This window comes from Pistacia vera, unplaced genomic scaffold (genome assembly GCF_008641045.1).
Source record: "Pistacia vera cultivar Batoury unplaced genomic scaffold, PisVer_v2 Contig192, whole genome shotgun sequence".
Classification (NCBI taxonomy): domain Eukaryota; kingdom Viridiplantae; phylum Streptophyta; class Magnoliopsida; order Sapindales; family Anacardiaceae; genus Pistacia; species Pistacia vera.
The window spans coordinates 1472299-1929769 of record NW_022195993.1 but is presented as its reverse complement, the minus strand read 5'-3'; the positions used below and the strand labels follow the sequence as shown (position 1 = coordinate 1929769).

Here is a 457471-nt window from a genome sequence, read left to right as displayed (position 1 = left end):
TTTTTTATAAATGATTTATTAATATAATATTTTGGTGGATTTTGTTAAAATAATGTATTATTATATATATAACTTATCTGGTGGTGCTGTTGGTGGTTCACGGTGGATATTACTGTGGGACAGATTTAGTGGTGGGTGGTTCACAATGAAGATTAGTGTGGGATACATCTGGTGGTGGGTGGTTCACGGTGAAGATTGTTTGGGTGGTGTAGGTGGAGAAGAAGTTGGATGTGCTTTGTTTGGGATGTAGGTAGAGAAGAAGTTGGATGCATTATGTTTGGTATTTGCAGGTGGAGAAGAAGTTGGATGGAATAAGAACAAGTTTGTAAATGTGGTGAAGCACTGATGCAGTGAAAAAGATGCAGAAAATGAAATAAAAATGAGAAAGACAAAAAAAAGCTATAGAAAAGGTCTAACGGTCAAAAATATGTTAAGATCCTTTTTTCAAAGTTAAATCGTGTGAATAATAAGCCAAATACTATTCAAATAATCGGTTTGGGAATATGAAAATAAATAATACACCAAACATACCTTAGATATTATTTGAGAAATTAAGAAGTAGTAGAAAATTGCACATATTTCAACTCAGGTGATTATTCTTGCTTCTAGAAGACACTAAAAAAACATACAGTATTTCAACGATACAATTAATGACATTAAAATTCTAGGCAGAGTAACTTCCTGGTAAGAAATAACGCAGTTTGGCCGGCTGCCTGACTCAATGAAAGAAAGAGAATAAAGTCAACGATACAATTATCTGGTGAAGGCGTACATTGCACTTATTCTTATTGAGAGTCTGGAATAACAACGATACACAACAAGAAGTCAGAGGTCAGTCTAGGAACTTTTTTTTTTGACATAATAAGGGATTACGTATTTTAATAAAATTATCAATCTGATCAAAATTTTGATGATTATTTTATTATTAATTAAAGAAAGATTCAAACTTATAACCCTTTTAATAATATGTTTAAAGTTTCAATCGAAGCTATCCAAATATTATTTAAAGTAACATTGCTTTCGAAGTGAGTATTGACATGAAAGGCGGTGAGAGAAGGATGTGAATTATATGAAACTGATTAAGAAATTGGTTACATTTTCCTCTTTCATTTGAGGTCAATTGAGTTGATGAAACAGACCTTTCTTTCTACTAAAATTATAAGATCATATTTCAACCATAGTGTAATGGTAACTCAATTTGACTCAAATTATGAAAAAGAAAATTGTACCAAAATATTACAATAACATCTCTCTACAGTGATATTCGTTATATGAGTCATACCAAATTTTAGTCCCAACTTAGAGATAGTTATAAATAAGAATAAGCTTTACAATGTAATAAGTTATAATTTTTTTAATTATTATCTTAAGAAAGTTGTCTCCACATAGTAATAATCAGGGACAGTCAGGCCTACCCTCAAATTAAGGCCTACCCTCAAATTAAAAAAAAAATCTAATTATTCAATCTTTTGTGACCAAGCTTTCAAGACATTGCCTCAATCTATAAATTTTGGGTTCCATTATTTAAGCCCATATGAAGAATGATGAATTTTTTATATATATATATTTTAGTTTTATATATTGTTTCGATGCTTTTTTTTTTTTTTTTTTAATTCTAGAGCTAGTTGTTAGATTCGATATATTCATTCTATCGATAGATTTATGACTTAGATTGTGAAAAATATTAACGAACAAAACCAAAATAAATTATAATAATTATTAATAAAATCCTATGGAAGGTACACCAATAAAACAAAGAAATGAAATATCCATTCATTTTTTTTTTCCTACCAAACATGTTATATATATAATTACATATACCATAGAAATTTGTATGCAATGTTTTCACAATTACTAGTGTTTTTTATATTAAATCAATTTTGTTTAATATATACTATATATATATAAGACCCTTATCATATTGTTTTTTTTTTTTCTTTATGCATGTATCATTTAAAAGCTTAGCAATGAGATTAATTTCTAAATCCCTTGAAAAAGAACTTGGTCTTAAATAATTTATTAATAACTAATTTGTTAGAAGATGTGTGGATTTTTAATCTAGATGGATGAGTTTTGATTTTAACGGTTGGATTTGTAAACCTATATGTATTTTACTTGTATTAGAGTTGTGATCGAGCTCTAAATTTGTGTGGAATATTTTTTGTAGATTGTGATTGCTGTTTTTTTTTGCTCTTTTGAATTTTATTTTTTTATACTTCCTTGTGAATTGAATGCTATTTTCAATACATTTACTCAAAGTTTTGCTTCTCATATATTTATTCAAGTAAGAAAGTGTTGTGCTATTGCATTATTTCTTTTCAACTTATTCATATTGTATTATTTCTTTTCAGCTTCTTCATATTGTATTATTTCCATTGCTCAAGGTGTGATGATTTTTTAAAATTTTCACTAGTTGATTGACAAACAATGGTGGAGCCGCAGAGGCCCCTCTGGTAAAAATCCTGGGTCTGCTACTGATAATAATTATATGCATATTGCCAAAAGAAAAAAAATGTTACGTAACATTAAAGGTTTAAGATAAAATAAAATATTTATCTTACGTAACATTAAAGGTTTAAGATAAAATAAAATATTTATCTAAAATATTAATTATAAAATAAGAAATCAAATAATATTAAAAGTAAATAATAAATCCTAATATAGTATAACCTCTATAAATTAATAATCTCTATTATATAATAATTTTTTATTGTCCCTACTTAGGCTAGTAGGTTAAATTAATAAAATAATATTTTTCTGGGAAACCTTACATAACTTGTTGGTCCCATTCATATGCTAATTAACTATGGTATTTTATTAAAATATGACTCTATCATTAGTGCAATTTTTTATTTTATTGAATACATTTAATTAAATTAATGCAATTATATACAATGAATATTATTTAATTAACTACATAAGTACAATGAATTTATTATATACAATGAATATTATTTAATTAAGTACATAAACACAATGAATTTAAATAATGCATTACTGTATATTTAGTGGATTAATTCAAATTCAATTGATTAGATTTGAATGAATTTAAATTAATGTTTTAATGTATATTTAGTGTATTAATTCATATTCAATTGATTAGATTGATAAAATACAATGAAATTTTAGTTGATTAAATATATGTTCGTCGTATAAATTAATAAATTATTAACTTATCGATTAATTAATATAATTTATATGGTCCTAAGGTTATAAATTTATAGAGGTTATACTATATTATTAAAATAATAAATTAAAATCGTAATATATACTATTTAAACGTAAATGATAAAATAAAAAATTAAAACAATAATTTTTGTAACTAAACCCGACTCATAATCTATAATAATAAATTTATCTTATTTTAACAACACAATTACCGACAAAATTCTGGGCAGATTACAACTGCCCCGTAATAGACAACCCGAGTTTTAGTAGCTTTAGGTCTGAAGTATGATATCATGTGCTTGAATATGTTAAAACAATGAAACTAAACTCACTTTGATTAGAAAAAAGAAGGGTAAGTACAATTGCACAAATAAACAAAAGCGATAACAACGATGTATAACAGCAAGTCAACTGCCAATTCAGGAACATTATTATCTTGATAATATGTAATATTAGACGTTCAAAGGAACGAAGCTTTCCACATGAGTGCTGACATGAAAATACGGTGAGGATATTTCTTTCATATCCTGTTCTCTGAAAGTTCGAGTTTCCAGATTGTACCAATTCATCAAAGAATCTGATCCTTTGAGGAATCCATGAAGCAAAATTTCTGATCTTTCGTGATTAAGCGCCACAGGGCGAGTGGCATCAAGAGGTTCGGATGGATGAACAATACTTTCCTGAATCCATCTCTGTTTCTTTTCGTGACCACAAGATTTACCAGAAACCTCTTTAAGCAACCAAAGATCCATTCTCCTCCTGCCTTCCAATTCAAAATCGATGTCCATCAAGCATAAATCTCCTCCCAATTCCCCTAGACATAACATATGCCAATCTTTTCTTGAAACACTTTCCGGGGGATGAATTACTTCAAAGGTTTCATTTCCGATGTCGAATGATGCTATCAAAAATCCTGAAGAATCATTATTAGCTATAATCCAGTAAAAGAAACCACTGGCAAATACTGGTGGCTGCCTATTCAGAAAGCGAAAACGTTCATGATACTTCACAGTCCTCCAGGACCTGGTTCCCATTGTAAATATCTCAATGTTGGGATCATCAGCTGAACTAGATGGCTCTAAGAACATGATGACTTTAGATGTACAAGCTTGCCGATCAAACCCGAATCCACAGCTCAACAAGCGAGACCCTTTTGCACCATTACCTGGAAGTTTCACCATATTTTTGGTGGCGGGATTGCAAACATGAATTCCACCACGGACGCCGTAAAAGCATACCAAACCATTGCAGGAAGGTAAGAAACAGTACGAGTCCAAGCATACCTGAACTGAATAGTCTAAAACTGCAAGTCCATAATCGTTGATGGTGAACAAATTTATGGTGGTGCTAAGATTATCATGTGAAATGAATGACAATAATAGACCACAATGATTCTCTGTCTTGGCTCGTTTTAAATGGGCGTAAACGAAATCTGGATCTGATATTAAAGAGGACCAGCTTCTGTCTATGCACTTAAATCTTGCTAAAGATTTAACCGGAAGTCTGATGAGAAATTCGAATATCAGAGAGTCTGGAATGAAAGCCATTAATGTTTAGTGTTTGTAAGATGTGGTTATGGCTAACGAAAATGTGTGACCTATTGCATGCTGCTGGTATAAATTTGAATTTATCAAACGTTGAAAAGTCGTATACTGAAACCTTCCCCCACCAACCATGCTTATGATAGTCTCATCCTTACGCTTCATAACTCCGCCCACCAGTTGCGACCCTGAGAATAACACGGGCGTTGAAATAGTTGCCCAACAAACTGACAGAAGTTGATAGGGACTGGGGCGAGGTTTTGTTGACTAATTTCTATTGCTAATTGAAAATTGAAAATACGCCATGAACGTTAAAACTTGTAAGAGAGAATCTTTTATTAGGAATATTCCTGATAAGAGAGATCATTAAGGAAGCTCTAAATTAATAGAGCTTATCTATATTTATCCATTAATAATTATTTAGTCAACTTCTGTAATGTTTAACTTATATTTGTTGGAAAGAGTCATGTCAAAACTCAAAATCAAGTTGTTGTTTGTACTTGTATTGTAATTACATGGTGATAGCCTGATAAAGAACAAACTGCATAGTAGTAGATTGCCCATTAAACTTGAAAAAAAAAAAGTGGAAGTCAATTATCAGTTTTTACAAGTGGTGAAAAGTTATATAGCATCGCAGCATGAACTAAAATTGATAACTGGAAAGCAGAGGAAAATGCTTGCTGATCCACGCAGACCTTGCACAATTAATCGACATTGGTTCAATGGGTCTCGTCAAACTCACACGGAATTGTTCGTCGTGCATCAACAGCTCCCGTGGCTGAGCGGGTAAAGATGCTCCCTCTTGAAACTCTTGGTCTTGGACCTGGATCCACAGTATGTTCAAAATCCCACCGACAATTAACTTTTAGAATTATGTTTCTACTTTCTAATGATCGGAAGGAACCAAAATTTCTTGAATTACACCCAACTTAAGTGATACATCAATTCATGGAAGCCACGTTGACAGGTTTGATTTGAGCCTTACCAATTCGAGGGCTAAATTTTTTCATTGACCTTTGACCCTAATTTTATACATTTCCCTTGTGGGTTCATTTGGGGATCATAATTGGGCCTAGTAATTTCCCAAGCCCAAAATATTTGCTATCTCATCCCAAACTCATTAAAGATTTGACTAGTCCCCGAGCCCAAAAGCGGCCTGTACACCAATCTGGATTTTACATGTGAAACATAACTTCTAGTAGCTGTCAGGTCTATCCAAGTTTAAGCAATGAAGAAGGCTCATATTAAGTGAAACGTTGAATTGTGACGCAAAACCTAGCTTGCTTTAAACAAATTCACAAAGCTTTACTTCCAATAGTGCTATAAATGCATGCGTGAGCGGTCCGCCACGTACCCACAAGGGCCCATGCTCTCAGTTATCTCTCTTGCATGCTTTCAAGGCTAAGAAAACGGTCACCCTTCCATTTGCCATTTCAGTCATCTGCTGATACAGTGATGGGGGTCCTTGATTTGAGCAGTCAGATTCAGGAACAGATCCTAATGCACAATATCTACAAACATGTCAACATGACATGGGCTTGCATTAAACATTTGATGCTTCATGTCCAAGTACGATGTTCAAATTTAAACTAAATGAAATGGAAGGAAGAGATTTTTAGTTCCCATCAAATCGATCATTGTTCTTTAAATTAATTTTATGAGGCTAAAAATCACTTTCTTTAAATTAATTGCTTTGCGCGTTGGAACTTGGAAGGACCAAACATACCATGAGGCTTTCGACACTCTGGGGGCACAATTTACGCAATGCGCTCGCGTCGGTGCTGCTGTTATTCTTAGAATTAGAAGAAACCAAAGATTTTATTATATCATCTCCTATTTATAGCAGCAAAGTAACTGAAATGAAGGATTGAGACGTACGTGGCAGCAGCATATTAAGATTCATAGGATTTTTAACATTGTTTATGGCAAAAATGTAGCAAGTGGAGCCGAGTCTCACGTGGGTTGATGGGCAGGTTAACCACTTGGCTCCTGCCTGAAGAATTGTATAAATGATTTTATATTCAATATTAATATATCCTATACAAGAAAATACAGTCGTCCTAATAATGAAATTAATCAAAACTATAAGGAAGTACAATCATCCTAATAATGAAGTTAATAAAAAATATAAGGAAAGATAATATTATAATAATCATAATAATAAGGAAATAAAATCAAAATTGATTTTATTCCTTAATACTCCCTCGAAGCGGTAGATCTCGGAGCTGCAATTGAAGACAAAGCGACTGAAATCACTCACGAGATAGGCTTTTGGTGAATATATCCGCGAGCTCAAAAGTAGTGGGGACATGTCGAAGACAAAGGGCCCCACGGACAACTAACTCACGAATGAAGTGTAGGTCGATATCGATATGTTGAGTGCCAGCATGAAAGACATAATTAGTTGCCATATGTAGAGTGGATTGATTGTCACAGAGAAGTAATGGGGAAGAATACAAGGGAATGCCAAGCTCACGCAGTAAATAACAAAACCACCGAACATCAGCAGTAACATGGGCAAGAGCACGATACTCAGATTCAGCACTGGAGCGAGACACAATAGATTGCTTCTTAGCAGTCCAAGATATCATATTGCAACTAAGAAAAACACAACCACCAGAGATAGAACGACGAGTAGCTACATCAGTAGCCCAATTAACATCAGAATAGGCAGGAAGATGAAGGCTAGGGTCAGTAGCCCAATCAACATCAGAATAGGCAAGAAGATGAAGGCTAGGATTGTGATGAAAAGTGAGACCACGAAATAGTGTGCCCTTAAGATACTGGAAAATTCACTTAACAGAACACATATCACGCTGAGTGGGAGCAGACTGTCTTTGAGCAACCTGATTTATAGCAAAGGCAATGTCCGACCTGGTGAGTGTGAGATATTGAAGACCACCAACCATACTGCGATAAAGGGTCATATCAGGAAAAGGATCATCATCTGAGGATTGTGATGCTTTGGAGGAGCTAAAGGGTGTAGCACATGGAGCACAAGAATCAAGTTGGAAACGTCTAAGTAAGTCCATCACATAACATCGCTGAGACAGATACATAACAATATTATCCCGAACAACTTCCATGCCAAGAAAGAAATCAAGAGAGCCCAAGTCCTGGCAAGCAAATGCAGAACATAACGAAGAGACACAATCTGTGACAGTAGAGGGGTTCAAACCAGTGACAATAAGATCTTCACATGGACAAGAAGAATCACAACAGATCTAAATGTTCAGCGGATGAAGAGAGGAGTCAGAGCGGCTATTGGTAAATCTAGTATCAATAAAAAATGAGTATAGACAATGGTACCATGCACGAGGAGTCTGCTTAAGACCATAGATAGCTTTAATAAGTCGACAAACATGAGAGGGTCGCTATGAATCAATGAAACCGGGAGGTTGCTCCATGAATACTTCTTCAATGAGATAACTCTGGAGAAACGCGTTCTTGACATCAAGTTGACGAATCGGCCAACCATGCATTGTGGTAAGAGCAAGAAAAGTGCGAATAGTGATAGGCTTAACAATGGGACTAAAAATATCACCAAAATCCACATCAGGCTGCTGATGAAAACCCTTCGCAACTAGACGAGCATTATATCGTTCAACAGACCCATCAACTCGACGTTTAACTTTGTACACCCATCGACAACCAACAAGATTCTTATTAGGACTAGGTGGAATAAGAACCCAAGTATTATTCTGCAAAAAGGCATTATATTCTTCACACATTGCCTGACGCCAATGAGAGACAGATTGTGCTTGTTTAAAGGATGTCGGTTCATGCAACATAGGATCCAATGTCTCTACAATAAGAGCATGCGAAAGCACATGAGGGGAGGAGGCCATAATATCATAGAGACTACGATACCGCTGACGGATTGTTGTTGGTGGTGTTGCAGAACAGGGAGGCACAAAATCTATAGGCGTCAAAGGAGATGATTGGGAATCCCCAATGGAAAAAGAATAAGTACTAGCTGATAGGGATTGAGGAAGACCAGTGGAGTCAGATGGAATTGAATCGGAAGATTGATCTATAGTGGTAGATGATGGTGGCATGACCAGTGCAGATGAAGAGGCAAGCCCAAATCCAAGAGCATCGGAAAGCTGAAGCACTGTGGATGGAACAGACAAAGGTCAAAAATCTGAATGAGGTAGCGTTTAAGTGGCAACAGTGACATAACCAGAAAATGTTGTCTCATGAAACACTACATGTCAAGAAATATATATACGACTAGCAGGAATATAGAGGCACCGATACCCATGATGTGACAAGTCATATCCCAGAAAAATACAGAGAGCAGAGCGTGGGGCTAGTTTGTGAGCAGCAGTCAAAGTGAACAATGAATAACAGGCACATCCAAAAGTCAGCAAGAAGCGTATGTCAGGAGATCGCCGAAAAAGAACCTCAAAAGGACAGTGATGTTGGTGTAGGCAACCTGTTAATAAAAAAGACAGTAGTAGAAAAGGCCTCCACCCAAAAAGATGGTGGCAAGTTAGATTGTAATAAAAGGCAACGTCCTTTTTCCAATATGTCACGATGTTTCCGCTCAACGACACCATTTTGGGCAAGAGTGTAAGGACATGACAGTTGATGGGTAATACCATGGGACTCAAGAAGGGAATGAAACAATTTATTATCAAATTCACTACCACCATCAGAACGCACAATTTTAATAGAACATGAAAGTAGGTTCTCAACCATTAATTTAAATTTACGAAAAATCTCAATGAAATCATATTTTTTAAACGTAGGAAAAAACCAAGTATACCGACTATAATCATCAACAATAGATAAATAGTATTTAAAGGAAGACAATGACACGATTGGAGGAGGACCCCATACATCAAGATGAAGGAGCTCAAAAGGAGATTTAGTTGTGTATATCTGTTTGCTAAAGGAAAGATGACAACCTTTACCAAAAGGACATATTGGACACTAGGCAGAGAGATCTTGAATTGGATTGAACACAGAGGCAAGCATAGTCTTGAGCACAGCAAGGGAAGGGTGTCCAAGACGACGATGCCAGACATCAGACGATACTTAAATAGATGAAAGAGCGGTGACAACGGGAGACGATAATTGGTATAACCCATTACTGCTGTGACCGGACAGAAGAATGTGACATGTTCGTTTTGCCTTGATAACAAAGCCAATCGAATCAAGAATGCAAACATAATCAGTATCTGATGTAAGTTTATGAATAGACACTAAATTCTTACGAAGAAATGGAACACACAAAGCATCAAACAAAATAATTCTAGAGTTAGGCGACTCAAACAAACATACAACACCCTTATGAGTAATAGGTAAGGATTGACCGTTCCCAACTAGAACGAAAGACATACCATTATGAGGCTGAGGAGAGGACATAGTAGTAGCATTGGATGTCATGTGATGTGTGACTCCAAAATCAAGAACCCAATTGGAGTCAGAGGGGTCACACATAGACATAGCAGCAAAAGGTGTGGCAACAGTCTCTATGAAATATGCAAAGTTGCCACACTGGGGAGAAACACGAGCGGAATACCCGTGTTTGTCGCAAATCTGACAAGCACCCTACGGAAGAACACCAGTTGGAGTAAGTAGTAGAGGAGGCTGGAAAGAAGGAGGATGCAACTAGCATGACTGATAATTCTAAGCACCACGGCCTCCCCTGCGATTGCCTCGATTGCGAACGGTAGTTGCGCCTATTGGAGGAAGAGCCAGAGGACCCAAATGACTGTGAGGAAGTGCGATTAGCAGCCATGGCCACAACCTGAGTGGACAAACTTGAGTTTTTTTGTTGAAGCCGCTCTTTCTAAACTAGAAGATCAAACAATTCATCAAAGGTAATAGAAGGACGAAGATGGAGAGCGGTAATGAACCCTTGATATTCTGGACCAAGGCCATCAACAATATATTCCACAAAGTCAGATTCCAGAACTGGAAAACTTGCTGTAGAAAGGGAATCAAACACAAACTTAGCATCAATAAGATAATCAGTCATTGATTGTTCAGTGGCCTTTCAGAGATTACACAATCGATCACGAGTAGAAAGAAGATGAATACCAGACAGAGGATTCAAACGACGATCAACTATGATCCAAGCTTCGACAGCAGTGGTGCATGGTAGTAAAAGATTCTGGACAATAGAGGGCAAAGCAGTAGACATGATCCATGTTAGAACCAATCTGTTGATCTGTAACCAATGGGAATGAGCTGGGTTCGTAGTGCCATTGGAGAGGAAGGGTGCAAGGGGACGAGCATCATTAGCAATGACATGTTGTAGGTCGTGGATAGCAAGGACATCAAGAAACTGGGACTTCTAGGTGCGATACGTATCGCACTCTATAAGAGAAGAAAAATAGCTTCCAATGATTAGAGATGTATACGAGTCAAGTCTAGCCTAGCCGAGTATCTTGGTACTCGAGCTCGATTCGTGATGAATAGTAATGAGCTCGAGCTCTAGCCGAGCTTGGTCGAGCTTCAATATCAGTGTTCTAGCTTGAGCTCGAGCTCGCTTAAAAGAGCTCGAGCCTGATCAAGCTCGAAAACTGGTCGTGAACCAAAAAAATGTTGTAGATCTAATTCATCGGAAGGCAAAACTCGCCTATAATTCAACACAATCTTCAATTTCCACCACCAACAATCTTCCAAAACATAAAATAAAATAACAAGTTTAAAGTTGTTGGATGAAATATGTATTACAATTGTTTAATATATTTGTTGGATGTACATATGTAATATACATTTCTTGCACAAACATAAGTGTACAACTATAAAAGGGTAGACACTAGACACCTAGACAGTACACTCCATGAAGCTTTGTACAAACACATGAAGCTATAGACAAACCAAAAGCACACTCCATGAAGCTTTGTATAAACACATGAAGCTATATACAAACCAAAAGTACACTCCATGAAGCTATGTGCCTATGTCCAAACACATGAAGCTATATACAAACACAAAAGAGCAGAAAACTAAAGCAAGAAATATAGATTTTGGGACAGCAAAATCCGAGAAGACCCGGAGAGAAAAACCCAAAGCCACCCAAAGCCAGGCCTCCCATGGTCCTACCTGCAAAGTGTAAATACAAAGGAAGCAAATAGTTTGCAAGTCAAATGTTTGCAATTCACCATTCACCAAATCAAAATCAACACAACAACATCACAATATCCCTCTGATACAAACCCCAAGCTTCACCTGCAAAAGATCATTTACAAACAACCACCTAGATCACTCTGAAACTCCAATAGTCAATAACCCAAAATTTCCAATCACATTAGAACAGTTTAATCACTTCAAAACAATTGAAAAAAACAAGCAATGCTGAATAATCTCAATATCTATATTGAATAACTAAGTTCTCTGTATAGAAATTAAAAAAACTACAAAATGGCTATATATTTACAAACCCGCGGATATATGTTGGAAGGTCAAATAATCTACTCAATCCCTTCAAATGAAGAGATAGGAAGGGTAATCTCCAGTGGTTCCTCATCCGTCTAAAACATATATAGGAAAAAATCAAAAAGTTTAACGTTAGAGTAAAAGAAAATAATATTCAAAATAAACGAGACATAAAAACAGTAATAATTTAAGGGTTAATTGAACTTACTTCATCTATCTTCGTTAGTCCGAGGAGATTGCGACACCAATCACCTCCACATAGTAGTGCTTGCACTGTGTCTGGAGACAGTCGAGATCAGTAATTGTCAATAACTTTATTCCTACACTAAAGGTAGCCTCCGAAGCCACTGTACTAATAATAACGGCAAGTATATCACGAGCCACCTTACATAACACTGGATATTTCAAACTATTTGCTTGCCACCACTTTAAAGGATTGAACGCCTCATAATCCACCTGACACTTATAACATGGCTCTTCGAAATAGGAATCTAACTCCAATTTTTTCGGGGCAACAATTTCAATTACGTCCACATAATTCATTAAATCTGACCAACCAAAAGAGTCATCATCTGCATTCGTCCCACTCCCCCTACCCTGCCTTGTTGCAGGCATATGTCGATCAGCAGATGATTGACTATCGGCCACATATTCCTTGTACAACTCGTACAAGGCATCCTAAACTATTGTAGAATGAACCCGTGCTTCAAGATTACCATAAATCTTGGGGAAAGCATAGTCCAACACTCTCATTTTGCACCTAGGGTCCAGAATAGTAGCTATAGCCATCAACAAATTGCACTCCCCCCAATATTTATCAAATTTCCCTTTCATCCTCCTCACGATGGTCTTCACAAATTCATTTTCATCCTCAACATGTCTATCCAACAAAACTTTCACCTTACAAAGCTCGGAAAGAAATCTATTTGATGTTGGATATTTAGACCCTAAAATGATGTTAGTGGTAACATTGAAAACCTTCAAAATTTCACAAACTCTCTCGTTTTATCCCAATCTTCATCAAGGGGACAAGAAGTAAAATGCTGGTCTTTTTCAAAGTATCTTGGAAACACCCTTTGAAATTTTAGTGAAGTTGCCAATATCTCATAAGTTGAGTTCCACCTCATTTTACAATCCAATATCAACTTTCTGTGAGGCAACTGCAATTGCTACACAATTTCTGAAAAGATTTGTAGTCTACTCTCCGATTGATTGATGTAGTAAACACTATTACAAATGTCTTTGATAATGTGCCTAATTTGATTAAGATCATCTTGCACCATTATATTTAATATGTGAGCGCAACACCTAACATGAAACAACTTTCCCCCGCAAAGAAGCTTCTTGGTTACAGAAAAGTTTTCCTTTAGAACCTTGATTGCCAAGTCATTAGTGGATGCATTATCAACTGATATCATGAAGACTTTGTTCTCAATTCCCCATTCCCGCAAACAGTTAAATATGCTATCAGCAATCTTGACACCACTACGAGGAGGCGATAAACGAACAAAACTGAGCACACGTTTGTTCAACCTCCAGTTAGTATCTATCCAATGCCCCGTCACAACCATGTACTCAAGTTTTTGATTACTTGAATTCAACAGATCAATAGTCAAACTAATTCTATCAATATTCTTCAAAACAGCCTTCAACCTCTTCTTTTCCATTTCATACACCTTCATACAATCATTTTTACTTATAAGGCGTGATATTTTTTCCCAACCAGGTGTCGCATATTTTAGCAAATTATTAAATCCCTCTTGCTTGATAACTTTGAATGGGTGTATAAGCACCCATTGCGCTACTAGTTCCCTCATCCGAGCCATCTCAAACTTCCCACCTATAAGAGGAGGTAGCGAACTACCTATTGCCATTACATTTGCAGTTGGAAAGTTCAACTGTTGTTATTGATTATTGAAAATCCTTCGCCTTAGACACCCCTTCAAATGTTTAGCAAATTGAGTTGTGCTTCCAGTTGCATTAATGGACAATTTGGCCTTGTAATGGATGTATTTTGCCTTCTTCATATTGTCAGGTTGAAGAACCTCTCTAAATTCTGCCCATACAAGAGATGTCTTCGCTCTTTTCTTCCTTTGGAATTGGTTATCAACATCATCATTTTCTTCTTCAACAGCTGAACTAGTACCAGAAGTTGCACTTACAGTTGGATCCGGATAACTTCTTGGGGTTTGAGCTGGTGAACTTGAGGCAATCAACGTGGGTCAGCTACTAGATGAGCCTTCCATACCTATAATGGAAGAATAAAGAAACTATTAGCATTTGTATGAAATATAAAAATCAAGCACCTATATATATAATTGAATGCATTTCAACCTATTAAAGTACAAGAATAGTGTGACTATGTGAGTGTAACTACGTAACGCGACTGATAGTGATAGGAACCCTAATTGTTTCCACTTCCAGAATACATAAATTCACTTAAAGATGTAATAAACATATACAACCTTTGTTTAAATAATTAAAAAAGATTACTTGATAAACATGCCGATTATTATATCAGCTTATATGAAATAATTTGTATAAATAGTTTATATACGTAGTATCACTCAATTAATTAATATTGAGCTGCAAGATCAACAAATTTAGTGCACAATATTCTATGAAACAAGCTCTATTTATTAGTAGAACAATCTGCCAAACCCAATATTTATGTAAATTTTATGCAATAATGGGAAAGAATGTCTCAGGTCTTACACTAACTTTTATTAAAAGGTGTTGATTGATACTGCTAAAGTTGTAGTACCTATATGGTTTTAATGAAGGTTCGCCAGCATTCTAGAAAACCTGATCTATGTTTCTGTAAACACAATAGCCAATAATTCATCACTAGTAAATACACATTCAAGAAAACTGCAATGCATGGGATGGGTCATTCACATAACGCATCTCTGAAGGCTTATTTTTCATCTCCTAGTATAGACACTTATGAAATAATTGTAAAATGTCAATATGATAAACTTAGTGAAAGATACTAAACTAACATGATAGCAATAAGATTAAGTGGGTAGCTAAGTACATACAAATGCAAACCAGATCAAGCAAGGCATGCCTAATTCATAACTTCCACAAAAAACAACACACAATGAGTACAACTAATTTAACATAATGAGCAAAACAAATTAATAAGTAAGATGAGAACCCCAATTGTACAACTTAAGAAGATGGCTAGAAACAAAATGCCATGCAACAATGACATAAAGACAAGATGAAGTATAAATGTCAAAGATATCTTATAAATCACTGCACGATATTTATAAGATTTCCAATACTGCCATACCTAGTTCATCAGGGATCTAACAAATAACTAGACATAATAGTAAGCTATCGCAGACAAGAAATCTCTGGTAAATAGATAACCAAGGACCATAACCTCAGGCTCCATCACCCTTACGCATTCTTAATTACCCAAAATAACTTATATGTAAGACTATTAAAATTGTAAGTATAATTTTAACCAATTCCTCTTCATTTATGGTTTAAGTATTTTTAAGTTTTAAGATTGTGTGAGGTCAAAGTCTATACAAAATAACATTTTCTTTACAATCTCATCAATTATTATTTGAAGTCCAAATTGCATGAAAGTTTGGTTCCTAATAATGGGCGAAGACTAGGAAATAAATAGAAGAAAAAATATTACCTACAACATTCAACATTCAACATGATATCTGATATTAATCTTGAGAACAATAACTATTGCAATTTATGTAATTACCTAGAACCAAATCACTGGTTAGGAGCTTTAGCACGATGGAGATGACGATGATAGCGAATGGCATTGGAGAAGTTGTCGACGACGGTGGCGTGACTCGTGAGTGACTAATTTACAAAATGGCAGCGAATGAGATGTTTGGGTATTTTAGAGCTAAGGAAGCGATTGAACTATTGGACAGTGGAGATGACTGTGACGGTGAATGGCAGTGGCTGAGTCGTCTTCGGCGACGGCATGGGGGAGCGATGGGAATTAGAGTTAAGGTTGAATGAAAAATCCCAAATGGATTTATCGTTTTTGTTTGAACTGTGAATGGGTGTTGTTTGTCATTTTTACAACTTAAAAATAAAACAAAGTTTGAAATCTTGCAAATTGGCCCTTAGAACTCGTTTAAGCTCGTGAGCCTGACGAGCCGAGCTCAGCTCAGATCAAACTCGGCTCGATACTGTTCATGAGCCACTCGAGCTCGAGCTCGACTGGCTTCAAGTTGAATTTGAGCTTCCAACGAGCCAAGCTCGAATAGCTTGCGAGCTACTCGACTCGTGTCTCATCCCTACCAATGATGACTATGGTAGGCAGGGGTGGCAACAACATAGGTTGTGGTTGGGGTGAAATAAGTGTCGATGAGTGAGATTATCCGACCGTGGAAGTGAGCACTTGAGCAAGAGGAACCTGCTGGTGTGGTGGTGGGTAAAGGAAACTGCCCATGGAGAGGGAGAAGGAGGGTAGGGAGATCGTCGGCCTAACAACTGAGGAAGTAGAGTTGACCGAGAAGAGGATGCCAAAAGTGGTGGTAGTCACGGCTGAAGTGGTGGACTGTGATGAATCTGCCATGAGAAAAAAAATAGGCTTCAAGAAGGCAAAACAAGAAATCAGCTGGAGCGTTGCTAGAGCACAGTTGACTGCTGAGAAGAGCAAGCAGATCTACAAAAAAAAATCACGAAAAAGACAAAGGTGAAGAAGAGAACAGTGGCTGGCGTTGATCGAAAAATGATCAGAGAAAAGGAGAGAGTCGTCGCTGGGGCCGAGGAAGCTGAACAGTCGCCGGAGTTGAGGAAGCTGGGTAGTGTGATCTGGAGAGAAAAAATTGCCGGGGTGACTTTGCAAGATCGCAAAGTTAAGGGGAAGCGACTACAAGAAGAAAAAGATAAAACCCTATATGCACGGGGGAAACTATCAGCTTTCAAAGATTTAGGACCCAAGAGCAATTACTGCTCTGATACCATGAAGAATTGTATAAAGAGTAATGCTATATGTACAAATAATTGTTACAAAGATTTATGTACAGACTGATGTGACAGAAAACAAATGGAAGAGTGAGTACAAAAAGTCAAACTCATCATATTCACTCTTCCATTCATTTTCTGCCACATTAGTTTGTATACAAATCTTTGTAAGATTTGTTTGTATATCTAGCATTATTATTATATAAATGATTGTATATTCAATATTAATAAAAGTGTACAATATATAGGTTCAACATATTCTATACAAGGAAATACAATCATTCTAATAATGAAATTAATCAAAACTATAAGAAAATACAATCATCCTAATAATGAAGTTAATAAAAAATATAAGGAAAGATAATATTATAATAATAATGATAATAAGGAAATAAAATGATTTTATTCCTTAATACTGCCATCTTGTTAACAGAGAAATTGTGTCAAATCTGCTCAAGTTAGGTCACATCTAGATTTCAAGTTTTTCACTTTAATAATTGTGAAATCGTCTGTATATTCCTTCCCAAAGTCATTTTAAGGGTTTTCTACATTGTAAACATGTTAGGAGCATCATTTGACCTTTGATATTAAATATTGTGAGAAATGGTAAAGCAAATACAATAGGGCAAAGTAAAGCTATTTTATGAGATTGGAAGGGAAAAAAATTAATAGCATTTGAAGCAAGGTATACAAGAGAGTGAAAGAAGAAAGTCATTATCCTTATTCTTTAAACACTTTTACTTTTGTGGACTATCTGCTTTCTCAACCTCCACTTTATTCTTTTCTCTGCTTAGATTTGATTACCCATTCGAATCTTTTATTTTTATCTCCATTGAGAAACTCAAAAATAATGAGATGTGATTCCATGCCAACGTTCCTCACACTTAACCTCTACGTGGAACTTTCATCAACCAATCTCAAGTTACAAAGGCTTATTAGTTTTCAAGTCAACATATAACTCTGTTCCTGCATTGAAATGCAACCGCTTGTATTCTCAGCGTCTTAAATGGAGAGTGCTTCACAGGTGTGAAAGTTTTGTTCCTAATTGTCGCCGTGATGTACGCTAAAAAAATTTGGAATGGTTTTACACCACTTTGAGCATTCACGCGTAAACTTAAAATATATGCCCACTCAACTTCTCTACTGTAGTCTGTAGAGGAAAATATGGGGCAGGTGGGCAGGTTTATCATCCTCCTATTCTGTGTTCTGACAAATCAGTTAAAATTATTTTCACTGATTCATGGAATAACTAAACGCAGAAAATAATGCTGTCGGTCTGCATAAAAAAATAAAAAAGAATACAGTCCAATAAATGTACACGCTAAAGAGAATAACCACACTGTTTTCGAAACTCTATTACTAATTTTGGTAAATCATTAAATCCTGTATTCTGTTCTGACGTTATACTGACACCATACTGGGAAAAATCTACAAAGTAATTGTAATATTATCGGGGATATCGACGGCCGTAATGCAATTGGGACTGTTCTTCCTTATTTAATAGACAAAGTAACCCCATACTTTTGCTGGAGTAAAGCAGTTGAGCCACAAAAAGAAGGGCAGTTTGGGTTTTTAACTGCCCCTAATTGAATGGAGCCAGCAAATGCACCAAATATTGGTGAGTAATGAAGGGAGTAAATATAATAGCACTGTCAACAACTATAATTACTCGTTTTTAGTGAAACTACAACCCTATATAAGCAGCTACAAAATACAATCTCAGAAGCTAAGAATACAGAACAATTCAGTTTTTATTCAAAAACTAAGAAGACAAAATGAAGCACCGGAGTCTGTTGGTTTTCTTCATCTTTCTGTTGATCCAAGAACAGGGGATATTCGTTCAAGTGAAAGCAGAGGATGGGTTCATCAGAACAAAAGGAGTGCATTTGATATTGAATGGAAGCCCATTTTATGCAAATGGATTTAATGCATACTGGCTCATGAACCTTGGAGCTAATCCATATCTTAAAAGCAAAGTTTCATCTGTACTTCAAGAAGCTAGGGACCATGGCCTCTCAATGGCAAGAACTTGGGCTTTCAGTGATGGTGGTGATAGCCCTCTACAGTATTCTCCGGGTTCATATAATGAACAAATGTTCCAGGTAACAACTTTATATTTCTGTTATCTTTTTCCTGTTATGTTTTTAACCCAGTACACTATCCATGGCGTTATTTTTTTGTTTGGTTTTATTTTGTTAATGGTCTTGGTTTTTTACTTTTCTGGTTCAAAGGGATTGGATTTTGTAATATCAGAAGCTCAAAAATATGGGATTAAGTTGGTGTTGAGTTTGGTGAATAACTATGACGAACTTGGGGGCAAGAAACAGTATGTGAACTGGGCAAGAAGTCAGGGGCAATCCATTTCATCTGATGATGATTTCTTTACAAACTCTGTCGTGAAGCAATACTACAAGAATCATATCAAGGTGAGCCATTGTTAATAACATCTCTGAGGATCATTGATCTTGTTTCTGCAATCATTCTGCATTTCATTTTTCTCTACATAGTCCTATAAAATATATTGGATTTATTTTCCTTCCCATGCGAGGTGATAAGTTTTTGCATTACTTTGCGAGTTGACAAAGGGTAGATAAACCTTTCCAGCATCACTTATAGAATTGTAGTTAGATATTTCTGAATGGTTTAATGTGAAGAAACGGATTTGGTAGTTTATATTGCATTGAATTTACAGGATCAAAATTTGTTTATTTAATTGATAAAGTTTCTCAACTTTTGTACTAGACTGTACTTACAAGAAGAAACACCGTGACTGGAGTTGCTTACAAAGATGAGCCAACAATAATGGCTTGGGAGCTTATGAATGAGCCAAGATGCAAAACAGATCCATCAGGAAAAACCATTCAGGTCACCAGAGAATCCTCCTTACCTCTTTCATATTTGATGAATTTTACATTTGTTCTAGACTTCATTTCTATAACAAAATTTCTTAATATTAATGTCAACGGCTGCTTATAAAAGTGGAGTAGGTTTTACTTGTAAAATTATGGAGAGAAAAGCTGTAGCAAGCATACTTTGGTCATCTGTAAAAGTAAGAATTGACTAGTATACTGAACTACAGAAGCGGCATTTAATTTCTCAACTAATATTTTATCTGCCTCACAAATTAGGCCGGCCGATTAGTAAGTAGAGTTTGTAGCTCAGATAAATGTGGCTTTGAAATTGATGGCTATGGCTTCTCACTCGTGAATACAATCTAATACAGTGGAGGCAACTGAAGGAAAAAGTAAATAAAAAACAAATCCTATTTTGATTGTATTTATATTTATATTTGTTTAACAGGATTGGATTACGGAGATGGCTTCTTTCTTGAAATCCATTGATGGAAATCACTTACTCGAAGTTGGTTTGGAAGGTTTCTATGGACCATCATCATCTGAGAAGCAGCAATACAATCCAAATTTTCAAGTGGGAACGGATTTCATTACAAATAATCAAATTCCTGGCATTGACTTCGCTACAGTTCACTCATATCCTGATCAATGGTAGTTTATCAGTATAACTTTTTATTTTAATAAATAGAAATATACCGATCAGCTCCCTTTCTTATAAATGAGTCAACTTTTTTATGGACAGGCTTTCCGGCTCAAGTGAAGAAAGCCAACTTTCATTTTTGAACAATTGGCTCAACATTCATATCCAAGATGCGCAGAACATTCTTCAGAAGCCAGTTATCTTGGCAGAGTTCGGAAAATCTTTGAGAACTTCTAGTGTTAACCAAAGGGACCAGATTTTTAATATAGTTTACTCGGCAGCTTATTCGTCTGCTAGGGGTGGAGGTGCAGCTGTTGGTAGCATGTTCTGGCAACTTTTAGCCGAAGGAATGGATTCTTACGGAGATGGGTATGAAGTGATCTTCAGCAAGAACCCATCGACAGCAGGCATCATTATTGACCAATCTCAAAAGCTGAATAAGATTCGAAAGATGTTCTTGAGGCTGAGAAACATTGAGAAGTGGAAGAAAGCCAGGAATATTGGAAGGGCTGGGAAGGGTGGCAGTAGTAATGGAAACTGAGAAATTGGAGATAGTAGTGGACTGTGGACATAGTATATAGTGGTAAAATCATAATAAAAATGTTGAAGGATTATTTGTGTTTTACTGTATATTTGTCTTCACAAAGAGAAATTCTCTCTTAGAAATGAAAAGCTATTAATTAATCCAGGCAAAGTCTGAGTAATAGAGCTCTGTGATTTATTAATGGTTTTGTGGGTAATTAAGCTTTGTATTTAATCTTAGCTATGACACTTCTCACTAGTGGATAAATATAGCACTTGCATTTATTTAGGAACTACAATAAAATACTTTTTGCAAGCTCTTTTACATTGAAGGAACATGCAATTTACAAACAAAAACGTCAGTACTACGTTTTCACTGTAAATTAGTGAGGGGCAGCAGCAGACCAAATCTTCTCAGTTACGACTGAGAGCTTGATCTGCACAAGCAGCTCTAGGAAGCCTTCACAGATTTTAAATAACTGTTCCATCGTTAATTGTTGCATTCTTCAGAATGACACTGATCCCAGACCTTATGTAAAATCCTTCATTTGGTCTCTCGGCTTCTTCAACGCCCTAAGAAGTTAAAGCATTTCGTTAACAATTTAGGTACATGATAGTGAACCAAAATATAAAATACTAATATCTAGTAATTTGGATTGTTAAAAGTTATCTTATAAGATTCAGCAGACAAATTTATACTTACATCACCATTTGCGATAATGACATTTTTTCCAATCTTGGCATTCTTGTCAATGATGCAATTCCTTCAAAAAGAAAAAGAAAAAAAGAAATATAATTCTATTAGTTGGACATCCCATCAATTTTATAGAACAATAAACAAATATATGAATGATTTCCAAGGTTGTGAGGAATCAATGACCATATAATCTGGGAATGTGAAATTAGTCATTTCTCATCTGACCCCTGGTGCATTTCTGCATTTGTGTTGTGTGTTCGTAGAGAGAGAGAGAGAATTAATTGAACACTCACTTGATTTTTGTATTCTGTCCAACACCAATTGGAACCTTTCCTTCCGCAAGCAGAGATGCAATTTCAGATTCAGTTTGGTAGTAGTCTGCACCCATCATCATAGTATCCTGGACAGACATATATTCCAGGTAAAAGTAGAGTTAGATAATTATTCAAATATAATAATGCAACAGCCCTGTTAGCGGCAAAGTTAAATGTAATGTTAATTCAAACTAATGTAGTCTAGAACTCTGTAAGTGGCCTTGCCTTGAATATAGTACAACAGAAAGGTTAGCCTACAAGCATTGGCATATGGAAGCCTGATTTCACAATCAGTTCAAGTTTCTCACAGAAGATGCAGGGAAAACGTAAAAGATAAATCATAGCTCACCTGAAGCTCAACTCCTGACTCTAAACGTGAGCGCACACCCACAATGGAGTGCTGCACACTGCAATCTCGCAAGAAGCAACCATGTGAAATTATGGCATCCACAATCTGCAACAATCAACTGAGCTATGAGATGCAACAGCCAAATGAAATGCCACAGTAATATAAGTTAACAATCATACCCTGCATTTATCGACTTTTGTTGGTGGTAAGAATCTAGGAGAAGTGAAGAAAGGCGTCTTGGGATCATAAAATTCAAACTTTGGGGGCTGCAAAAGGAAGCTATGTGATTAGTTTAAAGAATCATGACCCCTTTGCTGAAAGTAAACTAAAATTTCTGTTGCGAGAGGGCTACCACCCTTTGTCTAGCTCCCTGATACTTTATGATAAAATATTTCAAAGTGAAATAAACAACAAAAAGATAATCTTTCTTACAGGCAGAGCTGACATGAGTCTCTGCCTAAAAAATTAGTAGTCTAATTATTTTCATTTTTGTTAGCTAGCATAAAAGTTTTCCCCAATTTGCACAACTTTGTAGTTATCACATGTTTCTTGATAATTTTACAACACAAAGTTACTCCATGTGCCTGATTATAGATTTGATCCTTGTGTTAAAAGATTTAAACTGTGGAAAGAATCATAAGTTCAGAGACAAAGATTTGAGTCAAAGTAATATCAACCTGCTCTGTGAGGGCCAAGTTGGCATCAAAAAAGGATTTTATGGTTCCAATGTCTTCCCAGTAGTCATTGAATAAATATGCCTGGCAATGTGAAACACTCCAAAAGCTCAGCAGCTTGATCACCATATTAAAGGATAGCTCACACATAGAATAAACCCTTTGGGATAAAAATATAAGGGAAAAAAATTATTGGAGGGTCCAAATTTGAGGAGTATCTCACCTGGACATTGTGGTGCTTAACAGCAGACGGAATTATCTCAGAGCCAAAGTCATTGCATGAGGGGTAGCTCCATTTGAGAAGCTTTAGCAGGACATCAGTTCTAAACAAGTAAACACCCATTGATGCAATATATGGTAATTTGACAGCTTCCTTGATGGATAACCCAAGAACAGTGGTATCAACTTGCTGCAGTCAAATGTTCGATAACAGGACCCAAGATTAGACAGAAAGCAAAGGATGATGGATCTTTATAGTATCTGGAAAAGAAGGATACTGAGCAAGAGAGAGTAAAGAAAATCTTGATCAACAATAATATGATATCTATTATTTACCATTGCTTTCAGGTCAGGGCCCTTAGGTTTCTCTGAGAATTGGATGATACGCCCTGTGCTGTCAATCTTCATCAGTCCATAATCAGACGCACGGCTGCAAGACAATAAGATTGAGATAGACTTAAAAACTCACAGTCAAGCATCTATCCATACTTTCGTGAAATTAACAGTGGAAACAACTACTTTTTCGCTAGAAGAATGACTTCATCTTCACTAAAGAAGTCAGAATGATGCAGAAGAACCTAAATAGAGGATTTTTATTAAGAGACTGGAAATGGATTTTGTTTCCTAATTATTCATAAGTAAGTTGGTGATATCCGTATAATAATCATAAATATTGAATGCTTTTACAAGCAATATCACAAAATGACAATAAAACACATTAAGACATACCTGTCATCCATTGGCACACAGGATACAGTAATATCAGCACCACTATCAATATGCTTCTGCAAGCAAAATGTGATTGATCAGCAGGCTTTTTTTGTTTTCAAACTCCAAATTATAAATAAAGGTATGCAATACTCTATCTGCAAGACTTTAAATGAGTACCTGCAGAAAATCCCTATAGTCCATCCGATAAAGATGATCACCAGATAAAATCAGTACATGCTCCACATTCTTATTCTTGGCATCCTGCATGAATCAGATAATACCCATTTAGTCCACTTAACCCATACTTTTAATGTGAATTAAAAATTCTAAGCACCCACCTCAAAGACCCATACAAATTGCCTCACAGCATCTGCTGTTCCTTGGAACCACCTCTTCCCTGTTTCTCCAGGTGTTTGAGTGGCAGCTAGAACCTGCTCATCAGGCATATAAGGTTTCATGAAGGACTTCTAAAAATAGAATAATTTAGAAAATAACATGTTTTAATTACAATGATAACTTTATACTATTTGTGATTCATATATACAGCCTTTTACAACAAATGTTAAACTTCAGATTGCTTTGGAGTATAGCTAAATATAAGGAATAGAAATTGGGTGAAATGTTAGCAATATCAAATTATTAATATGCTCTTTCACTAAAATCATCTTACCTCCACAAATCCATCTCCAAAATTCACACCATTTCCAAAATTATAAGTCCGGGCTAAGTGACGATTGAGGGAGAAGGAGTTAAACTGTGTCATGATGAAAATCTTTTTTATACCACTGTTAATGCAGTTACTCATTGGGATGTCTATTAACCTGTAACATCCTCCAATCGGGACCTGCATATCAAATCAAATTATCATAAAATTCAAATAAAAACTGATACAAATCATTCAATTAGCTATGTAACAACTACATTTTCAGAAAATTAAAATTTTGATATAATTAAAAGCAGAAGAAAACATGTTTCAGTAATTTTTACCGCTGGCTTTGCCCTTTTCCCAGTAAGAGGAAACAAACGTGTCCCGGCACCGCCACCCAAAATGATAGAAGCTACCTTTTTTGGATCTGCTTCTTCAGTCTGAAACTGCGGAGCCTCAAATGTCTGAAGCCAAAATTCAAATGCAATGGTAAGTACCATTTCAAGAGGACAAAAACATGAAAACTGAATACTTTGTGCATCACCCTTTAACGAAAACACCCAAAGTGTCAATAAATGAATAATTATAATCTATCTATTTATTCTCTCTTGTATATCAATCTGTTAAAAAGAGAAACTTTTTATCAGTTGAATGTATATAGACATCAGAATAAATGTACTTACCACCTTCTCTTTGTAATATCAGGTGTGAGAACGGAGTAGCAACTCCAGGCTTACCAGCCTGTTTAACTAGCTTTTCTGTTTTCAAGTTCCCACAAATGACAACTCAAATCCCTGCTCTTAAGACTCCCCCTCACACTTTCACCCAAATCCCACTACTTCCATTACTAACAATAGGTGAGCATTTGCCTTCAATGCAACACTGCGGGATCCATTCTTAAACCAGAAAAAAGATTTTTTTTTTTTTTTTTTAAAGAAAAATAAAATAACAAGTGAGATATTCTGTAGAATTCTAACAGGAAGCGAATCTGGAATATGAAATTAAAGGCATCTGGATCTTATAAATCAATGACATGATGATCCCATGAACCGAAGTAAAAATTACTCTGTAAATGGTCCAAAACTTTCACAAACGCAAACTAGACAAATGTTAGCTTAAATACTTATCACAATAAAACACCGAGATCAGTGATCGTTTGGACAACAGGATCAGAAGCACCCGGATTTAAAATACAAATAAATAAATTAAAAAAACAGAAAAGACATGGGCAGTGATTAATGGCCGTGCTGGTTATTGCTGGGAAGGGAAAGAGGAGAGATATTAAATGGTGAGGGAGGTAGTGTGAACCAGTTTTGGTTTATTGGCCTGTGAGCCGTCACGAGAAACAGAGCGATCTTGGATTGATTAATAATACTATTTGATGATATCTGCTTCTTATGCTTTCTTCAGTCTGCAGTTGCTACAGAATTTTATGGCATTTGAACGAGTCCTTTCCAAACTCAAATACCTTTCTATTTCAAGATTACTCTATTCCTAATTTATTTAAAATAGTAATCTTAAAAGCTGAATTTGATTAATAATGTACGAAGCAATCTCCATTAAAAGCGGTACAAGTAGCCAATATGAACCGCCGCGATTGAGTATTTGACTTTGGACTCTCACTTTATTCACAATATTCATATGATCAAATTCCTATTTCTATTATTAGGTAATTGCCAAGTTACACCGCTGTTCGTAAATTTCGTGTTCTAAAATGAGAAAGACATCCGATACAGGTGGGTGATGCTGAACCACAAATTGATATTTTTCAGAGAACCAGCACGTGGCTGTCAGTTTCACACCATCTTTTGTCTTTGTCACCGTGCTTACGTCAGACGAAACATTGTCATTATTCAAAGGAATCACACATACTCTCTGACTCGGGAACTGAAGAATGCTGAGTTCAGTAACCACGTAGAGAAAGAGAAACTGCTAGGTGGAGGTGTGAATCACGGGGGTTTACTTTAATCCTTCAAGAAGACAAAAGAAACCACACGTTTCAGTTTCAGTTTTCACAGCCATTATTTTTCGTTCGCTTCAAGAACTACTGGGAAAGTTGGTTTCATATTCATAATTTAATTTAATGAAAGTGACTGCATTCTTGTCCAATAATGTTACGCCTAATAATTTCCGTACTGTCTTGAGTCACATTGCAACATTTAATCATGTAGGGCCTACCCAACCACAACCACATCTTTTCATTAGACTAGAATCATCAGTATTTATTTAGCAGTTACAATAATGTATATTCAATCAATACGTACAAGGAAAACGCCCACTATAGAGATTAGCTTCTTCGTTTTTGTCGAGTTGACTCAAAACCCAACTGGAGATATTATTTAGTGTCAAAGCCACTCGGAACATAGGAAGAAAATTTAGTTATGTGTCGTGATTGCAATGTATGAACATTTGTTACCAACACGTGGCATGGAATAATGGATTTGTGGATTGCGTTGGAAAATTTGAACGCTTGACTTGATATGTGATTATTGTGAGTATCGTATAAAATGAGAGAACGACCCAAGGTTGGCGAAATGACACTTATTCACCCTTCAAGTTTTAAAACGACACTTTCTCACCCACGTTAGATTCCGTTAGAAAAATCCGTTTTTAAGAAGGGTAAGATGGTCAAGTTATGTAAGCTGCAAAAATCAAAATTTAAAAATTGAAATCTCAATCAGTGTAACTTCGCCTGAATGGTTGCCAAGTGCTCCACTAAAGTTGACCCAGAAAAAAGGGCGAACGAAAAGACATTTGCCTTTTCTCATTTTTCTCTGTAACTAAATCTAAACAGTTGGGGTTGCGACTAGCAACTGGGGTCGTGATGATGACAAGTGGGTCCCGATAAGGAGGAGGAAGGCGGCGCCGTGCCGTCGTAGAGGAGGAAGCCCAAAGAAGTGACGGAGATCGATAACTTGAAGAAGGCATTAGTAGATTCGTTCTATGGGACCGATCGTCGGTTGACGGAGAGTAGCGAAACGAGCAGAAATTGTTGAGCTTATCACACTGCTTGAAGCTAAGAATTCGACTCCCACACTGACTGAGGCGTTAACTTTGCTTAAAGTCAAATGGATTCTTGCGTAAGTGTTTGTTTTGCTGTTTGGTTCTGTGGAAAATTATGGTGAAGGATTGAATTTCGGAGTTTTTAAAATTGGGTATTTTTGTGGTTTTGTTAGTACTTGGGCTAAGTGGAAACTTTGGTTAATTTAGGATGATATAATCACATAGCTTATTTTAGTTGAATTCCACTGCTTTGGAAATGAAAATATGAATGAAATTTTAATCCTTTTTGATAATTTGTTTGTTTATTGCTCATAGGCATATTTATCGCTATAAAATCAGTGATTTGTCGACAATATATTTGGAGGGTTAGAGACTCTCAAGAACTTGGAGTTGTAAAATTGAGATAAAAATTTTGGATGTTCCACTGGTGATCTTATATTCTGTCACGAATATGCTTTGCAACTTCAAAATTGTTATGTTATTAATTGTAATCAACGCCAAAGTCCAAAATTGATATTTCTAAATTGTTGACTCTGCTTTTATATAATCAATTCTACTTTGGTAGTATATATTAGGTGGCTGCAGAACTCTCCAAGAAACTGTGTTAATTCTGATGGCAAAAATTGGTGCTTAAATTTGTGCCTAGCAAGAGGTGGTAGATTTTATTGAGTTGGAACAGAGATGCAGTTGTAGCACCAATAGATGGATTCACGCCTTTCATATTGTGGTCTTGTTGACTGCATTCTTTGTCCAATAATGTTACGCCTAATATAATTTCCGTACTGTTCTGTGAGTCACATTGCAACATTTAATCATGTAAGGCCCTACCCAACCACAACCAGCATCATTTTCAATAGACTAGAGTCGTCAGATATTTATTTTGCAGTTGCAATAATGTATATTTCAATGAATATGTACAAGGAAAACGCCAACGTATAGATTAGCTTTTTTCGTTTTTGTCGAGTTGACTCAAAACCCAACTGGAGATATTATTTAGTGTCAAAGCCACTCGGAACATAGGAAGAAAATTTAATTATGTGTCATGATTGCAATGGATGAAACATTTGTTACCAAACACATGGCATGGAATAATGGGTTTGTGGATTGCGGCGTGGAAAATTTGAATGCTGTGGTTAAGTTTTATAAGTTAATTGTGAATTGTCATATTGAAATTATAAAAAAAGGTTTATGAGAAAAGGTTATGCGTATAACATTACCCTTTTTAAAATATCCATCTCATCTATCAATGGTAGCAATCACAAGTGAGTCAGCGTGTGCGTAGCATCTACAAGCTTGAATGGCAGTAAGCAAAAGGAAAAGGTTGTTTCATTTACGTGTGGACGAGAATGGTAATGAGAGTGAAGCACTTAGACGAGACATCTAATTTCAAACAATCAACTTTCCCAAAAAGTAATGCAGTTGGACAAAAAAGCAGGAAAGTTGACGTGACAGATTCACATGCCATATCTTTAAGAGCAAATGTGTTCCCACCAAGATTTGGCCAAATCTCAAGTTCATACCCCTAATTCTATTTATTCCATATTTTCACCCTTAAACAAACACAGTAAGTTAATTTTAAATTTTGATTTATGCAATTACTATCCTGTCCTTCGTTCTCATTTCACCCCACCCAACCACCATCACCCTCACCATCCAGCCACCCCCACCACCACCTACCAAACTCACTCGATCGCCGTTCAAGCCCAATTTGGCCTGATTCTGACGCCGATTGAGCAACCCAACACCACCATCAAGATCCTCTCATCTCCCTCTCGAAAACCCCTCTCATCTCTAACTGTTTGATGCCACCATTCATCAACCACCGCGATCCCCCACCCCACAGATCCCGCAAAGCACACCCTGGGCGTATTCTGAAATCAGTCCAGGCGCCATCCTTTTTGCCACTTTTCCAGCTTTTTTTCACCCAAAACCACCACCATTTGCCTCCCTAAACCTCCCACATCAAAATTCCAGCCTTTCCTCAATTAAAACCAACCATTCCAACATGGAAAACACCGACCACATCTGGGTTTTTCTAAGCGCTGTGCGATTGTCTCCAGCCGGATTCAGGCTGATTTTGGCTGCCTCAACCCCAAACGACACCACCCTTGCACTCACAAGCATCTACCCTTCAAAACCCCCATCCTTCCCGACCATGATTGCTGGCTGTTCATCGCCGCCACTCAACTTTGGGTTTTGTGAAATTAGTTGAAATGAGAGTTTGATTGGGTCGTGGAACTGATTTTTGATTTAATTTTTTGTTTGATGTTTTAGTTTGACTGTTGTGTGTTGTGGTGAATGTGTTGGGAAAGAAGAAGGGCCGAATATGGTGGTGGTTTGGCTGGCTGGTGTTGGGAAAGAAGAATGGCCGATTGTGGTAGTGGTGGTTTGGTAGAGATGAGAGGTGTTTTCGAGAGGGAGGTGAGAGGATCCTGATGGTGGTGTTAGGTTAGTCAATCGGCGTCGGAATCAGGCCAAATTGGGCTTGAACAGCAATCGAGTAGGTTTGGTGGGTGGTGGTGGTGGCTAGATGGTGGTTGGGTGGGGTGAAATAAGAACGAAGGGCAGGATGGTAATTACATAAATCAAAATTTAAAATTAATTTACCGTGTTAGTTTAATTGTAAGAATATGGAATAAATAAAACCAGTGGTATGAACTTAGGATTTGGCTAAACCTTGGGTGAGAACCTCTCGTTTGCTCCATCTTTAAATTGGATAACTGAAGGCATAAAATTAAATATGGAAGCCTTGGCCCAAAGTAGTTTTTGAGGTCCACCCAAGGCCTTAAATCGGGTCTTCTCAGCCCAANTGCAATGGACAAAACAGCAGGAAAGTTGACGTGACAGATTCACATACCATGTCTTTAAATTGGATAACTGAAGGTATAAAATTAAATATGGAAGCCTTGGCCCAAAGTAGTTTTTGAGGTCCACCCAAGGCCTTAAATCGGGTCTTCTCAGCCCAAGTAGAAAAACGATTCTCGTGTAAATTCGCACAGCCAATCTGTATGTCTATCACTTATCTTGACAAGTAGAATCCTCTCAGTCTCTCCCTCACACAAACACACAGAAAATGGCGCTTAGTTTACCCAACACGTTCCTCCAAATAAAACCATCTACTCCAATTCTTTCCACCAAAAAGGTAACACAACATTTCTTCCTCTAACTTATCCAATTCTGGTTAGTAGTTTAGTTCATCAATGTTCTATTATACAGGTGAAATGCGCACCAGGGGGAAACAATCACAGGACCCAGGTGGTGACGTGTCGAAAGAAGGACATACATCCGGAATTCTACGAGGATGCGAAGGTGTATTGTAATGGTGAGCTGGTAATGACGACGGGTGGGACACGGAAGGAGTATGTGGTGGATGTTTGGTCTGGGAACCATCCGTTCTACTTGGGCGGCCGTTCTGCTCTTGTTGTTGACGCCGACCAAGTGGAGAAGTTCCGTAAGAAGTTTGGAGGATTGGACGAGATAATGGAAATCCCTGTACTTAAGGGTGAGATTGTGCTCCCACCTAAGCGCAAATCTGCTGCCAAAGGAGGCAAGAAGAAGTAGACACAATTACTACATCGTTTTGAGGTAAATGGATTGGGAATTTGGGTGGGCAGTTAGGGTTTTCTTGATTAAGTGCAACTATTTGTGTTTTGGGAATATGTATGATAGTTGTGTTTTGGGAATATGTATGATATGTGTTGATATTAAACAACATTATCATTATTGAATCTTGTAGAAATTGATTATTGTTTTCTTATTATTTATTTTTTTTCTAACTGAGAAATTAATTTTCTGGTTAGTTAGTTAGTTAGTCAGTTCGTAATTTCATAGTTCTAGGCAAAACTAGTTTGATATTGGTTTATGATGAAGGATGGGGAAAAGAAAAAAAAATCATTGAACTTAGTGAAGAAACTCAAATTTAGTGGCATAGACTACATTTTAAGGAACGACTATTGACTAATATGCTATGGTTTATCTTTTGCTTCACTTGGCTATGACAAGCTCTGTGCTTGGCACCTTCCCAATTCCTGCACTGACGATTGATTGCAGTTGTTTGAGCTTGCAAAATTTCCTGACCATGTTTTGCTTTGCATCTGGCGGACTTCTACTTCCACCTGTGGCATTTCTGCATTTCATGAGGTAGTCAGAATCTGTTTATATACTGTTTCTGGCACACACAGGGACCCTAGGTTGTAGAAGAGAAAAGTAGCAAGTAGAAAAAAAGACTACTCACTGATATAGCTTACCTTCGGAAACAAGGAGAATGAGCACGAGGAACAAGAGGGCGCAAGATAGTGGATGATCACTTAGTTTAGCCATATATTATCTGTCTGTTTTCTTAAAGTGGAAGTAGAGACTAGTTTTTTATGCTACAAATTTTGGCTATTTATAACCTGATGCACCATTGTTGTGTATTCATCTTGAAAATAAAACAAGACTCTTGTGAAGAATTAGAAAATCCTCCTCCGAAAAGATAGATAAGCATGAACATGATCAACAAAAAATTGCTGCTCTCCCTCCAAAACTAATTGTGTTTAACACTCTTTCGACTCTATTACAAATTCTAATCGTATTGGCTGGACTTGTAATAGGCCAGAGTGAGCTTTTGACTGACCTCTTTGTGCCTGGAATATGGAGCACTTTGTCTACATTTTCCTGCTTTGGCATTTCTTTCTTTCTTGGTGTTTGGTTGGAAAGTACGCCTCTTTGATGAAGATGGGCAATTGGTTTTTGAGGCTCTGTTTCTTCGAACGCCTTACAGATGGGCTTTTTTTGAAGGCTGATGTTGACAGGCGGGATGAATATGTTCCACAAATCGGTGGCCCAAATCTTATTTAAGTTGAATTCCATTGTATGTAGGGGTTTGGTAATTTGGTTTATGATAAATTTACAATGTTGGAAAAAAGTTTATTTTTTATCTGAGGTAGGAAAACAAATTTGATTTCTTTCAAGATTTAAACCCGAAACCTACGAAAGTCATTCACTTCCGCAAATCAGGCAATATAAACAAATTGGGTGATGAGAAAACCCCTTTCTTTGTTGATGTTTTCCTTCCTTCCCGAAATCTCAGTTCGGATTTGGATAAAAAAACAAATCGTTGAAAGTTCCATTTCAACAAAGTGGAGAAATACATTCTTTAATGTGTATTGTCGTCCATTTATCAGAATTAAGGGCGTAAAATTGAATTAATAAAGAGAAAAAAAAACCCGGAAAAACCTGTTTGGTTGCCACGTTCCCTTCTGTTTCCTTCCCCTTTGAAAGCAATATACTACAATTGACTCCTTTACCAGAGTTTTGCATGATTTATCTTTTAGTGAAATTGTGTTTCTTGCACTCTATTTTTTAAGAGTGATGCTATGGGTACTAACGGATGGGTACTAATCTGAGTACTAACTAAAGCATAGTACCCGTACTATACGTATAGTACGGGTACTATGCTTTAGTTAGTACACAGATTAGTACCCATTCATTAATACCCAAAGTATTATTCATTTTTTAAACCAATATATCAACCGCTAAAGCTTTGGCATTATGTTTACTTTTCTTTCTTTCTTGCTTTAAAAATAATCTAAATCATTGGTCTATCAATTTTTTTAGAATTATACATTATAAATGGAATTAACATTTGACAGGGCAAATGGAGCTAGCTCGGCCTCATATCTCTCTCCTTCAAAATTAAAGGTTGCCTTAATATGCCAAAATTTAATCAGTTAGCTACTAACTAGTCATCAAATCCTTAGAAAAAAAATCACCTGATTTATGGTTAGATGATAAAACTTTAGATTATTCAAAGGTGTAAGGTGTTGGATGAATCTCAAGAATTAGTTTAAGTACGTACACAGCCTAAATACACCGGTCACCATAAAAGGAAAATCCCCAGAGGACAAATGTAACTTAATGTATATTTCGTTCCTAAATTGCAGTGGTAAATGAAATTATTTTGACTGTCATTGGAGTGGATGTGAATGTGTACGGACTACGGATCTAGGATTCTAAAGTAGGACACAATGGAATGGATTCCCTCTTTTATAATTATGTGTCCTGGTGGGCCAGAGCTACAAGGCAAAACCTGAAGATTAGCTGCAGATTATCCCACCTGGCAAACTAAGGATTGATGTAGAAGCACGACATTGGATTATGGATGATAAAGGATGCTGGAAACTGGAATCTCTAGCATCAAATCAAAGAGGACAAATAAGTGGATACGTGGCAAGGGGTAGAAAAGATTGGTACGTTTAACTTTTGGCCGTGACTGTAAAGTAACACTTTCAAAACCTATCGAGATTAAGAATCCCCACAGGTTTAACAATGATCCATGAATGTGCAGCCAGCAAATGCCTTAAAACACTTGTGAGAAAGTGACACTTAGCAGCGTACGCTTGGACAAAGCCATACGAAACCTTGGACAAAGCAGAAATGTTTATATCCTTTCTCAATAATGGCATCAGAAAAGCTAATAAAACGACTGCATTATCCCTGAATCTAATGGTTCATTTACTTCATCCATAAGAAATACCGATCAAGTTTATTTCAGCAGAAACCTGTCTTATAATGCCGGGTAAAAGAGGTAGTAATGATTGACACGGGTCATTAGTCCCATAACGTTTTTTCTCTTTCAATTTTTTTTTTTTTCTTGTTCGTGAAGGCAAGGCCCCATAAATTGACACGAATGAAAGACATGGTTGGGAATTAAATAAGATTCTACACGGAATGTTGTAAACTTTTAACTCTTGTTGTTTGTTTATAATAATGTAGTTTAATTTAAATATAAGATTAAATGGATATTTTGTAGATCCTTTCAGTAATATTATAATAAAAAATATCTAACATATTCTTCTAGGAAAACCCTGTAAGTCAAGATAGTGATGTGGGGGGAAATAGATATATATGAAGCATCAATTTTAAAAAGTACTTAACCCTGCTTAAATTCTTAACCAAAGGGTTTAGTAAAGGCCGTAAGCATGTAATGTTGTTGGAAAGCCACTTGTGTTTAGATATATAACCAAAAACTTGGTGGCAAACAAAATGATTACAGTACAATACATGATTAAGACTGAAACCTCTGGCTTCGAAAAGGGTTTATCAGAATAATAGGTTCGGTGGGCAATAGCTACTAGGCCTCCAAATAAATCCTAGATATGAATTATTATCGCCATAATATTTTCCATGGGGCCCAAATGACTGTTACTTTTGTAAACAATCAAAACCCATCACCTTTATCTAATCTTAATTACTCCATTAATCTTTTTATTATAAGTTTCTGGATATGTCAATTCACAGTTTACTCTTTGTATCTTCTGCCCACTCATCTTGTTGACACAGTAACATCTCTTGCTTCTTCCATCAATTTCCATAGCTTAAAGTTAAAACCAAAAGCCCCCACAGTAATTTTTGCAACGTGTCTGCCTCTCTTTTTGGATAGGTTTAGGCTCACAATTGACATCTAAAGTTAATGAAATTCCTTAACCAAAGCACTGGAGAAAAGGATTAAAGTGTTAATCGCAAAAAAGAATGCCTTTCCATGAAGAATCAGCTATCGTTCTTATCATTAATTATCTACTGTTGTTCATTTAAACTTTTCTAATTAATTAAAACAAAATGCAATTACGAAGAACAGGCAAAAATTGCTTGTCTGACAGAGGGTCTTAAGGTCAGAAGTGAAGTGGGATTTTGTTACAGTCACAGATGAAAGTAGAAACCAACTTCTCTCTTTTTCATAAATCTATTAAGTAGCTTTTGTACAGTTAGTTCAGGGGTCACGTGATATTTCTGTGTTTCAACTAGTTTCAGCCGAACCTGAACTCTCATCAGTCTGTTCTGTTCGCAGCCATGTTAAAGAAAAGTACAGCAGCGAGCGCGTGAATTTTTAGTCTGTGTTTGTCCCTTTTTCTTTGCTTTCTTGAATAATTCATGGGTTTCATCATCCATCTCTCCATCAAACACTTTTTCTTAATTGGAAGTTCATGATTTCTCCATGTAAAGTTGTAGTCAACATGCCCAACATTCACAAGGACAAATGGGCATATGCAGAGGGGTTGATCCCAAAATAACCAAAAACCAGTGGTGGAAGCTCAAACTTGGACCTTAATTGAGACTGAATGAATGAGCTCTTTATCACTAAACCTACCCTTGGGGGAATGTCTCTTTCCTATTTCGATTCCTTGAATATGCATAATGTGTTCACATGCGTTTGCCAATTAATCCCAGAAAGGAGGAAAAATCAGTCGAAGAATTTGAAGCTCTATTATTAGCTACATATCTGTCATAATCATCAGCCACTTATATCTTATAAAGTTAATTTGTCTATTACTCTGTCAATTTCATCAGCACATGCACACAAAATTTGACCCAACCTTATAATATATATTTATTTTCCAACTTTTTTGATTATTTACTTACCTAAGCCCTTGAGTAACAAGATGGATTCAATTTTCATGATGCAATTTTTGGTTACCACCTCTCATGGTTAAGGTTACATGATGAAATTATTAACTAATGATATGTGAATACCCATGTTAGAGCTTCAATAATTTATTTACGTAATAACAAGCTATATGTTGCCGACAAAAAATAAATAAAATCCTGAAACTAAGAAAGGGTAATGGAAAGTTTTGAAATTAGTTGGCAACATAATTAGATATATAATGCAAAAGCAGCACTGAGTGATTCGTTTCTGAAATACAAATTTATTGGCAAAATGTGGAAAGAAAAAGAAAAAGAAAGAGGAAGAGGAAGAGAGGCCCCTTTGGTTGAAAAAGAAAGCATATAAATAATACGTTAATGGGCAGAGATAGAGAGACAACTTACCAAAAGAAGACAAGGTCACGCTTGGGTTTGGCAGAGCCGTTGGCGTTTGAGGTACGTCCGTCCCTTTGGTGACTGCAACCACGTGTGCTCCTCCTCCTCCTCCAGTCCATATCCATTTACCTACTCCTATTCCTATATTTCCATTTCCATTTTTTAATTTCAAATAATAAATAATAGCTTATTTTTCTACTCTATAAAAGCACAACAGGTACATATCAATCTTCAGTTTCCCATCCTAACTCCCCTTCTAAAAATAAAGACTTACTACCTTCACCTGGCTGCCTATCAATTCTTTATTTTCCCTCTATTTCCTTCCCTATCTTGTCATTATTTTCACTGAAAATCTGCCTCCGTGATCTCACTTCCCTCTCACTCCTCCTCTCCAAACAGTTACTTTTTCTTTATATCCTCTGTATTATCTCCCCCTTCGCTTTCAAAGGCGTTTCATTTTCTCTCCTACAGTTAATCCAATCCTTAATTAGATGGCTTCTTTTAATTTTAACAACGTGAAAGCTGAGAAAGCAGAAGCTATGAGAAGGTACAATCGCCAGAAAAAGTTGAAAAGTTTTCGTTTCCTTCTAGAAGTTGTCGCGGCTATGGCTTTGCTCTCATGGTCCTCTTATACTTACATCCCCGTCGCCACTGAGATGGCCAAAGATTTTCTCAGCCAACCCGTCGCTGTTTTCGATCGGTCTTTGTTCGTTTTAGTGATAGTCAACGTGCTCATTCTACTTATCTTTGTTTCCTCCTCCCAAACGCCGGAAAAATCAGATTTTTACGACGAGTACGTCAACATCACCACCAACGTCTCTCGCCGGAGCGTTCCCGCAGCCGAACAATCTCCAGAGCTGAAGGAAACAACTTTATCTGACAAACAAATCGTTTGTGTGGATAATGCGGTGAATTCTCAAGTCGATAAAAACGTTGTTCTTAATCCTTCTGTTACTGCGACGGACTCTGAACCGAAAGAAAAGCATGTGATTTCTCCAGTTCGGTGTAGTACGGTTGATGCGGTGAGTGAGCCGAAGAGGTACAGAAGGAGTCGGTCGGAGCGTTTGGAACAAGAGAAGCGGAGGGAGCTGCGGAGATCAAAGACGGTGGTGAACCGGGAAATGGTAGGAGAAAAAAGTGAACCGGCTAGGCGGTCGAGTGCCATGGATGATTTGAGCAGTGAAGAGTTTAGGATGACAATAGAGACTTTTATTGCTTCCAAGAAGAAAACTTTAATTCAAGAGAACACTCTTGATCTTAAGCTAGAAAAAAATCAGTGTGTGGCCATCACTCTGAGTGCTGTTAACTGAGAACATCTTGTTTCAAAAATAAATTACAGGATAATTACGATATGAATCGCGAGGTATGCAGATTAAAATCTCTCTCGATTTTTATGTTTTTTTCTTTTTTCCTTTTTTTCTTGTGATCGTGGAATGTACAGTGATATAATTCCCGGTTGCGAATGAATTAAAAAATGTATGCTTTTTATTTTATTTTATATAAATAATTTTCCTTTTTTCTTGGTTAATTTGTTTGGTGAAGTGTGACGTTGTGTTATATTGAGTTTAGCTGAGCTAAGAAGAGATGAGTTCAATTAGTGATATTTTCTCATGCATGTGGGTTTACTTACCGCATATTAAGATTCTGTTTCTTGGTCCTGAATATTATTATAAATTTTATTAACAGATTGCGGGATTTTGGGTATTATTATTATGGCATTGTCTTTTTGTCATGGTTTCAAATATTTGTATCTTATTGGGTTTCTGTATTCATTTCTTTGTATTTTTCATGGAGGAAGAAAAGAATTGGGCTGAAGTTTACAAGGAACGTATCGGATCTCTTTTGCTGTTGCAATTCCACCTCTGAATCCCAAACTTGATGCTAGTAATTAGGTATTAGCATTTCTTTAGCCTTAAAAAAAAATGATAAGAGAAAATATAAGGGTGTATAGAAGAAGTCCCTCTATCGTCCTTAGGCTTGAAGTCTAGATGGGGGACGAGATTCTGAGTTGGGTAAAATCAATAAAGCATTCTTTATGAGCTCCAATTGCATATATAATTGAAGACATTTTGGCAAATGCTACTAGAGAACAAAAGGTTCAGTCAATCAAGGGTTTAATATCATGATCTTGAGTTTTGTATGTTTGGAGCAATAGCCGAAGAAATTTAACTCTGCAAATTATTAAAGGACTTCAATAAAATTTACACAACTATGTTGATGCCCATATGATTTGATTGTCTCCTGATGAGCCAAAATTTGAGGCTTTTTGAAGTGCTAATAGTACGAACCCATATAATGTAGAAAAGGATCTTAAAGGTTTTTTTTAAACAAAAGTTTGTTACCTTCCTAAAGAAAAAAGGCAACTTTTGCTCATTTGAGGCACACTAAGGCACTAAATTAATATACACTATATAGAGGAATGGGGTAGCCTTTTGGATTTTAACTGGGTTTGTCATAATTACCTACACTAAACCAACAAAGTGGGTTGTTTGAGAAACTCTTTTTTAGGGCATTAGAAAGGATATTATTATATACGGTACAATATTGCAAGCCAGGAAAGGACATCTCTACCAATTCTTCTTTTTCCTGGAGGGGACCCCATTTAGTAGAAAGAAGAGGTAAAGAAAAGAAACGTGGTTAAGGGAATGGTTACATAAAACAATTGCTTTGTTGTGGGGCTTGGCCTTTCTTATTTTGTATTTCTAGTGGCTTCTTTATAACGAAGCAGCTTGCTCTTATCCACTTGTTGTGCCATTTCTGCTACAAAAGGGATAAAGAGGTTTTCTTGTTTATTATTATAAACACCCTTTTCTTTTGTTTGTATTTTCTTACCTGGCTTGGCTCCTTTCACCAACAATTCTACTACTCAATCCTCTACTTCTTCACATCATTATACCAATTATTACTCACTTTTTACACCAATTCATTTACTCATAATTTCTTCCGAATATGATTTAACTTATGAAAACAACAACCATCTTTGTCGATGTTGTATGGCGACTAAAGACTCCTGTTTTTCCGAGAAGCTGTTTAAAGTCCAATTTGAATTGATATAAATATATATATATATATATATATATTACTTTAATACAAGAGTAATAATAACACAATTATAAATGCGTTAAAGTGGAAAGATAAACAAATACATATATTATACACTAATTGTCAAAATGTTTGAGCAATAATTGCTTCAATACTTGACCATCAGAATCCTCGTTTGATTTAGCTGTCTGATCACCAAGGGAGGAAGAAAAAACTTCCAGTGTTTATCTTTGGCTCTGTTCATAAAAAAAACCCAGAAAATGTTCCTGTTTCTATGTTACGTGCCTAGGAAAAATCCTTTCTTAACGGTCCAGATTTTAGAGAGTAAAATTACTTTGGGTTGGTGACAATTAAAGAGGACAAGAATGAAATTTAAAAAAAGAATGTGATTGGTGAAGTCAACATCATATTCAGTAGATTAAGTTTTTAGAGAGAAAAAAGTAGAATTTGTGTTCCAACAAACCTTATTCAAATTAAACTTTAGTCTCCAAACCCCACAATTGATGATTAAGATAATCAGCCGTTGAGTATTATTATTCACTTTTTCAGTGTCAACAAATAATATATTAATAGAAAAAAAACCCGATTAAATGCTATAGCCTAAAGCCGACGCTGCCTCATCCCATTTTTAAAAACATGATGAACAGGGGTACCAGCAATGTGACAGACGGTTAAGTTGATGATGAAGTGATAGGAGAGCTTCCTTTAATAAATTTGGAACAAAGTCATCTATTAATCTACTTGCTCTTAAAAATATATCTAGTAATCTCCAAAAATTAATAAGTTATTGCAATTTGAAGCACCCCTGAATAATCCAACTCAGAATCGTCAGTCGTCACTTTATTAAACTGGAGCTTTCGAATTAATCTGTCAAGGACTTACCTAATGAAGCCAGTTGATCAGAAGACAACTAAAGCAAGGCGTTAAAAATTCTTAGCATAAAAGTAACAGAGCCATCTATTACATTGCCAAAAGCAGTTGAAACAAGTTTTTACAATTACACTCGTCAAACAAGTAATGAAAAGTGAAAACCTACTGCATTATAAAAAGCAGAAAGCCAATGAAGATAAGGAAAAATGAAAAAGTTGGACGTGTGGCAGATACCTAACTTTGACACTATTATATTACAATTAGCGATTATTTGTATTAAATTGGGGTTTAATATTAGTATAAGGTAGGGATTTTGATCCATAATTTTGGCTGTGGTTGAGGAGACATTAGCTTTCAAAGATCAAGGCTGAAGGTGAAGGGCTTGGCATTGATCAAACATGCTTGCTGCCTTCCAAGAAAACAATAATAGGATTAAACAGATACCATACACTTGCTGAAACTGTAACGAATTTCAACAGGGAATCTTGAGAAAAGATTAATAATAATAATGTTTTTACATTCTCTTAATTAGTACTATTGTCTTATACTTGCAATGATAAATTTAATATCGGGTAGAGCCAAACCAAATACCTTATAATTCTAAATTAAAACTACCCGACTACTTTTGACCTTGGCCTTTACCATTTATACATGTCACAGTTCCAGACCAAACTCAATACAATGACTGGTAAGAATTAGGTAAAACCCTGCCTAATCCCAGCCTTAACTACCCAATAATCTATGCACTGAAAATCCTTAATTGTCAATCATCCCTTTTGAGTGGCTTAAACCAACAAAATTCTTTTGAATTCCGTATATATGAAAGGTGCCACGGAATTTTGTTTATAGTTATAAAGTCGCTTAATTTGTCGTAATACGTGTCACCTGTATTGGACAGCCGCTCTTTAATCTTGAAAAAAGTGTCCACTTCTCAATACTTGAATCAGAATCAATCACCTCCCACCTGAAAAAATTCAGGTTTGCAAGTGAACCCAGTTAATTATTGTGGTCAGTATTGAATTCCGTAAGATTAGAGAAATAAAACTCACTTGTAAGTGGTGATAAGCCGGTGAAGGAAGACTAGCATCATGGCCTTAGCCATGTTCATTCCCAGGCATGTCCTCCCTCCCATTCCAAAAGCTAAGAAACTGTATGGTTTTGACTCATCCTGCGTTCAACAATTTATTAGGGTGACTTGTTTTTTTTTTTTGACACATTTTTCAGGTTCAGAACTAGGTTTTGCTTGTAATTGGAACAATCACTGGGTTTGAAACAAAGAGACTTACATCAAACCTTGAAGGATTGAACTCGTTGGGATCATTGTAGTTAATAGGATCAAGGTGTATTGATCTAGCATCAACATTAACAGTCCACCCTTTCCTTATCTTATATCCTATTTGTTGGGGCAAAAATGTAGAACCAAAATAAACATCAATAGAATCAAAGTTCTCTCTAGAATACATATATAATCAGAAAACATTTTTAAGTGAACTATGATGTATAAGACTTACCTTCTATCTCACAATCCTGGAGTGCTTGTCTCGGAAACCATGGTACTATAGCTGCCATTCTTAAGGATTCCTTAACTACCTATTACCATTATTTACTAGTTAAATTTCAAATACATTTTGTGATAACCGAAAAGAAAATCCTGATGCATTAATTGTTGTTGCATATATAAAATCTACCTTAGAAGCATATGGCATCTGGTTAAGATCTTCCAGAGTAAGAAATGACTTTGATGATCTTTTTTCTACAAGGTGAAGTTGTTCAGCCTGCTCAAAAGATATATTGACAAGCGTAAATGCATGTTTTCTCACACAATTTTCTTCTAGCGAACATAATATTAATGTAAAATGGGGGCAAATATGGTCTAACCTTAAGTGTGTTTAAGACCTTCTGGTCTTCACCCAGGTACTTGACCATCCATGTGATTGCACTTGCTGTCGTATCTTGACCTGCCAATTATATTTACTAAGAATAGTTAACAGGAATTTAATTATAGTTTCATTACACCAAGGCAACAACATTATTCCTATCAATCTTTGATATAAGCTGACCTGCAATTATCATGGTCAAAATGTTATCTTGTATCTCTGCATCTGTTAGTCTCAGGGTTTCATCATCCTCTGTCAAAAGGTACTGCAGAAAATCTTCATGATTGGCTTCTAAGCCTCTTCTCCTTAGAGTAATCATTTTCTCCAATGTCCTCATAATTCTTTTTCGCGCCTGAATAATCATTTAAAGTTATGTCAATTAATTATTTTTGTTGGTTCTATTGAGACTGAGTGACGGAGGTGACGTAATCCACCTTCATCACTTAAGCATTCTGTGACCAGCCCAATGATGTTTGGGGTACAGCTTATGTGTAAATAGTGGGTTTAGTAGTTAAAATACCTCAAGGCCTTTGTAGAATCTGGTCCAGGGTAACTTAAGAGGGAATGCTAGCATCGCTTCATAAACGTATGCTACATCCTTCTCCAGCGTCTCTAGTTCTTCTCCACTCTCTATTTTCATCAACATTTTGCACATTGCTCCAAAAGTTATCTGCATTAATTTCAATACAAAAATCAATAAACGCAAACTTTGATCTGGGTTACCAAATAGTATTAGACCTAAAGGGGTATAGGCCTCGATATGGGTCGGAGGCCTCAGCCAGTCGGCCTAAATGGTCTTTAATTTATGTTTAGTTAAACAAACCTTTAGAACTTCATTCAGAACCACCACTGTGCCTCTATGTTCCCAAGCTTGAAGAGTTCCCATGATCAGTTCATCAAACTGTTTGATAAGCAAAGATATAGAACTTGACGAGAACAAGTTAGTCAAACGACTACGAATCAATTTATGCTGTTGGGGAGAAGCACATAGCAGGCTTTGATCCCCCACAAGTTCAGCAATTGACCTTATGTATCCCTTTGTGAATTTCCCCAAGTCATTGTTTAGGATCACCTTTGCTGACTCAGTGCTTGAAACAAATACATTAGTCTTCCCAAATATGTTCGTCTTAAAACAATTCCCATACCTGTCCAATTAGATTCAAGTAGCTCAATTCTGTTAAGTGCATTACTTTATAATTATTTTACATTTAATACGAAAGATTCTTTTACCTAATACGACGAACTCGAACAAAGTCATAGAAGCCTTTGCCACTGTTAATAGCTGCCATGAATTGCATGGTCTCTCCGATCAACGGTAACCCTTGACTACCTGGGGGAATATTAGCCGTTGATTCTATATTACGGTAGCGCCGAATCAAGATTATCAAGCTTCCAACAAGAAGCACCGCGTAGAAACAGAGGCAAGGATATTCGTGAAGCGTAAGGAGATGCATTTTCGATTTACTGAACTAATTTGCGTAATTCAACTTATAAAGAGAGGCAACAAATGATTAAAGAAAAAGACACGTGTACGGTTTAGAAAACGATGTTGGTATTTTGGGCTACAGGGTCTCTTCATCATATGGGATTTGAAAGAATGTTTCCCACTTGCCTTTCCTCAGTGGGCATCAACGGTTGAAGGACTCAACTCATTGGTTTCCTTGAATACGTCACTCGTTCCATTAGTGACTTCCAATTCCATCGGCTATCTTTCTTCTTCGAATTTTAAAATAACTTCACACTCATATGCAATCGTTTGAACCTTGAAATTAGGATTTCAGTGATTCATATACGTTAATAATTTCTGTATTGGCAATACTCTGAATATTAAGAAATTATTTGACGAATGTGTTGGAGTCGTTGATCACTTCAACAATATCGGATCACACAAACGTATTTGGTGGTCTATTTCATAAAGAATCATTGAAGGATTTCTCTAAATAATTAATTTCTAGTTGGGTTTAAGCTTCTAGATAATATTATGTTTTACTCTTTAAACTTGTATATAAATTTATTTTTCTAAATTATAGGACAAATTACACTTATTGTACAATGAGATGTAAGACAGTATTTCAATAATATTGACTCTACTAATCGTAGCCTATTAATTGGGTGAACCAGGTAAATTGTATATATTATTCTTTCTCTTTATTTGTGTGTTTACTATTTTGGTTTTCGTAGTACTCTAAATTATTTTAATATGGTTGATATTATTATGCATGGACAACTTATATAAGATTCACCAACACAGATATTATTATTTAAATCCGATGTCAGTTACAGGCTTATAGTGATAATTGGTAAATGGGCAATGCTAGTTTTACAAAGACACATACAAAAGGGGTATACAAAGACAATCCCCACCCTTGATTTTCATGATTTCTCTCTCTCTCTCGTTTTCTATTTTTTCTATGTTTTTTTCTTCTTGTTGACGTCACTTCGTAACCCTCTTTGTATAGGTCTTTGTAAGGATAACATTTTTCATGCTAAATTCACCCATTAGCAAGGAAGATATTGTTATAGATGCTTCCCATCTCTCATTTATTTGTTTCAATCCTTTATGATAACGGAAATGACTAAATTAATGTACTTGGCTTGAGTCTTCGACAAGTAATCGCCCACCGTCTGAGCATACCTTCGAAATAACTCGTCCAATATGTGATTTCCGAAATGATGCGCCACCATTGATTCCACTACGGCTCTTATAGTCTTTGCTACTCGCTGACCTCTTGACAGTGCTCCCAATGTGTTATTTACGTCTTCATCAACACCTCCATCCCAATCAATTTCAAACGCTTCAAGGCGATCAATAATGAATGACCCTACCTTTTCTACTTCCAATTTAAGTTCTTCGGGGCATGGAGCATAGTAAGGAGCGTTGAACGAATCAACTTTTTCCTCTTCAATCAGACCATGCAACCACAAATCAAGATGATCGCAAAAGCTAGTTCATATTGCATGCACATTATACTAAATCCTGATCATGATGTTGATTACCTCTGAAACCATGCTCATTAGTGCATGTGCTAAGAGCTCCCAGTGGTAGCAGCTCTCTTCTGTGGTGGGATCAGAAGTTCTCCTTCCCATGAACGACAAAACCATTCGGCCTCCAGAAAGTATTTCTTCTCCACGTAATTTAAGAAAGAGAGAAAAGTCATTTTGGTACTGCATCGAGTACGCATCCAACACGCACCATTGTTGTGTATTCATCTTGAAAATAAAACTAGACTGTAGTGAAGAATTAGAAAATCCTCCTCCGAAAAGATAGATGAGCATGAACATGATCAACAAAAAATTGCTGCTCCCCCTGCAAAACTAATTGTGTTTAACTCTCTTTCGACTCTATTACAAACTCTAATCGTATTGGCTGGACTTGTAATAGACCAGAGTGAGCTTTTGACTGACCTCTTTGTGCCTGGAATATGGAGCTCTGTCTACATTTTACTGCTTGGGCATTTTATTCTTTCTTGGTGTTTAGTTCGAAACTACGCCTCTTTGATGAAGATGGGCCGTTGGTTTTGGAGGCTCTGTTTCTTCGAACACCTTACAGGTGGGCTTTTTTTAAGGCTGATGTTGACAGGCACGATGAATATGTTCCACTAATCCGTGGCCCAAATCTTATTTAAGTTGAATTCCATTAAATTAAGAACATCAGGAAAAAAGAGAAAAATCCTTAAATACTTTCCATTGTATTTAAGGGTTTGGTTTATGATAAATTTACAATGCTGGAAAAAAGTTTATTTTTTATGTGAGGTAAGAAAACAAATTTGATATCTTCAAGATTTAAACCCGAAACCCTACGAAAGTCATTCACTTCCTCAAATCAAGCAATATAAACAAATTCTTTGCTGTTGTTTTCACTTGGACAAAGCCATACGAAACCTTGTACAAAGTAGAAATCAAATGTTTATATCCTTTCTCAATAATGCATCAGAAAAGCTAATAAAACGATTGCATTATCTCTGAATCTAATGGGTTGTAGTTACTAATTTGTTGACGTGGTTCATTTACTTTGTCCATAAGAAATACCGATCAGTAGAACCAGTCTTATAATGCATATAAATTGCCGGGTAAAAGAAGTAGTGAGTCCAATAGCTTTTCTTTTTTCTCTTTCAATTTGTATTTTTTGTTTGTGAAGGCAAGGCCCTTAAATTGACACAAATTAATCAAGACATAGTTGAGAATTAAATAAGATTTTATTAATTGAAGCAGTATATTTACATGGAATGTTTGTTTATAATAATGTACTTTAATTTATATTAGATTAAATGATATAGGATCCTTTCAGTATTAATATATAACATAATCTTCTAGAAAAACCCTGTAAGTCAAGATAGTGATTTGTGGGGGCAAAAAAATAATAAACAAAACAACAGATATAAATGAAGCATTAATTTTTAAGTACTAAATTCTTAACCAAAGGTTTTAGTCAAGGTAGCAACTGTAAGCATTTAACGTTGTTGGAAAGCCACTTGCGTTTAGAAATGTAAGCACAACAACCATGTGGTCCTTTTAAAGTCGGCGGCAAACAATATGATAAGTGATAACAAATTTACAATACATGATTAAGACTCAAGCCTCTGGCTTCGTTAAGGGTTTATCAGAATAATAGGTTGGGTACGTAGGCAATAGATACGACTCCAAATAAATCCTAGATATGAATTATTTTATCCGCCTTTTTATTTTTCCATGGGGTGTAACTTTTGTAACCAAACTAAAATTTTAACAATCAAAACATCAGCTTTACTTAATCTTAATTACTCCATTACTCATCATCTTCTAAATTATGCTAATATTTTTATTATAAGCTTCTGGATATGTCAATTTACAGTTTACTCTTTCTATCTTCTGCCCACTCATCTTATTGACATAGTAACATCTCTTGCTTATTCCATCAATTTCCATAGCTTAAATTTAAAACTAAAGCCCCCGCAGTAATTTTTGCAACGTGACTGCCTCTCTTTTTGGATAGGTTTAGACTAACAATTGACATCTAAAGTTAAAGAATTTCCTTAACCAAAGCATTGGAAAAAAGAATGTCTTTAAGAAGACATTTTCCCACCCAAGGTTTGGCAAATTTACAATTCCCACTCTTGGTTTAATAAATTGTAAATTCCCACCCTTAAATTAACACCATTACTTTTCTCTCAAAATAACTCTTACATCTCAAATTTTTCTCAAATAACACTCAGAGGATCTCGACTAAGCCAAAAATCCGGCCTGATTCCGACACTATCATTGCATCCCCTTATCCTCCTCACCAAAATCACTCACTTTTCCACCAAATTGCACCTCGGTGAGGTGTCGAAATTTGCCTAGAAAGGTGCGATAAAACGCTAAAACCTAAGGGACAGGCGACGACAATCGGCAGACAATTGCGGTTGGTGATGTTGGGGGTTTTGATGGGAGGAAACCGGTGATGCTATTGGTGGTGTTGCGGGTGGTTTCCAGCACCGAGACTTGTCGAAATTTGGATAAAACGTCGACTGAAACTAAGAGCAGCGACCGACGATTAAGAGGTTAAATCAAGTTTTGATGTGGGGGTTGGGGGAATTATAATAGTGGCATGGAGAGAGGTCGACTGTGCCGAGAACACGTCGGAATGGTTTGAAATCGCCGACGGGATAAATTTGAGAAGTCAAGGGTTATTTTAAAATTTTTATCTTTGAAATGACTATTTTATCTGTTTAACTATTAGATTAAACAGTTTTTTGTTAATTTAATAGTGAAAATCTGCAATTTATGAAATAGGGGTGGGAATTGTAGATTCGCCAAACCTTGGGTGGGAAGATGTCGTTTACTCTTCCATGAAATACGAAACAGAAAAGAGGATTAATGGTCAGCTGTCGTTCTCATCATTAACTATTAATTTATATCTTAGAATGTTAATTTGACTGTTACTCTTTTAATTTCCAATTTTCCACAGCACATGCACAGAAGATCTGACCCAACATTATAATATATATTTATTTTCCAACCTTTTTGGTTGACCCAACATTATAATATATATTTATTTTCCAACCTTTTTGGTTATTTACTTACCTAAGCCCTACAGTAACAAGATGGATTCAATTTTCATTATGCAATTTTTGGTTGCCAGTCAAGGCACTGCCAAATTCAGTAATTCACTCAGACCATTTAATTAAGGTTGTTTTGTTATTAACTAATGATATGTGAGTACCAAATTAATTAATATTAATGAACATGTTACAGCTTCAACTAAGTATATGACAATGTTGCTTCAACAAAAAATATTATGTTCGAGAACCTGTTTTGTCTTTTTCTTCTGTCAATCTTCACTCTTCACTTCCCATCCTAACTGCCCTTTGGTTGAAAAACAAAACATATGAAAAAGGCACTAATGGGCAATGAAAGAGAGACAAACTACCAAAAGAAGACAAAGGTTGCGGTTGGACGTGGCAGAGCCGTTGGCGTTTGAGGAACGTCTTCCCTTTGGTTAGTCGGTGAATTCAAACACGTGCGCTTCTCCTCCCCCTTGTCCTTTTACTTGCTCCTATAATTCCACTAGTCATATGTATGTTCATCTTTTACTTGCTCCTGTAATTCCACTACGTTTTACTAGTCATGTGGCATGATGTATGTTCATCTTTTACTATTCCACTAGTCATGGGGCCCGATATATATTCATTCAATGTTTTACTAGTCATGGGGCATGATGTATGTTCATCTCTTACTATTCCACTAGTCATGGGGGCCAATGTATGTTCATTCAATGTTTTACTAGTTATGGGGCCCGATGTATGTTCATTCAATGTTTTACTAGTCATGGGGCATGATGTATGTTCATCTTTTACTTGCTCATGTAATTCCACTAGTCATGGGTATCGATGTATGTTCATTTAATGTTTATGATATAGATGGTAAACAAATTTATTCTAATAAAATAGACTAATTAGATTAAGATATAATAATAATTCAATTATACAAATTTTAAAGTAAATATAAATTTTTTATATATGCAAAGTTATGTTAAGATAAAATTAATAATTGTACTTGTATAATTATTAATATCAATTATAAGTAGATGTCATTAAATCATTCATCTAACTTGAGAAGATCACCTGAATATTATATGATTTAATTATATTTTCAGGATCATCATCTAGTACAATTGATATTATTTTTGCAGACATGTCTTTGATATTCAATATCAATATTTTGTAGTGAATCGTGTATGATATTTAAGATCACCTGAATATTATTAAGATTAACAATTTAAACTTAAAATTTATATTGACCTTCTGCAATTTATATTCATTTTCAAGTTGCATTGCTCAGGTATGTTTATTATATATATATATTTTTTTTACATTATTATCGGTTTTTTGTGTTTTAAATATATATTTTCTATATTGAAGTTCATTTTATATTGAATTGATAATTAAAAAATCAGTAAATAAAATATCCACAAATTGAACTCAAAGTCTATATCATCATGATTCTTCTCAAATATGTCACCATTTGAAAAATGCAACCAAAGTTTAAAACTTTGTCAAGAAAAGCAAAAAAATTTGTAGGATAACTCACTGGACACTATTGATAAGTCTATAAATCAATCAGAGAAAGAGAACCCTTGTTAAAAAATGTGAACTTTTAAGCAAGAGACTTGTAGAGCCAAAGAAAAAAAAACTGATTTTGATTGTTGAGAAGAAAAAATGAATTATTTTTATTATTATTATTTTAGAAATTAAAAAAAATTAAGGATGTTGAGAAGAGAAATCACATAGAAAGCAACAACAACTGCAATAGTATAATCTAAAGGCAACTTAATTGAAGAATTGAAGAAGTCATAAAGATAAAGGTCCTATGATATAATTTTATTTGCTGCAATTAGAATTAACCACCACCTATAGCCAAAAAAACATTTGATGATAGCATCCTAAAGAAAGACGATAATTATAAAACCCACAGAATCCACAAATCAAACAACAAAATCAATCAAAAAATCAACAAAAAGAGGTAGAACAAATACAATTAAAACTACATATGAATATTTGTTTTCCTTTGTCATCATTAAAATTGAATTTGTTTTATGTGTGTGATGATAAAATAAATGGTTCGGTAGCAAATCTATAGTTATCCTAATTCATCTTATAATATATCAAATTAAATCTCTATCTTTCTAGTTTCCAAAGATTCAAACCGTTCATCAATTGGATTTTTATTAAGCAAGTTATGATTAATTTACTACGGACTGTTTAGTAGAAATCGATAAATAGGGGAAACCAAAATGTGTGTAATGATAAAAGAAATGATTCGATAGTAGGGCTACAGTTATCCAAAATTAAGCATATAATATATCAAATTAAAGCCCCATTTGTTTAGATTCTAAAGATTCAAACCTCTCATCAATTGGATTTTTATTGAGCAAGTTATAATCAATTTACTACTAACTGTTCAGTGGAAACTGAAATGTGTGTGATGATAAAATGAATGGCTTGTCAGTTGGGCTCAAGTTATCAAAATTAAGCTTATAATATATCAAATTAAATTTATATCTGTCTAATTTCTAAATATTTAAACTTCTCATTAATGGGATTTTTATTGAGAAAGTTATGGTCAATTTACTACTAACTGTTCAGTGAAAATCGAAATATGTGTAATAATAAAAAGAATTGTTCGACAGTGGGGCTACAGTTACCCAAATTAAGTGTAAAATATATCAAATTAAATTCCTGTCTATCTAGTTTCTAAATATTTAAACCTCTTATCAATTGAAGTTTTATTGAGCAAGTATGGTCAATTTACTACTAATTGTTCAGTGAAAATCGAGAAACAATGAAAACCAAAATGTGTGTGATGATAAAAGAAATGGTTTGGAAGTGGGGCTACATTTATCCAAATTGAGCGTATAATATATCAAATTAAATACCTATCTGTCTAGTTTCTAAATATTTAAACCTCTCATCAATTGGAGTTTTATTGGGTAAGTTATGTTCAATTTACTACTCACTGTTTAGTGAAAATCGAAATGTGTGATGATAAAAGGAATGGTTTGGCAGTAGGGTTACAGTTATCCAAATTAAGCGTATAATATACTAAATTAAATCCCTGTATGTCTAGTTTCTAAAGATTCAAACCTCTTATCAATTGGAGTTTTATTGAGCAAATTATGGTCAATTTACTACGGACTGTTAGTAGAAACCGAAATGTGTGTGATGATAAAAGGAATGGTTTGGCAGTGGGGTTACAGTTATCCAAATTAAGCGTATAATATATCAAATTAAATCCCTATTTGTCTAGTTTTCAAAGATTCAAATCGATCATCAATTTGATTTTTATTGAGCAAGTTATGGCTAATTTACTATTGACTGTTCAATAAAAATCGAGAAACAGGGGAAACCAAAATGTGTGTGATGATAAAAGGAATGATTCCACAGTAGGGCTACAGTTATCCAAATTAAGCATATAATATATCAATTTAAATCTTTGTTTGACTAGTTTCTAAAGATGCAAACTTCTCATCAATTGGATTTTTATTAAGCAAGTTATGGTCAATTTACTATTAATTGTTCAATGGAAGTCGAAATGTATGTGATGATGAAAGGAATGGTTCGACAGTGGGGTTATAGTTATCCAAATTAAGTATATAATATATCAAATTAAAGCACTGTCTGTCTAGTTTCTACAAATTCAATCCTCTCATCAATTGGATTTTTATTAAGCAAGTTATGGTCAATTTACTACTGATTGTTCAATAGAAACCGAAATGCGTGTGTTAAATAAATGAAATTAGTTATATTCAGCAACAACCTCTTTTCATGATATATGTATGTAACATAAAAAGATATTAACAAAAAGAGATAGAACAATTACAATTAAAACTACATATCAATATTTGTTTTCCTTTAGTGATAATAATAATGGTTCAGGATATTATAAATGGTTTACTAAAGCTACATGGTTCGGCAACAAACATCAGATGATATTTGTGATACAAATAAAATTTGCTATATCCAACAACAACTTGTTTTCAATATATGTATGTAACATAAAAGAATATCAACAAAAATAGATAAAACAAATATAATTAAAACTACATATCAATATTTGTTTTCTTTTGTCATCATTAAAATTGAATTGGTTTTATGTGTGTGATGATAAAATGAATGGTTTGGCTATAGGTCTATAGTTATCCAAATTCATCGTGTGATATGTAAAATTAAAACTCTATCTTTCTAATTTCGAAAGATTCAAACCGCTCATCAATTGAATTTTTATTGAGTAAGTTATGACTAATTTACTATTGATTGTTTAGTGGAAAATGAGAAAACCAAAATGTGTGTGTGTGTGTGTGTGTGTGTGTGTGTGTGTGTGTGTGTATTGCGTTGGATGAATTGGATCGGAGACCACCTTTCGGCAGTACCATCCCCTCCAAACTTCAGCTAGCAATATTATTTGACCTCATGTGTGCATATAGATGGCTTGTACTACCAAACGATGACGAGCTTAGACCATCCTATCAGGACAGGACGAGTGTCTGACGAGCTCTAGGCAGTTTGACACCCCGAGGATAGACCGTGGGCGGGACTTTGATATTGACGCCTCAAGGATAGACTGTAGATGAGATTTCGCGATGGGATGCCATATCATAACACCCCGAGGATAGACTGTGGGTCAAGTATGGCTATTCCAAAATGATTTCGACCATCCCGAGGATAGACCGTGGCTGGTGCCACCCCGAGGATAGATTGTGGGTGGCCTAGTGGATTGTCTTTATTAGGGACCTATACGTTAGAGTTGTAGTCCATGTCCCCTAGGTACTAGTATGGTAGTGGTGAGTATGAGTATATATATGGATAGGTGGTTGTGTGGCATTCATCAAGCTTTTACATGAAATATATTTTCCCTTACCAGTATTTTCCTTATAAATATATTATCCACTCACTAGGCTTCCCAGCTCACTATTTTATGTTTTCTCCCCCTAGGGTTTACCACACGGTTCGTGCGGAGCTAATTGTATGCTCTAAGTTGGTCTACGGATGCATGTTCTACCTCATGATGTGTGTTCATTTAGTGTACTGTGATACTATGTTTTGTAACTGACTTTCTACATTTACATTTTCAGAGACTCTTTGTACGTGCATGGATAACTGTTTTACTTAACTTATGTCATAATAAACGGATTTTATGAATGATTTTGTGATTTATTCACCTTCCTCTCGGGTTCTCGGTCCTCGGAGCGCCCAGATCCGATGGGATAGGGACTACCCAGGAGGGGGCGTGACACCACGTGTCGATCAACTCATATGGGTATTCAGCTTTATATATATATANTACGTAGGCAATAGATACGACTCCAAATAAATCCTAGATATGAATTATTTTATCCGCCTTTTTATTTTTCCATGGGGTGTAACTTTTGTAACCAAACTAAAATTTTAACAATCAAAACATCAGCTTTACTTAATCTTAATTACTCCATTACTCATCATCTTCTAAATTATGCTAATATTTCTATTATAAGCTTCTGGATATGTCAATTTACAGTTTACTCTTTCTATCTTCTGCCCACTCATCTTATTGACACAGTAACATCTCTTGCTTATTCCATCAATTTCCATAGCTTAAATTTAAAACTAAAGTCCCCGCAGAAATTTTTGCAACGTGACAGCCTCTCTTTTTGGATAGGTTTAGGCTAATAATTGACATCTTAAGTTAAAGAATTTCCTTAACCAAAGCATTGGAAAAAAGAATGTCTTTAAGAAGACATTTTCCCGCCCAAGGTTTGGCGAATTTACAATTCCAACTCTTGGTTTAATAAATTGCAAATTCCCACCCTTAAATTAACACCATTACTTTTCTCTCAAAATAACTCTTAGATCTCAAATTTCTCTCAAATAACCTTCAGAGGATCCCGACTAAGCCAAAAATCCGGCCTGATTTCGACACCATCATTGCATCCCCTTATCCTCCTCACCAAAACCCCTAACTTTTCCACCAAATTGCACCTTGGTGAGGTGTCGGAATTTGCCTGGAAAGGTGTGACAAAATGCTAAAACCTAAGGGACAGGCGACGACAATCGACAGACAATTGCGGTTGGTGATGTTGGGGGTTTTGATGGGGGGAAGCCGGTGATGCTATTGGTGGTGTTGCGGGTGGTTTCCAGCACCGAGACTTGTCAAAATTTGGATAAAACGTCGACTGAAACTAAGAGCAGCGACCGACGATTAGGAGGTTAAATCAGGTTTTGATGTGGGGGTTGGGGGGATTGTAATGGTGGTGTCGAGAGAGGTCGACTGCGCCGAAAACATGCCGGAATGGTCTGAAATCACCGATGGGGTGAATTTAAGAAGTCAAGGGTTATTTTAAAATTTTTATCTTTGAAATGACTATTTTACCTGTTTAACTATTAGATTAAACAGTTTTCTGTTAATTTAATGGTGGAAATCTGTAATTTATGAAATAGAGGTAGGAATTTGTAGATTCGCCAAACCTTGGGTGGGAAGAGTCGTTTACTCTTCCATGAAATACGAAACAGACAAAAGGTTTAATGGTCAGCTGTCGTTCTCATCATTAACTATTAATTTATATCTTAGAATGTTAATTTGACTGTTACTCTTTTAATTTCCAATTTTCCACAGCACATGCACAGAAGATCTGACCCAACATTATAATATATATTTATTTTCCAACCTTTTTGGTTGACCCAACATTATAATATATATTTATTTTCCAACCTTTTTGGTTATTTACTTACCTAAGCCCTACAGTAACAAGATGGATTCAATTTTCATTATGCAATTTTTGGTTGCCAGTCAAGGCACTGCCAAATTCAGTAATTCACTCAGACCATTTAATTAAGGTTGTTTTGTTGTTAACTAATGATATGTGAGTACCAAATTAATTAATATTAAGAACTGCCAGCTCACTATATATGACATGTTGCTTCACAAAAAATATTATGTTCGAGAACCTGTTTTGTCTTTTTCTTCTGTCAATCTTCACTCTTCACTTCCCATCCTAACTGCCCTTGGTTGAAAAACAAAACATATGAAAAAGGCACTAATGGGCAATGAAAGAGAGACAAACTACCAAAGAAACAAAGGTTGCGGTTGGACGTGGCAGCCGTTGGCGTTTGAGGAACTTCTTCCTTTGGTTAGTCGGTGAATTCAAACACGTGCGCTTCTCCTCCCCCTTGTCCTTTTACTTGCTCCTATAATTCACTAGTCTATGTATGTTATCTTTACTTGCTCCTGTAATTCCACTACGTTTTACTAGTCATGTGGCATGATGTTTTTTCATCTTTTACTATTCCACTAGTCATGGGGCCCGATATATTTCATCAATGTTTTACTAGTCATGGGCATGATGTATGTTCACTTACTATTCCTAGTCATGGGGCCAATGATGTTCATTCAATGTTTTACTAGTTATGGGCCCGATGTATGTTCATTCAATGTTTTACTAGTCATGGGGCATGATGTATGTTCATCTTTTACTTGCTCATGTAATTCCCTAGTCATGGGTATCGGGTTTTCATTTAATGTTTATGATATAGATGGTAAACAATTTATTCTAATAAAATAGACTAATTGATTAAGATATAATAATAATTCAATTATACAATTTTAAAGTAAATATAATTTTTTATATATGCAAAGTTATGTTAGATAAAATTAATAATTGTACTTGTATAATTATTAATATCAATTATAAGTAGATGTCTTAAATCATTCATCTAACTTGAGAAGATCACCTGAATATTATATGATTTAATTATATTTTCAGGTCATCATCTAGTACATTGTATTATTTTTGCAGACATGTCTTTGATATTCAATATCAATATTTTGTAGTGAATCGTGTATGATATTAAGATCACCTGAATATTTTAAGATTACACATTTAAACTTAAAATTATATTGACCTTCTGCAATTTATATTCATTTTCAAGTTGCATTGCTCAGGTATGTTTATTATATATATATTTTTTTTACATTTATCGGTTTTTGTTGTTTTAAATATATTTTCTATATGAAGTTCATTTATATTGAATTGATAATTAAAAAATCAGTAAATAAATATCCACAATTGAACTCAAAGTCTATATCACATATTCTTCTCAAATATGTCACCATTTGAAATGCAACCAAAGTTTAAAACTTTGTCAAGAAAAGCAAAAAATTTGTAGGATAACTCACTGGACACTATTGATAAGTCTATAAATCAATCAGAGAAAGAGAACCCTTGTTAAAAAATGTGAACTTTTAGCAAGAGACTTGTAGAGCCAAGAAAAAAAAACTGATTTTGATTGTTGAGAAGAAAAATAGAATTATTTTTATTATTATTTTTTAGAAATTAAAAAAATTAAGGATGTTAGAAGAGAAATCACATAGAAAGCAACAACAACTGCATAGTATATCTAAAGCAACTTAATTGAAGAATTGAAGAAGTCATAAAGATAAGTCCTATGATATAATTTTATTTGCTGCAATTAGAATTAACCACCACCTATAGCCAAAAAAACTTTATGATAGCATCCAAGAAAGACGATAATTAAAACCCACAGAATCCACAAATCAAAACAACAAATCAATCAAAAATCAACAAAAGAGGTAGAACAAATACAATTAAACTACATATGAATATTGTTTTCCTTTGTCATCATTAAATTGAATTTGTTTTATGTGTGTGATGAAAAATAAATGGTTCGGTAGCAAATCTATAGTTATCCTAATTCATCTTATAATATCAATTAAATCTCTATCTTTCTAGTTTCCAAAGATTCAAACCGTTCACATTGGATTTTTTATTAGCAGTTATGATTAATTTACTACGGACTGTTAGTAGAAATCGATAAATAGGGGAAACCAAAATGTGTGTAATGATAAAAGAAATGATTCGATAGTAGGGCTACAGTTATCCACAATTAAGCATATAATATATCAAATTAAACCCCATTTGTTTAGATTCTAAGATTCAAACCTCTCATCAATTGGATTTTTATTGAGCAGTTATAATCAATTTACTACTACTGTTCAGTGGAAACTGAAATGTGTGTGATGATAAAATGAATGGCTTGTCAGTTGGGCTCAGTTTCAAAATTAAGCTTATAATATATCAAATTAAATTTATATCTGTCTAATTTCTAAATATTTAAACTTCTCATTAATGGATTTTTATTGAGAAAGTTATGGTCAATTTACTACTAACTGTTCAGTGAAAATCGAATATGTGTAATAATAAAAGAATTTGTCGACAGTGGGGCTACAGTTACCCAATTAAGTGTAAATATATCAAATTAAATTCCTGTCTATCTAGTTTCTAATATTTAAACCTCTTATCAATTGAAGTTTTATTGAGCAAGTATGGTCATTTACTACTAATTGTTCAGTGAAAATCGAGAAACAATGAAAACCAAAATGTGTGTGATGATAAAAGAATGGTTTGGAAGTGGGCTACATTTATCCAAATTGAGCGTATATATATCAAATTAAATACCTATCGTGTCTAGTTTCTAAATATTTAACCTCTCATCAATTGGAGTTTTATTGGGTAAGTTATGTTCAATTTACTACTCACTGTTTAGTGAAAATCGAAATGTGATGATAAAAGGAATGGTTTGGCATTAGGGTTACAGTTATCCAAATTAAGCGTATAATATACTAAATTAAATCCCGTATGTCTAGTTTCTAAAGATTCAAACCTCTTATCAATGGAGTTTTATTGAGCAAATTATGGCAATTTACTAACGACTGTTAGTAGAAACCGAAATTGTGGTATGATAAAAGGATGTTTGGCAGTGGGGTTACAGTTATCCAAATTAAGCGTATAATATCAAATTAAATCCCTATTTGTCTATTCAAAGATTCAAATCGATCATCAATTTGATTTTTATTGAGCAAGTTATGGCTATTACTATTGCTGTTCAATAAAACGAGAAACAGGGAAACCAAAATGTGTGTGATGATAAAAGGAATGATTCCACAGTAGGGCTACAGTTATCCAAATTAGCATATAATATATCAATTTAAATCTTTGTTTGACTAGTTTCTAAATGCAAACTTCTCATCAATTGGTTTTTATTAAGCAAGTTATGTCATTTACTATTAATTGTTCATGGAAGTCGAAATGTATGTGATGATGAAAGGAATGGTTCGACAGTGGGTTTAGTTATCCATTAAGTATATAATATACAAATTAAAGCACTGTCTGTCTAGTTTCTACAAATTCAATCCTCTCCAATTGGATTTTATTAAGCAAGTTATGGTCATTTATACTACTGATTGTTCAATAGAAACCGAAATGCGTGTGTTAAATAATGAAATTAGTTATATTCAGCAACAACCTCTTTTCATGATATATGTATGTACATAAAAAGATATTAACAAAAAGAGATAGAACAATTACAATTAAAACTACATATCAATATTTGTTTTCCTTTAGTGATAATAATGGTTCAGGATATTTATAAATGTTTACTAAAGCTACATGGTTCGGCAAACAAACATCAGATGATATTTGTGATACAATAAAATTGCTATATCCAACAACAACTTGTTTTCAATATATGTATGTACATAAAGAATATCAACAAATAGATATAAAACAATATATTAAAACTACATATCATATTTGTTTTCTTTTGTCATCATTAAAATTGAATGGTTTTATGTGTGTGATGATAAAATGAATGGTTTGGCTATAGGTCTATAGTTATCCAAATTCATCGTGTGATATGTAAAATTAAAACTCTATCTTCTAATTTCGAAAGATTCAAACCGTCATCAATTGAATTTTTATTGAGTAAGTTATGACTAATTTACTATTGATTGTTTAGTGGAAAATGAGAAAACCAAAATGTGTGTGTGTTTGGTGTGTGTGTGTGTGTGTGTTGGTGTGTATTGCGTTGGATGAATTGGTCGGAGACCACCTTTCGGCAGTACCATCCCCTCCAAACTTCAGCTACAATATTATTTGACCTCATGTGTGCATAAGATGGCTTGTACTACCAAACGATGACGAGCTTAGACCATCATCAGGACGACGTGTCTGACGACTCTAGGCAGTTTGACACCCCGAGGATAGACCGTGGGCGACTTTGATATTGACGCCTCAAGGATAGACTGTAGATGAGATTTCGCGATGGGATGCCATATCATAACACCCCGAGGATAGACTGTGGGTCAAGTATGGCTATTCCAAATGATTTGAACCATCCCGAGGATAGACCGTGGCTGGTGCCACCCCGAGGATAGATTGGGTGCCTAGTGGATTGTCTTTATTAGGGACCTATACGTTAGAGTTGTAGTCCATGTCCCCTAGTACTAGTATGGTAGTGGTGAGTATGAGTATATATATGGTATGGTGGTTGTGTGGCATTCATCAAGCTTTACATGAAATATATTTTCCCTTACCAGTATTTTCCTTATAAATATATTATCCACCACTAGGCTTCCCACTCACTATTTTATGTTTTCTCCCCCTAGGGTTTACCACACGGTTCGTGCGGAGCTAATTGTATGCTCTAAGTTGGTCTACGGATGCATGTTCTACCTCATGATGTGTTCATTTAGTGTACTGTGATACTATGTTTTGTAACTGACTTTCTACATTTACATTTTCAGAACTCTTTGTACGTGCATGGATAACTGTTTACTTAACTTATGTCATATAAACGGATTTTATGAATGATTTTGTGATTTATTCACCTTCCTCTCGGGTTCTCGGTCCTCGGAGCGCCCAGTCCGATGGGTAGGGACTACCAGGAGGGGCGTGACACCACGTGTCGATCAACTCATATGGGTATTCAGCTTTATATAATATATATATATTATATATATATTATATATATATATATATTTATTTTTTTTCATTTTTTTAATTTCAAATAATAATAATAACTTTTTCTACTCTATAAAACCCTTGTGACCTTGTCAATCTTCAGTCTTCGTCTTCAGTCTTCAGTCTTCAGTTCACATTACAACTCCCCTTCTAGAAACAATGACAACTGAAACCTTGCCGTTACCTTCACCTAGCTGCCTATCAATTCATTATTTTCCCTCACTTACCTTCCCTTTCTTCTCATTATTTTCACTAAAAATCTGCCTCCGTGACCTTACTTCCCTCTGTAAATCAGATGGCTTCTTTTCATTTTAACAACGTGAAAGCTGAGAAAGCCGAAGCTATGAGTTGGCACAATCGCCAGAAAAAGTTGATAAGTTTTCGTTTCCTTCTAGAAGTTGTCGCGGCTTTGGCTTTGCTCTCATGGTCCTCTTATACTTACATCCCCGTCGCCACTGAGATGGCCAAAGGTTTTCTCAGCCAACCCCTCGCTGTTTTTGATCGGTCTTTGTTCGTTTTAATGATAATCAACGTGCTCATGCTACTTATCTTTGTTTCCTCTTCCCAAACGCCGGAAAAATCAGATTTTTTCGACGAGTACGTCAACTTCACCACCAACGTCTCTCGCTGGAGCGTTCCCGCGGCCGAACAATCTACAGAGCTGAAAGAAACAACTGTATCTGACAAAGAAATCGTTTGTGTGGATAATGCGGTGAATTCTCAAGTCAATAAAAATGTTGTTCCTAAATTTTCTGTTAGCGTGACGGACTCTGGACCGAAGGAAAAGCATGTGATTTCTCCAGTTCGGTGTAGTACGGTTGATGCGGTGAGTGAGTCGAAGAGGCACAGAAGGAGTCGGTCGGAGCGTTTGGAACAAGAGAAGCAGAGGGAGCTGCGGAGATCAAAGGCGGTGGTGAAGCGGGAAATGGTAGCAGAAAAAAGTGAACCGCCAAGGCGGTCGAGTGCTATGGATGATTTGAGCAGCGAAGAGTTTAGGCTGGCAATAGAAACTTTTATTGCTTCCAAGAAGAAAACTTTAATTCGAGAGAACACTCTTGGTCTTATGCTAGAAAGAAATTAAAAAATACAGTGATATAATTCCCGGTTGCGAATGAATTAAAAAATCTATCCTTTTTTTCTTGGTTAATTTTTGTGCATATTTTGATTTCATTAATTGATATTTGTTTGGTAGACTGCCTGTTATGTTGAGTTGAGTTGAGTTAAAAAGAGATGAGTTCAATGTCTCATGCACGTAGGTTTACTTACTTGATATTAAGATTCTGTTTCTTGGTCCTGAATATTATTATGAATTTTACTAACATATTGCGGGATTTTAGGCACACTAAGGCACTAAATTAATATACACTACATAGAGGAATCTGTAGCTTTTTGGATTTTAACTGGCTTTGTCAAAACAAAGTGGGTTGTTTGAGAAACTTTTATTACTATCTTTTAGGGCATTAGAAAGGATATTATTATACAATATTGCAAGCCAGGCAAGGATAGCTCTGCCAATTCTTCTTTTTCCTTGAGGGGACCTAATTTAGAAGAAAGAAGAGGCCAAGAAATGTGGTTAAGGGAATGGTTACATAAAACAACTGCCTTGTTGTGGGGGCTTGGCCTTCTTATTTTGTATTTATAGAATAGTTGTCTAAATTTTTGAGCAATAATAGCTTCAATACTTGACCATCAGATCAGAATCGTCCTTTGATTTAGCTGTCTGTCTGATCAAGGGAGGAAGATTCAACTTCTAGTGGCTCTGTTCATAAAAAAAAAACCCAGAAAATGTTCCTGTTTCTATGTTATGTGCCTTTTTAACAGTTGATTTTGGTTTAAAATTTTAATTTGTAGAGGGTCCAGATTTTAGAGAGTAAATTACATTGGGTTGGTGACAGTTAAAGAGGACAAAAATTAAATATAAAAATGAATGCAACCGGTGAAGTCAACATCATATTCAGTAGACTAAGTTTTAGAAAGTTCAGTATGTGTTCCGATAAACCTTATCCAAATGAAACTTTTGTCTCCGAACTAGGACTGTAAACGAGCCGAGCCGGCTCGCGCGGCTCGGTTCAACTCGACTCAAACTCGGTTCATTTACCGAGTCGAGTTCGAACACAGTGAAGCTCGGCTTGTGGGCTCGCGAGCCTGGTCTGGCTCGATTAAGCACTGTACACTTTACAGGGTGTTTTGATGATTTTTTAAACTATTAGGTATTAAACTGATATTTTCCAGTGAAAAAGTTTAAAAAAATGACAGTTCCCCCCCCCCCAAATTGCAGATTTGAAATAACACGAAACACCAAAACAGAGCGTCAATTTCAGTTTCCCATCCCAGTTGCCCTAAATCCCAAATCGCAATCAAAGACCCCCAAATCCCAAATCGCGAACCAAACATTCTGAAATCAGTAATCTCCTAGGAATGTTATTTTTATATATTCAGAACTGTTTTTTGATTTGTAAGGTAATAGACATTTTGTAATGTTCGAAACTGTCATGGTTAATTCAACATTGGATGTAAATATGAAATGTTGTACGTAGGCAGATTGCTGTAAAAAAGGGGAACTTGGCTCGATCAAACCCGGATAAATGGTGGTTTGATCGAGCCTTATCGAGCTCAAGCTCGATAAGGGCTCGCGAGCCTGATCTCGAGCTCGAGCTCGAGTCTCAATTTTGAGGCTGGCCAGGCTCAAGCTCGACACTGTTGTAAACGAGCCGAGCTTGATAAGCCAAAAGCTCGACTCGACTCGGCTCGTTTACACCCCTACTCCGAACCCCACAATTGACGGTTAACAAATAATATATTAATTGAAAAACCTAATTAAACAAATGATTCAGTGCCATAGCCTAAAGCCGACACTGCCTCATCACATTTTTAAAAACAGTATGAACAGGGGAAATGGGTACCAACTACCAACAATGTGACAGTGAAGTTAATGATGAATTGATAGGAGAGCTTCCTTCAATAATTTTGGAACAATGTTATCTATTTATCTACTTGCTCTTAAAAATATCTTTAACATAATACAAAACATATTTTTCCTCAGTTATTTTGGCCCTGTTATGTAGTGTTAACATTAATTTAGTATAGCAGTTCTTAATTTATTCATTTCTACTTTAAAAAACAAAAAATATAATTAATTGATTAGTTCCACAGTAGCAAGAGATCTAGTAGTCTCCGAAAATTAATAAGTTATTTCAATTAGAAGCGCCCCTGAATCCTAGTTAGTAAATATGGGTATGACAAAAAAAAGCTACGGAAATTTTACATTATGAAACGACGAATAGAGAAAAATAAATTTGTAAAAATTCGGCCATAAAATTCAGATACGAAAAAAATACGGTACGGATATATACGAGTTTAATACGGTACATTGTCAATAATATGTTTTAAAAAATACAGCAATATTAATATGATTTTAGCACTTTTTATAATCATTGAATTAATCCTACTTTGTTTTTCCTCGTAGGTGTATGATTTATATCTTTTTGAATTATAATATTTCAATATGTAAAAAATTTTATCATTTGATAAAACCCGACCTGGGGGCAACTTGGCCAAGCCACCGGGTCACAGGTTTGATGGGTCGGTCCGACTAGTGGGTCAGATAGTGATGTCATCTTGCTGATGTTAGCATGACGTCTGCAAAAAAAAAAAATTTTAAATACAGATTTTAATTTTTAACAGTGATAATTGATAATAAAAAATTCCCAATAACAAATATATCCAGATCCCACACTGCAGAACTGATTTTCAAGTGACATACTGTCATGAGGTCATGTGACTTGCCCAAAATTAGAGAATGTTCTTGCCAAAATTTGAGAAACATACCCAAATGTTTTATTCCCTTTCTGGAAAAAAAGATTTAGAGGCAATGACGCATTTCAATTATATTCATCTTTAAAGAATAACTTTCAAAATAATTTTTGTTTTTTTAATTATTTTCAACATATTTCAAATAGAGCACAAGAAAATGTTTTACTTCTAATTTGTTGAGATTTGGAACAAAACTGCATTTTTGTTTACTACATTCATAAGCATAGTCTACTTCCTTGCTCACTTCTCTTGTCACAAAAACTATTGACATGTATACACTATTTACAATTTTTTTTTTTTTTTTTGGATAAACCTGGTAATCATAGAAAAGAATCAAAGAATTTCCACCTAAAATGGGACTCTCCTTTACAGCCAGGAGCCTTTGTACAAGCCCAAGAGACAACGCTACACAAAAGAATCAAGAGCAACTAAGGATATACCATCTTTATACAATAAAAAATTAAAAACAAAAAAACTGCTATACACTAGACCCCAAGAACTTGTCCAGAAAACAAAAGATCTGCCCAACCAGCAAAAGCGCTCTCGGAAACAGTAAAAAATTCCAGCTTCCCGTGACTGACCAAATCTGCACAAGCTGCAAAAATGCAGTCCCTTTTTGCACACTGCTTGCCCACTTCTTCAAATTCAAATTCAAATCAAACACATCACAACATTAAACCACTGCAGTGCAATAAAAACAATGAAATCCGAATCAAACACACACACACATACATACATTAACCAACTTCTTTAATAACAAGCCCATTCTCGCAGCAAACAATCTCAAACCCTAAACCCACTTCTTCAATATCAAGCCTCCATCTCTATCTACTCCAGTCCCTCCCATGGCCCCATTCTCACAGCGAACAATTTCAAACCCAAAAGGACCAAAACCAACTTCTTCAAAATCAACGGTTCAACCCTCCATCTCTATCTACTCCCATGCAACAAGCCAACAACCCAATAAAAACAATGATAATAATGTCAGTAAAAACAGAGTGTGAAAATGCACACTGCAGTCCATTTTTGCACCCTTCAATTCTCAAACACAACCAATCTCACACCAAACAATCACCTCTCCAATATCAAGTTTCAAACTCATTTCTTTAATATCAAACAATCTTTATGACTCCATCTTAAACAATCTCACAACAAAAAAAAGTTAAAAAGAACAATAACAATAACAAGTTAACAACAATGAAGTACACATACCTTGTGGGAGCTGCCAAAGATCGAAGATCAAAGAAGAAGAAGCTATCAAAGCCGAAGCTAGAAGATCAGAGATTCAGAAGTCGTCCAAGCCCCGAAGATTGAAGATTGGTTGAAGATTTTGATAATTGAAATCGGAATCAAAGAACCCAAGATCGAAGAAGCTGGTTTCGTTGTTTGGTAATGGTTTTTTCATTTTTACTTTTCGTGTTGGTTTTTGTCGAATGAAATTGGGGAAGGGGGAAAAGGGTTTTAATTTTATTATTTTAATTATTTCTTTTATATTATACTGTAACAGACCCAGTTTATAGCGGTTGGACCAGTGGTTCGTCACAAAGAACCGGTCCAACCGTGGTCTGAAGAGGGTCAATTATTGATTCCAATTTTTTATGTGAACCGACTCAGTCTAGTCATCGGTTCCGGTCGAACTGGTTCAATCGGTCGGGTCAGGCTGAGTTTTAAAACCATGGAGTTTGGCTCATTAAATAACAAACTTTTATTTTAAAAAATATGGCTGAATTATAAAGAAATTATATAATTGGGGCATATAATTCGGCTATGTTTATAAAATACGGAAATTCACGTATAAAATGCGAATTTACTAACTAGGCCCGAATAACCCAACTCAGAATCTTTACTTTATTAAACTGGAGCTATCCAATTAATTTGTGAAGGAATTGCTTAATGAAATCAGTTGATCAGAAGACAACTAAAGCAAGGCGTTAAAATTTCTTAGCATAAAAGTAACAGCGCCATCTATAACATTGCCAAAAGCAGTTGAAGCAAGTTTTTACAACAACACGCGTCAAACAAGTAATGAAAATTGAAAACCTACTGCATTTTAAAAAGCAGAAAGGCCAATGAGGATAAGGAAATTGACAAACTGAGTATGCATAATTTGGATTGATGAAAGCTTTGGCCTGTGAAGGAATCTCAATACCCTTCTCATCTCTCATTTTTCTTCTCTGCTCTTGTGTCACAAGAGTACTCATCAAATCAGCCAATGTCATTGCTTTAGTATCTCTTGAATCTTCAAGAGATGAAATTTTGATTCAAATTTCTCCGACAAACTCACCAAGACTGACAAACTCACCAGGATTTTCTCTACAATCCTAAATTTCTCCTACAAACTCACCAAGACTTTCTTTACATACAATCCTAAATTTCTCCGACAAACTCACTAGGACTTTCTCTATAATCCTTTCTTCAGAAAGATCTTATCCCAAGATCCTTATTTTGTGCACAAGCTTCGTCGACCAATCTGAATACATCGATACACTTTCTATCTCTTCCATTTTCATATTTTCAAGCTGCCTTTTCTAGTGATGGCAATGGGTCGGGCCGGGACCAGGTACCCCTTGGCCCAGGCCCAAGCTTGACCTCATAACAAAGGCCCAAGCCCGACCCGAGCCCGTCATGGGTATCACAAGTAAAGCCCAAGCCTGGTCTGACGGGCTTTTTGTAACCTTAGGCCCGACCATTTTTATAATTTGAATTTTTAAATATTAATTTATTTTTTAATACTCACCAAATATATAAATAACTTTCCACAAAGTACATCCATCCATCCATCTAGGGTTTGGAAAAAATGAGTGCATATATGTAGGATAATCTTGTAATTAAATATATAATATAAAGGTAATTTAGTATAATTAATACTAAAATTCCCGTATCCAAGGTTGGGCCTTAAAATCAGGCCTAGGCCCAAGCCCAAGTCTGCGAACATCGCGTAAAGCCCGACCTTTTTGGGACGGGCCTGGTACTCGAAAATATCGGACCCATTGCCATCTCTAGCCTTTTCAAAGTAATAATCTTCATGTTCTGTGTTTTCTCGAATCCTCTATATTCCACTTGCAACTTTTCCCATATTTCCTTGGCGGTAGTGCAGGCCACAATCTTTGTAAAGATTGAATCTGAAATGGCAGAATCAAGTAAGATAGGGCCATTAATCTTTTCCTGCTTTCTACTTTATACAATTGTAATTGCGCAACTGTTGGATCCTCTAGCTCTTTGGGGAAATCTACTCCTGTCTCAGTGACATTTCACAAATCTGCAGCTTGTAAAAAACCTTTCATTTTCACTACCCAAATATGGTAGTGAATTCCTGTATAAAAAAAGGGAAGTGGTGGCAATGAAGAACTTGACAAAGCTACTACACAATTCAAGCTTTCTTCTACCCTTTCTTTCTCTCTAGTGTATCCTCACAAATCTAAAAAACAAACACTTCCACAGATCCCTTAAGTAAACTTTGCTCTGATATCAATTGTTGGAAATCGGAAGAGTGAAAAATAAAATCTAGACTTGAAAAAAATGAACGCTTGTGAACTGAAGAAATAAAACTTTTATTTCAATATAAAATTCATATAATCTCCACATTACATACAATGTTAATTCCCTTATCTATAAGCGAACAAAAGGAGTAAATTACATAACCATCTTAACTGTTCTCAGACATTAGTTAAGACAAGTTTAAATATAACTTAACAATAACCGAAAATTGATAGCGAATTTGATTAGAACTAAAAAACTAAAGATCACACAATGCATGCTGCAGCGAACTTTTCTATTGTCGCGGCGATGGGTTCCCTGATCTGAATTCAGAGAACTTCTTCGCGCTCGCCGCGGCATTCTTTTCTAACGCTGCGGCAAGCATTCATTCTACCAAAATGTTTTCATCTTTTTAACAATATAAAGCAGAAAGGCCAATGAGGATAAAGGAAAAATGAAAAAGTACGATGTGTGGCAGATACCCAACTTTGACCCTATATTATGATTGGCAATTATTCCTATTAAATTGCGGTTTAATATTAGTATAAGGTAGGGATTTTGATCCAAATTTTGGCTGTGGTTGAGGAGACATTAGCTTTCAAAGATCAAGGCTGAAGGTGAAGGGGTTGGCATTGTGATCAAACATGCTGCCTTCCAAGAAAACAATAACATGTTTCTACTGGACATAGATTTCTTCTTATCATTTCTGTTTTAGATTTTATTCTAATTAAGTTTTGTCATTAAACAGATACCATACACTTGCTGAAACTGTAATGAATTTCAACAGGGAATCTTGTGTAGTTTTCAACACAGGAAAAGATTAATATTACATTTTCTTAATTACTACTATTGTCTTATACTTGCAATGATAAATTTAAAATCAGGTAGAGCCAAACCAAATACATAATAATTCTAAAAAAAAAATACCCGACTACTTTTGACCTTGGCCTTTACCATTTATACATATCACTCTTCCAGACCAAACTCAATATAATGACTGGTAAGAATTAGGTAAAACCCTGCCTAATCCCAGCCTTAACTACCCAATAATCTATGCACTGAAAATCCTTAATAGTCAATCATCCCTTTTGAGTGGCTTAAACCAACAAAATCCTTTTGAATTCCATATATTTGAAAGGCGCTGTGGAATTTTGTTTATACAGCCGTTTAATTTATCATAATATGTGTCACCTGTATTGGACAACCACTCTTTAATCTTGAAAAAAGTGTAAATACGTGTTTTCTCACACAATTTTCTTCTAGCGAGCATCATATTAATGTAAAATGGTGCATACATATAGTCTGACATTAAGTGTGTTTAAGACCACCTGGTTTTCACCCAGGCACTTGACCATCCATGTGATTGCACTTGCTGTCGTATCTTCACCTGCCAATTATATTTACCAAGAATAGTTAACAGGAATTTAGTTATTTTACACTACACTAAGGCAACAACATTATTCCTATAAATCTTTGACATAAGCTGACGTGCAATTATCATGGTCAAAATGTTTTCTGTATATCTGCATCTGTTAGTCTCAGGGTTTCATCAACCTCTGTGAAAAGGTACTGTAGAAAATCTTCACGATTGGCTTCTAAGCCTCTTCTCCTTAGAGTAATCATTTTCTCCAATGTCCCCATGACTCTTTTTCACGCTTGAATCTCTATTTTTAAAACCGGAACGGACCAGCTGGTCAGATCGAGACCCAATAGCTTCTTCAGTCCGGTTCAAGTCTTAGGGAAGTTTTTTTGTAATATTTCAAAATTATAAGGGTTAATTTGTAATTTTATAAGGGTGTTTTGGATATATATCAAAAATTTAGGGATGAATTGGTAATTGTTTGGGGTATTTTTGAAATAAATAAAAATTGTAGGGACTAGTTATCTTTTTTAGAGGAATTTTTGTAATATTTTAAAATTTAAAGGATTAATATGTAATTTTTAAAAAATAAAATTGATCGGTCCGACTAGTTGGACTGGTTGACCTGTGACTCGGGCAACAAACGGGTTGCCTTCCTATCCGAGTTTTAAAACAATGGCCCGAAAAATCATTTAAAGTTTAAACCCCTATGACCAGCCCAATTATGATTGGGGTACAGCTTATGTGTAAGCAGTGGGTTTAGTAAATACCTTAAGGCCTTTGTAGAAACTGGTCCAGGGTAACTTAAGAGGGAATGCTAGCATCACTTCATAAACGTATGCTACATCCTTCTCCAGCGTCTCTAGTTCTTCTCCACTCCCTATATTCGTCAACATTTTGCACATTGCTCTAAGAGGGCATTTGATAGGGGATAATATAGGATTATTGGGGTTATATCATCTTATATTACTTAATTATCACGTTTGGTTGTCAAGTAATATAAGATTCCAGTAATCTTCAATACCAATAATAGATATTGTTGGTAATATTTGAGGTAATTTGATTTCCTCCATTTTCTGAGGTATTGTAAGATTAATAGGGTAATCTTTTTTTTTGTTACAATTATATCCCTTATTAATAAAATTTTAAGACAATAATGCCCTTATTTTTAAATTTATTTACATAAATGTTGCTTTTACTATTTCACCCCAATTAATTAACTTTTTAGACAAAATTACCCTTGAATTCAAAACAAATTGCAGCCCACCCAAGCTACCTCCCCACCACCCTGCTGCCGCCGGAAGGCATACGACAGGCCGGAAATGGTCGTCGTGCATCGATATGGCAAGTCCGGCCAGAGATTTGGCCATCAACGGCCATATCGATGGCCATTAACGACCACTTCGACGGCCAAATCTGACCGTCAACTGCCAAATCAATTATCGTTAACGACCACATTGACAGCCAGATCTGTCACAATCTAGTCATTTCTGGCAAGATCTCTGGCCTGAAATGGCCATACGATGCACGAAGGCCATTTCCTGCCTTCTGTCTATCGTTAGGTTGCTAGCGGTGGTTGCCGGGGGTGGCTGGGTTGGTGGAGGTGCTTTGTTGATTTTCTAAATTTTTATTTTGGGATTGTTTTTGCTATGTTTTTAAATGCAAGGGGTAATAATAATCCAAATAATAATCAATATTAAAAAATAATATTTAATTAGAGGACAATTCATTAATTTAAATAACATACCAACCAATTTATTCCTCCCAACTAAACATATTAATAAAACATACCCACTAATTTATTCCAACTAACCAAATACATTTTCTTAAAGATTCCCAATAATCTTAAGGTAATCTAACTTTCCAGTAATCTAATATTTCCTGAATCAAATGTACCCTAAAAGTTATCTGCATTAATTTTAATACAAAAATCAATAAACGCAAACTTTGATCTGGTTTACCAAATAGTATTAGACCTAAAGGGGCCTAGGCCTCGACATGGGCCGGGGGCCTTAGCCAGTCGGCCTAAATAGTCTTTAATTTATGTTTAGTTAAACAGGCCTTTGGAGCTTCATTCAGAACCACCACTATGCCTCTATGTTCCCAAGCTTGAAGAGTTCCCATGATCGGTTCATCAAACTGTTTGATAAACAAAGATATAGAACTTGACGAGAACAAGTTAGTCAAACGACTAAGAATCAATTTATGTTGTTGGGGAGAAGCACATAGCAGGCTTTGAATTTTGATCCCCCACAAGTTCAGCAATTGACCTTATGTATCCCTTCGTGAATTTCCCCAGATCATTGTTTAGGATCACCTTTGCTGACTCAGTGCTTGAAACAATACATTAGTCTTCCCAAATATGTTCGTCTTAAAACAATTCCCATACCTGTCCAATTAGATTCAAGCAGCTCAATTATGTTAAGTGCATTACTTTATAATCATTTTACATTTAATACGAAAGATTCTTTTACTTAATACGACGAACTCGAACAAAGTCATAGAAGCCTTTGCCACTATTAATAGCTGCCATGAACTGCATGGTCTCTCCGATCAACGGTAATCCTTGACTGCCTGGGCCGGTAATTCTATATTACGGTAGCGCAGATTCAAGATTATCAAGCTTCCAACAAGAAGCACCAGGTAGAAACAGAGGCAAGGATATTCGTGAAGCGTAAGGAGATGCATTTTTGATTTACTGAACTAATTTGCGTAATTGAACTTAAAAACAGAGGCAACAAATGATTAAAGGAAAAGACACGTGTACGGTTTAGAAAACGATGCTGGTATTTTGGGCTACAGGGTCTCTTCATCATATGGAATTTGAAAGAATGTTTCCCACTTGCCTTTCCTCAGTGGGCATCAACGGTTAAACGACTCAACTCATTGGTTTCCCTGAATACGTCACTCGTTCTATTAGTGACTTCCAATTCCATTGGCTATCTTTCTTCTTCGAATTTTAAAATAGCTCCACACTCGTATGCAATCGTTTGAACTTTGAAATTAGGATTTCAATGGCAAGACTGTGAATATTAGAGAGAATATTTTAAGAAGTTAATAGACGTATGGTTGATATTATTGTGCATGGACAACATATTTAAGATTCACTAACAGAGACATTATTATTTAAATCCAGTATCAGTTATATATGCTTCCCATCTCTCTTTTATTTGTTTCAACCCTTTCTGATAATCGAGATGACTAAATTGATGTACTTGGTTTGAGTCTTCGACAAGTAATCGCCCACCATCTGAGCATACCTTCGAAATAACTCGTCCAGTATGTGATTTCCGAAGTGATGTGCCACCATTGATTCCACTACGGCTCTTATAGTCTTTGCTACTCGCTGACCTCTTGACAGTGCCCCCAATGTGTTATTTACGGCTTCATCAACACCTCCATCCCAATCAATTTCAAACGCTTCAAGGCGATCAATAATGAATGACCCTTCCTTTTCTACTTCCAATTTAAGTTCTTCGGGGCATGGAGCATAGTAAGGCGCGTTGAACGAATCAACTTTTTCCTCTTCAATTAGACCCTGCAAGCACAAATCAAATTGATCGAAAAAGCTAGTTCATATTGCATGCACATTATACTAAATCCTGATCATGATATTGATTACCTCTGAAACCATGCTCATTAGTGCATGTGCTAAGAGCTCCCAGTGGTAGCAACTCTCTTCTGTTGTGGGATCAGAAGTTCTCCTTCCCATGAACGACAAAACCATTCGGCCTCCAGAAAGTATTTCTTCTCCACGTGATTTAAGAAAAAGAGAAAAGTCATTTTGGTACTGCATCGAGTATGCATCCAACACGCTCTGTGGGCTGCTCTTAGATATATAGATCTTTCCTTTATTCAAAGCTGTGCTAGCACTGCTATTTAGAGCAGGTGGAACCTGTACATATTTGTCAATAATTAATCTAGAATCAACAAATTTTCAATTAATTAATTTTTATATATATACAGTATATATATACAAGTGGTTGAATACTATACAATTTACTGCTGATGGAACAATTATAACGTATCTCTTGGTGACATAATGGAGAGTAGTATCTCTCATGCGACACGTTGAGTTTTATGAAGTTGACATAATTTTCATGTTAGTTGTTGCTCTTACAGTCTTACTGTTAAATAATATTAATATCTTTTCTATGAATATCGCATTAATTAAATAATTAAAAAATTATATATTATGTTTTATCTATAAAAAATAAGAATTATTTTAAATAAATATTTACAATTGAAATTATGTAATTTTTGTAAGATAACATCTATTCTTTCAACAATCATTAAAGACCACCAGAAATTAATTAAATAAACTATATTAATATGGTTACTGGGTCACATACAGTACAACATGTTCACAAACATAAACATATTTGTGGTTACCATGGGACTAATTGCTAGATATGGTGTATACATCTCTTAGCCTTGACGGTTTGTTTACCTATAACGACTCATTCAGGGGTCTCACTCACCGGTGAACGAGTAGGGGTGAGGGGCCTGGTAAGCCCAATGTTTAATTGGATTTAGAATTAGTTTACTTAAATTTGGGCTTAGGTTGGGTTAGATTTGGGTAAGCCCAAATATGGTTAGATTTATATTATGTATTTTATGTAATAGTGAAAAAAGACCTAAGGTGAGAGAAGGGCAATACTACACTTACAATCAAATCTCATCAACTTTTTCTCACAACTCCGACGTGATAGCTCGCAATTGGTCAACTCGTAAATGGGTCATGCCTGCTCAATTACAAGCTGACTGATTGTGAGTTGCCACTTCGGAATTATGAGAGAAAGTTTGTAAGATTGGATTGTGAACCAATCTTTATTGAGTGAAAGAACAGAGAGAAAAGTGAGTTATCGATACTCTTCATCTTTGTATTCTTGTTTTTTGATACTCAATAAAAACCACTTATTTGAATGTTGAACGTAACTCCTTAAAAAAGGAATGAATTACAGTAAATCATTGTATTATGTAATTATTTTATGCTTTATTTGTAACGTGATTTTTAGTTTCAACATTAATGTGGTACAGTAATAGTAATAGAAGTTAAACTAGTTTATTTTGGTTCAAAACAATAATACAAATTAAAAAAATAGATGAACCTTTCACACGCACTTTAGATCTATTTAGAATGAGTAATGTTACACCCACGTGCTCTTCTCACAAACTTTCTCTTACAACCCTAAGATGATAACTTGTAATTGGTCAATCACAATTTATCAAGTAGGACCTAGATAGAACTCATTGTAAGTTAACTAATTACGAACTGTCTTATCAAGGTTGTGAAAGAAAGTTTGTGAGAAGAGTTTATAAGGTTAGCATTTTCCATTTAGAATACGTGGAGTTGGAAGCCCACTGCAGGTCTTATTCTCCACTAAAGGAGGTTTACTTTCTTTCAATTAACAACTTCCATTTTCAAAATAGAACTGTTTAAGGAATCAAACACTTAAGTATGAAAGAGACATGCTAACCTGGGAGAGCCAGTGGAGACTTGAAGAAGAGTGCACAAAGTGCAGACTCTTCCTAGGGAATACTCTACCATAAAACGAACCAGCCGCACCTGCTATAAAGCATGGCCCGAATCCGCTACCCTTCTCTTCTTTTAGCTTCTTGAAGAATGACGGTAATGACTCAAATATGGCATTGAAGTCATTGCAAGGAAGATCATTCAACATAACCCTGAACTCCGGTGAGAGACGGCCTAGATTCGAACATTTGGCATAGATGATGTTCATTATATCGGAGATAACTCGGAAGCTGTTGGGTCCCGATGAGCAACCCATATCTGCAATGCCAAAGCTCTCTGGAATATTGTCGTCTAAGATTCCCAGTACAGCTTCCTCGATTGCTGGTTTTGCTATTGATATAATCTTGTCCTATAAGTACACAAAATTTAAATATAAACTGTTATTTATTTAGGATTATTGATTAGGAAAAACCACAAGAATTATAATGAGTTGGCATGGAATGATGCGATATAAGCTTCTACAAAAGAAAAGATTGAAGTACTGAACGGTAGAAATAAATAAACTAACCTGGACGGAGCAATTTTTGGCATAACTAGTTTCACCATCTCCTCCATTCATGTGAAGAACTTGCATGACTTGCATCTCTGAGTATTTTCTTAACCGATAACCAATGAAGCGTTAAGAACGTCCCCACCCTATTTGTAGAACCAGGCATAGACGTAAGTAGTTATAACTTATAAGAAATGGTGTCCGTGGTTCTTAAGCCTTGGGTATTTAAGGAGAGAAGAAAAACATGTGAAGTATATAAGTATCTAACTGTATCCTAGGACTGTAAGATCAAAACGCGGAAATTCAACACCCAATTAATTACAAAATCACGCATAGACAACAAAACACTGATTTAACATATTTGGGGTTTTAAGAAAATCTGAGCCATAATGTATACGAGATTGCTAAATCTCAGACTGGTATTCCTATCTTGGTGCTCTCAATGACAGCTTTTAAATGGGTAAAACATACCTTAATTCGTTTCGGAGATAGACGCAGCCAATATATAATGTTTTACCGGTCCCTCCCCTTATAGGCCCTAGTAAACCCTAGATCACACACTTTGCTGTCAACCCAAATTAATTAATAATGAAGTGTATTGGGCTACAATTTATGATCACATTAAGTCCAGTAAAATTATGTCATAGAACTATGCATTTATTGGGTTTTATTAAAACAAAATATAATTAATGTTAACCAATAGAAACTTCTCCAGCAAGGACCACTTATTCCTCTGCGCAAGGAGGAAAAAATGGTATTTGGAAAATAAGAGCAAAAATTGGGAAAACCACATAAATAAAAAAATAAAAAAATTGAGTGAGGACTATTTATCCTTCATCCTATGTGCAGTACTGTGCCTGCTTTATTTACTTATATGATGTATTTTTCTGAATCACAAATTTCGTAACATTTATTATATATCATTAATGCTAGGGCTTCCACCCACAAACTAAAATGAAAGGCGGGCGTTTAATGAACTCGAAAATTTTCCTCTGTAAATATGTGATTCTTCTATAATATTCTCTATCTTTCAATCTCTTTGTTTTTAGGTACGTCGATTGTCTAGGCTACCAAACCTCAACTACAATAATGAAACATATGTATATAATTCACTGTCTGAGGGAAGACCTGGACGGCCGGGTTAAAAGTTTTCAAATCTTTGACGAAACGGAGTAGAAATTTTATGAAAGTTTCGTGACCATATCTACCTTGCCGACATAGATCAAATCGCATGCAGTGCCAGTACTAGTAGTATAACAAAGTAAGCAACTACTCGTTTGTTGTTTGGTGAATAATTAAGTGGGAATCGAACCACATCCACATGTTTATCTTGTAGCAATGCTGCAACATAGGCCACTTCTTCATCCGATGATATAATGTTTGTACGACGTTTTTATTCTACACGTGATATAAACGAACCGACCAATACTATCCCCACATGCCCTCACAATTAGTCAATNTACTTTTCTGAATCACAAATTTCGTAACATTTATTATATATCATTAATGCTAGGGCTTCCACCCACAAACTAAAATGAAAGGCGGGCGTTTAATGAACTCGAAAATTTTCCTCTGTAAATATGTGATTCTTCTGTAATATTCTCGATCTTTCAATCTCTTTGTTTTTAGGTACGTCGATTGTCTAGGCTACCAAACCTCAACTACAATAATGAAACATATGTATATAATTCACTGTCTGAGGGAAGACCTGCACGGCCGGGTTAAAAGTTTTCAAATCTTTGACGAAACGGAGTAGAAATTTTATGAAAGTTTCGTGACCATATCTACCTTGCCGACATAGATCAAATCGCATGCAGTGCCAGTACTAGCAGTATAACAAAGTAAGCAACTACTCGTTTGTTGTTTGGTGAATAATTAAGTGGGAATCGAACCACATCCACATGTTTATCTTGTAGCAATGCTGCAACATAGGCCACTTCTTCATCCGATGATATGATGTTTGTACGACGTTTTTATTCTACACGTGATATAAACGACCCGACCAATACTATCCCCACATGCCCTCACAATTAGTCAATGAATAATACTTTGCGTACTAACGGATTTTACAAACTAGTGTACTAACTTTTGTTAAAATTATACATAGTACCCGTACTATACATATAGTACCCGTACTTTACTTTAGTTAGTACACAGATTAGTACTCATCCGTTGGTACCTATAGCATCACTCTTAGTCAATTAGGCTTTGCCCGCTCTGGCTCGCAAAAGAAGAGAAACATGAACTAGAAACAATAAAAAGCATATATAATTCATCTTAAAGTTGACTTAGGGTTTCTTTTTATGATTCTGATTTCTTAAAGTTCAAATGCAAATGGGAGGGGAGTTGTCATCTATATACAGTATATATATATATTTCAAATAGAATAAAATCCATGCTAACTGTGCTATATTCCTTCTATTATTTTTACAGTAATATCGATGGATTGGGACTAAACTGATACTGGAATAATATTGAAGTTATAAAGAATACTGGAATACTTCAATACTGGAATAATATTGAAGTTATTCTTTAGGCTTAAAAGAATAAAAAGATAGTGAAAATATTTATCTATCATGTGAGAGTAACTGTAAATGATTCCGAAATACTCATTTATAGGTAGTCCAGTGATAAGGGCGAATCAAGAGAGTTGTACTTGGTTTTAAGTCTTTCATATACAGTTTCATATTTGATTCTCCGTTTGGCGCAAATGTTCTCCGTTTGATACAAATATAGTACATTTGTCTATGATTTATCTAGGAACAATGACAAAGAAAATTAGTCAAGACGCGCATAAATAAATTCGAACACCTCGGTTAAAAAAAAAAAAAAAAAAAAATCCAAAATCAAAATTAATTATGTTGCATTTGGACTAAAATTAACTGTAAAGGTAATTCGAAATGGTCAATAACACCCAAAGAAGATTGACAGTTGACGGAGGAATCCGACAAGATGTCTACCAATAGCATATACTGCGTTTAACACTATTGGCCATGTCATTATGCGATTATTAATTAGATATGTTATTCTTCTTTTCTTAAACTTAGAATTTAGATTTTGCTAGTTGGGGAATCAACATTGTTATGGTCTATGTGATATTTCCAAAGTATAAAATTAGGCATCAATTCTTAGTTGTCTAACTTACATTGAAGTTATATTTCGAATATCTTATCAACTACACCTTTTGCTCAAGGAGATTGTGGAAAAATCAAATGCAAATTTCCTTGATTGCTTTGAACCATCCGATATTGCGTAAGTCGTGAGAATGACAACTGACAGACATTTATTTTATAAGAAGCTATTGGAAAAAAAAATCACGTGAACCACATTTATTTTCTGCCCTCTTGAAATAATTGCCAGCGGTTGAACACAATTGCCAAATCACACAAAATATCGAAAAAGAAAAATAAAAAGATTCGTTTTTAATTCAAGCAATTACGTCCACGCTCAAAATAAAAAAGTTTTATTGAGTTTTAGAAATATGTAATAATACAATAATTGTGATGGTAGCTGACTCGTCCTCTTCTGTCTTTCAGTATTTTTTTTTTCTCTCATTAAGTTTTTTTACTATTACAATACACAAGATTAAACTTAATCATATTTATGTTATAATCTGTTAACCTCGTGTATAGTATGAACCATGTCCAAGATATCCAAATTAAACTACTTGAAAAAAACAGATTTTTATTCAAATTAGACTTGATTTCTTTTATATGTGTGACCGACCCTTATATCTCCAACCTTTCATTATTGATAAGGGTCACTTTCACTAATTTCTACTAGTCAACTTGGATTTAAATCTCTAACATAAGATGGGACGCTGTTTCACGTGGCTTTATCATGGACTATCAAATCCTTTTCCATTCTTTTCAAGGTGCAACAAGTGAAATTGGATTTAAAATATTCGGCTTAGGATTACAACGCAACCGACCACCCGACTTAGGACATCTCCACCCCACCCCCAAATGGCGTAAAAAACACCAAATTGGCGTGGGTTAAAACACCACACCATTTTGGCGTGGTGCTACAGTATTACGCTAAAATGGCGTAATACTGTAGCAAGAATAAAAAAAAATATATTTTTTTTAATTTTAATTTTTTTAATTTTGTTAAGTTAATTTGAGTATTAAATTTTACACTAAAAATCACACCAAATTTGAGTATTTGTATTTAATTTAATTTGATTATTATTTATAATAATAATATAATTTAAAAAATGATGAAAATTTAAAAATAAAACTTTATTCAATGCAAATATTAAACTACAATAACTCAAAATAAAAATTAATACTAATTTAAAAGCATAAAATTGAAAAAAAATACAACATAAACTCAAATAACAATTTAGTATTCCGGTAAATTAGTTCTGGATCCAATAAGATCATCAAAATATTGAAAAAAACTATAGTTATTTTGAGATCCTTGACCTTGTTGTTGAGCTCATTTTGAAAAAACTCACGTAGGCTTGGATCGGTTATAGAATTCAAATCCTTGAATAAAATTTTGTTATCTTCTCGATATTCTGCCAAAGCCAATTTTTTCATTTGGATTTCATAATTTTGTGCCCTAGCTGAGTTGCCCCGATTGAAAATAGCAGCGAGCTGTCGATTTTCTTCTTGAATAGTTTCAAAACTGTTTAAAACTTCTTTATCATTTTTCCTTTTAAATTTTGCTTTCTTCACCCCAATGGGTCGTTGAGCTGAACTTCCCCCAATATTTTCATCACTTATATTTAGAGAATTTGAGGATATATCACAAGACATCGATTGGGGAGTCTTTGAAGTGAGAGTCCCTGATTCTTGTGATTCAAACCTATCGGTTTGCCTTTGAAATACTTATGCGGCATTAACATTATCTGTAAATTTTTCAATATCCTTAAGTATAGGCCACGCATGATCAAATTTGAAACCTTTCTCGTAACTTTTATCTTATGCTAGTAACATTTTGGCTTGAATCATCTACAAAACAATATACATATAACGTTAAAATCAATTAAAAAAAAAAAAAAAAAAAAAAAAAAAAAAAGCTTGAATGAAATGTGACAAATACTCACAATATCTTGCTCAGAAGCACCACTTGGATTCATATTTTCAATTTTACGTACGCATCCCCTCAATTTGCCAATAGCTTTAAAGATCAGTCGCATTCGACATTGCAAAGATCTTTTGTTTCGAACGTGGGTGAAAAACACGGGTTTGGAACTATTGTAGTCAAGCTCAACTCGAGACCAAAATTGATCACTAGATTGGTTTACACCTAAAATCGAGTCTTGAGAAATATCAAGATAAATATGACATAGATGCATGTCTTCTTCATTTGTGTACGAAGAACTTCATTGTGTAGTCATTTTGTAACACGAATTAAGAAGATATATGCTTTTTTTTTTTCTAAGAGGAAGTAGAAGAGATGTGTTCAAAACTAATGTGTTGTATGCCCTTTTATAACATAAGCTTGAACGGACAACACATCTTTTTGAATAAGCCACAAATCTCAAAAGCTTGAATGGACAACATATCTTTTTTAATAAGCCACAAATCTCAAAAGCTTGAATGAACAACACATCTTTTTGAATAAGTCACAAATCTCAAAAGCTTGAATGGACAACACAAGCTTCTCAAATAGAAGCGCCAACTCCCGAAGTTGAAATTGTCGTAGATGAGAATGTCCGATTTCGAAATTTTCTTGCTCGATATAAACAAATTAAGGATACAGAGGCTCACCATGCTCTTCGAAATGTATTAATTGATATTTGTGGGAAGAACATACTAATTCGGAAAATTAAATTATTATCAATATGGAATTTTATCTTTATGTTGTTGTTGTTTTTTTTTTTTTTTGTTTTTTTTTTATCATTTTATATTAGATGTAATGTTTTTCTATATTAAATATAATGTTTATTTGATTAAATAAATGCTTAATTTTATTAAATTAGTATAATTTTCAAAATAATTATTATTTAATAAAAATATCATTCCCAATATTTAATTAATATATACAAAAATAATGAGTGAAATAGATTAATTGTTGATTATTACAATAAAAGAAAAAAAAGAATATTCTAAAGAATATTATAAGGAATATTTTTTTGGTGTAATATTTGGTGTTATGGGTTAGAGATGGAATAGTATTTTACACTAAAATTTGCACCAATTTGGTGGTGCAATGGGTTGGAGATGGTCATAAAGATTGTGTGATCGCTAGATATATTAGCTATTGGGTCAGAGAAATATATATATATATTTTGGACCAATTTGGTGGTACAATGGGTTGGAGAGGTCATAAAGATTGTATGATCACTAGATATATTAGATATTGGGTCAGAGAAATATATATATATATTTTGGACCAATTTGGTGGTGCAATGGGTTGGAGATGGTCATAAAGATTGTGTGATCGGTAGATATGTTAGATATTGGATCATATATATATATAGCGCCAATTAATTTTTCAAGATACTAAAATTATTTTTATTAGCAACCAACGAGAAACACTTGAATTTAAAAATTGTTAAGTAATAAAACACTTGAATTTAAAAATTGCTAAGTAATAAATCCAAGTATCTCTACTAAATCAAAAGACGATTCGAAAATAATTTTGAAGTCAGAGAAATATGATTAAGAATTTTGACATCTCCAAATATTTTACCAGCTAACTGTAATTGCACTTTTTATTTATCAAGGGAATATTATGAAATTTAAGCATACAGTTAACGAAAAAGAAGACTTGTTCCAAAAACATCAGTAAATTATCCCAAAAATTTTACTGGGATATAAAAGTATACAAGTTCGAAAATCAATTCTGTTTTTAATTTGAAGTTAATCAGTCAGATGAGGCTGAGCTGATAATGCCATGTGTCTTTCGCTTTTTTCAAAAGGTGGGAATTCAAGGAAACAGTGTGATTTGTGCTCTTTCAGTTTCAGCCGTTGGACTTGGAATCGGATGCTCCATTTTTGTCGCAAGCAGAGGAATTGAAACTCGTTGCTTCAAAGCAAAACAACTTTTCAATTTCACCATTTATTCCCCAGTTGCATCACTCGTTGTGCTTTAAGCTATCTCATCGGAGCTGTCTCTGTCCATTTCTAGATCAGGTAATCAAAGATGATTTCTCCAATTTCAACGGTTATTGTTTCTTTTTGCTTTGAAATTATTAATATGGTATAATGTACTCTGATGTCGAAATGAATCTCAGATATCACTATAATGGAGGTCATTTTTGACCAAAAGGACGCTGCCGATTGGGTTTATAGAGGAGAAGGAGCCGTAAATCTTGTTCTCGCTTACACCGGATCTTCTCCGGCTTTTGTACGTCGTCATACCATAAGTTTTTTATTTCTTCCGATTTAAAAAGTTGAAACATGGAGAATTTAACAAAAAAATAGAGAAACTGATTAATTGGACTTATTACTAATTTTTCTGGACTGTTGTTGTAAATATAAGATCGGGAAAGTGATGCGAATACAAAAAGTGCCAAGGAACAGAACAGCCAAACAGCCGGTGAAGGAGTGTGTGAATGGTAGTTCGGTCTTAGAAAGGCATGATCAACTTGTGTGGAGAGACTATGAAGAACTAGTATTGGCATCTAACAAAGAAACATTGGAGCAACTTTATATTCAGCATGTTATGAGCCCATTGTTAGGTCCCAAACACGTTGATGCTGGAGTATGTTTCTTCACTTGTACTTTCATAGTCTTTAGTGTGGAANTTTTGGACCAATTTGGTGGTGCAATGGGTTGGAGATGGTCATAAAGATTGTGTGATCGGTAGATATGTTAGATATTGGATCATATATATATATAGCGCCAATTAATTTTTCAAGATACTAAAATTATTTTTATTAGCAACCAACGAGAAACACTTGAATTTAAAAATTGTTAAGTAATAAAACACTTGAATTTAAAAATTGCTAAGTAATAAATCCAAGTATCTCTACTAAATCAAAAGACGATTCGAAAATAATTTTGAAGTCAGAGAAATATGATTAAGAATTTTGACATCTCCAAATATTTTACCAGCTAACTGTAATTGCACTTTTTATTTATCAAGGGAATATTATGAAATTTAAGCATACAGTTAACGAAAAAGAAGACTTGTTCCAAAAACATCAGTAAATTATCCCAAAAATTTTACTGGGATATAAAAGTATACAAGTTCGAAAATCAATTCTGTTTTTAATTTGAAGTTAATCAGTCAGATGAGGCTGAGCTGATAATGCCATGTGTCTTTCGCTTTTTTCAAAAGGTGGGAATTCAACGAAACGGTGTGATTTGTGCTCTTTCAGTTTCAGCCGTTGGACTTGGAATCGGATGCTCCATTTTTGTCGCAAGCAGAGGAATTGAAACTCGTTGCTTCAAAGCAAAACAACTTTTCAATTTCACCATTTATTCCCCAGTTGCATCACTCGTTGTGCTTTAAGCTATCTCATCGGAGCTGTCTCTGTCCATTTCTAGATCAGGTAATCAAAGATGATTTCTCCAATTTCAACGGTTATTGTTTCTTTTTGCTTTGAAATTATTAATATGGTATAATGTACTCTGATGTCGAAATGAATCTCAGATATCACTATGATGGAGGTCATTTTAGACCAAAAGGACGCTGCCGATTGGGTTTATAGAGGAGAAGGAGCCGTAAATCTTGTTCTCGCTTACACCGGATCTTCTCCCGCTTTTGTACGTCTTCATACCATAAGTTTTTTATTTCTTCCGATTTAAAAAGTTGAAACATGGAGAATTTAACAAAAAAATAGAGAAACTGATTAATTGGACTTATTACTAATTTTTCTGGACTGTTGTTGTAAATATAAGATCGGGAAAGTGATGCGAATACAAAAAGTGCCAAGGAACAGAACAGCCAAACAGCCGGTGAAGGAGTGTGTGAATGGTAGTTCGGTCTTAGAAAGGCATGATCAACTTGTGTGGAGAGACTATGAAGAACTAGTATTGGCATCTAACAAAGAAACATTGGAGCAACTTTATATTCAGCATGTTATGAGCCCATTGTTAGGTCCCAAACACGTTGATGCTGGAGTATGTTTCTTCACTTGTACTTTCATAGTCTTTAGTGTGGAAATTTTAGTTAGAACTGATTTATAGGAGAATATGGGATATAATTTAGCAGAAGTTATGTATTTTTATAATGAATCACCTTGTCCACATCTATCTCCCTTGAATATGCTGCAATTCAGCCCTGCTTAAAATTAATTTTGGAGGATTAATTTTATCTATGATTGAAATTTATGTTGTTTGTGATAAATATTGATGTGATGGAATTCTCGGGATGAAAGCTTAGTACTTGTGGTTTCATCAATTGAAAACTGAATGTGTTTGTTTGTTGTTTATTTGATTGTGTTATCGAAAATGTTAGTAACATTTGAATTCTATTTCAAATCATGTTGAGTGGCCGTTAAAATGTTGTGATTATGATCTATTTTGTCTCTCTTTGTTGAACTTGGCAGATGCGTGTCCTTGTAACCAGGGCATTTCTTGAGTATGTTCAAAAGGATGCTTTGTGCCAGCGTCCTGCCTTGCGAGTTGATGCTGCTGAGGTTGATGCACATTGTGATTCTGTGCTTCTTTTGTCTGATCATACTCTTTTTCCTCAAGGTAATCGTGATCCTCTGAAATGTTCCTAAAAGAAAAAAAAAAAGTATCCTCTATTGTTTATGGTACTTGTAGTAAATTCAGTAAACAGGTAGTTTAGCTTGTAAAAGCAGGCACTGAGATCTTCTTACATGTATTAAAAAAGAGAAAAAAGCTTTGTATTCAAGGGAGTGGTAGTTTATTCTACATTTTCATTTCAGGTATTCTCAATGGGGAACCCTGCATTGCTGTTGAAATTAAGGTGCTCCCTAGTTATTGCTTGCATTTCATTTATTTTTCAAACTGTTGTTTGTGTGTCAGTGTTTATATGATACCTTTTCTTTTGACCTTCATAATGCTATTTTTGCATTAGTAACCTATTTTTTCCTGTAAATTAGCCCAAATGTGGATTTCTCCCGGTTTCATCCTTCATAGCTGAAGAAAATGCCATTAAAAGGAGAATGACTCGTTATAGAATACATCAAGCCCTAAAGTTGCATCAAAAGGAGGTCATTTTTCTTCCAATCGCTATGTATTTCTTTGAGTCTCAGCTAGTTGTCTTTTATATTTATACCATCATATCACTTCAATTTTTGCAAAAGATTTTGTTCTAAAAGAAGCCCAGTTCTTTTCATATATTGCTTGTAGTAGGAATACTCTTTATGGCTATCTAACTTGAAAATTAATTTAATTTCCACTTCTCATCCTGATAAACATCTCCAAATTATGTTACAGATATCAGAGCTAAGTGACTATGATCCACTGGACCTGTTCTCTGGGTCCAAGGAAAGAATGAGTAAAGCTATCAAAGCTCTCTATACCACTCCTCAGAACAATTTGCGGGTATTCTTGAATGGCTCTCTTATACTTGGGGGCTTGGGTGGTACCACTGGCAGTACTAATTTTGCAATTGAAGAAGCATTTGAAGATGCTCTCAAGTGTGTTATTCAAGCAGATGATGGTCAGCGCACAAATAGTTTTATACAGCTTGTTTCTGAGGCAGCTTATCATTCTGGAATACTGGACCGACTTCTTGAAGCTCAGAAGCTCGATTATTGTGACATTGAAGGGGCAATTCATGCATATTACAACATTATTTCTCAGCCTTGCAAGGCATGCAAAAACTTAGATGAACAGAAAGTATCACACCAGTATACCTCTTGGCATTCCATTCCTTTGGATGAAAGTTTGAAGATTGTGAGGGACTATTTGATAGCTGCAACTGCAAAGGACTGTAGTTTGATAATTTGTTTTAGACCAAAGGGTGATGAGGTTTCAGGATCTTCCTATAATAGTGTTTACTTAGAATCAACCAACCAAGTTTTTGAATACAAGGTAAATGGCACTTTACATGGTGCATTCAAGTTTTACATGTGCAGTTGGTATTAGCCACAATGAAGTGTTTGGATCATGATTGAAACCACAGATCCTTTTCCATTCTCCTTTTATTTACCATAAAATTTAAAAAAAAAAAAAAATGAGAGAGAGAGAGAGAGATATGAATTGTTCGAGAACATTGGTATCATCACCTCTTACTCATAAGTACAACATTTCAAATAGATGCTTGCATAAAATTATTCATATGCCATAACCAGATTATAAATTCTTTTCGATGTAGAAAATATTAAGATTTATATCGTTATATTTATATATGTGTGTGTGTGTGTGTGTGTGTTTAGTTTCCATGTGCCTTTAGTTTTGTTCTCTAATCATTCAATGAAATCTGAGGGAAAATATTATATATGTTGTGGTAATATTTTGTTGGTGTTTTCACAACCTACTCTTTAGATATATTTATTTATTAAATTTGCTTCTTTGAAGTTTTATCACTCCAAGGTGCTTTTTTTTGTGACATTGAAAATTTATCCAAGTTGCAATTGTCTAGGTGTATTTCATTGACCTGGATTTGAAACCTTTGGAGAAAATGGAGGAGCATTATGAAAAAGACAAGAAAATAGTGAACTGTTACATTCAGAAGCTATGTGGTGAGCATGGAGTCAACAGAGATGTCACCATGAACAATTACTAAAACACACATTAAAAATACAATCCTGAGCCTTGGAGGATACTTTTTGCTGAACATAGTGCTGGTAAGTGCTGGTAGTTTGACATATGTTCATTATTAAATTGTACTTCTTAACTTTCTAAGAGTTTGTATGGCTACTATTAGTATTGCGTTTCACATTTCTTACCTTCTTTGTGGGCTTAGGATTTCACTTCTCAAGTTTTTATTAGTTTCTGGATCTTTCTTTTGTTTGTTCCTACTTCTGTTGTGGCACCCGAAAGTTTTGACAATTTAATCTGAGCTAAATATATATAATGACTTCGATTTACTTTTTGCATATTGGTTTGGTCCATGACTGAATTCAGTTGGTTCTTAAGTTTGATGAATACCCTTTCTTTGATCTGTCATGTAACATATTATCAATTGCCTTAGAATTGGTTAAATGGTTAAATTGCTTGCACAATTATGTCTACCCTAACAAGTGATACTAATAATTGACTTCTGTTTTACTTTCTATTACTGATTTAAGTAAAAAATAAGATCACTTCTTGTTCTTTGTACTCCATTAAGCTTTTCTCTACCTCAGGTTTTGAGTCGATGTTTATTCACACAAATGTATTATTGTCATCATAATTTGGCATTCAACTCTATATTGACGTGCCATTTGGTTTCTTGAGGTGGCTGAGTCAGTTATTTATTCTTGTTTCTTTTTGCTGGGGACTTAATGAAGGAGTAGCATTCAACTATATATTGACGTACCATCTGGTTTCTTGTGGTGGCTGTCAGTTATTCATTCTTGTTTCTTTTAGCTGGGGGCTTAATGAAGGAGAGGGGTTGAAAATGACAGAACAGAGTAAAAGGGGCCTGTAAGGAAATCACTATGCCAACTAATTCAATGCCATTTCATCCCAATTCCACATGGGCCTATTAATTCATACAGCTGGATCTCTGAATTAACTATGGGGTGTAGAAACTGATTAGGACTGCGTTACTTTACCTTTTGATGGTGGAAATTGAGGTCATGGCAGTGCTCCTTTGATAATACTTGTTTTTTTAAAGATTGGAAGCTGTTAAAGGAAGCTGTTAAAGGACTGCTCTGTATGTTTTGCAGTCTTTCTTTTCACTTATCAGAAAAAAAAGTTCTTTTTCATTGTTTTTGAAGTGTCAAATGATTGGCCTGTGAGAAAAAAATTGTTCCCAACATTATTTCAAGTTTTTAGTCAAGAGACCTCCAAAAGGATGCACAAGAAGAATTGCTTGTTCAAACTACATCTACATTCGTAGTAGAGTTACAGGATATCGTAAACTGTTTCTTTTGTGGGAATTCTCTCTTTCTGATCTCTTTTGACTTGTGCGGGGTGGAATCATGGTCCTTGGTCATCTCAGCTATAACCATGGACAAGCATTCACTTCAAAGCTGTGGCCACTTGGTGAAAAATCTGAAATTTCTTTCTTGGGCCCACTATAGGGGCCAAATAATCCTGACAGAGAAGTTCTGTAAATTTTTGAATTACATGCAATTAAAAGCATTTGCTTTAAGGTTTTATTTACACAGTTGTGCAAATGTTTGGGCTGGTAAGAGTGGTGAAGTGCCATGGGAAATTGCTTGGGTCATGGACAATCGGTGCTCTGTGTTCTTTAGTTTTACATGACCCTCAATTGTTTGTATTTACGGTTTGCCACTAGCATGTCAATATGAATATAAAAGGAACACTTATGTGTTAAGATGGTTCTAATATTTTAACTAATGTAGTAATATTGCAATACTTGTAAGTATCTCTTGTATCCTAAGCAATGTGACTTCAATTTGATATCACACTTAATGATGAGATGATTTATAAGTGATTTAATTATATTAAATTAACTGCCACATCACTTTTGGATACAAAGATGGGATACTTGGTAATTTTAGCATTACTCTTTTCTTATACATGCTGATGATAGTGACACTTAAGAATTTGGATTAATGTTCTCTGTTTCCTTAATATGTTGTAATCCATCTTATTTACTTTTATCAAAATTACCTATCTTGTATTGTTGGAAATTGTCTCCACGGTATGCTTTACTTTGCCTTTTAAATTATATTCTAAATGCAGCAACATTGTTTTACTTTATAAATGCAACTTCTGGTTTACACAAATTGAATATTTTGAGTAATAGTCAAGAGTTTTTTCTTTTCTTTTCTTTCAGTAAATAGAACAAGTTTCTACATTGGATTTCGGTTCTGAGGTGAAGTTGGTCTCTAAATTCATTGCTTGGTTCTCCCTTGTACAAACAAATTAAAGGTTGCGTACTACGGTTGAGCAGTGTTGGTATTTTAATCCGCCTAGTTGAACAATCATGTGGTGAATACATTGGTAGCAGCTCAGCTTTACCATGTACTCAAAAATGAGTCTTGACTTGTTGAAGGTCCTCTCTCTCTCTCTCTCTCTCTCTCGTACAGCCAAAAATGAATTAAATAGGATTAGGTTGCAGAGGTGGGCCAAATTTTGTCCATTCAGCTGACTTTTCTGTTCCTGCTAATATTCACTTGAAAGACTAATGGATTTATTTACTGTCCTAAACAATAATGTTATTTCCAACCCACAACTACAAAAAGTTTGTGGTTACAGCCGGATCAAACTGTTTAAACAAAATCACGGTTTGGATTGGTTGGACTTTGAACAAGTGCAACGTTTGTGAGACAGAAGCTGGATTCAGATACTGAATGCCATGTCCAATATCATTTTGTCTAATATTCATAGCTTTGGTGGCATCAGAATTCATGGTTGTTTTACATAATGCGTACTGGGTAGCATATCAATGCATGATTTTATCGCTGTAGCAGATGTCTGATTTGTGTTTTGTAATTGGAAAATATTACCTTAAAGAACTAGGAGTTTACTTTGATACATGTTAACTGAGGCACACCTTATTCTTATTTGTGGTCTCTGGAGATCACCAAGCTTTACTTACCTGACAGAATTTAGTTACATTTATATTACAAAATATGGTTCAAGTCTTGATTAGTGCGTGCCTGTGAAAAATCTGCATTAAATGTATATGGGAATTCATAGGTGATACAATCAAGAGCCTACTTACTAGCATTTACTTGTCAGCAACTAACTCTGTCACCACATTTAGTCTTCAACCAAAATTCTACCCAAAAGCTCAAGTATTATCCACTACTTTCAATTGAATTATAAAGAAGTGGAGTAAGATAGTGATTTATATATAGTCACTTGGGACCTATACATATTTTCTGAGTCAGCTTTTCCATTCCAGTTTTTTATATGATTTATGTTGGTGTAATACTTTAACGAAATTCATGTTGAAGGTTCGATCTCTACTTGAATTTATAGAATTATAAATTATATATTACTTCATGTTCATGTAGTGTTCTATATTTTGTATATTGAATTTATGACTTACCATTATTCTGAGCCACTCTTAACTCTCGCTGACAATGTGCAGAACTTTCTGTTCATCTGTATGGTAAACTTTAAGTGGTCTGAGCTCATATTTAGTACTGAGGAATCTGACTCTTTTTCTGGTGCAGAAAACTGTAGTGTCAGTGGAACTACTCTGCTCAAAGTGCGGGCAAAAGGTGATGAAGTTAATTGCAGAACTAGGAGGGATAACTTCCATTGTCTTGGACCCATCAAAGAATACAGTAACAGTCATTGGTGAAGCTGATCCAGTGAAGATCATCAAGCAGGTTAGAAAGTTCAGGAAAACTGCGAGGATCGATAGTGTAGGGCCTCCCAAGGAGGAGAAGAAGGATGAGAAGAAAGATGTCATTACTTACACTACAAAGCCATGTCAACATTGTGATGTTTGGTATGTGGTCAGTGACGATAAGTACCAGTACTGTTCCATTATGTAACTCAGACTGAGACACCCATGCTTTCTGAATCTTGATTATTTGTCTTGGTTATGTTTCCTTCTATTTCATGCATTTAAAAATACTTGATTAGTGTTCAGCTAATATAATCTCTGGTAGCTCTGAATTCCTGCTAATGCATACCATTTTCATTGAAGTGTTTGTTCTTTTTCCGATTTCGTACATAAATCAAATGAATTAGCAGTATTTTCTATTCAATAAAATTACGTTTACAATTTTTTCATACAATTTTTTTATATAACCTTGAGATGATAGTTTGCGATTGGTAAGTTTGTATTTAGACAGATGGAATCTACTGTAAGCTAATTAATCATGAATTGTCACATCAAGATTGTATAAAAAAGTTGTAAGTATAATGTTGGTCGGTACTCTTTCCTTAAGTTTCTTCTGAATGTATTCTTTGAGATGCTTATGGTTTTCCATTTAGTGCTTTTTGTCTCCGAGCCATCTCTCAGACGCAGTACAATTATTGCGTGAACATTAATTGCCAAACTGTATTTTGCCGATCAATTCTGTATTAAAGTCTTGTGTTATAATAAAAGTAGTTGATAAAATCATTAATAAGTAATCAAAAGATTGGGACATATATTTAATTAGGTAGGTGGCATATTGCATGTGTTTCATGGTCCAAAATTATATTGTGGGAGCAGTGGGGCTGTTCAGGCAAGACTTAAGGCAATTGGTGAAGGTAAGCTAGTCAAAACATAAAACTGTATCCTGATTTCCAACAAGTGATGATGGGTCGCTGTAGGGATGTATGTTTACAAAGATGATAGTATTAAATAAGAAGTTAACATAAGCTAATCGTTATCGTGGATGTGTCTATCAGCAATGCCATATCAAACTGAAAGCTCGGTTCAACTTTCTGTAGGAAAAGGACTTTGGGGAAAAGGTGGTCACATTTTTAGTATTGTATTTGCTAAATGATAAAGTTTTAACTCCTAGCCAAGTATATATATAAGATAGACCAGGTCTTCCAGATTGCCTTTAAAAAAAAAAAAAAAAAAAAAAAAAAAAAAAAAAAAAAAAAAAAAAAAAAAAAAATTAAGAATAATTTATGATTAGCTGATTCTCAAGTTTCGCATTAATCATCTATCGTCCATTCAAAAAAATTTTACAAAATCAATTACCAAAGTTTGGATAATTTTAAATTAGACTTGATTCATTTTATTTAATTAATTATTTACACTTTTCTATATAACCATCTTTGCTCGGTTTCCTAACAAACCTGCCTACTATGGTTAATAAATTTAAAATATTAATTATATTTCAATATTTTTAATATATATATTTCAAAGATTTAAAAAAAAAAAAAGTTTTAAGAACATAGCAATGAAGTTGAAGAGCATATGAAACTATGGGATGAGATAAGGCCCTGTAATTAAGGATGAGCTTTCAAAAGAAGAATTGCGCTTTAGTAGTAACCCTAACCCACACAAGTCCGGAAAAGGAACTGTTAACTCACTCCATTAAAAGCTTCAAAATGTAACTTACGAAAATGGTCAAACTGATAAATTTTTAATGGTCCAATAATCGGACAAAACAAATCAAAGCAAATGAAATAAGGCACTGCAGTTTTGTAAATGGAGCAACAATAGTAATTGAAAAAGAAGAAGAAAAGAAAAGACGAGAGACATTTTGGGGGGTATTTGCTGATTTTGTTAACCGCAAAGTGTAACTCAAATTTACAAAGGAAGTGGGCATTATATAGACTCCATTGCCTTTCAGAGGCCCAATAAGAAGTGCCTAAACATTGGGCTAATGGAATGGTAACACCTCGAAAGCAAAGCAAGTTGCCTTGCGACTCGCTGGACTAACTTGTTCTTCAAATGTGAAATCCATATTTTATAACACATAACTTTTTAAAATCTAAATATAAACCAACACAGAAATTTATCCCCCACCCACAGCGCATATCAAGCTGTCCAGGTTTGGAAAATACTTCACTTATCGATCTTACAGATCGATTTCCCATCCCGAGTGACATGAAGTGCAATGTGAAGAGTCCCCATGCTGACCACGTTGCACTCCACATCAATCGGGATGAGAAATCTATCTACAAAATGGGTGAGTGTAGTCTTGCTATTTCTATTTGATAGAAAATTTTTTTTAACACAAATATAACAATTTCGTTTATGATGTTTGTCTAACGAGTTTAGTAGAATTTTAGTATATTACTTATACCAAACCTCTATGAGCACTAGAACATTGTGAAAATATTCTAAAAATGGCCGGAGCCACTGCTACTGCTGTTTGTAAAACTGTTTCAGACGCTCCAATCCCCAACTCTGTCAGACTGTCACTGATTACTTCCGTTCGCACCTTCAAAATTTATGCACTTGTTTATCCAATCAAGTCACCATTCTCGTTGAAGAGTTTGATGGGCACAACTCCAATAGTATTTTTGATGCTGCCAATCTCTACTTGGGTGCCACTTTATCATCATCAACACAAAAAATAAAGGTCAAAAAGCTAGCAAAAGAGCGAGAATTCACTGTGAGTATCAATATGAATAAAAAATTGCTTGATTATTATAAGGGTGAGAAGTTGAAATATTGCTTTGAACAGTTGCTGACAATAGTAGGATTAGAATGACAAGAGAATGTTTCATCATATTCTTACCAATTATCTGAATCACGCAACCAAACCCCTGGAGAGATTGTGAAAGATACTAAACTCGGAATTTGAGTGCATTGGTCAAAATTACTTGAGACTGTTTTGAATGACAGCATCTACATAAAGTCCTGATCAAAATCATCTACAAAGGTAATGCAGCAGTGGGACTAATAATGGCGTTCAGGCTCGTGTTATGTAACACGTGAAATCAAATAAACAAGGAATAGGATAAAAGAGCAGCCAGAAAAAAGGAAAAAAAATATACACATGAAATATACTAATACCCCATCTTTTACAAACTCTAGACAGCCATTTTCATCTCCATCTTGTGAGGATTATAACCAATTAGTTCAAAGTCAGATGCCACAAATGAAACAATGTCCTTGTTCTCTGGATTGATCCTCAAAATCTGCAGCGCAAATTGCACAAATTAAAGAAAGGGAAAGAGAAATTCCTTGTTTTGAAATATGATAACAGCATAAAGGAAAAATTAAAATTGCCCATTACATTGGGGTAAACTATAATTTCACTGTAAGTCCTTTTCAAGTACAGTGTATTACCATATGTTAGTTACTTTAATACAAATACCATATCCGAAGTGCAATTAACCTTGGAAGAAACTCTCGGTAGTATGACAATTTGTGGTTTTCTCGCTTTAAGTTACCTAATATCCTCCATGACTGTTTTCCTAAAAATTGAAGTGGATATTTACTTGTTTAGCATCTCTACCAACGAGAGATTTATACTGAGGAGCTTCCTCTGTAAGATATATATGCTCTTGTAAAAGATGGGATGGACAACGTTATTCTTTGCTGTTAATTAATAAAAAATTTCTCTCCACCGATATATATATATATATGAGAGAGAAAAAAATGCAATTTAACATTGCTGAAGATTAAGAGTGTATTAAGGGGTAAGATGTCCATGAATATGAAGACCAACGCGTAACTCTTTCTGAAACCACTGGATTTCAAAGGGTGAGATTATGACCAAAAGATAATGGCATCGTAACAGAGGGTGTTCAACTATTGGACAAGGGTCATGCTATTTAACAGAAACAAAATGAGAATCGTAAGCAAACAGCAAGAGTGGTGAAGTTATCTAATGTTACTATATTCATCCAATTCAACTGGCATCAAATTACAGTCTACATACAGGGAAGGGTTTAGGACGCTGCTGAAGTTGTTCCTGCAGCACCCTGATATGGGTTTTGTAAGCATAAGCATCTCCAATAACATGAATAAAACCACCAGGAACAAGATCTGTACAGGCAAATTGCAGGAAAGATTCTTTATGAGGTCATGAATGAGATGATCTTGAAAAAGCAAGCTACAAGGAAAAAGAAAAAGAAACTAGCAACTAGAATTAAAAATACTCAAAATAAGTCAAATACTCAATAGTGAAAATAAACACACCGCAAACATGAGCAATCATGGATGTTAATAATGCATAAGATGCAATATTAAATGGAACCCCGATAGCCATATCACCAGAACACTGATACATTTGACAGGACAGCTCTCCATTGGTTATAGAGAACTGCAAAGTAAAGATATATAGCATTAAATAGAAAATAAAGGGAAAAAAATTAAAAGAGAAGTAATGTGTCATGTTCCAGACCTGTGCAAATATGTGACAAGGTAGATGGTTCATCAGTTTGAGATCTGATGGATTCCATGCTGCAAGGATGATTCTTTTGTCATCTGGTCTATTCTTGATTTTATCAATAACATCCAACAACTGATCATATCCTTGGCCTGCGTAGTCAGCATGTGTGTTGGTATCTCTGCAAATTAAAACCATAAGAGAGGATGGTTGGAACTTGAGAAAGAATTGCAATTCCTTTACAATAAAAGAAAATAACTAACCTGGCACCGAAGTGTCTTTCCTGGAGTCCATCTATAGGTCCCAGGTCACCATCTTCTCTTTCTGATAAAGATAAGCTGAGAAATATGAATACATCAGTTGGGATTGCAAGGATAAAGTATTATTCAAGTATGTGAAATCACATAGTCAAGTATTTGCCTCTCTAGGTAGTCCCTCGATTCATTTCCAGTCCATATATCAATGCCTTTCTCTCGTAGAACCTGTTGGAAATGAAGTGTTCACTACTAATAGATTCTAGTCAATTTTAGAAAGTTATAAAATACTTCAGCAGATGAATGTTGATTATACAAATTGATAATCGACCAGGAAGCAATTTAGATTACTTCGTGCCTATATGCCAACATTTCGAAAACATTTGAAAGTAAATAATAATCATAACAAAGAACAGCTAGCAGATGTTGGCTTCATTTCATTTCTATCAGGTGTGATTGAACGAAAAACGCTTCATAATACATTGGAAAAATGATGAAGATGTAGATACCTTCGAATTTGTTGCACCACTAACAAACCACAAAAGTTTTTCAATAACTCCTTCCCAAAGTACATTCTGTGAAATACATGAATTGAAAAAAAATTCAGAAACATTAATGAAGAAATATCTCAAAATGGCTGATGAAGCTTTGAAATCCCAAAGAGATCTGATAATTAACATTTTTGGCCAAAAATTCTTTCATTAAAGAACAAAAGACCAAAGATGCTGAAATTTGGAGGGACACTAGAAGTAGTGTAATACCTTAGCTGTAAGGAGTGGAAAAGTTCTTCGCAGATTGAACTTCATCTATAGGGGCAGCAAAGTTAAGTGCAAGATGAAATCGTTGTTACATCATTCAAATTATAGCATACGTCTCGAGAACAATAATTAACAAGGAAAAATAATCAAGAGAGTCGAAAAACCTTGTTCCACTTTTACCTGGCAACCAAATATTGATAGAGTATCAGTCTCTGTACTGTCACGCTTCTGGTTGCCACTTGAGATAATTTCTTGAACTAGTCTCAAATACATATACTCTTCATGTCTCTTAAAAATAAGTTTTGGCAGGAATGTAAACTTTTTCACCCAAAATTTATTGAAATCTGAACTACTCCATTCCATTTTGTTTCTTGCAATTAGATCTCCATTAGCAAGATTTCTCACACGAACATAAGTAACAAAAGAAAACCGAATGCTGTTTTCCACAAATGGTTGAGATGAATACCATGGCTGAAACAAAGATAGATCAATTGCAGGAATGAAGGTATCACATTCAATGCTATTCTCAATCTCAGTAATGTGGATGGCATCACACCCCGGTGCATTTAGACCTTCCCTGCATCAGGAAACATCAGCATACATGTTTTCACATACAAATTGTAAAATTTTACTCAGAGAAAAAAGAAAAAAACCGGGAACCCACCTTAATATCTGACCACCACCTATAACAAACACCTTCTCTATTGACAAATAATAAGGAACTTCCGCCAACAATTCCAAAGCCGAAGTAATGCTTTTACATATTACAACATCTTCAGCAGATGCAGTATCGAATCTCCCAGAACGAGTCAGCACAACATTCAATCGACCAGATAGAGGTCGATACTGAAGGGGAATGCTTTCCCATGTCTTCCTACCCATAACTATAGCATTTTTCTTCCCATGATCTGATGTAGTCACCGTAAGCTCCTTGAAGAATTTGAGGTCAGAAGGCAACCTCCAGGGTAACTCCCCATCCTTTCCAATGCCCATATCACGTGTTGCAGCCACTACAACTTGGTAAGTCCTCGGTAATGGTGGTATTGGTGGATGCATGGTTGTATTGTCATTAGATGGTCTCGTAAGATTGTTATCGGCCTTAGAATAAAACTTTAGGCTGGGCAATGGAGACACAGTTGCAAGATTGTAGATGCTACAATTAAAAGAACTAAGTAGAACCTGAAAAGTGATGATCACAAAAATTATCATCTGCGAGAACAACAGAAATTAGAAACAGAAAATAGTTGAGCAAATAAAAAAAATAAAAAAAAAATTCAATGATGAGAAACAAACTTCATGTTTAAATTTATCTGTTATTACAAAATTCGACGTCATCTTAAGAGTAGAGGCCATAAAAACCTTTGAAAAGAGTCGGTTACTCTGAGCACAGTATTGGATCACCATCTGTATATCGCTGGAACCTAGCCAGATCCACGATTACGCTAAAACATATAATTTAAAGCACTATAATTCTAATGGAAAAGCTCAGAGAAAATGAATTACCGAAAGAGAAAATGAATTACCGAATTATAAGTCAGTTAACTCTTCATAGGAATCTAAAATTTAAAAAAAAAAAAAAAAAAATAGTAATAGTGAAATAGAAAAGAGAAAATTAGATACGAGAACCTGACGAGAAATGATTCAGGGATAGAGAAATGATAGGATAGTGTTTCTGGAAACAGAACCCGCAAGAAGAAGTGAGATTAGAGCGCCAAACTGCAAACTCGTTTTTGGATAACGGAAGAAAAGAGGGAAAAGGAATAGAAATCATTTTAAATCAATACATTGATTTGCATTTGCCTTCATCACGTAACAAATGCGACTGATTCCTAAATCCCTCAATACCTTTCTTTACTTCATGACATTACATGCGCAAAATGCTCCCAAAAATTCTACCATGTACGGCACAAGTCATCAAATAATTGAAATGACCATTTTTCCTACTATTTTTATCCGTACTCGAAAAAATGTTCTGTTCATTTGTACTGTTACTGTAACTGAATTGTAGAAGCGAAAATCAACAAGTTGACGGCTGATAGCTGCTTGATGATGCTCCCAATCTAATATTTTCTCCATTAAAAAAATGCACCATCACAGATTCGGCATTCTATAAATCTGAAGGATTCTGCATTCCATATAATTATCATAAGACTAGAGAGACAGCGATGCATCTAATCTCCTTAATAGATGCAAAATTACCAGGAAAAAAAAAATGGTCTCATTTTATTTCACCACCTGTCCCGTATACAAAATAAACAAGATCTCTGTTACAATAATCAGCAGCCTCACCGAGGAAAGCTCTATCAACATTCTCAACCATTCTCACGGAAGGCAAACTTCCGGCATCAAAGTCTAGAAATGTGTCCTTAAACCCATGATTGTGATAAACATTGTAGTAAAAATTACTATTCATGTAAAATATAGAATGGAAATGAAGTGACGCCACATATCGCCCCCTATACAGAAATCTCTTCTCTCACTTCAACAGCAAAATTTCTTTTTCGCTTCACCTGGGAGTGAGAAAATCATTATACAGGTAAATTTGAAACGTTTGTCATTTTTCAAATCTTGATAGAAGCCTTACCGCATCTTTGTTTTCTGACGTCCATGTAGCAAACGTTCGTCTTGCCTCATTAAGCTTCATACAGAGCCTGCTCACAAGAAGCATATAAATTTACCAATTGATACTGCAACACAAAACAAAATATAACACTATTGCCAGGAAAGATGACAACTACTTTGCTCTTAAATGTTATTCCCAAACCCCTTTAATAACACAGCAGCCTCTTTCAGGAACCTTAAATTACTCAAGACAACATTGCACTGAGTGAACAGACAAGTAAACCTTCCACGTTTAAAAATGGAAGTGTACTTGCAGACGAATTAGCCATCTGAACGTGCATAAAATGGCCAAGAACCATTCCCATAGAAACTTACAATTTGCACCCAAAACTTATTAATTTAGCCTCAAATTCGAGAAAGAGCACAACTCCTGTAAGCTTACTAAAGTTAAGGCAAGGGATGCTGTAGGTCATCATGACTCTAAAGCACAAGTAGAATTGCAGAGTGCAAAACTTGAAAGAACGTCCAAAATTAAATTTATTAAACGATCCAAGTATTCAGCATAAATTAAAAACCCAAATTCATTTGGGATCTATAGCAATGGGTACAATAAGCTCCATCTCCAATAAAGCACTTCATAGTTTTGGAACATCGCTATAATTTTCAAATAGGTGAAGACAAGACAGTGAATCTTCATATTCCTGCAAGTAACAAATTATAAAATGAAAATAATTACCTTTTTTGTAGCAATGAGCTCTGCTTCTAATGCATGAACACGATAGACAGCAACATTCAATAATTCCTCTTTCTCACAAGGCATCTGGTAAGGCCTTTCCTGCAGTACGTCAACCTTCCCCTCAAGCTCACCCAGCCTTCGGAAAACAGGCGAGAGGGTGTCCTCAGTAAACCTGAGCATAGGTGAAGGGGTATGAAACTCCTCCTCGGGCATTGGATCAACAGGCAACTCGGTTATGCTTTGGACAGAATCAGACACAGAATCTTTCTCATTCACTCGGAGTTCCCGTGAACAGACAAGAGTAATAAGGCTAGCAAAGAAGGCGAGCACCATCGCCCATATACGAGCACAGGTTCCCCATGGACCTCTTTCTACTCTTAACAGAAAGTGCGAACCTGTGATGGATTGCACTCCATAAGTTTTATATCAGATCAACAGAAATAATAGTAGATGATACAATAAGATCAGCTCCAATTTCTACTTAAAATATACTTATGGCGCAATTGAGCTATCTAACCTTGGGAAGAATAATATGGATTTTGAGGGGACACTTGTTTCTTCCATCCCACATCTACAGTCTTGTCAATAACAGGTACATATTCATCGTACTCAGAGAAGCCACCTGTGCTGCTTGCCTTACCAACCACTCTAGGCTATATAATCATCAAAGCATTATTGACTATGTTAAAAGTGAAGTCCATTCCCTATCATTTAATGACTACAAACATGAGGTTTTAGTATAGGAATGTACACAGGAAAATTAAGTTAAAAAATGTTGAATGGAACTTTTCAAACCATTTGCTGTTTGATATTTTGGTAATTATTGGAAATTAATTCGTCTGGAGATGAGAGTTGTGCCTTTAATATGCTATGCAACAAAAAATATGCAATATTTGTTCGTATACCAGATGACCACATCATAACACTCAAGATTGTGATTTAATTATGGTCATGTCAAAAGGACAGGATAGGAAAAGGAAACCCTTTGCTCCATAGGTGGCAGCATGTAATCAACTCAGTGATTGACTACAGGCTAGATGTTAATTGTACAACCGTATCAAACAGAAACAGAACATCTGACAGAAGTACAATATAAGAGCAGAATACACTGCACGCTCATACAAAAATAAAAACCAAACATACACATCAACTTCATCTCTACATCCATCCAATTAATTAGGGTCTTTTTATGGTTAATCATATCAATTACAAAATGACTTACTTCTTCAGAGACAGGAGTCAACCTGGGAACCAGGTAGCTCGATGTCGGTTTAGGTGAAGCGATTTCTTCTACTTCAGATCCTGACTCTGCAGCAGACGTGTCACTACCTTTAATCTGATGCGAAAAATTAAAAAGGTATGCATTAGAGAAAGGTGATTGGATTTTGAAATTTTAAAGGCTAAGCTGACTTCTATGTTATAAACTATGAAAAATGGTCCCTTGACCATACCATTGAAAAACGTGGCTTATCACGAGCAATTACCCTGCCCTCACCATTCAAAACAGTCACTATTTGTCTGGAACATAATGTTTCACCACTAAGGACCATCTGCATGCAGATAAATAATCATTTTGATAAAGCATAACAAGAGGTACAAGAAGTTTGGTGTGAACGAACTCAAATAACAAGATTATTAACATCCAACAATTTCAAATTAAGCACCAAACCTTTAATATATTTGGATCTTTCCAAGGCCCCTTATTAGATCTCATACAACCTCCTTGATCAGCACAGTTACAGTCACCACCGAGAAACTCTGGCAACTCACTGGACAAGTTCCAATATACATAAAATGTATAGAAGGTTAAAAAAAAAAGAAAAAGGAATGAAAATAACCAGTGCACTCACAAAACTGAAAATGTCTAATCACCTTGCATCGATTATTTCAAGTAATTTATTCTGATACTTGTTACCAAGAACCTGAGGGAATTACCAGAAAAATTAGTTGATCATATAGTAAATTGCTGCAAATTGTGAAGAGTTTGATGATTTAATTAACATTAAGCAAAAACAAATTTTTAACAACTTCTCAAACTTGCCTGAATTTTGGCAGTAGTTTTAGGATCAAGAAAAGACTTCACTGTGTTCCATAGCAGCTTAAAACCAGAGCCAGCATTAATGATAAACATTCGGCGAAGTGTCTGCAGACATGCCATTTAAATTTAATAAACAGGATGTAATCTGAATTTGATTTCACCAATATTTATATCAAGAAATAATCCTCAAAATTAGTTTTAGAATACTCACAACTTGGATTACATACCTCAGGGTAGTTGTCACTATCAATCTTCTGCAACCGCTGGATGAGTTCACGTGCTGGCTTTGTTAGGTTTTTTAAGCCCTAAAATTTTGATCATACATTGAATAACTCAGAAAATTAAATATATATTGTGATAAACTGGTGCCAGGAGAAATCTAACATATTAACCTCTTTCTTTGGAGAAAAAAATGTCTCAAAAAAGTAGACAGCATACCACGCCTTGGACGTCTATAATAGTTGTACTTGAATCTATATGTCTCTTTGCAGCAACAGAACAGGCTGGAAACTTAATTGCAAAACATTTTTCGAATTCCAGTACGTGGTATCTCACATACCGATCCAAGGTGGTGACTTGTGTAAGCTTGTATGGATCAACTTTTCCAAGTCTTTCAATGTAAACAGGTCTTCCCTCCTTATCCACACCATGATAGCCTTGAGGGTAGTGCTGTAAAACTTCATCTAACTCACTGAAATCAAAATCCTGAAAAAGAAATTTTATCTGAAATAAGAGAAAGAACATGTCTTGAAACAAATAATATTTACATCAGAAGAAAAATTTAGACCTTCATTTTTCTTTTTTCTCAAAAAAAAAATAAAGGAAAAAATTGGTAATAGCAAATTAGAAAAATTGGCAGACAAAGTGGAAAATATAAGCAAACTGTTACATAAATTACCTCCAAAATTGTATCAGTTCCAAACTCTTTCCTCCACTGAATCATATTTGCCCACATGGACTTAGCTTTGTCAATATCAAATTTTCTAGCTTTCAAGAATCTGCACAAAAAAGAACCCTAGGGAATGAAACCTTACAGAAGATCAGAGTAACCTAAAACGGCTATCATCTTGCTGTCCATGCAACACATATATACATTAATACATTGTAATTTAAAAAGATTAAATCAAGGCATGAAATGCTCAAATATGAATCTGCAGTAATTCAGTCAAGCTGCAATAATATTAAATGAAAAACTAATATGCAATATGAGAAATATCACAACAGTGATCAAACTAGATATTCAAACGAAATAAATAAAGTAATTTAAGAAATAAACAGACAAACTAAGATTAGGAACCAATCAATTGATCACCTCAATAACATAAATAAAACACCATAGGAAAAAGGAAAGCAAGGTCACCTCAATAACATGTGATAATCATCATGTCTAGGAGGAAGCAAATCATCAGATACAAGTACTTGTCGAAATGCATCGACAGCCTGAAGCTCCTCAACATTACGAACATCCTCAATTGAAACAAAAATTCTATCATCACTTTTTCTCCTATTCTTTTTCTTAAAATTAGGTTTAAATTTACTAGATGCCTTTAATGCTTTCTTCTTCAGATTCCCCATTCTACTTTTCCTGTCATCCTCAGAATTCTCAAAATCTGATTTCCTCTCCCTTCTTTCATCATTGCTGGAAACTCCCTCAAAACCTGCAAGTCAGATCCCATAAGCATTCAACATTATCTCTTCAATATCTCAAAACGGAAACTGCCATTTCTGCAAAAATATTCATTAAAAAATTCCCAAGGAATTAACAATGAAAAGTTTGCCTCCGCATTCCTCATTATCGAATTTCCAAAAGTAACCGACATATAAAAAAACCCTAGAATTTACAAGGCAATTGTAGAATCTGAAACAGAGATGAAAAACAGAAAACCAATGTTTACTCACAAGGTCTTGCCAAACGATCAAGAGAACCGGACATGTCTATGAAATGATGGGATCAAGATCCAAAATTCTTAAAAGGGTAAGAGATCAAACTAAATTGCAGCGACGTAATTCGACAACATATTATGTTCTTAATTGTAGAAATTCTTAAGAGGTAAAGTATTTTTTTGGATCTTTGAATAGTTTTTAATGGCAATGGGACACTCCAGCTCATTTGTTGAGGTAGACAACAAAGGTAGAGTGGAGTAACCGTGTAAGGAAAAAAAGAGATGGTAAAATATGGTGCGAATTAATTAATTAATTAATTAATATTAATTGATTATTAAGAAAATAAAAAGTATTGATTGTCGGGGAAGCAAACTGCGAGGATAAAAAATATTAGGCGCCGAAGGAAAAGGTTGGAGTCGTTGCCTTCTTGGTGTAAATATGAGTTTCCAAAGCGGTTTGTCTTTTGGTGGTCCTACTTAAAAACTTGCCACGTGGCTATAAAGCGGCGTCGACTAGTGGNGAATTTACAAAGCAATTGTAGAATCTGAAACAGAGATGAAAAACAGAAAACCAATGTTTACTCACAAGGTCTTGCCAAACGATCAAGAGAACCGGACATGTCTATGAAATGATGGGATCAAGATCCAAAATTCTTAAAAGGGTAAGAGATCAAACTAAATTGCAGCGACGTAATTCGACAACATATTATGTTCTTAATTGTAGAAATTCTTAAGAGGTAAAATATTTTTTTGGATCTTTGACTAGTTTTTAATGGCAATGGGACACTCCAGCTCATTTGTTGAGGTAGACAACAAAGGTAGAGTGGAGTAACCGTGTAAGGAAAAAAAGAGATGGTAAAATATGGTGCGAATTAATTAATTAATTAATTAATATTAATTGATTATTAAGAAAATAAAAAGTATTGATTGTCGGGGAAGCAAACTGCGAGGATAAAAAATATTAGGCGCCGAAGGAAAAGGTTGGAGTCGTTGCCTTCTTGGTGTAAATATAAGTTTCCAAAGCGGTTTGTCTTTTGGTGGTCCTACTTAAAAACTTGCCACGTGGCTATAAAGCGGCGTCGACTAGTGGAAAGTGGAATTGATTTGGCGGGAATTTGAACGGGATTCTTCCCATTCGCAAAGTCATACATCTCCCATTTCCTCCAATGTGAATTTAATCATCGTTTTACTTTTACCGTTTCTCTCGACTTAACTTAAAAATCAAATTGTATTAATTCAGAGATTTGATGTAATTTTCTCATAGTATATTTTGAATTTTATCATAATTTAATTTAAGTATCAAAATCTTTGCCATTACGATCGCCAATTGAATTTGCTATCAAAGCTACATGTGCTTAATTATTTGATCGTTTGAGATTTGACAAAACTATCCCACCCTCAATTATCTCGCCATATTCTCCACAACTACCCCAATTTTCACTACATAGATGAAATTTGAGTTTCCACAATTCAGATAATATAACTAAACTATTCATGAACCGTATTATATTTTTATTCCTTCTCAATCCGCACAAACAGATACAGCAAAAATGGTTCATCTTTAACTAGACAGGTCTTTTATTCAACCATCACATCACACGCTTGACTTGTGCCGTCCAAAAACAGACTGAATTTTCGTATCTAAATTTCTCTTTCATTCACGTTTCATGAAACCGAATTCAAAAATGGCGACTTCCTAATTTAAATCCTAAACACACAAATTTCAATGCGTTACTATAACTTCCCATACGACTCCTGGTTTGAAATTATGTCTTAAAAAATCCAAGAACAAGTGAACAACTTCTCTACTATCATCCCACCATCCCATGTGACCAACGGTCAGGTCTACTAACTCATGGCTGCCTATTTATCGGATGACTGGCTGAACAACAAGGATTGCATGAGATCCAACCAAACAATCTCATCCAGAGCACCTAAAATTTCACAAACTAGAGAAGCAGAAACACATAACATGATGCCATGCCTATTGATCTGACATTTTAATTGTGCTAAAAATACTCACTCGGTCTGGGCTATAATCATAAGTGGCATATATTCCCATGCCAGACCTACCCTCAATCGTGTTAAACTGTTATGCTTAAAAAAAAAAACAACTGTAGAAATATATTAAACAATCATGAATTAAGCAGAAATCACAGTCTGGTACACCTGCTTGTCAAGTAAAACACAGTGAAAATTAGACAGGAAACACCTTGCTGAAAGAACAGCCAATAAGCTGTTGCATAAGCAGCTTGAATAATAAGCAGAACTGATGTCAAGTACTTCAACATTACAACTGGCGGGATGTTTATCTATACATATATATTCACAACGTACTACATACATATTGGTGGAAAGAGATAGATACATGACTAATTTAAGCTGTATGTGACCGATCTCATTCAGCTTCCAACAATGTTTTCTATTTACAAGTTAAATTCTCTAGAAGCATCTGAGAAAGCAAATATATAATCACCTTGTTAGTTTCATTTTTGGTAGAGCTGGATTACAATTAAACTGAGAGTAAAATGAATCAATGAACTTCACACCTGTCATGTAAATTTCCTCAAGTTCCTTTTAGCACGAAGTTGACCAAGCTTGTCTTTCCATTGTGCTGTAGTCAAGTATGAGGAAATGAAATTTCAAAAACTTTGTTGGTAATAGCCAAAATCAACAATACTGAAGAAAAACGGGGCTTGTCCAGATGCAATATACCATTCATTCCTAATGGCTACTTGCAATATGAAAAATGCAAACTGCCCAAAATGGCAACAATGCAGTTGCAAGATTATTACTGAACTGCAAAAACTAAAATATATCATTGACTTTATTCACCCCCACACGGCCATTTCTATGGATTTGTGCCTTGAAATGCCATGGGAAACCCAATCAAATTAATTTCCAAATGGAAAACACCCAACTTACTGGCCAAAAGAGGTACAGGCTAGGATTTGTTAGTAACATAGCTTAACACTGCCATTTTTGCTTTCTTGTTTAATCAAAAAAGGGATCATAACAAATGAATTTCACCTATGGGAAAATGTTACAGATAAAATGAAAGAAATGAGTGAACCAGGTGAAAATGAAATATACCTGCATCTCTATAACGCTCCTCAACAGCAGCTATCAACATGTTGCGCACAAGATTAAACTCCGTTGTATCAAGACAAGGCTGACCACTAGGCCTGGAACCAATTAATTTCAATAAAGCCTTTTTCTTTCACCAAAATAAATTCAGGTAGAAAAAAGTGTGACTCTATGAATCTGCTATTCAAGTTACAGATATACTCATTGATTCTTAAATAGTCACTAAATCAATGGCCAAATGAATGGTCAAGAAGTTCAACCCAGGCACTTAGTTTCTTAAGCACTGAGAACTTCGAAATTTACAGACCTTAAAATTGGTCAACATAATCAAGTGCTTCCAAAAGTTAGGCTATAGGATAGTACTACAGAAGGCAACATTCATCTTCTCAAATTGTATAAAGTAACTTTCTCTCCAAATTTGTCTAGCTAAACTGAAAAAAATAAGACTCCTAAAGCATAAGAGCTTGAATATCCAAAAACATGACAAGATCACCGAATTATTCTCCTTCACTAAGGTAAAAAAGACAATTTCTACAGATCTCAACACTAACCTATCCAGTTCAGTAAATAATAAACCATCTGAAGCAGGGGACTGTGTTAACAGTTTGCCAGATTCAACAATCCTCATTCCGTCACTATATGCCAAGTACTTGTTTACTTGTATTGGAACCTGTAAAGAATATGCAAGAAAATATGCTTCAGCACATTAGCAAAACTTTTGCTTACTCATGTAAGACACTACTCTTTGATGGTGAAAGGAGTGGGATACGCAAAGTCCATGGTAATGACTTGTAAAGATTACAATGAGTGTAATGATTTGTAATGAATAGTACAAGGACATCAATCAACATTCACTGTCAAGCATGCTTGATGAAGACAGACATAGTTGTCATACATACTGTTAGGATCCCACATTGAGAGGGAAAAAGAGTGGGCATGTGGTTTATAAGGAGCTGGACACCCTCCCTTGGCAAGCTGGTTTTCCAAGGAGAGTGTTGCCCAAGCCCACAAAAAGACCACTGCCCAGCCCAGTCAAAGGCCCGCTGCCCAGCCCAATTCCTATCAATTTGGGAGTGGGTTCCTATTACATACGCATCCAGGCATCATAGAAAGACAATATCAAATATGATAGCATCAAAGAAATGAATAAAATTAGTTTCCGGTTCAACAATTCAGGGTTTTTCATCTTAGGAAATATCAAGAAGGCCACCAAATTCTTGGTTTCCAAAAAACAGATTTAAATTAGATCACCAACACCAATGTCAGCACCCTAATTTTAAGCATGGAAGATGCAAACAAAAGAAAAAAGAGATAGAAATTCTTTCACGGCTCAAAAACAAGGATATTCCAGTACACCTCTTCCCACAATCATAAAAAACTCACATCATCCATCACATAATGAGAAAGTATTTATTTTCTCTGCTTTCATATTTAAATGATTCAGTTAAGTGATATATGCTTAACAACATGGACTTTTTTCTGACAACCATTTTCCCAACCTAACAAACCATATGTTTTCCTCAGTTCAAATTTGATTACAAGTGAAAAAGGCCAATATAGTTCAGCAGTAAACTTATATCAATCCAACTCATTTTGATTTTTATCTATAATACTTCAGGAACAAATACGTTCAATTGTATCTCTCACATTTACAATTATTAAAGGCAACAGGCCCAAGATTCTGAAAACTGCAACATTATAAACTAGTTCAAGTAACATCAAAAATGGCAAAGTACCTTGCATCTCACGGCAATGTTGATGGCATCTGAAGGTCGAAGATCAAAGCTGACACTCTGTGTCTCATCACCTACCTGCGACACATTCAACATACTCTCAGTGAACACTAAGATGATGGAGTAATTGAAGACAGCTACAGTACAAGGGTGTAGTAGGTATATGCCTTTGTGAGGTATAACTGTGCAAAATATGCTTCATGCACTCTCTTGGTAACTCTAACAAGTTTTACCTGCAGAAAATTAATACAATAATTTGGAATCAAGACTGAGAGTAAATCATATTCCAAGCTATGTAGCATACTATTAATAAAATCCAAAAGCAAAACATACTTCGTAGCCCATCTTGTCAATCATCTCCTTAACCACTGTATACAGAGTTGGCCTAGCCTGACAAGCACAACAGACAAACCAAGAAGTTCTGAATTTTGAAATCCAAGAGCTCCATTGATCCAGGAAAATAAACACCCTATTTGAATTAAAAAAGAAAAACAAAATAGAAAGGAAGAAAAGAAAAATGAAGACATACAATTTGTACATTGCGAATTGCTGCCATGAGCAACACACTTGGCATCTCTACTGCAATCAAAGGAAAATAGCTTCAATTCGATGAAGAATGATAGAAAATACTCAAATGTAATGCTAGAAAACAGTTCTTCTAACACCGCAAACCATTATTGCAATAGCACGTACAAACAATTATTGGGAGAAGAAGACCAGTCCCATCTTCCATCTTCAATACAATTGCAGGATGAGGAGCATAGTCTGGTAGATGTCCACCCTGAGGGTTGTTATGGACACATCTTAAGTGCCGACCATCCCTCATTTTGATCATAAAACCATCTGCTCCACTCCTCACCTCAACTACAAGGATCAACCAGTTAAAACTAGTCAACTAACACAACTCCAGAAAATACAATATGTAACAACAAAATTTAACAACATGATTATTCACTGATGCAGCCAATTTGATTTCCTCCCAATGACAAAATTTCAAAGGAATATATACTATCAACAAGAAACAATACCAGTTCCAAAATCACAGTGGCACGTTGATATATAAACAAAACCGTGCGAATGTATTGAATTTAATTGCAAAAAACATAAGTTAGCCACCAGCTCAGTAATTAGCATACCAGCTTCAACGATACTAGAGTTGACATAATCTTCATCGTTTTCATTGAAGTTCTCAGCCATGCTTCCATTACCATTCGAGGAAGAACTGAAACTACACTGCACGGTTTTGCACTTCTGCGCCTTTAGTTGCCGACTAAAAACACTCACCTTGGTCTTGCTACCACTGAATCCGTTGAATCCCCAAAACTCATTTCTAAAAATTCTAGTTTTCATCAAAGGACCATTGACAGGCAAAGTGTAAAGTCCTGCTTGTTTGGCACGAACAACAGGGCAGATAACAGGTCCTTGTAATGATCCCATTTTCTTAAGTCCTCAAAGTCCTAGCCAAAATCAATAAAAACTAAACAAATTGATCATATCCTGTTAAAAGTGGAGAAAGAAAAAAATTACAGATGTAAGAAGCAACAACTTAATTGCATAAACGATCGAACTTTAGTTCTATAATTTTAATTATTTATTATCACGGAGAACAAACTCCAATTGACCGAACCCGGCCATATATTCCTCTGTAAAACGAGTATTTGTTCATGTGTGTGCTTTTTTTTTTTTTCAATAAATATCAAACATAACAACCACTGTTTCTGAGTTCTGGATTACACTATCCGATCGTCAGAGCCAAATCATTAATCAATCAAACTGAATAACACAAAATATCAACTAAAAACTAAAAGCTAGAACCAGACCTGAAAGCCACCAAATCACAATCTCACACCGATCAACAAACAAATAACTTATTCAATCACCGATCACAGCTTAAACATAATAGAAGCTTCAGTTGATTCTCACGAATTTATCCGCAGATATTCTCAGAATCAAAAAAATAATCCTAAATGGAAGTGTAAAAGATCGAAAAATAGGTAAGGATCTGAAACGAAAAAAGAAGTGATTGTAAATTGAATTGAGAAAGTATATAGAAGTAGCTTGTGATGTAAGCAAATGAGCAATTCTCGGATTACAGTAACCGACAACAGGGATCAGATAAAACGAATGAGAGGAAGAAGCGAAACGAAGATAAGAGATTCTTTTTCTTAAGAGTTGCCCTTTCTATTAACATAAACAAAGTACACTTGCAATTAGAAGAGGAACACTGAATCTTTACCCATCTTCGATAATATTTTCCCAAATGACGATTATGCCCTTTTCGGACACTGTAATGGCACTTTCTATTAATTATTGTGGGTTAAATTGATAAATAAACACATAAATCGAAATCCCACTCTTAAATAATTTTATATTTCCGTAAATTTGTTATTAGGGGTGATTATAGAAGAGTGTTAAATTTAATTTTTCGTTTAATTTACTACAGTTTCAATCAAATTTTTTATTAAAAAAATGATATTATAATTGAACCATAATGAATCTAATATAATGTTTTGTATGAACATTATACTTATCTTTAACAAGGAAAATCACACTCTTATGTAACCAAATAAAAAATATATAATATATACTAAAAAGAAAAAAAAAACAGTTTATCTCTTACTTATTATATATAAAAGTATTAAATAAGAAAACTTGACTTGACAACAGGGGCAGATCTAGAGTATATTGAGGTTCATTCTCAAATTTTTTTTAAAAAAATACTTATACTTAATTTTTTTTTCTTTTTATTACAATTTCAACTAAAAACGTATAATATGAATATTATATATTATTACATTTTATTTTGACTCATCCTAACAAGAATTTTTAGATCAATTACTGCTTGACAATAACTTGTGAAAAATGAGTTTAACTTGAGTTATAAATTTTGTAAAAACTACTATAAAATATAACTTGTGTGAATTAAAGCACCACGGCACGTAATATATTTTTGGAGAGTACAAATGATTTGGGTAAGTGTTTTTTATTTAAAAATTATGTTTCATGGGTCCTAGCCAACTACTTCAACGTGATGTTTGTTCTTTGGTTCTGCAAATATCTTATATCAAATATTTTTTAGTTTATACGCTATGCTTTTAAAGCTTCAGTTATGTCTACATGGTTTGTCGAATTTGATTATCTTTGGCCAATCATGGCAAAAGGAAATTTATTAATTAGAATAGAGTTTATCGGTAATATTGTTCTGACTAGAAGGGTATAAATGGCCTTTAACAAAGTAGATACTATAATAAGTATTTATGCTGACATGGTGACATCAACCGTGTATAACTGACAGATCAGATCAACAATGCCGGCGGCCGAAAGTATCAAAGACACCATAATGTGCCACGTGTATAATGATTTGGATAAGGCTCTCCTCTCGTAATTCTCGTTTTTTCCATTTCTCAGAAATTTTCCAGCAAGTTGTTGTTAATTAATTATGTACCGTATACTTTGTCCACAGTTTATTATATAGGAAAGTGGAATTCCTTTATCTTTAAAAAGTATTATAATATTAAAATAACACAAATAATATTAGCTGGCAATGGGATGTTGTTTCGAGATTTGTCCAAACTTGGCTTTCTAGTAATCTAATCTTATACGAATAATTCATACATCAAACTGTGGTATCCATCGCGTAGACTACATTTCTGCGTCCATTCCAAGTTTCCAAAGCGGCTTAAAATAGAATAAAATTAAATAAACCATTATAATATTATGAGTAAATATAATCAAATAAGAAAAAATGATTAGCTTCAATGCGTATTTGTCTGATGTTATAGACCTTTGAGCTTCTCCCATGGGCGCCAATTAACGAAGGGGAGCGAAAAATTCCAAAGAATAGGTGACAATATAAAGTATCTTACTATATGTACGAAACTATCTACAAGTTATTATTGTATTACACTTAAAAATGATAATTAGACTTAGGTACTTATTATAAAGTTATAAACCAGCCTCAAGACTGTGACAACCTAACCAAATTCACAACATTGTTCGGTAGTAGGTAGTTAAGGAGTTCAAATATTTCGTAATAGTTGGATCTCCAAGTACCCAATGGTGGACGTCATTTTTGTTTGGAAGTAGATAATTGGAATTGGTGAAGAGTTTCTATGAAGAAAGAAACCATTGATTAGAGCCAAGAAAGTCAAGCCCACCGTTTGGATTTGGGTAAAGTAGTGAAGTTTGAAAAATGAGCGAAGAAGACTCTAGAATCATTATCATCATCTTCATGTGTTATGTAACCATCAAGGATCTTTAATGGGTAATATTAATGCTAGTACGCAATTATAGATTCCCCAAGTGGATCCACCCAGAATCAATTGTTTATAACTGATTAACTTACAGTACTGTTAACCAACAATGGGTTGGTGAAACGATAAAGGCATCAAGCTAACAGGTTTGCTTTCCTTTCCTTCTCCTGTTCCAATCATAAAAACAGTAGTTAATATTGTTAGTCAAAGATCACATGATTCATCATATTTTGAAAGTTTTATCCAAGATTGAAAAATTAGTTAAAGTATACGTAAACTGACCCAAACATCTCAGTAACTAAAAAACACTTAGAGTCCACTTAGGAGTTTCATAATAGCGGTTATGAGAGTAAACCACCATAGCAATTTTAAGGGTAAATCATCATAACGGTTTTGAGAGGTTTTTTGTTGTGATTTTTAAAACACCCGATCTGTGCTTGAGAGTTTATTTTCCAACGGTTCTAACAGTTTTTTAAAATGATAAATTTACATAGATGCCCATAAAAATACTCCAACTCTAACTAGTATTTGGAAGTTTTGTTTTTTCAATTATAAGGTAAGAGTTCTTTATTTGTTTTTTATTTATTAGTATTTTATAACTTTAAATGTGATAAAGTTTTCTTATCCTTTTTCGTTATTCTTTGCAGCATCTGGAATGATTGAAAAATTGTAACTTCACTTCTCCAAGAAAGCATCTAGAAATGAGATTTTAATAATTTTTTTTTTTTTTATGATTGCTTAAAATTATTTTATATTTAATATGGTTGAAGACGTGCATAATATGATTAAATTTTTTTTTTTTTGATATAATTAGGATAGTTTTATAGTGAATAGAGTATTTGTGGAATAAAATTTTAAAACTAACCAAAATACCTCAATTTAGGGTATTTTATAAACCTCTCAAAATTACACTAAACTGATTTTAAGGGATTTTTGAGCGAATCAAAATTAGTATATAAAAAATTTGGCAAATAATAATTTAAAAACCTCTCAAAACCACTAAAATATTAAAAACCTCTTAAAACTGAAATAAAGACTCTCAAGTAGACCCTTACTGTACAGTTTCTGAGGGCTGCGGTTATGCTCGAGTTTGAGGGCACTGATGTGTAGAAAAGGTTAATCCATTCTAGTTGGAATTTTTGGTTGACGGCCTCTCTAATCAGCAATCACTATCGATAGGAACCCAGATAGTGCCAAACCCAGAGAAAAAGACATGTTAATACTCCACAAACACAAAAATATTATCCAAATTTCATTTCACAAATCCACTCCAGACCCAGAGGGCGCACTTCAAGGAGTTCATATAACAAATATCTTTCACAAAATCTTACGGTTGATTGTGATATATGTTTTTACAGAAGTTTATTTCGTTGGCAATGGATGAATGTTGGCATTTAGAAGGCTGATCATCTGAAACTTACCAATTAATGACCGAATCTTTTTCTTTTTTTTAATAATAATTTGATACTTAAAAATTAAAATCGTTGATGGTTTATCTAAAAACTGAAATGGCTCCAAATGAAAATCCCAAATCTGCTTGTTGACAAAAGAATTCAAAACCCTTTTAAAGATTATATACCCATAAACATTAGATTTATACGTATATATGTAACATTAGATTTATACGTATATATGTAACATCGAAGCTAAAGCTAGGCCCATTCGCATAGCGTCACTGTTAGCACGTCTTACAATCCTACAATGAAACTGCAGAGTTGCAGAATGATGGGCTTTGTAAAAGGGTCATCATTACGCGGGTTTGGGCCTGCCTTGCTCTTCTGTCTCCCATGTCAGAAAGTTGAAGAGTTAGAGGGACCTATCTTTGCGGGAAAGAGAAAACAAGGGACACCGCACACGCTCCAAGATCCAAACTAAATTAATCTTTAATTATATTGCTTTTGAACCACGTCTTGTATATGGTATAGAAAAAAAAGGGATAAAGAATCAACCATCTTGAATCTTGATCCCAACTAATAGATTACTGAATCAAATGGCAACTGTCAAGCATAAAATCACCTTACGATTTAGTTGACAAAAACAATTAATGTGGAAGAAGGTCCGTTAAAATTCATATAATTAATGGAACATGTATTGTTTAATGGATCAAACTTGGTCGATCCTGAATCCTATTTTAACAGGATGACCAAATTTGCTCCATTCAGCTTAGGAAATTTAAGCTCTCAATCAGCTAGGGCTCAAAGTATTTGCCCCATGTAAACATATTTGTTTAACACTACACAGTCATAGATTGATTAAGTTCCTTCACCAAAGTTAGGCGGTGGCCAAATGCCTCCACCACCACCACCATCGTTAGTTACATAAGACATACATGACAATGGCACAAGACACAGCCCTCGGCTTCTCAGATCTCGGTTTGGTTCTTCATTCACGTTCTCCGCCATCGATCCCTAACATCATTAGCAGGAAGTCATATTAATTATGAGAATTATCGGGTCGTATAATCTCTCTACATTTTTCAGGCATTCTAGTTAGGGTCAAGCAAACATTGAAAGTGAGTAATCAGAAAGATAAAATGGGTTAACTGAAAGTCTAAAACTGAATAAATGAATAAACTTGTGGTTCCACCATGTTTTTCCCCAACGAAAGCCAATCGAGCTTTCACTACTTGGTCACTAATTACCTCGAACGAAACTCTAAACTGGAAACTCCATTAAAAAATTATATTATCATTCTTACCCCTTGCATTGTTCTGCAGGTCTTGTTGCGTGATGACTTCATGTAAGGAACGCTTAGTGTCTGCGTAAAGTGTATTCAAAAGTCAGTGTAAATTTAAGAATTAATATATAATTTTGTGTTAAACTGGGATCACAAATTTTTGGGCATTCTGGCTTCTTTAATGTTTTCCACTGGTTTTAAAGCAAGTATCATAGATATTAAATATTCTTCCTGGAATTTTCCAGTTATGGTAATTTACTAATTTGGCTGGCCCATATTTGATCTGACTTTGACTGAAACTCATTATGTTACACTAGTTTAGGCATTTTTAAGGAAGGTAACAAAGTTTCAAACTCGGTTTTTCCAGTCAATTCTGGTACTGAAGATGATCAAAGAAAAACAATGGTTCCTACATTGAATCGTATTTGAAGTGGAGGAAATAGGACCTTGAGAGGAGAGTATTAATATAAATAATTGAAATAACTTAATTAGATCCCTGAAGGAGAACTTACTGAAACCCTACAGCCTAGCTAGCTAGCATTCTGCCTAATTTTTTAGGGTTGGAGTTGGGTATTCTAATTTGACTGCGTCTCAAATAATTGAGGTAAAAAATAAAAAATAATAAAAGTAGGAGAATGCATGTGTAGGCAGCATGGAAAATAATACTAAATAATAAGACTGAAGAAGAATGTTGGGAAGCGAAAGTACCTCAACCTGGTTTTGTAGGAATTTTATGTACCCAATAGCCTCCATTAGTACGGATGCAGTGTCTGTCTGAAATATGCTCCACCCCACATGCAAAAACAATACGTCATTCACCATTACCAAGAGTATATAAATTATTGAAATTAAGAGCTGGAGATTGAACAAAAACATGATAGAATTCATTTCTTGTCCAAAAAAAGGTGAACTTATTACGACAAAAAATGATGATGGAGATTCAAATTAGTGGTGATAAGAAGGTAGAGCACTTGAAAAGGAAAAGTTACCTTGCCGAAGGGTGCAACCAGCTGCTGAAGGGCTGCAATTCTATCTCCTAATTTCTCTTTCCTAACCTGTTTGAATGCCAATAAAGTTATACAGTGCAAAAGCTTACATATAATCAGAATCAAAACACAGCATTATTATTTAGTAAAACACACAACAAAAATATATCTATAAAGTTTGATTTTATTGATCCTTTGGCACCTTAAAAGGTGGACAGGAGGCGCGTGACTCCAATCGTGACTTCTTTTGTGCTGATTGTGTTGCCTTTGGCTCTACTGAACCGCTGGATCTCTTTGCCTCTGTTATTTCACTGGTGAAGGGTGATGATATCTTCGAAACGCAAAAGAATATCATACATCAGATTAATGATAATCTAAAGCAAGTGTAAAAGAAGAAGCACTAGAATGCTGATAAAAGGATATAACTTCAATGTTTAAAGTTTCCATTATGTGGCAAAAAGAGAATGCTATTCTTTTGTTGCCATAACTTTGATTAAGAGCTTTTTACAGTAAAGGCCAACTTTACATTTTTTCTTTCTGGAGATAAAGTATTTCCAGTGCATATCATGGTTAAAATGCTAAAGAGCTAATGTAGAATTGTAGCTAAAGCGAAGTCGATGGTTGACGAATTTGAAGTTATTATTTGTACTAACATTGAGTAAAGTTGCAGATAAAGCAACATTGCCTAAATTTATATACCAAATAACAAGGCTAATAATTTCACTGTTAAAGTAATTACGTTAATGGTGATGAGATGCTAGTCTCTAAATCATGGATGTGCTAACAATAACAATAACAAAAATAAAAATACAATACGCTCAAGAGAAGGAAAAAGAACAAGGATGAGCAGTACTCACTTTAGTAGGACTAGAAGATGGCCTGCGCCTTGATTGCTGCATATGATCATCAAGGCCAAAAGGAAGGCTCTCTCTGTACGCACCAAGATTATTATGTGAAGTCTCACAAAAATTTCCGCTGAATCTTGAAGAGGTTAGTAGATCCAAGGCCTGCAAGTTCATGTCAAAGGAACTTGAAGTTGCTGAAGATGATTGGTTCAAGTTGGAAATATTTATACTCGGATAAATCTGGCTGAAGTTCCCTCTACTAGGTATAGCACTTCCAAGACTAGAAACGTTCTGAGCATTAGAATAAAACTCTCCCCCAGAAAACTGATTCGCATTTAGTGGGAAACCCGAAGAAATGGTCTTGAGCAACAGCTTCTCACTAAGGTCATCATTCAAACCCTTTCGCTCATTTTTTAAGTAGCTTGTTGGAGGTAGATGAGAATCTTCAATATTTGAGGGACTGTTTAACATATCTGTAAATTTTGGGAACGAATCTGAAAGCTCTTCCTTAATTTTTGAAAAGTGTATATCATGAGCTGACTGGCTGGTGAAGGTACCGGCATTATTAATCCAGTGTAAGCCTGATTCTTGGATCATGGAACTATTTGGAGGAGGGACATGAATCTCATTCTTCTGCCTTGAATTTAAGATGAATCCATTATAGTTTGGATTAAAGTTACCAGCATTCCTGCACATACAGTTTAGAGGGAAGAAATATAAATTTCATGAAACAAAACTTATTATTACTCGAATGAATAAATCAAAAGAAAGGAACAACCCTAGTAAAGTATATGAAATATCAAAGATGAACTTGGAAAACAATATATTTATAATAACAATACAAGAACAGAAGATCGTTTGTTTTTCAAATTAATACTGTATTACAAGAGGTGTAATGTGTAAGGAGTTATTTTTGATAGCGTGTACGATATGAACCCACAAAATTCTTGGATTCCAAAGCAATACATCAAATAAAAATTCTCCTGATTCGGTAGAAAACTGACTGATAATCAACTCTAACAAGCAAGTTTGAATTTCTAGGCGCTTTCTGATTGATGCACATCAAATCAGAAAAGAAAACACGGAAGATATTCCAAATCTTAAAGTAAATTCATAATGGTACTGTGAACAGCAACATTGATTGAAGAAAGCACATAGAGAAGAGAGAGAGAGGGTAACTTACAAAGTGACATTTGAGTTTGGGATAGGGGTCCAAGCATGGGAGCTTGCAACTCCATAGCAAGATGGGGTAGGTAAAGAAGAAGACCCAACAAGCTGGTCTTGAAGCTGATGTTGATGATGGATATTTGCAGACTCCATAATGATAATTTTTTAACAAAAAAGGCTTGAAAATCCCAAGATGAGGAATTAAAATTTTACTAACCCCAGCTTGCTGTTGGAATCTCTCACTATATTCAAAGAAACAGTTCAGGTGACTCCCATACACCTTCTTGCTTTTTGCAAGCTACTTTTGTTGAGTTTCCTCTTTACTCTTTCAAGTTTCTATCTTAAAGTAGCCTTCAAAAGAAAGAAAGAGAGAGCTTGAATAATTTTTCTCTCTACTTCTCTCTGAATTTAATTATTTATTTCTTTTCAGGCTCACTTTTTTTATGCAGCTTCTCAATATAAGATGAAAACTTGTGTCGTCTCCTCTCTCTCTCTCTCTCTTTTGTTTTGATTATCTATTCACTCTCTCTCTCTCTTCTGGCTGATGCTTTTTTGCACTCTCTGCAATTACAGGAAGATGATTATACTTCCTCTATGTTATGATTAAGATCCCTGCCTTCGATCCCAAGGCTTTCAACAAAGGTCTGAGAAGAGAAATGATAGCAACCATGCTCTATCACTCTCTTTCTTTCTCTCTCTCTCTTTCTCTCTCTCCCTCTTTAACTCTTTATATCCATATCCCCACATGTTCATCAAGTTCCTTAATAGATTTCATTTACTTGGTATCTATGGACTGTGTGAATCAGCAACTTTGTTCTCTACAGTAGTTCATTCTCCAATGTTTTCCAGTGGACCGATTATCATATTAATTAATTCTACATTTTCCACATAAGATAATTGATACTGAGACCACAAATTGATTTATACTCGTCTCTCAATAAAATATAAGAAAACAAGTTGTGATTGTCTTTACTTTGTGCTCATCATGGACTATACAAAATTAAATGTATTCACATATTCCTTAAAATGGTGCTGTTTAATAATTTTAAAATGCAATAATTAAGATTTATTAGTATGAATCATGTGTCTTAAAAAGCACATGATTTGAAGGTTCTTTATTAAATTGTAAAATTTACTCTTTCATATATTTTAATTTAAAATGACATTTCCTTTTAACTATATATATATTTATATCATTCAAGAAAAATATAATTAACATGATTCATATACATAATATTTAGGGTAGAAACTTTTTTTTTTTTTTTTTGGAAAAGGTACATTTCATAAAAGCAATGGCGGATTTACTTAATGATGAGTGGGGACCACGGCCCCCACTCAAACTTTAAAAAACTTCCGATTGTATAAATATTTATATTTAGTTGCATTTTACCCCCTATAAGACTTTGACATTTTGCCCCCACAAATTTTTTTGTTTATTTTTGCCCCCATCGAGTGAAATTCCTGGATCCCATAAAAGAAAGAGAAATTATACATAAATTAGAGACATACTCCTAGAAGAGGTCTAAAGAAAATCTGAATAGATATACCCATTTTTTTGGACAAAGGGATAGAAACAAACGCTAAAAAAGAAGCACGCAAGCTCCAAACAATGGAGGGAGATGGGCACAGGCGCCCTAAGGGATCAATCTAAGAAAAAATAGGGACACTGGCGCCCGACAAGCGCATAGGCTCAGAACAAGTAAGAAAAGGGAACGTATTGTAGTATACTTTATTTTAATTTACAGCTAATAATGTAAAACAGTAATTTGACTAAATTATCCATATGATATTAAGTGTAAGAAATGAAAGAGTAAATGCATTGGCAGGGTATACTTGTTATTTCAAGTGAGCAAATGCATGATAGCTAGCCATTGTAAGTGTGCAACTAACTAAGAACATAATTGTTGCGACGGGAACCTGTATTTATCATGTTTGCCCATTTTTTGGTATGCAAACGTCGGTCAGAAGAAGCTCTTTGCTAGCAAAAGTCCAGTCAAGCTTTTAATTACAAGATATTTGGGTTTAATTTCATTCCTTCTATTAAAGGAGAGTGAGATGGGTCCAGGGTGCTTTAATTGTCAAGAATAATCGTATATACTGAGGTACGATGTCGTTAATTTAGAATTCATATTACTATTCTTAAGTCAATGGGGTCTTTCCATTTACGAGACTTTGCAGCTGGGTCACCATTGTTTAGTTAATTTAAAGCAAAGATCGGAAAATAAAGTAGAGAGATTCGAATCACACTGCATCATGGTGCAATTGATTTGGTAGTGTGAAGCACCGATACTAGGAATAAAATTGATTAAATTCCTGATATCATATTTAAAAAAATTACTCATCATGAATTCAGAAATAGATGTGAAAATGTGAAATCATGAAGTAATTTATTTGTTTTGTATCTAAATTTAGGAAGGGAAGCATATATCTGTAGAAGGGGATGACTATGAGAAAGCTTGAATACTGCATTAGGGTTAGGGTTAGGGTTAGGGTTAGGGTTTATTATCATGTTTTAAGAAACTAGTATTCAAAAATCTCATAATGGTGGCCGAGGGAATAATGAAAATATATAAATAGGATCTAGGTTCCATTTCGTCGGCAATGGATGAATGTTGGCATTTAGAAGGCTGATCATCTGAAACTTACCAATTAATGACCGAATTTTTTTTTTTTTAGTTTTTATAATAATTTAATACTTAAAATCGTTGTTGGTTTATCTAAAACTTATGGGCCCAAATGAAAATCCCAAATCTGCTTGTTGACAAAAGAATTCAAAACCCTTTTAAAGATTATATACCACCATGAACATTAGATTTATACGTATATATGTACATCGAAGCTAAAGCTAGGCCCATTCGCATAGCGTCACGGGTCATCATTACGCGGGTTTGTAAAAGGGTCATCATTACGCGGGTTTGGGCCTGCCTTGCTCTTCTGTCTCCCTGTCGAAAGTTGAAGAGTTAGAGGGACCTATCTTTGCGGGAAGAGAAAACAAGGGACACCGCACACGCTCCAGATTCAAACTAAATTTTCTTTAATTATATTGCTTTTGAACCACGTCTTATATATGGTAAGAAAAAAAGGGATAAGAATCAACCATCTTGAATCTTGATCCCACAATAGATTACTGAATCAAATGGCAACTGTCAGCATAAAATCACCTACATATAAAAAACAATTAATGTGAAAGGTCCGTTAAAATTCATATTTAATGGAACATGTATTGTTTAATGGATCAAACTTGGTCGATCCTGATCCTATTTTAACAGGATGACCAAATTTGCTCCATTCAGCTTAGGAAATTTAAGCTCTCAATCAGCTAGGGCTCAAAGTATTGCCCCTGTAAACTATTTTGTTTAACACTACCCAGTCATAGATTGATTAGTTCCTTCACCAAAGTTAGGCGGTGGCCAAATGCCTCCACCACCACCACCATCGTTATGTACATAGACATACATGACATGGCACAAGACACAGCCCTCGGCTTCTCGAATCTCGGTTTGGTTCTTCATTCACTTTCTCCGCCATCGACCCTAACATCATTAGCAGGAAGTCATATTAATTATGAGAATTATCGGGTCGTATAATCTCTCTACATTTCAGCATTCTAGTTAGGGTCAAGCAAACATTGAAAGTGAGTACAGAAAGTAAAATGGGTTAACTAAAGTCTAAAACTGAATAATGAATAACTTGGGTTCCACCATGTTTTTCCCCAACGAAGCCAATCAGCTTTCACTACTTGGTCACTAATTACCCGAACGAAACTCTAAACTGGAAACTCCGTTAAAAAATTATATATCATTCTTACCCCTTGCATTGTTCTGCAGGTCTTGTTGCGTGATGACTTCATGTAAGGAACGCTTAGTGTCTGCGTAAAGATTCAAAAGTCAGGTAAATTTAAGAATTAATATATATTTTTGTGTAAACTGGGATCACAGATTTTTGGGCATTCTGCTTCTTTAATGTTTTCCACTGGTTTAGAAGTATCGTAGATATTAAATATCTTCCTGGAATTTTCCAGTTATGGTAATTTACTAATTTGGCTGGCCCATATTTGATCTGACTTCTTGAAATATCTGATGAAACTCATTATGTTACCTAGTTTAGGCATTTTTAAGGAAGGTAACAAAGTTTCAAACTCGGTTTTTCCAGTCATCTGGTACTGAAGTGATCAAAGAAAAACAATGGTTCCTACGTTGAATCGTATTTGAAGCGGAGGAAATAGGACTTTGAGAGGAGAGTATTAATATAATAATTGAAATAATTTAATTAGATTCCTGAAGAGAACTTACTGAAACCCTACACCTAGCTAGCTACATTCTGCCTAATTTTTTAGGGTTGGAGTTGGGTATCTAATTTGACTGCGTCCTCATAATTGAGGTAAAAATAAAAATAATAAAATAGAGAATGCATGTTAGGCAGCATGGAAAATAATCTAAATAATAAGACTGAAGAAGAATGTTGGGAAGCGAAGTACCTCAACCTGGTTTTGAAGGAATTTTATGTACCCAATAGCCTCCTAGTACGGATGCAGTGTCTTTCTGAAATATCTCCACCCCACATGCAAAAACAATACGTCATTCACCATTACCAAGAGTATATAAATTATTGAAATTAAAGCTGGAGATTGAACAAAAACATGATAGAATTCATTCTTTGTCCAAAAAGGTGAACTTATTACGACAAAATGATGATGGAGATTCAAATTAGTGGTGATAAGAAGGTAAGCACTTGAAAAGGAAAAGTTACCTTGCCGAAGGGTGCAACCAGCTGCTGAGGCTGCAATTCTATCTCCTAATTTCTCTTTCCTAACCTGTTTGAATGCAATAAGATATACATGCAAAAGCTTACATATATCAGAATCAAAACACAGCATTATTATTTAGTAAAACACCAACAAAATAAATCTATAAAGTTTGATTTTATTGATCCTTTGGCACCTTAAAGGCAGAGGCGCGTGACTCCAATCGTGACTTCTTTTGTGCTGATTGTTGCCTTTGGCTCTACTGAACCGCTGGATCTCTTTGCCTCTGTTATTTCACTGGTGAAGGGTGATGATATCTTCGAAACGCAAAAGAATACATACATCAGATTAATGATAATCTAAAGCAAGTGTAAAAGAGAAGCACTAGAATGCTGATAAAAGGATTACTTCAATGTTTAAAGTTTCCATTATGTGGCAAAAAGAGAATGCTATTCTTTTGTTGCCATAACTTTGATTAAGAGCTTTTTACAGTAAAGGCCTTTACATTTTTTCTTTCTGGAGATAAAGTATTTCCAGTGCATATCATGGTTAAAATGCTAAAGAGCTAATAGAATTGTAGATAAAGCGAGTCGATGGTTGACGAATTTGAAGTTATTATTTGTACTAACATTGAGTAAAGTTGCAGATAAAGCAACTTGCCTAAATTTATATACAAATAACAAGGCTAATAATTTCACTGTTAAAGTAATTACGTTAATGGTGTGAGATGCTAGTCTCTAATCTGGATGTGCAAACAATACAATAACAAATAAAAATACAAACGCTCAAGAGAAGGAAAAGAACAAGGATGAGCAGTACTCCACTTTAGTAGGACTAGAAGATGGCCTGCGCCTTGATTGCTGCATATGATCATCAAGGCCAAAAGGAAGGCTCTCTCTGTACGCACCAAATTATTATGTAAGTCTCACAAAAATTTCCGCTGAATCTTGAAGAGGTTAGTAGATCCAGGCCTGCAAGTTCATGTCAAAGGAACTTGAAGTTGCTGAAGATGATTGGTTCAAGTTGGAATATTTATACTCGGATAAATCTGGCTGAATTCCCTCTACTAGGTATAGCACTTCCAAGACTAGAAACGTTCTGAGCATTAGAATAAAACTCTCCCCCAGAAAACTGATTCGCATTTAGTGGGAAACCCGAAGAAATGGTCTTGAGCAACACTTCTCACTAAGGTCATCATTCAAACCCTTTCGCTCATTTTTTAAGTAGCTTGTGGGAGGTAGATGAGAATCTTCAATATTTGAGGGACTGTTTAACATATCTGTAATTTTGGGAACGAATCTAAAGCTCTTCCTTAATTTTTGAAAGTGTATATCATGAGCTGACTGGCTGGTGAAGGTACCGGCATTATTAATCCAGTGTAAGCCTGTTCTTGGATCATGGACTATTTGGAGGAGGGACTGATCTCATTCTTCTGCCTTGAATTTAAGATGATCCATTAAGTTTGGATTAAAGTTACCAGCTTTCCTGCACTACAGTTTAGAGGAAAGAAATATAATTTCATGAAACAAAACTTATTATTACTCGAATGATAAATCAAAAGAAGGAACAACCCTAGTAAAGTATATGAAATATCAAAGATGAACTTGGAAACAATATATTATAATAACAATACAAGAACAGAAGATCGTTTGTTTTTCAAATTAATACTGTATTACAAGAGTTGTATGTGTAAGGAGTTATTTTTGATAGCGTGTACGATATGAACCCACAAATTCTTGGATTCCAAAGCAATACATCAATAAAAATTCTCCTGATTCGGTAGAAACTGACTGTAATCAACTCTAACAAGCAAGTTTGAATTCTAGGCCTTTCTGATTGATGCACATCAAATCAGAAAAGAAAACACGGAAGATATTCCAAATCTTAAAGTAAATTCTAATGGTACTGTGAACAGCACATTGATTGAAGAAAGCACATAGAGAAGAGAGAGAGAGGGTAACTTACAAAGTGACATTTAGTTTGGGATAGGGGTCCAAGCATGGGAGCTTGCAACTCCATAGCAAGATGGGGTATAAACCAGCCTCAAGACTGTGACAACCTAACAAAATTCACAACATTGTTCGGTAGTAGCTAGTTAAGGAGTTCAAATATTTCGTAATAGTTGGATCTCCAAGTACCCAATGGTAGACGTCATTTTTGTTTGGAAGTAGTTAACTGGGATTGGCGAAGAGTTCCTATGGAGAAAGAAACCATTGATTAGAGCCAAGAAAGTCAAGCCCACCGTTTGGTTTTGGGTAAAGTAGTGAAGTTTGAAAAATGAGCGAAGAAGACTCTAGAATCATTATCATCATCTTCATGTGTTATGTACCATCGAGGATCTTTAATGGGTACTATTAATGCTAGTACGCAATTATAGATTCCCCAAGTGGATCCACCCAGAATCAATTGTTTATAACTGATTAACTTACAGTACTGTTAACCAACAATGGGTTAGTGGAACGGTAAAGGCATGAAGATAAGATGTTTCTTTTACTTGCCATATTAGGTTCTAATCATAAGAACGGTTATTAATATAGTTAATCATGGATTACAGAATTTATCCTATTTTAAAAACTTTATTCAAGATTAAAAGACTAATCGAAATACGCATAAATTAGCCCAAATATCCTAATAACTAAAAAAACATTTAGAGTCTGTTTGAGAGTTTCATGATAACGGTTATGAAGGTAAACCACTGTATCGATTTTAAGGGTAAACCATCATAGAGGTTTTAAAGGGTTTTTATTGACGGTTTTTAAAACACTCAACCTGTGCTTGAGAGTTTATTTTCCAACAGTTCTAACAGTTTTTTAAAATGATAAATTTACATATATGCCCATAAAAATATCCCAACTCTAACTAGTACTTGAGAATTTTGTTTTTTCAATTATAAGGTAAGAGTTTTTTATTTGTTTTTTGTTTATTAGTATTTTATAACTTTAAATGTGATAAAGTTTTCTTATCCTTCTTCGCTATTCTTTGTAGCATCTGGAATGATTGAAAAATTGTAACTTAACTTCTCCAAGAAAGCATCTAGAAATGAGATTTTAATAATTTTTTTTTTTATGATTGCTTAAAATTATTTTATATTTAATATGGTTGAAAACGTGCATAATATGCTTAATTTTTTTTTTTTTATATAATTAGGATAGTTTTATAGTGGATAGAGTATTTGTGGAATGAAATTTTAAAACTAACCAAAACACCCCGATTTGGAGTATTTTATAAACTTCTCAAAAATACACTAAACTGGTTCTAGGGAGTTTTTGAACTAATCAAAACCAGTATATAAAAAATCTGGTAAATGATAATTTTAAAACACCTCAAAATCTGAAATATTAAAAACCTCTCAAAACCACTGAAATATTAAAAACCTCTCAAGTACCCTTACTGTACAGTTTCTGAGGGTTGCGGTTATGCTTGAGGCTGAGGGCACTGATGTGTAGAAAAGGTTAATCCATTCTAGTTGGAATTTTTGGTTGACGGCCTCTCTAATCAGCAATCACTATTGATAGGAACCCAGATAATGCCAAACCCAGAGAAAAAGACATGTTGATACTCCACAAACACAAAAATGTTATCCAAATTTCATTTCACAAGTCCACTCCAGACCCGGAGGGCGCTCTTCAAGGAGTTCATATAACAAATATCTTTCACAAAATCTTACGGTTGATTGTGATATATGTTTTTACAGAAGGTCTATTTTCGTCGGCAAGGATGAATGGGCATTTAGAAGGCTGATCATCTGAAACTTACCAATTAATGACCGAATTTTTTTTTTATTTTTATAATAATTAAACTAAAATCGTTGATGGTTTATCTAAAAAACTGAATGGGCTCCAAATGAAAATCCCAAATCTGCTTGTTGACAAAAGAATTCAAAACCCTTTAAAGATTATATACCCATACGTAAACATTAGATTTATACGATATATGTAACATCGAAGCTAAGCTAGGCCCATTCGCATGCGGCACGGGTCATCATTACGCGGGCTTTGTAAAAGGGTCATCATTACGCGGGTTTGGGCCTGCCTTGCTCTTCTGTCTCCCATGTCAGAAAGTTGAAGAGTTAGAGGGACCTATCTTTGCGGGAAGAGAAAACAAGGGACACGCACACGCTCCAGATTCAAACTAAATTATTCTTTAATTATATTGCTTTTGAACCACGTCTTTATATGGTATAGAAAAAAAGGGATAAAGAATCAAACATCTTGAATCTTGATCCCAATAATAGATTACTGAATCAAATGGCAACTGTCAAGCATAAATCACCTTACATATACAAAACATTAATGTGGAGAAGGTCCGTTAAAATTCATATAATTAATGGAACATGTATTTTTATGGATCAAACTTGGTCGATCTCGAATCCTATTTTAACAGGATGACCAAATTTGCTCCATTCAGCTTAGGAAATTTAAGCTCTCAATCAGCTAGGGCTCAAAGTATTTGCCCCATGTAAAAATATTGTTTAACACTACACAGTCATAGATTGATTAAGTTCCTTCACCAAAGTTAGGCGGTGGCCAAATGCCTCCACCACCACCACCTCGTTAGTTACATAGACCACTGACAATGGCACAAGACACAGCCCTCGTTCTCAGATCTCGGTTTGGTTCTTCATTCACGTTCTCCGCCATCGACCCTAACATCATTAGCAGGAAGTCATATTAATTATGAGAATTATCGGGTCGTATAATCTCTCTACATTTTTCAGGCATTCTAGTTAGGGTCAAGCAAACATTGAAAGGAGTATCAGAAAGATAAAATGGGTTAACTAAAGTCTAAAACTGAATAAATGAATAACTTGGGGTCACCATGTTTTTCCCAACGAAAGCCAATCGAGCTTTCACTACTTGGTCACTAATTACCCCGAACGAAACTCTAAACTGGAAACTCTTAAAAAATTAACATCATTCTTACCCTGCATTGTTCTGCAGGTCTTGTTGCTGAGACTTCATGTAAGGAACGCTTAGTGTCTGCGTAAAATGTATCAAGTCGGGTAAATTTAAGAATAATATTATTTTGTGTTAAACTGGGATCACAGATTTTTGGGCATTCTGCTTCTTTAATGTTTTCCACTGGTTTTAAGAAGTATCAGATATTAATATTCTTCTGGAATTTTCCAGTTATGGTATTTACTAATTTGGCGGCCATATTTGATGACTTCATTGATACTGACTGAAACTCATTATGTTACACTAGTTTAGGCATTTTTAGGAAGGTAACAAAGTTTCAAACTCGGTTTTTCCAGTCAATTCTGGTATGAAGATGATCAAAGAAAAACAATGGTTCCTACTTGAATCGTATTGAAGAGGAAATAGGACTTGAGAGGAGAGTAAAATAAATAATTGAAATAATTTATTAGATTCCTGAAAGAGAACTTACTGAAACCCACAGCAGCTAGCTAGCATTCTGCCATTTTTTAGGGTTGGGAGTGGGTATTCTAATTTGACTGCGTCTCCTATATTGAGGTAAAAAATAAAAAATAATAAAAATAAGAGATGCATGTGTGGCAGCATGGAAAATAATACTAAATAATAAGACTGAAGAAGAATGTTGGGAGCGAAAGTACCTCAACCTGGTTTTGAAGGAATTATGTACCCAATAGCCTCCATTAGTACGGATGCAGTGTCTGTCTGAATATGCTCCACCCCACATGCAAAAAAAATACGTCATTCACCATTACCAAGAGTTATAAATTATTGAAATTAGAGCGGAGATTGAACAAAAACATGATAGAATTCATTTCTTGTCCAAAAAAAGGTGAACTTATTACGACAAAAAAGATGATGGAGATTCAAATTAGTGGTGATAAGAAGATCTAGCACTTGAAAAGGAAAAGTTACCTTGCCGAAGGTGCAACCAGCTGCTGAAGGGTGCAATTCTATCTCCTAATTTCTCTTCTAACCTGTTTGAATGCCAATAAGTTATACAGTGCAAAAGCTTACATATAATCAGAATCAAAACACGCATTATTATTTAGTAAAACACACAACAAAAATATATCTATAAAGTTTGATTTTATTGATCCTTTGGCACCTTAAAAGGTGGACGGAGGCGCGTGACTCCAATCGTGATTCTTTTGTGCTGATGTGTTGCCTTTGGCTCTACTGAACCGCTGGATTCTTTGCCTCTGTTATTTCACTGGTGAAGGGTGATGATATCTTCGAAACGCAAAAGAAATCATACATCAGATTAAGATAATCTAAAGCAAGTGTAAAAGAAGAAGCACTAGGAATGCTGATAAAGGATAACTTCAATGTTTAAAGTTCCATATGGGCAAAAAGAGAATGCTATTCTTTTGTTGCCATAACTTTGATTAAGAGCTTTTTACAGTAAAGGCCAACTTTACATTTTCTTTCTGGAGATAAAGTATTTCCAGTGCATATCATGGTTAAAATGCTAAGAGCTAATGTAGAATTGTAGATAAGCGAAGTCGATGGTGACGATTGAGTTATTATTTGTACTAACATTGAGAAAGTTGCAGATAAAGAACATGCCTAAATTATATACCAAATAACAAGGAATAATTTCACTGTTAAAGTAATTACGTTAATGGTGATGAGATGATGTCTCTAAATCATGGATGTGCAACATAACAATAACAAAAATAAAAATAATACGCTCAAGAGAAGGAAAAAGAACAAGGATGAGCAGTACTCACTTTAGAGGACTAGAAGATGGCCTGCGCCTTGATGCTGCATATGAATCAAGGCCAAAAGGAAGGCTCTCTCTGTACGCACCAAGATTATTATGTGAAGTTCACAAAAATTTCCGCTGAATCTGAAGAGGTTAGTAGATCCAAGGCCTGCAAGTATGTCAAAGGAACTTGAAGTTGCTGAAGATGATTGGTTCAAGTTGGAAATATTTATACGGATAAATCTGGCTGAAGTTCCTACTAGGTTAGCACTTCCAAGACTAGAAACGTTCTGAGCATTAGAATAAAACTCTCCCCAGAAAACTGATTCGCATTTAGTGGGAAACCCGAAGAAATGGTCTTGAGAACAGCTTCTCACTAAGGTCATCATTCAAACCCTTCGCTCATTTTTTAAGTAGCTTGTGGAGGTAGAGAATCTTCAATATTTGAGGGACTGTTAACATATCTGTAAATTTTGGGAACGAATCTGAAAGCTCTTCCTTAATTTTGAAAAGTGTATATCATGAGCTGACTGGCTGGTGAAGGTACCGGCATTATAACCAGTGTAAGCCTGATTCTTGGATCTGGAACTATTTGGAGGAGGGACATGAATCTCATTCTTCTGCCTTGAATTTAAGATGAATCCATTATAGTTGGATTAAAGTTACCAGCATTCTGCACATACAGTTTAGAGGAAAGAATATAAATTTCATGAAACAAAACTTATTATACTCGAATGAATAAATCAAAAGAAAGGAACAACCTAGTAAAGTATATGAAATATCAAAGATGAACTTGGAAAACAATAATTTATAATAACAATACAAGAACAGAAGATCGTTTGTTTTTCAAATTAATACTGTATTACAAGAGGTGTAATGGTAAGGAGTTATTTTTGATAGCGTGTACGATATGAACCCACAAAATTTTGGATTCCAAAGCAATAATCAAATAAAAATTCTCCTGTCGGTAGAAAACTGACTGATAATCAACTCTAACAAGCAAGTTTGAATTTCTAGGCGCTTTCTGATTGATGCACATCAAATCAGAAAAGAAAACACGGAAGAGATTCCAAATCTTAAAGTAAATTCATAATGGTACTGTGAACAGCAACATTGATTGAAGAAAGCACATAGAGAAGAGAGAGAGAGGGTAATTACAAAGTGATTTGAGTTTGGGATAGGGGTCCAAGCATGGGAGCTTGCAACTCCATAGCAAGATGGGGTAGGTAAAGAAGAAGACCAACAAGCTGGTCTTGAAGCTGATGTTGATGATGGTATTTGCAGACTCCATAATGATAATTTTTTAACAAAAAAGGCTTGAAAATCCCAAGATGAGGAATTAAAATTTTACTAACCCCAGCTTGCTGTTGGAATCTCTCACTATATTCAAAGAAACAGTTCAGGTGACTCCAACACCTTTTGCTTTTTGCAAGCTACTTTTGTTGAGTTTCCTCTTACTCTTTCAAGTTTCTATCTTAAAGTAGCCTTCAAAAGAAAGAAAGAGAGAGCTTGAATAATTTTCTCTCTATTCTCTCTGAATTAATATTTATTTCTTTCAGGCTCATTTTTTATGCAGCTTCTCAATATAAGATGAAAACTTGTGTCGTCTCTCTCCTTCTCTCTCTCTCTCTCTCTCTCTCTCTTTTTTGTTTTGATTATCTATTCATCTCTCTCTCTTCTGGCTGATGTTTTTTGCACTCTCTGCAATTACGGAAGATGATTATACTTCCTCTATGTTATGATTAAGATCCTGCTCGATCCCAAGGCTTTCAACAAAGGTCTGAGAAGAGAAATGATAGCAACCATGCTCTCTCACTCTCTTCTTTCTCTCTCTCTCTTTCTCTCTCTCCCTCTTTAACTCTTTATATCCATATCCCCACATGTTCATCAAGTTCCTTAATAGATATTTACTTGGTATCTATGGACTGTGTGAATCAGAACTTTGTTCTCTACGTAGTTCATTCTCCAATGTTTTCAGGGACCGATTATCATATTAATTAATTCCACATTTTCCACATAAGATAATTGATACTGAGACCACAAATTGATTTATACTCGTCTCTCAATAAATATAAGAAAACAAGTTGTGATTGTCTTTACTTTGTGTCATCATGGACATACAAAATTAATGTATTACATATTCCTTAAAAGGTGCTGTTTAATAATTTTAAAATGCAATAATTAGATTTATGAGTATGAATCATGTGTCTTAAAAACATGATTTGAAGGTTCTTTATTAAATTGTAAAATTTACTCTTTCAATATTTAATTAAAATGATATTTCCTTTTAACTATATATATCATTCAAGAAAATATTAACTGATTATATACATAATATTTAGGGTAGAAACTTTTTTTTTTTTTTGGAAAAGGTACTTTCATAAAAGCAAGGCGGATTTACTTAATGAGAGTGGGACCACGGCCCCACTCAAACTTAAAAAACTTCCGATTGTATAAATAATATTTGTGCATTTACCCTATAAGACTTTGAATTTTGCCCCCACAAATTTTTTGTTATTTTTTGCCCCATCGAGTGAAATTCCTGATCCATAAAAGAAAGAGAATATACATAAATTAGAGACATCTCCAGAAGAGGTCTAAAGAAAATCTGAATAGATATACCATTTTTTTGGACAAAGGGATAGAAACAAACGCTAAAAAAGAAGCACGCAAGCTCCAAACAATGAGGGAGATGGGCAAGGCGCCCTAAGGGATAATCTAAAAAAAAATAGGGACACTGGCGCCCGACAAGCGCATAGGCTCAGAACAAGTAAGAAAAGGGAACGTATTGTAGTATATTTATTTTAATTTACAGCTAATAAGTAAAACAGTAATTTGACTAAATTATCCATATGATATTAAGTGTAAAGAAAGAGTAAATGCATTGGCAGGGTATCTGTTATTTCAAGTGAGAAATGCATGATAGCTAGCCATTGTAAGTGTGCACTAACTAAGAACATAATTGTTGCGACGGGAACCTGTATTTATCATGTCTGCCCATTTTTTGGCATGCAAACGTCGGTCAGAAGAAGCTCTTTGCTAGCAAAAGTCCAGTCAAGCTTTTAATTACAAGATATTGGGTTTAATTTCATTCCTTCTATTAAAGGAGAGTGAGATGGGTCCAGGGTGTTTAATGGTCAAGAATAATCGTATAACTGAGGTACGATGTCGTTAATTTTGAATTCATATTACTATCTAGTCAATGGGGTTTCCATTACGAGACTTTGCAGCGGGTCACCATTGTTTAGTTAATTTAAAGCAAGATCGGAAATAAAGTAGAGAGATGAATCACACTGCATCATGGTGCAATTGATTTGGTAGTGTGAAGCACCGATACTAGGAATAAAATTGATTAAATTCCTGATATCATATTTAAAAAAATTATCATCAGAATTCAGAAATAGATGTGAAAATGTGAAATCATGAAGTAATTTATTTGTTTTGTATCTAATTTAGGAAGGGAAGCATATATCTGTAGAAAGGGATGACTATGAGAAAGCTTGAATACTGCATTAGGGTAGGGTTAGGGTAGGGTTAGGGTTATTATCATGTTTTAGAAAACTAGTATTCAAAAATCTCATAATGGTGGCGAGGAATAATGAAAATAATAAATAGGATCTAATTATACAATCATATCCCTTAGTGGCAAACAAAAAGACGGTTAACCCTAGAACGCAGTAGCCATTCTCTGCACAGAAAACTGTGACCTACACACCTGAACTGTTATCTTTTCGCTATCTTTCTAAATTTTCTATTCATTCTCCTCTCTCTCTGATGTAGGTGTGGTGGTGATGTAGTAAATTAATAAAGGGATCGTAGAAAGAGAGAGACTTAATAACAAGGTAAATGAGAGTTAATATGGTTTTGTATGTTATAATAATAGTGGGGAGAGTGACTTTTACGTCTGAAAAACTATCACTGACCATAAATAAAGCTAGGAAGAAACAGACCCCTCTCTCTTTATGTTTTGTTCGTTTGTGATTAATAGAGAGAGAGAGAGAGAGAGGGGTGAAGATATTAAGCCTTATAAGTAAGATAGGTTAAGTCTGATTAAGCTGTCATTCCATCAAAGAATACCTATAATAATTTGATCAGCCCCACAAAAGTTCACATCAGTCGAAAAGTTGATGGGAGAATGTGAGATCAGAGTATGGGCAAGCTAAACTTTGCTTTTTTATTTTATATAGATAAATATATAATATATTTCCTTTTTATCTCCTTTTACTCTTACCTGCACGCCCATCCATCTCACACCTTATGTTTTATATATTCAACTATTTTTTTCTTCCTTTCTTCTTCTTCAAAGCTTTTTTTTCTTCTTTATTCATAGACCTTTTCTTTAATCTTTCCTTTCACCTTTTGCATATTTCCTAGTCTCACTATCTTCCAAGATTCATATCTAAAAAGCTGCTCCTCATACATCAATTTGCAATAAAATGTTTAATTCTTACTCTCACTTTCATGAATCTAAAAGATTCGTTCACAAAACCCTATTGTTTTTAATACCACAACTAATTAGTTTTCAAGGCAGAAGGGTCACTAATTACCCAATTAAGAAACCATGGTTCCTAGTGCGACTAGGGTTATTATATTAAGACACTTCTGAAACCTTATAGTTATATATATGTGTGTGTGTAATATCTGAAAACTCATGAATTCGGACATATATGGAGCTCAAAATGTATGGGGGATTATCCACAAAATGGGATACTCTAAGTTTCATACAAGAAGCAGTCATTTCATTAATACAACTAAGCCAGTCATTAAGAGAAGTGATAAAAAATGAAAAAAAGAATTCCAAAAGCTTTGAAGGGGGGGCGGGAATGATTATATTACCGTAATTGCCTAAGCCCTAACCCTCCAGTAGTTATCCTTCTTGGGTAAATAAATAAATTATCTCTAATCCTTTGAACCTAAAAGCAATTTGATATCATTGATCACTTTAGGGGTCCAGCATCTCATCATTAAATAGAAACTATATCCCTTTTTCGGGTCATACATTACCCAGTCAATTCTTCGGTCAAACACCCCCGTACATTGGTGGCACTTACCATATTGATACACTTTTGTAAAGTTGTACTACTAATTTCCAGATATATTTTCTTTTAGAATTTAATTACTTTAATCAGTAACTAATTAAAATGAAGCTTGATATATAGAATATCCTGTTATATAAATCTGGATCAGCGGCTAAATTGTTGAGAAGTGCGCAGGCAGAATCAGAAAAATATTTTGGTTGCTGGAGTTGAACATCATTTAGCACTCATTTTCAGTATCTAATATATATTTCGCAAAGAGAAAGTTAAAAAGCTACATTTATCATATGTATATGGATCCCCTCGTTTAGAGGGAGAGAAAAAAGGGTTTGGGAAAGAAATCAATGTTATAATGATGATGAAATTTGGCATTCTGACAATAACAAATTAATAATCCAATTATATAAATGTTAATTAGTTGATGGTGGTGCTTTTCTCTCATGAAAATATGCTGCTAACTTTAGGTCAAAACTTTGGCAAAGCCCTTAAAAGGAGGTCTAAAGTAGCAGGATTTAAAGGTGTCTGAGAAGAAGACAAGACATTGGAACCGGAGAATATATGCTTTCTCAAGCTAAGGCCATCAAAATCCAACACTAGGGGCCGGCCATACTTTATATTATTTGCTTTCCATGCCCACTCATGACTCAACTCAACCCTAAATTTATTACCTTATTCTCACCCCTTGTATAATCTATGGTTGGTTTCTCAGAGTAACCACTGCCACAAATACAAGATTTTCCAACAACAACGGTACAGATTTTGCCACCTCGTTTTCCTCATGCTGTAACCCTCTGCCTCTGTCTACTTCGTTAAAGAAGCCCTATGGTCGATCATTTGACAGGTTTTTTACGCTTAATTTGGCACTCTCCAATATGGCTTTCCATTGGATTATTAATGGTGGCAAAATCTAACATGTTTTTTGTATTCATCAACAACTGTGCATGCAGTTGCCCATTACGACCAAACCACTTCATTCACCCATCTCAATATCTGTTCCTTTTGCTTCTCCAAAGATGAATTGAAATCGCGACTCTGTGCTCTGAATTCAAAAAGTAGACATGCGCATGTCTGTTTCTACTGTTTTAACAAACTAAAAAATCTCTCCAGAGAAACCCATCAGCGCCGTCGATCTATGAAAATTAAGTAACAAAAACAAATGTTAAAGAAAATTTATTTGCTTGAAATGATTTTAATTTGATTAATAGAAAAATTAAATCTGTATCCCAATTAAAAATCTTTTTAATTTTTATAAAGTAGTGTATTATTCAGAAAACGAGTGTTAAGATTAGGATTTGAGTGCTAATAACCTTACCTTAAATTTAATGAGGGATTTATAATGTTACTTTTCATAAACTTTAAAGAGAAGTTTTAGTAAAGTAAAGCTAAAATTTATCTGTACCTTTAAATCGATTAATAATATTTTCTCTTTTAAACATCATTTGAAACAACTTTTTCTAACGAGATGGTAAGACCTTAGGATATTTAGGGGGTGTTTGTTTGAGCTTATGAAAATTAACTTATAAGCAACAAGTGCTTAGAAGCTAAAAAATAGCTTATAAACATTTGAAATTTTAAGCAATTACGTGTTTAGTTAAAGTACTTATAAGTGACTGCGAAGTAGTTGACGTGTTTAGTAAAATATAGCTTATAAATATATTTTATTATAAAATGATAAAAAAAGGTACTATATTAAATAAAGGTATACTATGAAATTTTAAAATTAAATAAGGATAATATGGTAATATACTTGGTTAAATCAACTTATAAGTAGAGTGCTTATAAGCCAAAAAAAAAAAAAAAACACCTCCCCCCAACTTATTTTTTTTGGCTTATAAGCTCAAAAAAATTATAAACAAACAGGTCAGTTTAATTTTAGAGCTTATAAGTTAGTTTGACCAGCATATAAGCTTAGACAAACACCCCCTTAGAGGTTTTGAATCCACTAAGTAACCAAACCACTAACCACATTTGTGATTTACCTAACTATTAGATTTGTAAGGTGTTCAATGGATCTCAAAGATTAAGAGGTGCAAACAAACTGGTTCGGACACCCTGATCACAAAAAAAGAATAAAACATCGACTATCTTTGGTAGAATATTTTGAGTAGTATTTTTGAAAAATTTGAGTTGTGTTGTTATTACGAGAATAAGATCTGAATTTGAAAATATGTTTGATAAATTTTTAGAAAATTTTTAGATTATTTTTTAATCCCTTACATTTGTTAATTTAACTAAACACCCCTTACGATAAAACATTGAAAATTAACAAAAACACTATCACCTACCCATTAAATGTTGACAGATCCACCATGGCCATTGTTGATGACTAGACGTGACAAGATCTGGCTGTCAACGGTTAGATCTTTGACCATAGATCTGATCTTTTTTGGTCAGATCCACCATGGATCTGACCAAAAAAGACCAGATCGACACACGATCGCCACATCCAGTCGGTTGCGCGTCATTTTAACAGCTTCCTACCACCTTTCGACGGTGGTGACCAACTATCGAGAATATATGGATGGATGAGAGTGTTTTGGTTAATTTATAAACTTTTATTGTTAGAATATTTAGTTAAATTAACAAGTCTAAAAGATTAAAAAATTTAAATATTTTAAATTGAATTAAATTAAATTTTAAAAATATTAAAACAAATATATATTTTAAATAAGATTGAAAAAAATAAAACAAACACAGCCGATCATTTGCCCAGAAAATAGGACTACTAAAGATCTTAGAAAAGAGTTGCCCAAATTCGGAGAGGTTTTATTGTAAAAGATGTCCGATGTGGCAGTTTAGACTTTAGTACTGGAGTCACGCTGAAAGCCACGGAATTAAAGTGCCAGTATAAGTACGACTGTACGAGTTTGTTTCTGTCTGTCTGTCCCCTGGAGAACCAAAAATAAAAATAAATAACCTGCAAATTAAATCAAGTAATTACTATCCAAATATCTACCTAAAACCTGATGCAATTCCATTTTCGTCATTTCAACGGTCATTAGAATGATGAACACAAGTCTTACATTTGAAGCCAAACTGTTACACAGTAATCACAGATGCTGCGTAAAATAATTTTCTTGCCAACATTTTGCTAGAAACTGTACAAAGATCATCAAATTAATGAACTAGAATTTAAAAATATTTGTTCTAATACTTACAAATTTCAATAAAAAATTACACTTTCCAGACAGAGGTCAATGTGTTAGAAATTCACAATACTTCCCCCCTTTTCCTTTTTGAAGAGGCAGATTCCAGCTCTATTCCGTTTTCCAGTTCTCTCTCTATCCAGGCTTCACCATCTATCTCAGGGTTAATAGCTTCTGAAAACTTTTTATTTGCGGCTCCATCAAGTCTTCTCCTCTTCAATGCCTCTCTAATTCGACTAGCATCAATCTTAGTGTAGCTGTCATGAACAGAAATAATTTTGCAGCCAGGGTCATGATCAGATTCCACTGTTCTAGGATGACTATCACCTTCTCCATCCTCAATGATGCTACTTGAAGCACTATCACTTGTTTGAGATGGTAAAACTTCTTTTACATAAACGTTCTTTCCAACACAGGCCAGAGATTTGCTGAGTCCATCATTCTCCAACGTGGCTATGTTGCTAGATTGCCTTCTGGCAATGGAACCATCTGAGATGCAAGATTGTGGACTACTGTTCATGTTCATCTTTCCAGCTAAAGCTGTAGACTGAGTGAACCTTTCATGTCTCGGTGGTAGTGTCTGTTTTCTGTCCTGCTCTAACAACTTGAGCATCTGCCGGATGACCTCTGAAAAAGTTTGAGAAAGGAAACTTATGTGGAAGCAATCATAAGAAATGAGTAAGAAAACAAGCCATTCAAGTAAATGCCCACAGTTAAAAGAACTATTGTTATGCCTAAGGCCCTACGATTTTAAGTAGAGGAAGAAGAATAGGAATAAAGTTGTGCATGAGCCAATCTACCGTCATAAATATCCTAATAACAAAATAAGTAGATGTAGGAGGTTAAGTAACAACAAACCTTCTAATTGCTTGGGTGAAATATCAAACTCCAGCCACCAGCACTTTCCCTTCTGTGCAGGAAGTTTCACTTTTTGAAATTTGGCAGCAAGGAACATGGAACCAGCCGCAATATAGTGGGGTTTGTACTGCAAGCACAAAGTTGTACAAAGCCTACAAATCCAATTCAAAAGATATCAAAATTAGGCAAAAGGAAAAAAGAGGAATACACAAAGTTGAATCTTAGCTTGACCACAAACTAGGAACATCGCTTGGAAGTAAAGGCAATAGAGTCCTCACCAATCATTCACAAAATTCCAAGCTACTTTTGCAAGGTCAGGGAAAAGCTTCAATCTCTTTAAAGCTGTTACAAGTGGCTTGTAGGGAAGTTGAATATCAAAGTCATAAGCAATTGTTGCCAGTAAAAGCCTCTCCCCTCTTAAGACTAATTCCTTTTGCTTCATGTAAATTTCCTACAATAAGAAAGAGGCATGAGCATTCATGATATAAAGGAACACAATAAGGTACTGAAAAGCACAGACATGTCAACTTACTCTATTCTGTCTAATTCTCTGTGAGGCGGAAGGGTCCCATTTATACATTATCTCGTAAGACATGACAACCACATCCCCCAAAATGCATCGGGTTTCTTCTATTTTACAACCAAGGAATGTTGAGACAGCTGCAATTGTCTGCAAAATGATTACATCACGTTGAGAGGTAGTAAAGCATAAATAATTAAATTGAAATATAACAATCCAAACACTCAGATATTTTCAATCCTTCACAATTGGTATCTGAAGAACTCTAAATTCACTTTTAAAATTTTTTTAGTAATAAATGAAAAAACAGGAATGTTTCAAATGAAATATTATATAAACATATCAGGACAGAGGAAGGAGCAACTTTTCATCATATTCCACGAATGGATTCCTGGTCCACAGTGTGTACATTTTATAGTTCATTATAATCATCTTACTATGCACAGTAGAGGTAAAAATATTGAAATAGTTAATGAAACAATAAACCTCAGGCATGCACATTTGCTGATATGTAACTACTACAATGTAAGGCCAAATTTAAATTGCATGTTCAGTGAGCATTCATCTCATCAAGGAAATGTAACCAGTTGTCTAACATATCAGATAATGCAAAGCAGGCAAGCACATATAGGAATACAAGGAAATACACGCACCTGCCAATCATTCTTTGCATGAGACTGGCGCATGAAGAACCGGTGGCATAACATCATAGCACATGCTATTGTCACCTGAGGCCTAAAAAGGAAACAATGCCCATTACTATCTCTGACAAACTACCACAATATGAAACATACAAAGATTTAAGCGAAGTTGCCAAAGGAAATGAAGATTTAACAAAAATATACCATGTAAACATATGCACTGACAAAGAAGCAAGTTTCAAAGGCCATCTTTCAGAAGAATGATAACATATTCTTATATATATCAGATGAAGAATTCTATTTGAAGCCAATTTTTTTTTGCAGATGATCAATTCTAAGAGAAATATTAATTACTTACTAACTTACACTTTAAGTTTCATTCCAAGCTCTTGAAGAAAAGAGCAATACAGCTTTCGTAATTCCGATTCTTTCTCGAGGCTGATGCCATCCTTTCTAGATGGTGAAAAATCTTCAATTTCTTCCCTACTAAAGTACCATTTGCGCATACAAAACTGAGGCTCTTCTAGCAACTGTTCTGTCATTGGCACCTTTCTCTTCAAACAACTAAATAAATTCTGAAATGATATACCAGCAGCTGCTCAATAGAAGTTCCTCAAACTTAAGCAAGTTTCTGCATAACACAAACACCTTATATTAATATTGAACAAGAAAACAAGTTTCGGAAAGAAAAATGTAAATATCACTAGAGAAAGAGAGGGAAAGAGAGACCTCCACTAACAGATATTGACAATCACATATACATAAATCATTAACAAAAAGACCAATATGTAGCAGTAGCTGAAAGTTGATGTCTTATACTAATGTGAACTAACTTACCATTATATGACTCCTTCCCCATGAAAATTTATTGTTGCAGGTGTCAGAAGTATTTTTGATGGACTTGACCATGTACATAGATGGCCAAACTGATTCCTTCATAGCAATGGGCTTATAAGGCTTCATAATAAAATGAAGCTTTACAAACTCTCATGATTATTTGCAAATTTGAGACTTATTCGGTGTTGATTGAGAAAGACTGATAAAATATTTGTCCATAAATAATACTTCCTATTTATAGATGTGAGATACAATATGTTAGTCACTGATATTGTAAGGATATAATAATACTGAATATTACTTGGATAAGCTACTTGAAAATTTGGACACTTTAATGAAATTGAAGTCTCCATTGCCCCATTACTAAAGTTAACAACAAATGCAAATAATGACAAAAAAAGAAAAAAAAAAAAAATCGATAATAAGTAAAATGTAAACAGCCTTAGATAGGGCAACATAAAGGAAAAGGATTCATGTTGCCAACCCCAACCAATTTAAAGACTGCGGTAGAGTCAAGTTAAATTATCTATCAGAACAAAGGGATCCCTAATTGTTCTAACCTGCTGCTCAGGAGTGACCAGAAAATAGTATCCATAAATGTGATCAGAATAACAACATTAGGTTTTCTGTTCAATTGATAACAAATACAGAGCAATACAAGATTAAGAGGAACAAGTATAAAACAACTCACAGAAACAAACATAATTCCGCAACCTCAATTCATTCAAAAATGATAAATTAAAACAGAATTCAACTGAAGAATCAGAACGCCGGAAGAACATAACACCTTTCAGATAGAACATTATTTGAAACAAGAACAAATAATTCAATTCAAAGCTGGAAGAAATTCCAGATAATCGACGAAATTTCGTTCAATATCTCAGCAAAAGTAGAACTTTAAGGAGAGAAATTACCTGAAGCTGAAGCTAAAGCTGATTGAAGGCAAGTGTAATGTCGGTGTGTTAATGACAAGAAACCCTAGCTGACTTTAAGTTAACCGTTTAAATGTTTAATTGTTTCTATACTCTAACAGTAGTTTTTAGTTTGTTAAAAACTCGTTATCCTAATCTACCCTGTCTTTGGATTGACCACAGATTTAGAATTATTGGTCAACCTGGTGTTACGCGTACGCGTGACTCGTCCTTTCATACTCTTCTTTTGCACGTGATACTCTTAGTACTTACTTTACTACTTAATATTACTGGGTGAGTACTTACACTTCCGATAAGCCAGAGTGTAGATAATTGTTTGAGCTATGAGTCCAGCCCAAATAATTGGATCTTAAGAGAGACATTAGTATGGCCTTCACACGTTGTGGGCTGGAGCCCAGGTCTGGTTAATTATGGGCCTTCAGCCTAATTTGCTTGTAGTCTCCTTCTGTTCATGAAACTTTCATTTTCACTTTTCTTGAAAAAATCTTGGATTGGATTTAATATGATATCATGAAGTTAGTCCTGGGACAAAGTGACGCACTATAATAGGAGTGCTTGTCACATATACGAAGACATAAAAAAGTAATATGGGTCAGTATTATTGAATTAATGTCTCAAGCCATTGACTAAATTCCGATGGTTGTGACGCAATCACTGCTGCTTTGCTCCATCCGTGATATTTGAACGAAAATGACTCCTTCACTCAGCAGAGACATTTCTGACATTTCTATCACCCGTCCAAGATTCTTGACCCACAGCCCACGAAACTATTGCATTATTAAATTAATACGAGTACCATACACAATGTCTCCTCAATCAAAACGACTAGCACTTTCTTGAACTAAGGCTCTTCCAAAAATCCCCACTGATGAAAATTCTACCAGAGGATATCCTACTTTCCAGAGATCATTTTTCACTTGAGTCAATGACAAAATCCCATATATAAAAAGTTAATAGAATCAAGTGGGGAGATGGTCTATTCTTAGTCTCATATATGCTAGAGTATGATTATAATATTAATTAATCTCTATAATAAAGCAATTAATGGAGTAAACCATGCATACCGAATAAACTAATATATATGCCCATAAATACATAATGAAAGAAACGCACTGGTGTCGACTAACAAAGCACCCAAGGAATCTTTGAACTATTTTTATTGAGATGACACAATCTCTCATGTGAGTCTAGAAAGTGATCTAGTTCAAGAGGCCTAGTGCGCTATTAATGGAGCACACATAACAGATAATATCAAATATTAAGTGTTCATTTTTTCCTTTAATTCCAGAGAACAATAGGCCATGTGAAGAAGCATTGTCCCCCCAGCCCCAGGATCCTAGTTCTAGTTTAATACGCACTCAAGGTTGTCCACAGCTCCACATCTTTATGTACAGATCCTGCCCGGTAATGTATTATGTATAAAAATGCTAAGTTTGAATGGTTATCAGGCTGGAAATTAAACTGTTCGTATCACACCTCGCTGAAGAGAGATATATTCTTTCTTATAATATGAAGGCACAAAGTAGTCCTACAAATTAAATAACCAACTCATTGCACAAAGCATTTTACCAAAACTAGTTGGTAAAACAATCGGAATTCCAACCATATATTTTAAGATTGCCTTTATGAAATATAGACCGAAAGTACCAGCTGAAAGCCTTGTCGGTGTAGATCTAAAGGCAATTAATATTAAAGGTTGGCCTACCCTAAATAAAGTCCACTCAAAGTACTGCTGCTTAAAAAATCAAACTGATTAATTGCCTAACAATTTAATTATCTCTGATTGAATGCCCATACACAGTCTTCCAGTGTCAAAACAGTTCAGAACTATTAAACTTATTGTTGACAAATCCCATGGAAATCTATAAGAATTAATGTAAGTGGCTCTTGAAAACTTGCAATTATTTAATGTGATTTTAAGTTGGCAAAGTTATCGGAATGCTCCCTAACGGGTCAGCTGTAAGAATCAGATTGGTGTAAGCATAACATCAAGTGAGTAGATGGTGGTAGAGATGGCACTATTCAAACCCCAAATAATAACAAAGATATCGGATCATACAATCACTATCATCATCATTTACTTTGCGAATAAATAACATAGTTGTGATTGCCATGCCACTATATACATCTTTTCTCACCAGTTGGATAACAAAAACTAAAAAGAAAGTTAAAGATTGAGGAATATAATTGGTCACTGCATTTAGTTGGCCGGGATTTTTTTTCATATTTTATGCCCACAATATCGTTAAATAGAAGCAAGAGATAAGAACTACCTTTTTTCTCACAAAAACAAAAACATAATCATATATAAACTATAAAGTTCTCTTTGCGATAGGAATCACTAACTAAACAACACATATTATATACAGTTAACTTGTCCAACTTTTATTTGTTCTCTTCTGTCGCAAAATTATAAAAAAGAACCCAACTAAGATTGACCTCGTCTGACTTAGTGTTAGTGACAGACTCGATCGTTTATATATATATTTGAACTCATTAAATTTAAATGTGAATGTTATATCTTGTTGATACCAAGAGAATTTATGCCAATATGCATTGACATTTGGGATAAGTTTTCTTCTCTAATGGCCTACCTCAGTTGATATGGCTATGAGAAGAAGGGTATTAGAAAATTGCACGAAGAGTCATAATCTTTGAAGAAAAATGTAGAAATTCCCTATCTATGTATGCCACCGCCCTTTGAAATTCATGCACGACGACAATTATATCTTTTGCGTTTGGAATAAAGGCAAGAAGTGAGAGGCGAACAGTTTTATGCTTATTCCAGACGACATACCTAATATTGATCCTGCATTCTATTAGCATCTTTTAAGATATGCTATTGTCATGGTAATCTCCAAAAATATGCATTATGGAGAATAAACTGAATTTTAGATAATGGTTAAAATTAATTGATTAATATTGTTGTTGTACTACATAATTCTGCAGACATCAATCAAGGCCACAGAGAGAGAGAGATGAGCAACCTCTTGAATTTTCTATATGATCACCACCTTTTCAACGGACATATCAATACATTTTTAGGTTGTCCCTTAGCTTTCAGAATCTTGTAGCTTTGCCATGGTCCAACTTATTCGATGTGACGGTGTATTATTTTTAGTATAATAGACGTACAGCACTTAAATTTTATTTGTTACACGAAAATGCTAGACATACAGGATCCTTTCTCTATAAAATTGCCTTAAAGTCCAAAGACACCCTGCGCCATTAAAGGTTCGGTGCAACATATTATTGGAAGTTGAAGAATGAAATCATCATGAAACAATAATTAATGTTGGAAAAATAAAAAAGTTACTCACTCACACCCAAATATTATTGGGGCTGCTAAATGCTAACCTTTACATAAAGTAATTATATATATTTATGCCGACTTTCTTGCTGAATTTACTGTGTTCTTTCCTAATGGAGATGAAAGGTATCAAAGATTTTTGACCTGCCATTTATCCACCATTCGCCTCCTGACAATGACAACCGTGGAAAATATTTATTTCAAATAATGAGAACCTAAAAACAGAACAATAAAATAATATTCTCAGTCATATATTCACTTTTATATACTCGAATTACAGTAAGTTTCTCACGTAATAATGATCCTTATTTCGTGGAAGGCTGATCAAAAAACAAAACAAAACAAAAAACCTGAAACTTTTTCACATCAAACCATTCTCTTCTGCGCAATAACCATTAACATCTCCATGTTCTTCACCATCCAAAAACTCTTTCATATAATACTGAAACTTCCCCACCACACTCTCTGGCAATGACACAAGCACTCTCACCGAATCAAAATCACCAATAACCGGTAAAAACAAGCAGTAAATATCACTTGTTACTGGACCCATATGCAGTGGCTTCCCTTCTCCGAAGTCCAAATCCTCCAGTCCCAGTTTAGACCATTGAGAAATGACCAAACTTGCTGAAAGGTCTGTTTTGCACGTTTTATCCTCCAGTAAATCAACCATCGACTTTACATAAGCATCAGTTAAATTTGCTTTAGCTTGTTGCACTAACTTCACACCATGATACAAGTTGTTTGTAACCAAGTCTTTAGAATTGGTTTGCGCACATCCCAGCACAAATCCATTCCCATAATACCCTTGCGGTATTTCAGGGTTTAATTTCTTTCTGACATTCACAGAAAATAAGAGCTTCACGTTGAGAGAAGGCGACAGGTCAAGTGATCGAACCCAAGAGCGCCACGTGTGAGATGCGAGTGCTTCAAATGTGGTGCATTTTAGCGATGGTACGCACTGCCTCTTGAGGTGAAGAATATGAGAAGGGGTGAAGGTTAAGGATGCTGGAACCAGTGGCTGAGATTGTAAATAATGGTTAATCTCTATGTTAGTACTGTCCCTGGGGGTATTTCTATTATACTGAGGATAAGTACAATTCACTTGCGGTGGATTCCGAGGTTTTAACCCGTAGCGGGTGTGGAAGGGTGAGATTGGAAGATCAAGATTAGGTTTCGTTATCATGTGGGCCCACGCATGCAAGAACTGTGATGTGCCAATGCCGTCACATAAACAGTGATTGATCGCGGTGCATAAGATCATTCCTCCACAGCGGAGATTAGTTACCTGCAAGAGTAAAAACTAAAATTAATTAAAGGAAAAGAAGTAGGGTTAGTATTGAGATGCGAAGCCCAAAGCCAAAGCTCACCAACCAAGCTAGGTAGTGAAAGCAACGATAGAGGGAGGTGCAATATCATATATTATTATCATCAAAGAAGAGTAGGGTCAGCTTCTTTTGACTCATTATCTGTCAAATTTTACCCAAAAAGTATGCAATGAATTTGAAACTACGATAAAACGACGTCGAGGTGTCATTGTGACTTGTAAAGGGCTATAACGTTGTTTGTAGCGTTGGTAGTACTATCACTTTCCCTCCCGGGCTGTCTGATTGAAACAGAAAGAGATCAAGATGGAAGTAAATTGTAATTTATCTATAACTGGTAACGTCAAGGGATATTGGGTATTGCCATATTGGAGCACTAAGCTTAATTTCAGAGATTAAATTTGATTAACCAAGGATACATAAGACAGGTGAGAGGAACATATATAATAAGTTAACGTCATTAATTATCCATAATCATTAAGAGTTCAATAATTTAATATGCTATAATAATAAAAGTTGCAGGTCGACCTAGTTTTATAAAAAAGAAATTCAACAGATAGAGAAACGAACAAGTGTTGACAGATGGGAACTAGCACATGGAGAAGAGCGAGGCAAGAAAATTTTGAAAAATCTCTGACCTGAACTATAAGGGGAGGAATATCTAAAAAGCTGTGAGCTTCAAATCGATACAAGAGCTTTCTCCAAGACCTGTTTGGTTTCATGGAAAGTTCAAGAAACTCCTCTGCAGAGATGTCCATGAAAGCTTCAGCAAAGACAGCACCTTCTCCATTGCAATCAACTTCAAGCTTCTGATCATCTTCAGCACTTGGTCTCAGTCTGCCAGCTAAAGGGTAGTAGTCGACAAGAACTTTTGAAAGAGAATATCTCAAGATATCTAGGCTTATAGATTTTTTAAAAAGGTAAAGATATTTAATGGAGAATCTAAGGAACTTTTGATCATCAAGATTGGAGAGATACAAAGAATGCTTAGGAGTTGTGGTGTTTGGTAAGATTAAAACAGGTTGGTTTGGATAGTAACAACAATCAGGGAGGTCTTGAGATTGAGATTTGAACATATTTGCCAGTATGTTCTTGTTCTTCTTGTTGGTTTTGTTAACAGTGAAGTTAGTTGATGGTGATGAAAAAGGGGGAGAGAGAGAGAGGGAGGGAAGAAGGAGAGAGATTGAAGTGAAGGGAAATTGAAGAGTGAGGGAGAGGTTTTGTAGACAAGAGAAAGAAAGGGTCAGTTTAAGATCTACGGTTGGATATGATGATGGTACCATCAGATTCCTTTAAGAGGAGCGATACTAAGAAGAGGGCGGGCATATGTATCGTTATTATAAGCTCACACCTTCATTTTAAACATAACCCGGCCACGTGGATGACACAAAATCTTACTTGTAGATTTTATATTATATTCATTGTCTACTGGTACAAACGCATGCATCTATCTAGATGGAAGAAATAAAATGTAGAAATCATCAAGAACAAACAAATTATAAGCAAAAATCCCAAGCAGTTGTTAATAACAATCAGTATGGTTGTCTTGTATTAAGATGAATTAAATATGAAGCTTAGTTAATGTCTATGGACTTTAACATTTCATCCTATTCATAAATGCATTACCTTGTTAAATTTTAGTCGAAAACGAAGTTCCACTTTGCATCCCTAATGATCAAGAACAGTTTTTACAAGTTGGGAAAATGCGCATCAATGAGTTTGGTAAAAATCGGCTCTTGAAAACTTGCAATTATTTAATGTGATTTTAAGTTGGCAAAGTTATCGGAATGCTCCCTAACGGGTCAGCTGTAAGAATCAGATTGGTGTAAGTATAACATCAAGTGAGTAGATGGTGGTAGAGATGGCACTATTCAAACTCCAAATAATAACAAAGATATCGGATCATACAATCACTATCATCATCATTTACTTGGCGAATAAATAACATAGTTGTGATTGCCATGCCACTATATACATCTTTTCTCACCAGTTGGATAACAAAAACTAAAAAGAAAGTTAAAGATTGAGGAATATAATTGGTCACTGCATTTAGTTGGCCGGGATTTTTTTTTCATATTTTATGCCCACAATATCGTTAAATAGAAGCAAGAGATAAGAACTACCTTTTTTCTCACAAAAACAAAAACATAATCATATATAAACTATAAAGTTCTCTTTGCGATAGGAATCACTAACTAAACAACACATATTATATACAGTTAACTTGTCCAACTTTTATTTGTTCTCTTCTGTCGCAAAATTATAAAAAAGAACCCAACTAAGATTGACCTCGTCTGACTTAGTGTTAGTGACAGACTCGATCGTTTATATATATATTTGAACTCATTAAATTTAAATGTGAATGTTATATCTTGTTGATACCAAGAGAATTTATGCCAATATGCATTGACATTTGGGATAAGTTTTCTTCTCTAATGGCCTACCTCAGTTGATATGGCTATGAGAAGAAGGGTATTAGAAAATTGCACGAAGAGTCATAATCTTTGAAGAAAAATGTAGAAATTCCCTATCTATGTATGCCACCGCCCTTTGAAATTCATGCACGACGACAATTATATCTTTTGCGTTTGGAATAAAGGCAAGAAGTGAGAGGCGAACAGTTTTATGCTTATTCCAGACGACATACCTAATATTGATCCTGCATTCTATTAGCATCTTTTAAGATATGCTATTGTCATGGTAATCTCCAAAAATATGCATTATGGAGAATAAACTGAATTTTAGATAATGGTTAAAATTAATTGATTAATATTGTTGTTGTACTACATAATTCTGCAGACATCAATCAAGGCCACAGAGAGAGAGAGATGAGCAACCTCTTGAATTTTCTATATGATCACCACCTTTTCAACGGACATATCAATACATTTTTAGGTTGTCCCTTAGCTTTCAGAATCTTGTAGCTTTGCCATGGTCCAACTTATTCGATGTGACGGTGTATTATTTTTAGTATAATAGACGTACAGCACTTAAATTTTATTTGTTACACGAAAATGCTAGACATACAGGATCCTTTCTCTATAAAATTGCCTTAAAGTCCAAAGACACCCTGCGCCATTAAAGGTTCGGTGCAACATATTATTGGAAGTTGAAGAATGAAATCATCATGAAACAATAATTAATGTTGGAAAAATAAAAAAGTTACTCACTCACACCCAAATATTATTGGGGCTGCTAAATGCTAACCTTTACATAAAGTAATTATATATATTTATGCCGACTTTCTTGCTGAATTTACTGTGTTCTTTCCTAATGGAGATGAAAGGTATCAAAGATTTTTGACCTGCCATTTATCCACCATTCGCCTCCTGACAATGACAACCGTGGAAAATATTTATTTCAAATAATGAGAACCTAAAAACAGAACAATAAAATAATATTCTCAGTCATATATTCACTTTTATATACTCGAATTACAGTAAGTTTCTCACGTAATAATGATCCTTATTTCGTGGAAGGCTGATCAAAAAACAAAACAAAACAAAAAACCTGAAACTTTTTCACATCAAACCATTCTCTTCTGCGCAATAACCATTAACATCTCCATGTTCTTCACCATCCAAAAACTCTTTCATATAATACTGAAACTTCCCCACCACACTCTCTGGCAATGACACAAGCACTCTCACCGAATCAAAATCACCAATAACCGGTAAAAACAAGCAGTAAATATCACTTGTTACTGGACCCATATGCAGTGGCTTCCCTTCTCCGAAGTCCAAATCCTCCAGTCCCAGTTTAGACCATTGAGAAATGACCAAACTTGCTGAAAGGTCTGTTTTGCACGTTTTATCCTCCAGTAAATCAACCATCGACTTTACATAAGCATCAGTTAAATTTGCTTTAGCTTGTTGCACTAACTTCACACCATGATACAAGTTGTTTGTAACCAAGTCTTTAGAATTGGTTTGCGCACATCCCAGCACAAATCCATTCCCATAATACCCTTGCGGTATTTCAGGGTTTAATTTCTTTCTGACATTCACAGAAAATAAGAGCTTCACGTTGAGAGAAGGCGACAGGTCAAGTGATCGAACCCAAGAGCGCCACGTGTGAGATGCGAGTGCTTCAAATGTGGTGCATTTTAGCGATGGTACGCACTGCCTCTTGAGGTGAAGAATATGAGAAGGGGTGAAGGTTAAGGATGCTGGAACCAGTGGCTGAGATTGTAAATAATGGTTAATCTCTATGTTAGTACTGTCCCTGGGGGTATTTCTATTATACTGAGGATAAGTACAATTCACTTGCGGTGGATTCCGAGGTTTTAACCCGTAGCGGGTGTGGAAGGGTGAGATTGGAAGATCAAGATTAGGTTTCGTTATCATGTGGGCCCACGCATGCAAGAACTGTGATGTGCCAATGCCGTCACATAAACAGTGATTGATCGCGGTGCATAAGATCATTCCTCCACAGCGGAGATTAGTTACCTGCAAGAGTAAAAACTAAAATTAATTAAAGGAAAAGAAGTAGGGTTAGTATTGAGATGCGAAGCCCAAAGCCAAAGCTCACCAACCAAGCTAGGTAGTGAAAGCAACGATAGAGGGAGGTGCAATATCATATATTATTATCATCAAAGAAGAGTAGGGTCAGCTTCTTTTGACTCATTATCTGTCAAATTTTACCCAAAAAGTATGCAATGAATTTGAAACTACGATAAAACGACGTCGAGGTGTCATTGTGACTTGTAAAGGGCTATAACGTTGTTTGTAGCGTTGGTAGTACTATCACTTTCCCTCCCGGGCTGTCTGATTGGAAGAGAAAGAGATCAAGATGGAAGTAAATTGTAATTTATCTATAACTGGTAACGTCAAGGGATATTGGGTATTGCCATATTGGGGCACTAAGCTTAATTTCAGAGATTAAATTTGATTAACCAAGGATACATAAGACAGGTGAGAGGAACATATATACTATGTTAACGTCATTAATTATCCATTATCATTAAGAGTTCAATAATTTAATATGCTATAATAATAAAAGTTGCAGGTCGACCTAGTTTTATAAAAAAGAAATTCAACAGATAGAGAAACGAACAAGTGTTGACAGATGGGAAATAGCACATGGAGAAGAGCGAGGCAAGAAAATTTTGAAAAATCTCTGACCTGAACTATAAGGGGAGGAATATCTAAAAAGCTGTGAGCTTCAAATCGATACAAGAGCTTTCTCCAAGACCTGTTTGGTTTCATGGAAAGTTCAAGAAACTCCTCTGCAGAGATGTCCATGAAAGCTTCAGCAAAGACAGCACCTTCTCCATTGCAATCAACTTCAAGCTTCTGATCATCTTCAGCACTTGGTCTCAGTCTGCCAGCTAAAGGGTAGTAGTCGACAAGAACTTTTGAAAGAGAATATCTCAAGATATCTAGGCTTATAGATTTTTTAAAAAGGTAAAGATATTTAATGGAGAATCTAAGGAACTTTTGATCATCAAGATTGGAGAGATACAAAGAATGCTTAGGAGTTGTGGTGTTTGGTAAGATTAAAACAGGTTGGTTTGGATAGTAACAACAATCAGGGAGGTCTTGAGATTGAGATTTGAACATATTTGCCAGTATGTTCTTGTTCTTGTTGTTGGTTTTGTTAACGGTGAAGTTAGTTGATGGTGATGAAAAAGGGGGAGAGAGAGAGAGGGAGGGAAGAAGGAGAGAGATTGAAGTGAAGGGAAATTGAAGAGTGAGGGAGAGGCTTTGTAGACAAGAGAAAGAAAGGGTCAGTTTAAGATCTACGGTTGGATATGATGATGGTACGCTCAGATACCTTTAAGAGGAGCGATACTAAGAAGAGGGCGGGCATATGTATCCTTATTATAAGCTCACACCTTCATTTTAAACATAACCCGGCCACGTGGATGACACAAAATCTTACTTGTAGATTTTATATTATATTCATTGTCTACTGGTACAAACGCATGCATCTATCTAGATGGAAGAAATAAAATGTAGAAATCATCAAGAACAAACAAATTATAAGCAAAAATCCCAAGCAGTTGTTAATAACAATCAGTATGGTTGTCTTGTATTAAGATGAATTAAATATGAAGCTTAGTTAATGTCTATGGACTTTAACATTTCATCCTATTCATAAATGCATTACCTTGTTAAATTTTAGTCGAAAACGAAGTTCCACTTTGCATCCCTAATGATCAAGAACAGTTTTTACAAGTTGGGAAAATGCGCATCAATGAGTTTGGTAAAAATTCAATTATGCCTGTTTTTTGTTCAAGACAGATGGTGCGTCTTGATACATTTTCCCTTGACTAAAAGAAAGAAAAAGAGGAAAAAAAGAAGAAAGATGTATAGGTACGCAATCGAGTTTAATGGCTGTAGGCAGATCGTATCATTATTCCAAAAGTATGTTTTGATCTTGGAGGCACGCCGATCACTGAAAGCAACATTTTGTTGGAAAAAAACAAAAGATATAAACAGATATAAATCTCCTGGCAATCATAAATGTGATCTTATGATATGGACATGGGAATTCCTTTATATCTTCTTCCTACTTATATTTGCTTTGATTCCCTTTCAGAACCATTACTTATTTCAAACTTGAAAACAGTAGATTAACGTTGTTTAAACATTGAAAATTAAACAGATTAATTAACGTAATACATATTTAATCAGAAAACCCAAATTAATGGGTAGAGACAAGGCAAGCGTTGGCTAACGTTTCCTGTTTGGAGGTTGGGGAACTGCATCATCAGCTGCCAGAGTGACTTTATATATGCCATGTGCTATGTCTGATTATTGAGGTTTTTGTGAATTATGTTATGTCTACTCAAAACCATTTGCTAAATGCTAATATTCTTTAGGCTAAGAAGGCAAAATTCGATTAGACCTGAGTGGAAAATATTACATAAAATCTCACAGCCTCTACTATCTGTCCCTTGTAGTTTATTATTTCTTAAGCCACTTGATGCCTTAAAATTCCCGGTTCGGGTAAGAAAAAATAAGCTTCAGCCGCCTCACGGCGAGAATTCAAATTCTTTCTACATTATGACTTTAGGGTTAATAACTAAATAAAATCAAAAGTACCAACATGCTTTATGCTGCTTCTAGTATTAGGATCAAAAAGCTTTCTTCAAGTTTCAGTTACAACAAATTTAGTTGATGGGAATGGTTTTAAGTGTGATTCCAATTGTCTATAGCAAGTGGTGAATAATGAAGCACTAATTGTAATACATAAATATATACAATACAGAAAAGGAAAAAAGAAAATTAAAGACTCAGACGAAAAAGGCAATTGAATTAGCATCAAATTCTCAAAGTAAATTTTAAATGTCAAAGCAAAGACGATTTCGTTTCCGAAAGTTAAAGTGAAAAACTTTAGCATGGCTATATATCTAATTGTTGTGATAAGCAGAATATTTCCAAGGTTTTTTGATTAGCCACTTGGAATCTACTTTCTGAAGAGCACTTTGTTTAATAGTATAACCGAAAGATTAGACTATTCAACTTTCTTCAGCTCAAAATATTTTCCCTGGATAATATGGAATCAAGTTCTTGTCAAAACCCATCTAAACCATCTTATATCTAGATGCATATATACCCTAATCTCCAAGACAATTGGCATCAAGGAGATTTCTAAAAAATTCTGAAAATTTTCAACTCCTATTACATTTTGCTACCTGCAAATCAATGGAGCAAGTACTCGTAAGTTTCAGTCCAGTTAACTTTGATAAAGGATATTGATGAGCACAGTGGTGATGTCATCCTCCATTTTGGCTCAATGCCACTCCATTACTGATGTGACAATGCACCCATTTGTCTTAATCATATAATTTTTATTATCATGATTATCCATCATCACCAATTCACCATCTTCAACAATAAGATAGATAAGTTAATGCCACAACCCCAACGCCACAACCCAACCTTTTTTCCAAGTCCACATCTCCCAAAGATGGATGCATCCACTTCTTCAAGTAGGACCTCCTGATAAGAGATTGAGCTTCTTTGCTTTACCTGTGATGCTCCAAAAACAAAATTTTGATTGTGCCTTAAAACTTTAAGGATAAAAAAAAAAACTGCAGATGTTCTCAATCACAGTTATTGATTCCAGCAAAAACTTCTCAATCAATGAAAATGATTCAAATCCAATATCTTAGGGTGCGAATATTACTTTTTCTACTAGGAGAACATTTCATTTTCGCATATATGATCGCCATATTAAAATCATTGTTTATGATGAAAATGACAAGAAGGGAGGTGTAAGAAAAGAATATAACTTTGTAATTCAGAAATCTGTAAGTGACATGTCTCACCCCTTGATATGGATATTCCAGTCTCTGACTACTAGTTCTAAGCTATACTATAGAAAAATGGAGAAATGGGGATTCGTATAACTTATTGAACAAGTGATAAGATAAAAGAAAAGCTGCAGTAATTGTTTTACAGAGAAGAGCTTGCAAGTTATTGTAGATTCTCAGCATGTGGGTTTCTATGTTATATTATATTATTCTAAAATTACTGGACTAAAGAAGGTTAGATCTCATGTACAAACCATTTTCACTTGTCTATTAAATATTGATCTGTGGCTCAATTTATCAGGTAATACATAAATAAGCATGCTTCTGTTCTGTCTGATTGCTGCCATAAAGAGCTCCCCACCCCTGCACAGAAGAAAGAATCTTAAAGCTAATAATATAGTCATCCTGAGCGAGGGAACTGTACATACCATTGAGTTTCAATAACAAGATCACATATTTTGTTTGCATAACTTGGATGCTTATCAAATTCAAGGCCTCTTCAAACTGGGCTCTAGTCCATGGATTTTGTACATAGAAGTGAAGCTGGGAACGAACACAAAATGTCAAGGAACAAAGTGTTTTTGTGGCTTAAAAGTTAAGTGTAGTGTTATTTGAGTCCACAAAAACTCCTTCTAAACCTCAATTTAAATAAATTTTATTTCAAAATCACCCTTATCTTATACATCTCCTATTTATTCAACCTTCAATAGATTCTATATATTATCTGATGCAGTAAATAAAACAACACTTCACATCAAAATAAGAATTTATGTAATAAACAAAACAATACCCCAAACCAAAATAAAAAGGTTCTGACCATCTGAGAAACTTAATGTTTGTTCTTGTGCTCTATCTGAGAAACTTAAAACTAAACTGAGAAACTTTTTCCACAAGACAAGGGTATACATCATGATGTTGATCGAGGTCTGATTTCTTCATATCAATTTTTTAAGTGTTGATGCCAAGGCTGAATGTAACACTTATTTTCTTATTTCTGTCTAGAAAAAATTCCTCATCCTGCCACTGGGGCCTGGGCTTGTCACAACAGAGTTCGCAATAAGTAATAACTATCCCAGGCAGCACTGATGTTGAGAATGACTTCAGTGTTTGCCAATACAATTTCTAACTCCATATGTAAATTTAATTTCACAAACGACAGCCCCAAGAGCTGTATAAACAATGAACAACAAAACAGGGTAAATCATGATATTACATCTAAAATGATCTCATCCAGCTCCACAGAAGCCAAAAGTCAAAAATTAAAATAAAAATTGAATCTCCGGAACAAATCCAAAATATATATATCAATTCTCATATTTGAATACGGACGAAGTGTGACAGCTTGGGTCAAACTAAAATAAAGTTGTTGAGATGCACATACAGAAATGAGAAATGAGCTGTATAACAGAGAAAAGATAATACAGATGATCAACAAATCAAGTAAACTTCTATCAGTAGTCTTAGAAAAGGCAAGTGATGCGTCGCTTCCATTAAACCATTCAACGTCGTCTTTCTAGTCACCATAAAAGGATTGTATACTGCCATCACTTTGGCAGCTGGACTAGTTCTTCTACCGAAACAAAAAAACTGTCTAATAACGATTTTATAATATCAGGTGGTTAAATAACGGTGAACATTCAATATCTTAGATTGCATCAAAATTTATACCGTTAAAATTCTGATTGCTAAATTTTGAAGGATGCATTAAATATACACCCATATCAATTTAAATCTTGAAATTGCTAATTTGTATTCCAAATGATATGAAACTACTTCTTTTGAGGTTTTTCTGGGATGGAGTATTATATGATTCAATTAATTGTTAGAGTCACGGTCAACATCTTGCGGGGATAGCTCAGTTGGGAGAGCGTCAGACTGAAGATCTGAAGGTCGCGTGTTCGATCCACGCTCACCGCATACTTTTCTTCTAATTAGACATTTGATATGAATTGTTTTTATTAAAATTTAATATCAACGTATTTTTAATAAAATACATTACTATATAACATGGGATCGTATTGAAGATTACAAACGTTCAACAACATATGAAAAAAAATATTAATCAAATACATAATATGAATTGTATTGAATAGTATATGCATTCATAAAAATATGATTATAATTGACGTATTTAAGATCCAAATAATGAAATTGATAATATCTAAAACTTTTAATTTGATTATAAATTTTTACTTCAATTGATAATATCCCAAAAAATTTATGATTTACCAAATTGTTTTTCTCAGAAAAAAAAAAAATTATACCAAAAATTGGACTAGTTTGAGTATACAAATAAATTGAATCATGAAATGAAAGTGACTGTGGCTCCGTTTGATTCACTCTTCAAAATAGTATTATAAGTTTTCTCAATAAAATTAAACAGTAAAATTGGCTTATTCTCACAATATTATTTTATATTATTCAATTTCTTTTAAATCCCTCTAAATTTGTTAATTTAAATAAACACTCCCAAATTTTTTTAGAAATTACAAAAACACCCCAACAACCTACATTTATCAGATTCCGGCCACCACTGCCGGAAGCTGGCCGGAATCTAGTATAATGGCATACTACCGGTTGAATCTGGCTGATGATGTGTCGATCTAGCCTTTTTCGGCCAGATTCACGGTGGATCTGGCCGAAAATCATTAATCATCAATGATGTTTGTATCTTTGGTCGTCGTAAACGATTAAATATGGCTAGATCTGACCATCAATGACTAAATCTAGTCATAGATTTGACTTTTTCTGGCCAGATTTATCATGGATCGGTAATATCCAGCCGATCATACACAGATACGGTGACTCTGATCACTCTCCAGCGGTGGTGGTTGGCTATTCGTATTTAATGGGTGGATTGGAGATATTTTTGTTAACTTTTAATATTTTATTGTAAAGGTATTTAGTAAATAAACAAATATATGAGATATTTTTGTTAATTTTTAAATCTTACATCATAATACCTATTAAATTTAATATTTTCTAAAATATTATTTTAAAAACTATGAGAATAATAAAACGAACGACCTTTACCACCAAAAATATTATATGCTGCATCTGTCCACGAATTGCGATATTTCCTGGACTACGTCGTTTCTGACATCCAGATTCTAAAACGTCTACGTTTAGCTGCTGCCTTGTATCTAACAAAAGATTGGGTTAAAGAAATGGGACCCTCTCAACCAGAAAAATAAAAAATATCCATAGGTGTAGTTACTGGAGAGAATACCGGGCCGCGTGATGCATTTAGCTAAACACAAGCCCATAAATCAAATAAATAAAAATCCGAATTTTCTATATGTTTGTCTGATGGCGTTCGGATAACGAATCTTGATCGCAGTGAATCCAATCGAACTCATCGTTGACAAGAAAATAACAAGAAGTAACTGACCAATTCCTTCCATAGATCCAATCCTCAGCTCTCTGTAGACACCAATTTGGCGCCAACTCCCTGGCGAGGTAACTTTTACGCGATTGAATTTGCGGTCGTGATGGTTTTTATTGAAGGAATTTAAGGCAAATTGGAAGAAAAATTGGATGGATTCAGATGTAGCTTAGATACTTTTGTCAGGTGAATTCATGTCACTGGAAGTGTAAAGTTAGTGCTTTTTTGGTTGAAGGAGAATTAGAGAGGTCACTTGGAAGAAAGAGACTTTATTTTTCGTAGAAGGTAATTATACTTTTTCCAAAATTAGTACTGTTTCTTCTATCTAGTAAATCATGTTGAATTATAAGTTCAATCCTGTATATTTATTTTATTATGGTGCTTTTTAAAAAAAAAAAAAAAATTTCTGGTTCTTAAGAAATTCGTTTTGATGGGGTGAGACTAGAAGTTGTTTATCCATTTGTGGCTTGTTTTAATTTATTTTTGTTGGGTTGTAACTCTTTTTTTCTTCTGTTTGGTTGACTTTTCCCGCTTTGAATTTAGCATTTAAATTATGAAAATCTTAAAGCTTTTACCTTCACCCCATTATAGTTTGATTATGAGAGCTCTACTATTTGGTCGCCGCTCGATAACTTTTATTCTGAGATTTGTATTTATTTCAACCGAATTATTGAATCTTATGCATTCTCTTTTGCCAAATATCATATTGTTCAGTATTACTTTAAGAAATATATTGTACTTAAAGGTGTTTACGTCTTTTAAATTTTGATCCTGATTTATTTCTCAGTTGACTTATTTAACTTGTTCACTGTAGTAATCCTTTTTTTTTTTTTTTGGTCCTTTTGGGTCTATGATTATCAGTAGGATATGGCAACCCCGGTTGAACCTCCAAATGGAGTTCGGTCTCAAGGAAAGCACTATTTTTCGATGTGGCAAACCTTGTTTGAGATTGATACAAAATATGTGCCCATTAAACCTATTGGTCGAGGGGCATATGGTATTGTGTGCTCTTCTGTCAACAGAGAAACCAACGAGAAAGTGGCAATTAAAAAGATACACAATGCGTTTGAGAATCGTGTTGATGCACTGAGAACTTTGCGGGAATTGAAACTTCTTCGAAATCTTCGACATGAAAATGTGATTGCTTTAAAAGATGTAATGATGCCTAGCCATAGGAGAAGCTTCAAGGATGTCTATCTGGTTTATGAGCTTATGGATACTGATCTCCATCAAATTATTAAGTCTTCTCAGGCACTCACAAATGATCATTGCCAATATTTCCTCTTCCAGGTAAGTTGCCATCATCTTTGATAACTTTTTTTGGGTAAACCCAGAAATGTCATGTTTGATAACTTTGCAATTGAGATTTTTAAAGTTGGTTGAGCAATGTTAGGCAAGTGCTATTGTTGAGCAGCTTGTGCTATGCTTCTAATTCGTTGATGAAAGGTTCTGTGAAAGAGCCTAAAAAGTGTGGAATTGCATGATTTCTGGTGATTTATTGTATAGATAACTATTGCTGCTATGTGAAGGTGTGACATTCCACTCATAGGTTTTTCTTCTTGTTTATTCTGTGTTGTGTTTTCATGTATTGACATTGCATTTTGACATAAAATTAGTTCTCAGTGATACTTGAATTTTGTTTGATAACTTGTGAATTGGTGTCCATTATTATAGGCATCCTTTCTTTGTTGACTTAGAGGTCTCATTGGCATCTTAGACTTTAATTTCCCTGTCATGGATTTGGGATTCTCTGCAACACTTTGACTAATTCTGTTCACCATGTCAGTGGAGAAAGGTGATAAGTTCCCAAGTTGGCTTATAGCCCTTTACCTGCACTGGATGACGGTGAGGGGCATGTTGAGGAGTATTATATCTGTTATAGATTTTCGAAAGAGAATGTTTACCTGCACTGGATGACAGTGAGGGGCATGTTGAGGAATGAGGAGTATTAAATCTATTATAAATTTTTGAAAGAGAATGTTCAAGGCAGAATGTCTTTGTGGGCCTATTCTTTATGCCAAAATGTGCAGTCAAAGTCTGTTGGACAGCATGTGTTTACACATTTGTTAGCTCACACCTCATATATGAAATAGGATCATCATATTTATTGACACAAACTTAATAGCCATCCAGCAGGATAAAAAAATATATGAATTTGGGATATAGCTTATGACTGTGAGTTTAATATGATCAGTTTTTACCTGTGATTATAGTTTTGTTAACTTTTGTTCTATTTACTCTTTCAAATGGCTGATTATAGGCCAGGAGGATATCTTTAATTTTTGTTTATTTTTTATAAGAAACAAGGGAGGATATCTCTAGAAAGCCACCTTTGCAACTTTATTAAGCCATTTGGACTTATAAAATAAATGTTTTGGACTTTACATCTAATCAAATCTTGTTAAGTAGCTGTGGGTTAAGGCTTTGCTCGATTGAGATTGAAATGAATTGTCTCCTTTTTTTTCCCACATAGCAGTCAAATAAATAATTGATGCGAGTATATTACCGTGTTGCGGCAAGAGTCTCCAAATATGCTTACACTTTGTATGCTGCCTGTGTTGGAATCTTAAATTCTCAAATATACTGGCACATTATGTTGTAGCAAATATTTTTTACACGTCTTCTTAAGTTTTTCTTGCTTGAGCTGATACATATTTCCTGGTGTAGTTGCTTCGAGGCCTGAAGTATCTTCACTCTGCAAACATTCTCCATCGTGACTTGAAGCCTGGGAACCTTCTTGTCAATGCTAACTGTGACCTAAAAATATGTGATTTTGGACTAGCACGCACTAGCAATGGCAAGAATCAATTCATGACAGAGTATGTTGTCACACGCTGGTACCGGGCCCCAGAGCTTCTCCTCTGCTGTGACAACTATGGAACATCTATTGATGTCTGGTCTGTTGGATGCATCTTTGCAGAGCTTCTTGGTAGAAAACCTATCTTCCCTGGTACAGAATGTCTTAATCAACTTAAACTCATCATTAACATTCTTGGTAGCCAGAGGGAGGAGGATCTTGAGTTTATTGATAATGCAAAGGCAAGGAAGTACATTAAATCGCTCCCATATTCACCTGGGATCGCTTTTGCCCGTCTTTATCCCAATGCGCATCCTTTAGCAATTGATCTCCTGCAAAAAATGCTTGTTTTTGACCCGTCAAAGAGGATTGGTGTTACTGAAGCTCTCCAACACCCTTACATGTCTGCCCTGTATGATCCGAGCTGCAACCCTCCAGCAGATGTGCCTATTGATCTTGACTTGGATGAGGAATTAGGGGAAGAAATGATAAGGGAGATGATGTGGAAGGAAATGCTCATTTACCATCCTCAGTTTTCTGACAGCCAATGCTGAGGAGTGATCCTAATATTTTCTTTCTTGATTCGGCAGTGAGGCTTAGGGAGGTATATTCCTTTAAATGAGGAAGGTTTTTTGTTATGTCACCAGTTATTTATCTTTGTTTTTTCATTTTAATAATCATGCAATGCATGATATGACTAATTTTTATTTCCACAGCTTGTTTATGAGCTTCAGCTTGAGCCTGTACTGTAGGTGGCCTTTTAAACTTGTATATAGGAGTGTTGTTTTTTGCTTCTTGAAACTTATCTTTTGTAATTAAATATAAGCGTATGGAAATAGTCAATAACATCACATTGTAGGTATAGAAAATTGTCTTGTTTTTTTTTGGTTAGAATGAAATAAAGCTGGAAAAGTAACCCGCCCGACCCGACCTGTGGTGCGTTACGAATTTTGGCGGGTCAGCCCGCCAACAAACCCAGCCTGCCATTTTTGGGGAAATGGTTGGCCTAACCCGGCCCGCCAACCCTAACCCACCAGGTTAGGCTATGGGCCGGGCGGGGCCGGATTAACCCTCTTTTTTTATTTTATATTTTATTTTGTTTTATTTATTTAACTTTTCAAATAAATAATTACTAATTTATAAATGAATAAATTATAAATGTAATTGTTTTTAGTTAACTTTTCAAATATCAATAATTCAATTAAATTAATTTTTTTTTTTTTAACATTTCGAATATTAATTCAATTTTAATACAATAAAATTGTAATATAAGAAAAATTAGACTTATTTATTTATCAAAAAATAAAATAAAAAATTATAACAATTATTGTCTCGTTAAAAATCTTACCAAGAAAAACCCAATGGGAGAAAAATTTGATAAAGAAAAAAGAGTGTAATAATTGTCAATTAATTTACAAATTACATTTTACAAAACAACTAATTTGGGGGTGGTGACCTCTCTCATCCGTATCATCTATATTACAAAATTGAAATGATTCTATTAAAGTATCGTCGACAACCTCGTATTGATCTTGATGGTGCGACCGGTCCCAATCCCGAAGACATGTGAGGACTTCAATCATTTTTGGAGAAAGTTTAGTTCTCTTTTCATTTAAAATTCTTCCACTTACACTAAATGTTTGTTCGGATGAGACGGTTGAGATAGGAACAGGGAAAACATCCAAAGCAAGTCTTGATAATACCGGAAAAATACATTTTCTGGCTTTCCAATATTCTAAGACATCAAAGTTGGCTCTCTGTTGTGGATCTGCTGGTAATATTTCGGGGGTTGCCAAATATTGTTGAAGCTCATTACTTTGTGACTGCATGGAAGACAGTATATTAGTTGTTGTTGGTGGTGGTGGTGCTTCTAGAGAGGAGGTTGTGCTTCAGATTTGGGTCCTCTTCGGCCTATTCAGTGCACTCCAAGAGTAGAAGTTTTCATTTGTTTCTTCTGATGCAGCTTCCCTGGATATTTCGCCTCTTTGCGGATTCCCATACTTGTTTTCATATTGGAAAGATACTTCTGCAAGACAATTTTTTACCTCTCCTATTTGATTGCCATATGCTTCGGTTTGTAAATTTTCACTTAAATTGTCAAAATCATTTTCTAAACCTGCTAATTTAATTCTAAGATCAAATATAACACCTAAACAATAAAGAAAAGGAATGGGTTCCCAATATTTTAAAATTTTTTTTTCCATTGCCTTTATTGGTTCCTTTAAAATTTTATTGTTTTTGTTTTTTGTAAATAACTCTGAAATTTTTATAATTGTATGTATTACCAATAGACTAGTAGGATAATACACACCAGAAAGTTGTAAAGTGGATTGATAAAAATTTTTAAGAAAAGAATGAAATATTTTAGCTATATGCCAATCATTTTCTACCAAATAATGAGGACCTCTATTATTTACTACAAAATAACTAATTAAATTAGCACAAGGTAAACATAAATCAAGCATTAAATAAGTACTATTCCATCTAACAGACATGTCTAATGCAAAAGTTCTAGGAGACATATTTGATTTTATACAAGCATCTTAAAATTCAACATTTCTTTTATTACTACCAGTAATCCAAGCGAAACAATCCCTAATTCTATCAATATTTTCTTTAATTGTTTTCATACCACTTTTTACAATTAAATTAATAATGTGATATACACAACGTTGGTGAAAAAACTTCAAATTATTATAAAAAGGATTATTACTTTGAAAAAAATCTGCAGTTGTAGTATTAGCACTTGCATTATCTAAAGTTAAACTTATCACTTTATTAACAATATCATAATCTTCTAAAACTTCAAAATTTTATTATAAATTTGTTGACCACTATGATCCACATCCATTAATCTAAATCCTAATAAAGATTTATTTAATTTACATTCGTTATCAAAATAATGACTAATCATACAGATATAATCTTGTTTAGCTCTACCACTTCAAATATCGGCAATTAGAGTCACACTAACATAACAACTATGTATTTTATTTTTTAATTCTAATTTCATTTTCTTAAACAATTTTATTAAATCATTTCTAGTTGCAGTTTTAGAATAACTTTTAAATCCTAGAAAAAATGAATTTTTAATAAATCTTTCAAAATATTTATCTTCAGCCATATTAATAGGTTGATCAGTTGCAGCAATATATAAAACTAATTGCTCCGTATATACATCAGAATTATAACGCCAAGTAGTACCCATATTAGTTATTTGAGTTTGATTGGTTTCTCTATATCCATGTTGAGCAATATGTTTATTAGCATGCTTTTTTAAAGTACTAGTACCATTACCTGAATCAGCTTTATAAGCATTTCCATAATACTTGCATCTTGCTTTCTTCACTTGAACTCCATTTTCTGCCTCGTAAAACTTTTCGAAATGCGTCCAAACATTTGATGTGTGTCTGTTGTCGCTTTCGAACATTTGATGTGTGTCTGTTGTCGCTTTCGACAACAGTTGATGAACCTGCTTCAGCTTGAGATGAAGTTGGACGAGGACGACGATTACGAAGACAACTTCTAGAACCACCGGGAGCTGTAGGTGGTAGCAGCATGGGGAGGAATCGATAGCATATTTTGAGGTATATCGGATTCTGAGACTGGAAGAGCGGGACTATTTGAATCTCCTCCTACATTCATGTTAGTAAATTCAGTGGAACTAGGACTAGGATAGTAGTTTCCTTCCTCATTGAAATTGATGGAAGAGAAATATCTATCCATTGTAGTTGAAAAAAAAAATTGATGTAAAAGAAATAAAAAATTAAAGAAGGAGAATTGGGATATGGAAAATTGGAAATATGAATTGAAAATTGCAAAAAATAATAAAAATTAAAATAAGAGCAAATTGATAACAAAGAGACTAAGAGAATAATTGAGAGATTTTAATAAAGATTAAAGATTAGAGAGAATGAGAGAATTTGAGTTATGAGAAAATATGAGAGTTTAGGGCCAATTTATAGAAAAAATTGGGAAAAGAAAATGACGAAAAAGACCCCTCTAACTGCTATAAAACGGCTATATTTCAAGGGTAAAAGGGAAATTCAGAAAAACAAATTAATTTTAGTTTTTTTTTTTTTAATTTTTTTTTCGACTAACCTAGCGGGTTGGCTGTTGTAACCCGCGGGTCAACCCGGCGGGTTGGCGGTCCTTTCTCAGAAAGGACAAAACAGCAACCCAGGGGTCGACAAACACTCTTTAATGCGGGCCGGGTTAGGGTTGACCCGCCTAACTCGGCCCATTTGTTCCACCTCTAGAATGAAATAACCATTCCTAAATAAACAAGGCATACATATGAGATAATAACATACATATGACAGCCATAGACTAGAAGACAAGCAAACTAATCCAATTTGGATGTTAATATGGCTTATCCTAAAGAGAAATCCTCAATATACTCGTAGGGCAAGAATACAACCAATTCAAAGGTAGAGAATCTGACACTGCTAACCTTGCAACCTTATGCGCTAACATATTAACTTCTTTACGGGTCCATTGAAACTCAACTGAAGAACAACTATGGGCAAGGTTGTGTATATCTCTCACAATGCCATCAATCTCCCAAAAAACCTTTTTCTTCTAGCAGGCCATAATAAGATCTAAACAGTCTGTTTTCAATAAGATCCTACTCAAACCCAGATTGGCTACCAAAACTATAGCTTCCCTAATAGCTAGTGCCTCAGTTACAAGAGGGGTTGTAGCGAATTTTTTTTTTTTTTTTGCTTGCCCTGTTAACAACATACCTCTGTTGCCCCTTATTACAATTCCCATCACCTCCATTATGAGAGTATTTCATAAAAGCTGCATCACAGTTGATTTATGTCACTGGAAGGTAAGTTAGTGCTTTTTGGTTGAAGGAGAATTAGAGAGGTCACTTGGAAGAACGAGACTTATTTTTTCGTAGAAGGTAATTATACTTTTTCCAAATTAGTACTGTTTCTTCTATCTAGTAAATCATGTTAATTATAAGTTCAATCCTGTATATTTTTTTATTATGGTGCTTTTTAAAAAAAAAAAAAAATTTCTGGTTCTTAAGAAATTCGTTTTGATGGGGTGAGACTAGAGTTGTTTTATCCATTTGTGGCTTGTTTTAATTTCTTTTTGTTGGGTTGTAACTCTTTTTTTCTTCTGTTTGGTTGACTTTTCCCTTTGAATTTAGCATTTAAATTATGAAAATCTTAAAGCTTTTACCTTCACCCCATTATAGTTTGATTATGAGAGCTCCACTATTTGGTCGCCACTCGATACTTTTATTCTGAGATTTGTTTTATTTCAACCGAATTATGAATCTTATGTATTCTCTTTTGCCAAATATCATATTGTTCAGTATTACTTTAAGAAATATATGTACTTAAGTGGTTTACGATCTTTTAAATTTTGACCTGATTTATTTCTCAGTTGACTTATTTAACTTGTTCACTGTAGTAATCCTTTTTTTTTTGTCCTTTTGGGTCTATGATTATCAGTAGGATATGCAACCCAGTTGAACCTCCAAATGGAGTTCGGTCTCAAGGAAAGCACTATTTTTCGTGTGGCAAACGTGTTGAGATTGATACAAAATATGTGCCCATTAAACCTATTGGTCGAGGGGCATATGGTATTGTGTGCTCTTCTGTCAACAGAGAAACCAACGAAAAGTGGCATTAAAAAGATACACAATGCGTTTGAGAATCGTGTTGATGCACTGAGACCTTTGCGGGAATTGAAACTTCTTCGAAATCTTCGACATGAAAATGTGATTGCTTTAAAAGATGTAATGATCTAGCCATAGGAGAAGCTTCAAGGATGTCTATCTGGTTTATGAGCTTATGGATACTGATCTCCATCAAATTATTAAGTCTTCTCAGGCACTCACAAATGATCATTGCCAATATTTCCTCTTCCAGGTAAGTGCCATCATCTTTGATAACTTTTTTTGGGTAAACCCGAAATGTCATGTTTGATAACTTTGCATTGAGATTTTTAAAGTTGGTTGAGCAATTTAGGCAGGTGCTATTGTTGAGCAGCTTGTGCTATGCTTCTAATTCATTGATGAAGTTCTGTGAAAGAGCCTAAAAAGTGTGGAATTGCGTGATTTTCGGGTGATTTATGTATAGATAACTATTGCTGCAATGGGAAGGTGTGACATTCCACTCATAGGTTTTTTTTCTTGGTTATTCTGTGTTGTGTTTTCATGTATTGACATTGCATTTTGACATAAATTAGTTCTCAGTGATACTTGAATTTTGTTTGATAACGTGTAATTGGTGTCCATTATTATAGCATCCTTTCTTTGTTGACTTGAGGTCTCATTGGCATCTTAGACTTTAATTTCCCCGTCATGGATTGGGATTCTCTGCAACACTTTGACTAATCTGTTCACCATGTCAGTAGAGAAAGTGTGTAAGTTCCCAAGTTGCTTAAGCCCTTTACCTGCACTGGATGACGGTGAGGGGCATGTTGAGGAGTATTATATCTGTTATAGATTTTCGAAGAGAATGTTACCTGCCCTGGATGACAGTGAGGGGCATGTTGAGGAATGGAGTATTAAATCTATTATAAATTTTTGAAAGAGAATGTTCAAGGCAGAATGTCTTTGTGGGCCTATTCTTATGCCAAAAGTGCAGTCAAGTCTTGTTGGACAGCATGTGTTTACACATTTGTTAGCTCACACCTCATATATGAAATAGGATCATCATATTTATTGACACAAACTTAATAGCCATCCAGCAGGATAAAAAATATATGAATTTGGGATATAGCTTATGACTGTGAGTTTAATATGATCAGTTTTTACCTGTGATTATAGTTTTGTTAACTTTTGTTCTATTTACTCTTCAAATGGCTGATTATGGCCAGGAGGATATCTTTAATTTTTGTTTATTTTTTATAAGAACAAGGGAGGATATCTCTAGAAAGCCACCTTTGCAACTTTAGTAAGCCATTTGGACTTATAAAATAAATGTTTTGGACTTTACATCTAATCAAACTGGTTAAGTAGCTGTGGGTTAAGGCTTTGCTCGATTGAGATTGAAATGAATTGTCTCCTTTTTTTCCCACATAGCAGTCAATAGTTTGATGTGAGTATATTACTGTGTTGCGGCAAGAGTCTCCAAATATGCTTACACTTTGTATGCTGCCTGTGTTGGAATCTTAAATTCTCAAATATACTGGCACATTATGTTGAGCAAATATTTTTTACACGTCTTCTTAAGTTTTTCTTGCTTGAGCTGATACATATTTCCTGTGTAGTTGCTTCGAGGCCTGAAGTATCTTCACTCTGCAAACATTCTCCATCGTGACTTGAAGCCTGGGAACCTTCTTGTCAATGCTAACTGTGACCTAAAATATGTGTTTTTGGACTAGCACGCACTAGCAATGGCAAACAATTCATGACAGAGTATGTTGTCACACGCTGGTACCGGGCCCCAGAGCTTCTTCTCTGCTGTGACAACTATGGAACATCTATTGATGTCTGGTCTGTTGGATGCATCTTCGCAGAGCTTCTTGGTAGAAAACCTATCTTCCCTGTACGGAATGTCTTAATCAACTTAAACTCATCATTACATTCTTGGTAGCCAGAGGGAGGAGGATCTTGAGTTTATTGATAATGCAAAGGCAAGGAAGTACATTAATCGCTCCCATATTCACCTGGGATCGCTTTTGCCCGTCTTTATCCCAATGCCATCCTTTAGCAATTGATCTCCTGCAAAAAATGCTTGTTTTTGACCCGTCAAAGAGGATTGGTGTTACAAGCTCTCCAACACCCTTACATGTCTGCCCTGTATGATCCGAGCGGCAACCCTCCAGCAGACGTGCCTATTGATCTTGACTTGGATAGGAATTAGGGGAAGAAATGATAAGGGAGATGATGTGGAAGGAAATGCTCATTTACCATCCTCAGTTTTCTGACAGCCAATGCTGAGGAGTGATCCTAATATTTTCTTTCTTGATTCGGCAGTGAGGCTTAGGGAGGTATATTCCTTTAATGAGGAAGGTTTTTTGTTATGTCACCAGTTATTTATCTTTGTTTTTTCATTTAATAATCATGCAATGCATGATATGACTAATTTTTATTCCACAGCTTGTTTATGAGCTTCAGCTTGAGCCTGTACTGTAGGTGGCCTTTTAAACTTGTATATAGGAGTGTTGTTTTTTGCTTCTTGAAACTTATCTTTGTAATTAATATAAGCGTTGGAAATAGTCAATAACATCACATTGTAGTATAGAAAATTGTCTTGTTTTTTTTTGGTTAGAATGAAATAAAGCTGGAAAAGTAACCCCCCGACCCGACCTGTGTGCGTTCGAATTTTGGCGGGTCAGCCCGCCAACAAACCCAGCCTGCCATTTTTGGGGAAATGGTTGGCCTAACCCGGCCCCCAACCCTAACCCACCAGGTTAGGCTATGGGCCGGGCGGGCCGGATTAACCCTCTTTTTTTTATTTTATATTTTATTTTGTTTATTTATTTAACTTTTCAAATAAATAATTACTAATTTATAAATGAATAAATTATAAATGTAATTGTTTTTAGTTAACTTTTCAAATATCAATAATTCAATTAAATTAATTTTTTTTTTTTTAACATTTCGAATATTAATTCAATTTTAATACAATAAAATTGTAATTAAGAAAAATTAGACTTTTTTATTTATCAAAAAATAAAATAAAAAATATAACAATTATTGTCTCGTAAAAATCTTACCAAGAAAAACCCAATGGAGAAAAATTTGATAAAGAAAAAGAGTGTAATAATTGTCAATTAATTTACAAATTACATTTACAAAACAACTAATTTGGGGGTGGTGACCTCTCTCATCCGTATCATCTATATTACAAATTGAAATGATTCTATTAAAGTATCGTCGACAACCTCGTATTGATCTTGATGGTGCGACCGTCCCAATCCCGAAGACATGTGAGGACTTCAATCATTTTGGGAGAAGTTTAGTTCTTTTCATTAATTCTTCCACTTACACTATGTTTGTTCGGATGAGACGGTTGAGATAGGAACAGGGAAAACATCCAAAGTCTTGATAATACCGGAAAAATACATTTTCTGGCTTTCCAATATTAAGACATCAAAGTTGGCTCTCTGTTGTGGATCTGTGTGTATATTTCGGGGGTTGCCAAATATTGTTGAAGCTCATTACTTTGTGACTGCATGGAAGACGTATATTAGTTGTTGTTGGTGGTGGTGGTGCTTCTAGAGAGGAGGTTGTGCTTCAGATTTGGGTCCTCTTCGCCTATTCAGTGCACTCCAGAGTAGAAGTTTTCATTTGTTTCTTCTGATGCAGCTCCCCTGGATATTTCGCCTCTTTGCGGATTCCCATACTTGTTTTCATATTGAGAATACTCTGCAAGACAATTTTTTACTCTCCCTATTTGATTGCCATATGCTTCGGTTTGTAAATTTTCACTTAAATTGTCAAATCATTTTCTAAACCTGCTAATTTAATTCTAAGATCAAATATAACACCTAAACAATAAAGAAAAGGAATGGGTTCCCAATATTTTAAAATTTTTTTTTCCTTGCCTTTATTGGTTCCTTTAAAATTTTATTGTTTTTGTTTTTTGTAAATAACTCTGAAATTTTTATAATTGTATGTATTACCAATAGACTAGTAGGATAATCCACACCAGAAGTTGTGTAAATTTAATTTCACAAACGACAGCCCCAAGAGCTGTATAAACAATGAACAACAAAACAGGGTAAATCATGATATTACATCTAAAATGATCTCATCCAGCTCCACAGAAGCCAAAAGTCAAAAATAAAAATAAAAATTAAATCTCCGGAACAAATCCAAAATATATATATCAATTCTCATAATTGAATACGGACGAAGTGTGACAGCTTGGGTCAAACTAAAATAAAGTTGTTGAGATGCACATACAGAAATGAGAAATGAGCTGTATAACAGAGAAAAGATAATACAGATGATCAACAAATCAAGTAAACTTCTATCAGTAGTCTTAGAAAAGGCAAGTGATGCGTCGCTTCCATTAAACCATTCAACGTCGTCTTTCTAGTCACCATAAAAGGATTGTATACTGCCATCACTTTGGTAGCTGGACTAGTTCTTCTACCGAAACAAAAAAACTGTCTAATAACGATTTTATAATATCAGTTGGTTAAATAACGGTGAACATTCAATATCTTAGATTGCATCAAAATTTATAACGTTAAAATTCAACTAGTTTCTGATCAATTAAAATCGCTAAATTTTTGAAGGATGCATTAAATATACACCCCTATCAATTTAAATCTCGAAATTGCTAATTTGTATTCCAAATGACGTGAAACTACTTGCCTTGAGGTTTTTCTGGGATGGAATATTATATGATTAAATTAATTGTTAGAGTAAGGGTCAACATCTTGCGGGGATAGCTCAGTTGGGAGAGCGTCAGACTGAAGATCTGAAGGTCGCGTGTTCGATCCACGCTCACCGCATGCTTTTCTAATTAGACATTTGATATGAATTGTTTTTAATAAAATTTAATATCAACATATTTTTTAATAAAATACATTATTATATAACATGGATCGTATTGAAGATTACAAACGTTCAACAACATATGAAGAAAAAATATTAATCAAATACATAATATGAATTGTATTGAATAGTATATGCATTCATAAAAATATGATTATAATTGACGTATTTAAGATCCAAATAATGAAATTGATAATACCTCAAACTTTTAATTTGATTATAAATTTTTACTTCAATTGATAATATCCCAAAAAATTTATGATTTACCAAATTGTTTTTCTCAGAAAAAAAAAAAATTATACCAAAAATTGGACTAGTTTGAGTATACAAATAAATTGAATCATGAAATGAAAGTGACTGTGGCTCCGTTTGATTCACTCTTCAAAATAGTATTATAAGTTTTCTCAATAAAATTAAACAGTAAAATTGGCTTATTCTCACAATATTATTTTATATTATTCAATTTCTTTTAAATCCCTCTAAATTTGTTAATTTAAATAAACACTCCCAAATTTTTTTAGAAATTACAAAAACACCCCAACAACCTACATTTATCAGATTCCGGCCACCACTGCCGGAAGCTGGCCGGAATCTAGTATAATGGCATACTACCGGTTGAATCTGGCTGATGATGTGTCGATCTAGCCTTTTTCGGCCAGATTCACGGTGGATCTGGCCGAAAATCATTAATCATCAATGATGTTTGTATCTTTGGTCGTCGTAAACGATTAAATATGGCTAGATCTGACCATCAATGACTAAATCTAGTCATAGATTTGACTTTTTCTGGCCAGATTTATCATGGATCGGTAATATCCAGCCGATCATACACAGATACGGTGACTCTGATCACTCTCCAGCGGTGGTGGTTGGCTATTCGTATTTAATGGGTGGATTGGAGATATTTTTGTTAACTTTTAATATTTTATTGTAAAGGTATTTAGTAAATAAACAAATATATGAGATATTTTTGTTAATTTTTAAATCTTACATCATAATACCTATTAAATTTAATATTTTCTAAAATATTATTTTAAAAACTATGAGAATAATAAAACGAACGACCTTTACCACCAAAAATATTATATGCTGCATCTGTCCACGAATTGCGATATTTCCTGGACTACGTCGTTTCTGACATCCAGATTCTAAAACGTCTACGTTTAGCTGCTGCCTTGTTTCTAACAAAATATTGGGTTAAAGAAATGGGACCCTCTCAACCAGAAAAATAAAAAATATCCATAGCTGTCGTTACTGGAGAGAATACCGGGCCGCGTGATGCAATTAGCTAAACACAAGCCCATAAATCAAATAAATAAAAATCCGAATTTTCTATATGTTTGTCTGATGGCGTTCGGATAACGAATCTTGATCGCAGTGAATCCAATCGAACTCCTCGTTGACAAGAAAATAACAAGAAGTAACTGACCAATTCCTTCCATAGATCCAATCCTCAGCTCTCTGTAGACACCAATTTGGCGCCAACTCCCTGGCGAGGTAACTTTTACGCGATTGAACTTGCGGTCGTGATGGTTTATTATTGAAGGAATTTGAGGCAAATTGGAAGAAAAATAGGATGGATTCAGATGTAGCTTAGATACTTCTGTCAGGTGAATTCATGTCACTGGAAGTGTAAAGTTAGTGCTTTTTTGGTTGAAGGAGAATTAGAGAGGTCACTTGGAAGAAAGAGACTTTATTTTTCGTAGAAGGTAATTATACTTTTTCCAAAATTAGTACTGTTTCTTCTATCTAGTAAATCATGTTGAATTATAAGTTCAATCCTGTATATTTATTTTATTATGGTGCTTTTTAAAAAAAAAAAAAAAATTTCTGGTTCTTAAGAAATTCGTTTTGATGGGGTGAGACTAGAAGTTGTTTATCCATTTGTGGCTTGTTTTAATTTTTTTTTGTTGGGTTGTAACTCTTTTTTTCTTCTGTTTGGTTGACTTTTCCCGCTTTGAATTTAGCATTTAAATTATGAAAATCTTAAAGCTTTTACCTTCACCCCATTATAGTTTGATTATGAGAGCTCACTATTTGGTCGCCACTCGATACTTTTATTCTGAGATTTGTATTTATTTCAACCGAATTATGAATCTTATGTATTCTCTTTTGCCAAATATCATATTGTTCAGTATTACTTTAAGAAATATATGTACTTAAAGTGGTTTACGATCTTTTAAATTTTGATCCTGATTTATTTCTCAGTTGACTTATTTAACTTGTTCACTGTAGTAATCCTTTTTTTTTTGTCCTTTTGGGTCTATGATTATCAGTAGGATATGGCAACCCGTTGAACCTCCAAATGGAGTTCGGTCTCAAGGAAAGCACTATTTTTCGATGTGGCAAACCTGTGTTGAGATTGATACAAAATATGTGCCCATTAAACCTATTGGTCGAGGGGCATATGGTATTGTGTGCTCTTCTGTCAACAGAGAAACCAACGAGAAAGTGGCAATTAAAAAGATACACAATGCGTTTGAGAATCGTGTTGATGCACTGAGAACTTTGCGGGAATTGAAACTTCTTCGAAATCTTCGACATGAAAATGTGATTGCTTTAAAAGATGTAATGATGCTAGCCATAGGAGAAGCTTCAAGGATGTCTATCTGGTTTATGAGCTTATGGATACTGATCTCCATCAAATTATTAAGTCTTCTCAGGCACTCACAAATGATCATTGCCAATATTTCCTCTTCCAGGTAAGTTGCCATCATCTTTGATAACTTTTTTTGGGTAAACCCGAAATGTCATGTTTGATAACTTTGCAATTGAGATTTTTAAAGTTGGTTGAGCAATTTAGGCAAGTGCTATTGTTGAGCAGCTTGTGCTATGCTTCTAATTCATTGATGAAAGTTCTGTGAAAGAGCCTAAAAAGTGTGGAATTGCGGATTTTGGTGATTTATGTATAGATAACTATTGCTGCATGGGAAGGTGTGACATTCCACTCATAGGTTTTTTTCTTGGTTATTCTGTGTTGTGTTTTCATGTATTGACATTGCATTTTGACATAAAATTAGTTCTCAGTGATACTTGAATTTTGTTTGATAACTGTGAATTGGTGTCCATTATTATAGGCATCCTTTCTTTGTTGACTTGAGGTCTCATTGGCATCTTAGACTTTAATTTCCCGTCATGGATTGGGATTCTCTGCAACACTTTGACTAATTCTGTTCACCATGTCAGTAGAGAAAGGTGATAAGTTCCCAAGTTGCTTAAGCCCTTTACCTGCACTGGATGACGGTGAGGGCATGTTGAGGAGTATAATCTATGATTTCGAAGAGATGTTACCGCTGGAGACAGTGAGGGGCATGTGAGGAATAGGAGTATTAAATCTATTATAAATTTTTGAAAGAGAATGTTCAAGGCAGAATGTCTTTGTGGGCCTATCTTTATGCCAAAATGTGCAGTCAAGTCTGTTGGACAGCATGTGTTTACACATTTGTTAGCTCACACCTCATATATGAAATAGGATCATCATATTTATTGACACAAACTTAATAGCCATCCAGCAGGATTAAAAAATATATGAATTTGGGATATAGCTTATGACTGTGAGTTTAATATGATCAGTTTTTACCTGTGATTAAGTTTTGTTAACTTTTGTTCTATTTACTCTTCAAATGGTGATTATGGCCAGGAGGATATCTTAATTTTGTTTATTTTTTATAAGAAACAAGGGAGGATATCTCTAGAAAGCCACCTTTGCAACTTTATAAGCCATTTGGACTTATAAAATAAATGTTTTGGACTTTACATCTAATCAAACTGTTAAGTAGCTGTGGGTTAAGGCTTTGCTCGATTGAGATTGAAATGAATTGTCTCCTTTTTTTCCCACTAGCAGTCAAATATTTGATGGTGAGTATATTACTGTGTTGCGGCAAGAGTCTCCAAATATGCTTACACTTTGTATGCTGCCTGTGTTGGAATCTTAAATTCTCAAATATACTGGCACATTATGTTAGCAAATATTTTTTACACGTCTTCTTAAGTTTTTCTTGCTTGAGCTGATACATATTTCCTGGTGTAGTTGCTTCGAGGCCTGAAGTATCTTCACTCTGCAAACATTCTCCATCGTGACTTGAAGCCTGGGAACCTTCTTGTCAATGCTAACTGTGACCTAAAATATGTGATTTTGGACTAGCACGCACTAGCAATGGCAAGATCAATTCATGACAGAGTATGTTGTCACACGCTGGTACCGGGCCCCAGAGCTTCTCTCTGCTGTGACAACTATGGAACATCTATTGATGTCTGGTCTGTTGGATGCATCTTCGCAGAGCTTCTTGGTAGAAAACCTATCTTCCCTGGTACAGAATGTCTTAATCAACTTAAACTCATCATTAACATTCTTGGTAGCCAGAGGGAGGAGGATCTTGAGTTTATTGATAATGCAAAGGCAAGGAAGTACATTAATCGCTCCCATATTCACCTGGGACGCTTTTGCCCGTCTTTATCCCAATGCACATCCTTTAGCAATTGATCTCCTGCAAAAAATGCTTGTTTTTGACCCGTCAAAGAGGATTGGTGTTACGAAGCTCTCCAACACCCTTACATGTCTGCCCTGTATGATCCGAGCTGCAACCCTCCAGCAGACGTGCCTATTGATTTGACTTGGATGAGGAATTAGGGGAAGAAATGATAAGGGAGATGATGTGGAAGGAAATGCTCATTTACCATCCTCAGTTTTCTGACAGCCAATGCTGAGGAGTGATCCTAATATTTTCTTTCTTGATTCGGCAGTGAGGCTTAGGGAGGTATATTCCTTTAAATGAGGAAGGTTTTTTGTTATGTCACCAGTTATTTATCTTTGTTTTTTCATTTAATAATCATGCAATGCATGATATGACTAATTTTTATTCCACAGCTTGTTTATGAGCTTCAGCTTGAGCCTGTACTGTAGGTGGCCTTTTAAACTTTTATATAGGAGTGTTGTTTTTTGCTTCTTGAAACTTATCTTTGTAATTAAATATAAGCGTTGGAAATAGTCAATAACATCACATTGTAGTATAGAAAATTGTCTTGTTTTTTTTTGGTTAGAATGAAATAAAGCTGGAAAAGTAACCCCCCGACCCGACCTGTGTGCGTTCGAATTTTGGCGGGTCAGCCCGCCAACAAACCCAGCCTGCCATTTTTGGGGAAATGGTTGGCCTAACCCGGCCCCCAACCCTAACCCACCAGGTTAGGCTATGGGCCGGGCGGGCCGATTAACCCTCTTTTTTTATTTTATATTTTATTTTGTTTATTTATTTAACTTTTCAAATAAATAATTACTAATTTATAAATGAATAAATTATAAATGTAATTGTTTTTAGTTAACTTTTCAAATTCAATAATTCAATTAAATTAATTTTTTTTTTTTTAACATTTCGAATATTAATTCAATTTTAATACAATAAAATTGTAATTAAGAAAAATTAGACTTTTTATTTATCAAAAAATAAAATAAAAAATATAACAATTATTGTCTCGTAAAAATCTTACCAAGAAAAACCCAATGGAGAAAAATTTGATAAAGAAAAAAGAGTGTAATAATTGTCAATTAATTTACAAATTACATTTACAAAACAACTAATTTGGGGGTGGTGACCTCTCTCATCCGTATCATCTATATTACAAAATTGAAATGATTCTATTAAAGTATCGTCGACAACCTCGTATTGATCTTGATGGTGCGACCGTCCCAATCCCGAAGACATGTGAGGACTTCAATCATTTTGGGAGAAGTTTAGTCTCTTTTCATTAATTCTTCCACTTACACTATGTTTGTTCGGATGAGACGGTTGAGATAGGAACAGGGAAAACATCCAACAGTCTTGATAATACCGGAAAAATACATTTTCTGGCTTTCCAATATCTAAGACATCAAAGTTGGCTCTCTGTTGTGGATCTGTGTAATATTTCGGGGGTTGCCAAATATTGTTGAAGCTCATTACTTTGTGACTGCATGGAAGACGTATATTAGTTGTTGTTGGTGGTGGTGGTGCTTCTAGAGAGGAGGTTGTGCTTCAGATTTGGGTCCTCTTCGCCTATTCAGTGCACTCCAGAGTAGAAGTTTTCATTTGTTTCTTCTGATGCAGCTCCCTGGATATTTCGCCTCTTGCGGATTCCCATACTTGTTTTCATTTGGAAGAACTTCTGCAAGACAATTTTTTACTCTCCTATTTGATTGCCATATGCTTCGGTTTGTAAATTTTCACTTAAATTGTCAAATCATTTTCTAAACCTGCTAATTTAATTCTAAGATCAAATATAACACCTAAACAATAAAGAAAAGGAATGGGTTCCCAATATTTTAAAATTTTTTTTTCCTGCCTTTATTGGTTCCTTTAAAATTTTATTGTTTTTGTTTTTTGTAAATAACTCTGAAATTTTTATAATTGTATGTATTACCAATAGACTAGTAGGATAATCACACCAGAAAGTTGTAAAGTGATTGATAAAATTTTTAAGAAAAGAATGATATTTTAGCTATATGCCAATCATTTTCTACCAAATATGAGGACTCTATTATTTACTACAAATACTAATTAAATTAGCACAATAACATAAATCAAGCATTAAATAAGTGTCTATTCCATCTAACAGACGTCTAATGCAAAAGTCTAGGAGACATATTTGATTTTATACAAGCATCTTAAAATTCAACATTTCTTTTATTACTACCAGTAATCCAAGCGAAACAATCCCTAATTCTATCAATATTTTCTTTAATTGTTTTCATACCACTTTTTACAATTAAATTAATAATGTGATATACACAACGTTGGTGAAAAAACTTCAAATTATTATAAGGATTATTACTTTGAAAAAAATCTGCAGTTGTATTATTAGCACTGCATTATCTAAAGTTAAACTTATCACTTTAATACAATATCATAATCTTCTAAAACTTCAAAATTTTATTATAAATTTGTTGACCACTATGATCCCATCCATTAATCTAAATCCTAATAAAGATTTATTTAATTTACATTCGTTATCAAAATAATGACTAATCATACAGATATAATCTTGTTTAGCTCTACCACTTCAAATATCGGCAATTAGAGTCACCTAACATAACAACTATGTATTTTTTTTTAATTCTATTTCATTTTCTTAAACATTTTATTAAATCATTTCTAGTTGCAGTTTTAGAATAACTTTTAAATCCTAGAAAAAATGAATTTTTAATAAATCTTTCAAAATATTTATCTTCACCATATTAATAGGTTGATCAGTTGCAGCAATTATAAAACTAATGCCCGTATATCCATCAGAATTATAACGCCAAGTAGTACCCATATTGTTATTTAGTTTGATTGGTTTCTCTTATCCATGTTACAATATGTTTATTAGCATGCTTTTTTAAAGTACTAGTACCATTACCTGAATCAGCTTTATAAGCATTCCATAATACTTGCATCTTGCTTTCTCACTTGAACTCCATTTTCTGCCTCGTAAACTTTTCGAAATGCGTCCAAACATTTGATGTGTGTCTGTTGTCGCTTTCGAACATTTGATGTGTGTCTGTTGTCGCTTTCGACAACAGTTGTGAACCTGCTTCAGCTTGAGATGAAGTTGGACGAGGACGACGATTACGAAGACAACTTCTAAACCACCGGGAGCTGTAGGTGGTAGCAGCATGGGAGGAATCGATAGCATATTTGAGGTATAGGATTTCTGAGACTGGGAAGAGCGGGACTATTTGAATCTCCTCCTACATTCATGTTAGTAAATTCAGTGGAACTAGACTAGGATAGTAGTTTCCTTCCTCATTGAAATTGATGAAGAGAAATATCTATCCATTGTAGTTGAAAAAAAAATTGAGTAAAGAAATAAAAATTAAAGAAGAAATTGGGATATGGAAAATTGGAAATATGAATTGAAAATTGCAAAAAATAATAAAAAATTAAATAAGAGCAAATTGATAACAAGAGACTAAGAGAATAATGAGAGATTTTAATAAAGATTAAAGATTAGAGAGAATGAGAGAATTTGAGTTATGAGAAAATATGAAGTTTAGGGCCAATTTATAGAAAAATTGGGAAAAGAAAATGACGAAAAGACCCCTCTAACTGCTATAAAACGGCTATTTTCAAGGTAAAAGGGAAATTCAGAAAAACAAATTAATTTTAGTTTTTTTTTTTTTATTTTTTTCGACTAACCTAGCGGGTTGGCTGTTGTAACCCGCGGGTCAACCCGGCGGGTTGGCGGTCCTTTCTCGAAAGGACAAAACGCAACCCAGGGTCGACAAAACACTCTTTAATGCGGGCCGGGTTAGGGTTGACCCGCCTAACTCGGCCCATTTGTTCCACCTCTAGAATGAAAAACCATTCCTAAATAAACAAGGCATACATATGAGATAATAACATACATATGACAGCCATAGACTAGAAGACAAGCAACTAATCCAATTTGGATGTTAATATGCTTTACCTAAAGAGAAATCCTCAATATACTCGTAGGGAAGAATACAACCAATTCAAAGGTAGAGAATCTGACACTGCTAACCTTGCAACCTTATGCGCTAACATATAACTTCTTTCGGGTCCATTGAAACTCAACTGAAGAACAACTATGGGCAAGGTGGTGTATATCTCTCACAATGCCATCAATCTCCCAAAAACCTTTTTCTTCTAGCAGGCCATAATAAGATCTAAACAGTCTGTTTTCAATAAGATCCTACTCAAACCCAGATTGGCTACCAAAACTATAGCTTCCCTAATAGCTAGTGCCTCAGTTACAAGAGGGTTGTAGCGAATTTTTTTTTTTTTTTTGCTTGCCCTGTTAACAACATACCTCTGTTGCCCCTTATTACAATTCCCATCACCTCCATTATGAGAGTATTTCATAAAGCTGCTCACAGTTGATTTAAACCAATCGAAGATGAGGAGGGGGGGCGGGGGGCGGGGGGGGGGGGGGGGGGGGGGGGGGGGGGGGGGGGGGGGGGGGGGGGTGGGGGGGGGGGGGGGGGGGGGGGGGGGGGGGGAGGGGGGGGGGGGGGGGGGAGGAGGGGGGGGGCTCTCAATTTAGTGTAGCTGATGTGGGGTTGGGTGCTCAATCACGTTAACAGAAGGCTTGCAGAATTTGACTTCCATATTTAGCATTTTAACTTGCTAAACTGCCTGCATTGGATTAATTTTTGCTCCTCGAAACACCATTTCATTTCACATCTTCCAAATTACCCAACAAAGATTGGTGAAATAGGCTTTGGCACTTTCTGGTTTTTCCAAAGATGAAGACAACATCAAGAATTTTTCCAACAACCAATCTTCTAGTTTGAGGACTTGTAGGTTTCTAACATCCCATTGGAAATCAATGGCAAACCAGACCAGATGAGTCCAAGCGCATCATAGAATAAGATGTTCCATAGATTATATAGCATCATGGCATATTGGCCACAAAGAGTCTGAAGCTATTTTCTTCTTAAACAAATTTTCTTTGTTCAAAATTGAATTATTACAAAGTTGCCATATAAACACTTTTATTTTTGACAATGTCTATAAGCCCAAATCTCCTTCCATAGTCGTTTGTCAACCACCTAGGATGTTGATGTACTATTATTTTTGTTGGGGAAAGCCTCCTCCTTGGACTGGTGGTAACCTGTCTTCACATCATAGATTCCATTGGACTTGTGAGGCCAAACAATTTTGTCAGGATCAAAGTTCCAACTTACCGGAACAGCTGCCACCTTTTTTGCATTTTCAGCCCCATAAACTTCAATTAATTTATGATGATCCCAAGATATACCAGTCAAGGAAAACAACTCCTTCACTTTCTGATATGTTTGTACAATGGGCTTAATGTTTTGCATTCCTGGTGGCATCTAATTGTCATCCATAATTCGAATAGAGTTGCCATTATTCACCTTCCAAATTGCTTTCTCCTTGAGAAGGTTTCTACCAAACAACAAACTCTTCCAACCTCAATAACTATTCTTTTTGCATGTTGCCTCCCAAAATTTTTTTTGAGGGAAATATATGGCTTTCAAGATTCGCACCCATAACATATCAGGATTCATTAGAATTTTTCATGCTTGTTTACTTAACAGAGCCTGGTTCATTTTGTAAAAATCCCTAAATCCCAACCCCCCTTCTTTCTTGTTTTTTGACAGCTTTTTACATCCAACCCAATGAATTCCTTTCCTCTCCTTGCTTTTTTTCCACCAAAAGTTAGTCACACTCACGCATAATTTAGCACAAAAATGCTTAGGGAATTTGAGAATGGACATAGCATAGTTAAATATGGATTGCAAGATAGCTTTAATAAGCACTTCTTTACCAGCTGATGAAAATAGTTTTTCTTTCCAGCCCTCAGTTTTTTGCTTAACCCTCTCCATGATCCAACTCAGAGTTTGTGTTTTGGTTTTGCCCCAAGAAGAGGGGATCCCCAGGTATTTTGAAGGAATGTCCTAATAAGGGATGCTCAAGGCTTTGGAAATTTTGTCCTTGACTTCATTTATGGTATTACAAGAGAAAATAAGACCAAACTTGCTAAGATTGATCATTTGTCCTGATGCAATAGAATAGACATTAAGAGTCTCCATGACTTCATAAGCCTCAGCTTCATCAGCTTACAAAAAAAGAACTGCATCGTTAGCAAAAAACAAATGAGATAAGGCAGGAGCAGACCTGGCAAGTTTAATACCAAAAATTTTCTTTTCAAGCAATTTCTTGTGCAGCATCAAGGACAGAGATTCACTAGCTAGCATGAAAAGGTAAGGGGACAATGGGTCCCCTTGCCTAAGACCTCTTTGAGGATAGAATAAAGGGTCATACTCACCATTAATCTTTAATCTAAAAGAGATTGAAGTTACACAAAACATGATCCTTTGCACCCACTTGTCGCAGAACCCAAAAGCTTTCAAAATAGCTTGCAAAAAGTCCCATTCAAGTCTGTCATAGGCTTTGTTCATATCAAGCTTCACCACCACTTCTCCATGCTTGCCCCTAGTCTTTTTCCTCACACAATGAAAAACTTCTTGAACAATAACTATATTGTCTTGAATTAACCTCCCATTTAAAAAAAAACACTTTGATTATGAGAAATCAGAGTATTCATAAGAGGTTTAAGATGATTAGTTAGCACTTTTGCAATCACTTTATAGATGAAATTCGAACAACTAATGGGCCTATATTGGCTCATAAATTCAGGGCACTCAATTTTTGAAATAAGTGCAATAAAAGTCTCATTTACCTCGGTAGGAAAATAGTCATTCTCCATGAAGTCTTCAACAAGTTTGCATATGTCATTCTTCATTATATCCCAATATTTTTGATAAAACAAACCACTAAAGCCATCTGGTCCCGAAGATTTACATGCACCAAGTTCAAAGACCTCCTTCTCTATTTCATAGCTGGACACTGGTTGAGACAAGTCTTCATTATTTCTCTAGGTGACAAGAGAAGGAATGTAAGCCAACACTTAGGATAAATCCCTTATTTTTGACTTTGAAAACAAATTTTGAAAATATTCTTGGAAGTTCTGTCTAATTCAGATCTCATCTTCCTCCCAAACACCATCATCATTCTTCAATCTAACAATTCTATTCTGGTTTCTTCTTTGTAAAGCAGTTGCATGGAAGAATTTTGAATTTTTATCCCCATAATTAAGCCACTTGACCCTTGCCTTGGCTCCCCAGTACTTTTCCTCTTGGTCCCATAAACTATAAATTTTCCTTTTAAGATCTTTTATTTCACTCAACCTGAACTTGGCATTGTCAACATTATGAAGCTACTTGAGTTTCTTTTCTAAATGTCGAATCTACCATTTAGCATTCTTGAAAGTTTCTTTGTGCCATCGAGACAAGTTGCATGTGCTTTGGTGCAAGTCTTGCTAGACTTTTTCCCAAATACTACCACTTTCTTCGTTTTGCCAGGCTGCTTTTACGACTTCATTGCAAGCATCATATTTTACACAAAAATGCTCATATCTAATTGGGGCTTTATTATTCCTCTTCTTTCGATTTGTCTGCAAAATTAAAGGTCCATGGTCAGAGACAATATGAGGATTAATAGTGAGTGTAGTATTAGGATAAAGTTGCCTCCATGGCCAATTCGCTAGGCCTCGATCAATTTTCTCTCTGACAAGGGCTGAGCCTTCTCTATTATTAATCCAAGAATACCTGCAACCTACAGTCTTTAAATCTGATAGATGAGCATGGCTAAAAAATTCTCTAAAAACATCAGTCCTCCTTTGCAAGAAAGGATGAACAGTTGAACACCATCATTCTCATTATGAGACAAAAAATCATTGAAATCTCCAATTCATAACCAAGGCTTGTTTTGACTTGGCTATAAGTTAAGTTCAGTAAAAAAGGCCAAAATAATTGCCTTTGATTAAACACAAGAGGCGCATAAACAAAAGAGGCATATTCACAGTTTCAACTTGTTTACTTTACCATGGGCCCTTGAAAGCCGCCCAAAGAAAATTGGATCACCAGCCACTCATGTTGCCTTCTAATTTCTTCAGGGCGGTTCCACTTTTATATAGAAGCTGAAAGGATGACGCCATTTCAATGTTCATTATATCTTCTGGTCCTTTCTTCTCATCGATTTACCATGCATGGTTTTGTTATAAAATATGATACAACACTCAAAAGGCATCAGGCTTCCAATTCATGTATTTAATTTTAGAAGTAATGCTAGATATGTCTCTCCCATTTGTTAAGCAGCTCATGTTCTCATATTAAAATTTTTACTGTTCAATAAAATACATAAGAGACATCTAACACCAGTCAGTATTAAGGTGGATTTGGAGGGAAAGTCTAGGGGTCCAGTGTTGATCTGTTGGTCTGAAATACTGGTGCATGAGCCAGCCATATTCTGCCTTTCAAGTGGCTGTGGCTCCACAAATGCTTAACTTTTATGCCATAACTTCTAATTTTGCTGGAACCAACCAAACTGCAGCAACAACAAGCACTCTTCCTAATTTTCTTGGAGGGGCCAAATCCCATATAATTATAATTTGTCATCAACCATGAACTGGGTGCTGGCGTGCAGCATTAGGCTTTGGCATCTATTCCAGTATCATTACTAATCTGCCAAAATATAACATCAGGTTAAAGGAGTGGTCAAGTGAACATTAGCAATAGCGAATTAAAATTATTAATACAAGTTGGGACGTACCAAATGCATTGTCCAAAAGACAGAATTATAATTTAATAAGATTCTGTTTCTAAATTAAAAATTCTTTCGCAAATCGTTTATTGCCCTCACATTTTGTCAACTCTTCTATGCTCTCCAAAAATTTGCCAAAGCGTTTAGTTCTTTTAAGTCTTTTTTTACTGCCCAGATGCATGATGGCCCTAATTCCTCACAATAAGATGCCTCAATCACGAAGAATAATAATCTGGTATAAATACAGGGAAAAAAATAATTAAAAATCTTGCAGGGTTGGTAGCTTCTGGAGCATGCACGAAAATATCATATACGATAAACTTGGAGTTCTAAAGTGAAATTTATGGGATTCTTTGTCTGCTTCTGAAGTTTTATTTTTTATTTTATGCCAACAGCAGCCAATTTTTAATAACTTTGAACTAGCTTTAGGGTTTTTGTTCTTCTGTAATTGACAGATTGATAGATTACTTCTAATGGGAATGAATAAACCTTTGTCACGGTTGATTTAAATATTTTAGTTTGAATTCAACAAATATGTACTGCTTTTGGTGTTTGGAGAAAGAGAGGAAGAATTCTGTGCCTCACTCAGAATACTTTTTAATTAAAAAAATGAAAAAAGAAGACAACTCCAACATGTAAGTGGAGGTTCATTGCTCACTATCAACGGTGAAACAAGCTTGGACTCTTGCCATCTTCATAATTTTCATTCCACAGATCAGTCAAACTGTCATAGTAAAAAGAAGAACCAGGAAAAAGAGAAAAGGCTTATGCTTTCTCCTCTGTCCCTTAACTAATGCAGAGACAAAGATGCTCATCAATCAATTAGGACATTTTATCTTTTTCCAGTGGATAGTTTGGGTGAAATGGGCCTTACAAATAGGAAATTAGGAATCATGACTTTATTATTAAAATCAGTAAACTACTAAAAGATAATAATAGAGTAACTAAGTTGCTCTATGATAAATCTCTGAATAGTTCTATAGACTATACTATTCTTCTATATTACATCATCTAAAACCCCATAATACTCCTCAAGTTATTAAGATTCTGATGGGTTCTTTATTTTAGTGACATTGAACGATTCTTTAGTCTTCTGAAAACTGGAAGTGCCGAATTTACAAGGGTCAGCCTCAGCCAGCAACTGAACAACCTCATTCATTGTTGGGCGAACTGCAGGTGCCTTGTTTGTACAACGGATGGCGATCCTGAGAACCTGAATCATTTCATCCCTGAATGACCCTGATAATCGCTTGTCAAGTACCTCCATTGCTCTGTCCTTGCTGTCAATTTTTGTTGAAACCCAGTGTATGATACTTTTATTCTCTCCAAAATCTGCCTCTACTGGTTTCCTTCCTGTTATTAGCTCCATTAACACCACTCCGAAACTGTACACATCAATCTTGGTCGTTGCTTTAGATGAATATGCGAATTCTGTTACAAGCATCATTGACTTTAATCAAATGACTAAATTATCAAACTAATAATAAAATATATGCGATAATTCAGTAATTAAATGATGATAGAATTGGGCGAGAAATCTACCAGGTGCCAAGTAACCGTAGGTCCCTGCAATAACTGTAGTGGTGGAATCTTTGCCTCCTCTAGCTTGCAAAACTTTGGCTACTCCGAAGTCTGCAACTTTAGGCTGACAATTGACATCTAGTAAGATGTTGGTTGACTTGATGTCTCTGTGAATAATCGGTGGCCTCAAACCATGGTGAAGATAAGCCAAACCCTGAGCAACACCAAATGCAATTTTATGACGAGTTGGCCAATCCAGTTGGATCCATCCTTTGTGGAGAGCATCCCAAAGGTTTCCATTTGGCATGTACTCATAAACCAACAAATTGCAATTCAAACTTGAGAAGTAGCAGTATAACTTCACTATGTTTTTGTTCCTGATATTTCCAAGAGTCTCCACCTCAGTTTTCAATATCTTGTCGAAAAGTAACTGATCTTCTGAAGCAGAATCATTTGTTCTTTGACTCCCCAATTTCTTCACTGCAACTGTCTCCCCACTCTTCAATTCGATTTTATACACTGTCCCAGATCCTCCTTGCCCCACTTTATTCCTTTCGATCAAGGCTTCAAAGATTTCGCTTTGATCGAAACTTATTGGGTGGAAACTCTTTACATCATATGAAAAGAATGATGAAGACAAAGTCTCATCATGTTCCATCGGAGCTCTTTGTTTACTGAGTCGGCGTTTAACAAACCAGATCAGTCCAATGAAAATAATAACAGCTGAAATTACTATTGCCCACATGAAATTCAGCTTCCTTCGATTGTAAGTTTTAGAACATGAAGGAAAATCTTGATCAGATGATTTAACATTGACTGAAACACAAAGACCTGGGTTGCCCGAGAAGCTTTCAGCCAAACCCCCTTTGATCAAAGAGAGAGGAATTGGACCTGAAAGCTGATTGTTTGAAAAGTTGATAGAGTTTGGCAACAACTCGGAGAGACTCTCAGGGATATTCCCGGTGAGGAGATTGTTGGAGAGATCAAGGACATTGCAAGATTTTAGTGAAGAAAGTGACATGGGAATGGAAGAATTCAGCTTGTTGTTTTGCAAAATCAGCAAATTTACCTTCTTTAAGTTTCCAATTCCTGAAGGTATTGGACCAGAAAGTAAATTATTACTGAGATCAATTTTCACCAAATTGATAGCTCCACAAATTTCAGGAGGCAAGACACCCGAAATCTTGTTGTTTGGCATAAACAATTCGGACAAGTTTCTAGCATTTCCAATTGTGTTTGCAATTGGACCGCTAAAAGCGTTGTAACCTAAGTCAATGATAAAAGCATGGGGAAGACCAAAAATACCTTGAGGTATTGGGCCCTCCGAACGGTTGTTACTGACTTGAAATCTTAAAAGAGACGTGCACTTTTCTAAACTAGCAGGCAACTCTCCAGAAAACAAGTTTGACAGGACGAGAAAGTATTTCAGTTTACCTCCATTGCAGACGTCAGTTGGAAGTGGACCTGACAGCCGGTTCTCTGACAAGTCAAGAACAACCATGCTTGAAAATTGCCCCAGATTCTGAGGAGCTTCTCCAGTCAGAAAATTGTCGTAAAGTGATAAGATAGTTAAGGTTGTTGAATTTCCAATTGCACTTGGGATTTCTCCCGTAAGGCTGTTGTTGTGAAGCCCCAAGACTCGCAGTTTGGGCAGCCTACAAATGGATTCTGGAATCTTACCCCTCAAGTGATTGACAGACATGTCCAAATATGTGAGCTCCGTCAAGTTTCCCAGTTCCTCAGGTATAGTGCCAGAAAGGTGCTGATTGTTAAATAACTCAAGCTGCTGCAAGTTCTTCAGCAATCCAATCTCTGGAGGAATCTGACCCGTGAGATAATTCCCAGCTAATTCAAGATCAGTAAGAGAAGTCATGTTTCCTATTGATGGCGGGATTCGACCATGCAAGACGCATGTGGCCAAGATCATGCTTCTGAGCTTTGTCAACCGAGAAATATTCTCCGGAAGTTGCCATGAATTGAAACCTGGATTTTCATTAAAGTTGAGCACCTCAAGATTGGAAAGATTAGTCACCGAAATGGGGAAGTCGCCTGTGAAGAGGTTGTATGAAAGGTCTAGTATCCGTAAAGATTTCATTGGTGAGAAATCAGGAAGTATTCCTTGGAGGTATACGTAACTCATTTTGAGCTCTCCCAGAAAAGAGCAATTGACGAAGCTGTCAGAAAAGTTTCCATAGAGATGGTTGTGGTCGAGACGAAGAATACGTAACTGTGGCAGGTAAGAGCATACACCAGATGGAAACTGACCAGAAAGTGACCAACCGGAGATGTCAATCTTGTCCACATAACCTTGGCTGTTGCAGCTAATTCCAGAGAAATTGCAGTAATGTTTCCCTCCATCAGTGTCCCATCCAGATAATGCATCTCCTGATAGAGAGGTCTTCATAAGAACGAAGAACTGAGACTGGTTAGCAGTGATGGATTGAGAAGGATGAGGCAGAACGGTAAGTAACACACAAAGGAAGAAAATAGAGCAGAGAGCCATTTTAGAGAAAAAGAAAAGAGAGCAAGAGAAGTCGTTAACGTAATTGTTGCAAGGAAGGTAGTGAGGAAGAGGAGAAGTTTTTTAATGGGATGATTGAGGGGATGATTTGGTGTAGCAGTAATAAGACCTCGATGATGAAAAAGCAGGTTCCTGCACTAGTACTGAGAGTGAGATAGAAAGGGGTGTGTTATGCAATATAAAGATAAACTTTAACTCCATCGTTATTGAAATATAATAATAACAAATAGTAAAGGAAAAATAAATGATCAAAATAAATATAAAAATAAAGAATATCATAATTAAATTAATCAAAGTTTGGTATTGTTACACATGTCCTCTTTTGCTGTAAAAGAAAACACTATTATCTTCAAAGAATATTACAAATTTTTAAACAATATTACAAATACCCAAACCCAACCAAAACAGAGGAGAAATACAGCACCAGTCAATTTTGAATAACTTTGAACTAGCTTTAGCCTTTAGGGATTCTGTTCTTCTGTGATTGACAGGTTACTTCTAATGGGAATAAATGAACCTTTGTCACGGTTGATTTAAATATTTCAGTTTGAATTCAACAAATATGTCCTGCTTTTGGTGTTTGCAGTGGCCCTTTGTGTTGGGAAAAATATTAATAAAAACACGCTTGGAATTTGATTCTGATCCTCACTTTGTATGTAAATAGAATTTAACGAAAAGATGATATTTTTTAATTAATTATTAAGACACATTAATGTTAAAATGATTCAGGCTCCTTTAAAACTTTTGACCAATATTTTGCATAAGTATATTTTTGGTTCTTTTCTCTTGAATTTTTATTTCTAATTCTTTTCATCATGCCAGTAGAGAAAGGTGATAAGTTTTGGAGGTGTCTGGACCAACTTATGCACCTTATACACACCTCGACTAGTCTCTCGACCCAGAACAAGACAAGCCCAACTAGTCTCCCGATTAATAATATTAACAACCGTTCTTGTGATTTGAACTTGAAATCACAGAGGGAGCAAAACCTTTGGCCCAAGCTTTTACCACTATTGTTGGTTTTTGTAAGAGAATGTTCAAGGCAGAATATTGTCTTTGTGGGCGTATTCTTTATGCCAAAATGTGCTGTCAAAGTCTGTTGGACAGCATGTGTTTCCACATTTGTTAGATCATCATATTTATGGACACAAACTTAATAGCCACCCAGCAGGATAATAAAATATATGAATAGTATATGACCGTGAGTTTAATATATGATCATTTTTTTACCTGTGATTATAGTTTTGTTAACTTTTGTGATATTGATTGTTTCAAATGGTTGATTATAGGCCAGGAGGATATCTTTAATTTTTGTTTTATTTTTTATAAGAAGCAAGGGAGGATATCTCTAGAAAGCCACCTTTGCAACTTTATTAAGCCAACTATGCTTACACTTTGTATGCTGCCTGTGTTGGAATCTTAAATTCTCAAATATACTGGCATATTATGTTGTAGCAAATATTTTTTACCCGTCTTCTTAAGTTCTTGCTTGAGCTGATACATATTTCCTGGTGTAGTTGCTTCGAGGCCTGAGGTATCTTCGCTCTGCAAACATTCTCCATCGTGATTTGAAGCCTAGGAACCTTCTTGTCAATGCTGACTGTGACCTAAAAATATGTGATTTTTGGACTACTAGCACACACTAGCAATGGCAAGAATCAGTTCATGACAGAGTATGTTATCACACGCTGGCATCGGGCCCCAGAGCTTCTCCTCTGCTGTGACAACTATGGAACATCTATTGATGTCTGGTCTGTTGGATGCATCTTCGCAGAGCTTCTTGGCAGGAAACCTATCTTCCCTGGTACAGAATGTCTTGATCAACTTAAACTCATCATTAACATTCTTGGTAGCCAGAGGCCCAGAGGAAGGAGGATCGTGAGTTTATTGATAACGCAAAGGCAAGGAGGGAAGTACATTAAATCGCTCCCATATTCAACTGGGATGTGAAACCCCGTTTCTAATCCTAATACATATTACATATTCTTTATGATTTTATTTATATGGAAGAGGATTTCTGTTAGTTTTTAGAAGTTTTACTGGGAGTGAAATTTGCAAGAAATGGAAGCTGCTGGGTTTGCATGTAACAAGGGGCTAAATCTGGAGGTTTTGCAAGGGAAAGCTGATGTGGCAGAGGTTTAACGGGATTATGCGTAATCTAGGGGCAGAAACATAATTCTAAAAAGATTAAAAAAAATATAAAAAAGGAGCTGATTTTCGCCCGGATGAAGGAAGAAGGAGACTGAGAGAAGAACGAAAAGAAAAAGAGAAGAGAAAAGAAAATATGGGTTTGGCCGAAGAGAAAGAATGAAGAAGAAAGGTGAGAAGAAAGAAAGTGAGATAGAGAGATTGGGTATGTGCCGATTAAGAGAATTGAAGAACATTAGTTCCAAATTTTCATCCATGGGTAACATGCATGTAGTCTTCTCTCTAATTTTCGTTACATTTCTCCAAATTTGAGATTCCTTAGCTAATTTCCTTGATTTTGGTTCAATATGGGGAAAAGAAGGTAATTTTGAGGAGATCACACCAAATTGAGTTGAGCTTAAACTTGTGAGTGGCTCTTCAAAATTCAAGCTTGCATGTTTTGATTGAGATGATCATTTTAATGGGTTTGACAGCTTGTGTTGAATTGAGGTGTTAATTGTTGTTGAGTTTGGCCTTAACAATTTGATGGAATTTACATGCATGAAGTTATATTGCATTCGAATGTGTTGAATCAAGAATTGGACGTTATATTTTAGTTTATTGTTTTGAAATTCATGAAATTTGTCTTTAAATTGAATGCTCGGCATTGTTGTTACATGAGTGGAAAAATCATAAAAATTCTTTGTTATGCCCGGGAAATAAAGAGTTGACGTGGGAGCGCGTGACGAGATGTGGCCTGCTTCTGTCATAATGATAAGCGCACGTCAGGCCTGCCATGCATCCTAGAGCTTCCACGTGTCCGCTTACCTGCTCCAAATCGTGTAAAATCTGCTTGGAAAGTGGGTAATGAGACGTAAAGCCTGATTACGTTCTGACATTCACACCAACCCAAGGATTTAATGATGATTACATGTATTCCGCTTGGTATAAGAAAAAGACTACCCCTTCATTAGGGGGGGGATCATTTTTGACATTGACTCTCTCTCTCTCTAAGAAAGCTCTGTATTTTTACTTTTCAATCATTTGTAAGTCAGTCCGCTTTTAGCGACCTGACCCACCATATCAATACAAATCAGTGGATGTAGGATTTGCTACCTTAGCATCCGAACCACTTTAAAACCCTCATTGCATTTATTTCGCTTTCTATATTCATTATCACGTGTGTTTTTTGACCAATCAATGTTCCACCACGTGACAGTGAGTTGGTGTCTAAATTTCGCATCAACATTCTTTAAAAAAAAAAAAAAAAAAGAGTTTCAAAGCTTGCATGTCACCTTAAGCTTACTGTTTTTCAATTACTTGAAAAATCATGTTGAATTGAATAATTGGAAATGTTGTTCATTCGGTAAAGATGAGTTGTTTGAAAAGATTTTTAGATGTCTTCACTGTAATACAAGTTCTTATGTGATGAACTTTTAAAACCTTATTTCAACTTATGGAATCTGTATGTTGCCGTTGGAAGTGTCCTGATATTGATCTAAGTTGATTAAAAAGTTTTATCAAAATGTCTTATATGGCGTTTGGTTTAGGGAATGTTGTATTACCGGAAAGAGTAATGCTATTGCTAGGTCCACAAGCCAATCTCACAACCTTCTCTCATAACTCTGACAGCTCGTCATTAGTCAGCTTGCAAAATGGGTCATGCCTTTTCATTTGTGAGCTAACCAATGACGAGCTACCACGTCGAGAATTGTGAGAGAAGGTTATGGATTTAACATTATTATACTGGGAATGTTATATTAAGGGAAAGATAAATATTTACCTTGAAAGATTACTGGGAATGTTATATAAATATGTTTCATTGGGAGGAACAAATTGGTGGGTATATTATATAAATTACTGAATTGTTCTACTTTTTAAATAATATAATAATAATAATAATAATATTATTATTATTTAGATAATTTGTAACCCTTACATTTAAAAATTTAGCTAAAACACTCCCATAATAAAAGTTTAAAAATTAACAAAGACACCCCTACCCACACAGCCATTGTCAGCTGCTAGCTACCAAACGGCACATGGCCAACGACTATCGACGGTGGTGGCTAGATTCGGCCACCACTCTTGGGTAATTTTTTTAAAGTCCAAGGGTATTTATGTTCTAAAAATTTTGTATATAAGGATAAAATAATTTGTAAATATATTTGTAAATTGTTTTTAAAATAAGGGCATTATTATCAAAAAAAATTAATAGTTAAGAGTAAAATTGTAGCAAAAATAGGATTACCAAGTAATCTTAAAATACCTAAAAAAATGAAAGTAATCAGATTACTTTTATATAACTAACAATAATTACTATTGGTTTTATAAAATTATCGTAATCTTATATTACTTGACAACCAAACATGATAATAAAGTAATATAAGATGACATTATCTGAGTAACGAAGAATTATCCCCAACCAAACACACTCTAGTTAAACGCAAGCCGTGTATTTACAATTGGGTATTATTGATAAAAGGTTATAAACAGTTTATTAATTACTTATTACTTTGCTTGATATTCGGTCAAATAGTTGAAAGAGAATGCATCGAATATTTCTATTAACATATTATTCCCTTTTCTGAAAGTTGTTTGAATGTTGTAAAATAGTGAGATGATTTTTTATTTATTAGATTTTCTTCATATGAGACAAAGTTCTAAATTTCCATTGCTTTAAAGAAATTGTCTTACAATCATTACTTAGCAGGTTGAACGTGTGAGAGTGGATTGGGAATCATGATCTGGAAATTTTGTAAAGTTGGGCTGCTTTGAAAGTTTAGTATAAATTGTACAGATCTCTTATTTTTAGCGGGCTAAGGCCTTTTTTTTGTTGTAGGCCTGGGCTGTATAGTTTTTCGAGCCTGGTGTTGTTGGGTTTCTTTTGCTTTTATTAAGCCCCACAGTAGCAAGGGTGTATTTCAAATTATGATGCATTGAGTTTTGTGGAAGTGCATGTTATGTGCGTCACGTGAATTGTAGATTTATTTAATAATTGTGCAAAGCTTTTTTTGAGTCCCTCATGTTTATTCAATTACTTATCTTTACTTACATTTTAGCCCATAATACACTACCATAAATTATTTCATAATGTTTTAATATTTTATAAAGGCCTACATTTTGAAGAAATATAATGTATTAGGTTAAGAATATGCATGAGATTATTGCAGTTCTAAAACCATCCTGCGAAGTACCCATCCCCTAGTGATACAAATTTTAGCTCTGCCCGAGCGATGTAGGATCCCGTCGAGTATGACAGTTTCAGATTTTGGCTTTGTGCATGCGTATGACAGATTTAATTTATTGGCTCTGCTTGGCATTGAGTAGTTCGCCAGGTATGACAGTTTCAGAGGCTTTGTCTATGCGATGATAGATCTTGTTGGGAATGACAGGTACGTCCTTTGCTCTACTTACGTGGGGGACAGCCACCAGATATGATAGATTTCCCCCAAGGTATTAGTTGTGGTAAGAGTTTTCAATTATTAGTATCAGAATCAGTTTTAAAATGTTCAAAATCAGATTCAGTTTTCAATATTAGCTATGAGCGATAGTCTCAATATAAGTTTTCAGAATATTAAGAAAACTTTCAGTATTAGCCACAATTTTAGAATAAGATATTAGCTTATAGTTTTTAGTATCAGTGAAAGCTACAATATTAATTTTGAAATTCAATTATCAGCATAAAGTTTACAGTATTAAAAAATCAGTTATCAGTGCATAGTTTTAGAAAATCAGTTTTCAGTTTTATATCATCACAATAGTTATTAATTCAGTTACCAGATTTGATTTCAGATTTTGTAGTGTAGTAAAGAGTTATTGTTATCATTTTTAGAATCATGAGCATTCATTGAATGATGATTTGGATGTTTGCAACATGACTTGTAAAGTTATTATTTTTAGAACCATAAGAATTCTTGAGTGAAGACATAGATGGTTGCAGCATGACTTAATAGGAAACATTGTTTTCATAAGCATAAGCATTTACAATTATATTTTAAGTTTCTAGAAAAGAGTTTTAAGCATTCAGATAGGAGTTATAATTCAGAATTTGCTTTTTAGTTTAATTGATCAGATTGCAGTACTTAGAATAGTTAGAACCAAGTTATACATGCATACTTGAATGATTTAGTTGCTTCCATAACATGTTCACCAAGTTATACATGCATACTTGAATGATTTAGTTGCTTCCATAACATGTTCATATAATCATGTTGTTTTAGGATTTCATAAAACCTATTCCATGCCATAACTATTGTTTGAATAATGTTTTGCAAACTCTCCCCTTTCCCTAGTCACTGAGTATTTTAGCTCACCCCATTTTAGAAATGTTTTTTCCCAAGTTCTAAGGAAGATCTTTTCAAGGAGTGATTCCTCTCGAGGTTGGGCCCACATGTGATCGACTCATCATGTGTGTAAATGTTATGTTTTGTTTTCTGCTACGGAACTACATTTTATTTTATGGATGTTATATCATGTTTTGATTGTAAAAGATATGAAAACTTGATACTACATGTGTTCAGAATGGAAAATTTATTTTATGGAAATGTGTAATTGCATGTGATGGAAAGGATGAGAATTGGTTTTTGATATTATTAAGAAAACATGTTTTAAAGTCTTCAGCCTTTTTCACACGGCACGTCACGGTCGCCCGAGTCTCATAGTTGTGCCCGAAGCTTATGGGATAACGAGGGTCAGGCGTGTCATAGGACCCCTTTTGGCCTTCTTTATCCCAATGCACATCCTTTAGCAATTGATCTCCTGCCAAAAACAAAAAAAAAACAAAAAAATGCTTGTTTTTGACCCGTCAAAGAGGATTGGTGTTAATGTTACTGAAGCTCTCCAACACCCTTACATGTCTACCTTGTATGATCCGAGCTGCAACCCTCCAGCAGATGTGCCTATTGATCTTGACTTGGATGAGGAATTAGGGGCAGAAATGATAAGGGAGATGATGTGGAAGGAAATGCTCCATTACCATCCTCAGTTTTTCTGACAGCCAATGCTGAGGCGTGATCCTAATATATTTTCTTTCTTGATTCCTCAGTGAGGCTTAGGTAGGTATATTGCTTTAAATGAGGAAGGTTTTTTGTTATGTCACCAGTTATTTATCTATGTTTTTTCATTTTAACAATCATGAAGAAACATGCATTAGTGGTGTTGTTAATGCATGATATGACTAATTTTTGTTTCTACAGCTTGTTTATGAGCTTCAGTTTGAGCCTGTAGTACTGTAGGTGGCCTTTTAAACGTGTACATAGGAGTGTTGTTGTTTGCTTCTTGAAACTTATCTTTTGTAGTTAAATATAAGCGTATGGAAAATAGTCAATAACATCACATTTTATAAACCCCAAAGGAATTGGTCTGACGGTTAAAGAGGTTTGCTCAATTTCTTAAGTTTTTGAATTCAAACCTTGATGTCACCCACCACAATAACATTGTGATTTACCTAGTCCTTCGGACTTGTAGGATGTTCAATAGACTTCAGAGATTAGTTGAGGTGCACGCAAACTAGTCTGGACACCCTGACTACAAAAAAAATAAAAAAATAAAAAAAAAATTCACATTTTATGTTATAGTAAATTGTCATATTCATAGTTTCAACTTGTTTACTTTACCATGGGGCCTTGAAAGCCGTCCAAAAGAAAATTGGATCACCAACCACTCATGTTGCCTTCTAATTTCTTTAGGACGGTTCCACTTTTATGTAGAAGCTGAAAGGATGACGCCATTTCAATGTTCATTATATCTTCTGGTCCTTTCTTCTCATCGATTTACCATGCATGGTTTTGTTATAAAATATAATACATCACTCAAAGGCATCAGGCTTTCAATTCATGTATTTAATTTAACTGGATAAAAAGCAATCATATATGCGTTTTAAGAAGTAATGCTAGATACGTCTCTCCTATTTGTTAAGCAGCTCATGTTCTCAGATTAATTTTTTTACTCTTCAATGAAAGTCTAGGGGTCCAGTAACTGATTTGTTGGTCTGAAATACTGGTGCATGAGGCAGCCATATGCTGCCTTTCAAGTGGCTCCACAAATGCTTAACTTTTGTGCCATCACTTTTAATTTTGCTAGGAACCAACCAAACTGAAGCAACAAGCCACTCTTTCTAATTTTCTTGGAGGGACCACATCTCATATAATTATAATTTGTCATCGACCATGAATTGGGTGCAGCATTAGGCTTTGACATCTACTCTAGTATCAATACAAATCTCCCCAATTATATAAACATTAGTTTAAAGGAGTGATCAAGTGAACATTACGCTAATAGCGAATTAAGATTAATTGAATACAAGTTGGAAGTACATGTTGATTACCAAATGCATTGGTCAAAAGGCAGAATTATAGATGTCCACGACTTCACCTAATTTAATAAGATTCTGTTTCTAAAGTAATAATTCTTTCGCAAATCGTTTATTGCCCTCTTATGCCCGGGAAATAAAGAGTTGACGTGGGAGCGCGTGACGAGATGTGGCCTGCTTCTGTCATAATGTAAGCGCACGTCAGGCCTGCCTGCCTAGAGCTTCCACGTGTCCGCTACCTGCTCCAAATCGTGTAAAATCTGCTTGGAAAGTGGGTAATGAGACGTAAAGCCTGATTACGTTCTGACATTCACACCAACCCAAGGATTTAATGATGATTACATGTATTCCGCTTGGTATAAGAAAAGACTACCCCTTCATTAGGGGGGATCATTTTTGACATTGACTCTCTCTCTCTCTAAGAAAGCTCGTATTTTACTTTTCATCATTTGTAAGTCAGTTCCGCTTTTAGCGACCTGACCCACCATATCAATACAAATCATGGATGGTGATTTGCTACCTTAGCATCCGAACCCTTTAAAAACCCTCATTGCTTTATTTCGCTTTCTATATTCATTATCACGTGTGTTTTTTGACCAATCAATGTTCCACCACGTGACAGTGAGTTGGTGTCTAAATTTCGCATCAACATTCTTTAAAAAAAAAAAAAAAAAAAAGAGTTTCAAAGCTTGCATGTCACCTTAACTTACTGTTTTTCAATTACTTGAAAAATCATGTTGAATTGAATAATTGGAAATGTTGTTCATTCGTGATGAGTTGTTGAAAGATTTTAGATGTCTTCACTGTAATCAAGTTCTTATGTGATGAACTTTAAAACCTTATTTCAACTTATGGAATCTGTAGTTGCCGTTGGAAGTGTCCTGATATTGATCTAAGTTGATTAAAAAGTTTTATCAAAATGTCTTATATGGCTTTTGGTTTAGGGAATGTTGTTTATACCGGAAAGTAATGCATTGCTGGTCCACAAGCCATCTCACAACCTTCTCTCATAACTCTGACAGCTCGTCATTAGTCAGCTTGCAAATGGGTCAGTGCCTTTTCATTTGTGAGCTAACCAATGACGAGCTACCCGTCGAGAATTGTGAAGAGGTTATGGATTTAACATTATTATACTGGGAATGTTATATTAAGGGAAAGATAAATATTTACCTGAAAGATTACTGGGAATGTTATATAAATAGTTTCATTGGAGAACAAATTGGTGGTATATTATATAATTACTGAATTGTTCTACTTTTTAAATAATATATAATAATAATAATATATTATTATTATTTAGATAATTTGTAACCCTTACATAAAATTTAGCTAAAACACTCCCATAATAAAAGTTTAAAAATTAACAAAGACACCCTACCCCACAGCCATTGTCGCTGCTAGCTACCAAACGGCACATGGCCAACGACTATCGACGGTGGTGCTAGATTCGCCACCACTCTGGGTAATTTTAAAGTCCAGGTATTTATGTTCTAAAAATTTTGTATATAAGGATAAAATATTTGTAAATATATTTGTAAATTGTTTTTAAAATAAGGGCATTATTATCAAAAAAAATAATAGTTAAGAGTAAAATTGTAGCAAAAATAGGATTACCAAGTAATCTTAATACCTAAAAAATGAAAGTAATCAGATTACTTTTATATACTAACAATAATTACTATTGGTTTTATAAAATTATCGTAATCTTATATTACTTACAACAAACATGATATAAAGTATAGAGTGACATTATCTGAGTACGAAGAATTATCCCCAACCAAACACACTCTAGTTAAACGCAAGCGTGTATTTACAATGGTATTATTATAAAAGGTTATAACAGTTTATTAATTACTTATTACTTTGCTTGATATTCGGTCAAATAGTTGAAAGAGAATGCATCGAATATTTCTATTAACATATTATTCCCTTTTCTGAAAGTTGTTTGATTGTTGTAAAATAGTGAGATGATTTTTATTTATTGATTTTCTTCATATGGACAAAGTTCTAAATTTCCATTGCTTTAAAGAAATTGTCTTACAATCATTACTATGCAGGTTGAACGTGTGGGAGTGGATTGGGAATCATGATGGAAATTTTGTAAAGTTGGGCTTGCTTTGAAAGTTTAGTATAAATTGTACAGTCTCCTTATTTTAGCGGGCTAAGCCTTTTTTTTGTTGTAGGCCTGGGCTGTATGTTTTTCGAGCCTGGTGTTTGTTGTTTTTCTTTTGCTTTTATTAAGCCCACAGTAGCAAGGTTGTATTTCAAATTATGATGCATTGAGTTTTGTGGAAGTGCATGTCATGTGCGTCACGTGAATTGTAGATTTATTTAATAATTGTGAAAGTTTTTTTGAGTCCCTCATGTTTATTTCATTACTTATCTTTACTTAATTTAGCCCATAATACACTACATAAATTATTTCATATGTTTTAATATTTTATAAAGGCCTACTTTTGAAGAAATATAATGTATTAGGTTAAGATATGCATGAGATTATTGAGTTCTAAAACCACCTGCAAGTACCATCCCCTAGTGTATACAAATTTTGCTCTGCCCGAGCGATGTAGGATCCCTCGTATGACGTTTCAGATTTTGGCTTTGTGCATGCTATGAAGATTTATTATGGCTCTGCTTGCATTGAGTAGTTCGCCAGGTATGACATTTCAGGAGCTTTGTCTATGCATGATAGATCTGTTGGGAATGAAGGTACGTCCTTGCTCTCTTACGTGGGGGACAGCCACCATATATGATAGATTTCCCAAGGTATTAGTGTGTGTAAAGTTTTTATTATTAGTATCAGAATCAGTTTTAAAATGTTCAAATCAATTCAGTTTTCAATATTAGCTATAGCGATAGTCTCAATATAAGTTTTCAAATATTAAGAAACTTTCAGTATTAGCCACAATTTTAGAATAAGATATTACTTATGTTTTAGTATCAATAAAGCTACAATTTAATTTTAATTCATTATCAGCATAAAGTTTACAGTATTAAAAATCAGTTATCAGTGCATGTTTTAGAAAATCAATTTTAGTTTTATATCATCACAATATTATTAATTCAGTTACAGATTTGATTTCAGATTTTGTGTGTAGTAAAGAGTTATTGTTATCATTTTTAGAATCATGAGCATTCATTGAATGATGATTTGGATGTTTGCAACATGACTTGTAAAGTTATTTTTTTAGAACCATAAGAATTCTTGAGTGAAGACATAGATGGTTGCAGCATGAGTTTTGGGGGTGTCCGGGCCAACTTATGCACACCTTGACTAGTCTTCTGACCCAGAACAAGGCAAACCCTGTAGTCCATGACTAATAATATTAGCAACCGTTCTTGTGATTTGAACTTGAAATCACAGAGGGAGTAAAACCTTTGGCCTAAGCTTTTACCACTATTGTTGGTTTTTGTAAGAGGATGTTCAAGGCAGAATATTGTCTTTGTGGGCGTATTCTTTATGCCAAAATGTGCTGTCAAAGTCTGTTAGACAGCATGTGTTTCCATGTTTGTTAGCTCACACCTAATATATGAAATAGGATCATCATATTTATCGACACAAACTTAATAGCCACCCAGCAGGATAATAAAATATATGAATAGTATATGACCGTGAGTTTAATATATGATCAGTTTTTACCTGTGATTATAGTTTCGTTAAATTTTGTGCTATTGATTGTTTCAAATGGTTGATTATAGGCCAGGAGAATATCTTTAATTTTTGTTTTATTTTTTATAAGAAGCAAGGGAGGATATCTCTAGAAAGCCACCTTTGCAACTTTATTAAGCCAACTATGCTTACACTTTGTGTGCTGCCTGTGTTGGAATCTTAAATTCTCAAATATACTGACATATTATGTTGTAGCAAATATTTTTTACACGTCTTCTTAAGATCTTCTTGCTTGAGCTGATACATATTTCCTGGTGTAGTTGCTTCGAGGCCTGAAGTATCTTCACTCTGCAAACATTCTCCATCGTGATTTGAAGCCTAGGAACCTTCTTGTCAATGCTGACTGTGACCTAAAAATATGTGATTTTGGACTACTAGCACGCACTAGCAATGGCAAGAATCAGTTCATGACAGAGTATGTTATCACACGCTGGTATCGGGCCCCAGAGCTTCTCCTCTGCTGTGACAACTATGGAACATCTATTGATGCCTGGTCTGTTGGATGCATCTTCGCAGAGCTTCTTGGCAGGAAACCTATCTTCCCTGGTACAGAATGTCTTAATCAACTTAAACTCATCATTAACATTCTTGGTAGCCAGAGGCCCAGATGAAGGAGGATCTTGAGTTTATTGATAACGCAAAGGCAAGGAGGGAAGCACACTAAATCGCTCCCAAATTCAACTGGGATGTGAAACCCTGTTTTTAATCCTAATATATATTGCATATTCTTTATGCTTTTATTTATATGGAAGAGGATTTCTGTTAATTTTTAGGAGTTTTACTGGGAGTGAAATTTGCAAGAAATGGAAGCTTCTGGGTTTGCATGTAACAAGGGGCTAAATCTGGAGGTTTTGCAAGGAAAAGCTGACGTGGCAGAGGTTTAACGGGATTATGTGTAATCTAGGGGCAGAAACATAATTCTAAAAAGATTAAAAAAAAAATAAAAAAGGAGCTGATTTTCGCCCGGATGAAGGAAGAACGAGACTGAGAGAAGAACGAAAAGAAAAAGAGAAGAGAAAAGAAAATGTGGGTATGGCCGAAGAGAAAGAATGAAGAAGAAAGGTGAGAAAGAGAGAGTGGGTATGTACCGATTAAGAGAATTGAAGAACATTAGTTCCAAATTTTCATCCATGGGTGACATGTATGTAGTCTTCTCTCTAATTTTCGTTACATTTCTCCAAATTTGAGATTCCTTAGCTAATTTCCTTGATTTTGGTTCAATAGGGGGAAAAGAAGGTAATTTTGAGGAGATCACACCAAATTGAGTTGAGCTTAAACTTGTGAGTGGCAAAAACTAAAACTTTCTTCAAAATTCAAGTTTGCATGTTTTGATTGAGATGATCATTTTAATGGGTTTGACAGCTTGTGTTGAATTGAGGTGTTAATTGTTGAGTTTGGCCTTAAAAATGTGATGAAATTTACATGCATGAAGTTATATTGCATTCGAATGTGTTGAATCAAGAATTGGATGTTATATTTTAGTTTATTGTTTTGAAATTCATGGAATTCGTCTTTAAATTGAATGCTCGGCATTGTCGTTACATGAGTGGAAAATGCATAAAAATTCTTTATAAAAAAAATCATGTCACCTTAAGCTTACTGTACATGTTTTTCAATTACTTGAAAAATCATGTTGAATTGAATAATTGGAAACATTGTTCATTCGGTATTTGAAAAGATTTTTAGATGTTTTTACTGTAATATAAGTTCTTATGTGATGAACTTTTAAAACCTTATTTCAACTTATGGAATCTATATGTTGCCGTTGGAAGTGTCCTGATATTGATCTAAGTTGATTAAAAAGTTTAATCGAAATGTCTTATAGGGCGTTTCGTTTAGAGAATGTTGTATTACTGGAAAGAGTAATGCTAGGTCCACAAGGCAATCTCACAATCTTCTCTCACAACTCCTGACGTGACAGCTCGTCATTAGTCAGCTTGCAAAATGAGTCATGTCTTTCTATTTGCGAGCTAATCAATGACGAGCTACCACGTCAAAGGTTGTGAGAGAAGGTTATTGACTTAACTTTATTGTACTGAGAATGTTATATTAAGGGAAAGATAAATATTTACCTTGAAAGATTACTGTGAATGTTATATAAATGTGTTTTGTTGGGAGGAATAAATTGGTGGGTATGTTATATAAATTACTGAGTTGTTCTACTTTTTAAATAATATTATTATATTATTATTATTATTATTTAGATTAGTTTGTAATCCCTACATTTAAAAATGTAGCTAAAACACCCCCATAATAAAAGTTTAAAAATTAACGAAGACACCTCTACCCACACAACCATTGTTAGCTGCCAGCTACCAAACGGCGCATAACCGATGACTACTGGCGGTGGTGGATCTGGCCACCACTCTTGGGTAATTTTTTTAAAGCCTAAGGGTATTTATGTTCTAATTTTTTTTTTTTTTATATAAGGATAAAATAGTCCGTAAATATATTTGTAAATTGTTTTTAAAATAAGAGCATTATTGTAAAAAAAATTAATAGTTAAGGGTAAAATCAGATTACCTCCTCTATAACCAACAGTAATTACTATTGGTTTTATAAAATTATCGTAATCTTATATTACTTGACAACCAAACATGGTAATCAAATAATATAATATGACATTACTTGAGTAATAAAGAATTATCCCCAACCAAACACACTCTAGTTAAATGCAAGCCGTGTATTTACAATTGGGTATTATTGATAAAAGTTATAAACAGTTTATTAACTACTTTGCTTGATATTCGGTCAAATAGTTGAAAGAGAATGCATTGAATATTTCTATTAACATAGGCTGCGTTTGTTTCAGTTTTGGAAATACTACTTTTAGTATTCCCAAAAAAGTTAAACAGTAAAATACCCAAAAACTTAGATTTTTGGGAATACTACTCCCAATATTATTCAACTTTTTTTAAACCCCTTAAATTTGATAATTTAATTAAATACCCCTAAATATTTTTTTTTAAATTACAAAAACACCCAAATAATCCACAGTTACCAGATTCTGGCCACCACCACTGGAAAATGGCCGGAATCTGGTAGGATGACGCACTACCGGCTGAATCTGGCCGGTAGTGCGTCGATCTAGCCTTTTCCGGCCAGATCCACGGTGGATCTGGTCGGAAAAGGCCAGATCTTTGGCCGTAACAGTCGGTCACGACGGCCAACAAACGGTCGTAGTTGACCATCAACGACGACCATTTGTTGGCCGTCGTTGAGAGCAAATACGGCCAGATCTGGCGGTTGACGGCCAGATCTGGCCGTTGATCTGGCCTTTTCCGGCCAGATCCACCGTGGATCTGGCCGAAAAAGGCCATATCGGCGCATGACCGGCAAGATCCAGCCAGTCATGCGCCCATAAGGTGACTTCGGCCACCTCCGGTGGTGGTGGCCGACTGGGGGTGTTTGAGGGTAGGTTAGGGGTATTTTTGTTAACTTTTAATGTTTTATTATAGGGGGTATTTTGTAAAAAAATAAATATATAGGGTATTTTATTAATTTATAAATCCTACATCGTAATACCCGCCCGATTCAACTTTTTTTCAACTTTTTTCAAAAAACTTTTCCCAAAACCCCCAAATTTTGAACCAAACGGAGCCTATAATATTCCCTTTTTCTAAAAGTTGTTTGAATGTTGTAAAATAGTGAGATGATTTTTTATTTATTAGATTTTCTTCATATGAGACAAAGTTCTAAATTTCCTTTGCTTTAAAGAAATTGCCTTACAATAATTACTTAGCAGGATGAACGTGTGACAGTGGATTGGGAATCATGATCTGGAAATTTTGTAAAGTTGGGCTGCTTTGAAAGTTTAGTATAAATTGTACAAATCTCTTATTTTTAGCGGGCTAAGGCCTTTTTTTTGGCTGTAGGCCTGGGCTGTATAGGTTTTTGAGCCTGGTGTTGTTGGGTTTCTTTTGCTTTTATTGAGCCCTTCGGGAGTTCCAAGTTGCTCGCTTTGTTTGTAGGGGTTTTTTTCTCCCCGGTTGTTTCTTGATTCTTTCTTTTATAAAAATTATGGAATTATCAAAAAAAAAAAAAAAAAAGAAGTTGGGATGCTTTGAAAGTTTAAAAACATATGGGGCTCAAGACGAAACTTAAGAATCTAATAATTTTCTACAAGTTGTCAACTATTACGGCTAAATAAAGATTGATCCACCTTATTGTTTAACTTTGCCAGCCCTATTATATTCTATTATCTTATCCTAAAAAGTGAAAAATGTGTTTGTTTTAATATTATTCAAAATCTAATATAATTCTATTCAACTTCAAATATTTAACAATTACCTTTCTCAGTAAAAATTTATAAATTAACAAAACCACCCCCACCCACCAAAGCAACAGTCGCCTGCTAGCAACCACCACCGACTGCCAATGTCGAAACGACGCACGATCGGTTGATCTAGCCGATCGTGTGTCATCTATCCGTTTTCAGCCAGATGAACCATGAATTTAACCATTTTCGCCTAGATCTACAGTCAAAGATCTGGCCGTTTACGACGACCAGATCTTTATCCATACATCTGGCTGTTTCCAGCCAAATCCATGGTGGATCTGTCAGAAAAGGCCAGAATTCTTTTTGTGTGTTGCATTGAGTCCGGTGAGAGTCAATGCTTGTCATGTCTATGAGACTCACATGGGTTGCAAACTTTGTTTTATAATTACATGTTATAATTTTGTCAAGGTTTAACTGTTAGGCTTAAGAGTACCGAGGGTGTATTCAAATTATGATGCATTGAGTTTTGTGGAAGTGCATGTCATGTGCGTCACATGAATTGTAGATTTATTTAATAATTGTGTAAAGTTTTTTTGAGTCCCCCATGTTTATTTCATTACTTATCTTTACTTATATTTTAGCCCATAATACACTACTATAAATTATTTCATAGTGTTTTAATATTTTATAAAGGCCTACGTTTTGAAGAAATATAATGTATTAGGTTAAGAATATGCATGAGATTATTGTAGTTCTAAAACCATACTGCAAAGTACTCGTCCCCTAGTGATACAAATTTTGGCTCTGCCCGAGCGATGTAGGATCCCATCGGGTATGACAGTTTCAGATTTTGGCTTTGTGCATGCATATGAATTTATTGGCTCTGCCTAGGTGTTGAGTAGTTCGCCAGGTATGACAATTTCAGAGACATTTTTTGTGCAATGATAGATCTTACTGGGAATGATAGGTACGTCCCTTGCTCTGCTTACGTGGGGGATAGCCACCACATATGATAGATTTCCCTTAGGGTATTAGTTGTGGTAAAAGTTTTTAGTTATTAGTATCAGAATCAGTTTTAAAATGTTCAAAATCAGATTCAGTTTTCAACATTAGCTATAAGCGATAGTCTCAATATGAGTTTTCAAAATATTAAGAAAGCTTTCAGTATTAGCCACAGTTTTAGAATAAGATATTAACTTATAGTTTTTAGTATCAATAAAAGCTACAATATTAATTTTAAAATTCAGTTATCAGCATAAAGTTTACAGTATTCCAAAATCAGTTATCAGTGCATAGTTTTAGAAAATCAATTTTTAGTTTTATATCATCACAATAATTATTAATTCAGTTACTAGATTTGATTTCAGATTTTGTGGTGTAGTAAAGAGTTATTGTTATCATTTTTAGAATCATGAGCATTCATTGAATGATGATTTGGATGTTTGCAGCATGACTTGTAAAGTTATTATTTTTAGAACCGTAAGCATTGTTGAGTGAAGACATAGATGGTTGCAGCATGACTTATAGGAAACATTGTTTTCAGAAACATAAACATTTACAATTATATTTTAAGTTTCTAGAAAAGAGTTTTAAGCATTCAGATGGGAGCTATAATTCAGAATTTCCTTTTTTGTTTAATTGATCAGATTGCAGTACTTAGAATAGTTAGAACCAAGTTATACATGCATACTTGAATGATTTAGTTGCTTCCATAACATGTTCATATAATCATGTTGTTTTAGGATTTCTGCATGCCATAACTATTGTTTGAATAATGTTTTGCAAACTCTCCCCTTTCCCTAGTCACTAAGTATATTAGCTCAACCCCTTTTAGAAATGTTTTTCCCCCAATTCTAAGGAAGGCCGTGCCGAGGCGTGATTCCTCTCAAGGTTGGGCCCACACGTGATCGACTTATCATGTGTGTAAATGTTATGTTTTGTTTTCTACTACGGAACTATGTTTTATTTTATGGATGTTATATCATGTTTTGATTGTAAAAGGTATGAAAGCCTGATACTAAATGTTTTCAGAATGGAAAATTTATTTTATGGAAATGTGTAATTGTGATGGAAATGATGAAAATTGGTTTTTGATATTATTAAGAAAACATGTTTTAAAGTCTTTGGCCTTTTTCACACGGCACGTCTAGGTTGCCCGAGTCTCACAATTGTGCCCGGAGCTTATGGGATAAGGAGGGTCAGGCTATGGGCGGATCCAGCCCCTTGGAGGGTAGACCCTCACATTAAAAAAAAAAAAAAAAAGGTATATATGGCTTATAAAAAATATATTATAATATATATATATATATAATATATAATATATAGATATATTATATATTATATATAGGGTTATCTGCGATTTTAAAAGAATGAAAAATATTATACATATATCCAAACTCATAAAATACTTGTTATTAATATATATATTTCACGCTTACATCATATTAAAAGTTTAAAATTCTCTCTACTCTTTTTTATGTGCATTTGGTTTTTTTATGATTTTATCCCAAAAATTCTTTATTCTCTCATTCTCTCTTTTACTTTCTCTATGTTATTTGTTCTTAAAACTTTTAAAGACTAAAATTGTTGAAGCTTTCACTCATCAAGATGCCACAATTAGCTTCGTTTTCTATTTTCTCAATTTCAGGTATGTGTATTGCTCATTTCATTTTCGTTTATTTTAGGGTTAAATCATGCTTATTTTTTGGAGGATTTTTATTCTTTTGATGGAAAAAAACATGAATCTTGTGAGTTTGTTTGGTGTTTTATGTTTAATAATGTTCTCGCTTTCCCAAATTAAACCTTAACTATATTTTACTGAATGTTATTCTTCACCCTTCACCTATCACTTTCCTATATTTCAAACGTCACTGTTTAGTTGCTCAAAATTATTAAAGAAGTTTGAGTTATTATTTATGTTTCTACTAGAAAATTTTCCTGTTTTTTATTAAGTCATATTAAAAGTCAAGATAATATTGACTTAATTTAAGTTTTGATTGACTTTAACATAGGCTAGACCTGATCAAGGTAATGAAAATTTATATTATAATCTTTGAAAGAAAAAAAAAAGGAGAAATAAGAAATTTGTATAGAACATTTTCGGTGGATTGTGATTGTTGTAAATTTTTTTAACTATATTGGATTTAAGTAGATCGTTAGATTCTTATGGTCTTTTGCTCTCTTTAATTGAAGAGATTTTTCCACATAAAAATTTTCCTATATTTCTTCGTGAATTGAATGTTATTTTTAACATAATTTGCTCAAAGTTTTGCTTCTCATAGATTTATTCAAGTGGTAAAGTATTGTGTTGTTATATTTTTTTTTTTTCAGATTATTGATATTATATTATTCCTTTTACTTAAGGTCTGATGATTTTTTAAAATTTTTTACTAATTGTTTGACAAACAATGACGAAGCCATGAGGCCAAAAATCCTGGATCCACCATTGGGTCAGACGGGCCCTTTTGGCCTTCTTTATCCTGATGCACATCCTTTAGCAATTGATCTCCTGCAAAAAAAAAAAAAAAAAAAAAAAATAATAATAATAATAATAATGCTTGTTTTGGACCCGTCAAAGAGGATTGGTGTTAATGTTACTGAAGCTCTCCAACACCCTTACATGTCTGCCTTGTATGATCCGAGCTGCAACCCTCCAGCAGATGTGCCTATTGATCTTGACTTGGATGAGGAATTAGGGGATGAAATGATAAGGGAGATGATGTGGAAGGAAATGCTCCATTACCATCCTCAGTTTTTCTGACAGCCAATGCTGAGGCGTGATCCTAATATATTTTCTTTCTTGATTCCTCAGTGAGGCTTAGGGAGGTATATTGCTTTAAATGAGGAAGGTTTTTTGTTATGTCACCAGTTATTTATCTATGTTTTTTAATTTTAACAATCATGAAGAAACATGCATTAGTAGTGTTGTTAATGCATGATATGACTAATTTTTTATTTCTACGGCTTGTTTATGAGCTTCAGTTTGAGCCTGTACTGTAGGTGGCCTTTTAAACGTGTATATAGGAGTGTTGTTGTTTGCTTTTTGAAACTTATTTTTGTAGTTAAATATAAGCGTATCGAAAATAGTCAATAACATCACGTTTTATAAACCCCAAGGGGTTAGTCTGACGGTTAAAAAGGTTTGTTCAATTTTTTAAGTTTTTGGGTTCAAACCTTGAGGTTACTCACCACAATAATATTGTGGTTTACTTAGTTATTTAGGCTTATAGAATGTTTAATAGACTTCAGAGATTAATCGAAGTATACACAAGTTAATTTGGACACCCTGGTTTAAAAAAAAAAATTTCACATTTTATGTATAGAAAATTGTCATATTCACAGTTTCAACTTTCAACTTGTTTACTTTGCCATGGGCCCTTGAAGGCCGCCCAAAAGAAAATTGGATCACCAACCAGTCATGTTGCCTTCTAATTTCTTTAGGGCGGTTCCACTTTTATGTAGAAGCTGAAAGGATGACGCCATTTCAATGTTCATTATATCTTCTAGTCCTTTCTTCTCATCGATTTACCATGCATGGTTTTGTTAGAAAATATAATACAGCACTCAAAGGCATCAGGCTTTCAATTCATGTATCTAATTTAACTGGATAAAAAGCAATCATATATGCGTTTTAAGAAGTAATGCTAGATACGTCTCTCCTATTTGTTAAGCAGCTCATGTTCTCATGTTAAATTTTTTACTGTTCAATGAAAGTCTAGGGGTCCAGTACTGATTTGTTGGTCTGAAATCCTGGTGCATGAGGCAGCCATATGCTGCCTTTCAAGTGGCTCCACAAATGCTTAACTTTTGTGCCATCACTTTTAATTTTGCTAGGAACCAACCAAACTGAAGCAACAAGCCACTCTTTCTAATTTTCTTGGAGGGACCACATCTCATATAATTATAATTTGTCATCGACCATGAATTGGGTGCAGCATTAGGCTTTGACATCTACTCTAGTATCAATACAAATCTCCCCAATTATATAAACATTAGTTTAAAGGAGTGATCAAGTGAACATTACGCTAATAGCGAATTAAGATTAATTGAATACAAGTTGGAAGTACATGTTGATTACCAAATGCATTGGTCAAAAGGCAGAATTATAGATGTCCACGACTTCACCTAATTTAATAAGATTCTGTTTCTAAAGTAATAATTCTTTCGCAAATCGTTTATTGCCCTCACATTTTGTCAACTCTTCTAAGGTCTCTAAAAATTTGCCAAAGCATTTAGTTTTCTAAGTCTTTTTCTAATGCCCAGATGCACGATGGCCCTAAGTCATCACAGTAATATGCCCCAATCATGAAGAATAATAATCTGGTGTAAATATAGGGAAAAAAAATTAAAAATCTTTCAGGGAGTAGCTTCTCGAGCATGCTCGAAAATATCATATACGATAAGACTGGAGTTCTAAAGTCGTGAAATTTATGGGATTCTTTGTCTGCTTCTAGAGTTTTATTTTTTATTTTTAGGGCAACAGCAGCCAGTTTTGAATAACTTTGAACTAGCTTTAGGGTTTTTGTTCTTCTGTGATTGACAGATTACTTCTAATGGGAATGAATGAACCTTTGTCACGGTTGATTTAAATATTTCTGTTTGAATTCAACAAATATGTATTGCTTTTGGTGTTTGCAAGGGCCCTTTCTGTTGGAAAAAATGTTAATCAAAACACACTTGGAATTTGATTCTGATCCTCAGTTTATATATAAACATAATTTAACGAAAAGATAATATGTTTTTAATTAATTATTAGGATAATTTAATGTTAAAATAATTTAGGCCCCTTTAAAACCTCGACCAATATTTTTCATAAGTAATATTTTTGGTTCTTTTCTCTTGAATTTTTAGTTCCAACTATCTGTTCGGGAAGGCCCCAGGCCGAGCTCTTGATTGTGGTTAACCATGAAAGATCTATTATTATTGTTATTGTTATTTCTATATTCTTATGACTTGTTTTGTGTTTCAACTACACTCCTTTTTTCTTGACCTCCAGTACTTCTTTTATATTCTTCAATCAAATCATTGAACTGCTATAATGTTCATTGCTTTTGCCCAAACAAAAAAAAAAACAAAAAAAACAAAAAAAACAAAATTTTATTCAGAGAGAGATTATTGGATATTTACAGGATATATAAATTCATATGTTTACATGTGAATTATACACTTTAAACTGGAAAAGTTCACAGGAGGTTTGCCTTGGCAAGGAAGGGATCAATATCTGTGGCATGGATATTGAAACCTAGACATACGAGATAGTACGTAAATGGACTAAAGCACAAAGACCGCAGGGAGAGATCTAGTGCTTAATAGTTACTTTTACATTATTTCTCCATGCACGACTGAGTCCCAGGAGGAAACCCTATCTCCTTTTAGAGATATCTCTGTCTCTCTTTGAGATGCTGGATGCGTAAAGAGATTAAAGCTAACTAAAGCTTAATAGTTGATAGGATGCTTTTGCCATGCACGTTAGAGGCACATGGCTGTACATGTACTTAAAATATATGCAGTTTCAGTAGCCCAATCCTTCAACAAAGCAATCAACGTACGTCTTGACCAAGGCTAGTGATGATCACTAAGATACTAAAGCTTGTTGCTGAACTATTCTTCAATCATTAATATAAATATGTACAAATAATTATTAGAGTTATTATTAGTTCTACGTACGTGCAGAATAGCTGATCAAAATCATGAATGTTTGATCAATAATGTTTTTATACATTTAACCTTAGAGTTCAGTGATAGGTCTGATCTGATGAAGACTTGACGAATTTGTGAGGAATAGGATTACCAAAGTCGTAAAAATTAAAGGCAAAATTGTTGTGGAGATGGTTGTACTTGTACCCTTTATTAATCAAACAAAGGAAGCACTGGGCCACTGGCAACCTCGATCTCAGATGAATGTCTAAAGAAAATATCTGTGACCACGAATTATAAAAGTTTACCAAAGAAACTGGGAAAAGAAGAAAAAGAATAACATGTGAAAATCATTGCTCAGAAAATACTTAAATTAATATCACTCTCCAACCACTTGTTCTGAACCGACCTTTTTGCAAAAGCTGATCATATATACGCCTCTTTTTTTTTTTTTTTTTTTTTTTTCCTGGAGCTACAGTTTAAATATAGGACACTGTGAGACCCTACAAGACCGACCACTACTACTTTTTCTTGTGCTCCCCTCACTCTCTATGCTTACTGATGAATAAATGGTATAAATTATATAATTAAGAAAAGTAAAGCAGCAATCAAGAGTTTGGAATCACTCGTTTTTCATATTCTAAATTTAGATGTTACCTCTCAAATTAAGCATTTCTAAATTTAAGATGCTATAAACTGACACGAATACAAATTTTCCTTTGTCATCGTGTTCCTTCAAAATGGTTATAATAACATTTTCGGGGAATATTATTCGTGGGGGCAAAAGAAAATCTTAGGGTAAAATTCATTCTTCTAGATGGTGTGAGGTGAAGGGTGACATCGAGAAACAGTAAGCTGCAGGTAACTTTGAAAGGAGTATATATTCCATTAGCACCGCAAGATCCAAGCCACCTGTCTATAGCTCGCTCTCATAGTTTTTGTCACGGGGACACTTTAATTAGTTGTGATAGAAACATTTTTCTGTTTTCTTGCTCTTCAAATTGATAGGGGAGCTCTGTTGAGTAATTTCGACACGAAAACTATATGCTCATTTCAGTGGCTTTTATCAGTTTATCAACTGTTATTTTTGTTTACTCTCTTGCCTTTTGCATTGAATTGGCGGATGCCAATGTTCCGAACTGATCTCATAAGAAATTGTAGTAGCAATTTCCTTTCACAAGATTTTGAACAGCTCATAGCACCAATTTTTATGTAATTGTTGGATAGAATAAGTGATGAAGCAGGTTTGCATGCCTAAACCAAAATGATGTCATAGCTTAACAAACAATTGGGAATAATTAGATATTATGAGGTCTTAGAACGAGACAAATGACCAGTTGGAAACTACCTTAATATATTCATCTTAAATCTTAATGTTAGGTCAGCTTTACTTTTTGATAAATATAGTTGGTTGCATTTAACATCTATGCGAGCTTAAAAAAAAAAAAAAAAAAAAATTACAAAAATTTAATTATATGCTAACATGGGCAGTTAAGGCATTACGTTTTGGTACAAAATGACGAGACTATAATGCAAACCTATAGCTCTGAGGCTGCCTCTAAATTGTACACGGTGAGCCTGCGATCATTAAATAATTTGTTTGTGACTTAAAGGAGAAGAGACATATTTTGGCCATGTTATATATACAAGTTAAACCTTAATTTGTTGGACATTCTTTTTCTAAATGTTATGTTAGAGAGTGAAGGAACAATGAAACAAGCTTTCCGAGCATCTTTCTTATCCTAAATTGATGCAATTTGTGCTTTTGGCCACTCCACTCCCCCACCTCCCATCAAGAGAAAAGGACCAAACAAATTGAATGTGCAATACATGCAGGCATGAGTTGTATGGATCCGCCATTAAAACACCAAGTAGCTAAGCAACTTGGGACCCCAACGTCAAGTAACTTCAATGAATTTCTGAAATAATCACCGACGAAGAAAATAACTTTAAAAAAAATGCCCTACTCTAGCTTAGGGTCTTGTCAAATAGACCTCACCTTCTGAAAGCACAACGTATTCTTCTGTTGATTAGCTCTACCAATATGTACACGAAAAAAACATCTTTTTCCATCATTTTGTTAACATTCTGACTCAGCTTCCCCGCACTTCCTTTGTTCTGTTACTATCTTAGATCTATGGACCACATTAGTCAATTCATCTTAAAATCACCGTGTACTTCAACAGTACTTTAATAGTAAGTAATCTATTCCAAGACTTTATAGTCCCTGCATGAACAATAATTGGGGTGAATACTGAATAGAGAGAAGCCTTGTTTTATGTTTTTTTATTGAAATGGGATCTCTATAATTAACATATAGTCCAGTAATGTTTGGTGGATGCATTGAATGAGAGTACAAAAATTTCCCAGGTATAAATCTATGAGTTAATGTTTTGAATAGTTCTATTGTTTAGGTGCTTGGAGGAGGGTCATTAGTGGTCACCATCAGGAAGATGCTGAGTGAGAAATCAAGATCAGCCAAATTTCAAGTTGTAAGAATTGATTCACAATATAAATTACAAAGGGATGATCATAGTAAATGGTGATGGAGTAGCATCATTGATGTCTTTTCTCCCTTTTCTTTTACTTTTATGAGATGGAGGGGATGTCAATAATCCTTCTTACTTTTTTCTTATACTGGAAGGGAAGAAAAAAATATCCAATAACATATAAGTCAAAAAGTTTGGTTCTCACTCTACATCAAAAGCAAGAAAGATGTGTATATATGTATATGAACCAATAAGTTTTCTTTGGCCCCGAATATCATCAACTTTACTGAAAATCTTCCTATCCCCCACCAAAATTTCTTTCCCACCGTATTCATATTTCAAGAATTTCTGTTTCTCTCTCTCCTTCCTCCTTCCATTTGGTACTCTCTATTTAATTACTGCTTATCTTTTTCCCTTTGTCAGTGCTATTGCTATAAATATTATCGAATATTCTAAAGCGCAATATTGTTGATTATGGTATCTTCATGCAGAGGGTAAAGCATTTCAACTACTGCACCAATTAAGATTGATTAAAAACACAAACATACTCCAATTACGTATTGGTTTTATATTATGATCACAGTGAAAAATTATTAATATGATGGGCTAACTGTTGTTGGATTCCACAGAACAATCACCCATAGCATTGATCTAGGCAAAAGAGTTAAACAGGATGAAATAAATATTGCCAAACAGTAAATCTACCTATTATTTATCGGTTTTCTTTTCCGGATTCCTCAACCCGGTAATGTTCTAATTCTAAAGGCTTATTCCTGTTTTTATCATAGGTTAACTTTTCATGCTCCACTTTAATTAGACCCAAAAAAGATCTTCATGAGTTTTAATAAATGGTCCCTATGGACCATCGGAAACTATAAATGGTGGAAGCCGCTGGATTAATCGAGGCGGCTGAAACAAAATGGTCAAATGGAAAGATGATTAGATTAGCACAGCTAGTTAATTAATTGGCTGCGTTTACGACTATTTTTTGCGGCTGCTTAGATGATCATTATCAATTACCTTTATTCAGTTTGCTACCAGATTAACACAGCTCCATTAAAATATTTAAATATAAAACTAACCATCTTCTGGATTTTTGAAGTTGTATTATTATCTTGAATGGATAAATCTTTTATCTGATCCAACAACTGAAGTAGATTAATTTTAAAGAGTTGATTGACCGAGTACAGACATGCAGTAATTACAAATTACAATAATTCAAGGGTGATGCTTTGAAATGAGAGGTCAAAGTGAGAAATTATTAGCTTTTAAATTAATTATCTTTTTGGATGATTTAATCATCAACCATCATTATATTCTTAACCCATTTCCCCTAACTTTTCCTTTGTTTTTTAAGCCAATCATTTGATGACACCTGGTTAAAGTTGGTTAGACTTGGCTTAACTTAACTATGTATATTTGACTTAAATGTCCAAACTACCCTTGTCTTAGTTTAACGTGCCACCTCCATCCTGAAGATTCCTTCTGACTGTCTGTTGGGCGCCACTTGACGGTTAATCCTGGTACTGGCGGTAAAAGTGAGGAAAAAATAACAGCAAAACGGTGAAAAGAAACGTGAAAGTGAGGTAATAATAAAATATAAATAATAATATTTAAATTGTGCGAGTCTTGGTCACCAGCTGGAATTGAAAGGTAGTGGAAATTTCGTCTTCACCCCACATGCCCAATCACCTCTTCACCCAACAACTCTTCAGAGGAGATTCCTATGCTCGTTACTTTTATTATTTTTTTAATTCTTATTTTTTACGTTCTTTTTCTATAAATTGCACTCTCAATATTCTCAAAAACCTCTTCCTCCTTCTCTTCTCTTCCTCCTTTAAGTTTTTCATCTTAAGCTCAGCCGGTTTCTCTTTCTTTTGTTTTTCTAGTTTCAAGGGCTGAGGTTCCGCCGCTCTAAAAACACGGCTCTTTTTCTTGTTTTCAGGTTTTCTTGATATCCCTTTGGCTTTCTTGGCTTCTGGTTTTATACCAAAACCCCATAAAGTCAAACCCTGCCGTTTTTACAGCAATTTTTTTGCTGGATCTGTATCTGTTCTGTTACTCTGCCCAAAACGAGAGCTTTCTTTTCCCCCCTGTAAATCTTGATGCTGAATATCTTGTTTTTGATGTTTGAGATTCATGTCTCCAGTTGTAAGTGAAATCCTCCGTTCAGGGTTTATGATCAATTCCTCTCTCAGACGCAGGACCCATCTTGTTCAATCTTTCTCTGTTGTGTTCCTCTATTGGTTCTATGTGTTTTCATAAATAATCTTTCTTCCTGAGAGTTATTTTTTCAGAGCATATATATATATATACATATATATACATAATAACTGTCTGAATTAGCTGAATATAATTATTAGTGAGTAATTGGTCCTGTATCTTTTTGATCTATCAGGTTAAGCCAATTCTAAAGTCTTAGTTTTCTATTGGTGTCTTGGTTTTGTGTTTTGGTGTAAATATACTATTATTATGGCTTCCTCTAGTGGGAATTCCTCAGGTTCCTCTCTGCGTCAGAACGCTGGGTCTGAAGAGGATCTGCAGCTTCTGATGGATCAAAGAAAAAGAAAGAGAATGCAATCAAATCGAGAATCAGCCAGAAGATCCAGGATGAGAAAACAGAAGCACTTGGATGATTTAATGTCCCAAGTAACTCAGCTAAGGAATGATAATAACCAAATCCTTACAGGCATCAATATCACCAATCAGCACTTCATGAATCTTGAGTCTGAGAACTCCATTTTGAGGGCTCAGTTAATGGAACTCAGCCATAGACTTGAGTCTCTAAATGAAATCCTCAATTTCATCAACGCAAATAATGCAACTTTTGAGGCCGAGGCTGATCTGGATCTTACCTCAATTGCATCAGACAGCTTAATGAACCCAATGAATTTGATCTATCTAAACCAACCCATCATGGCATCTGCAGATATGTTTCAGTATTGATGATGATCATCATCATATGGGTCCAATTTATCGTTGTCTTTGTTCCTTTTGTTGGTGGTATTTGTTTATGGTCTTAATGAGTGGATGGGAAAAAATTGTCTTGTATTCCAATTACTATTATAATATTAGTTCTAGACGTGTGGTAGCACCTAGGGTTAAGCAGTATGAATATGAGAAAATGGCAAATGCTAAGAGAAACCAAAAAAAAAAAAAAAATGTATTGGGTCTGTTTGGTGCAAGGGATTATTTAATGGGTACTTGGCTTTTGTAATGTGTCCACTATAAATATGGTGTGAAGGGGTCTGGATGTATTGGGGGTCTTTCTGTTAATCAAGTTTGAGTATGTGGATTATATTAGTTTCCATCAATACTGTGTGGCGTTCTCTATTTTGTCTCTACACATTTTCTTATTCTATGATTGCTTCCACCTCTATGCAAAAACAAATCCTATAATTGCCGTGGTATTCTTTTTTTGTACTCAACTTTTTCAGGTCCAACCAATTAACATCTCTTAAATCCATATGTATATATAACAGAGTTGGTGGACTTAATAATGATTAACGAAAAGGATGTTTCCCAGGGACTGGCCTCTCTCCTTCAAAAAGAAACAGCTAGCCAGGCCTCCTACTGGTCTTCTCATCTTTCTTTGGTGTGTTAAACGGTGAAACGAAAATTTGATAGTCAAAGCTGCCGGCTAACCTTACGAAACTATTCTTAAACCCTTATGCTTGAAGCTTTTAAGTGTATTTAATTTTTACATTACCTTACATAACGTAACATAAAATTGTTTTCTTCATAATGGATGGCTTTTGACTCCATGAAAACTTTGGCTAATCAAATAAACTTATAAGAAAGTCAAAGAATAATAATTATATGAGGATGAGCTAAGTGGGATGGAGGCATTAGTTTTTGTTGACATTTTCTAAATAATAAAATTATCAACTCTGGATTTCACGGATAATATAATACCATTAAATTACAAATTAATTCAACAATATATACGGCATCTCCATTAATCCTAGAATCAAAATGCCAATGGTGGTTGTATGCATACGCCAGTTTTGATGGGATACCGGCACGATGGTCTATGCAGAACCAGCTGCATATCGATTTCTTTGTCAATAAAATTTTTACGAGATTATGATAAGTTTAATTATATCACGGAAGAAAGACAAAGATGATCGCATTCTTCTCTTGTCTGCTCTTGATTTTTTATTGCTGTACCAAAAAGTGTACCAAATAATTTGCCTAGGTTCAATGCATTTCCCACATGTTACCTCTAGTCAATGCATTTTTCAATGCCAACTACCTCCATATATACAACAACTAGGTCTGCGGTAATAATGGAAATGACATTGAATCAAAACTGACCATCTATTGTTATTAATTGTGTTGAGTGGTGGTCGTGCTTTGGTTCACTTCCAGAGACTCGCAATAGCTACTAATTGATCCTTTAGCAGCTTACTGAAGAAAAGAACAGAGAAAAATTGGTCAAGATATAGAAGGTGTAGGAATAGAATCTGTAAGCACCATAAGTTTGGAAAAGTGGGCTCATTGTGGGCTGTGAAACCCACTATTAGGCACGTTCAACCAATAACAATTTTTTGAAAATTTTCTTACATACCAAGCACTTCAGAGATGTGCTTGACTGACCAAAAGTCTTGGTTCAAAGTACAAGAAGAGTGTAAGGCTTACTTTGAAGGATCTCTTTTCCTTGAAGCAATGTAGGATGTAATCAAAATATTTTAAACAAATTGCAAAGGGTGGTGTGATAAGTAAGAATATAAAAATGTTCCCACTTAAACAATGGAGGAAATGGGAAAGGAGAGCAGGCCAATTAACGAGAGCCATAGAAAGCAGGCATGAAGATGGGGAATTTAGGTAAGGCAATTCATTTAATAAAAGAGCAATATCTCCAAGGGGAAGGAAATATGCTATATAATCATCTGTCACCACTCCCTTTCAGTGTCCTGATCTCAATTTCATGCTAAAAAAAGGTTCCAAGATGAATAATATTTTAATTAGAAGATGATGAAATCAAATGGCCGATCATTAATAGAAAAAGGGTAGCATCCAGTTGAGAAATTGGTGTCATTTTCTCTGTTTTAATTTAATGCAGAGTCAGTAGCTTTAAATGCAAGTAAATAATTGCAGAAGAGTGCAGTGTGTTTGATTAGAAGTGAGTGTCTTATTATTAATATAAAATTTACTGTAGGAAGAGTGCACTGGTTCAAGCTAGCATTATCCTCTGCAAATTAAGATTTACTGTAGAAAGTTCAGATTTGAAGTTTCCAATGAGGCGACATTAGTAAGGCAACTGCAAGTAAATTGAGCTTTTACATGCCAGATTCAAGATCTCATACTATTCAGAAGGTGCTTTGTTTTTCCCATCTTATTTTGAGTTGAGGCTATCAAAGACAATAAACCAATTCAATAAACACTTAAAATTTATGTGAACTTTTGCTTTTTCACAGTGGCCTGCAGTATGAAAGGCAACAGGGAGTATGATGTGAGACTAAAATGACCTGCCCAGTGCCCACCCAATTGTATAAAATAAACCAAATAATTGAGGGCAAAGAAAACACCACGTTAATTCAAACAATATTCAGTAGGTGCTAATTGCATCATCTCGAATCATATTCAAATGTAAGTTGGGTTTCCTTGTCGACAAACATTACTCATATTTTGTTAAGTTATTATAACTAAAATATCAAATCATCAAGGCGGGAAGTTGGGCTACAAACAAACATTACTCATGTGGGGGAATTGGGAAATGACCTCTTACCATTTTCATTATTTGATGCTTTCATTTCCTTTATCATACTCAAAACGTAAGCACGTCAATTGCCTACAGCCAAATCTTGTTTGCATGACAAAGGCTCCACTGGAATCGGTGTATCATACAGTTCTTCTGTTAAGGCAATCAAGATTGACAGTAATGCATAGTGATATTTCCAAACATAAACTGATAAAAGCTAGGAGCTGTTCTCGTTTACTTTAGTTGCCCAGGCTTGGTTGTCGTTTTAATGCCAAATGAGCAGATAAACTTGGATTTGATATACGGGTATTATAATTACTAATGTAAAAACCATAGTGTGTGTACGATAAGAAAGAAAAAAAACAAAAAAAAAAATTGGGAAAGATATTGGAAATCAAACTCTAAAGTATTCATCATCAATTGCACCTTGTATATTTTGTAAAATCTGAGAACATAAAATATCAAAGGACTTCAGGATTGTTGGGACTACATAACATATTTGATATCTCTAATGAAGATCTAGGTTTCACTCACATCCACATGCCTAAATAAAAACATGAGGAGGTACACATCAAACCATTTGGAAGCAAGCTGATCTACAAAGAATATAGAAACAAAGAGAAAATTTTAAACCTAGCCACATGCCATCCCAACATTCATTAGAGGCATAGGGATAACCATAAGAGCAGCTGAAAATGAGTGGTAAGCACAAACATAACCGATTACATTTAAAACCTTTGTACAAGGCAATTTTCAAATTAATTCATACATTTCTGCTCAAAAGACCCGATACAATAGAACCACCAGAAAATGAAAAACAAAAATATTCTCCCAAATCTACCTCCCTATTCATATGGAATTTGGATATATGCAGCATCACTCACAAAAGGGATGTCAGCATACATACCAGCAAGAGCACACCGTATAGCCTCTAAAACAGTGAAAAGGAATCCAAATGCCATAATTGTCCAAAAGTGCATTCCCACTTTACCCCAGTATACTGCTAGTGGCATCCACCGGCTCACAGTCCCTATCACCTGGAGGCCAATCTCCAATAGCATGCCCATTACCACATGAAATCTGAAAAAGTGAGGCCACTCTTTTCTCCTCACCACTCCAAGATATGCAACAAAAAAGTATGCCATCAAAAACCAGCTTGGCAATGTGCCAAGGGCTTCAAGGAATGGGTAGGTGACCATTTCAAAATCTTCTAAAAAAGGGTGTAAGTTATACGCAGTCTCTGCATACATCCACGTCTCATGAAGTGGCATTAAATAGGGGATGCATGCTAAAGTCCTCCACCACCACCTTGGTTTCTTGGTCATAGGAGGATAGCGGAAGCTGGATGGAACATCCTTTGAAGCTCTAGGTGAAAGATGAGATCTACGTCTCCTAGGTAAGGAGGAGATTGTGCATGACAAACTACCTTGATCCCCACTTAAAAGTGGGCTTGATGCAGCAGAAAGGTGCAAGAGTGGAACACCTACAGTTCAAAAATATGAATTAAAATAAAAACAACTTGTCTGAAGCTCTGGGGCACTTCAGAATCCTCAGGATAGAATAAAATTTTATGCCTTCTAAAAGAAGGTTCAGCTTTGTGATAAGCCTAATTCAATGTTCAACTTGAGATAATCTTTACAATGTCACAAATGAGAGACAACTCTGGACAAGGATAGACGTACCTCCAGAAGACCAGGATTTCCACTGATAAGGTCCCCATGAACTACTGGAACCTAAAGTTGTCGCATGAGGGGGCAAACATGGCACACTTGCCAAAATGGAGCTACTATGCTTTGGCTTACATGCTTTAGAATTCATAAGGACACCACCAGAAAGCATTGTGCATCCATTTAGAATCATTGCCAAAACCTATATGAAAAACAATTTCAGAAGAATGTAGGAAATATGTATACCAAAATATGGAACATTGCCCATTATGACATTATCAAGATCAACATTCCATTCGTTTCCAGCACAAGGGCACAAATTATATATTTAAAAGGCTTCTACAGATGATAAGTTACAGATGATGACTAGATATCATCAACATTGTGCACCAACTCATTAGCAACATAAGATCACAGCAAATGCACCCAAAAACTATATTGAGCATCTTATACACCTTGCTAACTGCTCTAACACAAATTATCAAACATGTTGCATGAGAGAAAGGTCTCTACCATAAAAACTCATACTACAAACCGACTTATGAGCACAAACAAAGAAGGTGAAATGCACAAAGAATAAAGAAAATGATAATAAAAAAATCTAAAAAATCCCTCTGTACAATGACCTCTAAATTCGTTCTTCATAAACCTTGTGCACAGAATTAACATGTGATATAGAATCAATCAAAAACCACATAACAGACATTTTTGAGCTTCGTATTTCTTCAATATTGTCCCTTACAATTAAAAAGTAGGAAGCTTCGCTTAAAATTCCAAACTTGTCACTGTTGTCAGTGCCTTCTATTTTCTTAGAAATGAAAAAAAAAAAAAAAATTTAAAAAAAAAACTTAATCAAATCTCCCGGACTCAAATTACATAAAGAAATTACCTTGACTTGAAATTTGATGAAGAGAGACACCTAAACTGATACTGTGCGAATTCACTAGGGTTTCTCGCCGTCCTCTCTCGGTTTCATAGCCTATCCTATCTTTGTTAGCAGTAGATCTCACTTCTAATTAGCCGGAGTCAGTGTTTTCACGGGCCAAAGTTGGGTCAAATATATCAAACCCAGGCCCATCTTCATTTTAATTTTGCAGAGGCCCTTAATAATTACTTCAGGTCAGCCCAGTTTAAATTTTTTGGGGGGCTCTAGGGCCCATATATAATTGGGGTTGGTGCGGCACTACTGCGGCTGCCTAAAGAACCCTCGTCGTGGATTCCGCGAGAGAAGAAAAGAGAAAAAGAGGAAGCGAGAAAAACCGACCGGCGATAAGGGATCCTGTCAGGTACGAAGAGATTAAGTAAAGATAAAGGCGAGAGACACACGAAAACTCGGTGAGACAATACAGCCAGCGAAGCCCTTCTAATTGGAAACATATTTCACTTTTTATCGGCTATAAAAAGTTCCGCTGTCACCACGATATCTTGCCTTGCAAGGGTGAGCTGTTGCCTGACTATTTTAAACTCCTATTTTGTCCGAAATTATGTTCAATTTTTTTGATTTGGACTGTAATCGAGATTTATCCTTACTTCCCACAGCCAATTTTATAGTTCGTATAAGCTTGTATGCGGGGTATAGTTTTTGGGTTTTTATTTTTTTTATCTTTTCCTCGTTCGAGGATGAGCTCTGCTTTGTTATTGCTTAATTGGAAATGGTTTTAATTGTTCATTTAATGAATTGGGATTGATTTAAATGCATTTTGCTTTTGATGGAAATATTACTAATTTAACTGTTTGTTTGGGGATGTGATTTGAGTTTGCTCTTAGTTGAAGTTAAATGAATTTAATTGTAATTTGGTGGAATCTGAAAACCATTTTAATTTTTGTCATATTTGTTTGACAGGAAATAGTAGATGTAATCTCTATGTAACTGCTTCCTGTTGGGGTTTCATCTACCTCTTGATTTCATGCAAGCTCGTTAGATAGGCCTTCCTGTATATGAGCGATTATGGGGTCGGCTTGCTGTGTTGCTGCTAGAGATGGAACTCTCCCCAGTAGAACTGGAACTGGAACTGAAACTTCACGTAGGAACATCACATGCTCGCCAACATGGAGCTTTCGCTGGGATCATCAAAGGCGTGTGGCTGGTGAAATTGAGGATTCTTCGTACCAAGTGTCTCATGGAGTCAGCACAAACACAAGCAGGGAAATAAAAGGATTATCAGGTTCTGAAAGGGGTAATCTTTCTGATGGGGGAAACCTTGAGAATTCCGGAACACCCATCTCTTGTAAATCACTGGTCCATGGAGAAAGGGGTGCAAATTTTATTGCGCTACCATCAGGTAAATTTTGTAATTGGCTCTGTTTATAATTTTTCGTGGAAAACCATGTTTGATTATTTGCATTTAAATTCTTACAGAAGTGTATATTTTAGATTTATGCCATTCTAGAATCTCGTAAATCACTGATTCATGGAGAAATGGTTTTACCATGTTTAATTATTTGAATTTAAATTCTTCAGAAATGGATATTCTGGTTTGGGGATATGTTCTAAACACTTTTTGTTGTCTATACAACCATGTATCTAAACCCTTTCTGGCTGCCCCTGAGCTTACTCACTCTGGTGTCTGGACAACTTTGTCTGTTGGACCAAGGATTTTCAGATTACTATTTTTCGTTTTTGGGTTAAGTGTAAATAGGAGTCAAATGGATGCACTTTTCTTTTTCCCCTATTTTTGTGATTAATTTCTGGAGATCATTGTAGAAAGATTTCACATTTTGTACATTTAGAACATTTGTCTCATCACAGATCTTATTGACCTCAATGCATTGCCTCATGTTAATATAATTGTCATATTAGTGTATAAGATAATTTGAGAATGTACCTGAACCTTTTCTTTTCCGTGGCAGCAGTATAAAGAAAGAATAATTTAGGGATTTGTTTTTTCCTGCTTTCAACATAATTTAGGGATTTGTTTTTTCCTGCTTTCAACATAATTTAGGGATTTGTTTTTTCCTGCTTTCAACAGCTTGCATGCGGTTGGTTGGCTATTTTAAAAAATTAGTTTAGTTTTGATTAAATCTGTTAAAGTACTCTGTTGTACTAGTTAAAGAACTATGAATTAGGATAAAGAGATTCCACAAGTATAGTATGATTCATGATGCTTTCGCTTGCTCTACTTCCATTTTATTGTATGATGCCATAAGTAATATGGTTCATAGAATGCAACCTCGGTTTTGTTTGATTTTATTGTAGTTTATTTGATGTATTTTTACATTCTTTGTCCAGACATACCCATGGCAAGCAATTATTCTGCTGAATTGAGTTCCATGGCTTGTAATTTTCCTGAGGAGGTGAGTTAGCACAGGATGGTATTTGTGTCTCTTCTTTTTTTTTTTTTTATTCTCGCTGATTCCCGTGATTTTTATTCTCTCTATCCATGAATATACATCTTGGCCTCTTTTGATATATTAGGTGAAGAGCTTGGAAGAATCACCAAATATTGCTGATACATCAACACAGAAGCTTTCATTTTCCATACCTTCGTCATTTTCTACACCAATAACTGATCCTTTGTCTACCCATCCTCATCCACTTCCTCCTAGTTCAACCCCATCTAGAAGGGCTCGCCGTTCACCTGGCCACAGGCTGTTGAGACAGGTTTCTGATAGTCGAATCTTAGGATTGAAATCACCTAATAATTACCCAGTATCTGAAGGAAGGTCTTCTTTCGTACTTTCCACGTGCAGCAATGACTTAACTGCTGGATCATATGGTGGTTCTTCTGATGGGTGGTCCATGCGCACTTTTTCCGAGCTTGTGGCCTCTTCACAAAGAGAGAGGTGGTCTTTTGACAGTGAACATCTGAGCTCTGGTCGTGGTAATATAAGTGGATCCAGCAGTAGGTTCTCATGTTCACCCTCCATAGATCTGCAAACTTGTGGGGCATGTTCAAAGCTCTTGACAGAGAGATCTTCATGGTGCAGCCAGAGAATTTCGGTTCACAATGAACTCGCAGTGGTTTCTGTGCTTGTCTGTGGACATGTTTACCATGCTGAGTGTTTGGAGGTTATGACAGCAGCAGACACTGACAGATATGACCCAACTTGCCCAATATGTACAGTTGGAGAGAAGCAAGTCTCAAAGATGTCTAGAAAAGCTTTAAAAGCGGAAGCAGAATTAAAGACAAAATACCATAAGATATCTAGAAACCGAGTTGTGGATAGTTATCTTGACTGTGATTCAGAGAATTTTGATTACCAAAAAGATGTCAAACAAGATGGAAAATTTTCCAAGACAGAAGCCAGTTCTAGTACAAGGAGCTCTTCTGCAAAGCCTTTCTTGCGGCGACATTTTTCTCTTGGGTCAAAGTGGAATAGATCACTAACAGAGAAAGATTCAGTCCAGAAGAAGAGTTTTTGGGCCAGATATAGGAAAAATTGAGTTACCTCCTCAACTGGTACTAGGTGAGCATCTCTGTTTCACTTTTGTTGCATTCTAGCATCTTTATATTTGAAATGTTTTATTTAAAAGTATATAGCTTTGTGGATTAATTTAGATGTTTCTCTTTTCAGGATTTCCCAGAAATGCTGGTGATATGGTTATTTTGTGAACCTTGAGGCAGGCTGCCATTAGACATTCTGGCTGTGATGCATTTGATATCTGAAATCCAGGGTTCCTTAATATTATAGATTCCTCTTTTCTATTTCAAGGTAATCGTATAACAGGCTTCTGTAGGATACTCGTCATTGACCCACACGATTACTTGAGTCCTAATTGAACCATTTTTTATAGCCAGTTGGCCTAGTAGCAGGGCAGAAATATGGTGTAGTTTTTGGGGCTTGCAGGAATAAAATGAATGTTATAGTGGGCTTTTGGGAGATAGAGAGACAAAAAAATGAAGTCATTTGTTTTTTCAGCTGTAGATGATATTTGGAAATATTTTACATGTAGGAATTTTGCGAAGATGCTATGAAATATTGCCTACTTTTGATTGCTTATGCGTATATCATAAATGAATTCCAATGAACCGCGACATATATACGAATACGATGCACTCAATGAAGCCTTCGAAGTTTGAAGAGAAAAAGGTAAATAGAAAAGCGTGTATACCTAAGCACATTTAAAACACAGAAACGTAGCATTTAATTTTCTCCACTAATCACGGTTGAGTGCATTGTTCCCAACCTGGCACGTTATGTTCATCAGTAGGGATAGGAATATGATAAGTTTTTCTTGATATTTTATGTCTAAAATAGTAAAATTATTATAGCCAGATGGCTTCGTGCTGGATGTTACTGCAAAATAGCAAGAGACAAATGAAAATTGTAAAATGAAATTTAGAAAATTGAAACGCTGTCAGAAGTGGGATTTGAACCCACGCTCTCTTTCGAGAACCAGAACTTGAGTCTGGCGCCTTAGACCACTCGGCCATCCTGACTTGNGTAAATAGAAAAGCGTGTATACCTAAGCACATTTAAAACACAGAAACGTAGCATTTAATTTTCTCCACTAATCACGGTTGAGTGCATTGTTCCCAACCTGGCACGTTATGTTCATCAGTAGGGATAGGAATATGATAAGTTTTTCTTGATATTTTATGTCTAAAATAGGAAAATTATTATAGCCAGATGGCTTCGTGCTGGATGTTACTGCAAAATAGCAATAGACAAATGAAAATTGTAAGATGAAATTTAGATAATTGAAACGCTGTCAGAAGTGGGATTTGAACCCACGCTCTCTTTCGAGAACCAGAACTTGAGTCTGGCGCCTTAGACCACTCGGCCATCCTGACTTGGCTGATCTTTTAAACATCATCAATGTATTTCTAATCATCTGATTTCGGTTTTTCTAAACATCATTTAAGTGATTATCTTAATAAGGGATTTATTTAAGCATGAAAGATGGTGAAGTATAAAATACACTTACTATTTTTGAAAAGTAATATATAATCCCTGATAGCCATAGGAGAGTTTCCAATACTTTCTCAAAGGGTAAATGATAATTCAGGGGGTATACAATACTTCTAAAAAATTGTGAGTGCAATTTTTATTTCACTATTTCTCAAGGTCGGATATAATAACCCACTTAATAAATATATTGACGAATGCTATAAGTGTCGATTTCCATAATGACCTCTTTTGAATTGATAACCTTATAGACAAACCTATATAAAAGGACAAAATAAAACACAACTTAATCAGTATAAAACTATAAACATTCTGAACGATTTAAGAGTCTTATTTCAATCCAATTGATTTAGTTTTTCAACTAATTTCTATTTTTCAAGGTGCCAAACTAGTCGATATTTCACTTATCATATTAAATACATAGATATATGTACAGCCACTTACAAAATACAATACATCTATAGCATCCCCAATTGTCAAATTTCTTTTTGTCCGATAGAAAGAGGCTTTTTATCGTGCATGATTGAGATAATTGTTTGGTGATGTTATTACTCATGAACATAAGAGACTGCTTTGATATGGCTTCTCCATTTGGTCAATAATGCTCCGCAATCCTGATTTATAACTTGGATGCAAAAGCCTTACACTTAATTCTTTCTTGATACGTGCATTAGAAACTCGCTTCTCGCCCCTCGAACTTCCCCTTGTACAAAATGGTTCTGCTTCCTCCACAGATGTGCGTTGTTTGAATCTGCCAGGCCACTTTTCCTCAACCAAGTCCAATGCATATGCAAATACCTCTTCTCGTGGAGCAGGGTAATCATCAACAACATTGTATATATTCCTAAATTGGGAAACCTAAGGGGTTAAGTAAAAACCATTTCCCTGTTTCAGGTATATCAGTAAATTTATTAGGCAGACACACCCCCAAAAAAAAAAAAAAAAAATGATGAACATGCTCAAATTGTACGTATATTGAATGACAGATCGTTATTGAAAACATATCCTTGCTTCTGCATGCTCTTAATGTGTGTCTGCATGCAACCAACTAAAAACATACTATAGACTAATTCCCAAGCCATGAAATGTGTGGCCATAAGATGACACACACAAAACACAAGAAACATTTAATTTCATCTTCAGAAATTTTGAGGTCTTCAGTTTCAGGTTGACAGATTTTTTATTTATGAAAAACAGATAGTCTACTAGAAGATTCTGTTGTGAAAATAGTGCATATTTAGAATTCTATTGAACTATTGTTCACTCTTGGCATCTCACAACTCGAAAAAGTAATGCACAGAACAGAACTGGGATCAAAAAGATTGACATTAGAAGTTTACCCAGAAGACGGTTTATGAATGCTGGCCTTCAGTACTTGACAGATATCATCAACATGAATTCTAGATGTGTATTTCCTGGAACTTCTCAATTTCTGACTTTCTGACAGAGGTACCTGCCTAACTATTGTGTCAACAGCACTGCAAGCAAAAATAGTTTCTTAGAATATTAACCAAATGTTAGCTCCATTTTGAGCACAGGCAATAGACCAAAATAAACATTTAAGTGATCAGTTAGCAAAAGCTAAAAAGATCAGAATATGTACACAGACTATGAAATTAGATTGGCATGACTAAGCAATTTATCGATACTTCACTATTAACCACCACACATACAAACACAAAGAAAAACTAGCATATATGGTGTATCTCATAGATGGATTCCAACCTTCTACCAGGGCCATAGATACCTCCAAGCCGAAATACTTGTGATGAGAGCCCAATATCATGTGCAAGATTTAACCATCTTTCCTCAGCAGCTAACCTAAATTTACCTAACTCGGTTGTAGGACTAGCCTGATAACTGTCACAGGGTAATAATTATTTTTTAGCAAGATATAATGTCAGCTTAGCACAACAATTTATGCCGAAAGGATCAGATTCACTCACTTACTCCTCATCTACCCACACACCACCACAATGTCCATATACACCTGCCAGATAGAAGCAATAATCAATTTCTTAGTCCAGTGTCCAACACAATAAGATTAATGAGAACTCCAGAGTGATAAACAGTACTTCTAGTAGCAACAATTCACATGATCATTTTGATGATGTTTCACTTTCAGACTGCGTCTATTGTATATGCATGTATATAATAAACCAAGTCACTGAATATACTCATACACTAGGACATATGTCCACAAACCAAATAAGAGAACAATGCGCCAAGATAGTTTATACATAACCACAGATGTTCATGTTTTTTTATATTAAAATGTATGACATTATGCATATATTTGCTTGAAAGCAACAACAATTAATACATACCAGTCGATGACAAATAACCAAGCCACTGAAGATGTCCATCCACTAATGTACTTCGTAAAAGTTCTGCATGCTGAAGCATCTACAAATTCACAAGAAAACTATGAGGCAGACAGCCTAGCAAACTGAGAGTGACCATTAGGGGAAAATTAAACACAAATTGATGAAACACTCTTGCATACCGGATCACCAACACCAACAACAGGTGGAATAGACACAAGAAGATGAGAATAATGTTTCAAAGAATCTAAAATCCTCAGTCTGAGAAACAATAACAAAAACAAAATAAATAGCTAATTTTGATCAATTATTTTTAAAATAAAAAATAAAAAAATACACTCACTCAAGTTCATTCGCATTGAAAAGGTAAACATCAAATCCCCTCTCTTGAAGTTCCTCCTTCTTCATATCAGTCGTGCAAGTCCCAGACACAACCCTAATCAAGTCAATGTGAGTTTCAATTAATACAGAATATATATATAAGCTCAATTTAAATATAAACAATAAAAGAGAAGATGAATTTTACCAGCCTTCATTCTTGAGCTCTTGTGCGAAGATTTGTCCGACAAAGCCCATGCCGAGAATAAACATTTTGCCTTGAGACCGCTCTAATTTGTACGTTTGAGAACTGCTAAACGCGGCGGTTACAGTTGAACACCGAAAAATCGTTGACCGACGGGCTCTTGTATGACCAGGAGTTCTTGCAACAGCGCTGAATTGTAAAGGAATACCAGAAAATCGAGCCGGTAATTTACAAATCTCCATCAGAAAAATCGGATCGACAAAACCCGATATAGTCAACGTACGGCCCACGGATGGACTGGTTTGGCGGAAATGACCTTCAAAATCAACTACGAAAAAGATCAAATCAAGTAATTATGTTTGTGAATGATTGATTAGTCGTTTCAGTAAGTAAAAAGTGAACGGTATGTCGTTTTTACGTTTTTAAATTGTCAAAATGACAAGTCGGATAATGACTCATCTCCAAGCCGTATTGAAGTCATTTGAAACATCTAAATCAAGTCAACTACAGAATTGCCTGCCGCGGGCCTAGCTTAGTTGTCCTGGTGAATTAATTTCTGTCCGAAAATAACAATCTTGTTAATCATGGATTAATCAAATGGCTTAAAAAATAATAGAATATAAATTAACAATTGAGTTAGTTGATAGCACACGGTTCTTGAGCAACATTATTAATAATAATTGAATTTGCATAATTGATCAAGCAAAAAGAACCTTATTGGTCACCTGCAACCACCAGCTTTTTTTATATTCAAAATTTAATTACGCAATAAATAAAGAGAGACGATATAAACATGTATTATTTAATATTTATTACTATAATTGAGAGTTTGGGTTGAATCTTACAGATTTAATTCTGCATTGTAGGTAATCACGTTGTAACATATACATAGCCGCTAAGTTTGGCTACGTAAGTCACCTATTTTTTGACAGCTCATTTATGAAGTTCAACTATAAACAGATTGCTGTCCTGTCCAGAACAGCTTCTCCATAACCCATTCTATTTCTTCTTGTTCTAGTCAAATCAACTCGGCTCCCTTTTGTTCCCAGATTATTCTTCATATTTCCTCCTAGTTTTGGCATTGCTCAGAAATTGGATTCTATGGATGACTACAATATAAAGTTGGTTGGATTGGGAGTAGTTTTATGGGCCACAGTTTTTCTGTTAATTAGAAATATCTTACCAAAACGTTCTTTTGAATTCTGCAATCGTCTCGTTTCTACTATTCACGCCACTTTAGCTGTAACATTAGCCTTGCTCTCTGTGGAAGATTGGAGATGCCCGGTTTGTCCTTTGGCTTCAAAATCTTCCCCTCGCCAGGTAATCACCATACTGAGTTCTGGAATTTTTTACTTTTAAGAGCTTATATTTAATTCCCTGTCGCATGGCATTTTCATGATGATAAATCTTAAAACATGGCATGCAGATGCAAACATTAGCTATAACAGTTGCTTACATGATATATGATCTAGTCTGTTGCCTGTTTGACAAGAAAGATAATCTTGACAACATGGTTCATCATTTGGTCAGCATCGTTGGACTTGGAGCAGGCCTTGCATATGAAAAGGTACCCTTTGTGTTAAGACTGCCAACAACAAAGCTTTATCTACCATGTCAAACTTAAATTTATATGGCATGTATGTTTGTTTGGTTGAAGTTCTTTTTTTGAACCTTTTCCATGGGTTACTGTTAATTCTATATTACATTTATAGTGCGGATCAGAGTTGGTAGCTGCAATATGGATAACGGAGATCTCCAGCCCTTTCCTCCACTTGAGAGAACTTCTCAAAGAGCTCGGTTACAGGGACACTGGCCTTAATTTCATAGCCGACGTAAGCTCTACTTCTTTGGACATTGAACCCTTCCTACCTAATTTTTCTGAAGCCCAGACGGCATGAACTTAAGTTAACACAAGCTACACCTTGTTTATCATTCATATCTTTGCGAGTCTTTTATAAACAAGGGATTAGTATCCAGACCCCAAATCACAATCGCAGTTTTGAGCATAATTTTATAAGACTCTATCTGAAAGGAAAAAAAAAAAAAAAAAAAACTAACTTTAGCTGTGTTGAATTGGTCAGCTATTATTTGCAGCCATATTCTCTTTAGCAAGAATGGGATGTGGGCCTTATCTCACTTTCGTAACTGTATCAGCCAACAATCCAGTCGTAATCAAGGTAATGAAATTCAACTCCTTAAAGACTCGTCTTTCTAACAAACTTTGTTAGATATTAATTCATTATGCTGTGACGTTTAGGCAATGGCAGTTGGACTGCAGCTAGTGAGTACTTTTTGGTTCTACAAAATAGCAAGGATGGTGAGATACAAGCTTGCCAAATGGACATCCAAAAAAGTTGTTTGATGGACTCAACCTTGTATTCCCCCAGATGTGTTATTATTGTATTTCCCCAAAATGTGAAATTGTCAGAGTGCTAAATTGAGGCTGAACTTCAATTTCCGGCAACAGATCTGGGGGACTGAATTATATTTAGATAATTGGCAGTAGCAATAATTGATTGAAAAGAAAATGACAATCACGTTCGCAATAACTATGCCAACTAGTAAACGTTTCTCCAACACTCATTACAACTGGGCATAATTCATTGCTCTGGACATGCTTTGCAAATTGCAAGGGAGTGAAGGGACTAGCCTTCCCAAAGGGTTGCAAAAACACTTTCAAGAGCAAGAATTAATCAGTTCAAACTGCCCTGATATCACATCAATGCTTTCATTCTCTTTTGTCTTAGAAGTCTTCAAAATTAAATATAATAATCCTCCAAACCGCCAACCAACATGAATCACCAATGATTTTTTTGGGAGGAAAGAAACCTGTATTGAATCCAAAAGACTAATAAAAAAGAAATAGCAAATAAGCAATCTAACACGAACCAACAGTAGAGGTCAATGTTCGGGTTACAAATTTATTGAAAGCAGTAATTAATTTCTTCAGAAATTTTGAAACAAAAACGATATGCTTTGATTATACTTAAGTGATAGATTCAGCAAAATATTATAAAATGAACACAAACCGTGAAATTACACAAGTACCATGTGCTATTTTGATCCTCCAAAGCTTTATAGAGAACCCAGATTCCTTACATATACTTTTCCTCACTCATAAATGTTTCTTAACTGTGATAGGGCAATGTCCCACACAGGTTTCAGGTTTCACTTTCAATTTCAATGGCCACCAGGCCATGCCAGGTGAAGAAAGAGAAAAAGCTTTTATGGAATATGGACACCAATTAATATATAAATTCAGGGGTGACTTGACATCCGACCAGTACAACACCGCTAACTGCAACCACCCAAGTGGACTGTGTTGAGTATTAAGCTGCAATTAATTAATGATTAAGAAATACAGTTGTGCACCATCCTTTATAGTGAAAAACTGTGCTGAAATATAGTGCATTACATCACCCAAGGTACTACATTAAATAGAAAAAGGGTATAGTAGCATTTTAACGAAAACAGAAAGCAAAATTACATCTGAAATCGCACTGCCCAAACATCCTTGGCTTCAAAAATGTCTTTTACTCTTTTCCGAAATCAGTATTGTAGTGTGCACTTGATTCAAGTTTCTTTGCCTCGTTCAACTTCCGGACAGCCTGCAAATGGTTCAAGCGCAGAGCCAATGCTTAAGCACAGAATTATTTTTGAAGGCCACATATATAGTCATTATTTTTCTCCTTCCAGAAAAATTTATACAAACAATTTGGCACAAACTGCAGGAAGAATCCCGGCCTTCCGTATCATAAATTGCTCATCAGAACCAAAGAATCAGAGCCTTACCTTCATGAAATCTTCATGGATCACATAGTCACGCTCTGCACGGATTGCAGACATTCCAGCCTCAGTACATACATTTCGGAGATCGGCTCCATTAAACCCCTGAAGTAATTGCATAAGTCAGTGTGTCGTAATAAAGCAACCAATGATAGAAAGACAAGCCACTCCTACTCACCTCTGCAAGCTTTACTACAGCTTCATAATCAATTTCACCATGCTTGGCTATGCCTGCAGCATGAATTTTAAGGATTTCCATGCGTGACTGCTCATTTGGCAATGGGATTTCAATTTTCCTGTCCAGACGGCCTGGACGTAGAAGTGCAGGGTCAAGGACATCAGGTCGGTTGGTGGCCATTATCATTTTAACCTACAAAATGAAATTTTAACATAATCAATTTTTATCCACTAGATTAAAACGGTTTTTAAACAAATGGAAACACACATATACTCAAACATACTCATACTGGGAAAAAGTTTTGGTGAAAATCATTTCGTTACAATAAACTATGACAATTTATCAAAAGCATGGATGCAAAGGACTGAATCAGTAAAAGGTTCCACAACCTAGCTACTGCCATAAATCACATATAAGAAAACGAACAAAGTCTTTGCAAGTACATGCAAAATATCCCACATAGGACAGAGAATGCAGATGCTGGGGAACGAACTATAAGATTTCTTACACATTCCCTCTGTGGACACCTGTGTCCACCATAAAAAACTTGGGTGGTTGTGAACCAGGGGCTCTTAGAAAGCATGCTTTAAATCCAAGTCAATGTCATAAACCAAGGAAAATACCTTGCCAAGTTGATCAAACCCATCAAGCTGGTTAAGCAATTCCATCAGTGTTCTTTGAATTTCACGGTCAGCACTAGTACCTTCACTGAAACGTCGCCCACCAATGGCATCAATTTCATCCATAAAAATGATGCACGGCTGCTCAAACAAATCAAACAATCAGGAAAGATGATATAAGGGAAAAATAAGTATTCACAAAATCTGGGCTCTTACTTGGTGATCACGTGCATATCCAAACATTTCTCTTATCAACCTAGCACTTTCGCCAATGTATTTATCAATAATGGCACTCGAAACAACCTACATCATATCAGAAGATAGAATGTATCAGAATTCCAAGGGAACATTGCACATAATAATGAAACAAAATGTCAGGATGCAGAAACAAGATCTAACCTTCAAAAAATTAGCATCTATATTACTAGCAATTGCTCTTGCCAACAACGTCTTGCCAGTGCCAGGAGGCCCATAAAGAAGAACACCCTGGGAGACCAGACAATGTGAAATAGTACAGTTAAGAGGGCAAGCATCACAACATATGGCTTATAATACTATCATTGTGAGAGCAAATAGTACAAAATAGAGAATAAGGGCAAAGAAAAGAAACAATATATACCTTGGGAGGCTTAATTCCGACTCTAAGAAAAAGCTCAGGATTCATGAGAGGTAGCTCAATAGATTCCCTCAATTCTCTGATCTGATCAGATAAACCACCAACAGCAGAATAGCTAACATTGCCAGGATCTTCATGCAGCATGTTATAAACAACTGGATCAACCTGTTATCCCAAATCATACCATGTATGGGCATCAGATCTACCAATATCCCTTTTCTTTACCATAAACAAAGCTAGATTAAATATCCACATAGGAACTTGATGACTTAGAATTTTAGATGAACATTAATGTGGTTGACTATTAATTTGTCCCCTTAGATTGCAACCCACATTTAAAAATAAATAAATTATAACTTACTTCACGTGGTAGAGCTCGCATGATTGTGAGTGTTGTCATATCAAGAACCACTCTTGTTCCTGAAGTCAACTTCTCCTTATCCACTTTGCTACGGCAGCCAACCACATACCGAGGACCACTGCTAGCTTTAACAATCACTGAAACATGGAAAGGCAATCATTTTTTTGCATTCTTAAAGGAACTACATAAACATCTCAAGAAAAAAGATAAAGCAGAAAGTTACATAATGCATTCCTAAATCAAATAAAAGATATTCCTTTTTCTGTTGATCTATTCTGACACAATTTCTCTACACAAGGAAAAAAAATTCTGAAAGTGGTTTGTTCATACAACAATGGGACCTATTAAAGCACAGCAGCTATTCCTATATCTCAGAAGTCAAATAACAAAATGTAGATGCAACATTTGAGAGGACAAAGATAGCAAATACAGAATTAAAAGTCAGGCACAACTTACAGCGTTCATTGTCAAGAGGTCTGAGAACTTCTCCAATGATCTGCCCGACACTTTGAAGAGATTTCAAATCATCTTCTGTTTTGTTGAACTCCTTCTTGGCTGTTCTAAGATTTTCCCTTACTGCACATACATATTTCCATGTCAATATCATCCACCACCTTAAACATGCCTCTAGTGTTTCACACATACTGATTACTCACAAAACTACCTCAGAACAACCCAGTATGCAATTTCGTAATGGATATTGATTTACCATTGTTTTTCAAACGGTAAGAGCGTGTTTCGGGAACACAGTCACAAGAAATGACTTCTCGCAATATTACGATATTAAGCTGCCTCTCAAATATCCATTAGATTAATCAAAGCCAAAGGAGTGTACAACTGAACTCATCAAACTAAAAAAGATACTTAAATATTGCTCTAATTTTACGCAAATCGGCAATTACACACGAACCCTAGAAAAATAAAATTAGTCATTCGGAAAAAGTAACAGACTGAAACCCTAACAAACAAAACAGTCAATGACATGAATGGTGAACCGCATGGAAGTCATAGATTTGAAGATGTTCGGAGATGCGACTATGAGACTTACCAGATCGAACTCTTGACTCGATCTCTTTGTGCTGTAACAATTTCTTCCGATACTCGGTGACTGCAGTACGACGGCGTACGGCATCTTCTCCCTCCCCGCTCATAGTTAGATCAAACAAGTGTTGAGGTTGCTTTTTTCTCCTCTCGCTATTTCTATATGCTTTCTTGAAGGAGAAATTTAGTATGGGTTTGGACCGGGGGTCGATTTGCTTTGCTTTCTATCTGTATATGCTTTCTTGGAGGAGGGGTGTAGTATAGGTTAATTTTACTGAATTACCCTTCTCCGTTTTCAAAATAGCACACGTTAGGGCCCCTGAATTCTCGAAAACTAACACTTGAACCCCTGTGGTTTCGAATTTGCACAGTTACCTCATCCAGCTGGACCAGCCGTACCAGCCCTTCCTAAAATTTATGTCATATTAAATTGTTGTTATTAGATCCTTGTAAACCTTTCGATAAAATCTCACAATGATTCTCACCCAGTTGTCTAAACTTTTATGTATTAATGTCTTCCTAAATCATACAATGATCCTAATTTAGATTAAAACAATCAAAGACAAAATGACAAGTAAAATTTTTACGGTACATATTTTCACAGGTAAAACAATTGAATCAGATCAAACCATGTCTTCAATTGAAAAACCACCGCTGAAATTCTATAAAAGAATTGTAGATTCTAGTCCAGGTATCATGAAAACAGTGGAGGCAAAATGACTAGTGTACATAAGGATTACTCAATGTTTCTGTACGAAATTTCCCTACATGTACAAAGAATTATAACCTTATAAGAACTCAATGCTTTCTGTACGAAATTCCCGCTACATATTTTACACAAGAAATTGTCGGTGTGACTTTCAGCTGACTTAAACAACTCAAACTAAATGCTAAAGTTCCAGAAAAAAGTTAAGTATGAGAGTGGGTCTTTGCATATTGCAGCACTTCCTTCAGTACAAAAGCAATTCTCTGCGACATGTGGTGTTCCAAGAACCTCTCTTTCACCCTCTCGTATCCTTTCTTTCCCATTGTCAGCCTCTTTTCTACATGTGTGGCTAATTTCACTATGTTATTTGCAAGAGGAGTCACACCTTCTTTACCAGCTGGATGTAAGAAGCCCGTTGTTCCGTTCACTACAATCTCCATAGTGCCTCCGGCCGCAGTTCCCTGAATATTTGTGAATGATACAAAATCAAAATAGAGAGACTTAGTACAAACATAATCTTTTCAGTAAAATTTCGAAACTAAGCACCAAAAGGCAAAAGCAATTTATTTAAATATTATGTCTGTCAGACGTAAACATTAAAACTGGCAGATCAGGAAACATAATTTTTGTTAAATAAAAGGGGCATACCAATATGGGCAGCTGAAAAGCCATTGCTTCAATGGTTATCCTACCAAAGCACTCTCCCCGGGCCTACACATGAGTAAGAACTTCAGGCTTTAGCAGTGAATCAAAAACCAAAATGAGCTTTGACATACAGAATTCATGAAACAGTAAAGGTGGCTTCCATGTTCTATCATACAGGTTCGAGTTCAGTGGACATCTGGTATGCTCTTGCACTTCTTTATACTTTTAATGTACTCATCAAGTTTCCTATAAAAAAAAATTCTCTTTGAATAGAGGAATTTCAGCAGTCTACTTAATGCTCCTAGCTCTTTTAAATCTGATATAGGCCATCTTTGTAGGTAAAACTTGTACAAGACCAGAAACAGAACTACATAATTAATATTTGCTTCTTTGCACAAGTTGGCATAAAAACTTAGTTGAAGTACCTGAGAGTTCTGAACAAGAACATCAATAGAAGCCAGATACGGAGCTACAGTCAGGGTTTTATTGACGAAGTGAACACGATTTTGAATTTTTTTTTCTATGACAAAGCTGCGCAGCTCTGTTTCAAACTTTGTCTGAGCATTCATGTCACTGCCTACTACTACCGCATGCATTGATGGCACCTGTAGTTTCTTCTCTTGGATCAATTGCAGACTTTCATAAAAGGAGCGAAGAAATAAATCTTGACCTTTACCTCGTGAAACACCTGCATCATGTATTGAGTAAAGCTTAAAAAATTTAAAGTGAAAAGTATAATGGCATCCTAGCAAACAGCTAACTGAATTGGCATAACAAAAAATTGAAATTTTTAGTCCACTCAAAAGAACACATAGAAAGTTGCAATAAGTCCAGAATACAGTCTGAAGATAGCAAAGTAAAACCGAGGGATAAATTACGCATTAAAAAAATAAATCCTAAGCTAAAACCCATGCGTCTAAGGCAATTAGACCCAATTAATTATTGTCCTGCCAACAAGGAGAGAACATACTATTTATGATGGCAAAGAGTAGATCTTCATCCCGAACTCCAAGAGATTCCCGCACATGCTCACGGAGAACCCTTTTGGCAATACTATCTTGAGCTACTTCCATCATATCCTTACTATTTCCAAGGTGTACAACATACGTTTCAGGCATTCTAATCCTGAAAAGCACAAAATTTAACATGCATATTAGGTTCAAATAATATTGGGTTCAAAACACTAATGGAACTGCAATGAAATATTGGAATTATAGAAAAATGCAAATCAAGATCAAAAGGGAAAGTATGTCGACTTAAATATCCCTCATCCCTACAGCTATAGCAAGAATTAGCGTGAATTTGTCTCAGAGTTTGACTATCAAACACATAAAAGTTTATGCACATTGCCAACATTGGTTTCCAATGGGAGTAGCTATAGTGTTGTGTACTAACAGCCAAACAAGACTTTGAAGTCCGGTGCAGTTGGCATAAATACTAGTATGCTAGTCTACTTAAGCAACTTTCTTTGTCAGTCACTGAAAGGAGAGAGTAGTAACAATTCTATCAAAGCTAACCTTTGGTTACACTTGTTTCCTACACAAATCATATAATACATAATAAAATCACCAATAAACTGAAGCTGTAATACTGGTGAACAACCAGATGGTTACATGTTAGTTTTCTTCTCAAAACTAGATGGAGATAGAACTTGTGGAAGTTATAGGTATGTTTAGCTAGAAATCCCAAGACTAGATAAAGAAAGACAACTCTTCAAAACGGTTGGTAAAATATAAATCCAATAGTCAAGACAACACACAAAATTGCACTCAACACAAAACAAATTAGAGCATACCCTAAACGCTCTCAAGTCCTATTCAACCCAAGAACTTAACATTCAACAAACTTAGTAATGTTGTGGAAGTAAAAAAGCATACCCTAAACGCTCTCGAGTCCTATTCTTCCAGTATTCTGCTGTTGTATGTGAATCAATCATGGCACCTGCGACAAAAGGTAGGTGCTTAACATACTCTAGATTGAAATAATGCCCTCGCATTTCATGAATCCACCACAGAACCTTTGGAAGAACTTGAGACACTTTTTCCTTAAGAACAGCATCCAACCACTTTCCAGCCACAGCCGTATTTAAAACCACCAAATCAGCTTTAAGAGCTGTATCTATAGCTTTTTTACCCTTCGCAGAGAGGACCTATAAGCATTCCAAACACACAATAAGAAGGCTGACGACATTTTGACACAAAACATTCAGTCAAACTGAGATATCACATTCAAGCTAGAAATAAAATCTAAAATTAACTTTTAACAATAGAGACCTGAACACCACGGTCCAGCATTTTGTGTTCTAAACTGTAAATAACTACATCAGGTTCCGATGGCTTCTGGTTAGTTATCCAAACAACTTCCGCCCCAACTCCCCGTAACAGAAATGCCAATTCCATCAACAACAGTGGCCCACCTACACATATATTTTATTAATTACCTCTTATTTTAACTAAAAAAATAGGATTGAAATAGAAAGACAGAAAGACTACCTGAAAGAGAAAGTTCGTGGGAGACCAAGAGAACGAGCTTTGACTTCATGAAATTTAGAGGATTTGTTGTTTGGTCTTGTTCGCCACTGAAATGTGTAGCAGTATCACTAGTTTTAGTGGTAGATGTAGTACGAGTATTAATAGTAACATTGCATGTTTTGGATGTGGATCTTATGAGGAAGACCATGGCTGTTGACAGAGATAAGAGTAAAAGAATCATCAGTGGCCATCTCTTCTTCGGCATTGTAATCAACGCGCTTGATTGCTTGCCCATTCTTCTATCAATTGGTTGTATTTAGAGTGAGTTTCTGAATCTCCAATTTCTTTACCGTTCAAGAATTCTAGGGTTTCAATTTGGATCGGGAGTAACAAACAGAGTGTTCGAGATCTCAATTCTCCACTCGATTGCCCATACTGAGAAGAAATAATACTTGAATTTTTATTTTTATTTTTTATATAATTTTTTCTTAACAAGTTTCGCGCTCACGTTGTGAAAGCGATGATCCTCAGTTATTTGGCGTTAATATAAGAGTAAACGACATGTTCCCACCCAAGGTTTATTGAAATCTTCGAGTGGTACCCCTGGTTTCATAAATTCCAGATTCCCATCCTTAAATGGATACCGTTTCCTTTATTTTATCCGTTAAAGGCTAAAATTGTATTTTTATCCCTTCCCTTCCCATTTCTTCTTCATCTCTGCCTCCACCTCCCATCTTCTCTTTTTCCTTCATCTCAAAACGGTTGTCATTTCAGGCCCACCCGAGCCGCCTCAGAGCTTATTCCGACAAGGGATAAAAGGGAAGAACAAAGAGAGGAGGAGCAAGAAAAGAAGAAAAGAGACGAGGAGAAGAAGAAGAAGAAGAAGAAGAGGAAGAAAAAAAAGAATGGGTAGAAGAAAAAGAAGAGGCGGCTGTGGTGGTGGTTAGGGGATGGGTGGGTTTGGAATGGGCTGTGAAGAAGAGTAGGGGAGATGAAGAAGGAGAAGGTCCAAGGGTAATTTGGTAAGAGAACCATATGCCCCTATGTCGTCACTAACACATCCATCTAATGGTGGGAATCTGGAATTTATAAAATCAGGAGTACCAACCGGGATTTCACTGAACCTTGGGTGGGAATATGTCATTTACTCTTAATATAATTACCGATTTTAATTATATATTTCATTATCAATTGATAATTACTAATAACACCACAGCTACAGTTTTACGGTTTATTATAAATAAATACCATAACTTGGGGTTGTAATTACACAAGGAAAGCATAACCAAACGCAGACATAGGCCTTAAAATATTAAATTCCTAATTAAGTCGACGACAGTTCTTCCTAACTTCACCGTTGAGACCCGTAAGAGGGCTAATATTACCCATCTTAATCATTGACTTAGCAAATTGTTCAAAGAACAGATGTTCGTTAAGAGCATAGCTCTTAACCAGTGCCATTGTGTTCCCAAGGTTTCCCGTCAAAAGCACTTCATCAGAAGTCAGAAGCCCTCTTCCATATAGTATAAGCTTGAAGTAGGTGTTATCAAATTTTGCTGGGGAAGCCAAGTCTAACGGGGTAATGTTATTGTCGCCGCCAGTTATTGGGCAAACTGACTTCAAACCATAATAGTATGTTCTCTCTAAAGTCACATCTGGTTGGTTGTTTCCGTTTTGGTTGTATAGCCTTTGCTTGAAGGTCGCGCACCTTGCCACACCAATTGTATGCCCTCCTGCGATTAATGTGATTACAGCTTAAAAACAAAATAATTGTACATATTCTTGTCAAGAAGTATAGTTGATTTACCTGAGAGAGCGACAAGGTCTACTTCATCAAGACCTTGACGCTTGAAGGATGTTATGAGATTTTGGATAGTGGAGTTTGGTGGGGGAATGTTATTGTTTGAGCCACTCAAGCTTGCTGTTTTGGAGTCTCTTCTTCCAAGTGGGAGCTCCCAAGATGGTCCACCGCTCTGTTTAATCACACCCACCAATTAATATTTGTTAGTATGGCAAAAACACCCAAAAATTCTCTTAGACAATAACAGGCCGCAGGAATTGTTCGGTGACATTAAGTTTGAACTTGCTTACTAGTACAGTGGAGGCCCGAGCGGCCAGGGCAACAATGTCTGCACAAGAAACAGTCTGGGGACATGCTTCTTCCAACTTAGCCTTTATCTCATCAATCACTTCAAATCCTCTGAGTGAATTCTGATTTGGAATTGAATTCTTTTCACTAACTATGGTTGCACCATCATCCAACAAGACGGATGCATCACAGCCCTGTAAGTAGTCAAGCTTTTTGTGAGAATCATAAATACCAATATAGAACTTTACATGCAAACACATAGAAGCATGATCTACAGCAAGGGTAAAAAAACAAGTGATGAAGACATGTAAATAACGTCTTGGCAAATGCAACTGAATATGTAGAAAAGTAGAAGATACTCTCATATTCCATAAGTTTATATTTGAATCTAAATTCCATTTTCCCGTCTAGTACTAGAAATTTAGGTGAGAGACCTGAACAAAGCAATCATGGAAATGAAGCCTAAGTAAAGAGGCGGCCGTCCTGGGCTCCTTTGCGATAGCCTTTTTGAGAACTGACATGACAATGTCATCGACTTGGGGGCATGAAAACTGATAAAACTGTGGAAAAAGACCATAGTTGGCTCCGCCAAAATGACCGTTACCACCCCAGGGAAAATTGAATCCAGGGTGAGCTAGGCAGAGAGTGACTGAGAGAAAATATAGTAGCATGAGACTAATAGTAACTTTAATGAAAGCCATGGATGATTGAGGTTGTAAGAGTCTGTCTCTGTAATGTGCTCTCTGGTTGTGTCTGGCTTTCATATTTATAATGATTAAATCAACTACTCTCCCTACCAAATCCTCTCTGGAACACCTAATATGGCGAGTTGTGACTATGTCAACTTTTCTGTTTATCTCTTTAAGCAGATGATTGCGTCTGCTCCATTTTGTCTAGGAAAGAGAGGTGTTTCTGTTTTACCTGCTCCAAGTACAAATCTCTATATGCTTCCAGTTAATGGTTTCACACTTCAGTTTTGTCATTTAGCTTTTTATTCTAAACCCTAAACCTTTCAATTGAACACAATTTTATGTTCCACGAGCAGGAAAAATATCAACCAACAGAAACTAGAAGAATCTTGTACTACTATAGCATTCCAGTAAACACATTTGTATATTATGTTTCAGAAAGCAGAAAGTATGACGTGGGTAATGCAAGCTTAAATTGGATAATTTTAACAAGTTGACCCATAAAAAGCTGGAGTTGTTAACCTGCTACGATAATAAACCTAAACCTCATAGCTACAAAGGTACGTCTGAGGCTGAGCTCATACAAAATGTCTCATTTTAACCGAGGCTCCAATATTGCTCTGCTCCAGTTTCCTCCAATTCGACAAGGCTCAGCATCATGCAGAGATCCTATAATCTATATGTCCTGCTTCGGACCTGGAACATTTCACTGGTGAACTTCTACAAGTTGTCTAAATGGTTTAAAAGGGCAGCTCATAGCAAACTAGTAACCGCACCAGTATTGTCGAATTACGCCAGTATTGTTAATATAAGCAATGACATATCGTGAAAAGTTTGACTAAGTAAATGCAATAATAAGCATGGATTGTACACGATATTCCAGGGCTTCGGCCATTAGATCATCAGTTTTCTTATGCACGCAATCGCACTAATACAGTACTAAAGCAAAAAACTGTGGGAATAAGGTGGTTGAAATTTTCGTTTACATAATGATTATGAACAGATAAGTATGCTATTTACACAAGTGCCCTTTGACAGGGACAATACAAAGTAGAAGACTAACACTGTTAAAAAAACACAGGGCTCACTTTCTGTGTCTCTGAAAAATAGTATTTGCCCATAAGATTACACATACATGAAGAGGATTGGTCCAATAACAATTTAAAAAAAAAAAAAAAAAAAAAAAAAAAGATGATATCGACCAACAAAGTTGGGAATCATGGTATACACATCTGCCTCATTGGTGTCAGCAGCCTTGCAAAACGAAGGGGAACATATGCCTTCACTAATGTTCCATTTTCTGTATATTCCTGTAAACAAGGAAAATATATGAGGAACAAGCAATAAGCTATCAGTTCTCTCCATGAATAAAAGAAAATTAAATCATCTAAATATCTGGGGAACACTCACAGTTCTCTCCACCATTCCAACTTGATGTATGGTACTGAGAAGCTCGCCTTTGTCAAATGGGACCAATGCTTCCACCCAGACCATAGAATCCTGTTACAAACTCCCTTCTTATTATCAGGAACGATCATAGTTCTACAACACTAAGGATATAAGTAAACTCATTACCTTCAATTTTTCCTGAACCGCATTGCAGAATTCGTCTAATCCGTTACCACTCAAAGCAGATATGCAAACAACATCTTCCCTTTTCTCTGCTTCCAACTTGATCTTTTGAGGATCACTAACCCTATCAACCTGCCATGATTGGTGGCAGAAGCAGCAGAATTATCAACAAAAATTTCATATTGCAATAAATGAAAGTTTGGGTTAGTGTATGTTCAAATGCTCATTAACAAGTCCATGAACAACCAGTTGAAGCAAACTCCAAGCTGATGCTTGTTAACAAGGAGAAACTATCCACACAAACGATAGGCTTGCCAGAAAATCATTATCAATCCCCTTAATCACTTTAAGTGGTCCAAAATGCTAGGAAAGTGTGTGCACATAAGTGATTTCAATGGTCATGATCAATCAATCAGCATCCAGTACTTATGTTTGACCAATTTATCCTCTTTAAGATATCCCCAAAGAAAAAGGGTAAATATATAAAAGAGTAAATACATAAGAGTTGATTGATTGTTTGCTTCACTTCACAAGTTTGTAAATCTCAATCAACAAATTTAAAAAAAAAAAAAAAAAAAAAAAAAAAAAAAAAAAAAAAAAAGGTTAAACTTGCAGTACCTTGTTCCAGACCATTAACTTTGGAATTGATGACACATCTAGCTCTGACAGAACTTTGTCCACAGCATGTATCTGTTGCTGTGCCAGGGGATGGCTGGACTTGACAAAAACATAGTGTAAGATGATAATGCTGATAAATGATAACCAGAAATAGAATCAGATACCAAGCAACAGGTTGGTATTATGATACCTGATGTCAACCACATGCACTAAAAGTGATGACTCCGATATCTCCTCCAACGTTGCTCTGAAGGCAGCAACCTGCAGGAAGTAGTAAGCAAACAGAGGCGAGAAGATTTGTTAGGCTTCAGTCCAAATTAGGTTAACAATTAACATACACCAAAAACCTCTTCTGTAATGGTGAAGCTGATAGCAAATTGAAATAATAACCTAATCAATATCAGCAGGAAGTGTGCCACATTCATCAATGAGCAGTTAAGGTTCTTACCAAGGTAGTTGGTAACTTCTGAATAAACCCAACGGTATCTGTAAGAAGAAACTCCTTCCCATTTTTCATCTACACAGAACACAAACAAAACAAAAATTGCATAAAGAATATATGACTAGTGAAGCATGTTGGAACAGGAGATTTATTAATATATCTGACACTCACCTGAACCCTTCTTGTAGTTGGATCAAGGGTTGCAAATAATCGATCCTCAGCAAGAACATTAGCTCCGGTTAGTCGATTTAAAAGAGTGCTCTTTCCAGCATTTGTGTACCCAACCTAAATGTTGTGAAGTGCATATCAACATTGAGAACCATAAACATGAAATATCGAAAAACAAAATATATGTGTGTTAATTTACCAATGACACTACAGGGACAGGTACAGAAATGCGCCGGTTCCGGTATTGCTTACGATGTTTTCTAACAGATTCTAGCTCTTTTCTGAGAACCCCAATCTATCAAGCAATGCGTCAGAGATTCAGACCAAACTCGAATTTCCAGTGATAATAAGAACATAATGAAGTCTTATGGACATAAACATTATATGCAACTAGAAGGGAACTGAGATTATCTGTAAAGCTGCAGAATATAGGAACTTTACTTGAGTACGTAAGATACGTTTGTCCACTTCAATTTGTTTCTCACCCATACCCTTCACCTGTCCTCCTGCTTGACGTTCAAGATGAGTCCACATTTTAGTTAACCGAGGTAACTGGTATTCCATTTGTGCCAGTGCAACCTAGATAGACATTTTAATCATGAGTGAATGCATAGAAAACTATTACTTTCGTTGAAGACATTGATCAAGCTTCTCAGAAAATTTCTGCTTGAAATAATGGATGGCACATAACCTAGCATAAATAATTCATCAAAGCAGAGTAATAAAACTTGCCTGTAAAGCTGCTTCATGTGTTGCTGCTCGCTGGTTGAAAATATCCAGGATAAGGGCAGTGCGATCACAAACTCTAACATCTCCACCCAAAGCCTTTTCCAAATTGCGTAATTGCCTGTTTAGAAATTAGCAAAACATATTATAAAATATATGTCCCCAATGAAGATACCTCATACACGTGTCACGTGCAGATATAGATGAAAGAGGATTCCTCAACACTGAAAAAACAGTAAAGAGAAAAATGGACAAAATTTTCTGTTGGAATAAGTAGGAGAGTTAAAAGTACAGTGTTATCTACATGACAATGAGATAGAATAACAGCATACAAAAGTACTCCATTATCACACTGATTCCATGCCTTCGTCTCCTATGATTATCTCTATCCAGAAATATTTAAGGAAACCAGCACTTCATATTCATGTTATCCTACTGTTGCTAAAATATTAGAACATTAATCAGGAGGATTCCAGTTGGCAGGGAAAAACAATTGTAGTGCAATAACAATAAAAGAACATAAAAATGTACAAAACAAGTTCAAGAAAACTGGAAGAAACACATTTTGGAACAATCAAGTCATGTTATCTATGAAAAGTAATCTTAATAATAAGCATTTCTTAATTGAAGCAAACATGATCCATGAACAAAACTTTACCCTGCTGAAAGCTCATCATCAAATATTACAGTCTCAACCCCCAGAGCATGAATTGCACTCTTAATTTCAGCAACCTTGCCAGATCCAATGTAGGTCCTCGGGTTTGGAGAAGTTAGCCTGCATTGCAATTCACAAAAGCAACAGGCTTGCCGCTCAGTTTATCAAGAAAATTTTTATGAATAACAAATAAAGTCCGATTTTAAATGATGCCATATGTTACAAATAAACATTTTGGTGTTCAAGTAATTAATTTGACATCACCAATCTTGTGCAAGAGAATGTTAGCTAGATTGAAGTGTTTTCCATTTTAGTTGCTGAACCAATGAAGTATTCAGAAATACCGTAACAAAATACTCACTTTTGATACGTGGAACCAACAACCATCAGCCCAGCAGTGTCAGCTAGCTGGCCCAGTTCCTTGAGAGACTCCTCTATACCAAACAAATTCTCTTTATCACCTTTGCGTTCAACACCCACAAGGTAGGCTTTTTCTTCAAATACCTGAATAAAAAAATCAGCCCAATTTTATTATTTCCCAGCAAGAGCTCAACAAAATGAAAAACAAAAGAAAAGAAACGTATAGTTCAGTTCAGTAAACTATTTATTAAAAGCTGTTAGAACATATACGGACTAAGATGTAAATAAATAAATGATCAACCTCCTTTCCATTTTGCAACTTGAACCTATTATCAGAACTGTCCTCGTCGTCTCTCTTCTTCTTAAATCTACTTGACGAATTTACTTTTTTATTGTCTAATTCAGCGCCTGCGAGTCCATTGAGAGCTCCAGGGACCTCTTCTTCTTCTTCTTTTGGGTCAATTACGGGGTTTCGCAAAGACACATCGGTGTCGGGGGAGGCAACTTCGAGGCCTTGTTCAAGAACTCTGGCAATTAATCTTGACGAAGTGTTGGAGGTGTTTGTTATTAAACTGAGCGGAAAGTTTGATCGATTAGGGCTTGGATTCCATTGAATATTGAGTTCGTGAATTTGAGGTGATAGGCGAGTGAAAGAACAGAAGCTTAAGCTCATGATAGAATTTTGCTTTCAGTGACGACACACTCGAAAGTTCAATGTGTATGCATCGCCTCTATACGTCGTCGTATTGAGTGATTACGTCGTTTCCCCCGATTTTATTGGATTCATAGGTGCCATTAAAATTTTAAAATTAGAATCATAAATTAGAATTTTTATATAAATAATAGACATGATTGAAATTAAAAAAAAAAAAAACTTTTCATAAGATTTCTTTCTTTGGGTGACTTTTGTTCAGACTGATTCCCTTGAAATTGATAACTAGATAAACCTTTCCGTAATCATCAATGTTAAGATCAATGAAAACTTAAACTCAAGATCTTATAAAACCTTTTTTTCTTGCTCTTTTATTGTAGATTACCTAATAGTAGTTATTATTTAGTTTCATATCTTGTTCAGTTGATTTGGGGGTTATATAATTAATTTTTTTAATTCATTTGAATTTTTTTAAGAGAAATATGCTTAAATTTTTTTTTTTTTTTTTTTTAACTTTTACACTCACGTAAACTAATATTGAGAGCGACTTATTTCACAGCAACCACCGCCGCAGCCCAGATAAATCAAGGGCAATTGAAATGAAGTTTCATATTATCATTTATAAACACCGAGACTTTCTCCTTACAATCTAATGAATTCTCCCATTTTATACTGAAAAATCTGAATGGTACACTTAGGAAATTAGAAGACATTTAATTTAACCAACGAGAGGAAGATTTGGTATAATCATAGTACTCAAGGTTGAAGATTGATGAAGGTGATAATTAACAAAAATGGAGGGAAATAATTAGGAGACACAGAGGAAATCATACCCATATTATGCCAAGTGATATAACTATAAAAAAACTAAAACTGCATACTGATAAAACATCTCTCTCATTATCAACCCAAAGTAACGAGAAAGTACAACGAAACTAAATATTAGGTATGATCTTCAACCTCACCAACACAAACTTTAATGCTTTCTCTCTTTTCTCTTCTATAATTCACCAAAGTTGAAACGTCATATCATTTACTAAACAGAATTATATCTGCAACAACTTTCTTTTAACAAAGAAAAATATTAATCCAAATGAAAATCCAGTGCTTATGCAGAGTAATAGAATGGAAAAAGAAAAGAAAAAATAATGTAATTTTGTAGCAGTTAGCCGCTACGCTAGCGTGTAGAAGCAGTAGAGAAGAAGAGGAAACGTGTGAGATTGTCACATTCACCTAATGGGGAGACTTCGTGGTTGGATAGTTATTTTTTGAATGAAGCAAGATAACCAATGAGAAGGAAGTTTATGATTCCTTTTCTTATGACAAGAGAGAGACACGAGTGTTTTTTTTTATGCGTTAAATGAAGGCTTAAGGGCGGGTTACAGGTCTACCAACTGGTAGTTAGGTTAATGAAGTCTCTTAAGCAACAAAACTTAACCACCACCATTAGCCACTTGGTGTTGTTGGGTTGAGAGAACGTTCTAGCTAAGGGTTTTTTGTCACACGTGAGATTCTTAGGAATGAATGATTGACACAGAAATTCACTTATTTATTTCTAAGAATTTATTACTTATTATATTGTAGTTGTTGTTGCTGTTGTCAGATGTATTCATTTTTTATTGGTTGATTGGATTAATATATTATTATTTCTAGATTGGTGTCAATGTTTCAATGATAAGGAGGTTGGTTCTGTTTAGTTTAGACCATAAATCTCTTGGGATTGGTTTTTTTGTCTCCGTGTTTTCAACCCCTTTCTGCTTCCCACGAGAGGCGCAGCTCAGGTATTTTACTTTACCTTTTTTGATTTTGTGAATGATTATCCATATTGTGTACGTGGGGAAAAGAATAAGAGGAAAAAAGTTTAATGCTTTGATTCTGTTTTCGAAATTGAGTATTAGTTCCTGTAATGCATGATGATGCAGAAAGTAAATAGAATTAGCTGAAAAAGAAATTGACATGAGAGTTTTTTACTTTATGGGTTTCTATGATCATCATATGGATTTCTGTGCAGTAGGGTCTGATGTACATATGCAGAATTTTGTGGGTAAAATGGGGTTTTGAATTTCGCTGTGTTTTGCTTTCTTGTAATATGCTTGTTGCTTGATGGTGTTTCTGAATTCTGATTTGAGTATTCATGGATCAACTTGATGATGGTTTTGATAAAATGATTGCAAGAAACAGGAATAAGAGTTAAAAAAGTTTGTACTTGAAACAGAATAAAAGGCGGTTATTATTAACTGCCTTCAATTACTGCTTCCCAGCTATTTGGTGAGTATAGCTTTTCTTGTAGCTATGATTTTGTTGTGGGCTCTTTTGCAGTACATGGATTTTGTAAGTTTTTTTTAATTGTCCTTTGAAGGTTATTTTCTCTGTTTTTCAACTTCAAATTTTCTGTGATTTTTCTTTATCTAAATTTCATTCAATAAAATATTCATCCCCACCCAGACATTCATATATTTTCCCCTGGATCTGGGTTGAATTTCTTCCCCCACCTAAATTGATTTTATTCTGGTTCAAACCTCTTGCTTTTGATGTCGTTTGCAACACCCCTGAAGGGTTGAATGTGGATGATTTGGCTAATTTTTTAATTAACATTTCATGAGTTCAGAGTGATGATTTAAGAATTTCAAAGATCTCTGGTCTCTTTAATTAAATTTGGTTTCTACAGAATTATGATTTATTAACTGATCACCATTTCATTGCGCAGCACCTTGTTCTCAATGATCATTTAGTTCGTTGAGAGCACCAGCTTTGTGTCTCACTACTCAAGGCTAATCCTTGTGATGACTACCTATAACTCAAGCGTAAGTTACAAAAGAGAGGGCTTTGCAACTTCATTTTCAGGAGACCAGAAATTTGTTAATTGTGTTGATCCACCTTCCCGTCCTGATAATGTGACTATGTACGTAAGCCAAGCTTCTGGGTCATACTCCGAGATTTTGTCTTCTTTCGCACCTCACAACTATGCTGGAATACCATCGACAGGAGTTAGAAATGAAATGATATTCATTCCGCCAACAAGTGGTGCGGCAAGTTTGCCGTCCATTGATGGGCAATTGAACACTGAAACTGGTAATTCATTTCAGAACTCTGTTAGTGGGGATTCCAAGGTGATCAGCGTTCATGATGGTGAACAGAATTTTCAATGTCAGGGATTGTCTCTAAGCCTTGGCACAAAGATGTCATCTGTAGGTTCTTTGCCTTCATTTCAGTACCAGTATCCAAACCCTAATTTCTCTTCGTTCTTGAGTTCACATCTTCCAGTTTCAGGTAAGGGGACATTATGTTGCGAACGTGATGAAAGTGAAAAAGGTAAGGAGTTGAGAAATCCTGATGGTTTGCTGTCTGATTTTGAAACAGAGGCATTTTATAACACTCAGCACTCAATAAACCATAACGAACTGCATTCTAGTATGTATCAGTATGAACCAACAGGTTTCACTAACACTTCACTAAAATCCAAATACATCAAAGCAGCACAAGAGTTGCTTGATGAAGTGATTAATGTCCAAAAGGCTTTGAAGCGGTCTGATTCAAATAAAGAACAAAACTGTCATGGGACAGGTTTAGATGACTCCAAAGGGACTGATGGGAAATCTAGTAGTCGGTCAGTTACCAATTCATCTCCTGAGCTATCACATGCAGAACGACAGGATCTGCAGAACAAGAAAACAAAACTTTTATCCATGTTGGAGGAGGTAAGCAACTACCTTCAGGATTGTGCTAATCATGTACCATCTTTAAGTAGTCTTTTATTAACTTGGATTCTTGTCTAATTTAACCCATGTGTATTTCTGTAAACCATGCCTTATTTTCTTGTTCTTGTTATGATATGCTCATAACCGGTTGCCAAATTGCTATGATTCCTTAATCAATCCGATGGTCCGGACCATTTAGATTCATACAGTTTGTTAAAAAGAATAGATGAAATATGTCACATCAGTGTTTTAGGTGGAATTTGTGTTCAAAATGTATGGAAGTTAATGTTATCCTTCTCATATATTTTGTTTCCATTCATGATTTCCTTATTGGTTCAACATCAGAGCATGAAGAAAGTAAGTAGCAGGAACAGAGAGGAGGGGAAGAAATTTAGATAGAGAGTTATTGGTTGAGTTAGAGGTCTGAACTAACAGCTCTAGCTTGTTAAGAAAGTTTGTATAGCAAAGGCATGTTTCATCATATGCAATTCCATTTCCATAGCCTTAAATGATTAGAGGAGTTATTACGGGGAAGGGGCTAGAGGAATTCCGGTCAATTCAGCTTTTCAGCTGGTAATGACTTTCACGTGTCTGCTTCGGTGAATTCTTTGGTTCTGTATATCCATGTCTCTTTTAAACTTTCATAAGATTTTTGTTTCAGCTAAGCTGCACTTCTTCTGAAAGACTGCTAATTTGTAATGTTTCTGTTGTAGGTAGACAGAAAATACAAACAATATTACCATCAAATGCAAATTGTTGTTTCATCATTTGACATGGTAGGTGGGCGTGGGGCAGCTAAATCATACACTGCACTCGCCCTCCAAACAATTTCTCGCCACTTCCGCACTTTGCGTGATGCAATCAGTAAGCAGACTCAAGAGACTCGGAGAAGCCTTGGAGAGCAAGACACTTCTTCAAACTGTCAAGGAAGCATACCTCGCCTTCGGTTCATAGATCATCAGTTAAGACAACAGAGGGCTCTTCAACAGTTTGGTGCAATGAGACATGCTTGGAGACCACAGAGAGGACTTCCTGAGAGCTCTGTTTCAATCCTTCGTGCTTGGTTGTTTGAGCATTTTCTTCATCCGTATGTCCTGGGCACTTATTTTCCCCATTAAAATTTCGAACTTCAAATAACTTTGGTCCAGTAACTCTCATTCTCGCTCATTTTGGTTTTCACCAGGTACCCAAATGATTCAGACAAAATCAAGCTAGCAAGACAAACGGGCTTGAGCAGAAACCAGGTACTAGATTCAGTTATAACTGGTGGATCATGACTGTATGGTATAATTATGACTTTTGAAAACACTGGAAAGATTGAGAGTCAAGAGTTTAGCAGAAAATATTCATTAAAAAAAAAAAAAGGTTAAATTCTCCTGGTTTCACCTAATGAGGGTCTTTATGGCATTTCCCTGCAAACTTTCTTTATCATTTTGTTTGTCATTTGACACAAGAATCATATGTATTCATTTTTCTTATTTTCTTGTCATGTGCCATGTAACATGATCATTATTTATACGTGTTTGGATCAGGTTGCAAACTGGNAGTATGTATCAGTATGAACCAACAGGTTTCACAAACACTTCACTAAAATCCAAATACATCAAAGCAGCACAAGAGTTGCTTGATGAAGTGATTAATGTCCAAAAGGCTTTGAAGCGGTCTGATTCAAATAAAGAACAAAACTGTCATGGGACAGGTTTAGATGACTCCAAAGGGACCGATGGGAAATCTAGTAGTCGGTCAGTTACCAATTCATCTTCTGAGCTATCACATGCAGAACGACAGGATCTGCAGAACAAGAAAACAAAACTTTTATCCATGTTGGAGGAGGTAAGCAACTACCTTCAGGATTGTGCTAATCATGTACCATCTTTAAGTAGTCTTTTATTAACTTGGATTCTTGTCTAATTTAACCCATGTGTATTTCTGTAAACCATGCCTTATTTTCTTGTTCTTGTTATGATATGCTCATAACCGGTTGCCAAATTGCTATGATTCCTTAATCAATTCGATAGTCCGGACCATTTAGATTCATACAGTTTGTTAAAAAGAATAGATGAAATATGTCACATCAGTGTTTTAGGTGGAATTTGTGTTCAAAATGTATGGAAGTTAATGTTATCCTTCTCATATATTTTGTTTCCATTCATGATTTCCTTATTGGTTCAACATCAGAGCATGAAGAAAGTAAGTAGCAGGAACAGAGAGGAGGGGAAGAAATTTAGATAGAGAGTTATTGGTTGAGTTAGAGGTCTGAACTAACAGCTCTAGCTTGTTAAGAAAGTTTGTATAGCAAAGGCATGTTTCATCATATCCAATTCCATTTCCATAGCCTTAAATGATTAGAGGAGTTATTACGGGGAAGGGGCTAGAGGAATTCCGGTCAATTCAGCTTTTCAGCTGGTAATGACTTTCACGTGTCTGCTTCGGTGAATTCTTTGGTTCTGTATATCCATGTCTCTTTTAAACTTTCATAAGATTTTTGTTTCAGCTAAGCTGCACTTCTTCTGAAAGACTGCTAATTGTAATGCTTCTGTTGTAGGTAGACAGAAAATACAAACAATATTACCATCAAATGCAAATTGTTGTTTCATCATTTGACATGGTAGGTGGGCGTGGGGCAGCTAAATCATACACTGCACTCGCCCTCCAAACAATTTCTCGCCACTTCCGCACTTTGCGTGATGCAATCAGTAAGCAGACTCAAGAGACTCGGAGAAGCCTTGGAGAGCAAGACACTTCTTCAAACTGTCAAGGAAGCATACCTCGCCTCCGGTTCATAGATCATCAGTTAAGACAACAGAGGGCTCTTCAACAGTTTGGTGCAATGAGACATGCTTGGAGACCTCAGAGAGGACTTCCTGAGAGCTCTGTTTCAATCCTTCGTGCTTGGTTGTTTGAGCATTTTCTTCATCCGTATGTCCTGGGCACTTATTTTCCCCATTAAAATTTCTAGCTTCAAATAACTTTGGTCCAGTAACTCTCATTCTCGCTCATTTTGGTTTTCACCAGGTACCCAAATGATTCAGACAAAATCAAGCTAGCAAGACAAACGGGCTTGAGCAGAAACCAGGTACTAGATTCAGTTATAACTGGTGGATCATGACTGTATGGTATAATTATGACTTTTGAAAACACTGGAAAGATTGAGAGTCAAGAGTTTAGCAGAAAATATTCATTAAAAAAAAAAAAAGGTTAAATTCTCCTGGTTTCACCTAATGAGGGTCTTTATGGCATTTCCCTGCAAACTTTCTTTATCATTTTGTTTGTCATTTGACACAAGAATCATATGTATTCATTTTTCTTATTTTCTTGTCATGTGCCATGTAACATGATCATTATTTATACGTGTTTGGATCAGGTTGCAAACTGGTTTATCAATGCACGAGTGCGTCTTTGGAAGCCCATGGTTGAGGAGATGTACAAAGAAGAGTTTGGTGATCCAGAGGTGAATTTTAAGACCTGTCAAGATAATGCCCCCAAAGCATGTAGCGAGAACTCATCAGCACCTGAAGATAGAGGGGAAGAGTTGCGCGAAAGTCTGACATCCACACAAGTACATGATCTTAAGTCTGATGATATCCCCGATGCTGAAATGAACAAATTCATGTTAAGATCAGTGTTTCAGAATGGTGAAAATGGGTTAAATTCTGGGATGATGAGATTACAGAATGACCAAAGGCCTAACATGGATGACCACAGACTTTACGGAAGTATCCCACTTAACCAGAATAGTAATAACAATAATGTTCTTATCGGTGATTCTGGCTCATATGGTATATCAGAATTGAGTGGTCTTGCAGTCAGCAATCAAGTTTCACTTGCATTGGGCTTAAGGCATCATGAAAGTGATGTATTTCCCCCCATATCTACTGGGACTCAAATTGGAGGTAATGACACGATTGATTCTCCTGTAGGGCATCATGACACAGTAGATTATCATTGCATGGATATGGGGAATAATCAGCAAGATAGGTTCAGCAATCCTCATCTATTACATGATTTTGTAGTATGAAACATTGCCTTTGCTTGCACCAAAAACAGAAATAGTGTGGCGTTTATATTAGCGTCATCTTCTCTTCTTGTTTCATGTTGATGACGGAAAGCACTTGTAACATAAATATAAATAGAGATAGGTGAGATCATAGAAGATTGATAATCTGGGCAGTTTTTTTAATAAAGAATCTTGTAACAGAACTCTCCCAAGTGTGATAATGTTGTATAATGTATGGTCATTTGGAAATAAAGCAAATTTTATTGACGGAGATGAATGTTTATGAGAATTCAAGTGCATTAACAGAAGGATTCATAGCTGTAAAAGAACCTTTCTCTATCATATACAGTATTGAGCATTACTAGTTTTATTTAGTAGTCTTAAATTTGATATCAATATATATATATATGCATGCTGCTGTTGCAGGCTCATATTTCTGACGCCTCTTCACTTGATGCTTCTGCTTGTTTTGCCCTTGGTCTTCAAGCTTCTTCGTTAGAAAATAATCTTCTTTTGATACCGGTTGAAGCTTTTTGCTTATGGCATTCAACAAAGATACAATGGTTATTGTGAGAAGCGATATCATCTCGAAGATAAATTAGAATAAGAACAAAGTTACATATATAAATCCACCCATAAGCCATAAAATTTAATTTTTTTGACAAAAATATATAATATAAAAACTTCATAAAGTGAGATTTATGGTAATTCCAATAAGTTTATCTGTAATTTATGATTTGATGCAGCAAGTCAAAAAGCTCAACCATTCATGCGCAGGGTTCTCAACTTTCTCCACAGGTGGATCATGGTATATTTTAAATATTTTTTGGTGAATACTGTGTAGTGTTCTTGATAATGAATCAAACTGACCGATTCCATTAAGCAGTCATGATTTCACGGCTGGTAATATAAGTTCTTTGTTTTTACATGTTTTAATTTGTTTTACGAAAAAAAATCTGTATAACATGCATGCTGCATTTTGGCTTCAAATCATGTTCAGTATGCTAGAACTACATATATTGAAATCTATGTACATTTTAATGAAAAAAAATAGTATAAAATTAGACATAACCAAGCCATAATATATCTTTGGCTTTAAATAATTTTCAGCATGCTAGAATTAGGTTTGTGTCTACCTTAAATTATAATACTTTTGAGAAACAAATCATAATATTATAGATGGTAAAAAAATTATTTGATTAAATATGATATGTATGACATAATTTAGTTGTTTTATAGCAACAAAAAAATTAGTATAATATATACACGAAATGTGTATGATATAATTTAAAACTTTTATAAATCTAAGAATAAACGCTAAAATAACCCATTAGACTATTGAGCTGCCAAATGGTTTCTTACATAAGAACTACATTTACATGTGGATGTTGGACTCAATTGAAGGATAAATCAACAGAAACATATAGTACAGATATGTGCAAAGAATAACATATTACTTCCTTATTTCTAATTTAGTGATGTCAAATAGGCCATTTAATCACTTATTCTAAGATCCATAAAAGTATTAAATTATGTTTTACATATTTCGTGCATATATTGTACTAATTTTTTGTTATTATAAAACAACTATAGTATGTCAAATACCCATGCGGACTGATTATACGTATTTGACCCATTTGACACCTATTTTACTATCGATATAAGGTTATGATGTGATTTGAATGAGATTTTGTATGATAATTTTAGGTACTGCAACAAAGCCTATAGAATTTAATAAGTGTACTTTTTTTTCAGAAAAATAATTCCATATAAATTGGATTTAAATTTATTTGCTGCTAAACATCTTGTTGTTTTTTATATTTTGGATAGCAAAATATTTTGTCTACCATAATGTTGAAGAGGACAAGGCTGGAAGATCATTTTCCATTTTAAATTTGTAGACATAGATCAGGTTTTACTTGTGAAAGTTGTCTTATTTGCATGAGACATTGTTTTGAATGAAATCCGGTGCATAATGACTGGGTTTTTGCTAATTTTAGCCGTTCCGATGTAGTTTTAGGATGTGCCCAGACCAGTTTATGTGTAGCTCGACTATTTCTGAGGAAAAGTTATCCCACAACTATTGGAGTTGTCAACTACTTGATAAATGCTTAAAAATACCCTTTTACTTGGTGGTTTATTGGTATTATTTGTAGAAAATTAAGTTCAAGTTGTGTGATTTGTGCTTAATTATTTCATAAATATTTTTTATGGGATCATAGGTATGTTTCATGTGTTTTCAGTTTATAAATGCTTAAAAATAATATTTGGATGAAGAATTATGTTGGCGATGGGATTTGTGACAACGGGAAACAAGCGGTTTGAGATTCAGAGTTGAAACAAGGAAGTTATGACGTTTTGAAAATTAATTGCAAAACCTAGAAAATTGTTCATGTATTGAGCATGCCTCAGTATTTTAATGATATCTGGAGCTATAGACCTTGTTTGGGGATGATTCTTGAAGCATTGGAAAACTAACAAAGAGATCTACAATTCATATGTTGAAGACTTTGTCAAATTCATAAGTATTCGTACAAGAAAAAGAGCATATTTGTGTACCATGACACAAGTTTAGTCAAGCCGCGGCCAAGAAAGTTCATGATAAAGATGGAATTGATGAAGGGTGCACATGTCGCAGCACATCGACAACTAAAATTGACGACATGCAATGCATGCCATGGCACGGTTAACTCATGCCTTGGCATGACGATGATTTCCTAACAGATCTGGATTTTTGTAATTACAATTTTTTCTAGATTTAAGAGTTCTAATTAGAATATGATTGTTGTAAACACTCTTAAAACCCTAGCGTAATAAATAGATGTCTTTAGCTATTATTTGGAAGGGGAGAAGAGGACAGAGAGGAGATTAGCTGCTATTTGTAAATCAAAACAACAACTATTGGGGTTTTGGTTTATCATCTAGGGAAGTTTTATTTTATCTTTTTTTTGAATTTGTGTTCACAATGGTTGTTTATTTTTATTTGATTATGAACTAAATAAAGTTTCTAAGGTTAAGATGTAGCCCAAGTTTATGGATATGTGTTGATTGATTATTGTTAATATTTGTTAAACATTTTTTTCTAAGTTTTATTATGATTCTTAATGCTTCAATTCTTTTGGTAGTGAGAGTGGGAGTTGATTGATCTAATGGACGATTGAGATCAAGAGATGATATCTAATTAGTCTAATGTAATAAAACCATAGGTTGAGCGAACACTAGAGATAGATTACCGCGATTTGTAAGGCTTTGGTAAATTTCATAGAGCGTAATAATTTTTTAAGACTTAAATTCAATTAAGAGATATCTTGGGTTAGTAATAAAAGATTAATCCGGTTATTGGTCGAAAGAAAGTTATTGGAATTCTAAGGAGTTTGACCTGTGGAAAAAGCATAATGATTTTAGTAATAATTATCAATACATAGGAATAAAATTGATATGAAGTCTATGCCCTAGGTTTAGTCATATTGTTTAACAACCAACCTTTTAATTGATTTGCAGTTTGATTTCTTTAGTTCTTAGTTTTGTTTTAATTTGTTATTTTCAGTTATTTCATATCTCCAATTTTTAATTAATCAAATGGTAATAGGATAGTTTATTTTGGTAATTGGTAACTAGTAATTCTCTAAGATTCAATATCCATTTAGAGAAGCTTAATTAAAATATCATTTCAATTTTGGAATTAATTAAATAGCCATCAAGTTAGAAACTCTTTACTAAATGACCATTCGCTTAAGCGATATAAGCTTATCGCTTAAACGATGTAGACTTATCTATAAGCTTATCTCTTAAGTGATAGGTGTTAAATCGCTTAAGCGACAAAGTTTATGATTATTTAATTTATTGCAGATGTTTTAATAGTCAGCCCCATCCATTTACTCAAATTGAATCGCGCGTACTTCTTCTTTCTTTTACTGTTTTTGGTTTATGTGTTTGTTATTTTGGTTTCACATCATATCTCTATTTTGTTCAACAACAACCCACCACCACAACCCAAGTAAATCAACGACAAAGGTATTATCTTTGTTCCAGACGGAGAGTCGAACCTGGGATTGTAGGTTGAAGTCATGCGTAGCTAGCAGCACTTTTAGTTCGCCCTTACTGTTAGGCTACCCATGAGTGGGATACTGTAGTTATAGGTTGGCGACTCCTCAATGACTAGATAGCAGTATAGCACATTGCACTAGCTGGATGGAAAACAAGTCTCTGGAGTTGAATCAAGTATGCTTTTCTATAAAAACATCCGACAGTGGGTGGATTTAAATTTAAACGCTTCAAATTCTTTTTGGATTACAAAATATATAGCCTACTGTAATGCATGGGTAGAAAATCTTTTTCCATATTAAATTTGCAGACATATATCAGATTGTGCAGTGCAGACGCTTTAATCGAACTGTAGCATGGGCCTTTGAGGTCCTAACAAGTTAAGGAACTAGAGAGTGACAACTGGAGGAGGCTGAAGGAACAAATATAGCAATCATTACTTATAGCATCCAAAAGAAATCACCCAGAATCAGTCTAATCAGCACACCAACCAACCTCCTAACAATACCCATTTTCTCTTTCACCTTTTTATTTTCTCTTTCAGTGTCCTTTCAACATCTCTTGCAAGATTAGTAGATTACAACACCTAACAGGAAAAAAGTTAGATATTCCATTATGTTTACAGACTCACAAGTTGACGATCTTAAAACTGGGAGTGCCAAAGATAGCCCACTTTTTTCCCTCTTTTTACAGATTACAGCAATCCAAGAATAAAAAAACAATTTAACATATTAAGGGCTCTCTCCTTCTCTGACGAGAGAGAGTGTAAAACTGCTTTGAGCTGAAAATACTTTTTGCGACTCCCAAAGAAATGTAACTGCAGGCACTAAAGCTGAAGGGTTGATGCTTTTGCTTCTTGTTTTATAGTGAGAGAATTTGGGGACCATCTTTGTTTATCTGTCATTTTCTGATTTCTATTTACCCAATTAACTTTGCTTCTCTGAAGAACTAACAGAGGTCTATGTCTCTAGGTGTTATAGCTTTTGGCTGCTTGGGTTTAGACCTGCTCATTTTTCAGAGAGAGAAAGGGAGACAAGGAGTCATTGCTTTCTCTTTAAGTTGCTTTCACCACAGGTTTGTTAACGCTCATAGACTGGTGCTTTATTGCTTGCTTTGGCATTCAACCTTTCATGCTTGTTAAAGATGAATGAATTCCATTTTAGCTTTTAATAAGTCTTTTCAACTTTAATAGTTACTCAAACCTCCCAATCAGGTTTGGAATTAGTTGGTAAATTCTTCTTTGTCTTGTCTTCAGATCTTCTAGTCATGTTCATGTACTTTCACCTCCTGTTCAATACTATGGTTTATTTGAACCCCTAATGTTTATCTCTTCCCCTCTTCACCCTCCATTATGTTTCGAAATTCTGTTTTTATGCATTGAACTGGTTTTCAAAATTGCTTTTAAGGAGTACTCCACTACTCAACTGCTCGTTGTCACCACTATTTATCCCTACTAACTCTGGATCTCCTTCGGCTTGAGCTTCCTTGAACGCAAGTCAGTAAGTGGCCCTTTGCTTGATGAATAACTTATCTAGTAACTTAGTTTTCTGGTTATGAATGCCTTCATGTTTTAGTAATCTCAATGCTTCGTTGATCTTATCATTAATCTGTTTTAAAGCAGGTCATCTGCTATTGTGACTCTACTTTCTTCTTGGTGTGTAGCTTTCCGTACCTTGTTTGATCTTTTGTAAGTTAAGAATAGGTTAAACTAAGAAATCTTATAAATCTGCTCATCGACTGTTATAGTCATTTTTCTCTTTAAAGTTTGAAAAAGACCACCTGCCGTGTAGCAATCCTTTTGATAACCTTTACTCCACTTCAGGTCATTATGGTTTCAAAAGACTCGCCCCCAAATCCAGCTTCAAATATGCTACACCAATTTATAATCTCAGACTCTATTACTGGTCGGAATCAATTTGAAAACCAAAATTTCGATGCTTATGGGTCTGCTGTAAGGGCCAATAACAGTTATCGTCAGTCTCTTGGTTTGTTGCCAACCATTCAGTCTCTAGGGGAAAGAATATCCAGATCAATGGACCTTGTTCATGCTCCTGCTGTAGCCGAGGAATCTGAGATCAGTCACACTAGACACTTAATGGACCTTCTTGGAGCATCAAATGAGACCAATCACCAAGCTCAGAGGCTCTCTCTGTCTCTTGGTTCTCACATGCTAGTTCCATCAGTCCAATACAAGCAGAGATCTTTAAGTTCAGATATCACTTCTAATTACTTGTTTTGCGGGAATGAAGGTAGAGAAGTTTGTAATCCTGGATTTGAGCATGTTAGTGATGACTATTCATTCACTGCTGGCACATTCACTTCATCTTCCACCTCAGCAAATCGTTCTTGCTCCAGTGATGGAACAGAATCTTTTGCTATTGCTATACGGAATTCAAAATTTCTTAAACCAGCTCAGTCTCTTCTGGAAGAAGTTAGTGTTGGTGGCAGGAACATTGACAAGAGTGATGAAAGATATATCGGAGATTTATATCATAGCAGTATAAGAGGTGGTCAAAGATTATCATCTGAACTAAAAGCAGAATTTTGCAATAATGGGATGTTGTCTGCCGAGAAATATGAACTTCATCTTGGAATTGCTAAACTCATTTCCTTGTTGGAGGAGGTTTGTATTTACATACTGACTATTAGATTTTTTATATCAATTATTTAGCTTGTTAGCTTTATATTGTTTAAAAATTTCACCCTTATTCTTCAGGTTGAAAGCAAATATGAGAAATACTACCATCAAATGGAAGAAGTGGTATCATCATTTGAAGTGATAGCAGGGTTAGGTGCTGCCAAGTCTTACACTGCCTTGGCATTGCAAGCTATGTCCAGGCATTTTGGCAGATTAAGAGATGCCATAATATCTCAAATTAATGTGACAAGTCGAAGATTTTCACAAGACTTGCCAAAAATCAGTTCAGGATTATCTCAACTTAGTTTATTTGACAGAGAGTCTAGGCATTACAGAATGTCCCTTCAACAGCTTGGAATGTTGCAGACCCAACGGCAAGTATGGAGACCAATCAGGGGATTGCCAGAGACTTCTGTCTCAATCCTTCGCTCTTGGCTCTTCGAACACTTTCTCCACCCGTAAGTGCTTTAATTTTGGTTACATGTATATAATTTTTTTTAGTGTCAGTTCTTACAAATTGTTGATCCTTGCTTTATGATTCTCCAACAGTTATCCTAATGAATCTGAAAAGCTAATGCTGGCATCTCAGACAGGCCTGACCAAAAACCAAGTAACTAACTCTTAAAAAAATTTCTTGGCCCTCTAGTTATTCCAATGATTTGGCATTCTTCCTATCTTAATTTGGGCAACTCATTTTTCATTTAGGTGTCGAATTGGTTCATAAATGCTAGAGTTCGCCTGTGGAAGCCGATGATAGAAGAAATGTACAAAGAGGAGTTCGCAGACTTTTCAGAAGACTCGAATCCGTCATTAGCTACCAGTTCCACCACGAGGGAAGGTATAGCAGATCATCCAGAAGAAGATTGAAGAACAAAATATCATGATCATCAGTTTATTAGTAGTACTAGATGTTTCTTGAGCTCGACTTTAATACCTCTTTCTATTAAGCTGCAGAGAGAAACTCGATAGTCTTTTGTAACCAAGTAATTTGATTTCATGAGATGAGCCAACTTTAAATCCTGGGCTCCCAAGAATGAAATATGTACTTGTTTAAATATCTAGTCAAGTCAATGTCGGTTGGATCCTTTGACTAATTCGATAATGACCTTCATCTCCTTCCAAATTGATGTGACCAATTATCGAAATTCACGTGCCCCTAATTTACTTTACATTTAGTGATAAACATGATTATAAAGATGAAAACTTTATTTAAAAATTAAATTGAACACGTAACTTTTCAATGGATCTGATGCTAATATACACTAGAAATTTAATAAAATTTCCAAGAATCCATTCATCACGGCCCATAAATATTGAGCGGTTTTAATAATCCACGTGGCAAAATCACTTTCATTCACAACCACCAACTGCAGCGCGTCATTCACACTTTCAGTAAACGAATCGCGACTACTAGAACCATGACCAAAAACAAATCCTGGATCGTCCGATTTATTATTCTTTAAAAAAAAAAAAATTATTTCCCTTTTTACCAATCATAATCCTGGATTTGCTCCTTTACAATAAAAGTACCACACGGAAAAAGCTAGACGGTACCGTCTCTCCCTCTTCTCTTGTCGTAGAAGCCATGACCAGCTCCTCCGCCCCTTCACGCAAGGTTTCTCTCGTCCTCTTGATAAATGAATATATACATACCGTATACGTTTTTACTTGGTATAATTTTGATTTCTATGGTTTCGTGGTTTTTTAGTTGTAGTATTTGACTTTGTAATTTCCTTAGGCTTTAAGCAAGATCGCATGTAATAGACTGCAAAAAGAACTTGTGGAGTGGCAGGTCAATCCTCCAGCAGGATTTAAACACAAAGTCACTGATAATCTTCAAAGGTTTCTTTAGATTTTCTTACTCTTTTTCACTGATTTGTGATTGTTGAATCGATTTAATTAGTGATTCTGATTTTAATACTGTTATTTACATCTTTATTTTTTTTTTTTTTTTTTTTTTTTTTTTGTACAGATGGATCATCGAAGTCAACGGAGCCCCAGGGACCCTGTATGCGAATGAAACCTATCAGCTTCAAGTGGATTTTCCTGAGCATTATCCCATGGAAGCACCTCAGGTGGATTTGAACTTTTCTTATTCTCACTCTTTTTGGTTGTGAAGAAATTTGATTGTGGATATTTGTTTTGAATAGTTTTCTTTAATAGGTTTAAACATTAGGCTTACTTTGTCCATGCTTTTTTGTCTTCTTAGGTTTATGAAATTGTTGTTTTGTAGTGATTTGTTTTACTTTCTTGTATTGTTTGGCCAGGTGATTTTTCTGCCTCCAGCTCCTCTGCATCCCCACATTTATAGCAATGGGCATATCTGTCTAGGTATTGCTTTCTCTTAATTTTGATTTCTTTTTCTTTGAATTGGTTTTGGATGACTTTTACCTTATTAATTAGATCAGGCAACGAGATTGTAATAGTCTCAATGGTTTAAACATTGGCAATTATTTGGGTCAATTTTATTAAACATTGTGCTAATTGGTTACCTGTGAATGTTATAAATGATGAAATGTAGTGTAGTCATTGCCATTTTCCAAATCAATTTGTTGTGTTTATGGGCTCAGTGAATACATTAAGCATTGACAGACAACCTGAGTCTGGTTATATGGTATCCATATTTTTCAAGTTTGCTTAGCCTGCTTCAGAGGATCATCTGAATTGTCCTCCTGTGTTTGTTATCTATCCATTGTTTTCTGTTATAATTTTTTGAAAGTTGAGGCAACCCTGTATATTAGAGAGTCTGTAGTGCAGGAACTTGTGGTTTGCTATGAAAATGATATGTAAGTTTCTCGTATTTCAAAATTTAAGTGATGTGATAGTATGTTAGATTGTATACTTTTGTAACGAAATTCTGTTTTTATGCATGAACTGGTTTTCAAAATTGCTTTTAAGGAGTACTCCACTACTCAACTGCTCGTTGTCACCACTATTATCCCTACTAACTCTGGATCTCCTTCCTTGAGCTTCCTTGAACGAAGTCAGTAATGGCCCTTTGCTTGATGAATACTTATCTAGTAACTTAGTTTTCTGGTTATAATGCCTTCATGTTTTAGTAATCTCAATGCTTCGTTGATCTTATCATTAATCTGTTTAAAGCAGTCATCTGCTATGTGACCTCTCTTTCTTCTGGGGTGTTAGCTTTCCGTACCTTTTTGATCTTTGTAAGTTAGAATAGGTTAAACTAAGAATCTTATAAATCTGCTCATCGACTGTTATAGTCATTTTTCTCTTTAAAGTTTGAAAAAGACCACCTGCCGTTAGCAATCCTTTTGATAACCTTTACTCCACTTCAGGTCATTGGTTTCAAAAGACTCGCCCCCAAATCCAGCTTCAATATGCTACACAATTTATATCTCAGACTCATTACTGGTCGAATCATTTGAAAACCAAAATTTCGATCTTATGGGTCTGCTGTAAGGCCAATAACAGTTATCGTCATCTCTTGGTTTGTTGCCAACATTCAGTCTCTAGGGAAAGAATATCCAGATCAATGACCTTGTTCATGCTCCTGCTGTAGCCGAGGAATCTGAATCAGTCACACTAGACACTTAATGGACCTTCTTGGAGCATCAAATGAGCCAATCACCACTCAGAGGCTCTCTCTGTCTCTTGGTTCTCACATGCTAGTTCCATCAGTCCAACAAGCAGAGACTTTAAGTTCAGATATCACTTCTAATACTTGTTTTGCGGAATGAAGTAGAGAAGTTTGTAATCCTGATTTGAGCATGTAGTGATGACTATTCATTCCCTGTGGCACATTCACTTCATCTTCCACCTCAGCAAATCGTTCTTGCTCCAGTGATGGAACAGAATCTTTTGCTATTGCTATACGAATTCAAAATTTCTTAAACCAGCTCAGTCTCTTCTGGAAGAAGTTAGTGTTGGTGGCAGGAACATTGACAAGTGTGAAAGATATATCGGAGATTTATATCATGCAGTATAAGGGTGGTCAAAGATTATCATCTGAACTAAAAGCAGAATTTTGCAATAATGGGATGTTTCTGCCGAGAAATATGAACTTCATCTTGGAATTGCTAAACTCATTTCCTTGTTGGAGGGTTTGTATTTACATACTGACTATTAGATTTTTATATCAATTATTTAGCTTGTTAGCTTTATATTGTTAAAATTTCACCCTTATTCTTCAGGTTGAAAGCAAATATGAGAAATACTACCATCAAATGGAAGAAGTGGTATCATCATTTGAAGTGATAGCAGGGTTAGTGCTGCCAAGTCTTACACTGCCTTGGCATTGCAAGCTATGTCCAGGCATTTTGGCAGATTAAGAGATGCCTATTCTCAAATTATGTGACAAGTCGAGATTTCACAAGACTTGCCAAAAATCAGTTCAGGATTATCTCAACTTAGTTTATTTGACAGAGGTCTAGGCATTACAGAATGTCCCTTCAACACTTGGAATGTTGCAGACCCAACCAAGTATGGAGACCAATGAAGAGGATAGAGAGGAGATTAGCCGCTATTTGTAAATCAAAACAACAACTATTGGGGTTTTGGTTTATCATCTAGGGAAGTTTTATTTTATCTTTTTTTTGAATTTGTGTTCACAATGGTTGTTTATTTTTATTTGATTATGAACTAAATAAAGTTTCTAAGGTTGAGATGTAGCCCAAGTTTATGAATATGTGTTGATTGATTATTGTTAATATTTGTTAAACATTTTTTTCTAAGTTTTATTATGATTCTTAATGCTTCAATTGGAGTGGGAGTTGATTGATCTAATAGACGATTAAGATCAAGAGATGATATCTAGTTGGTCTAATGTAATAAAACCATAGGTTGAGCGAATGCTAGAGATAGATTACCGCGATTTGTGAGGCTTTGGTAAATTTTATAGAGCGTAATAATTTCTTAAGACTTAAATTCAATTGAGAGATATCTTGGGTTAGTAATAAAGGATTAATCCGGTTATTATTCGAAAGAAAGTTATTGGAATTCTAAGGAGTTTGACTTGTAGAAAAAGCAAAATAATTTTAGCAATAATTATCAATACATAGGAATAGAATTGGTACGAAGTCTATGCCCTATATTTAGTTATATTGTTTAACAACCAACCTTTTAATTGATTTGCAATTTGATTTCTTTAGTTATTAGTTTTGTTTTAATTTGTTATTTTCAGTTATTTCATATCTCCAATTTTTAATTAATCAAATAGTAATAGGATAATTTATTTTGGAAATTGGTAACTAGTAATTCTCTAAGATTCAATATCCATTTAGAGAAGCTTAATTAAAATATCATTTCAAGTTTGGAATTAATTAAATAGCCATCAAGTTAGAAACTCTTTACTAAATAATCATTTGCTTAAGCAAGGTGTTAAATCGTTTAAACGATAAAGTTCATAGCTATTTAATTTATTCCAAACTCAAGATGGTGTTTTAATAGTCACCCCCCTCCGTTTACTCAAACTGAATCGTGTGTACTTCTTCTTTCTTTTATTGATTTTGGTTTGTGTGTTTGTTATTTTGGTTTCACATCATATCTCTATTTCATTCAACAACAACCTACCGTCACAACCCAAGTAAATCGCCACAAAAGTATTATCTTTGTCCCAGACAGGGAGTCGAACCTGGGATTGTGGGTTGAAGTCATGCATAGCTAGCAGCCCTCTTAGTTCACTTCACCCTTACCGCTAGGCTACCCTTGAGTTGGATACTGTAGTTATAGGTTGGCGACTCCTAAATGACTAGATAGCAGTATAGCACATTGCACTAGCTGGATGGAAAACAAGTCTATGGAGTTGAATCAAGTATGCTTTTCTATAAAAGCATCCGACAGTGGGTGGATTTAAATTTAACCGCTTCAAATTCTTTTTGGATTACAAAATATATAGCCTACTGTAATACATGGGTAGAAAATCTTTTTCCATATTAAATTTGCAGACATATATCAGATTGTGCAGTGCAGACGCTTTAATCGAACTGTAGCATGGGCCTTTGAGGTCCTAACAAGTTAAGGAACTAGAGAGTGACAACTGGAGGAGGCTGAAGGAACAAATATAGCAATCATTACTTATAGCATCCAAAAGAAATCACCCAGAATCAGTCTAATCAGCACACCAACCAACTTCCTAACAATACCCATTTTCTCTTTCACCTTTTTATTTTCTCTTTCAGTGTCCTTTCAACATCTCTTGCAAGATTACAACACCTAACAGGAAAAAAGTTAGATATTCCATTATGTTTACAGACTCACAAGTTGACGATCTTAAAACTGGGAGTGCCAAAGATAGCCCACTTTTTTCCCTCTTTTTACAGATTACAGCAATCCAAGAATAAAAAAACAATTTAACATATTAAGGGCTCTCTCCTTCTCTGACGAGAGAGAGTGTAAAACTGTTTTGAGCTGAAAATACTTTTTGCGACTCCCAAAGAAATGTAACTGCAGGCACTAAAGCTGATGGGTTGATGCTTTTGCTTCTTGTTTTATAGAGAGAGAATTTGGGGACCATCTTTCTTTATCTGTCATTTTCTGATTTCTATTTACCCAATTAACTCTGCTTCTCTGAAGAACTAACAGAGGTCTATGTCTCTAGGGTGTTATAGCTTTTGGCTGCTTGGGTTTAGACCTGCTCATTTTTCAGAGAGAGAAAGGGAGACAAGGAGTCATTGCTTTCTCTTTAAGTTGCTTTCACCACAGGTTTGTTAACGCTCATAGACTGGTGCTTTATTGCTTGCTTTGGCATTCAACCTTTCATGCTTGTTAAAGATGAATGAATTCCATTTTAGCTTTTAATAAGTCTTTTCAACTTTAATAGTTACTCAAACCTCCCAATCAGGTTTGGAATTAGTTGGTAAATTCTTCTTTGTCTTGTCTTCAGATCTTCTAGTCATGTTCATGTACTTTCACCTCCTGTTCAATACTATGGTTTATTTGAACCCCTAATGTTTATCTCTTCCCCTCTTCACCCTCCATTATGTTTCGAAATTCTGTTTTTATGCATTGAACTGGTTTTCAAAATTGCTTTTAAGGAGTACTCCACTACTCAACTGCTCGTTGTCACCACTATTTATCCCTACTAACTCTGGATCTCCTTCGGCTTGAGCTTCCTTGAACGCAAGTCAGTAAGTGGCCCTTTGCTTGATGAATAACTTATCTAGTAACTTAGTTTTCTGGTTATGAATGCCTTCATGTTTTAGTAATCTCAATGCTTCGTTGATCTTATCATTAATCTGTTTTAAAGCAGGTCATCTGCTATTGTGACTCTACTTTCTTCTTGGTGTGTAGCTTTCCGTACCTTGTTTGATCTTTTGTAAGTTAAGAATAGGTTAAACTAAGAAATCTTATAAATCTGCTCATCGACTGTTATAGTCATTTTTCTCTTTAAAGTTTGAAAAAGACCACCTGCCGTGTAGCAATCCTTTTGATAACCTTTACTCCACTTCAGGTCATTATGGTTTCAAAAGACTCGCCCCCAAATCCAGCTTCAAATATGCTACACCAATTTATAATCTCAGACTCTATTACTGGTCGGAATCAATTTGAAAACCAAAATTTCGATGCTTATGGGTCTGCTGTAAGGGCCAATAACAGTTATCGTCAGTCTCTTGGTTTGTTGCCAACCATTCAGTCTCTAGGGGAAAGAATATCCAGATCAATGGACCTTGTTCATGCTCCTGCTGTAGCCGAGGAATCTGAGATCAGTCACACTAGACACTTAATGGACCTTCTTGGAGCATCAAATGAGACCAATCACCAAGCTCAGAGGCTCTCTCTGTCTCTTGGTTCTCACATGCTAGTTCCATCAGTCCAATACAAGCAGAGATCTTTAAGTTCAGATATCACTTCTAATTACTTGTTTTGCGGGAATGAAGGTAGAGAAGTTTGTAATCCTGGATTTGAGCATGTTAGTGATGACTATTCATTCACTGCTGGCACATTCACTTCATCTTCCACCTCAGCAAATCGTTCTTGCTCCAGTGATGGAACAGAATCTTTTGCTATTGCTATACGGAATTCAAAATTTCTTAAACCAGCTCAGTCTCTTCTGGAAGAAGTTAGTGTTGGTGGCAGGAACATTGACAAGAGTGATGAAAGATATATCGGAGATTTATATCATAGCAGTATAAGAGGTGGTCAAAGATTATCATCTGAACTAAAAGCAGAATTTTGCAATAATGGGATGTTGTCTGCCGAGAAATATGAACTTCATCTTGGAATTGCTAAACTCATTTCCTTGTTGGAGGAGGTTTGTATTTACATACTGACTATTAGATTTTTTATATCAATTATTTAGCTTGTTAGCTTTATATTGTTTAAAAATTTCACCCTTATTCTTCAGGTTGAAAGCAAATATGAGAAATACTACCATCAAATGGAAGAAGTGGTATCATCATTTGAAGTGATAGCAGGGTTAGGTGCTGCCAAGTCTTACACTGCCTTGGCATTGCAAGCTATGTCCAGGCATTTTGGCAGATTAAGAGATGCCATAATATCTCAAATTAATGTGACAAGTCGAAGATTTTCACAAGACTTGCCAAAAATCAGTTCAGGATTATCTCAACTTAGTTTATTTGACAGAGAGTCTAGGCATTACAGAATGTCCCTTCAACAGCTTGGAATGTTGCAGACCCAACGGCAAGTATGGAGACCAATCAGGGGATTGCCAGAGACTTCTGTCTCAATCCTTCGCTCTTGGCTCTTCGAACACTTTCTCCACCCGTAAGTGCTTTAATTTTGGTTACATGTATATAATTTTTTTTAGTGTCAGTTCTTACAAATTGTTGATCCTTGCTTTATGATTCTCCAACAGTTATCCTAATGAATCTGAAAAGCTAATGCTGGCATCTCAGACAGGCCTGACCAAAAACCAAGTAACTAACTCTTAAAAAAATTTCTTGGCCCTCTAGTTATTCCAATGATTTGGCATTCTTCCTATCTTAATTTGGGCAACTCATTTTTCATTTAGGTGTCGAATTGGTTCATAAATGCTAGAGTTCGCCTGTGGAAGCCGATGATAGAAGAAATGTACAAAGAGGAGTTCGCAGACTTTTCAGAAGACTCGAATCCGTCATTAGCTACCAGTTCCACCACGAGGGAAGGTATAGCAGATCATCCAGAAGAAGATTGAAGAACAAAATATCATGATCATCAGTTTATTAGTAGTACTAGATGTTTCTTGAGCTCGACTTTAATACCTCTTTCTATTAAGCTGCAGAGAGAAACTCGATAGTCTTTTGTAACCAAGTAATTTGATTTCATGAGATGAGCCAACTTTAAATCCTGGGCTCCCAAGAATGAAATATGTACTTGTTTAAATATCTAGTCAAGTCAATGTCGGTTGGATCCTTTGACTAATTCGATAATGACCTTTATCTCCTTCCAAATTGATGTGACCAATTATCGAAATTCACGTGCCCGTAATTTACTTTACATTTAGTGATAATAAACATGATTATAAAGATGAAAACTTTAATTAAAAATTAAAATTGAACACGTAACTTTTCAATGGATCTGATGCTAATATACACTAGGAATTTAATAAAATTTCCGAGAATCCATTCATCACGGCCCATAAATATTGAGTGGTTAAATAATCCACGTGGCAAAATCACTTTCATTCACAACCACCAACTGCAGCGCGTCATTCACACTTTCAGTAAACGAATCGCGACTACTAGAACCATGACCAAAAACAAATCCTGGATCGTCCGATTTATTATTCTTTAAAAAAAAAAAAAATTATTTGCCTTTTTACCAATCATAATTCTGGATTTGCTGCTTTACAATAAAAGTACCACACGGAAAAAGCTAGACGGTACCGTCTCTCCCTCTTCTCTTGTTGTAGAAGCCATGACCAGCTCCTCCGCTCCTTCACGCAAGGTTTCTCTCGTCCTCTTGATAAATGAATATATACATACCGTATATTTTTTTACTTGGCATAATTTTGATTTCTATGGTTTCGTGGTTTTTTAGTTGTAGTATTTGACTTTGTAATTTCCTTAGGCTTTAAGCAAGATCGCATGTAATAGACTGCAAAAAGAACTTGTGGAGTGGCAGGTCAATCCTCCAGCAGGATTTAAACACAAAGTCACTGATAATCTTCAAAGGTTTCTTTAGATTTTCTTACTCTTTTTCACTGATTTGTGATTGTTGAATCGATTTAATTAGTGATTCTGATTTTAATACTGTTATTTACATCTTTATTTTTTTTTTTTCAATTTTTTTTTTTTTGTACAGATGGATCATCGAAGTCAACGGAGCCCCAGGGACCCTGTATGCGAACGAAACCTATCAGCTTCAAGTGGATTTTCCTGAGCATTATCCTATGGAAGCACCTCAGGTGGATTTGAACTTTTTTTATTCTCACTCTTTTTGGTTGTGAAGATATTTGATTGTGGATATTTGTTTTGAATAGTTTTCTTTAATAGGTTTAAACATTAGGCTTACTTTGTCCATGCTTTTTTGTCTTCTTAGGTTTATGAAATTGTTGTTTTGTAGTGATTTGTTTTACTTTCTTGTATTGTTTGGCCAGGTGATTTTTCTGCCTCCAGCTCCTCTGCATCCCCACATTTATAGCAATGGGCATATCTGTTTAGGTATTGTTTTCTCTTAATTTTGATTTCTTTTTCTTTGCATTGGTTTTGGATGACTTTTACCTTATTAATTAGATCAGGCAACGAGATTGTAATAGTCTCAATGGTTTAAACACTGGCAATTATTTGGGTCAATTTTATTAAACATTGTGCTACTTGGTTACCTGTGAATGTTATAAATGATGAAATGTAGTGTAGTCATTGCCATTTTCCAAATCAATTTGTTGTGTTTATGGGCTCAGTGAATACATTCAGCATTGACAAACAACTTGAGTCTGGTTATATGGTATCCATATTTTTCAAGTTTGCTTAGCCTGCTTCAGAGGATCATCTGAATTGTCCTCCTATGTTTGTTATCTATCCATTGTTTTCTGTTATAATTTTTTGAAAGTTGAGGCAACCCTGTATATTAGAGAGTCTGTAGTGTAGGAACTTGTGGTTTGCTATGAAAATGATGTGTAAGTTTCTCGTATTTCAAAATTTAAGTGATGTGATAGTATGTTAGATTGTATACTTTTGTAATATAGCAAATGATATGTAAGTTTCTTGTATTTCAAAATTTAAGTGATGTGATAGTATGTTAGATTGTATACTTTTGTAACTTTCACATGATAATTGTTTTATGCATTACATTTTTCCGTTTACCCTTTCACTTCTGCAATGAAGTGTTCTTTCTTTTGAGAACTGGATATACTTTTATAGTTGTGCAGAAGGTAGATTTCTGCTGCTTTTTGCTGTAAAGACTTCTAAACAGGCTTATTGTTTAATATACAAGTGGTGTTTGGTCTATGCATTTGGAAGTTAGTTTTCACGTGATACTTATTCAGTTCAAGAGATGGATGTTAGTGATCAATCTTATAGGCCATTCAAGCATTTTGCTGTAAAGAAGTTCTTTCAGATTTTTCATGCTTTGATCATCTGATATTCTATGCTGAGATGTGAAAGTTTATCATCTTTAAGTGCTTCTTATGTTAACATGAGACATTGTTTTGGATGAGATCTGGTGCATTATGACTGTATTTTGTGTTAATTTTATCCTTTGAACCTCTACAATTGCTTGTAAAATCAATGAAGTTGAGCGACAATTAAACATTTATGTTTTGTGATTTAGCCAAGGTGAAAAGAATTGCTAATCTATTTTTAATGAAAATACTAGACTAATATTTTTATTTTTATTTGTTTGTGTCCAAAGTGTTTTAGGCACAACTGAAGTGACTTTGCTAGTTTTGGTACAAAAGACATTGACCGTTTATAATTTTTCTGCTAGAGAGTGCAGTTTAAGAATGATTAATTTAAATAAACTAGCAATCTGTGTTCTTAAATAATGTAGAAAAAGATACTAAAACTACTTAATTTCCATTATTTATTTGATTCCTTCTTTAAGCAAAGTTTAAATGGTCAATGTTCCTGTACATTGAAAATTATGTGTCATTCGTCTTTGCAGATATTCTGTATGATTCCTGGTCCCCAGCCATGACTGTTAGTTCTGTATGTATCAGCATCCTATCCATGTTGTCAAGCTCAACTGTGAAGGTTTGAATCTAACTATCATCTTTGTAGTTATCTCTGTGCCCTTTAATTTATTAATCAATGCGTCTAATGAGCATCACTTATACGCTGTCATTGTGCAGCAACGCCCAGCGGATAACGACCGGTATGTGAAGAACTGTAGGAATGGCAGATCTCCCAAGGAGACAAGATGGTGGTTCCATGATGATAAAGTGTAATGATGCAACAAAGTAAATATTACCTGTAACCTGTGCATAAAAAAGAGGCGTTTGGTAATATTCATCGGAGACAGTGGGAAAGAGATTGCAGTTCTTGCCCCCAAAAGCCTGTCCGCTCTTTTAATTATGAACTTGCTTTGTATGTACTTTATGGATCATTTTATATTGAACGTGGTGGCCGCCCGAAACAGGTTGCACATCTTAAAATGATATCATCTTTATCAACAGGATGAAAGATTATGTTATCTATCATTTTCTGCTTGTGACTATTAGGGATGTGAAAAAAAACCGTTAACCGAACCGATCATGTTAGCCGAACTGAATTGATTCCGATTTTTTGGGTACACAAGAATTCAAGTAGGTTTCGGGTATTTATTATATGATACTCGGATTTTCAGTTTGGGTATCAGGTATTTATTTTAAGAGAATCGGGTATCTGGTTTATTAAAAAAATAAAAAACCTAGTTTTGAAACTTATTTTCCTTTAACTTTTAAAGAGCAAGAGGCAAAAGCTCTAAATCTTAAGTATTTAAGTTATTAAATTAAAAGTTGATTTAGTATATGAAAGGAATTGTATTTATAAATTGAAATTTGAAATGTAACAAATTAAAATTCATACAAAGTTACGCAATTTTAGATCATAAACCGGGTATTTGGTTTTTGACCTAAAAAATTGAGTACCCTTAAAAGCAGTTCAGTTTGTAGAAACCAGTTCAGTACTCGGATTTGCACAGCCCTAATGACTACTGTGTAAAACATTGGAACAATAGTTTACCAGTTGCCAGTTGTGTGTTGGAGGTCCAAAACTGGAAAGGTCAAAAACAATTAAACGGAGAAAAGAGGTCGTAGCGCCGTTACAAGTATCTGCCCAATCAGAATTCTCACTGAAATTTCATTGGATTTTACAACTTTTGTATGAAAACCAGTGTTGAAGTTGCTGATCTCTATAATCAAATTTCTATGTGAACCGTGATATGGAGATTTGGCAAGTTTTATGTCAAAGAACAAGTTAAATTGGATTAGGCTCCATTTAATTTTGGGGATTGCAACTTCCCCTACCAGTAACGTTTCGTTTCCAGGGGTATAACCTAGTATTGCATTTTGATTGTGAATTCAATTTCATGCATCCTTTCCACGAAATCTGTTAATCCTTAAAGAGGAAGCTATCGTCGTGAAAAATCAAACTTGAGACTATAGGTTGAAGTCATACATAATCTATTTGATTTGTCCTTATCATTAGGTTATTCATGGGTGAATAGGCTCTGTTTTGTTTTTGAGTGATAGCATTATAACTTACGATATTTAATAATATTTTTACAAACTAGATTGAAACATAAGGTAAAAAATTAAAATCACATTCATATTGAACCTACTTTTATGAATTTTTTTTAACCACTAACGACGTCGTTTTAAGGGTGTTATGTCATGGTAGCTTGGAAACGACGTCGTACCTGGAGACGCCAAGTTTAATCGCTGAGGATTGATATTCTACTACTTCCCGTTCACAACGACAGTGTACCCACGTTGTCCAAATGCTGCTGATACGAAGATTACCTTCAATGGCGAGTTCACTCGTGACAACTGCTTTCCCAGGGCGAGGCAGACCTCCTTGTGTTCATCATACTCAAGCTGAACTCGTATATCTAAAGTCACTATCTCTTTACCCTAAACCTGGTTGCCTCTCCTTATGTTCCACTTCCACCTCAGACTCACAAACATCCTCCGAATTCTCAGACTTAATCGCCGAACAATCGTCAAAACGCGTAAGGAATTTCATCTTAAAACTGCTTTTATTTTATTTCACTCATTGGTGCCTTACTAATTGCTTCCATTTTTAGGAGGTGAATTGACCGTCTTAAGAGAGCTGAGAGTAAATTATTAACAATTTGAAAATAATTTTGACGTTTTACTGATCATGCAGAGCCCTCTCGAACCTGGATTGTATCTAGTAGCAACACCAATCGGAAACCTTGAAGATATCACCTTACGGTACTTCTCTTTTTATTCAATTTTTTATTTCTTTTTTCTTTTAATAGAAAATGAGCCTTTCAACTATCATTAGTCTTACCACTGCAGAGCTCTCCGTGTCTTAAAGTCGGCTAACGTGATACTTTCAGAAGACACGAGGCATTCTGGAAAGTTGCTTCAGTATTACAATATCAAAACTCCCCTTGTAAAGTATCTTAAACATTCAATGCTATGTGTCTTTGTTGCATTTCAATGCATTTTCCATCAATACTATTTCTAAGCTTTAGATTTTCAGCTCAGTTATCACAAGTTTAACGAGTCACAAAGAGAACAAACAGTGTTGAAAAGGTTGAAACAGGGTGAAATTGTGGCGCTGATCAGTGATGCGGGGACACCTGGCATTAGTGATCCTGGTACGGAATTGGTGAGTTTTCTGCTGTCAATTCTGCGTCTATGTTTTGTTTAGCGAAAGAAAGAATTTATCTTATGTCCTTTCTGTTAGTAGATCAGTGATCTATAATCGTGACATTTAAGTTATTGCCTGATAGGAATTATTAGAGTATCAAATGCAGCCTGCCTTTAAATTGTGTTTGGAATGGCTTTTTAAACTTTGTATCACATACTAGGGGAGGGGAAGGGAGTGCAATTTTGGACTTGGATTGTTGCTTTAGATAATTTAAATTCAAAATAGATTAAGTGTTGTCCTGGAGGAGTGTATTTAATAACTACCTCAGATGTTCTGTAATAGAAGTGTAATTGCTTAGCTGTATTCTTCTAACTGTGTTTAATGCTTTCTGGACATGGTTCCTGTCGTTGAAGACTTTTGAAAGTGATTCTCTATTATAATAAGAGAGGTGACCTCTAGGTATTTGGAAACTTAATGCAGGCAAAGTTATGTGTGGATCAGAATATTCCTGTTGTTCCTATTCCTGGGCCTTCTGCATTTGTAGCTGCTCTTTCTGCCTCAGGCTTGGCCACCAATGAGTTTACTTTTGGTAATATAGTGGCTGAATTTTGAAATGCTCCAAGCAGGATGCAGTGCCAACAGCTTTTGGATTGTGGGACTAATATTACTTTTATTGATGCAGTTGGATTTCTTCCTAAACATGCTGGATCACGGAGAGAGAGACTTACCGTTTCTGCCAGTGAAGTGAAAACCCAAATATTTTATGTTCCTCCTCACAAGCTTTGTCAATTTCTTGAAGAAACTTCCTCACTTTTTGGTGACTCAAGGTAAATAAGTTATCTACCAAAGTGCATTGATTATGTGTAGTTTTAGGGTGTTAATATGGTTTGGAGTTCATACACAGATTTGCGAGTGTCATCACTTCATTGGTGAGATAAAAAATCAGATGTCATTCTTGAAACTGGAAAATAAAAGTAAAATTAAAAAAGAAGAAAAAACAGTTTGAACTATCCTTGTATTCTTCTTTTTCCAGTGAATGAGTTCATATCTTAGTCAGTGGCTCTAGGTCCTTAGTTGGCTGGGTGCATCTATTGTAAATTACTGTCAACCTTATCTATATTTATACTAGTTATATGATTGCAATTCTAACATCTTTATATGATTGCAATTCTAACATCTTCTACTTTATAGAGATGGATGTACTATAACTATTTATGTTGTTCAATTACTTCGATTAAAGTTTTGAGACTAAAGAGGATCATCAAAGTGACAAACTGATACAGAATACTACTATGTGAAGATATTTACTTCTCCAATTCTTGTTGTATACAAGAGACAAATGACAGTTGATTTCCTTGCATCACAGACGGTGTGTCATAGCTCGGGAAATAACAAAGATGCATGAAGAGGTAGATGTTTGTTACTTCTTACCTCCTGTTGTTTTTACATCTTTGGCCATTTGTAAAAGTAAATGTTATAATGGTCCGTGATTTCCCTACCAAATGAAGGCACCAAATTATCTCTTCAAGTTAGTACGTTCTCATTGTTTGTGGTTTTAATCTGTCCGTGGATTATGCTTGTAAGTAAACATATATTTCTCCACCCCTCTGCAAACAGTTTCCAATAGAAAGCATCTAAAAGTAAAGAGACATATAATATCCTGCGCCAGTAGGAATTGCCATGTCAGAGTGATCACTCTTCTTTTGGTCAAGCATTTTAAAGTTGACATTTAACATACCCAATATTTATATTGTAATTAAATTCGAAGTGGTCAATTTAACTGGAAATGATCAATTGAACTGGAGGTGTAATTGCTAACTGTTATTTTATGTAAATTGCTTTTCCTTTTTATGATTGTTCTTAAATTCATCATGTTTTGAGTAAATTCAAGGAGCACACCCGTAATGGTGTACCATGACATACTGCCATTCTCTAGCAAACAATATGTGTACTTTTGTTAAATTCATTAACAATCAAAGTGGCATCAATTCTGTTTGTGGATTTTAATCTATGATCTTTGATTTACTAATGAAGGTGGTTCTTGCTTGATTAGTTTTGGCGGGGTACTTTGGGGGAAGCCAAACAAGCGTTCTCAACTCACCAACCCAAAGGAGAAATTACACTCTTAGTTGAAGGCAAGGCAATTTGTGTGGTTGAAACTCCATCAGAGGATCAGCTTGAGAATGAGTTGAGAGAATTGATCTCCTGTGGGCACACTCTTTCTACGGTAGCTACTTCTTTAATCTGGGTTATATTCAGGTTTAACCATACGAATTTCTCTTTTGTAGACCTTTCATGCATATGAGAATATTTCTTAAATGCTCTTAAGATGTATCACATAATATGCAGTAATTTAGACCATTTCACCTATGAGGCTAGTTCGCTTTAATCTTGATTGAATTATAGGAAATACAATAAGTGCAGTTTTTGTGGAGAGGTAAGCAGGAGGGTTTTGTCACTATAAAAACACACACTTCTCAATGTTTTAGAATAGCAATAAAAACATCATCTATTCTAGTTGTAGATGTTTTAATCCCATCCCTGTAGACTATCATCTATATTTGTTATGACTTGGTTTTGTTGTTTATAATTTCCCGATTGTGTGCTTAATTTTTGCTGGTCCTTCCTAAATAATAGTAATCTGGTCTGAGTAAGGACATTACTTGTAGTTGTTGTGACACTTTTTATGTGTCCATAGGCTGTCAAAATGGTAGCTGAAGGAACATCAGTGAGGAGGAAAACTGTATATTCTCTGGCATTGAAGAAATTTGGGAAGCAACTTGAGGCAGGGATGATTCAAATAAATGCTAATCATCCAGTGAGTGGCTTCTGTTACTTGCTATTTAAATGTTTTACTTGTTCTGATAAATTAGTCAAATAATGACAAAGTCTCTATGGCCCCTCTCTTAACATAGACTGATTGAACAGGAAAAACCATGCTAAGCTATTGTTTTCTCTCCTAGCAAGTTGCACGTTCGCGTCAATGAGTCCCACTCTCATAGCAGAAGCCTACACAAAAGTCGCTGATTCATGATGTGAAGTCAAGGGACAAAAAACTTTAAACACAGTCACTCCCGATTGTTGGGTTTTTCTTTTTCGATTGACATGAAACTTGGTTTATATGCAAATTTGTTTTATTGACCAAAGATGGGCCTATCTAGCTAATATCCCTACACATCTGACATACGAGTTGATTGGGTTATTCCTTTGGCCAATGACTCGTGTCTTGATTGGGAGGCAACACAGATTTAATGTACTATGCACGTTTAAGAACTGTCAACTGATTTAAAGTTTTATGTATATATGCAAGAGCTCACCTTTTTTTCCTTGCAATTCATCTATTTAATCCTCCGGAATTTGAAGAATAAAAGTGAAGCATGGGTTGAAAGTACTAGTTGTGCATGTCGAAGAAGAAACTCAATTGTCTGATTGACTAGTTTCAGCATTTCAGAGATGAATATGAGAGAAAGAAAATGCTTATAGGAAGATGTTTATATATCCTCTTATGTTAAACACTTAATTTGAGTTGCAAGGATTTCATGGTTATTGCCCTCTAAGTTGAGAGGTAATTACAGTAAACCAAGAGCAAGCAACACAAGTAAATCCCAATTGATGGTGGATGGAAGCAGAACCAGCTGTTTGAAGAAAGTACAGACAAGATCCAAAGGCCACAGTCGAGCGGTCGGGAATCACGGGCACTGCAAACTGCAACGTCTCATGTGCTGCTGTACATCATCATGGACCCCTTCAATCAAACACTTGTCATCCCACCGTCTGATCTCTTCCCTCAACCGCTTATATACTACGTAATCACTCAATATCATCTTCAATAAACAATATTATTCATCCCAGTTTCTCCTTTATGCCATTATATTTACAACAATAAGAATACTCCTAAGACAATAACACTATAAGGCCACATTAGAAGATGTAAAGGAAGGTCGAAATATACGTTGGCCTGTGGCTAAAATATGTTTAGGATCGAATTCTATTTTTCTCTGATAAAACTGACCCCACTTATCTCCAAAGTGGTCCATCCACTCCTCTTGTGTAGTGTAATGAGGCAAGTACTGTTTCACTTTGATTCCCGCCTCATCACAGAATCTGAGGACCCGACGGTTCTGATTGCTGAGGTAGTCCAAATTGTGGATCTCATCTCCGGTATCCAAAGCTGATCTTAGCAAAGCAACAAGGTAAAAGACGTCCTCATCTGGGGTCACCACCGAATTGCTATGGTCCCACCTACAGCAGATTATCATAAAAATTAGGAAATCAATTAAACATGTTGTGGAGCTTTCTTAACAAGAGTACGAAAATGCAAAATGGTAGTCGGGATTTGACTGTTTTGATTTTCAAACGAATCAAAGGGAGAGGACCCACAATGGATGACGGTTTGTTACCTATACTAACGGCAATGTTCCTGGAACTATATTGTAACAGGACATGGTACCATCCCATCAGTGGGTCCCTTTCAGAAGCTCTCCTGGCACGAGAATCTTCCCACTTGGGTCATCATTACCGTCCATTTGTTCACTTCTAGTCAACTAAATGAGAAAATGTGTTTTCCATCCTAGCTGGCTAGGAAACAAATACCCTTCTGCTTTGTTGGGCTTCTACATGTGGACCACGTGTTTGGTTTTCAATAAGTGCCACGTGTAGTTTTTTTTTCATAAACTAAGGACCACTTTGCTAATGTGTCTCTCTACTTCATCTTCAACAGTCCAATAATTTTAACCTTCTACACTTAATTGATAAAAAGGGTAAAATTCTATGTTATTCGCGTTGAATTTGATTAACCCTAAACCCTAAATGGTAAAATCACTTATTAAGGTTCAACACTGAAGAGATTGGGCTATCATTTCGCCGACAGTCCCTATTAAGTGACAGACAAAACGCTCAACTAATTCCTCACATTCACATATCACAATAAATTTTCTGTCTTTAGTTAACCAATGAATGGAGAACACGCAAGCAAAGCTAATTGAAAGATCTTAATGTGTAGTATGTGAATGGCAGGTGACGTGGCTGTAATTGTAAGATGCGATGTGGACATGTGATGAGGCATGGAAGTTGGATGTTCCATGCATGCAAAAGGACATAAAAGAAGTATGATACATGTATCAAAAATATTAGGCGTACAAAAACTTTTATGTACAAAGTGACGCGCTAACTGCTTAATAGTTAATATCAGTTACTGATATAACAACTGTCACATTTAATAGTAGGTAAGAAATATTAGGTGTATAAAGACTTTTATAAAAAATCTTTGTACAAAATGACATAGTAACTGCTACAACATCAATTATCAGTAGTGGAGCAACTGCAACATCACTTTGTTACTAGTTGCCATGTCACTTTGTTACTGGTGGTTTAACAATTACTTACATCATTTTGTACATTGACATTTTTTTAAGTGTTTTTATACATCTAATATTTTCTACTCTTTATATTATTGTTATATATATATTAGACAAAAACTCACTTGTTATTGTTCATTGGGTAGATGAGAATGGGTCCACTTGTTTTATTCCCCAAAATGCCCTTGAAAACACCCTTATCGAAGTCCGAGATTCTTGATTTGGGAACAAAAAGGTTTAGCCAAGGGTGAGGCACATCCCACAAACCCTTGGACCGGAGCTTCAACTCGGCCTTGTGGACCCGGTCCAAGAAATCCACATAAAGTAGATCAGTTGTGAAAACTGATGTGGGTAAAAAATCCAATTTCTTTAACAAAGCGTCTACTTCCTGCAAACAACAGATGGATAATTAATATCTGTAAACCAACCATTTGCTTTTCTGAGGATAAGTTCGATTCCGATGATTAATTTAATTTAGAAAGAGAATAATTAGGTGGGTGGACCATGGACGGCTTAGATTTGGTAATAGTTAAAGTAATATACAATGAAAAAGTAGTATTCCTTGTTAGTATCAGATGGGATGATAGATCACAGAAGATCTTTTGATGTTTTCTTGTGCGTATTTAAATACATAAAATATTTGGGTTAGAGACTAAAATTCAATCATATAAACCATTAAAATCAAAACACAATAATACAAACAAGGACAACGATGCTTGTAGAAAGTTCTAACTTCTAAAAAGATAAAAGCTAAAACCATAGAGTTTACAGCATGCATTTGGCAGCCACTTCCATAGCTAATGACTTTTAAAACCCATTATAACTACTTTTAATGGTGTCAAAACCACCTGCATGCTTCAACACTATATTACTTTATAGAGATAGCTAATGGTATTACCTGATCAACGCTATCAGCGGTAGATTCATCGTAGTTTTTGGTGATCTCCAGGCAGTATAAAACACCCCCGTCAGCATTAAGGGAGCTGATTTTAACTGGATTACGAGGGGAAAAGAAGGATGACCTCCAATTATTGATAAGCCCTTCATCTACAATAACAAAACCCTCAACATAATCGAACTTTTTGCTGGCTGGTTGTTCATGCAATGAGATGAGATATTCCTGGTCTTTGGTAAAAGACGAAAAATTGGAATACAATACTCGGATCCACCTCACCTACAGAAATAAAAACAAACAGACCACCCAAAGAAAAAAGAAAGACACCACGTTAGAGACTTAAAGGCGACGTCAACAATATTTCCAGCTTTAGTAGAGCCGTTTGAATGGGTTAAAAATATCAAATTAATGGACCCAATTAACTTTTTTTTTTTTTTTAAGGTCATCATCATTTTTTTAGCCCTTTTCGAAGAAGTAGTAAAATTATGTAGCAGTGAAAAAGAAAGAGAAATACCCTTTGAGGAGCTGGTTCAAGACTGATTCTAGCTCGAGTGATGATTCCAAATTGCCCTAGACCGCCAAGAACAGCACGGAATAGCTCTGTGTTTTGCTCTTCTGAACATGTCAAGAGCTCTCCCTTGCCTATTGATTAATTGCCAGAAGTAGCTTGGGTAAGAAGACTGGTAATAATAAATGAAGTACAACTGACCACAGTGAAAAGCCGATCGATTAACAGGATATGTATAGTTAATAGTAACAACTAATTAATTACTATACTAAAAGAAAATAATAGATAAATAACGAGTACGATATATTACTATTCATTTGAGGAAAAAAAAATATATACATAGAGAAGACAAAATCAGTCGGAAAAAACTAAAGTAAAACGCAGAAATAGTACATGATGCCGAAGACAAAACTATCTTGTCAACCAATTGCTAAAAGAAATACTTTAAGAAAGATGAAAGTTCAACAAATCAAAAACAAAACCCACATTTAAAAACTAAACTTTGAAGAAAGATGATAACAGTAGAAAGTTCTAAGAAAAATAAAAAAGACCATGCACCTGTAACAACGTCAAGCTCATGAACATTGCTAATCTGAGGACCATGATTAAAAGCCTGCCCGCTAATCCCCGCATTAGACAAAGTACCTCCCACAGAAAGGTACAAGTAATCAGTCCATGACTTTGGTGCGAGTCCATACTTTAGCGTACTCCTTAGCACATCTATCCAAAGCTCTCCTCCCCACACGTCTATATACTTTTCCTTCTCGTAAACCAGAGGCAAAGCCGGCTTCCCGGAGACAAGCCGTTTTCCTCTGGAGCCGCTCATCTGAATTACAACCCCATGAGTTGTTTGTGCCTGACCGTTTATGGAATGCCCATGACCCCTTGCCGAGACTGTGAAGCCATGAGTTGACTCATAGGCAGCTTTAACTAGCCCAGCTATGTCCTCTGCTGAAGCCGGGTGCAAAACTGCTAATGGCTCGGCTCGGCTTAACCTACCAAAATCAAGTGAAGCTGTTTTGACATCGGATGGGTCTAGGCTAAGCTGACCGTCGACTCCGTGGCGGAGGAGCTCCATGGGGTCAACTGTTAATCCCACAGTAACAATTAATCTACAAATAGCAAATGTTAAAAGAAACTTAGTGGCCATTATTACTGGGTTGGCTTCTGTTGGAAGAATGGGTTATTAATGTTTTTGAGAAATTTGGGAAAGTATATATAGAAGAAGAATATGAATACTATTGAATAGGTATGTCGTATGTGTATATAAATTGAAAAAGGTGAGGATAAAGGAGAAGAGAAGAAGGTGGCAGTGTTGGTAAAAGGAAACAAGAAATCAAAATCCTGTAGGTAGTCGTGGGACTAACGTAAGCCTGGATTGCCCTTTAAAGATTTTGTACGTAACATGCACAGATGCCATGTTCCTTCTTTTGCCTTTGCCTTTTGTTTTCAAAGTTAAAATTTATCTTCTGGTTCTGGCACAACGAAGCGAAGAGCTTGAAGTAAGATAATAAAAAATTGTATACAGAAACAGAAGAGGAGAGAGTGTGTGTGTGAGTCTGACTACGTCTCACTCTTTTTTAGTGTCTAGGATATAAGCTACAAGTTCTCAATTTATAGGACAAAACAGTACTGAAAGGATGGTGGAGACACGTGGTTGTTCACGTGCTAGGAGTGAGGAGACACGTGTAGAGAATGAGAGAGCGAACAGAAGAGAAGAGTATTGGTAGGGGTCCAGTTTTGGATACGGAGGATCCATGTGGGGAACTGAGCTTGGAAACCTTCACGTGGGTGCAGATGTTATGCTACGCAACCAATAAAGATTCTCTATTTCTATTTTTCATCATCACTAAATCATGTTTTAATTCTAATTAAATTCCTTAAACAAAACCCAATGCCTTAGATATTACATTTGCCCATGCATGCAGCATAACAACTGGAGTGGGGGCCGTATTTAATTAAATTTGGTGGTGACAAGTGACAACACCTCGCTCTATTTTAATATGACTCTGCCAATTCTCCTTTGGAATTTCTTAATTATATTATACAAAACAGCTAAAAAATCCCAGTTGACTTACTTTCAGTCTTGCACAACACCGCGTTATTGTGGAAAACTTTTAGTTTTTTCTTCGCTTTCATCGAGTTAAAGAGTGACAACATTGCTACTAAGGACCATTCAATGAATTTATATATATAAGATCTTATATTAGATGGTGGGAATTATGTTGATCAATTTGAATCCCATGTGGTCGGGAAATTGCCATGCAATATGATTATTACTCCGATTATTACATAAATACATTGGTTTCAGTCTTGTAATTAATCTTAAGGTTGGCTTCGTTGAACCAATATTATGATGAATCCTTTGGAAAATCTCACTGTAATGGGAAACACATGGGGTCCAGTTAGGTTAAATCCAAACCAAAGATTTTTGGAAATGAACTAGAATACCTCCAATGTGAACTGATTTTTAACTTGAAGGAAATTAACAAGTCAAGTCTTTAGGATATATATATCTTCATTCAATTCAAGGTGTGAACAGTTGAATTAATCTTCATGTTTGGTACAAAAAAAAATCTTTCTAATTGATTTTCTCTATTCTACGTACCATCGATGTTGATCCTTTAGTCAGTGACAATCAATGTTTTAAATGAAGGAAAACGATTTCATGTTTCTATAAATAATTTCGTCGTTGTTCGTTTATAAAATGACAAAAGAAACTTCAAAAAATTTTATCTACCATTAATTTCCTTTGTCATATGTACCCCAACAACTGAAACATTAGTACATATAATATTAAATATTGGACCTCTGAGAATAACACGAGTTGGTGAAGACTTGAAGCCTTCAAACTTTCCAAATTAATGACAATAATAATAACAGTTTTCATGATCATCAAGTTTCCTATGTTAATTCCCAGAGAATCGATAGGTAAGATTTTCAATTCTTTTCACAAGAAGGAAAAAAATCCAACCATATTTTTTGTTCAGTATCACTTTCTATAAAAAGTGCTGTTGAATTTATTATAATAGTAATGGAAATATATATATTGTAATTACCTAGGGAATACAGAATACCCGTGAACAAGGCTTTTCTTTTCTCTTTTGTGGTGTTTTTTTCTCTGATACCTATAGATTTGGACAAAAGCTCATGAAAGGTGTAAAAACTTGATAAAGATTCAGTTTTTTCTTTCTTTTAAAGGACAAAAACTGTGGCGTCAAGTCCTTTTTTATCATGAATTGGGCTGCAGTCTCAATTCAACTTTCCTTTTGTTTCTTTTTCTTTTCCTTAAAAGAGGGGACTTTGTTGTTCTTATTCTACGAATTTCTATGTTGCTCTACATCTTCCTCAGACCAGAGAAAATATTGTCCGCTTCATACTTATATAAATTATTGCTTCAAGCTGGGGTGTAGAATAAGTGGCCTAAACTGTCCTTGGCCCTTGGGTGCTTCACATTGATTGTTAATAGGGGTGAATATTGGAGATTTATCCGACTGTTAATTTCAAAATCCTGAGGATTAGTTGAAATACACATAAACTGGTTTAGACACTTCAGTCACAAAAAAAAAAAAAAAAGAACAAGTGCGTATTCATAAAATGAATGAATGATCAACGTGATACAAATATAAGTGCTATAAATATTGCCGTTTCATACTTACCAATTTTAGTGTTAGAATCAACAATATCCATTAAATAAGGGTGTTTTCTATATGAATTAATAATGTAAAATTATTACTTCTAAAGAGAGTTGGGAAACATCATTTTCAGTGAATATATTATATATCATAAACTTACCCCAATAAGGAAATCACAGTCACCCCAATACTAGTGCATATAAACCTAATTTATTATTATACGTCATGCATGAAACCCTTTTTTTTTTTTTTTTTTTAAAAAAAATTTCTTCATTAAATTGCAACACAAGTCACCCTGCATAATTGCGCCGTTAAGAAGGTTTTATTGTATTCTATTATCGACGATACTTTAGCATTTAATTGGTTGCTGTTGCCAAACCACAGCCTACCTTTTTCACTTTAGAATGAATATTTTTAATATAAAAACAAATCGCAAAAGAAATTCTTGTGGAGATTGGCTTTCTATAAAGAATATTATTGATGCAAGCAAAGTGTATTAATATATGGCTTTGGGGAATATTAGTATATGATTACGTACCGTACTATCCCTCTAAATAATCCTTGTTTACTTAGATTTTAATTCTAATGGTTTATTTGATAGGTAGCAGAGAATAATATAGGCGTCTAATCTTCAGTAACACGATGATCATTTCAACATAGGTGCACTTGGAGAATTCAAATCCCGTATCTTCTATTCATCTCTGTCTGTTTCAAAGAGTCCAAAGCTGTGGTTGGTTTGAGAATATTATGCAATATATTATATAAAACCATTAGGAGCTTTGAATAATATAAATGATAATGGAGGCATTGAATTAATTTGGTGGGGGCACTAATTTAATGGACCAGAGGATGGAAACATCTAAAACCATCCAATGATATAAGTTGTTGAATATAAATAGCAGGTAACAGCTGGTGCATATGTATAAATTATGAGATTCAATTGTCGAATTGGTAATGAAATGACACCCATTTCAGAGACAAAAGCACAAGGATGGTTTTGTTTGAATTTGTACAATGTATGGCCATGGGGTTAATCTCATGGCTAATCTTCGTCATCATTTTCGTTTCCTTTTTTCTTTATAACATCTACAAAATCAAAATCATATCACGAAAAAAAATTGTACGTGGCTCCCGCTAGCTGCTTGATTGGTAGCTTCATGAATTCGTTAGATTCGTTTTGTTTTTTTCTCTTAAAATCGTATCTCATTTCACCTAAGTTGGATGATTCAAATAAATATCGAAGTGGCAGAAAAATGTGAATACAAACAAATTGAAATGTAGCACCGACTAAATAGTCATTGGTCCTTTTGCAATTAGCTAAATCGATTCATGAAATTTAATTTTTATAGGTCGATTCATTCTTCGTGATTTGTAGCATAAGAAACGTTAGATAGCTATATTCATTTATTGGTTTCTTTTTCAAAGTTGTTCTTTACAAAAAATAGAAAAGGGATCAGCCCATTCACCCAAAAGAAAAGGAAAAAAATAATGAAAAGTTTCTTCTAGTTTATTTGCAGATATGACTTGATTGATAAATAGATTTGGCTCTCTTCCAGTGTTTTTTCTTTTTCCTCATTAAACTAAACTCCGGGAACTTTGCCTCTGGTCGGACCTTTCTCTTTACTCACTCAAGATCTTCAAGGTTGATCTTTCATTTATAAAAAATGAATAAATTAAAGATACATTAATTGTAAATTTTCTTTAGAATATATATATATATATACCATCATCTTGTCTTTCTTTTGTGTTACAACATACAACCCATCTTTAACAAGCAAAGTTTTCTCTAAGTTAGTGCCATGCAAGAGGGCATATGGACCATTAGATCTGCAAAACAGTCATTTTTGTATAGAAAGCTGGTTATTTAAGAAGTTTAAATGTGTGAGGAGAATCGGTCNAAGGAAAAAAATAATGAAAAGTTTCTTCTAGTTTATTTGCAGATATGACTTGATTGATAAATAGATTTGGCTCTCTTCCAGTGTTTTTTCTTTTTCCTCATTAAACTAAACTCCGGGAACTTTGCCTCTGGTCGGACCTTTCTCTTTACTCACTCAAGATCTTCAAGGTTGATCTTTCATTTATAAAAAATGAATAAATTAAAGATACATTAATTGTAAATTTTCTTTAGAATATATATATATATATATATACCATCATCTTGTCTTTCTTTTGTGTTACAACATACAACCCATCTTTAACAAGCAAAGTTTTCTCTAAGTTAGTGCCATGCAAGAGGGCATATGGACCATTAGATCTGCAAAGTAGAGTCATTTTTGTAGATAAAGCTGGTTATTTAAGAAGTTTAAATGTGTGAGGAGAATCGGTCTCTTTTTCTATCTGACACATATATATTTATAAATCATTTGATGAGATTCTTCTTCTTTCTTCCAGTTTACAATGTAGGCTATATCATGATCTTGAGTACTAGAGAGAAACCCACTAGGCTTTATGAAAAGAAGATATATAGTGCATGCAATGTGGAGAAGTAAGAAAGGTTGCTTTCTTTACTTTTGTATATTTACAGCTCAACGCCAATTGTCTTCGAGTATCCATCATTATTATTAGTTTCTCCTTCCTTTCTCTCTTTACATAACCATCATGCAGACACATCTATGGTCCCAACTTGTTTTGTTTTATCTTTAAAAAATATTTTTTTCCAACTCTGTGTGCGCTGTTAATTAATAGAAAAATAAGAAGTGTGTTATTGATCAAACAATTAATAGTTCAATACTGATATATTTTATCATATATATTGAAGGTTTTACCAACCCTGCAATAATTTCACATGCAAAAGCAAATATGAACAGAAGCTTAATTTTCCTGTCCGCCCCAGTTCAGGGGTTGGAAATTGCTGTTGTGCAGACTTAATTTTAAGTCTTTGCATAATGTCAACATCAAGAGAAGATCGATGGACCTTAATTTCTTTTGATTTTAATGCATTGAGTAGGGTTTGGAGCCAGCTAATTTTGAGTAGCTGTGAAGGAATTAGCTCCCGCTGCTTCCTTATGTAATGTAACATATATACCCCATTAAAGGGTTTGGAAGAAAACAAAAACAAAAGAAGGGAACATCATGCTAAACCAAGAACTGATTTTTTTCCATATATTGTCTGGTAAAGGTTATATCTGATTAGAAAGAAAACGTAGAATTAGATAAAAAAACATTTTCTGAACAATGGTAGGTACCCTACAAGTCCACCACTAGGAGAACAAGAGACAATATTTGGGAGTTGGTTTCGTAGATGACAAAAGCCAGCCTAACTTTTTCAAATTTCAATTAAGATTTACAATTGTTGCCACACATGGATATCTTATTCCCGTTTGTATTCGCCATATGTGTTTGAACCGCAACTCATCTGCCTAAATTTAGTTAAAAAAAAACCTGCACCTCGACAAAATAGATATGAAAATACTTTGAAAAACGACAAACTCTTACTGATCATGCTTTGAAATTTGAAAAGATTTACACTAGATTTTCTTCTCACCTCAAGATTGCGTCCTTTCTCTTCACATTAATTTGAATTTTACATGCACCAATTCAATTAATTACAACTGTAAGAGGAAAACCAGAACCAGCAGCACAAGCAATGGCTGATGCATGCATTATTTGATGAAAATTCTCAATTACGTGGTTGCCAAGTATATTCATAGACTTTGAAAGTACTTGTAATTGACTCGAGTAATTAAGGACAACAATTATTTCAAATTTAACGTAAGAGAAATTAAAATATCAGATTAATTGGCGGCATTCCTTTTACAGCCACCACTCATATTAATTTTCTGGTTCTTAGTTCTTACTGCTCCTCCCAGGCCAGTTACCAACTTCGATTAAATTCCAATATAAATGCAACGTAGAGGTGTTAGCTTANAAACAATGGCTGATGCATGCATTATTTGATGAAAATCTCAATTACTTGGTTGCCAAGTATATTCATAGACTTTGAAAGTACTTGTAATTGACTCGAGTAATTAAGGACAACAATTATTTCAAATTTAACGTAAGAGAAATTAAAATATCAGATTAATTGGCGGCATTCCTTTTACAGCCACCACTCATATTAATTTTCTGGTTCTTAGTTCTTACTGCTCCTCCCAGCAACCAACTTCGATTAAATTCCAATATAAATGCAACGTAGAGGTGTTAGCTTATTAGGTTCAAATGACAAAATCAAAGATGTGATGGGTCAGATTTCTGAATGTGCTATGTTTCTCTCCTCCATGCAAATGGTAGGCCAAACTGGAATAAAATCCAAAACAAGATCTTGATCCATTATTAAGGTGATAATAATCGTATCAGACTATTAATATTTTCGAATTGAAACTTGGGTCCCATGTCATTAATTCCATTGATAGCTTGAATCCTAATGACCTAATACACACATAAACGCCATAGAATCTGACAACAGCAGTTATAATCACATATTTAACAGCCTAAACATCGTTTTTCAAATTATGTTTTAAAGAGCTTTCACCGATATTTCCGAACCCAAATCACGTCACTGGCTCAGACAGTAAGATTCTGGGGCAACTTGCGATGTTGAATATGATAAGGCTAATTGTCATCACTCATAATTGTATTTGTTTATATATGCTATAATGCTGTCTCTAATGTCTTATCTAAACCACTGGCCACTGTCTAAATATATTCTGGTCATAGTACATTTATTGTAGCTGAGATGACAAGATCTATTGGTGGCACCCGCATCATCTTAATGAGTTCCATCTACTAATTGGATCTACCAGCTTTAATTTTTATTAAAAGTTAAGCAAGCGTTTGGGGTTTTGTTTGGGCCAAAAAAATGTCTTCGGCCTATTGAGGCCGAAAAACGAAGACTTCTTCAATAAAGCTTGGAGTCATGACCCAATTCCGATTGGACTCATGATAGAATTTGAATATTGGATCCGTTCATTACACCTACAATGTTGCTCACTGCTTGAGCTCAATCAATAAAGGTCTCGATTCGTTTAGACCTTATCATCAGCTTATCTAAGTCTGGGTCCATTGATCCAAGATCGCTTAATGAACATAGGGTTTACTTGGACCTCAAGGTTGCCTACTTATTCCAACACTATTCGGATTCTACCAAGAAGATCCATTACTATCCTAATTCATCTAAGATCTGTATCTTAGACCGACTAGAACTCCCTTTCCCACTAAGGTAAGGGAGTCAAAGGTTTTCCTATTCACTAAACCTCAACTTCCAAGGACTCAAAGATCTTATAGTTGCTATTTAAACAAGAGGCAAGTCCTCTCACATTTAGGGAACATTACGCTTTCTAGCCCCATAGTTCTCACTCTCGAGAGCTTTACATCGCTATCGTAGTCTTAGTCTTCGACTAAATTTCTAGTAACCTTCTCTTTCCCTAACCCTCACTAAATTAGTCTTATTCAGCCTTGCTGACTTAAGCGTCGGAATGTTTACGACAAACACTACCCCAGTGCTTTCTGTTCACTTCAAGCTTGTTTTTTTTTTTTTTTGTGTGCAGATACAACAGATTGTTGGTAGCCTCAACCTCACGGGATCATACCCCCCATTCCGTAACCGTAGATTTTACCGTCTACAAGTTTCTAAACCTAAACTACAGTTTGTTTTGTTGATTTGAGAGGAAAGGTTTTATATTTATGCCTGGGCATTATATCATCAACTGACAAAGTTATGTATATGCATAAATGGCTCCACATATGATTGTAGATTTCTTGTTAATAATCGAGAAATGACATACAAAAGAAAACTTTTCGTTTTATCATGTTAAATTTGCTCTATGATTTATGAATAAAAATATATAAATTTTACAAATTTACAGGCAATAATTCGAGTTTGGTCGATTTATTATTGGTGTAGTCTAAGCATTCAAGCCTTCAACCAGAAAATATGGCACTATTTTGCACCAACAAAACTCTCTCAACCATTAGTTTTGTTTACTTAAAATAAAATTATTCTTGAAACCTGACTATTATGAACCCTAATTTTACTGTCATCACTAATTTATATTTTTTAATACAATTCTATATGGGTTATTAACCCAATTAGTGGAAATAAAAACCATTGGCTTCATTCTGGTGAATCTCTATCTGCAAATATAAAATCTGAATTTCAAACTTGAAATAATAGATTATTAAATAAATCGGTGTTAAAACCCAATTTTAAAAGCTATATATCTCTACACATTACATATTTCTTCCCTTGATTTGGGTCATCCTGTGCTTTCAGTGCTGGGCCGAATGCCTTCACAGCACATTGTTTTCAGCCACTTTTATCGGCTAGTTACGAGAAGCAATCTAATTAAGTTTAGGTTGCTTAATTAATTAGTCTTTTCGCATAAATATCATCAATCGATTTAACTTCAAAATAAGAATTTAAAATGACTTATTTCATATTAATTATATAGGTTATTGGGCATGAGATTCAAGACGTATTATTCTAGTGACAGTGAGTGAACATATACAATATATGTATATAGGTTTAATTCAAAAACTTGAAAAAAGAACGGGTGGTTCTTTGAGTATTTCCAAGCCAATGTTGCATATGAACTCCAATGGCATCTAAGTAGTAGCTGCTCCTTCCATGGAAACCAACTATCTTTCCCTCTGTTGTTGTTGAAGTGAAATATGTTCCGACTTCCTCCCCATATGGACCGTACTTCCCTCTACTCGTATAAAATGTTAATGACTTTATTACTTTTGATTTATCATCTGTACTCACCGGACCATAATATCCAGACAGGCGATTCAGCATTTCATGTGGGTACTCCATTTTTATCTGAAAAATATTTATCATACTTGAGCAAACCTCATTCAAGAAATTTTTAGGAAAGATATATACATCATAAATTTAAGTATTGAGGTTAAATTTAGTACCCGATGTGTGAAAGAGCCTCCATTTCCTCCATGTTTTATAGACCAAACGGATTGTCCATTTCGATCATACTCAATTTGAATGGAGTTAATAGCGTCTCCTCTTGTCACAAATATTTGCTTAACCCCAGAATATACTCCGTCATCCCATGGTCTCCCTCCATCTCCACCCCAAGGACCTGGTCCAAATGGAGCTGGTTCTTTTATCACCGCACACGCAACCTGAGAATCAATGAACACATTCTTTTTATGATATGGCACTTATGCTGATCGAAAATTTCACATTATGATCATTAATCCTTTACCTCTTCAGTTGGTCCTCGCTTTGCAACTAGAAGTTTGTTAGACCATTGAGGATTATCAATCTCAGCTATAGGTCCTTCACTTTTGTTAATTGCATTAGAAACAGGATGTGACTGCGGAGATACTTTTCCTTCCATTACATGTACACCAATAGCATCCAAGAATAAACCCTCTTTTCCATGGAATCCAACAATTTTGCCTTCGTTCATTTTGTGGGTGAATGAGGGTCCTTGTTCTTCTCCAAATGGCCCATGCTTCCCTTTGGTGGTGTGGAAGGTGAGTGACTTAATGATATTTGGTCCCATGTACATTAAAGGCCCATACGTTCCTGTTATATGTGTTAATATTTCATATGGATAATCAAAGATCACCTGCCATTGTGCACCAAAGACAAAATGTAAGTGAACTCTCATCATGCCAATACGCAAATTAAGAAATGTCAAAGTTGAATAGAGGAGATAAGAGTATAAGTAAGTTAAGTCACCCTGTCATTTCTAAATCCTCCAGTACCGCCATGTTTGCTACCCCAGACAGCTTGCCCATCACGATCATAACAAACTCTTATCGAAACGATTCCAACATTGCGAGAAATATTAATTTGTCTAACCCCTGTAAAATTACCATCATCAAACGTTGATCCACCACTGCCACCCCAGGGTCCATAGGATAATACACCATTTACTTTTATGGGAAGTTTGTCCATACTACGCAGTTTGTCATTACTATGCATCTGAAAGAAATTTCATTTTCCAAAACTCACGATCTTTTGCAATAAGAAATGATCATGAAAATATTATCCATCTTTTCCAATAAAAAATTAGGAAAACAGAATTTTCACCTTGTTATGTTTGGTTTTGTTATCTTCGTCACTGGAGGAGTCTAGAGAAGTACTAGAGCTCTGCCTTGAGAGGATGGTTGGTAGGTGATTAGCGCCAAAAGAATCCTTTTGCTTTACAGCAAGAACTATGTCATAGCTTTCACCCACGCTTCCTTGTACTAGTGAGTAGCCAACTTTCTCGGATCCATTAGTAAGAAAACTTTGTGAATGAACAATGGATTTGGAGGAATTTTTATTCTGAAGAGGCTTTAGATAAACTCCAATGGCATCCAAATACCAACCACTCCTGCCGTGGAACCCAACAATCTTGCCTCCAGTCATTGGGAAGGAAAAATATGTTCCTTGCTCAATACCAAAAGGTCCATATGTTTTTTTGTTACTTTGGAAAGTTAGTGATCTGACACACACTGCTCCCCAATCGTTTACAGTACCGTAGTGTCCATGGACTGCAGTTAGGAACTCATCTGGGTACTCAAGTGTAACCTATACATATATTGTTGAAATTGTAGTTTCAGGAATTTAGTGTTTATTAATTTAATTCTAGCTCATGTTTCATATATTAACTATTGGAGAGAAAAACTTATTCAAATACTGACCTTGTCTAACTTACTGCCTCCATTTCCTCCATGTTTAGCTGACCAAACTTGGCTCCCTTTCTTATCATATTCAATCTGGATGGAATCAATACCAGCTCCATGAGCTATCACAAGCTGCCTCACTGTTGTATAAACTCCATCGTCCCAGTGAACACCGTTTTGACCTCCCCATGGCCCAACTGCTACTGGTTTCTTCTCGCCTTCCACCAAACTCTGAACCAAAATCATCCAAGTGATTTGTCATATATTAGTAAAACTTTATCAAAACAATAATATCAACAACAAACAAATATTGTATTTACCATTTCTTTCTAAGTATTGAACGAAGACTAAAAAAACAATAACGGGAAGACAACAAGCTTGAGGAATTGGTAGAATGTTACAATGAACTAATGAGAAAGGCTCGACATGCATTTGTTATATTGCGTGGAGTTTACTATAATATAGTTTTCAGAAATTTGTAGAAGAAGCTAATTCTGTTTTCCACTATCAAGGGAAACAAAGCAAAGGAAGAGAATCGTATTCCCAGAGAACTATTTTTCAACAGCTTTATATCTTTTCAGAAAAGTTCTCCGCATTTGTGATCATTACAGATCCTTTATTTGCGTTTATAATCCTCTTCAGAGATCATTTTCACAAAAAAATGGAATTAGTCTTGAGACGTTATTTGAACCTCTCCATCACTTTGGTTAAATTCATTTGATGAATAACCTGTTCCATTATTACAAGGTGCTAGTGGCCGACCTCTGCAATCCCATTTTCGAATATGTGGAGCTATTTAACATAAAAATCTTGGCACGCACAATTAAAAAGCCAAGATTACTAATAAAGATTTTTCACTTTCACACTTTTATATTGGATCATATGTATAAATCGAATCATAACAGAATCTTACAAGACATTAAAGATCTTGTCAGCTATCCAAATCAGGTTTCCCGGTCATTGATTTAACTCATTATAGGAAATTATCACACAGCTGTTTCGTGTAACTATTTGGCAATCTCTTGCATGCAATGGACCACTGTCCTCGGTTCGAGCATGAATCAAGATAATATTCCTGCCATCCCTGAACTTTTTCTGAGGGAGATATTTCAAGTTGACAAGGCTCTTTTTATTTTATGGAGATTAAAAGCTATATTTTTTTTTTCTTTCTGCACTCTACTTTATGCTACAACTTCTTATGAATTTTCTAATGATAAGGTACAAGTTACACGAATCGTTTACATCTGCCAGCTAATATGGGCCTTCGCAAAGCATCTTCCCTTGGTTTACAGAAGATAGCTGGCTAGTGGCTACCACTTCCCACTTGAAATTCCATTGTTCCAAGAAGACTATCAGGATTCAGAACAAACAACCGTTTTCACCAAATACACCCAACTAAACTTCCTAGTTATTAAGTAAAGCAAGATAAATATTTGAACAATGATTTGCCTCAAATCACTGTGGTAGACAATTTGGAATCTATAAGCAAATCATATCATTCACACTAAGATTATAGAAAGGCAATAGAATTCTTTTCTTTCCAAATTGACTGCATACTGACTTTAAGTACATTTTCAAGAAGAAAAAAAAATTATTTGGTTGAAGTTCGTGGTCAAACCTTGACTTAGTAGTCATGGTCCTGATCAAGCAATACAGAAACTCCTAGAAATTCATGCGGTCTGAAACTACAAGTTCACTCTCCAGAAACATGACACTACTGATAGTCTCTGTTTAGCCTAATGATTAGGCTACCATCCGAGCTCTTGTTGACATCCAAATAGACCTATAAAGTTTATGGTGTCAAAATATTGCAGTTTATTGCAGGCGGCCTGAATTTTATACCTCCACAATAGCCAATTCCACAAAGAACAACGATTTGCCTCATCATTTTGGGCCTGGACTATGAAGTCTATTTTCACCTGCAAAATACAATAACTAGCTGTGAAAATAGGAGATTGATGCTAATCTAACAAGTGAACCAAATCAATTGTAGGACAAAATAATATAAACAATGAAAGGAGAAGTATAACTTGTATAAAATTGGGGGAAGCCGTTGTTTTAGGGCATTACTTTTTCAAGAATGTCCTACTTTTATATAGGAAGTCCTGGGTTGTCATGATGTTAGCATCCCTTTTTTTCTGTTTTGCTAAAAGGACATCTTGTTCTTCTTTTTGTAAATTTTGTCACATATACAAATTTTCTGTTTCTTATAATTAACAAAAAAGTTTAACAGGTATAAATATTTCACAAAATAGTATAACTGCCAATAAAATAACCTTGGCTCGTATTGAAGATATCTCACTGTCAGTAATTGCCAAGTGCATGACAACCACATCGCCACTGTAGTTGGCACACCCACTCATTCCGTGAAATGTAGAATATAACAATCTCTTAAATATAACAATCTCTTATATATAGCCATTCAATGCATGATCAAAGAAAACAAAACACAGAAATAATCTTACAAGGGAATTCGCCTGCTTGCCATAGTAGGAAAGCAATATTGATGGCAACTTGGGTGGTATTCTGATATCTGGATAAGCCACTCATCACTGAAACTGATCTACAGTCAATTTCATAAGTTCTACTCTACCAATAATCGCCACAAGAACAATGCCCATTTTTAAAATAGTGTAAGCACTTTGAGTCACTCAAATATATTTCACACCCATATGTCATAGAGACATATTTAGCTGTCTCATGGCAATCTCCACACATCCTAATGTTTTTCACAATCCTGATACTTTGTGGTGCAGGGGATGAACCAACTAAGGCAAAAGCTAATGCCAGTTTTTCACTGTGGACACCACTGATTTCTTCCTTCTCTTCTTCCTCAATGGACAATCCATTGTGAGAATGATGTGCCTTTATGTTTTCTAGTATCTTTTGCAACCAAGAATACAAAGGATCTGAGTACGATTTAGAGTCATCACCTGTGACAAAGGTATACACCATGTTTTTAATTTCAATCCAGCTCTGTCCAAGAGATTTTTTTACTGAGTTCTCTTTTTCAAGTTTTCTCACTTTCAAAGCATCCTGAGGTTTCCCACATATAGCATAAGTCTTCAAAATTAGATGCTGAATCAAAATATTTCCCGGTTCCAACTCAAGCAAACGTTCCACAGCATAAACAGCTAAGTCAATATTCCCATGAATCCTACAGGCAGTCAGTAATGCCTCCCAAATAGAGGAGTCAGGTTTTATGGGCATATCTTCTATGAACTCCATTGCTTCCCCGAGCATACCTGAACGACCATATAAATCCACCATAGCTGAATAATGCTCCAACATTGGTATAATTTGATAGTCTTCAGTGATGCTAGAGAAAACCTGCTTCCCCTCGTCCACCATTCCAGCAAGACTGTGTGCGAGGATAACACTTACAAAAGTACCTCTATTCGGTTTAAATCCAAATTTTCTACTTTGATCAAACAGATCAAGTGCAGTATCCCAAAAGCCATATAAAACATAATTAGAAATCACTGAGTTCCAGGAGATCATATCTTTATATGGCAGTCCATCAAATAGAGTTCTTGAGTATACAACATTCCCTGACTTGGCGTAAGTGTCCATAAGTGAATTCGTAACAGGGAGTGAAGAATCTAAATTTCTGCGCAGTACACAACTGTGGATCTCTTTCACCTTGTTGGCTGCGACTAAATATGCACAAGCAGGTAAGACACTCAAGATGGTTACGTAATTCGGACTAAAACAGTAAGACTGCATTTTTCGAAATACCCCCAATGCGTTATTTTTCTGGCCAAGTTGCAAGTAACCAGCAATAAGTGCGTTCCATGAGGCGCTGTTCCTCTTAATTTTCCCATCCTCCTCCATTCTTCGAAAAAGATCCATGGCTTCATCCTCATTTCCATTTTGTATATATCCTGAGATCATTGCATTCCACGTAATGACATCAGGTGGTATATCTGATATTTGCATTTTCATGAAGAGTTCATAGGCCTTGCTGCAGTAGCCAGCTTGACAATATCCTCCAATCATTGAGTTCAATGTATAAATATCTTTCTCTTTGATCATATCAAACACTCGCTCAGCATCTTCTAACTCCCCACACTTGGAATACATGCCAATGAGTGAATTCCCAACCAGTACATCATCAATGAAGCCCATCTTAACAGCAACAGAATGTAATTGCAACCCAATTTCTAATGCTTTTAAATCTGTACAAGCAGAAATTGCACTTGTAATGGTAACCTCATTTGGCTTAACCCCAACAAAAGACATCTCCTTAAACAAATCCAACGCCTCAATTGTCCTCCCATTTTGAGCAAACCCCGAAATCATACAAGTCCAAGAAAAAACATCAGGACTAATCCTCAAACTCTCCATCTTCTTCATCAATTCCATTGCAGCTTCACATTGCCCTAATTGGTTATAACTACGAATCAAAATGTTCCATGTCACAAGACCTGGTTCAATCCCCTCTTTACACATCTCATCAAAGAACCTATGAGCCTGTTCATTCTCACCAATTTGGCAATAACCAGATATCATAGAATTCCAAGCCACTTTATCCCGCTCATCCATGCTTTTAAAAAACCTTCTCGCCCAACTCATTTTCCCACATTTTACATACACAGCCAAGATTGAATTTTTAACACGCGTAACGCAGGTCATCCCCAATTTAATTACTAAACAATGTATCAGTTTTCCAGTTTCAAAGTCCCCACAATTTCCACAAGCTTGCAAAATTTTTGGAAACAAGAAATCATCAGGCAACACACCATCGGTTATCATCAAAAAGAACAGCTCGACTACTTCCCGCCATCTTTGCTCTCGTGAACGTGCCCCGATAACCGCCGACCACGTGTACAGATTCCTTTCACGCATTCCATCAAAAACCTTAAAAGCATCATTAAAACACCCGCATTTTGCATACATGCTAACTAGCTTGGTTTCAACAAACACGTCTATTTCTGACACTAAATTGATATTGGCATGGAGTTTTCGGCCAAGTTGAATATCATTAAAATCAATGCATGATTGGAGTAAGTTAATATAGGTGTTCCCTCTTACCTTCGAGCCTTGTTTGGCAATGGAATCCAGAACTGTTATGGCCTCGGTCAGACGTCCATTTCTACAAAGGTAGTTTAAATGAGCATCTGTAGATCTTAGGCCGGGTTTTTTGGTAAAAGAAAGTGCGGATTTGATGGATTTTGTTGAGAATTCAGATAACATGTCTTGTTTTTGTGGAATTATTACAAGGGGTTTTGTTACAGAAATGCAAGGCATCATCAGGTTATCCATTCTTCAGCTATATTTACAAAATTTATTTTTTGTTAACAATTTTGAACAATTTGGAGGTTGAAGAAGAAGAAATGGACCGAGTGAAGACAAAGTGCAAGACTTGTGTGGAAACTGGAAACCTACACTGCTGGTTAGTACCGGATTATATCTTATGCTACCGGTGGCTAAACTAGTACCAGACACTGTCCAATAATTACTAAGTGGATAAAGATAAAGGGTGGACAGGTCAATGAATTAATGGGTCGATCAATAAGGCCCATGGGCCTCTCTGGAGGCCCCTATGTAGCTTTAAAAACTATTGACGGCGGACACTGGGATCGGTTTGCGACAAATAACAATTAGCGAAGCCCCACGTTTCTATTGATTTGAGCTTTGAGCCTGAAATTTTCAGTCAAGTGTTTAAATAATTGCCCAGACTGGCATAATTTGAGCTCCTTTCTGTTCCTGCTTGCTTTGCTGTACTGTACTAGTGTACTGGTATCAATTGCATAAGCCCCCAACCCAAGCAATATTGTATTGATTTTTTTATGTAATTGTGAATGATATAGGAGTAAAAGTCAAGTAACAAGACGACAAAATGATCCATGACTCATCCAACCAAATTCTATTTAATAATCATTACAATCCGTGAAGAATCCATGTCCAAAGGATAGGCCCTTAACCATTCCACGTGATCCAAAAGGCGCGTCCATTTCACTATGAGGCATGAGCATCCTTGGTAATTGTTTATCACGCGTTACAACAACTAAATCTCGACCGGCTGAACCGGTTCACCGACGTAAACGGAACGGAGATCTAGCGTCACGGAATTCTATAGGTTTTTAAGAAGAGAGAAACAAACGGCGTAAGAACAGTGTCCCCTTGCTTGCTGCTCACTACACCTTTTTTTTAAAGGAATTTAATTACTCCACCCAACCAAGTTCACTTTTTATGATTTGATTGATAACACTTTCAATCTTCATTAACATTACAAAAGTTGGTTCATCTCATCTCCATGATCCAATAATTGCCTCTCATTATTAAATGATATTTCTATTTAAAATTTTATTTATCTTTTAAATAGGTGGTAATTATTAACAAATAAAATATCAAGGTTAACTATGAGATTAATTAAATGGTTAATCTTAAAATAAAGAGTGAATGACACGTTGGTACCTGAGATTCAACAAGATCCCAAATTGATACTCATAATTTTATTTATTCTAGATTTTTACCCTTAAACTAATGTCATTTATTTTATTTTAACAAATTCTCAATTTTTTACTATAGTGTAACACACGTTAACACGTTAAAGTGTATCGGCGTTTTCTTTAGTAGAAGATGGGTTCATATTAGTAAGAAGCAGCTTCTGTTAACAGCGTCCAAATCGACCTTTTTTCAACCGATTTTGAAATCTAAAATCACTTCGGAGACCACTATTGAATTCCCCATAACCTCTTCTACAAAACTCAAACAATAAATGCAATCAAAGGTATCAACTTGAGATTTCACTAAGCCTGTTATGGGAATATGTCTTTTACTCTAAAATAAATTGTTTTAGGTGATAAACGTTGCAATCCATTCATGTAAAAACAAAATTAGGTTTAACGGGTTCAACAACAATATAAACGGTGCTAAATAAATATTAGTTATTATAAGGTTTTGGAAATGGGTTTGGTATAGTAATGTCAATTGTATTAAAACAATTAGGTGGAAGACAAGGAGAAAACAATGTTGAACCCCTTCATTTAATTGAGTGCAAAGTGGTAACCAATAATTTTTAACGACTCTGATGTTGATTGATTAACATACATCCTATTAATTTTATGGCAAATTAAAATGTTTGAAACTTCCATGGAAAGAACAATTTCCATAACTACTTAGGGACACTAAAACTACCCACATTCAGTGAGTTGAATAATTTACTTAAATAACAATGGATCCGAAGTTTGCTCTACAAGTAGTGGACTTCAGTTCTGTCGCTAAATTCGAGCCAGTGCGAGGACCCGCTACTTCAGGGTTCGGGTCTTTTGTTTTGTCAACCTTTATTATTGTTTCCTTCATGAAATATTATTAAAGGCAGGACAGAAGAAGAATATTTACACGTGAGCTCGGAGGTTTGGTGCCTTTACCTTCTCATCATCCCATCGGTGACCAAGACTTAAGGTCATGTTTGTTTTCTTACACGATAAATCTACAAGATATATCTATGAAAGGCTTATGTTATGCCAGAGCTTCAGGAAAAGACACGTGGACACATCACATAAGACCAAGGAAAACATGTAAAGAAGATAACATTTTGTCTGTCATCTCATCATTGAGTTGGAATAAAAAATCAATCCAAGGGTAAGGATTTGCACATTTGACCGTATGAACAAGGCAAAGTTTTAATCTTAGTGGGGTCGAATTAGTGAGGACCATCTAGCGTCGGTACTAAAGCATGAAAGATTATATATTTGGCGGGGCATTTAAATGGAGCAATTATGTTTTTGTGCTCCACAATTACAATTGTCAGTTTTGACTAACTTTATAAAGCTAAATTGCCTTGTTATTATAGGGATAAATAAATAAATAAAATTATAGTTGTTTTTATCAAATGATAACCACTACTTTTGTGTTACCCAACAACATAAATACTAGTTTCGTGATCAGGACATGTCTTTAAGATGTAATACCACATAGTTACAGCTGGCTCAGCCTGTCTGCCCGTGTTCAGAAAAATAAAAATTCAAAAACAAACAAAAGCCCGGGTAAAATAAATCTCAAATTACGGTTTACTCCTTGATTTTACTTTGGCTTTGTACTGATACAGGAAGAGTAAATGGTAATATCTTGGATTCAAATTCAAATTTCAGAAGGATAAAAACAAAATATCTCAATCATTTGAGTAAGTGAAATTAAATTACTACTTTTAACTTTTTATTTAAGAAACTTTAATAATTGAAGAAGGATATGAGGTTAATGCTTGACCCTCACCACAACAGTTTATATATAAATTGTAAGCTTTTGAGAGTCTCTGTGGCTTGCAGTTGTGTATAGCAGCAAAATCCAAAACCAATGCTTGTTGCAGAGTAGCAGATCACCTGCATTTCAATCAGCCATTAGTATCTCTTAACTCTTTGAAATTTTTCATCCAAATTGTCTGAGGAAAAAGAGAGATGGAAACTAACTCGGTTTCCAAGCTGTTATTGATCGGGCTTTTGATGGTAATGTTAGTTGGCAGTGAAGTGATCCAGTGCATCGTGACCTATGATAAGAAGGCCATTATCATCAATGGCCAGAGGAGAATCCTCATCTCCGGTTCTATTCACTATCCGAGAAGCACACCTGAAGTACATAATATTTGTCCATTTTTCTCTTATTTGTTTTTGTTTTCTTTGTTTTAAATGCTTTTTTTGCTGTGTTTGGGTGTAGATGTGGGAAGATCTTATACAGAAGGCTAAAGATGGAGGGTTAGATGTTATTGACACGTATGTTTTCTGGAATGTGCATGAGCCTTCTCCGGGCAATGTAATCATCTGGATCCTTACTTTCCTACGTTTCTCATTTTTACACTTTAAATTTCTCTAATTTTTTTTTTTTTTTTTTTTTATACTCTTCTGGATATTTTTAGTATAATTTCGAAGGAAGAAACGACCTGGTACGGTTCATTAAGACTATTCAGAAAGCAGGGCTATATGCTCATCTCCGCATTGGACCTTATGTCTGTGCTGAGTGGAATTTCGGGTACCTACACCACAAATCTTTTTTTTTTTTTTTCAACATTTATTGCCTGGATCTGTTTGTTTTTTCTTTTTCTTTTTTTGGTTCATAGTATGGTAATTTTGTAGCTCTGTTTTTTACTAAGGAGTATATCTTTGTTTCTTTTTGTCTTTTGTTAGTTTGAGTGTTTTGTTTGACTGGTTCACTCTCTGTTTGGTACAGAGGGTTTCCCGTTTGGTTGAAGTATGTTCCTGGTATCAGCTTTAGAACTGATAATGGGCCTTTCAAGGTTATTTCTTTTTCACTTTCATTTCCTCTGTGAAATAATTAACCCAAAAAAAAAAAAATCAGAGAAAGTAGTAAAGCTGTTTGGATTATAGTTTGACATTGTATTCATTTTCTTGTTTTAAGATGGCAATGGAAGGGTTTACCCAGAAAATTGTACAGATGATGAAAACTGAGAAGTTATTTGCATCACAAGGAGGTCCCATTATCCTCTCTCAGGTATGGATTCATGGTTTTTTGCACTTATAGAATTTAGGTTTTTATTATTATGTATGGTATACTTTAGCATTGTTTAGCTGTAGTGTTTGTTTCTTAAAAAGAGAAGATAAAAAACAAGGATTATGCACTTGTCGTCAGATGACTCTGGTATAGACTATGAACTATTAAACTAATTGACAGTATATTTAATTTCTTGTTTTAATTTCGTTTATGTAGATTGAGAATGAGTATGGACCAGAAAGTAAGGGAGCTGCTGGTCATGCATACATAAATTGGGCCGCAAAAATGGCCGTTGCATTAGATACAGGAGTCCCATGGGTGATGTGCAAGGAAGATGATGCTCCAGACCCTGTGGTTAGCTTTTTTACCGAGTCTCTCTCAGTTGGCTGATATTTACTTAAGATTCAACTTTTCTTAAATGGGAATTCTGAGTTTACTCTGCAAATCTTGGCAATAGATAAATGCATGTAATGGTTTTTACTGCGATTCTTTCTCTCCCAACAAACCTTACAAGCCTACAATGTGGACTGAGGCCTGGAGTGGCTGGTAAATATTTGCTTATCTTATACTTTTAAATTTGCCTAGGTGACCTCAAATTCAGTGTTCTGATCCCTTTTAGCTTTTTTCTTATATCATAAAGGTTTACAGAGTTTGGTGGCCCTGTTCACCGACGACCAGTTAAAGATTTGGCATTTGCAGTTGCCCGTTTTATACAAAAGGGTGGTTCGTATTTTAACTACTACATGGTTGGTTACCTTGCCTCATTAGCTCTTGTTTAAACCGGCACTTTTGTGTTAGCATTAAAAGTTACCTCATTGTGTATGGCAATGGCTTATGACAGTATCATGGAGGAACTAACTTTGGGCGCACTGCTGGAGGCCCTTTCATTACCACCAGTTATGATTATGATGCTCCACTTGATGAATATGGTGAGAAAAAAAAAAAAAAAAAAAAAAAACTCATTTCTTTTGTGATTGACATCTTCTGATATTGAGGATGTTTTTGTGAAATTCGCAATTTAGGCTTGTGAGCCAGGAATTTGCAACTAACCACTATTCTGCACATGTACAGGTTTGATCAGGCAACCTAAATATGGTCATCTCAAGGAGCTTCACAAGGCTATTAAGCTATGTGAACATGCTTTAGTTTCTTCAGATCCAACTGTGACTTCACTGGGAACCTATCACCAGGTCAGCCAGTCAGCCTTTTCTTGCTTGAATAATTATTTTAGTTTTTGGTAGTAAGACAAGTTATGTCATAACTTTCAAGACCATTCTTCCGAGTGCCAATGCTTAATTCAATTATGGTCATCTTCCAGGCTTATGTATTCTCTCCAGGGAAGGGGAGATGTACAGCTTTTCTCTCGAATTACCATGCAAGCTCTGCTGCCAAGGTGATATTTAATGGCAGGCATTATGATTTGCCCCCTTGGTCCATAAGCATCCTTCCTGATTGCAAGAATGTTGTATTTAACACTGCAACAGTAAGTAAATTCTTAGTGGCTAATCATTTTAAATATACATCCAACTTGCAGTTCAAGAGCATATTTTCTGATGCTTTTCTTTTCTTTTTCTTTTTCTTTTTCATAATTATCTAACCAAGTCATTGATATGGTTGTCTTGTGCTCTCTAGGTTGGAGTTCAAAGTGTACATATGCAAATGTTGCCAGCCGACTCTAAGTTGCTTTCATGGGAGACTTATGATGAAGATGTTTCTTCTCTGGGTCAAAGATCAACAATGACAACTGCTGGACTCTTGGAGCAGGTAAATGTCACTAGAGATACTAGTGACTACCTGTGGTATATGACGAGGTGAGCCTGGTGCATTATAATTTCTTTGAACACCTATTCCTGATTTCCAAAAGCAACTTGATGCCAACAAAATAAACTCAGTTTACTCTAAAAAGCTGCTGGATGCAAACGCATCTCTAGTGCATGTTTCTTGCTATTAATTTTAACTTTTCTGGTTTGCATTTCATCCCAGTCTTGACATTGGTTCGTCAGAATCATTTCTGCGAGGAGGACAAAAGCCCACTCTTACTATAGAATCAGCTGGTCACGCTGTTCATGTTTTCATCAATGGACAATTTTCAGGTATTGTTGTTGGACTCTTTCTTCCAGGAGCTGTCAAGTTCAAGTATGTTTTGCTAGTTGGTCAACTAGACAACTACTAAATCTTGATATCTGTTGTGGCAAAAAAGCTCGTAGATTTAATAATACTACTTTACTACAGGCTCAGCCTTTGGGACTAGGGAGAGCAGAAAGTTCACATTTACAGGGCCAGTTAACCTACGTGCTGGAGCAAATAAGATTGCACTCCTCAGCATGGCTGTTGGATTACCGGTTGGTTCCTGACCATCTACTTGAATGCGAGTGTGACAGCTAAACTAATTGTGGGAAGAGCAACTTGTTTGCCCATTCCTTATAGTCAATTAGCATGAGCAGGAACTGAATCATTAAATGTATACATCACTGTGGCATAAGCCTATCAAATTATTTAGTAACTGAATACAACTTTTGTGGAGTGATTGTAGAATGTCGGGTTCCATTACGAAAAGTGGGAAACAGGAATCCTGGGTCCAGTTATGCTACAGGGTCTAGACAAAGGAAATAGAGACTTAACGTGGCAGAAATGGTCATACCAGGTCAAAAAATATGCATATGAGTTTTAGATTTGTTTCAATATGTTCTTGCCTTGTCCTGTCCGAGCCAGAAGTTTATCTTATGGATTTTTACATAAACAGGTTGGCTTAAAAGGGGAGGCAATGAATCTAGTATCACCAAATGAAGTCTCATCTGTTGAATGGACTCGAGTGTCACTATCTACTCAAGGCCAGCAACCTTTGACATGGTACAAGGTAAAAGGAGGTTTGAAAGTAATTAATACAGTGGCAACAAAACTAGCTTTGATCTTTAGAAGCTAAATGTCAGCCTGGAATTCGCAGGCATATTTTGATGCACCTGCAGGAAATGAGCCACTGGCTTTGGACATGCAAAGTATGGGAAAGGGTCAAGTGTGGATTAACGGGGAGAGTATAGGAAGATATTGGATGGCTTATGCAAAGGGTGACTGCAATACTTGTAGTTATGCTGGGACATACCGCCCTAATAAGTGCCTGCGTGGATGTGGCCGACCGACCCAACGATGGTATTGCCCTATAATGCATTGAAATCTTTTGGATCTGATAATCTATAATATAACTAAGAAGACAATAAAATGACCTTGAATTATCATATTTGTGTCACTTTTAAATCAACTGAAGTTTGGATTTTGCAGGTATCATGTTCCAAGGTCCTTTCTGAAGCCAACAAAAAATTTGTTGGTAGTTTTTGAAGAACTTGGTGGAGATGCATCAAAAATATCTCTTGTGAAAAGACAGTACAAAAACGGTCAAAAAGAGGATGAAGAGTAGAACGACAGAGGAAGAAGATTCTTCAATAGTAGATTTAGGCGCTCATCTTGTTTATAAAGTTCTTCATCGATAATATATTTCTGAAAGGTGGTGATGGTGATGTTCAAGCAAGCAGGTGCTACGCCATTGGTAAGGTCTATACACGGTGATGTTATGATGCAAATCTATAATACTGAATCTGGTGGTAAGCTTCAGCTACAAATAATAAGTGTTCTACGATATTAGAATTGTTTACGAGTAGAAGAAGACATGTTCTAAGTTCTAACCCTTTGATGAGGGTAATATCTAGTGATTATTGTGTAAAGACAACAGGTTTTTTCCACTGAATGGAAGCTATATTTATGGTTGCGTTTATGATTGTTCTCAAAGTTGCAAGGTTAAAGTGTCGACATAAGATCTAATTTTTTGCAGTTTGTAAGCATCTCATTGAAACAACTTCACAAGGACAAAGGACAATGGGACTAAGATTATTAACTCTTACATAGCTGAACATTCCACACATCCAATCATACAAAGATAAAAGAGTAGATAAAACTAACCACAAACAAAGACATGACACTTGAAACTACATCAAACTATCATTATTCCGTTCATGAACCCCCAACAATCAAGCATTAGCAGTTGTAGCAGCAGATTCAGCAGTTGGAGCAGCAGTTTCAGCTGTTGGAGCAGGAGGTTCAGTAGTAGCATGCTTTGTGATTGCCAGTTGCAACTCATCTTTCTTCGCTCCCAAAATTCTGTCCAAAATTTTCCCTTCTTTCATCAGCACAAAGGTTGGCATGGCTTCCACATCCCATTCTTCAGCAACAGACTGCAATTTTGTAACATCATCATTAATCAACTATCCGATCAAAGATTCCATTCACATAATTTAGCATTTGATGGATTGATTTAAGTATGTTTACCTTCAATTCATCAACATCAACCTTCAAGAAAATGACATGAGGCATCTTCTTTGCCAAATCAGCCAAAATTGGGGCAATAAACCGACATGGCGGACACCATGAAGCCATAAAGTCCACCACAATCTGTAAACCAGAGATGAAAGATTAAACAATCGTAAGAGAAAAAGCAACCTAACAAACGAAAATTCAAGACCCACTCATAAATTTCACACAACTGAAAAGCCAAAACCCATAAAAAATTATTTCGAAGAATCAAATTAAACCTAAACCTAACAAGAACCGTATACTATCATTACCAGTTTCTTGGTGTCGATTCCCTTCTGAAGCTGCTCCTTCCATGACTCAACTGTGTGGCAGCCGACAACCTGTCCCTCTTCCGCCATCTAATTTTGTTGTTGTTGCTGTTGTTGTTATTATCCACAGACGAATTTGATATTTTAGCGATGAATGATAATACGACCCTTCGAACCTTATTTATAGGTCTAGCAGCAAAAGAGACCGAATATTTATTTACCTACTATTACGGATTCGCCCATTTCTTAGTAATAACGGATACGTCATACGTGATAGGTGACGCATCTGTGCGAACGCATCTCTGATCTCTTTCATAGTTAAGAAGGCCGATCTGCACGCCCCCCATAGTTTGTCACAAAGACAACTGGATACCCAAAAGGTTTGAAAATGACAAACAGTAACTTTTCGTTAGACTCTGTTAGTGAATTCCGTTTAAAGAAGGACAATATGATAATTTTGCATTCAGTCAAAAAAGAGACCAATTTCCTCTCTTTTCTTCAAATATTTTTCTTTACTGTCGTGCCTCCTCCAAATTCATCCCCCACTACTATGCCACCTCCACCACCCTCCGTCCACCACCATCTAACACCAGTCGACCCCCATCATCACAACCATCTTCTCCACCTCCTACAACCTCCTCACCTTCTGATCCCAATGCAAATCCACTTGACCCCTCCACTTCTCTACTCCATCACCTCCTGCACAGCCACTTGTCTCACCACCACCTCCTCAAAATACATCTCCACCCCTATTGACATCTACACCTTCTCCCTCTCCTCTTCAATAATCCATTTCACCTACTAAACCATTGAATTACTTTGTGTGTTGGAACTACCATCACAATTCACCAAAAGTAGTTCGTAAATATATACATACTTCGAGGTACATATTCACAGCATTAGTAAATGTAAGGGGTTCCTTCCACCATTCAATCTCAAATGATCAAACGCTGGAAACACACGTGTTGTAAGACTTCCAGAATCAAAACAACGTCGTCACAATGAATAAAAGATATAAAAGCAGAAATAGGAGATGAAAGATGGCCCTTTCATCGTCTCACTTAAACTGAATGAACATGAGCTGCAAGGTCTCGCAATCTATGAAGAGGCTTCACTCTGAAAATTGCATCGGAGAACTTGGAATTATCTGTAAACATAAAGAACAACACATTATTGAAAGTAAAAGCAGAAACTATAGAGAATGTCACTTTGAAACTATAAATTTAGCCCCAAAAAAATTGTTCAGGGAAGGTCCGGAAATGCTGAAATTGAGACAATCAGATGGGCAGCTTTGATACTAGAGGAAGGAGAATTTGTCATTTAAGCAGCTCCAGTATTAGATTTTCACATAATTAGATTTTAACTCTGCCTTTCGAGACTATAAAGGACATAGGTCATGAATGTGATGGGGGGTGACATGCTCCCGTCAGAACGGTAAGTGCACGTCAGGCCTGCAAGATGCCGTGGGGCTCTCATGTGTCCATTCCCTGCTCCAAATCGCATGAAATCAGCTTGGAAGGTGGGCAATGTGACATAAAGCCGGATTTAGTCCTGACATTCACACCAACCCATGGATTTAATGATGTTTATTTGTACTCATCTCACTATAAAAAGGAGAAGACCCCTTCATTAAGGGGATTCGGCCATTTTACACTCTGAATTAGCTCTCTCTCTCTCTCTTGTAGCTTTGTATTTACTTTTCCCTAATCATTTGTAAGTCAGTCCGCTGTTGCGACCTGACCCACAATACTAATACAATTATCAGTGGACGTAGGACTTGCTACCTTAGCATCCGAACCACTTTAAAAAGCTCTCATTGCATTTACTCTACATTTTATCCATAATCACGTGTGTCTCTTGACCAATCAACGTTGCGCACGTTTCGATTAGTTGGTGTCAAAAATCAAGCATCAACAACCTACATCACCACCATCATCTCCACCTGTTTCTAATCCACCAACTAGTTCTTCTCGACCACCACCATCGCCAATATCTAATCCACCAGGGAGTTCACCTCTACCACCACCAATGGCCAATCCACCAACAAGTCTTCCTCCACCATCAAATTCATCTTCATCATCACCATCTAATCCACCAAAAGCTTCACCTCCACCACCAAAAAAAAAAGGTATTGATGAGGATCAAGATTAGAATAAAACCTTGGTCCTTAGTGAGTGTAGTTCGAGTTGTATAAGATATTTTCTTCATACTTCATTAAATCAAACATGGTTGGTTAAAGGGACGTGAAGTGTGATCAATCTTCCTTAAAAAAAAAAAAAACTCAAAGACCCTTTACTCTCTCTCCAAAGTTAGACATGGTTGGTTAAAGGGGCGTGAAGTGTGATCAACCTTCCTTAAAAAAAAAAAAAAAAACTCAAAAGACCCTTTACTCTCTCTCCAAAACTTTGGAAAGGCAAAATCTTTAGAGAGAAATAAGGAAGATTAGAAAGAGAAAGTCAAAGCTGGAGTTTCATTAAAAGGTAAGTGGCGGAGACGAAGACATTGAAGCATCGTTTATTATAATGCAACGAAAAAGAAAGAAGAAAAGAGAGGAAATTGGCCTCTGTTTTGGTTGAATGAAAAATTACCATGCTATCGTTCTTCATGCGGAATTTACTAATAGATTCTAACGGAAAGTAGCTATTTGTCATTTTCAAACATTTTGGGTATCAAATTGCTTTTACAACAAACTATATAGGTGCAGTCGTTCGGCCTAGTTAAGAAATGAGAACGCGTTAAACAGCATAAAACGTTGAAATATTTGCGCACATGGATTATGCGATTTATATGATGGATACGTTCGAAAATACATTTGTGATGTCAATGATGACACGTACGCAGTGGGAACCTGGTTTGGTTTATCGTTTTAAACAAAAGTGAGAAGCTTCTGGAAGTACATATATAGAACGGTATCTGGACCTTCACCCATAGCCCATGGACCAAATCAACTAGCCCGCCTATATACAAGTAAATAATTAGAAATATATGTGCAAACCATCCTTCCCAATGTCCAGACCCATCAATTTGAACCATTTTTGTCCTTATGGGATATGTCCAACTAATTAATTGAGTATTGTTTTAAAAGCAAGGCGTTCTTCATCAATTCAAGCCTAATTTTTTATTTTATTTTTTTAATTCTTCTCAGTGCTTTCCATAACATATTAGTAAACATTGCAACGAAAACATTATGTATTACAGAGACCCCAAATTCGCTTCAACTAAAACAAGAGAAAAAGGCTACTGCAAGAAATTCAAAAACATTACATCCATAATTTAAATTGAGCACCAATTAAGGAGGAGTTGCATGCTTTGCAATTGCCATTTGCAGCTCCTCTATCTTATTAGCGCCCAAAATCCTCTCCAGAAATCTGCTTTCTTTCAGTAACACAAAGGTTTGCATGGCTTTCACATCCCAGTCTTCAGCAACGGACTGCAATTATTTTCATAATATCATTATTACCAAAACTTGTGATGGACCGTTTCAATCACCATTACTTAGCGTTGCAATTTATGTATAAGACTTGTTTACCTTCAAGAATATAACACCAGGCAACTTCTTTGCCATCTCATTCACGATTGGGGCAATAAACCGGCATGGAGGACACCATGAAGCCGTGAACTCGACCACAATCTGTCAGATTACAATAACTATGTTAGATGATAACCATTGTAAGAAACAAACCAAACTAACAAACGAAATTTCAAGGGCACAACAACCGGGAGGAAATAAAAATTAATAGAAGTACTAGTGTGATGAGAAGTACCAGTTTCTTGGACTGGATTCCCTTCTGGAGCTGCTCGTTGAACGACTCAACAGAGTGACAAATGATCACCTTTTCTTCTTCTTCTTCTATTATTCTAGATTGCACCTGTCCCTCTTGTGCCATTTTATCACAATCTAATGTTTCCTTTCTTCTTAATCCTTTGACTTGTTTGTATATAATTACGAGTCTCAAACCTCGACATATATACAGGGAACACCGAATAGTTGATTATTGTTATTATGGGAAATGTCAGCTTATGAGATATGCACGGGCGGTGAGAATGTGATGACTACACAAGAAACGAAACGGCCCTCAGAGTTTTCTACACCCCTAATCTGACGCAAACGATAATTCATGTCAGCTTCGTCGGTTTACACAAAAAAAAAACAATATGAGAAACTTGTAGAAGTAGAGAGTTGGTAGAACATCAGACTGGTTTTCTATGAATTTTATTGACCTAAAACTTCAGTTCTTGGATTGGTACGGCCCATGTTGTCCTATTAAATAGCCTAAAGCCCAGTTTATTCTGGTAGCTCTCTACTGGGTAATGGGCCTTCCATGTTGAGTAGTCTGAGACTCTGAGCCTCGAGCCGTAGCCCAAATCAACTACTCCACATTTTGCCTAATAAATAGTTGATTGCAATCACTTATCTTTATGATACGAAAGCATTCTTATATTTACGCCAACCAGAAAACTGATTCGGTCCAAATTTCAAGTGGAGCTCTTGAAGATGAAAAAAATGGGAGATTTTTTGGTTTTCCATATTGAAAATGATTTGGCCAACCATAGCCACTGCCACAATCGTACATCAAACTTCTCCAATAACAAGATTAAACGTAGAAAATAATCTCCAGATAACGCAACACCCACGTGGCGAAATTGCAATACCACATCCAAAAATAAAACCCCACTCTTCTCCTTCTTTCCATGTTATCCACATCCTCACCCCCGTCTGCCACTTCCTAAAAACCACTAGATTTCTAAATAAGCCCAAATTAATCAATCATCAGTTTTACCAGAATTTCACTTGTACTGTTATCACATATACATGTACTCTCTTTTGATTTGGCAATGAAATGAGTAACTGAAAACACCAAGTAATAATGGCTCTACCTCAACTCATTCCTTGTCCTACTTCTTCATCTTTCCCTCAGTCTCACCAACCTTCTTTAAACCCTAACTCTACATTAAACCCTAAATCTTTCAGATTTTTCTCTAATTCTTCTTCAACTCTTTTTCACCGCCGTAGAAGACCTAATTTTCTACGTTGCTCAGCTTCTTCTTTCTCCGAAAAGCACCATACTAATCCACCGAAATCTGATGACGTTGTTGAGCTCCCGCTTTTCCCGCTTCCACTTGTCCTCTTCCCTGGAGCCATTCTTCCTCTTCAGATCTTCGAGTTTCGTTACCGCATTATGATGCATACTCTCCTCCAAACCGACCTCCGCTTTGGTGTCATCTACTCTGACGCCGTTTCGGGGACCACGGAAGTTGGTTGTGTTGGCGAAATCGTCAAACACGAACGACTTGTAGACGATCGCTTCTTTCTCATTTGTAAAGGTCAGGAAAGATTTCGTATTACGGGTATTGTCCGTACAAAGCCATATCTTGTTGCGGAGGTGACGTGGCTGGAGGACAGACCATCCGGTGAGGAACACTTGGACGCGTTGGCCAATGACGTGGAGGGTTATATGAAGGATGTGATTCGCTTATCCAATCGATTAAACGGTAAGCCTGAAAAAGAGGTTGTGGATCTGCGGAGGAATCTGTTTCCGACGCCGTTTTCGTTTTTTGTTGGGAGCACTTTTGAAGGTGCGCCCAGAGAGCAACAAGCGTTGCTTGAATTGGAAGATACAGCGGCCAGGCTCAAGAGAGAGAAGGAAACTTTAAGGAACACTCTTAATTACTTGACTGCTGCTTCAGCTGTTAAAGATGTGTTTCCTTCTTCAAGTTAATAGGTATTTAAATGCTTACTCTTGCTGCTCTAGTGCGTTATATATACACAGACAAATTGTAAATTTTGATGTGTAATCTGATTTCTTCATTTCCAATTTTAGTGCTTAAGTTATTAGATGTTTATAGACTGGTTGAAACTAGCGTGCAATTGATAATTGATATATGGGTTACTTTTTTAAGAAACTGTGTAAGTCTTGATAGTGCCTGTCCTCTGAGCCTGATTAAAACTGAAGTGTGATTCTACAGGTCCATTGTAGATGCATATCAAGAACAGTCAATGTTAGTGTTGAGTTAACTAGCGATGTTTTCCGCATTGTTGCGTCTTTGCTCAATTAGTTTATCAACGAAGCAGGAGCTTGATTTGAAATTAGTTTAGCTATCAAGTTTGAATTGATCACTGCAGAAAGTACTATTTGTGTATAAATGATATATGAGCTATATGAAAATATTGTGGGCTTTTTTCTTCGTTTGAGTTGAGCTCTGTTAGTTCAATATTCAGCTTGCAACCTTAGTTAAGAGACTGAGCTAAATGTTGTCATGATGGCTGAGCTATGAAGTACCAATTCTTAGTAAAGAGGATTGATAAAAAATCAGCAGTGGTTGTTATCAAGAAGCGGCTCCTTGGGCAAAACTTTTTCTTAGCTTGACTTTAGGCTAAATGAACTAATTTAATTGATGGTGGCATTGTCTTTTATGCTACGGATGCGTAATTGTTGGATGTGTATCTTGTTCCCACTCTATATGTTTTTGTGCGTGTCCTAGCTTATAATATCCTTTGATACTATGGTTAGGATTCGGGGCAAACTAATCAGGGTTCATGACACAATTGAGTTGAATTTGCTTGTTTTGCACAATTTAGAGGTCCAAATCAATTGTTTGCAGGCTAGGCAATACATGTTTCCTAAAGCTGTACATTATCAAAATTGCTTAATTTGAATTAGCTAATATAAACTTTTCGACAATGCTGCAAATTATACTGTGCATCAAACATTTTCCCTAGTGACCCATGTGTTCGATATTATGTCAAAGAGGGAGATTTGGTGCTTACGTCCAATAAGTGGAGTGCAACCTTTAGATGTAGGTCAAAAGATACTTGGATTGTGAAATACAACTTACTCACAATCGTACTGATTGACAGGGCATTATATCTTGTAAAGAATCCTTACATGCTCTGGAGAAAAAATGACATTACAGCAATTCTATATATCTACTGATAGTCCTCAGCTCATTCATTTGCAGAGAAACAAATATACCATCCCATGAAAATTTCAGTATTTCACACCTATGACCAAAAAATATCAATTTTAAGCTAGCTACAGTCCTCATGTTTGATCAGGCATTCAACAAGGCATAAAACTACAGACTACACCATATAGAATTATTCACCAATCAGGGTTGAAGTGACTTTACAAAAACCATGCGTCCATAAAGGTGTTCCAACCGCCAAACTTCCTGGGAGAGTCTCTTGTCTCAAATGCCGTTCCCGTGACATTCCCAGCACGCTGCAAATATAAATATTGTGTTGTTTATGAGACTAGAGCAGCCAAACAGGAAAGCGGACTAAAATAAACTTTCAAGTTTCAAGTACAAAACTTTGGATACAGAAATCTAATTCTGTAAGAATCAAAGTTAAATGACAAGCGTCTGAAATTCTTTTTGGACTACATAACTTATGCTTTGTACTTTGAGAGCTTTTTGTTCAGTGAAACAAAATTCTGAGTTTATGAAAATGCTACTTTTAAGTTTATCTTCTTCGTTGAAATGTTTTGTATATCTTCGTTTGAACTTAGAAAGAATATCAAACTTAATATCTAATGGAAAGAAGAGAATTCTATACTGACCTTATAGCATTGCTTCCTCTCCGTGTCACACACGGGATAATCAGATGGGCAACATAGAATATGGTCCTTACAACACACAGCAGAATCCAAGTCGCAACATTTCCACTTAAAGCATATTCCAAGCAATCTCAACGTACAACAGCAGGTTTCTCCTTGGGAACAGTAAGTAAATAGATCACACACAGTGGGACCTGGAGAAGGTGGGGGAGGTGGATTTGGGCTGGTCTTAGTCGGGTATGAAGCTAGCATGTTGATACCGCAAAGACCTTGAGAATTGCCAGTGTTGCGTTGCATGTGAATATAACCGTTCATTCCCCAATTTGTACCCCAGGAATTCTTTACAATCCAATAATCCACTCCACTTTTTGAGCCATATCCTACTATTAATACAGCATGATCCAGAGAAGTTGAACATGGACCAGTGAATATCCCCTACCACAGAAGCAGTTGAAACATTTGTAATTAATCATACTGAAAGCAAATTAGCGGAAATCTGATACCAATACGATTGAACATTGGGACCAACCTTGGAGTAGAACTGGAATGCTCTCTCACTACCACATATGCCTACACTCACAGGCTGAGCTGCAACAGCTTGCAGTAGCTGTTTCTCCTTATTTGGCGGGACATCTTTGTAACCATCAATTGTCACAGCATGCCTTTTCAACTGCCATATAAATGAATCGAAGAACATGAATATACCGGAAAAGAAGAAACAGGCAAGTTTTAAATATGCAACATAATCAAGTAATGATTAGAAAAAGCAGAGGAGACGAGAATCAGGCTAAAAGAGAACAATATTTTGATAGATAGAAGTGAGGGAGAAGATTGAACTGTTACCTTTTGCTTCTTGCATTGCCCTTGCCGGCCTAGAAATGGATAGTCATCCTCAGTGTCAATTCCATGGTTATCTAAGATAAACTGATATGCATAGTCCATAAGTCCACCCCCACAGCCATCATTATAAGTTTTATCACAATCAATCAACTCTTGTTCTGAAAGGCTGACAAGAGAACCAGTCACAATCTTATTTATACCTTCTACAGCTCCAGTTGCTGCAAATGCCCAACAAGCACCTAGACAATACAAGAAAAAATAGATTATTAGATTTATTTCTCGAGTGTATGGAAAAGAATAATCAGCAACCTTTAGACTCAAGACCACAAATCCAGAATGGACTTAACTGATGACACTAATGAAGAAAGGACAACAAAACATCTTTTTGTCCTTCGTTCTTCCTAATATATGAGAGCAATAAATTCAAAAACACTACTGTTTGAGCTATGTCTCATCTTTAAATCTTATTTACGTTTTGTGTACCAATTTAGCAAGAAGAAGCTAAAAACAGAATCGATAACAAAGTCAGCTCATAATACAATAAATAATTAGAAATTTATCAATGCAGGTTATACCTCTACTCAATCTTCTAGTTGATTTCGTACAAAAATTAATTAAAAGATAAAAGAAACTAGAATCAGATCGTTAGGGGTTTAGTAAATCAAACAAGATAACATGTTAGCTTCCACCTCATAAGATTATCAAGAATCCGTAGTGAAGATTAACATACCACATCTGCCTTGATCTTCAACATGTGTCACTGCTCCTTTCTTTCTCCAATCTATTGAAGCAGGAATATCATCTAAGGAATCAGATTCTAGAACATTTCTCCGGTCAAAATTAACGGCAGAAGCAGAGAGGCCTAAACGAGATAGCTTGAACTCATGGTGAGTGAGATCAGCAAAGGCATTAAGTGAAAGAGTAAAAGAAGAATTAGGCATATCGTTGTGTTGTTTAATAAAATCATAGTTGTCTCGAAAGACTTTGAGCCTGTGTTGCTTTTCTTGGTCTGATGAGAAGGTTTTGCCATGTTGCTCACACCAAGCTTGGAAGAGGTGGGTGATGTGCGAACAAGAATGGAGAGAAATGGAGGACAACAAAAGAAGAAAGAGAAGAAGAGAGTTCATTGGTTAGGATTAGAGAGAGGGAAAGGGTGATTTGGGGTTTTTGATTGGTAGGATGTTGATTGGACTGATTCCATATATATATGTGGGAAGCCGAACAAGTAGGATTCGGATTTCGGAGGAAGGGTTAGGAATGTTCCTGTACGAACCGGCCCAGCTCCTAATTTCTCGAAAAGATCAGACAGGCTTACTTTCTATGTGAATTTTCTTTCTTCTTTATGAACAAAAAAAAAAGTGTAAAACTTTTAAAAATAAGTTCACGCTAATTTGATGAAAGGGAGGAGCAATATCAAGATTCAAGACACTAGTGGGCATCTTTAGCTTATTATTTTTACTCATATCCTCAATCTTATTCTCCAAATAATGTCTGACACATTATTCTATAAATATTACCTTATTTTTTTAATTACTTTTAGACCCTATAAGGTTATTAATTTCATTAAATACCCCCTAAAAAAAAGTTTAAAATTTAGCAAAAATACCCCTGCGAGCTATACTTGTCAGATTCTGACAACCACCATTGGTGGTAGCCGGAATCTGTACAACAGCCTAACTGTCGACTAGAAATGGCCGGAAGTTCATCGATCTGGCTTTTTCTAGCCAAATCCACCACGGATCTGGTCGAAAAAGGCCAGATCTAGCCGTAACGACGGCCAAATCTTGGCTATCGTTGACCGAAAACGACTGCCATTTCTTTGGCCGTCGTTTTGGCCTTTTCCGGCAGTCACGGCCACGGCAGGTCGTGGATCTGGCCTTTTCCAGCTAGATCAGTGATGGATTTGGCTGGAAAAGGCCATAACGACGCGTTACGACACAGATCTGATCGGTCTGTTTTGTAACGAAATTTTTCGACCAGATTCCGGCGGTGGTGGCCAGAATAGGGTGTTTAATTAAATTAGCAAACCTATGGGCTTTTTCATAAATTTTTAAATTTTACCTCGTAATACTCCCCTAACCAACTACCTAATATTATTCCAAAAACTCTATCCAAAATAATAAACCAAACGCACCCAGTATTATTTTACAGAGTAAACGATTTTTTTTTCCACCCAACTAATGGCCTAATGACACTTTTCCACCTAAAAAAAATTAAAATACTACTTTACTATACAAACGTTATATTTCGTTAATAATTTTTGTTAAATATAATGATATTAATTGTAAAAATGAAAATACTCTCTACTATTTAACGAAAATACTGGTGGTGATGACAGTGTCACTCGAATGATGAACGACGAGCAAGTCAGTGGTAGGGTAGTGGGGGTTTTATTGGGTAGGGGCTGCTAAAGCAAAGGGTGGTGACAGATTGGATTTTAGACACTAGATTTGGCTGAAATTCTATTGGAAACGATAAAACCCTAATCCAAACGACACCAATAAACAGCCTGATTACGGCATCACACGTTGACCCCGACCCCACCATATCACTCTCCTTTGCCAACAAACTTAAACCCTCTTCACCCCGCACCTAACTACTCCGCTAATTGTCAACCATTACACTTTCTTTGGCCTGCGCGTTTTCAAGCTACTTTGGTCAAATCCAACAATGGCAACCCTCTCCAACCACACCATTGGACTCACCAGCACCACCCTAAGAAAACCCCTAACATCTCCCAATCCAATTAACCATTGATTGTCGTCGTTTACCTATTAGGTTTTTGCTCCTCTTCCAAATACAATTTCTGTTGATTGCCTTGTTAGAAACTTCCCTAGCCACCATCTTTTGCACCGTCGACATCCCTCCTCCAAAACCCCTAACCCCCTTGACCATGGTTGCCCACCAATAGTCGTCATCATTTGCTGTTTTGCTATTAATTGACCATTCTACCCTTACTTATAACAAAATTTTGATCATCATACCTTTCTTCACAACGAAATTTACTAACGAAATTGTGTTTTGAATAGTAAAATAGTAATTTGAAACTTTTTTTGTGGAAAAAAGGTCATTAGGCCCATTATTTGGGTGGGAAAAAGCCGTTTACTCTATTTTAAATGTTAGTTAGTTTATTTATTTTTGTATTTAGAGATGATGTTGCTTGCAATTATTATTAACAATAATCCATAAAATTAATTAACTAAATACTATTTATGTACAAGTTGTAAAAATAGGATGATGTATTATATAAGTAAATATAACAGCTAAATGTTGACTTGATTTAACTAATGGTATCTTACTTGGAAATAGTAACANCTTTACTATTTAACGAAAATACTGGTGGTGACGACAGTGTCACTCGAATGATGAACGGTGAGCAAGTCGGTGGTAGGGTGATGGGGGTTTGGTTGGGTGGGGGCTGCTAAAGCAAAGGGTGGTGACAGATTGGATTTTAGACACCAGATTTGGCTAAAATTTTACTGGAAGTGATAAAACCCTAATCCAAACGGCACCAATAAACGGCCTGATTACGGCATCGTACGTTGACCCCAACCCCACCATATCACTCTCCTTTGCCAACACACTTAAAACCCTTTTCACCTCGTACCTAACTACTCCGCCAATTGTTGGCCACTACACTTTCTTTGGCCCGCACGTTTTCAAGCTACTTTGGTCGAATCCAACAATGGCAACCCTCTCTAACCACACCATTTGACTCACCAGCGCCACCCTAAGAAAACCCCCAACATCTCCCAATCCAATTAACCACTGATTGTCGTCGTCTACCTATTAGGTTTTTGCGCAAACACTGCCTCTTCCCAATACAATTTATGTTGATTGCCTTGTTAAAAACTTCCCTAGCCACCACCTTTTGCACCACCGACATCCCCCCTCCAAAACCCCTAACCCCCTTGACCATGGTTGCCTACCAATAGTCATCATCATTTGCTGTTTTGCTATTAATTGACCATTCTACCTTTACTAAGAACAAAATTTTGATCATCATGGCCTTCTTCACAACGAAATTTACTAGCAAAATTATGCTTTAAATAATAAAGTGGTATTTTGAAATTTTTTGGTGGAAAAAGGTCATTAGTTTCACAACCCGATTGCTTCCCCTCGAACTCGTGCGGCTTTAGCTGCTTACTTTATTTTAAATGTCAATTTGTTTATTTATTTTTGTATTTACAGATGATGTTGCTTGTGATTATTATTAACAATATCCATAAAATTAATTAACTAAATTCTATTCTACTATTCATGTATTAGTTGTAAAAATAGGATGATGTATTATATAAATAAATGTAATAGCTAAATGTTGACTTGATTTAACTAATGGTATCTTACTTGGAAATAGTAACAGTTTTATGCACATGTAGCGGGCATCTAGAATAATTAATATTAAATGGTTAGAAAAAAATGTCATAACAAATAATCGATGGACCATATATCATGTGTTAGGGCAAGTTAAAATCAAAATTTTGATACATCACTGTACGCATATAAGGACGGCAAGGAGAGTGGACGGCACGTGTAGTATCGCAGCGGAGACACTAACTGTTGGGGATCGGATATCTCCTTGTCCCACTCTGCTTCGCTCAAGATATCCAAACTATCCTAAACCTCCATTATTTTCGATCATCTCCTCTCTTCAAGCTATTGAGTTACCCATTTAGGGCTCACCACACAACCAATCAATCTATATAATTTCCGAACCAACCAACATTCAATTTGATTAACCGCTCGATCATGGACGTCGATCCTCGTCACTACGAAAATATTGTATGTTTTTAATCTTTAACTTGTTTTCTGTATAATTTCATAAAATGAAATTCCGATAATTTAATGATTTTGTTATGTCATTTTTTGTTTAAATTTACTCTCATGCCAGTTATCGTTGTTCAATTTTATTGATGGTAAATTTGTCGGCTTTTGTTTTTACTAATGATTGAAACCCTAGTTTCGGGTTTTATGATTTTGCTTTTAATACAGTTTATGTTATTATTCTATCGATGAAAGTGGAACTTGGGTATTGTGGAAATAATGCGGTTGAGTTTGTTCTGCTTACTTTTTAATTGTGATTATAGGCTTCTGTTGTTTATTTGTTAATTATATAAAGCATTATCAGCTTTGGAAACTAATTAGAGTTCGGTTTAGACATGATTTCGTGAAATTATATTCTGAAAGTAGTGTTTATGATGGACATTAGATGAGTACTTCAAGGGCAGGAGTGCAGGTAGAGGCCTTTAGGTTAGCTATTATAGGATTTAAATAAGACTAAGTATGCTACTAAATAGATTAAAAAGAAGGATTTTCACAAAATTGAGTTAAAAGTTTTACGATTGTTGGGCTGTCGTCAAATCATCATTTGACTTCATCTTCTGTGGAACTAAACCTAAATGTTTTCTTGGGAACTTTTAGTGCTTCTTGGCTTCTATCACCGACTTAGGCTTTTCCAAAGATCTCACTTTCAACTCTAGAATTTTTGTTTTGCGTCCTTTGTATATTTGTTTGTAACCATGATGAAACACCTGAACGGCACTAAAAAATGCTTGTTAATGCATTCTATAGAAACATATCTACAGCATGCTTATCTCTTTTTAACATCTGGGTTTTATCTTCCTTTGTCTCTTGTAGGCCATCAATGACAATGACATCCACAATATTGTCCTATCTTATCTTGTGCATAATTGCTATAAAGAAACTGTGGATTCATTCATTTCCTGTACTGGGATGAAGCAGCCTGCTGATTGTCTTGAGGACATGGAGAAAAGGAAAAGTAGGTGAAATTTTGCTTTCTTATTTGCTGTGCATTTGAATTGCATGTCTGTAAAATGCATAGAAGAAGTCCTAAAATTATAAATTTCATTTTGGATGACAGTTTAATTGTATGGATGTCAAGGTGGATAAAGTTGTGTGTTTGCGTGGTACATGCATATTAGCATCTTGGTCATTCACATTGAAATATGTCATTCATTGTTTACCTCACTAATTGGCTGCATATGCCCAGTATATACTTAATATAACAGAGTGCTGAGTTTTACTAGTCCAATTAAGTATCGAGATATGTTCATATATTTTTGGTAAGACATAACTTAAAGGGAACTGGAGAATTAGAACAAACAAGAATGGGTTTATCCAGCTGCATCAGTTTATCAATGTTTATTGCTAGAGTATGTGATTGTCTTTTTGAAATTATGCAGTGAGATATGGATGTATATTGCTTGTAGTTTTCCTTATATGTTATGGTGCTACTTTATTAAAATTTCTTCATAGATTCAGTTGGATGGTTGTCATGGGCTAATTGCAGTATGTACTCTCAGGTATTCTTCACTTTGCATTAGAAGGGAATGCACTCAAGGCCGTTGAATTAACAGAACAACTGGCAGACGACTTACTAGAGAAAAATAAGGACTTGCATTTTGATCTTCTGAGCCTACATTTTGTTGAGCTTGTCATCTCTAGGAAATGGTGAGTAAATTACAATAATATCTGCAGAAAATATTTTTGAATCAGACAATTCCCATTCTAATTTTTCTTTAATGCCTGTGGCAGCACAGAAGCTTTGGAATTTGCACAAACCAAGTTGACCCCTTTTGGGAAGGTTCAAAAATATGTTGAAAAACTTGAAGTATGTATCTTCTTGATGCAAATTATCTGATAGATATTTATTGAACTTCTTTTCCTTCTTTTTTTTTTTTTTTTTTTTTTAATCGGGAGAGAAATGAAAACAGTTTGCTTTTTCCTTTAGGATTTTATGGCTCTGCTTGCTTATGAAGAACCAGAGAAATCCCCAATGTTTCATTTGCTTAGTTTGGAATATCGGCAGCATGTTGCAGATAGCTTGAACCGGGCAATTCTTGGTTTGTTTCCTGTGTTATTCTTCTTCTGCATTTCAGATATTTACTTTCAATGCAAAGAAATGTTACATATGAGTATCTTCTTGCATAAAAATGTTATACTATTATTTTTGTCTTGAACCATACAAATATCTATTCTTCTTGCAAAGGTCACATTCCTCAAATTATTGTTTAGGTGTACTACATTCAATAATTTAATGTACTCTTTCCTTGTAACTTCTGTATAATGTCAGCACAAGCAAACTGTCAAAGCTATGCAGCAATGGAAAGGCTCATACAACAGACAACAGCAGTCAGACAGTGTTTAAATCAAGAGCTCAGCAAGGTCTTAAAATGTTTTTAGATTTCTTATATTAGCTCAATTTTTGTGATATCTTGTTCGTTTTTAGTAGCTTCTTGACTGGTTTTCCCTTCAATTGTATTGGTTCCTTTTATATATATTATCTGTGTATTCCTTGTGGTTTGATATTACACATAGCGTGTCTGGAAAGAATGTCAAGGAAAGATTATATCTTTGTAGAAGGAAAGCCTGTTGTGGACGTTGTATGAGGATTGAGGCAGCTGTGTTATGTTTTGAAGTATTTGTGCCATGAAGTGAATGCCTTACTCTCTTGGTTTCTAATTTTGTAGGATGGGCTTCCTCCATTCTCTCTGAAGGAGTTTCTCAACAGTTGAGTGGTTGAAGTATTTTGAGCTTTGCTAGCTAGGTACCACGAAGGCTCATGTCTTGTTGCCAATTTGGTTTGTTGTATATGATATGGTCATGGATAGACAGTATCATTTGTGCCTAACTGTAAAAGTTGTGGGGCTGGCTGTCTCATGTCCTCGTTTGTTGCTACGGGCCTGCGGAGGCATGCTTCTCATGATTGGCCAGAAGGAAAGTAAAGCTGACTGCTGAGTATAACTCTGCAGCAGATTGGTTGTTTTAGTGCTTTAGTTGATCCAAGGTCTGGCTTGTATATTGTTGCTTGATTTGCTCGTTAGGAATTAAGATTAATTTGTAATTTAATGTCAGTTTTTTATTTGACAGAACCTAGGAATTACAGTTATTATGTTGTTTAATGAAAGTTTTTCCTTCGCTATCTCTAGTGCTGAAGCAGTGTTGAAAAGTAAAGATTATGTATCTGACTTCAGTCTCACTATAAAAAGCCTAAAGAAATTTGTCTGTAACATTTATCTCAGAACAAAAAGTTACTGAGTGGTTTATAAATATATTCATGTATAAGTGTGTAATTCTGTAATGTTGATATTTGAGCTTTAAATAGTGTCGTTGTGGATTCCAGATTCCAGGCCTATCCAACAGAAGCAATTAATTAGTCATAGTGGGGGAATGAACCCGATCAAAATTCGAAATGCTTGACAGCCAATGTCATTTTACAGAGTCAAAACCATTATTCAGCTTGCTGCTTACCCCTAATCCGACCATTCATGGCGTTGGAGTTTCACAACCATAAAGACTTTTGTTAGTGATGGATTAATCCAGTAACTGTTGAGGTGCGGAATTCTGATCGTAATTGAAGGCTAAAAGGGGAACATGATTACTGACACATCTGTTCAATTAATTTGATTTCATACACCTAATATATCAAAATTCTTTCGTTTGGCTTACCAATTTTTCGTTCCTTGTGAACCTCAAATATGTAGGACATGTAAAATTTAACGATTTCGCGAAGTAAGGATTTAAAGTAATACTACATCAACAAACGGATCTTACAATTTTTCTCTCACAAATCCGACGTAGCACTTGAGTTGACATTACCATGTCAACTGACGACTTCGACTAAACATGAACGGTCGTTCCTTAGGGACGAATAACCTTTAATGATTGTTTCTTCATAAGGAATGACTGTTCTATAAGAAGGAATAGCTTTGCCATTCTAAAGAATGGTTGTTTCATAATAAATGATTGATTTATTTATAAAGAACAACTATTCTTTATGAATGAACGATCGCTTTTTATAAAAGAATGATCGTTCATCTTTAAGAATTGACCATTCGTATTTAATAAAAGTTATTTAGTATCTTAAGTGTGATGTGGTTTACCAACTCAACTATCACATCAGAATCAGACTTGGGAGAGATAAAATTTGTCGGTCTGCTTTTATTCAAAGATTTAATACGATTGGTTGCAGACTGCAGTGGAGTCCTCCATGTCATTTGGGACATCGGGTTATCGTCAATTTTAAGCTTTAAAGCCCGCAGTATTTTGGGCCTAGATACGTCACAGTTTCTAATATTTAAAAGACATATGGGTTCGGACCTGAAATATCTGGGCGAGCCTGGCATTAAAATGGCTTCAAATTGTTCCAAAAGACATATGGACTCGAACCTGAAATATCTGAGCGAGTCCCGCCTAAACAATCTCCCTCTGTTTTGTTTTGGTACTGGGGATAATGCTCTCTATGGCTACCTTACCGTCGTCTTCGTATCTAAGTCTACACTGTTATAATGAAAAACTATTCTCCTATCCTTTTATTCCTAGAAGGTATTGTGTTCAATTTTCCTCGCAAAATTTCATTTTACTTGTAATTCTGAGTTTGTCCCTTCTCTCTTCTCTTTTCAAACGATTAAACTGGAAATTTCGAAGAAATAAATAAAAGTGTTCTCGAGTTTGGGTTTATTATTGTAATTTTTAGGTGTTTTACTTCTCATGAATTTTTGTATCGCTTAATTCTCTAACTGAGAGTCTCTTCTAATTTCCTTAGCTTTTTCACTTGACGCCTTATTTATAGGTTTAGTCGACAGAGAGTCAATTCTCAAAACTTGAGATATTATACTATCAACTGCCGGCTTGCTAGCACCAAAGAATCTTCTTCTAAAAGCCCTGCTACATTAATTAGTGAACCACACAAGTATTTTGATCAGGTAATCATCACCGTTCGTTCAGGAGATGGGGGACACGGTGCAATCCTTAGTTTGCCCAAACCAACTGCGGCTAAATCACAAGGAAAGCAAGCCAAGGAAAAAGCAAGACAGAAAAGCTTATATAAGAGAGATTTTGATGGATCACTTATCCTTCCCATGGGTGGACCTGGAGCTGATGTAGTAATTTATGCTGATGAGGGAAAAGACACATTGTTGGAGTTTCACAAGAAAAGCCGCTATAATGCAAAACGTGGTGGAAATGTTGCTTCCATGGGTGTTTTATCTTCCCAATTACATGATGGACTTGCTGCCCCAGCATTGCGAATTCCTGTGCCTGTAGGTTTGTACGTTTCACTCATTGTTATATATTATAGTTGCCTTTCTGGATAATATCCCAAAACTGGTCTGCTGAGCAGTTAATGATAAGAATGTTTTGGACCCTTCCTTATGTACTCTCATTGTATTTTATGTATTGGTTTGACAGGTACAGTTGTAAAGCATAAGCGAGGGAAGTTGTTGGCTGATCTTGCCCATCCAGGTGATGAAGTACTTGTTGCAAGGGGTGGACAAGGGGGGGTAAATCTTGTATTTAAAATTTATAAAATTAAGTAAATATTTCACTGATAAATGATATGGTTTCAGGTGTCGGGATTTGAGTTATTATTAGTTTGAAAGATTTCTAGAATATGCCTGAGATAAATTATTAGATTGGAGCTCTTGTTTTGTTTAAAATATCATTTCATTAGCACACTGTTTGACTTGTATATTCATTCTGATATCTAGTTTTATTAGATTTTGTTGGTTTGTTGCAGATTAGCTTGTTAGAAATGCCAGAGCATAGAAGGAAAAAGATGATGGCTTTAACCACAAATGTGATGAGAGATGATAGTGATAAGGTAGAGTTACTGCTCATATTTTCTTTGTTTAATAAATTGATTCTATAGTAGGGTGGAACTCCTTTTAGTAGTGTAAAATCTCAGCGTTTCAAGCGCAAATCTATGTTAAATATATCGAAATTTTTCTTAGCCAGGGAAATGATACATGAATCAGCCTAGTTTTAATTCATCTACACATGCCTTGTTTGAGTATGCAAACTATTCATTATCTGCTGTCAATATATGCATTCACCTTGTCCCATTACATCTCTTTAATGTCAATGGTGGCCCTCTTGTGTAGATCTGCTTTTATTGAAGGACTGGCTTGAGAAGAAATCTTATACTTCAATATTGGTAGATGCATTAGAATGTAATGTGTGGTTAGTCAATGTTTACATCATTCTTTGCTAAAAGAAATGGTAAACATTTTTTCTTATCTGTATTTCAGGTTTTAATTCTTGGTCAGCCTGGGGAGGAGGTTAGTCTGGAGTTAATTTTACGCGTTGTTGCTGATGTTGGTTTAGTTGTAAGTATTCCTTTCTATTCTCTTAAACAAGTTTTACATTATGCATAGAGAAAATCTATATCTATTTTTGTGTGTGTGTGTGTATATTATGTGTAGAGAAAATCTACATCTATTTTTGTGTGTGTGTGTGTATATATTATGCATAGAGAAAATCTATATCTATTTTTGTGTATATATATATATATCTTCTGCAGTTGGGTGTCTCATGGGTTTGTTCTCTTAATAAGTATTCCTCAGGCTGTTAAAATTTCTGGGGTGAAAGTGGAGATGGTTGCTCATATTTAACTCTGAAGCAATTGATATTTAAACTTATATTATCTCGTCATAGCTTGTGGCACAGAATTCAAAATATAAAATTTCTTGGGACCAGATTGACCTGTATTTATCTGATTCTTATTGGAACATTTTGGTCCGTACTTTTTACGTTGAGCCTGATACATCTGCCTGCAGTTACAGCTCTCAATTAGTCAACAGCCTTGGGCTGAAGAATACTGACCATGTTTTGTGTCTACATAAAAAACTTGAGGATAAGAAGAATGGTGTTACCTATTGTTGACTCTAGACTTATGGTAAATGGATCAAATAGTAGCTTACTGTTTGAGTGGCTTAGGTTACTGCCTTGGATTAAGCTCAAGAGGTTGGTTCTGTAGCTTTTTTTCCCTGTGTTTGATAATCTCAGTCAATTTTTTTAATGGACGAGGAAGAAATAACTTGAGACATTTGTAGGAGAACTGGGTAGCTTTTTGTTATACTTTTTCAGTGGTAAACCTTGTGGTGAGGTATATTATGGTTTTAGATATTGCATTTACTTGCTCTTGCAGGGACTTCCAAATGCTGGAAAATCCACACTCTTGGCAGCTATAACACATGCAAAACCTGATATTGCCAACTATCCTTTCACAACATTGATGCCGAACCTTGGGCGCCTTGATGGTGACCCAACTTTAGGTGCAGGGAGATTTTCATCTGAAGCAACATTAGCAGATTTGCCTGGTCTCATAGAAGGTGCTCATCTGGGGAAGGTATTATCCGATTCAATTTCATTCGACTGTTCATTCTGAAGCTCTTAGTTGCTAAAAGTAAAACCTTGTCATCCTTCTCCTTCAGGGTCTTGGTCGGAATTTTTTGAGGCACCTGAGGAGAACTCGCCTATTGGTCCACGTTGTTGATGCAGCTGCTGAGAATCCTGTGGATGACTACAGAACTGTCAAAGAAGTATTTTCCTAAAATCATATGTTTGTTGGCTTACATCTATTTATTTTCTCAGCATATTATCTTGTTGGTTCTATTTTCCTATTGAAAAAATAGGGTTGAATTGATTGAATTACTGTCATGTGCTAGTGGTTACTCATTAGAGACACAGTGGCTGATCAACTCCAAGTTTATATTTTGAGGTCTTTATACCTGGGTGTAAGTAGACATTGTTCCATTGAGAATTGTCATTTTGATGCCAACAATCTACTATTGTTGGGGGTTTCAGATTACGAAGTGGGTCCCCACCTTTAGTATAGGCCCTTGGTCTTATATACTTATCTTAAAAAGGCTGTTGTTCTTAATGTCTTGCCTTTCGAGCTAGGGTGCCTAATATCAATATCCTCATAGGTTTACAAATATTTTACATCTCCACAAAAATTCCCTTGAAAATTTGTAATTAATCGCATATGAAACAGTTTTATGCTATTGTTGACCAGGCAATTCTTCTTGGTGTATCTGTGGTGATAACTGCTTCCTATTACGTTCGAAAATACTGTTCTGCATAATATGAATCATCATGGAATTGTTTGGTCCATCCTCAATCCTGTTTATTTCAATTTTTCTGCTGTTCTCAAACTGTTTAATTTGTCATTTATGTAGGAATTACGGATGTACAATCCTGATTACCTAGAACGTCCATATCTTGTGGTTCTCAACAAGATTGACCTTCCTGAGGTGTGGCTCTGGGTTTCTCTTTCAATTTTTGGATCCTTTCTTAGTACTGTTGTTAAGTTTATGTGAATTTCCTGATCTTATCAATCTTGTTTCTTATACACATGATGATGAGAGATTATTGATTTCTGTTTCAGGCGAAGGATAGACTTACATCTTTGACTGATGAAATACTGAAGATTGGAAGTGATAAGGTAACTTCTGAAACAGGAATGAGCTCGGAGGATGCTGTACAATCATTGTCAACTGAAAGTAGCAAAGAAAATATATCATCTTCAGGGACTGCAAACAAAGATAAAAGGGAAAAAGATATTGAAGACTATCCACGCCCCCTTGCTGTTGTTGGTGTTAGTGTCCTGTAAGTTTAATTTGGGTGTAGATGATGTTTGGTTTTGCTTCATAAGGAAGTTGTTCAAATTGAACGTATATTCCTTTTGGGAGTACTTATTGACAATAATTATCTAGTATTTTTAGGCCTAACACTAGATTATGTAGCCGTTGAAAATAAAATGCAGTGTTGTTTTCTTCTGTGAAATTAGAAGGCTTTGTATTTATGTATTTTTTTTTTTTTTTTGCAGGAAAGGCGTCAGGGTTGATGAGATGTTGAAGGAGATTAGGGCTGCCTTAAGAAAATGCTGAGATTCCAATGAAGCACAAGAACTAAGTGTCTCCATGAGAGTATAAATGTTGTAAAAGCCTTTAACTTGCTGTGGTCTGACGAAGTCACTGTTTTTTCTAGTGAATCTTACCAATGATTTAGCTAGAGTGCATGAGCACTTCAGTCCATGTTAGCTTCTTGCCACTCCAAAGTTTCAGAGTGCAAACGGGAACACATCAGTGTCAAAGTTTTGACCTTCTATCAGAAACTGTACATAAAATCATCCTGGCTAATTTCTTGTAATTTTCATATCTTTGATACTTGGAAACAGATTGAGTCCAACATAATTTTTTGACTTCTTAAATAGCATTGTAGATAGTTTCTAGTTGATAATTTATGTTATTTGATTAATTTTGTATTGTTGTAAAATGCCACTTTCATGTGTTTAAATGGTTGTAATATTTGCACCATGGTTGCCTACGGGTCTAGATTTTGTTGCGTGATTGATCAGATGACTAGAAATGGATTAACAATGGATAGGTTTGAGTTTGATTTACAAAAATATTTGGAAACCTTTCAGAAATTATGGTCAATCGTATTGAGCATGTTATTTTGCTTTTTCTTCTTTTTAATTTCAGATGCTTAAACTATTTGAAACAATTTCTTGAATTGAATGAAAATTCTTTGTTTAAATAAAGTTGCTTAGCCCATACATGTTCAAGTCAACCTCGGTGGACTCGCAATAAAAGCGGTGAGGCTTTGGCAACCATTTTATGAATACGTCTAGGTTCAATGATTTTAGACTATCATTGTCATTATTTATTTATTTATTGTTTTCATTGCTACGAAAACATGCGGAATTCATTGTATTCTCAATTAGATTATCACAATTTCTACACTATTTTCTCATTAAAATAATATTGAGGGGCTAGAGTCGACAGAAATCGGCTTTTATTAACCATCATAGAGCTTTTTAGAGTTGATGAAAAGAGGGATTGCACTTGCAGAGTTGCATAGTTGAATTGAAGTAAATAATAAATGGGGTTAATTAGAAAAGTTGTGAATGGGTTTTTGCCATTTTTTAAAAATAAGTTCCTGCTGTTAGCACTTGGAATAAGAGTCAAAAAGCGTAAGCATAGTAACTCGGAAGATTCACTTCAAGAGGATCTTTGTAGGAAGAGTAACAGAAATGGGTCCACTAATTAAATGCATGAATTCCATGCCATATTTTAAGTTTGGGAAATGGGTCACTAAACCCCACGTATCAAAGTAGGCTTGCAAATTGGCATGTGCTTGTTTTAGAAACGCCCGCATGTTCTTATCCCCAACCGTTTGTCCTAAGCATTACACCGCTCCCAATGGTAAATTACCATTATCCATTTACTCTCCTTCTTATTTTCAGTTTTGTTTTGAGATAAAAAGATGGAAAGTAGAATTTCCATTTTTCTCTTGTGTGTTTGCCACCTGAGCTTGTGTAAGGACAACAATGTAAGCCAAGTGTATCTATGAGAAATAACAGCGAGCCTTCTTGTGGACACGATTAAACTAGTTCTTCATGACAAGTATCAGCCCAAACCCATTGTAAAGACACGTTTCAAGTCCATTCTAGTGTGCCTTATTACTGCATTCAAGCTATTGTCTCCCCTGTTCTTGTATAAATACCGCCCACCCCTTGTACGCGATGTACTTATCATCACCAAACCTTCCTAGTTTTCAGAGTCCTCAGTTGTAATAATGTCAAAAACACTCGTGGGTAGTATTGCAGAGAAAAAACTGCTGAAAAAGCCTGCGCAGGCAAGTTCAAGGAAAGGTTGCATGAGAGGCAAGGGAGGTCCAGAGAACGCTCTTTGCACTTACAAAGGTGTTCGTCAGAGAACTTGGGGCAAGTGGGTTGCTGAAATTCGAGAACCCAATCGCGGCGCACGTCTTTGGCTCGGGACATTTGACACGTCGCATGAAGCTGCCATGGCTTATGATGCTGCTGCTCGCAAACTTTATGGTCCAGACGCCAAGCTCAATTTACCAGAGTTGAGCGTTAATTCTCAATATCCAACCGCTTCTGCCAATACCCAGGTTCCCCAAATGCCAAACCAGCCTCAAAACATTCATGATTCAGGTATCAAATGCTCACCAGATACCCCGCTTCCCACAGTGAACGATGCGACACAGGTGTACAACAACAACTCGATCATTCCCTTTCCTAACGACAGCATCGAGTCTCATCCGAATTTGGCAGAAAACGAAGCGAAAGTTGGGCAGAATGAACAGGGAATGGATGGATTCTGTGAGAATTTGAACGTGAACTTGCCTGAGTTTGATGAATCCATATGGGCAGAAGCGGCGATGTCCATTGATTATCCTATGCTGGAAGAGCCAGGGCTTTTTGGTGGCAACCTGGTGGATGGAGCTGGATGGGATATGTTGAAGACTCCATGGTGCATGTGAAAGTTTGAAACTGGACTCTGTGGAAACGAGACATCTAAGCTGCTGCTATGCGTTTATATGTAGACATTAGATAGATTATGTGTAAATAAACTGTAGTATCCACCTGAGAAAAAAAAAAAAAAAAATGTGGAACCTATACATATGTAACATATGTTGTGTCAGGTCCACGATGCCTCATGGGTTTTCCTGGGCTCTGTCGTGCCTCTTTTATCCACCTGCGTACATCACTACCATACTCGTAAATGAAAATATTATATATCGAATGTTTATATTTCAGCATGTGTAACACATGGCCTGCAAATTTATTATAGATTTTTTTATTTCTTTTTTAAAATGCCATTTAATTGCCTTGTGAAATCGCAATTGTTCTAACTGGAAAATCTTAAAAAAGAAAAAACAGTAAAATAATGGTTAATAATAAAATGTAGAAAAGAAGTTCAAAAAAATATCTATCAGGATCTTCAATCTCTCTCTCATTTCCAATCTATCAGGCTCTCATCTAACAGGATAAGTGAATTCCAGCTTATCAGAACAACTGAATCCTAATTTATCATCTTTTATTGCCAATCATTTATGATTATTGAACTACTTTATCTATCAAGATAAGTGAATCCTTACTACCAAAATAACTGAACCTTAACTTATCGTCTTTTATTTCCTAAAAGGAATGTTATGTTTTCATTTTGTTATCTTAATATTAACAAATTTTCAAACTACATTGTTTCTCCAAGTCATCCATACATATAAAATGGAAACTAAGTACCTTTATTTACGAATGATCTCTAAAATCTAGGAACATGTATTTTTACAAGAAAGTTACTCTGATTATGCTGCAATGCAGACAGACAGGAGCAGTATTTTATGATGTCCAGCTCAGTTTTATGAATCCAGTGCCACATTGACTCAGCAAATGTGTCATCATGCCCAGATTCAGATGTTCAAGTTCAAATTGATCACGCTATTATATTTCCTAGATGTTACAGAAATGGTGTTGCTCAAAAGTCAAAACACAGGATTTCTGAGAGTTTACATTTATTACAGTTTACATAAATGTTTAACTATTTGAAATCTGTAATAAAATATTATGATATACTTTGCATAACGATTATATCATTCCATACATATATCTCAATATGAAGTATCACAAGCATTATGATAAATGTAAATTAACACGGCAAAAGATTTTCAAGATATATTTGAATGGATAACTGAGCAAGAGCAGCAAGAGATAAATTGTAGAATTGGATATTTGGATTTGATGTCCTATAAATAAATGTCATTAAAATGCAGCTATGGAGAATTGTATTGAAGGGTTCCAGTATCTGTTATGCAACCAAACAGAATCAGCTTCTACAGCATAACCATCTTCATTACGGTTCCAACTGAAGTGGGCATGAGTCCTGTTCTTTATATCTAATGTTCCATGTCCAAAGCTCGCTTCACGGTAAGCTGAGTAGCGAGGCTGTGGCTGTGTCATTCTGCTCAATGGAAAAAAGAAAATCAGACTACATGTACAAATGTTCATCTGATTGAAACTGAATTCTTGGCTACAGAGTGATAATAAGAAAGAAATAATTTAATCACATAAGACCATCTGCTATAACTTACTGTGTTACCAATCCTTCACAATTTCCTCCATCTCCAACGGTTATGTAAACTGGGGCAGATGGATTACTAATGGGGGTGCAATCTCCATTTGTAATGTTGTATGCGATATTGGATATACGTTCCTGCAATTAAAGCAAATAGGCTTTAATCTGATGTTAAAATAAAAAATTCTTCTCTTTCATTACATTTTGTTCTCTCGGAGGAACATATTGCCATAGAAAAACAGAATAAAGAAATATCCAGCCAGCCTGACTAGCCACTATATTCTGGAGCCTCTTTGTCATGGCATGTATTTAACTTTAACTTTATGGTAATAAAAGAAATATATAGAAGGGAAATGTGAATTCTTTGGCCTTTATAATGCATAGATCACATGGAGGAGTAGATCTGCAGACATTTTGTTCCACAGAAGAATAGATTTATACAAACAGAAGGAATTGCTACTTGAGAAAGACTCTAAAATATAAAAAGGAACTTACAGATCGTTCATAGGCATGAACATGACCGGCAAAGACTACGTCAACTTTGTACTCCACAAACCAAGGCTCGTACATTACTCTCATGGTTTCGCTCTCCATATAGTGATGTACATAGCTATTGTATAGTGGACTGTGCATAAGAACAATAAGCCAGGGTGTCTCCGTTCTGTTCACTCTGGGAAACTCCTGATCCAGCCATTTGTATTGAGGAGTATATTTCCCTAGAAATAAGAGTACTTTCTTGTGTTATGTCCACACAATCAAATCTATCAATGCAAACAAGTAATTTTAACAATTTTTGAAAGCTAATTCCCCATTAAAATCATCAACCACCATACAAATTACATAAACAAAAGTAGTTCTAAGAGATTTGCCTAGGATTGATCTGCTGCAAATGCTGAGCTTAAAAATATCAAAATTTATATATATGTTCGCTTGGCTTGGTTGACAAACACCACACAAATGAAATTAGGAAACTGCAGAGAACTAAAAATTACTTACCAAAAGCTGAGTATGAGGACATGACAATGATATAGGCTGAAGCTCTCTTAATGGAGTACCAAAGAGGCGAAGTACTCAATGATGCTTCATAAGGTACATGATAACGGTTGTGGTACGGTTTAAAGGGTTTTTGTTCGCCCTGAAAAGAAAAAACTATCGTTTAGTAAGAGCTTTTGCCAAAAACATTGTAATATCATAGCTGAGGAAAGCACGATACCATCAACTTGAAAACATAAAAACTAAACAAGATATCAGCATAAGTTTAAAAAATAGAAGTGACAGGACATAAGATAGAAGGCATACAAGATCAGGAGCAAAATCAATTTCATGATTTCCTGCAGTCCATATCCAAGGTTGATAAGCAACATTTCTCTCTGTGAACCTTCCCCAAGTATCCCAACGGGTGTTGTCATGAAGTGGATAATCATCTGCATAAGACAGATCTCCTACAAACAATAACGTCTGTCCTTTTGTTGGGTTTTGTTCATAATGTGTAAGAGTCCTATTTGAGTCGAAAGTCTGCCCAAGATCCCCTGCTCAACATGCTTGCTTAGTGAGAACAAGATAAAATTGTGTATATTTACAATGTGTGCTCAGTTTTTGCGTCAACTACAATTATTGGATATTTCACCTTTAAGCTGACTAGACATAAGATGTTACTACAGTTAAACCTAGAAAGAGAACCTCAAAATGCTATTAAGAAATAATTGACTCAAGTAATTTAAGAGAGAAATACCTATTATGCCAAAAGTATATGGGACATCTGGGCCAGATTCTGGAGGAGTTATAAAACAGAACTGTCGTGTAGTATTCCCAATCCCAACTTCATAGTAATATTTGGTGTCGAACTGCAATGTTAATAAAATTGTGTTACTTCAAAGTTCAAACATTGACAGATTGATTTTGCCCACAAGTCCTCAAACTCTAAACACCAAACTAAAATTGTTAATCAAGTAAAATGAGTAAAAATCTGACAAGAAGTGCACACCTCCAGATCCTTAACAGTGCAGTGATGAATGTAACCCGAAGTGTAATTGAAGTATTTGTAAGTAAGAACGATGCCTTCTGCCTGTTTCATAAGTGTTGTGTTTTCTGCCCAGTAAAGCACTGTGTTTGAACCAGGCTCATCAGGAGTCACCCAAGAGACAAGCACAGCCTTTCCCACATGATCTCCTTGTGTTATATGAACCTTAATTACAATAATCAAAATTCAGTTTTTAATCAGGAAAATTATATCAACAAAATGAAATTAAGAAGAGCGAATTGAAAATCACCTGTTGAGGAGCATTATAACCGGGAGGCACTCGAAACACATCACTGTCCAGTGGCATATCAAGGGATAAGTTTGCACTTCTTACAAAGCTACTTGTTCTTCCACCATTACAAAACTCTGCAAAACTTGATATCAATCCCACAACAACAACAAGAACAAGAAAGTCCCACCTCACACCCATATCTCCACTTTCAATTTTCACTACTCTCACTTGAATTCAAATAGATCCATTTCAACTGTAGGATAGCATAAAAATGCTATATAATAACGGCGTGAGGAATATTTATTTTTCTTAACACATTTTTGAGTCCCCAAGCGCTGCGTCTCAATCATTAAAGCTAATTTTTAACCCGGTAAGTTGAAGTTGATGGTGAATACTGTAATTTTATTCGTGATTCGATGAAAAACACACGACTGCCAACTGGTTTGGTAGTAGCAGTTGTGCCAGCGTTTGAAAAAGAAGGTGATTGTACAGATGACTTAGGATAAGAACGCCGCTTGTTTCTTCTGTTGCCGTCAACAAATACTGATAACTGTCAGTCAAACGGCCAAACAAGAAGCCATTTGCCTTGCAATATCCACTATTTGATACCAATATTTGAAGATAATATCATTAAGGCTTAGCAGACTGGTAGTTGGTAATAGAAACTAACTTGATAACTTATTAGAAGCCAACTGCTTCTTTCATTTGTGAAAATGACGCCAACAGTATCTGAAAATGAATTTTTAACCTGAAAAAAAAATATAATAATGAAAATTGTAAAATACTTGAACTTCTTTCATAATTTAATATGTAAAAAATATGCACCTACAATATGATATATAAATTATACCGGTGGAAGTTGAATAGTAACTATATCTTCATGAATCCGAGATAGACTTGGGTTATCAAAATTGCTTTCGGAAGATCCATAGAAAATGAAAATAAATAATTGTACCACGAAAAAAAAAAAAATTTTAATAAATACACAATATTTGTTTGACCTACCATGTAGCGGTGGACAATTTCTGTTGTCATGTGATGTCCAACGTTACCATGTCCATGACAACATCTTTCTTTTTATCCTTATCTTTTCCTCCTTTTCGATGTACAAGTTCATGTCTTCATTTCCCACACGACTCTTATACATGCAGTGATTATTTTTCATGTTCATTAATTAATTCAAATAAATTCCACAGTTCCTTCTGAAGTCTGTAAATAAACATATGAGTAAAACCTTGTACAAAAAATTAAATACAATTAACCCCAAAAATGGTCTTCCTGATCAAGAAAGTTTGTTCATTTTATTAATTTTCTGGGTTCAAACCACCTTGAAACTACTTATCATATTAAATTTGTAAGATGTTTAATAGGTCTCAAAGATTTGTTGGCATACCTATAAACTAATCCGGATAGCCAATGATAAATAATAATAATAATAATAATAATATACAATTCATTTAAAGTTTACTTTGTAATTTGACTACATATTTTACGTGTATAAATCTCAGCCATTTGTTTCTCCATCTTCAGTGGCAATTTTAATACAGGTTTTTCATTAATGTCAGCATGATATCGGCAACTAACTCTTCGTGATGTTGATGTGCAAGTGCCCTGTTGAATCTCGTTATACAATCAACCAAATAATTCTTTTTAGAAACATATACATATTTGAAGAAGTATGGGAGTTTTCTACTAGTTGGCTACTTGACATTCTCGCTGAAAATATGAATATGATTAACATATATATCCACGGATCCACCCATTTAGTATGCAAATCATGCATAGATGAAAGCCAAACATTGTCATTTATATTACTTTTTTGCACAATTTCTGTCCACTTGATTCAAATTGTTCTTAAGTATAAGAATCTCATATGCACTTTTGAAAGTCACAGTAATAATCCTTGTAAGTAATGGCATTTAACTTCTCTGAAAATTTGATCAAAATATGCCTTATACAATATCTATGAAATGTATATCAAGAAAAGCTTTTGAAATCGCTTTTGTCATTGCTGGTTCTTGATTAGTAATATCATTTTAGGAGGATTATGTGGTATTACTTTCTTAATTTGCTTAAAAACCCAAACAAAAGAATTAATTAGTGGTCTCATCCCCTTAAGAATGAACAAGTGAATGCCTCCGACTTGCAATTCAAGAATACTGATCTGTTGATGAACAGGAATATTAGCAGTTGAAAATTGTTGGCTCAATGACAATCCTTTGGTTCACTCCTACAACTAATTGGGCCTAGAAAGGCTAACTTTAAATTGGGCTATATTAGTCAGCCCGTATATCCCCAGACTTTTAGAACAGGACAACTGATTATCTCCAAAGTTGTTTGCTTTTTCATAAACTAAACCACTAAGTTTCTAAAGCAACAAACAAGAACCGGCACTAAACCAGACAAATCCGTTTAAATTCACTGAAAAATGAGTGAAAAAGAATTCCTTACTTTAGGATATTTCAGATAAAAGTTTCAAGACAAAGAGATTAATTTACCATTAATATGCACAGCTGAAATACCAAACTTGCCTCAAAGCTCAAACAAGAAGAGCCAACAAAAAAGAAGACTGATCCATGAGACATAAAATTAGTTCCCATGGCAAAGGTTGTTTTCAAGCCCTCCAGCTGATTTTATACTTCTTAATTGTAGTTCATTCAACCTAAAATCCTTGTTACTTATAACGCTATAGATATGTGTTTACTTTGATAATATAGAACAGAGATAAGGTACCAAGATGGGATAAAGCTCTAAATCTCTTAACAAGTATTTCTCAGCATTTTCCCCAAACACAGCCAATAAATAATCGGAAAAACTAAGTGCGAATCATATGCAATTACCTTGCCGTTTTTTTTGTCATTTTCTCCTTTTTGTCCTCCCAGCTAGGCTGTTCTAAATTTTTACTCTATGAACTGGCCAACTAAATAAGTCAAAAAAATTAGGATTTGACCTGGCCAAGTCAAACGAACTGTTGAGTAAGGCATGAGCAAATGCAAGTCGGCCATCGGCTAGTTTCTTTCCAATTATTATTATTATTATTATTATTATTTCTTATATTTAAGTTTGTTCCTATAACCAATGAGTTTATATCTTATGACTGTTTCATGTTGTGGCATCTGTATCTCACAGAATTCAGGAATCTTCAAACTATATTCGCCGGCAAAAATTAGCTGTCAAATTTGAAGCAGAAAAGACAACGACTACGTCCGTCCATCCTGCTATTGCTATATATACACACCTACACATTTGAGAAGAGCAGGCTCATAATACAATAGAATCTGTAGGACACAAGTCCATTTCTGCTAGCCATGGATAAGTTTGAAACAGACGAGAAGCCGATCATGAAGGTTAGTATTGTATTAATATTACTAAAGAATTTCTAAAATAATACCCTGATCAGTTTAATTTAATTTGTCTGTATAATTGTTTGCATGCATGCATAAATATAATCAATTATGATATATGTTTCTTGCAGGAAGGAGCTCTATCATCGTCGAGTCTGGTAAGCAATGGGTCTGTTAATTTTCGAGGGAGAATTGCCGATAAGCGAACAACTGGAGGATGGAAAGCCTCTTCTTTCGTCATAGGTTAGCTTTTGCAAATACTTCATAATTTTAACCATTTTATTGACATATATATTGTATATATAACAAGAGTGATGGTAATTATGATGGATGTACGTTTGTTATATATAGCGAATGAGCTAGCTGAGAGGTTAGCTTTTTTCTCCATTGCGGTGAGCTTGGCGGCATACTTGGTTCTTAAAATGAATCAAAGTCTTCCAACTGCTGCTACTCTTATGACTAATTGGAGCGGATCGGCTTTTCTTCTAACAATTGTTGGAGCATTTCTAGCTGATGCTTACTTGGGTCGATTTGGAACAATTATTATTTTCTCTTGCCTCTATTCAATCGTAAGTATTCAAATTGCATTCTAAATTATAAATTAGGGAAAAAAAAAAAAAATAGTTACACCTCATAACGTTAATGATGAACTAATATGATTCAGTTTAATCGAATTTTATAAATTATAATTTTCTTTTTAAAATTTAATGGATCATAGTGCTCTCTCATAACGTTAATGTTTGGGCCGAATTTCATAAAAAATTATCTTTGAAATTTGGTGGTGATGCAGGGAATGGTGATGTTAACAATCTCGTCTACCATGGACAGCCTACGTCCACCCCCATGCAGGGTAAGACCATGCGTACAACCAAATGCAGGGCAGAATGCGTTTCTCACCGGTGCACTGGCTCTCATAGCCCTTGGAACCGGTGGTATCAAGCCATGCGTCTCATCTTTTGGGGCTGACCAGTATGATGAGGCAGATGAAAAAGAAGTCAAAGACAAATCCGGATTCTTTAATTGGTTTTTCTTAGCAATTAACATGGGTGCAGTCTTAGCTGTTACAGTGATGGCGTTTATTCAGGATAGATTGGGTTATGCTTGGGGTTTTGGGATCCCTACAGGGATGATGATCTTCTCCATTGTCATTCTAGCCACTGGTATGCCTTTTTATCGTTTCAAGAAACCCATGGGAAGTCCTTTCACTAGGTTTCTTCAGGTTGTGGTGGCTTCTCTCAGGAACCACTTTAGACGGGTAAAGGTAAGCCATGAAACTGAGCTTTACGAAGTTAAAACTAAGGAGTCGGATATCCATGGTGCTAAAAAACTTTTTCATACCGCACAATACAGGTTGGCAATTAGCAATAAAAATTCTTTCTTTTATTTGTTTGCTATTGGAGCAAGCATTCATAGTACTGTTTTAATTTGCAGGTTCTTCGACAAAGCAGCTGTTATAACAGACCCATCACCATCAGATATTAACACCAGGAACCGCTGGAAGCTTTGCACAGTCACCCAAGTAGAGGAATTCAAGTCGTTACTCAGGGTCCTCCCAGTATGCGCAACAACAATAGGTCTTGCCCTCTCATACTCTCAAGTATCAACATTCTTCCTCACCCAGGCCGGCCTGACGGACCGAAACCTCGGACCCCATTTCACAATCCCTATTGGCTCCGTCGCTATCTTCACCGCCCTGGATGCCCTCATTATTATCCCCATCTACCAAAAATGGATGGTCCCGCTCCTTCGGAAGTTCACTGGTCACGAACGTGGCCTCACTTCTTTACAACGCATTGGAGTCGGCCTATTTTTGGGCATATTTTCTTTCGTCTCCGCCGCTTTGGTTGAAAAAAAGCGAGTTGATTCATTTGAGGAGCAGCATAAGATGAGCGTATTCTGGTTATTTCCACAGTTCTTTCTAATTGGTTCAGCAGAAGTTTTCGCTTACGTGGGTCAATTAGAGTTTTTTTACGATGAAGCCACTGATGGGACAAGGAGTATTAGTAGCGCACTGTTTCTTAGTGAGTTTGGAATTGGAAGTTTTTTAAGTACAGCACTTGTTAAGATCATTGTGCGTAGTACTGGTGGGCAAGAGACTGGGTGGCTAAGAAATGATCTTAATAAGAGCAGGCTTGATTATTTCTACTGGATAGTGGCTGGAATTGATATTGTTCTTTTCTTTGTGTTCTTGTGGATAGCAACACGTTATAAGAGGAGGCAAAATGGAAGTGTAGCAGATGAATCAATGCTTGAATTGGGTGGGAATATTAACGCAAATGAAGACAGAAGATGAGAACACCCAATTTCGAAGCGTCATATTGCGGAGTTACGTACATTAAACTTTGAATGTAGTTAAAATAAGTTTCATCTATTGCTCATTTGTGAATTATGTTATCAGTCAAATCTTTCGTTCTCTTTTTCATACTTCATCCCACGTATTTTAGAATAAGTAATTGTTATATTCAATTTCCATTAATTCAAAATTTAACATAATTGGAGGACAAGGCTAAAAGACAAGACAGGAAAATTAAAAGACAAAGACGGAATGATATGGATCCCATTCACATCATTAAAGAAGAAAAGCATCTTATTAAATAAGAAATGGCTTTTTAAAAAGCAATAAATGAGAAATATTATCGAGAACGATGAGATCTTGGGATCAGTTAATAATATTACCCTAATCTTACCTAAAATGTTGTCGTTTCTTTATTGTCTTCTAGCTAGCATCAAAGTTAGATGGGTGTGGCTCCATTGTCACCATCCGGATAGAGACATTTCTTAGGATATTTCCTCCTAAATAATCCTATGCACTTGCCAACAAATAACTACTGTAATAATCTGCTGCCGTCCCACTTTCCCACTCAAATTTAGGATGAGTGAAAAGTTCACATACTTAAAATTAAAGCATGCGATTGCGATCATCTTATATACAGATATGGAGCATGGTTCCTCAGGGACGTTTTTGTGCTCTTTTGAATGGGTGAAACTAAATTGATCTTGAGTTAAATTAATCTACCAAAATCTGATATTGTATGTTTCTCACTTAAGTTTTTTCGTATAATGATTAATTCATCTCCCATGCCCCCTTTCCTCTTGGTGGACTATATTGACGTCTCCTAGTACTAATGGTGGCGCATAAAACACTTAAAAGATTTTACAAAATCTGTAGACTGTGAATTAGTCTGTATGCATGATTGAAGCCGACCGAAATAATTAAAAATAAGCGTAGTTATGATAGCACATAAAACAATCATCATGCTTGGCCACCTCTATACAGATAACCATGGCCATGGGTACAATTGTGGGTCCAATCACTTCAAACCATAATGATCTTAAGCATTAGCTTCATAATTAATTTGCATATCTTTTTTCTCGTAAATCAAACCATAAAATTAACATATAAAAGCATAAGGGATTTTCAGATATTATGATGCCTGAGCATGATCATCATATCTCACTAATCCCCTTAGAAAAACTCTCTCCTTCCTTATCTCTCTCCACTATTTGAGAAAAAAAAAAAAAAGGAAAAAAAGAAAAAGAGGAAAAAACCAACAACAACTTCATACACACACAAGCTTTTTGACATAGGATAGTGCAATTTTAAAATTGTTCTCCAGCCAACAGGTACTTTGGTTAAAGTTAGGATCTTTGTGATCAAACATTTTCTGTTGATGGAGGAAGAAGTGGCTGGGTAAGGGACGTCTTGATGTGGGTTGTTGTCCTTGTGTTACCATGCTCTGGAGTGGACTGAATCATAACCTTTTCTTTTGATGCAAACTTCTTTTCTTCACTTTTGCCCCAGAGAACCAGGTACAATCCCACTATGATCAGCACCGCACCAATGATCCTGTACACCATCAAACAGATAAATTAAAGATAATTCAGGAATATATTTACTGTATTTTTCTCCTTTTTACCGTTCAAATTCTGATCACCCTCAAGCTTTTTCAGGCCTTAATTAAACTTTAGGTCACCTCAAGCGACAGCCCTTGTGATGGTTGTCATTATAGTGGTTGGGAGATAGAATAGTTCAGTTCAGTTGGACTTCGTCGAAAGATTACCCGGACATCAATCAAAGAGCATAATGCAGTAAAAAATGTCAATCTCAACCCTCATACATACTGTTGGTTTCTTAATATATCCTACGGTTGGGATGGAATATGGACCCGCCAGTGCATGATTAATGTACATCTAGAGTAATGAGTACACTGATAATTTTTTTTTTTTTTTTTTTTTAAATTTAGAGGGAAGAAGAAGGAGAAGGACCCACTTACCCTCCCAAGTAGAATTCTTCGCCTAAAGCGAAGGAGGCCATAATGGCGACAACAAGAGTCTGAACAGGTTGATACACAGCCACGAAGACAGGACCCCCTCTGTCAATGCACCATATCTGTACAGCGAATGCAATTCCAGATGCCACCACTCCCTGCATATTTCCATATAAAACTTCGCTCATATTTCGTTTTCAAATGTACCCACCATCTCACTACATTATTGTATAACAACTTTTATGTTATATCTCAGTACAACTAAAAGAGAAGTTTACAAGAAGAAATAAATTAAATTATAAGGTGATCTCAGACATTATCACATATCTTATCCCATAAAGAACTGGTTCGCACATGTCCAAACGGGACAAACTTACCCTTTTATTTTGATTAAAGACTTGACAGACTAACATTTCCCAAAGTACACGGGATTCATGGCCCTTCACAAGCCGTTTTGATTATTTGACAAAGAAGATACCAAGCTACTAGACCCACTGCCTATCTCAAAATCATGCACTAAACGACACGGAAAAACCAATAGGCCAGCCACATTGCTTGTGTATGGATCTTGACTGGCATATATAAAAAAAGATGCTATAACTTGCACTGGAAGACTGGAACTTGAGTTCAAGTTTTGATTTTAAGTTGTAAGTTATGAAACTATAACCATATGCAGGAGTGCAAAAGAACAGTGGGTGGTGAATTGCTAGAATTAAAACGTAATTTTCTTATCTATGCTCTGAACAAAAATAAATGTGGTTTTGGTGTCAATGAACAACCCCTCAGCCCAGGTTCTAAAGTAAATTAATAGGTGACTCAGTAATAACAAAGAAGTGTGCGAGTTACTGACCGCATAGAGGATAGTGAAAGCTTCTCCCCCACTGTGAAAAATCCAAGCCTGCGAGTTTCTCTCAAAAATCGCAGCAATAATCAAGAACTGAATTAGTCCAAAGAAACACGTATATGAGGTGACTGAAAGGCGAGCTGGGTATTTCTTGAGAACGGGTGCTTGCAACACAAGCCAACCGGACCAGGAAAGGCAGTGGCCAATGAGATAGATACAACCGAGGGTCCAGTTCTTGCCATTTGCATCTCCCAGCGAAACAAACATTGGTGTGGGTTGGTTTAGAGGAGGAGCTGGGCTGTATATAGTTGGACCCTTGTATAAAGTGATCACGGAGGCCCCGGCAACACAGCAGACAGTTCCAATCACTTTTGCGATACCATCTTTTCGGTCTAGTCTTACTTTCTCTATCCTGGAAAATTAAAAAATAATAATAATTTAAATAAAAGCATAAAACATTTACATTTACGAAGATTTGAGGTGCATCGGCATTCGGCAACATAAAACATACATATACTTGTATGTGCATGTTTATACACGTACATAAATGTAACTTAAAAAGAGAAGAAGAAGAAGAAAAAAAAAAAAAAAAATAAGTGCGGACATGCCTTAATATTGCGGCCATGAGAAAGGTAATGGCAGGAACGGAGTTTTGGATTGCTGAGGCAAACGTGGGTGAGGTGTTGTCTAAGCCCAGCAAGTAGAAACCTTGGTTTGCTGTTATTCTGTAACGTTAAAAGAATGTAAAATAAGATTTGGTTATTTTCTAATTATAAATTTAGGTCATGATCCTAGTCTAATGATGAATCCAGGTATTCTTAGTTTTTTTTTTCTGCTGTTTGTTGTATACTTTATGAGTTTAAAGTTTGATCAATACCCAACAAGCGCAAGTAAGAAAAACTGGAGGAGAAAATTGAGAGTAATGGCTGGCCTCTCCTTCCTGTACACAGAAGAATTTTTAGAAACGTTACTATCATTTAAAGAAATATTTAATAATAAAAAATGAAGATTTAGTAGTAGTGTAAGAGATGTACTTTTCCAGGAAGTATGCAAATGGAAGGAGAAGAAGCAAAGCGATGACGTTCCTATAAACAGGGAACACAAGCTTACTAATGCCCATATTAAGGGCAGCTCTAGAGACCACATGGAACCCGGCATATCCAAACTGCAAGGCCAACATGGCCATGTGCAGCTGGAGCCTTTCAGGCACAGAACACCACATTCTCCCCCCAGAACCTGAAGCACCTGTATCAGCCATTGAAGCTAATACACACAGAAAAGCAGAAACTTAAAAACAAAATGCAAGATAAAATCTATAAGAAAACTAAGAGAAGAGAAGAGAGATGTTGTCGAAGATTAAGGAGCGAAGAGGTGGTATAAATATAGTTGAGGAAAGGGAATGTAGATGTGGAGAGTATGGCCCACAAGGGCCATAGAAAGACGTTATGTCAACTGTTACTAGGCCTTCAAATGTTTCCGGCTGTCTCCCACATTCTTCTCTATTCCCAATTTCCCACCCCATCTTATTAATTTGCTGACAGGACAACCCCAATGCGCACTACTAAACTACACACAGTAAAATACATCAAACAGATAGAACGAGAAAAGAAATTATAAACATATTGAGATTATAATCCAACACCTTCTGTTTTGGCACCATACCATTAATGATGATAATTTGAGAGAGAAGAAGAGCCGCCATTGATAGATAGCGCGCACGAGGGGGAGGTGGGTACCCCATGCGTTCTCATCACCAATCAAACCCCTAAACCCCACCACAGTCCACAAGCCCCCACCTTTCAATACATTTTCACTATTTTAATATACTGTAAGCACCTTCTACTTATTATTATCTATTCTATTATTTTAATAATACTCTTAATTGTCCGTATATGCTTCATTATACCTTCTTTTTTTCCTTTGCAGTGTGCAACCTTATTTTATCATTATTTTGTATAAATAATCTCCACTCGCCGTACGGGCACCACAAATTCCGGTAAACAATCTCAAGTCTCAACCATTCCATGCAATAAATAATCCTTGTGGGGGATATATATATATATATATATATATATATATATATAACTGAAAGTGGCATTGATTGGCCATTTAAACTTACAATTGATCCACACAGAAAATCAATGTTTGAAAGCTAATTAAAGCTACCAATCCAATATTATTTATCAATTGGTTGAAGAAAATCTTATTCTTATGATCAGTAGTGATCTCTTTTAGTTTAGGGTCCACCAATGCTCGAGAAAGAGTATATAAAAATATACACCACTTTGGTAGAGGACCATGGTATGGAAAAAGTAGCAGCCAACAGAAGGAATCCAACTGTTTTTTATGCCTTTTCTACTGACTATTATAAAGCAGTAAAAGATGTTTAATGTACTGGTTTCTCTTAATCAAAGGGTGTATATCTTTGAAAATATAAGTATAGATCGTTCCCTTAATATGCTTAATGAAGTGTTTCCATTAAAGTTCCCACTGCCAAAATTTGCCCAATTGTGGTTTGTGTTTTGATATCGAGTCCCTTGCTTTAAGAGACATGTTGCCCCCCCTCAATTGAGACCACCATCATTCTAAAATTCAAAAAAGTGGCCTGCCAAGGAAGAATATATTAGCCTTTTGATCTTTAAAAGCGTTTCTATCTGACAGCAATGCTTTTATAGTTGATACATTATAATAACGAAGGTGAGTCTAGGACGAGAAGAAGAACTGGGTCTGACCCGGCCTGCATGAACCGGTCGGACACCACCCTGACCAATCCAGTTGTGATATTAATTGCATTTGCACAACTTCGTTCTTTTTTGGTTCACATAAGTACATGCCTGACAGCTAAAATAGATTTCGCTTGCACGAGAGAATCTTGCTACCCAGTCTTTTGGTCGAGATTTGAGTTGACTCATTTAACTCCATTAATACCCTTTTCTATTACCATTACTTACAAATTAAACCTGATCATGTTAATGATAACTATTTTGATAGAAGAAATTTTAATTTAGTAGAAAAAGTTTAAAGAAACAAGGGAATTCTTTTTTATGCCGAAAATTGAAAGATCCCTATACTCAAAGTGGAGTAGAGGAGTGGACTTCTATTTTATCTATGATTCTACTATCTATATACAGACTATTTTATCTATGATTCTTCTATTTTCTATATACAGAAAAAAGTAGATTAGATGATACCTCCAGGCTCCAATGAAAAATAAAACCATCATTCAATTCTTTTATTTCAGGAATTTTCCGATTTGGTCATGACACCAACATTACATGTGCAACAAAGGGCGGTTGTCAAGTAGACAGCTACAGTGTGGTCCAAATTCGTACTACCGACTGGGTTCAGATCCTGTATGCGCCAGTATGCTGCTTGTTTTCACATGAGTTTTCATCATTCTGGGAACTAAACATATCTAAAATTCTGCGAAGACATTGGAACCTGATGTTGAACTCTGAAGTCTGCTGTAATATGATTATGTTAATGTCTATATAGACCAATTAAATTGTCCTTTAAGGTTTGTTATATTTTGACATACCAAGTGAATTAGTAACACTGTGAAAGGAGGACAAAATTTGTCCAGGTCATGTTGGCTTTTATGAGTTTAGTTATAATGAATTTGGTTAAGGTTTAACTCATCAAAATCCTTTTGCACGCCAACATAATTATGAGTCAGAGCAAGCATGCATTGCTAATCCATATAATTAATTAGCAATAATAATGTTTTATTAAGTTAGGTGACGTACGTTAAGTAATTAATTAAGCTTGTCAGTTGACCTTTCCTTAACATTTGAAATCTACCCCAGCTATACCAAATTCACATGATAAAAACATCTTTGATTAAGATTTTAGAGTGCCTATATTGGGTGGCAATCAGAATCATATCATGTTAAAGACCACTAGAATCATACCCCTCACGCCTTAGCATGATGTTGAACATCTTGCAGACACCGTGAACATAGACAACCCGCTTGTTAATTTTGCATGGAGATTACAATGGGTGCTCATGTTCAGTCATCTTCAGAGTGGGGATTCATAAATTGAATGAATCATACCATCACCAATTAGTCACATTCATAAAGGTCTGAGATTCAATTTTTGAACCGATGAGGCCAAAGTTGAAGCTTTCAACTTTAATGCTACTGCATCAGTAAACTTGAAATCACTAGTTGAATTTATGGCCCTCATTGACTCATAAGTGGGTCATTGCTTGATTGCAACATTACATGGAATATCACTCAATACTATTAATTAGACCTACTGACGCAACAACTCACCAGGAGCGGAAAGGAGAGTCTGAAAAACCTTTCATCGATCTTTTAAGCGTTTGATCCAAGTTCTAAGAGAAAAATAAAACAAAAAGGCAAAAGGAAATGAAAAATAAAAATAAAAAAGAAGTCAATAATTGCTACCAGGAAGAACCTCAATTTGGGTGAAAAAAGCTTTAGTTAACATCAATTTCGTGGGTATACATGTCTTAGTACTCAACTAATTTCTCCAAATAATTAATGTCTTGTGTTCTTTTTATTTGCTTCAAGAGTCAAAATTAATTGTTAGTGTTATGACTTGAAAATTGTATCGTGCGGCTGAGATTATAAGACGGATAACTACGGCCCACCACAAGATTGATCCACTCCATAGTAATCAATGATATACTTCTAGGGCTAGGGCCCTGGAATGATACTACATCACTTTTCTTTTTTTCACTGCAAAGAGATCAACATGAAAGCATAATTATAATGAGATGAGGCTTTTCTTTTGATGAAGAGAAAGAGTTTCTGTTCCAAACACGAAAACATGGCTTATAATTAGAGATACTTTAGGTTCTGGCATATACATTTGGCTATTTTCATCAATTCCTACTGGTAAATGAATTAATTGCTCCTAATATTTATCATCTTTCTGGAAGATGTATACATGTTGCTTTTAGACATAGAAAACAACAAGCACAGTTATGAATTATAAATAGCTTCGATTAATGGAGTTAGAGATTTAGAAGGAAACCAAACCAGGTCTCTTTGGAAAGATCCTTGTAGCTTTATGTGGATTGGCTCTTTTTCAGTTTTCACTTTGGTAGCAGATAAAAGCACTAGTGTTTCTTTATTGCTTTTGTTTGCCTCTTTTGGCGCATAAAGTGATTCCACCCACTACACGATGCACAACGGCTAAGACACAGATATTTGGTGAAATAGTTTCTTTGTGCTTTTATTTTAGAGACCCTACATGACTAGATAGGTTCATTTTATTTTACAAATTGCGTGTGCAATACCTATTACTAAAGGCCTTTTTATGTAAGCGGATTAGTTTGGGTTCTCCATTCCATTCACCTTTTTTGACTCAAAGAACTTACTTGATTATTACGGCATTAATAGTTATCTCAATTCATCACTACTATGTTTGCTCATTTACAGGGCTTCATCTTTCCTTTTTTCTCTGTTTGGCTTTACCTTTTATAAGTTGGTCAGGATTTACTTATCTTCTTGAGAAAAGACAGATCTGGGTAATTTAATCTATGATATTACAAAGATGCTTTTCATAGAAATATATCTTCCAATACTGTGAGAGCACGATGAAATTACTGTAATTATATTAAGTACCGAAGAAATATATGTAAGACCAACTATTTCATGGAAATTTACAACTTCATCTTTGTAATGGATAGCTTTCAATTTGTAAATAATCGATATGGGTAGAGCTACTATATGACTAAAGGCATCTTAACATGCTCCTCCATTTAATATAATACCTTTTTTACGTTTTTTTCCTGAAACATAATACCTTTTTTGTGTGATTGAGCTATATATGCTGTCAGCTCTTAGATAAATTAGACTAACAGCATATACAGTTTATATGAATTTCTACATGATTATTGCTATGATAAATTCTGATGTAGTGATATAATCTGAGGAGCCACCTACTTATTCTCTGTCTTTTCGGCGTAAATCGATACCTACTATTAAGAATAATACTATACGTACATTATTCCCATATAATATTTTTCATACAACATTATGTGGCAAGATTTGATTGAGTGAAAGTTTAATTTTAACTTTAAATTAACCAATCATATCTTGTCACATAATATTGTATGAGAAATGTTGTATGAAAATGATGTAGGTGTAGTACTAATCTACTATTAATATGCTGGTAAATCATATGCCGTGAAGCAACAGATAAATAGAAGATTTGAAATTAATCTTGCTGACAAACTAAATCTTTGTCTTTTCGGTGTAAATCGGTACCCCGCTATTAATATTTGGACGCTTCAGTATATTTATATACAAGAGAAAGTTGCCTAGAGATTATTATTTTGTAACCATAAACAAGTTAACCCTAGAGTACATACGACTGAATATTTACTTTAGTTTCTGGGATCAATTTATCTTCCGGCTCTCTAAAGCTGCTGCAAACTTATTAAGCTTCAGCTATTTTGAGGAAGATGAAGAAACAAGAAGTAACTAAGAAGAGACAATCATTCTTGTTTACAAAATGGATGGTTACTTGGAATTAATCATCATATTTTTGAATCGTAAGGATATAACGTGGCAGGAGCCATCGTTCCATCTGAAATCAAAACCAACTTTGACCCATTCTTTCTCTCTTCATTTATTGCAGTTTTGCTTTTGGTATCCACGTTTGCTGGAGTCAACAAAGTCTCTATTCCAATTCCTTTAAATTATATTGCACCATCCGACCATCGTGAAAGAAGGGTCCCTCAACACGGGCACATTTAATACAGCCCACCAATAGTAGTAAGGCAATAACATATAAAGTTGAATTTGAAGTTGATGAATTGCTCGATTTCATTGAGAAGATAGCTTCGGAATCTTTTGAAAAAAAAAAAAAAAAAGAGATGAAGAGAAATCTTATAAAGCCGACAAAGAAGATTCCCAGTTGGTCATTTTCAAGATCCTCATGGACATCGTTGTGGGTCGCGCGGGTCTGACCAGATGAACCAGTGGGCGAGACATAGGTGGCCATTCACTCTCAAGTCTCAACAACAGCTTATTTCCAGGCATGACACATGTTGGGTTCAACATCCAACTCAATTAGGCACCATTATCGCTGTGTTTTAGGTAAGATGTCTTTAATTAGGTCAAGGATAAATTCAAGTTGCTAACCACGTCTAGTCTTTTCATAGAAAACACCATGCAATATTGCAACTAACCAGAGATATTACAGAGATGTAAATACTTTAACTTATATCATTTATGAGGCTTTACCAACAGTACATTGCTTGAACACAAAACAAACGAATGCCAAAAAAAAAAAAAAAAAAGATTTCTTTCCTCTTTATGAGATTTTTTTCGTTGTTTCTTTCTTTCCTATTGAAGCTGCTAAAATAGCGTAATATATAAACTTGGATTTGCCAGAAGTTTAATCAACGAAAACATGCCGAAAGCAAGCTACTTTTCTCCTGAAATCAAGAGAAGTAAGCATTTTAAACAAGAATATTATAAAATCACCAAGCATTAAATTAACATCCTCCTTAGTTATATATTGTTTCCTAATAAACTAATTACAACTCCTTTTATCTTTTTTATTTTTTTTACCTCAATTATTGATATTATATTCCTTTTGAAGTGGGGATGAAACAATATTGGCCAAGAGTACAACTTGATATTCATTCAGTTTATGGCAAGCAGCACATTGAATGAAGAGATATACGTAGGGACGTTGAAAAAACTGATACGCCTCCATAATTATGATTGAATAATACGAAAGATTCTAACGAATTGGTTGATGTGAATGCCACATTAAGCATTGAAATGCGCATAATGATGATATTCCAGAAAAGAGCCTCAGCCGCAGCCTCAACATCATACATCTTAGAATCTAACTTCTAAATGTTGGTATAGTGGCCGACTAAATAGGAAATTCAGATCAATATAGGTTTTATTCTATATATGTGTGTCATATGACTCGTCACGTCTCTAAACAGCTCTAATTTATATAAGGGAATCTTCTATTTTATCATGTTTATTTATCTCATTTATGTACAAGGTGCTGATCATTACTTTCATATCAATTGATTATCTAATGAAAATGCTTTCTTTTTTCTACATAGAATTAATTGATATTGGACAAATGGAATTGGTTTCGTTTGGCCTTCTCTTCTCTCAATACGTCAAAGCTGGAGTCAAAATAAAAGATGGAAGGAATATTCGAAGGGTTTTAGTTAATGATGCTCAGATGCTAGATCTAGAGTATATTGAGGGTGGACCCTTAACTTTAAAAAAATATATATATATTTATATGTAACTTTTTTTCATTTTATGACAATTTCAACTAAAAATATATAATATAAATATTATATGTTATTATATTTTATTTTGGTTCACCCTAACAAGAATTTCTAGATCTGCTACTGTATATAATGTAAAGACCATCATATACAATGACATTATTCCATTATCACGTAACAGTTGGACATTAATTAATGGAAAACAAAGCCATGTTTTATCTTAAAAAATGGAAGAATATTATGAACATCAGTATATATTATCAAGATACTGAGTTGATATTCCATTTTCTTTACATATATGATTCATAAATTCGGTAAATATATATCAATTTAATTTGAATCACCACCAGTTCAAGCTATTCGATATTATTAATGAGCCTTCAAAACATGTATTTTAATTTTTATATAGTAAAAAAAAAAAAAAAAAAAAAAGCGAGTCTCAGACAGTAAGAAACATGAGATTATTTTTCTAACAAGCTGAATTTCCATGAAAATAATGTTACTTGAATAATAACACTAATAATAAATCAGCAAGGAATATAATCCTTGCCTATATGTAGAGATGATCTATGACGTCGTTTCAGTATTATAGTCTTTGTTAGTCTGTTTTCGACGGCTCTATGACTATGATCTTAAAATAGCTTAAAAGAGGCGTTTGGTTATCAAATCATCTGTGTTACGCATCTATATAGCTTTATGTTTCCAGGACATGGACATGGAGTCGTATTCTGCTGTGGTGGTGATTAGTTTGCTTCTATTTTAATCCAAGTGCATGTTTATGCTTGTCATGTCAATCATCCAGAGAGTAATTCTCTCTAGGAGATAAGATATTTAGATTGACTCAATGTAAAGAAGATATTCGATTGACTTAGACTCTAATTAAGGTGGTCGAAGATTATGAAACTTCTTAATTTTACGTATTTGAATCTTATCTCACTCTATTATTATGAGTGCTATATAAACCCATCACAACTGTTTTCAAAGGGATTGGACATTATTCTAAGCAAATTTCTTAGAACTATACTGTTCTTTATAAGCTCTCAAAACAATAAGATAATAGGAGGAAGGCTCAAGATCAAATTTGCCGAATCACTTTAAAAACAATAATGCTACGGACACCGGGATTTTTGCACCGAATATTGTACCGGCCTACGTGTAACACACTTCTGATTTTTTTAACAATTTTTTTCGAGTGAACGGCCGTCCATCAAATTTGGACGGTTGTTCACTCACATGACGCCGCCCATTTATATGACGGGGCTCCAATACCAGGGATGGGCGTCCCCATTTAATGGACCCCCGTCCATAAGTCAATGCAATATTTTTTTTTATAAAAAATAGGGACGGCCGTCCCTTAATTTTGGACGGGCGTCCTTAACCAAAATATGAAAATAAAAATAAAAACATTTGGGGACAGCCGTCCATAAATTTTGGACGGCTGTCCCTTACGTTTGGACGGGCGTCCATTAGTCCATTAGGAATGGACGCCCGTCCATACTTTTAAAAAAAAAAAAAAACACTTTCTTCGCTCTTCTTCTTCTTCTTCTTCTTCGCTCCACTCCATCCCTGTAACACCTCAAATCCATTTTGCAGCAATCCTAATCCTCCCACTGAATTACAGCATAAACAAAACAAAAATACAGATGAAACAGACTACAAGAGACAGACTGAAGTTCACTGTAAGTTTAAAACATTTTCAACTAAGAAGAACAACTTTAAAGTCTTTGTCTTCCCATTTGCCCATAACTGCCAAAAGACAAGAAGAAGAAAGATACAAAGAGATTAAGAGAAAGTTGTGAACTATATATTTTGTATTATTTTGATGACGTTTATTCTTATGAGATTCTGTTCTTTCTGATCTTTATTTCGTAGAATTTGATTCTTATTCAACTTTCATTTCAGAGAAAAATTGTTTATTTGCAGATCTATTTGGAGCTCTTTGCTTATGGGTTTTTCTTCTATTGGGGTAAGTTTTTCTGATTCTAATTATGGTTTCCTCCCACTGAATTACAGCATAAACAAAACAAAAATAACCTTTAGTGGATTTGAGGTGTTACAGGGATGGAGTGGAGCGAAGAAGAAGAAGATTTGTAATTGTTTTTTTTAAGATTTGTAAAAGATTAATTTTGGACGCCCGTCCACAATGTCCCTAAAGAAATTTTTTTTTTTTTTTTTCATAGTTGGGTGAAGGAATAATGGATGTCGTCCAAAATTAATGGACGGCCGTCCATAAGTCCCTAAGCTTTTATAAATTTTTTTATTTTATTTTAATAGGGATGGGCGTCCATATTATATGGACGATCGTCTCTCGTATATGGACGCCCTTCCATATAACATGGATGCCCGTCCAAAATTAATGGACGGTCGTCCCTAAGTTTTTACAAATTTTTTTATTTTATTTTAATAGGGACGAGCGTCCATATTATATGGACGGCCGTCTTTCGCATATGGACGCCCGCCCATGTGAGTGAACGGCCATCCAAATTTGATGGACGGCCGTTCACTAGAAAAAAATTATAAAAAAATGGACCGACGCGTTACACGTAGGTCGGTACAAAAATTCGGTGCTATCCGTAGTGTTATTGCTTTAAAAATTATCTCTTGTTATCGTTTATAGTTTCTCTTTAACTATTCAATTGCTAATTTTCATTAAATCACACACACATTTATTTTGATTTTGACATGGTCAATCAAAATTTTATGATTGGTATAGATTTTTGTATCAACAATGCTAAACTAGTTAACTGAATTAAAGAAAGACTTGAATTTACTTAGAAATCATCTTCAGGTTGTAACCGGCCACAGATACAACTGAGTCGAACGTAGGTTCATCGACCGTATTGTATCGCATATCGGGAATTAAACATTACATTTGATACTGCCGTGAACTTTGAAAAGTTGAATCATGTGGGGCGAAGCAGCAGCTTTTGACTTTTAGCACCTTCATTTTGTGGGCCATTTTAGAAACCCAATTAATTCAAAAGTTGAGCCGTCAATTCTATCTTTTTGATTTCTTGAGGCCATGCCATTAAATTATCAATCAAAGCATCAAAGAACTCTCCCTTGCGTCGCCAGTTCTTTTTTCCTTTCCGTTCTTCTTACCATGTGATGTGACCGGAGACTCAAATGAACTAGGTTTCTATTTCAAATTTCATGTTTAATTTAATAAATAAATTAAAAAAACAGATTTAATCAAAGAATATATTTCAATTCTTTAATTAATATCAGATTTGAACTTGATATTTATTTACTATACCCAATTCAATTTTTTCCAACCTGAGGAATTCATTGTAACCGTGAAGACATACATACTATGTAGTACATGTTACATAATAACATAATAAAACACGAGTATATAAAGTTTATTCTAAACTCAGATTAAATTAGTTAACCAAAATACAATGTCTCCTATTGGACATAAGTCCAAGCCCAATTTTAGCTGATTTTATTGACGCAGAGTATCTAGGGACTAGGAACTTATCATTCATGCAATTTATTTTAGCACTCATAGGGCTAGTAATGATATGCCTCATCATAAAACCAGCCGTTGAACATCTACAGCTTGTGTGATAAAAGTTCAATTGATATTGAACTTAGATGAAACAGTTTTGACATTTGGGTGCTCTGCTCCTGTTAACTGTAAATATATCCCATTGGACTGAATGGGATAAGGCACCAAAGTTGAGCCAAGAAAATTACTAATATTCTGTTTCCTCTTTGCCAAACTAAACTACCCTATGCTTGCAAACTGAAAAAATTCTAAAAGAACAAATATTTAACAAAATGAGAAAGAGAGATCAAGTTTTGTATTTTCTGAAATTTCTTTAGAAAGAATTTAAAACGCATTTTGCATCAAACAACATCTGAATTGCAAGCTTATATATGGGATTTTTCATTTTTGCTCAAGGAAAATTCTGAATTATTTATCCTTTTAATACTTCTTTAGCCCTTTCTCCTCTGCTTTGCTTACAATGCTTTGTTTGTTGACATTACACTATTACACCCTTCTCAAGGGTTAATTCGTTGCTTGTGTCCATCTAACAAAAATATTAACTAAATAAAAGTGTACTTAGTCTCAAAGTTATAGAAGAACATTGACTTATTCAGCACCTGCATCCTCAACAGATTTCTTATATTCTGGCTTTAGCTCGTAAGTTCCCTGGTTGGTTCCTCTCTTATTGTAAACACACAGCTCATTCAGTATCTCTTTCAAGAATTGCTGCAGAAAGATCACCATTCACGAAAATGTTAGGTAGAGAAGACCATAAAATGGAATTTCAGAGAGTAAAAACTACAACTTCAATTAAAGTAATCACAACTCAATGTACAACATCAAAAACAAATTCTTCATTTATTTTAAAACTGACTAATGAGCCATGATTAATGACTCATACATGGAGGAAAGAGAAAAACATATGATAAGGTAAAAAAACATACCGCTGGTTGATCAGTCTCTTGGACAAGCTGCTTTAAAGCCCAATTTGGTTGTCTTTCAAATAGCTTGAACATTATATCTTCCAATTCTCCACGATCCCTTCTAGTTCTTTTCATGTCTGATTGTTTAACTGGTGCTGTTTTCTTCTTTTCCTGCAATGGATAATTGACAATTATAATAATGAGGGACCCTTCCGAATGAAATTCTTAAGAGTGCACACAGCTTGCATAAGTACTACAAAAATATATAAGACTTTTTATTTTTTCCCGACAAAAATAAAATCATGGTTCTGTAGTGTTAAATAATTCATCTTGTGAATTTAGAATATCATTTACAAACAAACTATAAAAAAATTCCAAAATACAAATTTAACCAAGCATTTCACAAAAATTCATATTAGCTGTCAAAATTAGCAAGTTTCACCCCATGTACATGCCGTGCCTCTCAAAACAGCAATATGAACTTCCTTTTCAGGATACATAAAGTGTGTGAAGGAAAACCAGCATGTAAACTAACGGGTAAATCACTTTTAGCAATAGCATTAGTGTGTATGAGAAGAGAAAGAGCATCAATACCTTAGAGGTGGATGAAATTAGGCCAACCATTCCTGGCATTGGCCTCATATGCACTCCATGGTCATTATCAATCACCTTTTTAACACATGAAAGCAGGAGTAAGAACTTTTTCAAAATGACCATATCAAACCAGGAATGCCATAGCCATAACAAATGCAGACTTGAATGCCCCACCTGTATTTGTCTATTCTTGATCATGGACTTATTTGTCCTTTCACGGCACAATCTGCCATATTCCTCAATATTTTCTTCATAAGGCTTCATGTCAAATTTTTTTTCCACAAATCCTTCAATTGCAACCCTACCTGATATAAAAGCAATTATAATCACTATCTTAAAAGAAAACAACCCAGTTCAGAAGTCACACACAGAGAGGAGAATTCAAATTCATTTCCCAATAGAACTTCATTTTAACCATAATGTTACAGTTCTTTGCCTAAAAATAGTAACAGCGCTATATTTTGAGATGAGAAAGATAAAAACTATACTGTAAAAAGGTGTGTCTTGTCATAAAGTCAAACCTTTTACCAAGGCTGGACTAATGATTCACCTTGAAGGACCTTAGTAGGCATTTCCAGCATCAAACAACTTAAATTTCAATTCACATATCAAAGCTCTTTAGCTAAAAGTTCATGATAGATACTATGCGCAAGTAATTTCCTATCATGTGAGTGTGTGTGTGTGTGTGCGCGCACGCATGCAATTATGTTTCTCTCCTGAGTAGTTTATGGGGAACATCACACATACAATGTAACCCAAACTCGTCAAAACATAAACTAAAATCAACATGGCAATTAAGCTGCTCATTAACCAGAAGAAACTGAAATTCAGAACAACATGGCAAAAAAGCAAGTGCCACTCACCATCGATTATTACTCAAACTTCCTTTTGTGCTCAATCCATCTTTTCTCTAAACAGTAGTTTCTTATGGAAACCAACTGTACAATATAGCCAGATAACTATTCAAATTCTTAAACTGCCAGCTCCAGTGAACAGTATTTATCAAGATGCCGACAGTTACTTGAAGTTATACTTTAAAAATAAGAACAAAAATACAAAATCGTAACTATCCTTCAACCAATTCTTTGCCTTCCAAGTCTACATGGCAGAATGAGAACCATAATATAGAAGAAGAGCAATCAAAACAGAACTACTAACTGCAAATAGTTAGATATGACAAGAGCAAGAGCTTAGAAGGTAAGAACCACAATTCTCACCTTGATTTGTCTCTGAAAAAATAGACATAGGAACAATTTCTTTAGCCCTATTCAAAGTATATCTTTTTGGAAGGTTCACAGATTCAGAGCTAAGCATCTCCATTTTGAACTGAAAACCATTTGAGAAACTTGTAAGAAAACACAGAACAAATTATTTAAAAAGATAGTTATCTTAATTATACACCGAAATAAAAAATTACAACCAACACCCAGGACAAAATGAAAAAACCTACAATAAAGCAATTTAATTTGTCTACTCATATAAGGAATTATGACAAGAAATAAGAGCATCACCACTCTTCATGTGCAGTAAAGAGAGATTATTTGGGAGGGTAAAAACAGAGGCAAAAAAGACAAGTTTAAGTTTTATATGCTTAGAAATTTGCACAGCTCCTTTGGCCATAGTGCATGGTAGTGCTGACACCTATCCGTTCAGCCATTATAAAGACGTTTAAAAGAAATAAGAAAAAACTTATGCCGAAAGATCCAGCAAATTCCACATCATTTTTGCATAATGGAAATATTAAGTAAATGACTCCTGATGCAATCAAGTACTCACAAAGCAGCAATAGCAAAATATTCATGACCGAAGCATGAGAACTTTTTCAAGAGTTGAGAAGGTCCATGGCAGAGAAATTGATCAATCAAATCAATTCCAAGCAGTTGATAACTTGAGGAACCATTCACTCAAAGCATAGGTCAAATTGCCCATCCATAACCAGTAAAATCATTTATCCTTCTTAATTTTACTTCATAGTTCATAAAATCGATAACCTAGGGATCTCATGCTTTTCATATAGGAAAATATTGAAAAGTAAATAAAACAGATCAAGAGATAAACTTAAGCAATAAATTGGAATGAAATAATGTACCTTCCTGTCTTCGGGATGAAGAGGATCAATAGACTCAATGAACTTGGCTACAGGTTGAAAATCAGAAGAAGCAGCATGACTCTGCCATGACTTAGCCACCGCCACTGGACACTTCATTAAATACACCTCTGTACTTGCTCCTACCGTATCTAAAACACCACCGTTACTGTGATCATCCTCCATCTCTTGAGGAAATTTCTCTTTATTGCTAGTCGAGTGTTTCAGTTTCTACTAGTCTTTTGTCGTCACTGTTTTAACCCCGAAACGCTGAGGGCTTGACTGCTAGACCCAACCGATTTCTGACTCAAATGTGTATTATATATAATATAGTTAGCAGAGGATAATAAATGAGGGCTTAGAACTCACGCCACTATATTGACGTGCCAAATTATGATTGCGTCCTGGATGGTGAAAACCAATCAGAATCGGATGTATAAGATATATGTATAGGCTTGAGCACGTATGATTATTAACGCCCTAACTTAAATTGAGATATTTTTATAATATTAATAAATACATATGAGTGAAATTTCTATTTTATTTTTTTAATTACAAATAAAAATATTATTTCTCATTTTATTTTATTTTAAATATAAGTAGACTTAAAATAGACAGAACTTATAAAATTAATTTTGAGAATTAATATAAACAAAAGCTATCTCAACCAATTTGAATGAAAGGAGTTTGCACTATAATGTTGATGTTCAGTTGTTCACTTTATGAAAAGCCCAAGAGGCCCAAAGAGTCCAATTTCTTTTGACTTGTATTTGTTGAAGATATTGGATTGGGGAACTATTGATTTTTTTTGTGGAGTACATGTCTTTTCTCAAATGAAGCCACGTAATCCAAAGGACGAAGATATATGCATGCGGGTCATACCAAGTGGTTGGGCATAAGTATACAACGACGCTTCTACTGTGGGCTAGGCCCGAATTTGAATAATCTTTTTAAACTTTAGTTACGTACGGCACTAGAATTGTCGTACATCATAATGGGTTTTGTAAGGTTATAAATTAATGAAGAAACACGGGCGTGATAAAAACAAAGGCGAGGTGACTAACTTTTTCCACCAAGAAAATGACATCAAAATTTAAAATTTGCACGTTAAATAGAGCGCTAAGCAACAATAAGAATTATAATGGGTCCGCGGTGACGCTCATTTCCTTTGTTTTGTAGCTCAACTTGCAGACGACTAACCACTCAAAAGTAAGCACGTGTCATGATTGCATTAGCTTAGGAAGCATCCGGTTCACAATCTTTTGGCTTTTTGTCTTTAAATTCCAAACAAATATCTATCTGCTCTGTGCGGACTTCAGTATTCGCAGTTTCGCTTGCTCGCTCCTTCCAAATGGAACGGATTTTCCTATATTCTCTCCTCCTTCTTCTCTCAATATTATCCTCTTCACTCGCATCCACCGTATCATCTAATGATGGTTTTGACGACGAAGAACCTTTGATCAGGCAAGTCGTTTCATCAGACGACGACGATGACGATCATCTGCTCAACGCGGAACATCATTTCTCCCTCTTCAAATCGAAATTCGCCAAAACGTATGCTACCCAAGAGGAGCACGACTACCGATTCGGTGTTTTCAAGGCTAACTTGCGCCGAGCCAAGCGTCACCAGATTCTGGACCCCTCAGCTGTCCACGGTGTCACCAAGTTCTCTGATTTAACGCCGTCTGAATTTCGTCGTCAGTTTCTCGGTTTGAACAGGCGGCTTCGGCTCCCAGCAGACGCTGAAAAGGCTCCTTTACTACCCACCAACGATCTTCCCACTGACTTCGATTGGCGTGACCATGGGGCCGTTACTGGCGTTAAAGACCAGGTACTTTGTTCTCTGTATACATATGACGCGTGTGATTCTAATAAATTAAATATATGGGTTTTTATCTTTTTATCTTTTTTTTTTTTTCCTAAAAAGTTATTTATTTCATAGGGCGCATGTGGATCATGCTGGTCCTTTAGTGCGACGGGGGCTTTGGAAGGAGCTCATTATTTAACGACTGGCGAGCTTGTGAGCTTAAGTGAGCAGCAGCTCGTGGATTGTGATCACGATGTAGGTTTAAATCAATCCTATTTTTTGGATCTCTTTATTACGCTATTGTCAGTTGTTAAATGGGTAGAGTTTGAATTGTTTGCTTGTTAGGATGAATTGTGTGATATCTCTGGTTTTAAATTTTAATGAAGTCCGTTCCATTAGAGAATCGCATCAAACTCATTAAAATTCTTTGTTGCTGAATATCAATTACGATGGAAAACTTTTGGGTAATTACTGTTTCAATCTTTTCTTGCTTGAAATATGCATGATGTGGTAATTAGTCTACATGGAATATAATTTAGTAGGTAGAGGGAGAGTGTTGTTTCTAAATGGAGCACAAAAAAAAATCCGCTGGGAAACGGGCATTTAAGTTTCTTGTTAGAGTCATATTTATTCAAAAGCTTGACTGAAAATTTGATGCAGATGCTCAAATGTAAACATGTGAGTAATAGGCACAAATATGTAAATTTGAAAGTTTGGGAGTGTGTTATATTAGTATTTCTGTTTGATGGACTTACCTACATCTTCCAAAGCTAATACTTGCGTCTTTCAAGGTTTACAAAACGAGTAATGCTACAGTCACCGGGAGTAGTGCACCGAATTTGTGCACCGAATGTCGTAACGAAATCCTGACCGTTGATTAATATTCAGTTATAATTAATCGACGGTCAGGATTGCGTCACATCATTCGGTGCACAAATTCGGTGCACTACTCTCGGTGTCTCTATTATTTTCCTTACAAAACTGAGTGTCATGCCAGCCGTCCAAATAAGAATACCCTTTCAACTCTTAGACATAGATAAATTTATTGATTTAAGACTATTTGTATTTATTGTTTAAACCTAGTGATTCTTGGTGGAATTATGGTAGCTTGGATATATACTATTATCTTTATTATGATAAGTTTGTATTAATGCAGTGTGATCCAGAAGAATATGGTGCTTGTGACTCTGGGTGTAATGGTGGGCTTATGACCACTGCCTTTGAGTACACACTCAAGGCTGGAGGACTTGAGCGAGAGGAAGACTATCCTTACACCGGGACAGACGGTGGATCCTGCAAATTTGACAAAAGCAAAATTGCTGCTACTGTATCTAACTTCAGCGTTATTTCCCTTGATGAAGATCAAATTGCTGCTAATCTAGTGAAGAATGGCCCTCTTGCAGGTAAAATAGCTGCCTTCAGCTGTTACCAATGCTTCATATTTAATTCTCTGTTTCTTGGTTGTGTCTTGTGGTTGTGGATTTTCCACTATTGGTCTTGTCATAAAGTTCATGAATGATAAATATATATTTTTTTTCTTGAGGTTAGTAAGATTGGTAAGTTGGATCGACTAATTAGATGAGTGGTGACAATCTGTTTTTATTAATTACTCTGCTATGCTTTTGCAGTGGGGATCAATGCAGTTTACATGCAAACATATATTGGAGGAGTTTCTTGCCCATACATTTGCGGGAAGCACTTGGATCACGGAGTGCTTCTAGTGGGATATGGATCTGCTGGTTATGCGCCTATCAGGTTTAAGGAGAAGCCTTTCTGGATCATAAAGAATTCTTGGGGAGAGAATTGGGGAGAGAATGGATACTACAAGATATGCAGGGGTCGCAACGTATGTGGAGTGGACTCCATGGTCTCAACTGTAGCCGCAGCTATCCACACAACCTCGCACTAGATTGTTGAATTCCCAGATTAATATTTTGGAGGTCGTGCTTATCAAGTGGAGTGCTTGTAAATTCAAGTTATAATATATATATATGTATCATAATATAGAGATCATCCTTCTATATATTTATCTGATATTGTGAACACACTCAGCTGAGGCAGGAACTATTCATGCTCTTGGTGTTTAAAACATTTCATTTTGTCATGATTGGCAATTTGATGGTCTTGTATGCTAGTGACAATTGTGTGCCTTTATTAAAATGGTAATGTTATCTATTTATGTAGGAGCTAGCTAGTAGAAACCTTCTGCTTCCGATATTTATCACTGTTATTTGCACATAATCATATCCGTCTGTGTTTTTAGCCCTACCGACCTCATGTAACTATAAATTGTAGATACCGCACTTGATAGAGATAAAAAATTCAATACAATATATGGTATATGCCATTTTTATTTCTTGGACTGATAGTAGAATGTGCCATCAGGAGAATTAAGCTTATATATGTGCTCTGTTTGAAGGGTCCAAGCACGTTCAATCGGTAATTATTAGGTGAAGTAGAAACTGAATTACTTCTTTGCAGGGATCCCCATAGTTGATGAAGTTGGTTGGAATTAGATTGCTCACTGCACCAGAGAAAAAGTAGGACATCAGATATTTAGTAGCCTTCTCCTTAAGGACTTTAGGTGGATAAAACTCCATTGATAAATCATATGCAACTGTAGGCTGCCCCTGACCCTGAGGGTAGACATCTAATTTGAGAAGAGCTGCATCAAGTCTGAGAAAAGAGTAGCCTTTGAACTTCATGGGTGGCCAAGAAATGAGAGGCTCAAGCAGAAGATCACACTATTATGTTCTCTTAAATTGAATGCATGATTTGCACTATAATGTATGATCCTTGAACTTTACGTATGTGAGTGTGGTTGTAAAGGTGGATTCATATCTAATGTCTTTGAGTACATATTAAAAACTGGATGAGTTACGCGAAAGGCGTCAGAGGAGTATGCTTACGCTGTGACCCTTGGACCGACAATGCTAATGAACAATCGAGAAGATCAACATTTACATCAATTGTTGCATTAATATGTAATGCCAGGATGCGGAAAACTTGTATGCGCAATCGAACGGTGGCAATTAATTCAACTACATGCAGCCATACACTAGGGGAGTTAATTTCAGATGCTGGTTTAGAGTAGCTTTTGGATCGGATAGCTATGGATCTAATTAAAGATACAAAAATGATATCCTTACAAAAACAATACAAAGAAGACTATAAAATGACATCAGTAAGAAGGAAAAAACAAAGAAAAAACTGAAAAAGAGAGAGAGGGAGAGAAAAATCACGAAGATGAAAGGTAAGAATTATCTTTATATATCTTCTTTATTTTTGTCTTTGTAAAAGTAGTACTGCTCTTAAAGATAAAACAAACACTGCGTCGTAATGCAATGGCTGATATGCAGGGATATCCTCCATATTAACTCGTGATATCGATTTTGACTATGAAGACCACATAACTTGTCCATGTCTGCAATAATTGTTGGAATATGCCAGTATACTTCATTTTATTTATGTAAAATCAATTAATAATTTAATATTAAAAAGTATTTACAATTATTAGAAAGCATTTATTTATTTTTAGATTTTTGAAAGAAACCCTATAAAAATATTGAGAACTCAGAACTCCCCTATTAAAGAGCGCATATAATACTGGTCAATGTCACAGAGTTAATAACATTTTCATCCTTGAGGTTTAAAGAAAATATTTGTAGTCCAGTTAAATCTGAAAATCCCATTCTAGTCCTTGTCAGACTGTCAGTGTAGACTATTAAACTAATGCTTTGATATGAAATGGCTATTGGCCTATTACAACCCCATTTGTCTTAAATATGTAAAATACAAAACTATGAATCCCTACCTTCAATAACAACACTAAAAGAATTCTCATATAAAATTTTATTTTATAATTTAATGTCCTTTATTTTTTTTCTTTTTTTTGTTTAATTCTATTTTTTAATTTTTTTAAATTAAAAAGTATTTTTTAAATTTCATTTTATTATTCTTAGAACATGTAAAATGACAAACATACCCTTATAGCGTTTGAAATTTTCTAACTACAGAAGTCTAAGAGGGACTATAATAACTTTTCCAAATTTTAATGGATCAAATTATTTTGAGTAATGCTATAGCCACCGACGGTAGTGCACCGAATTTGTACACCGAATGACGTAACAAAATCCTGACCGTTGTTGATTAATATTAAGTTAAAATTAATCAACGGTCGAGATTTTGTCACGTCATTCAGTGCACAAATTTAGTGCACTACCGTCGGTGGCTGTATTATTTTCTAATTATTTTATTCAAACCCGAGGGATGAAAATGTTATTAACTCCAATGTCACACGACATAAGGTTGAATGACATTTTCCGACCCGAAGTCTGACGAATCTACATTTTCTGCCCTTAAATTTTGAAAAAAAACATTTTCCCACCATTGTTAAACTTCAAACGTTAATTTTAACAGTAAAAGAGCATTATCATCAACATGGACAATAAATTTATTTATTTAGTGTATATATTGTTGAACTAACCCTATTGTCTCTCACCTAATACAACATAAAAAAGGAAACAAAGTACAAAAGAATTTTCAAAAAACTCCAGCCCCACAGAACACGACCACCCTGAGGCTACCTGTGAAGGACCACGCAATAGTCGATCGCTGGCTGGCCGTGATTGGAGAGGCCGAATCCGATCAAGCCGTGACCGGCGACACAGATCGTGGCTTGGCCGTGGCTAGCAATGCCAAATCCGGTCAAGCCACAAAACCTATGCAGCAACCTCCACTTGTGGCAATGTTTTTGACTGTGAAATTCTCATTGGTCTGTGATTTTATTTCAAGCCGCGATGTGATGTCCTCTATCGGTGACCACCTCTTTGGTCGTGAATTTCTCCTTCATTTGTGAAAGTATTTTTGTCATTTTATTTTGTTTTTGATTATTGGTATATAACTTTAATGTTGAATGAGTTTGAGACGGTAAAGTTTACGATTTTTGTATATAATTCAGCGGATGACGTAATTTAAACAACTCTAGAATATATAAAATACAACAGAAATAATATAATAAAAACGAATAAGCGGGCCATATTAAAGAAAATAGGACTCACTCACATTACCTTTTTTTTTAAAAAAAAATAAAAAATAAAAAATTATATATTTCTTAACAAATACAATAATGTTTTACATTAATCAAACTTTGAGTGACAAAATATCATTCAGCCCACGACATAAAGGAAACAATCTCTAGAATATATATAGATGTTTCTGGTTGGCCTTAATTTCACGCGCTACATCTATACTTGTAAGTATGTAAATTATTGACATCCGGCTGTTATAAAAAATGAAGAAATGCAAAGAAGATAAGAGTACTAATATTATAAAAACAATGAAGCGGGCCATATCAAAGAAAATAGGATTTATTATTCACATTACGTTTTTAATTAAATAATTATATATTTCTTAATAAATATAGTAAAACCCCTCTACAGTAATACTCTATATAGGAATAAACTTCATATAATCATAAAAAATTATAATCCAAACTGAGGATAGTTATAAATAAGAATAAACTCAATATTTTAATAAGTTATAACTTTTCTGATTCCCGTCTTAAGAAAGTTGTCTTTACATAATAATAATTATTTGTATATTGTAAAAAAATAGATATTATTTCACATTAAATGTTTAAGATAAAATAAAATATTATCTAAAGTTGTTTCAGATAATGATTTATGATTTAGAATTATTACAACATGTTTTAATTTACGGGTACGTAATAACTTGCTAATATGAATATCTTCTTGTTGAAGCCAAAATATTTCTAACTTCTCAAGCATGTTTAAAGCTTCTTTAGCATGAAACTTTTTGTATTTTTGTACTATTATCCTCATGATTATTTACTTTCTCTTCTTGTCTAATTATAGTAATGATTTATTTTTCAGTTAAAGCATATATGACTTGTTGTCCATTTAGATAATTGAAGAAGACATCCATTCGATTAGTATAGAGTGAAGTTGTCGAATCTGATCATTCAATTCTACAATGACTCTTTGATTCTCCTCATCTACTTCATTTGTAACTTATAATTCATCAACGTCGAAGGTCTTAATTTTGCATTGCTTAAAATAATTGACAATTATTTGAAGCTTCACATCAATTAACCATGCAACAACTACATTTACAATTCTATCAAAGACATTTATCTTTGCTGATTCAAAAACATGATCTTCTATCCGTTTCAAAAGTAAATAATTGAAATTTTAATGCTACTAAAACATGAATTGAAATTCTAATACTGTACTACTAAAACATGAATCATAAAATAAGAAATCAAAATAATAATTTTTGTAACTACACTTCTATTAAGTTATAACCTCTTCGTAGTAATAGAATTAGTTAATTATATCATTATAACTACTGTATAATGAAGTTTTACATTTTTACAGCTGAAAATATATGAGTGTATTTACGTTATAAATATATGATTTTCAGTACGAATGTTTACATAATATACAGATTTACTGATTCGTTGTGGCATTAATTATTGTTGAAACCATTATAGTAAAGTCTCTGATGCCAAGTAGTATAGATATAAATTAATCCAAGTAGTAATTAGTGTGATCTCAAGTAGAAATTAAAGATAATTACTAATGATAGGGTCGACAGCTATATCTAAATCTTGCGTACTTGGGCCCGTACAAGCTTTATAACCGCAGAATCAAGAACAGTAACACGCATGTCGTCTTTTGCGAGGCACTACTATAAATTCTAGGTTTCGGCTCTGCGTTCATCACACCATCAAAAACCTTCTTTCGATATCCCTTCCAAAATGAGCCCTTCCTCTTTACTTCCTCTTTTCCTTCTCTCTCTCATTACCATTGCCACTACCATTACCTCTGCATTGGACGATCCTTTGATCAGAGAAGTTGTAGTGATGGATGGTGATGATCTTTTGAATGCTGAGCTGAAATTCTTAACATTTAAACAGGAATATAATAAAACATATGCTACAGAGGAAGAGGAGGACTATAGATTCGGTGTGTTTATGTCTAACCTGCGTTTAGCCAGGCGCCACCAAATGCTGGACCCGACTGCTGAACATGGTGTCACCCAGTTTTCTGATTTAACCACCTCAGAGTTCACCCAACAATATCTCGGTCTCTTCGAGGCGGAACGGGAACTGTTACTCAAAGGCATTCCGGTAGCTCCAAATGTCTCCACTAACGCTCTTCCTGCCGCCTATGATTGGCGCCAGCACGGTGCTGCTACCTCAGTCAAAAAGCAGGTGCCTTTATATCTATATATATGAGGAGTACGTTATTTTATTATTAATCCCAACACAACGTATCGTAACTTAAACTTTTTGATAAGCAGGGGGGCTGTGGATCCTGCTGGGCATTCTCAGCAATAGGAGCTTTAGAGTGAGCGCATTTTTTGGCTAACAAGAGGCTTGAAGACTTGAGTGCCCAGCAGCTTGTAGACTGTGATCATATGGTGAGAAATATTAAATTATATTTCTTTTCACTCTCTTATTTTTTTTATTTTATAATAATAATTACTTATCACTCGTTTTTAAGAGTATAATAATTAATTAATTAATGTCATATAATTATGAAATTATATATCTTTTTAATTAATTTTACATTGCAAATGCATGTTTTGGCATTTTGCACTTGGCAGTGTATTCGGCGGTCTTCGACCTGTGACCGTGGGTGTAATGCCGGACATCCGCTTAGCTCCTTTCCGTACATAAAAAGTGCTGGGGGAATTGAGAAAGAGTCGGACTATCCGTACACTGGGAGAGTTGGTACCTGCAAATTCAACACCAACAAAACAGCTGCATCTGTAGATAGGCACGCCTTACTTCCCAGAGATGAAGATTAAATATCTGTCAACTTGGTCAAGTTCGGCCCTGTTTCAGGTAGATCTTATGTTAATTAATTAAATAATACTCATAAATTTTACCAAGTGAGTATGTTTAATTAATAAATGTCGTATATATAAATGTTGCAGTGGCTATAGACGTAGAATTCTTGAAAACATATAGAAGGGGATCTTCGTGTCCATCAATAAGCTGCCGTCCAGCTAATCATGCGGTACTGTTGGTCGGGTATACGTCTGACCGTCACTGGATCATAAAGAATAGTTGGGGAACTAAACATGGAGAGGAAGGATATTATTATCTCTTCAAGGGTCGTCTTACATGTGTGGTGAATCCTGCGGCTTTAATTGTCACTGCAACCAGAAAATTAACCTCTACATACCACCTCTGGAGGACCTGTGTCACTTATTAGTTAATTAAATAAATCTGGCACTGAATAAAATTCCAATAATCATGATTCATGATCATATCTGAGAGGAGTATCATGTTATTCCTCTTGCTGATCATATGTAAGTTAATTGTATCACGTGTGATAGAAGGACCGATTGTACGTTTTATTAAGAGTATTTGGCTAATCAACAAAGCATGATCAGCCTGATGGCTTCTATTATATTATACATGATGATATTAATACCAGCAATTGCATGCAAGAATATTATATAAATAACTCTTCTTCTCCTAAACGTATATGTTTATAAGTAGGGTTTATAATTCTCTTCTAATTAAACGTATCACTGTGCAAATGCATAGACAATTTGTTAGCTTGATGATATCCTCTATAACGGGAAATCATCTGGTACATAAGTATGCCGACGCCATGTCCTCCATGCATTTACTAAACGATGATAGTTAATTTAATTAACATATGCATGGTATGCAATCTCAGCAATGTAATATTATTGCTCTGAACACAAAAATACCTCCTTTTACTATGAATTAACCATTACCTTCGCTGCGGTTAGAAAAAGGCATAACCGATCTGTTTTTTTTTTTTTTCTTTTTTTTCTTTTTTTTCTCTCTCTGTTTTTTTCTACTAATTAAGTACCTACTTAACTTAAAGCATACGTGCGTCTAGTTTATTGTTTTTGAATAAAGACAATAAACTAGACAAACTCAACGGCTGGCGTACTTGAGTGAGGGGAAGAATATATCCGGATCCTAAACAGCAATTTTGTTCCATCTAGCTCTCTCTAAATTCATCAGTTTCATATATTATGCTGCAATTGCAAAACCTGGTAAAGTATGGTCCTCTTAAGCTTGGGTAAATAGAAAGAGCTACCTTCAAATGTGAGCGATGTTTCTGGTGTTACTTCTCCTCTCTTTAGCCTTTGTTTTGTGAGTTTCGTAGCTTTTCTCGAATCCATTTCACCATTTTCTGAGCTCCCCCTTCTCCGACAAGAACCAGTCACCACAAGGCGTTCATACAGCAAATTGTACAGTAGTAGTAGAAAAGGTTAATGTTAAATTGTGGTGACGTGGCTCCTGATTTGCACGGTGAAGTCAGCATAAGTGTCCAAGTCAACTTCCATTAGGCGACGTCGTTTTGGCCAACCTAAAAGACTTATCTAATTAGGTCTTCCATTATCGAGCACCCTCATTTCTCTCTCATTTCTGTTTGGCTCGACAGCCTGTTTGGCAGACAGCTCCTCCCTTGAAGAAACTTCTAGAATCGATCCAGCAAGCTTTCAGTTATGGAGAATCAAGGACAGATGGCTGATGATCCAGGAGAAAAGCCTGCGTATTTAACACATGCTTTTCCAGAGAGAGATCAGAGTTTTTGGGTAGAGCTATTAGGGTTTTCTCTAAATCGGTGTGTTCTTTCCTTGTTTAATGGTTTACCTTATGTTCTGATGAAAGCTTTATCACTGTACATTCTTGATTGATAATAAAATCCCTAGTGTGAGCCTTGGAGAGTGGATGTAGGTTGTAAAGCCGAACCACTATAATCTTGCTGTGTCTTGTTCTCTACTTGTCTCTATTTTATCCGTCATGAGTTCAATTGTTGATCTGTCACTAAGTTTTCATCACTGAATCAGTTATTCATTAACCCTAGAATCTTAACAATTGGTATCAGAGCTGGTTAAAGGTTCAGTTAGGGTTTCTCTGCTCTTTAGTCGTGTTTTGGGATTTCATTAAAACTGATCTCTTTCCTATTACTGAGTGTTTTTCTGATCTGTAAGAAAGAGATGTCGACTAAATTTGAGCTAAGAATCCCAGAATGCAGAAAATCGCAACAACCAAGCCATAGTCGACCGTATTATTTTGCCCACAATGAAGAATACATGTTACAGTATATCATAAGAAATCAGAACACCATAGGGCATCAAATCCTTCAATTAGTCTTTCCAAGCAAAAAGATGTCTTCAATGGCATTGTTATGCCTGAAAAAGTAGGGCTGACGCAAAACCCAGTCAGCATAAAAAGTCAGAGCTTAGGTAGGTCCATAGCCAATCAGAGGCAGCCATGTCACACAATGACATGAATGGCATGCTCCTGTCAGGGCATTGGGTGTGCGTCAGACCAGCTAGGAGCTAGAGTGATTCCACGTGTCTAATCCCTGCACCAAATTGCATAAATCGCTCTAGAAGGTGGGCAATGGGACACAAAGAAGGATTTGCACGGATAATCCCACTAACTCACAGATTTAATAATCATAAACTTAACCCATTCCACTATAAATTGAGAGCTCCTCTCTCATTTGAGGGATTAATTAATCTCTCTAAAGAAAAATAGCATTATCTCTCTCGTGTAATCATTTGTAAGTCAGCTCGCTGAACGCGACCTGACCACTATTATTAATACAAAATCAGTGGACGTAAGATTTGCTTCCTTAAGCATCCGAACCACTTTAAACACTGTTCTCCATTGCTTTTACTCTCACTCTCTCATCCACGTGTGTCTTTTGGGCCAGCTCAGCATTTCACACGTGCGTTTGGTTGGTGTTAAAATCATGCATCAACAGTTTGGCGCTAGAAGAAGGGCCTGATTTAGTATTCATCCTTGATCAGGAGAATCTCTAACTTATTGGTCCTACAACAGCAAATGGCTCACCGACTTGAACTTGAGTGAACCAATCAGGGTGCTGAGGAGATCCCCCAAGTACAGGAGGACACCTCTCTCGAGGTACCTTCGGTTCCTCAAAATGTCACGGGGGATATTCCTTCAAGTTCATAACTTAACCTTGCCATCAAAAGCTACCTGGAGAGGTTCGACAATACTCTCCAGACAATCAACCGAAGATTGGACCGGGGTGTGTCACCCGAATCAAATAAGGTAGTGCAACCGCAAAAAATGCCTGCAGGTCACGTGAAAGCACAGCAAAGGACGATAGCTCGTGCCGCGAGCATTGCAACGCACCGAATGAAGGGTAAGCAAGTGACAAAAAATAGGCCTAAGGGCTCCAAAGGGCTGGGGAACACCGACCATGTCTTGAGTAGAATACCCGTGGCATTAAGACTTGGTGAAAGGTCGCAGCCCGAGCCGTCCCATGCCATGTCGCATGCGCACCCCCATAAAAGTGTTGGGCAAGGTGATTCTTATCACCGTAAAAAAAAACGATCCTAATCGTCATCATGCGGGAGGTTCCCACACTTTGCGTGTCGGTTCGCACCACGGCGGAGGTCGTGAAAATTCCTCGTACCATTCATCGCCATCACACGGCTCTAGCCAGCTTCTGTCAAGAATGACCGGAACTGCTGGCTGAGGTAAAGTGGAATTCGACCTCTAGACTTTCCTTAACCGCAACCGCGAGGGTCGAACTCGCATGGGGGAAAGCAATCCCCAGATAGCTCCGCTGCCCCATATTGAGGAGCTACAGCGAGCTCTAGACCAACTAAGAGCTCAGCCAAATGAGCAAGGGTAGGTCGCATCAGCGTCTCCCTTTTCTCCGGTAGTGTTAGCCGTCCCACTCCCATCAGGATTTAGAATGCTCGATATGCAGGCGTTCAATGGAAATTCTGATCCACAGGATCACTTGTATGAATTCAACGACCTGGTGGAGCTTTACCAGGTTTCAGATTTGGCAAAGTGCTATTGTTTGACAGTAACTCTAACCTCTCATGCCAAACGATGGTTCAGGTCGCTCCCAACGGGATCGATCAGCTCGTGGCCTCAAATGAGCGCGACATTCCTAAGGCATTTCCAAGCAAACCGAAAGTTCTCAATGCCTTTGAGCTACCTCAGCAATATAAGGCAAGAGAATGATGAATCCCTCCAGTCTTACATTGATCGATTCCACAGAGAACTTAATAAAGTAGCTCACACTCTCGAAGAGTCTGTTCGGACTCTCATCATAACGGGAGTTCACCCACAGACCGACCTGTGGAAAGAGTTACAGGTTGAGGATGATGTTTCCTTTACCTACTTCTATAACCTTGCAGAGAAGTACCTTTGTATTGAAAATTTTGTGGCGGCGCTCCACCGTCGCGACCCCGGTGCCTCAGGTAGTGCGTCTGGTCGGGGGAAAAGTAGGAGAGTTGATAGCAGATGGGCTACTGACGATCAACGAAAAGGCAAGAAACCGCGCTATGAGCCCAAAAAGTCTTATGCTCCAGTTCCTCGTCGCGATCGTGACAGAAATCAGCATACGCCTTTGAATGCGTCTGTATTAGCTATTCTTGACAAGTCGAAAAAAGTCAGCCTGCTCGGAGAGCCTGAGCCCATGAAAAATCTCCCATCAGCCAGAAATAGTAAAAAATACTGTCACTTTCATCAGGATAATGGGCATCACACCGATGAGTACCGAGCTCTCAAACAGGCAATCGAAGACCTCATCAAGCAAGGGTATTTCAAGGAATATATTGATGACTCCACTCCTGCATAAGAGAAAAATCAAAGGGAACCAGGAAAGAAGCGTCATGATCGCAAAGGTATATGCAGCGTCAATTTGATCTTTGGGGGACTGCACCTCGCGGGGAACTTGCGAGGTGCCCAAGAAAGATATGCTTGTGCAGCCTATCACGATCCCATCAGTGTGATGAGCACGACGCGGCGACCATAAAAGGTTCGCAGGGAGGAGGAAATTACCTTTTCCTAAAAGGATGCAGTTCAATTGCATTATCCCCACGATGACGCTCTTGTGATCACGCCCTTGATAGGGCGCCATAACGCCTATAGAATATTGGTGGACAACGAAAGTGTTGTGAACATCCTGTTCCAGACAGCTTTTGAAAGAATGAACTTGGACAAGGCTGACCTGAAGCCCGCCTCGATCCCCCTATATGGTTTTACAAGGGACCACCTAATCCCCAAAGAAACGATCTTGCTTCTAGTCACGCTGGGTGACTTTGACGAAGTGACCAAGGTAACTGAATTCTTGGTAGTGGATTGCCCATCCGCTTTTAATGGTATCCTGGGGCGACCTCTGCTGAGAAACTTCAAGGCAGTCACTCTGATATACCATCTGAAGATGAAGTTTCCCACCCCGATAGGGATAGGGGAAGTTAGCGGATCTCAGCGCGTATCTCGCGACTGTTATGTGAAAGCAGTGCAGATAGCGTGCAAAGGGAAAGACATCTCGCGCGGCATTCCCCGACAGGCAATGGCGATCGGTCGGATCGAGCCACAGTCTGGCCCAGCCAAGGATAATATGGATCCTCGTATTTAGGAATGCCCTTCTAATGGGCTAGTTGAGGATCTGTTTGAAGTATCGATTGACCAGAGCGAGCCGAGCATAGTTTTAAGGATTAGGAGCAATCTCAACCCCTAGCTAGCCACCGAACTGACCAGCTTCCTCAGAGAGAATATCGATGTGTTCGCATGGTCATATGCAGATATGGTCAGGATCAGTCTGGATATTATTTGCCATGCATTGAACATCGATAGTGAAGCCAAGCCGATTCGTCAAAAGAAGAGAGCGATGGATCCGAAACGATACACCGCCTTGAAACTTGAGGTAGATAATCTCCTTCAAAATGGATTCATCCGAGAAGTGCTCTATCCGACCTGGGTTGCCAACCTGATTCTAGTAAAGAAGCCCAATAGCAAATGTTGGACCTGCGTTGACTTCACCGATCTCAACAAGGCATGCCCGAAAGATAGCTTTCTCCTGCCCAGAATCAACCAGCTCGTGGATGCTACCTCCAGGCACAAGTTGCTGAGTTTTATAGACGTGTACTCGGGATACAATCAAATTCTGATGTACACGTCGGATGAAGAGTATATGTCCTTTGTTACAGATCGAGGGCTGTACTACTACAAAGTTATACCCTTCGGCCTCAAGAACACTGGCGCAACTTACCAGCGGTTAGTTAACTGAATGTTCTCCGAACATATCATAAAATCGATGAAGGTCTATGTAGATGACATGCTAGTCAAGTTGCATGTCGCTTCAGATCGCATAGCGTATCTCGCTAAGATGTTCGACATCCTCCGGCTATATAGAATTAAGCTAAACCCCCTCAAGTGCTCATTCGGAGTATCCTCAGGAAAATTCTTGGGATACATGATTAACCAACGGGGAATAGAGATCAACCTTGAGAAAATCCAAGCTCTCCTCGATATGAAAAGCTCGACCAACAAAAAGTAGGTCATGAGCCTCAATGGGCGAATAACGGCACTAAGTCGCTTCATATCGAGGGCAACAGATCGTTGCTTGTCATTTTTCAATGTTCTAAGGGCCAATAAAAAGTTTGAGTGGACTCCCGAGTGCGAACAGGCATTCCAGAGTATTAAAGAACACCTCGAGAAGTCACCTCTTCTGTCCAAGCCTCTCCCGTAAGAGATCTTCCTCTTGTATCTGTCCGTCTCTCAGTTCGCAATCAGTGCAGCCTTAATTCAGGAAGAGGACAGGGTCCAATGGCCAGTGTATTATGCAAGCAAGCATCTGTTAGATGTCAAGATGCGGTATCCATAAATGTGACGATTAGCTTATACTCTGTTGATCGCTTCCATAAAATTACGACCTTACTTCTATAGAGTTGCGACCTTACTTCCACGCCCATACGATCCATGTAATGACTAACTACCCGCTTAGGCAGGTCCTCCAGAAGCCGAAGGTGTCGGGTAAATTGCTTAAATGGGCCATGGAATTAAGTCAGTTCGATCTGAAATACAGACCGAGATCAACTATCAAAGGGCAGGCTGTTGCCGACTTCATATCATAATTCTCATATCATCCGACGAATGAGTCGGAGCAACAGCTCGGCAAAGTCATTCAGGAAACTGCTCAAAATCTATCGACCTGGAGCCTCTACGTCGATGGATCATCAAACAGAAATAAGCCCGGGGCAGGTCTTCTCCTTTTGAGTCCCGAAGGGGCTCGCATTCATGGCATTCTTCGGTTCAGTTTTAAGGCTACCAATAATGAGGTCGAGTATGAAACTCTGCTCGCTGGACTACGATTGGCCAGAGAAATGGGTGCAACCGCGATTAGTATCCACAACGACTCTATGCTGGTCGTTAACCAAATTTTGGGAGAGTACCAAGCCAAAGAAGAAAATATGATCAGCTATCTAAAGAAAGCTAAGGCCCACTCGAGCCGTTCAAGCACTTCACGATCACACAGATTCCTAGAGAGAGCAACTCTGTGGCAGATGTCTTGGCAAGGATAGCCTCGTCATTAGACTCAGCTGCACCGAAGAGCATTCCTATTCGATTCATCGAGACCCCTAGTATCAGCCCGATCGAACAAGCCGTGAATGTAACAGAATCAGAATGGATAACCCCTATCATTTAGTATCTCGACCTTGCCTGATGACAAGGTCGAGGCAAGGACTCTGCGAACAAGATCTGCTCGTTACACCCTCATCGGAGACTAGTTATACAGGCGAGGGTTTAGCGCCCCTCTCCTCCGATGTGTAACCAGCGAAGAGGCAGATTACATCATGAGGGAGATACATGAAGGGATCTACGGTAATCACACCGCTGCACGATCTCTCGCTAACAAAGTTGTTCGTCAAGGGTACTACTAGCCCCTAATCCAAGAAGACACCTACAACTTTGTCAAAAGGTGTGACAAGTGTCAGCGGTTCACAAACATACCGCGAGCTCCTTCCCACTAGCTGATAACCATGACCAGCCCCTGGCCATTCTCCATGTGGGGAATCGATCTCATCGGTCCCATGCCAGTTGGTAAAGGGGGAGTAAAGTATGTCGTGGTCGCAGTGGATTACTTCACCAAATGGGTCGAAGTAGAAACATTAGTCGCGATCACGACCAGAAAGCTCAAGGACTTCATCTTCAAGAACATTGTGTGCTGCTATGGGATTCCTCATACTCTTATTTCAGACAATGGTAAACAATTCGACAACGAGGAGTTCAAGCAGTTTTGCGACGAGCTGGGTATTCTTAAAAAATTTGCCTCAGTCGCAAGGCCGCAAGCAAATGGTCAAGTTGAAGCTGTCAACAAAACCATCAAACACACTCTGAAGGCAAAACTTGACGCAGCCAAGGGGAATTGGGCTGACGACCTCCTCGAAGTCCTATGGGCATACATGACAACTCCGAGAACTTTTACCTCAGAAACCCCTTTTTCGCTAGCATATGGCTGCGAAGCGATGATCCATGTGGAGGTAGGAACCAGTTTACTTCGGAGGGACCTATACAACGAAGCTGACAATGAAGCACTTCTACGCGTAAGTCTGGACCTAGTTGAAGAACATCGCAGCAAGGCTCAGCTAAAAATAGCAGCCTATCAACAAAACGCGAAGAGGTTCTTCAACTATAAGGTCAAAAGAAGAGACTTCCGAGTCGGCAACTTTGTTTTAAAGGAAGTTCTTCTCGATACTAGAGAACCAAGTGTGGGAGTCTTAGGACCGAACTGGGAAGGTCCATACCGCATTGCCAAAGTGATAAGACCGGGGACTTATCATCTCAAAATGCTGAATGGTCTGGAAGTACCTCGAGCGTGGAATGTTGAGCATCTCCTACCATATTATCAGTAATTCCGAACTCAGTCTTTCCTTGTAAAGATTTTATTTCTCGCAATCTTTGTAAATAACAAATGTATTATTCTGTTGTAATAATATTTGCAATGTAATTTTGCTCGGACAGACGTGTTGTAATCATGTTCACATAGACTTGTTCTAATGTTATAAACAGTTAGAATGTGATCTCATATATAACATGGGGTACAGAAATTGTAAGTGCTCGAGAGATTAAGAAAGATGCATTTCATTAATAAGTAGAGCGAACAAGATCCCAAAAATAAATTACAATTATCGGCCATGATCCTTAACTCTTGGAGGCCCGACCTCATCATCTTAGGGTTGGTCGTCATCCGCCTGGTTGGCTGTGGGCTCCTCCGGGGGGTATCCCAAAGACTCTCCTTGATCAAATCCTCGGGCGGCCTCCACTACTCCTCATCATCGAGCCATGCCATGGATATGAGTTTCCTGCCAATCTTCCGGGAGGTCAGACATATCAATCTCCGGATTCTTCGGCTGCAAGGCATAGATGGACTCAATCGCCCATTCAGTAGCCTTTGCCTCAATCTCCGTTGCTTGGCTCTGCATCTCTTCGATCAGTGAAGTACCTATTCCCTGACTTGCTTGGAGTTCGGCCTCAAAAGCTTGCCTTTGCTTCTCGGAGGCCTCCCTCACCTACTCTGCTCATAAGGCCCGTTGAGAGGTCGTTTTGAGCTCCTGGTCTTTCTCGCTGGCCTCCCTAGAAAGCCTGACTATAGTCCTCTAGAGTTCCTTTATCTCCTTCCTGTGCTTCTCGAGCTCGGTCTTTTGAAAATCCACCATGCGAAGAGCTGCATTCCTTTTGTTCAGGTACTGGTTCGCCAATTCAATGGATAGCTTCTTTTCTGCTTCAGTGGCTTCTAGGTCCCGCTTGAGCCTCGCATTCTCTTTATTCAGTACGACCTCTCTCGCAGCAGCTCCCAGTCGGACCTTTTGCAAGGATAGTTGCATGGAGAGTAGAGCCTGCGAACAAGAGGAATAATGTCAGTTTCCTACCAAGAACGAAAAGGCAAAGTCTTCACTAAGGACAGTTCGTTTTACCTTACTTATGTGTTGGATTGATGTGGACATCAAGTCTGCATGGTTGGAATCCACGAACTCTTCAAATACTTTCGCGAGTCCGCACTCCAGTAGGGTGAAGACCACCGCCTACAAATGCTCTAGCAGTTGTCCTATCGAGTCCAACACTGGAGTGTCCTTGTCGGTGCCCTCGACAAGGGTGTTGCCCACCAGTTCCTTACCCGACCTCTTTCCAGTACCTATGACCTTGCTTTGCCCTGCTCGAGATGCTCTCGAAGCAGTGGGAATGCCTGGCTACGGCCTCCCAGGTTGAACGCCCAGATCCTCCCGTTTGGACACTGACTCTTCAACCCGAATTTTTTGCCTCTTCTTGGATCACTAGGCCGTCGTCTTTTGCTTCGAGCGAGCAGCCAAAGGCTAGAAAGTGCCCGTAGGTCGGATCGGGGCACCCGTCAAAGGTTGGAAAGTCTCAGCAGGACGCGCCGAAGCCCCCAATGTTGCCCCTTCTGTCAGGGGACCACTGGGAGCAGCTTCGGTCATCCTAGCGGTCCTCGCTCAAGGGAAAGTAAACTGCCTTCATCGTGGCGACCTTGGCACCTTCGGAGGCATGGTTGCTGCATGTGAACGTCGTTAGTAAAAAATAGTTCATTGCACAATCGAAAAACCCAGTTAACGCAACTTACTCGATGGGGGCTCTAAGGTCGTGTCTACGTTGAAGAAACCATATCTCCGCAGATTCGCGGTTGCCACGAGCAACCTTGCGTCGCGACTCACTGCGGGGAGGAAATAGAAAGCTACGATTCTGTTCGGGTCCGCGAGTAGCTCTAAACTGGTCGTCTTGTTAACTAGGGATGTTCGGTTCTGGGTACCCTGTACTTTTTGAAGGAACTGGAACCGAAACCAGAACTGACGGTTCTGATTCCTAGTTATCGTTCCGATTCTGGGTACCCTATAAAATTACATGACCCCCCAAAAGCTTTTAAAATGGCAAAAAAACCCTTAAAAACTTTAATTTTTTCTATAAAAGTTTTTATTAAACCCCCTAATCTTTAATTTTATTTTATATTAGTCTCGGTTCCTGGTTTCTGGTTCCAATTCCGGTTCCTAACTATAGGAACCGGAACCGAAACCTACCCATTGACGACTGATTCTGGGTAGAAACCAAAACCAAACCTAGGGTACCCGTCGGTTCTGGTTCCAACGGGTTCTTTTGAACACCTCTATAATGTTAACTACCAGAAAAATAAACAAATCGTTAGCAAAAGAAACAGAGTCAATAAATTCGTTAAGGGAAAAGAACCTACTCTGGTCTTGGAAGCGGCAAAGGTCGTCGTAACGAAAGAAGAAAAACTTCATCTCATAGGCCCCCGCATTGCTAGGATAACTGTGTATCCTCGCTGCTATAGTAGGTCACCTGGACAAGTAATAGGAATCCTTGTCTTTGCTCTTTTTTAGGATATACGAGCAACCGAGCTCTACCGCAGTTAGCTCGCCCAACCCGTTCTCACGACACGCAATGTACATGGCAATGGCAATCATGTACTCGTTCGGCGTGAGTTACATCAGCGCGATCCTGAAATGATCCAGGACCGACTTGACAAAAGGGTGGAAAGGGATCAACGCCCCACCCTTGAAGATTTCCTCAGAGATCGTAGCCAACCCATGTGACGGATACCGAGCTATGCACGTCCTATCACGAAAGACCTCCACGCGGATAGCGTATTGGTCTATCACCCTTTCGAGCTCATCCTCAGTATGTACCGAGAAGATCTCTCTAATGGGGCTCGCAGGAGCATCCTACGTAGACGAACTGGTCCCTTCCTCAGATCTGGTCGTTGAGGGGTCAATTCTACTGTAGTCTGCAAAAGCAACAAGCAGGGAATCTTTTAGTGCTCGTACACTATTTCGTACGATGATGTGGAGGAAAACAAACACCTCCCTTCTTAAATCCTAGAAAAACCCTAACAGAATGTTTCAAGCTGCCATTCATGCCTCAAACCGAGCAAGAACATTTCGTCTCCGATCAACTACTGGTAGACTGAGATCATTTATTAACTACTGGGAGTAAGAAATAAAAACAGAAAGTGATCCTTACCTCTCGTAATATGAAGATGAATCTTTCTGCTTCGAATATTAGGTACGCACTGGTTTGGAAGGCAAAGAATCCAAGTTTGCAAAAGTTTCTTGCTCTCTTTGAAAAGATGAGTATGGTGACATTGCCTGAAATGAACCTGGGTTTTATAGCAAAAAGAACTGGCGCTTGGTTTTCCTGAAATCAAACGATGTTTGGGCAAAAAAATGTATCTCACCATTGATCGCGACCACGTGTCGCAGATTCGCGGGGAAGGGTGACCATCATGCTCCAAGAAAACCAAATCGTCGTCCTTCTCCGTTGAAAAACTCAAGCGACATCACGTTCTCTTCCGCATTAAATGCGCCCCAATCTGCATTTAATGTTCTGATAGGGGATATTATTTCAGCATGTCACGCATTTAATGTGCATGGCTGGCATTTATTGCGCATAGGACACGTTTGTCAGAGCAGAAGGTGTTTCATTAAATGTATCCATTACAAAAATGCAACAGGTGACATCTGAAGAGATCGTTACGTAGAACACTCTTCGTCTGGCCAATCATGAAGCGATGTGACTCGTTGACTCTACCCTATTGGTCGCGAAGCGACGTGACTCTAGACAAGTATTCAGTTTCGAACAACCCAATCCCTTGTCCTGAGGAGAATTCCAAGTATAATCAGGTCGTGAACTTCGAAAAATCGAAATCAAAGCACTGGTATGGTCTGAGATCAGGTCGTTCATCCTTAAGCAAGACAATCAGGTCGCACGCACAAAAGCGCAGTCTCAACCTCTTTTCAAACAGGTCGGAATCTCCAGAATTTCCTCGAAGGCGTCTAGTCACAACATGAATTATAATTTCCAAGGTTCGATCCTCAAACCTTAAAAACTAGGGGACTTCTATTATGCTTGAAAAAGTAGGGCTGACGCAAAACCCAATCAGCATAAAAAGTCAGAGCTTAGGTAGGTCCGCAGCCAGTCAAAGGCAGCCACGTCACACAATGACATGAACGGCAGTGGGTGCGAGTCAGACCAGCCAGGAGCTAGAGTGATTCCACGTGTCTAATCCCTGCACCAAATCGCATAAATCGCTCTAGAAGGTGGGCAATGAGACATAAAGAAGGATTTGCACGGATAATCCCACTAACTCACAGATTTAGTAATCATAACCTTAACCCATCCCACTATAAATTAAGAGTTCCTCTCTCATTTTGGAGATTAGCTAATCTCTCTAAAGAAAAATAGCATTCTCTCTCTCTCGTGTAATCATTTGTAAGTCAGCTCGCTGAACGCGACCTGACCACTCTTATTAATACAAAATCAGTGGACGTAGGATTTGCTTCCTTAAGCATCCGAACCACTTTAAACACTGTTTCCATTGCTTTTACTCTCACTCTCTCATCCACATGTGTCTTCTGGGCCAACTCAGCATTTCACACGTGCGTTTGGTTGGTGCCAAAATCACGCATCAACAGGCATGCACAGAGACTAGTTTCGATACGTTTTGAAGGGATTCATAACATAAACATCGAAGGTAATATCACAATGAGAATTAAGATGCAGCCAATCACTAGAAGATTTTTACTAGGGCAAAAGCATTATGTTGTTGAATGCCAAAATGCCACAAGCACAATTTGAAGCATTAAACTGATCAGTACTCTGTACAAGTTCAGCATCTTCTTTTGTCTCACTCTACAAGAATCCGTACGCTCAATCACCTAGAAGCTAAAACCAAGACATACAAATTCAACAGAGCATCTGAAAACAACTTGCTCAATCACCTAGAAGCTAAAACCAAGACATACAAATTCAACAGAGCATCTGAAAACAACTTCATAAGAGATCAGCATCGGGCAGAGCCATGCTTATCATAAATTCCCCAAGCACCACCATAAGCTGTCGTCAAATGCACCACCAGCATTAGCACATCTCATGTCAGGGCTTCCATTCAACATTCATAACCCCTACCACCTATATGATTATAAAAGAACTTCAAAATAACTTACTTTCTGGAGGTTCATTAAACTAAAAGAGTCCTAATACGGCAACACCCTAAAGCTTTAAAAGTACACATCATTTATTAATATTAAAAATGAAAGCTATAGTTTACCAAGTCTTCGTCCTCTCCTCTCTGCATTCAGCAATTCTGCTTGTAATTTCTCAATCTCACGAGCCATGGAAATGAGGTTTTTCTCCATTATTTGCCTATGTTCAGCGAGCTCCTCATTGACCGCCTTCTCATATTCAAAAGCTCTCCTATTCATATTGCTGGGGATAAATATTATTTAACAGAAAAGAAAAGAGATTCATCCTGTACTGTGGTGATCCTAGTATGTGGTTTTCACTAAAGAAATAGACAGTCAAAGTGAGTGAAAACAAACAAGAATGAAGAATTTATCCAAAACAACGTTCTACTTCAAACCTCGCCTCATCAAGTTCAGTGCCAATCCCAGTTATATCAAATAGTCCCTGCATGTGGACGTCCACCCTTAATATATGGACGGACATCCATAATTTTTGTTTTAATTTAAACTATGAATGAGAGTTCATTGTTATCTTTGCATAGACGGAAATCCATCTAAAAATTAAAATGAATAGTCGTCCAATAATCATGAACGCTCATTCATATTTGATAGACGACTGTTCATTCGCAAAATAGTTATTAATGTACTAAATGACTACATCTAATTTAGGTGACACGTCGTTCAATGCAAAATTTCAGTGTAAACCTTCAATGTCCGTAGGCCGTAGCTTTATTGATATCCTAAATTAATCATTGTTATATACTTATATCAATTATTTTGATAGAATCTCATGCTCTCTTTCCATCAAAATACATTTTCAGCTATTTCCAACCTAAGCAGAAATAAAATCTATTCCACAATAATGCACTAATGTGATAGTTTGAACTATTTAAGTGAAAGATCATTGTATATTAAAATCACAACATCCAGTTTCTCAGATATTTTTTTTTTTTTTTTTTTACATAAAAAAGGATATAATTTCCATTTTCTACGATCATAATACATATTGCGATACTTTTCTTTCTTGTCTTTTTCCCGTAATCCTTAAGACAAATATTTCAAACAGATAACCAAAAAAAAAAAAAACAGAATTAACATGCCAACCATCTATATTTTCTCCTCAGTTACCTGCAGATGCCGTTGGACCAGAATATACCCAGCCACAAATTTCATGAACCTCATCTGCAAGCCTTGTTATTTCACAAACACTCGCCACATGCAACTGCAAAGGGGCTGTACCTCTAGAGGCTATCAACTTGATCCGTTAATATTCTTTAAAATCTCTATTTAAAAATTAAAATGATTTCCACTTTCTATATCTCCACAAATCACAAATCGGCATAATCGTAATGTTTTCCTATCTTCTAGCCTATACCCTAGCTTCAAGCAGGTAATCATTCATCTTCCTCACTAAGTAGAGCAAATGAAAATGGGCAGAATTTGTAACCATCTCCCTCGTAGAACTTGTTTTGGAACTCCACCCAGTGAAGTCGCAAAGCATGTAGAAATGCACTTAGAGTTTCCATTACTAAGAGCACACCAACAGTTGCACATATAAATACAATTATACCAATAATAAGAATAATGACATTGTTGAACCTGCAGTTGTACACAATAGATTAATCAGTTGCCATTGGAGATCTCGAGCTCTTTCCAGCATAGCAAAAACATGGATAGAGTCAAAAAAATAACTTACCCCCAAGCAAGTAGTAAAACCTTGTCGAAAAATACACTGGACAACTCAGAATGGGCCAGACTGTACAAAGAAAAAAAAAATGAACCAGAAAATCAACATTTAATTAATGTAAAAATTACAAAGCCCATTAAAAATTTCTTGATGCAAATCTTATCTGGTATGGTGAGATGCAAAACATAATTTCAGGTTTCTAACAAAAAAGTTGTTTTCTACCATGAAATTATCTCTTCTTGTGTCCACGATCATAATATTTCAAGATATCACATGTAGCAAGCCTCACCTTCATATATTTCAGTATGTCGTACCATAACAGAGAACACCTCAAAACCACAAGTCCACAACTAATAAGTAACTAAGCTTTTATTTTAGATGCCAATTCGTGTTTAAGATTTCTATTGCAGCTGAGAAGCCACATGAAATGATTCCAAAGTTGTTTTTCAACATACCTGAGAGCCCATAACCTTAGGTATGAAGCTGTATTAGACACTGCACCGAGCACAAACTCTATAGTATGTATAAGTTGGTGCACAAAGACCTCGCTGAATTCAAATTCATCATGCCCATGGGGATCATGAAGCTCCATTTCAAGAGGGTCATCAGTACTATCGAGTCGTCCATACGACTGACCTTGATGCCTCTGGGAAAATAAAACAGGAATATAGGGATATTAAAAGATGGAAAAAAAAAAAAAAAAAGCAAAATCTGAAAAACAATATAAATGGTGACAAAAAATAGAATTTTTTTTAGCATACTTCCTCATGCTGCTTCTTCAAGAGAAATGGCTTTGGAAACAGCATCCAGGGTACTGCAACAAGAGCCAATAGTAGCAGCACAATCTAATAAAAAAACATGAACACGTAAGTACCACTGTATTTCATAACATGTATGAGAATATTTCCACATAATCAAGAAAGAAATTACAAAACCTGGAGAAATTTTTGGCCAAAAAAAAGCTGATTTTCACCCAGATCATCAGTGGGACTCAGAAACATGTATATCATCACATGATAGAGATCAGCTTTAGATCCAGTGCACCATTTCACAATTATGAGAAGAGATAGATAGCCAAACAAGCTATTTAGAAATATCATCTGGGGAACAAATTGATGCCTACAACAATCCATGGTTAATTAGTTACATTTTAGGATATAATCATGCTATTATAGCATATTACATAAACACAATTTTTTTTTTCCAAGAATGATCAACAAAAGCAAAACATTGTCTCAAAAGAGAAATATCTCCATGCATTTCAGGATGCACATGCAAGATATGTATACATTGACTCAAAAATAACTCTTTACTTCCTCAGAACGACAGATTGAAAAGAAAGCATAATCATTTTGCTAAGTGCTCTAAAAGAAATTAATTAACATTAATGCATGCACACATGCAAGTATCTTATAGCCAAATATAGATAGCTTACCGAATATTTACATCATTTCCAAAGAATTTTGCATTGAAGTAGCTTAATACAATCCCCAGATTCATCTGAGCTACCCCCAATAAAATTGACATCTTCATCTTCAGTGAGTTAAGAAATGGTAGCTCACTTCGAGTACCATGCCATTTGGGATCAACACCAAATGGGTAAGTGGCACGCACCTTTATTAGACCTGTTGTAGAAGCATCCCTGTGACAAAAAGAACAAGTGTGGATGACTTAAATGAAGTAACAAATTATGCCTGTATAGATTAGCTATTGCACTGATTCAATACCTGCAGGAAAGATCACTACAATCATAGGCAGAAGGCCCAAATAGCTCAAATGGGACAGAAAAGAATTCATTATAGATCAATCCTGTGTAGATTGAGAACAATGCCATCATCATAATAACATAGCGGCCACCAAAAGTCATTTCAACGATGTCTCCAAGCTTCTGTTATCAAACAATAAAGGAAATTCAACTAACCTGAAAACATAGATAAACTACACAATCTTACTTCAAACACAAGGAAGCCATGTGTTGACCTGAAAGGAAAACTTCTTTTCCATGATTATGAAATATAATGTAGCCAGCAGCAAACATATACCGTGGCCCCAGTCACCAAACATAACGGCAAAAAGAAAAGGAAACGTGACAACTGTGTATACACCAGGATTTGCTTCCTGATACTTCGCAACCCTGCAATAAATTCATATTAATGCAGATCTTTCAAGAAATGACTATATCTACCCAATGGTAAGTTAAATACGGATGAAAAACAAAAGTTCCTGAAATAGGGAAAAAGATTTGCTTCTAGCTGCTCCAGACATGGGAAGCTAATGACCAAACAGCTAAATTCAATAATGCAGGTTAAAATAATTTTACAGACAAACATCACCCAAAATGGAATTAGTTGGATTGAACTATCACAGCTGCATGCATCAGCATATAAAAACAATTTGCTATGACAAGAACTACAGAGAAAAGTTAGCGGCAATTATACTATTGCTTGGTCCACGCTTTATTTTTTTAATTATATATTGATAACTGATACTTTTAGACCTCATTCTCAACGATCCAGAGCACCATTCCATACAAAGAAGGTAAGTTCCTATCTTCAAGAATTTTATAAGAAAAATATGATAGGCCAAAGTTTTGTGGGTTCTGCAGAAATGACCAATTTTTGGGTGATTTAGCAAGACACAGATAAAAAGATTTCTAAACATAGTTGTGAGGATGATGTTAATGATCTATTGGACAAGGTATGATAACTAGCTTCTCTTTGGGCTTCAACCTCTAAAACATTTCAGGATATATTTTTATTTTTCCTTTATAGACTAGAACTTGGAAGGAGTTTTGGCTTAATGTCGTGATAATGTTTGGAGTCTAAAGTTTTTTACAGCTTTTCTGTGAACTGTTCATTTTATATTGTCCAGATCTGTGCTTCTTTAGATTGTTCCTAGTTTTTGTAGACAGCTGTTCACTATTTCGTACCACTTTTTTTTTCGTTTTAGGAAATAATCGTCCCTTTTGTTACTTCTAAAAAAAGGTCCCTAAAAGAATGGCACAAGAGAGAGGAACTCTGCACATTTCTAAGACCATATGCATGTGGCAAAATGTTCTACATGACAATATGATAAGGAATATCAGATCATCATAACAATGGGAAGCAAATTCCAAACCAAATGAAACAGACATGTCAAATGTATGTAAAAGTCAAAGTTAATACAAACATTTGCATAAATAATTCTGAAAACAAAAACTTTCTGCAAACAACTTTCTGTAACTTAGAGTAAGCAAAATAGTTCTCTTGAAGTGACTCACCCATATGCATCTACAATTTCTTGAAAAGCACAAGTAAATTTGTTTGTCCGGAAATAGGTTGGCGGGGATTCTTTTGCTTGTAGAACCTGGATTATGGTCCCAATTTGTGAGTTGGTGTCAGCGGTTGCCCACTGCAGTGCATTCTGAATCTGCAAAACTCAAGCCCAAGGTAAATGAACAATCTAATCAACAATAAAATGTACTGAAATTTGATTCCCATGGGACATCAGCACAGGAAATATATATATATATATTTTAATTCAATTAAAAAAAACAAGAAAATGAAGTAAAGGAACCTGATTTGTTGCAGAAACAGGACACCAGCCTTCTGCAACAAGACACTTCTTTGTCACATCGATACTGAGCATATTTAAAGTGTGGTAAATCGATTTTTCCTTCTTTACCTACATAAGTCAACAGAAACAAAGTTCACTGACTGAAAAACAGTCAACACTCCACTCAACTTCACAATGATTAATCCCAACAGCCAGAAATGTAAATGTTTGCATACAGCATAAAATGAAGACAGCAGATAGATGTAAATGTTTAAGCAAAAATGACTGAGGAATATGGAATCAAGGAAATTAAAACTAACCAGGAAGTTCCATCGCTCAAATTGATAGCCAATGGTCCGCAACAGATTGCTCCGATGCACCTGTCCAACATCTATGGTAGTCTTCAGTTCTGAAAGTCTTCCAGAGACCTAGCGATAAGAGTGGTTATGAAGTTCAGTTGCATTGGGACTAATTGATGACTTCATAACTCAACAAGAAAAAAGATACAATCACACATGCAACTGCACCCAGATAAATTACTCAACCTAGACAAATGGTATATAGGTAAAAATTACAGTGCACTACAAATTATGAGCAAGTTCCAGAAAACAATTTTGAAATTTTGAAACTTGCTTCAAGGTATATATCATTTGTATAAACAAGAGTTTTCCGCGACAAGTTGGTCAATCAAGCTTCTATACTTCCAGTTTCACAAGCCACTCATTTAATCCAATCTATCTTTCTAAACATTTCAGTGCTAACTTCCTAATAACAACTTTATCAAGTTAAAAGAACTTGAAACAAGTAAAGAGAAACTTCATTTATCAACTTCAGAATAGGACTTTCCTTTCTTCAATTACACCAGCAAAATAATCATCTTGTTCAAACCAGCATGAAAACCATAACAACTCCCAATAATATATACTCAGAAACATAGTATACATTTAACTTAATTTTTCTGCAAGAACTTTCATAGCTTCTTAGGTTTGACCCATTAGGGACAACTATTGTATCTATATACTTCCATCATCATACTGGTTCCAAATGCTAAATGCATCCATAGTGTAGGTTAGAAGCAATTAGGAGTAACTCAATTTTTTTAAGATCAAAACAAAAGTAATTCACTTGAATAAGAAGAAAAATCCCAGAAAAGAAGTAATGCATACATCTGTAATAGCCTGGAATTGTTTTCCCAGGTCCTCTGTAAATGGATAATGGTTTGCTCCAAAAGCATCACATATTTTCAGAATTTTGTTCTTTGCTCTTTCACCAGAGTAAAAGACAACAAATACATTTTTCTCGACCTGTAATTCAAATTATAAGTTTCTCGGACAAATAAGCGGAAGTTATCAGTTGGCATAAATACATATAAAGAAACACAAAAGAAGAATAAGAATGAAATATAATATCTCCTGCAATACCTTCAAATATATGAAGCAACCACTTACACAAATTTTAAGCCAAGAGTTCAACAACAATACTCAAACTTTATTTGACACCCTCATGTATAAGGTGGATCTAGGCTCAAACATTGATAAAGCAAACCAAAAGATATGTAGGCACGTGACATGTGGGAGTTTAAAATTCTAACTCTAATACCATGTGAAATAACCATTTGACTGCAAAACAAAAGCTCATAAGTAAAGACTCAAACAATAGTATTTAAAATCTATCAATATAAAGCAGAGAAATATGTATAGATAAAAAGAAATAAAAGCTAGCAGACTACATTCCATCATGGTTTATTGTGGCAACCCAAAGAAAGAAAAATAAAGCACACTTGTAAAAGACACGCACACGCACAATCACAAGCTCACGCACACAGATTACGGCCTTCCAAGAAGTTTAAAATCTACAAGACATGGATCGAAATATCTCTGCCTGTGATTTAAAAATGTTTTTGTCCTATATATAATAAAACACCAAAACTAACTCATGTAGTTGACTTCATATAATTGAACTTCAGAGTAAGGCTTCATTGGAATGATTCCAGACATTCAAGGGCTAACCTTCTCCCCAGACACAGGATCAGTGACAGAATCTTCAACCACAGATTGCTTCAAAAACACATTACCCCTTGTTGCACGAAATAATATTCTCTCAAAAGCCATTGATTTTTCGCGAGGAACAAGGCCACTGACAAAACCCAACTTAACTTGCTTTAATGGATCAGTTATCATTTCCTACACAAAAGCAACTCCATTAGCATCATCAAAAGGAAAAACAGAAGATGTCAGAAGATACTATATGAAAATTATAAGCCATATAACTTTACTTGCTCCAATAACAATGGACTGTCAATGGATCCTTCACCACTGTGATGTGCTTCAAGTTCTCTCTGCTGAGCTGCAGCTCTGCCTTGAGCTGAAGAAAAAAACTCACCAGCCTGAAACAAGAAAACACTGGTACATTGACTTCACAACTAAGATGATTTTCTAGAACAAAAAGGATGTCATGCTAAGTGACATATTTAACAAGGGGCAAAATATAGATATCCACTTTCTCCAGCTTAAATTACAAAGAGATTTCAGTAACATGGAAATGAGAATCTTAAGGAAAAAAAAAAAAAAAAGAGTTAAGAGTGAGAGAAATAGATGATAATATAAGATCATAAAATTATTTATTACAACAAGTAAGTGCTGCTAAACAGTAATGCCAAAGTGGAATAACAATCATACCTTCTGCATAACAAGCTTATACTCTAACAGTTCATTGTAAGTCTCTTGCAACTTCTCGTCATTTGCATTCATCTCTATCAGTTCAGCTTCAAGTTCTCCAAGTTTTACCTAGCCACACCCAGATCCCCAAGAAGTTCATTTACATGTAACACATCAAAAGCTTGACAAGCTATAAAATAGAAGGGATAAACATACCTCCAAGTTGTCGAAATCAATATCATCACTTGTTACAGACTTTGTTGAGGGAAACAAACCTGCCTTTGACATTTGTTCCCTGAAAAAACGTAGTTTGCGAGCCATTTCCCCACATCTCTTCATCTGCATAATAAAATAATATGTGCAAACATAAAGCTACAGACATACAATTATACAGTATACATTTACAATTTTAACTGAAATTTTTGGGATAATAACAAACAAAATCCAAGTAAAGAATGACAATGCTGTCATCTCCAATGCATATTTAACTCCATGAACCACATCAAACTTCCTTAAAAATGAATGCCTACGTATCATAGACTTCTTTTCCTTCGTAAAATTCCTCAGTAGTCCTCAATATATTTCAGATTGATCATTTTCTAAAAATTATATTGAATGACTCGATGACCACATACCTTTCTAAAGTTTACCATCAAAATCAAATAAAAACATTTTGTTATCTCCTAATAGCCAAAACATGTGATTTGATGAGATACATTGTATGAGAATGAAACCTTAAAGTAAGGATATACCCGTACAACTAATAACTTATAAGAAGATGCAATGCTAGATCGACAAAACGCACCTGAGCTGCGTAGGTCCGCTGGAACGGGCTTTTTTCAGCATTGAGCTGGAATATAAGAAAATAAACTCGATGTAAATATTCAAATTAACTTAAAAATTAGTTAAAGAACTAAATCTCTAACATAACGGAAACCCAGAAACAAATCAAGTTAATTTAAATTTGTGTCCAGGTTCCACAGAATTTCATTCAAATTTCTAAAAGAGCTAAAAACTAATAATTGTTAAAATAATACATTAATTTGTAGAGTAAAATATTCCACAAAGTTCATCTTTGCATGCCTATTTATTAAGTAACAACCATATATGCAACTTATGATATTGATTTTGAAACCAAAAAAAAAATCAAAGGAAGCTTACGTCTTTAAACTGAAATTGGCCAAGTTCGCCGAGATACGTGATTGAGCGATGAGCTAATTCGATAGGAATGATCAATTGTACCAATTGCATCGGCTCCGATCGTAGCAGATCCATCGTCGGCCAACATTCTCCAACCACCATTTTTTGATATGTGATTATACAAATCTATTGATACAATGAATGTGCGTATAATTTAATATTTACAACCGACGGTAGTCGGAAAGAATCACAGGACGATCGATTTTTCAGAATCGTAGTTTATGTATTTATTTCATTTTCATTATTTCTTAACCTTAATGTTTTTGCGGTTGACCCCATCTGGCGGGTATGTATACTGTCTGCTGTGCTGTCCTTTTCATCGCACGTGATTAAATAGACTAGTTTTAAATTTTAAATGTCCCAACGGCGTCGTTTTTACTTTCGGCGCTAAAATTCTAACTTCTTGAAACGCACCGTTTAACGGGGTCTAAAGTCTAAACGCTTTAGACGTCGGAGTTCAACTCAAACCATATATTGGAATCAATGAAAAAGAAATAGATCCTTTTCCTTCTCTTTCAAAAACAACAAAAGATGAAAAAGATCCATTTCATCTTCCTTACGATTAAAGAATAGAAAGTTGTGATGAACTTTATACTGGCAAGCTCTAATAATTCCGCCATGCACGGTATTATTGGCTCATAATTTGTACTGAGATCCGTCTAGCGAAAAACAAATAATTAGTTACAAGATTAAGCCCATATATTTATGTTTCTGCCACAAACCTTGCGAGAATTATGGTATATAAATGAATCAGTAGAGGCAGAATGTGATATACGACATTTTTCGTCGTTCAAGCTCAAGTGCCGCTCAAGGAAACATGTCTCTTTTTTTTAAGTTTTAGGCAAAAGCTAGTGTAAATAATGAATAGGTCATCAATGACTGCAATACCCTATAGGGAAATTATGAAGATTTTGGCGAAGGTGCCGTGGGTGGCTGCAACCTGCAGTGATAATCTTTCGTGCCAGAAGGCGAAGCAGTGCATGTTTTTGGACATTGAAAACCACGACTTATTATAGCCACGATACATTCAGTTTGCAGAAGCAGGAGGAGCAGCCAGCAGCAACAAATTGAATTTGGACCACTTTGTTTGTAGCTAGCTAGGCAACAATACCAAGAAGAAGTGACTTACAATAGATGGGCATGCGGCTGACCACCACCTATTACGCTATGTATATTTCCATAAAACCTAGACTGACTATTGTAAGAATTTAAGAAACCCTAGCAATTCTTCTGGATGGTTTGGCTTTTTTACTACATATTAGGATGTTGGGGGACCAACCAATCATGGGATGTCGTTTTGCCAAACTAAGAGTTCATTCATTCATTTCTATATTTTGCCAATTCAAATGGGCTTTTTCATGTATATGCAATTACGTATTGCAGCACTTAATATGGATTTCGTTTACTTACACATATAAATATACAAACCCAATGACGTTGTTTGTGTTGCGTATATCGAAATTCTAATTAGGAAGCTCGTTGTAGTATTACAGTTGTATCTTTTTCAATATATGATTTAATGATAATTAAATGTATTGAAGTTAAAGAAAAATATTTGTGAAAGAAAAAGCCAAGGCTAAGCCTCTGAGTTTTATTTTTAATTGTGTTAGTGGGGCTACACAATTGCATTATTGTTCAAGTAGTAGCTATTCATATCCTCTATGTCCATGGAACTTAGAATGATGAGGGCCAATTTCATTCTTACTGAGAATATTTGGACAGAAGTAACCAATAATTCTCAACATGGCAATATTTTAAGAGGGTGTAAAATTGAAGCCCATCACATCGGCAACAACACACGTGATCACCACTGCGCGCTGCTCTTCTTCCTACTACAATTTTCCCCTACCATTTCCTTGATCAATGGAACCCTTATTATGTTATACTATTCCATCTAATCCTAAGTTTCTTACCAGATCATTACTTAATAATTGTTTTCGAAATAGTTTATCTTAATTGAAGAAACTTAGCTTGAAGCTTGTATTTGAGAAATACTCAATCCCCTTTCCTACTCTCGTAGATGTTTGTAAAGCACAAATTATGCACCAATTCTGTAGGCAAAAAGCAATTTAAGAGGGCAAAGAACAATTAATGTTTAAGCAGCCTGAGTTTCTGGGTTAATATAATGTACGGATTTTTAAGTTTGTCAAGTGGATATGTATAGAAATCAGCATGGTTAGAAATTAAGCTGATAGCAATTTAACCATGCATATGGAATTTCAACTTAGTTACAGCACTTGTTTTTTATCAGGAGGAAAACAGTAATGAAACATAACAACAACCATCATTTCTGCATATATATATGCAGAAATGATGATATATATGCAGAAATGATGGTATATATATATATATAGAGGCACGCAAGAAGCTTTACTACATAATTAAATAATAAACTTTGATCAACTAACAAGTCCAGCGCAAAGAAAATGGAAAGCATGCAACACCACCCGTTAGAATCCTAGTTATATGTCTGATTCAAAATGGCATATGCAGATTTACTGTGCGCACAAGACTGAAATCAAATTTCCAATTTCAAAGAAACCGTGATCACAAAAGAGAAACCCCACATTCTTATTTCACATGACGTCAATTGTAAATCACATTTCTGCTTGCTAAGATTTGGCCCCTCAAACAGACTAGAGTTTTCTGTATAGTTACTATTTGGCTGTCAAACGGATATATGTATTTTATGAGATTTGCACAGCATGAAAATCATCATCATATAAACCATAGTCACCATCACAATGATGATCAAATAGATGGAAAATAAAAGTAAAGCTCCTTACTGTTGAATGACAGATAATCGTAAACTTGAGGTGGAATAATTAATGGAAAGTGCTAGGAAAATTTTCAATATTGTAATTTGAAACACATATGATAAAGCTGTATGTAATATATATATATATATATATATATATATATATATACCATGACCTTAATCTGAACCTATCCTTGACGATATATAATGTATTGTCCCTACTTTCGTATCAAATGTCTAAAATTGTCTACAATATTACTCAATTGTCAAGTCTCAATCAAGTACTTCCACTACCTGGATGTAATGTACCTTGTCTCTGCTTTCCTATCAAATGTCTAAATTGTCTAACAATTCCTGGGTGACGGCATGGTTAGAAAGAAAATCAAATGTTCTTGAACACTGTGAATGATTAACCCTATATTTTTCATGGCTTATGATAAAAGAATGCATGTGTTATGAAATTAAAGCATCATAAAAAATATAGTGCAAACCACTCTGCAAGAGAATCTTTTAGTTCCTCCATTTATGGTTTCATACTCCATACAGCAGGTACAGCAGGTATTATGCAATTATTCTCAACAAACATTGGACGGTATACATAATGATGATTTTTGGGTAGATTAATTAGTTTAATATAACAGCATTTAAATAAATAAATAAATAAACATCATAGCTCCATCCTTGTCTGATTTCTATCATATATGTAGGTCTATAGTGCTCAAATTCTATAATTGCTAGCATTGCTCTTTTCCCTATCACTAACATTTCCCTATTATTAAAATAGGAATTAATTTTTCCATGAAAATTTATAACCAAGAACCATGCATTGGATGATGAAATGATTCATGTGATTGAAGTCATCATTCTACAACTCAAAATTCACAATCTCAAAGTCAAGGTTGTGGCAATATTCAACTCTCTTTAAAACCTCATTCCCTAATAGACTTAATATCTTATCCAAACAATTCCACAATACAGATATAATAATAGATAAACTACCTTAGGTAGTTTACCGCTTCGCTTAGGACTCTTGAATATATTGCTCAAGAGATACTGAGTTCGAATCCCTGCTATTAGTAATAAGGGTAGCCACTAAAGGTTTACCTATAAATAATTCAAGTTTTTGTTCCCCTATTATCTACCAGAAGAATGACATATATATAACTAAAGTAGAGAAAAAATAGTGGCGCTAGTGTGTATGGTCCTGTTAAAAGTGTAGCGTTTTAATGGAGAGAAGACGAGAGCACATGATATGAGTCAGACCATTACAGATCTAGAGGAAGTTTCACAGACTCTTCTGTTTCTTTCCGATATTGTACTAGAGCTAGAAGTCTATGGAACCATCTTTAATCCTATTGAAATATACGTACCTTAACCCATAAATATACATATATCATCAGTTCTGGTCTACATATAACATAAATCACATGCACATAATTGCAGAAGCATTTAAACATTGTGTGCTAATGAGCTGTTGGCAGCACTTTCCGTTCTATAAGAGGGTCACATCCATGCACGTCTATTCTAGTAGCTATAAGTTTTATCGTCTTGCAGACAAGTAGTTAATAAAACTATACGGGGGGCTCAAGTTATCTGTTTTCGTATGTATTTAGATGTATGTACAGTTGTACAGGGAGGCGCAGAAAGAGAGAGAAGAGAAGTTAATTCACATGTTTTTGGTTTCACTTTTGAATGACGAATAAGCCATTTGGCGATGCAAGAAAGGCTAGCAAAAGATGTCCATGCGCTAGCTTCTTTTTATTCTTTCTCCAGAGTCTAGAGACTATTTAGAGATTAAAAAAGGTTTTTTATAAATTCTTTGCTTAACCAAACACGAAACCTATCTCGTCCCATTTTCATCCGGCAAGCAAACGGATAAACGGGAAAAAGCGGCTTCGAGTTCAACACCAACCAGAAAGAAAGTTCAATATCAATCCAGAAAAAAAAAAAACTAAAAAGAAATAAAAAGCACACATCCACATGCTATATCACAGCTGCACTCAGTACGAAAGCCAATATTGTGTCATCGATAATATAAAAAATTTAACCAAGAAAATCTCAATTGAAATTCGAACAAAACCAACATCCCCATATCATATGCATTCTCCATATCTTTTTCATATATGTGCTTTATACCTCATTGGGTGTTAAAGATCTACTAGAACCACATAAAACAACAATTTAGATTTGGTGCATGACAAATGAAGCTTCTTTAAAAGCTCAAGTAGAAGCAGCTAGTCCTCCTATTAAGACCTTGGGGGTGGAGGAAAGAATTGCGTACCAGCCATGAAAGCATTGAGTGGAGCTGGGTAAAATGATGGATCAATCAAAGTGGCAGCTGAAGGGTTGGTAGTGGCGGGTGTTGTTGTCGTGGTAGTCACTGTAGGAGGTGCCGTGATAAGATTCAATTGCTGAGAGCTCTCACCTCCAGTGGTGTAACGATTTTCAGGGCCTTGATCGTAGAGAATTCCCTTGAAAAGATGTCCTCCAATGTTAACAGCCGTTTGATACGCGTACTGCTCTTCTGGATCCTCCATGGCGCTTACTCTTACACAACGGAAGACTGCTGGAGAATTAACTTCAGACGGAAATTGACTCAGTTCCAACCCTAATCTCACCATCCAATAAAATTAGAGCAAATCAAAGCTAAGTCAAACAGTTTAGTATAAACAAAGACTTGTTAGAATTTAAAGAGAGAAATAGAAGACGATTTTTTAAGCTAAATTTATGGAGCTTCTTTCGTCAGTTTTACTAAGAAACAGTAGAAGAATGGAAAAGATGAAAAAAGGAAGAAAAGTAAAATGAGGTGGGTGGGCAACTATGAAGAGGTAGACTTGCCAACACGCAAATGATACGGTATTGTTGGGTGGTAGACGTACATAAAAGCAAGATATTCTTTGAAATTCCTCATGATCTTACCAATTCAAAGACTATCCAGCAATAGGATTCTTTGAAATTACTTCACCGTATACCTTTAAAAGATTTATAAGGACTTGAATCATGGTTGTATATTTTTTTTTCCATGGTAGCGTTTGTTTGTATTGTAAACTACAACTAGACTTTAGCTGTGGTGGTAATGGGTAAAAGAGTAGTAGTGCTAGTGCAGGCAAGAGAGGAAGTATCACCTTGATTCTCTCTCTGCCTTTTAGGAGTCTCCCCTCGAAACTGTAGTTGTTCTTCTTGTTGATTATTTTGTTGTTGTTGTTGTTGCTGCTGGTGTTGTCGTTGCAAAGCTGATAGTTGGTGCTGCCTCTCTCGCCTTTTAGCAGCAGGAACCCAAGTACTCTTGACGTGAGTTTGGCACTGAAACCCTCGGCTCTTACAGCAAGTTCTGCATCTCATATGAACACAGTCTTTCTTTGCTTGGTTACCACAATCTTGGCAGTTCATTCCTCCTCCTACTCCTCCTCCACCTTGTCTTGTCACAGTAAAACCCGATCTTGGTGAGTCATCAGAAACGTTGATGAAGTTTCTTCGACTAGGACCCACTCCAAACGAGACATAATTGTTCATATTTTGTTGTTGCTGATGATGATACTGTGGCCATATTTCAAATCCTTTGTTGTAGATCTCCTCGTTTGATCTGTACAAATAAAGGCTTTCTTCTTTCTCTTCTTCTTCTTCTTGTTTACTGCTTTGTCCTTCTCTTCCTCCTAAGTAGAACCACCCTGCCATTTCTTGCACCAACAAGTTGAAACTAACCTCAATTTAGACCAAAAATCCATAGCAATAACTTAGTACCAGGATGAGTGCGGCTATGAATTATTTTATCTGGGTTGGAATTGTGGATAATTTTATCATCTACCTAGCTGGGTTTTTAATAGAGACTGTAAGTTGTTGTTTTTACCTGATTTTGTCTGATTCTGACGCTCTGTGAGTGGTTATTTGCAGCTTTTTGATGAAAATTATTGATTATTTTTAGGGTAAAATAGTGAGAGAAGATGGTTGCTTGACTTAGCTTTCTTTCGTTGTTCCAAGTAATAATAACACGGAATTAGAGCTCTGCAAAGCCGCCATGGTAACTGCACCGTCACTCTGCAACACAATCCTCATTTAAGACAAAACCAACCCATTTTCCCTTTCGTAAACACACACTCTCTCTCTTATTAACTACCGGTTTTTTGTTGTATTTTTGAGACAGAAAAGAAAGTGTCTGTGTGCGTGGGTGAGTGGGAATAAGAGAGAGAAATAGAGAGAGGGAGTGTGTTTGAAGGAAAGAAAACTATTAAGAATCTCTCCCTGGGCAATTCTCTACAGTTCTCTTCCAGTTTCAATGAATCTGTCAAATAAAGATTACAATCTCAGCCCTTCCTTCCTCATCCAACGGCTTTAATCAGTCCACGTGTCATCGCATCAGCTTTTCCTTATTCGTCCTTTGCACCGGAAAACCCGCTGGTACCTTTTTCTGACCGTTCCTGTAATTAAGATTGATTTTCCTCATTTTTAATCTACGAAGCAATCTACTCATAATTAAAATATACAGACAGCGTCACATTTCCTTCATTTTTCAATATCACAGACACCTAATTCCCACGACACGTGTATTATATATTACATGACCTCTCTTCTAGATTTACTTCCACGAGTTTCTTAACAAATTTTGTAATTTTCGAATTTCTCGTTTGTATTTTCCTTGTCAATGCCCTCCCTCGTATTCTTTGTGTAATTATTTATCATTGACTTTGGACGTGGCGTAATTATGAATTTGATTAAATTAATTAACCGTAAAAATCAGAAATGGATCAAGTCAATCCCATTATTAGTTGATAACAATGTGATTTTATATATATCCTTAAGTGGTCAACATTTTTTGATGTTACATTTAATTTGAGTTAATTTGTGAAAACAACTGCTATCAAATTCTTGACTAATAATAATGCAGGCAAAGTGTTTGCACCGACTTATTTATGAGTTTAATTAAAAGAAGCAGCTTACAAAAGTTATTAAAAAAAATATAAAAAAAAATACGTAACCTAATATAAGATTATTCAAATTGAAATTCATGACTCTGACCTCACACACATGACACATTTATTATTTTGTTTTCCACATTTTTTCAGTGTGATTTGACTGACAACTTTTTTTCTTAATTCACGCTTGATTGAAGACTAAGGTTGCTTAAATCATAATTCATATTGTTGAATTCAATGGTACTGTATGTAACACCTCCTATTACTATTACCGTTCCGACTAAAATAACCCAAACAAATTTCACAATTGTTGAATTTTGTGTCACTATTACACGCTTGCTTTTGGTAAATAAAGCCACCTCATTTCTAATCTCTACTCAATAATAATAACTTTAAATATCCATTTATTTAAAATAAAAAAAGTAGTTGTCAAATGTCAAGTTTTAACATAATTATACAAATTTGCAGTAATAATTAAATTTTTGTGGCTGATGTTGGTCCGTTAATTAAATGTAATTGTATGATTATAAAGAGGTTTGCTTTTGTTTTGCTATTTATTAAGCTAGATAGGCAGGCTCGAGTCCATAAAATTATACCTGGCTAGGAAAATGACTTTCTCGGCACCCTACCTAACCCAAAGCTACTCGGCTAAGGACAGAGCATTAGGAATAGTAATAGTAAGAGACCCCCCCCTTTTTAATCAAACAATCACGTGAAACCGCGGCAGTAATAATTGGAAACCAGTAATTTTATTATACAGGTACGGACTCCGGCGCATTTCATCTCGCCGTACCGCAGACCATTGCCCTTCCCTTTTTTTTTTTTTTTTGTTAATTAATTAACGGTTAGAATAATGATATGATTAGTCTTGACAAAAAGTGTATATATTAATCACTGAGTGACTTAATTTTACTAATGTAATATAAAGTGCGACGTTGAATACTAATTGTAATTAGGAGATTAGGGGCTCGAGGCATGAGTATGACGCTCTTTATCTTTACTGTAGTGTTGACTCTTGCTGCTGCTTCTTTGTTTCTATCTCTAATCAATATCAATTTATTTGTTTATAGCGAACATGGAGCTCCTAACTTTGATGATTTGGGCTTAATTCCCCATGATTTGTGCTACCAGCTAACGTAAGTTGCCTTTTGTTGGATTATAACCATACATTAACCTTCTTCCAAGGTACGATGATGTTGCCTCTCTATCTTCTAATTAATTCTCTTAATTATTTTATCAATTTATGCAAATAATTGTATGTTGTTTATGATAAAGTATCAGTATGAGATAGAAAATTTTATGATTTACGTGGACATTAATTTATGGAACAATTAAAAAGAGAGCGGAAAAGGGGAAAAAAAAAAAAAAGGGATAAGGCTAGGCAAGATGTAGAGGAGTAGGTATCTCTAAAATTTAGTGAAAGGAGGGAGTAGAATTTTAATGTGGATGTGATTAAGAAAGTAGAAAGATTAATGGGTGATGTTAAAACTGGGTAGAAGAAATAGATAATTAATAATAATTGGGCGGTGAATGATGGATGTGTAGGAGCTAGTTTTTAATAATTGTTTGTCCATGCCGCTGTCTTTCACTCTTGAGCCTTGAGCTTCACTTTCTCATGCTTGGATCTACCCCTACACAATCACTCCATTCTTTTCGCTAGCCGCTCGGTATTACTATTTTTTTTTTTAATAGCTGCCCGTTAATTACTAATTTAAATTGTGTTGTTGGTAGCAGATTCTTATTAGTATACTCCGTATTTAAATCGTGTCTCTAAGGATTCACTCGGTTTTATCTTAAAAAAACATATCTAAATAGTGAGATTGTCTTTATACTATATAAATAACCAAAGCTATCGATATAGGTGGGGATTTTGGCGACAACCGTGTTCTTTTCATCAAATATTTATTTGTTAATGTTGCTAAGCTTGTAATACATTTATAATATATATGTTGTGAATAAGGCAAAAACTTAATGATAAAAACAAAAGGATAAACAATTTAAGTTGTGAATGTGATAGATTTTATAATTTAAATGAGAAGATTTGGAATAAATTGTAGAAGTTTCAGTTGGATAATTGAAAAGAGGGGAAGGGGGTGTTTAGTATTTGTTATTGGTATAGAAAAAGGAGAAAGGGCCAGGGGTGAGTAATAATATAGGCAATTATAAACAAAACATGATGGAGTCAAAGGTTTTTGATGTGCATGGCTCAAAAGAAGAAAGTTAGAATAAATTTGAGACTTTGTACACATCTATCTCTGGTCAAAGATGATGCATATTGACAGATTGGCATTGTTATAATTAAGTCATAATATGTATAATCATCGGGATGATTATGTCTTTTGTTGGGTTGAAAAATTCAATATGGGGCTAACAAGTCAACAACAACAGAACAGAAATATGATATGCTTCTAATCTTATGTTCATAAGTCATAACAATGGTTAATAATAATTAAAAATTAATTAGTAATAAGAAAGTATAGATATACGTTCACATGTGACATAAACGAAAATGGTATGTATGGTCCCATCGATAGGTGGGTCCAAAGGGAAAGGGTGGGCATGCATGTGAGGGACATGATGAGAGTGGAATTGATAGAGTGGGATATAGGTTTCCCTTTAAGCATATTATTGGCGAATTGGCCGTTACATGACATAATTGTCTCAAGAAAGGTTACAGGACTCTCCGTCACGTGCCTACTTCCGCTTTTCACTAACCTAAGAACAATCAGCATTTAAAGCTTTTACGCGTTATCTCTCACCTCTAAACTAATCCTATCACGTTCCTTGGATTTCTGTATGTGGCATATTACGTGGCATGCGGACTTGAGCTCAAATATAAGGCCGAGTACAAAAGCCCCGTTTCAAAGGACATCTAGGGCCCAAATACTGGAGCAGGCTCAAATGTTGACAGTCTTTACTCTTTACCTCACAAACCACTACCCGAATCTCGCCCAATATCTGGTACTCGAAAAATTCGGTCGATTAGCATGATCGGTTTGGGTTTCAGGTAATTTTGCACACCCACTTTAATCGATGAATTTGGGAAATTCGATTGTGTTAAAGTCAAAATAAAGAAAAAGGATCCCTTTTAAATAGCAATAGGCTAAACCAAAATTCGAGTTGTTTTTAAACTGAAAATCATTAAATCAAAAGCCAAAAAGAGGGAGATACTATAAACCTGGCAATAATGAAATAAACGTATGCACAACAAATGTGATGGAGCAGTTAAAGTTTTGAAGAGTAAATGCTGGTAGTGAAGATAAACAACTAGCATAGCATGCCTCCATGTTAGTTGAAAGGATGCATGGACTAGTTTTATCTTAACTGAGAATGAGAACAGAGCAATCCGATGCATCAGAACCATTTTCCGCAAGTTCACAAACAGAACAAAGCTGTCCTTCCTGGGATGAACAAACCTTGAACTGCAGTAAGGGCATGCCACATCCTTTGTCCTCTGTATTAGGCTCATATGTTGCTCCACAAACTACGAAAGGATCTCTAAAATCATAATTCACTGGTATGCGTCGTTCTTGTTCTCACTCGCTTGCAAGATTTGCCTACCCTTTTTTATTTGGCTTTCAACGGTGGGATTGGTCTGAAAGTATCGCCTCGCAAGTTAGTGGCTGCACTGTAATTACCAGTCTTAAAGCATGCTTCCATGGCATTCATCAATGCTATTCTACTGATTTAACGGAAGGTCAAAGTGGTGAAATAGGCCGCTAGCTCCTGCTGGCGAACCAGATCGTCTTTCATTTCCATCTTTTTTGAGCTCCATCTTCAGACCCAGAACATATTTTTGCTTTGTTAATTAAATCCTTTACTTCATCAACCTCTCTCTTGAGTCAACAACATCAAAGGTGATATGGAGAATGCCAGAAAAAGTTGTAAGCCTCCGGTATTTCTTCATATTAAAGGCTTTGTAGCCGGCTTTAAGCTTCTCTGCCAGCTGAGAGAATTTGAACCCAAGGGCAGGCGGGCCACGTGCACTTGCTATTTCATTCCATCCCCTTGACACTGCCACTGACATCACTGGAGCCGAAGAGAGGCATGAATGACTCTGGCTGCCCATGTTCACTTCAAGAAATAATGGTCTCAAAGAGCAAAGTTCTTCATACCAAGCTGCCTGCTTAGCAGGCGCATAGCAACATCAAAATTGCCAGCTGCAGCATGTTCAGCAGCTATAGATGTTTTTTGTGTCCAAATTGAGTTACGGCTTCCAGGAGTCGGGGCATAAATACCGAAGAATTGGCATGGCTGGCAGTGTCTGAAGTATCAGTCATGGGTGGAAGATCAAGATCCTCAAGGTCCCTCCTCCCTCTTCATTTTCTTCGTGCATTTCTTCATCCTCCACCACATTGATATCTGCATTGGGCATGTTTTTCACATCCAGAAATTCCAAGTCCTCCCCCCAATCAGCGCCTGCTTCTTCTTCATCCTCTTCCTGAACATTTCTGCCTACATTATCCAGACCACCCTCAAATATACCTCTCGTGACCCTCAATAAGGCCAATCTCCACCACACATAGGACTTGGAGGCCTCAATAAAGACGGTAATTTTCCAGCAGGCAGAGAAGGACATTACTCCCAGTTCAGCTGCCAGGCGTTCAGCAATATCTCGTATCCCATGAACAGCGCTGTGACATAAGCAAGGGGCAAATGCCAGTTTCTCCATATATTGATCGTTCCCTGATTCACACAATAGATGGCATTGTGGAATTGACTCATTACATCATTTTTTACTCCAGCTATTTTCAGCATTTTAGACAATTTATCTATTTTCCAGTTACAAGATAGAGAATGATAGCCTCTCCAAGTTCTTTGTCCTTTGGTATGCTAATCCACAATGCCTGCATTACCCTGTCGCAGGGCCTCTACTCCTAATAGATACCAGAGATCTTCTCATCAATTTCCTTAGCAGCAGCAACAGCAATCTGGATGTTACCACCTCCAATGCCAAGTTAAAATGTGTTCTCTCATCCTTCACAAAATGAGAGCAATGTCTGGGAACCTTTCTGCTTCAGATATGCAATCATGCTTGCCCGCATAGATTCGAGTTCCTAATCATGCCCATAACCAGGTCGTATCTCTTCTTCAGAGAGACAACTTGAAGATATATTCAGTTGCATCATGACAATGGCATGATTTTTCCCGTCTCGGTCCAAGCAATATATGTGTCCTAGACACTTTTGTTATATATACCGGGCATCTAGAGTCCTCACGATTCCACTGTCTCCATTGGGAAGGCAGTATTTGATGTATTCAGAGTCGTATATATAAGACACCATTCTCATCCCAGCTCCACTCTTTATCCTGATTGTCTCATGGAAGTACATTGATGCACAAGCTTCTTACTGGCTATCCCAATTGTATGTTTGCTCAACAAAGCAACATTCTCCATATCATTTGACCAAACAACATCCCTAACAAAGTGTTTGAAGCCCCGCAAGAATCATCTTCTGCTGGAGATCAAAAATAAAACACTCTACCTCTGCTCTGCACAGCAAGTTTCCAGTTCCAGCATAAAATATTGCATCCGCAATGGCAGGAAGGACAATCCTCTTCACAATCTCATTCTTAAGGTTCTTAACTTGAACTTGGTTGCTGCCTTATTTAAACGGCAAACCTATTTCGAGTCACAAAACTGCTGATCCTCCCATACCTTTTTTCACCTCCTGAAGCATCTCACCCTCCATAGCTTTCTTTAGGTATAGTAATAAGTTCATGAGATCCCCCATCCACATCAGACAGATTAAAACAGCATTCTCAGTAGGGCTTATAGAAGTCTTCTAGCCCCTTGAGTGAAGCTAGTAGTACAGGCCTTCTAATCAAGATTACCTGAGTGTCACTCTGAGTTGAGAACTGTAGCATCGCAGGAACGATCTTTGACATGTGTCACGGGCTGGGAGTTCACACCCAAAGGCTAACCTATTAGTGGAGGGACTCCCCCCATTTATAAGCCCAAACTTCCCCAATACGCTTCCAATGTGGGATTTGTTACATTCTCCCACCCCCCAATCCTGTGACGCCCTCGTCACAGGTGGGGCCCCCTGCCTACCCGTCCACCTCACTCTCGTGTGGACCCACAATCACAAGTGGACGCCTCTGCGTGGGCGCTTGACGGGACATCGAAAACGATTGGTCTGCTCTGATACCACTTGTCACGGGCTGGGAGTTTCACACCACAAAGGCTACCATTAGGTGGAGGGACTCCCCCCATTTATAAGCCCAAGACTTCCCCTACGCTTCCAATGTGGGATTGTTACACATGGAACTATAATCACCACTCACAGCAAAAGCAGGACGTTCTCTCTCCAATTTAAAAACAATCAACCCACTATCATGTCCAGCAGCCAGAAGATTCATCTCAGGATGTGATGCAAGAATCCAAAACCTGTCTGTTCCCTCCGAAATGTCTGAGTACCAGTCCGCTTTGTGGCATCCCAAACACGAATACTCCTATCTCTGAATTGGACACAATAATATCCTGCCTCGCGTGGAATAAAACACACGACACATTATTCATATGCCCTCTCAAAGTGTCCACTTCCCAAGCCTTTGAATCTAAAACGAAAGCCAATACATAAGAAACAGGTTAAACTTAAAGGTTCTATTTGTTTATCAATTCGGTTTTTGCACATATCATAACTTAATTAAGAGCAATCTTGTATCCAAGTAATGGAAATTTTTAATTAAAAACAAAACTAATTAACAGAAAAACAATAATACGAATAAACAAACCAACACCATTCATCCGCCATATTTTGACTTGCGATCATCGGCTGCTGAACAATTAAAGGGAGAGTAGGATGGATGAGGCCCAATTAACTCCTCGATCATGACCCTCCAAAACATGCTTAACACACACCAACCCACCAAACAATCGCTGTTAATCTGGCTTAACTGTTTCATCGCAGTACATCATCACTCGGTGCAACCGTATTCTTTCTCAATGTACTAATCCCAAACACGAATTTTTATCAAACGACGCCGACACAACAAATCGTCCTTAGGATGAAATGATGCACACGTTACATAATGATTGTGTCCCGTTAGTATAAAAACACGCTACGTGATTGCCATTCCATATTCTATAGTTTGGTCATCACTGGAACTAACATCCAGGACATTCTTGATGAAATTCAACGGTTCGAATATAATCAAGGTGGCCAATAAGAGAAAACAAACACCTGTTAGTTTATAATTCCCACCTTGTTTTTATAATCATCACTTCCTGAACAAACAGAGGCTGAGACCTGTAACTGGACACTACGGACGGGTCCATCGTGCTCGTCAAACTGATCAACGAGCGTGCATCCTGTAATCCCAGAGCTGGATCACGCCATTGTGAAGACTTGCCAAGATCCATGGCCTCTTACTGTGAAAACTCAACCCCTTCACTCTATTACTCTTCGTCTCTAATTTTGTCAACTTTGCTTTATTGTGTTTTTTTTTTCAATTGTATGAAATAATGTGATTATGATTGGAGTTTAGGTGTAGATTTGTCAAGAAACAAAGGAAGAGACCTCAGAAAAAGGCTTCTTATGCAAGTGTTTGTTGCTTTCAGTCGGGAAGAGAAAATAAAAAATTATGTTCCTCTATTTCGTTAAATTGGTTTGGTTTAATATATTTATCATCGAGCTTGACCCTGAATATTAGGGGAAATGTGGTCGTCTGATAAATGAGGCAATAGAATTGACATTTTTTATTTTTTCTAGGCCCGAAAAGGTGCATCCCTTTGAGATTAGTCTCTACTCAAACTTATACATTTATCATTTATGTACACATATTACTAGTTGGACTAATAATTATTAATGTTATACAAGGAAAGGGTTTTATCAAGTTGTAGCAGTGTCAATTTTGATATTATTACAATTAGAGTCAATATTACATTTTTAACTCAATCTCGTAAACTTTCTCCACTAACTTGATGTGTCATTCACAATTGATTAGTCATAAATGGGTCTTGTTCGCTCATTATGGACCTCACCTATCTGTTTGCGGGCTGTTATGTTGGGATTGTGAGTAAAAGTTTATAAGATTAGTTATTGACTTATGAGCCCATCCTTATTGTACATTATGTATACTTTATAAATACTACTTACCATTTTTCTCATACAACCAATATGGCAAAAATAATTGGGTGTATTCATAAAGAAAGTAAATTGCATGCCTAGAAACACCATCTCTGATGCATCATATATATTCAAGTTCCACTGGAAGATTCTTCATCAATATTTAATAAATCTCGCCGGTCTGTATCTGTCATTTGCTTGCAGTATATAAAACTCCACCAGTATGCAAACAAATAAACGTGCAGAAACTCTCCCACAAATCAAGCCACAGTCCCTTTGTTTCTTCATTATCCTGCCATGGCAACCCAAAATTCATCCCACTCGAGATTGAGGTTATCATCGACACACCCGCTACCATAACAACAATTGCCACAAGGATCAGCCGAATCTTTCCTTAATTGTTTCTAGGCGAATCAAACAATCTCTAAAATCCATCTTAATCAGATTTCAGCTGGTTATTTTAGAATAAGCCTTTCCTGGGTGGCCAAGCTTTATTATGGAAACACTGATCGGACCAACTGATGATATACAAGCACTCTACGACATGTCTTCCACATACTCCACCCCACAGCTTTTCGTGTATTGTGGTTTCTCGCTCTCTTTGTCCTTATTTTACTTTCTCTTCTTTACATCTTGCGATGCTTATTTTACTTAAGATGGTGAAAGTAGAATTCTTACACCATGGAGAGTTAACTATCTATTTGCTCCTTGGATTTGCTCATGGCTTCTATTACTTCAATCTGCACCATTTGTTACCCAAAAACCTCCTCCTATCTTGTTCTATGGTGGGTTTTGCAGTTCCGGTGGTGCGCTTGATGTGAAGATTTATGGTCAGTGGTTTACCAGAGGAAAGAAGTTTTTATCACCAGTTGCAAATCCAACAAGTCAGTTATCGGTCATTGGGAACTTGTTGCGCACAAGCAGCGGCTATTATGGGGTGGAAAGAGAGTGCTGTTTCTTATTTTCACTAGGATGGTGCATTATTTGGTGCTTTTTGTAACACTTTATCAGAGATTTTCGGGAAGCAATCGGCTTCCAGCCTGCTAAGGCCAGTGTTCTTCTTTTTCTTCGCAGCACCCAGTGTGGCGAGCTTGGCTTGGGAATCCATAGCGGGTTTTCTTTGATACTGCATCAAAGATGCTTTCTCTCTCTCGCTGTTCCTCTTCACTTCACTGGTAATTAATATTTTGTTGCATTAAATTTTGATCAAGAAATTGACGTAGTTTGGAAGCTTAACTAAGGATATATGTTGAAACATAATAGTATTATTGGAGCTGATCTCAATTTCACATAATATAAAATACATGCTTACAGCAGGTTATATCTGGTTCAGGAATAATAAGCTGGTTTGCTTTACTTTGCAGGCATGGACAAATTGTACAGCTGGTTAAGGATATAGAGAGATGTTTTTATGTTACGTAATTAAATATTGTTCTTTTTTTTAAATAGAAGTGAATATCAGCAAGTACAGTCCTTCCATCACCACGGGAATTCCTTGGTTTTATTAACTAATGCTAGCGCATCAATAGCAATGGTCGAGTAAATTAGTGAAACATTAATACATTTTAGACCTTCTTAATTTCGAAGGAGTCAACGTCGATTATGATATCTAATTTATTAAGATTTGACTTATTTCATATAACATGACGGTTTTTAGACCACCCTCTTCAAGAGGTCGATGAGAAGGTTCAATGTGGCATGGTGGGCTTATTCATTTCCTCTGACTGTGCTTGCTCTAGCTTCAACTGAATATGCACAAGAAGTAAAAAGTGGCATTGCAGACGTCTTAATGCTTCTTCTTTCAGTTATTTCCGTCTTGGTCTCCTTTTGTTTGATAGTCTTCACTCTCCTCAACTCCAAATTACTTTTACCAGACAATGACCCGTTTGCTACCCTCGATAATATTTCAACCCGTTCGTATGTCGTGTTTTAAGCTCTACTTAAATTATCTGGGTACAAATTTTGGTTTTGGCACTGGTTTATCTATATGATTGTTGTTTGCTTGTTTTGTACTTTTGTTAGAGTAAACGACTTTTTACCCCTCAAGGTTTGCCTAATGACACTTTTCCAACCCAAAAGTTTCAAAATACCCACATTTTCATCCAAAGTTTATATATGTTAATCTTAAAGCCGATTCCGACGGTGAAAATTCTTTCCATCACACCATTTGAACCTTTGTTTTCTTCTCTACAAAATCTCTCTCACTCTTATATCTAAATTCTCACCGATGTTAGTCATCAAAAAGTTAAGTTTTATGTTCTTAACTGATTTCCAACTGATTCTAATGATGAATATTCAATCAGTTATCACTACGATCCACTCCTCCATTTTACAAAACCCTCTTTCTTGGTTTTTGGTAACTCATCAAACGTCGATTGAAAAAAGTAAAATGTATTTTAGTATTAATGAATATAAATTTTGGTGAAAAAAATAGTATTTTGAAATTTTTTCAGTGAGGAAGTGTGCAAACTTTAGATGGGAAAAAGTCTTTACTCTTTTTGTCATGTTATCACGTAAATATTTATCAATTTTAATTTGGATAAATGTACTTCTGTCCTTGTTAGTCTATGAAAGTAAAATAATATATTAATTTTGTCTTACATTCATATCATTTTATTTATATATGTACTGTGCAATTAAGTACCGAAGATTGCTACCAAACTTCATTTGATATATTTATTTTGTTCGGCAAAATAGGAATTTGTTTGATAGTGTAATCACAAATCAAATCCTTTGGAAAAATGAAAAATAGTCAGACCAGATTAGGTAACTGGTACATCAAATTGCAGCATCATTTATTCATGGTTACCGGTTAGCTTCCTGCAAGAAAGGAGAACAAAAGAATGATGCATGAATTAGTTCTAGATATATAATTAACAATTTTCAAATAAATAAAAGCAACTTGAGATAAATAAGAAGATAAAGCCTCAATAAAACAAAAATAAAAAAAAACAAGTAGATAAGGAGAGATCAATTTGTGATGTTTTTGCGGGAACTTAAGTTTACGTGTTGGATTTGAGTTTGAATTCTTACAACTTGATAATTCTGTAATAAAGTATGAGATAAAATATACTCAATATTTCGTTAATATTTTTAAATATTCTTCTTTTAAGCGCGGATGATACAAAATTACGTCTTCAAAAGAAATTAAATTGAATAAGAAACCAGTTACATCAGCCTTAATAGGACATGGATAATAATTATATATTGGGGAACCTTTCAGCCAGGAAGAAGCTTCTGATATTTGATTTTATCGTATGTTGTTACTACAATCAGATTATAATATGAATTAACAGACCAACAATCCCCACAGAGAGATTTTTAAAACAAACAACAAACACAGATAGCTAAAAAATAGAGCAATTGTTGACTTAAATTAGTGTAGATTGTGAATCTGAAAACTTTAACGTTGTCTGACCCATGACAACTTAGCTAGTTATATAGTTGACAATTTAAAATTGGTAAATGTTTGAGTTGAGAAAGAACAAATGTGGCACAATCCCATGGATATTATAACAAGTGAAGATGTGGACGAAACACAGACCATCGTTGAGTTGAGACTCACGCATTCAATACATAAACAAATAACTTAATTAAATAAATATTGTCATAATCAACGGATTAGGTATTGAATCCAGTACATTAACTTTATTTTCTTGTGTATCAATTCAATTACAAACATGTCGAAAACAAATTCTTTAAGATATGGTACAGCACTAACTTGTAAATCTTACAAAATCTGTTAAGTTTGAAAATTAAAAATCAATGGTTGACGTATACAATAGGTTGTTGTATTATAATTAAGTCAATATAAATAGTGATAAGTAGTAATTAATAGAAAATTTACATGATTAGAAATAAGTAGAAATTAGTCCTGAGAATAATGATTTCCAGTACAACGAAGATTGTGATTTAGAATAATATTAACCATGATTTTTGGGTTTGGTTCATGCTTTTTAGATAGATTTAGAAAAAGTAAGTTGAGTTGAGTTTCCGTTAATCGAGCTGAATTTTCGGTTCAGAAATTTTTCTGAACCAAAACCGAACAACTTGGGAGGAAAACTGGTTTTTTCGGTTTGAAAAAACTGGTTAATCGTTTTGAACCGATTTTCCCTTTTTTATTGATAAAACTTATTTTTTTTTTATTTTTCCTCAATTAAATTGTAAATATCAACACACATATCCAAATAAAAATTAAACATTCATACATATCTATTGACCACAACTAATAATAAATTAAAAATTGATACAAATAAAGTCTAAAATAACAAAAATAAAAGTCCGTAATAAAACGTCCATAATAACACATAAAATAACTAAATAAGTCTTAATGGAAACACAAAAGAAATTGTGCAAATTTAGGGATTAAGATTATTATTGTATATACTTAAGTAACCAGTTCAAAAACCGGTTTCCATTTTTACCCGAACCTAAAATTTGGTTTTTTGAATTCTTTGAATCGTAACCGAATCGTTTTTTTGATTAACGGTTTTTCGGTTTGGTTCGGTTTTTATATTTTTTTTAACATCCCTACCTACACCCACTTCCTCTTCCTACCCCACACAACTTCCCCATTTCCTCGCCTTCGACAGCCTTGCAACAAAAAATAAAAATTAATTGAATTTATTATTATGTTAGTTTTCAATCAGTGGCGGATCCAGCCACTTTTTGGTGGTTCAAATTTTTTTTTAATATTAATATGTATAATTTAATATTTTGGCTCATCCTAACAAAATATTAATGACAAAATAGTAATATATAATAAATTTTTATTTTGACCCACCCTAAAAGAAATTTCTGGATCCGCTACTGTTTTTTAAAAGTTAATGATGAATCTTAACATGGGTGCGAAATTGTTTTTTTTTTTGAAACTCCACGTGAGAAAACTTACTTACGCCTTAGTTTGGGTGGGAAATTGTCATTCTCCCTTCCCTTTAATAAAAAAACCTTTTAGTTTGATTTTGAAACAGCCATGTCTGGTAAACATGACCAAAGCCCAAGTAAACAATGTTTGATAGATGATGACTATGAACCAGATTAAGTATGTAGATTAGTTTGCATGTTAATAGTTTGGACGTTTTAATTAGACATTAGAGTGTGAGAGATTTGAGATGACAATAAATGTTAATTTCTTCAAAATCATCTCTAGTATTCAATTCCAATAACTTAGTTCTCCAGCTACTTCTTCAGCTATCACCTATATCTATTTAGTGTCACTAAAAAACCCAGAGGTCTTTAATTGTCTTCTCAACATGTCCAAGAATGTACTAGTAACGTTGTCGTTTCAGAAGGAATAGGCACATTACCACGTTTTGGTCTTCACCATTCACCTTTCATTGAATTAGCTAATGCCTTCCGTTTTTAGCAACATCCACTCTCTCTTCTCTCCTTTCATTTATTGTTGTTGTTCAAAAGCTTATCAGAGCAGAGAAAGAAAACAAAGACACCATATTTGAGATTCAGAGAGATTCAATCATGGCCGAGGAAAGATCCAATCAAGAGGATTGAGAACTCTACCAGACAGGTCACTTTCTCTAAGAGACGTACGGCATTTTCAAGAAAGCTAAGAGCTTACAGTTCTCTGTGATGCTAAGGTTTCTATTATCATGCTTTCTAGCACTGGCAAGCTCCATGAATACATTAGCTCTTCCACTACGTATGTTTCCCTTATCAAACCCTAGACTTTTCTTTTGACTGATTCAATTTAATTTTTTGTTATTTTTTTTTTCCTTTTCGGCTTGATTCAAGACAAAGGAGTTTTTTGATGAGTACCAGAGGATGCTAGCGGTTGATCTTTGGGCTCCTCAATATCAGTAATTTTGAACACAATCCTTAAAATCTAGGCATGTGTCATGCGAGATGAATATGAAATTTTGCAGAGCTTAACCTAAAACTACGTAAGGTCCAATTTTCATAAATCTAAAGTTAAATGAATCTTCTGCAACCATCTCTCAATCAATTTATAACACCCAGTTGATTCTCTCATGCCATTTAGGAAGATGCCTTACCATTTAACTGCATTCTGATCAAGATCTAAAAAAAAAAGATGAGAAATATATAATATCCAAAGATAAATAGTTAACCTATTTCAAGCCATGGGAAAGTACTTACATAAGAACTCTCTAGAAGTTGAACACACAAGCCAGATTTTAAAATATGTAAAATTCTTCCAGTGCAATACATTTCAGAATGTATAGTTTTATGAAAAGTAATTGTGTGACTACGGCCACATTTCACCCTGATAATAAGGATAAAATTTCCATATTGTTTTTTGGGTATTTCTAGAAGACAGGTCTCAAATGCCATCTTTATCTTAATAGAGTTAGGAATTTTGTTCTTTTTAGGTAGAACATACATATATACATAGCATGTGCAAGGCCGATTATCAAATAATATATACATTTATTTTAAAACATGAAAAAAAGTTTTGAATGGTAAGGGTATGCATGTATTATGCCCGATCAGTAAAATCGATTATGTATGTACTTTAAAACCACTGATTTTGATAGCTTAATAGGTAAGAGAGAATAAATAGAAAGTCATAGTGTCCATATATTATTCTTTATCTATTTATATTTTTGCTAATTTTTGAAGTTATTATAAGAAATTTCTCTTTGTAACATAAAATATTTGCATTACTTTGTGTAAAATGCAAGAGAAACTGAAGAGTCTGAAAGAAGTGAACAGGAATTTGCAGAGGGAAATCAGGTAATGGAGAAGGTGTTTGTGTGTAGCTTTCTGTTTAGCATAGTATTTTAAAATATATGATAGGTTATATTTATACTAATGTTGATCTGTGAAATTTATTGGATAGGCAAAGGTCCGGTCAAAGTTTAAACGATCTAAGCTTTGAGGAACTGCCTCTTCTGGAGGAAGATATCGATAATGCTTTGATATTATTCGGGACGAAAGGTTGTCATTTGAACTTCCAACCAAAACTAGATTTACTTAAACATATTTTATTTGTCCATTTATCATTACTCATGAAACCTTTCCCTCTTTTGAAACTGTTAGTACTAAATTTTGAGCATTGATCTCGACTCACCTTTCATTGACTATGCACCTAATAATTTTTTTCTTTATTTCGTTTTTAAAAAAAAATATATATAATAACAGTTTAAGGTGCTCTCAAATCGGATTGAAACTTCAAAGAAGAGTTACGATCTATTTCTCAAACAATAGCTTTAATCTATCATAGAACTTTCCTTTTTTCTTGATTCATATTTCAGTATTTCTTTTCCTTCAGCTAAGGAATGCGGCAGAAATAAATAGAAATCTCCGAATGAATTTGTAAGTATCATTGACTACTAATCTTCTACTTCTTTCATTTGACCATATAATAATAAGAAGAAAGGAAAGAGAACAACTTACGACATGAGTTTCGATTTTATTAATCAGGAAGGACGATTGGAAGATCCAGAATATGGGTTAGTGATAACGAAGAGCATTATGAAAATGTTATTCCGGCTTCTTTGCTTTACGCTTGCAACAAAACCAGCCAAATGCTACGGTGGATCAGGCTCAGATCTCACCACCTACCCCTTGCTTGACTAGTACTATCGCAGCTTCCATTTCCAGTTTTCTATAATATATATGCTAGATTGAGAACTTAATGTAGTATTTGAATGCTCGTATTTTGAATTATGTATTAGCTTTTGCTTCGTTTCAGTGCTTGTATGTTGGATGATGATGGATATTAAACGTAGTTTCGACTGTTAAGTAACCTTGCATAGTTGCATTAGTCTAGACACATTTGCTTTAAGGACTGGATCATATTGGGCCCATTTTGACAGAGAATGAAAGTTGGGTCCTAGTATCTAACTTACTGCATAAAAGAACAGTTTAGATCACTCCGTCGGATGTGGGCTGGGATTTCTAAACTCTTATACTGATACTGCTCATAAATTTGGATTATGGTAATTATTCTATAATCTAATTTTACATTTTTTTTTTCGTAATTTCATGAGAGAGTTAACAATTGTTAACTTATATTGAGTTTCATTTGTTTAACATGATTCGTCAACTCAATCCGAACTGATTAATTGAATAATCAATTTTAGACTGTTATGTTATAAAAAATTTATAATGTCGGATTGTGAATCTATTTTTATTGCATAAATTTTGGTTAGATGGCTGAAAGTCGTGTCAATTGAGGTTGAATCCTATATTAATGTTAGTTATTATAGTTTTGTCTTTGGCTGTTGGATATTGAAAGATAAAATTACCTAAATCCAAAGTCCTTGATTTGAGCTTCAGCATTTGAATTCACCAATCTGTTAGAAACGTTCTTCAAATGAAAACTAAAAAGAAGAATCTGTGTCTGACATCGATCAATGAAATGTAAATAGGCATGGCAATGTTCCCTGAGATTTCGGGACCCGTCTCGGCCCGTCCCATATGGGGTGAGGAAGCCCCTGTTTTTTTCGAGGATAGGGGCGGGGGTGAAGGTTGTTTTAGTCCCCGTCCTCGAGGATGGGGCGGGGGTGGGTGATTCCTTTCACCCGCCCCGCCCCGTATATAATATATAAAATTAAAAAAATGTTATATATATTTACTTTTTACTAATACCCTATATTTCATCTAATTCACAATTATCCTACCTATATAACCAATTTTTCCTAATTTCCCTCACCCTAAACAATTGAACAGAGCAAAGTCTGACCTATATTATGTATAGTTTTTATGTTTAAACGATTATTTAAATGTTTGTCATGTGGACGAGAATTAACTATTGTATTTGGTAATGTTCATTAATTTATATTTAATAAATTCACGTTGCTTTAACGGGCCTCCAACATTCCCCTTTGGGATGGGAAAGGAAAATTCCTATCATCCCGTAACGGAGATGGGGCGGGAGTAAGAAATAATTTTGAGGATGGGGATGGGTACGGTGAATGAAATCCCCGCCCGGCCCCATTGCCATGCCTGTGTATAAACACCAACAACAAAGCACGAAATATTGAACTGGGCCATTTAATGATTAAACACCTGACATCCTTGTCAGCATATTGTCCTATTAAATTATTCTCAATAAAGAATGAGTCACATATCAACTTTTTATATCATTTTTTTAAAAGGTATTGGGGTCTTTTTCTTTTTTTTTTTCTTTAATCATAATATTTCAATTTAATTAATTTCTTTTCAACGTTGTTCTAGTATTTTAACTGTGACAGTTAAAAAAAAAAAAAATTATAAACGAATAAGAGTTCGTTTGTCTAATATTAATTATTACATTATATTTTATTTATAAAATTAATCATACGATTTCTTGGGTGGTACGAAAATTTGAGGCAAAATTTTGGCAGTGATTAAAATGAGGTATATATTATTTATTAGAGTAAACGGCATATTGCCACCCAAGGTTTGACGTAACCCCAGTGAGTACTACAGGTTCCATTTATTCCAGATTCCCACCTTTAAAGTGACGGAAAAACGTTTGATAAAACGGTAAAGGGGTAAATTAGTCATTTTACATGGGCGGCGCACGTTAGCAGAGCACCGCCTGTAACAGTCCTCCGGTGCACATTAGCAGACCACTGCCGGTAAACTTTTTCGCTCTTTTTCTGGCGATTTTTCCACCCAAAATCACCATTGTCACCACCATTTGACTCCTCGAATCCTCCCCTACAAAACCCCTAACCTTTCCAGCCACGGCAGCTCACCGTTTGCCGTCCACCACTTCATCGAAAAACAGTCGAAGAACACGAACTCTCGGCCGGCGAATGACGACGAAACGGCTGCTGGGGACATAGAGATTTTATAGATTTGGATACGGTGGTTTCATTGGTGGTGTCCAATTGGATTTTCACCGCCGGAATCGACCGGAATCCGGTGAAGAACACCGAAACCCTAAGCCTAACGATGCCGGTTATTGGAGGGGCAAATGAGTCGGGAACCAGAGGGGTTTTGGACGACGGACTACGGGGAAGGTGATGGAGTGATTAGGGTGTTCGACGTCGTCTGAAACAGACCAGATCGGGCTGTTTCCGATGAGGGTGTGTAGTGANACCAAAATTCTGAGTTGTTTATTAAACTGAAAATCATTAAATCAAAAGCCAAAAAAAGAGGGAGATACTATAAACCTGGCAATAAAATTAGAAATAAACGTATAGCACAAACAAGATGTGATGGAAGCAGTTAGAAGTTTTGAAGAGTAAATGCTGGTAGTGAAGATAAACAACTAGCATAAGCAATGTCTCCATGTTAGTTGAAAGGATGGACATGGACTAGTTTTATCTTAACTGAGAATGAGAACAGAGCAATCCGGATGCATCAGAACCAATTTCCGCAAGTTCACAAACAGAACAAAGCTGTCCTTCCTGGGATGGAACAAACCTTGAACTGCAGTAAGGGCATGCCACATCCTTTTGTCCTCTGTATATAGGCTCATATGTTGCTCCACAAACTACGAAAGGATTTCTAAAATCATAATTCAGCTGGTATGCGTCGTTCTTGTTCTCACTCGCTTGCAAGATTTGCCTACCCTTTTTTATTTGGCTTTCAACGGTGGGATTGGTCTGAAAGTATCGCCTCGCAAAGTTAGTGGCTGCACTGTAATTACCAGTCTTAAAGCATGCTTCCATGGCATTCATCAATGCTATTCTACGGTGATTTAACGGAAGGTCAAAGTGGGTGAAATAGGCCGCTAGCTCCTGCTGGCGAACCAGATCGTCTTTCATTTCCATCTTTTTTAGCTCCATCTTCAGACCCAGAACATAAATTTTTGCTTTGTTAATTAAATCCTTTACTTCATCAACCTCTCTTCTTGAGTCAACAACAATCAAAGGAATGATATGGAGAATGCTCAGAAAAAGTTGTAAAGCCTCCGGTAATTTCTTCATATTAAAGGCTTTGTAGCCGGCTTTAAGCTTCTCTGCCAGCTGAGAGAATTTGAACACAAGGGCAGGCGGGCCACGTGCACTTGCTATTTCATTCCATCCCCTTGACACTGCCACTGACATCACTGGAGCCGAAGAGAAGGCATGAAGATGACTCTGGCTGCCCATGTTCACTTCAAGAAATAATGGTCTCAAAGGAGCAAAGTTCTTCATACCAAGCTGCCTGCTTAGCAGGCGCATAGCAACATCAAAATTTCCAGCTGCAGCATGTTCAGCAGCTATAGATGTTTTTTGTGTCCAAATTTGAGTTACAGGCATTCCAGGAGTCGGGGCAATAAATACCGAAGAATTGGCATGGCTGGCAGTGTCTGAAGTATCAGTCATGGGTGGAAGATCAAGATCCTCAAGGTCCCATCCTCCCTCTTCATTTTCTTCATGCATTTCTTCATACTCCAATGCCACATTGATATCTGCATTCGGCATGTTTTCCACATCCAGAAATTCCAAGTCCTCCCCCCAATCAGCGCCTGCTTCTTCTTCATCCTCTTCCTGAACATTTCTGCCTACATTATCCAGACCACCCTCAAATATACCTCTCGTGACCCTCAATAAAGGCCAATCTCCACCACACAAGATAGGACTTGGAGGCCTCAATAAAGACGGTAATTTTCCAGCAGGCAGAGAAGGAACATTATCTCCCAGTTCAGCTGCCAGGCGTTCAGCAATATCTCTTATCCCATGAACAGCAGCTGTGACATAAGCAAGGGGCAAATGGCCAGTGTTCTCCAATATATTGATGCGTTCCCTGATGTCAGACAAATACATGGCATTGTGGAATTGACTCATTACATCATTTTTTACTCCAGCTATTTTCAGCATTTTAGACAATTTATCTATATTTCCAGTTACAAGATAGAGGAATGATAGCCTCTCCAAGTTCTTTGTCCTTTGGTATGCACATTCCACAATGCCTGCATTACCCTGTCGCAGGGCCTCTACTCCTAATAGATACCAAAGATCTTTCTCATCAATTTCCTTAGCAGCAGCAACAGCAATCTGGATGTTACCACTCTCCAATGCCAAGTTAAAATGTGTTCTCTCATCCTTCACAAAATGAAGAGCAATCTCTGGGAAACGTTTCTGCTTCAGATATGCAATCATGGCTTGCCCGCATAGATTCGAGTTCCTAATCATGCCCATAACCAGGTCGTATCTCTTCTTCAGGAGAGACAACTTGAAGATATATTCAGTTGCATCAATGACAATGGCATGATTTTTCCCGTCTCGGTCCAAGCAATATATGGTGTCTCTAGACACTTTTGTTATATATACCGGGGCATCTAGAGTCCTCACGATTCCACTGTCTCCATTGGGAAGGCAGTATTTGATGTGATTCAGAGTCGTATATATGAAGACACCATTCTCATCCCAAGCTCCACTCTTTATCCTGATTGTCTCATGGAGAGTACATTGATGCACAAGCTTCTTACTGGCTATCCCAATTGTATGTTTGCTCAACAAAGCAACATTCGCCATATCATTTGACCAAACAACATCCCTAACAAAAAGTGTTTGAAGCTCCGCAAGAATCATCTTCTGCTGGAGATAAAAAATAAACACTCTATCCTCTGCTCTGCACAGCAAGTTTCCAGTTCCAGCATAAAATATTGCATCCGCAATGGCAGGAAGGACAATCCTCTTCACAGTCTCATTCTTAAGGTTCTTAACTTGAACTTGGTTGCTGCTCTTATCTAAAACGGCAAACCTATTTCGAGTCACAAAAACTGCTGATCCTCCCATACCTCTTTTCACCTCCTGAAGCATCTCACCCATGCCATAGCTTTCTTTAGGTATAGTATAAAGTTCATGAGATCCCCCATCCACATCAGAACAGATTAAAACAGCATTCTCAGTAGGGCTATAAGCAAGTCTTTTAGCCCCTTGAGTGAAGCTAGTAGTACCAGGCCTTCTAATCAAGATTACCTGAGTGTCACTCTGAGTTGAGAACTTGTAGCATCGCAGGAAACGATCTTTGACATGGAACATATAATCACCACTCACAGCAAAAGCAGGACGTTCTCTCTCCAATTTAAAAACAATCAACCCACTATCATGTCCAGCAGCCAGAAGATTCATCTCAGGATGTGATGCAAGAATCCAAAACCTGTCATGTTCCCTCCGAAATGTCTGAGTACCAGTCCGCTTTATGGCATCCCAAACACGAATACTCCTATCTTCTGAATTGGACACAATAATATCCTGCCTCGCGTGGAATAAAACACACGACACATTATTCATATGCCCTCTCAAAGTGTCCACTTCCCAAGCCTTTGAATCTAAAACAAGAAAGCCAATACATAAGAAGAACAGGTTAAACTTAAAGGTTCTATTTGTTTATCAATTCGGTTTTTGCACATATCATAACTTAATTAAGAGCAATCTTGTATCACAAGTAATGGAAGAATTTTTAATTAAAAACAAAACTAGATTAACAGAGAAGAAAACAAATAATACGAATAAACAAACCAACCATTCATCCGCCATATTTTGACTTGGCGATCATCGGCTGCTGAGACAATTAAAGGGAGAGTAGGATGGAATGAGGCCCAATTAACTCCTCGATCATGACCCTCCAAAACATGCTTAACAACAGCATCAACCCCACCAAACAAATCGCTGTTAATCTGGCTTAACTGTTTCGATCGCAGTACATCATCACTCGGTGCAACCGTATTCTTTCTCAATGTACTAATATCCCAAACACGAATTGTTTGATCCAACGACGCCGACACAATCAAATCGTCCTTAGGATGAAATGATGCACACGTTACATAATGATTGTGTCCCGTTAGTATAGAAACACACGTACGTGATTGCCAGTTCCATATTCTAATAGTTTGGTCATCACTGGAACTAACAATCCAAGGACATTCTTGATGAAATTCAACGGTTCGAATATAATCAAGGTGGCCAATAAGAGAAAACAAACACCTGTGTAGTTTATAATTCCACACCTTGATTTTATAATCATCACTTCCTGAAACAAACAGAGGCTGAGACCTGTGAAACTGGACACTACGGACGGGTCCATCGTGCTCGTCAAACTGATCAACGAGCGTGCCCATCCTGTAATCCCAGAGCTGGATCACGCCATTGTGAAGACTTGCCAAGATCCATGGCCTCTTACTGTGAAAACTCAACCCCTTCACTCTATTACTCTTCGTCTCGAATTTTGTCAACATTTTGCTTTATTTGTTTTTTTTTTTCAATTGTATGAAATAATGGTGATTATTGATTGGAGATTTAGGTGTAGATTTGTCAAGAAACAAAGGAAAGAGACCTCAGAAAAAAGGCTTTCTTTTATGCAAGTGTTTTGTTGCTTTCAGTCGGGAATTGGAGAAAATAAAAAAATTATGTTCCTCTAGTTCTGTTAAATTGGTTTGGTTTAAGGATAATTTTATCATCGAGCTTGACCCTGAATATTAGGGGGAAATGTGGTCGTATGATAAATGAGGCAATAGAATTGAACATTTTTTATTTTATTCTAGGCCCGAAAATGTGCATCCCTGCCCGAGAATTAGTCTCTACTCAAACTTATACATTTATCATTTATGTATCACATATGTACTAGTTGGACTAATTAATTAAATTAATGTTTACAAGGAAAGGGTTTTATCAAGTTGTAGCAGTGTCAATTTTGATATATATTACAATTAGAGTCAATATTACATTTTTAACTCAATCTCGTAAACTTTCTCCACATAACTTAGATGTGTCAGTTCACAATTGATTAGTCATAAATGGGTCTTGTTCGCTCATTATGGACCTCACCTATCTGTTTTGCGGGCTGTTATGTTGGGATTGTGAGTAAAAAGTTTATAAGATTAGGTTATTGACTTATGAGCCCATCCTTATTGTACAATTATATGTATACTTTATAAATAATACTATACTTACCATTTTTCTCATACAAACCAATATGGCAAAAAGATAATTGGGTGATATTCATAAAGAAAGTATAATTGCATGCCTAGAAACACCCATGCATGATGCATGCATATACATTCAAAGTTCCAACTGGAATGATTTCTTCATCAAATATTTAATAAATCTCGCCGGTCTGTATCTGTCATTTGCTTGCAGTATATAAAACTCCACCAGTATGCAACCAAATAAACTTGCAGAAACTCTCCCACAAATCAAGCCACAGTCCCTTTGTTTCTTTCATTATCCTGCCAATGGCAACCCAAAATTCATCCCACTTCGAGATTGAGGTTATCATCGACACACCCGCTACCATAACAACAATTGCCACAAGAGATCAGCCTAATCTTTCCTTAATTGTTTCTAGGTGAATCAAACAATCTCTAAAATCCATCTTAATCAGATTTCATGCTGGTTATTTTAGAATAAGCCTTTCTCTGGGTGGCCAAGCTTTATTATGGAAGACACTGATCGGACCAACTGATGATTATACAAGCACTCTGCGACATGTCTTCCACATACTCCACCCCACAGCTTTTCGTGTATTGTGGTTTCTCGCTCTCTTTGTCCTTATTTTACTTTCTCTTCTTTACATCTTGCGATGCTTATTTTACTTTAAGATGGTGAAAGTAGAATTCTTACACCATGTAGGAGTTAACTATCTATTTGCTCCTTGGATTTCATGGCTTCTATTACTTCAATCTGCACCATTTGTTACTCCAAAAACCTCCTCCTATCTTGTTCTATGGTGGGTTTTTGCAGTTCCGGTGGTGGCGCTTGATGTGAAGATTTATGGTCAGTGGTTTACCAGAGGAAAGAAGTTTTTATCAACAGTTGCAAATCCAACAAGTCAGTTATCGGTCATTGGGAACTTGGTTGGCGCACAAGCAGCGGCTATTATGGGGTGGAAAGAGAGTGCTGTTTGCTTATTTTCACTAGGGATGGTGCATTATTTGGTGCTTTTTGTAACACTTTATCAGAGATTTTCTGGAAGCAATCGGCTTCCAGCCATGCTAAGGCCAGTGTTCTTCTTGTTCTTTGCAGCACCCAGTGTGGCGAGCTTGGCTTGGGAATCCATAGCGGGTTCTTTTGATACTGCATCAAAGATGCTTTTCTTCCTCTCGCTGTTCCTCTTCACTTCACTGGTAATTAATATTTTGTTGCATTAAAATTTTGATCAAGAAATTGACGTAGTTTGGAAGCATTAACTAAGGATATATGTTGAAACATATAATAGTATTATTGGAGCTGATCTCAATTTCACATAATAATAAAATACATGCATTACAGCAGGTTATATCTGCAGGTTCAGGAATAATAAAGCTGGTTTGCTTTACTTTGCAGGAAGTGACAAATTGTACAGCTGGTTAAGGATATAGAGAGATGTTTTTATGTTAATTAAATATTGTTCTTTTTTTTATTTTTATTTTTTAATAGAAGTGTATATATCAGTAAGTACAGTCCTTCCATGCACCACGGGAATTCCTTGGTTTTATTAACTAATGCTAGCGCATCAAATAGCAATGGTCGAGTAAATTAGTGAAACATTAATACATTTGTAGACCATTCTTAATTTCGAAGGAGTCAACGTGCGATTAATGATAATCTAATTTATTAAGATTTGACTTATTTCATATATACATGAACAGGTTTTTAGACCAGCCCTCTTCAAGAGGTCGATGAGAAGGTTCAATGTGGCATGGTGGGCTTATTCATTTCCTCTGACTGTGCTTGCTCTAGCTTCAACTGAATATGCACAAGAAGTAAAAGGTGGCATTGCAGACGTCTTAATGCTTCTTCTTTCAGTTATTTCCGTCTTGGTCTCCTTTTGTTTGATAGTCTTCACTCTCCTCAACTCCAAATTACTTTTACCAGACAATGACCCGTTTGCTAACCTCGATAATATTTCAACCCGTTCGTAGTTCGTGTTTTAAGCTCTACTTAAATTATTTCTGGGTACAAATTTTGGTTTTGGCGACTGGTTTATCTATATGATTGTTGTTTGCTTGTTTTGTACTTTTGTTAGAGTAAACGATTTTTTACCACTCAAGGTTTGCCTTAATGGCACTTTTCCAACCCAAAAGTTTCAAAATACCACATTTTCATCCAAAGTTTATATTATGTTAATACTTAAAGCCGATTCCGACGGTGAAAATTCTTTCCATCACTACCATTTGAACCTTTGGTTTCTTCTCTACAAAATCTCTCTCACTCTTATATCTAAATTCTCACCGATTGTTAGTCATCATAAAGTTAAAGTTTTATGTTCTTAACTGATTTCCAACTGATTCTAATGATGAATATTCAATCAGTTATCACTATTCGATCCACTGACCTCCATTTTACAAAACCCTCTTATCTTGGTTTTTGGTAACTCATCAAACGTCGATTGAAAAAAGTAAAATGTATTTTAGGTATTAATGAAATATAAATTTTGGGTGAAAAAAATAGTATTTTGAAAATTTTTCAGTGAGGAAGTGTGCAAACTTTAGATGGGAAAAAGTCGTTTACTCTTTTTGTCATGTTAATCACGTAATATATTATCAATTTTAATTAAGGTTGTTGGATAAATGTACTTCAGTCCTTGTTTGTCTATGAAAGTAAAATAAATATATTAATTTTGTCTTACATTACATATCAATTTATTTATATGATGTACGTGGCAATTAAGTACCGAAGATTAGGCTACCAAACTTCATTTGGATATATTTATTTTGATTCGGCAAAATTTGGAATTTGTTTGATAGTGTAATCACAAATCAGAATCCTTTGGAAAAATGAAAAATAGTCAGACCAGATTAGGTAACTGGTACATCAAATTGCAGCATCATTTATTCATGGTTACCGGTTAGCTTCCTGCAAGAAAGGAGAACAAAAGAATGATGCATGAATTAGTTCTAGATATATAATTAACATATTTCAAATAAATAAAAGCAACTTGAGATAAATTAAGAAGATAAAGCCTCAATAAAAACAAAAACAAAAAAAAAAAAAAAACAAAAAAAAAAAAACAAGTAAGAATAATGAGAGATCAATTTGTGATGTTTTTGCGGGAACTTAAGTTTACGTGTTGGATTTGAGTTTGAATTCTTACAACTTGATGAATTCTGTAATAAAGTATGAGAATAAAATATACTCAGGAATATTTCGTTAATATTTTTAAATATTCTTCTTTTAAGCGCTGGATAATACAAAATTACGTGCTTCCAAAAGAAATTAAATATGAATGAAAGGAAACCAGTTACATCAGCCTTAATGAGGACAATGGTATATAATTATATATTGGGGAACCTTTCAGCCAGGAAGAAGCTTCTGATATTTGATTTTATCGTATGTTGTTACTACAATCAGATTATAATATGAATTTAACAGACCAAACAATCCCCACAGAGAGATTTTTAAAAACAAAAACAAACAAAACAGATAGCTAAAAAAATAGAGCAATTGTTGACTTAAATTAGATGGTAGATATTGTGAATCTGAAAACTTTAACGTTGTCTGACCCATGACAACTTACAGCTAGTTATATAGTTGACAATTTAAAATTGGTAAATTGTTGAGTTGAGAAAGAACAAATGTGGCACAATCACATGGAGATATTATAACAAAGTGAAGATGATGGACGAAACACAGACCATCGTTGAGTTGAGACTCAAGCGATTCAATACTAACAAAAATTAAACTTTTAATTAAATAAATATTGTCATAATCAACGGGATTAGGTATTGAATACCAGATACATTTAAGCTTTATTTTCTTGTGTATCATATTCAATTACAAGACATGTCGAAAACAAATTCTTTAAGATATGGTACAGCACTAACTTGTAAATCTTACAAAATCTGTTAAGTTTGAAAATTAAAAATCAATGGTTGACGTATACAATAGGTTGTTGTAGTATAATTAAGTCAAATATAAATAGTGATAAGTAGTAATTAATAGAAAATTTACATGATTAGAAAATAAGTAGAGAAATTAGTCCTGAGAATAATGATTTCCAGTACAACGAAGATTGTGTATTTAGAATAATATTTAACAAATGCATTTTTGGGTTTGGTTCATGCTTTTTAGAATAGGATTTTAGAAAAAGTAAAGTTGAGTTGAGTTTCCGTTAATCGAGCTGAATTTTCGGTTCAGAAATTTTTCTGAACCAAAACCGAACAAGCTTGGGAGGAAAACTGGTTTTTCGGTTTGAAAAAACTGGTTAATCGGTTTTGAACCGATTTTCCCTTTTTTATTGAATAAAACTTATTTTTTTTTTATTTTTCCTCAATTAAATTGTAAATATCAACAACACATATCCAAATAAAAATTAAACATTCATACATATCTATTGACCACAACTAATAATAAATTAAAAATTGATACAAATAAAAGTCTAAAATTAAACAAAAATAAAAGTCCGTAATAAAACGTCCATAATAAAACAATAAAATAACTAAATAAGTCTTAATGGAAAACAACAAAAGAAATTGTGCAAATTTAGGGATTAAGATTATTATTGTTATATACATATAAGTAAACCAGTTCAAAAAACCGGTTTCCATTTTTACCCGAACCTAAAATTTGGTTTTTTGAATTCTTTGAATCGTAACCGAATCGTTTTTTTGATTAACGGTTTTTCGGTTTGGTTCGGTTTTTATATTTTTTTTTTAACATCCCTACCTACACCCACTTCCTCTTCCTAGATCCCACACACACTTCCTCCATTTCCTCGCCTTCGACAGCCTTGCAACAAAAAATAAAAATTAATTGAATTTATTATTATGTTAGTTTTCAATCAGTGGCGGATCCAGCCACTTTTTGGGTGGTTCAAATTTTTTTTTAATATTAATATGTATAATTTATATATTTTGGCTCATCCTAACAAAAATATTAATGGACAAAAATAGTAATATATAATAAATTTTTATTTTGACCCACCCTAAAAGAAATTTCTGGATCCGCTACTGTTTTTAATTAAAGTTAATAGATGAATCTTAACATGGGTGCGAAATTGTTTTTTTTTTTTGAAACATTCCACGTGAGAAAACTTACTTACGCCTTAGTTTGGGTGGGAAATTGTCATTCTCCCTTCCCTTTAATAAAAAAACCTTTTAGTTTGTATTTTGAAACAAGCCAATGTCTGGTTGAAACATGACCAAAGCCCAAGTAAAACAATGTTTGATAGATGATGACTATGAACCAGAAATTAGAGTGATGTAGAATTACTTTGCACATTAATAAGTTTGGAGGTTTTGATTAGACATTAGAGTGTGAGAGATTTGAGATGACAATAAATGTTAATTTCTTCAAAATCATCTCTAGTATTCAATTCCCAATAACTTAGTTCTCCAGCTACTTCTTCAGCTATCACCTATATCTATATTAGTGTACTAAAAAACCCAGAGGATCTTTAATTGTCTTCTTCAACATGTCCAAGAATGTACTAGTAAACGTTGTCGTTTCAGAAGGAATAGGCACATTACCACGTTTTGTGACTTCACCATTCACCTTTCATTGAATTAGCTAATGCCTTTACATTTTTAGCAACAATCCACTCTCTCTTCTCTCCTTTCATTTATTGTTGTTGTTCAAAAGTTTATCAGAGCAAGAGAAAGAAAACAAAGACACCATATTTGAGATTCAAGATAGATTCAATCATGGCTCGAGGAAAGATCCAGATCAAGAGGATTGAGAACTCTACCAACAGACAGGTCACTTTCTCTAAGAGACGTAACGGCATTTTCAAGAAAGCTAATGAGCTTACAGTTCTCTGTGATGCTAAGGTTTCTATTATCATGCTTTCTAGCTCTGGCAAGCTCCATGAATACATTAGCCCTTCCACTACGTATGTTTCTCTTATCAAACCCTTGATTTTTCTTTTGACTGATTCAATATTAATTTTTTGTTATTTTTTTTTCCTTTTCGGCTTGATTACAGAACAAAGGAGTTTTTTGATGAGTACCAGAGGATGCTAGCGGTTGATCTTTGGGCTCCTCAATATCAGGTATATTTTGAACACAATCCTTAAAATCTAGGCATGTGTCATGCGAGATGAATATGAAATTTTGCAGAGCTTAACCTAAAACTACGTAAGGTCCAATTTTCATAAATCTAAAGTTAAAATGAGATCTGTCTGCAACCATCTCTCAATCAATTTATAACTACCCAGTTGATTCTCTCATGCACATTTTAGGAAGATGCTCTTACCATTTAACTGCATTCTGATCAAGATCTAAAAAAAAAAGATGAGAAATATATAATATCCAAAGAATAAAATAGTAACTTATTTCAAGCCATGGGAAAGTACTTACATAAAAGTCTCTCCAGAAGTTGAACACACAAGCCAGGTTTAAAAATATGTAAAATTTCTTCCAGTGCAATACATTTCAGAATGTATAGTTTTATGTATAAAGTAATTGTTGACTACGGCCACATTTCACCCTGATAATAAGGTATAAAATTTCCATATTGTTTTTTGGGTATTTCTAGAAGACAATGGTCTCAAATGCCATCTTTATCTTAATAGAGTTAAGGAATTTTGTTCTTTTTAGGTAGAACATACATATATACATAGCATGTGCAAGGCCGATTATCAAATAATATATACATTTATTTTAAAACTATTGAGAAAAAAGTTTTGAATGGTAAGGGTATGCCATGTATATATGCCCATCAGAGTAAAATCGATTATGTATGTACTTTAAAACCACTGATTTTGATAGCTTAATAGGTAAGAGAGAATAAAATAGAAAGTCATAGTGTCCATATATTATTCTTTATCTATTTATATTTTTGCTAATTTTTGAAGTTAATTATAAGAAATTTCTCTTTGTAACATAAAATTATATGTATTACTTTTGTAGAAAATGCAAGAGAAACTGAAGAGTCTGAAAGAAGTGAACAGGAATTTGCAGAGGGAAATCAGGTAATGGAGAGAGGTGTTTGTGTGTAGCTCTCTGTTTATCATAGTATTTTAAAATATATGATAGGTTATATTTATACTAATGTTGATTCTGTGAAATTTATTGGATAGGCAAAGGTTCGGTGAAAGTTTAAACGATCTAAGCTTTGAGGAACTGCCTCTTCTGGAGGAAGATATCGATAATGCTTTGAGTATTATTCGGGAACGAAAGGTTGTCATTTGAACTTCCAACCAAAACTAGATTTACTTAAACATATTTTATTTGTCCATTTATCATTACTCATGAAACCTTTCCCTCTTTTGAAACTGTTAGTACTAAATTTTGAGCATTGAAATATCCGACTCACCTTTCATTGACTATGCACCTAATAATTTTTTTTTCTTTTATTTCGTTTTTAAAAAAAAAAATATATATATATATAACAGTTTAAGGTGCTCTCAAATCGGATTGAAACTTCAAAGAAAAAGGTAAGATCTATTTCTCAACAAATAGTTGTAATCTATCATAGAAAACTTTTCCTTTTTCTTGAATTCATAGTTCAGTATTTCCTTTTCCTTCAGCTAAGGAATGTGGCAGAAATAAATAGAAATCTCCGGAATGAATTTGTAAGTATCATTGACTACTAATCTTCTACTTCTTTCATTTGACCATATAAATAATAAGAAGAAAGGAGAAGAGAACAACTTACGACATGAGTTTCGATTTTATTAATCAGGAAGGACGATTGGAAGATCCAGAATATGGGTTAGTGGATAACGAAGAGCATTATGAAAATGTTATTCCTGGCTTCTTTGCTTTACGCTTGCAACAAAACCAGCCAAATGCTTACGGTGGATCAGGCTCAGATCTCACCACCTACCCCTTGCTTGACTAGTACTATCGCAGCTTCCATTTCCAGTTTCTATAATATATATTGCTAAGATTGAGAACTTAATGTAGTATTTGAAGATGCTCGTATTTTGAATTATGTATTAGCTTTTGTCTTCGTTTCACTGCTTGTATGTTGGATGATGATGGATATTAAACGTAGTTTCGACTGTTTTAAGTAATTCTTGCATGGTTGCATTAGTGTAGACACATTTTGCTTTAAGGACTGGATCATATTGGGCCCATTTTGACAGAGAATGAAAGTTGGGTCCTAGTATCTAAGATTATTGGACAGAAAAGAACAGTTTAGATCACTCCGTCGGATGTGGGCTGGGATTTCTAAACTCTTATTACTGACACTGCTCATAAATTTGGATTATGCTGATATTATCCTTATAATCTAATTTCACCATTTTTTTTTCATAATTTCAATGTGAGAGTTAACAATTAGTTAACTTATATTGAGTTTAATTTGTTTAATAATGAATTTCGTCAACTCAATTACGAATTGATTAATTATGAACTAATCAATTTTAAACTGTTATGTTAATAAAAAATTTATAATATCGAATTATAAACCTAACTTTATTGCATAAATTTTGGTTAGATGGGCTGAAAGTCGTGTCAATTGAGGTTGAATCCTGATAATTAATTGTTAGTTATTATAGTTTTGTCTTTGGCTGTTGGATATTGAAAGATAAAATTACCTAAATCCAAAGTCCTTGAATTGAGTTTCAGCATTTGAATTCACCAATCTTGTTAGAAACGTTCTTCAAATGAAAACTAAAAAGAAGAATCTGTGTCCGACATCGATCAAACGAATGTATAAACACCAACAACAAAGCACGAAATATTGACTGGGCCATTTAACGATAACACCTGACATCCTTGTCACATATTGTCCTATTAAATTATTCTCAATAAAGATGAGTCCATATCAACTTTTTAATCATTTTTTTATAGGTATGGGTCTTTTTTTTTTTTTTTTTTCTTTAATATAATATTTCAATTTAATTAATTTCTTTTCAACATTGTTATAGTATTTTAACTGCGACATTAAAAAAAAAAAAAAAAATTATAAACGAATAAGATTTCGTTTGTCTAATATTATTATCATTATATTTTATTTATAAATTAATCATAATTCTTTGGTGGTACAAACAGTGACGGATTCAGGAATTTCACTCGATGGGAAAAATAACAAAAAAAAAAAAAAATTAAAACCAATCATATTCATATATATATATATTTTTTTTTCATTATGATAAGTTTTAACAAAAAGTTACAAAATACAAATAAATATATTTAAAAAACACAATTTTTGTAAAAATAAAACAATTTTTCTACAATTGTCCTCGATGAGTTTTCATATTCTAAAAACGTTGGATAATTATCTCATCATCAACTGTATCAAATACATCTTTCTCAATATAGGTGACCAAGCATTCATGCATCTATTGATTTCTCATTTGATTGTGTAACCAACTTTCCCAAGATTCATTGCAGAGAAAGTCCTTTCAATGATCACAGTTGCAATTAGTAAAACCAATGCAAGTTTCAAAAGCTTATACACCAACGGATACAAAATGTCTTTTTCAAACTGAACTTAAATCTTAGCCAAATCACCAATTCTTTCTAGCTCAGCAAAATTCATCACAAGAACGCCTATCAATAACATAAGTCCTAGTATGGTTCTCAAGTACCATCAACTCAAGTGCAGAAAAATCAGTTGGATAAAACTGGGCAAAACGGATCAACTTATGCTTGTCAGAAGCAGAGAATGAAATACTTGGATATAAACATGTCATACAAAGAAGCAGCTCAGTACTAACCTTAGTGAAACGAGTGTTAAGTTCTTGAAGTTGCATATCTATCATTGTATAAAACAATTCAACTCGATAGTGATACAAATTTTTCATGTGCTCAACTCTTCGTCGTGGCTGCCTTCGAATTGCAAACATATCATCCATATTCAAAATGACAATATCATGTTTTTGGCAAAATGAAAAAATTTCACTGAACAAAGATTTCCATCCTTCATCTCTCAACAATTGTAACCGTTGTTTTGGAGACCTTGACTAGGGCCATAGCATTTATAATGTCTTGATCTTTTCTCTACAATGCTCGTGACAACTCATTAGTAATTGCCAATATACTTTTCATCATATGCAAGCTAATTGCAAAATCAAAGGAATAGATTACATCTAATAGATTTAGGGGTGAAATCGAATCAAGTCGAGTATTTGGTAAATCAAACTCAACTCGATCTCTATAGTATCGAGTTCGAGTTCGAGTTCAGGCCTGATCGAACTTGAGAAATCAAGTTCAAACTCGAACTCGGTACTTGAAATTGGAAATCGAGTTCGAATTCAAGTTCGTATAATCAAGCTTTTTTTGAGTTTTAATCGAGTGCAAGTTCGAACTCGATTTCAAGCTCATCTAACAAGGGTGGATTTGCAAATTTTATAACTTTTAAATTACATATAACCCCTATTACTTTAAAAACTGTCAACTTAACCATCGAGCTTGAAAAGACTCACGAATATATTGAGTTGAGTTTTACTCGATTAACTACTCGAACTCGACTCAACTAATATGGATTCCTTTTATTTTCACTCCCAATAAAATTTTCAAAAACTAATAGATCCCTTGCATAAAAATAAAAATCACAAAGAATATGTAATAAATATATTAAAATTAAAAAATAGGTTTTACAAAAACAAAATCTAAACTTATTGTAGGGCCGGCTATTCCGTTCTCAAAATCTTAAAAGATTTATAAGGATTAAATTTAAATAAATATAAATAGAAATAGAAAATCTGGAATTTTTAAAAAATTGAGTGGGGGCCGTGGTCCCACTCGTCATTCATCAAATCCGCCCCTGGGTACGAAAATTTGAGGCAAAATTTTGGCAGTGATTAAAATGAGGTATATATTATTTATTATTACTTTTTTATAATTAAATGGTTTTGCCGTCTGTGAATAGACCCTTGTGTCAACGGTCAACTCAAAGTACACCGACCGTGACAACCTGCGAGCGAAACCTTCGTTCTCGTCATCTGAAGAAGAATAGCACGTGCCTCAACCTGACAAGGATTTCACAGAAGATCCATGAAATCAGCGGTCATCTGAGACCACCGAGTGATTGCCCAGAGTCCATTTATAAAAAGCGCTCACCATGCGGCCCAAACAAAACAATTATAATATTATATTTAGGTTTTTTTTCTCTTAAACCCCAGCTGTTTATTTAATATATGTTATTTCCATGTCTGACTCTCACACAAAACAAGCAAGCCTCTAACAGAGAGAGAAGGAAAAGTAGAGACAAAGAATTTTTTTTGTTAGATTTTAGGAATGGGAGCTCTAGTTCCAGTTTCTCCTTGGTTACCAGAAGATGACCTTTTGTTAAAGAACTCTATTGAGGTAATTTTTTTTTTAATTACACATTGTTATGTTCTTTTATCACCAGTTTCTTCAACTTTACGAAGTTTTAATATGGAAATAACTGCGCGGTATTCTGTGTTTCTTGTGTTCGAAACATGAATTAGTTTCATAAATGGCGTTTGTATTCTGCTATAAAATCTGTTCTTGGCTTGTTATATATTACCATTAGAAGATTCTTCATAATCAGGTTTCGAATGAAAGAATTTGACCCTTTAATTTGTCAAGTGTTTGCAAGTACTTGCAGTTGGAGTTATAAGAATACCATGATGAAGTCTAGAAGCTACCCTTTTATCTTGAATCTGCTTTTGTAGGTTATATGACAGTTTCTTTGCCAAATATTAGAAGCATTATTGGTGTTTCTCTACTCTGGAAACTATTTCAGTTTGTTGAAGTGTTGATGAATTTGCCTAACTTGCAATTGCTGGAAGCTGAACACTCTAGCTAGTGATGGGTTTGGTAGAATCATATAGTTATGCTTACTATTGATGAACAATGGTATAGGTATTATATTTGGAGGTCCAACATTCCCAGGGTTTTGGAGATGCTACTGTTTAGTGCTAGGTAGATGATGAAATTCGTGTAGCAACTTATTTTTTCAAAAGCTTAAGCTTTCCTAAATTGGCTTGGCAATTTGCTAGTTTTTTAGGTTTTAGACCACAGTGGCCAGTGTTGAGCATGGGATGGCCAAAGGAAGTAATGTAATGCCCCTAATTCTATATTTTTATTTATTTATTCAGAAAGCATACAAACTGAAAAGATTCTTTAGAACAGTGTTTGAATGACAAAAATTTACAATGAGAGGGCCTGAATATTCTTAAGAATCAGAATGCATATTTCGTTCAAACCTCCACCTTGTTTACATCTTTGTTATCTGTTCCTGCTAGTCTGTTTTAATAGTGTTTTTATGAGAAGACTGATTACAAAGAGTTGTAGGTGGCCTTATTTATTCTCTATTTGTTACTTTGAACTTTATATTCCTTTTCCTTTGAAGAGGGTTGGAGACATGAAATACATCTGAAATTTATGCTTTGTGTAAACCATTTGTTTATCTTGCCACGAGTCATAATTGTAATTTCTTTACATTTGATTCTATATCTGACTTCTTCTGTTGCAGGCTGGTGCTTCCTTGGAATCACTTGCTAAAGGTGCAGTGCAGTTTTCCAGGAAATTCACTGTTCGAGAACTGCAAGATAGGTGGCATTCTCTTCTTTATGATCCAGTTATTTCTGCCGAGGCTTCTTTCCGCATGATTGAGTTTGAGCATTCTGCACCCACTCTACCGTCAAAATTCAGTAGAGCTGGAAATTCAAAAGAAAACAGAAGTTTTTCTGGTAAGAGAAAAGTAGAAAGTGTCCGCAGTTGTTATTATGCTTTGCGTAAGAGAATTAGAAATGAGCCTTTTAACTCTATGGATCTGAGTTTTCTTGTTGCACCTAGTGAAGAAAATTTATTTGGAAATGAAGACGAACCTCTATCTGGAAACTGCATGCTGGGCGATCCAATGCCAAATCATTATGGGCTTCAAGAATCAAATTTGGATATTATGCAGCATGCTTTTCCTGAAGCGGATGCTGGAACTGCTGTGGAGAATGGTTGCATGGCTCATGGTTTTCATGGGGAACTTGTTCACCCAGTTGATGAAGATTTTGCTATGCAGCATGATAATATTCATGAAGATATTCCTGATATGTTTGAAGAGAATCCTCCTTTTACAGGGCATGGCCCTGGACTTGAGGAATTGGGTCAACCAAAACAAGTTCCCAGCCTGTTTGGAGTAGAACATTTAGAGGCAAATCCACCATCTACCTATGGGCAAATTCATAATGATCCAGGAAATGTTTGCTCTGAGTTTGAAGGTAACCAGGTCTTTCATTCACCTATTCCAGAGTGTGATGTTTCATTTCAGAACTTGGAGTACTCATCTCCACTTCCTGAGATGCCAATTTGGAAAGCAGTTGAAGAGATATCAACACCGGCTATTCCAGTTGATGACAGCCTTAGAGAAAAAGATATGCATGCTGGAGATGCATTTGCACTTCGTGATGATGGTGGTGAGGACACAAGTGCACCAGGATGTGACTTTGTCCACACTGATTCAAATTTGAAGATGCAGATGTCATGTGATGATTTAAAAAGTCCTGCTGCTAGCACAGAAAATTATCTGGCTGAATTGTCCAATTCTCTTCTGAACTTTACAAATGATGAAGAACTCCTCCTCATGGATGTTGATGGAAAAGAAATGATTGATAAGTCTTACTATGATGGTCTTTCACTTTTGTTGAGTTCACCAAATGAGGTCAATGAAGACCACATGCCCAGTCCAGAACCAGAGACATTGGCTAACCAAACAAATTCGTCTGGTATATTTCTTGCTGAGTCAGTTGAAAAAGTCCAAATGAAATCGTCTGCGTCTGCTTTGGATCCTCGATTTCCTGAACTGATTGATGGAATTATTTGCTGCACATTGAACACTGAAGATCCAGATATTCCTTGCAATGATGATGTTTTCCTACCCATTCATACACACCGTCTCTCAGCTCCCATTGCTACCAGGCGCAATTTTAAAGAAGTTGGTAATCCAATTTCTACATCTGTTAAGGACTTTCGAAGCAACCCAAGATCTAATGAAGGACATCCAGTCTTGATGCAGAGAGATCAAGAGAACCCTGGACAATCTCATGCCTCATCTCATATGATGGGATCACAGGGGATACCAGAAAAAGGTCAACTGCACCCAGTTCTTGATTGTGGAGTTAAATTTGAGTCCCCACATTTGGCATCTAGAACTTCGGCTATTGCTTCCGGTGGTTCCATTCAAATTAATGCAGTGAATGTTGGCACAGACACTCTCCAACATGCAAGACTGAAGGAAGAGACTGAGGAGATAGCATTGGTGAAGGATCTTGGTCGTTCCTTGACTGATTCCTTTCTGGAGAAGCCAGCTTTTGGCTCTGATGACTACAAAAGCCATGAGAGAAATGCTAGTGGCATTAAACTGGAATTAGATGCTCTGGCAGCAATTCAAGATCGTCAAGCATCAAATGCAGAAGCAGGATCTATAAATATCCCTGATTCAGAGCCAGTCATAAATCCTCCAACATCAGAGATAGAGCTATCAATTGAGAGTGATGATGATGATGTGCCATATTTTTCTGATATTGAGGCGATGGTAAATCTTGAAATTGAACTTTCTAGTTGATGAGTGATTATTTTGTTTCTTTGTCTGATTAGTTTATTGCAGTTTCTCTACTCTTTTGAGTTATAACAAAATTGTGATATTTTAAATCAGATACTTGATATGGACTTGGATCCAGATGACCAGGATTTATATGAGCTGGAAGGTAATTGAAATTACTTGTTCCTTATCCTGTATTTGTCCATGCAGCAGAAATATTTTGTACATTTAGTTTGAAAATCCTCTGCAGTAACTCGTTTACTTTTTACGGCTTGAATCAATCGTTATATGGGGATTAAATAATAACATTTGATGTCTTATTTTTTGTTTGTGTGTGTGTGTTGTTTTGAGGTACTTGTGGGTTGAGCATGCTCTATTGTAACCGAAAGTTTATTAGATGTTAAGAAATATAGGGTTATTTTGTTTTATTGTTTATTAAGGGTAGAATAGTCTTTTCAGTTTCCTTTGTTTACCTATATATTCTCTTTGTATTTAGGTTAAATCATTCTTTTGTATGCGATTGCATTGTGCAGTATCAATGAAACCCTAGCCTCCTCTTTTTTCTTATTCTTTGGATTGTTTAACATGGTATCAAGCCAAGTTTCATGGGACGAGGCTTAATCTTAAACACAGCTTACACGATTTTTTTTTTTTTTTTGGTAGTGACTGTACAATTTCGAGAGGGTTTCATTCAGTTTCTGCAGTTTGGTATTTCGTTTTCCTTTCTTTTGAGTTTTGGTTTTCTTTGTTTTTTGATTATGGCAACTGAAAGAGACGATTCACTTTAGTCTGTGAGTGGAGTTAGATAGAAAGATTAATTCTATTGAGGTTATGTGATGTAAATTTTCTTAAGGGTAAAAAGATGTGGGGATATGTTATGGAACTTCTGTGAAACCTAGGAATACTGATGAGGTTACTGCTTTGATAGATGCCTGGAAAGCAACAATGCAAAAATTATTACTTTGGATTAACAATTCTGTTGAGCATTCTATAGGTACACAGTTGGCGAAGTATGAGACAGCAAATGAGGTTTGGGATTATCTGCAAAGGTTATTTACTCAATTAAATTTTGCAAAGCAGTATCAATTGGAGAATGACATACGAGCTCTTCAGCAGAAGAATATGAGTATTCAGGAGTTTTATTCTGCTATGACAGATCTTTGGGATCAATTGGCTCTTACAGAATCTGCAGAATTAAAGGCATGTGGTGCTTATATTACTCATAGAGAGCAGCAACTGTTGGTACAGTTTTCAAGGGCACTTTGCAGTGATTTTGAAAGACTTAGAGGTTCAATTTTGCATCATTCTCCACTTCCTTTTGTTGACTCAGTTGTCAGTGAGTTATTGGCTGAAGAAATACGTCTTAGGTCTTATTCTGAAAAGGGAATTCTTTCTACTTCTAATCCTTCTGTGTTAGCAGTACCTTTTAAGCCATTCTTTAATAATCAGATTAAGCGTTACACAAGGGCTGCCTTCGACGAGTGTAGTTTCTGTAAGCAAAAGGTGTGATTTGGGTGAGGAATACATTTCTAATAAATTTTGTGAGTTGCTTGCCTTGTGTATTCAAATTCCATCTAAGGCAGCCTTCGTGTAAGGCTTATTCTGATTATTAAAGAGTGGCTTAGAAGGTACTGCTAACACAGAAGGATTAAAAGTAGAAAGAATTCCCTTTTCAGAATAAGACTTAAGACGTATTTCTTCAGCTAATAACTCACTGACAGCTGAGTCAACATAAGGAAGTGGAGAACGATGCAAAATTGAACCTCTAAGTCCTTCAAAATCACTGTGAAGTGCCGTTAAAAACTGTACCAACCGTTGCTGCTCTCTACGAGCAATATAGGCACCACATGCCTTTAATTCTGCAGATTCTATAAGGGCCAATTGATCCCAAAGATCTGTCATAGCAGAATAAAACTCCTGAATACTCATATTCTTCTGCTGAAGAGCTCGTATGTCATTCTCCAATTGATATCGCTTTGCAAAATTTGATTGAGTAAATAACCTTTGCAGATGATCCCAAACCTCATTTGCTGTCTCATACTTCGCCAACTGTGTACCTATGGAATGCTCAACAGAATTGTTAATCCAAGTAATAATTTTTGCATTGTTTGCTTCCCAGGCATCTATCAAAGCAGCATAACCCTCATCAGTATTCCTAGGTTTCACAGAAGTTCCACTAACATATCCCCACATCTTTTTACCCTTAAGAAAATTTCTCATTACATAACTCCAATACGAATAATTCTTTCCATCTAACCTCACAGACTGAAGTGAATCGTCTCTTTCAGTAGCCATAATAAAAAAACAAAGAAAACCAGAAAGGAAAACGAAATACCAGACTGCAGAAACTGAACGAATACCCTCTCGAAATTGTATGGTCACTCCAAAAAAAAAAAATTCGCGTAAGTTGTGTTTAGACCTGGCAAAATGGGTGGGTGGGCCGGGTATGGGTCGGGTCTTCACGGGTACGGGTCTACTACAGGTCGAAATATATGGGTCCAAAATATTAGACCCGTACCCTGCCCTATATGGGTACGGGTGAACCTGCGGGTGGACCCGTTTTTCCTCTCTCCAGGTTTAGTTTATGCAGTTTCACCTTTTTGAGGAAACTAAACTCCTTAAACTAGTTTTCAGATACCCGCACAATTCATTGGCTTCTCTCACTTATTCTCTCTCTTCCTCTGAGATTGTATAATCAAAATCAGATGACCCAGAAGACACAAAATCTGAATCTGAAGGTACAACATACTTTCGCCTTTGCCGACTTGATTTGGTCTTGCTCTTTTCTCTCACAACTAGAGTATCATCAAGAAAATCACAATCTTCATCTTCATCATCATCACATATTTCTTTCCTCCTCAACCCACGAGTTCTTCTTCCTTTCTTTCCTAAAGGCTTTGCTGAGTCTGTACGTTTTCTCTTTTTTCGACCTCTAACAGAAGCCAACTTAATTGCCATTTACAGTGACAACCTGAAAATCAATTTAGAATAATGGAAGAATTGCATCTATAGGCAGTGATGGAGTTGTACTATGTGACTGAACATAATTAACACATTGAAACTTAAACTCATGTGTTGACTTGTACCCATCTTTAGAAAATTAATTTCCTAATACAGAACCCTTTTTTCTCAGACTTTTCTACCCAACTTCTTATTCTTCCTACTGTTGTTTTTCTTCTTCGTGACCATCAATTCCTCTTCATCATCCAAACAATTATCTTCATCAAGGGTAAACTCCTCATCCTCCTCTTCCTCCTCCTCTCCTTCATAATCCTCATCTTCTTCATCTCCATACAAAACCCTTTTCCTCTTTCGTGATGTTTTAGCCCCATTTCCTAAATTACTTTTTCCCGCTTTCGATCCAATAACCTTCCTCACCTCCTTCTCTTCTTCGACTTCCTCTTCCTCTTCCTCCTCCTCCTCTTCCACAAAACCACCGAAACTCACTTCCGACGCACATCCAATTGACTGATAAGAGATTGAGAGGTGGGAGAGAATGTTATGTTGAAGATTGAGAGGCAAGAGAGATGAGAGGCAGGATAGAGTTGAGCTGTTGAGTTAGGGTAGGGGGTTACGGATTTGCAAAAACGTGTACCCGCGGGTGCCCGCAAGTTCACCCATATAACCCGTTAGTTATACGGGTCGGTCCGGATACAGGTCCAAAAAAACAGGTTTAATATATTGGACTCATACCCTATATTTTTTACTCTGGTACGGGCCAACCCGCGGGTCTGAACCCGTTTTGCCAGGTCTAGCTTTGTTTAATATTAAGCCTCGTCCTATGAAACTTGGCTTTGATACCATGTTAAACAATCCAAAGAAATAAGAAAAAAAAAAGTAGCCTCCTCTTTTTTCTTATTTCTTTGGATTGTTTAACAGATGTATCTTTTCTTACTGTTTGAGATAGATGGTTCTTCACAGTTTATCATTGATGCATACATTACATAGATGATATGGTATTCATTTGTGAATTACGTCATATGTTTGCTTTCTGTAGACATGTCTTGTTCGTTGACAAATTGCATTTTACAAATGTGTAATACTCTCAATGACTAAGTTAAAGCTTTGTGTAGGTGAAGCATTGTTATGCTTTTCATTTTTCTGTCCTTTGTTCTTTATGTGCAGTCTCTAAATATCAGCATGAAGATTCTAGGAGGGCAATTATCAGGCTTGAACAGGGTGCTAATTCTTACATGCAAAGAGCCATTGCTTCTCATGGAGCATTTGCCATTTTGTGTGGCCGCTATTCAAAGCATTATATTAAGAAACCTGAGGTATTTTAAATGCTACGAACTCTTGATTTACCTTTTGTTGGCTATAATAATCTTATTCCCTGTTTTGTTTTTGTTTTTTTCTCTCTCTCTTTGCAGGGTTTCCTTTTAAATAACATTTTATTATAATAACAGTATATTAACTCATAAATTTTGAAATAGAATCGTTTCATTCTGCTGTTTTCTTGAGATCCTTCCCTTACCTTAATTTAATTATAAAATCATGACATCTGGAGCAAATAGTCACTCCCTTTGGCCTTGGCATAGTTTTGTTAGAAAGCCATGAGTTCTGGAGAACCGGTTTCTTGTTTAAACACTTACTAAATAGTCTATTCTGGAATTGGGAAACTATATAGTTATAGACTTCTTAGTGAACTGATCTAGGTTACTCGCAGTTGTTCTCATAAAATGAGCATAGTTAACTGATCACGTTTGTAAAACCTCAAGCATAGTTAACTGATCACGTTTGTAAAACCTGAAGCATAGTTAATTGATCCGTTTATAAAACTTGAAGCTAACTAAACCCCTATAAAATCCAAGGTAAGTTATATAACTCAACTTTTGTAATACAGATAGGTTCAATTTTATTCCAGACGAGTATTCTTTTATTATTAATTTTTGAATTTTGTGTAATAATTTATCATTTTTTACTGCATAGGTTTTACTTGGTAGAGGTACAGAGGATGTTGTTGTTGACATTGACTTAGGAAGAGAAGGGCGTGCAAATAAAATATCTCGACGGCAGGTGAGATTTGTTTCAGACTCACTTCATCCATGTTTTGTTTCAATGCCTTTATGCAGCTTTGTATTTATTGAATTACACTGATGCATTATGACTATGATTATGGTTATTGTAATCATTTTCTATTTCTGTCTCTTTTGTTCAACTTTCTAATCTATGAATTTATTCATATAGAACAGTCCATATGCATGGTAACAAATAGAAAATGAATTCGGACAAGCTATGTGAAATATAAATATCGACAAATATGTACGAACCTGCATCTTTTTGTTTTTATTAAAGGTGACAAAGTGTATACTTTTGTTTTTTCGTAAATCTTTCTTTCTCAATGGTATAGGCAATCATAAGTATGGACAAAGTTGGATCTTTTCATCTGAAAAATCTTGGCAAGTTTTCAATATCAGTAAATAACAAGGAAGTAGCCCCTGGACAGAGTCTGAGCCTTAATTCTGGTTGTTTGATTGAGGTTTGTTTACAGAGTTCCTTCTCAATTATGATAATGATTTTTAGATTGTAATTGCTTTATTGCAAAATATGTGAAACTTCCTGGCTTTGTGCAAGTTTTTATGTTCTCCTAGTAGTCTGTTTCTCTTGCGTTCATATTCCATTTTCCAGAAAATAACAAGTGCAAAGTTACCACTTATCAAATATGTCATGTCCAGATATAGACACAGTTCTCTTTAATTGCATCAGCATTGAACCTTATTCTATCAACTCCTGCATTAGTGCCCATATCAATAAGTGTTAGGCAGCTAGATTTTCAACCATTTCAGAATAAGCCATCAATCATGTTTATGTTACCCAATTTTGATGGTGATTTTATGGTGTTTTTTGGTGGTTGGTTATGTGTTTCTCCTGTCTCCTAATGGGTAGAATCAAATAAATGCCATTTTCTTCCACAGAATTTTTACCCTTGTATAAAAAGTCCCTTCATTTTGGTGGCAGTAGCATTAGTTTTATCTTGTTTAGGAGTATAATTTTGTCAACTTTCGATTGGATGATTTGCTCAACTCTAACCTGAGTGGGTAGGAGTTAGATTTGTGATTGTGAATATGGAATACATTAAAAACTTTAGCTCTAACATTTTTGCCATTTTCATTATCTGGTGCTGGAAATGATTTTTTTATGGGTATTTGGGAGATAGTTACACATAACGTGGTGTTGTAGAATGGAAATATGTTTGGGCATTTTGATATGTTCTAATGGGGTTTGATGATTCGACTATGTTTTCTTATATATGTACTATATATGTAGCACACATTCTATGTTTTATCCAATAATTTGATTGTCAGCAAATATGTCTGGGGGAGTCTGCTTCTAACTCTTACATCACTTGATAAAATGCTGATTGTTTTAGAAATTGCTATACTCTTTTCTATTGGGTTGCCCAAATAAAATACAGTAGAATGTTTTAGATCCATTGATGTGTAGTCATGTTAATGCCTTCATTTCATTTTTATTGTAAATGGTGAATTTGCAGATAAGGGGAATGCCATTCATATTTGAGACAAACAAAACTTTCACGAAATGGTACCTGGATAGCGTCTCCAAAGAAAAACCAAACTCATGAGCTCCAAGTTCAAATCATTGCACACGTCATGAACTAGAATGCCATCGGAAGGTGCTTATTTTTTGCTGCACTTTCTGAGTTCCTTTTGCAAGCTATGTTTGGATCTGTTATAGTATTGTGTAACTAGGTCTTTTGGATACAGGGAGAATAGGATATTTACTAATTTTACTAGGCATTTTGTATTCTATAGAGCTATTTCTTCTCTCGACTTTTGTATGCGTTTTGTTAGACATAGGTTATACTGGCAGTAGTATTGCATCACCCTCAGGGAGCTAGCCACATCTCCCTTAAAACTTCAGTCAATAGGGATATAAGAACTGAGAATACTGTTTCCAAACTTCTAGAATGTCCGGACTTGAATCATATTCTTGACTCTGGAATTACCCTCGACAGGAAATTGTAAATTGGAAAATAACGAAAGCTGAATGATATTGGGTCTTCAGAAATTGGAATTAATTGAATTATATTAAAGGTCAATATGTGGTTTCCAGGGGACCTATAAAATTTAAAGGTCACGATCAAGAGCACATGCATCTAATCTGTTGCTTATTATTGGATTTTCTTTCAAGCCATTCTCAGTCCCATTATGTCTCTCGCTGATGAATCGTCGTCAACATCACAGTCTGCCGATAGGCTTCAATAATTAAACAGATTCAGTACACCCCATATCTCAGATGGGCCCCCAATTAGAGTTATGTTTTAATCCAAATCCTATGGTCACATTAATTATATGATTTATCTAGCATCTACAGTATGAAATATATCTAAAGCGTCTTTCTCACACTCGCTCTTAACTCTCCATTCTTTGCAAGCAAAATCTTCCTTCATGCTGACAAATCTTCTAAATTCAGATCCAAAACTTCCCAGAAACTCAACTCAACAACACCACACAAATATGTCGAAACGCTCGGCTACACTAAATTTCTTCCTACTTCTTATGATCACATTTTCTGAACTGTTCTACACAGTATGTTCAAGAACCCACCCAGGCGACATAAAAGTCCTCAAAGATCTGAAGAAGGGGCTAGACCCCAGCTCCATAGCTCCTGGATCATGCTTGAGTTCATGGGACTTCTCATTGGACCCATGTGACTACCTCTTCAGTGAACACTTTACATGTGGGTTTAGGTGCGACAGAATCGTCTCCGGCGCATCACGAGTCACTGAGATCACTCTTGACCCGGTTGGATACGCGGGTTCTCTCACGTCTACCAACTGGGACCTCCCTTACGTACAAACCTTTGACATTTCAGACAACTCCTTCTCTGGCTCAGTTCCTCATTCACTCTCCAGGTTAACTCGTTTGCATCGACTCAGTCTCTCCAGAAACTCTCTTTCAGGTGAAATACCTGATTCTCTTGGGTCACTCTCTCACCTTGAAGAACTTTATCTCGATAACAACCATTTTCAGGGACTAATACCGTCAAGTTTCAACAATTTGAAGAGCTTAAAACGACTAGAAATTCAACAAAACAACATTTCCGGCGAGTTTCCTTTTCTGAGTTCACTCAAAAACTTATATTTTCTTGATGCAAGTGATAATAACTTCACTGGAAATATTCCCTCTGCATTGCCATCATCGCTCGTAGAGTTCTCGATTCGTAACAATAACTTGGAAGGAAATCTTCCAGAGAATGTGAGGGACTTGGAGTACTTACAAGTTCTTGATCTCAGCCACAACAAGTTATCTGGTCCTATAGTTTCAGTTCTGTTTGATCATCCTTCTTTACAACAACTCACTCTCTCCCACAACAACTTCACGTTTTTACAAGTTCCAAGTAACATGGGCTTAACTAGTAAGTTAATAGCTCTGGATTTAAGCTTTAACGAGCTCCAAGGTTTTTTACCAGCTTTTATGGCTTCAATGCCAAAGTTGTCAGCTCTTTCTTTGGAGCATAACAAGTTCACGGGGATGATACCATCACAGTATGCCTTGAAAGTAGCTGTTCCAGGGGGTAATACGTCGTCGTTTGAGAGGTTGTTATTGGGTGGTAATTATTTGTTCGGACCCATACCCGGTGTTTTAATGGGCATGAAACCTGGTTATGCTAATGTCAGTTTAGTGGATAACTGTTTGTATAGGTGCCCTGAAACTTTCTTCTTCTGTCAAGGTGGGAATCAGAAGTCGTTAGTTGATTGTAAGAGCTTTGCACCTATGATTCCATAAACAAATTAATCTATAATTATATGATTATGATATTTTTTGCTTTTGTCTCGTGCTTAGTTTTTGTTTCTGAGATGAGAAAAAGAACACAGGCCACCCAGCCAACGCCAGGGCAACAGTTTCTTTAAACAACTTAATTATGGAAGAAATGAAAATTTTGTTTTTAGCTGCAGATGATAAAAGATTTTGGGAGAATGTAATTCTACCATGTTGATTACTTGATTCTAGTAATCAAATGAGAAAGAATAGGTTGAGTAAATTAAAGAATTCACTGCGCTGTGCAAACCTGCAAACTTTTCTTTAATAAAGTACATACTGCTACAAAAGCCAAGTAAGTGGGTACTGGGTAGTAACATTGACAGAATCGATTTTTATAAATTATTGTTTATAGATTTTTATATATAGTTTAGGTAATCATTGTCAGAGCCTGATCAGTGTCTCTCCACTGAGATTTTCCTTCAAATTCTTTAAGGATCCTAGACCCTCCATCTTCTGTATTAAAATTATTTTAGGGAATCTGGATCCAAAACTGTGCAATTTCTTGAAATAAAATGTATGATACGAATCTCGTTACATACTAACATAACAATTAAACAATAGACAGTCAATTTGGTAAAGCCTTAGCATTAAAGGATGTTTATGAACTCCTTGCCAGCTTAAAAGACAAGCACAGAAGTTCATGAACATATTAAGTTTTACCCTCTAATATAAAAACATAGCGTAGTCAGGGATATCTTTGAAAATGAGAAGCTTCCTCTTTAAAGTGCACTGCCTCCATGTGCAATTCTCTTATGCTGCAGAAGGGTCCTTGGTGTTGATTTTGAGTTAAATGGAGGTAAAAATTGCGCGTGTAGTAATAAAAACCAAAGGGGTAGCTGAAGAGCCACATCTACTGACCCGGCCTTAATTATGAACTACCTGCCCATCTCTGACTTCGTTTTAATTAAAAAATTCAGTATTTTCAGTCAGTACATGTTAGCTTTGAAATTCCCAACTCTCATGTGATTGGTGTGCTTCAATTATTACAAAGGCCCCGATTTGCAATTTACAAAGTGAAAACAATGATCCCTGTAAAATCCGTCTGGTTAGAGTTTTTGAATAAATAAATAGATACAAATTCAGTTTACATACCCGCCCACTATAACTAAAAACATGCTTGAATAGCAGTAAACACCGTAAGTCTCAATCCCAATTGGCTTCTGCACAAAAGTCAAACAGCTTGGCCGAGACACAGCTCAAATGTATGGCAGAGTCATACGGGTCACTTGAAATGCGTGCCCAGGAACTAAAAACCGAAGTGAACCTTAATAGATAATCTGGAAAATGAGCTTCAAGATGGAAAGACAAGTCACCAAACTTTAGTATATAACTCATTTTGGGTTTTTTTTGGCAGTATTGGCACAAGCACTTTACTTGGGTTAACAAAGTTACAAAATAGCGTATGAAATGAAGCAAATATGCAAATTTTCATCATAGAAAAAATAAAAACCCTCCCTGTTTTTTATGCAATTAGAAGTGTTTGGGGCTCTGGGTTCGCTTACGGCTTCCCTGTCCTTAATGGACTTTGCTTATTGCAATATGGCTGGGCCGCTCGGGTCCTTGCTCATAAGTCATTGGAAAAGCTAAAATTTCGTGAACGTTCATTATTATTATTTTTTTAATAACAGAGATGTTTAAGCCAGTTTTATTTGTTTATGCACCTCAATTATTTTCGAGACCTTAAAATTATTATTTAGATAAAGTTTCAATGGTCACTCTCATAACACTTAGATAATCAAACTCATGCCCTCTTAAATAATACACTTATAACAACCTAGAGTCATAATTGACCACTCGATCACTCATAGTGGTTCACTTTCATTATGTCCATGAGAATTACAAAAATCCCTTGACTTTGAAAATTAGCTTTACATACACTATTGCATGTATTCTTTTAAGTTGAGCGATAATTATTTTAGTTATGTCATCTATGTACTAACCCTTGAGCTTCCTATAAAACGGAAGTGTGCTAAAGCTTGATTCCTGCTTAGTTCATTTTGTTTATTCTTATGGTTGAATTGACAGTAGTTTGTAAATTTTCAAACACGATTAAGCTGTGATGTGAAACTGCTTATCTCATCGACGCTGTGACAGCGGCGGCAGAGTGTGAAGAACTATGTTTTTCTTCTTTGGCAAACAGTTGAAAGCTTGGCGACCTCAACCAGAGCTCATGATCTTCACTACATACAGCCAGAGGAGTCAAAGAGGTGATTTGAAAGATGAACCTACTTCTAGTAGCATCCTGAGACAGACACTGCTGTTTTTCGCCTATACGCGCCTCCAATCTCTGAGTAGGTGACATTTCCCGCCCCGCCCCTGCATACATCATGTAGCCCATCCAAATGAACCAAACACCATACATCACCAATTAATTCAAAGCGTTAAAGTTCGTGTTAATTAGTTTGCTTCAGTTTTCAAAGTAGAAACGGGGTTGATAATCATGATATTGTCTCACGTTTTCAAAATGAGGTTTTAGCACATCTTAAAAATTTTAATTTCCATAAATTATAAAAAATTAATTTCCATTCTTTTGATCAATTACCACTTTTTTGTATAAAATTAATCATTTTCTGCAGTATAATTGGTTAGAACTGAAATGGCAATGATTATAATATGATTAACTGAAACAAACCTTAGAGGAGGTGAGGATAATAACCCATTTCGAAATATATCCTTAGTGTCCCTATGCATCGTAATTCCCTCACCTGATTCCAATTTCAACAACTTGGGAGTTTCAGAAGAGAACATTGTATTGTAAAGAGAGCAGAATTCACAAAATTAACAAAAGTTCTTGCTTAGAGGATATGATGAATATAATTGCACAATTAAAGATATGATCACATTTTGAGTTTCACAATTAATAATTTAGTGATAATTTTTGGTTATTCGATTGCCCAGAAATGCACCAGTTCACAGATCCAGAAACTTGGTACCCTTTACATGTTAGAAAGGTTGTGGTCCTCGTAAATTTAATTCTTGGGTGGATCAAGAATCAACGAATTCGACCAGCTTGGTCCATAACACTAAAAGCATACCAACTTACAGATCATTGCATTTGACTTCTTTAAATGATTGATTTACTTTTAAGAATTTTGGTTGAGTCATCAAGATGCTGACGAATAGATGCCTTTTTATTACCTGTCTCTTCAATTGCAGTTGCAGGTACTATAGCTAGAGCGACGACTCAGAAACATCAAGGCTTAGCCAGCTCGATTATTGGGCTCAATACATGCAGAAATTTAGGAACAAAGTTGGGAGAACTCTTGACAAAGGAAAAGACAGGCTGTTGTAGTGGGCAAGTGGAAGCTCATTGTCTGTATAAACTCCAAAGAGTAAATTTATCCAGCTCCAGCGCATCCTGTCGTATGTTCATTATTATAGTTGAAGATATGTGATAATTTTCTGGTAGCAAGTGTTTAATTTGTTCTACTTCCCTTTAGTTGATTACTGATATCCAGAATGTTGTGTTATTAATATGTCCCTGCAGGCCCACGCTTTCTCCTTCTCCCCATACTATTCCAGATAGATAATCTCAGAATTGTCCCATATGCTATATATACTCCATCAAATCATTCTTCGAATATCCAGTTTAAACCAAGCATATATACGCATCCATTGAAAAAAAAGAAATTTGACGATCAAGGCTTTGAAGTAGCTCAACATTCGCCTTACTGAATAATTTTATGACAAGATTATCAGTATCCAGTCCACCATTAGCACCCTTAGGATATAATGGCGAGCTTAATAAAGTAGTCAGGTTAATAATTTCTGGTGGTTGCAGTTAAAAATTGAGATCTTTCCATATGGAATATTCAAAAACCTTAATGAGAACTAGTCGAAGAAGACAAAATAAGGTGGTGAAATGGGGTCTCCAGTCTAATCCCTAAATCACCACAAAAAAAATCTATAAAATAATCGTTTGTGAGTTACAGGTGTCCGGTCTGTGTCGTGCCATTGTTATTATTTTATATAGAATTGTATACTCATTTTGATACGAACTGATTTAAAATATGAATAAGTAAATCATGCATAACTCCCAATAATCTCATTGGGAACACTGTTGATAACAGTTTGGCCTCCACTCTCCACTCCGCATTTGGGATGTTTTTTATTCAGTCAACATTATTGCAACTTGGCTGTGAATTTCAATTTTTATAACAGAAATTTCCAGACTCGCAACCCCAACAAGGATATAGACTTTTAATTAAATTCAATCTGTGTTAATGTATAGACTCTATTTTAAAAATCGGACCGATCTGTTGGTCGGACCGGTCCGACCGAGACCCGAAGCTTCTCCAGTTCAGTTCATGTCTTAGTAGACCTGGCAAAACGGGTGGGTGGGTCGGGTACGGGCCGGTAAAACGGGTACGGGTGAAACGGTACGGGTCTTATATGGGTCTATATACGGGTCCAATATTTTGGACCCGTGCCCTATCCTATACGGGTACTGGACCCGCGGGTGGACCCATTTTTTCTCTCTCCAATTTCAGTTTTGACAGTTTCACCCCTAACAGTTTTCAATTATACAATTACATACACCCCCAAAATTCCTGCAGTTTTAATTTTTTACATTTACACCCCCTAAATCAACTACTCTAAATTCAATTCAATTAAAAATATAAACAAATATGAACCAAATAAAACAAATAACACATAAACAAACATAATATATAATACAAAACTACAAATACCAACCAAAACAAACAAAATACAAATCACTAATACACAATTACACATAAACAACCAAATAAGTCAATAACTATAAATACAATTAAATAAACAAATACATAATCCAATATTCAACAAAAAACATCTTAGGACAACAAATGTTCATTCCACGGGCGTGAGTAGTCTCTTGATTCCACGGTCTCGAGTCAATCAATGGCACATCAAGATCATCATCTGAATCACTTTCACCTCATCATCTACAAACAATGATCAACTACAAATATTAAAATGTAAATAATAAAATATACGAAATATTATGTTAACATGTTACAATTGGTCTATTTCATAATAGATTCTATGTAGCAATTATGCATAAGTGAGTTATTTATAGATTGATTAATGTAAATTATAAATATTCCACCTAATTACTGATAACATGAACTTGAAATCCCAGATTTTTCACCATTATGAAACTAAAAATAACTAAAACCAGCACTAACTAAACTAAGCCTAACACAACCCTTCTGCTGAAATGAGTTGCAATTCTATTCAAAATATCAGCAGAACACATTGGTATCTACAACTTCATTGTGTTTCACGTTCCACATTTTCCAAGCAACCAAACAAAGTCTGCGCTCCAAGGACCTAAATGATCATCTTAATCACAAAACTACAATTAAAGTTCATCTGCTCAAGAATTCGCTCCACTTCGATTAGTGTCATTTTTTTTTTTTTTCTATTCATTTCAATCATCACAAACCCATAAAGAGAAACATAACAAGATCCATTCTATTCTACTCTTTCCAATTCATTTCCATAACTTTCCTCCACTTTCTAAGTAACCAACAACAAAATTTAAAACCAAGCACAAACTGAAACATAAAACTATACCAACCACAAAAAAGAAACCAGCAAAATTCATTCCAAAAAAAATTCATTATCACTAATACGAATTAAAAAGATCCCATTGGTTTCCAAAATCATCAAAACTTCTCTTAACTATGATAATCATCATAAATTCCCCTAAGATCACCCCAAACCTCTTTAAATCTCATCAAATTAACCATAAACCTCTCTCACGAAGGGACCTATTGTCAATTTTCCAAACCATAAGGGTCCATCAAATTGTACCAAACCAAACATAAGCAACTATGAAAGAAACTCAAACAATTCTTCCTAAAACTCTTCTTCGAGTAAAAATTCATTCGCTTCCCAAAAAATAAAAATAAAAATAATCGAAAAGGATTTGTTTTTGAAGAAACCTGTTTTTGCCGAACTTCCGCTTCTGATCTCTCTCTGAGCCTCTATTTCGTTACCGAAGTGACGAATATTAATCGAAGAAGACTGATGAGACGTGACTGATGAGAGACTGATGATGATGCCGATGGCGGGCCGCGATCTGAGACTGAGAGATTTGAGATGAGATGTTCAGATGAGAGTGAAACTGTGAGAGGGAGGCGTGACCGTGATTCGTGATGAGTCTGATGACTGATGAGATGCGTGAGAGGGAGACGTGAGAGGGAGGCGTGACTGCGTGAGTGTGAACTGTGACTCTGTGAGAGGGATTCGTGATGACTGTGACTTTGTGAGAGGGAGGCGTGAGGGGGAGGCGTCAGGCGTGAGAGGGAGGCGTGAAGTCTGTGATAAAAAATTAAAAACTTTTAGGGATTCATTCAGTTCAAAACAGAACAAAAGCCTTGGCTTATACGGGTGCCCGCGGGTGCCCACGGGTTCACCCGTATGACCCGTAACTTATTGGACCGGGTATGGGTACGGGTCACAAAAAAATGGGTTTAATTTATTGAACCCATACCCTATATTTTTTACCCGGGTACGGACCGACCCGCGGGTCCATACCCGTTTTGCCAGGTCTATGTCTTAGGGGTTTTTTTGTAATATTTCAAAATTATAAGGGTTAATTGTAATTTTATAGGAGTGTTTTGGATATATGTCAAAATTTTAGGGATTAATTGATTTTTTGGGGTATTTTTGAAATAAATAAAAATTTTCGAGACTAATTGAACTTTTTTGGGAAATTTTTGTAATATATTAAAATTTAAGGGATTAATATATATTTTTTAAAAATAAAATTATTGCTGACATTGTCGATCTAATCGATTGACTCGTGACCTGGATAATAAAACGGATTGTCCTCCGATCCAGGTTTTAAAACAATAAGTATAAACTCTTAATTAGCTAGGGATCAAGCGAAGGCAGAAGCCAGTAATGAGACAAAGAGTGTAGGAATATCTGATAATTTGGGGTTATAAATACTAGATAAGTTGAATAGACAAATGCTGGTGTGACTGGGCATATACAGTATAGTTATATTCGGGACCAAATTCTCGTCAAGTGAATTGCATTAGAATCAAAGCATGAGCAAAAATTATTCGAGTCTTATCACATCACAGTGTGATGCCGACTTATACTGTTTTAGGTCATCATATGTGTTTTCTTTTTCAAGATTCTCATGTAGATAAAGTATGTAACATAAATATCATTCAACAAAATCAAATCAGGAAAAAAAAAAAGAAAAAAAAAAAAGGATATTTGTCTTATAGTGTTTGCCAACACATCTCTGTCCCACCACTAGTTGATAATGCATTAAATGGACTTAATACAGATTTATCTCTTATTTTTTCTTAATTCTTTGGTTAGTTGCTTATCTACTCCTGCTATTCATTTGAAAAAATTATCAATTTGCATAATAGAATCTTTTCATCCACAACTTGCTTGAGTTTTAGGCAAATATAATCAGCAGGTATTTCAAACAAAAAATCACCATAACAAAGATCTTAATTTATGTCTTGAAGTATCAAAATGTTTATTTGCCTAGACCCTAAGGTCTGAACTGACTAAAGCTTTATTTTTCCTTGTTCATCGCAAGTTACAGTTACAGTTGATCCCAAGAATTAGTAATATACATTTATGTGCCTGTTTGTGTTTGGTGGATATAGTACTATTGATAGTCAACACTTTTGTTATAGTTTTCATCTAATTAGTTTTGTCAACTTAAAGAAGCTTAAATCACTCGCAACATGCATCACATGGCTATAAAAACAAGTTATTCCGAATGGATTTTCACTTGAAGATAGTAATTCCTGATAGGTTTCTAATATTGGTTGGAAGTGCAAGAACCACCAGGAGCAGTACTCGCAGACCACTTCTGATGTCAAGTGACGGCCAACTTATTATTTCAATTTCATCTTTCCGAATCTGCTGGTGGGTGGTGATACCTTACCAGTTTTAAGATAGGTAAAATAATAGAGATATCCCTGGAATGTGAAAAAAGTAAGATAAGTAGACATATTAAGTGGAAAGTACTGTTAGGTTTTGAAATTTTAATGAAGCCATTGGTTTCCTTAGCATCAATCATCAACCACCTCCACCATATCTTTCCCAATAAGGATGGCACATGGGAAGTCATTGATTGAGCTATCCTACTTGGAATCTGCAATCTTTCAATTAAAGAGAGAGAAAAATAAACAGCAGTATCTGCAATCTCTGGAAATATGGAGATGTAGTTGGAGTTGGAGGTGGAGTAATAAGACAAACAGGTAAGTGAATAAACAAAACGAAAAATTAAGTACGGAAAGAACTACCTGAAATTAAGGATAAAATTTAACAGGGACTGGCTGCCCATTAGCTGACACGGCTCTCTCCATTTTGAGGCAACACCCCACAGCTAGAGTCTTCCATTGTTAGCCACTTAGCCCTTGCTTATTTTATATAAAGAATTGCTTGAACCTGTAAATGCGCGCTTTAAAGCGTCTTATGCTCCCGATTCCCGAATGGCACACGGAGATTGGTCCCATATCCCCAATTACGAAGAGTCACGTAGATATGTGTGATCTTTGCCCTTACCAAGAGACCATAAAGGTGACTGATTTGAGTTTTCTCCTTGCGAATTCTCCTAACTCTATTATCATCACTCGTCAGGTAATCAAAATCATCAAACCCTTTGTACCGTAAGTTCCCATTTATATTACTTATAAATGAAAATTTAAAGAACCCAGATTTAATTATTAAAATAACTGTAAAGAAATGGCTTTTTAAGTTTAAAACTTGATTAGGGAAACTCCTGTGAAATTAAAGCTGGGCCGTGGCTTTCATTTTAATACCCTTTTTGAAATAATTACTGCATTGATTAGTGTTAAAGTTTGAATCCTTTTGGTAGAAGAGGAAGACATGATAAAGAAAAAGAGCAAAAAATTGTTACGGGCACCGACGCTTTGTACCAAATTTTTATATCGAACGACGTATCCACTGAATTAAACAAGCCACATATCACGTTAATAAATATTCTGCGAATGAACGACCATCCACCAAATATGGACGATCGTCCACCTAGAATAGATGCATGTTCATAGTTTAAACTAAAAAATTTTGGCCTAAATTGTTTATCTTTTAAGAGAACGGGCGTCCATCTTTTAATATTAACAAATTTTAGTTTAATAAAAAAAATTCTTTTAAATTTTCAATTAGAATGTTTAAAAATTTAGGCACCCCAAAACAAGTTTCATTTATCTCTTACTTCGCATTTTGTTTATAAATGAAATAAAAAATTTTGAGAATGGACGCGGCCATCCAAATGAGTGGATTGGCGTCCATTCTCAATTTTTTTTTTTTTAAATTTCTAAATTTTTTTTAGATGAAACGCTCAGACAATGTCCAATTGCGCGTTCATACTTTTACTTAAAATCAATTTTTTTTCTTTTATTTCATC

General features: G+C 35.5%; 57 protein-coding genes, 4 non-coding genes and 14 pseudogenes across 83 annotated transcripts; 37 read left to right on the top strand and 38 right to left on the bottom strand.

The window, feature by feature from the left end:
* Window positions 1–3620: 3620 nt before the first annotated feature.
* Window positions 3621–4715, bottom strand: LOC116127583 (putative F-box protein At2g02030). Its single transcript, XM_031413218.1, has one exon. It carries the CDS (start codon window positions 4713–4715, stop codon window positions 3621–3623), a length of 1095 nt encoding a protein of 364 aa, XP_031269078.1.
* A 14033-nt stretch (window positions 4716–18748) lies between these two features.
* LOC116127462 (mannan endo-1,4-beta-mannosidase 7-like) lies at window positions 18749–21108 on the top strand. The gene is made up of 5 exons (XM_031413110.1): window positions 18749–19162; window positions 19292–19486; window positions 19803–19925; window positions 20361–20563; window positions 20655–21108. Exons 1-5 carry the CDS (start codon window positions 18836–18838, stop codon window positions 21091–21093), a joined length of 1287 nt encoding a protein of 428 aa, XP_031268970.1. The 5' UTR covers window positions 18749–18835; the 3' UTR covers window positions 21094–21108.
* A 140-nt stretch (window positions 21109–21248) lies between these two features.
* Window positions 21249–25184, bottom strand: LOC116127582 (glucose-1-phosphate adenylyltransferase large subunit 2, chloroplastic-like). The gene is made up of 13 exons (XM_031413217.1): window positions 25026–25184; window positions 24709–24882; window positions 24377–24469; window positions 24216–24299; window positions 24057–24112; window positions 23664–23757; window positions 23332–23517; window positions 23112–23192; window positions 22614–22700; window positions 22435–22539; window positions 22065–22171; window positions 21778–21838; window positions 21249–21647 (listed from the first exon to the last, which is right to left on the bottom strand). The coding sequence occupies exons 1-13, from the start codon at window positions 25182–25184 to the stop codon at window positions 21546–21548; spliced, it is 1389 nt and encodes a 462-aa protein (XP_031269077.1). The 3' UTR covers window positions 21249–21545.
* A 5488-nt stretch (window positions 25185–30672) lies between these two features.
* LOC116127627 (50S ribosomal protein L31, chloroplastic) lies at window positions 30673–31441 on the top strand. Its single transcript, XM_031413267.1, has 2 exons — window positions 30673–30829; window positions 30904–31441. The coding sequence occupies exons 1-2, from the start codon at window positions 30761–30763 to the stop codon at window positions 31246–31248; spliced, it is 414 nt and encodes a 137-aa protein (XP_031269127.1). The 5' UTR covers window positions 30673–30760; the 3' UTR covers window positions 31249–31441.
* Window positions 31442–36507: 5066 nt separating this feature from the next.
* Window positions 36508–38697, top strand: LOC116127535. Of its 2 annotated transcripts, XR_004127615.1 has the most exons (2): window positions 36508–37849; window positions 38285–38697. XR_004127615.1 is itself a non-coding variant. In XM_031413189.1 (1 exon), exon 1 carries the CDS (start codon window positions 36978–36980, stop codon window positions 37794–37796), a length of 819 nt encoding a protein of 272 aa, XP_031269049.1. In that variant the 5' UTR covers window positions 36508–36977; the 3' UTR covers window positions 37797–38014. The 2 variants fall into 2 exon arrangements, 1 of the variants encoding a protein (XP_031269049.1); XM_031413189.1 differs by lacking the exon at window positions 38285–38697 and having other exon boundaries at window positions 36508–38014.
* Window positions 38698–40889: 2192 nt separating this feature from the next.
* Window positions 40890–43729, bottom strand: LOC116127581 (abscisic acid 8'-hydroxylase 4). Its single transcript, XM_031413216.1, has 10 exons — window positions 43506–43729; window positions 43099–43420; window positions 42796–42945; window positions 42459–42627; window positions 42277–42356; window positions 42087–42173; window positions 41910–41988; window positions 41685–41791; window positions 41448–41566; window positions 40890–41362 (listed from the first exon to the last, which is right to left on the bottom strand). The coding sequence occupies exons 1-10, from the start codon at window positions 43727–43729 to the stop codon at window positions 41260–41262; spliced, it is 1440 nt and encodes a 479-aa protein (XP_031269076.1). The 3' UTR covers window positions 40890–41259.
* Window positions 43730–44825: 1096 nt separating this feature from the next.
* LOC116127579 (jasmonate O-methyltransferase-like) lies at window positions 44826–45446 on the bottom strand. The gene is made up of 2 exons (XM_031413215.1): window positions 45273–45446; window positions 44826–45173 (listed from the first exon to the last, which is right to left on the bottom strand). Exons 1-2 carry the CDS (start codon window positions 45444–45446, stop codon window positions 44826–44828), a joined length of 522 nt encoding a protein of 173 aa, XP_031269075.1.
* Window positions 45447–60379: 14933 nt separating this feature from the next.
* LOC116127578 lies at window positions 60380–61165 on the top strand. The gene has a single exon (XM_031413214.1). It carries the CDS (start codon window positions 60380–60382, stop codon window positions 61163–61165), a length of 786 nt encoding a protein of 261 aa, XP_031269074.1.
* A 7483-nt stretch (window positions 61166–68648) lies between these two features.
* On the bottom strand, window positions 68649–71597 carry LOC116127577 (annotated as a pseudogene).
* Window positions 71598–71872: 275 nt separating this feature from the next.
* Window positions 71873–75079, bottom strand: LOC116127647 (jasmonate O-methyltransferase-like). The gene is made up of 4 exons (XM_031413292.1): window positions 74779–75079; window positions 74215–74619; window positions 72357–72629; window positions 71873–72272 (listed from the first exon to the last, which is right to left on the bottom strand). The coding sequence occupies exons 1-4, from the start codon at window positions 74851–74853 to the stop codon at window positions 71910–71912; spliced, it is 1116 nt and encodes a 371-aa protein (XP_031269152.1). The 5' UTR covers window positions 74854–75079; the 3' UTR covers window positions 71873–71909.
* A 2537-nt stretch (window positions 75080–77616) lies between these two features.
* Window positions 77617–80065, bottom strand: LOC116127576 (annotated as a pseudogene).
* Window positions 80066–81509: 1444 nt separating this feature from the next.
* LOC116127475 (inositol-pentakisphosphate 2-kinase-like) lies at window positions 81510–90359 on the top strand. 6 transcript variants are annotated; one of them, XM_031413131.1, is made up of 10 exons: window positions 81511–81848; window positions 81950–82062; window positions 82198–82419; window positions 84212–84359; window positions 84557–84597; window positions 84734–84844; window positions 85071–85670; window positions 86221–86425; window positions 88531–88749; window positions 89879–90359. In XM_031413131.1, exons 2-8 carry the CDS (start codon window positions 81961–81963, stop codon window positions 86362–86364), a joined length of 1368 nt encoding a protein of 455 aa, XP_031268991.1. In that variant the 5' UTR covers window positions 81511–81848; window positions 81950–81960; the 3' UTR covers window positions 86365–86425; window positions 88531–88749; window positions 89879–90359. The 6 variants fall into 6 exon arrangements, with proteins under 6 accessions (XP_031268995.1, XP_031268992.1, XP_031268993.1 ...); XM_031413135.1 differs by lacking the exon at window positions 84734–84844 and having other exon boundaries at window positions 81510–81848; XM_031413132.1 differs by lacking the exon at window positions 88531–88749 and having other exon boundaries at window positions 81510–81848.
* LOC116127575 (heavy metal-associated isoprenylated plant protein 2-like) lies at window positions 89743–90205 on the top strand. Its single transcript, XM_031413213.1, has 2 exons — window positions 89743–89814; window positions 89879–90205. The coding sequence occupies exons 1-2, from the start codon at window positions 89743–89745 to the stop codon at window positions 90203–90205; spliced, it is 399 nt and encodes a 132-aa protein (XP_031269073.1).
* Window positions 90360–91871: 1512 nt separating the features above from the next.
* LOC116127617 (putative bifunctional dihydrofolate reductase-thymidylate synthase) lies at window positions 91872–96957 on the bottom strand. The gene is made up of 12 exons (XM_031413255.1): window positions 96816–96957; window positions 96121–96635; window positions 95637–96033; window positions 95460–95504; window positions 95208–95273; window positions 94865–94926; window positions 94708–94782; window positions 94460–94625; window positions 94255–94378; window positions 93995–94101; window positions 92846–93248; window positions 91872–92657 (listed from the first exon to the last, which is right to left on the bottom strand). Exons 1-11 carry the CDS (start codon window positions 96858–96860, stop codon window positions 93141–93143), a joined length of 1710 nt encoding a protein of 569 aa, XP_031269115.1. The 5' UTR covers window positions 96861–96957; the 3' UTR covers window positions 91872–92657; window positions 92846–93140.
* A 723-nt stretch (window positions 96958–97680) lies between these two features.
* Window positions 97681–102836, bottom strand: LOC116127633 (phosphatidylinositol/phosphatidylcholine transfer protein SFH8-like). Its single transcript, XM_031413275.1, has 13 exons — window positions 102692–102836; window positions 102153–102450; window positions 101691–101790; window positions 101231–101497; window positions 101020–101097; window positions 100796–100897; window positions 100627–100676; window positions 100424–100523; window positions 100206–100304; window positions 99977–100090; window positions 99272–99407; window positions 98755–99149; window positions 97681–98107 (listed from the first exon to the last, which is right to left on the bottom strand). Exons 1-13 carry the CDS (start codon window positions 102723–102725, stop codon window positions 98090–98092), a joined length of 1791 nt encoding a protein of 596 aa, XP_031269135.1. The 5' UTR covers window positions 102726–102836; the 3' UTR covers window positions 97681–98089.
* Window positions 102837–104798: 1962 nt separating this feature from the next.
* Window positions 104799–109703, bottom strand: LOC116127634 (bifunctional nuclease 2-like). Of its 3 annotated transcripts, none has more exons than XM_031413278.1 (11): window positions 109316–109703; window positions 108632–108992; window positions 108189–108359; window positions 108025–108074; window positions 107829–107885; window positions 107663–107728; window positions 107499–107573; window positions 106314–106432; window positions 105769–105860; window positions 105225–105289; window positions 104799–105127 (listed from the first exon to the last, which is right to left on the bottom strand). In XM_031413278.1, the coding sequence occupies exons 2-10, from the start codon at window positions 108930–108932 to the stop codon at window positions 105228–105230; spliced, it is 993 nt and encodes a 330-aa protein (XP_031269138.1). In that variant the 5' UTR covers window positions 108933–108992; window positions 109316–109703; the 3' UTR covers window positions 104799–105127; window positions 105225–105227. The 3 variants fall into 3 exon arrangements, with proteins under 3 accessions (XP_031269138.1, XP_031269137.1, XP_031269136.1); XM_031413277.1 differs by having other exon boundaries at window positions 108632–108972; XM_031413276.1 differs by having other exon boundaries at window positions 104873–105127; window positions 108632–108952; window positions 109316–109702.
* Window positions 109704–113774: 4071 nt separating this feature from the next.
* LOC116127494 (transcription factor bHLH110) lies at window positions 113775–118160 on the bottom strand. Its single transcript, XM_031413157.1, has 7 exons — window positions 117439–118160; window positions 116268–116943; window positions 115613–115741; window positions 115414–115479; window positions 115133–115198; window positions 114446–114505; window positions 113775–114156 (listed from the first exon to the last, which is right to left on the bottom strand). Exons 1-7 carry the CDS (start codon window positions 117573–117575, stop codon window positions 114001–114003), a joined length of 1290 nt encoding a protein of 429 aa, XP_031269017.1. The 5' UTR covers window positions 117576–118160; the 3' UTR covers window positions 113775–114000.
* Window positions 118161–120514: 2354 nt separating this feature from the next.
* On the bottom strand, window positions 120515–123067 carry LOC116127574 (annotated as a pseudogene).
* A 3595-nt stretch (window positions 123068–126662) lies between these two features.
* Window positions 126663–133055, bottom strand: LOC116127573 (annotated as a pseudogene).
* Window positions 133056–136558: 3503 nt separating this feature from the next.
* On the bottom strand, window positions 136559–140876 carry LOC116127649 (cyclin-T1-3-like). Of its 3 annotated transcripts, XR_004127620.1 has the most exons (9): window positions 140761–140876; window positions 139847–140077; window positions 139376–139640; window positions 139022–139103; window positions 138381–138518; window positions 138127–138299; window positions 137849–138000; window positions 137003–137617; window positions 136559–136732 (listed from the first exon to the last, which is right to left on the bottom strand). XR_004127620.1 is itself a non-coding variant. In XM_031413293.1 (8 exons), exons 3-8 carry the CDS (start codon window positions 139549–139551, stop codon window positions 137055–137057), a joined length of 1284 nt encoding a protein of 427 aa, XP_031269153.1. In that variant the 5' UTR covers window positions 139552–139640; window positions 139847–140077; window positions 140761–140876; the 3' UTR covers window positions 136944–137054. The 3 variants fall into 3 exon arrangements, 2 of the variants coding, with proteins under 2 accessions (XP_031269153.1, XP_031269155.1); XM_031413293.1 differs by lacking the exon at window positions 136559–136732 and having other exon boundaries at window positions 136944–137617; XM_031413295.1 differs by lacking the exons at window positions 136559–136732; window positions 139847–140077 and having other exon boundaries at window positions 136944–137617; window positions 140761–140869.
* Window positions 140877–144318: 3442 nt separating this feature from the next.
* On the bottom strand, window positions 144319–146684 carry LOC116127611 (fatty alcohol:caffeoyl-CoA acyltransferase-like). The gene is made up of 2 exons (XM_031413251.1): window positions 146052–146684; window positions 144319–145376 (listed from the first exon to the last, which is right to left on the bottom strand). Exons 1-2 carry the CDS (start codon window positions 146487–146489, stop codon window positions 144450–144452), a joined length of 1365 nt encoding a protein of 454 aa, XP_031269111.1. The 5' UTR covers window positions 146490–146684; the 3' UTR covers window positions 144319–144449.
* A 2119-nt stretch (window positions 146685–148803) lies between these two features.
* LOC116127610 (fatty alcohol:caffeoyl-CoA acyltransferase-like) lies at window positions 148804–150991 on the bottom strand. The gene is made up of 2 exons (XM_031413250.1): window positions 150537–150991; window positions 148804–149861 (listed from the first exon to the last, which is right to left on the bottom strand). The coding sequence occupies exons 1-2, from the start codon at window positions 150972–150974 to the stop codon at window positions 148935–148937; spliced, it is 1365 nt and encodes a 454-aa protein (XP_031269110.1). The 5' UTR covers window positions 150975–150991; the 3' UTR covers window positions 148804–148934.
* A 4529-nt stretch (window positions 150992–155520) lies between these two features.
* TRNAF-GAA lies at window positions 155521–155593 on the top strand. The gene has a single exon. It is a non-coding gene; the product is annotated as a tRNA-Phe (tRNA).
* A 1618-nt stretch (window positions 155594–157211) lies between these two features.
* On the top strand, window positions 157212–160539 carry LOC116127482 (mitogen-activated protein kinase homolog NTF3). Of its 2 annotated transcripts, none has more exons than XM_031413144.1 (3): window positions 157212–157346; window positions 157926–158351; window positions 159729–160539. In XM_031413144.1, the coding sequence occupies exons 2-3, from the start codon at window positions 157929–157931 to the stop codon at window positions 160410–160412; spliced, it is 1107 nt and encodes a 368-aa protein (XP_031269004.1). In that variant the 5' UTR covers window positions 157212–157346; window positions 157926–157928; the 3' UTR covers window positions 160413–160539. The 2 variants fall into 2 exon arrangements, with proteins under 2 accessions (XP_031269004.1, XP_031269003.1); XM_031413143.1 differs by having other exon boundaries at window positions 157214–157346; window positions 157923–158351.
* A 4776-nt stretch (window positions 160540–165315) lies between these two features.
* On the top strand, window positions 165316–167820 carry LOC116127572 (annotated as a pseudogene).
* A 2399-nt stretch (window positions 167821–170219) lies between these two features.
* On the top strand, window positions 170220–170292 carry TRNAF-GAA. The gene has a single exon. It is a non-coding gene; the product is annotated as a tRNA-Phe (tRNA).
* Window positions 170293–172600: 2308 nt separating this feature from the next.
* On the top strand, window positions 172601–175150 carry LOC116127571 (annotated as a pseudogene).
* An 8958-nt stretch (window positions 175151–184108) lies between these two features.
* LOC116127452 (receptor protein-tyrosine kinase CEPR1-like) lies at window positions 184109–187590 on the bottom strand. The gene is made up of 2 exons (XM_031413099.1): window positions 184981–187590; window positions 184109–184869 (listed from the first exon to the last, which is right to left on the bottom strand). The coding sequence occupies exons 1-2, from the start codon at window positions 187460–187462 to the stop codon at window positions 184478–184480; spliced, it is 2874 nt and encodes a 957-aa protein (XP_031268959.1). The 5' UTR covers window positions 187463–187590; the 3' UTR covers window positions 184109–184477.
* A 1274-nt stretch (window positions 187591–188864) lies between these two features.
* Window positions 188865–194603, top strand: LOC116127570 (annotated as a pseudogene).
* A 3942-nt stretch (window positions 194604–198545) lies between these two features.
* On the top strand, window positions 198546–207569 carry LOC116127569 (annotated as a pseudogene).
* A 7165-nt stretch (window positions 207570–214734) lies between these two features.
* LOC116127473 (bZIP transcription factor 44-like) lies at window positions 214735–216079 on the top strand. Its single transcript, XM_031413129.1, has one exon. The coding sequence runs from the start codon at window positions 215407–215409 to the stop codon at window positions 215878–215880; it is 474 nt and encodes a 157-aa protein (XP_031268989.1). The 5' UTR covers window positions 214735–215406; the 3' UTR covers window positions 215881–216079.
* Window positions 216080–219365: 3286 nt separating this feature from the next.
* On the bottom strand, window positions 219366–221328 carry LOC116127593 (protein TIC 20-I, chloroplastic). Its single transcript, XM_031413233.1, has 3 exons — window positions 221195–221328; window positions 220321–220507; window positions 219366–220121 (listed from the first exon to the last, which is right to left on the bottom strand). Exons 2-3 carry the CDS (start codon window positions 220496–220498, stop codon window positions 219484–219486), a joined length of 816 nt encoding a protein of 271 aa, XP_031269093.1. The 5' UTR covers window positions 220499–220507; window positions 221195–221328; the 3' UTR covers window positions 219366–219483.
* Window positions 221329–222253: 925 nt separating this feature from the next.
* Window positions 222254–225241, top strand: LOC116127568. The gene is made up of 4 exons (XM_031413211.1): window positions 222254–222587; window positions 223502–223599; window positions 223721–224712; window positions 224821–225241. The coding sequence occupies exons 1-3, from the start codon at window positions 222254–222256 to the stop codon at window positions 224687–224689; spliced, it is 1401 nt and encodes a 466-aa protein (XP_031269071.1). The 3' UTR covers window positions 224690–224712; window positions 224821–225241.
* Window positions 225242–225602: 361 nt separating this feature from the next.
* On the bottom strand, window positions 225603–225686 carry TRNAL-CAA. The gene has a single exon. It is a non-coding gene; the product is annotated as a tRNA-Leu (tRNA).
* A 270-nt stretch (window positions 225687–225956) lies between these two features.
* On the bottom strand, window positions 225957–226040 carry TRNAL-CAA. The gene has a single exon. It is a non-coding gene; the product is annotated as a tRNA-Leu (tRNA).
* A 405-nt stretch (window positions 226041–226445) lies between these two features.
* LOC116127601 (protein YeeZ) lies at window positions 226446–229384 on the bottom strand. The gene is made up of 8 exons (XM_031413240.1): window positions 229006–229384; window positions 228823–228915; window positions 228662–228740; window positions 228483–228561; window positions 228106–228145; window positions 227881–228015; window positions 227496–227633; window positions 226446–226999 (listed from the first exon to the last, which is right to left on the bottom strand). Exons 1-8 carry the CDS (start codon window positions 229242–229244, stop codon window positions 226708–226710), a joined length of 1095 nt encoding a protein of 364 aa, XP_031269100.1. The 5' UTR covers window positions 229245–229384; the 3' UTR covers window positions 226446–226707.
* Window positions 229385–229902: 518 nt separating this feature from the next.
* LOC116127480 (TLC domain-containing protein 5-like) lies at window positions 229903–231728 on the top strand. The gene is made up of 5 exons (XM_031413141.1): window positions 229903–230322; window positions 230429–230569; window positions 230715–230834; window positions 231084–231179; window positions 231260–231728. The coding sequence occupies exons 1-5, from the start codon at window positions 230104–230106 to the stop codon at window positions 231362–231364; spliced, it is 681 nt and encodes a 226-aa protein (XP_031269001.1). The 5' UTR covers window positions 229903–230103; the 3' UTR covers window positions 231365–231728.
* A 596-nt stretch (window positions 231729–232324) lies between these two features.
* LOC116127479 (26S proteasome regulatory subunit S10B homolog B) lies at window positions 232325–235832 on the bottom strand. Its single transcript, XM_031413140.1, has 10 exons — window positions 235612–235832; window positions 235020–235139; window positions 234564–234700; window positions 234206–234367; window positions 233986–234072; window positions 233803–233889; window positions 233590–233727; window positions 232967–233158; window positions 232795–232893; window positions 232325–232610 (listed from the first exon to the last, which is right to left on the bottom strand). Exons 1-10 carry the CDS (start codon window positions 235712–235714, stop codon window positions 232536–232538), a joined length of 1200 nt encoding a protein of 399 aa, XP_031269000.1. The 5' UTR covers window positions 235715–235832; the 3' UTR covers window positions 232325–232535.
* A 426-nt stretch (window positions 235833–236258) lies between these two features.
* LOC116127478 lies at window positions 236259–239899 on the bottom strand. Its single transcript, XM_031413138.1, has 7 exons — window positions 239448–239899; window positions 239229–239371; window positions 238833–239104; window positions 237926–238080; window positions 237381–237643; window positions 236959–237021; window positions 236259–236771 (listed from the first exon to the last, which is right to left on the bottom strand). The coding sequence occupies exons 1-7, from the start codon at window positions 239719–239721 to the stop codon at window positions 236514–236516; spliced, it is 1428 nt and encodes a 475-aa protein (XP_031268998.1). The 5' UTR covers window positions 239722–239899; the 3' UTR covers window positions 236259–236513.
* A 743-nt stretch (window positions 239900–240642) lies between these two features.
* Window positions 240643–242237, bottom strand: LOC116127614 (peroxidase 9). Its single transcript, XM_031413253.1, has 4 exons — window positions 241950–242237; window positions 241518–241709; window positions 241234–241399; window positions 240643–241159 (listed from the first exon to the last, which is right to left on the bottom strand). Exons 1-4 carry the CDS (start codon window positions 242214–242216, stop codon window positions 240747–240749), a joined length of 1038 nt encoding a protein of 345 aa, XP_031269113.1. The 5' UTR covers window positions 242217–242237; the 3' UTR covers window positions 240643–240746.
* A 1061-nt stretch (window positions 242238–243298) lies between these two features.
* Window positions 243299–247451, bottom strand: LOC116127493 (GTPase HflX). Its single transcript, XM_031413156.1, has 13 exons — window positions 247047–247451; window positions 246747–246889; window positions 246389–246505; window positions 245737–245851; window positions 245446–245583; window positions 245204–245299; window positions 245008–245121; window positions 244843–244911; window positions 244585–244655; window positions 244395–244488; window positions 243780–243908; window positions 243615–243704; window positions 243299–243514 (listed from the first exon to the last, which is right to left on the bottom strand). The coding sequence occupies exons 1-13, from the start codon at window positions 247416–247418 to the stop codon at window positions 243422–243424; spliced, it is 1641 nt and encodes a 546-aa protein (XP_031269016.1). The 5' UTR covers window positions 247419–247451; the 3' UTR covers window positions 243299–243421.
* Window positions 247452–248805: 1354 nt separating this feature from the next.
* Window positions 248806–255164, top strand: LOC116127618 (BEL1-like homeodomain protein 7). 2 transcript variants are annotated; one of them, XM_031413256.1, is made up of 6 exons: window positions 248806–249178; window positions 250105–250812; window positions 252646–252928; window positions 253641–254014; window positions 254111–254171; window positions 254460–255164. In XM_031413256.1, exons 2-6 carry the CDS (start codon window positions 250181–250183, stop codon window positions 255111–255113), a joined length of 2004 nt encoding a protein of 667 aa, XP_031269116.1. In that variant the 5' UTR covers window positions 248806–249178; window positions 250105–250180; the 3' UTR covers window positions 255114–255164. The 2 variants fall into 2 exon arrangements, with proteins under 2 accessions (XP_031269116.1, XP_031269117.1); XM_031413257.1 differs by having other exon boundaries at window positions 250105–250949; window positions 252801–252928.
* A 4714-nt stretch (window positions 255165–259878) lies between these two features.
* Window positions 259879–262829, top strand: LOC116127630 (BEL1-like homeodomain protein 11). 2 transcript variants are annotated; one of them, XM_031413270.1, is made up of 6 exons: window positions 259879–260002; window positions 260108–260210; window positions 260959–261759; window positions 261853–262232; window positions 262324–262384; window positions 262480–262829. In XM_031413270.1, the coding sequence occupies exons 3-6, from the start codon at window positions 260965–260967 to the stop codon at window positions 262639–262641; spliced, it is 1398 nt and encodes a 465-aa protein (XP_031269130.1). In that variant the 5' UTR covers window positions 259879–260002; window positions 260108–260210; window positions 260959–260964; the 3' UTR covers window positions 262642–262829. The 2 variants fall into 2 exon arrangements, with proteins under 2 accessions (XP_031269130.1, XP_031269131.1); XM_031413271.1 differs by lacking the exons at window positions 259879–260002; window positions 260108–260210 and adding an exon at window positions 260318–260635.
* A 401-nt stretch (window positions 262830–263230) lies between these two features.
* LOC116127567 (probable ubiquitin-conjugating enzyme E2 18) lies at window positions 263231–264122 on the top strand. Its single transcript, XM_031413210.1, has 4 exons — window positions 263231–263389; window positions 263513–263616; window positions 263747–263849; window positions 264042–264122. Exons 1-4 carry the CDS (start codon window positions 263360–263362, stop codon window positions 264120–264122), a joined length of 318 nt encoding a protein of 105 aa, XP_031269070.1. The 5' UTR covers window positions 263231–263359.
* Window positions 264123–265331: 1209 nt separating this feature from the next.
* On the top strand, window positions 265332–266233 carry LOC116127566 (annotated as a pseudogene).
* Window positions 266234–268342: 2109 nt separating this feature from the next.
* Window positions 268343–271056, top strand: LOC116127628 (BEL1-like homeodomain protein 11). 2 transcript variants are annotated; one of them, XM_031413268.1, is made up of 5 exons: window positions 268343–268437; window positions 269186–269986; window positions 270080–270459; window positions 270551–270611; window positions 270707–271056. In XM_031413268.1, exons 2-5 carry the CDS (start codon window positions 269192–269194, stop codon window positions 270866–270868), a joined length of 1398 nt encoding a protein of 465 aa, XP_031269128.1. In that variant the 5' UTR covers window positions 268343–268437; window positions 269186–269191; the 3' UTR covers window positions 270869–271056. The 2 variants fall into 2 exon arrangements, with proteins under 2 accessions (XP_031269128.1, XP_031269129.1); XM_031413269.1 differs by lacking the exon at window positions 268343–268437 and adding an exon at window positions 268545–268862.
* A 460-nt stretch (window positions 271057–271516) lies between these two features.
* LOC116127481 (probable ubiquitin-conjugating enzyme E2 18) lies at window positions 271517–274312 on the top strand. The gene is made up of 6 exons (XM_031413142.1): window positions 271517–271620; window positions 271744–271847; window positions 271978–272080; window positions 272273–272336; window positions 273778–273866; window positions 273965–274312. Exons 1-6 carry the CDS (start codon window positions 271591–271593, stop codon window positions 274058–274060), a joined length of 486 nt encoding a protein of 161 aa, XP_031269002.1. The 5' UTR covers window positions 271517–271590; the 3' UTR covers window positions 274061–274312.
* A 1266-nt stretch (window positions 274313–275578) lies between these two features.
* On the top strand, window positions 275579–279767 carry LOC116127457 (ribosomal RNA small subunit methyltransferase I). Of its 2 annotated transcripts, none has more exons than XM_031413105.1 (10): window positions 275579–275823; window positions 275982–276049; window positions 276137–276233; window positions 276324–276452; window positions 276915–277023; window positions 277117–277261; window positions 277801–277843; window positions 278488–278661; window positions 279133–279252; window positions 279363–279767. In XM_031413105.1, the coding sequence occupies exons 1-10, from the start codon at window positions 275593–275595 to the stop codon at window positions 279375–279377; spliced, it is 1131 nt and encodes a 376-aa protein (XP_031268965.1). In that variant the 5' UTR covers window positions 275579–275592; the 3' UTR covers window positions 279378–279767. The 2 variants fall into 2 exon arrangements, with proteins under 2 accessions (XP_031268965.1, XP_031268966.1); XM_031413106.1 differs by having other exon boundaries at window positions 279350–279767.
* A 481-nt stretch (window positions 279768–280248) lies between these two features.
* Window positions 280249–284765, bottom strand: LOC116127456 (cytokinin dehydrogenase 5). The gene is made up of 5 exons (XM_031413104.1): window positions 283753–284765; window positions 283201–283328; window positions 282690–282965; window positions 281917–282179; window positions 280249–280676 (listed from the first exon to the last, which is right to left on the bottom strand). Exons 1-5 carry the CDS (start codon window positions 284342–284344, stop codon window positions 280343–280345), a joined length of 1593 nt encoding a protein of 530 aa, XP_031268964.1. The 5' UTR covers window positions 284345–284765; the 3' UTR covers window positions 280249–280342.
* Window positions 284766–293211: 8446 nt separating this feature from the next.
* On the bottom strand, window positions 293212–300792 carry LOC116127455 (jacalin-related lectin 3-like). Of its 4 annotated transcripts, none has more exons than XM_031413103.1 (7): window positions 298788–300792; window positions 295422–295634; window positions 294826–295308; window positions 294472–294717; window positions 293990–294358; window positions 293688–293906; window positions 293212–293589 (listed from the first exon to the last, which is right to left on the bottom strand). In XM_031413103.1, the coding sequence occupies exons 1-7, from the start codon at window positions 300666–300668 to the stop codon at window positions 293293–293295; spliced, it is 3708 nt and encodes a 1235-aa protein (XP_031268963.1). In that variant the 5' UTR covers window positions 300669–300792; the 3' UTR covers window positions 293212–293292. The 4 variants fall into 4 exon arrangements, 2 of the variants coding, with proteins under 2 accessions (XP_031268963.1, XP_031268962.1); XM_031413102.1 differs by lacking the exon at window positions 298788–300792 and adding an exon at window positions 295724–295859; XR_004127611.1 differs by lacking the exons at window positions 293212–293589; window positions 293688–293906; window positions 293990–294358; window positions 294472–294717; window positions 294826–295308 and adding an exon at window positions 297022–297322 and having other exon boundaries at window positions 295563–295634; window positions 297869–300792.
* Window positions 300793–303636: 2844 nt separating this feature from the next.
* On the top strand, window positions 303637–308619 carry LOC116127490 (beta-galactosidase 5). Its single transcript, XM_031413152.1, has 18 exons — window positions 303637–303979; window positions 304062–304157; window positions 304261–304373; window positions 304572–304638; window positions 304761–304853; window positions 305070–305207; window positions 305311–305399; window positions 305494–305599; window positions 305695–305782; window positions 305925–306043; window positions 306172–306336; window positions 306486–306664; window positions 306837–306946; window positions 307086–307195; window positions 307387–307497; window positions 307597–307710; window positions 307798–308000; window positions 308130–308619. Exons 1-18 carry the CDS (start codon window positions 303806–303808, stop codon window positions 308263–308265), a joined length of 2211 nt encoding a protein of 736 aa, XP_031269012.1. The 5' UTR covers window positions 303637–303805; the 3' UTR covers window positions 308266–308619.
* Window positions 308620–308713: 94 nt separating this feature from the next.
* LOC116127491 (thioredoxin H-type-like) lies at window positions 308714–309644 on the bottom strand. Its single transcript, XM_031413153.1, has 3 exons — window positions 309467–309644; window positions 309171–309293; window positions 308714–309076 (listed from the first exon to the last, which is right to left on the bottom strand). Exons 1-3 carry the CDS (start codon window positions 309551–309553, stop codon window positions 308873–308875), a joined length of 414 nt encoding a protein of 137 aa, XP_031269013.1. The 5' UTR covers window positions 309554–309644; the 3' UTR covers window positions 308714–308872.
* Window positions 309645–312752: 3108 nt separating this feature from the next.
* LOC116127565 (thioredoxin H1-like) lies at window positions 312753–313350 on the bottom strand. The gene is made up of 3 exons (XM_031413208.1): window positions 313228–313350; window positions 312978–313094; window positions 312753–312899 (listed from the first exon to the last, which is right to left on the bottom strand). Exons 1-3 carry the CDS (start codon window positions 313348–313350, stop codon window positions 312753–312755), a joined length of 387 nt encoding a protein of 128 aa, XP_031269068.1.
* Window positions 313351–314155: 805 nt separating this feature from the next.
* LOC116127487 (lon protease 2-like) lies at window positions 314156–316000 on the top strand. 2 transcript variants are annotated; one of them, XM_031413148.1, is made up of 2 exons: window positions 314156–315186; window positions 315418–316000. In XM_031413148.1, the coding sequence occupies exon 1, from the start codon at window positions 314332–314334 to the stop codon at window positions 315181–315183; it is 852 nt and encodes a 283-aa protein (XP_031269008.1). In that variant the 5' UTR covers window positions 314156–314331; the 3' UTR covers window positions 315184–315186; window positions 315418–316000. The 2 variants fall into 2 exon arrangements, with proteins under 2 accessions (XP_031269008.1, XP_031269007.1); XM_031413147.1 differs by having other exon boundaries at window positions 315431–315999.
* A 298-nt stretch (window positions 316001–316298) lies between these two features.
* Window positions 316299–319047, bottom strand: LOC116127485 (low-temperature-induced cysteine proteinase). The gene is made up of 5 exons (XM_031413146.1): window positions 318593–319047; window positions 317866–318101; window positions 317552–317692; window positions 317026–317457; window positions 316299–316686 (listed from the first exon to the last, which is right to left on the bottom strand). The coding sequence occupies exons 1-5, from the start codon at window positions 318987–318989 to the stop codon at window positions 316591–316593; spliced, it is 1302 nt and encodes a 433-aa protein (XP_031269006.1). The 5' UTR covers window positions 318990–319047; the 3' UTR covers window positions 316299–316590.
* Window positions 319048–322337: 3290 nt separating this feature from the next.
* On the top strand, window positions 322338–325956 carry LOC116127533 (glucose-induced degradation protein 8 homolog). Its single transcript, XM_031413187.1, has 7 exons — window positions 322338–322644; window positions 323500–323641; window positions 324186–324333; window positions 324418–324493; window positions 324614–324725; window positions 324956–325047; window positions 325353–325956. Exons 1-7 carry the CDS (start codon window positions 322612–322614, stop codon window positions 325395–325397), a joined length of 648 nt encoding a protein of 215 aa, XP_031269047.1. The 5' UTR covers window positions 322338–322611; the 3' UTR covers window positions 325398–325956.
* A 1103-nt stretch (window positions 325957–327059) lies between these two features.
* Window positions 327060–331876, top strand: LOC116127635 (probable GTP-binding protein OBGC2). 2 transcript variants are annotated; one of them, XM_031413280.1, is made up of 10 exons: window positions 327060–327207; window positions 327455–327927; window positions 328072–328125; window positions 328380–328483; window positions 328911–328988; window positions 329810–330010; window positions 330096–330203; window positions 330843–330917; window positions 331052–331272; window positions 331493–331876. In XM_031413280.1, exons 1-10 carry the CDS (start codon window positions 327116–327118, stop codon window positions 331551–331553), a joined length of 1467 nt encoding a protein of 488 aa, XP_031269140.1. In that variant the 5' UTR covers window positions 327060–327115; the 3' UTR covers window positions 331554–331876. The 2 variants fall into 2 exon arrangements, with proteins under 2 accessions (XP_031269140.1, XP_031269139.1); XM_031413279.1 differs by having other exon boundaries at window positions 328072–328163; window positions 328400–328483.
* A 1025-nt stretch (window positions 331877–332901) lies between these two features.
* Window positions 332902–334077, top strand: LOC116127638 (dehydration-responsive element-binding protein 2D-like). Its single transcript, XM_031413282.1, has one exon. It carries the CDS (start codon window positions 333247–333249, stop codon window positions 333955–333957), a length of 711 nt encoding a protein of 236 aa, XP_031269142.1. The 5' UTR covers window positions 332902–333246; the 3' UTR covers window positions 333958–334077.
* A 1030-nt stretch (window positions 334078–335107) lies between these two features.
* Window positions 335108–338094, bottom strand: LOC116127636 (purple acid phosphatase 2-like). Its single transcript, XM_031413281.1, has 8 exons — window positions 337820–338094; window positions 337534–337734; window positions 337282–337393; window positions 336849–337078; window positions 336546–336684; window positions 336045–336265; window positions 335566–335687; window positions 335108–335435 (listed from the first exon to the last, which is right to left on the bottom strand). Exons 1-8 carry the CDS (start codon window positions 337997–337999, stop codon window positions 335237–335239), a joined length of 1404 nt encoding a protein of 467 aa, XP_031269141.1. The 5' UTR covers window positions 338000–338094; the 3' UTR covers window positions 335108–335236.
* Window positions 338095–341060: 2966 nt separating this feature from the next.
* LOC116127639 (protein NRT1/ PTR FAMILY 8.2-like) lies at window positions 341061–343568 on the top strand. Its single transcript, XM_031413283.1, has 5 exons — window positions 341061–341148; window positions 341277–341388; window positions 341497–341714; window positions 341936–342495; window positions 342577–343568. The coding sequence occupies exons 1-5, from the start codon at window positions 341110–341112 to the stop codon at window positions 343436–343438; spliced, it is 1791 nt and encodes a 596-aa protein (XP_031269143.1). The 5' UTR covers window positions 341061–341109; the 3' UTR covers window positions 343439–343568.
* A 904-nt stretch (window positions 343569–344472) lies between these two features.
* Window positions 344473–347593, bottom strand: LOC116127615 (protein WALLS ARE THIN 1). The gene is made up of 6 exons (XM_031413254.1): window positions 347292–347593; window positions 347135–347197; window positions 346866–346982; window positions 346264–346669; window positions 345420–345571; window positions 344473–344992 (listed from the first exon to the last, which is right to left on the bottom strand). The coding sequence occupies exons 1-6, from the start codon at window positions 347513–347515 to the stop codon at window positions 344800–344802; spliced, it is 1155 nt and encodes a 384-aa protein (XP_031269114.1). The 5' UTR covers window positions 347516–347593; the 3' UTR covers window positions 344473–344799.
* Window positions 347594–358385: 10792 nt separating this feature from the next.
* Window positions 358386–361905, bottom strand: LOC116127496 (general transcription factor IIF subunit 2). The gene is made up of 6 exons (XM_031413158.1): window positions 361602–361905; window positions 360730–360838; window positions 359687–359817; window positions 359513–359587; window positions 358940–359089; window positions 358386–358721 (listed from the first exon to the last, which is right to left on the bottom strand). The coding sequence occupies exons 1-6, from the start codon at window positions 361782–361784 to the stop codon at window positions 358602–358604; spliced, it is 768 nt and encodes a 255-aa protein (XP_031269018.1). The 5' UTR covers window positions 361785–361905; the 3' UTR covers window positions 358386–358601.
* Window positions 361906–362893: 988 nt separating this feature from the next.
* LOC116127483 (cysteine protease RD19A-like) lies at window positions 362894–365479 on the top strand. The gene is made up of 4 exons (XM_031413145.1): window positions 362894–363429; window positions 363541–363660; window positions 364562–364808; window positions 365034–365479. The coding sequence occupies exons 1-4, from the start codon at window positions 362950–362952 to the stop codon at window positions 365312–365314; spliced, it is 1128 nt and encodes a 375-aa protein (XP_031269005.1). The 5' UTR covers window positions 362894–362949; the 3' UTR covers window positions 365315–365479.
* A 4707-nt stretch (window positions 365480–370186) lies between these two features.
* LOC116127564 lies at window positions 370187–371241 on the top strand (annotated as a pseudogene).
* A 15272-nt stretch (window positions 371242–386513) lies between these two features.
* Window positions 386514–394581, bottom strand: LOC116127606 (V-type proton ATPase subunit a3-like). Its single transcript, XM_031413247.1, has 18 exons — window positions 394297–394581; window positions 393941–393985; window positions 393352–393474; window positions 393157–393264; window positions 392754–392864; window positions 392488–392661; window positions 391645–391782; window positions 390799–390906; window positions 390500–390607; window positions 390204–390352; window positions 388925–389078; window positions 388672–388832; window positions 388380–388586; window positions 387880–388063; window positions 387706–387789; window positions 387400–387590; window positions 386954–387013; window positions 386514–386856 (listed from the first exon to the last, which is right to left on the bottom strand). The coding sequence occupies exons 1-18, from the start codon at window positions 394435–394437 to the stop codon at window positions 386652–386654; spliced, it is 2451 nt and encodes an 816-aa protein (XP_031269107.1). The 5' UTR covers window positions 394438–394581; the 3' UTR covers window positions 386514–386651.
* Window positions 394582–399110: 4529 nt separating this feature from the next.
* On the bottom strand, window positions 399111–401514 carry LOC116127590 (protein SHI RELATED SEQUENCE 1-like). Of its 2 annotated transcripts, none has more exons than XM_031413228.1 (3): window positions 400941–401514; window positions 400219–400770; window positions 399111–399701 (listed from the first exon to the last, which is right to left on the bottom strand). In XM_031413228.1, the coding sequence occupies exons 2-3, from the start codon at window positions 400766–400768 to the stop codon at window positions 399340–399342; spliced, it is 912 nt and encodes a 303-aa protein (XP_031269088.1). In that variant the 5' UTR covers window positions 400769–400770; window positions 400941–401514; the 3' UTR covers window positions 399111–399339. The 2 variants fall into 2 exon arrangements, with proteins under 2 accessions (XP_031269088.1, XP_031269089.1); XM_031413229.1 differs by having other exon boundaries at window positions 400219–400761.
* A 3804-nt stretch (window positions 401515–405318) lies between these two features.
* LOC116127563 lies at window positions 405319–407892 on the bottom strand (annotated as a pseudogene).
* Window positions 407893–408240: 348 nt separating this feature from the next.
* Window positions 408241–409702, bottom strand: LOC116127562 (annotated as a pseudogene).
* A 257-nt stretch (window positions 409703–409959) lies between these two features.
* Window positions 409960–412008, top strand: LOC116127561 (annotated as a pseudogene).
* Window positions 412009–415047: 3039 nt separating this feature from the next.
* LOC116127560 lies at window positions 415048–417257 on the top strand (annotated as a pseudogene).
* A 3050-nt stretch (window positions 417258–420307) lies between these two features.
* Window positions 420308–424155, bottom strand: LOC116127471 (coatomer subunit alpha-2-like). Its single transcript, XM_031413126.1, has 2 exons — window positions 423444–424155; window positions 420308–423249 (listed from the first exon to the last, which is right to left on the bottom strand). The coding sequence occupies exons 1-2, from the start codon at window positions 424153–424155 to the stop codon at window positions 420308–420310; spliced, it is 3654 nt and encodes a 1217-aa protein (XP_031268986.1).
* A 996-nt stretch (window positions 424156–425151) lies between these two features.
* Window positions 425152–426819, top strand: LOC116127559 (S-type anion channel SLAH1-like). The gene is made up of 3 exons (XM_031413206.1): window positions 425152–425264; window positions 425301–426042; window positions 426547–426819. Exons 1-3 carry the CDS (start codon window positions 425152–425154, stop codon window positions 426817–426819), a joined length of 1128 nt encoding a protein of 375 aa, XP_031269066.1.
* Window positions 426820–430362: 3543 nt separating this feature from the next.
* LOC116127472 (floral homeotic protein DEFICIENS-like) lies at window positions 430363–432830 on the top strand. The gene is made up of 7 exons (XM_031413128.1): window positions 430363–430727; window positions 430820–430886; window positions 431746–431807; window positions 431916–432015; window positions 432231–432272; window positions 432366–432410; window positions 432521–432830. Exons 1-7 carry the CDS (start codon window positions 430540–430542, stop codon window positions 432677–432679), a joined length of 663 nt encoding a protein of 220 aa, XP_031268988.1. The 5' UTR covers window positions 430363–430539; the 3' UTR covers window positions 432680–432830.
* A 2874-nt stretch (window positions 432831–435704) lies between these two features.
* LOC116127598 lies at window positions 435705–446303 on the top strand. Of its 2 annotated transcripts, none has more exons than XM_031413238.1 (7): window positions 435705–436095; window positions 437231–439285; window positions 439406–439457; window positions 443417–443565; window positions 444221–444307; window positions 444642–444770; window positions 445785–446303. In XM_031413238.1, the coding sequence occupies exons 1-7, from the start codon at window positions 436027–436029 to the stop codon at window positions 445872–445874; spliced, it is 2631 nt and encodes an 876-aa protein (XP_031269098.1). In that variant the 5' UTR covers window positions 435705–436026; the 3' UTR covers window positions 445875–446303. The 2 variants fall into 2 exon arrangements, with proteins under 2 accessions (XP_031269098.1, XP_031269099.1); XM_031413239.1 differs by lacking the exon at window positions 435705–436095 and having other exon boundaries at window positions 437331–437447; window positions 437554–439285.
* Window positions 446304–446628: 325 nt separating this feature from the next.
* Window positions 446629–448041, top strand: LOC116127650 (leucine-rich repeat receptor-like serine/threonine-protein kinase BAM2). Its single transcript, XM_031413296.1, has one exon. The coding sequence runs from the start codon at window positions 446701–446703 to the stop codon at window positions 448039–448041; it is 1341 nt and encodes a 446-aa protein (XP_031269156.1). The 5' UTR covers window positions 446629–446700.
* Window positions 448042–457471: the final 9430 nt, after the last annotated feature.

Bases quoted from the DNA above. Each gene is read 5' to 3' on its own strand.
- LOC116127583 (XM_031413218.1), bottom strand. From the start codon at position 4,715: ATGGCTTTCATTCCAGACTCTCTGATATTCGAATTTCTCATCAGACTT.
- LOC116127462 (XM_031413110.1), top strand. From the start codon at position 18,836: ATGAAGCACCGGAGTCTGTTGGTTTTCTTCATCTTTCTGTTGATCCAA. The intron at 19,163-19,291 runs GTAACAACTTTA...TCTGGTTCAAAG, and splicing joins ATAATGAACAAATGTTCCAG to GGATTGGATTTTGTAATATC. The intron at 19,926-20,360 runs GTCACCAGAGAA...TTTGTTTAACAG, and splicing joins CATCAGGAAAAACCATTCAG to GATTGGATTACGGAGATGGC.
- LOC116127582 (XM_031413217.1), bottom strand. From the start codon at position 25,184: ATGGTACTTACCATTGCATTTGAATTTTGGCTTCAGACATTTGAGGCT. The intron at 24,113-24,215 runs GTACTCATTTAA...TTTTGCTTGCAG, and splicing joins ACTATAGGGATTTTCTGCAG to AAGCATATTGATAGTGGTGC. The intron at 21,839-22,064 runs GTGAGTGTTCAA...TTCTTTTTGAAG, and splicing joins GGACAGAATACAAAAATCAA to GAATTGCATCATTGACAAGA.
- LOC116127627 (XM_031413267.1), top strand. From the start codon at position 30,761: ATGGCGCTTAGTTTACCCAACACGTTCCTCCAAATAAAACCATCTACT. The intron at 30,830-30,903 runs GTAACACAACAT...TCTATTATACAG, and splicing joins CAATTCTTTCCACCAAAAAG to GTGAAATGCGCACCAGGGGG.
- LOC116127535 (XM_031413189.1), top strand. From the start codon at position 36,978: ATGGCTTCTTTTAATTTTAACAACGTGAAAGCTGAGAAAGCAGAAGCT.
- LOC116127581 (XM_031413216.1), bottom strand. From the start codon at position 43,729: ATGCATCTCCTTACGCTTCACGAATATCCTTGCCTCTGTTTCTACGCG. The intron at 42,628-42,795 runs GTATTTTAACTA...ATGATTATTCAG, and splicing joins GATTCTACAAAGGCCTTGAG to GCGCGAAAAAGAATTATGAG. The intron at 41,792-41,909 runs GTAAGTCTTATA...CCCAACAAATAG, and splicing joins CCAGGATTGTGAGATAGAAG to GATATAAGATAAGGAAAGGG.
- LOC116127579 (XM_031413215.1), bottom strand. From the start codon at position 45,446: ATGCAGTACCAAAATGACTTTTCTCTCTTTCTTAAATTACGTGGAGAA. The intron at 45,174-45,272 runs GTAATCAACATC...CTGATTGAAGAG, and splicing joins TAATGAGCATGGTTTCAGAG to GAAAAAGTTGATTCGTTCAA.
- LOC116127578 (XM_031413214.1), top strand. From the start codon at position 60,380: ATGGCTTCTTTTCATTTTAACAACGTGAAAGCTGAGAAAGCCGAAGCT.
- LOC116127647 (XM_031413292.1), bottom strand. From the start codon at position 74,853: ATGCAAGTCATGCAAGTTCTTCACATGAATGGAGGAGATGGTGAAACT. The intron at 74,620-74,778 runs GTTAGTTTATTT...GTGTACTTATAG, and splicing joins CCAAAAATTGCTCCGTCCAG to GACAAGATTATATCAATAGC. The intron at 72,630-74,214 runs GTTAGCATGTCT...AAATATGTACAG, and splicing joins GTCTCCACTGGCTCTCCCAG to GTTCCACCTGCTCTAAATAG.
- LOC116127475 (XM_031413132.1), top strand. From the start codon at position 81,961: ATGGAGGTCATTTTTGACCAAAAGGACGCTGCCGATTGGGTTTATAGA. The intron at 82,063-82,197 runs GTACGTCGTCAT...TGTAAATATAAG, and splicing joins CCGGATCTTCTCCGGCTTTT to ATCGGGAAAGTGATGCGAAT. The intron at 82,420-84,211 runs GTATGTTTCTTC...TGAACTTGGCAG, and splicing joins CCAAACACGTTGATGCTGGA to ATGCGTGTCCTTGTAACCAG.
- LOC116127575 (XM_031413213.1), top strand. From the start codon at position 89,743: ATGACTTACCATTATTCTGAGCCACTCTTAACTCTCGCTGACAATGTG. The intron at 89,815-89,878 runs GTAAACTTTAAG...TTTCTGGTGCAG, and splicing joins ACTTTCTGTTCATCTGTATG to AAAACTGTAGTGTCAGTGGA.
- LOC116127617 (XM_031413255.1), bottom strand. From the start codon at position 96,860: ATGGTGATCCAATACTGTGCTCAGAGTAACCGACTCTTTTCAAAG. The intron at 94,927-95,207 runs GTATCTACATCT...CATTTCCAACAG, and splicing joins GTGGTGCAACAAATTCGAAG to GTTCTACGAGAGAAAGGCAT. The intron at 94,102-94,254 runs GTGTGTTTATTT...TTGCCTGTACAG, and splicing joins CATGATTGCTCATGTTTGCG to ATCTTGTTCCTGGTGGTTTT.
- LOC116127633 (XM_031413275.1), bottom strand. From the start codon at position 102,725: ATGTCCGGTTCTCTTGATCGTTTGGCAAGACCTT. The intron at 100,524-100,626 runs GTGATTAGACAT...GAACTTGTCCAG, and splicing joins CTTGAAATAATCGATGCAAG to TGAGTTGCCAGAGTTTCTCG. The intron at 99,408-99,976 runs GTAAGTCATTTT...ATGATTATATAG, and splicing joins TGACTCCTGTCTCTGAAGAA to CCTAGAGTGGTTGGTAAGGC.
- LOC116127634 (XM_031413278.1), bottom strand. From the start codon at position 108,932: ATGGGATCATTACAAGGACCTGTTATCTGCCCTGTTGTTCGTGCCAAA. The intron at 106,433-107,498 runs GTACTTTGCCAT...TATTCTTTACAG, and splicing joins ACATTGCCGTGAGATGCAAG to GTTCCAATACAAGTAAACAA. The intron at 105,290-105,768 runs GTATATTTCATT...ACTTGACTACAG, and splicing joins GGAGCGTTATAGAGATGCAG to CACAATGGAAAGACAAGCTT.
- LOC116127494 (XM_031413157.1), bottom strand. From the start codon at position 117,575: ATGGAGTCTGCAAATATCCATCATCAACATCAGCTTCAAGACCAGCTT. The intron at 115,742-116,267 runs GTGAGTACTGCT...TGCGTTTCGAAG, and splicing joins CATCTTCTAGTCCTACTAAA to ATATCATCACCCTTCACCAG. The intron at 115,199-115,413 runs GTAACTTTTCCT...AGCATATTTCAG, and splicing joins TGGTTGCACCCTTCGGCAAG to ACAGACACTGCATCCGTACT.
- LOC116127649 (XM_031413293.1), bottom strand. From the start codon at position 139,551: ATGACAGAACAGTTGCTAGAAGAGCCTCAGTTTTGTATGCGCAAATGG. The intron at 139,104-139,375 runs GTAAGTTAGTAA...TTTCCTTTTTAG, and splicing joins CTTGGAATGAAACTTAAAGT to GCCTCAGGTGACAATAGCAT. The intron at 137,618-137,848 runs GTTTGTTGTTAC...AAACTTTTTCAG, and splicing joins TTCACCCAAGCAATTAGAAG to AGGTCATCCGGCAGATGCTC.
- LOC116127611 (XM_031413251.1), bottom strand. From the start codon at position 146,489: ATGTTCAAATCTCAATCTCAAGACCTCCCTGATTGTTGTTACTATCCA. The intron at 145,377-146,051 runs GTCAGAGATTTT...TTACTCTTGCAG, and splicing joins TTCCTCCCCTTATAGTTCAG to GTAACTAATCTCCGCTGTGG.
- LOC116127610 (XM_031413250.1), bottom strand. From the start codon at position 150,974: ATGTTCAAATCTCAATCTCAAGACCTCCCTGATTGTTGTTACTATCCA. The intron at 149,862-150,536 runs GTCAGAGATTTT...TTACTCTTGCAG, and splicing joins TTCCTCCCCTTATAGTTCAG to GTAACTAATCTCCGCTGTGG.
- LOC116127482 (XM_031413144.1), top strand. From the start codon at position 157,929: ATGGCAACCCCGGTTGAACCTCCAAATGGAGTTCGGTCTCAAGGAAAG. The intron at 158,352-159,728 runs GTAAGTTGCCAT...TTCCTGGTGTAG, and splicing joins GCCAATATTTCCTCTTCCAG to TTGCTTCGAGGCCTGAAGTA.
- LOC116127452 (XM_031413099.1), bottom strand. From the start codon at position 187,462: ATGGCTCTCTGCTCTATTTTCTTCCTTTGTGTGTTACTTACCGTTCTG. The intron at 184,870-184,980 runs GTAGATTTCTCG...TGCTTGTAACAG, and splicing joins CTACGGTTACTTGGCACCTG to AATTCGCATATTCATCTAAA.
- LOC116127473 (XM_031413129.1), top strand. From the start codon at position 215,407: ATGGCTTCCTCTAGTGGGAATTCCTCAGGTTCCTCTCTGCGTCAGAAC.
- LOC116127593 (XM_031413233.1), bottom strand. From the start codon at position 220,498: ATGATTCTAAATGGATGCACAATGCTTTCTGGTGGTGTCCTTATGAAT. The intron at 220,122-220,320 runs GTACGTCTATCC...TTTGAACTGTAG, and splicing joins GAAATCCTGGTCTTCTGGAG to GTGTTCCACTCTTGCACCTT.
- LOC116127568 (XM_031413211.1), top strand. From the start codon at position 222,254: ATGGGGTCGGCTTGCTGTGTTGCTGCTAGAGATGGAACTCTCCCCAGT. The intron at 222,588-223,501 runs GTAAATTTTGTA...ATTTTATTGTAG, and splicing joins TTTTATTGCGCTACCATCAG to TTTATTTGATGTATTTTTAC. The intron at 223,600-223,720 runs GTGAGTTAGCAC...TTGATATATTAG, and splicing joins CTTGTAATTTTCCTGAGGAG to GTGAAGAGCTTGGAAGAATC.
- LOC116127601 (XM_031413240.1), bottom strand. From the start codon at position 229,244: ATGGAGATTTGTAAATTACCGGCTCGATTTTCTGGTATTCCTTTACAA. The intron at 228,146-228,482 runs GTATGTATTAAT...TCTATCTGGCAG, and splicing joins TGGTTATTTGTCATCGACTG to GTGTATATGGACATTGTGGT. The intron at 227,000-227,495 runs GTAAACTTCTAA...TTCCCAATTTAG, and splicing joins ATTCATAAACCGTCTTCTGG to GAATATATACAATGTTGTTG.
- LOC116127480 (XM_031413141.1), top strand. From the start codon at position 230,104: ATGGATGACTACAATATAAAGTTGGTTGGATTGGGAGTAGTTTTATGG. The intron at 230,323-230,428 runs GTAATCACCATA...CATGGCATGCAG, and splicing joins CAAAATCTTCCCCTCGCCAG to ATGCAAACATTAGCTATAAC. The intron at 231,180-231,259 runs GTAATGAAATTC...TGTGACGTTTAG, and splicing joins ACAATCCAGTCGTAATCAAG to GCAATGGCAGTTGGACTGCA.
- LOC116127479 (XM_031413140.1), bottom strand. From the start codon at position 235,714: ATGAGCGGGGAGGGAGAAGATGCCGTACGCCGTCGTACTGCAGTCACC. The intron at 233,159-233,589 runs GTATTTTCCTTG...TTCATTTTGTAG, and splicing joins GGTTTGATCAACTTGGCAAG to GTTAAAATGATAATGGCCAC. The intron at 232,611-232,794 runs GTAAGGCTCTGA...AACCATTTGCAG, and splicing joins TCCATGAAGATTTCATGAAG to GCTGTCCGGAAGTTGAACGA.
- LOC116127478 (XM_031413138.1), bottom strand. From the start codon at position 239,721: ATGGGCAAGCAATCAAGCGCGTTGATTACAATGCCGAAGAAGAGATGG. The intron at 237,644-237,925 runs GTATGTTCTCTC...TACATGATGCAG, and splicing joins ACTCTTTGCCATCATAAATA to GTGTTTCACGAGGTAAAGGT. The intron at 237,022-237,380 runs GTACTTCAACTA...ACTCATGTGTAG, and splicing joins TTCTTGTTCAGAACTCTCAG to GCCCGGGGAGAGTGCTTTGG.
- LOC116127614 (XM_031413253.1), bottom strand. From the start codon at position 242,216: ATGGCTTTCATTAAAGTTACTATTAGTCTCATGCTACTATATTTTCTC. The intron at 241,710-241,949 runs GTCTCTCACCTA...GACTACTTACAG, and splicing joins TCCATGATTGCTTTGTTCAG to GGCTGTGATGCATCCGTCTT. The intron at 241,160-241,233 runs GTAAATCAACTA...CATTAATCGCAG, and splicing joins AGACCTTGTCGCTCTCTCAG to GAGGGCATACAATTGGTGTG.
- LOC116127493 (XM_031413156.1), bottom strand. From the start codon at position 247,418: ATGAGCTTAAGCTTCTGTTCTTTCACTCGCCTATCACCTCAAATTCAC. The intron at 246,890-247,046 runs GTTGATCATTTA...TTTTTTATTCAG, and splicing joins AGTTGCAAAATGGAAAGGAG to GTATTTGAAGAAAAAGCCTA. The intron at 245,122-245,203 runs GTAAATTAACAC...CACAACATTTAG, and splicing joins CTGTCCCTGTAGTGTCATTG to GTTGGGTACACAAATGCTGG.
- LOC116127618 (XM_031413256.1), top strand. From the start codon at position 250,181: ATGACTACCTATAACTCAAGCGTAAGTTACAAAAGAGAGGGCTTTGCA. The intron at 254,015-254,110 runs GTATGTCCTGGG...GGTTTTCACCAG, and splicing joins TTTGAGCATTTTCTTCATCC to GTACCCAAATGATTCAGACA. The intron at 254,172-254,459 runs GTACTAGATTCA...TGTTTGGATCAG, and splicing joins CGGGCTTGAGCAGAAACCAG to GTTGCAAACTGGTTTATCAA.
- LOC116127630 (XM_031413270.1), top strand. From the start codon at position 260,965: ATGGTTTCAAAAGACTCGCCCCCAAATCCAGCTTCAAATATGCTACAC. The intron at 261,760-261,852 runs GTTTGTATTTAC...CTTATTCTTCAG, and splicing joins TCATTTCCTTGTTGGAGGAG to GTTGAAAGCAAATATGAGAA. The intron at 262,233-262,323 runs GTAAGTGCTTTA...ATTCTCCAACAG, and splicing joins TTCGAACACTTTCTCCACCC to TTATCCTAATGAATCTGAAA.
- LOC116127567 (XM_031413210.1), top strand. From the start codon at position 263,360: ATGACCAGCTCCTCCGCCCCTTCACGCAAG. The intron at 263,390-263,512 runs GTTTCTCTCGTC...TAATTTCCTTAG, and splicing joins CCTCCGCCCCTTCACGCAAG to GCTTTAAGCAAGATCGCATG. The intron at 263,850-264,041 runs GTGGATTTGAAC...TTGTTTGGCCAG, and splicing joins ATCCCATGGAAGCACCTCAG to GTGATTTTTCTGCCTCCAGC.
- LOC116127628 (XM_031413268.1), top strand. From the start codon at position 269,192: ATGGTTTCAAAAGACTCGCCCCCAAATCCAGCTTCAAATATGCTACAC. The intron at 270,460-270,550 runs GTAAGTGCTTTA...ATTCTCCAACAG, and splicing joins TTCGAACACTTTCTCCACCC to TTATCCTAATGAATCTGAAA. The intron at 270,612-270,706 runs GTAACTAACTCT...TTTTTCATTTAG, and splicing joins CAGGCCTGACCAAAAACCAA to GTGTCGAATTGGTTCATAAA.
- LOC116127481 (XM_031413142.1), top strand. From the start codon at position 271,591: ATGACCAGCTCCTCCGCTCCTTCACGCAAG. The intron at 271,848-271,977 runs GTTTCTTTAGAT...TTTTTTGTACAG, and splicing joins GTCACTGATAATCTTCAAAG to ATGGATCATCGAAGTCAACG. The intron at 272,337-273,777 runs GTATTGTTTTCT...TCGTCTTTGCAG, and splicing joins CAATGGGCATATCTGTTTAG to ATATTCTGTATGATTCCTGG.
- LOC116127457 (XM_031413105.1), top strand. From the start codon at position 275,593: ATGCTGCTGATACGAAGATTACCTTCAATGGCGAGTTCACTCGTGACA. The intron at 275,824-275,981 runs GTAAGGAATTTC...CTGATCATGCAG, and splicing joins CCGAACAATCGTCAAAACGC to AGCCCTCTCGAACCTGGATT. The intron at 276,050-276,136 runs GTACTTCTCTTT...TTACCACTGCAG, and splicing joins CTTGAAGATATCACCTTACG to AGCTCTCCGTGTCTTAAAGT.
- LOC116127456 (XM_031413104.1), bottom strand. From the start codon at position 284,344: ATGGCCACTAAGTTTCTTTTAACATTTGCTATTTGTAGATTAATTGTT. The intron at 282,966-283,200 runs GTATTTCTCTTT...TTATTTCTGTAG, and splicing joins TTGAACCAGCTCCTCAAAGG to GTGAGGTGGATCCGAGTATT. The intron at 282,180-282,689 runs GTAATACCATTA...TGTTGTTTGCAG, and splicing joins CCGCTGATAGCGTTGATCAG to GAAGTAGACGCTTTGTTAAA.
- LOC116127455 (XM_031413103.1), bottom strand. From the start codon at position 300,668: ATGGATAACCTGATGATGCCTTGCATTTCTGTAACAAAACCCCTTGTA. The intron at 294,718-294,825 runs GTGAAAATTCTG...AATTTCTTTCAG, and splicing joins ACAAAACCAAACATAACAAG to ATGCATAGTAATGACAAACT. The intron at 293,907-293,989 runs GTAAAGGATTAA...ATTGATTCTCAG, and splicing joins AGCGAGGACCAACTGAAGAG to GTTGCGTGTGCGGTGATAAA.
- LOC116127490 (XM_031413152.1), top strand. From the start codon at position 303,806: ATGGAAACTAACTCGGTTTCCAAGCTGTTATTGATCGGGCTTTTGATG. The intron at 305,600-305,694 runs GTTGGTTACCTT...GGCTTATGACAG, and splicing joins CGTATTTTAACTACTACATG to TATCATGGAGGAACTAACTT. The intron at 307,498-307,596 runs GTCAAAAAATAT...TTACATAAACAG, and splicing joins GGCAGAAATGGTCATACCAG to GTTGGCTTAAAAGGGGAGGC.
- LOC116127491 (XM_031413153.1), bottom strand. From the start codon at position 309,553: ATGGCGGAAGAGGGACAGGTTGTCGGCTGCCACACAGTTGAGTCATGG. The intron at 309,294-309,466 runs GTAATGATAGTA...TCTGGTTTACAG, and splicing joins GAATCGACACCAAGAAACTG to ATTGTGGTGGACTTTATGGC. The intron at 309,077-309,170 runs GTAAACATACTT...ACAAAATTGCAG, and splicing joins TTGATGTTGATGAATTGAAG to TCTGTTGCTGAAGAATGGGA.
- LOC116127565 (XM_031413208.1), bottom strand. From the start codon at position 313,350: ATGGCACAAGAGGGACAGGTGCAATCTAGAATAATAGAAGAAGAAGAA. The intron at 313,095-313,227 runs GTACTTCTCATC...GTAATCTGACAG, and splicing joins GAATCCAGTCCAAGAAACTG to ATTGTGGTCGAGTTCACGGC. The intron at 312,900-312,977 runs ACATAAATTGCA...TTATGAAAATAA, and splicing joins TGAAGGTAAACAAGTCTTAT to TTGCAGTCCGTTGCTGAAGA.
- LOC116127487 (XM_031413148.1), top strand. From the start codon at position 314,332: ATGGCTCTACCTCAACTCATTCCTTGTCCTACTTCTTCATCTTTCCCT.
- LOC116127485 (XM_031413146.1), bottom strand. From the start codon at position 318,989: ATGAACTCTCTTCTTCTCTTTCTTCTTTTGTTGTCCTCCATTTCTCTC. The intron at 318,102-318,592 runs GTATGTTAATCT...TGTATTGTCTAG, and splicing joins TGAAGATCAAGGCAGATGTG to GTGCTTGTTGGGCATTTGCA. The intron at 317,458-317,551 runs GTTGGTCCCAAT...CTTCTGTGGTAG, and splicing joins CATTCCAGTTCTACTCCAAG to GGGATATTCACTGGTCCATG.
- LOC116127533 (XM_031413187.1), top strand. From the start codon at position 322,612: ATGGACGTCGATCCTCGTCACTACGAAAATATT. The intron at 322,645-323,499 runs GTATGTTTTTAA...TGTCTCTTGTAG, and splicing joins CTCGTCACTACGAAAATATT to GCCATCAATGACAATGACAT. The intron at 325,048-325,352 runs GTCTTAAAATGT...CTAATTTTGTAG, and splicing joins TAAATCAAGAGCTCAGCAAG to GATGGGCTTCCTCCATTCTC.
- LOC116127635 (XM_031413279.1), top strand. From the start codon at position 327,116: ATGCTCTCTATGGCTACCTTACCGTCGTCTTCGTATCTAAGTCTACAC. The intron at 327,928-328,071 runs GTTTGTACGTTT...TTGGTTTGACAG, and splicing joins GCGAATTCCTGTGCCTGTAG to GTACAGTTGTAAAGCATAAG. The intron at 330,011-330,095 runs GTATTATCCGAT...CTTCTCCTTCAG, and splicing joins AAGGTGCTCATCTGGGGAAG to GGTCTTGGTCGGAATTTTTT.
- LOC116127638 (XM_031413282.1), top strand. From the start codon at position 333,247: ATGTCAAAAACACTCGTGGGTAGTATTGCAGAGAAAAAACTGCTGAAA.
- LOC116127636 (XM_031413281.1), bottom strand. From the start codon at position 337,999: ATGGGTGTGAGGTGGGACTTTCTTGTTCTTGTTGTTGTTGTGGGATTG. The intron at 337,394-337,533 runs GTGTGCACTTCT...TTAACATTGCAG, and splicing joins GCACTGTTAAGGATCTGGAG to TTCGACACCAAATATTACTA. The intron at 335,688-336,044 runs GTAAGTTCCTTT...CTTTAATTGCAG, and splicing joins TTCATGCCTATGAACGATCT to GAACGTATATCCAATATCGC.
- LOC116127639 (XM_031413283.1), top strand. From the start codon at position 341,110: ATGGATAAGTTTGAAACAGACGAGAAGCCGATCATGAAG. The intron at 341,389-341,496 runs GTTAGCTTTTGC...TGTTATATATAG, and splicing joins AGCCTCTTCTTTCGTCATAG to CGAATGAGCTAGCTGAGAGG. The intron at 342,496-342,576 runs GTTGGCAATTAG...TTTAATTTGCAG, and splicing joins TTTCATACCGCACAATACAG to GTTCTTCGACAAAGCAGCTG.
- LOC116127615 (XM_031413254.1), bottom strand. From the start codon at position 347,515: ATGGCTGATACAGGTGCTTCAGGTTCTGGGGGGAGAATGTGGTGTTCT. The intron at 347,198-347,291 runs GTACATCTCTTA...TTCTGTGTACAG, and splicing joins TTTGCATACTTCCTGGAAAA to GAAGGAGAGGCCAGCCATTA. The intron at 346,983-347,134 runs GTATTGATCAAA...TTAACGTTACAG, and splicing joins TTCTTACTTGCGCTTGTTGG to AATAACAGCAAACCAAGGTT.
- LOC116127496 (XM_031413158.1), bottom strand. From the start codon at position 361,784: ATGGAGGATGATCACAGTAACGGTGGTGTTTTAGATACGGTAGGAGCA. The intron at 359,090-359,512 runs GTATTGATGCTC...TATCCATTGCAG, and splicing joins TAATTTCATCCACCTCTAAG to GAAAAGAAGAAAACAGCACC. The intron at 358,722-358,939 runs GTATGTTTTTTT...ATCTTTCTGCAG, and splicing joins AAGAGACTGATCAACCAGCG to CAATTCTTGAAAGAGATACT.
- LOC116127483 (XM_031413145.1), top strand. From the start codon at position 362,950: ATGGAACGGATTTTCCTATATTCTCTCCTCCTTCTTCTCTCAATATTA. The intron at 363,430-363,540 runs GTACTTTGTTCT...TTTATTTCATAG, and splicing joins TTACTGGCGTTAAAGACCAG to GGCGCATGTGGATCATGCTG. The intron at 364,809-365,033 runs GTAAAATAGCTG...ATGCTTTTGCAG, and splicing joins GAAGAATGGCCCTCTTGCAG to TGGGGATCAATGCAGTTTAC.
- LOC116127606 (XM_031413247.1), bottom strand. From the start codon at position 394,437: ATGGTGGTTGGAGAATGTTGGCCGACGATGGATCTGCTACGATCGGAG. The intron at 387,591-387,705 runs GTATGCTAAAAA...TTATTTTCCCAG, and splicing joins TGAAGAAGCAGCATGAGGAA to AGGCATCAAGGTCAGTCGTA. The intron at 386,857-386,953 runs GTAAGTTATTTT...GTACAACTGCAG, and splicing joins GTTTTACTACTTGCTTGGGG to GTTCAACAATGTCATTATTC.
- LOC116127590 (XM_031413228.1), bottom strand. From the start codon at position 400,768: ATGGCAGGGTGGTTCTACTTAGGAGGAAGAGAAGGACAAAGCAGTAAA. The intron at 399,702-400,218 runs GTGATACTTCCT...TGGTGAGATTAG, and splicing joins AAGGCAGAGAGAGAATCAAG to GGTTGGAACTGAGTCAATTT.
- LOC116127471 (XM_031413126.1), bottom strand. From the start codon at position 424,155: ATGTTGACAAAATTCGAGACGAAGAGTAATAGAGTGAAGGGGTTGAGT. The intron at 423,250-423,443 runs GTTGGTTTGTTT...TTCTTGTTTTAG, and splicing joins CAAAATATGGCGGATGAATG to ATTCAAAGGCTTGGGAAGTG.
- LOC116127559 (XM_031413206.1), top strand. From the start codon at position 425,152: ATGGCAACCCAAAATTCATCCCACTTCGAGATTGAGGTTATCATCGAC. The intron at 425,265-425,300 runs GTGAATCAAACA...CATCTTAATCAG, and splicing joins CTTTCCTTAATTGTTTCTAG to ATTTCATGCTGGTTATTTTA. The intron at 426,043-426,546 runs GTAATTAATATT...ATACATGAACAG, and splicing joins TGTTCCTCTTCACTTCACTG to GTTTTTAGACCAGCCCTCTT.
- LOC116127472 (XM_031413128.1), top strand. From the start codon at position 430,540: ATGGCTCGAGGAAAGATCCAGATCAAGAGGATTGAGAACTCTACCAAC. The intron at 430,887-431,745 runs GTATATTTTGAA...TTACTTTTGTAG, and splicing joins TTTGGGCTCCTCAATATCAG to AAAATGCAAGAGAAACTGAA. The intron at 432,016-432,230 runs GTTGTCATTTGA...TATATATAACAG, and splicing joins GTATTATTCGGGAACGAAAG to TTTAAGGTGCTCTCAAATCG.
- LOC116127598 (XM_031413238.1), top strand. From the start codon at position 436,027: ATGGGAGCTCTAGTTCCAGTTTCTCCTTGGTTACCAGAAGATGACCTT. The intron at 439,286-439,405 runs GTAAATCTTGAA...ATTTTAAATCAG, and splicing joins TTTCTGATATTGAGGCGATG to ATACTTGATATGGACTTGGA. The intron at 443,566-444,220 runs GTATTTTAAATG...TTTACTGCATAG, and splicing joins ATTATATTAAGAAACCTGAG to GTTTTACTTGGTAGAGGTAC.
- LOC116127650 (XM_031413296.1), top strand. From the start codon at position 446,701: ATGCTGACAAATCTTCTAAATTCAGATCCAAAACTTCCCAGAAACTCA.